This window comes from Tenrec ecaudatus, chromosome 2 (assembly GCF_050624435.1).
Source record: "Tenrec ecaudatus isolate mTenEca1 chromosome 2, mTenEca1.hap1, whole genome shotgun sequence".
NCBI lineage: Eukaryota > Metazoa > Chordata > Mammalia > Afrosoricida > Tenrecidae > Tenrec > Tenrec ecaudatus.
Window position 1 is genome coordinate 19,958,942 of NC_134531.1, and position 576,716 is coordinate 20,535,657.

At 39.3% G+C, this 576,716-nt stretch overlaps 1 protein-coding gene and 1 pseudogene across 2 annotated transcripts; both read right to left on the reverse strand.

Annotated features, from left to right (window-relative positions):
* Nucleotides 1–87,135: 87,135 nt before the first annotated feature.
* Nucleotides 87,136–431,263, reverse strand: CDH12 (cadherin 12). Of its 2 annotated transcripts, XM_075542992.1 has the most exons (11): nt 431,033–431,263; nt 341,528–341,822; nt 202,022–202,141; nt 188,605–188,772; nt 163,386–163,573; nt 151,204–151,457; nt 124,588–124,724; nt 103,877–103,998; nt 98,930–99,047; nt 91,209–91,460; nt 87,136–87,635 (listed from the first exon to the last, which is right to left on the reverse strand). In XM_075542992.1, exons 1-11 carry the CDS (start codon nt 431,261–431,263, stop codon nt 87,136–87,138), a joined length of 2,385 nt encoding a protein of 794 aa, XP_075399107.1. The 2 variants fall into 2 exon arrangements, with proteins under 2 accessions (XP_075399107.1, XP_075399108.1); XM_075542993.1 differs by lacking the exon at nt 202,022–202,141.
* Nucleotides 431,264–461,673: 30,410 nt separating this feature from the next.
* LOC142439833 (prefoldin subunit 3 pseudogene) lies at nt 461,674–464,213 on the reverse strand (annotated as a pseudogene).
* Nucleotides 464,214–576,716: the final 112,503 nt, after the last annotated feature.

A 576,716-nucleotide genomic window follows, 5' to 3' on the forward strand; every position in this document is an offset into this window, starting at 1 on the left:
TTTTAATTGATTTCATTGTGAAAAATAATTATAAATATTTTCCAGCCATAATCAAAGCTGCGTGTGAAAAGGACTGAATGATTGTATTTGTTTGATTTTAATTTAGATATATACAAAATGTTCCTATATATATATTAGAGTGTTATGAATATGTAAAAAATGGCAACAACCTTTAAGTAGCTAATACTCTCTGTAGTGTCTTAAAGACTATGGGGAGTGCTCTGTCAATATGACTAATGAGGCTACACGTGCGTTGGATGGTAGAACCCATTTCCTCTCTCTCACCTGACAGCGAACTGAGCAGTGGCTTCTTTGACTCTCAGAGTACGGCAGAGAGATACTCTACCAATTCTGGACCAGCTTTGAAGAAAACTGGCAGTTTCCACATTACAAATTTGGAAAGTCATTAATAAAACAACGTGAAGAAAAAAAAAGGGGGGCGGGAAACAACAATGTGACTACCCAAGAGAGATGATCGGAGAAGTCCTGCTCAAACCTGGACAAAGGGCTCTGCTGAATCCAGATCTTGCCATCGTGTCAAGCCCTGCGGACATGCCAGGGGCTGTGACTGAGGTCCTCTTGACCCATCCCCATCAGAGCAACTCCTCAGCTTTGGACCTAAGATGCCCAACTCTCTCCGCCACAAACGACCACCTAGTTGAAATTCCAATTAATAAAAATCCTCACAGGAAACAAAATGGTATTGTTTTAAAGCACTGATTTAGGTGATACTTTTGACACAGGGATAGATAACTGGGCTGCTGTTAAGCCAATTTCATGACAATTGAATTTTTTACTTTAGATTTTGCTCAATAATATTTCAATAGTACATTACAAGATAGCTATTTCAAAATTTTGGTTCAGTACCAGTCCTTATAAATGCATGTTTCTAGTTTGTGGACCATAAGTGAGAAAGTTGTGAGTTACAGTTAAAATGTTCCTTTAAATCTAGCACAAAACAATCCAAAGAGATAGCTAAGTAAAACATAAGCAACTTGCTTCTTTTCTTCTTGGTTGAAGGCTAAGGTTCAACTAAAAACCAATTGTGGATCCTAAACAATCTGTAGACACAATGTCGTTTTCCTTTTAGCCTGAGACAAGAATATTGAAAAAAATCAAAGTAAATTATATGCTGTATTATAGAATGAAACAAAATTGCCTGTTCTGTCTACACAAAATATAACTTATTGGCTCATTTCAGAGATTTCATCAATTGGAAAAAATAACAGTCTCTGGATTTCAGTAAGAAAGCTTTCTTTTATTATCTGAAAAACTCTTTGAGAATGGTCAATTTAGTTTTCATTATAAATCATCCTCTGAACATAAGATATATGTGTGTGTTGGCTTATTTTTAAATGAAAATGTGCTTATTAGTCATCTGGAGTCATATTAGAATAGTGAATTGGTATCCAGCGTCATTGCCCAAATACATCTCATTGACAATTACTTACTAAGTATTTTAGGGGAAAAGTAATCTAAACCTTCTCTACCTCAGCTTTTTGTACCATGAAATTGATATCTTATTGTTTGTGTGTGCATGTGTATGTGACAAGGGAAGAGTATATATATAGTTTTGACTAGGTCATTACTTAGCCAATGATAATTATCATCTTTATTGTCAACCTTATCAATTGTTTCTCTCAATAAAATATTCTATAATTACATTGAAATACATATGACTGTGCCTCACCCTTTTAATGGCTGGCCATTCAAGTATAAATCTATCCAATGTATATGATGATCTGAGTTATGTTTCTATTATATCATATTTTAATTTTCAAATTATTTAAAAAACAAATTCTTATAATTTTGACTTAGGGATCAAAAGTTATGAATATTTTTCAGGCTCAGAGAATACATAAAACTACACCATCCAAAAATAGACCTGTGGTGCAGCGGGTTATGTAATGAGCTACCAATAGCAAAGTCAACAGTTTGAAGCCACCAGCTGCTCCTCAGGAGAAAGCAGAGATTTCCTACTTCTGTAAAAAAGTATCATCCTAGAAGCTTACTAGGGTACTTCTACTCTGACCTTCTGGGTTGCTATGAATCATAATTGACGCGATAGCAGTGACTGAGCTTTTGAAGCTTAGGGAATATTAATTTTCATGAAAATCTTCAGAGATGATTAGTACTAGGTTTTCTGTTTTCTGAAAGATGATAATGCGTGTTTCCATCACAATTTTGAAAAATTATAGTGAGTTTAATGAACATGTTTATTACAAGTTTAGATTTCTTAAAAATACTTTTGAACTAATGATTGGTTGCATTTGGTTGGACAGTAAGAATTCTAGCATTTAAATTTCTTTATTATTTTTTATGAAATTACTTAGGACGGGAGATATTTGTGGTAAAGTTAAAAGTGAGACTTATAAATACAAATAAAATAACATATTACTCATAATTTTGTCATCTGTTATGGAAGTTGGTATGAAGAATAATCTTGAGAGATGATCTTTTTGGTGGTAGGGTCACGTACATGAGATGGTCATGATGTAAATATGATGTCATCTCCTCTGGGTCTCCATCTGTAGGTCTTCCCTGATGTTTCTCACTTGCTACTTTGCTTCAGTTTCTTAGTGCCTCCCTTAGGTTTGTCTAAGAATTACCTTCGCTTGGCACGTGTATTAATCATTCATGTGAGACAAATTCATGTTTTTACCTGTAAAGTCAATGACAGGTGTGGGCTCCTTTGCATGTAATCTCTTTGCTATTTTGTTGTTTGCATATACTTTTCATTTCAAAGAAATTTTGGATTCACAGAAAAATTGCAACCAAAAAATCATCAATTTTTCATACACCAGATCCAGTGCTCCCATTTATTTACATCTTCCATTATTCGCATGGTACATTTACAGCAATTAACGTGTTGCATATGATCCAAATACCTTCATTTTTAACTACTGTTTTTATCTTGCTTGTTGCTAATGTCAAGATTCTGTTCAGGATCTCTTACACTAAATGGTCCTGCTACGATTTCTTGATCTTCTCCTGTTTCTAATAATAACCTTGAGTGTTTTGAAGAACACAGGTCAATGTTCCTCATTTTGGAAGCATTTTATTTCCTAATTGTAATTAGATTTAGGGTTGTTTGTTTGTTTGTTTGGTTTGGTTTGGTTGTTTTTTTTTCATTAAAGAAGATTATACCAGTGAAACCCAGTTTCCACCATTTCAAGTTAAAGGTACACATTGTCAAGCTGCTTTATAAATGTTTAACTCTGAAGAAGTAGTGACTAGCCCTTGCCCAAACTTTGCTTGAGAAATTGAGATTATTTGCAAAACTCACATCAATAAGGTATGAAAAGATTTCTTATCTGTAATGATCTGAAACTATCACAGGAGCAGTTTCCCTGGAATATCTGAAAATGCTTAAAGTGGGCCAGTAAGAAGACTACTGGTGATTTTTGTTGTGATTAGAGGGTGATACTGAATTGGGTGTTCCTGCATGGGGAGGATTTGTAGGATTTCACTCTCCTGTTTTGGACATAGGATGAAGCAGGTTTTCATTTTTAGCTTGCATACATATAAACAAGAATATGAATAGGTTCATTCAGATCTCTTTTAGATGCTAAACTGGTATTACATCTGAATAGGTTTGCGATTCATCTTATTGAGCACAGTCCAAAACTGTCCGTTCAAAACTGATTCCAATTAAGTGGACGTCAGACATATCTCCACTGTGAAACCGGTTTCCCAATTCTGACACCATGTTCTACTGACAGCCCTCCTCTTCTCGACTGGGCTCCACACTTCACTGAAGCAGCCACACAGAACTCACAGACCTGATTATGCTTTTAGAATGTACACTTTCCCCAGTAGTGCATGGGTATCTCACCTTCCACCACTGTATCAGTCAATATCCACTGGTATTCTTACCTTCCATTGATTAACCTTCGGAATTAGAATGCCAAGTGCTTACTCCTCCTCTGCCTGAGTCTGAGAGCTCTGCTGAAATCTGTCTTCTACCACTGGGCAACTCTGTTGATAACTGAAATACCAGGGGCACAGCTTCCAGCCTCACAGCCGCACAACCCCCACAATGTGCACAATTGACAGGCAGGTCCGTGCATGCTGTCATTGTGCTTGTTAGGAGCTGCCAAGCTGTTTCCAACCCCTAGACAACAAAATAAGGCCTGGTCCTGCACCAGCCTCGCGTGTGTTGCTTTGTTTGCACACATCACTGCGATCCCCATGTCAGTCCATCTCCTTGAGTGTCTTTCTGTTTTCTCTGTCCTGTACATTACCAAGCATGATGTTCTTTTCCGGTGATTGGTGGGTTATTAATAGAAGTTTGCAGCCCTTTCTTCTTATTTTGACTAGTGTTTCATCAGTAAATCAGGTTCTGAAAACCTTACAGTCAATTCTTCTTTGAGAAGGCTGTTCTTCCTCGGGTGCATTTTGATTGCTCGACAACAGTGAGGTCACATGTCTGGCTGTATCCGACAATGTGTCAGAGCTCTTCATAAGGTTTTCCATGGCTAATCCCTCAGACTTGGACAGCCTATTGTTACTGAATTGGTATTAAATATGTGTATGCAACATTTTCATTGTCTTAAAATGTGTACAGCTTTTTAGAGAGATGATAGGTAGATAGAATATATTAAAAGTAAGTTTGAAAGTAAATGAGGTGAGAACTTGAAAAATATGAAAGAAATTTTTATATTTTCAAATTAATTGTCAGGAGATAAAAATAGAAAGATATTTTTTGTGTGAGAAGTGGATAAATTAAAAACAATACTTTATTTAACCACTTGATACATTTCTCATTTTATAATTGCTTTAAAATGATTTTTCTTTCGGTATTATTGAAATGAGGTTTACAGAATAGAGCATAAAGCATTTCGCTTCTTCTGATCGCTTTAATTTAGAAGTATGGTTTGTAACTACTGAAAAGTCTTGGTGACTCTGAGCACTGTTACTAGGCTAGTGTAGTTCTTTTCTCCCTCCGCCCTTTATTGTCAAAATATCATAAATTGATAAAATCATGAGAAAGTTTCAATGAAACATTTTAGGGAACACAAGTAAATGCTTAGGTCTTGGTGTTTATTTTGAGGGAAAGTAATAATTTTACTCTATTTTTGTATAGTTTAGAAATTCCACTGAATTTTCAATTAAGAATCACAGTTTTTCTTTCTGATTTTTTAAGTCCAGACTTGAAAAAATTCCCAAAGAGATTTTCCAGGAATACATGAAGGCATGCTTATTTTATCCAGTCAGTGAGTAAGTGCACTTATGGCATTTAATGTGGTCTTTATGACTGTGGTTAGAAATTGAAAATAAACAACTTTTGAAACAGAAACCTATTTTAATACCTGAAATAATAGAATTAACTACCTATCAAATGAGTTTACTTAAAAGACTCAATGATTGGATGTAACAAAAACATAGTGCGATAGTTGATTTTGCCAGCCTGGCTGATAAACACAAGTAGGATTAACTGAAGGGCGGAGGGATAAATAGCTCAGTGAGCCTCACCTTGCTTGTTCTGTGCCTCAATTTAAAGCGGTGCACTACCTGTGGGATGCCTAGCCTGTGGACTGTATCCCTGTAAGTTGAGACCCCTTTAGTCCTACACGATTGGAATGTTCATCTCTGGAGCTGGGGACCAACAGTTGTTGACAGTTGGTGACCTGCCTTGCTGTTTGCTGCCTGGGTATACATAGCCCAGCTCTCTCTACAGAAGGGGGCTGGCAACAGGCAGCTCTCAAGCCTTAAAAGACTGCTAGTGTCTCACTGCTTTATAATTTAACTGTTAATTTCTTGTATTATATATCTATCTTTATAAATATATTTTTGTATAATTACTAGAAATCTGGGTTGTCTCTCTAGAGAACCCTCTCCAACACACGTAGCATTACTTTAATATTGTACTTGTTTGCTTTGTGTGTGTGTCTGCATTGACACTCGAGGCCAGCATTGGAATTACTCGAGCTGCTTTTTTTTCATTCATATCTTAAAAGTACTTCAAATTCATTTTGATAACATTATTGTTCTCTTGGTGTGTAAACCTACTTTGTTTCAACTAGATCTCAAGCCTCAGCAAGTGAATCTGATGTGGTTTGAGTCTGGTGAACCTACATGGGTCCTAAAAGTGACAGCCCTGCTCTCCATCACTTTATAGAAGATCTTGTGTAGTGTGATGGAGCTTTTCATCTTTTGGCTTCGATGAACACTGATTGAAGATCCTTGACAACTTCAATCTCTCCTCCCTTTATCATGATGTTATCTATTGGTACCGTTGTAAAGATTTTCTTTTTTACATTGGATTGTAATCCATACCAAAGATTGGAATCCTTGATCCTCCTCAGCAATTGTTTCAAATCCATCTCACTTTCAGCAAGCAAGATTGTGTCATCTCCATATTTCAGTGTTTTAGAAAGTCTTCTTCCATTACTTATACTGCATTCTTCTTCTTATACTCTATATGATGGGAAGTAGAGGGAGAGCATATGTGTGTACATGCATGTATTCTACAGAGAACATTTACACATGTGTGGTCTTTAAATTCACTGCAAATGTATCCATGAATATTGTAGAACAAAAAAAGGGAAAATTATTAAAACTTCTCTAACATAACCAAACCTTGAAGGAATGAGATACCAGAAACCAGAAGACCAAAAGTGAGACTCAGAAACATGGTCTCAGTTAGTACCAAGTCAACCGGCATATACGTAATAGTTCATAGGAACAAAGTTCACCATCTACACAGGTTGTAACAGCTAGAGTCTTTGAGATAGAGTCAACTAATATGGCCCTCCTAGCCACAATTCTCTCTGTGATGTTTTGTAATTATAGATTCCTAAGGATCCTATGCCTTTAATGTTAATTCCATTTTGGAAGGAGTTGTCTGTTATGCGAATGGAAAGGGTTAAGGTTGGGTTAAGTTCTGACCTTAGTAGAGCCTTGCTGGTCTACACAGAGGATAAGAGGGAGACTAAGGTCCTTAGTAACACTTCAGGTCCAGAAATGAACTCAAGTTTATTACTCAATTTTCAGTCAAACAATAGAAATATCTAAATGGGAAATAATAGCATGAAGAATATATGCACAGCCTAGAACAATGAACAATTTAAAATCAAGTGCAGTGGAAACAGAAAACACAGGGAGAAACTATTCAGGGTGATATTTCATTGGAGGAATGTATTCAATGACAGAAACATGTACCTGAGTTGTTGAATGAAAAATCGATTTGCTTCATAAGCCTTCACCCGATCCCCAATAAAAAATTTAAATATAACCACAAAAAAAGTTCATTTGAAAATCTAAGGCAAACCTGTCATCACTAAAATAACAAAATGTCAACTGGATCCCTTGTTTATCCAAAGTTGTCATTAGTTTTGCTTCTTGTTCTTATCTTCCGTTTTGACCATCACCTCTACGCAACCCCTTACTTACTCTCCATCTTGAGTAAAGTTCCCCACTTTTGGTGGCTCAGGTTCCTCATGTAAACTGGAGTATTCCAGTTCCTGTTTACTAATATTATGGAATGGCTTAAGAGAAGTCTTGTGAGGCAACAAGCACAGAGCCAGACACGTAGTAAGCATCCAGCAAATGGTAGACCTTCACAATCAACCCCCGCTCTTCTCTATCATCACTCCCTTTTCTCTATCATAACTCCCTCTTCTCTATCATCACTCCCTCTTCTCTATCATCACTCCCTCTTCTCTATCATCACTCCCTCTTCTCTATCATCACTCCCTCTTCTCTATCATCACTCCCTTTCATCATTTCATTCATTTCGTGCTTTACTCTGCCCTCGGCTCTCTTTGCTTTGGGATTGAGCTCTTTCATGTGGCTTTGGCAACGGTTCTTTGGAAAAACAGCATGAGACAATTTATCTCTATGTCCTAAGCACTTATCTTGGACCCAGTTTTCAACCCCAGAGGTTCTGTAACTATTGCTCATGCTGATTCATATTTTGATATCTGTTTCTGCTTCTGAACTGCAACCTTCCTCTGGTGAGCAGGCACCCTGCAAGAATGTGTCAATAGATTATGCAAAGGAAGTATCTGCAAGCTCTTGAGAGGTGCTTGGTCAGTTTGTGGCCCTAGATCGGAGGATGGCCACCACTGGAAAGTGACCATGAATTTGAATACCCATGTGTTGATGTCCTGCAAAGTTTTTTGAGGCCAAAAGAGGCAGATGAAAGAAAAAAAGGAGAGGATGCAAAGAAAAAGCTGAGGCAAATAATATCCTAAAATATCTGTTGCAAAAATCAAGGATTTAACACTGAAGACACTAGATGTCTAGAAAGGGCTGAGTAATAGAAGGAACAATCTGTCTTGAAGAGGCCAAAGTGAGGCTGGAAAGCCAAGAGGAAGGGAAAGGGCTGTCCTGCACTGAAGAAGGAACCCTGTCTGTGCTTTTTGTTTCTGGGTCATGGCCTGCTGAGCTGATCTGTGCTGACACCCATTACTTTCATAGCAAACCAATTCACTTTAAGAAATTTTTTGGCTTTTGATCGTTGATTCTCCTCTGCTCAGGTTTAGGTTTCTTTGGGTTTCTTCTACTTGAATATTTATTACATGTATTAGACTAATTTTCTCAACTCGCCTAAGAATTTATAATCTTTTTTTATATGAGGGTGCTTCAAAAAATTGTGGGAAAATTCCATTCTACTTCCTTTTCTTTTCAAGTACATTTTAAGGCCCCTCTTATTATATGCAACTCTGTAATGTTGCTTCTGCAATCTTAAGCCACAGATGCATATTTTAATTATAATGTGATTTAGAAGCAGAACATTTCTGAGCTTAAATATAGAAAAAATAGAAGCATGTGGTGATAAACTGACTCTCCTTCTCATGCTGTGATAAAAGAAAACAAAACATAGTTAATCATTGCAAATTCGTCTGAACACCTAAATACAAATAACCTTTCTAATATCTAATATTGAAAGTGAAGGTGTGGCTTCTAGATGTAGACTAGTTTTTACTTCACAAGGAGTGTTATTTTGTGATACTTCAGTCTTCTTTACTCAGTCTCCAAATCTGACATGCACATGTGAGTTCTGAAAACACCAGGTTTCTATTAGGTGCCATTAGATTTATTTTAACTCATGATTACCCCATGACACAGACTACTGTTGCTTCAGGGGATTTCCCAGACTGCCACCTTCACAGGAGAGGATCAATAGATTTCTTTTTCTGTGAAATCACTAAGTCAGTTCAAACCACCAACCTTTGATTAGCAGTCAAGTGCTTACTTATTGAGCAACCAAGACTTTTTTTAAACATCAGGAGGATATAAATTTGAACTATTATGAAATATGTTTTACAAACCTATAGAAATTTAATTTAGTAAAAGGTAGAATCAAAATTACTCATATGCAAGAGAGATCATTTTCTTATGACTTCACTGTCACCAAGGATAAGGTAAGATTTATAAATGCAAAATCAAACGGAAGTGAATGGAACAGGAAAAGGTGTTAGGGTTTGCTTTGATTTATGTTCCCTACTCCTGGCGAGCCGATTTGTGGAAAACTATCAAGAAGAACAGTTGGCCCTGGAGCAAACTGACTCCATTTTAAGATAAAGTAATTCTAGTTATCTATGAGTTTCCAGAGAAACCTTGAAAGTCCTGTACTCACTTGTTTATCTCTGAGCAGTGGTGTTTTTTGTTTCCTTCTTTGCTGCCGTTACCACATGCCTTAAACCAGAACTGCACCACTTCTCTTGTTATGATTCCTCAGTGTGTTGGCATGCTAATGTCATGAGTGAGCTTTGAATTCTGAAATGTATTCATAAAACTAAGATTTATCATAGAATTATAAATATTAAAAGTTCTGATTAAATATAAGTTATGTGTGTGAATGAGTGAGTGTGTTTGTGTATGTATTGTCAGGAATCTGTACATTGATTTTTCACAGAATCCAATTCTAAAAACTGTACAGAATTCCAATGCCTGCATTTCTATTGTTAGAACAGTTGTGATTTAATCATGCTTTTTCTAACCTAAGAATGCCTAATTTTCTATACTATCTATATTTCTGTTGTCTTCCACAAATATTTTACATATATACAAAATGTCCTAGATGGGGGCCCTAAGGAAACAAAAAAAGCAATACATCTATATGGATATGTAGAATAAATTTATATCAAGAAAATAACTCACACAGTTGTAGATACTGTCCAGTCCAAGACTGGGCAGATATCAAGTTCATGGATCAAATGTCAGGCTGGAAATTTCTCCTGACCCCTGGAACTGTGGGAACTGATGAATTGAAGATAAGCATGAAGCCAACAGGTTGATGACTACAGAGGCCAATGGATTTGAGGTCAGCAGGTCAGATGAGAGGGCACAGAAAATTCCCAGTTACATAATACAGCAAGCTAGAGTTTGCGGAGCCAGGTGCGTGATCAGACTCATCAAGAAGAAACAGATAACATTCCTGACCTTTCCATTTCCTCAGGGCTATCACTGGAGTGAGTAAACCCACAGCTTTTTACAACTACTTAGCTACACTCCTTGGCTTGACTTGGTTACTCCTCATCTTAGAACTGCTTGGCTGTTTAGGGCAATCACATCAATGGCACAATGACTACTCTCAGCTGTCAAGCGGCTGAGATTAGAAAATATCGGCCCAACCAAATTGACCGAAAATCAAGCTCTCCAAGGAAGACATTTAATTATTTTTAATTGAGAACTCAAAATGTACTACTAATATCCTAACCCATTTAAATTCTCATTTAATTCTAAAGGCAAGTAGGCTCACAACCTCTCTATTTTTACTTCCCAATCATTTCTATCGATCATTATATAACAACGATAGGCAGAAGAGAACAGTACAAACCGAGTAGAGCCAGGTGCTAAATCAATCTTAAAACAATTAAATTCTATCCTTATCTAAACTTATCCCCTACGGCTCTAGGCCTCTGGCTCTTTTGACTCAAGCCAGGGCCATCGTTTAGCCATTTTGGCCTTCTGTCAGCCATTTTCACTAAGCAGCAGAATCTCTGAGAAATTCAAGGGCAATCTTGTCTCCTGAGCTCAAAATTTACGTTAATCACATTATTTTTCACCATTTCAAACAGGTATAACCAAAGACAACAACTAAAGAAATTTATCAAAACTTCCCATGTTCTTTCCAGAAAGCAACCCACTATACTGCATGTTCATATCTGACCTCTGGCTAACCAATGAAGAAAAACTAACGTGAGGCAAAGGTCAAACAGGCATCCATTCTCCATCTTCCTGATTTGTTTCTCTAGGATGCTGCTCCCAAGGCAGCTTAATTCAAAAGAAATTGTATATTGGGAAAACATCCCAACCTAGTCCAGATCAAGGCCGTACGTTTGGTGTTAGCCCATATGTGCAATACTAGTCCCTAAATTACTCTTTAGACTCATCCAGAACAGGCAATGATGCAAAATGCAGGAAGATAACAAGCCAGTGGGTACAAGGTCTTGTGTATCCAGTGATACTGAAAGTATCTCAGTGCTGGCACAAGACTCCACGTGTCTCCTCGCAACAGCAAGAAAGGGAAGGTAGAAAGACTGGGTCTGGGCTCTATTGAGCTATTTATTTCCCTTGTGCCTCCAACTGAGTTTATCAAGCAGTGATGTGATTGGCAGGCTAGACTCCACCCCTTCACTCAAGTTGACAGGAAAGTATGTAACTGCCACATCCACTAAGTATCTTGTCTTTATACACCGAATTCTGAGTACCTGACCTTCTTAAATTAAAGGTATCTCTAAAGCTTTATGTATGCTTTTTAAATAATGAAAAAATTCTAAAATATAAAAACAGAAACTATTAAAATTTAGGTAGTTTTCATAGAGCAAATGTTTTGAAATTAAACAGGCAGAATAAACCCAGTTAGTATCAATTTGGAAATGTCTAATATAATTCTTTGGTGCTATCTACTTTCTTGAACTATCATATTTAGCAAGAACTTTGATTAAAATTTCTCTAACTTACTTTGAAATCCAATATGTAATCAAAATTCATCCCCGAGGCCTGCAATTTGCTTTTGAGATTCAGGAACACTTGCCAAACCATTCTTAAAAATCTTTGCACGCACTAGCTATGGACATTCCAATTAAAAGAATATCCTTTCCCTACTTTCTGTATTCTGATACGGAAATATTTTCCTGTGTGTTCCAGCAATTTCCTCTTTTGTTTCTCCGTTCTCACAGTCCTCAAACAGAAAAGAAAATGTACATAGGAAGTGTACTTTTGCTGACAGAATAAAAGCATTTGTGATTTAGATCTCTCTTGTCAAAAGAAATGATTGTGCATTGTAGCAGGAGGGAGAAATGATTTTCAGAGATAATAGACTTTATCTCTAGTTCCGTCTGGCTTTCTTATTAAAAGGAAAGCCTTGGGCAAGCTCTGTGAGCTTTGTCTTTCTCAGTTTCCATATCTTCAGAACTAATAACGGCAGCACCTCATCTTAGTTTCTATCATATAGCTGTGCTTTAATGTATTAAATGACATGCGGTATTATAAGCTCCTCCCATCATCCCCCCCCCCTTGATCTTTTTTAAAATTGATTTAAGTGATGCCATGGATTTTTTGCTAATAACAGAAAATTTCAACAATATTGAAATCAATTGGTCGAATTTAAACAGGACTAAGCTGTTTATTTTTCTCCACTTGTCTTTTAATTAAATCCTGCAGCAAACATCTCCAGCAGTTATTAATTTTAAAACTAGAGGCTGTTAAATATAACATATGTACAGAGAGACAAACAATAGAAATACTAAATAGACCTTAATATTTTCTAAGAAATCCAAGTCTCAGAGTTATGAACGGTTAATGAAAAATGCGGGTACTTGTTTGTTACCTAACAGGGAAAAGTTTGAAAGAGCATAAATAGAGTGTCCATTTATTCATAGAAATTCCACTCAGAACAACCAAACGATTATGTGCTGAAAGGATTAAATGAATCACATTATGAAATTGGGCAGATAAGCCAGATAAATAGAAGGTATTGGTCTAAGGCTTGAGAACAAGGATGCATAGTGATTGTTTGTAGATGGAATAGTAGGACCATCAGCATCCTCCATCTTTTTTCAGTTAAAAAAATCAAACATTATTTTCATTGAATAAATTAAATAGCTCCTATAAAAATCATGATTATCAATACCATTTGGCAAACTTTCAACTGAATAGATCTCCAGTCACTGTAGTGGATCCACTGTTGCCTACAAACACACATACACACTAAACATACAATTTCTCACACATTTGCACATACATACAAAACTTCCATTCTGGACCAGTGCCCAATGTTAAATATGAAGTTTACCATATATGTGGGGGCATTTTGTATTTGAATAACAGTAATAAAAACATTAGTAGAAAGCAAAGAACAAATTGTTAAAAACATAATTTGCTCTCTCGACCTCATTCTGGTGTGCCAATTCACAAGGGCGATGTTCCTGCTCAGAGCAACTCATTCCCAGAGATGACTTCAGGCCCAGTCTCAGCTGGACATCTAATGCCTGCATCCTATGTGGCAGCGCTACAGAGGACAGCCCTGAAGATACCATTGAGGGAGAGCAGCCTCTCTGACCCGCCCACCGAAGGTCAATAGAAGATGGGAGTTTAAGAAATCACTGATGTGCATGAAAACAGGAAGCTCTGAAGAATTCTGAAAATAGATTTCTAGCTTGGGGGGCAGAATTTGGCACCCCATCCAAACTGGTTTGGGAATAACTCACAAGGGGCCACACTGGAAGACTACAGATATAACTGCAGGGGGAAACGTAGGGGGTAACTTGACTGCTCCATCCCTGACCATGGAGATAGCAAAGTAATCTTTTCATTTATACTTTTTAAAATACGAACAGTCTTGTTGCCATATAATACACATATCACATAATTCAATAGCTCAGTCATATTAAAAAGAGTTGTGCAATCATTACCACAATCAACTTTAGAATATTTTCTTCTTCCTTGTGCTCCTTGTTACTAATCTTCCTATTTTCCCCAACCTCCCCTATCATACCTGTAAGAAATCATTAATCCAGTTCCTGTCTTGAATATCATATACAGAAACAGATCCCAAACCCCCAAACATAACAGCAACCAAGTAAACCCTAGAACCGCCTCTATCTAAAAGAAAGCAGAAAATATTAAAAACTAGAACAAATTTTAAAATAGGTCCAAAGAGAGATCAAATGATAGTGTAAAATTTTACCCTAACTGCTTCAGCAGTACTCTACTTTCTAATGCAAACCCTGTGTGATAGCCAGGCTATTCACACCCCGAGTCTATGACTAGGGGGCCAATAAAAATGTATGACTAAAGAGTGGCAGCAGACCCATAGACTGGGGTGCCGACTTTTGCTCTCGTATTCCAGATGTTTGGACACTCCTCGTACCTCTCAGAACCGAGGTGATTTGGAGTTTGGGGCACATTTTCCTAGACCTTGTGCCTCTCTTTTTTTGGGGGGTTTTAAAAAATATTTTATAGAGGGCTCATACAACTCTTAGCACAATCTATAAATACATCAATTGTATAAAGCACATTTTTACATTTGTTACGCTCATCATTCTCAAAACATTTGCTCTCCACGTAAACCCCTGGCATCAGCTCCTAATTTTCCAACTCCTTACCTGCTCCTACCTCCCTCATGAACACTTGGTAATTTATAAATTATTATTTTGTCATATCTTACACTGTCCAATGACTCCCTTCAACCACTTTTCTGTTATCCATCCCCCATGGATGAGGTTATATGTAGATCCTTATAATTGGTTCCCCCTCTCTACTCCACGCTCCTGGTATCACCACTCTCACCACTGGTCCTGAAGGGATCATCTGTCCTGGATTCCCTGTGTTTCCAGTTCCTATCTATACTAGTGCACATCCTCAACAAACTCAGGGACAAGGGAACAACAAGTGATCCAAGTCGGTGGTGATGACAGTGTAGGAGGCCTGGTAGGGCATGTTCAAGGGTAATGTAACCTAGAGGAATTATTATAACCCAAATGAAGGCTAAGCATGATAATGGGACAAGAGGAAAGTAAAAGGAAATAGATGAAAGAGCTAGGAAGCAACGGGAATTTATAGAGGTCTAAATCAAGGCATGTACATATGTAGATATATTTATATATGAGGATAGGTAAACAGATTTATATATATTTAGTATTAAGGTAGCAGATGGACATTGGGCCTCCACTCAAGTACTTCCTCAATGCAAGAATACTTTGTTCTATTAAACTGGAATTCCCTGATGCTCACTTTCCCTACACAATCATTGAAAAAAAGCGGGGGTGCATAAGCAAATATGGTGAAGAAAGATGATGGTGCCCGCCTATCAAAAGATATAGCGTCTGGAATCTTAAAAGCCTGAAGGGAAACAAGCAGCTATTTAGCTCAGAAGCAATAAAGTCCACATGGAAAAAGCACTCCAGCCTGCATGAATACAAGGTGTTGAAGGGATGAGGTATCAAGCATCAAAGAACAAAATATCATATTGTGAATGAAGGGGAGTGCAGAGTGGGGACCCAAGGCCCATCTGTAGGTAACTGGACCTCCCCTTATGGAAGAGTAACGGGGAGGAGATGAGCCAGTCAGGGTGCAGTGTAGCACAAATGAAATATACAACTTTCCTCTAGTTCCTAAATGCTTCCTCCCCACCCACTATTATCTGAAAGTAGTCTTAGTGGATTCTCACCTTTTGGACACGATGGATGAAGACTAAAAGTGTGTTTGTGTTGTTAGGAAAGTGGATCTGTGACAGGTAACTCTGAAAGAAATGGGGATTGTACTGATCATTTTTAACATGTTCTTCTCTTCTGTAACATGGAGGTATTCATTTGCTCTTTGTTATGATTCCTGGTAGACTGTGACAACCATACATATATATGTGTATATGTGTATACATGCATATATATATACATGCATACATATATATAAACATAAATATATATATATAGTGTTTATCTATACAAGATATTCAGGTTAGGCAAACTTACAGAGATAGCAACTGAACCAATGGTTCCTTGGGGGCATTGTAGGGAGTCAATAATGAAGGGTACATGAAAATTGTGAGTGTTCTAAAATCAATGGCGAACAGTGTGTAGATTTTCCTGTCCTGCTTGAATAATTGAATAATATCTGAGAGGAAATACAAAAAGGTGAAGGATGGGTAAACATAAAAGTGTAGTGTGAGGTGAGGGGGAGCATATATATGGGCCTCTACTTAACTCTTGCCTCAATACATTAACAATTTATTCTACTAATGTGGCATTTTATGGTACTCACCTTCTTGACAAGATTGCTGAAGAGAAAATGGGTGCATAAGCAAATATAGTGATGAAAGCGGATGGTGCCCAGCTATCAAAACATATAGATAGCATCTGGGGTCTCTAAGGCTTGTAATTAAACAAGCAGTCAACTAGCGGGAAGCAATAAAGTCCACCTATAAGAACCATACCAGCCTGTGTGATCATGAGGCATCGATGGGGTGAGGTATCAGAAGTTCAAAATCACCCAACCAAATCTATGTGAAGGGGAGTGAATACAATGGAGACTCAAGATCCATCTTCAAGATGATTGACAGTCCTTGTCAGAACTGTCACACAGAAAGAATGGTAAATACAGGGTACAGATAGCACTGATGAACAGCATAATGATCCTCTGGTTCTTCAATATTTTTACCCTTACTAGTAAGATTTTTATGTTTTACCTCACTGATCATGTTAGATTTGTGCATGTTCCTTTGTGTATTTAGGATTTCTCATTACATGAAGGTAAAGAAGGCTGACCCTACAGGGACAGTGACAGGAGTGGTGGCTCCCTAAATGTACCTGGAGTGGGTTGAGAGGTGGGAAGGGAGTTGATAGTATTGATGATGGTATAACCTCACCCAATGGATTGAGCAACAGAATTGAATGTAAATGGATATATTGAAATGTATAAGATATGTCAATAAAACTAGTATACATTTTTAATGTAGTATATTACATCCATACCCTGCTGTTGCTGCTTGGTACAATACAGTTGGCTTCATCTCACAGAGATGCTGTGGAAAATAGAAGGAAAATGCAGGGTCATCTGCCATCCTCACCATTGTTGTTGTGTCTCAGCCATATTGTTGCAGTCACTATACCTGTCCGTCTCATTGAAGATTTTCCTCTTTTTTTTTCTTTGTGAGGGACTGCTATATTAAATGTCAAAGCCTTTTCTTTACAATGGGCACACATTTGGATCTCTTGGAGTTGTATGGTCAGCAAGTTGCCTTGCAAATTGCTTGGAAAAGAGACTGCACAGCGTTTCCAGTGTTGCAGGTTTTAAGAATTATCAGTTGGTGTTTTTCAATCCCTAGAACTTTGTCTTCTCATTATTTCAGTGCTGCTTAGACTCCTTCCTTCAGTAAATTGTAAATTATATTCTACCTATTTAAATGATTGAATATCAACCATTTTTAAAAGTACAATGTGCCCTTATGTTCTTTATATCTTCTATTGATGGCTCCAGGATTTAATATGTGACCCACCAATACCTTCAAAGTTTGAACTCAAAATTTACATTTTTTTCTTTATTTTGTTCCTCTTGAGAGATGATAAGTGTGTTCCTCCTGTTTGACTTTTGAACTCTGGGTCTCTGCAGACTTCATCATAGTGCTTCACTTTGTCTTCCTTGTAAAATATTCTGTTCATATATTTTTCCTCACCACTTCTCCCATTACCTTTAGCTCAGCGGTCCTCACCCTTCCCAATGCCGCACCATCCTCACAATTGTTCCCCTGCCTGGGCCCCTTGATGCAGCCCCTATGGCAATCCATCTCATCAAGTGTCTTCCTCTTTTGTGCCACCCTCCACTTTACCAAACATGGTGTCCTCCTCCAGGGACTTGTCTTTCCTGACAATAGGTCCAAATAAGTAAGACAAAGTATTGCCATGCTTGTCTCTAAGGAACACTCTTGCCTCACTTCTTCCAATTAGATTGCTTTCTCCTTTTACCAGTCCATCCATGGTGCTTTCAATATTCTTCTCCAGTTCCATAATTCAGATGAATCTGTTCTTTAATGGTCTTCACTATTCAAAGTCCAACTCTGTATGCATATGACACAATGGAGAATACCGTGGCTTGGGACAAGTGCACCTTAGTTCACAAAGTAACATCCATGATCTTCAATACTCAGAAAAGCTATTGTACAGAAGATTTACCTAATGCAAAATATTTCTGATCTCTTGACTGCTGCTTCCGTGAGCATTGGTTGTAGAGACATGTAAGACAAAATCCTTGACAACTTTCAAACCTTTTCTACATTAATCATGTTACATATTTCTCCAGTTGTGAGCACCGGTATCTTCATCCATTGAGTTGTAATCCATAATGAGGGCTACAATCCTTGATCTTCATTAACTGTTACTTCAAGTCCTTCTTACTTTCAGCAATCAAAGTTTTGCCATCTGTACACCTGTCGATAAGTCTTCTTCAAGTCTAGATGCTGCACTTTTCTTCATATAATCTAGCTCCTCTGATGATTTTCTGACCATACAGATTGAACAAGTATGGTGAGAGGTCACTCTGAGAGACACAGTGCCAGATTTTAAACCACACAGTATTCCCTTGCTCTGTCACCCAACTGCCTCTTGATCCATGTACAATGTTCAAATATTTGGGCGTTCCCATTCTTCACAAGGTTATTCACGATGTATTATGGTTCCTACACTTGAATGCCTTTGCACAGTCTATGAAACACTAGTAAACTTCTTTCAAGTATGCTCATTTTTGAGCCAAGATCCATCTGACATCAGCAATATGATACCTTGTTCCAAGTCCTCTTCTGGACCAGAACTTAATTTCTGGCAGTTCCCTGTTAATGTGCTATTGTAACCATTGTTGGATAAACCCTAGTAAATTTTTGCTTAGAATTATTCATTTCCTCCATCTAACTAGTGAATTCTGAAAGAGTTGGAGGCCTCTGATAAAACCTTCTAATGAACAAGTAGTTACCAAGTCCCAATCAGTGCCAGCGATCATGGGCTTTCTTAAAACTGTAGGTGCCACAAAGCTGAAAAGAACATTAGTGAAATGCAGAGTTAAAGTGAATCTAACTAGTTCTTTATTTTGTTGAATGTTCCTATGCCAATACCTGATTCCAGCTCTAAATACTATGAGTGATTTTCTAATATACAAGGTTTTTCCCCCTTAATTTATCCTTTTAGTCTTCAGTAAATATATAGATATATATCCTTCCTTGATATACTCTATAATGTGTGTGTACTGAGACTAATTCTGCCTGAATTATAGAATTCTCCTTTTAATACCTTCATATCCTCTGATCCCTGGCAGCTTACCGTCTTCCTCTTTAAACATGGTGATCATCTGCAGCTCACCCCCACCAGCACACAGCAATGGTAAAACTGCCGACAGTGGTTATACCAATATACAGTACAACTCACTGCTGTTGAGTCAATGCCAACTGATAGTCAGCTTAGACAACAGGGTAAAACTGTATGATAATGCTTCAGAGATTGAAAATCTTTACTGAAGTAATTGGCCTCATCTTTTTTTCAGAAAAGCTACTGGTGGATTTGTACCACCAACTTCATGTCAATAAACTGCCTAAATTTCAATTCATTAATCTCTTCACTGGGAAAATATTTATAATCCCAGAACTCTTTATCCTCTTTAATTCATCCCATTTTCTAAATCAGGCTCTTTTATGAATGTATGTATTAGTAATGTTATTAGATACAGCTGTCTTCAAATCTTTCTACATTGGTTTGCAATGCAGTATAATGAAACACAGGCATGGAACCTTTGAATCATAATCTGTAACTTCTAATTCTCAGTTATGTGACTTTTGGCAAGTGTTTAATTCCTTTGTCCTCAAATGATGAGGACTCTGATAATAATCATTCCCCATCGTTTCTGGAGACTCTACAATAAACTGATCCCTATCCTGGAAAACAAATTCCTCTATCTCCCCATGTCCACTTAATAAATATAACTTCCCTTATTCCCATAGTCGGCATTTACCTGGAATTACCTTTCTATGCATACATACTTATGTTTATATATTACAACTATGGTCATTTTAAATCCATATTTCCTAAACAATCCTCAAAAAGAGTATAAGGTCTGCTCCTGTTTATGTATTTCCTTATAGCCATAAGTTTTCCAAATTGCATTATGTTGTCCAAAATATGGTTTCTCTTTTATTTCAATTAATACTTTTAATAAAAAATCTTTCAAGGTCATAAAATGTAACTCCTGAATGGAATATTAAAAAAAAACATTTTATTGGAGGCTCTTATACCTCTTATCACAGTCCATCCATCCATTGTATCAAGCACTTTTGTATATGTGTTACCATCATCATTTTCAAAACATTTTCTTTTTTTACTTGAGCTCTTAATACCAGCTTCTCATTTCCCCCCTCCTTCACCTTCCCTCCCTTATGAACCCTTTATAATTTATATATGTTTTCCTATGCCTTACAGGTACTGCTGTCTCCCTTCACCCACTTTTTGGTCTAGCCCCCTAGGAAGTGGTTATATGTAGATCACTGTGATCAGTTCCTCATTTCTCCACCAAACTTCCCGTTACCCTCCTGGTATCTCTATTCTCATTATTGCACGTGAAGGGTATCTGTCCTGGATTCCCTGTGTTGTGAGCACAGAGACCTTATTTGTAGCAGTGTACATGCTCTGGTCTAGCCCCATTAGTAAGGTAGAATTGAGGTCATGATAGTAGGGGTGGGGGAACATTAAAGAGCCAGAGTATGTTTCATTGTTGCTATACTTCACCCTTACTGGCTAGTTTCTTCCTGATGACCCTTCTCTAAGGGATGTCTAATTTTCTACAGATGGGCAATGGGTCTCCACTCTGCACTCCCATTATTCACATTGATATGCTTTTTTCCTGGGTCTTTGATGCCTAATACCTGATCACATCAACACCTCAAGATCACACAGGCTGGTGTGCTTCTTTCATGTGGGCTTTTGTGCTTCTCAGCCAGATGGCCTCTTGTTCATCTTCAAGCCTTTAAGATCTCAGATGCTATATCTTTTCATTGCCAGGCACCATCAGCTTTCTTAACCACATTTGCTTTTGCACCCACTTTTTCTTCAGTGATTATGTCAGGAAGGTGAGCATCACACAATGCTGGGTTATTAGAACAAAGTTTTTTTTTTCATTTAGGGAATATATGAGTTGAGGTTCAATGTCCATCTGCTACCTTAATACTTAACATATAAATATATGTACATATATCTATTTACCTATCATTATTTATAAATATATTTACATATGTACATACCTGTATTCAGACCTAACTAAATGTCTTTTGCCTCCTAGTTCTTTCCTCTATTTCCTTTTACTTTCCTCTTGTCTCACTATCATATTTGGCCTCTATTCGGGCTTCAGTAATTCCTCTTGGTTACATTGCCCCTGATTAAGCCCCACCAGGCATCCTATGCGCTTCTTGCCATTGATTTTAGATCACTTGTTGTTCCCTTGTTCCTGGGTTTGTTAATACCCACGTCCTTTCTCCACCTTCCCACTCCTGTGTCTGCCAGAACCACAGGTGTTGTTTATTTTCCCTCTCGATTGGATTGTTTATCCCACCTATTTTATCTAGCTAGACATGCAGAGACAAGAAAAAGCACAAAAAGAAGACAAAGTAAAAAAAAGCAACAAAAACGGAAAAAACAAAATAACAAACAAAATTTAAAAAATAAAAGCTTATAAATAGTCTAGGTCTGTTTATTGACTTTTAGGAGTCTTTTACAGTTGTGTCTGATGAGGTGTGACACATTGGTTCAATGAAAAAATATTCATAATAAATTAATACATTTAAAGTAAGTATAGATTAAAGGAAGAATTTTTTCCCATATTGAGAATGCAGTAATAGCTTTAAGGTGTTTTCTTTTAATTGATGCTTACATTGGTATTTTCTGTTGTCTCAATTGTGAATTTTCTACCACTGTCCAAAGAATCATGCTAATATTGTAGAATTAAATATTGAGAAGTATGTGTATATGTATGTGTATATGTATTGAGAGTTATATATGAGAGGTATATATGTATACATTTACAACGGATCTTTCTATCCACATTTGATTACTCAAAATAGAATTTCACCTTTCATTAAAACGAAAAGTAGTCCTTCTCTCCTAATTTTGAATGAAAAGAATCTTATTTATGTATTTGGTACTATAATTATGTTAATGAGATTAGCATTCAGTTATCTATTTTCTCAATTATTTTCTTTTAAATGATAGCTCATAAAATTAGTGAATATGCTCTCATTTTTCAGTTTTGCTAACACTTCTAACACTTATAATTGCTGACAAAATAAAGCATTACATTGTTTAATAGACAGCAAACAAGAAAAACTAAAGACAAAAAATATAAAGCTTGTTGATAGTTTGTAAATGAACTATTTTTCCTATTTGAACAAAGAAATTAAACAGCATTTTTCGGCTCTAATTATACCAACGGCACCAGATATGTTTGTGTTCATAGTGTCAAATAGATGATAATTCAATAGTACAATAATGAGGTTTGTGATGGATTCTATTATTGGACTTTGTTTTGTATATTTGCTGCAAAATAGTGTAAGAATGTCCCTGCTGATTTTGTTGTTAGGTGCCATCAAGTCAGCTCAGAAGCAGTGACCCTCCATGAAGAACAGCAAAGAATGCTGGCCCTTCCTCTGTCATCCTCACCTCTGTTGCTACATGTGAGTCCATTGGTGCAGTCACTGTAATTTTAATTCACATTGCGGAGAGTCATCCTGGATCCACTTTAAATACTAACGTATGGCTACCCAAAAAGACGAATTTATGAAGACTATTAACTTTCTGTTCATGGCGCTGTTAATATTAGGTTGTTAGGTGCCCTTTCATAGCAACAGAATGCATCAGGATGAAACATCACCTGGTGCTGCTCCACCATCAAGTTTTTGTCCCATTGTTGAAGCTGCTCGGTAACTTCATCTTGTAGAATGTTTCTCTCCTTTCTATTCGCTCTTTATTTTTACACACAAAAATACCTCCTTCCAGAAATTTATAACATGTCTCATTCTTGCTCTTCAGCAGCATTCTGCCTGTATTACTTATGAGCTAGTGTTCTGAAAACCATTACTATATTCAGTATTACTCATCAACTAAATAGTTGTGCATTCATTTAATTTTTGACAAATTCCAAATTTCTTAGCTCCATACATTGCACATTCTAAGTTCTAACTATTAATTAATGTTTGCAGCTGTTGTTTCTCATTTTGAGTTCTGCCCCATCAGCAAATGAAGGCCTCAGAGGTTTTCCTCCCACTGGAATTACTCCTTTTGAATCATTATGGTCAATTCTATTTTGAGAAGGCAGTTCTTCCTCAGTCATATACATATAGAATTTTCAGATTTCAATAAATATATTTCATAATGCTTGTTCCTCTGAGGAATGTTCAGCACGGTCACAGGACAGACTAGATCAAAGAGTAGTTTTTGTGTATGCAGGTACATATACATATATATGACATCTATATGACATAGAGCTGCCTGTGGTATTTATGTGTATATTAGAGGCTTTTAAGAGGAAGGAAAACTGAAAGATTAATAATAAGCTGTGTAATATAAAAATCACTAATTGTAATAAATATTTTTGTCATACAAAAGTGAAAGAAACTCCAAAGCCTAACGACCTAATTTCCACTAACACCTATTGTCTGCCAGTTTTGTAACCTGAAAGCTCTTGTTAAAATGCTTAAGCTATTCTAAATCTTCTACTTTCTGTCTTAATTGTGGTTCCTCTCCATGGGTTTTATGTTATACAGGAATAGTTTCAATTTATGGGTTTGTAGAGTTTTCAGATTTCAAGAACCCAGTCAGTTTTGAAGGATTAGTAGCATAATCTTCTTAATGTGTTTTCAGAGAAAAAAAAAGAAAGAACTTTTCTCACAAGGAAGCAGAGGAATGTAGTCCAAAATGTTTTTAATATATGAGGAGGCTTCAAGAAGTTCATCAAAAAATGCAACTAAAATTTTTCTCAAACTTCTTTGGAGCCTCTCATATTTCCTTAAATTTCTCTTATATATATAAATGGATTCTATGTCTTTTTTTAATTTGAAAGGTTTGTTTCATTAACTGAGTTAAAAATGTTTAAAATAAGCAAAACTATTACTCAAATAATTTTATGTTGATACACTCTGCAAAACAGCAACATCTTTGTGTTAGCGATGTAACTTGAGCTTTTAAAGCTGAAGATCATAAAATGTAATTCTGTATTATTTTCTTGGTTTTTATAGCATTAATTCTTTATATAAGTTTAGGATACATTTTGGGAAATATTTTTATGTTTACTGACAAGCTTGAATCTATATTTATTCATTTAATTTTAGGTAATCTTTTGTTTCAATACCCCTTTTACCGTGAATTAATTCAGCATCATTGTTGACATCAAATAACCTGAAAGGTCAATTATGTTTCACAGGTCTAGCTGCCTATTCTTATGGAATTATGCATTGTATTCTTATGTTAATACCACAGTCTTTTATTATCAATTTATATTTAAGTCTTGTAATTACATAATAAATAGCAGTCCTCTACATTTGCTTCCTTAATATACACACATGCATACTTTTCATTTTTCTAACTCAGGTCATTTACTATGCTACAACAAGTGAAATTTTACTTAGGATCATGCAAGAACTGTTGCAACAGCACATGGACAGGGAGCTGCCAGATGTTTCACCAGATTCAGAAGAGGACATGGAACAAGGAATATTTCTACGGATGTCACATAGCTCTTGACTCAAAACAGACAACACAAGAAAAATCTTCACTTCTGTTTCATGGACTATGTAAAGGTATTCGGCTGCATGGACCACAATGCCCTAAAGATAACCTTGAGAGGAATGAGAATTCCAGAACACTGTACTGTGCTCATTCGGAATTTGTACAAGGATCAAGAGGCAATTGTGCTAACAGAACAAAAGAACGCTGCATGGCTTAAAATTGGAAAAGCTATGCCCCAGGATTGCCTCCTCTCACCATACTTGTTCATTCAGTCTGCAAAGCAAACCATCAGAGCAGCTAGATTATATGAAGAAAAGTGCAGCATCAGGAGTGGAGGAAGGCTTATTAACAACCTGCTGTGTAGATGACACAACCTTGCATGCTGAAAGTGAGCAGGAATTGAAGATCTTTCTGATGAAGACCAAAGATTGAAGCCCTCAATATAGATTATAACTCAATGTAAAGAAGACCAAAATCCTCACAAGTGAGCCCATAGGTGATATCATGATAAATTGAGATAAAGTGGAACTTATCTAGGATTTTATCTTGCTTGCATCCACAATCAGTGTTCATGGAAACAGCCCTCAGCAGATCAAAAGACAGGTTGCTTTAGGCAAATCTGCTGCAAAGGACCTCTTGAGAGTATTGAAGAGCAAGGATGTTGCCTTGAAGACTAAACTGTGCCTGACCCAAAACATGGTATTCTCCATTGAATCATATGCACGTGAAAGTTGGACATCAAATAGAGAAGACAATAGGAAAATAGGTATATCTTAATGGTCGTGCTAGAGGAAATTATACAGATCAATATTCTAAGTTTTAGTGAACTGAAATGGACAGGTATTGGTCATTTTAAATAAGAAAATTATATGGTTTATTATGACAATAATGACACAATCAAGAGGAATTGTGTTAAATTCATTATGCAAAAGGACATTTTAACATCCATCTTCAATCATATTTCCATCTGTGAAAGGAAAATATCTATCTCCGTAAAAGAAAATCCAAGAAATACAACTATTATTTGAATTTTTACGCCAACCAATAGCTAGTGATGCAGAATTTGAAGACTTCTATCAAAATCTTCAGCCTAAAAATGATCATACAATCAAGATTCATTGATAACAATTGATCATTTGAATCCAAAGGTATAAATAACGCATAAAGACCAACAGTTTGAAAATATGATCTCATTGATAGAAAAACAAAAGAGAAGCTAGAAATCACATGATTAGAATGTTGAGAGACAAAGGAATTCTTTGAAGTTATGCATAAGTTTTGTGGTGGCATCTTCCTCGGAAGTGGAGAGCTGCATCCTACTTTGTTGTCTGTTCTTAGTCTGAAAGCTCCGCTGGACCCTGATCACTCACTGTGACCCCGTTGACATTTGACATACGAGTGACATTGTTTCCAGCCTCACACAACACACAAGTCACCACAGTAGGCAAACTGACAGACACGTGGTGGAATGGTGACCCAAGAGAAAGTCAATGGCATTGATACCACACACAAGTAGAATGCTGCCTAAGATCCTCCAGCAAGGGTTGCGACAGCACAGTAACAGAGAGCTGCCTGCAGTAAAGGCCATCGTTCAAAGAGGATGTGGCACAAAGCTTATTGTCGCTGCAAATGGTCTTGCTTCAAAGCAGAGAAGACCAGGACGATGTTTCATTGTGTCTCATTGCCAATGCCAAAATATTTGACTGTGTGGACTTTAATAAACTGTGAATGACTTTGAGGAAAATGGGAATGAGAAGGATGGGACAAAATATCATCGTGTCCTTGAGAACATCATACATGGATCAAGAAGCAGTTATGTGAACAGAACAAGGGAACACCGCACGGTTTAAAATCAGGAAATGTGTCAGGGTTGTAGCATCTCATTATACTTGTTCAAACTATAGGCTGAGTGAATCAGCCCAGAAGCCAAATTATATGCAGAATAATGTTGCATCAGGATTGGAGGAAGGCTTACAAACAACCTGCAGTGTGCAGATGATACAACCTTATTTGCTGAATATGAGGAGGAAGTCAAGGTCTTGCTGATGAAGATCAAGGACTACCACCCTCAGTATAGATTACAACTCTATATAAGGAAGACCTAAATCCTCACAACTGAGCCCATAGGTAACATGATCATCGATGGAGCAAAGGTTCATGTTGTCAAGAATGGTGTCTTACTTGGATCCATAACCAATGCTCATGAGAGCAGCAATCAAGAGAGCAAACGGGTTGCTATGGGTGAGCACCAACTCAACGTCATCTAACAACAGCAATAAGGAATTCTTCATCGCGAATATATACAATTTTAAGCAACACAAATTGCAACTCTGCATGTGGATGGAATACACACTAAATAAATTGAATACATCTGTGGGAAATTATTATGGAGATGCACTATCTATTCAAATAAAACCAGGCTGTGGGCCTCTGTGGCACAGACAGTCAATTGCTCATATGTACGTTCAGGATGAAGCAGATGAAAACATGTCCACAGGAGGTAAAATAAGATATTGAAAAACCCCACCCAATTATTTAGATCATCTCAAGGACAGATTTGCTTCCTTAAACACTGATGACTGATGACCTAATGACATGGGAGTGGGGGGGGGCCTCAAGAATATCATGCAAGAGGAAAGCAAAAGATCATTAAAAAGAAAGAGAAGATCAAAATTGATGTCTAAAGAGATTCTGACACTTGCTGCTAATTAATTGTAAAGTAGCCAAGACACATGGAATAAATGACAAAATCATATATTTGAGAAGAAAATTTCAAATGGCTACCTGAAAAGACTAAGTAAAATATTATAATTGAATATGCAAAGAACCAGAGTTAGAAAAGCAAAAAAGAACACTCTAAGCATATCTTAAACTGAAAGAACTCAAAGAAAAACTTCAAACCTAGAGTTATAATATTGAAACCTTCTATGAGAAAAATATTGAACAACATAGGAAACATAAAAAGAAGATGGAAAGAATATGCAGAATCATTTTAACACAAAGAATTAGTTGCTCTTCCACTTTAACCCAGCATGATGTCCTTCTAGAGGGTCTAAGCTCTTCTGACTGACCATGTGACCTGTGTTATGGAAGACGAAGCCTTGCCATTCTTGTCTCCATGGAGCACTCTGCCTTTACTTCTTCCACCACAGACCAGTTTGTCCTTTTACAAGTGCATTGTACTTTTAATATGCTTCTCTGGCACCACAATTCAAATACATCAAATCTATGGTTGTCTTTATACATCGTCCAACTTCCCAATGCATATGATGCAATGCAGAATACCATGGCTTGATTCAGGCATACTTTAGTCTCCAAAGTAACATGTTTACTCTTCAAGGTTCTACAGATGTCTTGTGGAGCATATTTATCTAATGGAATACATCATTTGATCTCTTGGCTACTGCTTCCATGAGCATTGATTTTGAATCCAAACAAGACAAATCCTTGACACCTTCAAACTTCTCTCCATTTATCATGATATTTCCTGTTGGTTCAGTTGTAAGAATTCTAGCCTTCCTTACATTAAACTATAATCTAAACTATAATTCTAATCTTCCTTACATTAAACTATAATCTACACTAATTCTAGCCTTCCTTACATTAAACAAGTCTACAATACTTGCTCTTCATCAGCAAGTGCTTTCAGTCCTCCTCACTTTCAGCAAACAGGTTATGACATCTGCATACTACAGGTTGAACTAAACTTTCCTCCAATCCTGAAGCTGCACTCTTCTTCCTGTAATCCCTATTGAATGAGCATGGAGAATGAATACAACCCCGATGTAAAATTTTCCTGAGTCAAAACCATAAAGTATGTCCTTGTTCTGTCTCACAGCCATCTCTGGATCTATGTACAAGTTCAGAATGAACACAATGAAAAATTTTGGACCTTCCATTCTTCTCAAGGTTATGACAGTTTATTATGGTTCACAAAGTCGAATGCTTTTGTAGTCAATGAAACACAAGGAAACATCTTTCTGATATTCTCTGTTTTGAGTGAAGATCCATCTGCCACCAGCAATGACATACCATGTTCCTTAACCTCTTCAGACTCTGGCCGGGACTTCTGGCTGTCGCTTGACAGTGCACTGCTGCACCCATTGTTGCATGATCTTAAGCAATATTTGACTTGCTTAAGAGCAAGTAAAAGGACAAAAACTTCAATAATAAATACAAAGAATATTTACATAATAGGTGATATTTGAACCCTGAGGAAAAGTTACTTTTAGGATGAACCTAATATTTAAGTGTTATCAAGGCTTTTTTTTTTTTACAATATTTTGACATTATGGAAACCTTATACATAGCTTTGAAGCATTACAAAAGACAGGGTTGGCAACTTTTAATAATTGTGATTTTCCTAAAGGCAAATTATCCACAGGTTTCAAATATTTCATAAATTAAGTAAATATGATTTCATTTATTGTAATTGAATTGTATTATAAGTCAGTCCTATGCCTCTCTTCTTTTCACAGCCAAACAAGCAACATACAACTTTACTATCCAATAAGAAGAGTATCAATAACTTTCTTCTGGTGATTGTCTTAGTTATTCGGGGGCCATACCACATACACAGAGTAGCACAAAACAGGGTGTAGTATGATTGGAAAGGACTAAACAGAACTACGTTTCTAAATTCCTTGGTTATGACCTCCCAGCACAGGCCGACACAAGTGCCTGGACAGTTCACTCTAGACAAAGGTGCCCCCTACTCTTGTATGGTCAAACCAACAGTAAAAATCTAAAATATCGAGTTTCACCTTCACAAACACAAAATGATATTTAAAAAATGAACGGCATTTAAAAAATTCAACTTGAGGCGAATTATTGATTAATTTTACTGTCAGAAATTGAGAGTATAGTTACTAGAATAAATGAGTTCATCATTCTTTGGGGCAAATAAACTCAAATGATTGTTCCTTGTCTTGAAGCGCACTCATACTTTTACCAAGAGAACCACAGTGAACAGATTTCTGGCAGAGAGAAAATATAGGTCCCATTCACTAAACGCTATTTGTACATGCTCTGTTTTAGAACGCTCAGGTAAAAATCTGTCTAGTTCAGAGAGAAAATAAATATATAAAGATGCCGTATAATACATTTTATAGTGCCTGATATTTGGGGCCTGATAAATAGTACCTGATATAAAAAGGGAGGTTATTCAGGTTACAAATTCATAAGGAATATTAAATTGCTTTCTCTGAAGTAGATTGCAACGCTCCCAAATCTTGTCAAAGGACACTTACTAAGATTTCTGCCAAACATTTAGATTCTTGGCAAGATCATCGAAAGGATTTATTTTTAATAAAATCTTCCAAAGTTTGGATGGTCCTAGGACCTCGCAACTATAACTGCGCTTGTAAGGTCACAGCAGAATTAGAGGTGAGCAGCAGATTACGCTGTGTGATTTCCTATGGCAGAGTTATATACTCTCAGCTGCAGCTGATGGAGAAATAAAACTCTTCCTTATATGCAATTGTAACAGTGTTGAATCCAAATTCATTCATTCATTATCAAATATACTTCATACATATGCAAACATATTTTTCTTTTATTTCTTGTAATCTCCTCAGAGAATATTTGTGGTTTCTAGCATTTAAAAGATCCTTACCAAGACGATTTCTCTACAATCAGACAAAAAAGAAAAAACCATGATATTATAATGGACACATAAAAGACGCCTTTTCTGCACATTTCCTAGTTAAAGCCCAAAAGAAGATTGTGTGTATTCAATTTATTTGTTTATATTCTCTTTCTTTTGGAGATTATCTCAATTATTTTTAAAGTCAAAGATAAATTGATTTATTTAGTTTTGATAAACCTCATCATTAACTAATGCTGTTGTCACACATTAACTTACTCAAATCATTAATCCAGTTTCACTTCCAAATCTTAAAAAATTTTAGCTGCACTATTCTTTTCAAATATCTAGCATAACGTTTAGTTCACTAATGGTACCTTCTATGGATTTCCCCCTCCATAATAACCTAAATATGCTTATTCCAGAAAATAAATGTGTTTTTGAATAGAATTTTAAATTCTGTTAACTCTACAAATATCCATATGCCTTCTAAAAATATTCCTGTGTAACCGCTACAGGGGTACCAGAAGTTTAGCTTGGGGCTGCAGAGGATCAGTGGTAGGTTCATTTTTTAATTATTATTGATTGATTTTGTTAGGTGCGTTGAAGTCAGCTCCAACTCACGGAGACCCAATGTGCAACAGAACCAAGCCCCCACAGAGGGGCTCCTTGTTTGGGCCCATGGTTGCAGGCATGGCACCAATCTCTCTCGTCAAGGGCCTCTTTTCCATGGCACAGCACCCTTCTCTAGAGACTTGTCTCTCCTGAAGACATTTACAAAATACGTGAGACAAAATCTGGCCATCATTGCCTTTAAGGAGCTCTCTGTCCTCTCTTCCAAGACAGAACTCTGTATTCACTTGGAAGTCTGTGGCACTTTCCATATTTGTTGCCAACAGTATAATTGATACATAATTCCAGTGCATCAATTCTTTCCCAGAGTGCCTCACACAATGTCTAGCTTTCTTTTTTTAAATCATTTTATTAGGGGCTCATACAACTCTTATCACAATCCATACATATATCCATTGTGTCAAGCACATTTGTTGTCCTCATCATTCTCAAAACATTTGCTTTCTCATGTTTTTAATGTCTAACTTTCTATTGATTCGTGTGTAGAATATCTTTGTTTGATATGTTATATCTTCTTTGTAATCTTTTCCACCCCACACACTCATTTTCCTGAAAGAAACGTCTGTGGAAATGATGCCCATAGACTCCTGTAGCCTCTGATTTCTGACTGGGCATGGCCAAAGAGAAGTGTTCCCTCACTGCCAGCTAGTTGATACCAGCTGATGGCAATTCTGTAGGGCAAGGTAGAGCTGCCTTTGTTGGTTTCAGAGATTGTAACTCTTCCCGAGAATGAATAGTAATTACAATATCTTTTTAAAAGTAATTTGTATCCTGGATCTTTCTCTGTGTAGTGACTCTAGGCTATTCCGGTTCCTTCAGTAGAAAGTCTCTTCTCTGTTCCTTGTCGTGCGGTTGACGCTACATCCAGTTGCCAAAAGGGGGATACCAACTCATGGAGACCTGTGCGTCGGAACAGACTGTGCTCCTGATCTTTTCAAATGCCGGGTTATACAAGTAGATTCCCAGGATTGTCTCCGGAGGCACTTCAGGATGTACTTTATGTCCATTCACCTAGTTGTGCCACATGTCTTAACCACATACACACCCACAGACTACACATCTGGCTGTTCAAAACTTTGTTTTTTGGTTTGTTTGTTTGTTTGTTTGTTTTTAATAACTAAGTAATTTACTTCCCAGTGGTCTTCCATGTTCCTGAGATTATGTCATCGAGTTTAGGGATCTTGGTATTCACTTGTACTAAGTCCAGGTTCCTACACGATTGCGTTTCACCTACTGGGAAAGGTGGCTTTGTTAGGTGTCAACAAACTGGTTCCGACTAACAGCAGACCTCTGTACAACAGCACAGCACATACGCTAGTCATACTTCACCCCCAAAGTCATTGCTCTGTGTGAGACATCTTCCAGCCACTGGATCAATCCATCTCATTACGTCCTTCCTCTTTTCAGCAAAAGGCCTTCTATTTTGAAAGCAAGTAATATCTAAAGAAGGATGCATCTTATTTATTATTCAAATGAGCATCGTTCACCTGTTTTTTCTTGGATTTTGATAAATTAGAGATTCATGACTTTTTCATTTCAGTTTTTATTATGTTACCCCAATTCTTGAATTCAAAATGAAAGGAACACTGCTTTGTAATTTACAAGTTGCTGTAATCTTGCACTGAGTAAGGTGTTAGGTATGAAGTGCAGTAACTAAATAAAAGCAGGACTATAATCATAACCTAACCCCCATCAGATCAAGAAGTGTTGGATGAAAGACCAATTACTAGCTTATACCCAGAGGGTGACTTATAGGTGTAAATTGGAGAGAAACATTTTGGCAGAAGTAAATAAAGTGCAGTAATCCACCAAAGCAAATATATACATAAGCCTTGAGGGAGATTCGAATAAGAATCTGAACGACAAAATCCAAAGTTGAAGATCAATGTTATGAGAATAAAGTTAAAATGAAATTCATAGTAAGGGTAAACACTAAGGAAAACAGCCATCAGCATGGAAACAGCTGGAAGTTGAATGAGTAATGTTACATTTCTGAGCATAGTTTTATGTCTGATTTGTTTTGATCACTCAGCTCATCTAACCATTCATCAGACATTTATTGGTTGATGCTCTATTCCTGACAGTATTCCCAGCACGAGGAAGCAGTGCGGAGGAAGGTACTGAAATGGCTCATCAATCTGTGAAGGAGGAGGAAATCTTAGAGGCACGCAAAGACACAGGGGGAGGATCGGGTCACCCACTCTTGGACAATTCAGGAAACTAATCTTTATGCAAAAATTTATTTGGAACAATTTCAGGAACATCTGTCAAGGGGTGGCCAGTTGACTCGAGAAAAAGAAGAAAGGCAATAAGGTGTGTTTATTAATAACTTCACATTATGGGGCTCTGTAACTAAGACCCTTTGGGAATGCCCAAGACCATATGAAGAATTCATATTGTCTCACTAGATGCTAGATTCATGTAACCGTGATGCCATTAGTAGTTAATGAAAGTTGGAAAATTTCTCCACCAACCCCTTTCTATCATTAAATACTGCTTTTAGGAGAAATTATTTGTCCTTAATTCTGGGTTACATGCAGATCAAACGAATACTGAAAGCACAGGACAGTCTGGTGCCCAGAGAATATGGATGGAAGTTAACAGAATCTGCCATAGAATCCAGGACATGTCTATTGAAAGGAGTAACTATACCGATTGTTTTGAATAGCCACTTTTCAGATGATAAACACTAATCGCACGTGGTGATTAAAATTAGATATAAAATTTATGTCTTTTCAAGCTGCACTAACTACATGTCAATCATTCAATAGTGATATATGCCTAGAAGTTATAATGGAAATTATAAGGACTATTTATATCATTGCAGAATGTTCCATTGAACAGTGTTGCCATATTCATAAAATTAAATTCACTAAGCCTGAAAAGTGATTAAAAGTGTAGTGGCATGGAATAACATAATCTTAATAAACAGGTTATCTCTAGAAATATAGTTTCAGGAACAGAAGTCACACAATGATATATACGTATTTTGCAAGGTAAAATAACGGCACAGCCTGTTTATTTGGCTTCATAAGTATTGAAACGAGCATTTGAAATGCTTTGCAATTTTTGAGAGGAAAAAAAGATTCCATTGATTTACAGAGTAACTTAAATATCATGTTTGTACATACCACCTTGATGCTTCCACTTGCTCCTTAACAAAAGCATGCATACTTTTATCCTTAAGATATCATTCTAAGACTATAAATTAATTGCATTGAATTTATATCAGAAAACTGAAAAATCGACACTTGCAAAGCGCACATTTACTGGAGGAAAGAGCTCCTGTTGTGGGTCTGTTTTATTGTCTGCTTGCGCATCTCGGAAGCCATGGTGATAACCTTGGGTCAGACTCTGAGAAGTCAGCTGCTACGTGGTTCCTAGAGTCCCCTGCTAATGATGTAATGGTCTGCTCCGCAAGCAGTGGGTCACGATGAATCAAGCTGTCAGCATGCTGAAAATAAACATGAATATCCATGATGTGTGCCTGGAGGATAGTTTGGAATCCTCGCCAGGGGCGGTAAATAGAAGGAATGTGAACAGTTTCCTTTAACAATGTTGAATTTCAAACTCCCAGGGAGCTGTCCTAAGCAGAAACATTTCACTCCTGTCCCTGCAGCTCACGGTTCAACAGGAAGATGCCTCCTTGCAGTCCTTGTGGAGTCAGGACAAGGACTGTATTTGCCCTCGCTGGCATTGATCAGTGTTTCTATTTCTCTGCAGTCCCTGCCCTGTGTGCCTTGCTGCTATCGATGGCATTCATGAGTGTAACTTTATGTGGAACGTTGAGTCCTTTGACGTGGTCATTTAAAGAAACCTGACAGCATATGTGATAGTTTAAAGATTAAATTCATATGTTGAAAACAAGTATTGAATTGTACTGCTTATTTTCCTTGGGAGGATTTCTCCAGACTTAGCGACTAGGCATAGGGCAAGTCAAGCCCAGCCAGTTGGTGGGAGAAAGATGAGATTTCCTACTGCTGTAACAATTAGTCTGGAAAATGCACAGGGGCAGTTCTAGCCTATCCTTTACGGCCTTTATGAGTCAGAAGCAATTCAATGGCAAGGAGTTTGGTATTTTTGTAGTTTGTGTCCAGAAAATTATTATTGGTCTAATATTGATACAATTTTTTTAATTTTGGAAATAAACATAATAGGTAATAGAAATTAGATAGATGAAAAAAGAAAAATACAAACAAAATTAACCATTATGATTCCTATTAAAGTAGTGAAAATGACTGTGTGAATAGATATTAAAATATTTTGGGCTGTAATTTTGTCATTCATGTAAGTGTACTGCATATAATTACTTTAAATTAAGATAAGTGTGGTTGAATGGGGGTACAGGCCCCACCACTAATCATGGGTATAGTAAGCACAATTATATGGTCCATATATATTATATATGTATTATAATATAGTTATAGAGAGCATGAGAGATAGAAGAGAGAGTCAAATAATGGAATTGGACACATTTTATAGTAGCATGCTCACCTCCTGGATGACCATGATCTTACTGGCCAGGTCCACCCACAGTGTGGACCGAGTCGAGGTGGGGCGTAGACCCAGCAGGAGGCTCGAGGACCAGCCAGGAGGCTGGAAGACCCCATTTATTGCTAACTAAGGGTTATATCTCCTTCAGGGGAATGATTGCAGGTAACCACATGTCACAGGAAGGGGTAGTACAATAGGAACACAAATTATAGGAAGGGGATATACAGTGGACCTAGGCGTAATAAGAAGGGGATGAACTAGAGGTATACATGTGACAAGAAGGGCGTACCCTAGATTCATGATGGCGGCCTAACCTTGGTCACTCTTGGGCAGGTTTTGACCTTTAAGGGGTCTCCTACAAAGAAACAGACAACTACTATTCTTATCAGAAGGGAGTGGGCCCTATTTGTTGTGGGATCAACAGTGGTGATGGCTTCCTCTAGATGGCTGATAACCCTTAGGGAGAACAACCCCTGTTCTACTTCTGATGACCTCCAATTGTATAGTCATTCGCAAGCAGCTATGTTTGACATATATTTGGGGAAGACAACTTGGGAGAAATCCTTCTGTTTCACACAGGTAAGAAATAAAATATTAATCGGGTTTTACATTTAAAATCGTTGCCAGAGCCTATTCCTACTTATCAGGACTCTATAAATTACAGAACATCGGGTCAGATTCCCATGTTTTGTCCAAGCTCCGATGCAAAATTTTCTCTGCCATTCACATGGGAATCGAATTGTGTCGAGTACTGATGCCGTTGAGTGCCAGGGTTCTACTGTACTGTCTGTCCTGTCTTCCTTGTCAATTTGCATTCCAGTCACCAACAAATATCGGATCTTGATTGAATGATCAATTTCACAATGAAAATATTGGAAGAATTCAACTTCTGCACCATTTGCTTAAGTGATTGGAACATAAATTTGAATAAGAGTTATATTGATTGGATTTCCTTGTGTGCTGATTGACAATATCACATCACAGACAGCATTGCACTTCAAGATCGCTCTTGAAATGTCCTTCATGATAATAAATACAATGTCAATCCTCTTGATTGTGTCAATCCCAGTGTAGTAAAACATGATTTTCTGATTCAAATGGCCAATAGCAACCCACTTCAGCTCATAATTCGTATAATGCTAAAATGTACGCATTGCATTTTAAAGACATCCAGTTTCATTGGATTCATACTTTTCACATTCAAAGTTCCATGTATTAGTTGATATGTTTTCAGATGTTTCATTTTGAGTTGTATGTTCGAAGCGTCACACCCCCTGGCTTTACTCCATTTGGGTCATTCTGCTCGACTCTACTTTGAGAGGGCAGCCCTTCTTCAGTCGTATTTTGAGTGCCTGAGGGCTCGTTTTCTGGCACTATCTCTGAAGATGTTCTACTTCTGTTCAGTAGGTTTTCAGTAACTCACAAGTTATCCAATGCTATCCATATATATACACACGCAGAATGTATATACATAAATACATACACGCATACAGACAAACACACATGTACTGTATATGGTTTTCAAAACTGTGTGGTGTAGAGAGCCTCATCTCTCTCTCATGGTGTGGTTGCTAAGGGTGAATCATTTCCTTGTGGTCAGCAAACCAACACCTACCTTATCATGCTAAGGTGTATATTTGAATTTTTAGTTGTATATGTTTATCTATATATATATTATCATTTGTACATGTTTGTATATATGTATGTTTGTATCCACACACCGCAACCTCTATATCATCCATATCTACAAATAGGCTTCAAAGGTTTGTATACAAATTCCATTTTATTCTAATTTAATTTTTCTATGAACTTAAAAAAGACCCTTCATATATCCATATATATGGTTAATATATGTTTTAATTACTTTTTGCCTAAATTCTTTACTTTTCAGCAATAAATTTTAGTTGAGAAATAGTATTATTAATATGGTATCAAATTAAGAAAATATGACTGACTTCTTTCAGCAAGATTTGCTGAGTGACTAATATGATAACAGAGATGTGTCCAAAACAAATCCACATGAAGTTCAGTGTAGGGGTAAAAGAGGAAAGTATTCACAATGAATTTCTGAATGACTGGTTATTTAGCAAGTGTTTAATATTGAGGGACAATTTATAATATAATTCATTGTTTACTCTGAGGTGCTGGTAGGGTTATCATTGCTTTCACTGTTATGTAAATGTTTATTACATCCCGATTTGTATACTCCAAACACGGTGGGAAACTTATCTGTTTAGAGAGATCTCAGTTTACTTAGGACACAAGGATAACTTTACCAGGACAACTGAGGCAATATTTTTGCAACATTGAAAAAGTGTGCTGGGAAAAGATCCAACACTACTGTAAGATTAACCAAAAATTTAAAATTTACCTGTAAAAATGCTTTATTATGCAACTTGCTAATTGAATCTTCTTCAGTGAGATGTTCTATTTAAGTACTATGAACAGAATACCTCAACTGGAATCAAACTTAATATGAATATTACTAACTTGACATATGGATTCCAATGTTCACGTTTCTGTAGACCTTTTTGAATACTTCATATTGGAAAAGTTTTTACTTTCATCAAAATAACACCAGGTCATTCACAATGTACTATGATCCTGGTCAATGAGCTAACAAATACCTGATTGTCTTAATGAAACTTAATAAAAGGCATCAGAATTGAATGGATAGATTATGTTGAAATAACATACACTACACTGGAATATCCACAATAATAAATCTATTTACTGCTCGCATGTATTACTGAGAATGGCAGCACCTTTTGCTGACCTCCATGTACCTCAAGTGTGTCTGAGCACAAAGGACACTCAGTAAGAGTGTCTATCCTCAAGCAGACAATCACAGTGATGGAAGGCAGATCTGAACAACTTGCTTAGCATTTGAAATTTTGAATCATTGAATACTTTGCATTTTTGAAAAAGAAAAAAAGAAAACTAAGGAACCATGGACATTTCCATTTTATTCCTCCCATTTACAGAAATGTTTACTTTCCATTGTAAATAAAAATGTAACGTGGAAAAACACATTTCAAGTTCTAATAAAAAAGATTATTTAAGATATGAGAAGATATTAAACAAGAACATGTTTGATTATTGAGATCAAATATTCATGTTGATAGCTGTATAAATTAAGTGGCTGTGTTTGTTAGTTGCCTTCCAGGCAGTTCTGACTCATAGGGAACTTACGGATCATAGAGCACAACACTGCCTCATTCTTTGCCCTCTTCACAGCTGTTCTTATGTTTGAGCCCATTGTTGCAGTCACCATGGCAATCAATCTTCTGGAAGGCCATCTACTTATCAAACATAAAGTCCTGCTCAGGGAACTGGACTCTCCTGATAACATGGCTACGTGCTTGAGCCTAATCCTTGCCATTGTTGCTTGAAAGCAACAGTCTGAATGTGCCTCCTTCAAGACAGAGAGATCTATTTGTGACTGGGCAGTTCACGTCACTTTCAATATTCTTCAGAAATGGCATAGGTCATGTACGTTGATTGTTTTTTCATTTTCCTTATGCTATGTCTACCTTTCACGTGCACGTGACAAGATTGAAAATGGCAGCCACATCTTAGCTCCCCAAGTTAAAATCCCCATACCTTAGGCCTCAACGTAAAATTGAGTGCTTTAAAGAGGTCTTGTGCAGCAGACTTACCTAATGGAACACGTTCCTTGATCTCTGGAATGCTGCTTCCAGGAGCATTCACTGTGCACCCAAGAAAGAAAAAAAACCTTGACAACTTGAATCTTGTCTATTTTTAAAGTGATGTTTCCTATTGGTCTAGTTATCATGAGTTTCAATTTCTTTTACAGTGAGTTATGTAATACCTACTTAAGGGAGTACTCCTTGCTGTTTGGCAGCAACAACTTCAATTGTCCCTCATTTTTAACAGTCAGCTCCTGGCCTAATATTAGCTACTGATGCTTTATTTCACCATTGTTTCATCCCACAAAGGTAGTTAATTTCATTTCTCTTTATTCTATTTAGAAGTGTCCACAGATATATTTTTGTTGTTGCTGAAGCAAGGTACTTGCTACGAACAAGCTGTTGGTCTTGCAAAATTCTGTCAGAAAATCTCTAGCTTCGTTTCTATTTCTAAGATCACAATTTCCAACTCCTGTTCCCCCTCTTTGTTTCCAAATTTTGCATCTAATTTCAAGTAACAATCAATGGAGCTTCATTATATGTTTGGTCAATTTCCAACCCATGATGTTGGCAGCTTTTCTCAATCTGGACATCTTCGTTTTAATAGTTGATGCATAAATGTGAATAATATTTGTATTCATTGGATTTTCTTGTAAGAGATAGACATTATCCTGTCACAGATAGTGTTGAACTTCAAGATAATTCTTGAAATATTCTTTTTTACTATGAAATTAATGCCATTACTGTTGAGTGCCATTCCTGGAATAGTAAACCATATGCTATGTGATTCAAAATGGTCAATATCAGTCTATTTGTGACCACTAAAGGCTAGAATATTGATCTTTATGTGCTATATTTATTTTTTAATGACTTCCAGTTTTCTAGGTTTATATTTCATATATTCCAAATGTTTAGTTATTAATAGATATTTGAAGCTGTTTCTTCTCATTTTGTGCCATGACCCCTCAGCCCATCAAGGTCCTGAAGGCTTCTCTATTAAGATCATTATGGACAAGTGTATTTTAAGAAAGCAGCTTGTCCTCATTCCTATTCTGACTCACTTCAGAATGGGGGGATGTATCACCTGACATTATCTCTGACAAGGTTCTGTTTCTTTTTGAGAGGTTTTCCGTAAGTGACAATGTTTTGATGTTATCCATTGGATTTTCAATGGCCTGTTCTTCTGAAGTAGACTACCTATTCTTGTATAGTAGCCTATTCTTATTCTGTAAACTGCACTGAAACCTGTTTACTTCATGTGACCCTCCAGGCATTTGAAATATCGGTGACAGCTTACAGCATCACAGCAGAACCCCAGTCACCAAAGTAGGACAAACTGACAGACAAGTGGTGAACATCCAGCATGATATAATACAATTAAGCGATTTCTATATGTAAAATTCAATCACAGTGATTACATCATTCACTTTATTCAACCATTCTCACTCTCCTTTCCGGAGTCATTGCTCCTCCATAACCATTATCTCACTGCCTCCGAAATGTACTATCTAAACTATCAATTGGCTGCTGTCAATTTGATTCCATATATTATTGCTGTTCGACGTCTTTGAGTTGATTCAGACTCAAAGCAACCCTGTGTACAGTCCAATGACATACTCCCCAGGATTGTACTGTGCTCAATGGTTTTTTAAATGTTTGAGCCCTTTGTTGCAGCCACTGTGTCCTTCCATCTGATGGAGGTCCTTGCTCTTGTTGTTGCTGTTGCCACTCTACCAAGCACAATGTCCTAGTCTAGTTGAGTGCTCTTATCTTTATTTGTCTATCCTTAGCAGTCTATTCAGCCTTGCTGAATAAGCTAAATAAAATACCCTGTTGGTATTTTAAATTCAAGTGACACAGCTTCTAGCAACAAAGGAGCACACAAGCTCTGCACTAGTACAGGTAAGTGGCGGAGCCTACAGCACCCATAATTCACAAGCAGTTTCCCTTCCAAGTACAAGCCAAGCCAAGCCCAATCCTACTTACGCTATTCAACTTTTTGTGTCACCAGCCTGAAGTGACTTCAGTCTGAAGAGTAACTTATGGTCTAGCATTCAGTGTATGGACTTGAATTGCGCTGGGCATGGGATAACTTCTTAATATCTAATTTTGACATAAAATTCTCTCTCTCTCTCTCTCTCTCTCTCTCTCTCTCTCTCTCTCTCTCTCTCTCTCTCTCTTTCTCTCTGTCTCTCAGTACAAAAAGAGCTTTATATACAAGAGCAATTGAATATTGAGAAAATATCCCATCCCAGTCCAGATCAAGTCCATAAGTCAGATATTAGTCCATATATCCTATACCAATCTATAAATTCCTCTTCAGACTCATGAAACACATGCAATGATGCAGAATGTAGGATGATCACAGGGCAGTGGATAGAAGTCTTGTGGATCCAGTGGTGGTGTAAGCATCTCAGTGCTGGCAGGGATTGCTAAGTGGCTTCTCCAGCTCAGGGCACAAGTGTAGCTCCATGTGTCTTCTCAGCTGGAATGTCTCCCAGGGAATCCTCTCTTTCTTATACATAGATCCTAAAATTATTGCATATACAGATATAGATGATGATAGATAGCTATAGGTATAGATATAGATGATATAGCTATAGATAGATATACATAGATATCAACCTCATTTTGAATACATATTATACTATCCTTTTGTGTTATTTTTCACTATATTATTTTTAACTTAAATCAGCTTCTTACTCTTTCTTCAAATATTCACTGATCTTCCTTTTAAGTGATAGATTCACTGAGTGTGGAAGCATGTGTTTGCACTATTCCCATGTATGAGCACACTACTTATGACCCTCAGGTTCCCTAAGATAGCACAGCTAACTCCAATATATTTATGAACTTGGATTCATTGAATTAAAACAAAGATAATTTATCCAGAGTTTTCTCAGAATTTAGTAAAAGTACCAAAGGGCTCAGCCCACTCATTAATATAATATTTAACAATAGTAAAGGTGACACTTTAAGTTCATTTCTTATATAAGGACTTTAAAATGATTAGGAACTTAAGATAACAAAAGTGGCATATTTATCTCTTCTGAAAACATTCCATATATAAAAATATTAGATTTCATATTATACTGCAGAACCCACAACAAATACACTGAACATCTTTATCATATGCCTGTTGTACCCAGATTGACTTGAAGCTCCTCATATCTCCTTCCTGTGGCAGCTCTCCTAGATTCTAGGACTGAATGTGAATGCACACACACACACATACACACACATCAAACATATGATTATATTTATTACAACATATCAAACATATAATTATTACAAAACATATTCTAATATAAATTTTAATCTTAGGGCAAGAATGGGATTAAATGTACTACTATCTGAAGTTAAAATTAACTGCAAAGCACATGTATTTTTTACAAAAACATATAAACTGATTAGGGTTTTTTGTTTGTTTAAAAACTTCCTTATTGACTTAGATTCATGGTTTTAAAAAATGAAATTCTGTTCTGGAATATAATTTTCTTGAGAATATGTTATAAATGTCTTTGAATCATGGCTGTCTATTCAAGTGTACATTATAAAAGATGTTCAATAAATATCTGTGTTGTCAATGGTGATATGCAACTAAAATAATAAAGAAATCAGTAATCTATCATAAAATCAAATTACTTGCTTTATGGTTTTATTTTAACCCAGTTTTATCACCAAAGCTATGCATAGTGTTAAATGAAAATTTGAAAAAAGAAATAAAACCATCCAAACAAAACAGATCCTTTTATTTTTGTGGTTTCCTTTTTTTAAAAACTTGGCATGGATGCTTCAAATACAGTTGTAATCAAATTGTACATATAATTTTGGATTCTGCTAAATCCCATTTTTTATATCACAGCAGGACCCATTTGTTGCTATTATTTTCCTGCTTTCCAGCAGTATGGTGTATTGCACTTTTCTGTCCACTTCAGTTATTGTCAAATGCATCTCATTTTCTGTACTGTAAACAGCTTTGTGTCAGACTCATCCATTTCTATCACATAATAAGCCCCTGAAGCCATACTGTCAACGGTTAAACACAGTTTTAATGTTCAAAGTTGTTTCAAAATCTGGTACATGGACAATCCTTCCTTGGATATAATTTTGCTATTAAATGCCCGACTCTTGTAGTGATAAGGAGTATTATAATGTTTTTGCATGTATTTCCAAGGGGCTATAAGCCAATAGTCATCAGGGACTGATCAGATAGTGTTAATTAGTAAATTATCCAACCTAAATAAGGACACCTCTTCAAAACCAGGTCAAGATCTGTGTGTTTGGAAAACACAGTGTTGTGGGAACTGGCCTTAAATAAAGACTACATATGCTACTTGACCTTAAATAAAGGGTGCACTACTTAATTTTAAAAAATACGGCCTTGCTAATTAATGCAATCCAATCTACATTTTCAATAGCTTGCAATATATTTTTAGATTCTTTAGAGGCATCAAATTTTAATTGCTATAGTTGATTTATTGTTAATTACTGACATAGTATAGGAAATTAAATTTTGTTAATTAAAATAATATTAACCTTCATTTTAATCAAAGTAAATGGATGTGGTCTCTGTCTATCTGTTTCAATGCGGTGGCTTGCAAATTAATGTGAGACTGAGAAAATTATAGCAGGACCACCCAGTAGGAAAAAAAATTAGGGAGAAATTCCAAGCTAGGAAGAGAGACTTGACAATCTAGGGTTTTTTTTAAGTTCTTATTGAAATAGTTATCAGCAGCAGAATATTATTTAGTTTACTTCTAGAAACTTATTCCTTCTGGTTGGAAGAACTTCAAGATACAACAGTGAATAGACTGGTTTCTCAAAGTAGACTCACCTGAATGATGTGTCTACAGCTTCCAGGGCCTTAATTTCTTATTGCAGCACACTCAGCATGAGAAAAACTTTGGAAAACATGAATTAATAATCAGAACATTATATGAAGAAGTATTAACCTCAGAAAACTGAAAGCCATAAAAAATAAAGTAGAATGCACAAAATTAGAATTCCTAGGAATTATTGAGATAAAATGTACATGCATTAGCCACTTTGAGTCACACAATCAATTGGTTTATTATTTGAATCATAACTAGAAATGGGTTCACATTCATCATAAGAGAGGACATTTGAAAATCTACTGACGTAAAAACAGTGATAGGACAATATCCATATACCTATGTAGCAGACAGGTTAATAAAACTATTATTCAATTTTATCCACCAACCACAAATGCTAAGATTAGATACTAGAATAACTTCTGTACTATGAAATGGATGTAATGTGCAATGAAGATTTATTGATAATTTCTAATAATAGGAGTGTGAAATTTTGAAACAAAGAAGGATCAATAGTTGGCAAATATGGTTTTGTGATACGAGTGCTGATGGAGATCCGGTGATAGAAGTTTGCCAATGACATGCATTAAAAATATCTTTTATTGATGTATGTATATGTATGGACTGTGATAAGAGTTGTATGAGCCCCTAATAAATTGTTTAAAAATAATTTTAAAAATATCTTTTATTTCTTTCAAGAAAATGAATGATGAATACTCAAGTGAACATCAATGAATGGAATAAAACAATTAAATGAACTACATAGCTAACACAAGCAAAGCAGAAGTGCAGTGTCATCCTGCAGCACAAAGCCAGGGACCAGTTAGAATGGGATGTTTGTTAATAGCCAAGCAGTTGTACTAAATATGGAAAGAGCTGCTACCCTGTTAACCCTGTTCATAACTCCGATGGTTGAACATCTGACCCACAATCTTGAACCAGACTGATATTAACCATTTCTTTGTAAAAATAATTTTGCTGGTGGCTCTTACAGCTCTTATCACAATTCATACATACATCCATTGTGTCAAGCTTACTTGTAAATTTGTTGCCATAATCATTTTCAAAATGTTTCTTTTTACTAGAGCCCTTGGTATCAGCTTCTCATTTTTTCTCTCCCTTCCCCATACTCCCTCATGAATCCTCAATAATTTATAAATTATTATTTGTTCATGTCTTACACTGAATGTTGTCTCCCCTTGCCCACTTTTCTGTTGTCCACTCCCCTGGGAGGGGGCTTTAGTGGTTCATTGTGATTGGTTCCCTTTTTCTCCCCCCACCTTCCCTTTACTCTCCTGGTATGGCTACTCTCAATATAGGTCTTGAGGGGTTTATCTGTCCTGGATTCCCTGGGTTTCCACCTCTTATATGTACCTGTTTACATGTTCTGGTATAGCCAAATTTGCAAATTTGGGGTTGTGATAGTGGTGGTGAAGGAAATATTAAAGAACTAAAGGAAAATTATATGTTTCATCAGTGCTATACAGCACCCTGTCTGGCCCCTACTCTAAGGGGATGTAAATTGCCTACAGATGGCCTTTGGGTCTCCTCTACACACTACCTCCCCTTCACAATAATATGAATTTTTATTCTGTGTCTTTGATGCCTGATACCTGATCCTATCAACACCTCATGATCACACAGGCTAGTGTCCTCCTTCCGTGTGGGCTTTGTTGCTTCTCAGCTAGGCGGCCACTTGTTTTATCTTAAAGCCTTTAAAATCCTAGAAGCTACATCTTTTGATAGCCGGGCACCATCAGCTTCTTCATCATATTTGCTTATGCACCCACTTTGTCTTCAATGATAGTGTTGGGAAGGTGAGCATCAAGGAATGCCAGGTTAATAGAAAAAAGTGTTCTTGCATTGAGGGAGTAATTTAGTAGAGGCCCAATGTTCATCTATTACCTTAATACTTAACCTATAAATATATATACATAAATCTATTTCATCATTGTCATATATAAATATATTTACATATGTATATGCATGTATCTAGAGCTCTATAAATGCCCTTTGCCTTCTAGTTATTTCCTCTATTTCCATTTACTTTCCTTTTGTCCCACTATCATGTTCAGCCTTCATTTGGGTTTCAGTAATTCCTGTCAGTTACATTGCCCTTGATCAATAGAGAGGTCTAAGGGGCCAGACACAATCCCAACTATGTGGACCACCCTCCCCCCTTCCACCCCCAAGAAGAATTCACTTCAGAAGACATTGCTGAAGCTACAGCTCAGGGAGAGGGACATGGCTGATCAGAGAACTCAGGAACAAAGGAAAGGGGAGGGTCAACCAACCTTGAGGACAATATCACTGTTTAGAGCAGCCAAAGCAGAGAGGATCACAGGGTCAGCCCCACCATGAGACACGACGTCCCTCACTGTCCCATAGCACTAAGGGGGACAACACTGGAGACAACGTGCAGGAATTGTGCCCAATCTGACCCTACCACAGCAAGACGAAACACTAAGGGTGTGCAACAGAACAGCAAGGGGAATAGAGAAAAAGACCCAGAGGTATACCATAAATGGACTTTGGGGCCAGGGTGTGGCACCCCATCAGACTGGACCAGAAAACACTCACAAAGGTCAACAAACAGTCCTGAAACTATTTATAGGCTTTTCTTTCTTTTTTTGTCATTGTTATTTTTTTGTTGTTCTGTTTTCTTTTGTTGCTTTGTTTTGCTCTGTCTTGGTTTTTTGCTTACAACATCTCTGCAGGTCTATCTAGACAAGATAGGCTGGATAAACAATCTGGAGGAGCAAACAATGGGACTGATGGTTGGGGGGAGCATGGGAGAGGAGGAAGCGGGGGACATAAGTGGGTGTTAACAAACACAGGGAAAAAGGAACAAGTGATCTAAAATCAATGGCAAGGAGGGTGTAGGCGACCAGACTTGACCATTTCTATAATTGTGTGAACCACTTTATTGATATAAAATTTTGGTTTTATATATAGATAGATAGATAGATAGATAGATAGATAGATAGATAGATAGATAGATAGATAGATAGCCATTCCTAAACACCTGGAAAAATGTATCCATAACTGTGTCTTTCAGAATTTGTAGATAAATTAGAATGGGAGGATTGAGTTATGATTTAGTGTTATTTTGTTGTTATTATTCTTGTTAGGTGTCAAGTGGACCACTGCTTAAAGTAATAATATGTACAGCAGATTAAAATACTGCCAAGTCATGCAACATTTTACAATAGTCCTGATGTTTGAACCCATTGCTGCATCCGTTGTGTCCCTCTATCTTGTTGGCCACTTCCTCTTTGTTGCTGCTCCTCTACATTACAAAGCATAATGTTCTTTGCCAGAAACTGCTCTCTCCTGATAAATTCCCCAAATATATAAGACTAAGTAGCACCAAGTATGCCTCTAAGGAGCATTATGGATATAATTCTTTCAAGATAAATTAGTTTGTTCATTGACAGTCCAGGATTCTTTTAATTTTCTTCCCCTACTCCATAATTCAAACACATCGATCCTTCTTTGATTTTCCTTATTCTAAGTCCAACTTTCACATGCATATGAAGCCATTGAAATATCACAGCTTGGGTGAGGCACACCCAAGTAACATCCTTGTTTGTCATCACATCACTTTAAAGATATTTTGTTCCACACATATACCCAATGAATTGTGCGGTTTCATCTCCTGACGCCTGCTTTTAAGAGTACTGATATTCAATCCACGAAAGGCAAATCCCTTGATAACTCAGCTTTTTCTCCATTTATCATGATATTACATATTGGTCCAGTTGTAAGGATTTTGGTCTCCTTTTCATTGATTTTTAATCCATATTGAAAACTTCCATCTTTGATCTCCATGAACAAGTGATTCAAGTCCTCCTCACTTTCAGAAATCAAGGCTGTGTTAGCTGTGTATGCACATTGTTAACAAGCTTCATTCAATCCTGATACTTCATTCTTCACCATACAACCCAGATTCTCTAAGTATTTTCTCAGCACACAGATTGAACAAGTATCAGAGTGGTCACAACCCTGACAAACAAATGTCTTAAATCTTGAACTATTCCCTTGTTACTTAGGACATTAGCAATGATATACTTCTGAGTAACCATGGAACAGTATTGGGTTCGCTTGCTTTGGTAATATCAACAGGAGTAATCAGAAGTTAGAGGCGGACACCATATTTGGTTTTCAAAAGAGTGTGAAGAGGGGGAGAGAGAACATTTGTTGATGGAGCTGTACAATATCTACAACAGACTCTTGCACATTCGTGCATTTGTGAGGAAGATCTGGAACCAAGCATTGCTTTATTCTCTTATGCACAAACTCTCCAAGAATCAGAGTTGACCAAAACAGCTGTCATTCAGATTTGACATGGTTAGGTTCTACAATTTAAGTTTAGATCAATTTTGGTGTACAGAGAGGTGTGTATGACAAGAAATACTTTTGTACAACAAAAATCAAGGTTATTGGGGAGATCAGACATGTTTTACATCATACTTAATCTAGTGACACATCAAATGAAAAAGCTTCTCATTTACATAAATCCATATATATATACATACTATGTTAAATTTAGATAAAATGGGCATTTATATTTGAAAAATATTCTCTTATTTAGAAGGCTTGATTCAGCAAAGTTTAGAATTTTAATGAAAAATTCAAGTCCTTAAGTATAAGCTAAAAATTTGATATCAATTTCCTAAATCTTTGGAATGATATGTGGTTCTTCAGCTAGCCATTTTAATTCTAATTTGCCTTTAAATAACTTAATGGTGAATATGGAGAAAAGAGTAATTAGTTCAAATTAAAACTATAGTAATATAACTTATAGAGTGTCAATATTTACATGTAGTGCCAGCTAAATAATCGGTCAATATTTAAAAGAAATTAAATGAAAGTCATAATCAGGAGGTTTATTAAGACATTACCAGGTTACAGTTTCTATCAGCACTTATAATAACCATCACTTGCACTATGAATTAGTGCATTTTAGTCCCTATACACATAGAATACATACATAAGTATTCTGTTTGGGGAGCTCACTTATCTATGTGTGTAAAAATAATAATTGTATGAAAAATATGTACTAATTCAATATTTGATGCTGTATGTCTCACAAAGGAATTAAAAGTCAATGCAAAAGCTTAAAATACCTTTTTCCCCTTCTTTTTTAAGCTTTATATTGAGGGCTGGGTGAATGTTTCAGTGAAGATCAGCTTGCCCCTGAACATTTTATGCATTCCTGCGTGCATGACATTAGCTGTAATCCCCGCAATGTAACAAATTTTCTCAGTTCCTCCCCTAGCTCCTTGTTTCCATTCATTTGTCCTTGACTTCTGAAGTTTGTTTTTGGGTCAATACGTTTAGTCTTGTGTGGCTGATTGTACTGAGGTATGTGTTCTTGGGGATTGTTGTTCACTTTATTCTGTGTGCTGCTTGGTTGAAGGTGATCCCTGGGGGTAGGTTTAGTTTCATGTTTTACAGGTGGTCTAAGGGCTCTGTTGTCAGTTTTGCACCAGTCTCTGAGTGCTTTGTCTCATGCAGCATTCTACGGTTTCAGCCAGGTTCTACAAGGCATTGCGATCACCGCCCCAAACTCACAGGCAATCCTCAGGATTATGGGCACATTACAGAAGCTAACAAGTTACAGTTCAGGTGGAGATGCTCAGCAAAGAGTTCAGTAAGAACACATTGCAAAGTTCGTTTAGGGTGGTTAATAAATACCCAAAGAGCACACCACTGATTTGTAATACCCAACCTAAACCCAATTCCATGGTCAGTGAATCCCACTCCCCAAACTGAGCTCACAGAGTCATCCTCTTCCACTGATGGACCTTCTACCCCACAGCACTCAGCTCTCCTTGCTCTGTGGGCTGGGAAGCCCACTGCTCTTTCTCATGTTAAAGCCCCTGGCTCTCCTGATGCTACTCCCTTGTCACTCCTCTGTTGTCGAAATTGACCCCTGGATCAAGATGGTTCACTGTATATGGATCTTGGGGTCCGAATGCAATGCTCTACTCTAAATCCCCATGCCTGTTTCTGAGATAGTTCATTTTATACCTAGCAGGATGTCAATCAAAATGAACCACCTTAACAATCTCTCCCAGCTGTATCTTATCCATGTCTTCCCCATCTTCTCTTACACAGACCTGTGAGGAAAGGGTGGGTCATTTGGTTGGAATTACAAGGACTCTGGCTAGAAGTGCCACCTTCAATAATTATGGTGCTTACACTTGGAGACCAGTAAGTATGGCTTTTGTATGACTCTGAACTGTATTCTACCACTCTGACCAATACTTTCTGGTGTAAACCCAGTCAAAGAAAATATTTTTTATTCTTGAAGAAATTATCATGATTAACTTTGGTTTTTATAATCGTTTATCTTTCCATGTAATTCTAATATATTATATTAGGACTTCAATAATATTTAAATTTCATAAAATATTCAGTAATATGAATGCTTGTGTATTATCTCAGTACTTACTTTCTACCATTCTAATTTCTTATATGAATATAGAGAGTTTTAAATATTCCATAATATATGAGGATTAATCTAAGGATATTATATTTGAATTTTTTATGGAAAAATCTTCATCTAAATAACATTTCTTTACAAAAATTTTCTTCAGGGGTACTAAACTAAGATCCTGATAAATGCACATATACTTTGTACCTAGTGTATTTTTTCTTTTGTTATGTGCCTGAATATTTAGGCAATGATGTGTGTGCCTCAGACAGAGCCCATTACATTAAGTTAGTAAAAATCAGTCACAGATTTTAGGTAAATTAACTATTACAAGCCATTCTGATTGTGAAATGAAAACTTCTAAGGCTTTATTATCTAAATATATGAACATAATTTGATTTGTGCTTCTATCAATGCTCTCTGAAAATATTGTTGGTTTGTTTGGATTTTTTTGTTCATGAAATATAGACACAGATTTTTCAAGGGAGTAGCATAAAACTTCATTCATCTCCTGTATTTCTGACATGTTATTGGGAGAGACCAGTCCCTTGGAAAAGACACCATGGTTGGTAAATTAGATATCACTGAGAAAATGAAAACACTTAATGAAATGTATTGACATATGACTGTGACAGTGAGTTCAAACATAATGATAATTATTAGGTGTCATACTTGTCTAGATGACAGCTAAAAGCAAACAATAGCACAACACCATATTTTACATATTCTTAAATGTAAATTATATAAGTAGGCACACAATTATACTATTTATATGCATTTATATATAGGTGTGTGTCTTTGTCTATGTGTATAAAGCACAAACACACAAAAATACTATATTTTCCCCTAAATTTATAGGAAAGGAGCTTATGCTATATCACTAAATAATGAACAAAGCAAATTGTTAATAAAACATATTGGAAGAAATTTTAACTCTTGATTCTCTTATTGAGTTATATTAAAAATACTGCTTAAAGTTAGCCTTTAAAAACCACATGTTTAAAGGTGTTAAAAAATTGAATTTCATGAGTATTCTTAATGCCCTTACTTTCTAACAATATTTTTTCATTTACATAATAACAAACTGAGTTGTACAATGACTGTGTATTAAAAATTACTCAAGATGGAAAGAGAACCTGTGTTAAGGTAGCTGCATAGAAATGCAGAAGAAAATGCAGATAGAAATCCACACAATTTGAGACATAATTTGAAAAGAATGCAAGGAGGAAAAATAAAAAGGTGCATTAGCGTATTTTTCAGATTGGCACCACTCTGGAGGCAGAGTAGTCAGTTAGGGAGAGGAGAAGCAGGACTGTCAACTCCCATCAAAAGTAATGTTCCCAAATCACACCAGGACCATAGACTTCATCCACGACAAGCAGGTCTGTTGTCAAAATTTGCTGTGGTCGGGCATGTTCAAGGGTAATGTAACCAAGAGAAAATACTTCAACCCAAACGAAGGCTGAGCATGAGAGTGGGACAAGAAGAAAGTAAAAGGAAATCGAGGGAAGAACTAGGAGGTAAAGGTCATTTGTAGAGGTCTAAATAAAAACATGTACACATGTAAATATATATATGAAGATGGGGAAATAGATCTATATGCATATATTTATAGGTTTAGTATTAAGGTAGCAGATGGACATTGGGTCTCCACTCAAGTACACCCTCAATGCAAGAATACTTTGTTCTATCAAACTGGCATTCCATGATGCTCACCTTCCTGACACAATCTCTGAAGACAAAGCAGGTGCATAAGCAAATGTGGTGAAGAAAGCTAATGAAGCCCAGCTCTCAAAAGATGTAGCATCTGGCTGAGAAGCAACAAAACCCACATGGAAGAAACACATCAGCCTGTGTGATCACAAGTTGTCGAAGGTATCAGGTATCAGGCATTAAAGAACAAAAAAATCATATCATTGTGAATGAGGGGGAGTGCGCAGTGGGGACCCAAAGCCCATCTGTAGGTAACTGGATATCACCTTAAAGAAGGGTTGCATGGAGGAGATGAGTCAGTCAGGATGCAGTATAGCAACGATGAAACATACAACTTTCCTCTGGTTCCTAAATGCTTTTTCCCCACCCACTATCATGATCTCAATTCTACCTTACAAATCCATCTAGACAAGAAGGATGTACACTGGTACAGATAGGAACCGTAAACACAGGGAATCCAGGACAGATGACCCCTTTAGGACCAGTGGTGAGAGTGGCAATACTGGGAGGAGGAAGAAGGGTGGGGTAGAAAGGGGGAACTGATTACAGGGATCTACATATAACCCCCTTCCTGGGGGATGGACAACAGAAAAGTGGGTGAAGGGAGACATTGGACAGTGTAAATATGACACACCAATAATTTATAGATTATACAGGGTTCATGAGGGAGTAGAGAGTGGGGAGGGAGTGGGTAAAATGAGGACCTGATGCCAGGGGCTTAAATGGAGAGACAATGGCTTTAGAATGATGAGGGCAACAAATGTAAAAATGTGCTGTATATAATTGATGTATGTATGTATTGTGATAAGAGTTGTATGATCCCCCAATAACATGATTTTTTTTAAATGAGAACTTTTAAAGGTTTGATTTGTTCTTTCTGCCTTAGAAGAGCCTGGACGTCTCCAAGAAGTGAAGAAGGCTGGATAACACCCAAGTCTTGACTGGGTGGCTAACAGGGGGAGCGACTATGTGTCCTGTTTCAATCTGGAGGGATCTAGGCAGACCAAATATCTGGATTAGTGCTTCTAATAAAAGCCAAGAGACCTCCTAGGCCTTTTATGTCCTTTCATTAAATGCCCCAACCCATCCAGTAAAAGTTGTCTATTGAGAATATACTTTAGCGTCTGACACACATTTGGGGGACACATGTTCTATCATCTCTGGAGTAGCTCCTCCTTTGCTGAATCACCGTGACTCAAGCAGGCAGTCCTCTGGCTCCTGTGCTTGGTGCATAGTGCAAAGGAAGCAGTTACAGCCAGCTTGGCTAATGGGCTTGAATAATGCTTTTCCTGAGATGAGACATCTCCATATTTATTGTTGTTGTCAGGTATCAGCTAGTCAGTTCTGACTCATAGTGACCTGATGCACAACAGAGGGAAGCACTGCTTTATCCTCACAATGGTTCTCACGTGGGAGCCCATGCTTGTAACCCTTGTGTCACTCCATCATATGGAGGGCTTTCCTCCTTCTGCTGCCCCTTTATCTAATCAAGGATGATGTCCTCCAGAGACCCGTCTCTCCTAATGGACAGAGGCAGAACGGGGACTTCTGCCCTGCCTGCTAAAGGAATGAACAATGGACGCTATTAAAATTGACTCTGTAAGCAGTTTAACCTTGAAGTCAAGCCCTAGGGAAAATCCATCACAGGACTATGTTCAACGATAATCCTGAAATATTCAGAGACATGTTGGCCCAGAGGAGATAAAACCGAAAGACACACTCAGAGACTGAGTAACTAGAGCCTTACTGGATGATCTGCAGACCAACAAGCCCATTCCATTGTAAAAACCCCCAGCAAACAAACAAACCCACATCCACTACCATTTAGCCAGTGCTGACTCAGAGGACCCCTTGTGGATTTCTGAGCACGTGACCGCTGATGTGATTAGAAGGCCATCTTTGCCTGGTGGGGCAGTTGGTAGGTTAGAACTGCTATTGGTTTTGAACTACCTACCATGCATATCGCAGCTCAACTCATGACCAGGACAACGCCAGGCCTTCCGATTGAAAGTGTCATTTAAAAACTAGAAGTGTTCCCCTAGACAAGTTCCTTCTCAACTTGAAAATGGGATCCAGCTTTGCTCGAGGCATGACATGTATCATGTCTATGCTTAAGGTGTCCTTCTCAGCTCCCAGGGTGGGCCCGCTTCATTTCTTTTGAAGTGATTCTATGCTTTAATAAAATGGGGCTTAGATCCTTGCTGATGTGTGTGTGTGTATGTGTGTATGTGTGTGTGTGTGTGTGTGTGTGTGCATGGCTTATCTCTGGACCCTAACAAATCACACGAGTTTGGAACTTGTTAGTTGCCCCATGGCAACATCCAGGGTGCCTAACTGTACAATAATATTATGTACAAAGTACCTGTAACAAAGTCTTACCATCATGCCTATCAGGAGAACTCTTGGCCTACTTCTTCAAAGACAGATTTGTTTGCTCTTTCGCTAACCAATGACACTTTCAATATTCCTCACCAACATCATAATCAAATGCATTTATATTTCTTCCATCTTGCTTACTCAACATCTGACTTTCACACGCATATGAAGCAATTGAAAATATCATGGCTTGGGTCAGGTGTTCCTAAAATATCCTTGCTTTTCAACAAATTAGGGAAGTTTTTGTGGCAGATTCACACCAAGCCATGCTTCCTTTGATCTCTTGAATGCTGCTTCCATGAGCATTGGTGGTGGATCAAACAAGATGGAATCCTTGATAATTTCAAACTTTTATACATTTATCAATGTGTTTCCTATTGGTCCAGTTGTAAGGATTTTTGCTTTCTTTACATTACATTGTAATGCATACTGAGGGCTGCGATCCTTGATCTTCATCAGAAATGCTGCGTATCCCTCTCACTTTCATCAAGCAAAGTTGTGTCATCTGCCTATTGCAGGTTGTTAATAAGTCTTCCTCCTATCCTGATGCCAAACTCTTCTTCATATAATCCAACTCCTTTGATTATTTACTCAGCATACACACTCAATAAGTATGGTAAGAGGATACAACCACGACTCTCACCTTTCCTGGGTTTAAACCATGCAATATTCCCTTGGTCTGTTCACACAACTACCTCTTGATCCACAACAGGTTCCACTTTAGCACAGTGAAACGTACAGGAATTGTAATAATTATTAAGGCTAGCCATGAGTTGTTATGATCTATGTAGTTGATTGTCTTTGCATACTCAACAATTATCCATCTTTCTGAAGTTCTCTGTTTAAGCCAAGCTCCATCTGATATCAGTAATGATATTCCTTATTCTATGTCCTCTTCTGAATCCAGTCTGAAACTTTGGGAGATTCCTGTCAAAGTACTATTACAATTACCAAATTATCTTCAGCAAAGTTTTACTCCAGTAAGATATCAATGATATTGTTCCATAATCTGTGCACTCTTAGGTCATCTTTATTTGGAATGAGAACAAATATGGATCTCTTCCAGTCAGTTAGCCAATGAGCAGTGTTCCAAATTTCTTGACATAGATGTGAGTGCTTGCTGCGCTTCATCAGCTTGTTAATGGATTGGTATCCCAATTGGTATTGGATTGCTTGGTATTCCATCAATACCTGGAGTCTTTTTTTTTTTTTTGCCAATGTTTTCAGTGCAGTTAAACTTTTCCCTTCAATACCACTGATTCTTGCTTTTAAATGGTTAAATGTCAGCTAGTTATTTTTATTACAGTTGCTCTGAGTGGTCTTGCCACCTTTTTTGATGCTACCTGTATTATTCAATATTTGCCCATAAAATCTTTCTAGATTGCAACTTGAAGTTTGGATTTTCCTTCAGTTCTTTCAGTTGTAGATAGGTAGAGCAGGTTCTTCCATTTGTTGTTTCTAACTCTAGACCTCTGCACTTTAACTTCTAATATTTGACTTTGTCTTCTCTGGTTTCCCATTGAGATTTTCTATTCAGCTTTTTTACTTCATCATTTCTTCCAGATGTCTGCGATGAAGAATAAGCTTCTGAATCCCTTCTGCTTTACCTTTTTGATCATCTCTTTCTCTCTTCTCTTTTGAACGACATTTATTTTATTCATGTATGTTCTTGATATATCCCAAAGCTCATAAAGTCTTCTGTCATTTATGTTCAATACATCTAATTTGTTCTTGAAATCCAGGTTGAATATACTTAAAGTCGTATTTGAGCTCTTATTCACATGATATAATTTCTTCAACTTAAACCTGAATTTGTTGTTGTTGTAAGGTACCCTTTAGTTCATTTCAACCCATAGTGACCCCAAAGGAAACACTGACTGGTACTGAACAATTGTTCCTATATTGATCCCATTGTTGTAGCCACTGTGTTAATTCATCATGCTGAGGGCTACTTCTCTTTCACTGCCACTCTCCTTTACCAAGCACAATGTCCTTCTTCAAAAACTGGTCTCTCCTGACATGCCCAAATTATGCAAGAAAATATCTCACCATTCTTAGTTCCAAAGAGCATTCTGGCCTGACATCTTCCAGCATAGATTTAATTGTCTCTCTTCCTCTTCATGGGGATCTCAATATGAGTGTTCTTCCTCAGCTCCACAATTCAAAGGCATCAGTTATTAAACCTGCTTATATAATGTCCGACTTCCACATACATATTAGGCAATTTAAAGTACTATAACTTCGGCCAGGTGTACCTTACCCCACAAAATATCAACTTCCCTTTAAAATACTCTACTGATTTCTTGTGCATCAGATTTACCCAATGCAACACATCATTTTATCTTTTGATTGCTGCTTCCATAAGCATTGATTGTGAGTCTTAGAAAGATGATATTCTTGCCAACTTCAGCCTGAACTTTCACAGGAACAATTGGTTGTCTATTCGATAATCAACCCCTAGCCTGGTTTTTAGATGCTGATATTGTGCTTCTATTACAATTGTCTCTTTACACAGATGTAGACATTTTTTTTATTTTATGTATACCATCTGAGGAAATCCATGAATATAGTCACCTTTTATGTTTTGGGCATAAACAGGCTATGATAAATGAATTATTATAACAATAAAATACCAAAATATTTAATAATTTCCAACACTAATATCTAATAAAAACACTCACTAAAATAGGAATATAATGGAAATTCCTCAACACAATAAAGGCCACATATGAACATTCAAAACTCAATATCTCACTAAATGAGGCAAAACTGAAGACAGTTTTACCTGAAAATGGGAAATAAATGAAGATGCCCCTTATCACCACTCTAATTCAGCATTACTGTGGAAGTGTTAGCCAGAACCAGTAGCCAACAAAAAGAAATTAGAGGAATACAATGGAGGTGGAGAAAGGCAGGAATCAATTGGTCTATATTTACAGATGATACATTTTCATTCATAGAGAACTCCAAAGGCTCCACAAAACAACTGTTGGAAACAATTGAGGACTTTGGTAAGGTATTAGGATATAATATAAACAAGCAGAACTCAACTGGATTATTATATATTAGTGAAGAGAGCTCTAAAAAGGACCCTAAGAAAACAACACTATTTACAACAGGTCTACACAATATATTATACTTAGGAATTAACCTAACTAAAGAAACAAAAGTCCTATACAAAGGTAACTACAGAACATTACATGGTAGGACAGCACCACGAGTTTCTGAGACTAAATGTTTATGGGATTCAAAAGCCATTTATTTCTGTTAACAACCCAATATGAAACCACTATGTCACCAGGGCATAAATGGATAGGAAAACTTAATATTGTGAAAATGTCCATGCTACTTAAAAGAATCTACTAATATGATATAATCCAAATCCAAATCTCTTTCTTTAAAAAATGGGGAAAAATGGAAAAAAATAATTACCAACTTTGAAAGAAAAGAGTCTCAGGATAAGTAAAGAAATTGTGGAAAAGAATGAAGCAGAACATCTTACACAAAGTGACCTCAAACCTTATTATATAACCATGCCCTTCAAAACAGTCTGATACTGGTACAAGGATAGATATAGAGACCAACCGAACAGGGGAGAAACCCAGAAATAAAGTCATATAACTACTGGAAAATGATTTTCAACATAGGACAAAAACCATTATTTGGAAAAGGTAACCATCTTCAACAATCACTGTTGCAAAAAATATTGTATCTCCATCTTCATAATAAAGGCATGGAACTCATACCTTATCACATGCACAAAAATGAACCCAAATGAATTAGAGACCTAAATGTAAATCCTGAAGTATCATCCATGAGAAAATTAGGACTAAGAGTCCTATTGCAGAGCATACATGAACTACCAAGTAGCATAAATGAAGTGCACCTCATGGAAGACAAATTAGATGACTAGGACCTATTAAAAATTTTAATTATGCATATCAGAAGCATTCATCAAAAGAGTGAAACAAGATTGGGGAAAAAGTCTTTAGCAATGACATAACTCTCAAGGAAAACTACTAAAATGTATAGAATTATGCAACACTTCAGTAAATAAAAACAAAGAAAAGGAAAAAATATTCTAGCTAAAATGTAGTCAAAGTACACGAAAAGGCAACTCACAAAGGGCAGGACATGAAAAGCTAACAAACACATGAAGAAATGCTCATGATCAGCGGCCACGAGGAGATCCAAATCAAACCATGATGGTGCATCGCTCCCACCTAAAATTGTAACCCAATTAAAAAAAACAAGTACTAGTGAGTGCTGAGGGATTGACACTCATGTACTGCTGGTGGGTTGTAAATACACAGGAACGTTATGGAAAGTGACATGGTGATAGCTAAACAAACTGACAACAGATATACCATATGGCGAGGAGTCAAGATGGCACTCAGAGCTCTTACACCTATGGCGGTCTGGTGTCCATGAGAACTAGTGGTAGGATTCTGGTGAGTGAGAGGAGACCTAGGACAATCCTGGTGCTTCCCCCACCCATGAGGAAACCCACCCTTCCCCACCCCCAACACCCCATGCATCTTCCCTGAGCTGGAGCCCTAGATGATCTGAGATTTGATCCTTGAGATATCTAGGCTTGGTCGGCTGGGCTACTCCTGTGTGCCACCTCTGCCTCCATGGCTGCTGATTGCCCCACTCCAACCCCAGGCCTGGTCCCCATGCCAGGAGCTGCTTGGATGGCTGGCCAGGGCCCGCAGAGCTGTGGCAGGACTCTGGTACAGCAGCTGCCCAAGCACAGCACTCCCCCAGGAGAGCTGCTCCCTTCTCCCACGGTTCCCCTTTCTCTTTGTGGCGGCAATTTACCACCAAGCTTGGGTCTCTCCTTCCATTCAGCCCAGAGCCCCGGGAACTGACCTGTAGGCCCCACATCATTGCCTGAAACCTGTCCACTTGCTCCCCCATCTGCCTGCCTCTTCCACTGCACAACTCCCATGTGCTCCTCTACCTGAGCCTGAGCTGCTCCCACAGGTCCCACCTGCTCCCACTGGAGCTGGCCCATGCCACTACTGTGAGCTATCCCCAGGACAGCCTGAGAACTCCCCGCTCCCACCAGTGCTGAGCTTGCCGAAGCCAGCTCAGCATTTCTCTAATGTGTGAGGCCTGTGGGTGGCAGTGGGGGAAGAATCTTAGGTACAAAGAGCTTACATCCCCACACTGAATTCCAGGAGATAAGCAAATAGGGTCCAAGGACTTCCCATCCACACTACCTCAGACCCCAAAGAGGCCAACATTCACGGATTGCTCACCGTGCCACCCCCCTCCCCCAGCCTTATCGTTGCACACGAGGTTCCTCCATTCTCACCACCACAATATACAGGTGGAGGCACAGACAATTGGGTGGAAGTTAGACCAAACCTAAGGGGGTACATATGAATCCAAGATAAAGAAGGGGAAAGGGGAAAAGGATGAGGGAAAACAGAGGGTGGAGGGACTGAAATGAAATCATGGAGGGAACAGGGCACTAACCCACCCGGTTGGAGAGAATTGGTTGTGTCTCCACAGAATTGGGCATGTGCATACAGATCCCACCAAGGCACCCCAAACCAGGAGGGCAACGTAACCACGTAGAGGATGGCATGAAAAGATTAGGCTACAGGACTGACCCCAACCAGAGCCAATCTGAACCCCACCCTAGAAGTATGTGCCACAGAGAAAAACACTAAACCTGAAGATGGGGGGAAAGGAGCCGAGTTACCATTTCCCCACAGAAACCAACCAAGAAGGAGGAAAAGAAAAGGACGGTCGGTTTAGAAGCAATATTGGCACACCAAACGCAGAGGACGATGTCCCTGCACGAAGCTGCTAAGGCCCAGCAAGGACTGCAGACATGCTGTCCCCTTACTGGAGCCTACGGTGTGGGAGGACAATATGGGGACACAGCAAGGAGGTAGTTCAATCTGAACCTCTGCACTTGGGCAAACCAAGAAGGAACATAAAAGATCAGAAACGAGAGCAAATCAAAGCCACAAAGCCCCCAAAGAGCCGAAAAATAGACTTCAGGCTAGGAGGGGCAGCCTCCAGAACTCCCCAGTACCAGGGGAGGAGAGATTTATAAAGGCCATCAGACAGATCTGGAACTAGGGACATATATGTTTTTTTTCCTCTCCTTTTCTTTTTTCAACCTTTCATTTTCTTATTGTTTGGACTAGGACATAACTGCTTTGCCTACTTATATATAATACAGACATAGGAAGCAAGCTCGAGGATATAGCAACAGGCCCAATGGTATTGGGGGGCGAGGTGGTAGGGGGGGATGGTGTGGTGAGCAACCAACACCATAGACAGGGGAACAACTAGGGAATTAAAACAACAACGAGGGGGACATAGAGATCCTGTGGGGATTAGAGCAACACCAATGTAGCTGAGAGAGAGTACTAAGAGGTGGAAGAAGAGGGAATGTGATGGTGGGGCAGGAGGAGGCAAAAGGAAATAGCGGAAAGTTCTAGGAAGCAAAACTATAGATAGAGATATTTACAGAGGTGTGTATTTATTTAAATACATTAATCCATAAAACTAGAAGTATTGTTCTATGTACATATATTTATTTATTATTACTTTTTTCATTAAAAATCATTTTAATGGGGGCTTGTACATCTCTTTTAACATACATATATTGATCAAGCACATTTGTACATTTGTTGCCATCATCATTTTCAAAACATTTTCTTTCTACTGGAGCCTTGGTATTAGCTCCTCAGTTTCTCCTCCCTCCCCACCTTCCCTCCCTTATGAACCTTTGATAAATTATAAATTGTTATAATTTTTTATGTCTTACACTGACCGATGTCTCCCTTAACCCACTTTTCTGTTGTTCATCCACCTGGGAGGGGGTTATACGTAGACCATCGTGATCTGTTTCCTCTTTCTCCCTCTCCCTTTCCCTTCCCCTCCTGGTATAGCTACTCTTATTATTGGTCATAAGGGATTGTCTCATCTCTTCCTTGTGACCCTTCTATAAGTGGGTGTACAATTGTCTAGAGATGGGGTTTGGTTCTCCACTCTTCACTCCCGTTCATTCACATTGATATGATTTTTTTGTTCTCGTCTTTGATGCTTGATACCTGATCCCATCAACACCTCATCATCACACAGGCTGGTGTGCTTCTTCCATATGGACTTTGTTGCTTCTCAGATAGATGAACTCCTATTTGTCTTCAAGCCTTTAAGACCCCAGACACTATATGTTTTGATAGCCAGGCACCATTATCTTTCTTCATCACATTTGCTTATGCACTCATTTTGTCTTCAGCAATTGTGTTGGGAATGTGAGCATCACGGAATGCCAGATTACTAGAACAAAGTGTTCTTGCATTGAAGGAGTACTTGAGTAGAGGCCCAATTCCCCTCTGCTACCTTGATATTTAACATATAAATATATGTTCATAAATCTAGTTCCCTATCGTTATATATAAATATGTGTTACATATGTACATACCTGTATTTAAACTCTATAAATGCACTTTCCCTCTTAGTTCTTTCCTCTAATTCCTTTTACTTTCATCATGTTGCACCATCCTCTTCAGCTTTCATTTGGGTTTCAGTAATTCCTCTAGTCTACATTGCCCTTGATAAAGCCCCACCAGGCATCCTATGCTCTCCTCATCATTGATATTAGATCACTTGTTGCCCCTTTGTCCCTAAGCTTGTTAACCCTCACTTCCTTTCTCCACCTTTGAATAGGAGGTGGGGGGGAAGATATGGGTAGTGGGGGAACAGGGCATTAATCCAGCCAATGTGAGGGTGTTGTTTTTATCTCCACAGGAGAGAGAAGGACCAATGTCAACCCGGTATGCCAAGACTTGAATGAAACACACTGGCATGAAGCAAGGAACCAAAAGAGATGTCTGCGGGGCCCACCCCAACTCTAACTATGTGGAAACCCTACCCTCCCCTCCCAGAAGAAAGCATTACAGAGGACAGCACTGAAGCTATAGCTCAGGGAGAGGGGTGTGTCTGATCAGTGCAAACAGAACAAACAAAGAAGGAAGGTGAGAGAGACAAGCACTTCCTGGCCCACCAAGCCCTGAGGAGGATATTCCTGCTCAGATGACCCAATGCACAGAGAGGACCATAGGGTTGTCCCCCATGATACAAGACATCTCCCACTGACCCATAGAACTACAAGGGACAACACTGGAGGCACAGTGCAGAAATTATGCCTGATTTGATCCCGCCACACTGAGGCAAAACATTAAGAGTTTACAACAGAGCAGCAAGGGAAACAAAGCAATGAAGTCCTGGGAGAATACCAAAAGTAGACTTTGTGGCCAGGGTGGTGGTACCCTCATCAGACTTTACTGGAAAATATGCCTAAAGGTCAACACACAGACCTGGAACTATTTAGAGGCTTTTCTTATTTTGTCATTTGTTGTTGTTTGTTTTTTTTGTTCTCCTTTGTTGTTTTGTTTTGCTCTGCCTTTTTTGTGTGCTTATTATTGTCTCTGCATGCCTATCTAGATAGATAGGTAGGATAAACAATCCAGAGGAGAAAACACCGGGACCAATGGTTCTGGGGGGAAATGTACATATAAGAAGACAGGCCTTGGGCCTCAGCTCATACCCTCCCTCAATACAAGAGCACTTTGTTCTAAGAAAATGGCATTTTGTGATGCTCACCCTCCCCCCACCACAGACATGATCAATGAAGACAAAATTAGTGCATAAGCAAATGTAAGGAAGACAGCAAATGGTACCTGGCTATTAAAAGATATAGTGTCTGGAGTCATAAAGGCTGAAGTTAAACAAGCAGCCATCCAATAGTGAAGCAACAAACCCACATGGAAGAAACACATCATCTGGTGTGATCATGAGCTCATGAGGTGTTGTTGGGACCTGGTAACAGGCATCAGAAAATTCATAACAAGCAACAAACAAACAAACAAACAAAAATGCATTGGTGAGAATGAGGGGTTTGGAGCGGAGACCCAAAGTCCATCTGTAGATAATGAATCATCCCCCCACAGAGGGGTCGCAGAGTAAGGATGAGTCAATCAGGGTGCAGTATAGCACTGGTGGATCAGGCAATATACCTCTGGTTCCTTAGGCTTCCTCATCCCTCACTATCATGACCCCAGTGCTGCTTCCCACTCTGGACTGAACTGGACCATGTACATAGGTACAGGCAATAGATAGATAGAGCTCATGATAAACGGCAGCCAGGAAGAGCAATGGGAATAGCATTACCAAAAGGGAATGGGGAAAGGGGGGAGATGTGGGGAGGAATGTCACAATGAAGGACACAAAACCACATACACCCATCCTGGAGGAAGACCAACAGGAAACAGAGGGGAAGGGTGATAGCCGTCAGTGTGCGATATGAAAATAATAATGATCTATAATCTATCAAGGGGCTATGCAGGTGGGGAGGAGGAGGGAAGGGGGGAAAGGGAGCTGATCCCAAGAGTTCAATAGAAAGTAAATGCCTAGATAAGTATGATGGCAATATATGTACAAATATGTCTGATCCAATTGATGTGTGGATTGTAGCAAGAGGTATAAGAGCCCCCAATACAATGATCTTTAAAAAAAAAGAAAAAGGACATACATTATGATTCAGCAATGTCTCTATTGGGCATATCTCCCGAAGTAATAAGAGACAGAACATGAACACATGCATGCTTTCCTCTGCTCATTGCCGCACAGAACACAATAGCAAGATGCTGGAAACAGTCCAAATGTCCATTAGTAGAAGAAGAATGAATAGAGAATCTCTGTACATGTGCACAATGGAATGTCATGCATCCCTAAAAAACAGCATTAAAACACCTCGTGACATGGATAGACCTGGAAACCGTTATGCTAAGTTAAGTTACTCAATGAAAAAAAGGACAAGTATTTCTCTAGTCCATTGCTTCCTGGATTTCAAAAACAAACATGGAAAAGGCAGACTTCTTTAAGGTCATGCGATCTTCAAATCTGATCTCCTAAGCAGCAAGGTAGAAAGTTTGCCTAGCACCCATGAACCATACCTACATTACTCCTTTTATACATACATCTTAAAAACCACTCAGACAAAAGATGCTTCGCCCCAGCTGGGGTCAGTTTATCAAAACATTGGGAAAAGGAGAATACCATTCAGTTGCTGCAAAACAGCATTACGCTAAGGTCACCCCAAATCAGCAGACACTTCTACAAGAGTGGTGAGCAAATGTTACTGGAAATTCAAGTCAAGATATGAGGGGGAAAGCATGTATACCATAGAGAAGACAATTCTATTTCTTTTGGTGGGTAAATCAGGTGGAGAAAACTCCCATAAGGAAAATCGCTGAACAATACTTCTGTAGAGCCCAGGGGGAGAATATGGCCGGTACCATGTTCCCATTGCACGCTTTTTGCTTGGGTTCCATTGAGCTCTTGGTAACTCAGGCTGTGTGCTACAGACCACTGTGATTTAAAACTGTCCCTTCATCGCATGCAGCGCCCTTCATAGACTATCAAAAAGAACAGTATCTGGAGCCTTAAAACAAAAAACCAAAGGACAACTCACTGCCATCCAGTCGATGTCAAGTCATAGTGACCCTGTAGGACAGGGTAGAGTAGCCCCTGTGAGTTTCTGAGACTGTAACTCTTTAAGGGAGTATAAAGTTCTTTCTCCCTCAGAGCTGGCTGCTAATTTTGAACGTCAGACCTTTTGATTAACAGCTTTATGTGTCACCAGTGCACTCCCAGGGGCCTCACTGGGATCTTAAAATCATGTCTTAAAACAAAGAGCCATACAAGTACGGTATCAACTAAGTGCACACTTAGGAAGTACATGAGCCTGCGTGATATAAGGATTGCAGTTACTCAAACCCAAACCAAAAGCAGAGACTAGCATCAGAGCTTAAATTGTGACTTCTTGCTGTACACAAGGCTGTGGGTGACAGTGGAAACCCCAAATCCATCTGCAGAGCTCCCACGTGGACCTGTGCCCAGTGAATCCTCTCTGACCATAGCTCAGGGGGGTGAATAGTCTTGCCAGCTGACAGAGAGGATGTTCAAGTTGCTTATGGCACATGTATTTAATGTGATATCCTATCATTTGATCTCCCTTCTGACCCATTTTAAACTTGCTTCAGTTTTTAAGATTTTCTGATTTTCTTTGAGATTTTTCTGGTTTTTCTAGTTATTGTTGGGTTTGCTTGTTTTGAATGATGGTCTTTTGCTTTTTTTTCCCTTTCTGTATGAGAAATCCAGGACAGATAGATCTATAGAGAGAGTAACTGAATAGAGGCCTGGCGGGGGAGGATGGCTGGGAAAGGGAAGCTGACAGTGAGTAAGAGATGAAAATGTTCTGAAATTCATTGCCATTATGATTGGACAAATATCCTAAATATGGTTGAACAATCAGATTTTTTTATGTGACATATATGCCAACAGATCTATTTTTTAAAAACGTGACTACCTTTCAAATCCTACAAGTTCTATTATGTCCTAGGGTTGGCATGAGTTGGAATTGATGTGATAGCAACATATTTGGCTCTATATTTTTTGTTTAGTTTAGCTTTGGTATGTATACTCCTATCTAGAAGCACATATTGTACACCATAAAATCTGCACGCACATACACATGCACATAAACGCACACACCAGGAACAGATACAATCTATAAGTACCCACATATACACATTAAACACATGCATATTCTTGGCATCCATAAAATGCACACATCCTTCTACATTTTACATATAAACATTAGACACATTTCTTCTCCAAGAATGTCCTTATGCATTCATATCACACACACATACATTGATGGCATGGATCTTCAAACTTTTTAAACAGGGAGCCAGTTCACTGTCCCTTAGACCTGTTGGAGGACTGGACTATACTTAAGACAATACTACTGAAAACTAAAAAGAAAAAAAGAGCTATTTTTATGCTAGAAAAACAAAATAAACTAATCAAACATTTTTAAAGGACATATTTTTAAAGGAGGTTATATGGAGATCCTTGTAATCCCCTTTCTTTCTTTTTTAATCATTTTATTAGGGGCTCATACAACTCTTAACACAATCCATATATACATCAGTACATTTGTACATTTATTTCCCTCATCATTCTCAAAACATTTGCTTCTCCACTTAAGCCCCTGGCATCAGATCCCCATTTTCCCCTCCCTCCCTGCTCCCCCCTCCCTCATGAACCCCTGATAATTTATAAATTATTATTTTGTCATATCTTGCCCTGTCCAACGTCTCCCTTCACCCACTTTCTTGTTGTACATCCCACAGGGAGGGGTTCATATGTTGATCCTTGTAATTGGTTCCCCCTTTCCAATCCACCCTCCCTCTACCCTCCCAATATCGCCACTCACACCACTGGTCCTGAAGGAATCATCCGCTCTGGATTCCCTCTGTTTTCAGTTCCCATCTGACCCAGTGTTCATCCTCTGGTCTAGCCAGACTTGAAAGGTAGAATTGGGATCTTGATAGTGGGGGTGTGGGAAGAAGCATTTAGGAACTAGAGGGACGTCGAATTTTTCATCATCGCTACATTGCACCCTGACTGGCTCGTCTCCTCCCCGAGACCCTTCTCTAAGGGTCTAGTGGTCTACAAATAAGCTTTGGGCCTCCAATTTGCACTCCCCCCTTCATTCACTAAGGTAAAATTTTTGTTCTGATGATGTCTGATACCTGATCCCTTTGACACCTCGCGACCACACAAGCAGGTGTGCTTCTACCATATGGGCTTTGTTGCTTCTGAGCTAGACAGCCGCTTGTTTACCTTCAAATCTTTAATATGTTCTTTTATTAAATTGGCATTCTATGATGCTCACCTTCCTGATATAACCACTGGAAACAAAATGGGTGAATAAGCAAATGTGGTGAAGAAAGCTGATGGTGCCCAGCTAGCAAAAGATATAGCATCTGTAGTCTTAAAGGACACATTTTTATAAAAGGAGTGCTATTGACTGTTGTGGAGAGAAATTTCTCTGTGTTTTTTTGTTTGTCTGTTTGTTTTTTAATCATTTTATTGAGGGTTCACACAACTCTTATCACAATCCATACATCCATCCATTGTATCAAGCACGTTTGCACATCTGTTACCATCATCATTTTCAAAACATTTTCTTTCTACTTGAGCCCTTGGTATCAGCTCCTTTGGAAAATGTTTTTATTTTTATGAAGTAATTTTAACTTTTTATTTTCTTAGACACTCCCTTGTACTGCTGTTGTCGTTGAGAAATTTCTTCATATGGTTTTGCAACCCATGTTGCTCTAATTCCAACCAAATCACTGTGTGGGATTATGGAAATAGGGGATTTGTGGTCCTAAAAGAGGGGTGTGGTCAGTTTTAGTTGTCACTGCCTTGGCTAACAGGAGGAGCAGTCTCTGCTGGGCAGAGATATATCCCCAAACCTTTGGAAGTGAACCCCTTTGGAGATATCTGAAGTGGAGGAGACTAAGAGCAAAGGCATCCGTGGCTGTGGACAGGAGAGAATGGGACAAAGTAAAGGAGCCAGGCCTAGAGCAGAGACTTGTACAAGGAGACAATGAAGCAGGCCAGAGAAGTAGCTTCACGCAGAGACTCTCAGGCAGAGTCCAGGTGTGTTTCTTGCCCGTGGAGGCAGAAGCCAAGGGATGATATTGCTGACAGGCCAAAGACCGCAGAAAGATTTGGCTATGAGAGATGTTGCTATGAACTAATGACTCAGTGCTTACTGTTTATGAACCCTGAATTGCTGTGGATCTCTTAACTCTCCTAATAAGGTCTGTTAATTGTGAATATTTTTCTTGGATTTCTATGTGGTGATTGCAATGAATTACCAAATCTACTATAGAAGTAGAGTGCTCTGGGAGGAATGATTGGTATCAAAGTAGGTAAAAATGATGGAGGTTGGAGGCATGTCAGACCTCAATTTTATGTCAAAAGGGAAGCCAGAGAAGGTCAGATATGGCCTTTCACCCTATATTTTGCAGTGACATCAGTGTCATGGGCATGGAGATATTAACCCCAAGGTCAGAGGTTGAAACCCACCAGTCACTCTATGGGGGAAAAATGGGGCTGTCTGATTTTATAAGTATTTATAATTTTGGAAAAATCTGAGGCAGCTCTATTCTTTCCCATGTAGGATTGCTATGAGTTGCAGTTGAGTTCACCACAGTAGGCTTTGTTTTTCATTTATGACGAAACAAAATTTGCACCTTATTGCTCCAAATCCAAAACCTCCTTTGGGTCATAGGTGTTATGTTCTAATACAAGGCTGTGTATCACTGGAAATTCTGATCCTTGTACTGACATCCCTCCAAAAGAAGAGATATGGGAAATAGGATGGATAAGAAGCTATGGAAGAAAGACAATTAATAGTTGCTATATGACGTTGGAAGTTACCTTTACTTTGGGGAATATGAAGAAAGGGTTATGTGTGCCAATGATTGAAAACCATCCTAAGAGGTCATTTTAAAACAACGTCTCTATGGAATACAGAATGAAATAGGTTAGAGATAAGTAAAAGATTATCAGACTTAGGTATGTCAAGGGGAGACAATGAGATGATATGGTAAGAGCTTAGCAGTAAAGTCGCTTGGAAAAATGCCCGTATGATGGTTCTGAAAATTATTAGCTCTGAGGCCTGGGACATGGGACAGTGTTCACCTCTGGGAGAAGAAGAAATGAAAGGTTCTAATGTAGTAATTAAGAAATTGATGATACAAATGATTTTCACTGTGAATGAAAACTGCAGAGTGGAATATGACACATTTGCAATAATAGTTTGATTTTCTAATGCCCAACTTTGTTTTATGGCACCGTGGTCAGCTTCCAGAAATCAGGAATGTTGGAGACTGAAATGAATTGGTCTGAGACTATAAACATTTCTTTCCTTTCATTGCATATGGAACCATTTTTTGCTAAGTATAAAATAAGAAGTCTGTCAAGTTGCTTGTATGTTTTTGCTACTACTTTACTTGGTTTTGCTTACTCCTCAAAACTATCTTAAGAACCATGAAATGTAGGTGGGTGATAGAGCAAGGCTGAGATTTAATAATTGAGTTACAGAATGAGAAAGATTTAGTTCATGCATTTTAATGGGTTAAATATTTGGGAAATAGGAGAAATAGCAGAAATACAGGAAAGGGAAAAGTTATGGCTTAAATCACATTGTAGGCAGTGGTCATTTGTTTAGTTGTGCTGCGCAGCTAGTTCCACTCATTGAATATTCATTCACATCTTTTGTTGGTATTAAACATCATAGGCCTAAAGTCTTAAAATTAAGATTTTCAACTATTCTATACATCCCTACTTGTCATTGAGTCCAGTGCAACTCTTGGGACCCTGAAGGGCAGAGTAGAACTGACTCACCTAGTGCTGAAGGCAAGAGGGCCTCTGTTGGCCCAGCAGTTAAAGCACTAGGTTGTCAAGAGGAAGGTTGGTGGTTTTAATTTACCCACTACTCTGTAGGAGAAAGATTGACAGCTTGCTTCTAAAAAAGATTTCATCTTTGGAAACCCTAAAGGGCAGCTCTGCTCTGTCCTACAGTGTCACTTTGAGTTATAATCAGTCCACTGGCCTTAGATTAATTTTTATGGATAAAAAATTGCCACAGTGTTCTCCCTTGCTGTGAGTTTTGGGTTCAAACTATTGATCTCTTAGCCATTCAGCTAATCACTGCACAACCAGGCCACTTTCATAGATCCTTGAAAAACTTTCTGGAATTATATATCTGATGTTTCCTGTGTTTTTTGGGGGTAAAAACTGTCTGAGAGGGCAAGGCGATGGCTGCAGGGTAGATTTATTTGGGGCGTCCAACAGAATTCTCATAAGGCAGCCGACTACCCTCTAAGAATTAGCAGATGCCTTGTCATGAAGGATAAGAAGCAGGAATAAATCTGCTAGCACTTTTCTCACGGATGCTATTTCCAGTTTTTAAAAGACGTTCTTTCATAATAAGCCCCCAGTATGTGCCCTGCACCCTGGAGGATCCTGAAACAGTCTCCTTAGCCCCCAGGCGCACCACGTTGCCTTGAGTTTAACTGGCCACTAGGTCGTCCTGAAAGCAATTGTTTTCACTGAACTTTTTTTTAAAGGCAACCTCATCAGAGGAAGACAGTTATACTATTGTGGGAACGCGTGTGCAGCCACACTCGATTGCAAAGACACGGCTTCAACACATTCCATTTGCAACAAACCCGTGCTTATGTGAGCGGAATATCTACTAGTAACAATGTTTTACTTAGACTGTCTTGTGTGTGTATGTGTGTAGTGTACTATTGTTTTTCTATACGGTTTCTCTCAACTTCGTAATATAAAAAAGTAGTATTTTTTTAAAAAGCAAATGCTTCCCAAACCGCAATGTAGCACTCTTATAAGAAACGAACATGTAATAATTGCTCTAGTGTGCTTTGTGAATGTCTTTTTATTTTATGTATTTTATGGCTGGCATTCTGAATCAAGATTTTCGGGGTAATTATTTCAGATCCCTTCCATTGCTGTGTCTGCCTGCCAGAACATTCATATACGAGGCATCTGAAGTATTTTTTTACCTTTATATTTTGCATATGACCTTTTCAGCATTTCAAGAATGTAAAGGATTTTATAATAAATACTCATTATAAACCACAATTAGAAAAGGTTGAAGCTTTGCTCTGCTCATTCCTTTTGTCCATCAGTTTAATGAGTCATTATTAAAAGAAAAAGACTTCTTTCACATTACCTTCCTAAATAGTAACTTGATGTGCTATATTTTTGTTAAAGAACAAGTAAATGTATGGCAATTTCAAAAGCAACCAGATATTTTCTTTTACTGTAGAATGTTATTAGGTTTAGAAAAGTGAGTGAGATATAGATGTATATGTGTATACATGCATACACGCAAATGCATGCATATATAAGCAATCACATTTTGAATCTTCTCTCAAAAAGAATGCATCTGAACATTAACCAGGTAGGAAACTTTGTTTATCTTGGATTTTCCTTATTTACCTGTCAGACTAATATGTTTTAATGGAGTCCTGCTTTGGCTCCTTATTTGGACCATGTATTTTGGTATGAGTAAAGGTTTAGCAATAATAGATTTTATGCTAATTTAACATAAAAATTGCCCTTGTAGCAAATTAAATGTGCTAATTGATGATTTTGACACAAAAGGATTGCTTGAGTTAATTTCACATATGAATTTTTTTTTCTCCCTTTAGTGGGTACTTGTGACTTAACACATAACATAAAAACGTGTATATTTGAAAACAGTATCACTCACATGGCACTTATATTTAAACTTAACGTTCAGAATAAAATATTCTGATTGGTTTACCTATACTAAATCTATTAGGTGACTGCCTAAATATTTTTACTTGCACTTCACAATGATTTTGTCATAAGAAGGAGCACGGGCCGAGGACTGGAGGGGAATCTATTAACAGCCTGTGATGTGCAGCTGACACGACCTCATTTCCTGAAACTGAGGGCAATTTAAAGTATTTATTGATGAACATGAAGGATCAGAGGCTACATAAAGAAAATGACAGCCCTTACAAATGGGCCAATGATAAGCATCATGATCAATGGCAAAGAAATGAAAGTTGTCAACGATTTCTTCTTCCCTGTGGTGGCATCACTGAAGAAATCAAAGGACGTATTCCATGGAGCAAATCTGCTGCAAATGAAGACTTATTTAAAAAGTTAAAATGCAGATATGTCACTATAACAATTAACTTATGCCTGAACCAACCATAGTCCTTTGAACGATAAAAAAAGAGAAAGACAAGAAATATAGATTCCTTTGAGCTGTGATATTAGAAAACAGTATTGAATATATCACCAGCTTCCTGTAACAGAACACATCCATGTTGGAGATGCTACAGTGAGAAGACTTTTTCAGGAGCAAGGATAGGAACACCTTGTCTCCATTCCTTGGAACATCTCATTAGGAAAACCCATCTTGGTAGAAGGACATCATGCTTGGTAATGGAGTGGTTTAATGGAAGAGTAAGGTCATGAACAAGATAGACTGACGTGGGTTCAAACAATGAGCTCACATGTAGCAAGTATGCTTATAATGGAGCAGGACAGGATGACATCTTGTTCTGTTATACACAAGATCACGGTGAATCTTAAGCACCGGGTAACATCTTGTTCTGTTGTACACGAGGTAACAGTGAGTCTGAACCACTTCAAAGCCATCTAACAACTGCAATTGTTCTTCCAAAGATCAACATATTTCTTTTAAATATGTTTGATAACATGCAATACTTAGAGGCTAGTGATTATTATCCACAAAATAAAACAATAGTTATGTAAATGTTTTCTTTCTCAAAATGTTCTTCAATAAGAAACAGAAGTATGTGTGAACAAATTATAACAACTAGAGAGACTATACACTAGCTTTGTAAATGAGATAAAATACATAGTACTTGGTGGGTTTAGAACAGGGACAATCAACCAATAAAGTGATGTAAAGAAAGCTTAATGGTGGCTTTTGAAAAATGTTCTTAATCAATGGTTTTCAAACACAACTTCATTTTAGAACTGTGAATTTGGTACTTGGCTGTAGTTCATGGGAGAACTACCAAGCTCCTAACCAGTACATTTGTAATAGTCCAGAGATTAGCTGTATTTGCACACTATTGTGCATGCACACACACACACACAAACACACACACACATGCATACACATGCAGCGAAGAGTTAAGCCGTGATTTTATGAAAACATAGCATTACTTCAAAAAAATGAAACAATTCCCTCTCAAGAGATAAGAAGAACACCTTGAGTTTTGTAAGTACACTTGGCTCCTGGAGCCAATCTGGTCCCCTTCATGGAGAGAGAAGGGGGGCGTTGTCTAGGGAAAGAGCTCAAGGTTTAGATGGCTCTTTCAAATGGGGCAGGATTACCACTCTGCAAGGGGTCAAGCAGCTTTCTAATCAGCTGCTCAGTTCATCCTTGAGCCTTCATATATCATTTCTTAACATTTTATCTGGGCCATTGCTCTGGGCCAGCATGTTTCAGAATCATCACTAAGTACAGTTCTGTGTCAGAATTTTATTGGGACCTGGCTTCAAGGTTAAGGTATTTACCAAGTCAGTTCTCATAGAATCTTTGTTCATTACTTGTTTCACAGTGTCCTTTGTTCATTTGCTTAGCAGACAGGGCTGAAGTACCTGTTCTGTGCCTCTCAAGAACAACATGACTAGTAAATGCCACCTCCTATCTCAAACCAATAATTCAAAACTCTTATTCAATACCTGGTTTGGGATGGGATGGGACATGGACATTATGTCTTGCTTGGAGTTACTCAAACTGTTTCTGACCTTAAATCACCCTCTCTTCCATAATCCAAGCAAAGCCTGCTTAGGATGTGGGGGTGTCTACAATGGCTTCACTGAAAGAGGACACTCTGTGGTCAAGAGCAAGACACTTTTAAAGTGAAATCCCTAAATTTCCAAGTGTCCTTTGAAACACAACATGGCCTTTACAACTGACTGATGCTGAACCCGGCACGTGCTCTGATTCCATATCCAGCCAAACTAAGGTAAAAGGAATTTAACATAGCCTTCATGAGGATAGCCCAAACCTTGAAATTCTTAGCAAGTGACCACATTGAGAAACAAAACACACTATCCCTAAAAACATATGCTGTGCTAGAAAGGTCAACCAATGAAATTCTCTTGCTTTTATGATCTATTTTCAACACCTTCTATATACTTTGGGGAGAAAGATGAAGATTTCTACACCCATAAAAAGTTGGTCTCAGAAACACACGTAAGCAGTTCTACCTTCCCTTGAAGCATTGCTGTGAGTCATAATTGACTTGATGACAATGTTTGTTTTGCAGGGAGGAAATTTCATACACTTTTAGTTTGCCATTGCACAATTTGAAACATATGTATTTATGGTAAATATTTCTGCTATGCTATTGCCTTTAAGTTTTTGACATTTTGACATAGGGGCCGAGTTTGGGCATTTTACAAAACCTCCCAGGTAACTCTGAATTTTAAATAAAATGGGGGGGGGGTCAAAATGATAAATCTATGGGATGTAGTCAATTAATATGGCCCTTCTAGTCACAATATTTTATTTGTTATATTATGCATTCTAGCCTCTATGCTTGTGGTTATAATCACATTTTTCAAGTAGTTTTTTTAGGACAAAATTAAAGTGGAATGTATTCAGAGTATATGCCATATCAGAGAGTGTGAACCAAGACAGCTTCTTTTATTTTCTTGGGGATATGGCCTGCTGAAAGGCAAACACCACACCTCAGTCATAGCCATTTCTCTGTCTACAAGAGCTATCTCTGGAGCACAGGGGGCAACCCTCAGAACAACAAAGAATTTGAGGCACCAATGGAGTCATTTTGAGATCTCTGCTGAAGATATACAAGGCCCTACTAGAAGTTGCATCACAGAGATCATGGAGCAGAGCAAATGAACCAGGTGAGACCAGAGAAGTAGACAAGAAGACTATGTAACAAAACAAGGGAGCAGGGCCAAGACTGTGGAACTGTGAGCCAAAGCAGCAGAATGGCTTCCCTGTTCATGTAAGCAGAGACCAAAGGAGCACATAGCTTAGAGGCTGACAGGACCAGGCAGAGAATTAGCCACTGGTCAGGAAGAGGCACTGTTGTGGACGAGTGAGCGTATCCTTACTGCATACTGATACTAACTGGTTTCCTTCCCTTAGAGCATTGCTAAATTGTGAGTTTTGTCTGTGAGTTCTATGTGACTGTGCCAACAAATTGTGAATCTAGTAGAAACGAAGAGGAATGGTTAGTATTGGAAGAGGTGAAGAAAGATGGAAAGTGGAGACGACACATCTGACCTCTGCCTGTGGCGATACAGAAGCAAGAGGAGATCAGATGCGACTCTGCTTCCATTTACTATGCAAGAGAGTGGTGTTTTTTTAAAAATTATTGTTATTCAATTGCTATATAGAGAGAAATGTGCTAGCAATAAAGTAAGTAGGATGATGTAGTTCCCCATCAGAAAAGCAAGAATGGATTTGGATCTATAGTTGAACTGCAAGGGGATATCTAGTTTCAGCACCATCATGTAGAGTTTAGAAGTTAGCATTTATGTATTTAGAAAATTAGTGACATTTCTTGAAACTGAAGAAAATTTATGCACCAAGACAAACTATCATCCTCATATCTTGGAAATGATATATACCTGAAGACCAAGTTGAGGTACATTTACCTAATCAGTAGAAGCACTAATGCTACAAACTGACAGATCCACTGCAATTGAGTCAGTTCTGTCTCAGAGTTGCCTTATAGAACATGAACATGCTTTGTAGAAGTTTACCACGACAAACATCCGAGGGAGCAGATTGCCTGATAGTGCTCCCTCAGTGGACTGGCAGGTTAGACAGCAAACTTTGCTGCTCACATCCCAATGCCTAACCCACAAAACCAAGAGCCCCTTCCTGAGTGTACAAGGATGCTTAGGTGCTACTTTGATTCATTAATTGAGGCAGCTGATAATTGGCAATTTGGAAATAAACGTTGGAAACATAAAGAGGAACAATATTGGAAAACATGACCATAGTGATTGAAAGGACACTGAAGATCACATGATAAAACTTTGCAAGAGCATTGACTTCTTCATCTCAAGCAGCTTTCTTACAATAACACAAAATACATCTATACATGTGGACTTCAATTGGAATACAGAGGAGTCAAAATGATTAGATTACTAGGAAGACATTATAGAGTAGCTCAATATTAGAAGTAAAAGCCAGGCCAGTGACCAACTATGGAACAGACAATCATATGCGTGGAAGGTTGAAAATTAATTTATTTTAAAATGTTCAAGAAAAACCAAAATAAGTCTTTGGGTATATCCCACAAGAACATCGAGAACACTTAAAGAGCAGAATTGACACATTGAGCACTAATGACTAATAACTGATGAGTCATGGGATAATATCATAGACATCATACATGAAGAAAGCAAAAGTTCATTGAAAATCAAGAAAGAAACAATAAAGTGAATGTCAGAAGAGACGGAGACTTGGTCTTGAATGTACAGTAGCTGAAACAAATGGAAAAGAGGATGAATTGAGAGAGCTAAATACAAGATGTTAGAAGACAAAATAAAGTATTATAATAAAATGTGTGTGTTAGTCTGGGTACACTAGGGAAACAAATCCACAGAAAATCATATGTATCAGAGAGCGTTTTATATAAAGGGTAAGTGTACATTAAGCAAGCTTCCCAACCCAGTGCTATCCAAACCTATAAGTCCAACATTAGCCCATATGTCGGACACCAATCAACAAAGTCCTCCTCAATCTCACAAAACACATGCAATGATGCCAACTGCAGGAGGAAAGCAGAATCAGTGAGCATGTAAGCATCTCAGTGCTGGCAGAGGTCTCCACATGGCGGCTCTAGCACCCAGGGATGCATGGGGTAGGTCCATGTGGCTTCTCCTTAGAGATGTCTTGTAGGAAGTGAGGCTTGCCAGCTGAAGCAGGGAACTGGCTAAGGCAGCTGAACCCTGGTCTGACCATGAGACAGCAAGAGACACAAGAACTAGAAAGGTGAGGTTCACTGAGCCATTCATCTCTCTGCCCTTCAGTTAATCCCTCTGTGTTTATCAGCCAGGTAGGCACAATAAACCTTAACTACCTCAAAGTGCAAAGACCTGGAGTTACAGTCTAAAAGAAAGAACAGGCTTAGCATATCTCAAAAAGAAAGGACAGAAGGGGGGAAATAATCCCTTAGATGCAAAACGAAAGGAATGTATGGACAAAATATTGAATGATGTAGGAAGCACCAAAAGAAAATGGAAAGAATACATAGACTCACTGTACCCAAAGAACTGGTTGATACACAACAATTTCAAGATGTATCTTGTGATCAAGAACCAATGGCTGTGAAGGAAAAATTTTAGCTGTACTGAAGGTATTAGCTTAAAAAAAGGCATTAAGAATTGACAGAATACCAATTGAAATATTACAACAAGCTGATGAAGCACTAGAAATAACCACGTGTGATATGCAAATTACACAACCTTGCTGGCCAAAAGTGAGAAAGATTTGAAACATTTGTTGAGGAAGATCAAAGACTGCAGCCTTTAATATGGATCGCACTTCTCTCAACTGGACCCACAGAGAACAAGAGTGATGTTGTCATGGATTTTATTTAACATAGATCCAAAGCCAATGCTCATGGAAGCCACAGTCAGGAAGTCAAAAGGTTTGGTAAATCTGCTGTAGAAACCTCTTTAACATGTTCAAGTGTGAGAAGGTCACTTTGAGAACTAAGGTGTGCCTGATCCAAGCCATCAGATAGTTATAGCCTCAGACGCATGTGAAAGTTAGACATTGACCAAGGAAGACTGAAGACGAATGAATGCATTTGAAAGCCATTGAGACTAGCATGTCTTGCAGAGGGGTCTCAGGGAGGAGATGAGCCAGTCAGGTTGTGAAGTAGCAACGATGAAAAATACAACTTTCCTCTAGTTCCTAAATGCTTCCTCCCCCCACCCCACAATCATGATCCCAATTCTACCTTGCAAGCCTGGCTGTGTGCCCTGGTACAGATAGGAATGGGAAACACAGAGAATCCAGGGCGATGATCCCTTCAGGACCAGTGGTGAGAGTGGCGAACTGGGAGGGTAGAGGGAGAGTGGGTTGGAAAGGGAGATCTACATGTGACCTCCTCCCTGGGGACCAGACAACAGAAAAGTGGGTGAAGGGAGACATTGGACAGGGAAAGATATGGAAAAATAATAATTTATAAGTTAGCAAGGGTTCATGAGGGAGGGGGGAGCAGGGAGGGAGGGGAAAATGAGGACCTGATGCCAGGCTTAAGTGGAGAGCAAATGTTTTGAGAATGATGAGGGCAATGAATACACAAATGTGCTTTTCACAATTGATATATGTATGGATTGTGATAAGAATTGTATGAGCCCCTAATAAAATGATTAAAAAAAGAAGAACAAACAAATGTTTATTGGAGGCAGTGCAACCCTAATGAGACGTAGAATTGAGGATGGTGTCACATGCTTTGGGCGTGATGTCAACACAAAGCCGTCCCTGGGAAAAGAGATCATGCTTTGTGAAGTAGAAGGTCCTGGGAAAGAGGAAGACCATCAAAGGGCAGGATTGAAACATTGGCGGGAGCAATGGCCTCAAACATGCAATATGACTCTGAGATGGCACAGGACATAGTGGTACTGCTTTGTTCTGTTGTCCACAGAGTGGCCGTGAGTCAAAATCGACACAGCGCCCCCAACAGCAGCAGCAAGCTGCATGCATTTCCTTAAAGTACGGAATTTCTGGAGGGCAAGGAATTAGAGGGAACACTTCTTTGGATTTTTTTTCACTTTTGTCACAATTTGATAAGCACTGGGCTGCTAACCACACATTTGGAGGTCCAACCCCATGAGCTATTCAGGAGGAAGATAAGGCTCTATGCTCCCTCTGATGAGCTACAGTCTCAGAAACTCTTAGGAGCAGCTCTCTTCTAAGCTAGAGGCTAACTAGGGGTGGGAAACTGCTCAATGGTGGGGAATTTTAAAGTTCTCATGGTGAAGAACAAAGAAAAGTCTCCTCTGAGCTCAGGCAATGGGAAAGAAAGAAGAATCACTAAGAAACACAAAGATTTCTCCAAAACAAAAAAGAGCCTTATCCCAGTTGGGGAAGGAACTTCATTCCATGTTTTCACTTCCCAGCCTTCCAGGTAAACCCATGAGGGGAAATATGTCAATAGAGATCAGCTGCTCAAAGAAATAGATTTGGAATACAGCAGGGAGATGTGTGAAGTGTTTGTTATATGGCTAGAGGAGCCCTTATAAAAGTCAGATCCTCATAACACGTCTACAAAACAAAAAGGTTATGAGAACAAAAGTAGTTTTCTTAAAGCAAAACTGAAAAGAATGGGAAAATTAAAAGACGGGGATAATTGGATTGAAAACTTCAGGGAAGTCAAGGTCTATTTAGTATATGAACCATTTTTACAGATGTGTAACATGAAGTGCAAACTGATATATTTTCAAAGTCATCCTTACATAGAAATCAATCTTTTCTCTTTGAACCAATACTGCAGCAAACTCCGGGGGGGGGGGGAGGTGCCATCTTTGTTCTTGAGTAGGATATCCATATCAGAATCAATGATGTTTAGATGCTGACTTCTTTACAAGAAGATAACACACTGTGCTGCAGAATATGGTGCTAATACTTAGTTTGAACCCACTTGGGAAGCAAATCTTTTGATCTACTTCTGAAAGTGCAGTTCCGAAAACCCTGGGGAAAATGTACGGGGGTGGGGGGGCACATGAAATCACCATAAGTAGGTCTCCACATGATGGAAACTAAGAACCACATGACTCAGAATTCCCAGATAGTCATACTAATTTTTCTGGTCAGTATGATTGCAAATAAGACAGTGTAGAAGTTGAAAGAACATATGTGTTTGTGTGTGTATGTGTGCGTTGTATAGATGCACACACAATGGGTTCAAATAACAACTGTGAGAATGGTGCACTGTGGGGCAGTGATTCCTTCTATTAGACACAGGAGTGCTGTGAGTCACAACCAACCACAGGGAACATGACAATAATATACATGCACATATAAAATGAATTAAATATTTGATAGATCCAATTTGTAAGGCGTTGTACACTGCCCATATATGTATCCTATCCAATAAGACATCTGTATTTTACAATGGAATTCAGTGTAAAAATGATTTTAGATTATACTTGTTCTTTATATATTGGCTGTGTCATCATCCAAGAACTTTGCATTTACTACAATAATAAGATATCTACTACCTGTTAACAATATGGAAACTTCAAGAATGACAGGCAGTGCCAGAAGAAACTATTATCCTTTTTTTAGGAACCAGGTTCCATGGACCAGGCAGGGGTAGTATGAGTAGGTCAGATATGGTGGATCTAATTTGCATCAGGGGTTCAAGTGCACTGATCCGTTGAGCCTAGAGGCTCCAGGAGGAGCATGAAGGCTGAGCATGGTGGGCTCAGACCCACAGGGGTTGGGGTTCTCAGCTGAGACCCAGGGATGGCTCTGTCTGCTGCAGCTCCAAAACAGAACAGAGTTGGGCAGGTCTGGCTGTGCAGGAGGAAGAGAAGGTGGTTCTGGAAGTGGAGGAGAGCAGCAGCTGTTGGGGAGCCCTGCCTGGGAGTAGCTGAGGTCATCAAAGGATCCAGCTCAAGGGTGTCTTTCACTGTCAATGAGTAGTGTCTTTCACTGTCAATGAGTAGTGTGATGTAAGAGTAGACTGACAGCCTTGCAGTGTAGGATCCAGAGAGGTCCACCCAGGAAGTTCGCTCCTGGAAGCACCAGGAGGAGCTAGAAATTCCCTGAGAGCAAGAGAGCAGGAGTTTGAGAACAGCCTGAAAATCACACCGAAGGTAGTGTTCCCAGCTTGTCCAGAGATATTCCAGCTAGTAGGAAAGGCCAGGCCTGTTTGTTCCAGGTATCTAAAAGAGAGGGCACTTTCAGGGTACAGAAATCAAATTGGCTGCTGGGGTGCAGGAGGGACAGGGGATTTGAGCTGTGCAGGAAACATCCGTGGAGGGTGGGAGTTCCCTGGAGGGGCACAGGAGCAGAGGTGCCAGCAGAAGAGGGAATGATTCCAAGGGAGAGGGGAGCATAGGACGATGGGGAGGAGGAACAGAAGAGAGCTTTGAGTGAGGGCTGGTTGGAATCATTGCCTGCCTGGGGACTGGCTGTGATTGGAGGATCTACTTCTACTTCATCTGGGCATGACCAAAGTCCTATCTGCAGATCATCTGCATGGAGGCTGCAGAAAACAGCAGGTTAAGGAAGTTCTTCTTCACATTATAACAAATTTCACATCCTGATTTGGTCATTGGGACCTATCCATATCTATATGTGAGAAGTGGGTGTTTATCTAATATTCTGCATTATTATTCTTTGTTATGTGTTAAGCAACCTCAAGGCTTATCATTTTTAAAGATATGTACATAATATAAATGTTGCACATACTAGTTGTACATACATATTTCTGTAAAGTTAAATATGCATTGCAATAAAAATATACATGGGTTAAACTTTGGCAACAGACAAAATTCCCTTGTAAATCCAAACACACACACACACACACACACACTTTAGGTAAATTTGACCTTATTTTGAAACAATAAAACCCAATTCCAATTCTTCATCATAATCTCCTTCGCTCCCTGTACACTCACCTTCACTTGCTGCCCTTCGAGCCTTTTCTTTCACTGAAGTCAGGCTATGGAAGAACTATGTGCATCTGTTCCAACTGACCCCAAATCCAGAATACATGCATGCCACACACAGGGATCACATTATTATAAATAGAAAAGAATCCCAAGATATTAAACTTGCTAAATGATTTGGTCTAATGTTCTTTACATCATAACAAAAGAAAGAAAGCAACTGGAATCCAGTCAATTCTACTCATAGTGACTTTGTAAGACAGGGCAGAATTGCTCTTTAGCATTTCTGAGAAAGAAAATCTTCACATACAGGGCAGCTACTAGATTGAACCTGTGACCTTTCTGCTCACGGTCCAGTGTTTGACCCAGTAAATCTCCATGGCTTCTTCCCTAGACTAATGCTGACGCTGGATGCCATCGATTCAGCTCTAGCTCAAAGTGACCCTCTGTACAGCAGAAGGAAGCCCTGCCCGGACCTCAGCCACTCTCAGCTATTCTCATATTTGAGCCCATTAGTGCAGCCTTGTCTCAAATCATCGCGTCAAGGGCCTTCCTCTTTTTCCCTGTGCCTCTTCCTTACCAAGTCTGATGTGCTTCTTCAGAGACCGGTCTCTTCTGACAACATGTCCAAATACGAGACAAAGTCTCACCATCCTTCTCGCCAAGGAGCATTCTGGCTGTACTTCCAAGATAGATTCATTTGTTATTTTGGTATCGTATAATGTGTTCAACATAGTGCTCCAGCACTATAATCCAAATGCTTCAATTTGTCTTCAGTCTTCTTTGTTCAATGTCCAACTTTCACATGCATCCGCGTAAACTGAAAATAGTACGGCTTGCAGTAGGCGCACCTTCGTTCTCAAAGTAGCATCCTTGTTTCTGAACCCTTTAAAGAGGTCTTGTGCAGCAGATTAACACAGTACAATGGGTTTATGCAATTTCTTGACTGATGTTTCCATGGGCATTATTAGTGGATCCTAGCAAAACGAGTATCTTATGAACCTCAAACATGTCTCTGTTTATCATCATGTTACCTGTGGGTTCAATGGTGACATTTTTGGTTTTCTTTACACTGAGTTGTAATCCATAGTGAAGACTACAATCCTTGACCTTCATTTTATTAAAGTCAAGTAGAGCACATTTTGAAAGTCTTACTTTCAGCAAGCAGGGTTATGTCATATGCACACAGCAAGCTGTTAATAAGGCTTCCTTCCAATCCTAATGCACCGTGTTTCTTCATATGAGACAGCGTCTCTCATTGTTTGCTTAACTTAACGTTTGAGTGAGTATAGTGGGAGGATGCAACCTTTATGCACATCTTCTCTGGTTGTAAAGCATGTTCTGTTCACAGAACTGTGAAATCATGCCCTGTCCTGTCTGCACAGCTGCCTCATGATCCATGTACAGATTCAACATGAGCACAATGACGTATTTTGGAGTTCTCATACTTCTCAAGGCGATGCATACTTTGTTATCATCCACCCGGTTGAATGCCTTAGCACACAGTCAGTGAAACACAAATAAACACCTTTCTGGTATTCTCTGCTTTCAGCCAAGGTACATCTGACATCAGCAATGATAGCCCTTGTTCCCAAGTTATCTTTTGTGTCTTGTTTTACCTCTGGTGATCTCTGTCAATGTATTACTCTAATCTTTATTGGATGATCTTCAGCAAAATTTTACTTACATGTGGTGTTCGATACTATTTATAATTTGAGTATTGTCATATTTCATCTTTCTTTGAAATAGGCACAAATATGTAGCTTCCAGACAGTTGATCATTTGGTCTTCCAAATGTCTTGGCATAGATGAGTGAGTACTTTCAGTGCTTCATCAGCCTATTGAAGCCTTTCAGTTGGTATTTCAGCAATTCCTAGAGCCTTGTTTTAGGCCAGTGCTTTCAGTGCAATGGGAACTTCTTCCTTCAGTAACATTAGCTCTTGCTCATCTGCTATAACTTGAAATGGTGGACTGACAACCAGTTCATTTTGGTACAGTGGCACGTTGTAGTCTTCCCATATGCTTTTGAGGCTTTCTGCATAACTCATTAATTACCCATGAAGTCTTTTAATATTGAAACTTTAAGCTTGATTTTTAAAGTTCTTTCTATTTCTTCCTTTATTCCCCACTTTTGGTGGCTCATACAATTCTTATCACAATCCAAATATACATCCACTGTGTCGAGCACATTTGTACATTTGTTGCCATCATCATTCTCAAAATGTTTATTCTTTTTTAGTTTTCTAACTCTAGGTTTTGCTCACTTTATTTTACTCTTTTATTTTGTCTTCTCAAGCTGCCCTTCGAATTTTTCTGTTCAGCTCTTTGACTTCATCATTTCTCTCATTTACCAAGACTGCACTCCAAGTAAAAGCAAGTTTCAGAGTCTCTTTTGACATCCACTTTGATCTATTTTACTGTATTTTAATCATTTTTTCTTTAGATATGTATTACATTTTTCATGTCACCCTGTATAGATCGCCATGTCTTCCGGCATTAGTGTTCAGTGCATTAAATCTTTCCTTGAGACGTTCTACCAATTCAGGTGGGTTATACTCAAGGTTGTATTTAGACTCTAGTAGACTTATTTTTATTTCTTCAGCTTCAACTTGATTTGCATATGAGCAGTTGATGGTCTTTTCCAAACTCAGTCACTGGCCTGGTTTTAGCTGCTGATGTGAAGCTTCTCCAAAGTCTTCACAGATACAGTCCATGTGATTTCCGTAGCTTCCATCCAGAGAAGTCCACGGGTATAGGGGACACTCATGCTGTTGAAAAAAAGGTATTTTTGATGATGCAGTACTTTATTTTAAACAATTCTATCATGTGATCTCCATCGGTGTTTCTATCTATGCGGACTTACAAAAGAATAAAAGAGAGAGATCGTGGCACAGAGAAAGGCTCATTTCCTTGATGAAAATAACCTATATATATTTTGGTTATATATTTTGGTTAGCATCAGAGTCCCTCCCAGGTTTTTGGTTTTTCAAGTCACCATAGTTTATGCTAGATGTACAGATATACAAGCAGTTGGATTCCCTTATAAAATGAAAATGCAATGATGCTTGTCAGCCAAAAGTGATCTTGAATACCAGCCATCTTTAGGGGCCATGCATAATTCTGCAGCAAATCATTTTTCTGGGAAAGCCCAGAAGTTGGTTAATTTCTCTTTCCATTCTCATTATGGCATCACCAGCCTTTTAGAATGCAGATGAACATTTCCTACAGCACGCTAAGGTCTAGGACACAACAAAGACACTCTCACGGAGTCCTAGGACAGAGGCAACGTTAACGTTGAGGAAAATATATACAGCAGCTTTTCTTTGATATTGAGAGCCAAGGGAATGCAAATCAGAGAGTCCCCAAAGCGATGAGAAACGCAGATGCAAAGGGTCAATTAGTGCAACATCAGTCTACGTTAGATGCTCTTAACGAAAGTATGTGATAGCAATAGGGCATTTGTCTATACTATGCATATTTCTGTTCGTGTGTGGATATTTGCCTTCACTATGTTCCTATGGACCTAGACATGACCCATAGAGGGCGTGCCAGTAAAGAACTATGGTCTCACACACTGGTTCAGGCAGGTCTACTTGGTCCCCTTGGCCTGTTTTAGTCTGAATCAACTCGAAGGCAGTGGTGAGTTCTTCACTGAGTGGAACTGTTATCTAGTGCTAACAAATGGGGCAGTTTTAAGCAACCAGCCACTCTGCAGGAGAAAGTTGCGGCAGTGTTCCCCCACGCCCCCTTTTTATTCCTTTTCTTTTTCTGGTTGATTTGGTCATCACACTAATTTAAAACTTTGCTCGAACCCATCAAGTATCTCTCCTAACAAAGGCCTGGTGACCAGCTCCTCTTGAGAAGACTACATCCTAAAAGCCCAGGGGCGGTGTTCCTGTGTCATCCCGGATAACCAGGAGCAAGAAATCCACATGTTAGCACACACCTGTAACAAGAACCATTGCTTTAGAATGAATCTCTAGGCCATTTTAACATTTTCCAATAAAGAGTGCCATGTTTTAGTAATCCATTATATAAATATAATATAATTTTATAATTATTGCCTTTGCTATATTCATTTCTAAATAATGTACAATTTATTTGAAATACTGTATAGGGATGTAATTTACCTAAGGATTTATAAAGTCTTTGTCCTTTGTAAATCTATATTAAAAATGTTCTTTGAAAAGAGGTGTAGGGGATTGTGTAGATTAGAATTGTTATAGATGACAAAGATGAAACTGAGCTACTATCTAATAACGGTTTACACACACACTCACACACACACAAATGAAATCTAAGTTAGTAAAATAAGTGAATTAGCTACCCTATTTTGAGATTGTGCTCATTTTAGGAGGAAGTTCTTATTATGATCTTTGCAATTTATTTCATCTTGAATTTTGTTCATCAATGTATAAATGTTTTAGATATGCTATAAATGCACCATGTATGAACTTAAAGTATGTCACATTTAACATATATTTTATTTTCTTTGTTCGACAGAGAACCATTGATTTAAAAATAGCCCTGAGAAGCTGGGTAAAGAATGTCTCCCCCATGTTTACATTAATTATACCCCTCACCCACCCCCAACACTTCTTGCACATTTATCTTGAAATTATACCCATGATTCAAGGCTTAAATTACGTGGCTACATTTTAAAACCAAGCTTCCACACACCAGTACAGTATTAAACAAAACCAGTATTTATTTTAATGTGGAGTCGGAGTCCTGAGGCCTCTCTTTATAAAGAGGGTAATTTCAATGTTCTTTTTAAAGTTTTCGCTCTTTACAAAAGGAAAGTAATATTTTAACGAGCAGCTTTAATGCAAACTCATCATAAGATCCCACGTTGCTTTTAAAAATCTGGATTTACATACTGAATTTGAGAGCACATTTATTTCTATTTCCGGAAAGGTTGGGAAACGAATAGGTTTTCGGCATACAGTTTAAAAAAGCGAAACAAAGAAAGGGTTTGAATGACACGAAGATGGAGTTCATAAAGTGCTCTTCTTTTTCCTCAGAAGGAATCAGAAGAGTCAGCGTGGTGCTATTGCTCCTTGGCGTGAAGACTGTGTTTGCTTCATGTCCTGCTTATCTCTGAGTCCTGTGATGCCATCACAGCAGAGAGCGCTGCACACCCCTTTAAATGATAAGAGATTCAATAGGCACTTTAGTGGAATTAAGAAAAATCTAACACTCTTCCACCATGATGCCATCTTCCTTCTGGGTTGTCATGTCAGTGAATTGTAGTTAAGAGCCCTGAGCTCTTCTCAGTGTGTTTCCAAAATAACGAAACAAAACAAGTATATATTAGAGGATTTATCTATGTGGGCAGAATAAACCAAAATTGACAATATGATTAAAAAAAAGCAACTTGCTAGAAACCAGATAATTAAAGGAATCTTGTCCTATAAAGCCTGTGTGTATGTGTGTGGAAAAAGAGAGAGAGAGAGAGAGAGAGAGAGAGAGAGAGAGAGAGAGAGAGAGAGAGAGAGAGAGAGAGAGATTTTTATTATTGTTTTTTTTTCTTTCTTTTTCTAGTTTTTGTTGAAATGGAGTCTCCACTCGGTTGTGTTTTAGCTTTCATTTTCCCTTAAGTGACTTTATCAGGATTATAACTCTCTTCCTCGCCAAACATGTCTGCCAAGACTTTGAAGCGGGGTCCCCAGTCGGTCAGAAAGTCATAGTCCTGGTCCGCCTCCGTGGTGAGAGAGTCTATGGAGCTGAGGGATTCCGCTACGGACCCATTGCCTTCGTAGGCATACGTGGCCAATGAATCATATGGAGGGGCGGTGGGGTCTACGTCGTTTTCTTGTAGCCTTTGATTAATGAAATCCCTAATGTCTGTATTATCTTCCACTGCTGGTCTCTGACGAGGTAAACAAAGAGAGTCTGGTTTTATATCCCTGCGAAGTTTGTTCTCCTCCATCGCTTTTGGATTCCTCAGAGCGCCGATGTCAAAAGCCTGGGTGTCCTCCTCCCCGCCGCCTTCATCGTCGTAGTGGATCACGTTGTCTCTGACATCTTCCTTCGACGTCATCAGGGTATCTTTCTTCTTCTGCCTTCGGAGTGCCACGTACAGCACCACAATGGCTGGAACAAAGCAAAATGTGCACTTGAGAAGAGAGAGGACATGTGACAATGCATGCTTCCGACGACATGAAAAACTGACCGAGGTGAAAGACTTTCTGGAGTGATCTATTATTTACCATACACTGTATGTGTGTGGCATATGTGCATATATATACTAGAATCAGAAGGAATCATGCACGTGTTTCCATTGTCTAAACTCCATTTTAAATGGTCAATAATGTGAAACCGCAGCAAAATTACTCACAAAGTCAAACAATTGTAATGTACTGCATCGATCTATTTAATGGGTAGGTAACATTTTCATCTTACAAAAGGGCAAAAATAAAAAAATGGGGTCAATAGTCACTGCTGTCTGTCCAGCAATTTCAGAGTGCCTAGTACAAAGCAAACTCAAGTAGTCGGGCCCCCTCTCTTGTTTACTGACAGAGGGTCTATTCGGGCTCACTGTGACCCTATAGGCCAGGGTGGAACTGCCCTGTGGGTTTCTGAGAGAGTCACTCTCCATGGCAGTAGAAAGCCTCATTTCTCCCATAGAGTAGCTGGATGTTTAGAACTGCTGACCTTGCAATTAACAGACCAGAGCTTTCCACTCCCATAAAAAATTAACATCTTGAAAGCCACAGTAGCAGCTCTTCTCTGGCCCATGGGTCTGCTGTGAGGCAGACTCCGCTAATGGCAGAGAGGAAGCCCAGTGAAGTCCTATCGGGGACATGCAGAGAGTGCTTTGATGCAGGAGAGGCATGTGGCAGTGAGAACACGACATGAACCCATTAGTGACCATACTGTAAGACGGCTCTAGAGGCTAGAGATGCATCCAGAACATGGCAGGTCACTCCTGATTCATATTGAAATACTAAGGTGTTCATACTGCACTTAAAGAAAAGAGCAAGTCGGAGGAAAGCTTGATGTAAAGTTCAAGGCATTATTGATCATTTTCAGTTTTAAAGAAGTTTTGATTTTTCACTTTGAAGGAGCTTGGATGAGGCGGGGTTAAGCGTTGATCTACCACTTGAAAGGCCTGTGGTTTGAACCTGTCAACCACTCTCCAGGAGAAAGTGGAGGCAGCCTATTTCTGTAACAAGCCCAGCCACGGGGACCCAATGGCTCCTCAGTCCTAGCAGGAAGCTCTCCCTGAGTTAAAATGGACTCCGTAACAGGAGGTGTTCCTTAGAACGTGCCTTACTGTGGCTTTGAATCTACTCTAATATGTCAGACCTCAACACAAACAGACGTCAGAGATCATTTTTATAAATTATAGGCAAATAAGGAATGCTTTTTATGTATATCCAAGTTGTTGGTTGTCTGGAATTAATAATTCATAACCAAATCAAATCTGCTGCCACTGAGTTGTTCCGGCTCACAGTGAGCACATAGAGCAGTGGTTCTCAACCTTCCTCATGCTGCAGCCCTTTCATGCAGGTCCTCATGTTGTGCTGACCCCCCAACCATAACATGATTTTCACTGCTATTTCATAACTGTCATTTTGCTAGTGTTATGAATTGTAATGTATGTATTTGATATGCAGGATGTATTTTCATTGATACAAATTGAACATAATCAAACCTAATTAAAGTATAGTGATTAAAGCATAGTGATATATCAAAAAGAAATATGTAATTTTATATTGAGAAATATTTACATATTTTCTGATGGTATTAGGCGACCTCTATGAAAGGGCTGTAGGACCCCCAAAGGGGTCATGACCCACAAGTTGAGAACCACTGCCATATAGTTTTGTGGAGGTTATAAATCCTTATGGAAGCAAACAAACTCATCTTTATCTCAAGGAGCAACTGATGCGTTCGAACAATAGACGTTACTGTAAGCAGCCCAATGCCTAACCACGCCATACCAATTAGACAAGAAATTCATCCTGGGAACCAGTGTGAGCTACTGAGTTAGTAATGTGCTCTACAAATGAGTGTGCAATGAATACCTGGTGTAATGTCTCTATGTTTTACCAAACATTCTTCTTACTTTTAATTTTTGATGACCTAGAGGAATGTAGATATTTACATTTCTCAGAATAATTTTTTATATTAAACTTGCGTGTACAAACTCATTATAAGGCAGTTCCAAACCTCTTGCACTTATAGGTGTGAGAGATCAAATAGAAAAGCTGTTTGTGACTCAAGGTAGAGAATTAGTAAGTGGAATTGAGTCAACAGAAAAGTTGATGGAAGAGGGAAATGCTAAAGTAGCATTCAATTCACACTAGCAGAGACATTATAGAATGCATCGACTTCCCCGGTTCTGTTCTGTTTTCTCCTGCTCTAGTGGGGATAGTTAGAATCAGCACTTCAGACTAGTTCACAACCGTGTCTGTCATGGCCAATTCAGGAAATCAGAACAAATTGGAAAATATAAAATGTGGGTGTACTAGAACAATAACAAGAATGGGAAAAGTTATGGGTCAAAATCCTAGCGTGGGGGTTATGTAAGAGCCTCGGTGAACGCTTTCAGGACTATTGATTAATGACTTGATTATGGCTAGGATGATGGAGAGTGACGCACATTCAAAGGTGAGCAATTAGATGCCATATCGGATCCAGGCACCATTGTTTCCAATGCTGCTGGTAAAGAGATGGAGTTGCTAGGCAGCACACATGCTGTTCTTGTTTTCCAAGAGGGCACTTACATTTCCAACAGGGTGTCAATTCATAATTTTGTTTCCCATTCTAGTTATTGATCTGGTACACCCACATTTTACAAATTCTGGTCCATTCTGGCTTCCTTTGTTGACCACAACTGAACCAGAAAGAATCAGTTCAAAGCCCTAATGAAAATTTTGATGTGAGGAGTTTTCAGAAATGTAGACTATGCATCACTTTTCATTGGCAATTTAAGAAAGGTAAAATTAACTGATTTGGGGCTTCCTTGCCTCTTGCTATACTTTCACACCACCATTTCTTTCTTTGCCTAGAGAACTCTCGTCTGCCTAGCATTTCTTAAATGGACATTATATAATATCCATTTATACACTAATGGTTATCAGTAGTCAAATGGATTGATAACTCTTTACTACAGATCAGCAGTTCTCAACCTGTGGATCACAACCCCTTTGGGGTCGAATGACCCTATCAAAGGGGTCACCCAATTCATAACAGTATCACAATTAGTTAGGAAGTAGTAAGAAAAATAATTTTATGGTTGAGGGGTCACCACAACCTGAGGAACTGTATTATAGAGACGCGGCATTAGGAAGGTTGAGAACCACTGGATATTTGTTTTAGCATTTACATTGTGATGAGGACCACGAACTCCTTTGACTTGAAAATCTCCTAGGTCTTGGTCAGGTTTTTGTGTGTTTTGTGATGATGTCATATGATTTTGATATACACACATGTGTATGTATATATGCATTCATTTCGTAGTTTCTACTTGATATATATGTAAATAAATATATATGTGTATGAATTGTAAACTGAAATGAACTGTAAAATAAATTTAACTTTTATAAGCACACTATATCAGTTCAGAAAAACAGCCTTTCATGACAAATTGGGACGAGACAGAGAGACAGAGAGAAAGAAGGAGGAGACAGAGATAGTGTGATTCATAATGACACCAACCTAGAAGTATAACAATGCATAGTAGGATTGCTATCAAAGCCCCAGTGCTGAGTCCTACAGGTAGAAAAATTGCTTCCACATTACAAGACAGGATGGTACCATCAGAGTCACATCTACAAACTCGAATAGTCATTGTGTTGGTGCTGCTCTGGACAGGATAACTACTGTCTTCTATTACGATTGGGAGGAAGTACAGCTCTTGCTGCCTGCGGCTGTATCCATTTCTCCGGGTTTCAATTCCAGCTGTGTTGTCTACAAAACATGACATTTATGATAAGATGGTTATGGCGAGCTTTGCTTCAAATCACAAAGTTGATATTTGTTGAACAGTAGGGTTCTCCTCTTGGATCAGTAAAATGTATCCATGTTTTAATTCTTTCTTTTATCATGATACAAGCTGCCAAAATATAATCAAGTGTAATCAAAACAATACTTCAGGGGAGAACATTAATCTTGTCTGGTGTACAAATTAAGGTTTCTACTCAGAAAGACTTTAGGAAAAAATAAAAATACATCACATTGATCCTTTCTTTTTGTTTTCCTGATACCAAAACCTTATTGAGAAGACATTTTGGGAAGATTTCTTACATGATAGAAAAACCAAGATTTCAAAGTTCAAGTATATTAATATTTTATCTAAGAACTTACCCTTTCAAATATAATGAAGTTTGATTGACTATTCAGGACTGACATTTAATGGCTATATTTCCAAATTCTTATTATATATAAAATCCATTTCTCACTATTTTATGTCAGTTAGAAGTAAAATAAAGTAAAATTAAATTGTCTAGCAAAATCAAAATTAATAACAAATAAACATACATTACAATAATCACCATCTAAATTCATTTATGTTATTTCTAATAAAATCAACTTCATCAATATTTAAGGAGCAGTCCTGGGGTGAGTGGTTAGTTTTTTGGGCTGCTAACAGCAAGGTCAGCAGTTTAAAACCATTATCCACTCTGTTGGACAAAGATGGGGTGTTCTACTCCTGTGAACAGGTTCAGTCTCAGAGACGCACAGGGGTAGTACTACTTTGTCCTGTAGGGTGTCTATGAGTTGGCATTTACTATATGGCAGTGAGTTGGGGGGTTTTTTTGAGTGGTACAATGAGCTAAGTAAGCATTTGGCTGCTAACTTCTCTGTCTTAAATGTTTCTGTGAGTTGGAATCATTCTGATGACGTTGGGTCTTATGTAGCAATAGTTACAAAAAATGACCCAAAGCAATGAAACACTCACTACCCATCGTATACAAATACAATTAATATTTCTAATGAAACCACTATTTTTATGCTCTTGCTCTTCATTTACTTTAATTCTACACATATAAGCAGAAATATTGTTGCATACAAAATGGAATTTTATTTTTGTACTAATAAAAGTAATTCTTGAAGAATTTTCACGTTTAAAAATATGAATATTTAGGTTAGTATAAACAAGCATGAAATATACTTACTAATCAAATAAATGATTTTAAAACAAATATATTTTAGTGTAGTAAAAGGCTAGTATAATGTCAAGTTTTAACCATATTCAGTTTTACTATTTGTAGACACTAATTTCAACAACCAAAATTTAGACAATGTTCTACATGTATTACATTAAAAAACACTGAAGTGAGAAAACATTATGCGGTCTTAGAATAACTTATTACAGAGGATCAATACATTATTACTGGATCAGAAATATTTTAAAATGTATAATAAAAGAGTAAGACATCAGATATGTGTTTATGAAAGTATTACCCCAAAGAATTTATGATGTCAGGCACTTTGGGGGACAATAGGAATAAAAATATTAGGCAAACTGAAAGCATAATCAGTAATTCAAGTGCCTCATAAGGAGAAATATGAAGTCAAAAGGAAATGCTGTTTTATCCTCACTTAATATTTTGGAGCAATTTGGCTTGCTTCAACAAAACTTTTTTTTCAAAGATCAGACTAATTATGGTAATTTCTAATGTATTATTGTTTCTGAAAACCAATTATACAAAATGTAATGCCTAAAGTGGGAATTATAAGATATGACAATTTCCCCTTAAATTATCTCTATTTTAAATAACAGCAAGGTTTCTACTTGTAAACACAATTTAAAGTAAAATGAGGAAGCTGGTAAATATCAGGTAAGAGCAAAGGAAGACTCTGGGGAAATATCAAGTTACGAAGCAAGATGATTGGGTCATTAGTATAGTGATGAATTTCATATAGCTTCTATGGTAGAAAATCGTGGTTTTGTTTAGTGAATAATGGCATGGGTCTACTTAGTGAAGTCAGTCTGATTTGTTTTATGCTTTTTGTTCATAATTCTATATTGAATTTAGTGTATCTGACATTAATCCTGAAAAACATTGCCTGCATTTACTGTCTTCACCCTTGAGACTCTCTCACCAGTGATGGCAGCAGCATATGGACTAACCTTACCCCTCTTTAATGACTGCTTTCCCTGGCATGCAACATAAAGTACTGGTCTGACCATGTCATTCCTTGCCTAAACATTTAAAATACCTCCAAAGTCATTAATAATGATCAGTTCTATTGTGATAGAAACACTAAAATGCCACAGAAACTGTTGTGATGTTGAACACAGCTTACAGGGACAGCTTTATGGGAAAAACTCAAGTGGATGAGTGGTTTCTCTCACTTCAAAAGAGGTGAAATGCTGATTGATGACAAATCAACTTCCTAAATGGATGAAAATGTTGACTCAGTGCATTTGGGGTTCATTTCACCGGGTAAGACTTTTAATCAAGCTTTCTATTTAGAAATTCTGAAAATATTGTGTAACAGTGTGTGACAAAAGAGGCCAGATTTGTGGCAGACGGGACTGGGTTTGCCAGCATAACAAGGTAGCCATCTCAGTGCTGCATAGTTTTTGGCAGCAAACAGCATACCCCTCTTGCCCCACGCACCTTAATCACCTTGCCTCACTCAGTGCAACTCCTTTTTCTTCCCACAAAGGAAGAGGGATGTGAAATAACAGCAATTTAATACTGTAAAAGAGGTGAAGAAAAAAACTGAGGAAGGTTCTCTCAGCCATCCCAACAGAGGAGTTTGAAAATATTTCCAAGAATGCAAGCACAGATTTGACAAATGTATTAAGTATAACGGAAAGTGCTTTGGATGTGATAAGGTTGTGCTAAAAAATCTTAAATACATAGCTATGAAAAAATATTACATTTGTTGTGATAGCTATTTTTACAATAACAACACAGCAATAAAAGAATATATGCTGAGATGCTTTATGTACAACTAAACATTGCTTGAGATTAAGTTTTTTAATTTGACGGTTTCAGATCATGTTTTAATGAGGCATCATAGTTAAATAGTCTGCCATCGTACTTAGATTACATGTTAAATTTCAAATACATGGTGCAAGGGATGGGTTTTAAAAGCTTACAATTGGCCATTCAACCATAACAAGACGCCTCTATGTGTCTGAAGTTACCAAAGAAGGAGAGAATCTAGAAGAAGAGGAAAAATGGAATCTGTAGCTAATTGCTTCCAGGAACAACTGTATCCTTTGCCATGAGACCAGCAAAACCGGATGGTAACTGCTTACTATCGTGATCAAATTTTCTATGGAATAATTCTGATAGAATAAGGAAAATGCGAAACAAAGTTCAAATTCCCACTCAAATTCAAGGTTCCGGATTTTAGGAGTTTACAAAATCTGGGTTAACACTTGAAATTTTCACTGAGATAATCTTTCTTAAAACAAAAATACACTGAGTTCTTTTCAAAATCAAATAATAGCCTAGTTTAAACCCTATAGAAGGTCTGCTTGAGCACTATGCTGCTTTAAAAACCAGCCGTAAGGGATATATCTAGATGGGATTCTGTGGGCCATATAATATGGACAGCTTTGAGAAGCTTTGGAAACCTAGAACACTTCATTGTTCTCATGTGACACACGGTTCAAGAGGCTGTAATGTGAACATAACAAGATAATACTGTATGGTTTGCAAACAAGTAAAATGTGTGTCAAGATTGTATCATCTCACTATAGTTATTCAATCTCAATTCTGAGCAAATAACCAGAGAAGTTGGAGTATCTGAAGAAGAATGAGACATCATGACTGGAGGAAGGCTCCTTAACAAGCAGCTATACACAGATGACACAATCTTGATTTCTAAAAGCGAGGAGGGCTTGAAGCAAATGCTGATGGAAGTCAAACATTGCAGCGTGCAGTATGAATTACAACTCAATGTAAAGAAAACAAAAATCCTCACACAACTGAACATCATGATAAATGGAGAAATATTGAAATTGATAAGGACTTCCTGCTTGGATCCACAATCAATGCTCATGGAGGCAGCATTTAAGAGATCAAGTGATGTACTCTTTGGGCAATTGTGCAGCTCCAGAATTTCTCAAAGTGTTGAAAAGCAAGAGCGTAATTTGAAGAGCAGATATTTTCAAATGCGTTGTATAAACATGGAAGTTGAACACTGCATAGTGAAGAATATAAAAGAATCAATGCCATTGAAAAATATTGCTGACAAAGAATATTAAATATGCACTGCCAAAAGAACCAACAAATATTTCTTGGAAGAAATGCATACCAGAATACTCCTTAGAGGGAAGAATGGCAATATTTGATCTCATACACTTTGGACATGTCAGTAAGACTATACAACTGCAGTTGGACATTACACTTGGTAGCATGGCAGCCAAACAAGAAAGGCCCTACATAAGGTAGCTTGAGACAGTGGCAGTAACAATGGGTGCAAACATTTTAAAAATTGTGAAGATACTGTAGCACTGGGGAGGATGTCATTCTATTGTACATTGGGTCACTATGAGTCTGGCCTGACTCATAGTCACCTAGCAGCAATAATAATATATGTAATAAAATGGCAGCAACTGATAATCTATATAGTGCAGTGAGCTTATCTTAATAGAGGAGAAATGACTAAGAAAAGATTGAGAGCAGTTGGATAAAGTGAGGATGTAATCAGTGTTGCTGAATTGTACATATAGAAAGAGTTGAATTGGATTCTATTATGCTCTATATTTACCTCTTGTCTGTCGGTTTGTCCTACTGTGGCAACTGGGGTGCTGCTGGGATACTGTAAACTATGTCACTGGTATTAAAAATACCTGGAGGGTCACAAGAAGTGAACAGATTTCAATGGATCCTCCTGACTAAGAACAGAAGACAAAGAGGGAATTGACTGTCCACTTCACATGCAGGAGACACTGAAAACCCCATACAAAACATGGAAACGTTGTATCAGCTACTGAAGTCCTAAGGAGTGCAAGCAGAACATGGTCAGTGAGAGGGGCCAAAGATGGGCTCCTTGGGTCAGAAGGATTCAAACTCTGACCGAGGAAGAGTTGTCTTCCCAAAGCAGAGTTGACTATAATGATGTGGATGAAGTGAAGCATGTGAGGGTAAAGCTTTGTGAACCTTCATTTGTTGACGGGACACAACTCGAAATGAGAAGAAAGAACTGCAAAAATCTAGTAATAATCCATCCTTAAAATGTGCAAAATAGGTATCTAGGAAAATTAGAAATCATCAAAATGGAATGGAAAGAATAGAGATCGATATCCCTGATATTAGTGAGCTGGGAGGAATGGTATTGGCCATTTTGAAGAGAAAAAAAATCATATGGTTTACTATCCCAGGAATCGCACAATCAAGAGGAAGCGCATTGCATTCACCATCCAACAGACACTTATCATCTAGCTTGAAACACAGTGCTGCGATAGGGTTACGGTTATCCTCATTCAATGAAGCCCAGTCACTTTGAGTATCATTCAAACTTAGACACCATCCACAGCAGTAAGTGATGCAGAATTTGAAGAATTCTACCGGTGTCTTCCGTTGTAAGTCAATCAAACATATACTCAAAAGGCATTGATAATAATTGGTGATTGGAATGGAAAAGTTGGAAACAAAGAGAAAGAAACAGTAGCTGAAAAATATGAGCTTGGTCATAGAAAGGAAACTGGAGATCACATGATATAACTTTGCAGGACGAACAACTTGTTTATCGGAAATACCTTTTTCAGCAACATAAAAGGTGACTATACACATGGACTTCTCCAGATGTAAAACACAGAAGTCAAACTGACTACATCTGTAGGCAGAAATGATGGAAAGGCTGAAAGATCAACAACTAACAGTAAGCCAGGGACTGACTAGAACAGATCATCAGTTCATCATATGTAAATTCCAGTTCAAGCTGATGAAAATGGAAACAAGTCCACAGGAGCAAAAACATGACCTTGAGTCTATCCCACCTGCATTTCTAGAACATTTCAAGGGCAGATCTTCTGTACTGAACACTACTCACCAAAGACCTGATGAGCTGTGTTATGATATCAAGAACATCATTGATGAACAAATGAAAAGATCATTAAAAATTTTAAAAAGAAAAGATCAAAATAGACGTCTGCAGGGACTCTGCCACTTGCTCTTCAATGCCAAGTCCTTGAGGCAAATGGAAGAAATGATTGAGTCAAAGAGCGGAACAAAACTTTCAAAAAGGCACCTTGAGAATCAAAGTAAAATATAATGAATCGTGCAATGCCCGAGCGTTGGATAACCGAAAAGGAAGAATGCACTCATTATATTTTAAACCGCGGGGAATAGAAATCCAAGCCTCTAGTGGCAATATTGAAAGCTTCTGTGGGCAAAATACTGAAGAATACAGACTGCATAAAAGAAGATGGGTAGGATGCACTAAGTAACTGTACCAAAAAGAAATAGTGAACATTCTATCATTTCAGAAGAGAAACATCTGAGCAAGAAGCCATCTTACCAAAGGAGTTCAAGCTGCACTGAAACAACTGTTTGAAATGTTTGAGCAACCTGATCAAGCACTCAGCACTCGCTCATCTATCCCAGGAAATTTAGGTGGCAGTTTCTTGGCCAAGTGACTGGAAGAGATCCATATTCGTACAAAGAACACGATACTCCTAACTCCCTACATTATAAACTCAACTCTTTTCATTTTCTATTTTATAGAATATGAAAATTTAGGGAAAATAGAATAGCAACATTTATAGAAACAAATATATTAAACATTCCTAAGGGCCTCTGTCTTTGTATTTTTTGTAGTGTTTACACAGTGGCATATGCACTTGTAACAGAAGCAGTAGAAGTCACAGCAGTGGTGTTAATAATAGTTCAAGTGAAATAAAATGGCAGAAATGGTAGATAAACTGATCTAACAAGTAATATGATTTAGTAATATGATTTAGTTAAAGTTTGCCTAATATTTTTACGCAAAAACTGTTTAGCATTATTTACTACATTTAAAAGTATATTCGAAGCACACTCTTTAGGAAATTGTAGAGCTAGAACACTAACCTATAACCGTCTAAAGGGTAGGTCTGTATTTTTAACCCCTGCTGTTCCAGGCTCTATTCAAATAATGCTGCTATGAATACAAAACAAAACAAAAGTCCTATTTGTATTTAAGAGTACCGTGCAAGTGTGTTTAGTGATACACCTGAAGGAGAAATCATAAAATTTCTGAGATAACCTTTTGTTTGCTGGACTCAGTAGGGGACTCTCCACGATGTAAGTGAAAGTAGCTGGCCTGTGGAGGTTCCATATTTATTCCGCTCTTAGATATAAAACGCTACGGGAGGCTTCCCACATTGCATGAATTTGAGTGCTTTGAGGCAACACACGGAATTCTACTTTTGTGTCTCTTTAAAAAACAGCATGGCAAGAGGGACCTTTGCGCATGTTTCAGCTTACTTCTGAAGTCACGGACGGTGAAATTTGGCTGGATGGCAGCCTCCGGGGAGAGTCTGAAGGCCAACTGCTGCCCAGCAGGCGACAGGTCTCGGTCTGCAGCGCTGACAATCTGAATGATCTGAAACAGAAAAGCTTGCAGTCAGGCATCAAAGGCAAGCTTACACATCAGATTAACATGTTACTTAATGAAGTATGCAGACAGGTGGACATCACACCTGTAAGAACTGCACTGCACCAGTGGGTCAATTATTTACAAACTGTATCTGTGGATGCATTATTATCCTTGTACATGTAATAATGCGAGGGATAGACGACTGGAAGTGGGCTCAATTTGAATCAATAGCCACCTAAATAAAAAGCTTAACAGCACAAAAAACTTCACCTATAAGCAAAATAAAATTAAATGCATTGGCTTGCATTTTAAATTAGAAAAAAATCCTTTCTTAGCCTAATTGAGAAAATGCTCACTGAAAACAAAATCTTTGATTATTTAAATGTCCCTGAAAGAGCAATATTTTAGTACATGTACATTTGTGAGAATAACTTTCATTTTCATAAAAATAAAATGATAATAGAGATGCAATGGATATGTACCTGTTTTGCAATGCTTGTTAGTTTGAGTAGACAGTGAAAAGTCGCACCGGTTTTTTTTAAAGGTTAACCATAATCAACTCGTTCCACATTGCTTCCTAAATCATGCCCAACAGTTGTATATCTTTCATTTAAAATTCTAGTGCTCCAATAGGAATCCCTTTAAAAGAATTTGACGTATCTGATGGAATTATGCCGTGCATTCCAAGGACTTTTTTCCAGACCCGGGTTTTAAAGACACAGTGAATTGATAGAAGGTCTTTCATGCATGTCATTAAGCGTATGATTCCACTACAGGAGTGTTTGTTCAGGTGCCACGATTAACACACAATCTTTTTTTTTTTCCTTCAAATTTGGATTTTATTATTTATTTTTTTTTACATTTTATTAGGGGCTCATACAACTCGAATCACAATCCATACATATACATACATCAATTGTATCAAGCACATCTGTACATTCTTTGCCCTAATCATTTTCAAAGCATTTGCTCTCCACTTAAGCCCTTTGCATCAGGTCCTCTTTTTTCCCCTCCCTCCCTGCTCTCTCATAAGCCCTTGATAATTTATCAATTGATATTTTGTCATATCTTGCCCTATCCGGAGTCTCCCTCTCCGCCCCCTCCCCCTTCTCTGCCATCCGTCTCCCAGGGAGGAGGTCACATGTAACACACAGTCTTATGTTGATGATCTACTTTCTCATCTAGCTAAACCTAAAGAAGAAATAACATTTTAAAAGTACACATCACCAGCACTTTGAGGGCTTAATCCTTGTTTAATAATTCTTTATTTTATTGGCCCTATGTTGTCAACCTCAGTTCCTTCTATTACTGTGGATCCATGGTTCTGGGTACAGTCACCATTCTGAATACAAGTGATATGTATCAGTTTTTGATGCTACCCCACATTGGTAAGGGAATACACGCACACACACACACACATATATATATATATATATATATATATATATATATATATATATATATATATATATATATATATATATATATATATCAACCTTTTTTCCAATTTTTTTCTAAAATTTCCCTATCAGTCGCTTATTTTGTTTTTAAGACACTTTCAGAATTTAACAACTAGGGGAGATCATGTAATAGTTATTCATTGGGCTGCAATCTGCCTGCTCCATCAAAGAAAGACTAGAATTTATACGACTGTCAACAATTAGAGTCTCCAAAACCCACAGGGGGGGCGGGGGGGGTAAGGGGGGTGCTATGAGTCAGCTTTGACTTGATGGCAGTGCGTCCAGCTCATTTAGCCATTTTGTCACATAGAAATGCCCTTTGATTAGTATATTTCATCAGCACATTTCTGGGAAATGTTTAGGTACGGATACATGATTGCTAAATTATTTTTATTCTGTCGCTTTTGTCATGTTCTCTCTTAAACTATCATCTGCAAGCATCATGACCTACGAAGTTATTTGTCATCAACAATATCAAGGACATGTTTTCAGAATAAAGACAATCCTTTAAAGCAGCTAGAACACATGCCAATGGGATATAGAAAGACAGGCTATATGAACTGTGGCTTGGGAGGCACATTCCCATGAAGTCAAAGGAATCCATATGAATTTTTACTCATTTACATATATATGTTCCTCTTGTTCTTCTCTTGGTAGATAGATTCATAGAGTGGTAGAGAGATACTAAAATAGTTACTGTCCACTGCAGAGAGGAGGAAAGCTCCTCTGAATAATTTTAAAATGTAGGAAAATCCCGTTGATCTCTTTATATTCAGGGCATGCTAAGCCCTTTAATATACTGGCGGAACTTTTCAAAATAAAATTCCCTGTCATTGCATCGATTCCAGCTCATAGCAACCCTATTGGGCAGAGTAGGTTCTATCTGGTCATGGGAACTCACATGAGAAAGCAACATTTTAGTACCTGTGCATTTGTGACAGTAACTTTTATTTTCATCAAAGCAAAATGATAATAGAGATGCAACGGGTGTGTACCTGTTTTGCAATGCTTGTTAGCTTGAGTCAGCAGTGGAAAGTGGCATAGTTTTGTTTAAAAGACTAACCATTATCAACTTGCTCCACACTGCTTAGTCTCTGTCCCATGAAGCTTCTGGTGGCTTAGGACTCCAGCCCAACATATAACCACAACACCACCAGGCCTCTATTCAAGCATTAACATGCTCTATTACTGAAAAGCTTTCAACCAACACATTCTATAATTCCTACTGATTCGAAATCATTAATTGTTTAACTACATAATGATAAGGGATTGGACTTATTTTTTATTTTCTACAAAGTAGGAAATGCCTCAGTCGTGAAATGCATAAACCCTTCTAATTCCCTCATGACTGCTATTCCATGTGCATGGATTCATGAAGCATCTACTGTGTCCGACATCAGAACAGCCAGTTCTGCATATGACAGGGACAGCTGACGTGGTAAACGGGTACCTTGGGTGGACGCTGTTCCCATTCAGAATGAAGGATACAGTACTCCTTATAGGTGAAAGTAGGGCAGAATCCTTCAGGTTGTAATGCAGTTTTTGTGCTCCTCAAGTTAACAAATTAAGTATTAGATCAGCACAGTTCAATAAATGTGTGTGCAGATGAAAATATTCTTGGTCTGCACCAATCTAAATACACATAGAATATGACTAGCATTAATGAGAAAAAATATTTACTGTTAATATTGATTTAACTGCAATGACGTGTGTCTCACGGATATCTCCAAAGGACAGGTAAGTGTTACAAGCAGATGTGAAACATTCAAATGATAAAAAAGAAAGGTTTTAAAATATCTTTTCCAATAAAGTTGTTTGCTGTTACATCAGTTCTTGGCAACTTGAAGATATACGAGAGAGTAGGGGTGGTATTCAAACCTGTCAATCAGGTCACAGTGCTTCCTTCTGGGCTTGACCTGCTCATGACGAGGGCCTGCGCAACCTCTCTTCCCTCTCTGCCTTCACTTTCCTGCTGGCTCATCCTGATTGCGGCCAGAGCCTGGCGATGCTTTCACTGCCATTGGATCCACAAGACTTTGCACCCACTGACCTGTGGCATCCCTGCATTCAGCATCATTGCATGTGTCTGTGTGAGTCTGAAGAGGGACTTATAGACTAATATCGGACTTATGAACTTGAGTTGGACTGGGCTGGGAGGCTTTCTGTTTATATAATTACTTCTTGATATAAAGCTCTTTCTTACACATAGATGAATGTCCCTGGACTTGTTTCTTTAGTCAAACTTTTTCCACATAATTATTAAAACTCCTCAAATTTATTTAAATTAGGAAGCCTGCTATCTAAAATAATTGGAATATGTAGTAATCCAAAATATCCTGATGTATTTGTCTTTTGGAACTTTGGCAAATGGTATTAGTCACATTCTAGTTTCATGACACAAACACATCATTTACACATGTATTGGTCACTCATTCATCCATTTAAAATAGTGTGGGGGAAACAATGCACCTCGCCATGACACCAAATAAAACCAAAGACTTTGACACTACTGACTGTAATTATTCAGCCTCCCTCCATCACTTCTACCTGCCAGAACCTCCCCCGACAGCAACACTGACCTGATACGATAAACACAACTAGGATATTTCACACAATGCATTTGATCTCCCTGAGACTACAGAGAAGAAAGACTTTCCATTTTTGGTAAGTTTAAGAACTAATTTTTCATTCCTTCAACAAAGGATGTAATCAAAACAAGAAATACTTTGGGAGGACGCACATTAAATGGTGTGCTGACTGGTGAGATACTGACATGTTCTTCCCCAGTTAGGGAGCTGACAAATGTATTAGAATCAGCAACTATATATCCTAATGGCATAAAGGAACGTTCCCTAGGCCACTGGCTCTTTATCTCAAAGAAAAAGTGAGAGTTTAATGTCTCATATGCTTTCTTTTATGATACAGCTAATCCAGAAAACTATGTTTATGTGTGTGTATGTGTATTTATGCATGCATAAGGTTTGCGGTGACTCCTTCCTCCAAAGTGGGGAGCTGAGTTCTTTTCCATTGTCTGGTCTCAGTCTGGAAACTCTGCTGCAACCTGTTTCCTTGGGGTGACCCTGCTACCATTTGAAAGACCAGTGACACAGCTTCCGGCATCACAGCAACATGCAAGCCACCACAGTAGGCAAACTGCCAGACAAGAGGTGGGAACAGCAGCTCGGGCAGAGGAACAGCTGTGAGGCTTCAGCAGGATTGGGCGGTGCTTGTTTCTGTTGGGCACAGGGTGCTGTGCATGTGTCGGAACCTAATTGAGGGGGCACAACAACAGGATGTATGCCCGGCTACATAAGGGAAACTACATGGCAATATTGAGTCTTCATGCACTGCCAGTTACCAATATCGGTACAGTACCTGTCCTGGTTTGGCATTTTCACACACAGCTGTCTCATATGGCACAGATATTTCTGGAGGAAATTCGTTGACATCCAGAACATTAATTAGCGCATTGACTTTGCTGGTTAATAATGGGTTACCTATAGAAAAGATAACAAAAGAGAAGGTAAGTACAAGATCCGATCAATTGTTATTTGAACAGTCCTACAAAATAACTCAGGTTTCACTTGCAATCATAAAATTTCATTCCACTATAGAGAATCCTGAAGCTGTCATGCCCATTAATGAAAGACAAAAGGATCACAAGCATTCACTAGATCAAAGTTTTTCTCTGGAACTCAACCATCAAATAAGCTGGTATTTTATAACAAGTGGAGACCTGATTGTTCTGGGGTTAAGCACTCAACGGCTAACCCAAAGGCTGGCAACTTTAACCCATTAACTGTTCCATAGGAGAAAGATGTATCAGTCTATTTTTGTAAAGACTGTAACCTTGGAACCTCTGTTGAGCATCTACTCTCTCTGACAGGGTGGCTATGCATTGCAATAAACTTAATAACAATGAGTTATTTCAGAGTAAAGCCTTTTTAGCAGAGAGACCTAACCATCACACCAGCTTTAGTTAACAGAACCAATCTTCAATAATAAAAATATGTTTTCACTGGATAAAAAATTTATCTATGCTGTACCCATACTGTTAAAATATTAGTGAGTAGAATCATCTACATATTTAAATTACTTTTTCAAAATAATCCCTCCAGGGATATGGACGTTTTGTCCATGGAAGAATAAGTCAAAGAAAAAGGAAGCAGAGAAGGCTTTTTCAGTGATGAAAATGGAAATAACAGATTTTAGGCAGTAAAAGTAAGAGATTCATTATGGAAAATTAGGCTACATCCTGAATTTAGAAAAACAAATAAGAAAGGAATGAATAAGCACAGATATAAAATAATCAGGTCTTTTGAAAATACTAAAAATAATGTAGGATTAATATGGTGTCTGTAATCAAATCTCATCTCAAGTTTTTACCACCGTAGTGACTTATTGTCCACACTCTTGTCACTTATTTTAGGACACTATACATGACAAATAAGGCCTAGTATAACACATTTTATCTCATTTAATGCAAAACTTTATCTTATGAGTTCAATTATTATTTGGCATATTACAGATGATAAGCTATATCTCAAGTTGCTGAATGACCTAGCTAGGAAGATGAGTAGCTTTCTGAGCGATGAGACTCTATAGGACATGTTTATTTCTATATCACACTATCTCTGTTGATTAAATGCTAAATTCTTAACCTGTCATTAAAGATATATTATTTTCTAAGTCCCTTCCTGGATGATTTTAAAGAAATTTTATTATATGAGCAATTCTGACAAATCTATAATAGCTTGCTGAATTAGTGTTTATTAACAATCAAAATCAAAATCCTCTAGACCAGTGCTTTGGGTCCCTGAGTGGTATAAATGATTTAGCACTAGAATAATAATTGAAAGGATGGTGCTTCAAACCCACACAAAAGTGTCTTTGAAGGCAGTCCTGATGATCTGAACTCCACCTATGTAAACCTCTACCCAGGATTACGAATCACGGTAAAACAGGACAGAGTCAAACTTTCCCCTGTGGATGCCAATGCAAGAAATCGTTGTGCAAGAAGACTGGGACATCTTGCCCCTGTGGAGCAGCTGGGGATTAGATGAAAAACTCTGCAAGACTTCAGTGTTACTGGATTTCTACAGTAAATGAGCTTTCAGATGATTCTAGCCCCAGCTGTCAAGACTTTCTGGCACAGATGTTAAGGTTCCCTTTGGATGGACTCCTGGAATTTCTGAGATAAAGAAACTGAGAGTGTGTTTTGCAGCAATACCTAACTGAGCCATGAAGAGGAAAATCTCTAATCCATAAGAAGAGAAAAGCATACCGGTGTGAGGTCCTCATTTAGGTAGAGTCAGTCCAAGGCTCGTGTGACTGGTGCTTGGTGCTGAATGCTGACTGGTGATGAACAACAGAACATTCACCTGTGATTCCATCGTGATATTTGGGCTTTCTCAGAAGGTGATTATTCATTTAAAGGGCCAACAACCCAAGAATGAGCAATATTCAACACACACTGCTGCTTTTATGACGGGGTTTGAGAAGTCACTTTGAAAAGCGCATGCCAGTCTTTTAGAAGGTAGGGCTCTCACGAACCCTTTCCAGATGCGAGGAGTGGAAAGATAACCCCACTTGTTACTGGAGAGAGCATAATAAGGCCTATTGATTGACTCAGGAAGCAAGATAGTTTAATAAGAGACCCATAAGACAAGATTCATCTACAAGTGTGGCCATTTGGAAACTTGAATGGAGAACTCAGTTTTGGAAATGGGAACGCTTGCAAATGGAGACCATACTTGGCTGTTTACCAAAATGACAGTGACTCTAATCCATATGAACAAGCTTTAGGAGGAAGGCTCAACCAACATATATTCATGAAAAAAAAAGGAGTCGCTAAAAGCCCCTTGTAACGCAGTCACACTCGGACCCACAGGGCATTGTGTGTATCAGATTCGACTCAGTGACGATTAGCTGATGGGTTGTTGGAGAAGTGTGAGGTTTCTACCAAAGGCAGAGAGGTCATTGACTTCATCCATCCTCCTTTGTTCATCGTATATCAGACCTACCCGAAGATTTCATTTGACAAAATATCCTGGTAATCTCCAACATTTGAAAGGCATCTGTCTATCAATAACTTGCTAAAGGCGGAACAATTTAGGATAGTGTTTCTTTATGATTTGGGGAAGAACCAAAATTTGAATCAACGTCTTATTATGGCATTTGCTTCTGTGATGAAGTGAAATTACACAGCACGGATCTTCTAACCAGCGTCTTTCTAATTCCCAACAAGTGACTAGAGATACAAACATGCAAGTAGGATGCATGTGACTAAAAGGTCAGTTGGGTGTAAAAGTGAACCATCTCAGAAGCTGGGACAGATCATCTCGAAACCAGCAAAAATGAAGCGCAACAAAGGGAGCACATCCCAGGTTGCTGCTCAGAGAAGTAGGAGCAAGAGCCACAGCATGAGACTGCACAGTGGGCTCCGTAGCATACAGAAGGAGTAAAGGAGTTAGAGGTCATCAGAGCTAGCCGCTATGTCATTTCCTCAATTACTTTAAGACATGTGCTATATTAACTAAGTCAAAGAGCAAGAAGAAACTTCCTGAAATCTAGATAGGTATGTAACTCATGATCGCTTAATTTCAGTGAGTCACAGGTATATTGCATTATTTTAAAGATTACAGACATTATTTAAAAATATTTCCACAGCATATATATAAGAATTATTGTCCAAGTGAAATCTAGATAGGTATGTAACTCATGATCGCTTAATTTCAGTGAGTCACAGGTATATTGCATTATTTTAAAGATTACAGACATTATTTAAAAATATTTCCACAGCATATATATAAGAATTATTGTCCAAGTGATTAAAATTTTCCTATGAAACAAGTAAGAAGGGCACTTGAAACTATGAACTGCTAAGAAATTAAAACTACTATATTAAAATACACTGAAGTTATTTTGCTTCTTTATTTAAGACTGACATCTGCTTTTGAATAATGACCAGACACAGAACTTTTATTTTGTTACTGTGTACTAAATTTTAGCTACAATAACTTCAGTAATGGAATCTTAGGCGTTTTTTAACAAAAAAATTGAATTATAATAGTACAAACTGAGCGAGATATAATGATCTTGCTTGCAAATAATAGAGACTTTCTTTGGCTTTGCTCTTTAAATCAGTTCACTTTTAAATTACAAGTTAAGTACAATCGTGTCTAATAATAGCTCTGTTTAAGTTACAGTGGAATGATCTGTAGCTAGACTGCGAAATCCATAAAGAGGATTTAAATTAGTCGTATATTCTGATGCTCATAGTCAAGGATTGCCTTCTGTGATGTCTGCAGAAAAGAAGAATGATTTTGAAGAAAGGCAGATACATCTTTTCGGATGCCTCCAATCAAGATCTTCTTTAATCCATGAGCGTCATGACTATCATAAGGCAGGGACTTGAAAGAAATCCCAACTAATAAGGCAGCTCTAGAGTTTCCAGGACGGTAACTCTGCAGGAGGACACAGCTGTGCCTTTCTCCCATGCAGTGAGTGGCGTGTTCGAACCTCTGACCTAATCGTCAGCAACCCAGTGCTTCCAGACAGCATCACCAGGGCTACTTTCCTGACATCAAGGTCGTGCCTGCCATATTCAAGCCTTGAGTTTAATCCCGTGTATATGATGTATTGCTAATTGACTATATAAATGAATAAATTAACATTTAAAAACAGTTTGAACTGAGAAGGAAATGTGGGTCAGATCCCAATTCGCAAAAACAATCTGTCTTAGAAAGAAGCACATCTAGAATGATACTAACATCTTTCGACATGTTATCAGGAGAGATCAGTCCCTGGACGAGGGCACCATGCTTGGTAAAGCAGGTCAGTGAAATAGACTGACACGGTGACTGTATTGATGGACTGAAACATGACAACAATTGTAAGGATGGGCCAACACTGGAAAATGTTTCATGTTAATGTACGTGGAGTCCCTCTGAGTCATAATCAAGCAGAAGACACCTAACAGGAACAATAACTCTAGATATTGACCAATCTCTATCATGATAGTCAACATATAATCCTGTGTTTGCCCATGTTCAATAGGACCTCATTGTAGGTACCACTGCAATTCATATTAAACTAATATTTTCAAAATCCCACCCAGGGGGATTTCTTTAGTATAAACCCAAGATTATTAAATCATTACAGTATGCAATATCCCTTATCACCATTTTTAAACAAATGATTTTATACCACAAATAGTGTCTATATGTCAGTTGTTGAGCAATCAGATTCCAGAAGCTCATACCAAAAATATACAAGGCCAATAATTTAAGATTCTTTTTTTTTTATTCACTGTCACCACCAATCTAGAACACAGTGTCAATTGAATGTTTTCTTTCAGTTCCTTATTAAATTATTGGGCTAGTTTGTTTTTTTCTTTGAAAATTGCCATTGTCCACATCGTCCCATGGGTCTCTTGCTTGTTCTCCTGTGTTGCCCCTTGTTCCTTCTACCTCTTCAAATGTCCATGCTGAGGCGATTGCCCCAGTTCTCTTTATACGTACCTACTCACATTGACCTGCATATTGATGAATGCTCATCTCTTTATTTAGACCAGCAGTTTCAAACTGTGGGTCACGACCCCTTTGGGAGTCTAAAGGCCCTATCACAGGGGTCGCCCAATTCATAACAGTAGAAAATTACAGTTATGAACTAAAAATGAAAATAATTTTAGGTTTGGCGGTCACCACAACATGAGGAACTGTATTGAAGGGGCACGGCATTTGGAAGGTTGAGGATCACTGATTTCGACCAAATTTTGTTCCAGACTTCTTCACTAATAACAAATCCAATGGATTACACTTCTTTTTTCCATAGTGAGCACACTACATTGAATCTTTTAACATGTGAACTCATCACCTTTACCCATGTTTTCTACCTGTTTATGGTATAGCAGTCTCACTGCTGTCTTATCTGCACCACTACTGAATTCTTTCAATTTATTACCAAATCCAATCAGTATCAATTATTGTCAATTTATTCCCATATTTTCTCTAATATATTTTTCTTTTTGTCTCGGATGTCCCTATCAGTTTCTCTGAAAGCCACCACCGTCTCTTGTTCAGATGAGCACAAAATGCTCAGCAATTCAGATTTCCTTTTCTTCTCTATACACCAGACTGAAAACATATAATGTTCTTTTAAATATCACTAAAATAATGTTTTTTTTTCTTTGATCATAACGGTTTGACAGGATAAAAATCCAATCTCTGCTGTTGTCATTAGCTGCTGTTGGGCTCCCTTCACCTCACTGGACTCCCTCTATCCGAATCAAACATCACCCAGTCTTGTTCCCTCCTCACAGTTGTTGCTGTGGAGGAGGATGCTCACATTGCTGTAGTCACAGGGCAGGCTGTCTCCTGGGGGGTCTTCCTCCTTTTGCTGACTCTGTATTTCGAAGATGAAGGCCATCTCCAGGGTTTGAGATCTTCTGATGACATGTCAAAAGCAAGTGAGACATAGTCTCATTATTCTCCTTTTATTTTTTGCAAGTAATCAGAGGAGTATTCAACATCTTTCTCCAATACCATTAGTCAAATATCTCACTTTTATTTTCTGGTCTTTCTTATTCATTGCCAATTACCTGTAATGAGGAGATTGAAAATACCAAGGCTTGCGTCAGATGAACTTTAGTTCTCAAAGTGATATCATAGGATTTTTGTATTTAGAGACATTTCTTTCAGCAAATTTGCACAGTGAGTTAGGTAGGTTGATTTTTTAGCCTACTGTGTCCATAGCTGTTGACTATTTATTCATGTAAAAACAATTGAGGGCACCTTAAATATTGTCTCAATTTATCATGATGGTGTTTATTGGTTGAATTAGGCAAATCTTTGTTTTCTTTGGGGTTAGGTGGATTTCTTCCCACAATTCACACTCTATTAGTATTATTTCAAGTCTTCTTTTCTTTCAGCCAGTGATTTATGATTCTACAATTTTTTAATTGACTATCACCAATTGACTCGGGGGTTATGTCATCTACATATCACACATCGCTAATGAGCCTTTCCCCAATTCTCATGTTATATTCACTTTCCCAAGGAATAGCTTAATTGCTTGACAGTTAAGAATGATATAATGATTCAGATTTTACTTTTTTAGATCATGTATTATCACCTTGTGTTAGCTACTGCCTCATTGTTTTGTTGAGTTTCTGGAATGGTTTCCCCGATTGTTGCTTCTCAATGCCACAAGAATTCACGTAGCAGAAGCACCTTTTATGAGGGAAAAGGGAGTTTCAGGTAATACAGTCCCAGGGAGTGCATGCTTTCCCTGGAACAGTGGGTTGCAAGGCCACATGGGGAGCCCACATAAATCCGCACCCGAAAAAGGTTGTTTGGGATCCGTGAGAAAAAAACACTTGGAAAGGATACCGGAAAGGGAAATACATGAACCCAAATGAGAGAGTGGGAGAGAGAGAGAGAATGGAAAAATGGAAAAGAGAGAGCCCACCTTCCAGAAATGGAAAGGACAAAAGGAGGGTGTCTGCCCTCCATCCCTGCTTCTCACCGGACTTGAGGGCAGCGTGGTTGAGGGTATTGGCCAAGCCATTCTTAGTAGCTGAGTTTAGGTGTGGGTGTTGGTGTTATTGGCTTCTAATGTGCATGACCAGGTGGCCTTAATCCACAAGTCCAGGAGGTCTTCATCTGCTGTGCCCAGCTCTGGCTCTTTCTCATGGGTTTCTAAGGCATGCCTGATTTCTTTCTAAGCCCTTGACTGTGGCAGGGCCAGCTGAATTTCATTTAGCCTGCGCTTTCGGTGGAGACACCTCTCTTTATTCCTAATCTTCCTGCCTGTCAGTTTTGTATGGGCATAATCAAGTATAATGGAATTCCCTTTTATCACAATCGTATTCACAATTTGTTCTATTCTACACAGTCAAATGCCTTTGTGTAGTCTATAAAACAAAAGTGAATATATTTCCAGTAGTCTCTGATTTTAGCCAACATCAATATTACATCAACAATATTTGCAATTCCCTATGAGTGCATTATTGCCACTCTTTTTTTAATCATCTGCAACAAAATTTGTGTATTTACATAGTGATTGCTACAATAGGGTCAAACACAATTCTGAGGATGGTACAGAACTGGACAAGGATTTGTTCTATTGTACATTGAATCACTCTGAGTCTGAACTGACTCAATAGCACCTAGCAATAAGCACCTATCTCGGGTACTCTGGTGATGCTTCTGGACAAATTTTGGAAGGCTAATCGGAAATTCAGTGGTTCAAAACCACCAGCTGTTTTGAAAAAACATCAGTTCCTATAATGATTGACAGTCTTGGACATCTGACACAGTCTGTGAGGACTTAGCTACATCGGAATCAAGACAAATCTTTGAGGACTAAAGTACTTTGAGGACCAATGTATATCTGGCCCGAGTCAGGGTATTTTCAATGGTCTCATGGACATTTGAAAAATATACATTGAGAAACGAAGACCGATGAAAATTTTATTCATTTGAATTATGGTGTTGGTGAAGAATATTAAAAGTACCATGGACTGCCAAAAGAACAAAATCTGTATTGGGCAATGCACAGCAGAATACTCCTGAGAAGGATGGCAAGGCTTTGTCTCACATATTTTGCTCGTGATATCAGGAGAGACCGTTTCTTGAAAAAGGACATTGTGCTTGGGAAAGTGCTTGGACAGTGGGTAAAGAAGGAAGGCCCTTGATGAGACAGACTGGCACAGTGGCTTCAACAAGGAGCTCCAACACAGGAACCATCATGAGGATGGTTCAGGACCAGGCAGTGTTTGGTTAGGTTCTGCATAAAGTATTGATGAGTAGGAAATGACTCGCTGACACCAAACAACAACAGCATTGAATACTTAGATTATTAATAGATGTTTGTGCCTGCTTCTTCCCTTACTGTGTCATGCCCCATAAGCAAATCAAGATCCAGAAATTTACACAATTAATGTTGAATGGAAGAGGTGGCGGCATTACATTTTGTCGTCCAAACTTAGGATCTTACATCTGTTGCTATTCAAAAGGTTTTCTCTGAATGATCCCTCAAAATGATTCTAATTCCTGCTCTGTTCTTAGTCTGGAAGCTCTGGTATAACCTGTTTACTCTGGTTGATCCTTCTTGAAGTCCAGGAGACAAAGTGACATTCAAGCCACCTCAGAGAGACAAAGAGATAGATGACCGGGGCATATTACACCAGTCTTTTGAAATGGTCCCCAAATGCCCTTATCTTCTGATAGTTACACTCTTTTGCAATTACCTGCCTTTAAGTGTTGTCATGTCCTAATGATAGTAAACAGAGTGTGGTAAAAAATATACATGACATTTCTGAGATTAGGTTATAAAACACTGAAATTTACATTTTGGTATCCCCTTTCTTTTTCATTTGCTCATTGTTTTTCAAACCAGAGAATATATTTCTTTCTGTTTTGAGCATGCACCATGCAATAGCTGTAGTGTGTTGTTTCAACATGACCTCTTCCAAACCACCTAGCGTCTTATATGAAAGTACATTTAAATGCACTTGTCTGTGAGTTTGTCCCATTATGATGGCTCGAGGTGAACATGCTTTAGTGGAATTTCCAACCCAGGCATAGACTGTGAGAAAATTGAAAATGTCTACCAAACTCTTTGGTCTGAATGTGACCAAACATGCAATCAGAGTCATTGCTAATTATTGGTAGTTGGAATTCACAAGGTGGAAACAAAGAAGGCCCAGTAGTTAGAAAATATGGTCAAGGGAATAGAAATGAAGCATTTTGAATAAACAAGATCAAAGAAAAAAATCAATGCATATGATGTTGGTGTTGGTGTTGAAAATGGTGTTGGTGAAAAATGGTGAAAACACCATGGACCGCCAAATCTATGTTAGGAGCAGTACTGCCAGAGGGTTCCTAGGAGGCAATTATTATGAGACTTCATCTCACATTCTTTGGAAATGTTATTAGGAACGCCAGCACCTTGGGAGGGTATGTTGTTTGGTAAAGTGGAGGGGCGTGGGAGAAGAGGAAGGCATTGGTGTGATGGATTGACACAGTGTTTTCAATAGTTGGTTCAAATATACAGCAACTGTGTGCACAACCTGGTAGTATTTTGTTCTGTTTAATATAGGGTTTCTATAAGTCCAACCTACTGAATGGCACCTAACAACCACAGTTGTCCTGATTGTTATCTTTCATATGTTTCCATTCTTCTTCAGTCTTCATAATTCAATCTCCAACTTTCACATGCACATGAAAAAATTGAACATATCATGGCTTGGATCAGGTGCATCTTTTTTCTCAAAATGCTTTTCCACATTCTAAAGAGGTTTGGTGCAGATGTACCCAAGGCAACCTGTCTTTTAATCTCTTGATTGCGGCTTGTGTGCGCATTGATTGTGAATGTGAGAAAGGCGAAACCCTTAAAATCTTCCGTCTTTTCTCTGTGGATCAGGATGCTCGCTATTGGTTCGGTTGGGAGGATTTTGGTCTTCTTTACACTGGTTTGTAACCCATACAGAAGGCTCCAATCCTTCACTTCTATCACTGAGTGCTTCAAATGATTCTCAGTTGTATTAAGCAAGTTTGGTTTATCTGTATTATGTCAGGTTGTTAATCAACCTTCCTCCAATACTGATGCTGTAGTCTCCCTCATATAATCCATCTTCTCTGAATATCTGATACATATATATCTTAGGGTGAGAGGATACAACCCGAAGACAAACCTACCTGATGCCTGATGTTAAGCAATGCAGTGTTCTCTTATTCTATTCACACAATGCCTCTTGAGCCATGAAAAATTTCTACATGAGCACTATGGAGTGTTCCGGAAATCCCATTTTCTCAAGGATATCCATGGTTTGTTATGACACATACAGTTCAATTCCTTGGCTGTGGGATACAGAAAGATTTCTCCCAGTTGTCTCTCCCAAATATATGCCAAACCCAAGACGCTGCTTGCTACACATGGTAAATGACTGTACACTAGGAGATCAGCAAAAGTAGATCAGAGGTTATTCTCCTTAAGGGTATCAGCTATCTAGAGCAACCAGACTACATGGTCTAACTCACCCCAAATTGGGCCCACCCCCTTCTGACATTGCTCCCTTAAAGGAGTATCTGAAGGCAAGCCTGGGACCACTCAAGAATGACTAAGCTTAGGCTACTATATTGAGTCTAGGGCCCACCCATCTTGCCACATATGTACCCCTATTCCCTCCCTTTAATATTGCATGTATGCCCCTAGGTCCTCCCCCTCCTATGGCTTGTATTGCCTGTTATAACCTCTTCCTATGACGTAGATTGCTATTTGTATCCAGAGGGCTTGCATGCCCCGAATGGCATATAAACTTTGGTTAGAAATCAAACCTCACAAGAGCTCTCTCCTGCTCTCTCATCTCCCACCTCCACATGTACCACCAAAGAGGAAATGTGTCTGACTTCTTTATTGTACTCTCTCTCCCATCTCTCCCTTTTCTCTATGACCTGACTATAATCTTTATATATCTTAACCGAACAATTGCGCCTACCGAACCCGTGATTAGTTGTGGGGGGCTGGCTACCCCCACACTTGGCATAGCAAATAACACATAAGGAAGCATCCCTCTGGTGTTCTCTTCTTTCAGCCAACATCTATTTGACATCAACAATGACAACTCTTGTCCCATATCCTCTTCTGAATCAAGCCTGAACCTCTGGCAGCTCCCTGTCAGTATACCCATGCAACCATTGTTGGATGATCTTCAACAAAACTGAGTGATTTTGTTCCATAATTTGAGCATTCCGTTGGGTCACCTTTCTTTGAAATAAGTACAAATATGGATCTCTTCTAGTCTGTTGGCCATGCGGCTGCCTTCTCATTTCCGTGGCATAGTGTTTTCCTGTGTCTAGTCAGCTTGTGGAAATATTTGAAATGGTATTCCATCAATTCTTAGAGCCTTGTTGCTGGCTCATCCTTTCAGTCCAGCCCAGACTCCTTCTTCCAGCACCATTGGCTTTTGTTCATATGCCACCTCTTGAAATAATATCTCAACTAGTTCTTTCTGGTACAGTGACTGTGTGTACTTTCCATATGTATTTGAATGATTCCTGTAACATTCACTATTTTTCCCACAGAAACTTTCTATATTGAACTCCAGTTTTGAATTTTTCCTGGAATGCTTTCACCTTAAATTATGTGGAGAGTATTCTTCCTTTTTGGTTTTCTAACTCTAGGGCTGTATGTGTTTCAGTATAGTAATTTACTATCTCTTTTAAGCTGTCGTGTTAAATTTTCTATTCAGCTCTTTGATTTTATTCTCCACCAACACCCCGCTCCCCACCGCCATTTGCTATTCTATGATTTAAAAGCAGTTTCAGGGTGGTATCTTTTGACACCCACTTGGATCTCTTTTCTCTCTTCACTTTCTTTTGAATTACATTTGATTTTGTCATAAACAATGTTGTTGATGTCATGCACCAGCTCAAGTCTTTTGTTATTAATGTTCAATGAAGCATATCTGTTCTTGAAACTCAGGTAGGATATGTTCAAGGTCATATTTTGGCTCTTGTGACCTTGTTTTCATTTTCATCAGCTTCCTGCTGAACTTACATGAGTGAGTGATGGTATGTCCCACAGGGAGCCCTCGGCCTAGTTTTAACTGCTAATTTTGAGTTTTCCATAGTCTCTTCTCACACATGTAGTCAACCATGCCTGTGTATTCCGTCTGTAGAAGTCCATCTGAATAGTCACTCTTTGTGTTTTTTTAAAAAAGGTATTTGCTATGAACAAGCTGTTGACGTTGCAGAATCCTCTCATGCGTTCTCCAGATTTGTTTCTATCACCAAGATCATATTTTCCACCCAGTATTCCTTCCGCTTTGTTTCCAACTTTTAAATTCGAATCCCAATAATTAGCAGTGCACTTTGATTGCATGTATGATCAATTTCTGACCAAAAAAATTGGTAAAAATCTGCAATTACTTAATTAGCCTTCGAGTTTGGCACACATTGGAATCCTAGTTTTATTGATCTATATAGTAATAGATTTTCTCCTACCACAGACAGCATTGCAGTTCAAGATAGATGGTGATAGATCTTTTTGAAGATATATGCAACCCCATTCTTTCTATCATGTCATTCCTGGCATAGCAAACCGTATGATTTTCTGGTTCAAACTCAAATACTGGTCCATTTGAGCTCACTAATGACTAGGCTATCTATCACTATAGGTTCCATTTCATGTTTGATGACTTCCAATTTTCCTAGATCCATATTTCATATAATACTAGCTCTGATTATTAATTGAAATGATATCTGTTTCTTCTCATTTTGAGTCATACCTACCCTGTCCACAAATAAAGATCCAAAGGCTTTCCTCCCGCAAACTTTATTCCTTCCGCGTCACCATGATTGACTCTATTTTGAAAAGACCAATCTTCCTGTCATATTTCCTGTGACTTCTGACCCAAGGGATCCGTCATGTGGCACCATATCTGACAATGTTTCTCCGCCACTCATTAAGCCATCACTGTCTGACAATGTTTTCATTCTATACATAAGGTTTACAGCAGCTACTTCCTCTGAAGTGAACTGCTGATTCCTTTTGTGTGGTCTACGAGCTATGCTGAAACATGTTCCTTTAGGGTGACACTGCTGGAATTTTCAATACTAAGGACATGGCTTCTGACATCACAGCAATACACAAGACACTACGGGGCAGTTAACTAACAGACAGATGGTGTTCAAAGACAACTAGAGCCACAAGAGACAAATATTTGGTGAACTCACTTCTACTACACTCTATATACTCATGTAGATGCCAAGTTTTTCAGTACATTTTAATGCAGTTTTTGTGGTAAAATTAGCTGCCTTGGCCAAATATTCGGGTTGGCTTATACTCGAGTATATATGGTAAGCAAGAACATCTTTTAGATATAAAAGTGTATACCACAGTAGGAAGAAGGGAAAGAAGACGGAATGTTTCTATGGATGGCTGGATTTATGCAAATGGTGGACAAATACTATGGACATGATAGCTACAGGGGCTGCATAAGAGTTCAGCAGAAAGAATATGATAGTGTCAAACATTATACATGTAGAAGTTTTTGAATTGGTGGGTGTTTTGCACTGCATATTGTCAACACAGTAAAAGTTTTACTTAAAATAATACACTCCACTAAATTTAAGTTTCCCTAAATTTAGCATTTAGTAAGCAATAAACATGCAACAAATATAACCAATGCATGACCATCTGGATAACTAACTTGACCAAAAAAAGAATTTTCTCAGATAACAGCTACTTCTTGTACAATTATTTACAATATTTTTCAAGGATTTGATGTGGTTATTTGTTATCCCTTTTGATATTTATAACTAATGACATTTATTATAGTGATGCACACAGATATCAGAATAACTATAACACATTTCATGTTGAGAGTTTCTGATGATTTGAATTAAGTGAATTTTTGGATTGTCTCTTTTAATATTCTTAAGGTTAATATAATATAAATGGCAAAGCAACTGTGCATAAGAGAATTATTAATAGTCTAATAAAATTATTTGGACTTCCAACTATAGCAACATTGATTAATGACAACTTTTTAATTAATTTGAAGTAGTTCAATCATTGTACCATTTCATATAGCCTGAGAGCTTTTATAGAAAGGTCAGGGCCAAAACATATGCTAGTTCAATCTGTAATAAGGTATACTTATGCAATTTAGTTCTTGTTGGCTGGGCAAGTGTGAGCTATTTATTTCACATTCATTCAGTATAATGATAGTTCTCTGCTCAGCTGGCTAGTTTGATCAATGAAGACAATCTTACTTGTTAGAATTAAATAAAGTTTACTTTTAAGCTCTCAGCATTCAAACAAAATAAAAGCCCACAAAAGCAACTCTTATTGCATGCTTTATCATTATCATAGGTTATCTGTTTAACTTCACACTGACAAATTGTTTGTCCCATGAGACTGCCACTCAGTGGTCTAGAATGATATAGGGGTAGAACTTTTCAGAACATACTTTGGTGCCTTTATTAAATTGTATATGAATATGAATTAGGTGACTCAGTTGCAATTGCCTCTATGAAACTATGAGTGCCAATGTAACTTATTAGAATATACTAAGTTTACCAAAGGTGTATTTATAAATACAACCAATAGTTCAGAGTGGTAGAGTCACTGCACCAATTATATCAATAATCACCATATCAGAGTTACTTACATTTGAAATTTCAAAATTTTCAGGAATCAATGACTTTTGATTTTACTGTAGAGGTTCACACTGCCCTTATATTTTCCTAAGACTATGGTTGAAGGTTCTACACCTTTTTTTTACATTTTAATGAGTATATAATTCACATATAGCACAATTTAATAGTTCAATCATATTAAGAAAATCGGTGAAATCATCACTACAACCAAATTGTAGAACATTTTCTTCTTTCTTATAGTTATTGTCTCCATTTCCTCCCAACTCCCCTGCCATGCCCCTAGGCAATTATTACTAATCCAGTTACTGCCCCCATAGATATATCTATCCTACATTTTATATACAAAACATATTCAAAAGCAAAACAAGAAACAAACAAATAAAAAACCCAACCCAATAACAGTTATAAAATAAAACAGAGAAAAAGTTAAATAAAAGAGAAAGCATAAAATATTAAAAATTGGGAAAAAATTCAAAATGGGTCAAAAGGAGATCAAATGTTACATTTAAACCTGACTTCATCTGTCATAACTAAATATAATAGAGGAAGGACATATAGTGGAAGACAAAATAGATAACTAGAACCTACTATAAACAAAACACCCATGTACACCAACAGACTTTATAGAAAGTAAAATGAGAGCCCACAATCTGGAAAAACTCTTTAGCAATCACCCAAAGGGCAAGCATCTAATTGTTGCAATCTACAGGATTCTACAGCATCTGAATAAGATAAAAGACAAATAACATACCTTCATAGCTTGGTGATGATTCAGTGGTGAGGAAATATCCATAAAGGTCCACTACTTATCATTGCTTTGTCTTGACCACTTTACAGTCAGGTTTTTCTCCCCCTTATCCCTGACCCCCATAAATTAAAATCACTCCCATTGAGTCAATGCTGACTCACAGTACTCCTCTGTGGGTTTCTGAGACTGTAACTGTTGAGGAGAATAGAAAGCCTAGTCTTTCTGCAACAGAGCTTCTGGTGGTTTCAAATGGCTTTTCATGAGGATTACAGCCTAACCCATCACCAATACACCACCAGGGCTCCCCATAACCCACTGTAATCTGCTCCCCAAACCTAACACAGTACTCAAAGAACACGTTGCTTTAGCAGTCAATGCTGAGAATTGACATACGATATCAATACACTTTTCCTGTTAAAGCATTTTCTTTCCTTATTCATGCTTATCATTCTGATTGCAAAAGCTTTCATCTAAATAAAGTCTCTCCATTTAAAAATTCAGATATGCCTTTATTTATCAAAATTAATGGCAGCCCACTGGGAGTTTAGGACAGCTACTAGACTAGATGAAGAGAGCCATCTGGAGTTAATGTATGGGGGCCTCTTATTTGTCCTTCAGTGAAATGTACACCGAGTTTATGTGTTCATCTGAATGTTTGGATTCAGTTAGATAACTTTCTACTGAATGTTCACTTATTATGAACACTTCTATGGCAAATAGAAGTTATTTTGATGTATTACCTATTATTATTTGTTATTTACTGTATATAAACAATTAAAGCAAACACACCATGATTTACTGAGGTCCTACAGTAATTTTTTAGTTAATAGTTTTCTTACAAAAATTCCCCAAAAGAAAGATTTCCTACCATTAATTCTGAGTAAATGGCATATTTGATAATTCACATGAATAGGAGGATAGCATCCATGTCTTTAATATGATATGCTCTAAGAAGCTGGAAAAAATCATTTCCCTAATAAGCTAAGATTAGTGGAGAATTTATAAAATAACAGAAACATTTCTTGTGATACTATGGATGATCAGGCAGTCCAATTGAGTCCTTCTCCCTGATAGAACTTAATAAGGAAGGAAGGAAGAATTGGAAGGAGATGGAGCCACAGAGAAGGCAATTATCTGAGCAGGTCGTGGCTGTGTGATTTTCATCAAGGTCAAGTAGGTAGTACAGAAGGAGCAGAAACTGAAAATAAATTATCCACTGCCCCAAGAAAGTTTCCTTTTGAGTAAGGGCTTCTGGAATTCAGATAGGTCTGATCGAAGTCATGGTGTATTCAATTACTTCAGACACTTGTGAAAGCTACACAAAAGCAGAGAAGGCAAGGAATGGATGCATTTGAATCTTGGTGTTGATGAAAGGTCTTGAAAATACCAGGGATGGAACAAAAGAAAAATTAACATGGGAAGAGGTACGGGCAGACTGTTCTTTAGAAGTGAGAGCGAAGAGAAGCATTGTGTGATTTACTTTGGATATCACAAAGGAGAGACCCATCACGGAGGACAGACAGCATGCTCAGCAAAGTTGAGGGTCAGAAAGAGGGCAAGACTTTCAAAGAGATTTCTTGGCCCCATGGCTACAGTGATGCGCTCAAGCGTAGCAATGAGTGTGGGGATGTCCTGAGCCTGGGCAATGTTTGATTCTCTTGTAGCTAGCTTTATATATGAACTGGGACCAACTAGTCTGCACATAACAACAACAAAATATATATTTCAGGTGCCCACATCAAGTCCCTGCACAGAGTATGTGTCAAGACCCCCAAGATGAGCTCCCAGAATTTGTACAGTCACCGAAGACATGCTGTCAGTCTCTTTCAGTTTCAGAAGCAATGGTGGTCAATGGAACGTTAGTTAAGAGAAAGAGAGATTGATGCATTTTTTCTCTTTCTTCCTTTCCACTTCAACCTCCTGGAGGAATCTAATACTTGAAAAATATATGTGTGTATCGGGGACAAAGTTGTCTCAGATACAGAGGTACAATCTCAAGCCCCTTTTCCTGCAGTTCCTTCACCAAGCACACGCCCAGTGTATACTATCATCACATTCATTCTCATTTGCTACGTTCATCCAGTGCCATGCAGCGCGTGACAACAGTGAAGAGCAGCTTCACGTCGTTTCTGTTTAATCTACCTTATGATTTTGTGAATAAGATTTCAGGTAAGGCTTTGCCTAGGAGAGTATCTTACTTCAAATATCCTTCACGCAGGTGACTTTGTGGTACTCATACGGTCGATATGAGTGGGAATCCACTCAGAGGCAGTGTTTTTGTTTGTTTGTTTTCTAAGAGATTCCAAGATAGTTTTACCCATGTCTATTGCAAAAGTAGGGATAGCTTAAGGCTAAGATCAGAGACTTCCAACCAGAGCACCTACAGGCCAGAGTTCTAAATGAGCAAGGCCAGTCTTCCAACCAGCAAGGCCAGTCTTCCAAGCAGCGAGGGAGAGACTGTGTGGTATTTTATGTTAGACTAACTTAGAAAAATCAGAGTGAAATGGGTGTTATTAAACTAGTTTAAGATGTCGAAGAAGATAGGAAAGAAAGGTGTCTGACTAATCCTGGTTGGAAGCAATTGTTGAAGACAAACAAATTGTTTTATATTTATACCCTACTGCGTGGAGACTGTTCAAAAAGCTCTCAACAGAAATATTCACAGTTAGCTGTTCCCTGTGTTGAAAGGTAAAATTAGCTGCCAAATGGTTATGCATTTCCACCAGATGCACACAAGAAAATAACAAGCAGACTAAATGAAAGATATTCAGAAGGGATTTCCCCAAACCTTTCAAAAAGGACTATAAACAGAAGAACTAGTAAGATGAACTTCTTTTTAAAAACAACTCTGTCCAGAGCTAAATGATCCCACCTCCACCCCAGTGAATTATTTTAGAAATTGATGATAATTTTCTTTGGTTATTGAGCAATACATGCTTAGCAGTACATATTCTTTGTGAATGATTCTTTTCTGGGCTAACTGGAAGCAAACACAAAGAATATAACCCACCCTACCCGCCAAACAAAAAGTCTCTGCCTTAGAGCCAATACTGGTTTAAAGTGACCCCCCTGGGATTTGCTGAAACTGCAACTGTTTGTGGGAGTAGAAAGCCCAGTCTACCTCCCACGGAGCTGCTGCTGGTTTTGAACTGCCGGCCATGGGTCTCTGATTTTAAAACTACAACTACTGTTAGGATAAAAATAGATGGGCTGTAACAGAATGGGCAAAAGCATGCAGAACAGAATTAAAATTCTTCACAAAGTCCAGCCTTACTGGACCACTTTAGACAAGAGTTCTTCCTGAGACTATGGCGTTCTCATGTTCTTTAAAACTTGAGTTTTTTTTTAAAAAAACTTTAAAAATAAGTCCCTGAGATAACCTCCCAGCAGAATATCATCTTATCCACTCCATTGCCATCGAGTGCATTCAAACCTACAAAGACCCAATAAAGGGTTTCTGAGGCTGTAATTGTTATAAGGACCGATAGCTTCAATTTTATCCCACTGAGCTGATGGTGGGTGTCAACCACCTACTTTAACAGCAGTACAAAGCCTCCTGTGGCAGTTACATAATCTACTGTCAAGTTAAGCGAAAGGGTGGAGTCTAGCCTGCCTATCAGCTGAGAGCCATTGAGGCCTTTGTGTTGGCATGGCCTTCTCCTGAGGATTCTGGTAACCCCTGTCTTCCTCCCAGGAGGGGGGACACACACTCTCTCTGCTTTCCCTTTCTTGCTGTTGAGAGCTGGAAGAGACACATGGAGAGCCACGCCAACATTGAGATGTGTCCACTGCCACTGGATCCACTGGACTGTGATCTTCCTGTATTCCGCATCCCTGCATGTGCTGTGGGAGCCTACGGATAAATTTATGGACTAGTATCGGACTTAAGGGCTAATATTGAACTTATGGACTTGATGCGGACTAGGCTGGGGTGTTTTCTCGATGTACAATTGCTCTTTGATGTAAGGTTCTTTCGTATACACATAGGAGTTTACACTTGTTTCTCTTGTTAACCCAGATGAACACACCTCCCCAACAGTACCACCAGAGCTCCTGAAATGCTCAAGGGCCCCAGATAAAAGGACCAAGTTCTCTACACTCAGAAAGAGTACTTTGTGATTGTTGTTCATTGCTGTTAGTTTCTTGTGGTTGTTAGTACTGTTTCTGTATAGTAAATCCAGGAGAGGTACTTGGTGACTGGGGGGAAACAGGAGGCAAGGGTGATGAGTGCAAGAACCAAGACAACGTTCTAAAATGAACTATGTTGGTGACTGTACTCCTTGCCTTCATGTGATTGAACTATGGAGTTGCATGATTTCTGAGTTATATTCTAATAAAATTCTTTTTTGTTTAAATGTGTTATGGTTCAGAAGCTCAGAGAGGCAGTTCTAGCCCATCCTCTAAACTCATTATGAGTTGGAATGGACTTCTGGGTTGTGAGGGCTGTTTGTGTGTTTCATGGTGGTCTAGATAACAAAATACACAATAGCAACAACAACAAGCTTCTAAATGATACCTAAAGGTAAACAATAAAGCAAAGATGAGACGACAAGGGTCAGGGAAAGCAGAATTCTGGAAATGGACCCAGAGAAAGCAAGTATAGAGAACGCTGACACATTGTGAGAAATCTGAGCTCACTGAGCAATGTGCATGGCGATTGTCAATGTCAAAGGAGACCTAATTTGCTGAGAAAAATAGTAAAATGCTATTTCAGAAAATTTTTCATTTTCATAAAAAAAAAGAGTGAAGAAGGTTAATTTAAAGAGAAAAATCCTCTGTAATGTCAGGTCACATTTCAGATTAGGCGATATTTAATGATCACCTTTTCTTCCTGCCTGGTCTGTGCACCTTCCAATGCTACTGACAGTGACTTTGTGGGGCAAACAGCTGTGACTGGTGGATTTTTCAGGCTACAGAGTAAAAAGAAAGGCTCTCGCACAATGAACCCCCTTCTCAATATGCAGGCAATCCTGCAAGCAGGGCTCACTGGCAGCTGTCACAATTTCAGTGGACTTATGCTACGAAGAAAAGAAACAGGTTTCCGCGTTGCCCCAGGAGACCACTCAGCTGTCAGTCCCAAAAGAAAAAGCACCTGAGCCAGGACTCACTGATAGGGTTAAATCCAAAGAAGTGCAATAGAACATTGATTCCATCCACGCCATACTTACTAACTTTACTCGCAATTATGGAGAAATTATACTGCGCAGTGCTTTCTCTGTCTAGTAATTCATTGGTGGCAATGGTTCCGTCAGCTCCATCTATTGTAAAGTAGCTGTCCCCATCACTCTTCCCATCTATGAAGTACCTGTATATGAAAAGAGTAGATGCAAATGTGCAATGGTTACACATTCATCATAATGGCAGTCAGCCTCACTTGACACAGTTCCTGATTTTCCGCCCTGTAGCTATTACCCACCTTGCAATAAAGAAGAGTGTAAATGACAGCTTCTTTATTGCAAAGCCAGTGTGCTCAAGGGGAGGCTGGAAATAATGAAAGATTTAGTACTCCTGCTGTTCATATTATTTTAGGGTCCTGACACCTTGAAAGCTCAGCAGAGACTCAAATCCTAAAGCTGACCACGGATTTCCTTAACCTGCTGAATAGTAAAACTTTTTCAAGCCGTGAAAGGTTTTTAAAAGGTGGCTGTGGGAGGAACTGGTGGGAGTCAGGGTGGAAGGCATCTGGATGCCAGGATGTAAGTGAAATTTGTGAATTTATCTAGGGATAAAACAATAATAATGATAATCATGTTTTGGAAAGGAAGGGGATATTTTTGACAGCCATTTGGGCCATGGCACAGAAATGCCTCCCTTATACACATATAAAAGGACCCGTTCATCTAATGTGCTACATACATATACATATCAGAACAGCATGCACCCACCCACCCCAATAAAAAGAAAGAAAGAATGAGAGATATGCCCTTGGCTAATGCTAATAGCGTTTCTTTATCTTCCGTGTTAGCCAACAAACATACTGGATAGTAATGGATGCTGCTTTCCATTGCAGCTGGACTAAACTATCAAAGGAAATGACAACCAAAAGAGAAACTGAAGTCATAGAAAGCTTTCAGTAACACTAGATGATAGAAAGTACTTAAACATAATTTTCACCCATACATTCAATAGTAATGCTAATTAACTAATATTTTGAAAGCAACAGACACTTCTAAAAATGTATTCAGTTATTTTATAGCCCCAGGAAAGCCTTTTGAAAGAATATTAGGAATTTCCCCAAGGAAATTAATAATATACTTTTTAAATTTTCACCGAGGCATGGACACATTAAATAATTGGCCCAGGTCACATTGTTAGAAAATTTCAGGGCTGATCTTTGTACCAGATAGTCAATGTTGTCTGTCATCATATAGTCTTATCAATGGTAAAGAAAAGGTTTTCTGTAAAAAGGATTTGTGAATCATAAGGAACAAGGCACAATATATCATCATTATTCTGGCCTGAGGGGCAAAGATAAGGGTTTACAAGTAGTAAGTAAAAGGATATGACATCATTGTAGTCAGCTCATCTGAATTCCCAGGTCAAAGCAAGTGATTGGTTTGTTCGTCATGAAAATTTCGTGAATGGAATTCCTACCTGGACAAGCAAGTATTTTATACGGACAGAGTCTGCATGTCCTTTTAGTGCACTTCGGAATGAATATACTTTGCAAATGAGATATCTGATTTCTAAAATTGTCAGCGGTTGATAGTAACAGGTTTCTGAACCAGAGATACTGAGCTGTATAGCAACGGAATATGAACTGTGCTGTGAATTTGCCTTTTTCTTCATGACATTTCTGCTGCAGATTGGAGAGATGACAAGGCATTGATGCCTACCATTTTAATGTAGTGTCCTGGCTCATATGAATGCTCTCGAAAATTATAACTAACTTAAGACACATTTAAATATCAGGGAGCACAGCTTAATTTTCTCTCCTGCATATTTCTATTTTCTGAATAGTAATGCATCTTTCACATGTCTCCCAGTAACTTTATTCACGGGGTGCAGGCCCGATAGGAGGAAATTGATGCCTGCATTAGAGTTTAAACCCTACGCACCTCACTTTGCAAAAGGGTATGAATGGCACTGACCGCCCTAAATCCATTCGCACAGCTCTCACACAGAGGAAGCCTCCCTTGAATTCTTTCTGGTCATTAACCCGGGCTGTAGATTATCTTGCCCTCAGGTAGAGTGCCTGGGAAAGTAGATTACCTCCACCCCTCTGCACCCAGCCCAGGGAGGAGCAGTCTCTCTTAGTAGCTTGCCTGTATGTGGCCTGGATGGAGGTCACCTTATTGGGGAAGTACATGGGGTCACGTAGACATGAGTGGTGCCCTATCTGTCTTAGCCTGACTGCCTTGGTTGGAGGGTCCTTGACCATCTTGTAAACCTCTTAATCTAACATAATGTCCGTGTCCCAAACATGGTTCTGTCCCTGTTTCTGTAGATCCTTCTGCCACTGTTAAGTGTTGATCTGCCGTCAATCATGTTTTTGTGATACTTTCCTTTGGCCTCCCAAGCCTTTTGTCAAGCTTTGTATCTTAGCAAACCTTTGGATGCCCTTTTAACCTCATCCTAAGGGCCTCCTTCATTCAGATAATATGTCTCACTCTTTGTGTGTCTTAGTCTAAGACTTAAGAAATGTCCTCCTTAAGTTATATTTGAGATGAGGTCTCTTGGATCAGGAAACATGCCTCATTGATTACATTACACTTGAAAGAGTTGCTGACGTAGACTATGTTGAAATATTCTATTTATTAAATATGTAATTACTGCACACTATCCATTACTCATTGTTTGTACAAGGACCGAGAGGCAGATACAAATAAATATGATGCTTGCCATTGAAGAACACAATTGGGGGAATGTGACTTCCTCGCCCTGTAGATGGACATGTGATTGAAGCTCTTAGAGAGATTCATCCCAGAAGGCACTCTCATAGTGACCAGAATTGTAACTGCATGCCTCATTGTTTTCAATATTCACAGAGTTTTTATATTCAGCTTTTCACCTTACAAATAAAATACAGGTGTGTTACCATTCCTGGGGGAAAGTGTGCTAGTGGCGTAGTGGTTAAGCATTGGGCTAAGATCTTCATGGTGGGCATTTCAAAGTCACTAGCAGCTCCAGCTATAAAGACTGGACTTCCTACAACCAAAAACAGTTGTAGTCTCTGAAATCCACAGAGGGTCGCTATGAGTCAGCATTGACTAGAAGGCCAAGAGATCAGAGGAAAAAAATACAATTTCTCTTGCTGTGCCAGAAAGCCTTTTCCAGTCTTAGCATATCAATAGGGCTCCCTCCTATTGTTACTATCTCAATAGGCTCCAGAGGCCAGAGATTAGTATATGAAGACTCTTCTTAGCTCTGGTTTCCAGAGAAGCTGACAGACCAATTATTGTGGTTAGGCTGAATTATATTTCAATGTCCTCTGAATGGTGGTTTATGATCCTCACAAAAATCTATATTAAAAGCTTTCAATATCTGTTAGAGTCATAAAAAAGACCTTTCAGGAGAATAAGACTGAGACACCTTCCCAAAGCGAGTGGTTTAGGTAAACCTTCCTTTAGTTTCTGTTTGGTTAACGTGGAGGCTGTTGTGAATTTAAAGAGAAAAGATTGATGTGCATGAGAGGATGGGGGGAGGAGCATTTCAATAAGCTGTAAAATGACCATGGAGGTATGTGTAGAAAACTATAAATTGTTAGGGACTATTATAGAAAAAACATGCGGTCGATACTATGAATACCAGAGCCTTATTTAAGGTAGTCAATGAGGTAGGAGCTGCTGCTCAAAATGATTAACACCTTAGTGTGTATTGTGAGAATCTGATTAAAATGTTGGTGGTGCCAGGGGCCCTCTAGTTGCCTCTGACCCTTAGGGGCCCAATGAACCTAAAACAGAACAAGCACTGCTGCTCTTGAACATCCTCATGATGGTTTCGTTTGTGCTCATTGTTGGAGCCATTGTGAGAAAATTCCTCTATTTTACCAACTCTCTCCGTTCCCTAGCACGGTCCTTTGCTAGGGACGGATCTTTCTGGAACATATGTCCTAAGTACTTCAGACAAGATCTCATCATCCGCACTCCTAAGAAACATTCTGGCTGTAACTCTTCCAAGACAAAGTGTTTGTTCTTCTGGCCCTCAAAGTATTTTCAGTGTTCTTCACAAACACAATAATTCAAGGCACCAATTCTCCCGTGGCCTTCCTTATTCACTGTCCAGCTTTCATAATACATGGAATATGATTGACAATACCATGATGTGTTTTCGGCACACCTTAGCCCTTATGGATAAAAAGTAGATAGCTCTGAATGAATATTTTGGATACACTGGAAGCAACCAAGTCTGTAAGTATATTCTGTAATCCAGAGCCTTGCCAAGAGATGTTGAGAATTAAATTGTTGGCGTTGTTGTTGTTGAGTGCCATCCAGTTGATTCCAATTCATAGGAATCTTCAGCACAACAAAATTGAACACTGCCCAGTCCTGCACCATCTTAATCATTCTGTGCTTGAGCCCGTAGCTGCAGTCACCTCAGGAATTATAGTAGGATAGGGATAATACAGAGAAGATACTGGTTGAACTACTATTTGAAATGGAAATTCCTCAAAGGTTGGCGATTTGGGGGATGGGAGGAAGAGAACTGAAGAGGCAGTGTGGGATTGGGCGTGCTGAGTGCCGATGAGAGGAAGGACTGCAAAGGAGGAAGGAAAGTGAGGTTAATTTTAGGATTGTTGACTTTGAGTTCTCAGTGGGATTTCTAAGAAGAATTGCCTAGCAAGAATTAGAATCATTGACCCAAATACCAAGAACAATTCAGGAACAGACTCGGGTTTAAAAATAGAAATCCTGTAGAGCTTGCTGAGTAAAATATAGTGCTGTGGGCAAGGAATAAATAACCCCATACAATTGTATGTGATTTTTAGCAAATGCTACCAGTGCACTTTTTACCAAGTAATTTTGCTTCTTATCCACGATAGGAGAGTAATAGCGGCATAAGAGCGTATTTAGTGTGGCTCTGCCATTGTGAGGGGCCAGCAAGTCAGCTTCAGCCCATACCAACCCTATGCACAATTAGGCTAAACATTGGCCCATGCTGCACCATCTTCAAAATGATTTCCACGTCTGAGTCTCTTGATGCAGCCACCGTGTCAAGCCAGCTCGTAAAAGGCCTTCCTCTTTTTCACTGCTCCTCCACTTTCCCAAACATGATGTCCTTCTCCAGGGACTGGTCTCTCCTGACAACAGATCCAGAGTATAGTAGATAAAGTCTTGCCATCCTTGTCTCTAAGGAGTACTCTTGTCTTATTCTGAGACGGATTGTTTCTCCTTTCAGCAGTCATTAGTACTTTCAATTTTCTTCTCCAGAACCACAATTCAAATGCATCTATTTCTCTTCTTTTTTTTTTAATCATTTTATTGGGGGCTCAGACAACTCATCACAATCCACACCCACATCCATTGTATCAAGCACATTTGTACATCTGTTGTCATAATCATTCTCAAAATATTTTCTTTCTACTTGAGCCCTTGGTATCAGCTTCTCATTTTTCCCCTCCCTCCCTGTGTTCCTTCCTTCATGAACCTTTGATAATTTATAAATCATTATTATTTTGTCATGTCTTACACTGTTCGATGTCTCCCTTTACCCACTTTTCTGTTGGCCATCCCCCATGGACAGTGTTATATGTAGATCCTTATGATCGGTTCTGCCTTTCTACCCATCCTTCCCCTTACCCTCCTGGTATCTCTACTCTCATTATGGGTCTTGAGGGATTTATCTGTCCTGGATTCTCTGTGTTTCCAGGTCTGATCTGTACCAGTGTACATCCTCTGGTCTAGCTTGATTTGTAAGATAGAATTGGGATCATCATGGCGGGGCAAGAAGCATTAAAGCACTAGAGGAAAGTTGTATGTTTCAGCACTGCTATAGTGTACCCTGACTGACTGGTTTCCTCCCCACGACCCTTTTGTAAGGGGGTGTTCAGTTGCCTACAGAAGGGCTTTGTGTCTCCACTCCACATTCCCCCTCATACACAATGATATGATTTTTTATTCTTTGATAATGGATACATGATTCCATTGGCACCTCGTGATCACACAGGCTGGTGTGCTTCTCCCATATGGGCTTTGTTGCTTCTCAGCTAGATGGCCAATTGTTTACCTTCAATCCTCTAAGACCCCAAATGCTATATCTTTAGAAGCAGGGCACCATCAACTTTCTTCACCACATTTGCTTATGCACCCGCGTTGTATTCAGTGATTGTGGTGGGAACATGAGCATCATGGAATGCCAGGTTAATAGAACAAAGTGTTCTTGCATTGAGGGAGTACTTGAGTAGAGGCCCAATGTCCATCTGCTCCCTTAATACTAAACCTATAAATATGTGCACATAGATCTATTTCCCCATCATCAAATATAAATATATTTACATATGTACATACTTGTATATAGACCTCTATAAAAGCCCTTTGCCTCCTAGTTCTTTCCTCTATTTCCTTTTATTTTCCTCTTGTCCCACTATCATATGGGTTTCAGTAATTCCTCTTGGTTACATTGCCCTTGATCAAGCCTTACCAGGCCTCCTACACCCTCCTCGCCACAGATTTTGGATCACTTGTTATTCCCTTGTCCCTGGTTTGTTAACATCACTTCATTTCCCCTACCTCCCCCTCTCCCATGTCCCCCCTCCAAAACTGTAGGTACTATTGCTTTCTCCTCCAGATTGTTTATTCAGCCTATCTTATCTAGACAGACCTGCAGAGATAATGATATGCACAAAAACAAGGCAGAGAAAAGCAAAGCAACAGATGAAAACAAAACAACAAATGATGAAAACGAAGAAAATTCTGTAAGTATTTCGAAATCTGTTGACCTTTAGGAGTGTTTTCCGCTCAAGTCTGGTGTGCCACGCCCTTGCCCAAAAATCTATTTTTGCTATTCCCTTTGACTTCCTTGCTCTGCTCCCCTTTCTGTTCTTTTGCATGCCCTTAGTGTTTTGCCTTGGTGTGGTGGAGTCAGATTGGGTGCAATTCCTGTACTGTGTCTCCAGTGTTGTCCCCCATAGGGCTATGGGTCAGTCAGGGATGTTGTGTCTCATAATGGGGCTGGTCATATAGTCCTATCTGTGCATTGGCTGCTCTGAGCAGGGATTTCAGCTTCAAGGCTTGGTGGACCAGGATGTGCTCCACTCTCTCTTCTTTCCCCTTCATTTGCTCCTGTGTTCTCTGTCAGATGTTAGCCTCTCCTTGAGTTGTAGGTTTAGTGCTGTCCTCTGAAATAAATTCTTCTAGGGGAAGGGAGACTGTCCATGTTGTTGGGATTGGGGCTGGCCCCTCAGACCTCTCTATTGGTTCTTCTGTATTCTCCCTTACTCAGTAGCCAACTTCACATATATATGATGCAATGAAGAATACTATGGCGGGGCGAGGTGTGCCTCAGTCTTCAAAATAACATCCATGCTCTTTTATCCTCTAAAGAGGTCGTGGGCAACAGATTTACCCAATACAATACATCTCTGCTGTCCTGAATACTGCTTCCAAGAGCACTGATTGTCTTTCAAAGTAGAGTCAAATTTCATGCCTTAGACCAGTGATTCTCAACCTTCCTGATGCCGTGACACCCCACCGAAAATTTATTTTTGTTGCTACTTCATAACTGTAATTTTGATACTATTATGAATCATAATGTAAATACCAGATATTCAGGATGTATTTTCCTTGTTATAAATTGAACATAAAGCATAATGATGAATCACAAAACAATATGTAATTATATATTGTGAAATATTTATTTCTAATTATAAATAAATGAATTTTTTTCTGGAAGCATTGTGTAGCATGGGTAACACTCTTCATGCCAGGTACTCATATGTGGGCAAACTTGGCTGGAGACAGATGGAGGATCAGTGTCTCGGTTCCTAAGACCATTGGAAATATGAGTTTTCTGATGGTTTTAGGCGACCCCTGTGAATGACCCACAGGTTGAGAACTGCTGCCTTAGATGGAGTAAGGCTTTTCATAATGTTTCTTACTGACGATGCATGACTGAATATGAGAATTCAGATTGTATAAAGTATGAATCAAGGAAAAGTGAAAATAGTTATAATTGAATTGGCATATCTAAGGATACATATTTAAGACATTAATGAACTCTCCATTGGGCAGTTATTAGACATTTTAAATCAAACAAATGTATGGTCTATTCTGCTGAGAAGGGTAAGTTGAAGAATAATTTTGTCATCATCAAAAAGTACAATTCATTACTTATACTAAAACAGAATACTAACATTGATAGGATAATATCCATAGCATGATAAAACAGCTAATTTATCTTTTTGTTCAAACACACACATCAATAATTAATAACAAAGATGGACGAATTGAAAATGTTTACCAACTTCTGCAGTCTCGGTTTTACCAAACATGCACTACTTATGTGTTCATAGTTACTTATGCTTTTGATATTAAAATTAGAAACGAAGAATTAGTTGAAATGTTCTTAGTATTATGCGTGACTGCAAATATTGCGTGATAGAATTCTGCAAGACCAATGGCTGATTCACTGGAAATATATATATTTTTAGCAGCAGCCTGAAATATGATAGTTGTGATCTTCTTCATATGTGATACTAAAAGATTAACTTTTCAACCTTTGGGAAAAGAGATAGTGACCAAGATAAATGTCATTCAGAACTAGACCAGTGGCAGACTGTGGAACAGACTATCAAATAAGCATACTGAGGATCAAGTGGACGCTACAAGAAATTAAAACAATCGCAGGGTAGCCAAATCTGAGCATACCACACTTGTATTCAGATACCATTTCAAGCATAGATTTGATGCTTGGAAAACAAATGACTGAAGATCAAACATGAAACAAGCTAAAAGTCATGCAAAGAGACACTGAAGGAAGAAAAGACAAAGGGGACTGTCAGAAAAAACACTGCACCTTCTTTTGAGTGTAGATTGTGAGAGCGCACAGGGGAAATGATGAAATAAAGAGCACGCTAGCCAATTTCAAAAGGCGGCTTGAGGAGACAATGAGAAGCATTATCATGAAAGGCACACAGTTCTGGAGTTGGAAAGCCCAATGGGAAGAACACATTGAGCAGTTTTAATTTCTGCTATAGGAACTGTTGAAAAAAAATCAAGTGAGCTCCTACACTCCAGGATATTATTGGGGAATTGTGGCAGGAAAACACAGAGAAATCACACACAAAAATGTGAGAATACAAAGATTTACTGTACTAAATATAATAGACTAACCCGGAAACATTTCTCTAGGTGACCTATGATTGAGAATGAATTGTACAGAAGGAATACACCCAAGTGGCTTTGAAGAAGTTACCAAATAAACCAGAATGCCATTTGAGATATTTCAGCATCATGTGCAGTACTGGAAGCACGTACTCCACCATGCCAAGAACTTTGAAAAATAGCTAACTCTCCAAATGGCTTCAAGACACACACATTTGTGCTCATTCCAGAGACAGATTAGTCAATAGAATAGAGGAATTATCAAACAGTATCATACGCACCAAGGCAAGTAAAATGTTGTTGAAGGTAATGCAAAAAAACCCAAAACATTGCACAGTAAATCAACAAGAACTCTTGTCATCCAGGCTTCTAAGGAGCATTCTGGCTGTACTTCCTCCCAGAGAGATCTCTGTTCTTTGGACAGCCCATGGTACTTGCAATATTCCTCGCCAGCATCCATAAATTGGCCCAGCTCACCATTATAAATGGGAAACAATCCTAATTATGGAATGTGTTTGAATTACTTCATACTTGGTGAACAGGTAAGATGTAAATGAAAGAGGGGTTTTTGAAGTTTCTATATAATCAACTAAAGTTTTTGTTCACCCACGTCTGCACAGTACCTGCTGCTAAAGCGCATATTATAACAATCCAATGGAAATAAAAAAATTAAACCATTCACCTAATCTGCTCAGGCCACTTGATAGAAGGCAATTTTATTACTTTTCTGTAAATGAGTTTTCAGAAAAAGCTTAAAAAGTTTTATTCTCATCATTAGGCAAGCTTTCACCTTAAAATTGTTTCTTTTAATTTGCCAAATAACTTTATCACAGTTAATGGAAAAGCTAACTTTGACCCTGTCCCAATTCTCAAATGCGCTTTGTTAAAGATGACTTGATGGTATAGATGTCTCTGTAATAAAAGTGGGTGGATAATGTTTTCAGTTCCAGGCAGGAAACATCTTTTCAGGTAATAATGGTACATCAAAATCTCTTCACTCTTGTTTCCTCTGAGCTGCTAATGATTTTGTGTTTCTTATCTTGTGTCTTCTGGGAATTAATTAAATTACAGTAAGTTTAGTTCAACGTACTTTAACAAACAATTTATGGAGAACTTTATTCATTTAGAACAATACTAGATTTTGATTGCCTCAGTGGCAATCCAATTGAGCCTTTTCATAGGAATCCCTGTTCATCTCTCAAATATTGGTGTTTGTTATTATTTCCTTCAGTTTAATTTTCCCCTAAACCTTTTCCTTCAAAGACTTAAGAGTTCTATTTTAAGTACTTTATATAGCAAACTATTCTGGTTTCTTTGTTTGATGAAAAAATTAAACATCTTTAAAAAAAGTATCCTTCTGTCTTTGTTGCTGTTGTTGGGTGTCACTGAGTCAATTCCAACCCATAGAGACACTGTGCACAACAGGAGGGAAACACTGAGTCAGTCCCACCCATATAGACCTTGTGCACAGCAGAAGGGAATCACTGAGTCATTCCGACCCATCTAGACCCTGTACACAACAGAAGGTTTTCACTGCCAATCCGGCTCCATCCTCACAATTGTTCCTCGGCTTGAGTCCACTGTTGCACCCCTGTATTAATTGAGCGTCTCCGAGAGCCTTCCTCTTTAGGCCGCCCTGATACTCTAAAAAAGCACGGTGTCCTTCCACAGAGGCAGGTCTCCCCTGACAGCATGTCTGCTAAGTAGGCAAGATGAAGTCTCGCCATCGTTGCCTCTAACAGGCACTCTGGCCATTACTTCTTTGAACACAGAATTGCTTGTCCTTCTTGCAGTCCATGGTCCTTTCAGAGACTATTAAATTAAAATTTGTCATTGTACCATGAACTATAAAATATAATATTTTTAAAAATTTTTCCTCCATGTAATTTTTTATTGTGAATTACTTGAATGTCTACACAGCAAATCACAGTTTTACCTTCAACAATTCATGCTGGTTCTGGTTCATAGGGTCTGCTACTCTCCTCTCATGGCCCATTGCTTCCCCCAGGTCCTCCCTGGGTCTCCTGATCCCACACCTTCTTGCCTTGACTTTCAACTTCATCCTCCAGCTCAGGCTGCCCTTCTGGTCATTAATGATTTATTATTCTAAAGTGGGGGAGCTCGGCTCCAGACATACAGCCTAGGGGGCCCTAGTCTTGGAGGTCCCACCAGACACTATCTGATCTGTAATCCTGGTCCCTTTCATGATTCTGTTTGGTCCCACGTTATAAAATGTATAGTTTTTATACTTTTATGTCTCTCCAAGATGTTTTATCTTACCCCCTTCCTCCATACCATTCGAAATGTAGGGTCCCTGAGGGGACACTGGCACAACGTCATCTGTATGCCAACATTCAACCACACCTTCACTGTTACCATTCTCTTGGCCCAGCTACTCCACATTATTTTTATTTTCCTTTTATCATCTGAGTGATTGCAGATTGAAAAGAAACACATCTACTTCCAGAACTTTAAACCTGGCCCTCAGTTTATTTTTGAGAACATGAATCTCATCAATCCAAGAAAAGGCAGATGTAGGAATGAAACTTGCTTAAATTTAGGTTTTGCCACTTAATAGAATGCAGATTCTCTATTTCCTCGTGTGTTTAAAAAAACATGAACACTAATACCTAACTAAATAAGTAAAGAATATGCTCAATGAATGTTTCTTTTCCTTTTTTCTAAAGTTTGTCTAATCATAGGCCTTTGGAAGTACTGTCTTTATTTTGAACTTAGTTGTCAGTTGACCTTTCTTATTTCCCTCCCTTTAACTCATAGAACTCTTCTAGCTTCCATAAGCAAACAAACAAAAACCATCTCCTCCCTTCCTCATTTTCTTCCCACTGAGTTTTGCCAAGTCATGCTACATGGATTTTTTGTGTGATTCTTCCTTACAAAATACAATGTGTCTTTTTTACTTTTTGTCTATATGTTTACTTATTTGTCTATATGTTTATTTTTTATACAAATTGGTGCTACCTCAAATGATAGAAAATTTCTTTATCAAAGATTTTCGGTGTTTGAACCCCTTATTATAGCCACTGTGTCAGCACATCTCTTAGAGAGTCTTTATCGTTTTATACCAACCTCTACAAAGAAAGACGTCCTTCTGGATGCGTTCTGCGTGATAACATGTCGAAAATACAGGAAGTGCAATATTTTCACCCTGGTTTCTAAGGAGCATTCTGGTTGTACTTCTTCCAAAATATATTTGTTGGTTCTTCTCATAGTACCCCACAGATTATTTAATATTCTTTACAAATATCATAATTCCAAATCATATATTCTTCTATTTTTAAATTCATGAACACGCTTTCACATGTAATGAGGTTAATGAAGGCCCTGTGTGGGCTGGGCCCACCTTTATCCTCAAGGACACATCGTTTCTTTCTAGCAGGTTCGGGAGATCTTTTACAGCACATTTCCCCACAATGCAATGCTGTTGTTTGATTTTCTGACTGTTGCTTCCATAGTAATTGATTGCGAATCCAAGAAAAATTGAAACCTTGGCAACTTTAATTCCCCCCCCACCCCCCATTCATTGTTAGTCTCTTCTTGGTCCAGTTGTGAAGGTTTCTGTTCTGTTTCGTTTTAATGTTGAGTTGCAATCCACTTTGGAAGAAGCAGTCATCATTTTGTTATCCGTAAGTGCGTGCAGTTGTTTTTGCTTCCACAGAGCTAGGTTGTACTAATTACGTATCCCCACATTGCCAGTGATTTTCCTTCAACGTTGATACTGATTATTTATAAATCCATTTTTCAAATGATTTGCTCAGCATATAGATTGAATATGGTGCTTTGATGTAACCCTGATTAACACCTTTCTTATTTTAAACCATGTTGTGACCCCTTATTTTGAAACTACGCTTTGGTTTAAGGGAAATTTTATTTGTTCACAATCAAGCAACAAGTCATACTTGTTACTATTAGGTGCCTTCAAGTCACTTCCAACTAATAGTGGTCAAAATGCATCACAGAATGAAACATTGTCCAATCCTGCACAATTGCTTCTATGGTTGAGCCCAGTGTGGCAGCCCCTATGTCCATCCTTCTGGTTGAGGATACGCTTGCCCAGGAACTGATCTGCCCAGAAAGTATGTCTAAAATACATGAGACTAATACAGAAGAGGAAGTAGAGTTAGGGGAATCCTTGCAGATATCAGATGCATCTTGGCTGCAAGCAGAGAAAGCCAGAAAGACACGTATTTCTTTTTAGTTGATGATGAAATGCATTTGACTGTGTGGATCCCAAGAAATTATGGGAAATACTACAAAGTGTCCAATGCTTGACCCTCAGTGTATTTACTCTGGTGACTTGGGCGTGGCTGTGAAGCTGATGGCTAAATAACTGGTATTTCGAATATCTACAGTCACCCAAAGTGGCAAGGTTTCAAAAGAACTGCCAGAATAAGAAGACACCACAAAGAAGGAGCCAGCTGCCCATTTCAGAGAAACTGCAGCTGTCATTTTATGAGATGCCATCAAGTCTGTTCCAATTTATAGCAACCCTGCACAACACAATGAAACACTACACTGGCCTGCTTCATCCTCACAATGGTTTCTATGCCTGAGCCCACTGTTGCAGCCTTTAAGGACCTCAATTTGCGGCGGGGGAGGGGGGCTGGTCTCTGCTGACAATATATGCAAAATATATAAGACCAACTCTACCATTTCTGCCTTCAAGGAGTATGCTGGTCTTATTTCTCCCAAGACAAAATTGTTTGTTCTTTTGAAAGTCTGTTATACTTTCCTTGTTCTTCACCAGCACTGTGATTCAAATGCACACATCCCTTTTCTGTCTTCCTTATCTGATATCCAACTTTCCCCTTCATATGAGGCCATTGAAAATACCATGGCTTGAGTTAGGTGCAAGTTAGTCCCAAGGTAGCATCCTTGCTTCTCAATACTTTAAAGGCTTCTTAGCCAGCAGATTGACCCAATGCAATATGCCTTTTATCTCTTGACTGTGGTTCTGTGAGCAGTGATTGAGGCTCCAAGCACTACAATTACAAAAAAAAAAAATCCTTGACAATTTTAACCATTTGTCGTGATGGTCCCTGTTGGTCCAGTTGTGAAGATTCTGATCTTCTTTACATTAGGCCACAGTCCTTGACCTTAATCAGCCAGGGCTTTAATTCCTCCTCACTTTCAGTTGCATGAGATGCTGCTGAGTTAACATCCGTAGTCTGGCACAAGACAACATTATTATTGTATACTTTTGAGTATTTGTGCAAACTTCACGTGGTAGTTCCGTAATCTGTAGTCAATTTGAGACTTAAGAGTGAAGGGTAGAGGTTAGCCTGTCAGTCAGGCTGCAGCTTGATGACCTCATTTGGAGGCACTTAGGAGATAAATAGCTTGCTGGAGGTGGGATGGACACACACTTACTTCTGGGAGGCATTTATGTTGACAAAACACATGGAACTCGGCTAAAGCTCTGGAGGAGGAGCGACGTGGACACCCTGCCAGAGCTGAGATACTTACACCGCCACTGGATCCACAAAACCTTCTATGCAGTGGCCTGTGATCTTCCTGCATGTGACATCATTGCATGTGTTTCATCAGCCTGAAGAGAATTTTATAGATTGGTTCAGAAACATGAGCTAATATCAGACTTATGGACTTGATGTGGACTGGGCTGGGATGTTTACTCAGTATTCAACTGCTCTTGTATCTAAAGCTCTTTCTTATAGGAATGTCCATGAATTTGTTTTTCTAGTCTACCTGGACTAACACACTTGTCCTAAAATTTTATTGTTATCCTTAGTTGTTTTTCAATAACTTTTCACATCCATATTCTTGAACTGTACCAAATGACAGTTGTTCCGATGTCACAGTCAGACCTATTCATCTTTTCTAGTCACTGTTGCCAAATGGTTGGGAAGACATATGCCCTTTTAACTAGATCTGCCTACCATTCGAAGTCCAAAATGTAAATATAATTATGTTTGAAAGACTGCTTTCTTTGTATGTGTGTCAATCTTGTATTTTGTTTCTGATTTGTTTACTTGTTAGTATATTTGTACTCTTAACTCATTGAATGATCTGTGTCCATATAACGAATTTTTAATTGATCAATTGTTATTAAATTATTTTCAAAGAAGGCTTTTAGATATAGTTACTACCTATTCAAAGCACATATTCTTACTAAGTTCCACTCATCTGTCAGTAGCTGTTTTATAGTGGCTTTTGATTTGCTAAGATGCTGAAAGTTATACCAGCAGCATTTCAGCTACCATCAAGTTCATCTAGGGGGTCTACCTCCAGGGCAAGGCCAGCAGGAAGGGTGGGGGGTGGCGTGCAGGTTTAACAGAGCTTCCAGACTTAGATTGCCTAAAAAGAAAGGCCTGGTGATCTAATCCCCCAAGTTAGCCATTATGCACCCTATATTCGTAACAGAATAATTTCTAATATGGTGTTGGAATATGATTTACCTAGGCAGGAAGACACTGAACTTTCACAGAGGCTTCAACAGAGCATTAAAACATAACAGTGTTTGGCTGATTTTTGTTTTTATGCTTTGCATTGTGTTGCCATGGTTCAGAATGTATATAATGGCAGCTGCCATTGACAATGATATTAATAGAGTAAAACCAAAATATATGTAGAATGTGTGCATCAGAACCCCACGCATACATATAATCTCTGATATCAACTGCAAATGCAGCTGCTATTTTTAAGACCCTAACTACCTGAAGTTAAGCTTCAGCTTCTCCTGTATTAGGACACTGTCCTCCAGACTACCAAGTGTCTGAACAGTTACTTCGCTCAACTGCAGGAATCCCCTAGAGACGAACACTGCTGACTCTCTGGCTACAAAGTCAAGAGTTGCCACCACCCTCTCAGGGTTGATAATTTGTTAAAGTGACTCACTGCTTCCAGGAATGTGCTTACTGAAAATCCTAAGTTTATCACATCAAAAGGGTATGAAGGAAAGAAATCTAGGAGGTCGCCCATAGGAACATTTACATGTACCAAGAGAGACATTAGATTCATATGCCTCAATGTCAATCCCAGAGCAGAGAGCTAACTTATACTTCCTCATCCGAAGTGTGTGTGGGGTTTCATTACATGGAACTGATCGGCTAACTATTTGCTTGCAAGTTTGAACGCAGTGTCCACGCTTCCTTCCCCAGAGGCAGTGCTTTCTGTCCTCAGTCATGATCCACCTGGTCATCCTGGAATACTGAAGACATTTCCTGTTGCTCAGGGAATTCTAGCAGCTCACGCGTGTCTCCCAAGAACCAAGGATGGAAAGAAACCAGTTTTTCTTCATCTCACATTAAAACATTCAAATATATGTTACTTTAAAACACTTAAATTTAGAAGGATTGAAAAGTGGGTAGAAATTTGGATTTCACAGGTCACTCAGTACCTTAGTATGATGAAATGAGGAGGTGAAGAACCTGGAACATGAGTAGGCAAATGACAAACTTTCACAGGTCAGGTGTAATGTTTAATTAAAAGTTCCATCCAGTATTTTCCCATTTTATTTCATGTGGATGATATGGATGAAATTTTGTCCCCCCAAAATCATTCATCATACATTTTGTATTGAAATCTAGTGAGTTTTAGTCATTTGAAAAGGAATAGCAAAATAATTTTATTCACAGATAATTTTCTATTATCTATGATTTAATTTTCCAGCAATTTCTGCAGTGTGCCCTTCTTAAAACATTCATGTTGGGGGAAATTTGAAGTAAATTCTACTATTGTCACCACAGATAAAATAAACAAGACCTATTAGGAATTGGTTTTACCTTTCTTTAACATTATTAACTCCAGAGAGAATTTCATTATAATAAGGACATTCTTATGAGGCAATATCTTGATAAACACATAGTTTTCAACTATATGTTCACTTTTATTTTTTTAGAGAAGAGAGTTTTGCTAATTGTTTAGGTAAAAATTACTTTAAGTCATTAAGGGCAGGATTTAGATATGAAAATCACATCCATGGTAATTACTCAAATGAAGAGTAGCAAGATATCTGAAAAGGTGGTTCACCAAAAAATAAATCTGTCTCTAGGTCTTTAATTTGATCCCAGCCCTGCTTCTAAAATAGCTTCTCTTCTTCGACCCAGTCTTCTGCTACATTAACATATATAAATATAACTCTTTCCAAATATTATTCAAAAACTTCCTCTTCCACAAGAGCATACTTATCATATTTCTATATTCATTTAGTAGAGCCACAGTATTGATCTCCCTCAAGGTCATTACTTTTCCCCCCCATTGAGTATAAATATGTACGCACTTCCTAAATCACCCTCCCTGGAATGCATACAATGAAAAGATATCGAAGAGTTGGGATTATAATTGTTTTCAAAATTCCCATGATTAAAAAATGATGTACCTAATGACTCCTGATGTAAAATATTTATCCGATTATACTATATAATATATAAATAAAGTGCAGATCATCACTGTGCATATGTTTTTCCAAAACTATGATAAGGTCCGAGTCTAGAACCACAAAACAACCACACAGTCATCAAGTTATTTTCCATTTATTGAGACCCTAGAAGAGAGAGAAGAACCACCCCCAATTCTGAGACTATCCACCTTTACAGAAATAGATATGCTCATCTTTCTCCTCTCAGAGAGGCTGGTGGGCTCCCAGACCTTCCCTTCAGCTCTAGCTATAGAAATATCTAGGGACCTCTGATTTTTAGGGGGATATGTACTTGGGTATTCTGAAAAATGTCTGAGTGACTTAATCTCCACTTTCTTAGCACACGGTACTGAAACACGCATTGTTTTCTTCTTCATTGTTGTTGGGGCCCTGTGATGGTTTCACTGCATCCCAAAACTTATTTGATTACCTGTCTGGACCAGGAATCTCAGTGGTTTGGCCATTGTGCAACATTACAAGATGACCATTAAAGGAGGGCGTCACCACAAAAAAAAATTTTTTTTCAAAGCTATGTATTTAAATTGTTTTTACCAAACTGTCTTATCACCTTCAACGTACTCTCCATCACACTTAATATATTTGCCAAATGTGTGATTCCATTGTTGGAAACATTTCAAGCTCATCTTTTTGGATGGCAGACACCATCTTCATCTCTTCTATGTATCTGCCACAAATCAGACCTTTCTGTGGTCACACACAGTTACACAATCTTTTCAGAACTTTGAACTAGAAAGCTTGACTAACAGTCTGTCCTGGTGGAATAAAGTCCAAATGCAAATTGAGTCGACATTTTCATACACTCGGGAAGTTGACAGGCATCTAGAACTCAGTTTGTCGTCAGTCGACATTTTGCTTAAACTACAACCAGTCTTTTAATTCAAGTTTCTATTATTTAATAGTGAGTGCTATAATTTTATTTGCTTTGGCCCATTTCTTAGAATATACTGCAAAATAGCTCTTGGAAAAAAATGTGTTATCTGTAAGGTTATGTAAAATATTCAGTAAGATAATGTTGTTAATCCTTTTCTTGAGTATAGCTTGCCTTATCTCATGTTTTTAGCCTACTCAGTGTGAATTTTAACATAAAGTATATACTCTTAAAATTATCCAAGAGGCATATGAATCACAGATATCTGATTAGGCACAAAAGTGACCTAGTCATGAAAAATAAAAGAATGCATTCAATGTCTTGTGGTAGTTTTTTTTTTATAACTTCATTATCAGGGATAACCATGAGCAAATATTTCTGATCAAGCCTGGGAACAGAAACCCAGCAATTGTCATAGTTCACAATTTTTTTCTTCATTTCTGAAAAAATTACTGACTTAATTTTTCTTCACCCTGACACCTTTAAATTAAAACTATGTAGTTCTTCTCACTGAAATAAGCACTACATAGATTCGATATTTCATTTAACATATATCTTCGGACCTCTCCCTGTGTGCGGGACCCTGTTTTAGGTTGTGGGACTCGTCACTTATGGAGGTTGTGTGGAACTGACATTTGCCTGGGAAACGAAACACATCAAAGTAAAGCAAAGCCTAGAGGCAGCATTCATCATAAGTTAGAGGCTGAATGAAAAGGATTTCATAGCATATACCTTATTTTAATAACTAAAATAAACTTGTCAAGCCAAAATACAGCAAGAATAATGTTTAGACTTTGTAATACTTGCAACTTACTACAAATGAAGGATTAAAACAATGTCTGTGTACACGGCATTAGAGGATGCTGTGTGGTAAGAAAGGACCTTTCCATTTGTTTTGGATAACGCTTAGTTTTCTGGCCAGATGGTGAGATTTCTGATGTACTTTAAAGGACTCTCACTGAAGCTCAGCTACTGTGTCAGGTTTTCAGCCAACCACCAAAAAATCAATTCTGATGGATGATAGCAATTTTCCTCAAATAGTTGTAAATCCCAGGGTTGGAAAATAAGATAATTTTAGATGAAGCATAGATGGACATCTTTATACCTATTTATTAATTAAAGCAGTAGTGCCTTCCTGTTCATGATGGTTGACCTTTATTTACTATTTATTTTTTGTCTTGAGTACATGGTGGGCCTTTAGTAGAAGAATCATTAAACAAAATGGTGATAAGACATATCTCTTCAATTGTTCAACTAAACATTATACTTTCTTATCCATATGTGTGAGTTTAAAGTGATATAGTGGATTTTATTTTGTAGTTTCATTTCCTTGTAAGATACTGTTTGTTTTAATATATACATTTAAAAAGCACTGAAATTGAGTCAATGCTGACTCATAGAGACACTAGGAAGAGATCAACTTGAAATTTTCTGAATTTTGTATGTTAACTTTGTTAGATTAACTTGTAAAACAAGTAGTTAATAACTGAGATTGACTTTTTCAGAAACAAAAGGCACATTGTAAACATTGCATCAAGGTATCCACCGAACTCTCTCAGCAACTTAATCATACTCAAATATTATTTTAGGATGCAAATGAAAATCAAGTGCTTTTAATTGCATTTCTAAGCCAAGAGCCTGCTGTTATAAAAATTCCCTACCTCAATAGTAATAAAGCAGAAAAGCAAAGTCACTGATATTAAGTTGATTGCAACACACATAGCGATCCTTTACGACAGGGTAGAATTGCCACGTTGGGTTGCCGTGACTGTAACTCTGTACAGAAGTAGAAAACTCTTCTCTCCCACAGAGGAGCTGATGGCGTTGAACTGAGGTTAGCAAGTGTAACCACTGCGCCACCAGGACTTCTCAATAGTGATGGACAGTTCTTTTCATCCTATTTGACAAATTACCACTGTTTTTCTGCACTAGAAAGACACGGAGTTCACTTTAAACATATATATTACTACTATTGTTAGGTGTTTCGGAGTCAATTCTAACTCTGAATGACCCTATGTGAGGCAGAACATTAGCATATCAAGAGACAAAGGTGGAGGGAGCCTTTGAGGAAAAACAACTAAAAATCCATTTACATGAACAAAAGAGATAGGATATATTTGCAAGTCTTAAAACAAACTTGCTCCATCGCTTGCACTGGTTTAGTCTTTCATAACGGTCTGTTTGCGCTCTTTTATGAGTTCAGTGATGATAAGCTCGTACTCCGTGGATTCTGCACTCAGTTGGAAGGCAGGAATATCCTAGTCCTTAATTAATATTTCACATATAACTCCTTGAAAACACACTTGCCTGAGCACAAGAATCCACAAAGCATAAGAAGCCTACTAAACATGTCGTGCGATTTTATACGTTTCAGTTTATATTCCCAACTGCGGTTTTATGAACATTATGATATAGGACATAGGTTTGCAAACCAAGATTAGCTATCTCTTGTTTCCACAACTAATGTGATCCAGGTTTAATGTTTGACTTCAAGGCTATTGAACTAAGTGAGGTTTCAGGTTGATTCAAAGCACTCCCCTCCTAAAGAGGGCAGCTAGAGCCATCTGTGTCTACAGCATTGGTGAGCCAGGCCACCAACCTCAGCTGTGGGCCGAGGGATTCCACTTCATCTCACTGAAAGTAGAACGTGTCAGATCCTAACTCTCACAGCTTGTCCCAGGAGAATAACTCTAAAAAGAGCCTTCCATTGTTCATCAAGTTAGTTTCTTCATTCCAGATGTTTCCTTGTCATGGGAAGCTGTGAAAGTTGTAACATGACTGCCTGGCTTTTCTGGCTCTCACTGGTTTCTCGTCTTTTGCAGGGTATGATTTTACCATGATTCTATCACTTGACTTTGGTGGACAATGTTTGCGCCTCCCTTCTCTGGCCTCTTTCCACTTCACCTAGGTTCCAGCTTTCATGGGTTTCACTGTCTTTGACATTGGGTGATGCTTGCCTTGCTTTTGCTCCACGGTATTTTGTGCTTTTATCTGACTCAAGCAGCCCCATAATATCATAGGAGAACTCTACCCATCATTTTCAACACTGAGTTTTCAGAAAGAGATCACCAGCTCCTTGCTCAGAGGCATTACTGGTGTTCTGAGACACGGGAACCCCTGCACAACAGAGACCAAAACCCTGCCTGCTGCTGCGCCATCCTCATACTTGTCCCTGTACTAGAGCCTGTTGTTGCAGCCAATGTGTCAGTCCATCTCCTCGAGGGCCCCCCTCTTTTCAATTGCTCCTTCATTTTCCCAAGTGCGGAGTCCTTCTACAGGGAATAATCACTCCTGAAAATGTATGAGATTTTACAAATGACCAAAATAAATGAGACTGTACAATATCTTGCCATCTTTGCCTCTAGAAAACACTATGGCCATGGTTTATTTTCCAAGACTGTCCTTTTAGGGCAAGGTGCTTCAGAAACAAGTCTGATGAAGGATGACAGGCAGATGCAAAGAGCTCCCAATACACCAGCATCCTGGGAAAGCTCCACCCAACAGCAGTGAGACAGATACTGTTCAGTGGGTTCAATGGAGAGCAAATGTGGTTGTGGGTGGAAATGTAGAAAAACTTAAGTTCGTTTGCTAATTGCCACACTGCCTGTCATTTAGGAGGGCTCTGTGACTGTTACTTTTCTCCCATGTTCTAATATAGAAGCACTTCTTTAGAGTTCCCTCTATTTCATAAACATTGCTCAAAAAGGCAAGAATTCAGGCCAACTTGAGGGATACACGCATATAAAAAGAAAATGCAGCACAGCCTTAGTATCCACTGTCCGAAACTCTATTGAGATGCCAGGGGGTGTCGTTTTTAGTTTATCACTGATTTTCCTTTGGTATAAAATCATAGTAGCTATGTGTTCAGTGACAGTGCCTTAACAGGGAACTTCAAGAAATTCAGGCTGGATTCAGAAGAGGATGAGAAACATGGGACATCCTAGCTGATGTCTGATGAATCTTGGCTCAAAGCAGAGGACATAAGAAAGTTGTTTACTTGTGATTCATTGCTTAAGAAAAGGCATTCACTGTTTACTTGTGTTTCATTGACAATGCACATGTATGGACCATAATAAACTGTGGATCAACTTTAGAAGAATGAGAATTCCAGAACACTTCATTGTGTTAATAAGGCATTTGTACATGCATCAAGGTGCAGTGTGAGAACAGAACAAGGGTGTAGTGCAGAAAAGGTGTGCATTGGGGTTATATCCTGTCACCACACTTGTTCAATCTATCTGCTGAGCAGCTCATCAGAGAAGCTGGATAATATGAAGAAGGTGTGCCATCAGAATCGGAGGAAAGCTTACAAACCATCTCCAGTACGCAGATGACATACCCTTGCCTGCTGAAAGTGGGGAGGAATTGAAGCGCTTGCTCATGAAGATCAAAGATTGTAGCCTTCAGTATGGATTACAATTCAATGTAAGGAAGACCAAAATTCTCAAAATGAGACCAATAGGTAACATCGTGAAAAACATCGTAGATAAGTTTGAACTTGTCAAGAATTTTGTTTTACTTGGACCCACAGACAATGCTCACGGAAGCAGCAGGCAGGAGAACCAAAGGCACATTACATTAGGTAAGTGTGTGGTGCAATACTTCGTCAGAGTTTTGAAGAGCAAAGATGTTCATTTGGGGGCTAAGGTATGTATGCCTGATTCAAGCCACGGTATTCTCCATTGCATCATATGCATGTGAATTTTTGACATTGAAGCAGCACGGCTGTGGAAGAATAGATGTATTTGAATTGTGGTGCTGGGGAGGAATATTAAAAGTATTATGGACTGCTAAAATGACCAACTGATTTCTCCTGAAAGAAGTAATGACAGAGTGATGTTCCTTAGAGGCAAGATTTGGTAAGATTTGCCTACTTTGGACATATGGTTAGGAGAGACCATAACTTCAGAATGATGTTGTGTTTGGTTAAGTGGAGGGGCTGTGAAAAAGAGGAAGGCCAAGACAAACACAAGGGCTGCATCAGTGAGCTAAGACAGAGGAAGACAGTGACGATTGCGCAGGACCGTGCAATGTTTCTGTCTGCTGTGCATAGGGTTGCTATGGGCCGGAGGTGATTCAATGACATATAAAACAACTACAGGAAAAGCAGTTGATAGGATTATTATTCAAATATACTCATTAACCACTAATGCTGAACATGAGGAAATTGAAGATATTTACCAACATCTACAATCTGAAATTGACCAAATATGCAATCCAGATGCATTAAATAAACATTGCCAACATTGGAAGCAAAGAAGGATGGACAGTTGGAAATTAGGGCTGAATTGATGTTACCGCTCACATGATAAAATGTTGCAAGAAAAACGACAATATTACAAACCCTGTTTTCCAACAACACAAACAGTGACTCTTTACATGGACCCCCTCTCCCAACAGAGTACAGAGGAACCAGCACAACTACATGTGTAAAAAGAGGCCACAAAGAAGCTCAATATCATCAGTCAAACAGAACAAGACCAGGGTCCGACTGCAGAACAGAGCACGAATAGCTCACATGTAAGTGGAAACAGCTGAAGAAAATTATGAAATTAAGTTGTAGAAAATGAAAACAAGTGCAGGAAAGCCAAAATGTGACATTGGATATAGTTCAAGGCCATTTCAGGAATGAATTTGAATCAGTGCAAACCAAAGACTGAAGTTGTGGGTAGCAAAAATAACATGATACAACAGGAAAGAAACTTATTATAAAAACGAAAGGAAAGAGACAAAGAAGATCAAAATGGATGTCGAAAGGCATTCTGAACTTATTCTTCAATGTAGAGCTGGTAAAGCAATGAGAAGAAATGATGAATGAGCTTGCTAGGCAGATTTCGAAGCGCTGCTTGAAAAGACAAAGAAGTGCATTACAATGGAATGTGCAAAGCCCTGGAATGAGAAAACCAAAGAGGGATAACACAGTGGAAGGAAAGCAAGCCTCGTGTTGCAACATTGCAGGATTTTATCGCAAACCGTCAAGTGATAGAGAAAGCATCAACAGAAGTTGGAGGGAACACAGAAAATCACAATACCAACGAGACTTGAGCCATGAAAAAGTCCGTCAGGAGGTAGTATAGTCGTCAGGAGCCAATAACTCGCACTGACAGCAGTGGCATGACAGTAGGCTCCATGAACTGATGGAACAGCACTTACGAGGTTGCATCACAGGGATACAAGGCTAGACCACCTATCTGTCTGTGCCCAGAATTGGCCAACTCACTGGAAAAGATCCATAGCTGTGCCCATTTCAGTGAAAAGTGATTCAATCGATTATTGAATTCCTTGTTCAATAGCGTCCATCACACAGGAAAGTGATGCTTTGCCTGAGGCAGCTCAAAAGACAATAAAAAGTTGACATTGAAAGTGACTTTCCTAAATTCTAGCTGGCTTCAGAAAAGGACACGAAACATGGAATGTTGTTTGTAAGGAGAGCAGAAAACTGGAAACAGAAGATGTCAAATAGGCATATAAGTGGATCTTATTGATAATTTTATAAAACATTCAATTGCATAGATTATAACAAATAATTTAAAAAGTCTTGTTGAGAATGAGACTTCTTGAACATTTAGTTGTGTTTGTGCACCGAGAGAGAGTCATTCAAATAGAACTAAGGTTTAAAATCAGGAATGTTGGGTGTCTGGGTTCTATCCTCTCGTCATACTTATTCATTGTGCAATACTGGAAAAGAAATTCAAGAATCTGGGTTACATCAAGCATCTGGATTGAAGGAAAACTCAACAACCCGAGAAATTCATGTTACAACTGTGTTTGCTAAAAGTGCGTAAGTATTCAAGTATTTATTTATTAATATCAAAAGCTACATCATTCTCTATTAATTTTACTTCAACATAAAGAAACACAAATCTTCATAACTAGACCAATAAGCAGAATCATTTCCAGTGGAGGAGGGACTGAAGTTGTTGAGGATTTTATTTTATTCGGAATTACAATCAACTCCCTTGGAAGCAGCAGTCAAGAAAAGAAATAGTGGCTTCCTTTAAGAACATCTGCTGCAAACGACTGATTTTAAAGCCTTCAAAAGCAGAGATGCTACTTTGGGGACTAAGGCACCTCAGACACAAGCCATGATATTGTCAATCACTCCATAGGCATATAAAAAGTAAGATAAATATTAAGACGGAGGAGGAGATGGTGCCTCTGAATTAAGTGCTGGTGAAGAATGCAGGATACCTTAATGTGCTGCATGAAGAGCAAACCAATCAGTCCAGCCAGAATGTTCCCTACAAGCAAGGACGGCCAGGGGAAAGTGGGGTTAGTGAAAAAGAGGCAGGCCCATAGCAGGATGGATTGACACAGTGGCAGCAACAATGCACTTGAACTTCGTAATGTTTGTGTGGGAGGTGTAGGAATGGGCAGTGTTTCATTCTGCTCTTAGGGGTATCACTTTGAAATATAAGCTCCCCAGAGACACCTAACAGCAAAAGTGAGACTCATGCGTTTGAGTGGCAAAGTAAAGAAGGTGGAGACACTGACGGACTGATTTCTGACTTTCCTGGCTGGGATTTTGTCTAATTGAGCAGAGTGGTGTCAATAGCAGCCCACGATAGCTCCCAGCAAACAATCAGGCTTTGGCAACTCCATAATTCACCATGTCCTCAGACAAATCTCACCGTGTTAAGAGCCACTGAGCCTCAAACACAGCTTCGGTTATCCCAGGAAGATAGTGAGTTACCTATTGCCGATGGGCAATAAACATGTACATTTTAAAAACTATTGAGGGGTTTAAAGAGAGCAGAGATTTTAGAATTATTGAAATATTCATTCAATGCCTATTCTAGTCAGAAACTGCGAACATCCCCTTACTATCATGGATCAAGAGAATGAACCTTTGATGTGGTCAAGTCAATTCTGACTCACCAGGACACCGTAGGAGAGGGTAGAACTGCCCCTGTGGGTTTCTGAGACTCTACCTCTTTATGGGAACCTCATCTTACTGCTGAGGAACAGTGAGTGGTTTTGAACTCCATGCTAGAGATGCACAGTTGGTGTGTCGTGTTTTATGACATGTCCAATATCAACCCTCTGGAGACTACTGCTGCAGATAACCAGATGTCTGTGCCCAATCCCCCCTGTCCTCTAGGATTATAGGAATCAAGCCAAGGTACTGCCATTTCAAGCTTCCTGCTATACAATTGAACTACTCAGGCCAGGCTGTCGGCATTGTTCCTGTGTGTGCTTTGCTGGAAGCAGCGAAGAGAAAAGGCTTGGTTTCCATTACCTCACAGCGCTACTGCCTACGTCGAGGTCCTCGGCAGTGACCGCTCCGATGATGGTCCCCACCGGCGTGTCTTCGTAGACCTCCATGGTGTACAGAGGCTTGCTGAACACGGGCGGCTCGTCCACGTCTAGCACGCTGATCTTCACCGTGGCCGTGTCCTTGAAGGGGCCCACGGAGTGGAATCGGTGGTCCAGGTGTACGTTGGAGGCCTCCACTTTGAAAGTATACGCCTTCTTGGTTTCGAAATCCAATGGCTGTAGGAAGGACAGAGGAAAAGTGAGGGGCAAGGTCTACACACAACGTAGTATAGTGTCTCCTGATTCAGAATAATTTGCAAATCCTAACCAAGTGTACTGTTTTCCAGGTCTACGACCCCCTTTCCTATATAATTAAGGGTTGGGAGCAGAGCAAGGGGAGGGGGGAGGTGGAGGGGGAGGGGTATATGGGAAGAGGGTATTTCAAAGTGATCTTTGTAACTTGTTCTCAGTTGCATTTGTGAAAGGGGCCTGAAGGCTTATGCCTGTGCGGATTGCTTCTCTCTCCTCTTATCCAACACCGCCCTCATGTGGCAGTATGAACAAGTAACACTGGAAGACAAAGCTGAATTTGTGTTATCTGAACTTGACTCCTTAGATCCCAGAGGAAATTTTGATAAACAACAAAGTATATTTTGTTCCTGGATCAATTCACTTATGTTCATTATGTCCATCAACTACAGTGGATTCTAGACATTATGGCCCAAAAGGGATTATATCAGGATTTAAAATTTCCACAGTGTCAATTATGAGAAATGTTGAACTATATGCAGTGGGCAGTGTACATGCACTGAAAGGCATGTTAGGACACATTTTGGTTTTAAGTCTATAAAAACAAATTAAGGAAGGCTTTGAAACATATAATTGGAAAATAATCTCTCCTTGCAGTCACCAATTCTCAATGTTTGCATTATAGCCACATAGATTGATCCTTACTATGGAAATTGGTCTTAAGGTGGCAAGGACTGAAAACATTGCATTCCTAAATATTATGATACTTTGGCGCTTTGTCTGATAGCTCGGAGCTCAGAGGCTTTGATTCACCTAAGAACAAGGAGATCCCACTCATTTCCCTTTGCCCTATTGATTTTCTGGGGCCTTTAATTGTTTCTGTCTCCTAACATAACTCCTGATAGGTTACGCTAATAAGTATCTCATTCCTGGGTCAACTCATCTGCCTCCTCTCCTCAGTACACAAGGGGGGATTTAAGGAGGTATATTTTTCTCTCTTCGACATCAGAACTGGTCTTTTGTGCATTTCCTGTGATCGGGGAAAATAAAATGAAAAAGAAGAAGACTCAGAGGTAACATCCTCAAAATAAATCAACATGCTATGGCGGCTCTTGTAGCGAAACATTCACATGTCTTGAGCTAGACAGACAGTCTCTTCTGCTCTGTGTCTCCTCCAGGCTGGCCCGTACATCTCTGCCCGGCCACGGCTCCCTTTCTCCGCTGCTTTTATGCCAAGCCCTCCAATTTCCTTGTTCATGTTTTCACCTACCTTATACCCAATATCTTATTTTTTGCATTTTTTGACTTTTTTATGCCTGTTTGCATACAATATCGGTGTTCTTCAAATTCCATTGCTTTCTTAATAAGAATCTATCCTCCAAAAAATATAAAGGCTCCACCCCTCACCCCCACCCCCAGGAAACCTCAGTGCCATCAAGTCGATTTTGACTCATAGCTTATAGTGACCCTGAAATCCTAAGGCGAAAAATCTCTTCTGGCGTAAACCGCTTCATATTTCTCCTTCAGAGCAGGGTTCAAACGTCCCACCTTTTGGTCAGCAGCTGAACACTTAACTCCCAGTTTCACCAAGCCTCCATCAATAGGGACGAGCGTTCATAATATGTATTGCTTTATAACATACCCATAGGTGACATTACTCTAGAGGCAGTGAGGGAAAGGACATGCTCCCCCTCCCTGTACCCTAACTACTCTGTTCTTCTATGAAAATAAGAGTCAGAAAATGACAAGAAATTGTCAAAATAGTAAAAGAATCATTTGGTGAAAAGAGAATAAACAGCTACAGGACGGTGACGATCACCCTGTGGAAAGTCAGCGGAAGATCAGAGAGCAGGTTTCGAGTGTTGGAAGAATGCCCAGGAAAGACAGGTGAGGCTGGTGATATGAGGTCCTGAATGATGAATTGCTAGTCATTTAAATGATTTGGAAGCGGTCTCTAGAACATAATGTCATATAAAATTGATTGAATCAAAATATTGATAGTTTACTTGGCAATAAACCGGGGTATACACAGGGAGGGCAGAGAGGCCAAGAACACATGCTTTCTCTTTGCCTTAAAGAGACGTAGAGAAGAAGGAGATAGATGTTTCTTGACTGGATAGATGTTTTATTGAAAGAAATACTAAGTCCCCCAATTTCTGATTGTGCTCAGGAAAGTCGGATGCCGTAGCGATGCCTGAAGACTGAAACACAAGATTCAAATTGAAAACAAGCAAACAAACAAAAGCATTGGTGTCACATGAATAAAACAAACCAAACCAAAACAACAACAAAACACCAAAAAAACCCACACTGCCATCAAGTCAATTCTGCTTCCTGGAAACTTCTAGGGCAGGGTAGAACTGTCCTTGGGGACTTCCAAGGGTGGGTTCAAACCACTGGCTTCACGGTTTATTCCCCAGCATGTACCCATGAGTCCACCAGGGTGTCACATGATGTACACGCTAATGCAGGGAGAGCCCAGGAATGTCCCAGGAGACTATGCTGTATGGGAGTGTCAGTGGCTGATGTTTAAGAAGGGCATCACCAGAAATTTCTTGTAAGGCTTTCCTGAATGGACCCCATCCTCCAATCTTGTAGTTAGTAGGTGAGTTTTTTAAACTTTAACCTCATGCAGAGACTCAATTCACACCAAACCATACACAAAAGTATATTTTCAGCTTTCATCATCTTGAAATGCTCTATAAATGTTCAATGTGGTATTTCTATAGTAGCAGACCCTAACTTCTAAGACTTCTGCTCCAGGATGCTAAATGCAAGGTTGTGTGTTCAAATCCACCAAGAAGCTCTTCAAGAAAAAAAATCCAGGAACTCTGTTACCATCCAGAACACACCCAAGACTTCCTTTATCCTAATGACCGCTAAGGAAAGTCACAAATTACGAAAATCTCCCATTTCACAGAGGAACAAAAGAAGGGAGAGTGATCTTGGAAATTACAGGAAAGGGAATGCCTCCTAGGTCTTTCCCAGACTTCAGCATGCCTCTAGATCAGTGGTTCTCAACCTGTGGGTCACGACCCCTTTGGGGATCAAAGGACCCTTTCACAGGGGTGGCCTGCTTCATAACAGTAGCAAAATTACAGGTATGAAGTAGCAACAAAAATAAGTTTATTGTTGGTGGTCCCCACCACATGAGGAACTGTATCAAAGAGGCGCCACAGCAGGAAGGTTGAGAACCATGGTGTTGAGTGGAACTCACCAGTTTCAGATCACTTTTGGAGAATTTGGAGAACTTCAGGGACGCCTCTGGGAACTCAGAGGGGACCTTGGTCAAAGCAACTGGAACACGGGGGTCCTTGTTATTCAGCTGCATGGAAAGGAATTCTACCACCACGAAGTAATTTCAAAAGGGAAACTAAGCCTCTGATCTGCACTCAGCTGGTACTTTGACTTCAGCTTGGTAAGTCATTGAGCAGAAGACCCACAACACTGAGACAGGAGAGTAGACCCACTCAGGGAGGAATGTGCCTAACCCTGACTTACATCAGGCCAAACCAGAATGAATGAGGATCATAGAAAAGTAGATTGACAACAAAAGTAGATTGACATCAGGCCAGACCAGAATGAATGAGGATCATGGAAGAGTAGATTGATAACTTTCAGAAGAAGCATTATTTTTAAAAGAATGCAAAAACAAACCAACGTATCCCCATTGAGTCAATTCTAACTCACAGGGATCTTACAGCACCGGGTTTATCTGGCCCACGGGGTTTCTATGGATGAACTCTTCCTGTAAGAGACATGAGTTGTCTTGTTATTTTTAGGTGTGTTGGGTTCAGCTGGAGAGAACAGAGATACATACTGCCCAGTCCTGCACTGTTTTTATAATAAGCATGTTTCAGCTCCTCGTGGCAGCCACAGTTTCAGTCCATCTCATTGAGGAGTTGCCTCTTTTTCATCGATGCTATGCCTTACCAAGCATGAGCCCTTCCCCACGCACTGAGCTCTCCTAGGGCCCTTCAGGGTAGTCATTGAGCTGTTACGTGCACGCGCAGCAGTTCACACCCACCAGAATTCCTGCAGAAGAAAGATGATGTTTCCCCTCCCAGAGCGATGGACAGCTTTCGAAACTCTACATTGAGTCATTGTAACTTGGAATAGACTCACAGACAGTGAGTTTGTTTGTTTATTATTTTGGTGGGTGGGAGGAAGTATCACTACTCATGATGTTTCCAAAGCATTTGAGAAAAAAATTCTCACAATCATAGTCTCAAAGCAACATTCTGGCAGGACTTCTTCCAAGACAGGTTTGTTTATTCTTTTGGCACCCAGAATGTATTCACATTCTTCTCTAACTCACACCGCAATGTAAATGTCTCAATTCCCGTCTGGTCTTTCTTATTTATTGTCCAACGTTCATATGCCTAGGAGGAAATTCGCGCCATCATGGCTCGGGTAGCAGGTCAGACAGAATCCAAGCTCACTGTCATCTTACAGCAACGCTGGAGAAGGATCCTGAGCCTTAAATCTTTATAGGAAAAGACAGCCTCATATGCAATCATGCTGTCACCAAGCAGATTCCTATTGACCCAACAGGACAGAGTCACTCTCTCCCGTTTGATTTCAAGCTCTATCAGTATTTGTTGTTGTCGATGGGTACCATCCAGCCACTCCTAACCATCCTATCTACAAGAGAACGAAACACTGCCCAGCCCTGGGCCAGCTTCACAATTGTTCTTATGGTTGAGCCCCTCAACGCAGGCACAACACCAATCCTTTTTGTTGAGAGTCATCCTCTGTTTCACCGCCCCACTACTTTACCCAGCATCATGTTCATCTCCAGGAACTGGTCTCTCCTGATAACATGTCCAAGGTATGTCAGAGAAATCTCACCATCCTTGCCTGAAATACACATTCTGACTGGACTTCTTTCGAGACAATTCTGTTTGTTCTTTTGGCAGTCTATGATATTTTCAATATTTTTTTCCAACACCACAAATCAAAATATTGATGATTCTTTGGACATACATTCTTCAGTGTCCAACTTTCACCATGCATGTCAGGCAACGGAGACTATCATGGCATGGGTCAGGCACAACTTAGGCCTTAAAGTCACAGTCACTCTTTTCAACACTTTAAAGAGGTCTTGTGTAGCCAATGTGCCCAATGCAAGATGTCTTTTGGGTTCCTGACTGTGGCATCTGTGAGCATGGCTTGCAGATCCAAGCAACACAAAACCCTTGACCACGTCAATCACTTCTCCATTTATCATGCTACTAGTTACTGGTTCAGTTGTGAGGGTATCTATCTATCTATCTATCTATCTATCTATCTATCTATCTATCTATCTATTCTTTATATTGAGTTGTCTTCCACACTGAAGGCTGTAATCCTTAAGCTTCTTCAGCAATTGCCTCAAGCCCTCCTCACTTCCAGCAGTGAGGTGGCATCATCTGCGTATCTCAGGTTGTTATTGAATCTTCCTCCAGCCCTGATGCTGTGTTCTTCCTCATATAATCCATTTTCTCAGGCATTTTGCTGATGTTCCCTGATTATTTGCTTATCTAACTCGTCACTGGAGTAAAGGGCCCCATCCTTCTCCCACTAAGTGGCTGATGGTTTGGAACTGTTAACCTTGAAGTTGGAAGCCCAACACACAAACTGCTATGCCACTAGAGAGCCTTTCATATTAACCAAAGAAAACACCAAATTCGCTGCCATCAAGTCAGTTCTGATTCACAGCGTCGTTACAGAAGGGGGCAGAACTGCCCCAATGAAAGCGACTTGCAGGGGCCTAGTAAGCACAGCTACAATGGGCTCCGGCGTAAGGACACTTGTGAGGTGGGTGCAGGCCGGGGGGGAGGGGGGGTGTCTCCTTAGAGTTCACATGGGGTCAATACATGATGGAATCAACTCCGCATCTATCAGAAACTTAATCTAAAATCCCCGGTGAAGCACTGACATCTGTAGTTTGTCTGCACTCCCGTGTCGGATGGCATTTTTGACAGGAAGTAAGACTTCCTGTATGAAGTGTCCGCATTCCTTCCAGCACTCTCCAGAAGGTTCTATGAACGCTGCAGTAACAGCAGCGCACGGAAAGGTGTGCGGCCCCTCCAGAAAGACCCTGCTGACTTCCGTGTCCTTTCAGCTCCATTCCCTCTCCCTCAAGGGCCTTTGCTGAGTTTGTAGGAAACAGCCCCTGTCCTTTAAAATACTGTAAAATATTATGTTTGGACTTATTGGGTCCTCTTAAAGGAAGCTCTCTCTCTCTAGTCTTAGCTATGCATCAAGTAGTAGTCATTATTGTAATTTTGATGCCAACATGACAGGAAATATGCAGCTCAATATCTAAGTAGAAGTTGTTATGTCAATGACAATTCTTCCTATTGGATGTATGTGCATATACTTATGTATATGAAGGGAAATATTGAAATGTTATCATTTTTAAAATCTAGATTTTAACAAAGGTTCACTGATTTTTCAATTCAAAGGAAACAAAAGTTAATATAACAAATGGGTAAGCCCACTTTTTAAATGTTTTTTATTAACTAAAAATAAGTGATAAAGTATGCAGGTTATACACTTTATCTATAAATAAAAACATTGTAGAACTATTTATTGGAAAATCCCTTATAAGTTTTTCTTTGCAACAATGACTCCTGCATTCAAAATTTTTTGTAGCATTAAAAACTTTATGTGAAAAAAAAAACTTTATGTGATGAACAAAGTTTACAGTTATGGCATTAAATGGACGCCCACATTTTAGTGATAAAATTTTTTTGAATAAACATGGAAAAGAGAGAATGACTTCCACTGTTTTTGGTGTGAGTATCCAGTGTGAAAAAATAGATAGTTTACTAAATATTATAGATACATAAAATATAAGATTCATCTTTACCAAATTTATATCTCTATGTGTACTGAGGATAATAATGAAACAGAAATTCAAACACAAAACTAGTATAAAGTTTTCCCTCTTTACTTATCAAGGGTTCATACAGTCCCAAATTCCCAGCTCTTCCCTTTGGCATGGAGACAATAGGTACAAATGTGGTAAAGATGAATAAGGACGTCTAGAAGAAATAGAGAGAACGGGGGGCGGGGCGGGGGCGCGGGGAAGAAAAGAAGTTGACATCATGTCTATTTTATTGGGGTTCTCAAGGAAGTTTGCCAGGCATTTATTACGATGCACATTCAGAACCAAGACCTTTCAGGTATTAGGAATTTGCTTAACTACTTGTGAGATCCAACAATCTCGGAGGTGTAATACATAACACGACAGGGCCAATGTGTTGAAGACATTCATGCCATAAGCATTTTAGCAGCTTTGCCAGAAACAAGTCTTCTTGAGACATCCAAGAAAGAGAGAGGCCTGGGAAATGAATGCTCCCACAGGAAATAATCCATCAAGGACCTATGCAGTCGGGCTTTTCCCGGAGAATACCACCTGTGGTGGAAAGGACAGTGGATTCGGTGCAGTTTAAATGCAGTGTGTGTGTGTGTGTGTGTGTGTGTGTGTGTGAGAGAGAGAGAGAGAGAGAGAGAGAGAGAGAGAGAGAGAGAGAGAGAGAATGGAAGATGTGTATTTGTTCTTCACTTTATAATCACTGAGAAGCCAGGAAAGGATTTAACTGTAAGAAGAAAAGGAATGGGTTTACCGCTGGACTACTCACTCCCACTGGAAGGATGAGCGGGATGAAGGGGAAGTGTGAGGCCCAGAGAATAGCCCTTTTTTCTTGCTTGCTGCCTTCCAGTCTGACCTCTAGAACGAAACCAAGGAACACCGGTGTGGCTGTAGGGCAAACATTACAAGACGAAAATGGGTCGTCATGCCCATTTCAACACTGAATGGTCAGGTTTGTGTTTAATTTGACAAGAGATGGTCAATGGGTACGAAATCAGTCAGATCCATTTTAGACTTCTGCTCTACGACTAATTACAGGTCTGTGTGCTACCTAAAAGCCCTGGTAGCTTAGTGGGTTAGCCCTTGGGCTGCTAGCTACAAAGTCAGTGGATTGAAACTCGATTGGAGAACATGAAGCGTTCTATACCCATAAGAAGTTAGAGTCTCAGAAACACATAGGGCCAGGTCAGTTTTCATTGCTTTGGTGACATTCAGAAGGGAGACAATACAAGCAGACACATTTTGTTTTGATGATAGAAGGCACTTGATTTGGGACATTTTGAGCTTTCCAGGACTGTGACATAGACAGTAAGACATGTCAACTAACTGGTATGATGTATTGTTGATTAGGGGCTGGTTTAGAATTAATGAGACAGTTTAGGAAAGTCAAGTAAGATTTAGGGAAAGGTTTAAAAACTGAAAGTTAGTGAAACAAAAGCATCATCTTTATTGAGGCAAGGGGGAAAAACTCACTTATTTTTCTTGGTGATTGTAAATGCTTTGGTGGTTAAAAAATATATAATTTTATTCTATTCCCGTAAAGAATTACTCTCTAGGAAATCCACCAGGGCAATTCCCTCCGATAGGGTCGCAATTGATTCTATGGCAGTGAGTTTTGCTTTTACTATATCATTACATTGTGGTGCGTCTGTGAAAGTATAAAATATATTAGTAAAAAGATCGTTCCCATTTTACCTAAGTGTTATTCAAGAAGGATCCACATGATGGTGCTATGGTACCAAATCCTATGAAATGGATTCACTCTATGGCTGAGCAGAGAATCTTTACTAAACGGACATGAGCTAAATACAAATGTCAAACAAGTCCATTTAAGAACTTAGCCTATTTGGTAAAGGTCCTCGCAAAGAGTATCCTTTTTTTTTCTCTCATACATTTATAGGGGGAAACATCAGGTTTGGATTCAATGTGGTCAAGCAGTTGTGCTAATTTGAAATACCCTACTTAAAAAGACAGATTGTGAGAAAATTTTTGTAAACTCCAGAATAAAATAAGATAAACCATGCTCACTGTCATTCATTTTCAGCAGATGTCATCTTTACTTTTAAGCAGTTCTTAATAATTTTTATAAGGGAACAGACTTATAGAGAAAATTCAGAATATGTAAATTGCCCTTTTGTATATCTTAAGTATTAACACTACTCTTAACTATTGTTATCTCAATGAGAAACTAGACAACTACCGTGATTTTTCTAAAGATTCTTGATTTTTTAGCTATTGAATATTTTAATTCATGTATGTTTCTATGTATATTTCTATCTGAAAGGTATGTATTATATTAAGAGACCTAGAAGAATAGTGTGGCTTACTAATTGAGCTGTTAATCACATGGTCAGTAGTTCGACACCATCAGCCACTCAGCGAGAGAAAGATAGGCTTTCTATTCCCCTAAAGAAGTACAGTCTCATAAAACCAAAAGAGCAGTTAGTTCTGCCTTGCTGTATAGGGTTACTACAAATCAAGATCTAATTGATGGCAGTGAGATTGCGTACCACTGATACCGTATATCATCTACCTAGTAGGGAAAAAAAACGTACTACTTAAAAACATACTTTGTTTAGCTCTTTTCTGAAGAGTTAAGTTTCTTTTTCCAATGAAAACACATTATTCTCGAATGCTAACTTTAGCCTGTCTTCTTGATTTTACATGTTAAATTTTTTATTTATTTACCCCAATTAATATATAAATATATATAGCAATGTAGGGAATTAAAAAATATACATATTAAAACACAAGTATATAAACATATATTTTTTAATTCCCTACATTGCTATATATATTAATTTGGGTAAATAAAATATAATACATGTCAATATATATATATAGAGAGAGAGAGTGAGAGAGAGAGAGAGATGAGTGCAACATGAGTAGGAGTCCTTGCTTTGGGAGGTGCGGGGCACGGTGTCTTCTGCCTTGGAGAGATGTACGAAGTTCATAATGTTATTCTGAATTCAAAGTGACACAGTGAGACCACATGCTGTCACAGTGCTCATAAAACGAAGCTGAGTTAAGAATTATTTTTAAGTGGAAATGGCTTACTTAGTCCTTCTCATCTCCCATAAATCTTTCTTCTTAGTTCCTTAGGCCCTCCCTCCATGGAGAACCAATGTGAGGGGTGTAATATCAAAATCTGGTTAATAAACTCTCTAGATGATAAACATACAGATGATATGCACTACAGAGAACCTTAAGCAGTGTATTTTTTTTAATGTGGGATTGAAAAATATAAAAGAACAAAAAACTCTGTGAAATAAGTAAGCATATGTTGCTTCATTTTTCCACTTCATCTCAAATTCTTCTAGCCAAAATATTAAAATAATTGATGTTTAAGAAACAGCTAGTTATTTTAATACATAATATACAATTAGAAGCTTTCTATATCTAAGAATCCAATTCCTATATGAATTTTTATGTCACATAGTTTGCATCACAATTCTACGCAGAAATACTGAAGGGGATACTTAAAAACCAATTTAAAGATAATTATGCAAAATAAAAATTACCCTTAATGCTTACGTGCATATTTATTATTACATATCTCTATCTAGAAGTCCTAAAGATAAAGTCAGGGGAACAATGCTTGGGAACTTACTGCATATATGCATAAATAGTCTTATTATTGAGACTTTGATGTGGAAAAAATACTGTTAAGTTTAAAGAGCTGCAATTATTTAAACAAAAATTTCCTCAATAGATTGTATTCTTATTATTTCACATGCACAGATGCATACTTCCCTGTTTAACCAAGTCCAAGATCTACCTGTAGAGTATAAACACCCCCCCACACACACACACACACACTACAATACACTCTTATTTAACAGATACATAGGTGATACATTTTGTTGCCAAAAAGCCCAAAGAACAACCTGTTATTATGAGTTATTTTTATTTAAATTGTTATGAGCTTTTACAAAAGAATAATAGAGTGATAAGTATGAGTTGCTTCTATTCGATCTTTATTTGGAGAGTATAATAAATATTGTAATAGGTACTCTAATCTATGAAATAATCAATGGATTGATGAACGTTTATGCTCACCTTTCCTTAAAACCCAGAGAGACCCTCCCCATAGCTCCCAATCTCTACATCTAGCATCAATTCCTCCCTGGATTATCTCTATAGATATCTAGCTGTTCCTCTTTCTATCCGCACCTCAGAGTTCCTACAGGTCTCTTGAAAAGGTCATTTATATCTGAGCTGACAATCGGTCTCCCATTTAAAAGTCTAATCTAAAGCCCTTGGAATAGCCAAGAGGTTCTGTATGGTGACCAATCTTCATCCACTTTAATGTCACCTCTCTTACATTCCCTTTCATTGACTATACTCTAGTCCCAATGAGAGTAGAAAGCCCAGTCTTTCTCCCGCAGAACTGCTGGTGGTTTTGAACTGCAGACGATGTGGCTCTCAGCCCAAGGTGTAACCACTACGCGGTCACCCCCATAAACAATTATAGTTCCAGTAACCCACAAGGGGCATCTGTGAGTCAGCATTGACTCCACAGCAGTGAAAGTCCCAATGGACTCATTGCCTGGAATCTTCCACCTCAGAGATTGTGGTCCTAAGGCTCATTTTCCCTGAAAAGCACATCCTCAGACACTATATGGACTACCTGCCATGCTATTAGGCCCTAGCTTCCTTCCAGTATATTCGGAAGGTCAATACATGATTGCATACTCAGGAAAGTTAAACATGGATGGATCAAGATCAGTCAAACTGGCTTTTAATGTTGACTCTTATTTTTATATAAACATTTCCCCCTTGTTTACAAATAAAAATTTAAATTACAGTTAAATTCTGATGAGAATTTAAAGAAATCAATCTAATTAATACACCTTATTATCACAACCACACACATATTTCAGCAGCTCACCGAGTAATGTTTCAGTGGGTGTCAATATCTCATAGTTATTACACCTGCTTTCTGTTTATTTGGGCTATGGCTAATAGAAGAAAAATTAAAATCATGGATTGTTTCTGCTCTCATTTGTTCTCTTCTTCATTAGCGTCAATTGTCTACAGGTTGGTCCATGTACCTTTTTCAATTTGATGACGCCTTCCTGTGTATCCTCATCTGTGACGATGTCAAACAAATTCCCCCCATCACCTGGAACAATATTGTACTCAATTTCTGCATTTTTTCCAAAATCTGGATCCACAGCTCTTATTCTTCCAATGGCAGCACCCACAGGAGAAGACTCGGGAACTTTCAGGTGGAAGATGCCTGATAGGATAGACATAATTTACAATGGCACTGGAGTCAGTAAGGTATCTAGTAACATCAGGTGTGCAAAATATAACCTGGAGAATGTAAATAAAATTCCCAACAGCAATTCAAAGGCAATATGACATCAAGTTAAGGATTATGATCAGTAGTAACAATTCCAATCTTCACAAATGGACCCTGCTCAGGAATATTAATTAGGCACAGTATAGAGAACAGAGTATGCTAAATGAACAATACTGTGAAAAGCCTTCCAAATACTGGTAGGCTCAGTGTGTCCCAAACAGCAATGTAGAGGGCAAGACAAGTGAAATGGAATAGTATCAATATGACAGAATTCCAGATGCATGCCATGGGCATGTAGATAAATGTTTCTAAAGAGTTGAACTTAAGGATCCGATAACTATTAATTTTAATGAGTATAAATCACTGCGCCAAGTGTGATGCTGTAAAATGAACTGAATAATTAAACCAACATTTGAATCCACGAGGAATTCAAGCATATAATATTACATGGAATGATTAAACATCTGTTTAGTAAACTTTTACTAGGAATTTTGCTAAGTTTCTCACACACATTTAAATCAGGATATCCATTCCCACTGTTATTTTTAGCATTTATGAGGGAATCAAAACCTGCCCTGTGGAGTTGATTGTGATGAATTTGAGGGAGAATGGTAAATGCTTAGTTTGACCCCAAAGCAAGCAGCTGCATCATTTTTCTTACTGAATTTTTACTGAATCAGAAAAAGCTGGAAACATATATAAAACATATTAAAATATATATAAAGAATATAGATATATATCTAACTGTATGCATCTATCACACATATGCACACATACAAAGGAGCCTTAAAATGTTCCTGGGGAAACCTCCACTATATTTTCATTCCATTTTTCCATGAAATATATACACACATATGAAACAGCCCATATTGTAATTTATAATATGAGGAAAATGCATAGTAACTACTGCTTTACTGAAAACCTAATCAAAGCAAGTATTATTTCAGTAGACATTATTCTTAGATCAAAATAGGAGAATATGGAAGGGAATGAAAATGTAAAAGCAAAGCACACACACAAAAGTTAAGTTTCCATACCGAATTCCCTGATTTTCATTTCTATCGATGCCCACTGCTAAGGTGGAGCCGTGAAAAGGAGGGAGGCCCTGCGTGAGGGAGACTGACACAGTGGCTGTGCCGACGGGCACAGCTATCAGAAGAGTCGTGGGGATGGCTCAGGAGCAGGCAGGGCTCCTTCGGTTATGCACAGGGTAGCCATGGGTCTGAGCCAACTTGATCGCACCTAACACCTGACAACTGTGAATCCAGGGCTTGACTAGGGGCCGTTCAGGTATGGGACCTCACTGGGTGGTCCTCAAAGCACTCACACTAAAATGACTGTCCACAAAATTTTTGAGCACTGTTTCAGTGGGAATTTATTATTTTTAATAAAATTATCCCTATAGTTAGTTATAATAACAAAATATGTTTCGTGAGCCCCACTTGCATGTATCAACACGCCCACCAGGCTAAAACGCCACGCTAAGTTACTGGCGAGCCTGGTCAGAGCAGTCCCTGTTGCTCCATCACAGTGACACTTCCAATCAAGTAGTTCTGTCTGCACATCTGGAAGCATCTGCTGATGTTTCCATTACTGCAAGCGTTTTTATAGTCACTTACTTTGTCTCTTTTTAAAAACATTTGGGTGTTTTTAACCACACTTTTGTCATCACTTGAGTTTGTGAGCCTAAACCCACCATTTTTTTTAATGCGAATAAGCCAATTGTGAAAAAAAAATGGAGAAACATTCAAAAGATTTTTGTTCTGTTACAGTGTTGTCACTGGAAGATAGTTTTTCAGTGTGGAAAGAATCTGTATCCCAATTTTTTATTTCTAGTGTTCACATAATCTAAGAGACATTGTAAGCAATTTAAACTATATAATATATTCTCCCATGAGGAGACTTGATCAAGAAAACGTCGAATGGTCTGGTGTGGGAGAAAAATATGGGGGGGAGGAGAGGCAGACACCACGAATTACTGCACTGCTTACACACCAGTTATCGTTAGGTCACTGCAGTGAATTGAGTTTTCCCAAATGAAAAGAAGCCACAATAATTCACTAATTTTGAACTTCTAATTAGAGTCTTAGAAATTAAGTTAGAGAGGCCATCAACATATCCAGTGCATGGTGAATTCCATTCAACAAACCACATTACAATATTAGAATTAATTGCTTCAACGATATACAAGGAAGCAATTATATCTTGGGAGCATCTGCCAACTACAGGCTTGTTCATTCCTGATTATTGTTAGAGTTCTTGTGATTCTTTCACACCAAATTTCACAATTCAATAATATCTGTAACCCTGGAAGCAGTTAAAGGGAACCACATGACCTGAAGAAAACTTAATACTTACCTGCATCTCACCTAAGGAGCTCTGCTGATTTAGTTGGTTAGTACTGGGCTGCTAACCACAAGGTTAGAAGTTCAAAACCATCAGCAGTTCTATAGGAGAGATACGACTTTCTCCTCCTGTAAGAAATTATAGTCTCAAAAACTCAGAGGAGCAGTTCTACTCTGTTCAACCAGGTGACTAAGAGTCAGAACAGATTCAATGGATACGAGTATTTTTGTTCTGTTTTATCTTTATATTTTGTCTGGCTGGATGGGAGAGATGGCATATTTTACAGTAGCCTAAAATAATAAGGTATAATTTATTGATTACTGTATATACTCGTGTATGAGCCAACTTTTTCAGCACAAAAAATGTGCTGAAAAAACTGGGGTTTGGCTTATACATGGTTCAGTGGTACCCCAGCGAGGTGTCACACCTCACATTGCAGGGCTTTGAATGTTTGTTTTCTCACATCTAACCAATCAGAGCCATCCTATGATGTATATCTTTGAATAAGCCTTTTACAGACTGTGTGCGAAGGATGTGGCATGAATGGATGTCATCTGGTCAAGCCTGACTAACAAAAGGAGGAAATCTCATGAAGCCTGACATAGAGTTAATAACAAAGTGGGTTCGAGATGCATGGGAAGACAATCCAGAAGACATGGTACAACGTGCCTTCCAGAATGTAGTATTAGTAATGCTCTGGATGGCAGTGAAGACTGCGCTTTGTATGAAAATGACAGCAGTGATGGTGATGATGGCATTCTCAGTGAGGACAGCATCTATGATGACCTCACACCAGCTGCATTGGAATATGGATGATGATGAGGAATCCAGTTTTGAAGGATTTTAACTCTTTACATTTTAGCTTGGTTACTGATTGAGCTCAGGGAATAGTGCTCTTAAGGTATCATTGTTGATACCTCATTGTTTTTGTTGAACCTATTTTCCACTTACTATGCTGGTTTACTAATGTAAAATGACTTGTCCTTTTATTTATGTTTTTTTATTTAAAATAAATACTTAAATACCTTACCCCAATGATGTCTCCCTTTTTAGTAATTTTATTTTCATTTGTTTTGATTATTGAAACTCACAATAGCTTCTGTATTTTCCACACTAGGCTTACACTCGAGTCAATCAGTTTTCCTGGTTTCCCAGGTAATAATTAGGTACCTCGGCTTATACTCGGGTCGGCTTATATTCGAGTGTATATGGTGAATTAATTGATGATTTTTGGCATTGATGATTTAGTTGTCTTCTTCTCAGGACAGAAGCTTACAGCCTGACTCAGAACGCGGGAAAGAAGGATACCAGGAAAGAGTTTTCGGGGAGCCAGCAGGAACAATAATGCTACACTGTGGGGACAGGAAACAAGTGGAAAACAAGCTCTCACATCCAACCATAGGAGACCCAAGGGATAGCATCATTTCCCCATGGAAAGCTCATGGAGCAGGAAGGGATAGGACAGAAGGACAAAGGCATTGGCAAACACCAGAAGGAAGTGGGGTGAGTGATGTTACCTTGTGACCAAGGTCATAAAACAAAAGGTGTATTAATTGTTGAAGGGATCTCCATAACTCATGAATGTTCCCCAAATCACAAGCGACAAAGGAAAAAGAATGAAAACAAAGGTAAAGGTCGCTTAAAAACAAATTTTAAAAGGAAATAATTAAAAAACAAATGCATAAATTAATCTTTAAATTATTATATAGATTGATCAAACTGACAACTTCTAATAGGCCAAAAGACCCAGAGAAACTATAGAGTTAGTCATTGGGCACTAATCGCAAGGTAATGGTTCAAACCCACAGTCTTTTCTGCAGGTAAATTTGAGACTGTCTATGTCCCTAAAGATGTAGTCTCTGAGACCCAATATGTGGTTTGAATTGACCAGATGCCAATGGCTGTCTTTTTTGCTTATTACATTCTATGTCCTAAACCCCCTTTTTGTTAGACGCCACCAGGTGAGTTCGGGCTCACGACGACATATGTACAACAGAACGAAACACGCTGCCACATCCCCGGCCATCCGCTCAGTTCTCCTCATAGCTGAGCCCGTGACGCAGCCACTGTGTCAATCCAACTTGCAGAGGGTCTTCCTCATTTCGCTGCCCTTCTTCTTTACCAAGCATGATGTCTTCTCTTCAGGCTCTCTCTCTCATTATAAACATACCCTAAGTCCAAACTGAAACTCAAATGCCTAGAACAAACCAAAGTTCATTCAAAATCACAGTGATCCTGTATAGGGATTCTGAGACTGGGAATAGTCTCATCTTTTTCCCAAAGCTAAGCTGGTAGTTTCGAACTACCATACCTACAGCAGCAGCAGGACATAGTGGCAGTGATGTGGAAATGTTCCATATTTGTTGTACTCAAAGTAGGGTTTGAACTTGAGGCAACAAGAACAGAATATCAAATGATTATAATAGGTGCATAGCTTTTCCCTTGTCTCTATAAAGAGGAGAGATGATTAAGCAGAAATTATGATTTGTGACAAACATGATTAATGGATGCGATTCTTTGAAACCTATCTTCTTCTAAGGATCAGTGTTTCACAAGAGCAAGTTATATCTGTCTGTCTATCTATCATCTAGCTTCAAATAATAGAGCTATTAAGTGTTAACTATTTACTATAATATTTGGGATTTAAAAAAATGTACATTCTGGTGATATGCATATTTTCGGAGGAACAATAATCTGCATAACATCAGATAATAAGATTCATGGGAGCGTTTCCTTTTTCAAAGCAATATGCCCAGATAGGAGGGTTTAGTTTGTTTTATAAAATAATAGTTCGTGAGAGCAATAGCAAATAAATGTGACCAAATCTAGTCTCCGTAGTATTGTAAAAAGGCAAATAGCAGTTTCTTTACTTAAACTTTTCAGTATAAAGCATGTCTAACAATGTAATGCTAGCCAGTGCCATTGGAAAGGTTGTACCCTGAAATTGTTCATTGGCCCCCAAATTGACTCAATAATATTCCATTAATACACTTTCTAAACATGCACACACACAAAGTAAAACAGATTCTCCATGTACATATATTCTGTGCATTGAGGTTTTATCACACATAGAACACAAATTTAGAAAATCCTGGATTTTCAGTTCCTTACACAAGAGACATACATATTACTAAAGTGGCAAGCGCTCACATTCACAAAGACAAGTACTTCAAAAAAAATAGTGTCGCTGCTAATAACGTCTTCCGTCTATGGAGCAAGTCAGAGAAACTACGCATTCATCATGTCACATTGCTTAGGTTCCATTAGCTTTATTCCAGCGACTTGATGTTTTATCACGTCTAGAAACTCAACAGCCATAAAGCTGGGGTCACTCAGATTAATTCAAACTCTGAAGAGATCTTCAGCTGTGCCAAGTCGGGTAGCTTATGACGTACTATGTAATTACACTGCCTTCATCTTGTAAGCATTTCACTCCTGGCGCATATGAGACATCCTAATGACACTACCGGTAGAGCACAGATTAAGAAATAAAACAGTTGACGAGAAATTCTTCATACAGTCAATAAGAACATAAACTTACTTATTTATCAAGCACACACATCCTATTTCATAAAAATGACCACTTCACTGTGGAAAACGGAGAGTGCGATGAACAAAGGTGGAAGTGTGTCTTCACTCAGTCCCAGAGAAGTCTCTGCTCAAAGCTGCGTTCCATCGGAGTGTCTGCAGCACAATTGTTCTGAGCCTTGTTCTGCTTCTGCTGTCCCTGGTACTCCATGGAATGTGGCGTGGGGGCACATCCTTCAGTTCTGCTTCTGCTGTAGCTGGTACTCTTTCATGGAATGTGGCGTGGGGGCACATCCTTCAATCCCCTGCTTCCCTCACTGCATGGCGTTCTCTCTGGACCTGGGGCCCTCTCATAAGGACACCAGTTGTTTTACATTGGGTCCCACTGTGACAACCTCATCTTAACTTGATTAACTATGCAAAGCCCTCTTCCCAACAAAGTCACTTCAAAGTTACCTGATTGGGAACCAACAAAACCTTCGGAGGGATGCACAACTCATAACATATTATAATTCTTGGTATATCGTAGCGGCAAAAGGCAGTAGAAAATGACTTACATGTGTGCAGATGGGGGGAGAGTAGGGAGGATGTAAAAGCAGTTTTGGAAAAGTTAATTCATCTTAACTTAAATGATTTTCAATATCTTAAAAATTGGAGGATTCAGGAATAAAAATAGTTTGGAGTGTGAAGAACATCTTGTGCCCTCTATTTCTCCAAAGCCTGAGGCTCTGAGCATTTTCAGTAAGCCCAAAGTAAAGCAATAGAAATAGAGTCCACAAGGAGAAGCCATCCTGATAACAAAGTTGGGTTCAAGCTGTGTTTTAGCTAAGCATACTGAACATACAGTGAATGAAATAGCTCAGCAATAACAGAGAAATTCATGCTTGCTAATTCTTAGGATGAGCCTAGAATGAAAAAAAATTTTTCGAAAATTTCTTGCAGGTGCTCAGTATCAAAACCATCACTGAATTCACTAAATAATTTGCTTTGGAAAGATTATAATTTCCACATCTCAATTTTATTAATCAACCATAGAAATAATTATGAGTTATGTGAATAAAGCCAAGCATTATATATTATATATGACAATAATATTTCTTTCCACTGAGCAATGCTAAGTCTATTTCTTTAAACTCTCTAATTTTGAAGAGCCAAATGTGATGTAAATACATAGTACTTGCTATTGAATTGCCCTTGTAAAATTAACTTTAGAAATACACTCAGTTTTACATGAATAGTAATAACTAAGATTATGTAGAAACAATATGCAAGTCATTGCTCAACTTTACATAAAACTTATTTATACATGTGATTAATTCCTAAATAATTTGTAAGAGTTAAAATTATGTCTTTTGACATCTCCATCACTTATATTTGACTCAAATATACACTTTATTAGATACCACCAAAGAACTATGAGAAAAAATAAAGATATTATGTACCTCCTTGCATTTATGGTAGAATAGGGGAAATAAAAGTTACTATATTTTCACATAAAATAAAATTACAAGAGAAAACATTACACATGTATTTATTTTTATATAGGCACACATACACAGAATTATTTCCCATTATCATTGTATTTAAGCTGAGGATGTGAACTGAGTCAACCAGTTGATGTCAGATGGAAGGAGCTGGATGGAAAAGCAGATGTGTTCACAGTGTCCTTTATGCCCCACGGATTCCCCTGTTTACCTGCTTCTGGTGCAACCCTGTAATCCACTCTGGCTCATCTGCCGGGATGGTCAGAAATATCGCCATGCTTCAGTACCAAACTCTTTCTTCACCCATCAATCCACTATATGCTTTTCCTTCGTATGTCATCTACCCAACGTTCATGATTTCACAACTCAGTACTGTATGAACATTACTTCTACATCAGACTTGTCTTTTGATGTCTCAAGAATCTGATAAAATTTGAATCTTTGATTAAAATCATTCTTTCCTTCTCACAGAGGTGCTGTGGTGAACTGAGAAAGTAAATGAGTGGTAAATAGATTTTGATTTTAAATTTTGATCAATAACCTCAAGTAGACCTTCCCAGATGAATTGCAAAGGCTGCATATTTTGAAAGGTGGGTGTTTTGCAACTCTGAATGATTTCCATTTTTAATTATTTCCTTCTTCCCAAATTTCGGCTTCCCTTTATGATTCCATCTCTTCGTCTGTGAACCTGTCTTCCACTTTACAGAATAGAATAGCTTCATCCTGTCATATAATCCTCCGTGGCCACAACCTGAAACAATCCCATGATGACATAATTGTTCGTTTGAACAGGTACCCGCCTGGCTTTGAACTGCCCTCTCGAGTCTTCTAAGTTTGAGCCCACTGTTGCAGGCCCTGTGGACATCGTCTCAGGGAGGGCCACCCTCTTCTCTGTGCCCCTTCGCTTCTCCAAACAGAATGTCCGTCTCCAGAGACTGGTCTCTGTTGATGACATGTCCAAACAACATGAGATGTAGTCTTGTCACCCTTACCTCTAAAGAGCATTCTGGGTTTACTTCTTCCAAGACAGATGTGTTTGTTCTTTGGGCAGTCCCTGGTTCTTAAATACTTGTATTATTTCTGTCTACATATATGCATATACTCAATATGCTTACAGGGGCACCTTAGAGCCGCGTTTTCCTATTAATTGTTTTTCTTATCTTCACACTTTTTCCCCCTGAATTCCAGACATGCTATTATTTAACATCATGAATTATAAGGGTCTAAATGTCAGCCTGGTCGTGCTGTGTGATGGGCATTGGCCTGTGTGGTAGTTACATAATTTCATATTAACTTGATAAAGTAGTGTAGGGGTGGAGTCTAGCCTGTCAATCAGGTCACAGCCTGATGACGCCTCCTTGTGGGTGTGGCCTTCTCATGAGGATTCTGGGAACTTCCTCTCTATCTTCCTGAAGGTGGGCTACACTCTCTCTGTCTTCGTCTTCCTGTTGAAGAGCCACATTCAGAGAACGGGAGGAGCCTCGTGCTAGGCAGGGTGGAAGCACTCTACAGAGATTCCACCTCTGGATTCTTTATGAGAGCAGATTTCCACATCATTCTTTGATCATGTACCAACTGCACATGTCTCCTTCAAATCAATACATGGTATGAAAAATGGTTTGTGTTTCCATGGAGTTTAGTATTTCGTATAGCATTGTTAACTTTCCTCCTTCTTTTATTTCATCGTTGGCTTTGTACATCGTTGGCAAAGTAAAGTACCTTAGGGATTCATTCACATTGACTCTGACCTTTCTGAGACTAATAATCATAAAGGGAGCATGAAAAGGGAACTGGAAGCCAGGTGAGAGACGTGGTGGCTGGAGGATATTTTCATGCTTTTAGAGACAGGGGGAACTGATCACAGTGCTTGACCTATAAGACCCCCCCCATGGGGATGGACACCAGAAAAATGGGTGAGTAAGTTAGTTTATTGTGCCAACCTGGCCAATAAACACATGTGTGGTTAACTGAAAGGCTGAGCGATAAATGGCTTGGGGAGCCTCACCTTTCTAGTTCTCGGTTCTCTTGCTTTGTGATGGTCATACCAGGGTGCAGCTGCCTTAGCAGTTCCCTGCTTGAGCTTGAAACGCTGACTTTCTGCAAGACATCCCCAAGGAGAAGCCACCTGGACCTACCTCGATGCAGCCCTGGGTGCTGGAGCAGCCGTGTGGAGACCCCTGCCAGTACTGAGATGTTTATACATTCACTAAGTCGGCTTTCCTCCTTCAGTCGGCATCGTTGTGTCTGTTTTGTGAGATGGAGGAGCACTTTGTGGATTGGTGTTGGACATATGGGTTAATGGGTTAATGTGGGACTGGTGGGCTTGGGCAGCACTGGGTTGGGATGTTTTCTTGATGCACACTTAATCTTTACATAAAACTCTCTCTTATACATGAGTTTCTGTGGATTTGTTTCTCTAAAGTACCCAGACTAACACAGTGGGTGAAAGGGGACATTGGTCATTGTAAGACATGAAAAATAATAATAATTTATAAATTATCAAGAGTTCATGAGGGAGGGAAGGTGGCAGAGGGAGGTGGGGGAATGAGAAACTGATACCAAGGGCTCAAGTAGAAAGAAAATGTTTTCAGAATGATGATGGCAACAAATGTACAAATGCGCTTGACACAATGGATGGATGTTTGGATTGTGTTAAGAGTTGAATGGGCCCCCAATAACATGATTTAAACAATAAAAAAGATTGCCAAAACTGTCTCACGAAAGTCTGTGTACTAGAGGAGCCCTGCCTGGTGGCATGTGGGTTATGGTTTGGGCTGCCAACCGCAAGGTGTGATTCATCAGGCAGCTCGGTGATTTTCCTGCCTGGAAAGATCCACAGCCTTCGAAGCCCAAGGGAGCAGCTCTCCTCTGTCTTTCAGAAATGCCGTGAGTCAGAATTGATTGAATGACAGGTGGTTTGTTTTATAATGGTTCTTCTCATAGTTTTATAAGTTCTCCTGCATGGTTTTCTTAGATTCAAAGGGTAAATAAAGAGAGCATTCCATCCTTTGAAGTCTGACTAGTTTTATCCACACCCTGATCTTTGTGCGCATTTCCGTATGATGTCTCTTGGACGTTATTCATTGATCTGACGGGCCTGTGCAGATCCTTACATTTCAACAGTCTCTTCTCATCTCCATTCAACTAGAGCCTGTCAAAGGAGAAATCCATATTGCTACTGAAACAGTTTCTCATGTGCTTTTTAGGTTTATTGACTTATCTTCTGAATCTAATGGTATTCAAATGCTGTCCCTTCTGCTATTAAAACATTGCTTTATTCTGCCTATATTTATGTATTCCATGTATTTCCCCTGGGCCTCTCCTCCACACGTTACTCTTTATCAGGTGAGCAGAGTTATTTTTAAACATGTAGATACATCCTGCCACCCTTCTATTCAGACATTCACACATATGTAAGTGAATAGATGTTAATATATCAGCATTTCAGTCTGTATCAAACCTATTGCTCCAGCCTCGGGTGAAATTACAGAACAAAGTTCACAATATCTACTAGGTAGGACTTGACTACATTGGGCTTGATTGGAACTCCAAGACTTTGGAAATACTCTTCCCTCTCCTTGGAAAATATATTTTTTATGTAATGAAATACCTTCCCAGATGCTATATTTGTCATACGTATTTCCCAAATGATCCCAAGTAAATCACAATCCTTCTCTCCTAAAGATGCCAGCGAGGAGCTCTGCTGTTATTGTTAGGTCATCGGATTGCTGAGAGCAAGGCTGGTGGTGTAAACACACAGATAGGAGGAGCCCAAAGAAACCGCACTCACCGGCCTGGCCTTGCTCTCGGCTCAGCAACCCCATGGGACCCAGCAGAACTGCTGCGGAGGCTTCCTGAGACTGTCCATCTTGTAGCAGTCTCCTTCCTTTGTCTCCCTCCCGCAGAGAGCTGATGCGTTTGGACTGCATAGCACTTGGCTACCACCTTTAGCCACAGTGCCACTAGACTCCAGCTGTCCCTGAAGCCCTTTCTCTCTCTAGCTTATGTTTTATCTTGCATTCTTACATTAACTGGGAATTATAATTATTTTTTTCAAAAGAGGAATACTTTAGGAAAGATATATCTCTAGTTACAGATAGAGGTGTAGGGCTATGGCAATAAAGGAAAAAGGGCAGAGGAAGACATTGTAAAGAAAATGAGAAAGGGGCAGTATACATATGTGTGCATGTCTGTACATATGTATGTATACACATGTGTGCACACACATATTTGTATACAGGGGGAGTACCCAAAGAAAACCGGATTTTTTTCAAAGCTTGTATTTAATATATATTTTTTTTACAAAATAACCATATTGCCTACAAAGTACTCTCCACTACAATAAATACATTTGTCTGATCTGATAATCCATTCTTGGAAACATTTTTCAAACTCATATGGCTGAAAGTATCTCTTTTGTTTTTTTCTCCTCTTCTACATCATTAAATTGATGAACGTTCATGCCCTTCATCATTTTTGGAAACAAAAATACATCACACTGAGCCAGGTCAGGAGAGTAAGTTGCATGGGAAAAGAGAGGCATGTGTTTTTTTGCCCCAAACTTGCATCCTGAGAGGGCTGCATGAACAGTTGCATTGTCATGGCAGCGAAACCAGTCCCCATCTGCCACACACTGGGCCTTCTTTTGGTCACAGGCTGTTATGCAATCTTTTCAGAACCTCTAAATAGAAAGCTTAATTAAGAGTCTGACTTGGTGGAACATAGTCCAAGTATAACATCCCCCTCATATTAAAAAAGAAAATAGCATCACCTTGATCTTTGATTTCACTCGATGAGCTTTATCTGGGCAAGGTGGCGATGGAGTTTTCTACTGGCTTGACTGATGTTTGGTTTAAGGGTGGTAAGAATAGAACCATGTCTCCTCACTAGTAATGACCTTGGGAAAAATGTATGGGTCACTAACGAGCTGTTCTTTCAAAGAAGTAGATGTTTCCACTAGATGCTGTTTTTCCTGGTCAGTCAGAAATCTTCCATTTAAATTCATTAAACTGAGCTCCAAGATAATCCAGATAATTTTCCCATATCTTCAGTGTTGTGTTGTTGGTCGTCAGACACAAGAGCACGAATTTTGTCAACATTTTCATCCATTGGGGAAGTTGATGGACATCCAGAATGAGGTTTATCATCAATTAACATTTCACCTTTTTTGAAATGAGAAAACCATTCATACACATGAGTTTTTCCCAAAGCGCTGTCCCTGTAGGCTGTGCAGCATCACAATAGTTTCTGTGGCATCTTTCCCAAGTAGGAAACAAAATTTTACAGTCTCATGCAAGCCTCTTAAATCAGTCATCACTAAAACAAGGTTAAAACGAAACTGCTTTTATGAAAAAAAATTCATCGTGACTGCAGAGAACCTTCCCAGGTGATGAAATTGGGTGCACTAACTAAGAGCGAGTTGCTGGATGCTTGCGTTGTGGGGAAAAATGTGTACTACAAAAGCTCCATCCAGCAGAGCTTTTTACATGGCAGGGTAGATGGGTAATGCCTCATGTATACACGTGTATGCATATGTGTATACATACATACATACATTCATACCATGGGACTTCAAAGAGCCATGAAAAAATGAGTAAGAGTAAAATATTTTTCCTGAACTTGTTGAAACCCTATAACGTATGCCTTTATGACTATATGCCCTTATTCTTAGGGTTGTCAAGGCTGTTATTTTGAATAATGTTTCCAGAAGCACATTATATGTTATTCATATCAGCAATATAATTTTTCATTCAAATAGGATCTTTTAAAAAATTAAAAGAAAGTTGTGCTATTATTGTTAGTTGCCATCAAGTAGAGTCTGACTCAGGACGACTGCCTGTGCGCAGAGCAGACAAGCTTTCGGTTTCAAGGATGTGATCTACTTTAGCTGCCACTAGGTGGGTGCAATCCATCAACATTTTGACAAGTGAGTGCTTAACCATTTACTCCACACATTCATTTGGCCTGACGTTAGGTGCCAGGGAGTTTCCTATGCACAAAAGAAGGAAACACTGCCCATCCTGATCCACCTTAGACTTGTTCTTAATCCTAAATTCACTGATGTATCCACTGGTACCATCCGTCTCATTAAAGGCCTTTCCCTACATTGCAGTCCTGTCTCTTAACAAACATGATGTCCTTCTCCAGGGACTGGTCTCGCCTGAAAATATGCCCACAGTATGTAAGACAAAATCTTGTCATCCAGGCTTCTAAGAGCACTCTGGTTTTACTTCTTCAAATGATAATCAGTTTGTTTTTCTAGCAGACCATGCTATTTTTTATCTTCTTCTCCAGTACCGCAATTCAAATGCATTAATTCTTCTTCAGACCTCCTTATTCAGTGTCCAACTTTAACTAGAAAATGAGGCAATAGAGAATACCCTGGCTTGGGTCAGGCACACCTTAGTACATCCTTGGTCTTCAATACTCTAAGGAGGTCGTGTACAGCAGATTTACTTAATCCAATAAATCATGTGATATCTTGACTGGTGCTTCCGTGAGCATCCATGGTGGATCAAACAAGACAAAATCTTTTACAACATTAGCCCTTTCTCCCTTTATCATGATGGTGCCTGCTGGTCCAGTTATGAGGATTTTGGTCTTCTTGACATTGAGTTGTAATCCATACTTCAGACAATAATCCTTTATTTTCCTCACATGCTTCAGTTCCTCCTCACTTTCAGCAAGCAGGATGTGCCATCTGCATGCTGCAGGTTGTTAATAAGCCTTCATCAATCCTGATGCCATCCCCTTCTTCAGATAAGCCAGCTTCTTGTTATACTCGTGATCACATCATAACATGATGCAGTTCTCCCTTAGGAACATTTGCAACTGGACAATGCTTATGTACAAAAAAATCTTCAAAACAACTCAACATGCTGAGAACTTACTTTGTGAACTTAAGATTTTAGTGAATACACCAGAGGTATGTATGGATCCCAGTCAGATGCCTCTGGGATTCCACGTTGCCTATATCTCCTAAAATCTAGTTCTTGAATCCACCCTAAGCTTCCCATGTGATGCTCTGATTAATATATGTGTGCGTCCTGAGACGTTTTCTCTCTTGTATCTGAGGCTCATTGGGAGGTGAAAGATGGGAAAGCTTCTCAAGGAGGGCATCCTGTACACGGATAAGTATCACTCATTTAGCAATCCTTTGTTCTAACACAGGTAAAATTTGATTCCTTGAATGTCAGTTAGACACTGCTAACGTCCTTAAACCGCTCCTCTAAGGGTTGTTTCATTCAACATATTTGTATATCTATCTCTAAGTTATTTACATATTAAAACATGAATACATATATGCACATAAACTTCATTAGCTGGAGGGTACACATATTTCACCCTTAGTCTTTAATCTACTGCCATCAAGTCGATTCTAGCACTAGACGGGGTTCTTATAACTCTTCATCATTATAGAGGTACACAGCCCATCTTGCAGTCACTAGTGAGTTTGAACTGCTAACCTTGTAGTTAGTAGTCCAACCCCTAGCCCACAGCACCAACATGATTCCTTCGGTTTTAGGCATTAAGATGATAGTATCAGCATTGAAAATTTTAGGAAATATCCTCAACACCAGTTCAATGATCAAATTTGTTCTTTATGTCTTGTGAATGTAATTTAAAATGTAAGCCAAGTTTCTAAATGACCCATAGACCCAGTAGCTCATAAATTCAGCTCTTCTGAGCATCTGCTAATGGGGCCACACCATGCAGCGAGCTCTTCTCCTTTGCCACATGGCAAATAGGACCAAACACATTAAAAAAAAAATTCAGCACCATTTGGAAAAGATCCCAAAGTTCACACTCTCATCAGAAAAAGACAACATGATGTTAATAAGGATGCTAATAGCAATGAGACATGATTTAAAAAACTGGTCAGTGCTTTTCATTTACTTACACCTGCCTCTACAGAGTCTCATGAGAAGCTCGACTTTCCTTGTCGAGGAAAAATCTACAGCTTGTTCTGATCTTGCATTGAAATTATATTCCATTCACTGATAGGCACAAAGATATCCATATCAGACATCTATAAACTTTTTGGAAGATGTATCAGTAAGATGACTGACTCAATATCAATGTTTAATTGTGATTTTTTCCCAAAATACTTAATTTACAGTGATTAGCTTTTTAATGTTCAGTCTCTACTCAGAGATATCTATAGAGAGATACTTTTGCATTAGTGCAAAAAAGTCTCATGATACACAAAATAATTAACACTCTATCTGTATTTAATGAATAATGAAATTTTCTTCTTCCAGAATCAACAATTGCAGCTTCATCGAAGTAAACTAATTTTGGTTTTTAAATTGGGCCCTGTAGACAACCTACATCAGTCTTTACCCAAAAGGCTTATTTAAATTTTAGATTTCTAAGTCCAAAGCTTTATCAACGGAAACAGATCTTCCATGACTTGAGCACAGGATCCCAGGGGATTCTTAAGACAAATACAGTTTGAGAACCAAGGTGAGAATTACTAGTGCATATAACTCAGATGATCGTTTTCATGGTTTATTTTCAGGAAACAGCTATTGCTTATTTATTTTTATTGAAGCGGACAAAAGACTCTCTTGAGAATTAAAGGAGTAAAAGCCAGTTTTATGATGCATCTCACCTTTATTTTCAAAGGATACCAAAGGTTATGACCCTATTTCTATCATCATACCTACAAATTTTAGGAAGCCAGTTAGAACAAGAACATAAATTATTTGTGTAATATATTAATCACTTAAGCCTACAGTTTTATATTTATCCTCTTTTGACATTTACTGCAAGGGTTTATCTTAATGAGTATAACATCAAAAGTCTCTTTTGTCTGATTAAATTTTTGTGGGGGAGTGTTTATATTAACTTAAATTGTCCTATAGAGTATCTACATAATCTGAAACAAAATATAAAGAGCACACAAAACACTGTTTTTAATAATGACATTCGTTCCATACTTGAATCACACCTAGGAAAGAAGCATGCCCCATACAAATCTAGATGGAAAGAAGCTGTCACAGAATGCTGGCAAAGCCTTAACTCCTGGGAATTGCTTTTCAAGGTTTAATAGACCTTCGCATTATGGGAATTAAGTTCTAGCTCCAATGTCACTGTCATCAAGGCAATGCCGACCGATAGGGACCTGCAGGACAGGGTAGAACTGACTCTTGTGCATCTCTGAGACTGTTACTGTTGAAAGGAACATAAAGCCCGGGCTCTCTCCCTCGCAGGGGCTGTGGTTTCAAACCGTGGACCTTACAGTTAATAGCTTTACCGCGACCCTACCGGGGCTCCTATGGGAATTAAAAACTGTGCTAAAATAGATGCTATATTAGTAATAGTGGTACATTTCAGAAACGTAACCCAATATGAATTTGCATCATGAACTTTTAACATATTGTGAACTTTTTATAGAACTATTTACAACCTACACCTGGTCCCAATTAAAGAAAAACTCTGACTAGCATGTTTTCATTAAAACTTCTATATAAATCAGGTGTTATAGAGGCTTATTCTTGGAGACCAAATGAGCTCGCACTACGCTCCTAAATCCAAATATGTGAAACAGACAGAAGTGGTTTTTCTCATTTAAATATTAATGGCATCTCATTACACTTGTTATTTTTGGTCAGCATTCCCTTCTGTGGGAGGCATTTCCATCAAAATAATTGCCACATCTCCTCTTTTCCATCTCGTCATCAAGAAAACCTATTAGAAACAATAAAACTGACAATGTGGCCTTTGATTCACCCTCTTGTCATGGCATGATGAGGGTGCTATGGGTTGCTTGTGATCGGTTGCTATGGGTTACTTGCAAATAGGTAGGTAGCTACTCCCAGCCAGAAGTCCTGGGTGTACTGGGGACTCTGACGGGGCGATGGTTAAAAGGATTGGTCACTCATCAAAGAAGGGTGTGCTAGGAGCTGATTGTGATGGGCTTCTCGGATGTGACTGCTTTCTTGAAGTAAAAGAAAGAGACATGTTTTATTTTCTCAAGGGATTTAATGACCCTAGATATATAAGTATGTAATTTAATACATACATTTTACATGCATGCTGACAGCATACATGTAAACATACAATAAGGCAATTTTTAAAATCTTTTTGAGGCCAATTTCAGTCATGCCGTGAAAATCAAATGCTGAGCCCCTGGAAGTGTGAGAGTGCATGTTTTATATGTTAAATTCTATGACTGCTTAGTTTGATTAGTCTTTAACACCTTGGTTTTGTGTGTTATTTAAGGTTTCTTTCAAGGGAGCGCTAACACATGGCAAACCTACATATTGCGCGGGAGAACTGTAATTCACAGGGCGTTCACTGCTGTGACCGTTTGCAGGACTCGGATCACTGCCTGACCCCCTACGTGGCTACTTGGCGGGTTTGAACCACCAACCTTTCAATTAGTAGATAAGGACTTAATTGTTTACACCTCCCTAGGCAAGCCCCAGTTTTAATTTCTCAGTCACTGCCAGTGCGTCGATTCATAGTCCTAGTGACTCAGTGACGGAGTAGAACAATCCTCTGTGAGCTTCTGAGACTCTTTACGGAGTTAGAAAGCTCTATCTTTCTCCGTTAGAGCGACTGATGGTTTCAAACTGCGGACCTTACTGTTAGCGACCCAAAGCTTAAACACTTAGCTCCCAGGGCTCCTTACTTCTCCACTTAGATGGACACATAGGATGGGTTTAGGAATCCTAGTGGCACAGTTGTTAAGGACATTTCTGCTAACCAAAGGTTTATAGTTAGAAACGACCCGCTGCTTCACAGGAGAAAGATAGAGCAGCCAAACACTGTCAAGATTCACAGCTTTGGGGCAGTTTAAATTTGAGTTAGAATGGACTCAAAAACAATCGCTTTAGCTCTTCTATGGGTTTACCAAGCCATTGCAATCTGGAGGGAAATCATTCTCCAAGTCTAAATCAAGAGGGAGAGGATTTATCGCGAGCTGGGGTCATGTTATGGGAAAAGGCAAGGCTTTTTACTGCGGGAAAGAAGTGCAGTCTCAGAAACCCACAGTGGCAGTTCTACTCTGGCCTAACGGGTCACGATGATTCATAATTTGCTTATTTTCAAATTTTTTCTCTTGGTTTGGGTTCTTGCTGTGTCCAAGGAAATGTTGTATAAGTTCCATATTGTAATGCACTAATTTTTGCTCTGTGCAGCCGGACAATCCCTTAGCTGGACAATGACAGAAGAGTAGTCAGGGGTGGCGTGAAGTTTTCTGTTCCCACACCTGCAGGGAGGTGCCAGAGCAGGACCCCAGAGTCTGTCTGGGACCTACAGCGCCACGAAGGGCAGTGGGCACTGGAGTGTAATGCACCTTTTTAAATTAAGATAAAGTACATCATACCTATCGGATCATTCATGAACCAGTCTAAACTTAGACAGAGAAGAAAATAACATCAGGACCAAAAATCAAAAGAGAAAACAACAAACAAACAAAAGCCCCTCAATTCCTGGCAGCCCAATATATAGATTTTGAGACTGTAAATCTTTATGGGAGCAGACAGGCTCATCTTTCTCACCCAGAGAGGCTGGTGCATATGAACCTCTGGTCTGGGGTTTGAACTCCAGACCTTGCAATTAGCAGCCCAAAGCTTAGCCCACAGCTGTACCAGGACTTTTTAATGAAAGATCAAAATAAAGGAAATGTGTTTTACCTAAACAATATTTTAAAATCTAATGAATATTTATAAACATTTACTCTTGAATTTCAATAATTGCCTTATGAAAAATAATTGTGTTATATTATAAATGAACAATAGCTTGTAGATGTCTGCATTTGTTTTGTGCCTGTGTTTATGTTGGTCTTATATTTTCATGTATAAAATCAAACAAACAAAAATGCTTATTCTGACTTATGGGGATCTCATATCTTAGAAAGGAATACTGAGGTTGATCGGGTCAGCTGGCTAGTATCTTTATTGAAGCAGATCAGTAAGTAGGCCTTTCTCAAGGTCAACAGGGGTGGGTTTGAACCACCAGCCTTGACCACCAACCTAGTCAAGTACAAACATTTGCACTATGTTACCTCTTACACAGTTTTGTGCTTTTATTTGATAGTGTGTGTACCTAGAAGAACAGATATTGTCCTCCTCACACAATCCTAGATATATCGCCAAGATTATAAAACTTTCTGAGATCAGACAGCCTCGTCTTTCTTCCTCAGAGTGCATGGTGGGTATGAACTGCTAACCTCGTAGTTAGCATCTTAATGTTTAGCCCACAATACCACTAGAGATCGTAGTATGTACTATTTTATTGTCTCTCCAGTTTGTTGATAGAAAATTGGAGTTTTGTGATTCTGTAAATATTTACAGGCTTGGAAACTCTATGGGAAAGTTGTGTTTTGTGCTGTAGGGTCTCTGAGAGGAGAGTCACTTAATGGAAAAGGGTCTGGTTTGAGAGTCTTTACAGAATAATATTTTTTAAAAATCTTCAGTGGAATTCCTCTGTATTATAAATGGCTTTCCCATGATATCATTAAATGAGAAAGGAAGATCTAAATACCCCATTATATTTCCTAAAAATTAAATTATTTTAATCCAACTTTGTGTATCAAGTACTTCCACTTAAGTTGATTTGATACTCATTACACAATTGTTATATAGCTGGAAGAGACTGAGTGGGGGAGGCCTATATATATTGTGGAATGTGAATTCTCTCTTTCACTTAGCTGATTTTATTTGTCAATATATAATTTGGAATAGCTTGCTAGATAACTTTATCATTTAAAATCCAAGTAATAGAAGACATCAACATTTTTTCTGTAGTTTATTCCTTTTTAATAATTATATTGGCATATAATTTACATATCATATAATTTAATAGTCCAATCATATTAAAAAGACTTGAGATATCATCACCACAATCAACTTCAGAGTATTTTCTTCTTTCCTATGCTCATAGTTATTAGCTCCTCAGTTTCCCCACCCACCCCTGCTATGCCCTTAGGCAGTTATCAATCCATTAATTACTCTATAGAAATCTATATATGAACTTCTAACCTCGTAGTTACATAAAACACAAACAGGAAGTAAAAGCAAAACATAAACTTAATAAGAAAGCGTAAAGTATAAAACACTTAACTTTAAAATGGGTCAGACAGGAGATCAAATGATCAGGTGTTGCAATTTAACCGAATTACATCTGCCACCATCGACTACCCTTCTCTCTGTCTGATTGCCAGGCTGCTTCCACGCAGGGTCTCTGGTCAGAGGGTCTCATGGAGGGGTAATCAGGGGGGGACACTGCCAATGGATTTTGGGTTTCCACTGTCATCCTGCAAACTGGATGTTCAGAATGTAAGTTCCAATGTCATCCTCTACCTAAATATCTTCAATTGTCATAAATGATAGGTGTTTGTCTAAATAGAACCTATTGAGAAATGTGTATTTTTCTCATATGACTGTAGATAGACGTCTTTTGTTGCCCTGTGTGCACCTTCTATTTCTGTCACAATATCGCTGTGTTTGTGGTACATTTTCTCAGATTTGTGCCAAACATGGACATTAAACACTGACTCCCAGTAAAAATGGAATGTGTGGGGATTCTGAGGTCACTGTCAAAATTACACTTTGGTTATGTCATCTAGTGACTGTTTGACTTTGGGCACGATGCTTAATTTTTTCTTGCCTTGCTCTCTCATTTCCAAAACTATGATTATGCCTTTCATTTGTTAGTCAGATTAAGTGGAAATAAAGGTGCAAATCATCTGTGTAAAGTGTAACCACGAATACTCAATGCCCCGGGAACCACCGTCATATCAAATTGGCAGATGCTTCTGAAATCTCAGGAACCATCCACTTGTCAACAACCACAAAGTCCCAAATCACTTGCACATGTATCAAACACATGCCTGAGCCATTCATGTGTGGGCACCCATGTGCTAATCTGTAACAGAGCTATAGAACAAAGTGGATGGAAACAGAAGGCTAGCAATGTCACCTAAGTGTCTACACCCACATGGATCCTTAATGCAACAAGATTGATAACTGTTCAAGGACTATTATGTGGAAGTATTAACTGAAGTTAGTATCAAGAATGGCTTTAATTTTCTTCATTCATTTCATTCATTTCACTGCATTATTGCTTAACAGACATGAACACATATAGATGGTTATGGGGAATTCCCTCTTAAGTTGCTTGGGCATGAACGTTGTCTTGCCTTTCATATTCTGTCTGTCAAAGGTGAGGCTTACTTTTCCCCCGTTTCCATGGAGGATGCAATTGAAAATGGCAACGACAGTAAAAATGCTTGACTTAAAGGCTCACAGAATGTCAGGGGAAGTAATTTCTGTTCCTTTATACAAAATGCAAAATCCTCTTCATTTTTGTGATTACAAATTATCTCCCATCTGCAATCTAGTGTCTGACACACTATCCCAAACACACACAGGAAAATTCATTTGATCAATGTGACCCAATTGACATATTTCTTCCGCAAATCTTTTGTTGGTTCATTTATGAATTGGGACAATTCAACATGTATTCTTATTTTTCAAAAAATGTTCTAAAAATAGGGCTTGATTGTGTCTGCTGTTTTTAAAATACATAATGTGAAATTGGAATTAACGTGAACTCCAGAATCCCAAAGCTGTCACTTAATGGTGTGATATTGGAGAAATTATTTAATCTCTTTAAGCCTCAGCTCTTTAAAAAGTAAACCGTACAAAACTTGTCTTGTCATGACAAACCTGTGTTAGCATATAGAGGATCTGTAGGTTTCCATGTCCTTTTGCCCACAACTCCTCTGCCTGGTTTGAGCTTATTGTTATTAGTCTGACCTGGATACTCGATAACCATGTGATTAACCCATTCTGATCAAAGGGATTTCCAGGGGTTGATTTATTTTTTATTAATAGATGGCCAGACTGTGGTTCTACCCTTAGTGTGGAAGTGGAGGTTTAGCAATGCCACAGAAGCATCTACACTCGCACGAACCCACAGAGCATCTGGATTCCTAAGTGTGAAGGGATTTCAATGTGGAAGCATTAACTATCTCATCAAGTTACTCTGAAGAAACACTCGTACCTCCACTGATAAGACAGGTCTTTGTGGGACGTTGGTCCCCACGCTCACCCGAGTCTCCCACATCGAAGAGGAAATTCTACCACTGAAGCACTGAAGCACCATTTCACCATATGGGTATGAGAAGGAAGCCTTCGGCCTACAGATTTCCTAAAACACAAACTCATTGCCTTTGAGTCGATTCTGACTCCCAGGGCACCTACGGACATGGTAGAACTGACCCCTGTAGATTTTTGAGACCGCAAATCTTTCAGGAGCAGAGAACCTCATTTTTTCCTGTGGAGTGAGTGATAAGTTTAACCAGGTTCTTAGCAAGTTTTAGCATTTAATAAATCCCAAGCAAGCCTACTATTGTATCATTTTCTCCGTCCATTTAAAAACAAAAAACCCACTCTCACTGAGTCAATCCTAAACCACAATGGCCCTATATGAAGCTTTCTGAGCCTATATTATAATTATTATTATTAACCAGAACAAACAAACTCATCTTTCTCCATGAAATCTCAGTGGCTGGGTTTGAAATGGCAACCTTACATTTAGCAGGCAGACTGCTACTAGGCCTCTTTCTCTTTCTATTTGCAGGTGAACTCTAGACAGGATGTTCCTGTTTGTGAGGAACCTTGTTAAGCTTTCTTGATCCCTCAGCATACTCCAATCACTTTGACCTTGGGCATTTCCTTGAGTGTACATTTCCTTTCTTTCAGGCTACAAGAGTGTTCCTTCACTCATGTTTATAGACCACCTGTCACCCAGTATCCCCCATGGTTGCAACTTTTAACTACGATATTTAATCATGTGTTGTTTCTGAGAATATATATATATATATCTTATATGACAAGTCTCAGTAGGATTATGATACAACCACCTTGTGACTATGTCTTTTTTCTTAAGAGATAATTCACATGTCATGTACCTCCCTAGATCAGTCATATTTGAAGGAGTTGTATGTACATCTTGCCTCTGCCCAAGAAATATTTCCCAGGAATCCGTTTTATAACAAAACCCAAACCAAACAACCAAATAATCAAGCTGCTGCCACTGAGTTGATCTCAATCCATGATGACCTTACATGTACCAGGTAGAACCAAGGATCATAGTGTATTCTTGGCTATAATCCTTATGGAAGATGCCAGCAAGCCTTCCTTTGGTAGCACCAATGGATGGTTTTGAACAAACAACTTTATATTTGCTAGTCCTGTGCAAGGGGCTTCTATATAACCACACATGCCCAAATGGCACCCGGGTTGACCATGCTGCATTACATATACAAGTAACCACTCCGTCTATCTTCCTCAATCAATTATTTCAGTAAGCCACCATGACATCATTTTTAAAGGGGGCTTTTAGAATTAGGAAGATATTCTTTAGCAATATTATATACTAATGTATCAAACACATGGTGTTTCCCCTTTAAAACCTTTATTCACTTTAATTATCTGTTGCCCTCCCTTACCAGGCAAAGAAGGGGAAGCTTTGCTTCAAAACGCACTGTTAGTACTCAGGACCCTATTTTATAGCCGCGGTTTCCCATGTCGATTCCAATGACTACCGTGCAATGGTTCCTAATTGCCAGTTAACCTTTGGCAATTAGACTGTCTCATCACTAAGAAAAAATAATATTTACATAAAAAATACAGGTCTTTGATTTTTCAAAAGAAAATGACAGAGAGGTTCCTGATGTTGTCACTGTGGAAGACCAGAGAGCTAAAGAAATGAAAATCATTATCAGAAGGTCATCACTTATTAAACTCATCAAATCAGTTAGTTTGATTTTAGTTCTTCATGCAAATGCATACCTGGTGATGCCGTCAGCCTCCACATGAACCCACGGGACATTAAGCATCTACATTGTAAGTCCCAGGAGCACTGACATGAACCTTGAGCAAGTACTAGGAAAGGGTTAGGTACTGATTGGTGTTAAATGCAATACCACTGAAGGAAACGAGATGTTACATAAGTGAGAAGGACTCATTTTCAATAAGAGACGCAGAGCTACAGAGAAGGTACAGGTGTGAATCATGTAGTTATCATAGGAACTCTAGCAATTTTCACCTCCTGCAAGACTAAAATGAAATAACCAGTCAGAAGCAATGTAAATAGCATCAAGGTAATATAATTTAAAATTGACGCGAAAGGCATAAAAATGGTTCAGTCCATACAACCATGATCACTGAGGAAAAGCCGGATAAGTCTTAACATAATTGTATGATATATAAAAGATATGGTGGTATATATGTTAGTAATATGTTGGCAAAAATGAAATATACATGTGAACATGCGCCTTTAAATACTACGACATTAGATCAAATCCCAAATCCCAAGCTATACCATGTCTATGCTTTGGTGCAATAGTAGCTGGCATGGCGCCATGGTTTAATTGTTGGCACGTTTCTATTACTCTTTATTACAATAGCACTGCACGGGATACCGATGGAAATGTTAGAAGTGAGAGCATTTACTCTTTCTCTTCTGCTTCCTGTATAGACCGGAAGTGTCGGAAAAACCAGTACAAGTCCTGTAACATTCAAGGAGGCAGTAAGGGAAAGCAAATAAAGCTGCGCTCATTTAAACGGAAGAACAACGGAAACATACTTTTGGGGAACCGAGGCGGGTTGTCATTGACATCAGTGAGGGTGATATTGACAATCGTGGTTCCAGCTAATCCGCCCAGCTGTCCTCCCATGTCCTTGGCCTGGATGAGCACCTGGTATTGTTCTTTGACTTCCCTGTCCATGTTCGGCAAAGCAGTTCTAATAACGCCTTGGGGTGGGGGAGGGAAGATAACAATAAAACACAATATTACATTATATCTTCCAAAATAAACTTGTATGCTCCTAGAAAACTACCCTACCTGGGTTTGCTAGTAAAAACACCCTTACTAACAGAAATCATATGCTTTTATAAAAGACAAAACAGCCCAAGATCAAACCATGGAAGTCTAATTAAAATATGATAGTAAAATATATGACAGTCATAGGTAGCAATGAAGACTATGGTTAAGGATCCAAGAACAGCCCCCATTCACTGAGTCAATTGAGTGTGAAACATTTATATTGTGGATCCCAAGGGAAGTTGAAAATCAGACGAAGACACACTGAAAGAAACCCTATGTCGGATTTCTCAGTTTTTCTATTTAGTTTTGATTTTCTTTGCAAGCAGTCACCAGTTTCTTTCTTTTGTCTTGTCTTTCATGACCCTCCTCAATTTCGTAGCTCTGGAGAGTTTTGTTTTTTTTTTCACTGAGATTTCTTTGCCATTGAAAAGACCGCATCTCTCTTGTCATTAAGTTATCCTTGCTCCTAGAGTGGGCCATGGCTCTTAGCGACTGACAAGGGGGATCATAGAGTAGAGCTTCTCCAGAGGTTTTACTTTTGTTTGTTTGTTTGTTTGTTTAATATCATTTTATTGGGGGCTCTTATAACAATGCATCAATTGTATCAAGTGTATTTGTACATAGGCTGCTCTCATCATTTACTAAACATTTGCATTCTGTTTGAGCCCTTGGTATCAGCTCCTCTTTTAACCCCCCTCCTCCCCTCCACCCTTCCTCCCCTCGTGACTCCTTGATAAACTATAAATTACTATTAATTTCATCTTACACTGACCACTGTCTCCGTTCCCTCGCGGTTTCTTCCCCCCACCTCTCCCCGTCTTCCCCCTATCCTACTGCCCCCTATCCTACTGCTTCTACTCCCATTTCTGTTCCTCAGGGGTTTCTCTGACCTGGATTCCGTGTGTCCTGAACTCTTATCTGCACATGTGTACTTGCTCCGGCCTAGCCCACGATGAAAGGCAGGACTGAGGTCATGACAGAAGGAACCAAAGAAATATGTGGGTTTAACCAGTGCTATGCTGCACGCTGCTTGACCCATCCCTTCCTTGAGACCCTTCTGTGAGGGGATGTCCTGTTGTCGATAGATGGGTTTGGGGTCTCTGCACCAACACCCCATTTCTGATGCCTGTTACCTGATCCTGTTGACATCTCATGATCACACGGGCTAGTGTGCTTTTTCCATGTGGCCTTTTGGCTTCTCTGTTTGAAGTTTGTTGGTTTAACTTCAAGCCTTTAAGACCCCAGACACTACATCTTTAGACAGCTGGGCACCATCCACTTTCTTCACCACATTTTCTCATGTACCCATTTTGTCTTCAGTGATCATATTGGGAGAGTGAGCATCACAGAATGCCAGGTTATTAGAACAAAGTGTTCTTGCGTTGAGGGAGGGCTTGAACACAGGCCTAAAATCCATCCACTTCCTCAACGTAGTTCCATGTAAATATATGTACCTATGTCAATACCTCTATTTTTATGAATTAATATATTTACATAAATGCACACTTATGTTGATACCTCTATCCATAGCTTTGCTTCCAAAGCTTTCCTCTGTTTCCTTCTACCTTCCTCCCCAGAGTTTTTACTTGGTTGCACTTCTCCTCAGAAGTGGAATGTCAGGTTTTTCTTCTACAAAAAAATCAAAACCAAACTCACTACCAACGAGTCAGTTCTGACTCATAGTAACTCTGTAGGGCAGAGTAGAACTTCCCTGTGGATTTTTATCGGTACAGGAAGCGTTGTCTTTTTGCTGTGGGAAGGCTAGTGGGTTTGAACTGCTGACATTGCATTTGCCACCCACCTTGTAATCACTAGACCCCAAGAGCTCCGTGTCGAACTAGCAGTGATCTTTTAGGCCCAGAAGCCCTGGTGGCATAGCAGGTAATTCGTCGTGTGCTAACCCTAATGCCAGCCCTTCAGCACCACCACAGCCTGGGGCAGAAGGACGAGGGAAGCACAGTTACAGTCTCGGGAATCCACTGGCACCATTAGCACCTGTCCTGATAGTGTTGCTATGAATTGTAATTGACTTGGTGATAGTGAGTTTTGGTTTAAACTTTTACTTTAATAATTTTCTGACATCTAGTCACTGCCAACTCACAGTGACCCTAAAGATCAGGGAAGAACTGGCCCTGTGAGTTTCTGTGATTTTGACCTTTTGACTGTAAGCCTTTACCAGAGTAGAAAGCCCCATCTTTCCCCCATAGATTGTCTAGGGGTTTTGAGCTGCTGACCTAAGGGATCACAGCCCAACTCTCATAACCATTAGGCCACAGGAGCTCCGTTTCAGGTGGTAGTGGAGGGCAAGTCACTGCAGTAGCAAGAGACCTAAACAAGTAGGGAGATGTGCCTGCCATTCGGAACATGCCGGTACCAAATAAATGAATGTGTGACTTTGTAAGTAAATACATTTGCAATCATGAGTCAGTCTTACAAAGTATAATTATAAATCTTAGTCATATTTTCTGCCCTGTGTCCATGTTGTGAAACAGCATTATATTTCATATGTATTCACATTGAAATAACTAAAATCTCCTGGGTTTCTTTCAAGTAAAATTATGAATAACTGTTTTACCAAATTCCAACCTATAGCCAATGGCTGTATGAAGTGATTGCAGAACATTTATATTTAAACCTGTGAGGCTTTGCTGGAGTTGCTTCGTCTATAAAGTAGCAAACATGAAAAAAAAACCAGATAGTTTTAATCATCAACATAAATCTAAAGCAGGCAAATACCAAACCGGATCCAATAAAGCCCCGTTGTATCTGTCATTCCACGGTCTGCTTAACAACGGGAGTCCCTGCCTGATGCAAAATGTTGGCAAGCTCAGGTGCCAACTGAACAGGTCAGAGGTTAGTTTCCACCTCAAGAAGCCTCAGCAGAAAAGTCTGGCAATCTGACCCAAGAAACATGAACAAACAGACAGCAACACACCCTGTGGAGCCTACTTCGACTGTCAGAGCAATGTACATAACATCACGGTAATATGATTTGAGATTGATATGAACGGCGTACTCATGGGTCAGTCCATACAGGCATGATCACGAAAAAAGCAGATAATTCTTAAGCTAAGTATATGATATAAACAAGATAAGATGGCATATATGTTAGAAATGGGTCTCAGATAATAAAATATACATATGAACATGCCCCTTTACATGAATACGACATTAGATCAAGTCCCAACCTATTCCCTGCCTATGTTATTTTATGAAATCATTATGATATAGTGTCAACTATAGACCAGTATAAAAAACATATGTCTTTATTTCTTTTATAAATTTATCGGCTTCCATCCTTTGCTAATTAGGAAGAAGTCTGAGAGTTTGTCTTACCTGTGATATGAAACTATTACAGGAAAAGTTAGCTTCATTCTGGCTACTACACCCTAGTCGTGCAAAAACTCACTGCCGTCGAGGTGATTCTGACTCAGAGCAACTCTCTTGAACACAGCACTGCTTCTAGGGGTGTCTGGGACTATAAATCTTAACAGAATCCGAAAATTTCATCTTTCTCCTGGAAAGAGGCTCATGGATTTGAACTACTGACCTTTCAGTTAGCAGCCCCAAATGTAACCCAGCATGTGTGCCGCAGAGCTTTCTTAAACAAGGGCTTTGGTGCAGATTTTCCTGTGGATCTATCTTTGACTCTTTCAGTCTGTCTAGGTTTTGCTGCTTCCTCTTCAAAACAAGGGCAAAGGTTTTCTTCAGCAGCCTCTTTCTCGGAAGTGGGAGTTGAGTCCTTCTTTAGTGTCCTTAGTCTGGAAACTCTGCTGAAACTTGTTTACTCTGGGTGAGCCTGCCAGCCTTTGAAATACCAGGGAATCGCTTCCAGCATCACAGCCACACACAAGCCACCACAGTGTGACAATGTGACGCGCAGTGGCAGTTCTGGAGAGGAATATTAAAAATACCGTGCAAAAAAGGACAGGCTGATCAGTATTGGAAGACGTGTGACCAGAGTGCTCCTTAGAAGATAGGATGGCAAGACTTCATCTGACATGCTTTGGACACAATCAGGAGGGACCAGTCCCTGGAGAAGGACATCATGTTTGGTAAAATGGAGAGGCAGCAAAAAAAAAAAAAAAAAGTAAGGCCCTCAATGAGATGGATGGACACAGTGGCTGCATCAATGGACTGAGGCACAGGAAGAATTGTAAGGATGGTCCGGAACATGGTGCCGTGTTTCAGTCTAGTGTCCATGGGGTTTCTATGAGTCGGCGCCAACAACATCAACAACCACAACTCCCTTCTCTTGACTTAGTTTCTTCATGTCTGCATCTCATTGTCTTGAGAGTGTACATCTTAAGTTAGATGCCTTGTCATGTTCATCTTCTAGATAAATGTCTGGTGTTTATTCATATAAATATTGCCTTCCTTTGGCATGACTAAGATCTAGCAATCCATTATTAGTTGATTCATTATCAATATGAAACTATTACATGACTGTGTTCGCCTGGGAGGCCTAGAGAAACAAATTCATAGACACTCATATGTGTATAAGACAAAGCTTTATATATTAGAGCAAATGAATACTGAGAACATCCCAGCTCAGTCCAGATCAAGTCAAGTCCGATATTAGCCCATATGTCCTATACCAATCTATAAATTCCTCTTCAGACTCACATAACACATGCAAAGATGCCAAATGCAGGAAGATCACAGGCCAGTGGGGGTAAAGTCTTGTGGATCCAGTGGTGTTCTGAGTATCTCAGCACTGGGTGTTTCCATGTGGCTCCTCCAGTTTCAAGGATCCAGCGTAGCTCCGTGTGTCTTGTCATCAGGAATACGAAGCAGAATGTGTATCTGGCTCCTGGTGAGCTATTTATCTCCTTTGTGCATCCAAATGAGGTCATTAAGCTGTGACTTGGTTGACAGGCTAGACTCCACCCCCTTGCAAGTTGACAGGACATTAGGTAACTGCCAAAAGACATATTTTTTTCCTATCCCTTTCACATTTACATTTTCCTCACCCCAATAGCCATTTACATTTTTCTCACCCAAATCCATTTACATTTTTATTATCCTAATAAGTGTTTATTTTATGAGTCAGTTGTGCTTGTTTTTCTCACAAAAGCGCCTTAATCACTGACTTGCTTCAAACAACCACCAATCAACTCATTTTGGAGATAATGCTAATAAAAACCCAAGCTTCTTTTTAATTTCTTCTCCCGGAGTCTGGGGAGTATGCAGTGTGGTTGTCATTGCTGGCTGTCAGTTGAGGAAAGTAAATGTCTTCACTTGTGCTCACATCTCTGTGGTTAGGTCACCGCTGGAGCTCCTTAAGGGTGTGGACGATGAAAAGTGGGTGAAGGTTCGGTCTTTACTCCCTGAGGACCAGCCACAGGAAGTTCCCCGCCACCAATCTGTTCTCCCTAAGACAGCCATAATCATGAGGACAGCACATCAAGCCCGGTCAGGGCCCTCCTCTACTCTGAGTTCCTCAGAGGCTGTGCACATCCGCCAGCATAAACTCCTCCTGCCTTTTCTTTTGAAAATTTCCTGAATTAAAAAAAAAAGAGGACCTGATTCAAAGGGCTTAAGTGGAGAGCAAATGCTTTGAAAATGATGAGGGAAAAGAATGTACAGATGTGCTTTATGCATGAATTGTGATAAGAGTTGTAGGAGCCCCTAATAAAATGTAAAAAAAAAAATAACATGTCTAGAAGGTAGTCTTCCTCATATCTATTTGTTCAGCCTTGCAGAATTAGAGCATACTCTATGAGTAAATCCAATGCAGTAAACTACTGTTCACGATTCAGATGCATGGAAAACGAGGACATGGCTTTGAGGAAGCAGTGGTGATTGGGTGGCACACTTCCCAATGACAGAGACTGCTGTCGTTAGATACCATGGAGTTGATTTCAACTCAGAACGACTTCATGCAGCAAAATGGCCCCAGAACTTTTTATTGCAGCAATCATTATGAACCTACATTGCCAGACTTCCATTCATCTGAAGCTCTGGATAGGTCCGACCTGCCAAACTTCTGATTACCAAATGAGTGCTTAATTGCTTATGCCCCTGGGGCTCCTTCCATACCAGAGACTTGGGTTCCATCCTGGCCAAGCATCTCATAAACGATCACCACCCCACTGTCGGTGGAGGATTGCACTTTGCAGTGGTGCTGAACAGGTTTCTGTGGATCTTCTGCATATGAGCCAATGAAAACCCTTTGGTTCGCTCAAGTCAGAGTTACAACTGATCATGGGATGACACAAGATCAGCGAATGTTTCCACTAATTGTGCTGATGAATAGATGAAGTTGAAATACGAGTCATCATCTATTAGTATTAATATTGGTCATTGTTGACCAGAGCATCCATGGTATATTCTAAATAATGCTATTATAGAACTCTGTGTATTATAGATGGCATGTTATAGGAAAAATGTTTAATAAAAGACTGTGCTTTTTTGCATCTGAAAAAATACATCTCTCAGAAGACCATACATTCCAGTATTTTTCAATTCCTGGTTAAACTTTCTAATAGGACTTAGAGAAAGCATTAGAAAAGATATATGTAAACAGACACATCAATGTGTTAGAAATAGCCAATAAAGATAGAATAAGTTAAGGGAAAAAAATAACCTTACAAAGACTGAAAACATAATTGGATTGTTGGCAATGTAATGTTCTGTTTTCCAGTTATATATTTTATTTTAAAAGTTGTGAGATGTGCTTGCTGTAACCATTGATATAAAATAATACATTTTATTATAGCTTTAAATTATTTTAAAATGTTAACTTATTTGAAGTGATAATTCATTCAAAACAACACCAATGAAAATATTTTGTTCATCGTTCCACAAATTATACCATCTCTCTCCTTTAGCCATATGTGATGCTTTATAATATCACAATACATCGTGAAGCCGAGTAACTCAAAAAGCATTGCTATTTAACCATAGAAATCTTTATGAAACACAGACAAATAAAAATGTGAAACTCTCGTTTCGAGGCTAGGTATGCACATTTCCACAGGCAGAAACATTTTTGTCAGATGGTTTGTTGGCTTTTGAAACAAACAAAAAATATCTGAAGATGCAACAGGGTGCGCAGGGCAAGCTATTCCAGTGAAAGTCTCATAAGAGAGACCTCGATATCCTGGATAAACAGGCAAGTGCTATGTCATGAAGGGGGAAAAATCCCTTTGTCCAATTTTTCTGATCTTTTTCTCACTAGTGCACTTTTCCATTTTCTAAAGTATCTTCTTATTAAGCCCCCATGATTACCCCTATGTCTCTAAGAACATCTATTAGGATTGCACAATTTGGAATTCTGAGAAACAGTCTCAATAATGCTTTGAGGTCACATCTCTGCTTTAAGTGGATCAGCAGATCCCTTCAGAATCTACTGTTGGGCTTTTAAAATCAAACTACTGTTTCTTTTTTTTTTTTTTAAGCCAGCCCTCTAACAGGACTGAGGTAAATGTGTCACTGAAAGAGCTCAGCCGCAGCTTTCTGATCACGGGCACATGTTTAAGCACATTTGTTTGAAATCAGCGCATGCATGCAGGGACTTTTCCCAAGGCTGCTATTGCTGCGAGTCACCATCTAGTTGGTTGTGACCCATAGCAACGCTAAGCACAACAGGACAAAACACTGTCCAGTCCTGTGTCATCCTCACAATTCCTCCGATGCCTGAGCCCACTGAGGCAGCCTGTCCATCTCACTGAGGGGAGCCACTATTTTTGATTTGCCCTCATACTTCCAACTTGAAAAATGCTAAAAGCAATCTTCAAAGGATTTCATGGCCTCCTTTTCATAGACATCAATTAACCTGAGAATGTTCTTGATTCACTTCCAGACTCAGGGAGCTAGCAATGCGTCTCCTGTGTCATGGATAATACCATATGTTCACCAAATGACTAAATACTTAAATCCAGCCCCATCAGTCCATTTCCCATCATCTACTTTAACACTTCCAATAATGTGAAACTCATAATCTCAATTGACACATTGTTATTTACATGCAAGCCTTATCTCCTTTAATATATATATATATATATATATATATATATATATATATATATATATATATAAATGAAGCCCGAATCCTTTCGTCCTGTAATGCATGCCAGCCACGATAGGCCTTTTCCTGTAGGGCAGCACGGGAACAGCTCATTTCTCTCCACATGACAGTTCTACAACTTTCCAGCGGCATGTATCACATCTCCCAGGAGTATTTTTCTTTCAAGGCTGAACACTCCTTGCTCTTTTCTGCTGACGTGAGTATTCCACACTATCTCAAATAAGGCAGGCAGAGGTCACACGGAGTTCTCAGGGAGGGTGATGAGCCAGAGGACACGGCACTCACTGTCTCTAGTGCATTTCGAGGCATGCAATCCTCACCAGATAATCAAAATATGCACATAACTGCTAATGCCACCTACAATTTCATCTTAAGAGGTGTCTATTCCTTGGCATGGCTCCTTTCTTATTATTAGTATCTATTGTATCTTATTAGCATCTATTGATTTCTGTGCTCTATTTATGTGCATAATTAGTCCTTGACTTAATGCGCCTTATAAATTCACTCACTCACAGGGGAGAAAATCCTCATTTTGTGTAGGTAAACAATCCAGCTTTTTTCCTGAACCCAGAGATTCTTTTCTTTCACACTAGCTCTGACTGAAGTGCCTGAATTACGCAAGATTTTATTCTGAATTTGAGACTAAAAGCATTTCAAGTCACAGAGTATTCTAAATATTAATACAGCACTAGAAAGAATATATATATATATATATGATACTTATAATATGTGTCTTGAAAATGCTTTAAGTCTCTAATTCAGAATAAAAGGATAATATATATTTATATATACAATATACTTATATAATGTATATAAATAGTCCACATGTTAAACATGTATATGCACACACATATACATTCTTTTACATGGGTTCAGGCATAGGAACGGTTGTGAGAATAGTGCGGGACCACCTTGCAGGGTTTCAATCTCCTGTGCAGAGGGTCACTATTGGTCGGAATTGACTGGATGGAGCCCTATGATGTTTCACAATATCAACAGCAACTATAAAGTATTGACTCCAAATATCATCATTGACCCAGGCTTTATTTTGTAAGGGGCTTTGCGGCAATTCATTTTCTAAGCCCTAAAGGCTTGCTGTGAATGGTACCCTGGTGGTGTAGTGGTTACCAGTTGGACTGCAATCTCTAAGGTCAGGAGGAAATCTCCAGCCACTCAGGGATGGAAAGAAGGGGCCTTCTGCTCCCCCAAATACTTCCTGTCCCAGACACTCCAGGGGGACAGGCTAAAGCCTGTCCCCCTGGAGGGTCCCTGTGAGCCAGGACGGACCAGAGGGAAAGGGATGCTTCCAGTCAGAATCAACTACTTGACAATGGGTTGGTTTGTTTATTTGTTAATTCCCATTTTCTTTTTTAATCTTGTGAGAAATACAAACAAATGCTTTTCAATTTTTATTCAGGGCAGATAATTTCACACTTAAGGCGAATAACTTCCAGATTTTCCAGTTTTTAAGGAGGGCTATTATTTCCGGATCTATTTCACAGATGTAGCAATTTACAAGGTGGAGAAATAAGCTCCCCAAAGCGACTTAGATGTTAGGTATGTGGCGAAGCAGTCCTATCAGCAAGGAGATCTTTATTTTCTGTCCTTTTAAAATGAAGAGTAAAGGGAAATTGTAATCTCTTTGTAAATATTTTCACACCAGAATTTTGATGAGACTCTTCTTTGAAGAATTGTTTTAAAGTGTATTGTACATTCAAATGTGGGCAAACAGAGAATATTAGTTCTCCATGCATTTTATTTAATAACAGCAAGAGGAATCATAAAAGGAAGCTATATGGCTGGAACAAATGGGGGGCTATTTCTGAAAAGTCGCAATTATCCTTGATTTTTTATTTATTCTTTTCTACCACAAGGTTATAAATTTAACAGAAAGTCTTCTAAATCGTTTCTGTGCATGGAGAACTGGTTATCATCCTGTTAATGAAGAGCCTCTTCAGCCTCTCTTTTCCTGTCTAGTGGGCTGAAGCATAGTGAGAATCAAGACTTCTGTCTCCAGTGAAAATCTATGCTTCAAAAAATCCATTACATGGTTTATGCCACAACTGTTTCGCCCTTAGTTCTAAATAAAAAGCACAAGATAAAAAGTTAAAATGCGAAATTATTAGAGGGTTATTATCTCCATACATATTCTTTAGCGAAACATCACTTTCCACAGGCAGTAGACTTTGGCGCCAGTTGTTAGTGACCAAGTAAATCCACGGGAGAGCATGTGTTTTGACTCATACACTCGCTGCCTGCAAGAGTATTACTATGCTTGCAGTAATTTTAAACTTAACTCTAACATGCTTAAAACAATTTTTGAGTTATGTGATTTTTCTGATTTTTTTATTTAGATAGAAGATAAAACTCTAGCCATTTGACCAAAAATAAATCCTTAATCTTTCTCCAGCCACTCCTGTTGGGTCTATAAATATACAAGTCAGGAAAATCTGTAAAGGGGTTGTATCTTTCACCATTCTTATTCTAAGTGCACCCTTGGCAAAGCATTTAGGAAACAATGGCTTCTCTGAAGAAGAATGGGCATCAGGATGGGAGGAGGGTCTATAAAGAACCTGTGAGCTGGAGATGGCCCAGCCTTGCTCCCTGAGAGTGAGGAGGACAGGAAGGACATGCTGAGGAAGACAAAGGGTTGCAGCCTCCAGTATGGAATACAACTCCATGTAAAGTAGACCAAATTCCTCACAACTGAACAAATCGTTATCTCATTATGATAAATGAAGGAAAGATTGAAATCAAGGCTTTCGTCTTGATTAGATCTACTATCAATGCCCATGGAGGCAGCAGACAGGGATTAAACAAGACATTGGCCTTGGGTCAATGCGCTGCTCAGGACCTCCTTAAACTGCTTAAAAGCAAGGGCGCTACTTTGCCAAAGGTGTGCCTGACCCTGTTCATGGGATTTCCAGTCACCTCACAGGCAGGTGAAAACTGGACAGGTGAAAAAGGAAGCCCGAAGTGAAATCAATGCATCTGAATGATGGTACTGAGAAAGGGTGTTCAAAGTACTTGAACTGCCAAAAGACACAGACGTTGGTGTTGCATGGAGTCGGCCTGAGGTCTCCTTAGAGGCAAGAATTATTAAAAAAAAAAAAAAGTCAAAGGCTGTGTCCTGAGCCTTCCTGGCCTGTCTGCAGCACTTGTTCTTTCATCAAAGTCTTTCCCATCCTTCCACTCTTAGACAGGCTAACCACTCCTTGTCTTTCTCCTTCAGCTTTCCAATGACTTTATCCCTTCTCTCGCCCACAAGGGAAGGAAAGCAAATGGCAATTTAGTTGACAGGAAGATTTGACAGGTTCTCCAGACCCACTTTAATTGAGACGCACGAGAGGACTTTATTTTGGGGGCACCATAAATATATGTTAATTATTAATTAACAATAATTTTGACACAAACTGGTTACAAAACTTCAGGCCATAGCCATCCTGTACTTATAGCAAATTGGTACACCTGACGTTAGCACATGCATTTAGAGGAGGTACACATTTTAATTTCTGGTAGCATTTGAATGTATTGTATTTGAAATGTTACATTTTCAAATGAATGTGGAGATCGAATGATTAATTTCTGAATAATAAATAGTCTTAAATTCAGTTTTCAATTAAAGTTTAATGTACCACCGAAGAGTTGATAGAATGACTGTCATTACGGTGCTCCTGGTTTAGCTGTGACATGGAACAGCTACTTGGATCCTTGGTCACTAAAGAAAGGTTGTTTGCCTTGGTGGTGGTGGTTAAGTACCATCAAGGCAGTTCCTACCCACAGTGACCCTATGCCGCACTGAGCAAGACTTTGCCTGGTCCTGCGCCATCCTCACCATTGTTCCTAAGCCTGATCCCGCTGTTGCAGCCACTGTGTCGTTCCATCTCCTTGGAGGTCTTCCTCTCTTTTACTGCTCCCCTTTAGGCAGCATGACGAGTCTCCAGGGGGTAGTCTCTCCTGACTGTATGTACAGAATATGTGAGGTGAAGTCTTGCCATCTTCACCTCTAAGAAAGCTTAGCTAGATAAATAGTAACTGTCAGTGACGGCAACTCATGGTAAACAAATGTATAAGAGCATGAAAAATTGCTAGTCACCCACCATCCTTATAATCACTGGCATGCTCAAGGTCTCCCTCATCCTGGCTGACCCTCTACTGAACCAAATATACCATCCTCACTGAATTATTGGTGGCTCTTGATGTGGTCAAAGTGGGCCAGGCAATGTTCTGTGGTGAACCATAAGGTTCACATTGGCTATTTTGGGGAAGTAGCTTGTTATGCCTTCCTGACTACTACCAGTCTGTCTTGGTCTGAAAACGCCACTGAAATCTGCCCTACTGGTCTCTGCAGTACTGACAGCATACCGTGCAGCATTTTAACTGCTGAGAAGATACCTTAGTCAGTCTGAGATCAAAGAGGCAAGGGCTGCACAGAAGAGATAGGGCACCTATCAAAATAGATTTTTTGGCCACTTAAATGAGAACACAGAATCTCCCCAGGGCATATCTACAGTCTCATAGTATTTTTCAATGTTATCATTTAAGTAAGAAATGTAGGAAGGAGAAAATACATCCTATGAAAACAGAAACAAAACCCACTGTTATGAGTAAATTCTGACCCACAGTGAACATTCAGGGGCCTGGATGAGCAATAGTCCGTGGGTTTGCTCTCCTTTCTCCCCATCGCAAGTTCAAGTCCATACTAACCCAAACCAACCCTCTATGACCTGTGATGTAGATAGAAACAGAAGATTCCTATTCTTTCCGCATGGTAATAAGATCTACAGGTGAATATAATTGAACCCAGTCAATAAATCCTGCAATTGAACTTGATCTTAACCAGAAGACTCAGAAGCAGCCAAATACACATAACTTGATGCCAATATGAACAAAATCACAGAGAAAAGCCTTGACCAGCACACTTAGACTTTACAAATACTCCCAGATGTGCAAATGTTAAGATTTACACAAAGCACGATCAAAAGGAAGTAGTTCTATGATAGAAACGTGAGATCCTACCTCCCTTTACTTCATGCCTGGCATACGGAATCTTTATTAGAATATGCAATTTCCGTGCCAGGATTTAATTAAAGTTTAAATATTTGAAAGGGCGGTGATAATGTTGCCTCCAATAAAACATGTACCTGTCTTCGGATCAATAGAGAAATAAGGTTGTCCCTGAAGGATGCTGTAAACGACTCTGGCGCTGTTCCCATAGGTTGGGTCATCTGCATCTGTAGCCTTGACCTGGAGCACGTATGCACCTGAAAAACAAAGACAAGAGACTCCAGTACTTCCGAGTTCACAGCGCACAAAGCCATGTCTACCTTCTCTCTCACTCCATCTTCTTTGGCAGTAAAGGTCACAAGGACGTGATAGCATGGGGGATAGTGTAACCGTTAGGGCCAAGGTTACCATGGTGGGCCATGCCACAGTGGTTCATACAAAGGGCTATGTGTCCATTTCCTGTAGGTGGGTCGTTGACACCACAAGTCAACATTATCGTCCTCCCTTTGATTCCCCAGAACAAGAAGAAGTGGTCACCTTGAGCTCGGTCTGCTTATTGTTGTTCTAATTACCCGGTGAGTTTGCCAAAAAAGAACCTTTAAAGGCTGACAGGCTTACTGTGATTTAAGAGAGCGCTAAGCGATCTGCAGTGGCAACGTCAACATTGTAAAATAGTACTGCAACATTTAGGAAGTCTCTAAGTAGAGATAGGACTTTTGATTCATTAAAGAAGCGTAACTAATTGCAGACATAGCTATGAAGAGCGCCAACATGTTTAAAGACCGAATTAATAGGTGTCCTTTAATATCAGAGGACCCTAAAATCCACCCTCTCTCTCTCTCTCACTCTCTCTCTCTTTGTATTTAAGACTCAAGAATATTGTTTATGGACTAAGGGAGATTGGAATGGAGTTGTTCATTTCATTCCCCTAAAATTTTGCCACAAAAACTCAAAATCTTACTTAAGCCATTGTCTAAATTTTAAAATCCATCTCTTTTTAAATTCCTGATTTATGTTATCATTGAGATATTACTAAGTTGAGCTATTTGAAACACAGGACAGGAAAATACCATGTTAGTGAGGAGAAAAAATTCCTACTGAGCATTTAAGGAGAAAATATCCATCAAAATTAGACACAGAACTGAGCTCTTTCCATCTCGAAGAAACTGCAAAATAATTGCTTACTTTAGGGAAAGCAATGCTGCCCATTTCTACTTAGTTCCTCATTCCTTTTCTCAACAGGCAATCAAAAATTGGCCCCCAAACAGGTCCCAATAATAATTCATAAAAGGTAAGAAAATGATCCTTCCATTTATCAACCTTTTTTAAAAAAACTTAATGATGTGTTAGGATGAGAAAGTATCCCTCTCTGTATACATTCATTGCCAGTTGCTATCTTTTCAGACGCTTTGATGGAGTCTTGCTGTATCAACAGATGGGAAATGCACTGGGTTCCAGTGCCTGTCCTCAGGGAAGAAACTTCCCGAAGGGAAATAGGCAGACACCGCTTAAGTAAAATCCTGACTTATCCATCAGCATCCCAAATATTAAAGCCACTGGTAATGGTTATTAGTCAAATGTTTACTTCTGTGAGGCATTAGAAAGTTAAATTAAGGAGTCATTAAAACTAAATCATTTCATAATGTTCGAGAAATGAACAGCTAATCAAAAGCAAACTATATTTCTCTTAGTGATGATTTTTTCCTCCAGTGTCCTCTTCTGGACCTCCAGTGTCACTTCATCATTCCTCTGCTGTACAGGCAAATCTACAAATATTCCATTCTGCCCTGATCTTCAATATGCTGCTGCAATGGAAAAGCTTGACCTAGCTTTACTCCACTGTTGCATTTGAAGGAAAAAAAATTCCTAAGATATATTTAATAGCACATCCAGTAAACTTTCCCCCTCAAGTCTATACCATGTGCAATGAGCAAAGAGGAATAAGAAGAGGAACAAGAGCCCGTTTTCCTTTTCCATCCTCATTTTAATATTAATACAAACCTCTCAGTGCATACACTGAACAAATATTTCCCACAAAAAGTAGTATTAAATTATTTATATTCATATGTTTTGCTTTACAGCTCAAATATTTAGTGGAATGAATGGAGGGATTGACCCCAAACCTTAGATGTTGCAGACACCTGCCATATCATCCACCCTCTCTAAGCTACTCAGGAGGGTGGCAGGATGGCAGGAACAACCATACTTGTAACACATTCCTCCAGTTTCATTCATAGCCTCAGGGATGGTCCTCCACTCAGCTGCAGAGCAGATGAATCCTGCTGGAGCAGAAAGCCCGATTCCAGTGTGAGCCACCTGAGAACGCTTACAGCTTCCTCTGCAGGCGTGGACAACATCATTAGATGACATTCTGTCAGTTCCAGGATTTCATGAGATTCATGGGCACACAGACATCCACGCATGCACACACACACACACACACACACACACAAGTTACAAAGCTGCCTTCACTAAGAGTCTCAGACAATCACCTGGAACACGTACATGCCCTATGACTACTTTCTCAGGAAGTCCCCGAGTCGTGCAAACTATAAATCCGTTGACTACTAGCGTCAAAGTGGACAGTTGAAACTCACCCAAGGGTGCCACAAAGGACAGGCCTGGCTCTGCTTCTGAACGGTCACAACCTCGAAGTCCCTATGGAACAGTGACAATCGGCACACCTGGAGTTTCCAGGGGAGACATAGCCGTGATATCAACTAAGTCTTTCTTGGTATGTCTTAGCACACCGATTCCTGACATTAATCGATACGGAACACCCAGGGTGTAGGAGCAGAGATTGTGATCAGGGAAATGGTTTTGGTGAGCAAGGCATTTGCACCATCAGTGACTTCTATGGAAATCAAAATGTCCTTGTCTGGAGCAGCCTGATTGGAATGTGGCCTCTTCTCCCATAGATTCCAAGTCCCGGTGGCTAGTGAGTTATGAGTCAGGTTGTAAAGCACAAATTTGGAAACTCCCAGCCACTCCCAGGGAGAAAGTTGAGACTCTGCTCCCAGTGAGGTTGAGAGTCTCAGAGACCTGCTCTGAGTGGCTTCCACAGAGTGGCAGTTCCACTCTGTCCTCTGGGGTCACTGCGGTCCAGGAAGGACTGGAGGACAGTGCGTGAGTGATCATGCATAGTTGGGGTTTATAATGAAGCCACTCTCAATATCGAGGTTCAGGGTTCACAGAGGAGGCAGCGCTGGAAAATAAAGGGCGTAAAAACGTTAGTGAAAATGAAACCTCTTCATGTTCCATCAAGCACTGCTTTTATTAGTGGCAAATCCTCGCCACTAGGAAAGTAAGGGCTATAGCTATTATTAAACTCTATTTAACACCAATGGATAAAGTCTGCATTTGAAGCAGCCGTTCAATGAGATTTCTTTATTCCCATGCAATGTTTACTGGAGCAAAGGAGTCCTCCTGGTGTTTTGTGATCAGGATTGGATGGCTAACGGAAAGGTTGCTGGTTCAAACCTACCACCCATTTCCAGGGGGAAACACGGTACTGCCTGTCCCCCCAAATAATTAGTCTTTGATGGCAGTAGGTATGTGGTTTCTAGTTGATGAGAGAACAGAGAAATTGATCACTCAGTAGTCCAGAAGCCCAATGAAAACAAAAAATAGAGATGATAATCATATAGACTACAACTCAATAAGGTTTTCATGGATTTTATTTTGTTACCTAAAGGAATAAGGATTACTGTTTGAAAATAAATTGGGGTAACATTTTAATATGCTTATATGTACATGTTAATACAAACACATGCATTAATAATTAAATATTGCTTGCTTATGGTGTTGTACATCCAATCATAACATAATTTAACCACATCTTTTCTACTGAACCTCTATATCAACATAAAATTATGCTCACAGGAATTGTTAATAGAGGGCTACATTACCTAGCGTAATCAAATTAAGTTACAGTCAAGATTCTTTGGTCAAACACATATTAAAAGCATTTAAAAGTCCATGTTGCTTGTCTCATCAATTCTACTTTTGAGAATCCTGCAATTAGAATATGCGTGGTCAAGCATATATATTAGTTAGCTATCAATATTTGGTGGTAAAATATTAGGATTATGCAGCCATTAAATGAAAAGCTATATGAGGGGGCTTCAAAAAGTTCATGGAAATAGTCACATTAAAATTCATTTTTTCCACTAACTGAAGACCCTTTTCACACACACACACACACACACACACACACAATCACAGCAGACCAATTACTCTCAAGCTGTTTTGCTTCATTTAGATCATTGTGATCCTGATTGCTGGGTAGAACTGTGTTTTCAAGTTTTCAAGGCTGTGAACCTGGGGGGAGTAGCTGGAGTGGAGGCGTGGGCCAGAGGAAGAGGAGCGACTTCTATCTTGTGGACTATACCTCACCCTCAGGACTACATTCCCCAGAAGACCTTGGGCGTGACATCCTGTAGTGGGAGCAGAGGATGTATGCATGGAAGCTTGAGCAGACCTGTCAAAAGTCAACAGCATGGCTGTGCAGGGAAGGCAGGGCTATGGCGGCTGCGCTAGCCTGATGCTGTGTCCTTCCTCCTGGAAGTTCACGATGAAATTCTCCAGCATGGCCTCTAGGGCTCCAAAGAGAATGATTCTCTTGATAAAGACATGAACCCTCGTATTTAGAAGCAGATCAGCAGGACTTTCTCCTGAGGTGCCTCTCCATTGGTTTGAACTGCCAATCACGTGGTTAGAATTTGAGAACTTCACCATCGGAGCCATCCAAACAGACCACTTCCAAATGCACTGCATGGATTTGCAGCATCACGCAGTCATTTACTCTTCCTGTCAAGAAATATTTTAAAAGGATCGCTTGCACTGCTCTATTCTTTACACGTAAAACATAGCTACATAGTCTGCAAAATGCCACTGCAAGTGCTTCTTATGTTGTATTGCTTGTGTTTGGGAAATTAAATAATGAAACTTGCAAGAAAACTCCAAAAGACCAGTGAACCGTGTTTAATTTATTGTTTTGATAAATATGTTTAGTTTTCTGGTTTTAGAAGGAGAGTCCAGCGTTCGTGCTCTCCCCTAAAAAAAAAAAGCATATGCAATGATATGCTCTTTGCTTTTTCTCTCCCACGCAATTCCCTCCACAGGCACAGATCTCTGCCTTCTCACAACTGTCATTTGAAAAAGTGTCCTAAGTGCCGGCTCCTTCATCCCCTTCTATACCACAAGCAGTGTGCTACAACATAGTAGTGCGCATTTGATATATATATATATTACACACATTGGCATACTACAAAATCCATGAATCCCAGGGTCAGTTTCTATCTACACTGCCAGAGACAGCACGCTGAGAGCCCTCATGTTTGTGACTGTGGGTGATGAAATTCTCTCCCAGACCTGTGCTCTGCCTTTAGCAGGCCCAAGGTCGAGGGGTTTTGGTGAAATCTGACTAACCCATGCTGCCTTCGCTCCCATGACACCTCTGTGAACCCCTTGTTATTCTTGTTCTAAAACAGAACTAATTATTTTCTTTTCTCTACTACCACCACGCTGAAACCCTCAGAAGTTCACACATTCTTCTCGCTGGCTTACATAATCTTTCACACCCACCATGCAATTTTATCGTTGCGGCGCATGAAACTTTACACACAAAGTGTGCGGTTTCAACTAACTCCCCATTAAACGTGGATTGATTGAAGCTTTGTAGAATGCATGTCTACACACAAAGCAAGCAGATCCACAAGCAGGAGACCACACAGCTCGCGATGGCATGCAGGGGCTGTAGTTCACCCTGCATTTGGGATTTAATTGGCCTTGAATTTCAAATTCTCTTCACAGTTCTCACTTTGGAAAGCAAACCCCAAGATGAGTGGCATTAATTGAAAGAAACAAAGGAACTGAAAGCAAGCCTGTTTCATCACAATCTGGAAACTGCAAACAAAGGAGTGTGGGAGCCGCTCTCTGCATAACTCTTAGCAAGATTGATGCCTGCGGCAGAAGGCCATTTGTCACTTCACTTTCTCTTGTATTCCTCTTGATGCGTGGGGTTCCTGTGAGTTGGTCCCTATTGGCTGGATGATAGTGCGGAGGGAAGGTGTTCAAACCCACCAGACCCTCTGCGGGAGAAAATAGAGGCTTTCTACTCCTAGAAAGATTTTCAGCCTCAGACACCCAAATGGACACCTTCTACAGTCCTATGCTGTCACTCTGATTCAGAAGTGACTCTGTGGCAGTGAGTTTGGTTTGGGCTGGTTGGCATACACTGGGTTATAACCTAGAAATAATATATGTATTATCAGAGCTAGAAAGGTATACAATTATTGAAAAGAATAGGGGGGAATTCCTCAAACTTATCTTCTAATAAAGTTGGAAAATATATGTAAATTTTAGTAAATACAAGGGGCATTCAGCTGTCTAGACATATAAAGCAGAAAAGTTTTTAGCAATAAGCCAGAGAGAGAGAGAAAGAAAAGATTTGGGTGTGCCTAGGTGCACAATACTCCAGTGCCATGGGGAAAGACATTGACACATGATGTCTGCTAAAGCAATGTAAATTATAAAGTAAAATGAAGCATAGACACACAGCACGGGATGTTAGTCTGTAAAGTACCTTGGTCTTTAATCAATTTTACATGCAGTTTCACTACACTGCTCACAGTCACTTGGCTCTTCAGCTTACATCTCTGCACACTGTTCCTGTGTGGGCCTCCTAAGTTGAACATGGCTCCTCCAGTTGGCTTTTCAACCAGCGCTAACTATAAGGCATGTGTGTGACATGTACATGAAAAGCACTAAGTCCCGGGCCTTTATCGCACATGCTAATCCAATTCTTCTTGAAGCGACTCGGGTACTGATTTTTTACTTTTAAATCTTTGCAGACGAGTCTGAAGAGCTGTTCACTTTTTATGTCTGTCAACTGGACTAGAGTCCAATACCTAGTTTTTGGTTAAAAAGAAGTCCAGAAGTTTTTTATGCAAGTATTTGTTGGTGTCTATCTATTATCAGGTGATTTGAAGCAAAGGAAATGATCTTTATGAATATAGGTTGACATGTTCTGATCAAGTGAATGTCTTAGAAACAAAAACTGAAGATCGCCAGAGATTATAACAACAACAACATGTCCTGCCAGAGTTTCTCACCTGTCATAAGAAATTTAGAGTTGAGAGAGCAGCCGTGCGACCAGTTTTGCAAATCCATCTGAATTCCTGAAAGAGCTTTGGTGGCGCACTGGCCTAAGGCTTGAGTGACTAACAAAAAGTTCTGTTATCCACATCCACCAGGTACTCCTAGTGAATAAAAAAGTCACAGTCCCTATCGACAAAGATTTACGGATTTGGACCCCTATGGAGTAGTGTTATTATTCATCCTCATACAGCCACAGAGCACTTGATTTATCTGAGCCATTGTTGTTCTTGTTTGTTTGTTTGAGTTCATTTTGAGCCCTGCTGTGAGAGGCCTGATGGTGCAGTGCATATGCACTGGGCTGCAGACCTGGCGGTCAGCACTTCCATACCAGCAGCTCCATGAGAGAAAGACGGGGTTTTCTATTCTCAAACAGCTACAGCCTCAGACACCCACACAGGGTCCCTACGAGTCAGCACAGCTCATGGCAGTGAGTTGGGTTTGGGTTGATTGGTGCTCTATGGAAGAGACTCTGAATCTGTGCAAATGCTCTCAGCTTTCACCTACAGAGCCATTGGGGGTATGGACCACCTCCCTTGGGGTTAGCGGTCCAATGCTTGCCCATCAGTGCCACCAGGAGAACCAGGCTGCTATAAGTCATGAAAGTAAAGCAGCCGGAGTTCTCCATAACTCTCTGAGAGGGCTCATCCATTACTGGAGGCCACATAGCCAATCTTTTTATGGCAGACCCTGAGTACCTAAACCTGTATGCCCAAAGCAAATGTAACAAATCTATGTATATTTGTTTCCTCCTTTGCAGAAATGTGTGCTTTTATAATATGTACTTCCTACGCCTATTAAATAAGTCAATCGCAAATAGTACATGCTATTTCACATAGTAACAAGGAGCTGCCAGATGTCCAGGCTAGATTCAGAAGAGGACATGGTACAAGAAATATCATTGCCGATGTCAGATGCATCTTGGTTCATATCAGAAAGATATTTACTGGTGTTTCATTGACTATGCAAAGATATTCAACTGTGTGGACCCTAATAAACGATGGATAACATTGAGAAGAATGGGAACTCCAGAACACTTCATTGTGTTTGTTCAGAGCTTGTACATGGATCAAGAGGGTGTTGTGTGAACTCCACAAAGGAATACTGCATGGTTTAAAATCAGGAAAGATGTGTGTCAGGGTTGCATCCTCTCACAATATTTTTCAGTCTGTGTGCTGAGCAGCTCATCAGAGAAGCTGGATTATATGAAGAAAATTGTGGCATCAGAATTGGAGAGGAAGGCTCATTAGCAATCTAAAATACACAGATGACACAACCTTGCTTGCTGAAAATAAGGAGGAATTAAAGCACTTGATGAAATCAAGGATTGAATTCTTCAGTATGGATTACAACTCAACATAAAGAAAACCCAGAATCTTCAAAAATGAACCAATAAGTAACATCATGATAAATGGAGAAAAGGTTGAAGTTGTCGAGGATTTTGTCTTATTTGGATCCATAAGCCATGCTCATGGAAGCAGCAATTAAGAGAAAAAGATGGATTGCGTTACATAAATATGTTTCACAAGACCTCTTTAGAGCATCGAAGAGCAAAGATGTTACTTTGAGGAATAAGGTGCAACCAATCCCACATCGTGGTATTCTCCATTGCAAGATATGAATTTGGAACTTGAACAGTGAATGAGGAAGACCATAGTAGAATAGAGGTATTTGAAGTGTGGTGCTAGAGAAGAATATTGAGAGTACCAGAGACTGCTAAAAGGACAAACTGAGCTGTAGTGTAAAATAAAACCAGAGTGCTACTGAGAGGCGAGCCTGGCATGCCTTTCTCTTACATACTTTGGATGGATCAGGAGAGACCAGTCCCTGGAGAAGGACATCATGCTTGGTAAAGTGGAGGGACTGCGAAAAAGAGGATGGTCCCTCATAAGGTGGATTGGCATAGTGTCTGCATCAATGTGCTCAGGCCTAGGAGCCATTATGAACAGGATGCTGGACCATGCCGCGTTTCCCTTTATGATGCATAGTATAGCGTTGGGCCAAAGTCAAATCAATGGCACCTAACAACTGAAATATTTCACATATATTATTCAAGCATCCTTAGAGTGGATTCTGCTCACTTGAATGTATGAAAAACAAAATAATGTCTTTCCTTTTTCACTCTTTGGGACCACACAAAGGCTGATGATCTTCAAATGTGTTCATCTTGTCAGGAATCTTACCCTTAGTATCCAAATAATCATCTGAATATTTTTCCCATCTATCAAGTCGACCCACTTGAAGGCACGTAACAACAATAACAATATCAAACATTCAGGAGTTCTGGAGTCAGTTAAGCTTGGACTGCTAATTGAAATGATAGGAACTCAAATTCCCAATTGCTCCAGGAGAAACATGAAGCCTTCTGACTGGAAGCAGTTCTACATTTTCTTTGAGTCACTCTGATTGGAAATCAACTCTACAGTGGGTTTTGTAGGGTATTACTGATTATCATTGAGTTTCTTACTGGAAGGTTGTTAGTATTATGCCAACCACTGGCTCTGCTGGAGAAGAGCCCTGGTGATATGCTGGAACAAACGTCACAGCGTAGGAAAGCCTAGGGGAATGTTTTATGCTTCATATGTAGCCTTCTATGAATCAGAATGGACTCCATTACACGACATAGCAACAAAAGGATCCAACAAAATAGGGAATGTGCTCCTGAGTGACACAAATGGGAGAGCCCCGAGCTCTTGTTGAAAGGGGTTGCCTGGACAGATCAACAACAAGACAAGATTCTTGAGCTGCATTTGAAGTTTTACAGTTTTGAAAATACTCAAATGGACAGCAACTGTACTTTTGTCTGTTCGTATTTAGAAAAGGCTAATTGGAAAGGAGTATGTAAAAATATATTAAAATATAAGTAAACATGGGCATTTCAGACCACTGTGTAGGAGAAACAAGGCACAGAAGTTGTACATTCATTAGATCTGCCTGAAATAAAGAGAATTTTTAATAAGGATGAGAAATGTTCCAAGCAAGAAGGATCTCCCAGAGTAGAAGTGACAGCTCTTTGAATTTTGCCCTAGGACCCAGCAGATGATTGACTTTTCACACTACTCCAGAGCCCCGCCTCGTTCAGCCAGGCTCCAAATGTGCCGTCCCACAACACACCTGCTGCTGCAGCTACTGGTCATTCCTTTTTCAGTGTGGGCACCCAAAAGCACGATCAGGTTACAAAACTTGCCCCCAGAATGTCCTAGATATTTTTGACTATATTTCACTTTAACATTTAAATATACTTTGATATTCAAATGAATCTCTTTTCAGAGCAGTTTCTCTCTCAGTGGAATACCAGGCATTCTTTTCCGTGAATACGAACACAATGCCAATGCTCAGTGACCATCTATCAGGTGCACTGGTGCAGTGGATGCAACAATGGGCTCAAACATAGCAATAATTACGAGGATGGGGCAAGACTGGCTAGTGTTTCATTCTGTTGTACAGAAGTTCTCTATGGGTCAGAACTACCTGGGCAGTACCTAACAATAACCATCTCAAGATTGGGACGCTACATGTGTTGTATACAGTACAATGCTCAGTTACTAAGAGTTTGATGAGAGGCCTAGCAATCTCTTTTCCAAAAATACAGTCAAGGAAAACCACATAGAACACAGTTCTACGTAGAAACATACGGGATCACTATGAATTAAAATCAGCTAAAGGACACCTGGTCTTGGCACTAGTAATCGTAGAAGTTCTCTCTCTATTCTAACTTCATATATCACCATTTTACTCCCTCACTATCCAATATATACACCAGAAAAAAACACAAAAGCACCAAAAACCTTGATTCTCATGAGGCATTTGAATCCAAACTGAACTAATAAATGATTTTTGCTTTTCTGACTAACACCATTGCTTCGGGGATGCAAATATGAGTGACTTCAAGCCAATGAAACCACAGAAACCTGCAGAGGGAACTCCTCCCCTGGGAACTCTGGGGCGCAGACGCCATGCCCACAACTCCGACAGCCATTTGACGACCATGGAAAGAGAGCGTCTAGACAAACAAATGGGAGCAGAGCCCCAGGCACCCACAAAAAGGAATGGGGATTCTAGGTAAAACCTACCTTATGTTCAGCATGTAATTATGTTAGAGATTGGAAGACTATCCTTTCCCTTTTGTGTGGGGTTTAATTTACTTACATTTGCATGAGGCTTTTCTGTTTCTTCCAATCAGCCAAAAGTAAATGAATAAAAGGCGAGTCACTTAAATCTCTAGGAATTTCACATTTCAAGTTGAAAATAGGAAGGGAAATAGTCCCGACCTTATGAAACACTACATATGCACTAATGCACTGGCCCTGATTGTTCTGTGAAAGAAACATTGGGCTGTTCAAACCCACCAGTCACTCTGAGGGGCAAAGATGAGGTTGCCCTCTCCTATAAACATTTACGGATTCAGAAACCCTATGTATGATACTGTGAGTCAGAATTAACTCAATGTTAATATGTTTGGGGAGTTTTTTTCTTTCTTTCTTTTGGTGGACTCATGAGTCAATGGATTTGGATTGTGTAGCATATTGACTGGCACATAGAGAATGCTTATCGAAGTCACTTTGTAATAATAGGGTAGCTTTTTCTACTCATCCCACTCATTTTTCTTATAATTGAAACAAAATACATGCTTAATCCTTTCCAAAATGACATGGATTTGTCTTTTGGTTACAGACTTTGAATACATCAATGCCTCGTTCAAAATCTTCAAAGGTGCACAATGAATGACTAAATATCTAAACTCCTTCAAAACTCTTCAGACAGATCCATCTGTTTTGCTATTTGAACCCACTTTTGCAGCCTCTTTAGAACTTCTCTCCAGAAATGTCTCTTTCTCACTTTCCAAACTCATACAAATATTGTTTTTTTATCACCATAATATTTTCCATATGTGTATCTAACTATACTTCATATTTAAAATTCATTTTTACCAAAACTGTATATATAATGTCTTATTTACTCTAGATATTAGCTAGTACATAATGTGTTTTTGTTTTGTTTTTTTAAATAGAAATATTTGATCTGCATTATTGTTTGGTCATTGAGAACTTACCTTAACAGATTAACAGAAGCATCATCCTCAAGGTGTAAATCACCCTTTTCAAAGTCACACTTTGAAAACTCACCCCTTCTTTGGCATTTTCTGGATTGGCGTTGACCTCTTTCTAATATTTTCTATATTTTACTGATTCATTTTGCTTATTACTTGTGTCTTACACTGGAAAGTAAGGTACCTGAGAAATATTTTTTGTTGTTGTTTGTAGGTGCGAACAGTATCAGAAACAAATGAGGTCTTCAGTAAACATTTGTTGAGACATTTAATTAGCCTATGAATTAATTATTAATTAACCCTAGGTACTGTCTATTGGGAAGAAGATCGGTTAGTAAGAAAAGAGAAAAAATAATAATGTATTAAGTGCAGTCCACTGAACTTTAGTAGAACAGAACCATATTTCAGAAGAAACTCTGAATAAGCTGATGTGAAGTTTGAGAAGTGGGCCACCAAGAGACAAGGAATTGATAGCATTCATTTAGCCTGTCATTAGTGCCTCTGATTGACTATTCTTTCCTCCTCAGAAAGAAGGGTTTCCTACTGTTTATCCCTTCTCTTGTCAGCCATCTCCAACTCTCTTCCTTCCATCAAACTTTGTCTCTTAAAAATATAAATTTCATTTTATCCTTTAAGGTAGCATGTTGTAGCATTTCCTCTATTAAATTGAAATTGTAATCCTCCTGTATATAATTATTTAATCTTACTGTGATTATTTTGTCTTCGAACTGATGTTGAAGGAATTCATTAAAAATATCACATATTTTTACTACATTCCCTAAGATTTAATAATCCTATTTTATGTTTTGTGGAAAAAATAAAAGTATGGCTTATTGATAACATTTTGTTTGAATTGTTTATGCTCCCCAAATTTACATTGTAAATTCTACACAGGTAGTGGTTAAAATCCCATTTAGGAAGGTGTTTTCTTTGTTAACAAGGTGGATTACTTTAGAGCACATCTTCAGGCAATCCATTGGGATAGGAAAGGGCAAGATGAAACAAGAGGAGAAGTGAGTAGAGATGGGGGACATGGATGCTGAGTCACAGGAGATCACCAAGGAGCCAAATAATAAAAGCCGAAGAGACAGACCTTCTCCCAAAGCCAGAGAGAGAAGTCCTGTCCTCAGAGCCAGCATCATGATTTCAGATTTCTAGTCTACCAAAGTTGAATGTTAAATAAGGAAGACACAAAATAATCAATCTGTTTGAATTATGGCATTGGTGAAGAACATTAAAAATACCATAGATTGCCAAGAGAACAAGCAAATAAATCAGTTTTGGAAGAACAAGAGCTAAAATGTCCCTTAGAGGTAAAGATGGCCAGGCTTCAGCTTACATGCTTTGAACATGTTGTAAGGGGAGACCAGTACCTGCAAAAGGGTATCATGTCTGGTAAAGTAGAGGGGAAGCGAGAGAAAGGCAGGCCCTTGATTGAAAGTGGCTACAAGAATGAGCTCCAACAAAAGAACAGTGTGAGGATGGTGGGACCAGGCAGCACTGTGCTCTGCTGTAAATAGGGTAACTGAGTCAGAACTAGCTCCATGGCACCCAGCAACAACAACAACAGCAGCAGCAGTGTACAATACTAGGGGTAATACATTTCTATTTGCTAAAGCAATCCACTTGTGGTATTTCTCTTACAGAAACACTAGATAAGTAAGACACTGAATTAATAAGTTTGAAGCAGAAGGTTTATTCAGTTCTGCTACTTAAAAGTAATGCGTGGAAGTTAAATTCGGTGATACAGAACCAACAACAAGAATGATGAGGATGAAAATGAGGAGATGTTTTCTATGTGAAACAACGTTACGCAAAATGGTCATCATTTCATTGAGGACCATTGGGAGAAAAGAGGCAGGTAAACATGTTCAAAATAAGGGAGGGGAGGAATCAGTGGAGAAAACCCCTAAATTATAGATATCAATCTGATGGTTTCAAAGTATATGATGAACTTAGTGATCAAGTTAGAGTAGGTAGGTTGAATGATGTAGTTCAGACAATGGAGGTTCAGGGCATAGGCCCTGAAGCTAGATTGTTTTATTTTTATTCTCAGTTTAACAGTCCAACTTTGTGTTTGTCATTCATGTGCATATGTGTTTAATCTCTTTGTGCCTCAGCTCTTTGGGTGCATAAATGATGATATATTGTTGAACCTATCCATTATATTTCAACAATATTTATAACAGTGTTTGACATAAACTATTTTTGACTAGACCCATAGAACCAAATTGGAGAGTTTGTTAAGTAAGCAAAGATTTTTCTTGATAAAACTTTATGTGCCCACTTATTATTTTAAAAATATAATAGTCAACTATACTAAATAGTTAAAACAAAACTAAAATTTGAAAATATTCAGTGCGGTGTTTGAAAGCTATTGATCAAATACTTAGTCTTTTTGTAAAAATAGGTGTTTATGGAACATAAAGAATAAGGTCATAAAACTGATAAAAATAGAAAAAGTATTTAATTAACTCAGAATGGGTTTATTTGCTTACTTACAAACAGGTGTGAAGTCCACATGAGTCATGGGCCATTGTCCAAGTATTTGGGTGGTATTCATTGAAGCACACATTTCTCCCTCAGCCCCAAGTGTCTTCGGGCATATGGTGATAAAAACAGCCTCCAGACATTGCCTAACTTGGATCTCTAAAAACTCTATTATGATTAATTGATCAAGTAACGTGTTGTAGTCACTAGGTATGATGTACTCCAGTGTAGTTAACTCATGATGTCACATCTTCTCCCCCAGCCACGGAGCTTCTCCCTTATCAAACTACAAAAAATCATTGCATGATATCACTGATAACATTATATTTAAGTGAGAATTGAGAAAGATGTGGAGCAATAAATTTGGCATTACTTCTCTTTAATGTTCCATTCCTTACATAGTAGGTCATAGGATGGGTTGATTACAAATTTGTACTAAACACATTAGTACTATCCAAATTAGTACTGTAGGATGGGTTGATTACTATATACTATATATTAGTATATAGTATATTAGTATTATATTCTATATTTGTACTATAGGATGGGTTGATTACAAATTAGTCCATTTCAGCTCTTGAGTGCTTTGGTTATAGATCTTCCAGTGTTGCACATACCTTTTGATAACTTCTAATTTTCTTCAATCTAAACTTTGTACTTTCCACGCTCTGGTTACTAAGGGATGTCTCTTGTCATCTTGAGTCATGCCACATTAGACAACGTAGGTTCCAAAAGCTTTACTCCAAGTCCTTCAGGATGGCTTTCCTTTGAAAAGGCTTCTCTTGCCAAGTTGTATTTGAATAACTTCCAATCTGAATGGCTTACCTTCCAGCACGGTATCAGCTTATGTTCTGCTCCTATCTCTCTTTTTGTTTTATTTTGTTTCCCACTGATTTTAGAAGTAAACCACTGTGCCCTTCTTCTTAGTCTGCCTTAGTCTGGAAGATCCACTGAAAAGTTTCCACCGTGACTGACCCCAATATTATTTGAAATACCAATGGCATAGTTTCTTGCATTACAGCAACACGTAAGCCGCAACAATGGGACAGACAGATAGATGGGGATGGTGCTTTCCCTGAATCCTCCATTGCCATGGGCATCTCATGCCACTCTCCATGTCAGCTTTATGCTGCCTCAGCTCAGCAACACAATGCAATCTATGTGTGGCAATCACTTTTGAGTCTCAGATAACATATATGTGATCACAGCCCAACAGCCTAATAGTTGGTTTTGTGTTTTTTAAAATAATTTTGAACTTTAAACAATAGAACACAAAAAACAAATCCAATGAACACATTTATAACATTAAGTGGTTGTTGGATACTACATAGAGCAGCAACTGAATCTATCTCCCACACAAGAGAAATGGAAAGTTTGGAGGCTTCCCCCCTCCCCCGCTGCTGCTGATAGCAGTGAAACATATGTTTATTTGACTTTAAATTGTGTGTTAGGTTAAAAAAAAGAGTTGACAATGCCATTTTTTCCAAATGACAGCTATGGTTTTCATTATCTCATGATTCTTTGGTTTACTATGACTCTATCTGTGTGACACTAAAAGCTTTCAATATTTTGGTGATTATAGCACCATAGAGACTTTTTAACATATAGTATTTCTAAAAAGCTTTCAAGTTGTATACCAGGCATAAAATGGAGCACAGATTAAATGATAAAAAGGGATTAGAAGCCTGAGGGGGTTGAGTTATAGCTACACAGAGTTACCTATGAATTTATCATGAAATCAAGCTGAAGAAACAGAAAGGAGGCCAAATAAAAAGTGGCAGAAGGCTGAGACTGGCTGGCTCTGAAGCTGGAGAGTATCCCAAATATTACAGCTAGGGATTCAATTCACATCTGATTTCAAAGATAGCTGAAGAACTTGGTGATGGTTTCGTTTGCTGATAACATAATCAATTACAGGTTCATAGTATGTAAAAAAACTGAGCAGGTGCATTTAAGGTTTGATGTCTTTGCTCACACAAATATAGCTGCTGGCAGGAGATCCACCTGACAAGCAGAAGGCTGAGGTTCAGTCTGCGTCCTCCTATTACTTAGGTCTGAACCGGAGCTGCAGTCCGCAGACGGCCCTGTGCCTTGTCCTGAAAGTAGTTTGGTCCATTATCTAGAGCCTGTCCAACCATGTAGCTATGATGCAGACAAATGCATTTCCTCCCAATCATCTTACTCTTCTGTGAAGACTGCAGCCCCAACTTCCCTCCATCATATTCCACAGATTAGCTGGCTGCCCTCCAGTCTGTGGCTTCAGGGCACAGAGATTTCTACCCACTCCATTGCTGGACCACACTGCATTTCATTTTCTTTTGCTCTTGTGATTTATTACACGGAGGTGTTCACTGCCTGCGAGGTTCAAGAGCTAGAAAGCAGGGTTCACCAAGTGTTCCCATTCTTCCAGCGTTTTCCACTGGGAGAGATAAACCCTCGGTGCCTCATTCTGTCCTTTCTTCACTCCAGAAGGAGCACAGACACGAGCTTTCCATCATTTTCAGAGTTCAGAAATACAGTCCCGATCCCATATCTAGTAGCTTGTTCTAAAGATATACATTTGATATAAAGGCATGCGTTCAGATACTCTTATAAGGAGAAAGGCAAATTATTGATTTATGTAAATTCTAAGGTGTTGGTGACTAGGACTGAAGATAGGTAGATGATAGAAGATAGATAGATAGATAGATAGATAGATAGATAGATAGATAGATAGATAGATAGATAGATAGATAGACAGGGTAGATAGAGAACTTGCCCTGGAGACCCAGTGTGATTTCCAGTGGACTAACAGCAAGGTTTAAATCCACCAGCTGTTCCTCTGGAGTCAGGCGGCACTGTTTGCTCCTGTAAAGACTAACAGTCTCAGAATACCTAAGGGGCAGTTCTACTCTGTCTCATAGAATCATTTTAATTTGGAATCAACTGAATGGATGTGGTTAGGTCAGAGTGTGCTTTGAATCATCTGAGAATCAAGAGTAAAACCAACAATCAGGAAAACCAGCTAAAGAAACACAAAAACAACTCCCACCAAATAAAATTCCCTCTCTCACACACAGAGACACAATAAAATGCCTTTAAAAAATGAGAGTTCAAAAGCAGTGAACTCTTATTTTTATTTTACATGATTTATTCAGTAGAACTTATTAAGATTCTTATCTGCAATCCCTTCATTTCTAGAACCAGGTGATTTCCTAGAAATATTACTACAAAATGTCAAATACAGTACAAAACAAACTAGGAATTATTTTATGTAATGCATAACTCTCGAAAACTCATGACTCTCGTGTGAATACTGACTCATAGCAAGACTATACAGAGGGCAGAGTAGAACTGCCCCTTTGAGTTTCTGAGACTGCAAATCTTTGTGAAAGTAGAGACCTCATCCTCCTCCCATTGAGCAGTGGGTGATTTTGAACTGCTGACTTAGTGCTAAGCAACCTGATGTGTAATTCACTCTGTCACCAGGCCTCCTTCCTTGTGATGCCTAACATCATTGTTGTTGGGGGCCATCTCATGGGCTCCAAGTCGGAGGGACCTCATGTACAACAGAACAGAACACTGCCGGCTCCCAGACCATCCTCAACATTGTTCTTATGTTCGGGCCCATTGTTGCACTTACCATGTCAATCCATCTTGCTTAGGACCCTCTTTATGCTGCCCTCTACTTTACCAAGAATGATGGCCTTCTCCAAGGACTGGTCTCTCCTGACAGCATGGCCAAAGTACATGAGACAAAGTCTCACCATCCTTGCCTCTAAGGAACATTCTGGCTGTACTTCTTCCAAGACAGATTTGCTTGTCCTTTCTGCAGAACATGGTATGGAACCCATAAGCCATTCTATAATAGAGGTTCCAATGTCTGTACAAACAGAACATATTTTCAACCTCCTTTTCTCCTTCTTTTTAAGTTTTAATAATTTAGAACTGAGCTATCACAAAGGCCTTACTCAATGTCTTCATTTTTTTTAATTCAAGTAACTAAAAATCCTATTGCATTTGAATGATTGATTTTTAATGATCATTTTTTGATATTAAATACCTGCTAATAGAGTTGTTCAAATAACAGGATTGCAAATTAGCTGAGCGGGTTGATACAGCTGCACAGACTTAAGATTGTATAGGGGTAATTAATACACAGCCAGGCCTGGAGCTTTCTTTTTCCCTTTTAAACATAGCGCTCAGAAACCTAATACTGTTTCAATTCATGTGTTCCCACTCAGCAAAACTGGTGAAAAATATTGATTTTATATCGAGGTCCTGTTGTTTAGTTTCATTTTGATGCTTCATAATTAATTGATTCAGAAATTCTAGATAAACAGGAGGTGTCTTCTTCAAATTGAAAGTACACTACACGGTGACATTTGGGAGGTTACCCTAAACACTATGGCCAATAGTTAATGAGGGAGCAGTGTCTAGATTTCACCCATACATTTTGAGCACCAGGAAGAAATGATCATTAGTATTTTGTGTGTGCTCATGGTAAATTGAGTTCTAGTGTAATCCACTGATCTTTCTGTTATTGAAAAATGACAATGTGAGAATTTATTCCCATGTCAAGATATTTGTGACTAAGCTATTTTGTTGTCATATCCTCACACAGATGATGTGAAACAATTGTGGAAATTATAAAAATAAATATTGCTTTTTAGCAACTCAAATTTAATTTTTATCAGAAATTAAAACAGATGACTCGAACACAAACTGATCGTCCATATGGCTCTTGCTATTTAATAGGTACACGACTTTGTCTATTTATAGCACAACCACTACATTTGACTGTAAACTTTTATTATCCACTATTAGACAATATTCTGTTTCAGTTTTCTACAAAATAGATGCACATTTTTTGCAACTGATTTATGAGGTAATAACTTATTGCAATAGGCTCTGTTCTAAACACTTCCCTGGGATGAATCCAGCTCATCTTCCCAACAGCAGAAGGAGGTAAACTTTATTGTCCACATTTTACAGACCAGGAGACATGACAGAATCACGGACAGTGACCGAGTAGCCCGTATGAATGTCAGCACGTTTACACTGTTTGCTGGGAAATCCGCCCCTTGTAGACTTTAGTAGAGTGGCCAGGATGAGGGTAAAGCCCTGTAGACAAACACTCTACCCTTCTCCGGATGCAATGTTTTAAGGGGAGCAATTGACATAACAGGTCTGCTTACGTATACCTTGAAATTTATGGTTAGTGAGTCAATGTCAATTGCCTGCTCCTACCAATATTCTGGCCTGGTGGCACAGTGGCTACTCATTGAGTTGCTAATTGAAATGTCAGCAATTTGAGACCACTGGGCACTCTGGAGAAGAAAGAGAGGACTTTCTACTCCCTTGAAGAGCTAGCCTTAGAAACTCATAGAGGCAGTTGTACCTATCCTATAGTAGTGTTGCTATGATTAAGTTAATTTTATTTCATACTATTTTGATATATCTTGTGTGTTTGTGTGTGTGGTGTGTGTGTGTGTGTGTATATCAAAGAACACTTTCATATGATTATGATATGGGAAACTAAGCACCAGGAGTAGAATGTATATGGGCAAATTATGTAGGCTCATATCTTAAGGAGTCTGAGATGCTCATGGAGGGAGGCCTTCACACTCATGAGTTGAAGGTACATCCCAGGCACATTCTCCTAAGTAAAAGTTATTCCCCACAAGAGCCCCTGTAATAATGTCAGTTTTAAGGTCCTGCTGGCTGGCAGGTGCATGGTTGGTACTATACATGCCTGAAGGTTAACTGCTTAAAGGCTGTCTGCCACTGAGAGCAATCAGACCCTACTGCCTGTCACACCCTAAGTAGGCCTACTTCCTTCTGATAAGGATCATAGATTGTTCCCCTGGAAAAGAACTCGGGTACATTTAAGGTTAAGCCAGCTCAGAGACAGCCAAAGTTACGCATTTTGCTCTAGAACCCACCCATTCTGTTATGGCTTCACCTTCCGGTCACGTGCACACCCCTAGCCCTTCCTCTTCCTGTCACATGCACACCCCTAGCTCTTCCCCTTCCTGTTACATGTATGAAAATTTGATTATGGAGGCGGGGCCACCATAATATGACTCAAAGCAAGCACTTTGCCCAGTTATAAAAATTTCCCAGTGTATATAATTTAAAAAATATACACATACTATGATTTTAATAATGAGAAAGAGAAATAATACCAACCAAAGAGAGAAAAATAGAATTAGACATTCTTAATATCTGAACACCACGTCTCCCAAATTATTTCAGTGGTATTTTTCTTTTAAATATTATCCATCATTTAGCAAAGCAAAGCAGAGAGAAGAGAAAGCTGCCTTCTGGCTGCCTGTGAAGTATCACTGCCATTGTGCTCAGGAGGCTTGCTTCTTCCTGAGACCCAGAACACCCAAATCACTACTATTGAGTCAATTCTGACTTAGTGAAAACTTGATATTTTTTAATAATAGTAATGTCTCTTATTTATGTATTTCAGTTTAAGTGAACATTTCAGGAGTCAAATAGTCTTTCATTCAATTATGTGTACACACTTTGTTTCAAGACACGATTATAATCCCTCAACCTAGCTACAATCTTCTTGCACATTCCCCGGCTTCCTGGTTTCCACATGTCCTTCTTTCTTGCCCTGCCAAACCTCTGAGCTTTATTTTCCTGCAGATGCTACTTTGTCACCTTCCCACGGTTGATTGTCCTCAGGAGTAAGTTCCTCCTTAGTGTAATTGTGCACTTTCTAGGCCTGATATGACCCCCAGGGAGAGGTTCAGTCCCAGGCTTAACAGCCCTCTAAGGGCCACAGAGTTGTTGTGACGCCCTAGTTATGTAGTAATTACTCATTGGGCTGTGATTTGAATGATAGGTAGTTCGAAACCACCAGCAGCTCTGCAGGATAAAGATTGGACTGTCTAGTTCCTTAGAGGTACACTCTCAGAAATGCAAGGAGGGTCACTGATAGGTCACTTAGAGGTCACTAAGCTTTGAATCCATGTCAGTGAGTTTGGGTTGCATAGATCATTACATCTGCTTGCCTCTTTCTTTCTTTCTTTCTTTCTTTCTTTCTTTCTTTCTTTCTTTCTTTCTCTCAATTGTTTTATTAGGGGCTCCTACAACTCATCACAATCCATACATGCATCAATTGTGTAAAGCACATTTGTACATTCATTGCCCTCATCATTCTCAAAACATTTGCTCTCCACTTAAGCCCCTGGCATCTGCTCTTCATTTCCCCCCTCTCTCCCTGCATTCCACCTTCCCTCATGAGCCCTGGATAATTTCTAAATTATTATTTTGTCATATCTTGATGTGTCCGACGTCTCCCTTCACCCACTTTTCCATTGTCCATCCCCCAAGGAGGAGGTCACATGTAGATCCTTGTAATCGGTTCCCCCTTTCCAACTCACACTCCTTCTACGCTCCCAGTATCACCACTCACACCACTGGCCCTCAAGGGATCATCTGCCCTGGATTCCCTGTGTTTCCAGTTTCTATTTGTACCAATGTGCATGCTCAGGTCTAGCCAGACTTGTAAGGTAGAATTCGGATCATGATAGTTGTGGAGGGAGGAAGCATTTAAGAACTAGAGGAAAGTTGTATTTTTCATTGTTGCTACATCGTACCTTGACTGGCTCATCTACTCCCAAGACCCCTCCGCAAGAGGATCTCAGCAGTCTACAAATGAGCTTTGGGTCCCCACTCTGCACTCCTCCCTCCTTAATCACTATGCTAAGAGTTTTTTTTTCTGATGATGCCTTATACCTGATCCCTTCGACACCTCATGATCACACAGGCTGGTGTGCTTCTTCCATGTGGGCTTTGTTGCTTCTGAGCTAGATGGCCGCTGTTTGCCTTTTTCACTGATTTAGGATTTCGTACTGTATTTTTCTTCTATTCTGTTCAGGGCCTTCTGCGGTCCTGATCAGAATGGTTTGTTGGGGTAGTCAGGCACTGTCAACTTCTACAGCTCTCAGAATACTTGTGAGCACATGATTTTGACATGTTGCTATAAATCTTAGCAAAGCTGTATTACCTGTACCTATAAAGAGAGGTGCTGAATTTGCTTTTGGAGAGCTTATCCTATGAAAGAAGATAGTATTCCTAATTATACATTCTGAAGCAAAACTCTGAAGTTGAGCGGTGGCATAGTGGTTATGTGTTGGACTGACAATGATAAGGTTGGCAGTTCCAAAGCACCAGCCACTGTGTGTGAGAAAGACCGGGCGTTTTACTCATTTAAAGCATTACAGTTCCAGCCTTGGAAACTCACAGAGGCAGTTCTGTCCTGTCATGCAGGGTCGCTATAACGTAGCAGTGACCAAAGACTGAGCTGCAACTATTGTAAGACAAAGAGGTCTCCTATTGGTGGATGTATTCACACGTGTGTAATAACAAACTTCCTGAGCCATTGATATCTTGAATATGGAACAGGAGCAGAACAGCATAGTCTTGAACTGTTTTACATTCAAAGCATGAGAAAAACATATGCCTTATTTTTTTCTCTTTTCTTTCTATGTCAAGAAGTTGCTGTATCCATTAATACAACACAGGTCTTTAAATACAGATGATAAAAGCAGCTGCCTTACCTAAAACCATCTCAGGGTGAGCATCAGTGGGAAAAACTGCATTTCTCAGCATATCATCCCCACGCTGGAGATGTTTGGATTTTATCGCCTACAAAATCCATTTAAAGCTTTAACTTCAGTACCTGACTTTTACAGTCTAAAAGATACTTAACCTACGTGATATAAATCTTTAAGTTTCAGTCAACATTCCAGGAAGTCTGAGAGGCAAATATGCGTATTTGGCAATAAAATCAATCAACTGCAGAGAGAATATTACATTTGTGCTGTGTTTGTCTCATGTATTACTGTATATACTTGAGTATAGCTCAACACAAATATCAGTTGGGGCACCTAATTCTATCACTAAAACGGCAAAAGAAATGTGCTGAAAAACTCGGCTTCTACACGGGTATATCTGGTAATCTAAGGATGTATCTAACTAGTTAAGATTTGATTCCCGCACTTGTTTCCCAATTCCCTCAAGTATCACAAATCTGTAGGCATTTAATGAATGATCACTTAGATACTTGAAGAGCAGACTGATGAATAAAACTCTTGAATCCATTGTCTAGTTTGAAAACTGCAAAGTCAAATATTCTTGGCAAACCAGATATTCAAATATTTAAAAATAAAAGGAAAAACAATGAACTGCCTTTGGTTTCAGCTAATCACTTGGGTAAGGAAAGTAAAAGCCCCGTATCCCGCTCAGAGGATTTTACCATTCTAACCGCTTCCAAGTTGCAAAATCAAACAGAGGAAGAACATAATTTTATATTTTACATATGTTTATTTGCATTTGAATGTTGATAAATTAGGACTTGCTCACATCTATTAAGGCAGAATTTTAGAGAAAGTGAATATGCAAGCATATTCAGACAAAGATAGAAAGCATAAAAACATAAACAATTCTTGGTAATATTAAATATCAAAGTATTAAAAGTAAGAGAAAAAAGTAACTGTAGTCCTAGTGGCAGCTAATAATTTGGGTGAGAGGGAAGAAAAGCAGTGACTTTCTCATAGGATTTTGCCATTCTAACCCCTTCTAGCCTCCAAAGTCAACGAGAGGATGAAAATGCTTATAAAATATAAGAACACATTTGATTTCCTATATATTTCTCCATATATTTGAAATGTAAAACAGCTCAAAAAGATAATTTTATATGACTGCACTTAAAATAAATGCACATTGTTTGATATTGCTGATAAGGATTAATGAATATATTTCTATTTAAAAAATGAAAAAACACACAACTAAACATGAGATGGCTTGTGAGAGTTTCCCTTTTGTTCTTTTCTGGTTCTGTTTGTTTGTTTGTTTGTTTGTTTTGTTTTGACAGTTGACATCTATTGTCATTTTTTCTAATTATATATACTCTACTATGTTTTTATCCAGTGTAGAGTATCTTCTAGTACTTTAAATGTGTATGAATTAAATAAAAAAGGAACATACTTACAATCTCATTTTAAAGAGTGACAAGCAAGTTATGCGCTGTATTATTTTACATATATAATAATTACAACTTATATTCCTACTTTAGACATGACTTAATTCAACTTGGAATCAGCCGAGTATTTGAGAGAAAGTAGAATTAGAATAAGAGTAAGAATTCAGTGAAACACAATCTTTAATGTTTGATACTTCATTCAAATGCCCAGTACACATTTTAAGCAGTTTGGGTTAGTCTGGGTAGACTAGAGATGCACCTAACATCAACAGCAAAGACAGGGACTCCCTCAATCTAATGAATTATGTTTTTAAATACAAATTGACTTCTGAATTTAAATAACTGATTGCATATGATGAAGTGACATTTACAATGAGAAGTTTAGATAATTTTTACCACTGTGTCTTACATGGCTGTAAACCGGTGGGATTCTCCATTACATTTTTATTACATTTCAGAAAGATCTTATATACCCACCATGCTAGCTCCTTGTCACAATCATCAACAATGTCACTCAGCTTTGCTAAGTGTCTATATTACTAAATCCATAGATTTTTTTAATTTACCATTTTTTACTAGACACTCAATTCTTAAATAAAAACAAATGTCATTACTAATATTATCATAAATACTATTTCAAACTGTGACATTAAAAAATTCCAAAATAGAGCCCACTTCTATTATGTTAATATGTTTTGATGAAATAATAACAATTTAAATATGCTTTTATTAACCAGATGTCAGAGAAACTACATAGGATTAAAATGGAATCTTATTTTTATTGCATAATCATTATGGTGAGCTACATTTTCAGTGTAGACTTAGAACAAATTCAAATTAGTAACCATTAAATTTGCATGAGTTTATCATTTTAATTTTTCCAATCTTTTTCTGTATTTTCTACCTGTACTCCTTCCTACCTACCTCCATTACTCCCTTTCTTCCTATTTGGTTTGAGTTGAACAAGCCACAAGCTCTCAACTGGTTTCCAAATAATTAATAAGGTACATTTAGCAAGGAATATTAAGTAAAAATAGAAACTGTAACCACAAAATATTGATCTACTATTCTACCATCCAACATAAAAATGAATCCAGCCACTTTAGCCACATCCAACTGTGGATGATTTAAATCAAAATATTGACTTTGTTCTCATGGTTCATACTGCTGACAGCCCTGGTACAATATTATTTATAGGGAAAAGAAGCCAAAAATGAGTCAAAAAATCTATTAATTGTAATTGTGTTTGCTTCATTAGCCACATCAGTCAACTGTCCTCAGAGTTAGTCTCAGTTTCTCTCAGTTAAGCAATGGAGCGAAACCTTTATTTAGTCTGGGCAGGGTAAAGAGCACTGAGTCCAGAACCAAGGACCCTCCTTTCTTCTCCGTACGGTGAGCGTAAAGACCAGGTGACCTGAATCAGTCCAAGAACAAGACCAAACTCACCGCCGTTGAGCGGCTTTTCTAGTTTTGTTCCCAAACAATCGAACAGACTTGCTCCTGAGGGTATTTTATGTTGTAGGTCTTGACAGGAGTAGAAAGGTTTGTCTTTCTCCCACAGGGCTGCTGCTGGTTAGGGACTAAGTGACTCTGCAGTTCACGACCCCATAGGTGACTCTTATGCCACCAGAGCTCTGTGCCTAACCCATAGAAGAAACATAGTTGATCTTAAGCTATTCTCATCTCAGAAACTCCAGTCTATGAAAGTCAGAGTGTCCCTGATTAAATTTCCCCATGATTGAGCTTGTTGTGGTTAGGTGCCATGGAGTAGGCCCCACCCCTAGCAACCGCAGGCACAAGAGAACTATATACTGCACGGTCCTCTGACATCCCCACAATTGTTCCTATGCCTCATTGATTAACCTAGATTTGAAAATCCACACTCATAGATTAAACTGTGTGGTCGTTACATAATCTTTTGTCAGTTTGAGACTTATGAGTGACTTATGAGTTTAGCCTGTCAATCAGGTGGCAGTGTGATGACCTCATTTAGAGGCTCTAAGGAGATGAATAGCTCCCTGGGGGCGGTACAAAGGCTCACTCCCTGGAAGACATTGCAGCTGACAAGGCTCATGGAGCTACACTCATGTCCCTGAGTTGAAAGAGCCACATGGAGACCCCTGAAAATGCTGACTGAGATGCTTACCCCACCACAGGATCCACAAGACTTCCCATCCATTGGCCTGTGATCTTCCTGCATTTGGTGTCATTGCATGTGTTTCCTGAGTCTGAAGAGGACTTTTTAGATTGGTACCAGACCTATGGGCTAATATTGGGCACATGGGCTTAATCTGGACTGGGTTGGGATGTTTTCTCAATATTCAATGGCTCTTGTACATGAAGCACTTTCTAATTCACACATGCATGCTGATGACTTTGTTTGGTGAAGGACATCAAGTTTGGGAAAGAACAAGGCCAGAAAAATAACAGAGAGACCCTGAACAAGATGGACTAGCACAGTGTCTGCCACAGCAGGTTGGTTCAAACAGCAACGATTTGAACCTGGTGCAACCAGGTAGTGTTTTGTTTTCTTGTGCATAGAGACACGCTTAGTTGTAACTAGCTATGATTTCACCTGATAGCATGCTCAAAATCTTGCCTTCTTCATTTCTAAGCAGCAACCATATTGTTCTTCTTCCAATACAAAGTACCAACTTGCGGCCACTCTTTAGGAGACGGAAGAATTGCCCTGTGGGTTTCTGGGATTATAACTCTTTCCAGCATGTGTTAGTCTGGGTTGACTAGAGAAACAAATCCTGGGAGACTCATATGTGTGTAATAGAGAACTTTATATCAAAGAGTAATTGTATATTATGAAAACATCCCAGCCCAGTCCAGATCAAGTCCATAAGTCTGATATTAGCCCATATGTCTGATACCATTCAAACCATTCTATAAATTCCTCTTCAGACTCATGAGCACATGTAATGATGCCGAATACAGGAAGATCACAGGTCAGTGGGTGGAGAGTCTTGTACATCCAGTGGCAGTGGAAGCATCTTAGCTCTGGTGTGGGTCTCCACATGGCTTCTCCAACTGCAAGGCTCTGGCTGCCATCAGGATAGCTCCATGTGGCTTGTCACAGGGAGAGTCTGTGTGTCCCTCCTCCAGTGAGCTATTTATCTCCATAGGTTCTCCAAATGAGGTCATCAAGCTGAAACCTGATTGACAGGCTAAACTCCACCCCTTCAGATTCAATAGTCTCAAATTGACACCAGATTATGTAATTGCTACACAGCAGTGGGAGTCCCCAGTTTTTCTCCCTGCAGCCTGTAGTATTTTAAATATTCTTTGCCAACATGATAATTCAAATGCAATAATTATTCTCAGGTCTTTCTTGTTCAACTTTCCTATGTATATAAATTGACTGAAAATACCATGGCTTATATTAGGCTCAGCAAGTCCTCAAAGTAACTTCTTTGCTCTTTAATACTTTACAGAGGTCTTTTGCAGCACATTAGCTGACACAATATTTACTTTGATTTCCTGACTGCTGCTTCCATGTGATCCTTGGTAGAGCTGTGGGAAAGCATTAGCTTTCTAACTGAAGGGTTGAAAGTTCCATCTCATGAGAAAAATGAGGCTTTCTGCTGCTGTAAAGATTTATGGCCTCAGAAAACCAATATAGAGTGAGAATTGATTCTATGACATTGATTCTATAGAGTGAGAATTGATTCTATGACATGAGTTAGAATTGATTCTATGACAGTGCATTTGGCAAGTAAAATTAAATCCTGACAACTTATATCTCTGTTTACCACGATATTGTTTGGTGATCTAGTAGTGGAAACTTCTGATTTCTTCATATTGAGGTGTAATCTGTACTCAAGGCTGTGAAGGTGTTCCTAGGTTATGCTAACCCTCAATGCACTGGGTTGCAAATGGAAGGTTGGAGGTTTGAATTCACCCAGCAGCAACTTGTCAGAAAGGTCTGGTAGTTCAGTTAAAATATTCAAAGTAGATGCAATGAAAACTTTCTAGAGCATAATTCTTCTTTGACACATATAGGCCAACCTTGACTTTGAATTGACTTGAGAAGAATGGATGGCTAAGGCTTATAAGTCAGACAGTGCTGTTTTGATATAAGTTCCCAATACGTACTACAAGATGTTGATGATTTCTAAATATACCATTAGGAGTCTTTATAAAATAATATGTTTGTGTACAAATTAATTTATGTAAATAGGAAATTAATTTTGAAGTGCTGATGGCAAATGGCTAGCAGGATTCTAACCAACATCCATTTTGATCTTCAAAGGAACTGGGGTGTTTCTTGGTCTTATTAAAATTATGTTTTTTCTCTGGATTTTCTCCCATAAAACCTGTTTGATAAAAATATAGACTTGGAGCCATTTCTGAGATAATAATCTGATTAATAAAATATATCAAAAAACTATTAATATGGTGTACTGATCAGCAAGAGCAATCAGACACCCAGAAATACTTCAATAGAATCTATCTTGTTCTGGATTAAAGGATAACATACAGCAAGCCTTTCTTTGATCCTTTGTGTACTCATAATAGAAGTGAGGATGGTAAGGCATCAACGTATTACTTTGGACACATTGTCAGGAAAGGCACACACAATAGTTGTTCTTAAGTGTCCTTAAATCTGTTTCCACTCAGAGGGACGCTATGCACAAAAGAAGGACAAACTTCCTAGTTCCGCCTGCATCAACCTCACGATAGTTATTATCTTCAAGCTCATTGTTGCAACTGTACTAATTGATCTCTTTGCTTGGGTTCCTCTTTTATGACCTGTTTTATAAACATGATACCTCCTTTATAGACACTGAGCTCTCATGAAGACATGCCCAACGTATATGAGACAAAGTATTGCCATCCTCACTTCTCAGGAGTATTCTGGCTATACTTGCTCCTGTACAGATTTGCTTGTTCTTCTGGCATCCCATGGTACTTTCCATAATCTTTGAAACACCATCATTCAAATGCCTCGGTGGTTGTCCAGTCTTCCTTATTCACTGTATTAATTAGATGTTCTGTCCACATATCTCAGACAGGATTCAGTGTTTTCACAGTTAAAGTCAAGTAAATACCCATGATGTGACCTAATACAATGGAGTCAACTTGATAATGGAATCTACTTTGTGTAGCCCAATGGCTGTAAGAAGATTAATGTGTAATACAATCTCCTTACTCAAGTCAAATCCTGATACAACTAGAATAAAAATTTCCTTATACCCTGTCCTACTACCTATATAAGTGAATCCTATGGAAATATTGACTTGCTTTTTTGCTGGGTTTTAGACTTGAATTGATTCATTCACTTCTGGTCCTCCTAACTTGAGTAAATGGTCTGCCATATTACTTGTCAATCCAGGGAGCCATCAGCACCCTGTCTGCCCTCTGACCCACCTACCTACCCACCTACCTCCCATTCACCTTCCTGCTGATATTGGCCTGCTGATTATGAATTCACTGCTTCTTCAATCACAATCCTCTGGTTTTCCTGCTGGTCTTGAGTTCAACCAGCCCCCGAAGCTACAAGAGTCAGTAAAAGGCTCCAGCCAAACATTTAGTTCAGTGACTTGAAACTCAGACTGGCCTATTGATTCAAATCAGCAAAGAACAGCCACCTAGCTATTTCTAGATATAATTTTCCCTTTATTCTCTCTCAATAAGTGATAGATTACAGATATAAAGATATGCATAGATATGGATACAGAAAGACCCCTACTTAAATAATGGGTTACCTAGGTACTAGTGGTTGGGCTGCTAACCACAAGCACTCTATCAATCATTTTTCAGGAGAGAGATGAGGAAGTCTCCCATAAAGACTTACAGCCTCAGAAACTAGTGGGCAGTTTTCTTCTGTCCTATGAGTCAGAATTGACTCAATGACAATCAGTTGGGGTTTTTTTTATATTGAAAAAGTTTATATTTAGCATTAGCCAGCTGGGCTCAGTTTAGATGATTTTAATTTTGTTGGAAACATCTAAAGCGTCATAGTCAGGAGCCAGTCGAACATATGCCTTCTTCTCCCCGTCAGGCCTGATCAAGGTGTTGACCTTGGCTAGGTCAATGTCATAGAGCTTCTTCACAGCCTGTTTGATCTGCTGTTTGTTGGGTTTGATATCCACAGTTGACACAAGTATGTTGTTATCTTTGATCTTCTTCATGCAGACTCTGTGGTCTAGGGAACTTGATGTAGGCATAATGGTCCAGCTTGTTTCTCCTGGGCGCACTCTTCCGGGGGTATTTGGGCTGCCTTCTTAATCTCAGGGTCTTGGGCTGCCGGGAGGTGGGTAACGTGCAGATTTTTATTTTTCGTGGCTGTGGACGCCTTTAAGCCTGGACTTCTTGGCTTTTAAAGCCTTTGTTTTTGCTTCCGTCTTGGGAGGGGCAGGAGCTTCCTTCTACGCCTTCAGCGCCATCTTCCAATCAGTTGGTTTTTCTTTTCTAGAGAATTCAACTGAACATATTTATTATTCAGCATTCAAATGCTTGAGGCAATTTAAGATAGGTTGGCTTGGACCAGATACACTTCAATCCTCAAAGGGACATTCTTAATTTTCAATGCTTTAAAGAGTGCTATAGTTGGGCTTCAATCCACATGGTTGGCAGCTCAACTTCTTAAGAAAATAAGCAACTTCTCAGGAAGTTCTCAGGAACTTCTTGGGCTTTCTACTCCCATGACGAGGTACAGTATAAGTTGAGTTTTATATACACACTCAAAGATCACTAATGTAATATATCTTTTAATTTCTTTACTGCTGCTTCCATGAGTATTGATTATGGATCTAAGCAAGATGACGTTCGTTACAATTTCAAATTTTTCTCCATATACCATGATGCTACCCATTGGTACTGTGATAAGGATTTTTCCCCTCCCCCCCCGTCTTCTATTGACTCTTACTCTGTAATGAAGGCTCTAGTCTTTGATCTTCATCAGTCAGTGCTTCCATCATCTTTCATGTCGGAAATATGGTATCATATCCCTTGCAACTTGCAGTTTGTTAATAAGCCTTCCTCCAATCCTGATGCCACAGTTTTATTCAAAGAGGCAAGCTACTTTGATTAGTTCATCAACAAACAGATGAAATAAGTATGGTTGAAGGAAATAACCCTAACACACACTTTTCATAACTTGAAAATACACACTGTTCCCCACTGTTCTTGTTGTTAAGTTCCATTGAGTCTGTTCATAGTCAGAAGGACTCTCAGTACAACGGGACAGAACACTGCCTGATCCTATGTGATTCTCACAATTGTGTGGATATTTTAGTCCATTGTTACAGCCACTGTGTCAGTCCATCTTGTAGAGCAAGCAGTGGTTCTCAACCTGCCTAATGTCAAGGCCTTTTAATACAGTTTCCCATGTTATGGTGATCCCGCCCATAAAATAATTTTCTTTTCTACTTCATACCTGCAATTTTGTTATAAATTGCAATGTAAATATCTGATATGCAGGTTCATTGTTAAAAATTTAACATAATTAAATAGTAGTGATTGATCACAAAACAATATGTAATTATATATTTTGAAATATTTATTTCTAATTACAAATAAATGAAATTTTGTCTTGGAGCATGGTGTAGCATGGATAACAGTGTAACGTAGTGTAACATGGGGACTTGTATGTGGGTGTATCTGCATGTGGGCGGACCCGCCTGGAGACGGATAGAGCAGCAGTGTAGCGGTTCCCAAGACCATCAGAAATGTGATTTCCAGTGGTCTTGGGTGACTCCAGTGAAAGGGCTGTTCGACCCCTAAAGAGGTGGCGGCTCACAGGTTGAGACCTGCTGTTTAGAGGGTCTTCCTTTTTTTTGCTGCCCCTCTATTCAGTATTCCTTAGCTCCATTCAGGTAACTGCCTGATGCTACTTGCACAATTAAGTTAAAATTTGCTCCAAGGCACACTCCAACAATGAAACCCATAAATAAATTTTAAAAGTTTTGACTTATGAGAATGTTTGTGTATCAACCTACCACTATTGTATTAATTGTTTCACTAAGATAGCAAGTTTTACTTTTAATATAAAAGAAGCTGATGTAGTATAATACATTTAAGAGCACAGCTCTATTGAGAGATTAGCACATGTTCATGAAGCTTCTAAGAGCATTCTGAGAGAAAGTAATGGGATCCATTCCATCCGCTCCCCCCCACACCCGCCCCACCAGCCCCACAAAACCTTTTGGAGGAGAGATTGTTGGAGTGAATGTATATGGTCCAAAAACAAAAAGTAAAATAACAAGAATTGTTAGCATGGTTCTATTTAAGAAGATAAAATTGGAGAATAGCGTGTTAGCTCTGGTTTGAAGTCTGCATCCAAGCATCTTCCCAATGCACAGAGGCTCCTTAACCCAGCACATCACAACGGGCTCATTTGTTCCTAAAATAACATTTCACCAAAAGCAAGTTACAGTCTCTCAGAGCAGGGGGGTTTTCTCCTGAACCCCATATGCCAAGGTGACAGGACTCGGTTGGCAGTGGGACCCCACTAGTTGCCGCTCAGGGGGAAAGTGAGGGTTTCTGTTGCAGTACAATTTTACAGTGTCTGAACCCTCCCGGGGTAATTGGACTCTGTCCTGTAGCCTTGTGACAATAGGAATGGATTTGGTAGGGAGCTTGGTTTTTCTGAATTTTAGGAATGCAATGTTATTTGGGAATAAGTTTTTCTTTTTTATATTAGTGAAGTATCTGTGTTGGGCTTTTAATACAACCACTTTTGAGATGGTGAAAAGAACGGAGTAGTCAGAAAAGCATGCAAGTTCTTGAGCCCGCTGCCACTAAGGAGATTCTGACCATGGTTCAGGGGAAAGAGAGATGTCATTCTATATAAAGACACCAAGAAATCACAGAGCCGATGCTGAAAATAGATGGCTTTTCTTCAGAGTAAAAATTACATGAAATTAAAGAGAAAAGGCCTTTTCCTACAGCCAATGAGTGTCATGCATTTGGACCACTAACCTCTTAACGGTGCCAGAAAATAAGTTTCTTTCTGTCACAACCACCTGTAAGTGGTCTTTCTGTAAGAGCCAGGGCAATAAGGCACCAACTCAAATTTCCCAGAGATGGTATTCTTTTCAGGATTTGTAGACTATTTCAAAGCAAGGACACATGATAATGACCATCAAACATGGGAACTCTTGTTTCTCTTCCATTCATCTACAAAATCCCAGCTGGTGAAGACTGAATTGAGTAGAGATTGTGAGTATATATTGACTGATTAGTTCTAGGTAATGTATAATGATTGATCCAAGGTAATACTTAGTTCAACTGGCATAGAAAAATCCCTTACTTGTTATTCTGAAATAAGAAATATATCAAGGCATTGAAATGTGCAAGCCAACACATTCATCACGCACCTGCCTAATGACTACACCTGTGGACATCCTCTTTCTAGAGGCTTCTGAAAAGCGATGTGGTTGTTAAACATGTAACAGCTTAACATTTTGAGGTTCACTTACTTATTAATTATTTTGGTCAACATAACATATTTCAAAACAGTATTTTGAAATTTAAAGCATATATAGATTTTTGTTTTTCCTTTCTACAGTCTATTCATAGCGTTGCAAGCTCAGTGGCAGAGTGGGTTTTGGTTGCTCTGCTACCTGAAAGGCCAACAGCTCAAAGCCACTCGCTGCTCTGCAGGAGGAAGATGCGCCTGGCTGCTCCTGTAAAGACTTACTGCCACAGGGGGCGGGGAGTGCAATCAGGACAGTGCACTTGTTTGTTTGTTTGAGTTTACACTTCATTCATAGATGCACTGCAGACAGCGTTATTCTATTACAAATTATGTGCAAAGAATGTTCATATAATAAAGAGAGGGAAAGTCTTTTTGTAACAGAGCCAAGGCCAGGCTTTGTCATTTTCATCAAGCCCATTAACTGCTGGTGACAGACTTTTTTGATATGCTTTTTTAGTGGTTGCTGCTGCTCTTTATTTTGTTTTAAGTTTGTTGGAGAAATGTGTCAGGAATTAATGCAGGCATTGGCATTTACTGGTAAAAAGTGTAGGCTGTGGCATATGTAGATTGCAGCACTAGGAACCTTTGGGCTTCCTTCTCCTCTGAGCGCACACCATTGAGCTCTTATATTTCACTGAGAAAAACAGAAGTCCTAAATGATGCATCGATGGTTGGTTAAAAAAATGTAACTGAAGAACAGTGAAGCAAATGATATTTATTTTTTTGGGTGAAAATTTACTGGTAAAGTCAAACTTAAATAGCTGGAGACTGGATCATTTTCTTTCTTTTCATTTTTTTTTTGTCTCACATATCTCTAAGTTTCTGAATTACCTAAAAGGGAAACTAACAAGATCACAGGATCATTTTTAAGATTTCAATCTCATTTAAGCCATTAGTGAAATATCTCAGAAAGAGAAATAATATTGAATATTATTTATTGTCAGACACATTTCAATCAAATGCCTTCTATTAAGATTCGGCAGTATTTCGAGTTACAAATATAACTCATAGGTTTAAAAACTCAGGAGTACCATCAGAGGAAAGCACAGAGCAACCCCCGTGAGAAACTTCTTTACTCCCACTAGCATGGCGACGCTCAAAAAAGGAAAGAAGAAAAATGGAAATTGACAAGCTTGTCAAGGATGTGGAGAAACTGGAACTCTGGTCCATTGTTGACGGGCTCTAAAACAGAGTCACTGTAGGGAAAAAATAGTGTGATGGCTCCTCAACACTTTTAAAACAGGATCACCATATGGCCTAGCAATTCCACTGCTAGAAATAATCCCAAGGGAATTGAAAACAGAAACAGAGTTTGCATAAATGAGCCCGATTCTCATGGCAGCACTATCTAGAATAGCTAACAGATAAACCTTTCCCACATGCAATCAATAAATAAACAGGAAGAGCAAAACAGTGGATATCTACCTACATGGAATACAACTCAGCAAGAAAACGAAGGGAGTTATTATACAAGGTACAAGCCTTAAGACATTATGTTGGATGAAATAAGTCAATCTGAAGGATTAATGTTTTATGAACTCAAGTTTAAAATAAAATCAAACACGAAACAAGAACTGTCAAATGTCTGAAGACATCGTGTATGAATGGTTTCCAGGCATGCACGAGATCAACAGAGTTCGCTTTTGCTTATGGAACCCTGAGTAGCTAGCTCTGTGGACAAGAACGATACATTGAATTAAAGGTAACTAGTTCCACAGCCAGTTCTTGTAATACAATTCCATAAGTTGCACATGTACAAAATCATTAATTTTCAAATGCTGTATTACATGTGAGGAGCTCTGGGAGCATTGTCTGGTAGAAGATGGGCTACTAGCCAAAGACTGACTTTTCAAAATGATCAGCTACTCCACAGAAGAAAGACAGTGCTGTCTGCTCCCATAAACCTCTGGTCTTGGAAACCCTGTATGAGCCCAAATAGCCTGGCTGGCAGTGGGATTTACACTTGTCCTTTGTATTACCATAACATAAAAGGTCATCTGATAAGCCTGATTAGGTAAAAACATCTCAGATGAGACTTTGGTTTTCTGGTTTGGAAAGTTTAGGGTCAAGATCTCATGTGACATCACAGTTATTGTTCTAATATGATTTTTACCACTTCTGTTCTCTTCCCGGTTCATTGAGTGGTATCAGGGTTCATAAGAGCTTTCAAGTGGCCGTCTAAGGTACAATCATTTTTCATGTGAAGCAAGAGAGGAAGGAGAGTAGGAACTGCATGGAGGAAAATGGCTGTGTGGCTAATGCCCCCCATAAGCACTGCCTCGCCCCAGGAGACCACAAGGTGCTCAGCTACCATTACTGAAGGTTTTGGTCACAGAACCAGAAAAAAGGAAATAATTCCAGAATAGCTTTTCTAATTGTCATAGAATGCAGATGTTCTGCAGTCCTTGAATCTGGATGATCCTCCAAACCCACTGCTAAAAAAATAATCTGTAAGCCTTAAACCAAAAATGCTACTGACATCTTCTTTAAACCAAGCATTAAAGGCGACTTAATTATCATAGCATGGCTGCCTTCAGCATTGTGACACTTTAAGGTGTGATCTCTATGGATTCACATGTAGATATCATTTTTCAAAGGGGCACAATGCTCAAAGCAGTAATTCTTTTCTGATTAATTTATGCATAATGAGTCATTTAAAGAAGACTTCAAAGAATAGCTTTAATTTAAGGTTTAAAAATTATTTCTGTACAAAAGTTTGGGAGTTTATCCAGAAGCAATGACTGCCCACACTCTGGATCAAATGCAAGTCTCCAAATACAATACTGAAGAGTTCTATTGACAATATAATAAATGATGCAGAAAGCACCAGAAAAAAATGTAATGAATACACAGAGTAACTGTACCAGTACAAATTGGTTGGCATTCAACCATATCAAGAACCAATGATATTGCAGGAGGAAGTCCAAGCTGAAATGAAACACTAGTGAAACACACGGTGCAGGAATTGAATGAATAACAACTGAAGTTTTTCAGCTAGCTGATGCAGCCCTGGGGGCACTCATTCATCTGTGTCAAGAGAATTAGAAGATAGCTAGTTGGCAACCTATTGGAAGAAGTCCTTGTTTGTACCCATTCCAAAGAAAGTTGCCTCAATAGAATGAGTTAATTAGCAAACAGGTTCATTAGGTAAATCTGTTTCACAAGGCCTCTTCCATATATTAAAAAGCAAGGATGTTACTTGATGATTAAGGTGCACCTGAACCAAGCCATGGTATTCTCCATTGCCTCATATGCATGTGAAAGTTGGATATTGAATAAGGAAGACCAAAGAATTGATTCCTTTGAATTGTTGTGCTGGAAAAGAATACAGAAAGTACTATGAACAGCTAAAAGGTTAAACTGATTTGTATTGTAAAAAAATATGGCCTAAGAGCTCTTCAGAGGCAAGAATGGTGAGACTTCTTATGTGCTTTGGACCAATACCTGGAGCAGGACATTGTGTTTGGGAAAGTACAGGGACATAGAAAAAGAGGAACACTCTCAATGAAATAGATCAACATCATGGCAGCCAACAGTGGGCTCAATGGTAAGAATAACTGGGAAGATGTTGTTGGACTAGACAGTATTTCTTTCTATAGTGCCTAAGGTTACAAAAGGTTGGGTCCGACATGTTGGCACCTAACAACAACATCATTAGTGTGACAGACAAATACATTTTTGTTGCATATAATTTTTGTTGCATATAATTTTTGTTGCATAAATATAAATGGCTATTTTGTACACACTACCTATTCTCAGTCACATTGGCAGGCATGTCGCTCTCTGATCTCCAGTTGCCCAGCCACATGGTCCCTTGGCCCGTGCCTTTTTTCCTTGGGCTGAGAAACCATCACTATGCCAATATTCTCGGTGTAGCGTTTTGTAGTCTCTGCCACCGCAGGTAGGGTTTTGGGCAGGCACACGTGGTGCTTTTCTTGATGGCATCAGGGTTGCTTCCGACGTGGCTCACTCTCGTACCCACTAAAGAATCCCTCGGTGCGAGGCTGACAGCCTTTTTGCGTGTGTTCCCACTGTCATTCGGTGGAGGTTGCAAAGGCGTGACTAGGAGAGCTATGCAAGTACATTTACTGCAACCGAACCTGTTTTTCTGCACATAATTCAGCTTCTCCGCTCGATTGGCATTCAAATCGAATGCATTTAGTGAACGAATGCAACCTTGAGGCACACTTTTCATTATTGTATCCCTATGGTATTACCTTGTTTCGGTTCAGATTGTCTCTAGGTCTGTGTGCTCACTCACTGCCTTCAAGTCAGTTCGGACGCATGGTGACCACCTGTGTCTATGTACAGTTCCTGGATGAAGTGTCATGGAGTACCAGCTCATTGCAAACGTACCCATCATGCAACAGAACGGCTGAAATCTAAGCTTCTCTGGCTTTCCTGTTGCCTTCATGCCCCTTTCTTCTTGCCCTATGCTGACTCCAGGGTTACTCCCATGCCATTCGACATCTTTGTAGGGGTTGATCATTTTATTTTTGCTATAGGCATTCAAAACTCACAGACAATACTCCAAATTATGGGGGCTTATGCGGGAACCTAATAGGCTACCACAAGTTCGGAGCAATAAACAGTAAGGATCCACTGATTGATCCACAGCAACTCTCTCCTCAGCCAGCAGTCACATCTCTCTCTGGTCCTCAGCCTCTGAGTCACACGATCCCTTAGCTTCTGCTTACGGATCAAGAACTCTACCTCACCGTCCCTTAGCTTCACTGCTGCTTCTGTTTCCTTTCATGGTCTCCTTCCTCTGGTCCCAGCCTGGCTTCTTGGACCCTACTCTGTCCCATACACTCGATGCCACAGCCTCTGGTGACTCTGGGCTTGGCCTCTGTCAAATCGGACACAGATCTCCAACATGGTCTTCATCTGATGGACCTGGGAGTCCTCTCTCCTCTTCTGCTTCAAAGATGGCTCATCCTTCTAGCCAGGGACCTGGTAACTTGAAACTGACCAGTGTCCTCTACCAGTGTTACACTTGCTGTGTTTCACAGTGCATCCCAGTCGTTCTGTGAGAATTATCGACTTGGACTGAAAAGCCCTACTGAGGCCCTGCTGGATACTTGCTCTCAGGGAGGGAACACAGAAGGAACGTGTGGTACTACAGCCAAGTGTGGTGAAGACATTAGACGGTGCCTTCATATCAGATAAAATGGGGTCTAGGGTCTTAAATGCTTGTTTGTAAAAACAGCAGTCACATAACTAAGATCTCCACTAAGTTCACATGGAAGCAGCACTCTAACATCAGTGACCAAAGGATTAAAAATCCATGATCCGAACCCTAAATAGTGAGATTCTGGTTTGCAGAAGGCTGTGGATGACAGTGGGAGCCAAGATAGATTTGTGAGTTCTACACAGGAAATAAGTGTCTGATGATTTCCTTTTACACATAATGGAGGGATGAGAATAAACTGGTGGCAAAACGGAGTACATTGGAGAGATGACTGTAGGAGATCAAAACGCTAAACCTGATTTGAACAGTTAAAACCTTGTCAGTTGATCCCCCCTACGTTTTGGACCAGATCTTGCTCTCACCATTTTTGTGTTGTTTTTTTCCCCTTCTTGCTCTTTTTAACCCCCCTTTTCTTCACATTGGGGTTTAGCTCTCGTGTCGTTTGCCATTAGGGACAGTCCTCTTGGATTTTTGTTTTATGTTTTATGTTTTTTTCTGTTTTTCAGTATACGCAAACTAGGACTTTGAACCTTCAGAGACAGTAAGTAGAATAAGGGTTCCTGCGGGGTTCAGTGGGGGGAGTGAGGCAAACAGGAGCTGATAGCAAAGAGTTTAAGAAGGAAGAGTATGATTTCAGACTGATTGTGGTAGCAATTGTACAATACTGCTTGGTGTGATTGTACTGTGGAATGATATGATATCTGTATTACCTCCAAATAAAATGGTTTTTGGGGAAAATTATAAAGAGAAATACACATACACACACACCAAAAAATGAAAAGCCATATTGAGACATTTTAGTCCATCATACATAATTTCTTATAATCCTTGCAATAAAGTCAATTAAAAACAGATAAAAATCTGGTATTTCCATCAAGATCTACCTGATATCAGTCATAATATACCTTATTCCATGTCCTTTTTTAATTTAATGATTGTACCATATTATTTTTTATTTTAACAGTTTTATTAACATGTGATTCACATCATATAATTCAATAATTTAAACATATTCAAAAATGTTTACAATCATCTCAATTTAAGAAATTTTCTTTTTTGTAATAAGAGATTTCTTGACATATCTTACATAATGTATCCAATATATCCATTCACATATAATTATGTTATTCAGCACCACTGAGTGGAATTATACAATCATCATTGAATCCAGCTCAATTTTCTGAAAGATCCTGTGGTTTATTGCTGTAATATTAAAAATTATTTTCAGAAATTTTAATTGTGTGTGATATTATTTATGCTATTCAATAATGTCTGAATTCTCTTAGATTATCTTTTTTTGGAATTGGCATGAATGTGGACCTCTTCCAGTTAATCGACCAGGTTGCTATCTTCCAAGTATCTTAACGTAGAAGAGTGAACATTTTCAGCATTGCATTTGGCTGTTGAAATATCTCAACTGGTGTTTTGCCAATTCCCTGAGCTCTCAATGCAGCTTGCACTTCCTCCCTTGTCGCCACCGGCCCATGATCATACGTGACCTCCCACTGTGTTTGAATGCTGACCAGTTCTGTACGTAGAGTTAAGCAGGGCATCCTTTCATATTCTCTTCATAATTCCCAAGTTTGCTCATAGAATCCTGCAGCATTGCTCCGTGTGGCTTGAGTACTTTCTTCAGTTCTTTCCCTTTGAAACAATGATGAATGTATCACTCTCTTTTAGATGTTTAACTGCTGGTCTTTGCATATCTCATGATTATACTTCCCTTTATCATCTTGAACCACCCTCTGAAACCTTCCCTTCAGATATTTTACTTCACAAGTTCTTCCTTTGCTTTGCTTTATCTAATCCACATTCAAGAGGAAATTGAAGAGTCTCTACTGACACCATTTTCTTTTTTCTTTCATTTTCATCTTTTTATACACACATATATATTTTGTATATATATATATACACACATATATATATTCCTTTGTGTATGATGTCCTTGATTTTATGCTACAATTTATCTGGTATGACTCTCTAATGTTCTATACATCAAATCTAGTCTTGAGATTGTCTCTAAGTTGAAATGGTCTATACTCATGATCAACACTTTGGCATTTTGTGGACATCTTCCAATTTTCAGTAGCTCCTATTTGCACATGAGCAATTGATGGTCTGTGCAGCAGTCAGAAATTGGCCTTTTCCTGACTGGAAATCTGGAGCTTCTCCAGTCTCTTTCCATTGACATACTCAGTGTTGTTCTTCTGCCTTCCATCTGCCAAGGTCCACAAGTAAGTACCCATTTATGTGGTTGAAAATCAAATGCACTTGCAAGACAAGCGGCTGTTCTTTCCGAATTTTATCGTGCCATCTCTGGAATACTTTTTATCAGCAAGACTATACTTTCCAATTCTCAGGATTTTTTCTTTGTTTCCCTATTTTGAATAATTAAAACTAGTGAATGTTAGTGTATCTTGATTGTGTGTTGAATTCAATTCAGTTTGCAGAATTTGGTAAAATTCTTCAATGTCTTCATTTTCAATAATACAGTTTGGTGTTTAAGTTTGAAAACTAGTATGTTAACTGGTCTTCCAGGTGGGCATATAAACAGTATCCTAATACACAAAAGCAGTCTTTTTCAGGATAGATATTGAAACGTTCTCTTTTGGTGATAATTAAGATGCCATTCCTTCTCAATTGCAGTACACTATGAGTGCTTCATAATGGCAATACAAGCCCATCTCAGCTCACTGATGTACAGCATAATGATCTATATGCATTCCCTTTCATTTTTGAAACTGACCAGTTTCCTCAGATTCTGATTATTAGATGATGTTTATTCTCATTTGAGTTTTGCTACCATCAACAAGTTTTAACTACAGCTGCATCATTAAAACTGCCTCAGTTTGAAAGAGGGGACTCTTTCCCCAGCCTTTTTTGAGTGTTGTCCAACCGGAGGCATTCCTATTGTGACGCTATGTCAGCCAATGTTCTGCTGCAGGTTTCTTCCAGACAATTAATCTTTTTTTAGAAGTCTATCATCAGGCCCGCCTTCCTGGTCATTGAAAAGCCCACTGAAACCTGTTCAACATGAGCAACCCTGTTGGCATTTGAGATGTCAGTGGCGTAATTCCAGCACCATGGCAAATGCCAGTCATTGCGGTACAACAAACCAGCAGGCAAGCAGTGGGTTATCTACGGACGTAGCGTAATTTGAGATTGTGTCTTCGAAAATGCAACCAAGTTAACAATCAGCATGACTAATAGGTTTACCAAATATGATTGGTATTCTTTTTTAAAAAGAGAGGAAATGGAACATACAGAAAGACAGTGGTTATGTGAAGATGAACACAACATAGGCTTATGCTGCCCAAACCCTGGGAACTCCTGGGGCTACCGACATGTTCAAATGCAACGAAAGAATCTTCCCCTAATGCCTTGGCCCTGTTGACATCCCGGAATCTGAAAGACTCCAGAATTCTTAGACAATCCGTTTCTATTATTTTTGAGCCATGCACTTTGTGATGATTTGTTACAATCACTTTAGCTTCTAAAGGAAAACGTGGGTACCCACAAGTGGGAAGATGCTGTCAAAAAATAACCGAAAATGCGGAAATGTCTTTGAAATAGGATGGTGCTTTGTTTGCCTAAATATGACATGGATTTATGTACTTATTATCAGTGCTATGATAAATCCAAATTTTAGTAACTTCCAACAGTGTGTACATGCCAACTGGAGGAAGTCAAAGCAGATGCTGTTTTATCATTGCCCTAGCCTTGATGTGTAAGGGATTACTGTTGGGGCTCTCAATCAGACATTTAGTAATATGATCCATCAAGGACGGATATCAAATCTACTTAATAGTTGCAATTAAGACATGCTTTTCAAAAGTCTACATCACATTGTTTTACATGCATTCAAAACTAGTGGCCCAGGAGCTTGGCCGTAGAAACAACAAACGTTAAACTTTTCCCACAATGCATCATATTTAGTTTTAAAAACTTAGGGGATTCATTTTGAATTTGGACTTGAATAGAAGATAAATCTTTTCCCTAAACTCGCTAAATGCATCTCTCTCCAATTTCCACTCTCTGAGAACCACAAGGAAAGGGAGTGGTGAAACCCTGCAGACGTAACACAGTCAGACAAGTCTATTGGCTACCCAACACTCAGTGGTTGAAGCAATGAGCCTCAGCACCTCACAGGCATCCCCAAAGTTACCAGTTAAAGTCAACAGTGATTTTAGATTGAGGAGATGCTCTCATTTAATCCCAGTGACAAAGGATCATTATTTATAGAATAATTTTTAAAGCTGTGCTTAAATAAAGATTAAGAAATCCCCATGGGAAAGACAATGAGCATCTTAGCATGCATAATTCATGTCCTACTGTAAACCAGAACCTTCATGCTGTTCTTCCCCAATGCATGTTTCTCCTATCAGAGTCTGACAGGGAGAAATGGTTCAATACTTATTGTGACATAAGCAATGAGTCGAAAAGTTTGATCCAGAAACACCAGGGAAATGATTCGTTGACACTACCCAAGGTTTTCTCCTGATATACCCTGAGATGTTCTGCTGCCAGCCATCGGTTTCCAATATCCAACCATTCAGAAATGGTTGGCCTCTTCCTTCTTCCTAGCCTGGAAGCACCCGTTCAACATACATAAGCCTGCTGGTATTAGAAATACCAACGGCATAGCCTCTGGCATCAAAGCAACATGCATGCCATCACAGCGCAACAAACTGATGAGTAGAAGGTTAGTACCAAGAAGGAAGACACTGAAGGGGATGGATCGACAGAATAGCTGCAACAATGAACTCACACATAACGGGAACGGTGAGGATGCCAAAGAACTGGACAGTGTTTCATATACAGAGACTAACGATGTATCAGACCTGACTTGATGGTATCTCACAGCAACAACAGTTATGTGTTTCATAATGTAGCATAATGCTGCATTTTTTGTTGGTGGTTGTTTTTTGTTTTGTTTTTAATTGTTGAATATAGATTGAGTCGTTTTCATTTTCCTGGTTTTGCTATTGACCTATGCTGTGGAGTTGACTTTGCTCATAATGACCCATAGTGAAAGAAAGAATTGCTCAAGAGGGTTTCCTAGAATTTGACTTTACAAAAGCAGATCACTGGGTCTTTTATTTTGTGAGGATTCTGATGGATTTAAGCGGATGAACTTTCAGTTAGCAGCTAAATGTTTTTCTACAGCACAGTATTATGATAGGGTTGTTTTATGTATGCCAACGTGGCTCCCTTAGGAACCTGTGGGTGGAGTTTCACTTGCCAATCATATCACAGCTTGATTGGAGGGTTACTGAGATTAATGGCTCTCTGGAGGCTGGCCTCCGTCTCTCTCTGGTTCACCTACGTGTTGAAGAACGCTGCTGGCTGGAGATGTGTGCACTGCCATTGGATCAACAGGACTTTGGCCGGCCTGTGGTCTTCTTGCATCCTACATCATTGCTGACTTTGGCCGGCCTGTGGTCTTCTTGCATTCTACATCATTGCTGGCTGCTTGAATCTGAAGAGGGATTTACGGACTAGTATCAGACTTATGGGCTAATATTGAACTTGTGGACTTGATCTGGGCTTGGCTGGGGCTTTCTTAATATATAATTACTACTTGTTATAAAGCTCTCTCTTACACACATATAAGTCTCTCTGGATTTATTTCTGTAGTCAACCTGGCCTAACACAGGTATATATGATAACGAGTATTTCAGAATCACACTTGATCAGTATATTCAAGAGTCCAATTCTAAAAGTGAGTATAAGAGCTTAAGGAAATAATTTAAAATTCTGCCCAGTTGTGGTTTATTTGTAATAAGTAGTGACAAAAGCACATTCAAATCTTGAACTCACTTAAATTAAAATAAGTAGCATCAGATTTATATTTTTAAAATATTTCATTTATTTATTAGTAGATTAGACCTACTTCATTCCACAATATCCTTTCTTTAACCAATTTTTGAAAATGGTATTTTAAGTTTTCTTTCGACTTCTTCTTTGGTCTATTATTTTAGAGCTAATTGATTTTTTTCTTTATAATACAATTTCATGCTTGGTCCATCAAATTCCAGTCACCATTTCCAATATCTTATTTACATGTTTTTGAATTCTGTAACCATTTCTAAATATGCATTTTCAATGTGAGATGTCTACAAGAAACCAAATGATTTCCTGTACCCCATTTGTTTTCCCTTCTTCAGAATTTACAGATCACAATATAATCCCCTAATAGTTGATAAGGATGATGTTTTCCATACTTCAATCATTCTATTATTTCTTTAACAGTATTCCATGCTCAAATCCTGCCTACACTAATATCATTATAGAGAACATCCGGCTCAGTGGGCTAATGAAAAACTGGAAGCTTGAACTCACTACCTAGTCCATAGCATAAAGCTGAGGTTGCATGCTTCCATAAACATGAAGAGCCTTGTAAAGGTACTCTTTCCTGTAGGCATGCTTGCTATGCAATGGAATTGGCTTAATGCCAGAGGGTTTCTTTGTTTTTATCACTGAGACATGGTTATGTTACACACACTCTGTGAAGAAAGGTAATTTAGTTTGCGCACCACTAAATATAGTTTAGTCAAAAAGTATTGCAACAAAATCAAATAAACACAAAATGAGAAGCCATTGTTTCCAACATCTCCCCCTTCTACTTCTTTACATTACTGCTGGCAGTGCTTCTATCTCTCCTGAGTAACTCTGCAGATTTCTATTATTATCCTCAAGGAACTCAAGTTTTGTTCTGTTTCAATGTTTTTGCATTTGGGGAACAAAGTAAAATTTGAAAGGGAAATATCAGGGCTCTACGGTGGATGGACATTGAATATTGAAAGTGCCATGGACTGCAGAAAGGACAAACCAATTGAATTGGAAGAAGTAAGGCCAGAGAGCTCCTTAGAGCCAGGAAGACCAGGCTTTATCTTATATACTTTCAGCATAGTTTCAGGAGAAGCCAGTTGCTGAAGAAGGACATCCTGTCTGGTAAAGTGGAGCAGGGATGAGAGAGAGGAAGGCCTTCAGCCAGAGAGAGTGAGACAGCGGTTGCAGTAATGGCCTCAGGATAGGAACAACTGTGAGGATGGCACAGGACTGTGCCACATTCCATTCTGTTTGTACAGGGTTGCTATGGGTTGGAGCCGACTTCATGGAGCCTAACAACAATACCAGGAATGATGGCGTAAGATTCTTTAGTGAAATTCTTGCAGAAAACACTTGCTACTATCATCAAATAAACAGACATGATGGGAAAACATTTCTCCGTGCATCTTACCTACATTTTTTACTACCCAAGCAGTTTTCCATTTTCTTTAATTTTCTTCCTAAAAAGTCCCCTTTGATCTTCCATTGCATTTTGAAAAATTCTACAAATTTCACTGATTTGGGGATTTTAAAACTCAGTCAACATAACCTTCTAAGATAACTTTTATTTAAAACCTCACTGGCCCAGCAGATCCCCTTAAAAAATAACTGTTTTGACTGGACCTTTTAAAAAATTTATTTATTTATTTGTTTGTTTATTTATTATTAATAGGTGCACCACAGTGAGACTGAGAGAACTTGTCTGCAACATCCACTGATGACATGCCCATATAAACATGTGTTGTTTGGAATAAGCCTGTGCATATACACACTAAAGCTCTAATAGCAGTATTATTTTACTTACCCTTCTAGACCTAGTAGCTATAATAATATTTGCTATATATTGCAAATTCAATGAAAAATACCAATAAAAACAAAATTAACAACAAACCATTTGCTAAATAAACCAAGAGTAGTGAGGCTTAGGGAGTCTCATGTAGTCAGAGAGCTGTGGCTCACACATGCGCTCACACACAAGTCCCAAATTCTTGTGTCAGATGTCAAGATAGACATTCCGTCTGACTCAGGTAGTTGCAGAGACCGACAAACACAAAGCTGCAGAAGTCAACGAATCTAAGGTCAGCAGGTAAGATGGTAGGCAGTTGATTGACTCATAGGCTCAGTACACCATAAAACAGGATTGTGTTAGTCTGGGTAGACTAGAGAATCAAATCCATGTGCACACATTTTATAAAAAGAGTTTTTCATACAAGAGGAATAGAACATTGAGAAAACATCACAACCCAGTCCAGTCCAAGGCTATACGTCTGATATTAGCCAAGCTATAAAGTCCTCTTCAGACTCATGAAACACATGCAATGAAGCCAAATGCAGGATGATCACAAGCCAGTGGGTAGAAAGTCTTTGGGTCCAGTGGCATTGCAAGCTTCTCTGTACTGGCAGGGGTTTCTCTGTGGCTTCTCCAGCTTCTGAGGTCTGGTTTACATCCATGCGGTTTGTCTTTTGCAATGTCTCTCAGGGAGTCACAGAGAGAGAGGGGTGTCTTCCACCTCCAAGGAGGAAATACCAGATTTCCCAGAATTCTTAGGAGAAGGTTATGTCCACACTGAAGTCTCATTGGCTATCTCCAGACTGACAGCCTAGACTCCACCCCTACACTCTTAGTCCTTAAATTGACACCAGATTAGCTGACTACCACAAGGATGTTACATAAAGTCCAAACAACTGGAAGTCAGATGATTCTCCAGAGGCAGAAATCATATCCAACCAAAGCAAGAAAGAATGTCACATATGTTTGACACAATCACACCTCTGAGGAAACTGCCTTTCAGTGGACTGGCTGCTCCCAGTCAAAGTCACCATGGTGGTAAGTACCTTCTATCAGAAATCATCATGGGGAACAACTACATCATACTAGTTGAAACATTAAGAATTTTGACCCTGCTAAATTGACACTGAGTAGCCACATACACTCAGTGAACCTGAGGCTCCTCCTGAGAACCTGCTACTCACAGTGAGGTCTTAGAGACGTTATCAAAAATGTAAAACAGCAGGCTCCACCCAAGATCTATTAAAATGAAATAAAGAGCTTCAAGAAATTCATGTGCATATATAAATGTGAGAAGCTCTGTTGTGAATGTAATCAAGAAGAGTTAAAGATAATTGAAAAAGAAGTTTTATTTCCACTGTGTGATTAAATGATTTGGAGGGAACTTTTCACAAGGGTAAAATGTTCCATAGGTACACTGTCCCATATTCTAGCCACAAGTCACATGTAGCTAGCTATTCATCATGTGAAATGATTCTAATGTAACTAATACACTAAATTTTACGTGTTACTTAAAATTAAATGAAGCTTACTTTTCCATATGTGGTTAGTGGCTACTGTGTTGTCATAGTGTATTTGATAGAGTATCAGTTGCTACACTTAATGGAAAAGCTGTTTGTTGACCTAACACTTTGCAAACATGTAGGCTTCTATAATAAGCATACTGTGGATCTATCTAGAAAACCTCAAGTTCTTGGGGCAGGGAGAGGGACTATCCATTGAAATTACTATATTATTTTTACAAATGAGTTAATACATTAATAATAACAAATTGAAATATTAATAAAATAATTTCAATTTAAAATTATTAAGATAAGAATAATTTTAGGACCTGCTCTTTCCTTCCGTGTCTATGAAAAACACAAATAAATTCAAATAAGAAAATAAAAGTTCTTTGGAAAGTGATAAAAAGAAAGCAGAAAAATAAATCGTCACCAACATAAGATGGAAACATTTGAATAATAGTGTTATCAAAGAATATTGCAAGTACCATGGACTACCTAAAAGCAAATCTGTCTTGGAAGAAGTATGGTCGGAGTGTTTCTTAGGACGAAGGATGATGAGACTTTGTCTTACATGTTTTGTATGTGTTGCCAGGAGAGACCAGTCCCAAGAAAAAGGGCAGCAACAAAGAGGAAGACCCTGGACCACATGGGTTGACCCAAAGCAATGGGCTCGAACATAAGGAAACATGTGAGGATGCTGCAGACCTGGCAGGTGTTTCATTCTGTGCCTGGGAAGTGACTCCAGAGCGCCCAACAACAGCAACAACAACAACAACAACAACATACTGTTCTCCAAAATATAGAAGTCTGGGTAGTTGGAATATAAACTCTCCAGAGGTAATATCATCCGAACTGCAGATCCCCTAAAACGTGACTAGGAACTAGCGAAGCCAGCTCACTTCGGAAGTCCCCTAAAACACTAGATGAGAGACCGCAAGTTCAGTTTCCATACACAAAAAGATGTTATATCTACACTTCTTCCCTCATATCTCTATTCTCATATCTATGGCTAGGACTTTTCAAAGGCTGAATGCTTATTTACTTGCCAAGGGAAAAGAGAATCTTGGACACCGCCCACACCGAGGGCAGCGTCACCATACTGAAGGACTGAGGAAAGTTCCTAGAACTGCAGCCATCACCCTCCCCTGTGCTCAGCTTCCAGAACTCTAACAACCGCTCCTACAGCTTTACAGGCACTAAATGGAAGGGTAATTCCCGAATATTCTGATCAGCCAAGAGGAACAAACAAACACATGCATAGAAAGGAAAAGCCAATCAGTTCCTTCGAAGACGTTGCCAAGGAAATAAATAAAAAGACAAACCTAGACAGCAGATGTGAAAAGATAAGAAAATTGAAATGAAAGAATCTGAATTGTAGGGATATATATCATCATTTGAAATAATGTTTTTGACATTAAATATCAAAAACATGATTTCAAATGATGATCCAAGAGCAGAGGAGGCCTGGTGGGGTGGTGGGTTATACGTTGAGCTGCCAAACACAAGGTAAGCAGTTCAAACCTACCGGTTGCTCCACTGGAGGAAGAGGAGGCTTTCTACTTCTGCGACCAGTCACCGTCTTGTAACAAGACAGGGCAGTTCTATTCTGTCTAACAGGATCACATCGCTATGAGTCAGAATAAAGTCGAAGGTATTGTTGGTTTCTATATCCTAGTCAAAAGGCAGAGGTCATGATTCAAACTATTTGCCTTATAAAACTAAGTCAATGTGCATGTCAATTAAATTCAGAAGATCTGGGGAGAAAATGTTGGACGGAATATAGTCATGGCTTAGCTTTCTTGGGGGCCCTGGTAGCATAGCGCGCTTTCCGTGAAATCCAGAATTTATGGTCAGCCAGTTGGGGGGTTCTCATCTCATGAACAGGGACAGTCTCAGAAATCCCCAGGGGGCACTTCTACCCTGCTGCTTCTCAAGGTGACTGCTTGTCAGAATTCACTCGATGGCAATGAATTTGTTTTGGTTTGGTTTTTTCTTGCGGTCTCCCCCCACCCCGCCCCCCAGTCTATACTTAGTGTCTTCCCGGTGGTCTCTGGGTACCCAGAAAATAAAGTAGTGAAGAAAACTCAAGAAAAATTTCTCTACTTTGCTGTATTTAGCCTTTTTTCATTGATAGACTTCAAAATGATAAGGGAAACCAAGTCAACTTGGTCTTTTTCTCACTCCAAGCTGTAAGAATTTTGCAAAGGACTGACTCCCAGACTCCCCCACATGAGCACTTCTCATGGTCTTGCAAGAAGTCTGGTGACACAGCCTCCCCATTCCCCCATCCCCGGCTGCTGCACAGGACAGAGAGCTGATGGTGGTGATCAGCCTCTGTAAAACGTATGGCCAGGAAAACGCTATGGGGAAGTTATACTCTGTTACAGGAGCTTACTATGATTAGAAAATCAGTTGGTTGCCCCTAACAGCAACTGCAAGGCCTCACATTTTCAGTTTGCTTGGGCAAAAAAGCTCTTCTGCCAAGACATCCCAATTGGCTCATCCATTCTAGTCTGATCTCAAATGAAATCTCCTCAGAGTGTCTGCCTAAATCAGAGTCTTTAAAATAGTTTCCATTCACTCTTACTTTTCTTTAAAATCACCTGATGTGATAAGCATGGATTTGTTATTCTGATGATGGGCAGTATCTCCCTCCTAGAATATAAGCTATACAAGCCCAGTGATTTTTGCCCTCTTGCCTTATAAAACCACAGGGTCTAAAACTATCGTGACCCTCTATGACAGGGTAGAATGTCCCATGTGGGTTTGAGTAGAAAACCTCTTGTTTCTCCCGTGGAGTCGCTGGTGGTTTCAAATTGACCTTAGGGTTAATGGCTCAAAGGGTGACCACTCTGCCCCCAAGCCCCAGACTGATAAATGAGAGAGTCTCAATTCTTACTGTTGAAAGAAAAAAGATAAAGAGGAAAGATAACAAGAAAATATTAAATTAAGCTCTGAAAATATATGGTGGTTGTTTATTCTGGACCTGACCCATGGCTGCCCCAGGCACACTGGGATGAGCCTCGGCTTCCAACAACACCCTCCTTGTGATAAGAAGCAGAGCCGACCTTTCTATCTCTCTCACCCGCTGTCTCTACGTTCTACGCGTTTAGTAGAAAATGCAGTCGCAGTGTTTTATGTCCAACGTAATAAGGTTTTGACACATATTTGGGAATATAGCAACACCTTATTAACTATGGTATAACAAACACATCCTAAAATGAGAGAAACAGACAACTTTGAAATTCTTCTCTCCACATCGCTCTTCAGGGAAGGGAAATGTGTGAAGAGGTGCTGAATGATAATCACACATGAGTCACTCTCTAACTAGGGTGTTTTGCATGAGTTACTGAGCAGAGTCCTTCCAGTGGCCTTGGCCTTCGTTCCAGCCCCCCTGAGGGTGATATTTGTGTCTATCATAGTTACCATGAGCGACTCAGAACTTAGGTGCACGGCTTGATGGTGTCTGCGAGTCTGTAGGTTTGCTCAGTGATTTTCTTTCTCACCTGACGCGACGCCTCTGAGCTACAATCAATCTTCCTCCCAGACCCTTTCTTGCCCGCTGCCCCCTACCATTATCCACACGTAGAAATAAGAACTGATAGATGTGTCTTGATAGAGCCCATCTCTTGCGAAAATCAGCAGCACGTGTGCTAATCTGGCTATTACAAAAGACAAGACCCGGTCGGACAAAAATATAAACTACCTCGCTGTTATTATTTACAGGGCAGTGGATCATATCAACTCCAGCAGGGTTGGAACAGCGCTGGCAAGCTCTGGAGTCCCTCGCCTTCCCTGGCGCTGTCAGTTACCCCATGTTACAGAGAAGGGAGGGGTTAACAACAACCAAAGACCAACATAGGAAGAGTTAAGTTGAAAACCTTCTAGCAAAGATCCCTTGTGCGGGAGGGGGGGGCGGGGGGGGAGGCAGAAAGATGTGGCAGCTGAAAGCCGTGAGCCGGGCGGAGGATGGTTTTCTCACTCGTCTTAAGCGCACTGGGTGGAGTTTCGATGGAGACCGTGTGTGAAACCGCAAAGCCAGCACACACGTGGGGGTGTAATTGGCTTCTCCGGGGGAGAGGGGAGGGGACTGCAGGTGGGCAGCGGGAAAATCTGTGCCAGGCAGTGTAAACTTGATGGAAATAGCTTTGGAAACGTGTATGATTGCTACTACTAATTTGAAGTTGGAAGTGAAATAAGTCTACTCTCTGTCCCTGCCACTTTTCTGTCCGTTTGTCATGCTGTCGCTGTGATGCTGGAAGCGATGTCACTGGTATTTGAAATGCCAGCAGACTCACTCCGTATCTGGGAGCTCTCCTCCCAGTTGCATCTTGGGTAGTTATCAAAGGATCATCAGTTCCTGGCACAGCTGCATGCTTCTTTATCCAAATCTAGGAACCCGACCAGGCTTTCCGCCAGGATATCAGTAAGGTTTGAGAGATACAGCCTGCTGCTTCATTTGGCTTGGAGTTTAATGTTCATAGCTCAGTTAGAGATGCCAACGTTTGGCCCACTACAGAGAGTGGAAGATTATCTTCTCGGATACATTCTACTCCCAAACGAAATCCTCCTGCCATGGAGTCGATTCTGACTAATAATGACTCCATATAGAATTTTTGAGGCTGTGAATCATTAAAGGAGCAGAGAGTCTCCTTCTCCAGTAGGGTAGCTGCTGGTGTTGAACCACTGACTTTGCGGTTAGCAGTCCATCTGGTTTCTCGATATTTTACCCAGAAACCTTGCCTATCCAGAAGGAAACCACTGCACTAAGTATCAGTGTTCTTGTGCATACCGTGGGTCTACTAACGAGGTAACGGAAGCCAAGTGAGTCACAACTGGCCAGGTCAGAACAGTACTTAGTGTAGGAGAGGGTACCCCATGACAAAAACAAAACAAACAAACAAAAGCAGAAAAATGCTCCGCTGGGCGGAGGTTTCGTACTACCCATTTTTCTCGCTACGTGAGCATCCAGCAACTTGCTCTGAGTTAGTGCACCCAATGGTGTCACCTGGGAAGGTTATCTCTGGTAAATGGATTTTTTTTGTAAAAGTAGTTTCACTTAAACCTAGTTTTTTTGTGATGGCCGATTCAAGAGCACAACATGCAGATGTGAAACTTTGTTTCCTGCTTGGGAAATATGCTGCGGAAACTGTTGTGATGTTGAACACAGCTTACAAGGACAGAGCCATGGGATAAACTCAAGTGTATGAGTGGTTTTCTCATTGTCAAAAAGGTAAATTTCAATTGATGACTAGGCTTATTCTGGATGTCTGTCAACTTCCTGAATGGATGGAAAAGTCGACTTGTAGTTCATTGGAGCTCGTTCCACCAGGTCAGACTATTAATCAAGCTTTCTATTTAGAGTTCTGAAAAGATTGCATAACAGTAACAGTGGGTGACACAAAAAGACGGATTTGTTGATAGATGGGGGACTGGTTTTGCCACCACAATAATGGGACAATGCACCTGCTCATGCAGCCTTCTCAGTGCACCAGTTTTGGGCAAAAAACAGCATGCCTTTTTGCCCCATGTACCTCATTCACTTAACCTCACTCTGTGAGACTTCTTTTTTTTTTTCATGAATGAGGAGGGATGTGGAAGGACAGTGTTTTGATGACATCGAAAAGGCGAAGGAAAAAATGAGAGAAGTTCTGTCAGCCATCCAAACAGATGAGTTTGAAAAATGTTTCCAAGAATGGAGTTTGACAAATGTATTACGTGCAATAGAGAATACTTTGAAGGTGATAAGGTTGTTTTTTTGGGGAAAATCATTAAAGACATAGCTGTGAAAAAAAAAATTCTGTTTTTTGGAGGGTATCCTCGCATATTTGAATAGTTTCAGTTCAGTGTCCACTACAATTTCACCCCAGAGTCCCTGTATGTTGCAAAACAGTTAACATGCTCCCATGCTTGCCACAAGGATGAATGTTTGAGTTCAATAAAAGCACTTCAGAAGAAAGGGGTAAAATGTGAACCTCATCCACCTAAATCACAGTAAAAATCCATATATATATATATATATATATATATATATATATATATATGTGTGTGTGTGTGTGTTAAGCCACTTCTTAAAAGCTCACCCTTCAGAGCACAGTGATACTCTGTCTCTTGTGAGTGGCCACGAGATTAAATCACCTCAGTAGCAGCTAGATAGTTACAACTACTACTCCCTGTTCCTTTGGGCATGCTATCAGGAGAGACCGGTCTTGGAGAAAGACTTCATGCTTGGTAAAAGAAAGGGGTCATGAAAGAGAGGAAGACTGTCGAGAAGATGGCCTGGCTACAGGCTGCAACAGTGGGCTCACTTAGAAGATCGACTGTGGGGAGGACGCAGAATGCACCAGTGTTTCCTTCGGCTGCACACAGCATCACTGAGATTCAGAATCGACTGGATGACACCTAAGTGGAACCACGAACTGGACTCATTGAGAAGATGGATGCTATTTTTGTGAGGTGCTGGCCTTTGAGTTATTCTCATCACTACCGACACGGCTGAAAACATTAAAGGAAAAGGGACTCTCGATTATTTTACTAATAAAGATATATTTAATTGGACAGAGAAGTAGAATACTAGATGGTGCAATAAAGGAGAGAGAGAGAGAGAGAGAGAGAGAGACTAGTAATTGCAATTGTCAGAAAAGTAAGGGTTGGGGAATGAGCAGGACCCCTATCTTTGGTGAGACCCCTATCTTGGTTTTTCTTTTGTTCCCCTTAAAATCATTTTATTGGGGGCTCATACAAAAGGTACATTTTTGCAGTACTGTGATATCCAATTATAAAAGGCAAAACTCACTGACTGATATAGTAAAAGTTTATTATTGTGCCAACCTGGACAATAAACACATGTGGAGTTAATTGAAGAGCAGAGAGATAAATGGCTTAGTGAGCCTTGGCTTTTGAGTTCTAGGGTCTCTTGCTTTCTGATGGTCAGACCAGGGTCCAGCTGCCTTAGCCAGTTCCCTGCTTCAACTGGCAAGGCTCACTTCCTGCAAGATATCCCTGAGGAGAAGCTGCATGTACCTACCCCTTTGCTGTCCTGGGTGCTGGAGCAGTGGTGTAGAGACCCCTGCCAGCACTGGGATGCTTACATGTTCACTAATTCAGCTTTCCTCCTGCAGTTGGTGTCATTGCGTGTGTTTTGTGAGATGGAGGAAGACTTTGTGGATTGGTGTCTGACATATGGGTTAATGTTGAACTTGTGGGCTTGGGCAGCACTGGGTTGGGATGTTTTCTTGATGTGTAGTTAACCTTTATATAAAACTCTCTTTTATACATGAACTTTTGTGGATTTGCTTCTCTAAAGTACCCATCTAATACACTGACAAACAATAAAAGCAATTTATTCTCACTGGACATGCACCTGCTGATTTAATCTCAACTCGCTTGAGAGGCTCTACTTAAATGAATTGGTCTACCCACACATGGCTGGCTTCCTTTGGTTAGATACAATGCAATTTCAAATATCTTCATGAGAGGGGTCTAAAATGAAGTATAAGCAGGTAACTGGAAAATTATCGTTTCATATGGCTTACAATAAGCATGTAAAGATACAGACCCTGAGGGATTCTGTATCATGCCTTCTGACATTTTGCTGTCAAAAGTAAGGCATGGTGTTGGGTCCAAAGTCAAGTGGCAGGGGGGTGTCTTCTGTGTGTAGTAGGAAGACAACACAGTGACACAGCAAAGGGCATGAATAAGACCAGAGCCTTCTTTTCTGTACTCGGCCACTCCACTCCCCTTTGTATCACTGCAACATTTCCAGAAAAGGCAGCTTATTCCCTAGTCGTTTGGGGACCAGCGTGGGTGCAAGCTGCTTGTTTGGTGGTTTATGTAACTGCTGTCACGATCTGCCACAAATTAGGAGGAGAGACGTAGATGAGAGGGAACAAAACCCAAACTCAAGCTCTGCCATCAAGTTCATAGGAACCCTATGGGGCCTCATAGCATCACCCCTGTGGGTTTCTAAGAATATGTAACTCTTCACAGTGGTAGAAAGCCCCACAAAGAGACCCCTATTTATTTGCTCTTACTAAAAATTTTCTGAATCAATAGTCCTCTGGAGCTCAGTGTTGAGAAATATCTCTTACTTGCTCAAGCTTGCTGTTTTCCTTTGCTATCTTCTCCTGAGCCAACCTATCAACCAAACAAATAAAACTAAAAGCGTTCTTTCCATTGTTTAATAATTTAGACTGCACCTGCTTGAATGTCAAGACAGCCCAAGTCTCTGAAGAAGCCTGTATTACGTTACTCCAAAATCTTTTATCTGGGTATCTTCTAGGAGTTGTCTCTAATGTCCATGCACCATGTTTAAACCTCAATCTGCACTCTTGGGCTTGTGCCATTCTTTTACTTGTGTTAATCAATGGTCTAATTTCCCATTGAGCACGCAACATAGTTTGGTTCAGCCCGAACCTCTGCCAGCAGTCAATGTTAAGCAGTATGTAGAACTATGACATAATCCTTATAAAAAGTAAAGAGAGTTTGTATATTTCATATTTGGCTCACTATTTTTCATTAGCAATAGCAACAAAAAACTATTTTTCATCAGAAGTAGCAACCACTAATAAAAACCCTAATAAATAAATAAATATAACAGCATAATAAGAATCAAATAAAATATTTAGATTCTATAAAGCACTGAATTTTTACCTTTGGATTTCTCAAACCAGAGGCATGTCTTCTTTATCATCATCATGATGTTTTCCATTATTTTCTTTTAGTGCAAAAGCACATTTATTTAACAAAGGGCAAAAAAATATCATGAAGACCTACTATAATTACAGTTCCATTATTTAAAGAAGCATTCATACATCAAGACATTGGGCAAACAAAATCTCTGATATATTAAAAAAAAGATGGCTTTGTCCTGTTTTGTTTTTTTCTTTTTGGCCCATCATTATTAATTACAATATCACACACTAGACACTGGAACTACTACTTAGAATACCATTGTCTTCAACATACTTATCTCAAAAGGCAGCTCAAAAATTATGATTGGTCAATTCAAAATTCCCTTTGGACATAGAGAAAATAGCTCTGATTTGATACAAGACATAATCATTCTGGTTTAGAAATATATGCTTCCCAGTAATTTCACTATGTACAGAAGTAAACCATGCGGTTATTCTCCATTTATTACCCATGCCACCACTTTCCTAAATGAGTTGCCATGTGGAAAATGTGTATGTGTTTTCAGACAGAGCATCCTAAATGCATTATTCAAAACTCTTTCAGCTGCAAGTGATAGAAAATCAACTCAAACTGTGTAAAGGGGGAAATGTACTTTATTGCCTCACATAACAGTAAAGTTAAGAATGATCTGGCTTCAAGCACAATGGACCACGTGTGTCTGAGGAGGTTTTTCAAAACTCAATGTTCTTCATCTCAAGACTCCATTTTCCCGAATGGAGCCTCCTTTTGTGGGACACCAGGACCACAAGTCTGCCAGGAATTCCAGGTTCAGATTGCTCTTTCTTTCTTCCAGTCTCTTAAAAGAGCGCCCTTTCCTCCAGCAGGGTGTTGTTTGTTGCTACCAAGCGGATTGCAGCACACCGCAGGGAGCGAAACTCCTGCCTGGGTTTCCCAGGCTGTAACTGATTGTAAGCTGACCCCTATTCCTGCTTCCCAGGGTGCCTCTGGGGGTGTTCCAACCCCCACCCTTTTGGCTTTTGCTTGAGTACCTAACCATCTATACATCCAAGGGTGTCTCTATTCCTAGATTCCTAATGCTGTGAAATTGATCCCTGCTCATCTCGACATTATAGGACAGTGGAGAATTTCCCAATGGTTTCCAAGGTGGTCATTTTGGTGAAGGCTGATTGCCACATCTTCCTCCCATGCAGCTGCTGGAGCTTACAAACCACTGGTCTTTTTGATTCGCAGGCAATTGTACCTCCAGGAATGTTTCTATGTCAGGATCATGCCAATCAATACTCTTCAATGGAGAGTTACTGTCCCCAAAGAGTTTGGCAGTGACCCGGTCGTTTCTGGAGCTGTAGGGTTGATCAGCCAAATCCGGGTTGTTTGTACAGCAGATGCTGCCCCAAAGAGTGGAGGAAAGTGAGGACGAGACCACTCAGCGAGGCAAAGCAGGATGCTTTTAGCAAAAACTACTCAAAACAAATAACTTAATCAAATAACAGAAGAGAGAAGGCCAGCGTGCTGGGTGAGCTAGAGGAAAGATTCTCCCCACAACCAGATTACATCAACTCCCCCCTGGGACTTGTTCACGACAAAAGTACAGTTCTCTTCGAGACAAGGGAGACGTGGTCAGTAGTAACTGCATCAGCCCTTCCGGCAGCTTCAATAAGTCAGATCCCAAAGGAGAAGGGAGCTGGAAGACTCAGCCGATCTAACGAACGTCTGTGTCTGTAACCAAATGCTCTTTGGGGGTAACTGTTGAACGCATTAACCTAGTGACATTTAAAAGATACTCATGAGCCTTGCTGTGTTTAAAATACATAACCTGGAGTTTTAATTTACATGAAAGGCAAACAATGCATGTTTTGATTTCTTCCTCCCAAGAAAACATCGAATTTACTTTAGAGAGAGGTTTTGGACAAAGTTAGTGACAATTTCTCTTCACTGGGACCTCCATATTATTAGCAATCGTAGTGTAACTAGTCCTTTGAGAAAGCACAGCATTTTCACTAAAATAAGGACCTATCTACTCACCACTTCTAGTAGTAGAAGCAACCAACCTCAATAAATCCCATAGGTATAAAGTTCTTCTTGATGCTTATTGTAAAGCTTTCAAAAAATGCTTAGAATTGAATTACACTCTGGGCTGCTAACCACAAGGTCAGCAGCTCAAAACCACTGGTCACTCAGAGGGCAAAACATGGAGGTTTTGCTCGTGTAAATATGTACAGTCCCTCAAACCCACAGGGGAAGTTCTACTCTGTCCTATAGGGTCTCTCTTCTTTAGAAGTGACTGGATAGCAGAGACTTGTGATTATAGAAGTTGATTTTTAAGGACCCATGGTGATATAGCTGGTTATGGGTCAGGCTGCTAGCCATGAGGTTGGCATATTGATCTCACCAACAAATGCAGAGGGGGCAGATGAGGCCCCGGAACCCCAAATGGGCAGTTCATCTCTCTCCTATAGGGTGTCTGTGAGTTGGAATTGACATGATGGCAAAGAGTTTGCTTTGAGTTGACTTTTGCTACTCCAAATCATCTACTACGTTGTTGCCTGATATTTTGTATTTATGACAAGAGTAAAAGTATTTACTATTTTACACATTAATGACATATATTTGCCCATAACAAAGGTTTACATTCATGACAAGAGCTACATTGCCTCCGATGGTTAAGAGTTTATGTTAACTTGGCTGGGCTACTTGATAAGTGGTCTGGAAGTTATGCCGTGCGGTAGTTTGGCAGTTATTAATTATGCTGTTGGCCTCTATTTTGCGATCTAATGTGTCCATCCTCTGGCTTTGCACTGTCCTCATTGTCCCACGATGACTTTGTCTTTGGAACTTCACTGTGCCAAGGAATAAGGAAGGTCTGGGTGTAGTTAAATTGTCAAAATAAGAATAAGAAGATCTATTACATGAAATGGTGTTCCAATACTATCGCATATATGCATATTTATATTTATAGCAAATGTACAAGAGGTTCCAAAAACTTCACCAAATAATGGACCCAAAAGCTAATGTAATTGTTCCACAACATTTTTGAAGCATATATATCATGAAAATTAAGATAGGTGTGCTTGTGTATTTATTTACCTTTAATTAATTAGGGCCTCAGTGGTGCAAATACTTAATGCACTTGGTGCACCCTACAGGCACATTGTCCCAAAGAGAAAGGCCCGGTTGTCACTGTGGAGCCTATTTCTGCTTTGAGACACACTTGGGAATCTCAGGGTTAGGAATAAACTGGAAGACAACTGGTTTGGTTTAGTTTACCCATAAGTTATGAATTGATACATTTGGTTACAATCATCCAAGACCTTATGCTTTTGTTAGAATTTTCCTTATGAAAATTAATAAATGATTATTGAAAATATTAACAAAGGATGTATGGTATTTTAACTTTTCCAGAAATCATCATGAAGATATGGAAATCTATATTCAGTCTTGCTCTAGGTAAGCATAAGATGTTTTGTTCTTTTGACCACTCCTTAGTTGAAGAAATGAAAGTAGAAAGATTCTTATGTAAAAACACACGTCACCCTTCATATGTTTGCATGAAGAGCTAAATATCTGTGCATGTTTGAGTGGACAGAATCCTCATCTGTGCATCTATTTCCCCTCTTGTTTATGAGTGTAGTTTAATACCATAGATCTACTATTTTTTCCAAAAACTTTCAAATGTCTGTTATAATGTTAAAATCATTTAAGATACATTGGTTATATCACACAAAAATTACACTTTCCAATTACAAAGTCTAGAAGAGCCATTTTCTCTGAGAAATTCTGAGGTATTGTTCATGAAAGTCAGAAGAATGGAGAAAAGCAAGTATATTCCCATAGATATATAAAACTTTTAACCGCCGGTGAATATTCTGAAAGAAAATTCAGAATCAAGCTTTGTGATTTTTGAGATGGTCAGTTTTGACACTTCTTGGTCCTAGTAAATAGCAGGGTAAGGTGAATGATATATTTCAAACCAGGGGCACTGATTGCTTTTTGCATAAGAATAAAGGGAGACACAGAAAGGAAGTAGACTGGAAAATTGTTACAAAATCTCATTTTTTGTTGGAGACTTTTATAACTCTTATTATTATCCATCAGATCTACATTCAATCAGGTCACAACTATAAATCCTGTACAAAAGGATTTTAAATGAAAGTTCTTCTTTCTCCATGTTTTGACTGAAGTCTCAGAACTGAGAATAAAAGATGGCAAATTCCTCACTTTTGAAAAAAAAGACTTCAACTATCTTTTGGAGGCTTGCCCAGAGTGTGACCCCAAACTAGTCCACTATGAGGGGACAGTCAGCTGCTCATAAATTATCTAAACATTAGGCATTTATGAGGGACTTAATAGAAGGGAATTTTTAGGAAAGCAATTTTATTTTAACCACGACTGCACAGTAAAGCCCTGTAGGAAACGTTTAAATTTAAAGAGGCTCAGAGTATACTTGAGAAATGATCTCACAATCTCCTGGGATGGGACATGAGCACTGGCAATGGCTAGCGCTCCCATGTGATCAATGGGATAGCCAGGCTGGAGCAGGAGCTCATCCCTGAATTATTGTCTCTTCCTCTTTGTCTCAACCTAAATGAAGGGCTTTGGAAAGATTAAGGAAGCACTGCATGTATGGGGATTAGGGCTTAGAATCAGCTGTACCTGCTCCACACTGGAAGCTGTCATGGAGAGCAGAGCATAAGAAGACGCTTGGCGTGCCGTGGAAAGGAGAAACTGCCGTGTTTGGAAGGACCTCCACCTCCACGGATTTGCTGGATAAAGAGTCCATCACCCCTTCTTCAATCGTATCGCTCTTGTTTGTGCCTTTTGAGCGTATTGGCTCGCATCCTTTTTGTAGATTGGATGGTATTTACTTTGTATCTAGCATATGTCATGGCTTTTGCTCAGTGTCATTTAGCTCCCCTCACCCTTCCTTCTAGGGAACATGCTGGCCATACTTCTTCCAAGACAGGTCAGTGTGTCTTTTTGGCAGTCCCTGATACTTTCAAAATTCTTCCCCAGCACCGCAATTCAAGGGCATGGATTCTTCTGTCTTCCTTATTCAGTGCCCAACTTTCACATGCCTTTGAGGCGATGGAAAACACAATTGCTGGGCAGGCTCATCTTAGTGCGCAAAGTAACATCGTTGCTTTTCAAAATCTTTAATGAGGTCTTGTGCGGCAGATACACCCAATGCAATGTGTCATTTGATCTCTTGATTGCTGGTTCCTTGAGCATTGCTTGTAGATCACAGCAAGATGAAATCCTTGACAACTTCAGTATTTTCTGCTTTGATTATGATGTGGCCTATTGGCCTAGTTGTGAATGTATTTTTCTTTACATGTTTTCTTTAAATTTTAATCCATATGGAAGAATGTTATCCTTGATCTTCATCAGCAAAGGCTTCAAGTCGTCCTCACTTTCAGCAAGCAAGGATGGATCATTTGCATGTGAAAGGTTGTGAATAAACCTTCCTCCAATACTGACTCTAAGTTCTTCTTCATTTAGTCCAGCTCCTCTGATTATGTAATTAGCATACAGATGGCATTAGTATGGTAGAAGGATATTAGCTTGATGTACACGTTAAAAAAATTGAATCCATGCAGTTATCCCTTGTTCCGTTTGCACAATTTTCTCTTGATCCACGTATTGTGATCCATCTACTGCTATAGAATATACATAATCAATCTTCCAAGAAAGGGAAAAGTGAATGGATTCAATAACATTTTAGAGGTCTCTCTCAGTTTGAATGCTATAAAGGGGAATTGATAGTTCCTGTAGGAAACCCTCATGGCACAGTCCTTACATGCTGGGCTGCTAAGTACAAGTTCAGCAGTCCAAACCCACCAGCTGCTCTGTGGGAGGAAAAGGAGGATTTCTACTTCAGGAAAGAGTTCGAGTCTCAGAAACTATATGGTCACCATGAGTCAGAAATGACTTGAAGACAGTGGGGTTGATTTTGAGAGTTTAGTCATGTTAGCCAACTGCAATGGAGAGGAATCCTATTTCAGGTATATTAAGGACAGACTCCGTGGGAAACACTGCATTTCCTCTCTGACACAGAAAAAGACCTAAGTTTTCAACTACTAAAGGAACCATAGTTCAAGGTATGGCATCAATAAATTTCTATCTAATACCTGTAAAATATTTTAGCTGTAAATATTCTTAAATATAATTAATTTCTAAAATGTGAGTATTTTTAACAACAATTTTTCAATGACGGTTTGAATCTCTGGACATATTGTAAAGTCATTGAAATGAGAGCAAGTTGCTTACTTCATATAGTGGGTTTAGTTCATGTATTACCTGAATTTGACTTTCATATGCGCAAAAAAGAAATCAAATCCGGTCACAAACAGAGAAAACAAATGTGTTTATCTGCAAAAATATAACATATAATTTAAAAGGTTTAAACATTCATTCGATAGGTGTTGTGTCAATTTAGCTGGACGAAGGTTCCCAGTGTTTGAAGTGAACACTTACTAAGCCCCCTTTACCTGAATTAACACAATGTAACCACAGCAAATAATTATAAACTGCCGTGCTGGAAAACGATTAGGATGGCACGCATCCCCCTTACAGTGATCGCAGCCTTGATGCAGGTGTTTGAAAGAACGTTCTCTCAGAGGTTTGTTGGCTTCCAGTGGAGGTGGGTTTTGCGAAGAAGGTTGTTTACTGGTTACTAAACTTGACCTAACGGCCTGCCATGTTGCTCTCCTTGCAGTCTGTCCTGGGAACCCAGCCTTCTACCCTTGAATCCATTTGCTTTTGCAGCCACAACCCCACCCTACTGACCTTGAAGGAAGTCACCTCTTCAGTCACAAGCCTGTCGTTTCTAAGCTGGACATCAGCAAGGACATCAGTCAAGAGAAGTCTCCAGCCTCACATCTCATCCATGAACTTGGAACCTGCCTGGACTTGGAATTGCCTGTTTCCCTGAGTCTGTGGGACAATTTGCTGATACAAATTTCTCTTTATAGACCTAGTTTAGCTTCACCAGTTTGGTTTCTCTAGAGTACCCAGTGTAAGACAGTAAGTATTTATGTTCCCTTTTATGAAATATTAGATATGTTGTAAACGCATGCTTTCATCGCTTTCCTAATACATAGTTATTCAATCATACTAGGCCAAGTATGAGTGCAGAGAACAGAAGGAATCATTCTAAGTATAGTGTATGTATTAAATTTTAATATATTTGAATAGTAATTCAGACCTTGGGAAGAATCCTAATGATCACTTTACATAATTATAAAAGATCAAGGCTTGAAAGGTAATGTGCTAAATTACAGGATTTTTCTTAGTCACTATTGGGTTAAAACATTTATCTGGATTTTAAATTTGTTCTAAAATAAGTAAGTTATGCATGCAAAAGTACCTTGTTCCTCATAAAAGTTATCCCTTTTTTGGAACTAAATTTATAATACTTTTTGGAAACTCTTATCAGTGATGTCCTAAAAATTTAGAAATAAAAATAAGAAAGTGAACTTTGAGTCATGGTTGCCCATTGCTGTGCTTTTGTTCGGTGTCAGTATGTCAGCGCCAACTCCTCGTGACCCGACGTGAAACAGAGCAAAACATGGCCATGTCTCGCGTTATGTGAAAAAAAAATCGGTATTATGTTTGAGCCACAGTTGCAGCCACTGTGGCAGTCCATCTTCTCAAGGTCTTCGTCGGTTCGCTGCCTTTCCACTTCACCAAACCTACGGTCCTTTGCCAGGGACTGAGTTTCCTGACTTCTCGTCCTCAGCACATGGGATGAAGTCTCACCATGTTTGTTTCTAAGGGGCATTCGGATGGCACTTCTCCCAGATTTGCCTCTTCTGCTGGCAGTCCACCGTGCCCTGAACATTGTTGGCACCACAATTCATAGACATCATCAGCGCTTTTTCAGTCTTCCTTATTCAATGCCCAATTTCGCATACATCTGAGGTAACTGAAAACACCTCGGCTTGACTCTGAAGCACCTGAGTCCTCAAAGAGGCATCCTGGCTGTTCAATACTTGTAAAAAATCCTGTGCAGCAAATTTACCCAACATGATGCATTGTTTTATGTTTGGACTGGAGTGTCCCTGTGATCCCAAGAAAGGTAAAATCATTCAGAGTCCCTCCGTTAATTATAATAACTATTGCTTCAGCTGTAAGGATTTGGTTTTCTTTACATTGAATCGAATTCATAGCAAAGACTACGATCCTTAATCTTCATCAGCAAATGCTTCGAGTCTGGCTTCTTGGGTTACTAAGTCATCTTATTGATTGAATAATTATGGTGGAAGGATATAACCCTGGTGCATACCTTTCTGGATTTAAACTCATAGTATCATCTTAACAGGCTCAAAAGACTAACTTATTGCCCATGTACAGTTCTGTAGGAGCACAATTCAGTGTTCTGGAATTCCCAGCCTTTTCAATGTTATCCACAGGGTAAAATGTCTTTGCATAGTCAATAAAACACAAGTACACTTCCTTCTAGAGTTGTATTTCAGACAAGATCCATCTGATGTCAGATGGATATTCCTGATTCTATGTTCTCACCTGAATCCAGCTTGAATTTTAGGCTTTTCCTGTATATTTACTGCTGCAACTGTGTTTGAATTATTCTCAGCAACATTTTACTTGCATGTGATATTAATTACATTTTTTATAATTTCTATATTCTTTTGGTCATGTTTTTGGGAATGGGCATAAATATGGATCTCTTCTAGTCATTTGACCAGGTGGCTCATTTAGAAAACTTTGTCATAAACTAGTGGGTGCTTCTTTGATTTTCCCTAATACCTTCAAAGCAGCTTGGACTTCTGTAAATTCAATCAGTTCATCACTATATAATACCTCTTGAAATTGTTGAATAGTGACCAATTCTTATTGCTGCACTGACTGTGAATTCCTTCCATTGTCTTTTGATGCTTCCTGCGTCATTCAATGTTTTTCCCATAGAGCCCTTCAGCTGAGGAATACTGAGTTTGTTGTTCTGCCTTTGGGGCTTACTAGTATCATATCTTTGCATATTTCATCATTATAATTTGTCCTCAGGAGCTTCCCTTTGAAGTTTTCTGTTTAGCTCTGTTATTTCATTTTTTCTCCAATTTGCTTTTGCTATCTATGTTCAAAAGCAAATGTAAGTGTCTCTACAGAATAAAAAGAGACTTTTCTAATATCCACTTTTCTTTGTGTCTCTTATTTTTAATGACTTGGCTTTCTTCTTTCATGATATTCCTGATGTTATCCACACAATACATAATGTATTCAGTCATTATTGTTCATATCAAATTTGTTCTTGAGATGTTATTTAAATTCATTTTGTCTTGAGAATACAATCTTTTCATGATATGAAAACAAATAATTAATCTTTCTCTGACCATTTTGCAATGCTCCATTACACCATTAGAATTTCATGGCGCTTCCAAGATGGTTATTCTTATGCCTCTGTTTTGAAATCACTTTCAATACTGAACACTGAAGGAAAACAATCCCATTTCTTACATCTTGATTTCTAATGAGCTGAGCCTAGATGCACATTGAAATGGAAAAATAAGATAGATAATTCTTTGGAATGTGTCAAAGAAATTGTTTAATGTCCATTAACTGGAATGCGGAAGCACAGATATTATCTGATACTTTGGGTGTAAGACTGTCTTTGGCTAGACTATTTTATTATTCTACTGAGATAGAAAATAAGTTAGAAAATACTGAGAGCATAATAAATATTTCTTTTCTACAGAAATCCAAGTACGTAGGTCATGATTGTTGGAAAACGATAGTTGGATGTTACCCTATGGATACATCATGTTTTCACCTGCATTTCAACATTACTTTATTTGATATAAATCTATTTGCTATATTTTCTCCCCTATACCTGTGGTACTTGGGAGAAAGATAAGGCTTTTTACTCCTATAAAGAGTTTCAGTCTCAGAAACCCACACGAGCAGTTTGACCCTGCCCTATAGGATGGCTGTGAGTCAGAGCTGACTTGGTGACAGTCAGTCTGGTTATAACTGTGGTAACATCTTACTGGCTCCTCTTGTAAAAAGAGAAAAATAAATATTTGACAGGTACTCAATGTATCTCTGACAGTTGCAGTTTTATCTTTTTATTTGAAAAGTATTGTTACAAGATTTTTATTTTCATGCTTATTGTGAAAATAAATATAGTATAATATTGTTTTGAATACATTTTCTAATGTTATTGTATTCTAAAATATATTCCTAGAAAAAATATTTAGAAATCAGCTATTTAATGATGAATCACCACACTAGAAAGCTTTACTTTATTAAGTCTCATAGAGGAATTTAACTGCATATTGATATTTATCATTTTTCCCTATAGCTCAGGAATGCATTCCCCACTTACATATCTTAACATAGTTCTTTGAGATAAGTTTGGCCATGCTCTGGCTGTGTCATTCCCTAAAGCTCACAGCCATTCATAGCTCTGATTCATAGCAACCTGGAACTCCCCTGTGGGTTTCCAAGGCTAGCTTTTATGGGAGTAGAAAGTTTCCTTTTTCTTCCAATGAGCAGCTGGTGGTTTCAAAGAGCTAGTGACCTAGCAACCCAACACGTAACCTCAGTGCCACCAGAGCCCTCAAATCAGTTCCCACTCTTCGCCACCCATGTGCAACAGAGCAAACCCTACACAAAGTTGTGCACACCCTACATTTGCTGTTATGTCTGAGGCCACTGTTACAGCCACTGGGTCCATCAATGTTGTCAAGGCTCTTCTTCTTCTTCTTTTGCTGCTCTTCCACTTGACCAAGCATGGAGTCCCTTTTCCGGGACTGTTCTTGCATGATAACATGTCTAATGTACATGACACGATGTCTTGTTACCCTGGATTCTAAGGAGCATTCTGGTTGTACTTCTTCCAAGACAGATTTATTTGTTCTTTGGGGAATCTAGGATATAATCAACACTATTTGCCAGTGCTGTAATTCAACTGTACTGGTAGTTCTTCACCCTTCCTTATTCAGTGTCTAATTTTTACACGTATCATACGCAATTAAAATACCAGAGCTTTACTCTTTTATTCCTTTGTCATTATATTGTTTATTGGTCCAGTTTTGAGAATTTTCATACATACATATTATGTATTTTATGTTGAGCATAGTTGATACTGAAAATGACAATCTTTAATCCTCATCAGAAAATGGTAGGAGTCCTCTTCACTTTCACGAAGCAAAATTGGGTCATCATTTCTACAGCAAGTGTCAGTATTTGTTAACATATCCTACTTACTTCTCACTTTATTTTATTTTTCTAATCATTTTATTAGGGGCTCATGCAACTCTTATCACAATCCATACATACATCAATTGTGTAAAGCACAGTTGTACATTCACTGCCCTCATCCTTCTCAAAACATTTGCTCTCCACTTAAACCCCCGGTATCAGGTCCTCATTTTTCCCCTCCTTCCCCATGTTCTCCCTTCCCTCATGAGCCCTTGATAATTTATAAATTATTATTTTGTCATATCTTGCCCTGTCCGACATTTCCCGTCACCCACTTTTCTGCTGACCTTTTCTGCTGACCTTTTCCCTCAGGGAAGAGGTCACACGTAGATCTTTATAATCGGTTCCCTCTTTCCAACCCACTCTCCCTCTACCCTCCCAGTATCGCCACTCATATCACTGGTCCTGAAGGGATCATCCACCCTGGATTCCCTGTGTTTCCAGTTCCTATCTGTACCAGTGTATATACATCCTCTGGTCTAGCCAGATTTGCAAGGTAAAATTTGAATCATGATAGTGGAGGGGGGAAGCATTTAGGAACTAGAGGAAAGTTGTATTCTTCATTGTTGCTACATCACACCTTGACTGGCTTGTGTCTCTTCCCCTAGACCCCTTTGCAAGGGGATCTCCAGTGGCCCATAAATGGGCTTGGGTCTCCACTCTGCACTCCTCCCCCCCTCATTCACTATGGTAAGAATTTTTTTGTTCTGAAGATGCCTTACACCTTATCCCTTCTATATCTCATGATCACACAGGCTGGTGTGCTTCTTCCATGTGGGCTTTGTTGCTTCTGAACTGGGTGGCCATTTGTTTACCTTCAAGCCTTTAAGACCCCAGACACTATACCTTTTGATAGCCAGGCACCATCAGCTTTCTTCGCCACATTTGCTTATGCACCCATTTGTCTTCAGCGATCATATCATGGAGGTGTACACCCATGATATGATTTTTTACTCTTTGATGCCTGATAACTGATCCCTTTGGCACCTCGCAATCACACAGTCTGGTGTGTTCTTCCATGTGGGCTTTGTTGCTTCTGAGCTAGATGGCCATTACTTCTCATTTTAAAGATCAATATTTACAAAGATAGATCCAAGGTGTCTGAAACTACTTTTAACCCTGTCATTTGCTACAAAAGCAAATGTCACCTGAGGAGTCTTATATATTTTAAATTCCAACCAAATTCCATTCAGCCAATATGATAAATTCTACTAAAATATAGAAGGATGACAATTGCAGTGGCTATATTAAAATAATATTTGATCACAAAACTCTAGATATAAAGTTTAAAATATTCATGAATCAGAAAATATATTGTCACCTGATCATGCTTCTTTATTTTCAAATCAGAAGCCCCTATGACAGGTCGCTTTTGTTTTTATTTTTATCAGACGATAATGCTTTGCACGAAGAGCTCTGTGTCCCAGCGCTTAATACCATAGATACTAACGAAAGCGTTCTCATTTCAAACACACTCAGCACACAGGAAGGACACAGTAACCTGCGTCCTTAAAGACAGAGCCAGTTCCACTCCACAAGAGCCATCTGGAGCCAACTCCAAGAAACCCTCCCCTTTGGACACAGCTGAGTTCTTTTACCAGTTTATTTCTTCCTATTATTGTGTCTGCTAAAATGCTTATTTTTAAGTACATCCCATAGGTGTAAGCCTGTTCTTTAATCACATTTTTTATCAAGTGGTCAATTTAAAAACATTTCAATATGCACAAAACCAGATATACGTCCTCAGTTCCGCTTGAGATTCGTTATTTGCTCTCCGCGAAGAAGGATATCAAGGCTCCTCACCAAATGGATGGGCCCCTGGCTGTAACAATGAGCTCAAATAGGTAAGCCATTGTGAGGCTGGCACAGGACCGAGCGGAGTTTCACGCTGTTGCACAAAGGGGCGAGAGGAATCAGAGCCGACTTGAAGGAAACAAACAATAACAACGACGACATAATGTTTTATTTCCTCTCGTCTTTCATAAAAACATATTCTTTTTACTTTCTCTTAGTTACAGAGTGTACTTTAGGCCATCCTTAAATTCCCCATAGTCCCTACACAATAGTTGTTTGCAAAATTTGTTCTGGCCGCTAGATGTCCCCAGTTCCCCTTCAAGAGCAATCGTGGCCGTGGCTGCCTGGATTCTGGGAGAAGTGGCTTATAAATATGTGATCTAAAAGTCCACACGATCTGTGAGTGATCATTTGGGTGCATTAACATTTTAATTAACATTATGTTTACTATTAAATGAGATTATAATCATGGTGCATGGGGATGGAGCATTGGCGTTCTCATTGCTAAACCTAGTGACAGTTTCAATGACCAACTTTCTGAATGATCGCTCTTCAAATTTTTAAGGAAAAAGAAACTTGTGTAGATACTACCTGGTGATGTTCAAGCCTGTTTTGGATGAGGACCATGAGAAAATACTGAGCATACATAGGTAATTCATTTAGCCTAGTTTGGTTTTTCTTTATTCAGTAGTCCTTGAGTGGCCAAAAAAAAAAAACAAAAAAAAAAAAAACAGAGTAAGCACAGGTTAATTACTCAAAAGGATGTCACTTCAAACCCATTCAGAAGCAGCTCAAAATTTAGACCTGAGTGCTCCAGGGACAGGGATGGGAGTAGTGATACCAGGAGGGTAGGGAGAGGTGAAACTGGTTCGCAATGATCTACAAATAACACCCCACCATCACCACACCCATCTACCAGGCCCCCTCAGGGGGATGAACAGCAGAAACCAGGGATGAAGGAAAACAGCAGTCGGTGTAAGATATTACAGTAATAACAATTTATATATCAAGGTGTCTGAGGGGGCGCAGGGGAAAAAACAGGAGCTGATACCAAGGGCTCAATAGGAGGAAAATGTTTAGAAAATTATGATGGCAACATGTGTATGGGTAAACTTGATACGATTGAGGTATGAATTGCTATAAGAGCTGTAATACCCCCCAATAAAATGATCTATTAATACAAGAGAAAGAAAAATGTCAGACCGGGTTACCTCCACCTTGTTGGAAACCGTATGTAACTGTCTCACTGTAAATAGAGGGTGTGGCCATCAGTCAGGATCGAGTAGGCAGCTGACCACAAAAACTACGCAACACTATTATTTCTAAACTACAATAATGAATACGAAGGCAACATTTGAATCCATTCACTAATCTATCTATAGGTTTAAGAAATATTCATTGAGCATTCACAATGCCCAGGCACTGTAGACAACACTCTAAAGGCATCACTTAGCAAATCAGAGGGAAATGAAAACCCCAGACATGATGGGGCAGTCTGGAATGAAAAGAGTTCTTTCCTATAATGCCAGCTGTCGCTCCATTAGAAGCTTTTGAAGCTTTAGAGGGACATGCAATTCAGTTTTAATAACTCTAGAACTTCTGTCAAGAAGTTTCAAAGTCCATATAGCCTCTTTGTTCCTTGGCAAGAGCAATTATTTTGAGAAACAACGCTGCCTCAGAGAATGCTATTGTCTCAAATCTGTGATAGAGTGACATGCTCACTGCCATCATCTCTGTCTCTTTCTGCCCGGCCCCCTACCCACTAGGAGCTTCCAACTACCCACATGCTTTTAGCAAAGTGCCTGGATAAAGCAGGCATAGCAACAAGGCAGAACATGAAGCAGCACGCGTGTTCAGAGCGTCACATGTGCTCTGGTAAAGAGAAACCTCCCCTGCAGCAGACGCTTGCAAATGACAGAGCTGCCCTAATTCCACATCTGCCGCTCCCATTTGAGCAAGCAGTCGCACGTAGGAAAAGTTCCCTCTAAAACATTACAATTGTCATCTCGCCTCTTCGTCTCTCAGGGCGGCCCATAAAGTTGATCAACAGCATTTACAGTCGGATTTGAAATCGAGGCCTTTGTGTTAGGTCATGTGAGAAATGAAAGAGATTTAAGAAGTCACAAGACCTCATACCCTACATTGTAAGAACAAGCAACAGACATTTTGTGGCGTTGAGAAGTACGACACCAATTCTTTTTAAAACCTAAAATGACAATGTGCTGTCACTCGAGGCAATCTTGTTGGATACCACTTTGAAACCACCAGCTGATCCTCTGTGGAAAGATGAGGCTTCCTACACCCAGAGTTACAGACTCAGAAACACACCACGGCCATTGCACCTCGTTCAGTAGGGTCCCTGTGAGTTGAAATAGACTAAACGGCAGTGAGTTAGAGTTGAGTATATATGTGTATATATGTATGCATGTGTGTGTGCATGCATCTACACACAGGCATATATAGTCACATTATCCTGGTGGCATAGTGGCTTGGGCATTGGGTTGATCACTTCACGGTCAGCTGTTAGAAACCACCAGCTGCTCCAAAGGAGGACGATGAGGCTCGCGGCCCCTGTAAAGATCCCCAGCCTCAGAAACTCAAAGAAGCAGCTCTACTCTGTCTTACAGTCTCCATGAGCCAGATTAGACTCAGCAACCCTTGGTTTGCTTTGCTTTATGAACGTATCTATCTCCCTACTTATAACATGACTACATGCCTTCTATATTCATACATATAAGCATATTTGCATGTATAAATATTTCCATTGAGTTGTTTTCTACTCTGAACACCCTATGTATTGTTTCTTAGAGTCAATCTTTATAGGAGGAGACAGTTTCATTTTTATCCCCTGGAGCTATTGATGAGTTTAAAACTACTTACCTGGAGGGGAGCATGGTATTTATTTTGATGTTTTCCCCACATCACTGGCAGAGATTTTATATATGTGTTTCTGCTGCACATATATGCATATATGTGATACATACATGCATATGTGCATGTATATGTATCTGTGTGTGTGTATATATATATATATATATATATATATATATATATATATATATATAGAGAGAGAGAGAGAGAGAGAGAGAGAGAGAGAGAGAGAGAACTCCACTGCAATGAATTGACATCAATGTGGCTGTACACATGAGCATCTGTGAGGATGGCCCCAGACCTGGCAGTGGTCCTTTTGATTGCGCACAGGGTTGCCGTGAACTGGAGCGATCCCACTGCACCCGAGGACCAGAGCAACAGCAGCATGACCACCCACATCCAAGCCGCCAGGCCACCCTATGTCTGGCAAAGAGGATCTTGCCACTCTGCCAAGCGGTTCTGAAAGGAAAATGTTTATTCCGATAGGGAAGTGGACTTGAGCTTTCTTGATTTAACTGGGTTCATTGTAAAGCAAGTTCCCTCCCTGTCTCCCTTTATGAGCTGGTGCTGGGCTCTCTGTTCTTCCCACCCCAACTGCATGTGGGCAGAGTCAGTGCTAAGGACTATTATTATCCCCACCGCGAAGCTCTTTGTGGAGTTGGTAAGAGCGGCCCCTGTGAGTTACAGCAAAGGGTGTCCGGGTCAGTCCGTTCACTAGATGAAAAAGAAAGCCAGTCCTTTCAATTCTCTCGTGGCTCAGTGAGGACACCGCTTTCTTCTTCTTTTCATGCAGCGAGGACGGCGAGCAAACCCTGCCAGTGTGAATTTCGCTCTGTGCTTCTGGGCTGCAGTATGGCCTCTCCGCGCCATCGGCGGACTGCAAGACCAACAAACGCGTCCCAGGCGTCAGGGGCCTGCCTTTGCCCTGTCTTGCCATCTGCTCTTTTAAAATGCCCACGATGCGAACTGGTCTTTACGTCAAACAAAAAAGAGGCAGATTTAAGGAAATGAGGTACTCCCTTGATCTTAAGACTGAGCTGCCTTAGAAGAAGTACATGACGGCTCTCCCGTGGTTATGGAATCGGTGCTCACAGGACGGGTTTGAATCTCTTGCATTGACGGTGCCCAGTAAATGGTGGCCCGGGACAGTAACCAGGTTAATAATTTCCTAGGAGCATGGCATGTGGAAGATGGGGACGAATGGGGAGATAAAAATAATTGGAGGACCCCTGGTGGCATAGTAGTGATGCTTTGTTCTGCTCTCCTCAAGGTCAGCAGTTTGAAACCACTAGCGGGTCAGCGAGAAACAGAGGGACCTTGATATTCCTGTCAACAGTGAAAGTCTCAGAAACTCACAGGGGCAATCCCATCCTGTCTTATAGGGTCACGATGAGTCCACATACAATAAGAAAATGTTCTCAAGTGGATTGTGGGGACGACTGCACAGTTCTTCTTACTATGACTGGATGATTCAGTTGTAGGCTATGTGAAGTACATGTCTATAAAGCTTAGTAAAAAGTACCCATTCTTCAGTGTTCCCTTCCATCGATCAACTCCCAAATCATTTCTGAACTAAACGGGAAAGACCTATTGCGATTATTTTTTCATAAAACTTTTAGCAGCAACTTGTTTATGAGACCATATGTCCCAGGGTTCCCCAAATTTGATAATCTAGCCAATTAAGACAGAAAATCACTGTGATTATTTTTATCTATTTTCTATCTACTGATAGAAATAGATGGACAGAGATTATAGTTCACCAGGAGAAAAATTATTGCCAATGTTAATATTGCATCCTCTTTTGGGATGTAGAAAATTACCTGCAATTTCCCATGCTTTCTTTTATCCTTTATTTTAAAAAATGAAAACAAATGTCAAATTCTTCTTTCAAACAAACCTCTCTCATACTATCGTTTACTCCATCACTCCATGAAGCATCTGTTTCTCCATGAAACATCTACTTAGATCATATTCCTCCTTTTACATCATGTCAGCCTTATAATATTCCATCTCTTTATGTTTTATTAACATATGTGTATTTATGGCTTAAACAAATGTGTGTGTGTGTGTATGCACACGTATTAAAGGAGACCTGGTGGTGTTGTCCAGTAGACATTATGTTGTTAACCACAAGGCTGGGGGTTCAAATCCCATCAGCAAACTGCAGGAGAAAGATGAAATTAAATGATAAAGTAAAAGATCTGAACAGGAAATTTCAAAGGGCAGCTTACGAACACAATGTAAACCCTTAAACTGAAATGAGCAAAAGACCTGGCATTGGAAAACACACTCAGCATATATCAAGCTGAAAGAACTAAAGGCTAAATGCAAGTCTAGAATCCCAATATTGAAGAATCCTGTGCTCAACTATAGAAGGATGCAAGATGTATCAAAAGTGGAAGGTGCAAGAAGGGTCACTTTCCAAAAAGAACTGGTCAACATTCAACCATTTCAAGAGGTAGCATTCTAGCATAAACGATACTAAAAGCAGAAGTGCAAGCTACACTGAGGGATTAGCAAAAAACATGGCTCTAGGAATGATGGGAATATCATCCCAGCTGTTGAAGCACTGAAGGCACTCCCTTGTTGATGTCAAGAAATCTGAATGATAGGTATCTGGATTTCCTCTGTGAGAAACAACTGGCAGGTAGTGGCCTTTGGCTGTTTGTTATTCACACATGCATATGTATGTATGTATGCATGTATGTATGTGTGAATAAATTCACAACAATTCTCAGTCCAATTCATACAAGTGACTGTAATAGTGACTGTCATACTTGTTGATTTAGGTGCTTTACAATCTGGTCCAAATCACATGGAAGAGAACACTGTCCTCTTCTGCACCATCTTCACAATTGTTCTTGTTTCAGACCAAAGTTGCAGCCAATGCATCAATTCCTCCCATTGAAGGCAATCCTATTCTTGCTGCCCGTTTACATCACCAAGCACAGTGGCCTTTTCCAGGACTGGCCTCTCCTGAGAATGTGTCCAAAGTACTTCAGATGACGGTTTGCCATCTTTGCGCCTGAGGGGCATTCTGGTTTTACTTCTTCCCAAACAGACTTGTTTGTTCTTTTGACAGTCCATTTTGCTTACAATATTCCTCACCAGCATCATAATTCAAATGCACCGTTTTTTCTTTGATCTCCTTTATTCATGCCCAACTTTCACATTCATATAAGGCAAATGAAAATATCATGAATTGGGTCAGATGCATCTTACTGCTCAAAGTCACACAAGTTATGAAGCTTATATTAGAGAATGTTAGGATTGGAAGCAACATTTCAACTAGTCTTATGCACAAATTCTAGTTAAGGCATTATTTTTTATTTAAAATGTTGTTTATATGGTTATATAATTTACATAATTAAATCAATCACAGAATCCTTCTAAACACTATTCCACTGACATAGAATCCTTCTCAATATTCAAGCAACAACAAACATCTTCAACCGACTGCCACCCAGTCAATGCTGACTCAGAACAGCTGTAGATAATTAGAGGGGTGTTGATTAGTCAGCATCAAGATGTCACCCCAAATAACAACCCTTTATTTTTTCCCTAGATCTACGTCTACCTTCTGGAATATTTTCCCCTACAGGCACATTGTTTTCTCCCTCAAAACAAAACAAAATAGTAGAGTCTTTTTTTTTCAGTTCATCTATAATGAGGACAATTGTTAAATTTTGTGAGCTCCTTTTACCTATCAACTTTTGATTTCTCTAAAGGATCAATACACAATAGATGGCTGTTTTCCCAAAATATTCATACCTATAATCTTTAGTTTGTTAAACTTCATCGTCCTGTTCATAACTTGCTTCACCTCATTTGGAGTAGTTTACCAAGGACAGGTAAATCACATAGATTCTGATGTTATGTCAGCTATTACCCTGCTCTTCAAAACCCTCTGCGTGTGTGCATTTTGACCCAGATTGTGTGTATATGTCTATGTGTGTGTACATATATGTATAATGTATTGCCATTGATATAAGTGAATGAGGATATCCCTTCCACATAATTTAGGCCATAGAGCTAATTGTTCGAACATGCAGATGTACTTCAAAAGTTATGCCACATTAGAGGTCTGCTGTAGGCATAGCAGATAAATAGAAAAGCCGCAGATTGCCCACTGTCTCCTTCCTCTCTGGTTTAACTTCCTTGTTCCACGGAAAGCAGTCAATGCACAAACTATAATAAACTCACTAATGCGATCACTTTCTCACACTGTGAAACAGGACAAATAAGTTATAACCACAGATACCCAGAGTTTTATTTTAGGAATTGAGGGACACGCCTGACAGGGGAAGAATGAGTGAAAGTGAGCATGAGTTATTCAATTATCTCTGTTCATTTAATGCCTCCTGTTCTTTACCAGGTTAATAAGCTTCAAACTCTGAAACCGTTAAGCATGACAGTAGTAGTTTGATTTGTCCTACTGTTGTCCTTAACCTACATTTTGCCTCTTCTTGGGTTATTTTAGAAAACTAGGAGACAGGTTCCTTTATATCACATTGATGCCAAGAAATATAAGGCTTTAATAACTGTCTTATGGGTTTGGTTTTGAGACAAATGGATCAATTCTGAATATATACAACTATTCAGTTGAAACCGTTTCTTACACCTATTTATCTGAGGCCATCTTTCTCAGATTTTAATTGAAACCAGAAAGAACAATGGCCCTGAAGAAAAAAGAAACAAACTCACTGTGAAATCAAGTCAAATCTGACTCTCAGCAATTTCTATAGAACAGGTAAAGAATGCCCGGGTGGTCTTGGAAGACTTTAACTCTTTATGGGACTAGAAAGCCTTGTCTTCCTCTTCCTCGTGGCAACTGGCAGTTTTGAACTGCTGATCTTTGGTTAGCAGCCAAATGGAAGTAAATGCTCTACTTAGATGTCTGTAGTCAATGTTCCACACTTTGTGTATTTCTCCAATTTGGAGAAGCTATTGGAATACTAACATGGAACAGTCTAATAACATGGAATAGTCTAATAGCATGTGCCAGTCTTTGTCGATGTGTATGTCATCTTGAGGAAACATTTGATCAAGAATTCTGTTCTTCAGGCCTTGATATTTAGAAATTTTAAAAAGCACAAAACCAAGAAACCAGTCAGATGCAAAGGTTGGACTATCAATTCCTGTACATTCTAATGGCTGCATTCACATTGCTTAAGCATGTGTGGATTTTGTTCTGGAAAATAAAAATGTATTTTATAGCTTCTCGTTCCCAGCTTGGGGGTAAAAAGAAGCGATTCTTTTAAAGATTCTTTTTTTTACGAATATATGCAACAGTCATTGTAAAAGAAACTGCCTCCCAAGGACTATTAAAAACATTTTATTTTTCAAGTATTTTACTAAAATTGATCCTTCTAACAGAAAATTTTACAAGCTTTTGACCACAACTGACAATAACATGGTGGAGAATGTGCCTATTTAATCCAATATCAAAGCTCTCACAGTGCTCCTCTTAAAACTAATCAATAATTCTTTTCCCATAAAAACTCAACTTTTCCCATCAAAGTCCTTTTTCCACCAAAGCTCTAACTCTTTCCACAATGTGTTATATAATGTTAAAACTATAAATATGGTGTTAATTCCACTAGAAACCACTGGGGCTATCTCAAATGTCACCATGGCTTATAAGAACTAGCTCTTCTTATGTACTAACTGGAATAATTTCTTTTTTTTTTTTTACCTCTACCTTCCGCTACTTTCTTCTGGGCATCTTTATATAGTTGTTAGCCATCTTTGGACTAAAAAATGCCAAAACTATAATCTTTAGTTTGTTTAATTAATAGTGAACACTTTTGAGACCACTGGACTTTCCTCTCCTATACTCAATGCTTGGCTCACCAAAAGTAAAGCATATCTAGTGTGTACTAAAGCAACAACCACAAAAACAGAGCAGGGATAGGTACAAAACACTTCAAAGTAGACTGAGAGATCCTACAGAACTTCTGTTCGACTTTTCTGCAAGTGAATTATGACTCCAATAATATGCTTCGGGTAGAAGCAAAAAGAAGATTTCTGGCATCTTGTGGGGGAGGATCAGAAGAGGTTTTAAATTATATTTTGTCAAGAAAATACACATCTTGTCATCTCTCTTTAGATGTTAGAGTCTTTCATCTCATTTGAAAGTTCAGATTGATCTGTAACCTTAACTTCAAAAAAAATCATATGTCAGACACTTTGATGTGCTGTGCATATTTCTGCTCAGGAAGCTATATGGTTTCTGGCAGGCCATAACTGAGAAGCACAGATTGAATTTTACATACGATCAAATGACCTTGGATAGAGTAAGGCAAAGAAATGCCCCGGGAATCGGGCTGTTCTACTTTGGACTGCCCCAGGCAACTCAGTGGCAAAATTGTCCACTCAGCTTCACATCTGCACATGAAGTTTATACAGACCAGATGAACTTCCTCAGGTCAGCCATTAGTGGATATTTTTCAGAAGGTGTTTGTTTTTTGTTGGCCAGACCAATGAATCCAATTGTTCTGTTTCTAAGAAATGATGGTCTCCTCTCTTCCCTCGTTTCCTATCAGTAGTTCTCCTGGTCACACTAATTCACTGCTATGGCGTCAATTCCCACTCAGAAACTGTAAGACAATGTAGAACTGCCCTGAATGGTGGGTTTGGTTTCAGAGATTGTGAATCTTTCTGGGAGTCGAAAACCTTGGCTTTCTCCAGTCGTTTTCCTTAGGCATCAAGACCTATTTAGACAGTGTCGTCCTAACCACTACCTTTGCTAACCCTTGTGAATGGGCTAGCTTTTAGGAGTTGAGAAGAGATCAAATGATTACCCAAGAACAGGATTAAAAACCGGAAACTGTTAACTCTATCAGTGCTTGCCCCCTCAGACTCCCTGAGACCAGGCAGGATGGTGTGAATTTTTCCCAGTCCCATTGCATTGAAGAACCGTGGTGACATAGTGGGTTAGTAGGTGAGTTTCTAACTCCAAAGCCAGCAGTTTCAAACCACCAGCTGCTCTGCAGGTGAAAATGAGAATTTCTGCTTTCAGGGTTTCCAGTTTAGGAAACTCACAGGGGCAGTTCTAGTCTGTGCTGTAGGGTCAGGAAGAGTCGGAATGGACGCAGTGACAATGGCTATTCATTCATGGCTCGTGATTACTGTACTCATGATCACTGTGCTTGTGATTACTGTGCTCGTGATCACTGTACTCGAGATCACTGTGCTCGAGATCACTGTGGCGTGATCACTGTACTCGTGCTCACTGTACTCATGCTCACTGTACCCGTTATTACTGTATTAATGGTTACTGTGCTTGTGATTACTGTACTCGTGATCACTGTACTCGTGATCACTGTACTCATGATCACTGTACTCGTGGTTACTGTGCTCATGATTACTGTACTCATGGTTACTGTAGTTAGTAGTCAGCTTGGAAGTGACTGGATCAAGGTCATCACGTCATCAAATGATTAAAGACCAAGGTATTTGAAGCTGTGTTCGAGAAAGTGATGACAATAAAATTTAGAGTAGGTAAGAAAGTCATAAATGGTGGAGATTCTAGTGAAAGTACACTAAAATTTAAAAATATATTTCAGAATTGGATAACTAGAGGAAAAACCTGGAAATATGATAGTTAAGTAGGGAGATGCTTGAAACTGAATATGAAGTCTAAAGTTCTTGATGTTATTGTGATGTTGAAGACAATGATAAAAAGCACTTCATTATAATGATAGGAATGGGTGGTTAAAGAAGTTGTGTTTGCCTGTGTTTATGAGAGAAACCAATCCAGAGACACTCATATGTGTACAAGAGAGATTTTTATATCAAAGGGTAATTGTATATTGGGAAAATATCCCAACCCAATCCAGATCAAGTCCATAAGTCAGATACTAGCCTGTATATTCGATATCAGTCTATCAATTCCTCTTCAGAATCATGAAACACATGCAATGATGACAAATACAGGAAGATCACAGACCAGTGTGTAGGAAGTCTTGTGGATCTAGTGGCACTGGAAGGATTCCAGCACTGGTGTAGGTCTTCATGTGGTTCTTCCAGCTCCATGGCTCTGGCTGCCTGCCATCAGCATAGCTCCATGTGACTTGTCAATAGGAATGTCTCTCAGGAGTCTGTGTCCTGCCTCCAGGGAGAAGACAGGAGTTCCCAGAATCCTCTGGAGAAGGACATGCCCACACAGAGGCATTATTGGCTATGACCTGATGAACAGGCTAGACTCCACCCCTTCACAAGTTGACAGATTATGTAACTGCCACAGAGGTTAACACTTTGTGTGTGTGTATGTGTGTGTGTGAAAGAGAAAGCAGAATTTAAGAAAATTACAAATGCAGTGAGAGATGTAGGATGATGATCTTTATGGATATTAAAATTACCAAGAATTATAACAGATGCCATATGTGAGTTTGAGGGTAAAATTTTAAAGTATTAAAGTATTTTGAAGTGCTAGAGAACACAAGAATATTCTGGAATTGAAAATGAGGTAGGACTACTCTCAGCTCCAAGGTCACTAGCAAAATAAATGTCAAACTAAACCAAGACATTCATCATTTAAAAAAGACTTTCAGGAAAAAAATGTTTGCAGAGAAAACTTGGGTTTGGTTAGAGTAAAAAGAAGAAGGAGATAGCTGGTTGATGGGGAAGAAACAAACAGAAAAGCTGATGTTGCTGAAAATGGACACCATGTTCCAAAGAGCCGTTTGGAAAGACATCAAGAGGTGGGGACAGCTGGCCCGTGGAGGCAGCATACTGACTGCGCTCCGTTGCTTGCAGCTTTACGCATGCTGCCCACTTACATCTATCTGATTTTTTGTTAATTTTATCCTGGCGCTTTTGTTTGTTAGGATTTTTCCTTCCATCATAAGTATATTAATTTGTAATTGATATTTACATTAAAACTTTGATATCCTTTATTTTCTTCATACTAATCAATGGTTTCATGTAGGCTATATTTTCAATATTTGTTTTCTCTTTAACATTTTGACTAATTCAGAAATGGATAAATCTACAGTCAGTTTTGGATTTTTGCTGATTTGTTGCATTTGCTGTATGAATTATCCCTATACTATAATCATTTATCTTTATTGAAAGTGTAATATGCCATCATGTTTTTAGACATTTAAAGTATTTCATCCTTAATTCTTTAATACTTGTAAATAACCCGCAGCAATGGAAGAAAGGCCTGGTGATCTACTTGGGTCCGCCTGGGGCACTGTTCTCTGGCACCATGGCCACTCGTTGGAACCGCTGTCCAGCACCTGGATTTGCCTGACGAAGCCCACATTTCAAATTAGACTGCAAAGGGATCTTCTGTCAATCTGGTAGTAGACAGTAAACAGAAGCTCCAAATATACCTGGATTGATATTATCCTTTTAAAAAGTAAGTGTTTCATTTTCAAAATCATAAAGCATGCTGGAAAGCACGCGCGTGGCAGCATTTTAAGGCATAATGATTTGACATCTAGAAATGCTCTTTTGATCCACCATGACTAAGGGGGCAGCATGGAAAGTCCCGCAGCTCAAACTGTCTTCCAGAAAGTCTAGTCTGAATCATTCAGTTTAGAATACCAATTGCTTTCTGCAAAATGGGAAATTGATTAAAAAACATAATTCACTCTTTTAGTGTCCAGAATTAGCAATAATGACTCCAGTTTGTTATTGACATGGGGCAATATTGGTGATTTGGCATAAAGGGTCTGCAGTCGCTTAAGGAAGTGGTGGAGGATGGGATGGCAGGGGCTCCCTCTGGAGCGGTGAGGGCCTAGAGAGTGGAGTGGAGAGAACTCAACCAAGTGCTTTCTGCCCGGTGGTGGGCATCGTGCAGCACTTCAGGACTTGGCAGTGCCACACTTACTACTTACGCTCACTGCCAGATGTTATTTGAAATGCAGAGTGATCACATGTATGGTGAGGTTTTTATACACAAGGTAATCACAGTCGTCTTACCGCCTGTTTTAACAAGGACAAGCCTGCTTTGCAGACGCTTCCCATCATCTTGTCTGGTAACTATTTGTCCTGGATTAGTGGCCATGCCTGGAAGCTATTTTACAAGACTGTGCTAAATAGAATGTATCCATTACCACTGAGAACACTGTCTGCTAAACCAGAAAACACCCCATAAACGCCATGGTAGTTAGGAACAGTCAATGTCCAGTGTCCGGGGCTGCTGTGTCCTGAGTTGCCTTCCCCTGCAGTGCTGCGTGCATTCTTCAAGCCTCGGCTTTTTACATGTGACAGATGAAGCACTGTAAGGATATGTCACATGAATGAACGAGTCAGGATGAATGAACGAGTGTGTGGATCAATAACGTGGTGCAGTGAAAGAAGCAGGGAGAGTTACCAATAATTTTTGAAAGTTACCAATAACTTTATAACTACGACTGTTTTCATTTTTATTGCAAAAGTATGCCTAAATGAACTCTATCTTGGTGACTTAGATTTAAACTAGTAGATTTTTTAATCATATCCCATAAGCAGTAGTTGAAAAATCTATGGAAAGACTTGCGAAGGTGTTAGTATTGAGATCAAATGGGTTATGTGCCCGAGGTGCTGGAGTATTAAGTCGGTATTTTTCATCTTAAAATTATTCCACAGACCGATTTGCTGTGAAATCGCTTTTGATTCTAGCATTACGTGGCCCTCACTTTCCCAAGCCCTCCATCTCTGTGGGTAGAGACTGCTCTCTTATTAGTAGCACAGAGCAAATGAATGGACAACATACAGCGTCAAAAGCCTGTGGTTTGTGGGAAGATTGAAAACTGCAAGAAAGATGGAACAAGAAAAAGGAAAGGGAAAAGAAAGAAGGAACAAGCGAGAGAGAGAGAAAGCGAGAGAGAGAACATTTCCTTCACACTTGTTCCCAGCTGGGAATGCAGCTGCTTGATTCATGCCATCTGGGGGTGTCTAATTAGAAACTACCTAGAATAGGCTTTTAAAGAAGTAATTTGAGAATAAACTTAACATCAGCAGCAGTTCAGATCCCAGGGGCTGGAAGTTAAGGTCGCATGAACTAATGGATCAATGAACAAAAGAAAGATTCACTAATCACTGTCCTTGAACAATGTTATTCCGGAAAGAAGCGAAATGTCACTTGTTTCTTCAGCACATTATAGACCTACCGAAGACCAGCCAACCTTTACAATTATAAATGGAAGTAAGGAAAAGGAGGTGGGAGGAAGCAGTTATGCACACAAGACGCTTCCCGAAGCCCACACTGGGAACACTTGTTCATTCCCCTGGGCTAAAGTGTCCTGGTTTGGAAGCACCAATTTCCAAACTTGCTCATTTTCCTCCCTAATAATTTAGGCAATTGTGTTCCGTTTAAAATGCCCTCTCCCCCATTTGAACTAATCAATACAGATTCCATTTCCCATTCGGATTGATGCAGATTGAAATGGGTCATGGAAATGCTATGCCATCACACAGTGCTGGGATATGTCAGGACCCACACTCGGTAAGTGAACAATGAATTCGAGCACATATACCATCTTAACTACTCAGAAAACATGCTTTCCACTTTGAGGCATGTGTTAGGTATGACTAGCGTTTAGTTAAAAAAAACCACACAAACATAGTGCTTATAAAACAGGGGAAACACAATAATAAATAGTTTTGTTTTTCAATCAGAATCAGCTAGTCACATTTCACTTGCACGATTGAAGACTAAGAGAAGCTCTTAGTCCTAGCAGGGTCCCTGAGCAATTGGTGTGTTGCTGTGTGCCTTCACATCAGCTCAGCATCCGGGCGTCCTCGCTACGGCACAGGGAGAGACGCTCAGGGGCTGGCTCTTCCTCACAGTCTGTGTGCCGCTTGGGTTCATTGTTGAGCTGTTTCAATCCATCTCACTGAGGTATTTCCTCGCTCTGCCCCCCTCTCCTGATCAAGCACGATGCCCTGCACCAGGACATCATGCGAGGCCAAAGTACACGAGAGGAAGTCTCACCGACCCTGCTTTAAGAACAGTCTGGCTGTACTCTTTCCCTGTCAATAATGTAACTTGGGCCTCAGCTTTTTTTGTTTGTTTGTTTCTCATTTCTTTCATTTTGAGAAATGCAGAGGGCACCCCATTCCTCTATTTTTTTAATTCCACATCTTTGCCCATGTCCTTATACCATGTTACTCCGTTTTCTTGAGCTGTCTTTGACTTTGTCTGCTCGGTTTCCTCATCATGTCTTCCATTTGCTTTGGCTAGTTCACATTCAAGAGCGAGTGGAAGCGTGACTGGCGACTGTCATTTTGGTCATTTCTTTCCTGTCTTTTTAATGACGAGTCACTTTCTCCACCATGGCACCCCCAACTAGTCATGCCCTCGATCAGTGGGCTCAAGGTGTCACATGTCCCCAGATGGTCACTCAATTAAGTTGCGTTTGCTCAAGGTTCTGCCTTGGCTTTAGTGCACTTGCTTTTATTTTCTTCCGCTGTAATCAGACCTGCCTATTAGCGATTAATGCTATAATGTTCAGCCAGCCTGTGGCCCTTTTCTGACTGACTCTGCTGGACTTCTCCATTGCAGCTGCACAGATGTAGTCAATCTGATTCCCGTGTAAACCTGCTAGACTGCTCATGGAAATGTTGGAGGTCTGAGATCACCTAAGATAAATTCAGAAGAAATGCAAGGTGCTCTACATCAAAAACAAAACAAAGCAACAAAAGAAGAAACTTGGAAGACCTTCCAAAGCAGAATTGTACTCTGATGCACATGAAGCATCGCATTTGGAAGTAGACTCAAGGATCTTATAGTTTTACATCAATAAGGCACTATAGCAAATAGGAATCCATGTGATAGCACAACAAAAAGGGCATTAGAGACCGAGCTGAAATGTTAAGTCTTAATTCTCATCTCTTTATTAATTACCCAGATGCAACAAAAATACTACAATGTTTCATGTCTTTCTGTTTCTCCTTGAAATTTGTAAAAAATAGTTCCAGGTCTGGCTAGAGAAACATTCCTCATCATTCAGGGATACGGAGACATATAAGTACTTTATGACAATTGTACAGTACAACTAACAGTGTTTAAACAAAGTGTATCTGGTTGTCTCCATGAAAGGAATTCTTAAATCATGAAGTTTGAAACAGAGAATTTTGGAATTCCTAGAAATGTGTGTTTCTGACACTGTTACCCAAATATTATACCAATATATAGTATAAAGGAACCCAAAGTTAATACAACTGAATGATTAAATTTCATGATATGTGAAGTATATACTGATAAACTACTTTTAAAAACGAACCCAAAGTAGCAAACCCATTGCCTACAGTTGAGTCAGCCCCATCGCAGCCCCATCGCAGCCCCAAAGGACGGAGGAGAAGTGGTGAATCAGCCTCCTGAGAGGACACATTGTATGGGAGGAGGAGCAACAGTTGAGTTAGACAATGACTTGGTGGTTTGCAGCCCAAATGCTTAACCCAAGTTGCTGCCAGAGCTCCATAAAAGGCAAACATGATTAAATATTTCAATACAGAATCAACAAAGGCCATGCTGAGGCCCCTGTCAAACATCAAGACGACCATGCTCTGCCATTGTGATCTGTTTGAAGCTTACCTCTGCCCAAGCCATTTAAATTTGTATCATGATATCTAGTGAACAAGGTATCAGAAGAACTATTCTCAATTTTAGGAGAAAATGCAGCAATGTACATTATCAGATTATTGCCTTATGGCTTAGGTAGAATAACAAATATTGAAACAAATGGAAAATATTCACTAGGTACAGATTATTCATTAATATTTACATCACAATCAAGTGCTCATTAATATTTGTATCACAATTTATAATTATTTAAGTAGACGCATCATGTTTGTAATTGAATTACTTTGAACATCATTATTTCTAGTTTCTCTATGTCAAAATTAAATACAAGGCCAACAAATTCTGTGATCTAATGAGCCTTGTATATAAAATGAAAATCCCACTGTGGCTTAAAGACAATGTTTCTAGCAAGGTACAGGACATAACATTAGTCTATTTTAGAACTTTAAAATGAACATTACCTAATTCAAACATAAACAAAAACTAAAACATGACATTTGTAAATCAATAAGGAATGAGTAATCTGGTCATATAAAATAAAACATTAGGAAGTAGAAAGAAAGACATAAAAAACTGTGTGGCAAACTGGCCACACATCCTATACCATCAAGCTAGTGCTCTCAGGAGAATGTGGTTCAGCCACAGGTTGTGTTAACAAAGCAAACAAGGGATTAGCACAGGTCGAACGAGGGAATTTGTCTATGGAGAAATATTTGGGTGCTCTGGACAAATAAATCAAGCGTAGAAAATACCATACAGAACTGAGGCTAGCAGTTTGTAATGGAGGGAAGCAGAGACACTGGGGGAGGTATTGGGTATGGCAACTGGTGGAAGGGGAAGCAGAAGAGGAGCAGGAACTTGGGGATTATTCATTACACGTTTGTCCTTGAACTCAAATGTGGCAGTGGTGCTGCCAGGGGAAGTTTTTGTCACCAGAAGATACAACTAGCAGAGAGCATGAGTGGTTTCACTTTCTATGGATTCCAAGTATAGACATAAGGTTCATTTGACAAAAGGATTGCTTGAAATAGCAAATTGTATCATTTTTTATTGTTTTTGTTTTGTGTTCGGAAAACTCATTACTCTAGTTTCCTCAAGCTCAGTTTGGGTTTTCACAAAGGTGTGACACTGTGTTGGAGTCAAGCCTGCACCCGCTTCTCCATGGCACTCTGCCTTCCAATTTATAGATTACATGAAGAAGGTGGCATCGTGTTAGCCAAGGAGTATTACCTTTATGTGAACTATTTCAATAAAGTAATGCTCCTATCTGATACAGACATTCCATCTATGTGGTGATAGACCCAAAAGGGTGAGGACTGACTCTGTCCTGCAGCACTCCTGTTTGGAGAGTAAGATGCTTTCTAATTTGTAAACATTTAGTAATTATTTGTCAAATGATTAAAATCAGATAACACCAAAAGCAGTGCCATAAACTATAGTATGTTGCTTTGTTGCAACAAAGCCCACATGGAAGAAGCACACCAGCCTGTGTGAGCATGAGGTGCCAAAGGGATATATTATCAGGCATCAAAGAACAAAAATCATATCATTGTGTGCTCACCTCCATGATACAATCCCTCTTTAAAGACAAATGAGTGCATAAGCAAATGTGGCGAAGAAAGCTGATGGTGGCCGCCTATCAAAAGGTGTAGCATCTGGGGTCGTAAAAGCTTGAAGGTAAACATGTGGCCATCTAGCTCAGAAGCAACAAAGCCCACATGGAAGAAGCACACCAGCTGGTGCAATCATGAGGTGTGGAAGGAATGAGATATCAGGCATCATCAGAACAAAAAAATCTTACCATAGTGAATGAGGGGGTAGAGTGCAGAGTGGAGACCCAAAGCCCATTTGTAGGCCACTGGAGATCCCCTTGCAGAGTGGTTTCAGGGAGGAGACGAGCCAGTCAGGGTGTGATGTAGCAACAATGAAAATACAACTTTCCTCTAGTTCCTAAATACTTCCTTCCTCCCCCACTGCCGCACTATCATGATCCCAATTCTACCTTGCAAGTCTGCCTAGACCAGAGGATGTACACTGGTACAGATAGGAACTGGAAACACGGGGAATCCAGGGCGGATGATCCCTTCAGGACCAGTGGTGTGAGTGGTGATACTGGGAGGGTAGAGGAAGGGTGGGTTGGAAAGGGGGAACCAATTATAAGGATCTACATGTGACCTTCTCCCTAGGGGATAGACGAAGAAAAGTGGATGAAGGGAGACGCCAGACAGGGCAAGATATGACAAAATAATAATTTATAAATTATTAAGGGTTCATGAGGGAGGGGAAGTAGGGAGGGAGTGACAAAAATGAGGACCTGATGTCAGGGGCTTAAGTGGAGAGCAAATGTTTTGAGAATGATGAGGGCAATGAATGTATAAATGTGCTTTACACAATTGATGTTTGTATGGATTTTGATAAGAGTTTTCTGAGCCCCTAATAAAATGATCAAAAAGAAAAAAAATGTTTAATGAGGATAAAAAAAAGAATAAGAATGGACCAAGAAGGGCAAAAAACCCACAAAAAACTATAATATGACATTTCCACAACATTAAGGGTTGTTTTCAATCTACTTGCTCCCTTTTTAAATAAAGCGTTGTTCAAGGTGTGCACTATATTTAGACCGATGATGCAATCTATATGATTTCTATTTTTATGCAATTATCATCTAAATTTCTTTAACTTGCCAAGTAGGCTCCATGATTAAGTTCATAAATTCTCATTTAGAAAAACACTGTAAGTCAAGAACCATGCTCACTTAGTGTGTGTGTGTGTGTGTGTGTGTGTGTGTGTGTGTGTGATTGATCCTTTGTAACGCTAGTAGCCCTGTATGACAAGGGTTAAATTACTCCTGAGCAGATCCACCCTTAAAGCCCACTAGCTCCTGTTTCTGCTCTGATAAAGATTACATTCTCAGAAATCTTCTCTAGGGCCACTGTGAGTCTGAATGGACCCACGCTCCTGCTTCAACCCTGTTGTTCCTCTTCTATCACTCCCTCCTCTTCTTTCTTTCCCACCTCCTCTTTCCCTAATGTTTGCATATTTTGATATTGATATAGATATGGAGATGGATATGGATGTAGGTGTAGGTGCAGGTATAGGTATAGAGACAGAGATAGAGATAGATAGGTATAGATATATACACACATATACAATGTTTGGATGTTTTGTTATTTAAATATCTATTTGGATATTTAATATTATATATGTTTATACATATAAATGTTTTGTTATATTTATATATATATTTAATTGAATTGTTTCTCTAAACTTTGACTAAGAAGGAAAACAAAGGGGCTTCCACATCTCAAAACCGACTTTTCGAAGACGGTGATCAAAAACAGCCTGGTGTTTATACAACAGACACATAGGCCGATGGATCAGAAATGAGCATTGAAAACTGAATTCATTCTCCTATACTCTTGATAAAATGCTGAAATTCATTAAATGAGGAAGACAGTCTCTTTAACAAGTAATACTGTGGAAGCTCGCAATCCACTAAAAAATAGAACAGAACTCAGATTATAAATGGAAAATGGGAACAAATATTTTTCTAATATATGGCATAAAAACACAATCAAACATTGCTGAAAATATGTAAGCAGCAGAATATAAACTACCGGAGACCAGCTCCTACAAAGGAGACATTTAAGTGTCTCCATAAATTTCACCTAAAGAGAAAAGAGAGACCCTAAAGAGTGGGGGAGGGGTGGGAGGCGGAATGAGTGCAATCATACTACAGTCTCTTAATATATTTTTAAAAACTTCAAAATTTCAACAGAAAGTACCCAATGATTCAATTAAGAAATGGGACAAGGACATAAATGGATACAGCACCAAAGAGGGCATTCTGGTTGCCAAAAACAGGTGAAGAGATGCTTATGGTAATTAGCAATTAGAAATGAGAGAGATTAAAATCACAGCAAGTATGAGATATCATCTCACTGTAGTATTAATAAAAATAAATGAACAAATTAACAACTCACTTTCACTGAGTGGATCTTGACTCACAGAGACACTAAAGAACAGAGCAGAATTTCCTCTAAGTATCTCTTAGACTGTAAATCTTCATGGGAGCACAAAGCCTCATCTTTCTTCCGGGGAGTGAATGATGGATTTGAACTACTGATCTTGTGGTTAGCAGCCCAATGTATAATGCACTATTTCTTCAGGATTCTCTTTAGGATTAATACATTAAAAATGGGGGGGGGGGCTAAAAATGCACAAATGCTATCAGAAGTATGGAGAAATTGAAATGATGACACTTGGCTGTAGGGACTGTAAAATAGTGCAACCACTATTGAAAATGGCACAGCACTTCTTTAAAAGATTCGGAAGAGAATATATGATCCAGCTATCCAAGTACATGATATATTGCCCATCCAAACCCATATTCCTTGCAGCACTACTCACAATATCAAATCGACAGAAACAACCTAAATGCCAATCAATGAAAGAGTAGATTTTTAAAAGAATATATACGTACACACAATGAAATTGTATAAAATATTGAAAAATCAGGATTGCATGCTGGGGAAATAAACAGAAACTTGTGGCAACAGGACTGGAGGAAGTCTTACTAATAACATGTGAAATGAAGATGATACAACTTTGCTTGCTGAAAGGTAGGACTTAAAGCACTTGCTGATGAAGATCAAGGATTGTAGCCTTCACTATAAAATACAACTCAATGGAAGGAAAACCAAGATCCTCACAACCAGTCCAATAGTTGATATTGTGGTAAATGGAGAAAAGATTGAAGTTGTAAAGTGTCCATAATCAATGCTTATGGAAGCAGCAGGCAAGAGATCAGAAGATGAATTGCATTAGGTAAATCTGCTTCATAAGACCTCTTTAGAGTATTGAAGAGCAAGAATGTAGCTTTGAGGACAATGAAACAACTGACCCAAGCCAGGACATTTTCTATTGCCTCATATGTAGGTGAAAGTTGGACACTGAATAAGGAAGACAAACGAACAATGTATGCATTTGCATTGTAGTGTTGGAAAGAATATTGAAAGCACCATGGGACAAACCAATCTATTTGGAAGAAGTTCAAGAAGAGTCCCCCAGAAAGGCATGTCTGGAGAGACGATGTCTTACATTTTTTGGACATGTTGTCAGGAGAGACCATTCCCCGGAGTTGGACATCACGTGTGGTAGAATCTAAGGGTAGCCAAATGGAGGAAGACCTTCAAGGAGATGGTTTGACGTTATGGCTTCAACAGTGGAAACCACTGTGAGCATGGCCCAGGACTGCCCGGCCTTTCCCTCCGTTGTGCTGGACATGGCTCTCTATGCATTGAACTGACCCGACGGCACCTAACAACAGCACCACCAAGTGAGGAGATTATTTTCACACTCACGGAAATATTATTTGATGGTCACCAAAACCCAGTGACGTATATGTATAAGAAATGCGTATATACCAACAAAGAAATTTATATTAAGAATGCTGCCCACACAGAGACAGAGGCAGCAAGCCTAGTCCCGCTCAGTACCATAAGTCAAATGCAAAGCTTGTCCCCCTTCCTGACTCATGCAGCTGCAGGCGGGAGGCCAGAAGGCAGAAGGCAAAGCTGCAGACTGCAGTCCAGCATGGCAGGCCACCAGCCCAAGTCCCAAGACACCAGATGCAATATCTAGGCCAACAGGAAACAGAGGAAAGGAACCCTCCACCATGTCTATTTATATACATGAAGTAACCCGGACCCCCCAGGAGACATCATAAGGCTGTGACCTGAGTGAAGTGTTATTTTGCTCCACAGGAAGCCTGGAGTGAGTTGATTGCATTATGTCAGGTCCAAACTACTGAGAATGCGGCCTGGCCAAAACGTAACAGCACAGCGGGAACGGGACTGGAAGACTGGGTAAGCCGCTGGGTAGCAGGCTAGTGACTGGGGTTGGGGAAAGCAATCAATAGATACCCAACAAAAACAAAATTTTGACCAGAAAACACCCCACATATCCTATTGCACATAATCTGTGAAGTGGCGTTTCTGACTGGTAGAACCAGTGAAGTATATGAATACAGGTCAAAACATTGATGGTGTGAACCCATATAGAAGTTCCAGGGAAGGCAGAGTTAGTGATTTACTTCTGAATGGTGACAGCCTTAAAATCCCTATGGAGCAATTCTACTCTTTCCCCATGGGATATCTGAGTCAGAATCAGCCTGGACCCGGGGAGCAAAACACCTGTGGATGTAATTGCATTTGGAATAGGCTTTTCGTAGTCATTTGAATGAAGCTGTATTATTATGAAGTGGGTCTGAAGTCAACAACTTTTGAGTTATAAAAAGAACAGATTAGGCACAAGAGCCAGCCAACATGAATGGGGAAAGGGAGATGGCAGGCGGGTAGCTCCCGCAACACCAAGCACCACACGGCAAGAGCCGGGACAATAACAAGAGCAGCCACACAGAGCCTGCCCCGAGCACCAGTGCCCCGAATTCAGAACTCTTGCCTCTTAAACTCTAGAAACAAGTTTTCTTCTTGCCAGTCCCTCACTTGTGACATTTCTGTTAGAGAGGCACCAAGAATCAAAGCTGGGTGCTAGGTACATTTTAAAATCATAGGAATGTTTCATTCAGAAGATGATGGGCTAGGTTTATCTGTCTACACTTTTGGTTATTGTTTGGTTTGTTTTTCACAATGCTCTGTCTTCAAGGATCGCTGGTGGCACTGTGGATTAGGCGCATAGCTGCTAACTGACAACGCACGGCTTCAGACCCCTCAACCACCCCAAAGGAGAAAGGTAAACAAGTTAGCTCCCAGAAGGCTTAGTCTCAGGAACCTTCAATACTATGTGTTGGAATTGACAATGGTGGCAGGTTCAGTTTGGCTTTATCTATATGATAAATCTGAAAGAGTTTTTATTTAAAGTCCGTCAATTCAGACATAGTAATGCAGATATTGGCATGCGTTCATAAAATAAATGTAATGCACCTATAAATGTAGAGTAGGGAAAATGATTCTAGCTAAAACGAATGCATTTCTGGTAAATCCAATATAACTTTTCCTCTTGAATTTCTCTGTGTTACTTGTGAGGAAATGTTTAAGCAACCATATGCCCCTCTTCCCTTTCCTAAGTCATTTTAGATATTCCTTAATTCTTCTATTTATTTACCTACTTATTAACTAAACTGCCAGTAAGTACCTACCTAGCCGCCAATAATGTGCTTTGTGAATGACATATTAAGATAGATAAGGCAGAAAGCATATGCCTTCTTAGAAGCACAAAGGTACTGACATTTAACCTAATAATATCAACAAAGCCTGAGAAGCACCATAATAGAGGTATGTATATGTATATGAGAAATGAAGCAGGAAGAAGAGAGATATGTGAAAATTAACTTCTCATTGCTGTCAGGGGAATCTGAGCAAAGAGGATACACTTTAGTAGAGTGCTTAAATTATGGTAATTAGGGCAATCAACGGCCTTAGGGATGGAGAGACTCATTTTCAGCCAAAGGAATTAAAAGCATAACCATGTGGGATTAAAACAGTCTAGAAAGGTCAAAGATCTTTAAGTAGGATGCTGTCCATGCCAACCAGACCCATACAGTGGGGGATGCTGTGAGGGCCAGCCCACCTAAGCCCTTCATGATACGAAGGGTGCTTGAGCTGTAGAAAATGGGAATTGTTTTAGGGATCCATTGCTGTTGTTAGGTCCTCTGCAGTTGGTTCTGACTCACAGTAACGAGGGTACACCAGAATGCTGACCGTGTGATCACGTGCCACCCTCTGATGTTTGAGCCCCTTGCTGCATCCAGTATGCCACTCCATCTTGCCATCATTCTTCCCTTTGGAAAGGTTGCTTGATTACATTGCCTTTTAGATGCAGAGAATGTCCTGGAAGGGTGTAAGTATATACTCAAAGAGAAGAAAAACAACTTAGAGAAGAAGCCTTACATTGCTTCAAGCTAAATATGTTGCGGCACCTGAAAGTCACAGGAAGCTCTGGAGTCAAGCAAGAATGCTGTTGTTAGGTGCCACTGAGGCAGTTCAACCCATAGTGACCCCGTGTACCAAACAAGGACAAACTGCCTAGTCTCGGACCATCTTCACAATTGTTCCTGTGCTTGATCCCATTGGGATAGACACAGGGTCAGTCAATTCCCTATGATGGCCTTCCGCTTTGATGATGCCTCTTTATTTTATAAGCATGATGTCCTTCTCCGGGGACTGGTCTCTCTTGATAATATGTCCAAAGTGTGTAAGATGAAATCTCACCATCCTTGTCTCCAAGTAGTGCTCTGGCTGCTACCTTCTTCCAAGAAAGGATTACCAAACCAAAACATAAAACAAAATCCGAAAGACCCTGAGTGCTATAGATTTGGTGCTGACTAATGGTGGCCATTAGTAAATCGGTTTCACAAGACCTCTTTGGGGATTGAAGGACAAGGATGCTACTTTGATGTCTAAGGTTCACCTGATTCAAGCGATGGTATCCTCCATTGAAACAAATGCATGTGAAATTTGGACATTGATAAGGAAAACCATAGAAGAATCGATGCATTTGAATTATGGTGCTGAAGAATATTGAAAGTACTGTGGGCTCTTAAAAGAACAGACCAATCGGATGAAGTAAAACCAGAGTACTTTCTTAAAAGCAAAGATGGCTGGCCCAAATGCCAATTATGTGGACGCCTGCCTCTCCCCCCAGAAGAATTTATTTCAGAGGACAGCTCTGAAACTGCAGCTCAGGGAGAGGGACATGTCTGATCAGATCACACAGGAGCAAATGAAGGGGGAGGAAGAGAGAGGGGAGCACATCCTGGCCCACCAAGCCTTGAGGACTATTTCCCTGCTCAGAGCAGCCAATCCACAGAGAAGACCATATCACTGACCCCACTATGAAACACGAAATCCCTCACTGAGCCATAGCCCTACCAGGGACAACACTGGAGACACAGTGTGGGAATTGTGCCTGACCTGACTCCACCACACTGAGGCAAAACACTAAGGGGGGGCCAACAGAACAGCAAGGGGAACAGAGCAATGAAGTCCCCCAAAAATAGACTATGGGGTCAGTGTAGGGCACCCCTTCAGACTCAAGTGGAAAACACTCCTAAAGACCAATAAACAGTACTTGAACTAACTACAGGCTTTTCTTGTTGTTGGTGGGTTTTTGTTGTTTTTTTGTTTTTGTCATTTTGTTGTTATTCTCTTGTTTTCTTTTGTTACTTTGTTTTGCTCTGTCTTGTTTTTGTGCATGTTTTTTTCTCCACAGATCTCTCTAAATAAGATAGGCTGGATGAACAATCTGGAGGAGAAAACATTGGGACTGACTGACTGTTCCAGGGGGAGGTAGGGCAAAGGAAGTGGTGTTAACAAACCCAGGGACAAGTGATCCAAATCAGTGGTGAGAAGGGTGTAAGAGGAATGCTAGGGCGTGATCAAGGGTAATGTAAATGAGAGGAATTACTGAAACCCATATAAAAGCTGAACATGATAGTGGGACAAGTGGAAAGTAAAAGGAAATAGAGGAAAGAACTAGGAGGCAAATGGCATTTATAGAGGTGTAAATAAAGGCATGTACATATGTAAATATATTTATATATGAGGATGGGGAAATAGATCTACCTGCATATATTTTTAGGTTTAGTATTATGATAGCAGATGGACATTGGGCCTCCACTCAAGTACTCCCGCAATGCAAGAATACTTTGTTTTATTAAACTGCCATTCCATGATACTCACCTTCCTGACATGATCACTGAAGACAAAGCGGGTGCATAAGCAAATGTGGTGAAGAAAGATAATAGTGCCCGGCTATCAAAAGATATAGCAACTGGGATCTTAAAGGCTTGAAGATAAACAAGCAGCCATCTAGCTCAGAAGCAACAAAGCCCACATGGAAGAAGCACACCAGCCTGTGCGACCATGAGCACAGAACAAAATATCATATCATTGTAAATGAGGGTGAATGCAGAGTGGAGACTCAAAGTCCATTGGTAGGCAACTGGACACCTCCTTACTGAAGTGTTGTGGGGAGGAGATGAGCTAGTTAGTGTGCAGGGTAGCAATGATGAAACATATATCTTTCCTCTAGTTCTTAAATGCCCCCCCCCCCACTATCATGATCCCAACTCTACCTTACAAATCTGGCTAGACCAGAGGATGTACACTGGTACAAATAGGAACTGGAAACACAGGGAATCCAGGACAGATGATCTCTTCAGGACCAGTGGTGAGGGTGGCAGTACTGGGAGGGAAGAGGGTGGGTGGTGTAGACAGGGGGAACTGATGACAAGGATCTACATATAACTTCCTCCCTAGGGGAAGGACAACAGAAAAGTGGGTGAAGGGAGATGTTGGACAGTAAGATACGACAAAATAATAATAATTTATAAATATCAAGGGTTCATGAGGGAGTGGGGAGTGAGGAGGAAGGGAAAAAACGGGGAGCTGATACCAAAGGCTCAGGTAGAAACCAAATGTTTTGAGAATGATGAGGGCAACAAATGTACAAGTGTGCTTACCTAATGGATGGATGTATGGATTGTGATAAGAGTTATATGATCCCCCAATAAAATGATTGTTTTAAAAAAGCAATAATAATAAATGTCCAAAAAAGTAAAAGAAAAAAAAACAAGGAAGGCAAGACTTAATCTTATATCCTTTGGACATATTTTCATTAGAGACCAGTTCTCATAGAAGGTCATCAAGTTTGGTAACTTGGAGGGGTTTCAATAAAGAGGAAGGCCCGTGACAAGAAATGGATTGACTCAGTGACTGCAGCCACGGGCTTGGGTATAGGTACAATTGTCAGGATGGCACATGAGCATGCAATGTTTTGTTCTGTTGTTCATAGAATCACTTTACGTTGGAGTCGACTCAATGGCACATAATAACAACAATGGTGCCTTCTGGAGTAGAAAGCTTCATCTTTTTCATTCACAGTGGCTGGTAGTTTCAAACTGCTTCCCTTGTGATTCAAAGACTAACACATAATCATTATGCCACCAGGGCTCCTTTAAACAAAATAGAGCATAGTAAAAGCTAAAAATTGTGATTGATGTGATTTTGGGGGCAGGAAAAAGTTTCATATTTTCTGTGTTCCTATTTTTTTAAAGTAAATGTTATTTACCAGGATAGATAATGTAAGAGGAGAATCAATTGGAGGCAAGGCAATGAGTACTGTTTCATGCCCAGTTAGTTTAATATAATTAATTCATCTCAAGAATGAATATGGACCTCTCTTTGCCAGAGGTCCTGACAAGCAAGGCCTCTGGCTTCATTTAGTTTACTATTTGGTGAATGTGACAGCCAAGGATAGTCACACTAAAACTCTAATTTTAAGCAGGTCACAACTGCTGTTAAGGGGTCATATATAGCGTGGTGGAAGAGGAAGGGGGAAACAGAGTAGAAAGAGAACTCATTCTATTCCAAGAATTCCGGCAAGGGGAGCTTTTGGAGAGAAGTGCTGTGTACAGCTAGGAAAAGAAAATTATGAATCTCAACCTCTGAAATAAATTACTCATCCCCACGCCCCCAAAAAAACAAGCAAACGTAGCACAGAATGTCCTAAGATCAAAAGTGAGAGAAGATGTCCTATTCTAGAATATTCTCAACTGACTGTTTGTATTGTCAAGGGTCAGAGTGGAGAATTAGACTGTGGTTATATAATACAGAGTACTTTAAACCCAAATGGAACTCACTGGCATTGAACAGATTCCAAAGCACAGTGACCCTGCTTTAAAAGGGTTTGCTTCTTTGCATTCCGGATGCCTTTATGTCCTACTTTTTCTTGTCCTCTCCCCTCACACCTCACTAGAATGTTTACGTTCTCAATACTGTGTTAGTTTTTCCATGCTTGCAGTACACATCTAGTAGTCTCTACCCATTGTTCTTCCATCCTTTAAGGCACATCTCTACTGTTTATCCTTCGGGTGTCTAGCTCATCCGCTGAAAAGAGCCTGAATTCACAACCCGTCCACCCCTAGCTTAATGGGCCAGAGTGACTCAAGTTAATCCAGTGAGCCTAAAACTTGACTTTTCCTTTCAATAAAACGGCCTAAGCACAACTCCTAAACTAAAAACTGGACACGTTATGCATAAACTAATTGAAGTATTGCTACTGTGGAACATTGAAATGGCAGGTCAGTGAGCACAAGACCAGGCAGCGTCTCATTCCCCTCTGCACAGGCTTGCATTGCTTTAGCTCTGAACCGACTCAATGGCACCGCGCAACAACAGCAACCACATAACAGTTAACTTTTTTCAGGAACCATCTGTGATACTTTGGTTTTGTGTTAACTTGGCTGGGCTGGCACTAACCGAATATAACAATCAACTCTGTGACCAGTTAGTAGCTGTGATGGATGCAGTGTAGCCACTTTGATTAGGTCCTGGGCTTAATGTAATTGGAAGAAAGAATCCTCCCGTATGTAGCCTGCTCATTTATTAGCCAATGATGGTAAAGTTTGTCTCTTCTGCTGTTTCTGCATCCTGCATCTGGTTGATTGACATCCTGCCATATTGCCTGCTGATCCCAGGATTCATCAGTGGACTACCAAGCTTGGATTCTTTGAACTCTACATCCACTAGCCAGTGGTCTTTTTGTTTCGTTTTCCCATTTTCTGTTTCCTCAGCCCCTAAGGCTAAATGAATCAAGAGAAGGCACCTATTTACCACGTGACCCAGGGACTTGAACCTCAGCAGACTTACCTGCTTGTACAACTGTGGGAAACATCTCTTATCATGTCTTTTTTCTGGGTACTTACACATATGAGAATCTTTGGTTTTGCTTCCATTGAGAGCCCAGCCTAATACACCATCAAACAAAATTCATTTTAGGTAACTGGGAATTGTTTCAATAACATCTATAACCAATTGCTAATATATACTAATCCATATGGTAGTAATCTCAATTACTAACATATACAAAGTAGGAAGCTATAGAACATTGGGCTGTAATCATTAACCATGGATTCCTATATTCAAAATAATGACTAAGTAATGCACTTGTATTTTTAAACTTTTAAAACTGAACATCTATCCATTTATTAATGCTGAGAGTATAAAATTACATTTTCCCTTTGACTGTTCTTTGTTATTTTATATCATACATACACACTTTTTATTTTTCCTAATGATTAAACTTTTCCCATAAAGACAATGAAACGTTGTTTTATTGCTTATTCAAATTAAAAAACTACAGTTACACAAATAGTTCTGATTTATGAAAAATCACATATTTCAAACAATTCAAGTTTCCTTGTTTTTTTTCTATATTAGGGAGTACTCTGGCTTAAAGCAAAATTTTAGTTGAAATTTTTAGAGAATAAAAATACATTGACATTCACATTAATTGGACATAAATGTGGATTGTATATTACACTACTAGGCAAATGCTTGTTTGAAGGATTGCTGTTTAATAAATACAGCTAACTCCCTGATCAAGGGGATCTCAGGCCCTGTCTGCCCTGTACTTTCCCCTGATCAAGTGAGTGTTGGGCTATTGTGGTACTTACACTGACTGATTTTCAGATGTATGGCATCAGCCCTCTTCTCTAGTCCATCTGAATTTGGAATGTCCCCTGCAACCTGGTCACACAGATCTCTATTGACCAAAGGCCATGGCTGTTGATGTCTTGCATTGGCTGAGAATTGCATCTTCAGCTCCTGCACAAAAGGCAACGATTCTACCACTGAGCCACCAGTGTCTCCATATCCAGCACGTATTATTAGCTTAATGAATTATTATTTGATATACTGAAATATTTTATAAACACCCCATTCCAGTCAAGTTGATTCTGACTCATAGAGACCATACACAGGGCTTCCAAGTCTGTCAGTCTTTCCTGATGAGGACAGCCTCATCTTTCTTCCTCAAAGTTGGTTGGTTTGAATAGTTGACTATTTTAGACAACATTAATAAATAGTTAACTTTATAAAAACACACCATCATCCCTTCTCCCAACATACAAACAGTAAAGTTTAAAGAAACAAGTTTACTATCTAATTAAATCCATTTCTCTTAAGAAAGTGATTAAAGTAAATCAGATTATATATAGCAATTTCCTATAGTACATTATTTTTTTTAAGTCACCAGCTAATATAAAGGAAGAAAGCATGGGAAATTGTATGCTCATGTTTGTTTAAGGTCTCTCTGTCTCTTCAGACATTCAATATCATGATACAAAATTTTTAACAAGGTGTCAATATTCCTCTTTTATTCTCTTCCAAATCTGCTCTTTTAATATCCTTCACACTTAACTTGGGAAGACACATAAATCATCCACCCGAGATTGTAACATAAAGCCCAGGATTTGTCTGTAAACTACCTTTAAATTTATGTTCATACTTGCAATCTATTATGCTCATGAGACACTCACTGTCTTCCTACTCATGAATTTTCTCTTTACTTCAAAAGAAGCTGAAGTTCTGAAATGAACTTTAGTCTCCCTATTTTAATATTCACAGCTGCCTGCAAGCTAGCTGCAGGTTATTTTAGTTACTAGAAGCTGCACTAATTTGCACTATTTTTCTAGGACTATCTGTAGGCAAAAAATTGCAGGCAACTGACTCCAGCCAAAGGCAAGCTTTAGGATAGCAACGCAGTCCCTAAGAGAAAAATGTAAAAGGACTTAGCTAAAGCAACTTCAAAAGCTTTTCTCTCCATTTGAGAAAAATAGTGGCATCTGAGATTTTTTCAGCATTTATAAAAAGTAGTAAAATTAACATAATGAGTCATTTAAACATTATGCAGACATATCAAATAAGATAAAATTTCTTTACATAGCAAAGCCAGTTTTAAAATATGCCCCCATATTTGCTAAATTCTCAAATCATGAATAACAGTATTTTTTGTTTTCTGTATTTTGTTTTATACTTGAAATCTATGACTCATCATTCTCATTAAAAATTAAACTAGAGGACTATTCTAAACAATGTGGTTTAAACCAGCAAATTACATACTTAGATACTGTTGAAATCTGAGAATGATTTTGACCGTATTTTAAAACTCACTATACATTTGACAAATCATTTGCTGTGAATTGACTTTAAAGTAAAAGCAGACAGAACACAAATTATATATGGACAGAACACAGAATGTCTCTCCAAAGAGACTCAAATGGACAATTTTAGCAGTTCATGGTACTTTAAAAATTCTTCTCCAGCAGCACTATTCAAATGCATATCTATTCTACTTTGTTCTTTATTCAATGTCCAACATTCAAATACATATGTGGCCATAGAGGATAGAGTGACCTGGGTCAGGCACACTGTGGGTAGTATTATTAAATGATTATTTAATTACCTATGAGTTCCTTTCTAGATTCTACTCAGGTGAGTCAGTGTTCTTATAATGCTTATAAACAGGAATAAAAAAAATCACTATCCAAGAAAGACCTGCTAACTAATGAGGCGAATCCTCCTGATAGACCCAGAAGACCTCACAACTCTTGACCTTGTGATGATGCATAAACATGAATTTTTGAGAATCAAACGGTATAAGGTAGGCAGAAACATGGCTCTTAATTCGGTGTACATTTCAGTCCCTGGAGTCTGTGAATATGTTCCCTTACACGTTGTCATGGATTGATTGGCTTGCCCAGAGGATATGCGCCCACTTGGATAGGCCAATGTTTTCAGAGGTGTGGCAATTATGTAACAATGGACTTTGGCAGCGTGTAATGATGTCATCTCTCTCCAATTGTGTGCACTGATGTGATCAACCAATCAGCTATTAGAGTGCTAGGGCAGGATATGTGTCAGGTGAGGTTGTCTAGACCGTGATCATAGGTCTTGTTGTTGTTGTTGTTGTTAGGTGTCATCATCTGACCCGCCCCCTGGCTGCCCTATCACGAAAGAACAAAATTACTGCCAGCCTTCCCCCATCCTCACAATTGTTTCCACGCCCAGGCCCACTGATGAAGGCAAGGGGCAAGTCCGTCTCATTGAGAGCCTTTCTGTTTTGCTGCTCCTCCCCTGTAGAGGAAGGAGCTGTATGTAAAGTATTTTTATTTTGAGAAGAGATCTCAGCCTCGTCCAAGTAAAGTCCTCAAGTCTGATGCAAGCTGGTACTCTCTTCAGACTCAAATCACTGCAGGCCAATGAAGCAGAAAAGTGAGGCAAGATGCACAAAGACCACCCGCTTGTGGATGCAGCCTTGTGGATCCATGGAAACGTGGCAGGTTACTGACAACCCTTAGGTCATGTGGCACATACAGGACCACCCCTGGTGGAAAGCAGAATCTCCGCAAGCAGAAAGGTGAAATGGCAAAAAGTGAGATCCCATTGTCTCTCATCATACACAAAAAGGCTTATGAAACCCAGGAGGTGTCATTAGGCTGCGACCAAAATGAGAGCTTGGGTCCTGGTCATACCCTTGACCAGGAATGTCTAGTTGACATAATCCTTAACCACCACAAGGGTGCAAATTCTTTATTCAAATAACAGCTTGAATTTGAGGTGAGAGGACTTTCCCTAGTGCTTGGGCTCAATCAACTTCTATTACAAACACAGAGGGAGAATCACTAGGATGGGAACCACCCAGTAGCAGGGCAACATGAATGTCCAGCCCCATGAACATCATCAATAAGAGAGGCAAAGATATCCCTTACTGCCATAAGGGAGACACAGCCTCATGCTAGAGCTGGTAGGCTGACATTGGACTTCCAGGATTCTGAACTGTGAGGATCTGAATCCGTTTGTTACAGCCATCCATTTGTGGTATCCCTGTAATAGCAGCACAAGATCATTAAGAAACGTGGCAGCAAGGAATTTACAGAATGTAATTATTAAGGGACAATTGGAAAAGAAGATGTTTCTAGATTATCTAAGAACACCCAATGTAATCACAAAGGTAAGTGTAACAATAAGGCAGGAATGATCGAATGAATGAGGAGAGATGGCAAAGGAAGAAGTCAGAGTGATAGATTTCAAAGGCAGTCAGAGCCAAGGAATAACCACAGCCAGAATCTGGGGTTAGTAATGTCGAATTTATAATTTAGAACCTGTAATAATGAACCAACCACATGCAAGTGTTTTTTCATATTAAATTTTTGAGGTACTTACAATGGTTTATAATAAAAAGGCACTACTTTGCCTGTTTATTATAAAACATTAATATCATTATTACTGTATTATTAGATTAATATATTTCAGCATATTGGGGAATGTTTCTGTAACATTTTCATTCATACAATGACATATTACACAATATACACTAAGGCAGACTTTTTACTAACGCATATTAATATAAAACATAGTGAACATAACCCCAGGCTTCCCATAATAGTCTCGAGTACTTGAAGAACATAAAGAAATAGGTTCTACACAAGAGCTTCCAGAAAGAAAATCAGTGTGCCAGCAACTTGACTTTCGTTCATAAATCCTTATAGACTAGTGATCTCCAGGATAATAACTTGGTGTTGCTTTGAAGCCAATAAGTTTGCATCATGCATTGCGACATAATTGGAGACTCATGCAGTATAAAATATTAAGAAATGTTGTGGGTTCTTTTCTAACTCTCACCAGATTTTCATATTTTTATTAGCTGTAAGAGTTCTGTTGATTTTATTATGTTTAAAACTTTATATTAAATATCAAGACTATGTAAATGTTAGTTCACATATGAATAGTTTTATGCATTTATTCTATATGATTTTGAAATTCTAAAATGTTTCATGGCAACAATAACAATTTTTATTCCAGATCTCTTGTTCTATTTAGGTATCTCTATCAAAGATCTAGTAAGTGTATTTGTCCCTTGCCACATTGTTGTTGCAGTTGGTTTTGGTGGCATTGATTCAGTTCCAACCCATAGCAACCAGATGTACAATGGAACCTAAGTGTGGGGGGAGCTCAGGTGCTTACAGACATCCTCCCTGAAGACAGACAGTCACCAGACCAAGGGGTGAACCTACTTCCTGCTGCTGGGAACAATGGACAGGCCTACAGTCATCTATTTGGTTCCTGTAGGTGGGGTTTACACCCTACTGATAATGGTTCCTATGGAGAGCCAGAGAACAGGTCAAAGCTAAACTGCAATCCTAATCCAGGATACGTTCATCCTGCATCCTGTCACATGTATACCCCCACCCCCTCCTCTTCCTATTGCGTGTAGGTCCCTAGACCACTCCCTCTCACTGCTATACAACATAGTGTAACCCCTTCCTCTGATGTATGTCTTTACCTGTAATTAGTGGGCTTGCACGCCTCCAAAGGTATATAAGCCTGGGTTAGCAATAGAGGCCTCTCTTGCTGGTTTCTCCCCTCATCTCTCCTAGGCTCCCTCTCACCTGATCCCCTTTCCCCTTGTCCTCCTTCCCTTCCCCCTCTCTCCACATGGACCACCAAGAGGGGTTGAGTTGAGCATTGCTACCATGAAATGTGTCTGACCCCATTATTGCAATATCTCTTCTATCTCTCATGCTGTTGATGACTTTGATATACTATATATATTTCAACCATACAATTGTGCTTACTGAACCAGTGATTAGTGGTGGGGGCTGGCACCCCCAAGTCATACCGCACCTACGACCATGAGGACAGAACTCTGCCAATGCTCAGGTCACAAATGCAATGCTGGTTCTGAGAATTAGTTCTTATGAAACAGAAAGTTTACGGATAATTTCTGTGTTAATACTACTAACTATAACTCTATTCTATTCTTTGTCAGTATCTGTTTTTCTGTACATAGTGATCACACCACAATCTTTATCCTTGTTCTAATCCAAGCACTCTAATTCCCAAAGGAGAACCGTGAGTCACAGTCATCTGTAATAGTGTCCATAACTGAGATGGAAAATAAAAGCATCATTATTCTAAAAATATTTATGCATTTCTCCTGACTATCAGTTTAGTGTTTTTTTTTCTAGCATGGCAAAAGGCCTCTCTGGTTTATATCGCTAGGAAATTGAACTGCATATTTCTGCTCTAATTCACTTCTCCAAATTGTCTTTGAATAAAAGGTTTTATACTGCATTCAGCAGAATAAGGAATACTGATGACATAAAGAGTGTTCCAGGATTTTAAGAGACTTTAGTGAATAGATGAATGTGATATAAAACAGAAAAAATCTATAAGGGAAATTATATAATGTGATATATAAAGTAGGAGAGTTTGGAGGGTTATTGAGAGTGTCATTAAGATCCATTCTGAGATAACAACGAAAAGGGAATGTTCTGAACCAAAAATGTTGTCCTAGTTTAATGCGAACTGGGGGTGACTTAAAGGACAGAAAGATATTATCTCACAGTTCTGTAGAATAGCAATCCAAATCAGAGTGTCATGCATGTGGAATTCTTGTGTAAGTTTTAACATGTGGGCTGCCTGATGCTTCTCTCAGCACCAATGGCTTCTGTATCACTCATAGCACATGGTAGCTCCCCTCCATGTCAGCTTTCTTCTTCACATGTCTTCTCTTGTATCAGACATCAGCTAGATGCAGTTAGGATCTACCTTCCTCCGGTATAATCTCGTGTTATCTGCTAACATCTAAAAAGACCCAAATTTTTAATAAATTCATGAAATAGGAACCAAGAGTCAGGACTTCAGCACCCCTATTTTACACAATTCAATTCACATTTTGTCTTCATTGTGCTCTTACTATCTCACAGTGTACACAGCATGTTGTACGGACTTCTGTTTTGCAGACAAAAATAAAATGAGAGGAAAATGCAGGACACAGTTAAAGTTTTAGCCATAGATGTTAGCTATTCACAGGTGTAAATACAAAACTAAGAAATTAGGACCAATCCCTAATATTCTGTGTCTAGAGTCCTCTTGAATCAATAAGCAAAATAACGTTCAAACAAACTCTAATTTTCATGGTGATAAATATGCCCTCCTTGGAAGATGGACAACAGGGAAGTGGGTGAATAGAGATATCAGACAGTGTAAGATATAACAAAATAATAATAATTTATAAATTATCAAGGATTCATGAAGGAGAGGGGAACAGGGAGAAGGGACAAAAATGAGGAGCTGATACCAAGGGCTCAGGTAGAAAGCAAATGTGTTGAGAATGATGAGGGCAACAAATGTACAAATGCGCTTTCCATACAATGGATATATGAATAGATTGTGATAAGAGTTGTACGTGCCCCCAATAAAATGATATTTTTTAAATGAATAAATAACATTTTAAATAAAGAATGGCATGGAGAAGAATTATGTGTTGGGCTGCTAACTGTGGTCAGCAGTTCAAAACCACCAGCTGATCCTAGGGATAAAGATGAGATTTCTATTTCAATCTAGAGTTTAAATTTCTAAAAGCCACAGTGTCAGTTCCACCCCATCCAATTGGGTTGTCATGAATTTGTGTCAACTCAGTGCCAGCGAGTTATAGTTTTTGGAGACTGTCATGGATTGAATTATTTACTTCTGAGAATCTTTTAGTTAACAGAAGAGTGCTTTAACCACAGTGCTCTCTGGAATGTCACAGACCTGAATATACACAGCCACCTCCTCTGAGATGACATCAAACAGAGGGTCCTTTTTATAAAAAAGGTGATTAAATAGAATCCAGAGAATTATTATTATTATTATTCAAAGTACTAAGGATACAATGCAAAATTACTCTTCAAAAAATCAGGGAAATCACTGCTTACAAGACAAAAGCAGCCACCACAAACACACACACACACCCCTGAATAAATAATTCCTACTTCTTTTGAAACAGCAAAATGAAAATTTGAATGAATGATTAGAAGCTAAAACATAACTATTTTGGAAATACATAACATTAATATGCAAAAAATAAGAAATGTAAAAAAAAACACAACGTAGCAGCAGCAATGACAAAATGATACACCCCAACCCAATGAACATGCTGAATCATGGGTTGAACACAAAACAGGGTTGAAACAGTTTCCTTGCGGGCGAGCACATAGACTTTGGTCAATCTGAAAAGAAAGAAAAGAGAATTTCCTGGGACCGGTAGAGCAGTGAAAAATAAAAAATTAGCCATTCTCATTGCAGACTCAGAAAAAGACTGGAGATAGAGTGAAGCTGAAAAAATAAAATAAAACAAATAATCAATGTAATAAATTTTTAAAAGTCAGAACCAAAGAAATGAAAAAAAATCAACCCCAAATAACATAAACTCAAAGAAATACATGGTGAGATTGATCATAACTATATTTTAAAATGTGAATGATAAATAAAAATGTTGAACTATCCAATGATAAAAGGCACACGGTTCTTATATGAAAATGTGTGTGAATTTCTCATCTGAAAAACATCATGGTCAGAAGACAGTACGCAGCACTGTTGAAGTATGAAAATAAATTAACAGTCCCTAACAAGCTCTATATCCTGCAAAAGTATATTTCAAGAAATAATAAAAAAATATATTGAAAGATGATAAAAAACAAAAGAATGTGTTGCCCAAAACCCTATCATTAAGAATTACTAAAACACACAAAAAGGATGAAATAAACATATTTAGAAAGCAAGAAAGTCAAAAACATATATATTCAATTCAAAATGTTAAAATAGTTGCAATTAGATTTTCTTTTTATCATAGGCTTTTAAAATGAAATAAAATGAAACAAATATTATAATTCCTGATGTAATGCTTAGTGCATGTTATGGAAATAATAAGTAGAATTATATTTAAAAGGTAATATAAACAATTACTTTTAGAAAAAGTTACAGCTAATGTTTATAAGTATATTTTATATTTATAACTCTGGTCTCTCTTCTCTTTCTGAAAGCCTGTAACTTTTTCCCTTCTAGATCACCCATTTTTTCTAAGTCTGTATTATAGGAAAACTAAATAACAACACAAAACAATTTCTCAGACAATTATGAAGGCTAAAATGAAGTACAATGCTGCCACAGATAAGCTAATATCCACACATCCAGAAGGAAAACCGAGTGCTTGTGAGATGCAATCTACATGGTCAGCTGTTTGAAAGCCCCAGCTGCTTCTTGGCAGAAAGACTGAGGAATTTGATTCAGATAAAGAATCTGTGAGTCAGCACCGACAATGATGGCGGTGTGCTTTTTAATAAGGAAAAGCAGTTTATATATTTATTATTCAAACTTTAGCAACCTCTAAAGACAAAGATGAAGAAATTGAAGAGCTATACCAACTCTTGAAATCTCAACTCGGTCAGACAATCAAGCAAGGAGCATTAAAAATTACTGGTGATTAAAATGAAAATGCTGGAAACAAAAAAGAATCTCTAGCTTTAGTAACAAAACTTAAGTCCGTCTTAAAACAAGCAGTCATCTAAGAGAGGAGACATCTAAATCATAGAGCTAGATCAGCCCTTGTGATGCAAGGATTGTAAGTCATAAAACCACAGACCTGAGGAGGGAATTGTTTTAGAGCTTAATTTATGCACACCTAGTCTGCAGGAGACTGTGTCCTGAAGTGAAATCTACAAATCGATTATCGTGGCCCCAATGTGCACTAAGTAATCATTGAAGCTCCTCGAACAACCAATAGAGAAATAGTTTCATTCTCAAACACTGTGCATTGGAAAGCGTATTTTTTCAGAGCTTAAAATACAGCTTAAGATTTAACATTTTTACCTTTTGCTCTCCTTTTTGACCCAGTTTAACTTTTTCCTGCTTTTATTGTGTTCTGCTTCCTTTTGGATTACAGTTTATGTGTTTTATTTTGTTGTTACTGATGGGGCATTTTATAGTATAATTTTCTTTATATAAAATCCAGGATAAATAAATTGAGAGAGAATAACTACAGTAACAGGGTTCCAACAGTAGTAAATGGGAAATCAATAGCAACAGCCATAAGAAGGAAGGTGATAATCTAAAATTAATTGTGGTAATAACTGCATACTTCTTAATATATTTAAACTATTGAATTGTATCATACATAAATTTTATGTCAATAAAAGTTCAAAAAGGAATTGTAAAAAAATAAAATGAAAAAATAATGCCAGATCACATTATAGAATCTTGCAAGATTAAAGACATTTATTACAAATAATTTTATTCAATGATATATCTAGTGATTATGTGGGCTAGCCAGATGAAATTCACAGGATTAGAAACACTACATCTGTGAAAAAGACTGTGGAAAAGTTGAATATCATCAGTCAGAATAAGGCCAGAGGCCAACTGTGTGACAAAGAATCAATTATACATTTGCAAGTTTAATTGCAAGCTGAAGAAAATTTAAACAATTATACCATAGGCAACATAGAACCTTGAGCATACCTTCCATGAATTTAGAGATCATATCAAGAATCAAATTGATACATATGTTCAAAATGTGTATCATGAAATACTAAAGGCCAAACACTAATTGAATTGTGGAAAGTTGCCAGGACATCAAACATGAAGAAAGTAAAAAGTCATTAAAATTCAGGCAAGAAGGAAAAGACCAACATGAATATCAGGTTGCTCTAAAACTTTCCCTTGAATGTAAAGTATCTAAAGAAAACTGTAAATGTGATCAAGTAAGAGTTATGCAGAATATTTAAATGAGTGGCTCCATAATGAACTATGCAAAGATCTGGAGTTAGAACGCTAGCTCTCAAGCTGAAAGAATGGAAGAAAAACTCAAGCTTCAAGATGAAATATTGAAAGATCCATACAGAAAATTTTATGCAGATAACATCAAAGGAAGGTAAAAGGAATATGCAGAGTCTCTGTATCAGAAAGATAGATCAATGTTAAAGAATCATTCAGTGTTTAAAACAAAGAAGTGGTCCTCTTAGTACGAAGGTACACTTGAGCAACTCATGGTATTTTCAGCCACCTTATATGCACGTGAAAGCTGGATAATTCATACAGAAAATTGAAGAAATCATCCACTTGGGTTTGGGTTTTGGTACAGAATAGAGCACAGACAATGCAATGCCAGACGTAGCACATCTGTCTCGTAGAAGTATAGCCTGAATGTTCCTTAGAAGCAGGGATGGCCAGATTCCACCGTGTGGACTTTGAACAGGTTATCAGTCCCTGGGAAAAGATAGCATGCTTATTAAAACATAAGGTTAGAAGGGAAAAAATGAAAGACCCACAAAGATATATATTGATGCAGTGGCTGCATCAATCTTTTCAAACATAGGAAAGATTGGGAATATGATACAGTGTGTTAGGTTGGGTTCCAGAGAAGCAAAACAAGGGAGGCTTATCTGTGTGTGTATATGAAGAAGTGTGTCTAAAAAGAAATGTATATCAAGAAATGACTTACACAGTCATAGAAGTAGGTAAGTCCTGTCTAGTTCAAGGCAGGTTCTCCTTGCTCCTGCATAGGCAAAAACAGATGCACAGGAAAACAATGACAAAGCAGTGGTGTTGGGGTGGAGGCAGAGACACAGGCTGGTACCTGCAGAGGTCAGTGAACCCAAGATTTGACAAATGAATCTACCATTCTTAGACAGCTAATGGGCTCCTGGGATCAGCAGGTTAAACAATAGGAGATCAAGACACCAGACCCAGGATGAAACTCCACCAGAACAGGAAGGGCCAAAGGGAACTTGGCTCTCCTTGGGATCTCTCTTACACAAAAGGCCACACCCACAAGGAGGTGTCAGTAAGCTGAGACCTGATTGATAGGTTGGGTTTCACCCCTACCTTCACCCAAAGATAGGTAGATAAAATAGACTCTTAATTATCACACAGGATTATACCGTGTGGTATATTGGGACTTTATACATTGCAATGAGCTCAAAAGTGCCTACCAATAGCATCAAGAGCAATGGCTGTGAAGGCAAGTCTTTTACCACCTATTCCAAAGAAAGTGATTCTGCACTATGGTAAAGGAGGACCATCGAGAAGACATCTCTCATTAGTAATAGTACATTGCTGAAGAACACGGGTTTTTTTTTTCAGGGAGGAAATGGTGATCAATGTGGACTCTTAAGCCTCCTACTCTGAAGCTTGAAACTATTTTAGAATGGGCAGATTCATCCCTATTCAAAACTATCTGGCAGCCAACAGCAACACAAACAAAAACCAAGCAGCAGAAGTAGGACAGGGCAGCTAGGCAGGGACGCTCAGCCCCTCACTGTCAGCTCATCCACTGCCATGTATCTAGGGGGTTACTTCAGCCTCCTATCCTTGAAGATTTCCACATGGAAGGTGGAGTGGATAATAGTTTGGGGTACTTAGGAGAGCTTCAGGTATACAGTTCTTGTTTAAGGGCTTGTTCTTGTAATGTTCAATGGGTGACAGGCGAAGAGATTTGAAGGTCTTAGGCTGCAATCCAGAATCTAAACTGGGAAATGGGTAAATGTCAGAATGCTCTTAACTCAAGGACCTGGGTGTTGATTGGGAGAAGGCTGCTCTGTTTATTCCTAGATCACAGTCTTCTTGAATCTGCTCTTTTTAGAGACCAGCTAGCTCAGGACACGAGGCAGAGGAAGTCCTTATAGAATCCAGACCAAGGGTGAAATGAGAGCGCAGTACCAGAAGGTCAGCCGACAATGTGATGTTGAACAGTATGGACTGAAGCACTGATCACCTTCCGTCCTATTCCTTTATGACTGTTGAGACCGTAAACACTAGCTCCTTTTAACCAGATGGGTGAAGTGACCCCACACCCATGTTTTGCACTACGGTGTACAGGAGAAGTTTGCACGTAAGAGATTATACATTATCAAATTATACACAGTCTTGACACAAACACTGATGTTTCTTTGGAAGTTAGAATCACGGCTGGAATAAAGAAAAGATATTTGAGTTGATCTGATATCTGAGAAGGGAAGCAAGTCAAAAGTCCTTAAAACTATTTTTGGATCTAGGTAGGCTACAGATATAGGAAGGAAAACATCTCCTTTTCTAATTTTCAATTGAGCAGTATAAACATTGTTTCAGTTCATAGCTCTTCTCCTGCAGTGTAGTAATGTTTTTAAAAGTGTTTAACAAGTCACCATCCATTTCATCCAAGGTTACTTTTATCTTTGAAGAATTGTTTTTGAATTTTCAACTGTTTTACGGTTTGGAATAGAAAGGTTTACTATCTGTATGGAAGTTATTCAAGGACAGGAAGGAAAGAAAAGATCAAAAAACATGTCATTAGAGACTCGGCAACTTGCCCTTGATCTTAGAGTACGTAAAGCAGATGGGAAAATGATGATATTAACAAACTGAACCGAAGATTTTGAAGGACAGCTCAAGAATACATAAATAACGGGCTATATTGCTATACTATGCAAAGGCTGGGGGCTAGAAAAACAAAGAGGAAAGAACAGGCACAACATTATCAGACTGAAACCATTGAAAAAAGAGTCATGCCTTCAATTGTAATCTAGTGGGTTCTAGGAGCAAAAATAAATAAAAGAAGTCAACTAAATATATAAATAAAATGATACAGGAAGTATCAAAAGAAAGTGAAAGAGATATGTAATCACTGAAGCAAAAAGTAGTTGGCCAATAGACCACTTCCGGAGGGAACACATTACCAAAGGCTTTAGGGAACCCTGAAGATATGGTGATAGGACAAAATGTGGTAAGGGCATCCTGCAGTGCCAGCTGTTAGCAAAGAGAGCATCTCTGGTCTTAAGACGTGTCTAGAAACAAGCATTCATATGCATGAGATGGCAGTTGAGTCCACAGAGAAGCACGCTTTTTATTTGCCCTTTGACCCAATTTTAACTTGTACTTTTATTACTTTCTGTTATCTTTGGATTAAGAGCTTTCTGCATTTTATTCTGTTGTCAGTGGTTGTTTTTCTTTCTTATTTTTTGAGGGTTATTAATTTTAGTTTTTTTTAATTATCATGTGATTTTTGGAGCTCATCAGAGGACTCTAGGTTCAAGTATTCCCAAGAGTTAAAATAAAAATATGGTCACGAGATAAAAATACATTCATTGTTTTTCTTTTTTGATATAGTTTTCTTTATAAGGTGGCAGAAGGACCTTGGGCCTCTACTCAAACACTCCCTCAATGCATGAATACCTTCTTTTATTAAATTGGAACTCTATGATGCTCACTCTCCCGACACAACGGCTGGAGCCAAAGTGGGTGAACAAGTTAATGTGGTGAAGAAAGCTGATGGTGCCCGGCTATCAAAAGAGATAGTGACTGGGGTCTTAAAGGCTTGAAGATAAACAAGCGGCCATCTAGCTCAGAAGCAACAAAGTCCACATGGAAGAACACACCAGCCTGTGTGATCGAGGGGTCCCAAAGGGATTAGTTACCAGGCATCAAAGAACAAAAAATCATATCATTGACTGCACACCTCCATGATAGGATCACTGAAGACAAATGGGTGCATAAGCAAATGTGGTGAAGAAAGCTGATGGTGCCCGGCTATCAAAAGAGATAGTGTCTGGGGTCTTAAAGGCTTGAAGGTGAATAAGCGGCCATCTAGCTCAGAATCAAAAATGCCCACATGGAAGAAGCACACCAGCCAGTGCAATCACGAGGTGCCAAGGGACCAGGTATAAGGCATCATGCAAAAAAAAGATATAAGTGTGTGTATGTATGTGTATATATGTGTATATGTATATATGTATATGTATATATATACCATATTAAATGAAGGGGGAAGTGCAGAGTGGAGACCCAAGGCCCAAGTGTCGGCCAATGGAGATCCCCTCATAGAGGGGTTTAGGCAAGGAGATGGGTTAATTAGGGTGTGAGGTAGTACCGATGAAGAACACAGCTTTCCCCCAGATCCTGCATGCTTCCTCCCCCCAACTACCATGATCCGAATTCTACCTTGCAGGGCTGGATAGGACAGAGGTTGTACACCATACATTGAAGACCCTTACATTTTCCACACTCATCTGCACAACAGCATATTCTGAGCTGCATCATAGTGTTCTTCAGCCCATACATACAAAAAATGCGCCCCAACAATGCTTGTAATATGCGTTTATGCATTTCATAGATGGGTTAAATCTTTTATGTAATACCAAACTTGTGTTCCCTAGCATTTGTTACTTTACTTATCACACATATAATGTAAAGACAAAAAGTGTCAAACAACCAGACCTTGACATGCTATCATTCCTTTCAGCTTTGTGTCATGCCCCAGTTCCCACAAGACCACACGATATTCTGAATAAATGATGCAGTTCCTGAAAGTGTTCCAAAAGCTAAAGCTACTGTCAGAGCAATTGCTGTAAATTCAGTAAAAACGGAAAGGGGCTTTTCAAAGCTAAACGTAATGTTAGGGAGGTCATCTGGCTGTTTTTAATCTATCAAGCACAGTGACTATGGTCTAATTGGCGTCACTCTATAGGAATGGGATGCTACTCCTGCAGTGATGAGACGGTAGGGATCAATCACACTGCCGATGACATTACAATCAAAAGGAAGACTATTGCAGGTAAGGAGGCCAATCAGGAAGGGAGATGGGAACATTTTAATTAAGAATCTTATTTTTTGTCATGTATTATTTAATATTTTCATTAATAGTTTAAAACTCTATAACAATCTAGTTTGTTGTACCCCTTTCATCGTTCTTATTTTAATATTAACTGTATGAAATAAGGAACAACCTTTTGGTATATCTTCTTTTTTGTACTTTAACCAGTTGTTAGGGCAGGCTGCTGGTCATCAAATTATTTGAATCTCATCATTGCTTCTTAACAACCCTCATATGAAACGAGACACCATTGCTTGTTGACGTCAAGGAGAACGTGAAGGACTTGCCGAAAAGCCCAGGGATCGCAGCTTTCAGTATGGACTGTACCTCAGTGTGAACAAGTCCATGTCCTCACAACTAGATCAATAGGTAACATCATCATAAATGGTAAAACGTTTGGTATTGTCAAGGATTTTGTCTTTCTTGAATATATAATTAATGTTCATGGAAGCAGCAGTCAAGAGATCAAAAATGTGTTGCACTGGGTGAATCTGCTGCATAAGACCTGTTTAGAATATTGACAACTAGGGTGTTGTCTTGAAGAGCACGGTACATACACCCAAAAACCTGGCATTTTCATATGCCTTCTGTGCATATGAAAGTTGGGCACTAACTAAGGAAGACTGAAAGAGAATGGATTATGTTTCTGGAGAAAAAAATTAAATGTACTATGGACTGCAAGAGAAACAAACATATTTTTCTTGGAGTAAGTATTCTCAGGATGCTCTTTGGAAGCAGGAATGATGAGACTTCATCGCATGTACTATCGACATGTTATCAGGAGAGAACCAAAGTTCAAACCAAACAGTCTAATTGATTCTGACTCATAGTGACCCTTTGCGACAGTGTGGAATTGCACCTGAGTTTCCCAGACTGTAATTTCTAATAGTAATAGAAAGACTGCCCTTTCTCCTGAGGAGGGGGCAGGTGGTTTTGAACTGCTGACCTTAAGGTTAGCAGTCCAATGAGTAATTGCTATGCCACCAGGGGTTGGTAAGCTAGAGGAAGACTCTCTATAAAATGACTTGACAAAACGGTGCAACAACAAAAAACAAAGGAAACAATTTGAGGATATCCGCCAGGTGTTGTGTTGTAGGCAAGGCTTCTATGAGTTGAACCAACTATGCAGGACTAACAAGAGCAATTGATTTCCGACATTCCCTCCATCCACCGAAAGTACCCACGAATCCCTCCTCAGGTTCTTTTTCTGCTAGTTCTGATATCTTTTATTCTTCAAAACTGTGGTTTGGCCACTTGTTTGCACCATTCTGTTCTGTTTCATCACGTGAACAGAATGTTTCCGGTTTCTTCAAGCTATTGTAGTGTTCTGTATTGATGTTCATTTAATGACCAGTTGGTATTGGAATGGGAGTTAGCACTTGGTCAAGAGCCAGGTGCAGCTGTTGGAGATATTGGGGTGTCTAGGTGGTGGGGTCTTCTTTTCTGGAGTCAGGAGGCATTTTAAAGATAAGCAAACAAAAACAAAACAGGAACCCAACCAGAAACAAGCAAATGCTTCTTTCTTTTTCTTTTTTTGTCAGCAACACATTTCTCCCTGGCTGATTTCTCTCATTCTCTGCCAGAGGCACACAGCAGGAGTGCATCCACCTATGGTGTGAGAGGCTAGGAGCTGGAACTTCTCAGGTGACCAGGACCCTAGGGGACCAGGGAAAATGCAGCTCCTTTTTCATCAGCCTCTAGGGCCAGCTGCTATCTGGTTTGCGAATGCCATGTCCCACAGTCAGTCTGTCCTACTGAGCCACCTGACCTTGAAGATTGTATTCTGCAGCCTTAGGAGTCCACAGAGGGCTACAACTGGCCACTGGCTATGTGTGGGTGGGACTTGTTCACACCACTGCTCATCAGTCATCGTGGTGATCCCAAGTATGGGGGCCTTCCCTGATCAGTGCCAGGGTGCCTGCTCAGCCAGCAGCAGCACGTGCGGACGTGGCTCTGTCTCTTCTTTGGGGCTGCATGGGTACTCAGGTTGCTTATGTGTCATTTCCTCAGCGATTCTGAACCATAGGACGTTCCTCTGTATGTGTTATCTCATGTCCTTGTTGTAGATAACTTGTTCCATGCACTCATCTAAGCCACCATCTGCTGGAAGCTCCAACTTAGCCACATCTTTGAGAGATGGTCAAGTGGTTGGCATCCTTAGCTCATCATCAAGTTAATGCAACTTTAGGAGTGACTAAAAAACCATTATGCCCACAGGCTAAAATTCAATAGTGACTTTGCCTGATGAAACATTGTGAGCTGCCTATGGAAACAATGTTAAAGTGTCTGTGTGCACTTTTACTGCAAACAAAAGGGTTTTTTTTTTTTTCTTTTTTGGCTAGGGGAACAGCAGTGTATCTCTGAAAGAGAGATCAGTCATTAATTGAATTGAGGGTTGGCTTGTCTCCATGGCTTTTAATCTCTAGGCAACTATTTGATTATGATTGGGAGCAAGGGGCTTATCCTCTATTAAATGAAAACGCAACAGGAGAATAGCAGGAATTTATAAGACATGTAGGGAGGTTGTGAGTGACATAGTATGATTTGTTTGGGAGAAGTCTTGGCCACATAAGCCCCAAATGCAATACATGTTATTGAGCAGTCTTTATACAATGAGCACCCTTGGGAAGTCACAAATAGGTGAAATGAGAGAATGATCTTTCACAAGAATATATGACTTTTTTTGCTATAGTGATAGTTTTATAGAGATATTTAATCTACAAACACACCATTTCTCAAATGAGATTGTGAACTTATTTGTCTGTAGTGATTTGGGTAGAGAATAATGAAGCTAGGATTCCTTTAAAATTTTTCCTGTTACTTAAATAAACAATAGATGTTCTCAAACAAGCTGCAATACAAAGAGTCAAAATATAGCACACACATACACACAGTCACGCACACAAAAGCCCGGTAGCCATAGTAGCTATGGGTCAGGCTGTTCACTACAGGGAGCAGTTCAAACTACCAGCTGCTCAGTAGGAGAAATGCAGGGCTTTCTGCTCCCTTACAGAATTAATCTCAGAAATTCACAGCAGCCATGCTAGCCTGTCCCTTATGGTCACTTTGAGTTTGCATTGACTCGCGATCAGTGTATATGTATATGTATATGTAGATATACACAAGCAGAGGGATATATATCTATATATCTATATCTATATCTATATCTATATATACACATGTGTAAACATTCAAGCTTCCATTAATGGTCCAACTCAAGCTTCCATTATAGAAATATTTGTGTGTATACATATTGTGTTAGTATGGGTTAAGTAGAGAAAAAAAAACATAAGTCCTTATATAAAAGAAAGAGCTTTATATACCAGAGTAATTGAATATTGAGGAAACATCTCAGCCTGTTCCAGATAAAATCCAGAAGTCTGATATCAGCCCATATGTCTGACACCAAGCCATCAAATCCTCTTCAGACACATGAAACACATGCAATGATGCCGAATGCAGGAAGATCAGAGATCAGTGGGTGGAAACTCTTGTGGATCCAGTGTTGATGGAAGCATCTCGGTGTGGGTCTCCATGTGGCTACTCTAGCTGCAGGGTTCTAGCATAGCTCCATGTGTCTTGTCAGTACACAGTCTGTGTGTATCTGGCCTCCAGTCAGCCATTCATCTCTGTTGCTCCTCCAAATGAGGCATCAAGCTGCAACCTGATTCACAGGCTAGATTCCACCCCTTCTCAAGTTAACACCATATTATGTAACACACACACACACACACACACACACAAACACTCACACAAGTATACATATACAACCAATGGAAAGTTGAGTTATTTGGACTATACCTGCCACTGAAAATGAATGAAAATCTATTTTGGTATGCCCATTTTGCAAATTCAGGTAAATTAAGAAATTTATATTATTTGATGAGTTCTCAACAAAAATTGATAATAAAATAGGAATCCATAAGAAGGAATGATTACATCAGCAACACCTCAATATTTCTTTCAACCAATGCAAATATGAAGAGGCTTCACAAAGTTATGGAAACACTCCAATATCTTTTAGTTCTACTTTCTGTGAAAATTTAGCTCGGCAGTCTCCATTTCAATGGGAAAGAAAACAAGCCAAAATTCCTCATATGAAAAGATGTGTAGCTCATAAAATCTATGGATTACATTGTACACAAAAGGGAATGCTTGTGATGGCAATTGTGTTTACTTCATTGAACCAGGAACCTCAGTGGCTTGGCAGTAAGAATTCCCCATCATGTGACCTAATACAATGCAATCAGCTCCATAATAGGATCTGCTGTAAGAAGCCTGTCAGTGATAAGATTACAATGGATTACAACCCCTCATCTCACAGCCCAATGCAGTTAATAGGAAGGTTCTACAGAGGGATGGGCTGCTTCCTACATCACTGGATGTGGTGGGGGAAAAAATGGTTTGTTTTGCTAGGTCTGGAATCTGTATCTGGCTCAATGACCTTTGGTTCTTTGAGCATGCATCAAAGGTGTCATATTGTTTGTTGATCCTGGGAGACATCAATGGCCTGCCATCTGACCCGCAATCTAGCTTGCCAACCTTGAATTTATTCACCCTTCCAGGTTCAAACCTGGACTGCTGAACTTGGAACCATGTGCTGCTGCTGTTACCATTTTCTATTGTGCATGCTTATCTTGAATTATAGCCCTTGAACCTATATAAGTCAGGAGAAGCTTCCAGCTAATATCTGATGCATGGACTTGGAATCTGCCTGGAAAGTATCTGGATTTGCCTACTTCTACCACTATGGGTTTCATTTTCTTGAGAGAAATTTACATTCCTCTATCTAGCTATATCAGTCTGTCTTTCTGTCAAGATCAGTAGGTAGACATAGATATACCACTGTTTTTTCTTCTCTTGAGAACCCAGCCTAAGACAATACCAAAACACTTAATTGTGTCCACAAGAAACCTGTAGCTACATCAAGAAGTTCTGGTCACAAAGAACAAAGGTATACTTCTTATTTTAAAATCAGAAAACTGTGCATCAAAGTTTCACCTTGTCACTATACTTACTAAATTTTTATATTAAGCAAATAATATGGGAAGCAGAACTATATGTAGAATGTGGCATCGAAATGTAAGGAAGACTCATTAACAACCTACACTACGCATATGATGTAACCTTGCTTGCTGAAAATGTAGAGGACTTGTAGCACCTACTGATGAAGGTTAAAGACTATGGTTACACTTCCATATGAAAGAAAAATGATCAGAATTGGATCAATAGGAAGCAATATAGAAAACCAGAAAACATTGAAGTTGTCAGGGATTTCATTTTACCTGGATCCACAATCAATGTCCATGGATGCCGCAGTCAGGAATTCAAATAGTGTATTGAATTGGGCATATTGGCTGAAATAAATAAATAAGCTCTTAAAGTGTTAAAAGCAAAGATGTCGCTTTAAGGATAAAGGTGCAACTCAAAGCAGGATATTTTCATTCATGAAGAAGATGAAAGTTTGGCAAAGAATAAAGACAGTTGAAGAAGAAGTAATGCTTTTGACGTAAGGTGATGGAGAAGAATACTGTATGTGTCTTGGACAGAAAGATGGGTGGACAAAACTGTTTTGGAAGAAGTAAAGTCAGATGTCCCTCTAGAAGTAAGGATGATGACACTTTACCTCATGCACATTGGCTCTGTTCTCAGAAGGGACCAGCCCCTGAAGAAGGACATCATGATTGGTAAAATGTCCGGGAAAAAGATCTTCAAATAGATATACTCAGCTAGTAGCTACAACAATGTGCTCAAATATAGAAATGAGTATAAGGATAATGCAGGATAGGGAGTCTTTTGGTTTTGTGTTTCTCTGTTGTTTTATTTTTTCCTCTTAGATATAGGGTCACTGTGGATCTAAGTCAAAATGACAGCATATAACAACACCTTGTACCTGTAAACAGAATGTGTGCATTGTTGTAATCCAAATAATCTCAGATCTTGAGCTTTGTTTGCTATTTTGATTTAGTCTATTAATAAGACCCTTCTAGCCATAATCACTTCTGTGACTCATAACTTGTTGTATCTTCTCGCCTCTGGATCTGTGGTTATAATCTGGACTTGAAGGAAGTTCTCTTATGCTAATGGCCACAATTAAGGTGGATTTGCGCTGAGTCTTCACTTTACTGAAAGGTGTGAACTAAGTTAGCAATCTTTGTTTCTTTGAGTACATATTCAACTGAAACAAAACTCTACCCAGCTCCATTAAAGTTATTCCTCTGTGTCTGAGACAGTCATCTGGAAATTAGAGAGAGAAGAGCAGAGTCCCAGGACCATCAAGGAAGGACCACTCCTCAAGCAGGTCTGAAATCTCTCTCTGCTTGAAGTGCGGGAGGGGTTGGGGGGGGGGGGAGTAGAGGCCACGCCACTTGGAGAACAGGGGCCAAGCAAGGAGACCACGAGACAGAGTACCAGAGCAGCACCTACACTGCAAGACGCAGGGAGCACATGACTGAGGGTTAAAGGACCCACGGAAGAGATTTGGCGCTGGCCGAGGAGAGACTTTTCTGCGGGTCAAGGCCTGTGTCCATACCATGTAATGATCTTGATGACAGGTAACCTGCGGATTTCAGGAATAAAATCCAAACTCTAAACCCACGCCATTGAATTGATAGAAATTCATAGAGACCTACAGGACAGAGTAGAACTGCCTCAGCGAGTTTCTAAATCTAAATCTTTATAAGAGTTGAAAGCTTTGTTTTTCTCCTGTGAAGCAGTGGGGCGTTTCAAATAGCTGACCTTGCAGTTAGCAGCCTAACACATAAACCCACTATGCTACCAGTGCTCCTTAAATTTCCTAGTAAATCCCCCAAATGGTGAGAGTTCTGTATGTGAATTCTATTTGGCCTTCACAATAAACTGTTGAACTCAGCAGAAAAAGTAGATTGTCTTGGGAGTCATGGTTGATGCCAGAGTAGGAGAAAGCAGGATGGTGGGGGGATGGGGTGAGGAGAGGGTGCAGGCAGGCATGTCTGACCTCTGCCACTTGGTAATAGACCTTGGACAGTTGAGGAGTTAGATTCTTCATCTCCTTTATGGAGTCAAAAGAGGTCAGTTTATGCCCACCCCCACGCCGCATGCCATTTTAAAAATAACAGAAATAGGCATTTGTGTCTTAGGTGCTAGACAGAAACAAATCCAAAGCCGTTATAATTGTATAACTAGTATTTTAAAAATAAAAATTATATTGTTGAATACTTATATTAGCAGCCCCATTGCCAAAGTTAAACCTTGGAGAAAAAAGTGAAAGGTCAACCGTTCAAATCCACTAGCTACTTGTCAGAAAATGGACAGTCTGCTGCTGCAAAGTTTTACAGAATGGAAACCCTCAGGGGCAGTTCTACTCTGTCCTATAGGATTACTCTGAGTTGGAATTGATTCAGCTCCAGTATGTTTGCTTTTTCAATGATATATTTCTATGTTATACTATTTAAGCTAAGCCTAAACTAATATCATAAGTGTTTTATTAAAAAATCCATGATCAGTACAAACATTAATAGAAATATGAGGGTAGTCAAAAATAAGGTAAACAGTGATGGCATGAAGTATAGGAACCCCCAAGACTTCAAATATATGATGTGAAAGATGTGCATAATGAATATATATTAATGCTTTATTCGTAAAGCACAACTTTCTAGAGTAAAATGTTAAAAATTATATATAGTAGATTTAATAAGTAAAAATTTCACAAATTTATAAACAGATTTAATTTAGGAGTAATAATGTACAGTTATATACTCCAAAGAAATAATTTAAAATAGGGAGGTATAAATATGAAAAAAATCAAACAAAAATTAAGGGCACAAGCAAGAACAGGGCCTTTTGACCAGTCATGTACTGTGACAATAAATTAGAAGCCCTGATATTTTTATACTAATATTTTTTCTAATCCTATAAATTTAGCTCTTCATTTCAGTCACTTAATTGTTTCCTCTCGGGCATTTATATGCATAGGCATCTCCGGATTAAGGATGTCCAACTTTCTGCTGTTTGTACTCAGGAAGACTCCTTTGTTGTCCTTAGGTGTTATCCAATTGATTGGAGTCACAGGGATCCAAGGTGCCCATCCACATCAGCACTGCCCTGTCTGAGCCTGTGGGGGCAGCCACCATGTCGTGTCATTCCATCTCATTCAGGATCTTCCTCTCTGTCATCACCCAAGATTGGCCTCTCCTGAAACATTTCTAAAATACTATTATGGAAAACTGTTGTCGCTTTAAAATGAACAGACCAACACCTACTTTCAATAAATCCTTCATCACAATCATCTTTACTTGCTGCATGTAAATCATTTAAGTCACGTGCCAAGGGTTTTGTGTTTTATTTTTGTAGTAAATAAATCTACGTAAATAAGAATCAGATGTAGCTGTTCCAATTGACCAAGTTGTTTTTCTTTCTTTCTTTCTTTGACCAACATATTATTAAAGACACATGCTTGGATCTCTTTATAGCTAGGTTTTGCTCTACTGTGCAATGAGGAAAAACTTCTAGTTATCCTAATTTCTGTCAACTATCATGTATTATCTTTTGTGACTTCAGCTACTTAAGTTTGATGTGTTACTAACATTGTATCTGATTCGACTATTTTATTGATTTCAATAATCTTCATCTGATTTTTGTAATAAAGTTTAAAAGTTTTAAAGTCTTCATTTCCAAGGCTGTTGACTCCCACCCCACCCCCACCCCGGTTTCAATATTCTATTGACCTTCTCGTGAATTTTTATTGTGATTAAGGTTTTATTCTAGAATATTCATTTTTATGATTTCTTGTTCTCTTATTTAAAAACTCTTTCCATTATTTTAAAAGAATACTCGTGATATATTAATGCTTGTTTCAACACCTCAGTTATCTTACTATAAGTATGTTATTATTTACTTTAAAAAGTTAATTGATTCTTGATTACAGTTCCTATGTTTTTGCATAATGGGTATTTTTAATTGCTGCTTATAGTTGTGAATGATACATTGTTAAAATTAAGATGCCAACTATTTTCAAGAGATTTCACTATATTCTTTTTTTGTTTAAACCATTTTATTGGGAACTCATACAACTCTTATCACAATCCATCATCCATCCATCGTCTCAAGCACATTTGTACATATGTTGCCCTCATCATTCAAAGCATGTTCTTTCTACTTGAGCATTGGCATCAGTTCCTCATTTCCCCCCTTCCTCCTCCTCCTTCTCTCCCTCATGAATCCTTGATAATTTATAACTTTTTTTTTCATGTCTTGCCCTGGCCAATGCCTCCCTTTGCCCCCTTGTGTGTTGTCCATCCCCCTGGGAGAGGATTATAAGTAGGTCATTGTGATCAGTTCCCTATTTTCTCCCCCACCTTCCCCTTCCCCTCCTGGGATGGCTACTCTCAACATTGGTCCCGAGGAGTTTGTCTGTCCTGTATTCCCTGTGTTTCCAGCTCTTATCTGTACCCATCTACATTTTCCAGTCTAGCCAGATTTGTAACACAGAATTAAGGTCATGATATTGGGAGGAAGGAAGCATTAAAGAACCAGAGGAAAGCTATATGTTGCACCCGGAATTTTTAACGGGAAATTTCTAGCCCAGTATTTTTTATTGTGCCAAGGCTTGTTTCATTGTTTAGGAAGCTCCCCTTCAGCTTTGTTCTTGGATAACCTTTACTGAAGGAAAAGGTCTTACGTTTAATGCGCAGCTTTTCTGAGCCCTGATGAAAAATATTTCCCTGGTCTGTTTGAACACTGGTAATACAGTTTCACAATATGTGCTTTTAGCTTGGCCTCTCAGAGGTGAGCCATGGCCATGCATAGAATTGTCCCTGATGAAAATCCCCGCACTGAACACCTGCCTGGAATCCCAGAGCACCGGGCTGCTAATGACAAGGTCAGCAGTTTGAAACCACCAATTTCTCTTCAAGCTGCGCTCTTCAGGAGAAAGAGGATGCTTTCTATAGTTCTCCCCTGCCCTTTAGGTTGGCGTGACTCCTACTTCATTACATGGCAGTGAATTAGAAGATCAGTCACTGAACACCAGCAGATCCACTAGGGAAACATGTGGCAGTCTGCTTGTATAAAGAGGACCACCTTGAGAACATTAAGAGGCAGTCATCCTATCATGTCCTATAGACTTCTTTTGAGTTGTCATAAGTCAACTGCAACAGGTTTGTCGGTCAAATTAGTTTGGTCGTGTAGTCATTACACATTTGCTGGGTCAGCAGTTTAAAGCCATGAGTCACTCTGAGGGAGAAAGAAAGGCTTTCTGTTCCCATTAAAAAAAAATATATCATCTTGGAAATCCACAGGCGAAGTTGGACCCTGTCCTATCAGGCAGCTATGCACTGGAATCAACTAGGTGGTATTGTGTGTTCGTGAGCTTTGAAATTTTCAAGAGTTCCCTATGACTTAAGGGGCCTTGGTAGTGGCGTGGGTTAGACATTGGGCTGCTAACCAGTTGGTCAATGGTTCAAATCCACCAGCTGCTTAAGGAAGGAGAAAGATGAGGCTGTCTGCTCCCATAAAGATGTATGGTCTCTGAAACCCGACACTGGCTTGCTGGGTATTCCTGTGCTTCTCTTCTTCCCATGGTGATATGCTTGCACTAGTTCTTGTCCCATACATGAAAACTTTGCGCACTGTATGTTATTCATTTCATGATTGCTTATGGAGCTTGGGTGGTGCAATGGTTCACAATTGGGCTGCGTTCCGCATAGTTGGCCCTTCAAAACCACCAGCAGCTGGCATTCCACTCCCCAAAACATTTACAGTCTCCGAAGCCCACAGGGAGTCATTATGAGTCAGCAATGAGGCAATAGTAGTGAGTTTTCTTGAGTGAAGGTACCAGAAAAAGTGTCATTTTAGAATATGACTGATACAGTTCAGAAATACCTGGATGTTTGGTGTATTGGGAGAACTTTTTCCAACTTTCTATAGATCATTAGCTTACATCCTTTTGCTTAATGTCATTTTCAAAACAAGACATGACTGTGTTTGTCCAGTCTGTTATGGGGTACTTGAGTCCTTGGCATTCTTTGGTAAATACACTGGCCATCCTGCTTGCCCAGGAATTCCTTATCCTTTAGGCTCATGGCATCTCCTTTCCTGTTTCTGAGACCCTATTCAAATATTATGCAAAAATATTATTTCATCAAAATTGCATGTTTTATTTCAAGGAGAGATTTAGAGAAATGCCTTTTTAATGTAATCTATGAGGATGAGAAAAGAAAAGTCATCGAAGACTCTTATCAGCCTTAAATCTAAACTTCTGCTGGAAGAGAATGCTGCGGAGGGAAGGTGAGAATGACTCGCATTTGTCCAAGCTCCTTCAGGAGTTGGGTGTTTCACAAATGAAACCTAGTCTGTCATTCCGTATAACAACACATGAGGGGCGCACACTGCCTTCTGAGCTTTACTAAAAGGAAATCCTTTCACAAACACACTGCACTCTTTCATCTCTAAGCATCCCCTGGCCTGTTTCCTCTCTAGGACGGTCTGTCTAAATAGAATCAGTGTAATTATTTCATAACAGTGTTCGTCAAGCAGTGTTGTCTCTGCTCTTCTCAGTCTTAACAAAAGCCGGAATCGAATGTACCGTTGAGGCTTGACTTTGATTCACAGCAACCCCGCATGGCAACGTCCAGCAGCTCCCTCATTTCAGAGGCTGTTTCCTTTAGAGAAGACTGCCCCACTTTCCTCCTGTGGATCGGGTGATAGCTTTGAATAGCTGACCTTTCTGCAAGAATGATATGGAGGCCACTCTGATCCCCTCCAGCTGCGCAAGGAAGGAGGATAATGTAACTTCACCAGCCATTGATCAATGTCTAAGAGGTCAGACCTATCTTGAACCTCTAATATGTTAGTATATTCTCAGAGCAGTAGTCAACCCAAGACACGTTACCTTTCTCCTGAGTTTGATAATCCATTGCAGTGGTCGCATAGACCCCACAGACAATACTCATGAGTTTGATTATTAGGGAAGCTAACAGGTTACAAGTCAGGATCAGACATGGTTTTGTCCACAGCACCTCTGCTCAGCCATAGCCACAGGCAGCCCACCTTCTGGTCCTGGATTCTGCTTGCTCGGACTAGGGCTTTATCATTTGGTAGCACTGCTGCGTTTCAAGAGGAGACACCAGGCTGAAAGCCAGTGTCTTGCCCAAAGGCACTCAGCCTCACTCGTTTGGTAGGCTGAGACGATGGCAGTCCCATTTCATTGCCTCAGGGCTGCTGCCGCCACAGGTTCTCCACACAGAAATCTCATTGGCTATGTCTATGGTTCTTCTTTCCATATGGTCATGAGAATCTCTACGTTTTTGGAGATGACTTACTTTTACCTAGTGGAATGGCAACATTAACAAACCCCACATAAGAGTAGTGCCTTCCTTATTTACATGTTTCCTTCCAGTCCTTGGTCTGCCTTGGTAGCTCAACAGGTAGAGCAGGAGACTCTTCATGTCAGGTCCTGAGGGATATGAGTTGGGCTGCTACACGGAAGGTCAGCAGTGTGAAATCACCAGAAGGAAAGCAATGAGGCTGTCTGCTCTCGTAATGATTGGCGGTGTTTGTTGTTAGGTGACAACGTGTTAATTTGGACTCATGAACCACAGGATGAAATGCCTCCTGGGCCTGGGCCTGGGCCTGGGCCTTCATCACAATTGTTCTCATGTTTGAGCTCATTTTTGCAGCCATTGTGTCAATCCACCTTGTCAAGGGCCTTCCTATTTTATGCTGCCCCTCCAGTTTACCAAAGATAACGTGATTCTCCAGGGATTGTTCTCTGCGGACATGTCCAAAGCATGTGAGACAAGTCTTGCCACTCTTTCTTCTAAGGCGCACTCTGGAAGTACCTCCACCAAGACATCTCCGTTTGCTCTTTGGGGAGTCTAGGGTGCTTCCAGTATCCTTCCCCAGCACCATAGTCCATATGCATGGATTCTTCTTCCCTCTTCCTTATTAAATGTCCAACTTTCCCATGTACATGGACAATTGATAATGTCATGGTTTGGGTCAGGTCCACCTGCTGGTGTAGTAGTTACATGTTGAGATACAAACCACAAAGGGCACATTCATAACCACCAGCTGTTATGATGGAGAAAGACCAGCAATCTGCAATCTCTGTAACTCACAGGGGCAGTCTATCCTGTCCTATGCGGTGTCTGTCATCAGAATTGACTGGACTCAGTGAGCTTTGTAAAGATTTGCAGACTAGGAAATCCACGGGTTCGACTTTGTTCTGTATGGGTCAGAATTGACTGGATGGCAGTGAGTGAACAGCCAATTGCTGGCAGTGGCAAAGACCATGAACAGAAGAATCACAGTAAGTACCTCAACTGTACCACATAGCCGAAGACTGCACCGCCAAGCCTCCTTTTTCCATTTTAACAGTCCTCCATTAGGTAATTTCTACAAACTGCCCCATGGAAACGGAATTTATTAAAATGTGTGATAACTGCAACCGGTGTCAAATAGAAGGAAAACCCAAGCAGCTTCCACCAACAAGAGCAAGAGAGAAACGCGGGAAAACACGCACTCTTTGAATGGCAGAAAATGTGTAAGGTATGATGTACAAGGGACTCTCACCAAATCCAGGCTCAAAGTTTTCACTGTCTGTGGATCCACCAAAAGCTCAACAATGTATTGCTATGGGCTTGTGTGTATGTGTGTGGTGATGTGTATAAGAAAGAGCTTTATGTACAAGAGCAATATTGAATATTGAGAAAACATTCCAGCCCAATCCAGATCAAGTAGATACGTCTGATATTAGCCCATATGTCTGATACAAAACTATCGAGTCATCTTCGGTCTTATGAAATACATGTACAGGCCAGGGGGTGGAAAGTCTTGGCAGGGGTCTCCATGTGGCTCCTCCAGCTTCCAGGGCTCTAGCACAACTCCATGTGTCTTGTCAGAAGGAATGTTTCCCAGGGAGTATGTGTGTGTACAGCCTCCAGCCAGCTATTTTCTCTTTAGCTCCTCCAAATGAGGTCATCAAACTATGACCTGATTAGCAGGACAAAGTCAATCCCTTCACTCTGAAGTCTCAAATTGACAACAAATTATGTAACTATGACAGACCACCCCTTGTCAAGTTGACACAACTCTATAGCCACATATAATTTTCAAACAAACAATAATAAAACTATATCTGTTCCTACCAGTATAAAACTAAAATGCATACAATTCAATTATGTTCCATCCTCATTTAATCTTACTATTCTACAAGTAAAAAACCAAAAATATTCTATACTTATGTGAACACCTACAACTTAATCCTATAATCCTAGGAATATATTCCAGCACCTATGAAAGTTTTTAAGCCAACCACTTCATGCCTTTATCCTCCCTGTTCTGGGTATCCAATTACTATACTGCCCACTTAAATAATAATCTTCTTTTTGAAGTGAAAACTATTTTACTCTAAACCCCACTAAATCTGATGTTCTCATGTCGGAAAGGAACATATGGGAAGAGTGCCTTCTGCAATTGGGTAGCGGGATCAGTATGATTCAGACCTGAAGTAAATACACCATATTCTAATAACTTCAAAACAGAAGTGCATCAATAATTATATTTAAGGAACATCTGTATAAAACTTGAATGTACTAGAAATTATTTTCTCATAATCACATTTGCTTTTGTAGCTTTTTAAAAGTTGTTTGCTTAGGTATTAGGCATATAACTTTTGCAAAGAAGTATGGATAGGAAATATATTTAGGAAACTTTAAGTAACAAGAATTTTTATGTATTTACATACGATATGTTTCTTCAGAAATGTATTTTTTAACTTTGAGAAAGTAACAGTATGCATTTTTCTTCTCTTACAGTGAACTTTCTACTAAGCCTCGTGATAAAAATATTTTACTATAAATCATTTTTTTTCTATCAAATAGCATACAATTAATGAAAGAAGAAAAAAAAGAATGGAGATGAAAGCATGAAAAAAAATCCTCCAAATATGCCGACTGTGGCCAATTGCTTTCTTGTCTAATTTGAATTGTGCAGTAGCTAATCATGTTTTGGCACTATTTGCCATCAAACATTTCATGAAATTATCCCATTATATGTTTTTCTCAGAGGCAAAACTAATATGGGCGACAGTTTTGTTGACCTGTTTGCTTTTATTTTGGAGCCATTGCCAATTAAGCAACACATTACAAATAAACTATCTTATTTGTAACATTGTGAACTCTGGTTTTCGTTTTCTTGCTTCAGTTTCTTGGTCAGAAATGGAAACAGTGGCGAGTAGGCACTGGGCTGTTTACCAGCAGTCAGCAGTTAGCAACCACCAGTCCCTCTGGGGGGATAGAGGTGGGACAGAGATCATCTCCCATAAAAGTTACCGTTTCAGACACCCACGGGGCCAGTTCTCCTCTGTCCTGTGGGTCCGGCTGAGCAGGTTATGAATTGGCATCCACCTGATGGCAGTGGGTTTCTGTTTGCTTTGGTTTACAGCCTCACCCTATCCTGCTAACCTTACTTTCTGAGAAAATGTCCTGTCGGATTTATTTGGTAAGAATTGTTCCTGTTGGCTCTGACTGTTATTATTTTAAAATTTGCCTTCAATGATTTTCAGTTTTCTTCCACCTGGTTATTTCACCATAACCCAACCACCTAAGGATCGCTTGGAGGCAGATGAGGAGAGATAGTTACTACAGGAAAGAGATATTTACTCACCTCGTATTAGAGCTTGACTTACAACCTATTTAGTTGTAAGATTAGAAATTTAAATATATTTAGCTTAATTTTAAAATATTGGAGAATACTTATCTATTTTAGCAGAAGGAAAAATATAAACTCTAATAACTTTGAGATAGTCTTTAAATGATTAAAGTGTGTCTTACGGGGGCGGTGGATATGCTGCTATGATATTGGAGGGTGTGGCATCTGGTTTTCAAATGCAAGGGCGTCCACCAGGGTAGACCTCAGATTTTCAGTGGACTTTCTAGACTGGCAACGTAGGAATAATGTCCTGGCAATCTAGTTCCGAAGTTACTTTAAGAAAATGCTTACGGACCACAAGAGAATCTTATCTTGATAGGCTGCTGAAATATGAGGCCCTTGGGGTGGAAGTCACTCCGAACATGCGGGACTGGATAATTGGCTTGAGCATGCCTGCAGGGATGAGGACAGCGCTAGAGGCAGCAGCTCCCTCTGATCCACAAGGTCCTCCTGAGTGGGTGGAAACTGGATGGCAGCTAACAACAGACTGCTTCCAATTCTAATTCCTTTCAGCAGGAGTTCAATGTGGACACCTGATTTTCTGTCACTGGAAATAGGGACATGTTTTAAGATCTGCTTGGCCCTGTATCAGTGTCAATCTGCTCTTCTTCGTTTTGAAAATGAATTTTCTGGAGTGAACATCTTTCTTCCCTTGTGGGTCCATTGAAAATGTTAAAACTCCTATGTCTCACCTCCTCTCTGTTACTTAATCAGAAGCGAACACATACTTCCTGCAAAGGAATGGATAGTAAATCTTTCAGTTTTTGTGGACCACATGGTCTTGGTCATCATAGGTGATAGATGAATGACTGGCGTGTTTTGATTCGAAAACAATTTTCTTTACCCCAACAGGTCAACATAGATCTTTGGAGCTAAAGCTTTAGGATGAAGACTTCCCGGGGGCAGGCGATTTTGTCTTCACTATCCTTGCAGCCAGCACCCTGAGCCATATATTCGGCATGTATGCTAGGATTCCCATGAATATCTAGATAAATTTGGCAAAGCACAATATTAGCACATTTTGGAAAACACTTGGATCCCATAGAAATCAGTCTTTGGGAACATTGATTTGGTTGGGCCATGAATTCTTGGACCTGAAAAGAAATCATTTAGGCTATCACAGACTAAGTTATCAAACTAAGATTTCATTGGGAATTTGGTTACGAGGAACCAATCTCCTCCAATGTCCTGGGAACATTTATATCATGTGTCACATTCTTCCATGACTTTGAACTGTGCGCTGTGGTCACACTGAGTTATAACCACACAGATGGAAACCCTTCATCATAGTTGGGTTAAAGACCTCTTTGACATTGGGGTCATGCATTTTCTCTCATCTCTGTATGTGTTCATGTGGATTCTCGGCATTATTTCCCCTCCATTGAGGTCAGTTCATGCCCACTTTTTACACTTCAATGAGTTTCAATCTAAGGAACAGAAGCAAAAATTCCTTTTGGAAAGCACACCTGACATCTATGTGCAATATCCAGCACGAGCCCTTGAACCTTGGTGAGTTCTGATGGCCAGCCTGGGTTTTTATGGGTGAGTCTGGCCTCCCATGATGACTTATCACAAAGCTTGAGACAATTGGGCCGAGGTAGCTGTTTGCCTGCTTTTGTGTACAAAATATAAATAGAGTAGAGCAAATAAGGGGAAAAGCAGTCCCGCAGCAGGAAGGCAACTTTAAAGAAAAATGATGTTCATAGATATCCAGCCAGTAGCTGGCAAAGCAGTTTTTATAAAACATATTTAATGTTTACAACCACTTGGAGGTTGGGGGAAAAAAGTAATACTTTGAAAATGTGTTTAATGTTTCAAACCACTCCATGGTCGAGAAGCTACTCCAGAGACGATATATTTAATGCTTAGAGCCATTTGATGGTTAGGGGGGGGAAAGGAACTTCTTGTTAATTTTTAACATTTACTGCTGATCGGCGGTGGCTAAAGCGAGAATCGATGCTTCCTGGTTTATGGTCAGGGACACACCATGTTGCTACTAAAACAATTCCTGCCCTTCTCTCAGGGCCACGCACCAACTGTCAATAGCATTCCTTTCGCAACTGCACTGCTAATAAACACACAGGACTCAAATGGAGGCATAAACTGCTCCCTGATCACACACTCATAATATCCTATGGCCCTGAAAATAGTTCTGGCCCCTGAGGAGCTGTGGACACTTCACTGCTGACACCAAAGAGATCACCAGGTCCTGCTCAATTTCATCAAATGTGTGAAAGCAACCTAGCAGACTGGGAAGTGAAAGTGCAAGCTGATAATTGGTGTTTCTTACAAATCAACGGCTTGTCTCCATAGGTTAAGGTAAAAGAGCGCTCTGCACCCCAGGAAATGTAAATTGGGATAGAGTCTGCCAGGTGTTCAAACCTCAGGTTGTGGGGTTAGTGTAAAGGTGCTGATGAACAACGAAACATGACTAATTAAAACAATAACAAATGGGTAAATAAAAATAAAATTTAAACGAGGACTCATGTGGGAGCCAGCAGCTGCTTTCTGTGCTTTAGTCACCAGTGTGTTCTGAGTAAGGTCCCGGTCGGATCTTCACGGTATGAGGACAGCCAGGAGTGGGTGAGAGTCAGCGTGGTAACCTTTGCCCAAACCTCAGAGCCATAAATGGATGCCCTGAAAGCCTCCTCCCGCCCTCCGTGTGCAGAGCAGGGTTTTCCAGCCACTGCTGAGCACGTGACTATGGCCCCAGGACCCTTCCATGTGCCAGGGAGCAATGGATAATCCTGGGTTGTCACTCTCCACCCAGCCCTGAGTCAGCCTTCTGTGCTATTGGGCTTCAGCTTATTTAGCCTCTCCCTCCTCCCCACCCCCTCCAGCACAAATTCATGATTCCAGGTCTACCATCTAGTTCTGTTCTCTCCTACCTTCTGGAAGAGGGCTTGGGTAATATGTCATAGACTATACTGGTTCCTCTTCAGAGTAAGACTATTCAAATACAGTCATGTGAAAAAAGATGATATGCTTAAAACTCCACCTCAAAGTTTATCTCAAAAACAAGGAAGCACATGGTAATACTTCCTTACAATAGGTAAGTTAATTTCCGTTAAGTGGATGTTATTTTATTTTTCTACCAAGGAGAGGGGGATAGAGACACATACAGAGAGAGAGACAGAGGAGAGAGAGAGAGAAAGAAGGTATCTGATTCATTTAAAAGACATTAAAGAGAATCATTGAAGCTGATGTGTCATTTGAATGGGGGATTGGGAACACCTCAGAGTCTAAAATTTACATAGTTCCAGAAAGGGTAGTCCAAGTTCCCAGTCATCTAGTCAATGTCCCCTCAGAGAAACCCTGTATTTAAGACAGGACAGAAGTGCCCCATGTCAGGAAAAGCCTCATCGTTCTCCAGCAAAGCGGCTGTTGCCTTTGAAGGGCTGACCTCTGGGTTGGCAGCTCAGTGTACAACTACTACAGCACCAGGGCAACTGTCAGCCTAGAAGTCGGACATCATTACAGTGCTGTAAGGGAGACTATAAACACCGTGCTCTGATTGGTCACCGTGACTGAACTCAGTCAAAGAAGAGCAAACGCCAAGTATGAGCTCACACGCTGTTGGCTACATTAATACAACTGGCCATGCCAAAGGACGTACAGATACATTTACAGATCCTTGTCATTTGGATGGGAGCGCGTGACTGTCTCAACACCATGGCCTGGCAATGGTATGATGGCTACTCTCCGGAACAAAGTGTTCAAAGTTATTATGCTGTGAGCATGGATCTCTTCGGTATCTAATACAAAGATCTGGGTAACGTTTGGCTATATATTTATAGTCTTCGCCTAACCATAGATCCTTAATGATGGGGTTGGATCCTAAAGAAAAGGTTTGAATCTTTGTGGGAGACTGACTCTGAACATTTAGGGTTTAGTTTAGTAATTTTAATGGTAGGTCAGTTCTTTCATTTTGATTTTATGGTTGCCATTTTAAACTTCAGTGTATCGGAGATAACTGTGTCCTTGGGTAAGTTTCCAGTCACAGTGACCATGTGTGCAGTAGAAATAAACCTTCCCAGGCCTGGGCCATTTTCACAGCTACTCCTGTGTTTGACCCATTGTGGTGGCCGCTGCCAATCCCTCTCCTTGAGGAACAAACCGTCTCCTGACTCGATGTCCACAGACGTGAGAGGAGGTCTGTGGTGCCCACCATGGCTTCTCAGGATCCTTCTGGCTGTACTTCTTCGCAACCAGGAAGAGTGTGTACTTTTGGAAGTCCGTTGCACTTTGCCTGCTCTTCACTAGCACTATAATTTGAATGCATCAATGCTTCTGCAGTTTCCCTTATTCAATGTGCAGCTTGGCTTTGACAAGAATTATCATTTTGTTTCGGTCCACAATCAATGCTCATGGAAACAGCACTCAAGCCATCAAACGTTGCAATGCGTTGGACAGGTTTCATACACTAGACCACTCTTAAAGACCGAAGAGCAAAAATGTCCTTTTGAGCACTGAGGTGTGCCTGATTGATGACGGCAGTTTCAATCACCTGGCATGCATGTGAAAACAGGGCAAAGACACGCTTCCTCAATTTTCTTAAAATGAGAAACTTCAGATCCGTATATAACACAACATAGTTAACCGAAAGAGAATTCTAACTAATCTAGTCATCTGATGTGGAATGTTGTATATAAAGATCTAAAGGAATTAATAGTAGTTAACAAATCTTAAAATGGTATAATTTATTGTTAGTAAATTTTTTAAGACGTTGGGAGTCATTTAGCTGTATATCATATAGGAGTTCATTTGTTGTCACATAACAACACACAAATATATGCTACGTAATGTAACATAATGATGAATTAAAATAAACTGTATAAATCTCTAGATGGATCACTTGGTCCCTGTCTACTAAGGAAATGGCAAAGCTGCCAAAATAAACCTTGAGTCACGATTGACAGCTATTCAAATGTGGCAGAACAAGTTGCTCATGACATAGACACTCTAATCCATTTGCCTCACATGACTTAGTTTAGACAGCGAGGAGAAAATGCAAGTGAGAATGTGGATTTAAATACTCTCTATCTGTCAGCACTCTAAGAAAATTAACTGAACTGAAGTGAACCACATACTCTACTGATGCATAATCATCAGATCTTAAAGAGAACATATTACTGTAATTCATTGTTCCTGGATGATCTTAAAGTATTAAGACCACATTCATAAAGTCCAAATTTGTCCCTCGGGAGTAGCTTTGAGTTGGAGAATATATGGATCATTAAGTAATTTCCTTAGGTCAGAGGCAAAGCATTTTATCTCTGAATATTACTTCCATCGAATACTGGAGCTAGCAGAAGTCAGTAAGAGAATGACCTTTTTCTTAAAGAGTGCATCGTTTCCCTCACACTGTCTTCAGATTTAGGGAACTCAGCGCATCCTAATAGTGTCATAAGCGTTTGCATATCCATTTTCCTCTGAAATCACTTCCCCCAAATTACCCCTTTATGGAGTTATGTTCTTTGCAATTTTAGCTTAGGTAACTTTAAATTCAGGTTTAATTTCTTCCCATAGTTTCATATAATAAGGCATTATTGCTAAATTTACATTTACATAATACATTTTGTTACCTTGACTTGATATTGCTTTATTATCACTTCTATATTACAAAATAAGCTATTTCACTATGTTTTTTTAAATTGGCAGCATTTTTTCAAATTTTTGAAACTGAAATAGCAACATTTACAATTATAGCGAACAAGAAGCTTTGTTTTTTTTTGCGTTTTGTTCTGTTTTTCCCAGATTGTATTTGAACACAGATATTGAGAAATGACAGTGTAGCAAAACTCTACTGTCCCATGGAAGATTGTCAGTTCCAGTTTCTCCTATCTAAAAGATATTATAGTATCCCAAAGAAAGAAATGCTGGGTGAATTTCTACAGTTGGGGGTGTGAAATGAAAGTGCAACTATGAATGGTTTTGTGGAAAAGTAACATTAGAATAGTGAAATCACGTCCATAGAAACAGAAAGATGCAAATAGACAGGGAGTCCTGATGTCATCACTTTGAGATTTGGATGTAAAGTTCAATGTTGGTTCCTTTTAGAGTGGTCGGGATACAAAGGGATAACAGCGCAAATCTAACTGAATACTATGCTTGTTATGAAATTCTAGGTTAGGAATTCGGCACCCAAGGGCAAAAAAAAGTACATGATAGGTGCGTTATCGTTTAGCTAAAGTGATTAATGTAGTTGTTTTGATTTGCCAATTTGGCTTTGAAAGTTAATCAAACATTACTCATTACTCTAGATCTTGCTATTAAGTAGATGGCGTGAATATTTAGTCAGCTGACCTTTAAAAATGTTTACGCTTTACCATGTAAATTAGCCTCACCTAATCAGTTAGAAAAGCCTTAAGGGTGAAAACTAAGGTTTTTCAAAGAAATTAGACCTTAAGGAAAAAGCATCCAGTCAGGCTTGGTTTTGGACTATCAGCCAGCGTTTTAGATTTTATACTTGCCCGGTTCAACACTGGCATGGGTCCATTTTGGAAGATAAGTCATATATGTGTGCACACGCATGTACACACACAAACGGATACACACACAGGGGCCTCAAAAAGTCATGATGAAATGCAATTAAAAGATGGAGTTCTCCCACAGCCTTTGGAAGCACATATGCACATCTTGATCATGTATGCGTATTCATCTATATGTCACATCTCTATCACACTGTCATTGTGGAAGTATGACCTGTCTGTCATTCCCTACTTTCCTCCTGGACATACTGTCATTCGTCCTTTTACTCTAATTAGATTAAAACACGGATTCTAGAAATCTTCTTTATAACTAATTTGAAAAAAATTGATTCTGCTCTTCTTGAATCACTGTCAATAACATTATAATTTCCTATCGCTTCCATTTTTTCTGGAGAACCCTGCTAGCACAAATGCTGACTTTGAGAGTTCATTTAGTCTGGTTTGTCTTTGGTATATAGAGATCTATTGGCAGAATTCACTTTACCTTGTACTGCACAAGAAGAAAGTAAAATTCAAATGTACAGTGATCCAAGGCTGACCCCCATAAGGCAGAGGGCGCATATACCTGCACTTTCTAAGCTCCTACCTTATTCTGATACTGGGAGTAAGACAAGGTCGTCTACTCCCACAGAGAGATACAGTGCTAACTCTCCCTAGGTCAGTTCTACCCTGGCCTACAGGGTGCCTAGGAGATGGGGATTCCACGACAGTGGGGTTTTTGGTGGGCGGTTATTCGGATACTAGCTGTCCCTCCCAGGTAATTCTGTGTCTCTGCTGGGTTCCATAGTCTGTTGCAATGACCACACAAACCCGAAAGACCATGCTCCCGATTATGTAGTTTATTAGGAAAACTTACAAAATGTTAAGTAGACCATTCTTTTGATCTCAACCCTTCTCAGCCATGCTGGCAGGCACCTTTTCCTGGAACAGGTAAAGTTTTGTGCCTTCAGACTGGGAACTAGTTAGTAGTGAGGTGGGTTGGGGCAGGTGTCTCTTTGACATTTATGAACAAAGTCATGGCTCATTTGCCTCAGCAGGTCATAGGCCAAGAAAGCCTGTGGTTGAAAGGCCAAAGGTCATAGAAAGGGGAGCCTGCCAGCATGCATGACTGAGAAGTCTTCGTAACTTGTACCAAATGATTAGGTGGTAACATGAACATACAGATTTGGTGAAGTTTGCCATTTGGGGCGGGGGAGAAAGTTTTCCACCTCTGAAGCAGAAAGAAAGAAACTCAGGACCCTCAATAAGACAGAAAGAGATCCCATCCGAGCTGTTGCAGGTAAGTGGTCGTGAGCAGCACAGAGGAAACGGACGCACGACACAGGAGCCCTGGACTTCCAGGTCTCAGCTTATTATCTTTATTTCACTTGCACAAGATCAAGGTGTCATTAAAAATTCTCCCCCATATTTTGAATTATAAAACTCGCATGTTTCTGCCCAACTGTGGTTTTTTAAACATCTAGGAGTCAGCAGAGAATAAATGAGACGGCTTAAAAAGGATTGCAGAAACAGCACAGAAAGTTTGCAGCCTTGAATATGCACAATTAAACTTTTGATCCCTGTGGCCTCCTTGGACTGATTTCTCTGGTCAAGAGGAGAATATGATCTTTGAATATCTGATAAGGTCATAAGTACAATTTCAAGTATATTTGTGGTAAATCCATATGACAGCTTCTCCAGCCACTAACCTGCCTCTGCCCTTAGGGTAGTCTATGCAATCTTCATCGCTTATCCTGGATAGTAATGGGGGCAGCACGAATGTGCTGATGAATTTTCTACTTCGGAAATGTTAGCACTAGCTCATGCACCAATGTCATGTCATAAAGTAGAAATGACAAGTGACTCCACCATAAAAATGTGGGAGACAGCACAAGTTAATTTGAAACACAAAATGACGGTTAACGCTTGTCTTCTTTAATTCATAATCCTTTTATAATATGCATTCTATACGCATCAAACCTACTCCCAGTCTGTGGATTACATCTGACTGCAAATATGACTGACAGAATAGAACTGCCCCATGAGGTTTCCACAGTTGACTGCAGAACTGCTGGTGGATTTGAACCAGTAAACATTGGCTTTTTAACCACTCTGTCACTAGGGCTCCTTACAAGTATTATAGAATATGCAAACATAAGTTGACCCTGAAATATAAATTCTATATTAAAATTCCAATATTTAGGGAATATACCAATGTAGTGGAATTGTAAGTATATTCTAACACGAGTTCAGCAATGGTATTTGCTTTTGGCTTCAATGCCATTTCTGTGTGTATTACCACACACACAATCGAGAAGCTATCATCGTTCTTGGATAACTATCTACAACTACAAAGTATTCCACACACTTAGCTCTAGACTGCTTTTTGAATGATATGTCATTCATAATTTGGGCAGTTTCTTTGGAATCATTCATTATTATCTGGGATTTGATCATCTCTAGCCTGCTTTAGTTGACTCAAGTTCTATTATGAATCATTAATTTAAATACAAAATGAATTTTGTTATTTGGGTAATCTAAAACAATACCATGAGTTCAGGAAAATTGTGAAATATGTGATCTAGTGACCAATCTAAGATAGAAAGAAATAGTACGCAGGAAAAAATTTTCAAAACTGAGTCATCTTCTTGGTCAGGAGTTCCATGTTCTGTGCAAGCCAACCTGAAACAGATCAAGGTAGAAGCAGCCTTGTAGCATGTGATAGAAGTTGAACTTGCCTACTCACCCACAGGAGACATCTCTGGGACACTGGCAATGTAAGGCCCATCCAAGAACTTTGGCTCATTATCATTAATGTCCTGCACTTTGATGATGAATTCTGATTCCGGCTCCAGGGGCTTCCTTGTGTCTATGTCCACAGCCTGGGCACGAAGGGTGTAGAAAGGTTTTTCTTCTCGATCCAAGCTCCTTATTGCATGGATGTCTCCTGTAGTTTCATCAATGGTAAAAACCGTGCCGGCGCCATCTCCTGAGAGGGTGTACTTGACCGTGCCCTCTCCCTTGTCTAAGTCGGAATGGAGCTTTCCGAGAGAGAGAGATAGAGAGAGAGAGAGAGAGAGAGAGAGAGAGAGAGAGAGAGAGAGAGAGAGAAAAGTCACGCGTTAAAGGCACACTCTCATCTACATTTTACAGTCTGTTTGTCGGACAAGGTTAAGTGGGGAGGGGGTAGCTTTAAATGTATTTCCAATTATTTATTATAAAAACATAACATATTAATTTTAAAAAGATAGTGAACATCCAAATATGTCTAATTTTCTACAGATTCCATTTTAATCATTAACTTTCATTGCTTATTGTATGTGTATCCCTTTAACACTCTTTCTGCCCATTTAAAAGTCTATCTTAGTTTTTGATGGGTTTCAAAATAAGAAGCAGACATTAGAAAAACTATAGTGTCAAATGTATTTTGATGCATCAAACCAATTATGTTGAGGGCTGGATTTAATCACTGCCATTGAGTCGATGCTAATTCATAGTGTCCAATGAGGACAGAGTTAGACTGCCCTGTGGATTTCCAAGATGAACTCTTTACTGGAGTAGAAAGGTCTTTGGAGTTAATACGTTTGTATTTATTTATACATATTCTTTTCACAAATGAAATGCAAGAATCTTAAGCTCACATATTATTTCACTTTCAATCACTGTCAAAGGGTTAGTAGTTCATACATATGAGTTTAAAAATCTTTCTAAATGCCCTGAAGAGAAATCATAGGCTTGAATCCAGGGGGTAAATAAGGTAAAGATGACTCTAAAATATGCTGCTGTCTTCATTTGAAATGAAAGAAAAATTTGGCAAACCAGGGTATATGTAAATACCCTGATATTACAGAACTGTGGTTTATGATACAAGGGCACTTCAAAACTTTGAATCAAAGGATAGTGGAAATTTTCCATAATGTTTTATGTCCCCTGTTATAGTCTAAAATAATATTCACTTACATAGTACTAAGATAGGCCATAAAGAAGAGAAATGTCACTGTGCTACTGTACATTGATGAATCTCTAATTAGAGTCAAATAATAAAAGGAAGAAGAAAACATTCCCAAATATTTGTAAATGGTCTATGATTTTGATGTATATCTATCTATCTAGATTGATTTAAATTTAAATATATATTTATAGCCATATTTCTCTATATGTTATCTTTAACCTATTTCTGTGCCACTTATCTATTTGTTGAACTCTTGCTTTTCTTGTTGCTGTGTGATTGAAGTTCCTCCAGAAGTGTTTCAAACACTATCAGGATAACCAAAGTGTACAGATTTCAACAGAGGCTACAGACTGAGATGGAAATTAGAGACTGACAACCATATGAATATGATTGGAACATTTTCAGATGTAATGTCAGGAAATAAGACCTGTGCTTGGCAGGCATTCAAAACACAATGAGGGGAGAGTTGCCTCCTCATAGAAGAATTGAATTCTAATGTTGATAATGAAATAAGGGAAGGGAAACAAGAGGAGCTGATACCCAGGGTTTAAGTAGAAATAATTTTTGGGGGAAATGTTGATGGCTACCTATGTACCAGTGTGCTTAGCACTACTGAATAATGGATAGTTATGAGACTTTTAAGAGCCCCCAAATAAAATGATAAAAAAGCTTTAAGATAATTAATTTTCTGATTTAATACAACTCAAAATGAACAAAAAGTTGCAAACGTCCATTAATAATCAGGGTGTGTAATGTATGAACTATAAATCTGGGACAAATGGAAGTCATCAAAATTGAAATGTAATGAATACAGATCAATATTCTAGGCATTAGTAACCTGAAACAGAATGGTCTTTTCCATTTTACATCAGGTAATCTTATCATTTAGAATGCTAGAAAATGGCATAATATTCACCATGAAAGTGAATATTTCAAGCTTGATCTTGAAGGACAGTGCCATCAGTGACAGGAGAAGGTTCATTCGTCTATAAGGGAACCGTCAGCATGACTACTATTCCAATTTATTTGCCATTCATGAAAGCTAAAGATGATGAAATTGACGAATTTGCTCTAATTCTCCAGTTTGAAATTGAAAAAAGAAATACAATCAATATGCAATGATAATCACTGGTGATTGGAATGTGAACATTGAAAACATAGAGGAAGGATCAGTAGTTAGAAAATATGGCCTTGGTGATAGAAATGCCTCAAGAGATCTCAAAGTAGAATTGCACAAGACCAACGCCTTATACATTGCAGATACATTTCTCAACAATAAATAGGAATCGAGTTCATAGGAGCGAGATTATGCAGGTGGAACTGCTAGGTTAATACAAAGGCATGAAATCAATTATATCTGTGAAAATATATGATTGAGAAAGTCAACATAATCAGCCAAATGAAGGCTTGTGGCCAACTGTAGACCATACCTTCAATCACCCATTTACAATTTTATCTTAAAACTATAGAAATTGAGGACCAATTCAGTATATGACCTTGAGTATATCCCACCTGAATTTTGAGAATATCTCACTAGTATATCTGGCCTACTGAACTCTGATCACCACTTGTCTGTCAGTTTATCATACTGTGGTGGCTGAGGTGCTGCTTGATGCTCTGGGCTATGTCTCTGGTATTTCTCATGCCAGAAGGGTCACCAAAATGAGCAGGTTTTCAGCAAAGCTTCCAAATTAAAGAATGGAAAATACATCACTGTGTTGAAAAGCAAGGATATTACTTTGAGGACTAAGTTACCTGGCCCCCCAAATGGCATTTTCAATCCCCTCATGTGCATGCGAAAGCTGGACATCGAATAAAGATGAACAGAGACAAGTCAATGCATTTGAATTATGATGCTGGTGAACAATATTGAAAGAACCACGCACTGCTTGAAGGACAAACAAACGCATCTTGGAAGAAGTACAGCCAGAATCTTCCATAGGGACAAGGATGATAAGGTCTCATCTCGCGTACTCTGGGCATGCTATCAGGAAAGACCAATCCCTGAGGACATCATGCTGAATAAAGCAGACTGGCAGCCAAAAGAGCAAAGCCCTGAATGAACTAGCTGTACACTGTAGCCACAGTAGCAGTGGTGGGCTTTGGCATAGGAGCCATTTAAGATGGTCCAGGTCCAGTACCATCTTAAGGTACACACGGTACACTGTTTCCTTGTGTTGTACATGGTGTCCTTATGAGTCAGAGTCAGCCCAGTGGCACCTAACAACTTTGAACACCAATGTCCATAGTCCATAGGAGTTATGGGCTGATATCGGATACATCCTACCTAAAAAAAAAAAAAAGTAATTAAAACAAAGCAAGGGAGGCAGGAAAAACTAGTATGAATATTAGAAAAGACTGAAAGAACAGAGCCACCTGAAGATTTCACAGGGCACTTAAGAAGACAAAATATGCTATTATAATGAAACATCCTGAAAGAACAGAAGAAAACAAATCAAGCCTTGACTCGGAGTTGGAGGATTCTGAAGGCAAAATATTAAGTTATAGAGGAAGCATCAGAAGATGGAAGGTATAACAGTCATTTTATTAAAAATAATTGGTTGATGATCAATCATTTTAAGGATTAGCACATGATCAAGTATCACTGGTGTTACAGAAAGAAGCCCAAGACTCAATAAAGGTATTGGTGAGAAGCAAGGCTCCAGGCTTCATTGGAATACCTATGAAATGTTTCAACACTTTTGTTACAGTGCTAGGGAGCTCTGGAAGTATAGTGGTTTCGAGTTGGGCTACAAGCCACAAGGTGGGCACTTTGAAGACACCAGTAACTGAAGGAGGAACAGGGCGTTCTCCTCCCCTAGACAGGTACAGTTTCAGAAACCCCCCACACCCCCCGAGACATTGCTATGAGTCAGCATTGACTCAATGACAGTGAGTTTGCTTTTGAGAGGAACTTACTCCTCTATGCCAAGAAACACCTGGCCAACCGACTGGAAGAGGTGCATATTTGTGTCCATTGCAGACAAAAGTGACCTCACAGAATATGGAAATTCCTGAGCAATATCATTAATATGTCATAAAATCAAAGTTTTGACGAAGATAATTAAAACCCATTGCAACAATAAATTGACAAGTAGATGTGAGAAATTAAAGTCAGATTCAGAAGAGGACTTAGAGCAAGGATTATAATTGCTGACATCAGATGATTCTTGACTGAAAGCGGGGGATGCAAGAAAGACCTTTATTTGAGTATTTCAGACCACAAAGTCATTCCACTGCCTGGCTTATGAATCACTATGGGAAAATGGGATGAATGGGAATTCCAGAACACTTCGTTGTGCTCATGTGAAAGCTGTATGTAGATCCAAGGGGTAGTTGTCTAACAGAAGTAGAAAATACTTCATATGGTGAGAATCAGCAAAGTTGTGCGACTGGGCTGCATCCTCTTACCATACTTACAAAGTTTACACATAGAGCCACTATCTGAGAGTGTGAACCAAATTAAGAGGAACAGGACACCAGGATTGCAACATGTAGGTGCCACTGCCTTGCTAACTGAGATTCGAGACCCCAAACATTAAATTTTGATGAAAAGGACCTATAACCTTCAGTACGGATTACAATGTAAAGAGAACAAAAGTCTTCCCAGTTGGACCAATAAACAGCATCATGATAATTTACAGAAGCTTGAAGTTATCAGGAATTTGATTTTACTTGCATCTACAACCAATGCTCGTGGAAGCATAAGATGAATTGCAATTGGTATGTCTGTTGCTAACTATTTTTTAATTAAATACTTTTATTGGGGCTCATATATATCTTATCACAATCCACGCAATCATCCATTGTGTCAAGCGCATTTGTACATATGCTGCCATCATCATTTTCAAAGCATTTTCTTTTTACTTGAGCTTTTGATATCAGCATCTCATTTCCCTCTCCCTCCCCTGCCTGCTCTCCCTCATGAACCCTTAATAAGTGAGATAGTTAGCTTATTGTGCCAACCTGGCCGATAAACACAAGTGGGATTAATTGAAGGGCAGAGAGATAAATGGCTTGGTGAGCCTCGCCTTTCTTGTCTCTCACTCTTTGATCATTGGACCAGTGTGTGGCTGCCTTGCTTGTTTTGTGCCTCAATTTACAGGCTACACTACCTGTGGGACACCTAACCTGTGGACTGTGTCGCTGTAAGTTGAGGTCCCTTTAAGATCACATGATTCAAATTTACATCTCTTGATCTGGGGACTGACTGTCCGTTACCTGGCTGACAGTTGCTGACCTGCCTTGCTGTTCGCTGGCTGTGCTTGGTAGCCTAGCTCTCTCTACAGAGGACTACCTGGTGGCCCTGAGGACTTGAAGGACTGCCAGTGTCTCACAACTCTCTCACAGGAGTGAGTTGCACTGAGCCATTTGTACTGCTTTAAAATTTAACTGTTCATTTCTTGTATTATATATCTATCTGTATATAATTTAACAGTTCATTTCTTGTGTTATATATCTATATTTATAAATATATATATAATTATCAGCAATCTGGTTTTATCTATCTAGACAACCCTGTGTAACACAATAAGTTATAGATTATTATTTTCAGATCTTAAATCATCCTCTCACCCTTCACCCACTTTTCTGTTGTTCATCTCCTGGGAGGGGTTATATGCTGTGATTGATTCTCCCTTTCTCCCCCCAACCTTCCCCTTATCCTTCTGATATCTCTATTCTCATTATTGGCCCCACGGATTTCCTGTGTTGAGGGCTCTTATCTGTAGCAGTGTGCATGCTCTGGTCTAATCTGATTTGTAAGGTAGAACTGAGGTCATGATAGTGGGGGGTGGGGGGAAGAATTAAGGAACTGGAGGAATGTTATGTGTTTCATTGGTGCTATACTGCAGCACACAAACTCAACGTATTAACATGCATAGTCTCATTGAGGACTGAGGAGTACCTGACACAGCCATGGTATTTTCAATAGCCTCATGTTAATATCAAGGCATCGCAATGATTACAAAACACTGGAGAAACATTGATGTATTTTATTTAGGGTTTGCTGATGGATAAAGAATATAGGATAGACTGTCCGAAGAAAGGAGCCCTGACTGTGTAGTGGTTAGCGCTGGGCTGCTAGCTGCCAGGTGCACTTTTCATGACCACCATCATCTTCTCAGGAGAAAGACAGGGCTTTCTACTCCAGCAACAGTTCCAGCCTTGGAAACTCACCAGGGCAGTTCTACTCTGTCTTATTCAGCTGCTTTTAGAAGGCTTTGACTCCATGGCCGAGAGTATGTACAAAGAAAGCTCAACATGTTCGTAAGAGATGAGAGCCAGAATACTTCTCTTACTGTAAATGTGTTGTCAAGTGGGGCCATTTCTCTGTGGAACGACAACGTGCTTGGTAGAGAGTAAAGAACAAACTACCAAGACAAAGCGCACAGTCAGCTAATCAATTCTTGCTCATAGCGACCATTAGGCCAGAGAAGAGCTGCCCTTTGGGTGTGTGAACCTTTGTGGACAGCTACAGAAGCTTCATCTTTCTCCCATGCGGAGCAGAGGCTGCATCTTCCTCAGCAGAGGCTGCTGGTTTCATAAGCGTGACCTTGTGGTTAGCAGCCAGACCTCTACCCCACTGAGCCACAGTCCTCCTAAAGGAAGGGCACTAGAAAAGCCTCTGCATGACTGACTGACGCGGTCACTGCAACCTTTGATGCAAACGTACGGACAATTGTCGAAAGGGCACAGCATTTTCTATGACACACAGAATCTGTATGAGCTGGAACTCACTCAAAGGTACCTAAGAACAGCAACAATCTATCTATATGAAGTCTTATTCAAAGTATAATCTAATAATAGATATATGTCATTAGGTACAGCCACAGGATTTCGATGTTTTTAATATTATATGTTTAAAAGTTCAATGTAGTCCATGAATCATCCAAGTGGAAAATGTTACACTCTCACTGTCTATGAATAATTTGAGTTGGATTATGTAACTATATGAATACTGCAAATTTGTAAAAGATTTAAATTAGACATGAGCTCAGTTTTCTCTTTTTATAGCAGAACAAGTACATAAACCAAAAACCTTTAAAGATTTTAAAATTCTTTGTTGGAATTAGGCATTGAGTGTGCTAGTATTAGTAATATGAAAACACAGAAGTATATCTAACCTTGATAGAGACTATTTAGTTGCTATTAAATACAATGATATGGCTTAGGTTTAGTAAGAATTATTATGCATAAAACTGATAAGCATGGTGTATCCATTGTTTTTCAATTAGTATTTACTTCAGTAGTTGTAATGAATGTATGTTTTCATACATTGCAAAAGAATAAGCCTAAGGATTTTTCCTTGAGATGTGAAACAAAAATTATAACACCAGGGGGTAAAAAGGGTACAATTGCAATGTTTCTTTGAAAGTTTCTATATAGTTATCCTCATGTTTAAATAAGCATGCTGTAAATGAAAAGAGGAAGATTTTTCTTTTCCACCTCATGTTTTTTTTCCCAGAGTGCCATGCACCATTGGCATTTTCAAGCATGAAAACAAGGTATACATAAAAGCTCTTTTGAACTTCAGCTTTACAAGTTACACATTTCGACCACTCTTTTCACGATATTCAACAAAGCATGTATTGCTTTTCCTTTCAAATTTGTCTAAAGCTATGGAACAGGCAAAGGCTCAATGCAATGCCGTGATGAGATCCAATAACCGAAGACTCTCAGAATATGTGATCCTAAATGTTGTGAGAAACTCGTCAACATTCTCGGTAGGTTTCAACCATGTGATACAAGTAAAACTCAAAAAAAAAAAAAAGAGGAATTTCTCATTTAGCTTAAATGAAAACTTTTCAAAATGACCTAAGAATAAAAAGGTAGATGTGTTTTTAACACTCTCCGGGTTCCAGTGACATACAGCGACTGCCACTATCCCTTCCCTTTTGTGCCTCCAACTTAAAGGCGAGTTCTGCAGAGCTTAGAGGAACTTCAGATGAAACCTGTAAAACACTGTTGGAGATGTAGGCCGAAAACAAAGCTGATTAATGCAAACCACATGAGCGGATTAGACATTTTTGGAGCAGTTCACTGCATTATAATACATTAAAGGAGATCGCTACACTACTGTGCTTTCAGCACTGACGGACCAAGGTGCATACATGATTAGCTTAAGGAGCAGATGCATTTCCAGTATACATTTTAACATTAAATAAATAGTGATGCCCCAATGCTGGGCATTCAAGAATTTTATGTATATCAGATGTACAATAATTTGGATATTAGATGATGAAAAAAAGTAAAATAAAAATTTCCACAATTCCATTACCCAGAGATGTGTATATGATGCCTATAGTCTTGTCTAAAGATACCCAGACATACTCGAGTATTAGCCGAGTTTTTTCAGCACATTTTTTAGTGCAGTAAAATTAGAGGTCTCGGCAGATATTCGGGTGGGCTTATACTTGAGTATATATGTCTCCGGGTTCATGGCTCCCCGCTCCTCTCTCAGTTTGTCACACTGGGTTGGCTGTGGTTGCCATGGTGCTGAAAGCTATGACCCCAGTAGTTCATCTCCTAGAAAAGCCATTTCTGATTGACAGGACTCAGAAGGACTTTCAGACAAAGACCAGGGAGAAGGGAGAGTCAGCTCAATTCTGAGGGATTAATCACTTAAAACCTTAGGAATAATACCCGAGGATTCTGTGATACATTGATGGGAGATGAGTTGGGAGGCATTCAAAGTATGATTTGGAGAGAGTTGCCTCCTCCAATCAGAATCAGCTTTCAAGTAGTGGGTGGAGTAAAACTCTGAGGACTTCATTTGCTGATGGAGCATTGCTCTAAAGGCGAATACACAGTTCCAATGGTCCATTATTTGTCAAAAACGTGGAATGTATGAAGCATGGACCTAGGAAAGTGGCAAGCTGTAGAAATGAAATGAAATGCATAAAAGTTGTTATTCTAGCCATCAGAGAGCTATGCTGAAGTGGCACTGGCCAGTGTAAGTTCAGCCTAACATGTGGCTAACTGGGCGAAAAATCACACAAACCCAAGAATCGTGCTCATTGCATTTTTCATGAAAAGAACATTTCTAGTATATATTTAAATACAATGCTGACTCCAGTAGGATAATATCTATATGCCCACAGGGAAGACACATTCACATGACTATTATTCAGATTTATGTACCAGCCATAATGCCATTAATGAAAAAAATTAAATTCTACCAACTCTGCAATCGGAATCGATAAAACATGCAATCAAGAGTCACTGAAAATTACTGCTGAGTGGAACGCAAAATTTAGAAACAAAGAGGAAGGATCAGAAGGTGACAAGTGTGCCTAAGTGACAGAAATAAAAGTGGTCTGAAGGCAGAGAATACCAGAAAGGTGTTTACTTTAGATTTATTGCCTCTGCAAGAGGTTTTGATTATGTGGATCATAATAAATAGTGGATAATATCGAGAAGAATATAAATTCCACAATAATTCATTGTGCTCCTGCTGAGAATTGACAAAGGGACAGGCAGTTTTCCAAACAAAACAAGAGAACCTCGAATGGTTCAAACTCGGGAAGGGTGAGCATCCAGATCGCAGCCTTGCGCCATGCTTGTTTGACCTGTGTGGTGAGCAATAGTTTGAGAATGGCGCTATCTGAAGAGGAGCAGAGCATTGGGTTGGGAGGGAAGGTCATTAATAACCTGCGATATGCAGGTAGCCCAACTTTACTTGCTAACCGCCAGAAGATTTCAATGATTGTTCATGAAGGTCAAAGACTACAGCCTTCAACTTGGATCACAATTCATTGTAAAGGGGGAAAAAAAATTCACAACCAGGCCAATAGACAACATCAAAATAAATGAAGAAAAGAGTGAAGTAGTCAAGGATTTCATTTTACTTTTTCATAATCAATGCTCATGGAAATAGCAGCCAGGCACTCAAAGATGGATTTCATCGATCAAATCAGCTGTACAATGACAATTTAAAATAGTATGTCACATTGAAGGCTAAGCTGCACCTGACCAAAGCTGTGATCACTTCAATTGTTTCAGATCCAAGTGGAAGTTGGACAGTGAATAAGAAAACCACAGAAAAAATGTCAATTTGGATGATTGTATCATGAAGAATATTATAATTATCCTGGACTACCAAAGAAGGAACAAAGCTGTCTGGGAGAAAGTACAACCGAATACTTTTTAAAATGGACTATGTAGCAAAGGAATGCCTGGGAACTGATGGTGGTAGCAAGAGCAACATTCTTCTGGGCATGATTTAATTATGGAATTATATACTATATATTAATTTCCAAATAATAATAATAAAGTAAGAATAATCATGAAGATAAAAAACAGTTGGAATTGGTCTTTTAAGGAAATGAATACAATGGTTCAACTTTCAATATTCTTATAGACTACATGGTGCTGAAACACTTTACTCATTCTAGGGTTTCATCAGATATTACAAACTTTGTATTATCATTGTTTGGAAAAGATAAGGACTAAATCTCCCATGTTTCAGTTAACATGGGGTTAAAAATAGGGAACAAATGCTGAAGGAAAGACTTAGAGCCCTGCTGGTGAAAACCAAGTGGAATATAATCAGTATATTTGAGAAGTATTATGGCTTACTAAGTGCATGGACTGCATGCTAGACTCTCCTTTATATAGTTCCATTTTAGCAGGAATTTTGTACAAGTCTTTGGAATTTGAGTTTCCTTATATGAGGGGGCCCTTCCAAAAATGGGAAAGAAGCTCTGCCCAGAAAACAGTTATGGTTTCATAAAAAACAAAAAAACACACATTTTTCACTTTTAATTGGAATATGCCATTTGGAGAATAGCTAGAATAACAATAGCAAAAAGGCAGGGGGAAAGGAGGGCAGAGATGGGGAGGAAGAGGGTACTGATTGGAATGAATGGCACATAACCACACACCCTCCTCCAGGGGGAAGAACAACAGAAACCATAGGGGAAGGGAGGCTGGCTGGTGCGAGATATGAAAATAATAACAATCTATAATTTATCAAGGGATCATGAGGGTGTGGGTGAGAGATTAGCTGATCTCAACGGCTCAATAGAAAGTAAATGTCTAGAAAAGAATGGTGGCAATATATGTACTAATATGTCTGATACACTGATGTATTGATTGTAACAAGAGTTCTAAGAGGCCCCAATAAAATGATCTTAAAAAGAGAGAAAAAAGAATAAGTTACAAATGAGAAACAATGATTAATTTCCTAATATTCAGGATATAAAATTAAAGCTGAAGTTATAATAAATAACAAGATATTCTCAAACCATAAAAATCAAGAAGAAAAAGGGAACAGTGCGAAAACTTCAGAAAGCATTTTTCTGCACATATATTTGTTTTAAACGTGAAAAGTTGCTCATTAAAATGTTGGAAGTGGTCACGTAAGTCCACATGCATGAAGCATACCATCATCTTCAGTCACTGAAGGCCTGTGAAGCATCTATCTGAAATCAAAAGAGGGATTATTACACAATTGTAATACCCATCTTTCTCCTGCTAGGACAGCATTGAGCAACTCACTGAGTTGGTGCACCCAGTGGCATCACCTGGGATGGTTCTCTCTGGTCACAGTAAATTTTTTCATAAAAGCAATTTTGCTCGAACCTCATTTTTGTTTTTGTTTTTTGTGATGGCTGATTTAAGACAACAGCGTGCAGCTGTGAAATTTTATTTCCTGCTTGGGAAAAATGCCACAGAAACTGTTGTGATGTTGAACACAGCTAACAAGGATAGCTCTGTGGGAAAAACTCAAGTGTATGAGTGGTTTCTCATTTTCAAAACAGGTGAAATGTCAGTTGACAAATCGCATTGTGGACAACTGCCAACTTCCCGAATGGATGAAAACGTTAATAAACTTCATGCACTTGTGCTTGAAGACCTAGTTGGACTATTAAAGAGATGGAACTCTGTACCGTGAACTTTAATGGAAGATTAAATGTGTGCCTCAGTTCTGACTGACCAGGAAAAGGAGCCGTGAGTGGAAACATACCTGGCTCTGAAAGAACATCTCCGAAGTGACATAGACTTTCTTTCAGGGGCATTACTGGTGATAAGTCATGGTGCTGTGCTTACGACCCCGAAAGCAAACATCAATCAAGGCAGTAGAAAACGCCATCATCACCTCTCCAAAAAAAAAAAAAAAAGCTTGTCAAGTGAAATCAATGATCTTTTTTTTAAAAAAAATGTGAGGGGGTTATTGCATTTGGAGTTCAGTCCACCAGGTCAGTCTAGTAATCAGCTCTCTCTTTAGAGGTTCTGAAAATGTAGCGTAACAGGGTGTGCCCTAAAAGGCCTGATTTGTGGCAGTTGAGGGACTGGCCTTGCCATCATGACACTGCACCTGCTCATGCAGCCATCTCAGTGTGCCAGCTTCAGTCAAAATCCAGCATGCCTCTCTTGCCCCATACATCTGGCCCACCTAATCTTGCTCCATGCAATTTCTTTTTGTTTCTGCAAATGAAGAGGACAGCGATTTGATGATGTAGAAGAGGTGAAGAAAAAAAATGAGGGAGATACTGTCAGCCATACAATCAGATATGTTTGAAAGATGTATCCAAGAATGGAATCATAGATTTGATGTGTATTACGTATTAAGTACCCTTAAATGCATTAACTGTAATGGAGTGTACTTTGAAGGTGATAAGGTTATTTCATAAAAAATAATAATAATAATTCCATGGCTTTGAAAAAAATTTCGGGTTCTCAGGGTACCTCCTCGTACAATATATTTGAATCTATAAGGTTACTATGAGCCAAAATTGACCATATGGAAGGGAGGTTACGTTGAAAAATATTAACTTAAGACATACTTTAAAGTAATGCTGTCATATAAATCTATAACATTATGGCAGGTTTATGATCAAAATGGGAGTTAGTTTCTGAAATGGAGATTAGTCTAGGGCTCATGTGGAGTTCTGTCTGACAGACAAACAGAGAAGAGAGGAGCTCTCCTCTCTGATCATAGATCGCTTCGTCTTGAAATGATGACATTATCTCATCCCATCTGGTTCAGTGTCTACAGCAACCTGAAAGAAGCTTGCTTCAACGTCCATGGAAGGAATCAACCAGAAACAGTAAAAGTGGAAGACAAGATGAAGGGTGAGTAGCAAATAGAGAGTAAGAAGGAGAAATAAGGAATGACAGGAAGCAATAAAACAAGATAGAGGGGAGGGCAGAGGAAAAAGGAAAAGGTGAAGAAAGAAAATTACCCCCAAGGGTAGCTAAAGTAAGACGTTTCCAAAAAATATATTGATAATTTTCGGTGTTGTGATCTTTCTCCCGAAGAGCAGTTGGTGGTTTTGAAGTGCTTACTGGGGCTTAGAAGGACGAGGTGTAGATCACGAAGCTTCCAAACCAAAAACCAACCAAAAAACTCACCCCCATCTAGTTGATTCTGAGCACCCACCGCTACCAAATCTCTAGTGACCCTCTCAGACAGGATAGCACTGCTCCTGGTGAATTTCTGAGGCTGTGACTCTTCACAGTAATGGAAAGCCTCATCTTTCTCCCAAATGGCAGCTGCTGTTATCAAACTGCCAACCCTGCAGTTGACGGTCCAACGTGTAACCACTACACCACAGGGAACCTTATAATGTGAAAATCACCGTGGTCTGCAGAATCACGGGACCATCCTAATTTAAATAAGCAGAATTCAGTGCCGTATTTTCAGCAGACTTTGTGTCTTCAGATATGTGTGCTGATCAGCTTGCAGAACATTACTCAGGAGCACTAAGTAGACAGCCTCATTTCTCGATCACTTCCATCTTATATCATTCGGTCTCCCAAAGTTTCAAGAGGAAACTATAATTTAGTGAAAACTGTATTTTTACCATCTTAAACTTCAGAATGTGGTGTTTACGTCTATAGTGTTGCATTGTTCTCTGTAGAATTCGCATCAGAATGACATGATTCCAAAAACTTGGGATAAAACATAAATCTTTTTCTTCTAAAGGAATTTATTCTCATTTCTATACATAGTATCAGTGGTTTTATTTTACTCTGAAATGCGCACCATTTAGTTGAATGATGCCGTTTCATTCAGAAAATTAATAATACACTAGCTATATACTTAGATCACATCCTTTTGTTTAATCTTATTCTCGCTCTGACTGATGAACAGTGCGACTCCAATTGTATTTCTTTTTCATTTAGACTATTACATGTGTGTTGGTTTAACGCTAGTGGGCAGTTTCACGTTCTAGTGGGCAGTTTCACTTTTTAGATGCATGAGGGTTAGACAGGGTTGGGCTATGAATTGTCACTTTTGTGCCCTCCCTCTTTAAAACGCAGGATATATAGTCCAAGTTCAATGAGTTTAATGAATTAATAAATAATGAAATAAATGCATGCACGGATAAATTGCCCGTTTTAATTTCAGCCACTAGATAGGAGACAACGTGTAATGGGCAAAAACCTATGGTTGTGAGGCTCAGGAGTTTGGAAGAATCACAAATGCATCACTCATAACCTTATATATTAATGTACAAGGTGCTAAATTTCTTTGGTCTGCTTTCTCTTTTCATGTAAAATCTGGATTATGTTCATTGGATTATTTATGATATAAATGGTTGAGGATACTGTACAAAATTGCCATAAAAGTGTCTGCTTTCCTTCATTTTACTTCCATTGTATGCAAATGAGCCCACTCTTTGTTTCCACTAATTTATAATAATGTATTAACTAATTAGATACAAAACAGTAATGGAAAACCTTCTCAAACTTCTATAGTTTGTTAGGTATTTGGTACTGCCATTGAATGTCTTAACCCAATTTAATGTTCACAATAAACCGGGGAAGTATACGCGATGATTGTCCTCAGTGATGCAGGAAACTATTGACTTGGCTTTGGACCCACAAATAGAAAGATGTGGAGCTGCGGTTAAACCAATATCTGATAGGCACCCTGGTGGCACAGTGATGGAGCTGCTGATTGACAACCGAAAGGCTGTACTTTGAATGCACCAGTCTTTTCATGGGATGAAGCTGTGGAGGTCAGCTTCCCTATCACTTAAAGCCTTGGAAACTTTAATCCAAGGGATAGTGGGAGTGGATCTACTCTGCTCTGTAATGTTCTTATGAGTAGGTATTGGCACTATATCTATACCTGTAGATCTAGATCTCCAATTATTTGTTCAAAGATTTAACTGTTTCTCTTGACATTGATCTAGTTTGAAATTACAAACATGCAGTTTAACATTAAAGACATGGAGAACTGCAGAATATAAATAGATGATATATAGATATAGATAGGTAGAGCTAGCGAGAGAGATAGCTCATCTGTCTGTCAGTTTGTCATTCTATAGTGGCTTCAATGCTGCTCTGGTGCTGGAAGCTAGATCCCTGGTATTTCAAATACCAGCAGGGTCATTGAAAATGAATTGGTTTCAGCAGAGCTTTCAGACTCAGAACAGAGTATGAAAAAGGAATTGACTCTCCACTTCAGAGGGATTAGCCATTGAAAACCTTATGAATGGATAGTAGTGGGACATTGTCCGATGCTGTAAACCTCATGATTAGCAGTGATACACTGTCAGATATCATGCAAGAAGATAAGCTTTTTGAGTTGAAAGTCACTCCAAATACACACACCTTTTAAAAATTGCATCTTTAGTACATATACAAACAATTTAAATGTATGCAAAAATACATCTCTATATGTCTACATACTTTAAAACTGTATATACATCTACATATATTCATATTCTAAAACTAACTAGATGTGTCTTGAGTGAAAACTTTGAATCTGATCAGGTAATTGGATTAGCAGTAGGTACAAATTATTAAAGAGTAAGTTTTATGATATCATTTCTATTTTGGGAAAATTCAACTGAATAATAATAGATGCAGAAATTGTTCCATTAAAAATGCTTTGGACTATATATCATTGACTCATTCAGGCAAAAGAATAGAGAACGCAACTTAGTACATGCTCTTTTCCAAAGAGAAATCTAGCGGTGAAATGCATGTACCACTGCACAAAACTATTCAGACAAGCTATTGTTTCCCTTTATATTTTTATTTCTCTCAATACTCTGGACAGCAGCGTGAAATGCCGCATTGTGCCGCCAAATCCTCAAAAATTGTCATGCTTGCACCCATGCACCATCTTCCTGACTTCTGCTCGCATTCTACTTTACTAAGCATGGTGTCCTTTCCCAGAAGATGCCCCACTAATAACATAACAAATCCTCCATTCTCATGGACATCCTGACTACATTGTGCAAAAAAAATTTGTTTGCTTTACTAGCCAAATCTATTGCCATCCAGTCAATTCTGACTCATAAGAATCTTACTTTGGGTATTTTGAGATTATAAACCTTTATCAAATAAGATGCCTCATTACCATAAATCAATGTTCTCAATTATACTTCAGTCTTCCTTTTTACTATCTAGTGTTTGAATTCCTCTTACATATTTTAACATGTCATCCAGGGTTGTCAGTCCCTAGTAAAGTAGAGGGGCAGCAAAAAAAGAGAAAGCCCCTCAATGACACGGACTGACTCAGTGGCTTCCATGATGGACTAAGGCACAGGAACAATTGTGAGGGTGTTTCAGGGCTGGCAGTGTGTCCTTCTGTGGTGCATATGGTGACTATGAGTGGAAACCGATCCCATGGCCCCTAATAACAATGCTGGGTGTTGAAATGCAGATGAAGCAATTGAAACTGTCATATCTTGAATAGGGACACCTTTATCTTCAAAGTGTTATGTTGGCTTTTTAAGGGGTTCAAAGACATCTTCTGCAGCAGACTGCCACCACCCTGCAATAAGTTATGTGATTTCTTGACAGGTGATTCTATAAAAATTGATACTGGGAGAGTAGAGGGTGAGTTGGTTGGAAAGATGGAACCGATTACAAAGATCTACATGTGACCTCCTCCCTGGGGGTGAAGGGAGACACCAGATAGGGCAAGATATGACAATATAATAATCTATAAATTATCAAGGGCTCATGAGGGAGTGGGGAGCGGGGAAGGAGGGAAAAAAGAAAGAGGACCTGATGCAAAGGGCTTAAACGGAAAGCAAATGCTTTGAAAATGATGATGGCAAAGAATGTACAGATGTGCTTTATATAATTGATGTATGTATATGTATAGATTGTGATAAGAGTCATATGAGCCCCTAATAAAATGTTTAAAAAACAAACAAACAAAAAAGGAAAATATCATGGCTTAACAAACAAACAAATAAATAAAAGAAATATCATGGCTTAAAAAATTAATTGTAAAATGAAAACCTGATGACTAAAATATTTTCTGCTTTTTAAATTCAGTATGGATAATTGGTCCAATTGTGACAATTTTACTTCTATTTTAATTTTAATAAATCATTTTATTGGGTGTTCTTACAGTTCTTATCACAATTTACATACACATCCATTGGGTCAAGCACATTTGTACATATGCTGCCATTGTCATTTTCAAAACATTTCTTTTTATTTCTTTACATTGAAGTGTACTCCAACCTGAAAGTGGTAGTCTTTGGTTCTCATCTATAAGTACTTCCAGTGCTCTTCATTATAGCGTTATTTCAATAGCCCAATGTGTCTTAATTATATCTTTGATGTGATTAATCATACATCAGGAACGTTTAATATTATTCATGTGAATGAAAATGCATTTGATTTTGTTTTACTAAAGTACTTCAGGACTAGGAACTTTCCCCCTAAATAGTTCACCTATGTGTAATTTAGTTTGGGAAAATGGAAAATCCAATGCCCTAAAAATATCGTGGAATGCCCTCTGTTGATGAACTAAACAAGAATTTAGGTGTGTATTTTTTCACAATGAATTTACAACTACATAAATAGTAATATAGACATATGTGAATAAATACATGAGGGGGTATGTATATCTGTTGCTCTGAGAGGAAAAAGTGATTGAGAGTAATTGTATTTGCATGTCATCAAGTCTGTACATTTCTGTGAATAGAATGTGAAGTAGACACACACGATGTGAAACGCCGCTCTCAGGAACCCAAACTTACATGCTAGTGTCTGCTTCTTTTCAAGGATAGTCTGAAGGTGACCCATTTTCAGCAGCACGTGCATTTCTGTGGGGATTGCTTTGTGTGTTAAGGCACGTAGTCACCACACTGAAGGCTTTCATTTCCTTTCTGCGCTCTGCACTAACTACTTTAAATGGATGTTGAAAAATTGATATCACAAATGCAGAGAGAATGAATCCAAGACCGTGACTAGTTGGCTGTCCCGATATTCTGTGCCAAGCAGTTTAAGTTGAATTTACTGTTTAGAAGCCATGCTTTCTTCTTTTATCCTCTGATGTTATCCTAACTATCATAGCATTCATAAGACTATTTATGTACGCAAATATTTAGGTTTTCCCAAAAGTATAAAAATGAGTGAACCCAATGATCAATTTCAATGTGTTAATGAGAAACACAAACACTAACTACCGTGTGTGAGAAATGTATTAACTTGTGCCGTGCTTCTCAATGCAAGTTAAGCAGGTTGCTTAAAAACAAAACAATATAAACACATTGAGGAAGGATAGTTTGCAAGGTTCCGTTGCTTTTTCACTAGGCTAATAACATTCCCAAGAAAATTCTAAAAAGATTATAGAGAATTCAATTTTAAAAGGAAAACGTTGCATTCAACTTTAAGAACACAAAGGGAAAAGAGGGAATGAAAAGGAAAGAGAAAAACCTGCTCTCCCACACGCTGCAACCTGATTTTTGACTGTTTTTAGCCAACATGTAACATTCGAAGCCAAATTGATTTCACGCTATTACATTTTTAAAGGTCACAGATTTTATTTTTTTTAGTAAAGGAATCAGGATTATTAAAGCAGATATTTCATTTGACACTGATTGAGATCTTACATAATAAATTGATTTTTCAAACATTGGTTGCTTTTAAGAAGAAACCATAATATCTTGTTATTAATATTCTCCTAATTTATTAAATTCCTTCAAGTATAGGGGCATGGATATGTTTATATAATATCTTAAAAATTAGCAAACAGATATTATTGATTTCATATATGCATTATCTTCAAAAAGTTTACTCACTTTCTTTAAATGCTTCTTCATATTACATTGACTATTGAGGAAGATAACAGACATACTTTCTGAAATTCACCAATGTCCTAACATATATGATTGGATTTTATCTAAAAGCTCAGATGTACTCAATACAGAATTAAATCAAAATTTAAATTTGATGCACAATTTTGTTTAAGCTCCAACATATAGCGCAGTAGGCAGCATTCTAAGATTTCTTCCAAGAATTTTCTCTTCCTGGGATGTATGCCCAGCACAATTCCTAGGAATGTGAAGATGATGGATATCATTTCTATAGTTATTTTATGTTACGTGGTATATCTGACCTTATGATGGGGACGTGCATTTAGTTGTAAAGGGACAACCTCTAGGACTAGCCAACAGCTAATAGGATAATAGTTGTGTTGTGATTGTGTCCCACTGATTAGATTTTGATTCAACTCAGTGACCCTATAGGGTTTTCCAAGCTGTAATCTGTATGGAAATAGATCACTGGATATTTCCCCAGCAGAGCAATGAAGTGAGTTCAACCAGTGACTCTTCTCTCAGTAGTGCTACGGTTAACCATGCCTCCACCGGGTGCTGCAGCAAGAAAATAGGGACCTTGATTCTAAAATCGTAACACAATCAATTATATAATTCTGAATAAGCCAATTTTATTCCAGAGCCTCACAAGAGAAGCATAATCCTTTTCAACAACCTGATTTCAAACTTTTGAGACCTTGAGTAAGAAACCCACACTCTTGTATTAGACTCCTGCTTGCAAAATTATGAACAAATAGGAGTTGTTTTTAATAAGCTGTTAACTGTGTGCTAATTTGCTATGCAGCGTTAGAAACCTTGTTCCTGAGTGATATATTTGGATAGCAAGATCAACTGCTAAGCAAAAGATTAGAAGTTGAAGTATTCTTCCAGAGATATCTTGGAAGAAAAGTTGTGTGAGCTATTGCTGAAAAAACAGACAAACAACCAACCAGTCCCTGAAATTTCATGCAGGGCAATCCAACTAGGACACATATGGGATCTTCAGTAGTCCAAATCCACTCTGTAACAGTTATTTCAATTAGCATTAACTTAAAAAATAAATGTGACTTTTCTATTACAGAGTTATCTGATTTCTTGGTTATTGTTGTTTTGCTTGGTAAAGCAGTTGTCCTTAAGTTTAAGCTCCTTGTTGCCCGCGCTTTTTCAATGTATCTCTTCCAGGATCGTTTTAGCTGCCCCTCTACTGTACCAAGCACGCTGCCCTTCCCCATGGACTGGTCTCCCCTGCGCCTGTCTAAAATACACGAGCCAGAGTCCCATCCTGCTTGCTTCTAAGGAGCGCTCTAGCTCTTCTTCCAAGACAATCTTGTTTTGTTTTGTTTTTCACAGCCTGCCGTGCTTTCAATATTCTTTCCAGTACCATAATTCAAATGCATCGAATCTTCTTTGGCCTTGCTTACTCAATATCCCAAGTTCATATGCGTCTGGAGCAACTGAAAATAGGCTAGCTGGGGTAAGGTGCACCTTAGTCCTCAAAGTACATCCTTGCTTTTCAACACTTTAAAGGGGTCTTGGTCAGCAGACTTACTTAATGTAATGTGTCCTTTTATCTCTTACCTGTTGCTTCTATGACATTGATTGTGGACAAGCAAGGCAAAAATCTCGACAATATCAAACTTCTCTCTATTTATCATGATGTTACCTATTGGTCCAGTTGTGAGGGTGTTGGCATGCTTTCTGTTGAGTTGTAATCCATACTGCAGGCTGCAGTCCTTCTTCTTCGTCAGCAAATGCTTTTATTTCTCTGGAGTTTCAGCAACACGTCTGAGTCCTCTGTACATTGCAGGTTGGTAAATCTGACAAATTTTCTGACAAATCACTTTATTTATGTTTGATTGTTTGGAGTTTCTGGCAAATCACTTTATTTATGTTTGATTGTTTGGAGTTTGCTTGTCAATATCCCTCCTCCACTATTTCTGGTAGAGCCATCTTGGTCTAACTGCCCCTGCTCCTGCTGATCCTATTAGTCAAATTGAGTTGTTAATCACTCTTTCTGTCCACAGTTTCAGAGAGCCATAGCAAAGGACAGAAGTTGAGCCACTCTGGCTCTGCAAGAGAAAGAGAAGGTTTCTACTCTCATAAAGCTTTCGTCTTGGAAATCCACCAGGACAGTTCTACCCTCTCCTACAGAGTCCTTATGAGTTGCAAAGGACCCAAGGCCAGTGAATTTGAGTTGAGTCCATGTTTTTGTACAGGAGTCTCAGGACTGGTCAATGACAGTACCGTTGTCTGAACTGGCTTAGCCACTTAGCGTTTCAATGGTTTTCATCTCACCCTCCACCCTGGACAACAAATACAAGAAAATGCAACACACTGGAAGTAAACTATGCATACAGGCAGGGCGCATCGGAGGAGAGAAATGGGGACAATGAAACATTCTGATAGCATCAAGCTGAGTCTAGGATATATTTTTGGTTTTTCAACATGTAATAAAGCAATACATATTCTACTTGGCACTAGGTTTCCTCAGTCATTAAAACAAAAAAAAGATACCATGATCATTAATGTAAGGACATCACACATTAAACTTTGTGATTAGCTATGTGGATGTCATTATACCTTGATATAATAAATGGCAATAAATACAAAACAAAATTAAATGCTTCCCTATTTTTTACTACAACAGAAATTTCAGCCTTTTAATTCCAGACAGTAAATATCTATTGAATACATATGTAGAGAAATGCTGGTAGCATATTGTTTGAATGTTGGGCTGTGGTCTTAGAGCTCAGCAGTTCAAAACCACGAACCGATCCACAGAAGAAAGGCGAGGCTATCTGCTCCTATAAAGTGTCCTAGAGTTAAAGTGTCAGAAACTCATGGGGCAGTTCCACCCAATCTAATAAGGTCACTAGTTTAATCACATCCAAATTATACAGAAGTTTTGAAACAAATCATAGACTCCTCATGATCAACATGGGTAGACAATATGCTTATTTTTATTGAAGCTAATAAAACAAGGAAGTCAATATATACTTTTCCCTCTTTTATATAATTTAAAACAAAATAAAAAATATATATTACGCCAACCTGAATTATCTACCAATTTTAACTACAAAACATGAGAGAGAGAGAGATTGATCTATGGTGTGCTAAGTACAGAATTGAAGACAGAGCTGTTCTCATGTAAACTGTTGTACATCAGATAAACTGTACTATCTTGTTCTACAATCACACACAATGATATAATCCTTCATAATGGCCATTCATTAAAGTTTAGTACAAAGCACAGATTATTAAAATTGGATTGTTTTCAATATCAATCTAAAACTTTCTAAACATGAGATTACTTCCAATACAACCTAGTAGACACCTCAATTTGATAAAGTAAATTGACTCAAACAGGGTTGAAGTACAGGGAATTTCTATCCACCTGCTCTCTGACTTTAGTAAAATCAAGGAAATCTCTGAATGATTCATTAATACTCATAGCACTTTGAAAATGATATGTTTTATTTTAAAGTGTCATAATTTAGTTGCTGCTCAAGTCCAAAATGTTTCTGTTTTGGAATTACTGTGGCAGACAAACTTTAAAACTGCATTGCATTTGATTTCTAGAAGATAAAACACACACATACACAAGTAATGCTATATTTTAATTCAAAAATAGGCTTCATTTACTGCCCTATCAAATGTTGACTATTTTTGCTTCCAAGAACTTTCCATGCTTAAAAATATTATGAAATTGTCATCCATTTTATACCCTAAAGCCATCTTTGGCCTATATTCTTTGGTTCTGATTACAAACTGGCTGCCAGTGATGCTTAACCTTTATTGGCCCTGTTCATTGAAATGAGAAGACTAAAGCATGTGTGTAGTCAGATATACACCATCATCAAACATCACTAGCTCTGCATTTCATATGGCTGCCTACCCCTGGTTTAAGCTGTCTCTCTCCTGCACTCTCAATTGCTGTTATGACTCTTGAACTGGTCAGGTTGGACAACAGAATACTTTCTTGACTGGAAAGAATAAAAATACTGGTTCTCTCAATTGTTTTGATTGATAACTACGAACCCAAATCAGACCTGGGTGAGTTATTGCAAAGGCATCAGTAGTGAAATTTGAACTTGTAGTTAGTAGGTACTGATTTTAAAAGGAAATAAAAATAAAAATGCTTTTCATGCATGGTTTCTGACAATACATAACACCAGGCTTTGGATCTGGAACGTACCTTGGAGACCAACATTTCAATTAGTACTTCAAATCACAATTGAGGAAATTGAGAATCCAAGAGGCTAAGTGATTTTCCCATATCACGTAGGTAGTTAATTACTGGCTGCAGAATAGGAACTGGGTGATCTAGTTTTCTGTCTAGGGTCTTTCCATTACACTAAGTGACATAGTCTATGACATTATTTGGGGACAGGTGCTTCATGACATATTTACATGTGTAAAATGTCAAAATAATATGTACCTATATCATTTCAATATACTCAAAAGCAAATGAAGGATTTTCAGACAGTGGCATGTAAATTAAATTACAATAGAGTTATTTCCTATGCAAATGCATGCCAGCTTTTGTAGGAGGAAAAATTAATGTCACCCAGTGCACAAGGGACAGAGGAGAGATCGATGTTGGAATTGGAAAAGACCACATACATTTCAAGCTCCATTAACAACACAAGGAAAAAAACATGGGGAAAAACTGGTAGAAATAAGTTTTACTGTCAGACGTGGGTTCATATGAAAGGAACAATTACATAGGATGAAATGTATTTATTTGCTTATTCATGATTATTGTGATATTTACTAATTAAATAATTTAAACAACTGTAGAAGTTATTTTCTAGATATTATCTTTTTGGACATCTCTCTCAAGATTTCTCTCCTTAACAATGATGACTATGAAACCGAGGTTTGGTCTGAAATTGCAATGTGCAGGTAAGAGGATTCGAACTAAAATCAACCCTCTACTGAGACCAAAGAAATCCACTTCCTGTTTTACTTATTTTAGAAGTTTTTCAAACACAAAAAGCAACTTTTTTCTTCCACTTTTATCTCTATTTAAATGGTCCCAAACTTGAGTACTGTTTACTTGTAGTAAACAGTGAATCATTTCTGTACTCCACATTTTTATCACATGTTATATATGGTGGGGCATAAAATTTTATGAAATTATAGTTACATGCTTGAAATGCATTTTAAATCTCTTCATTTTCAGTGTCACAAGTGAGAGTTGTAAACCTGAAAAATTAAAGTCACAGTGTAATTTATCTTACCCATAAATACTCTACTATACATTATACAGTTTTGAAGTAAACAATGATAGACAAGACTTAAAATGATATTTCTCCAAGGGAAACTATGTAGTAAATAGCTACAGAATGCCAGTTTAGCTAGAGTTATGGCAGTTGAACATAGCGAAAAGGTTCTTCACTCTCCACCTCAACTCTCGCCACTCTTAGCAGTATTTGCTCTTAAATACTTCTGTACAGTGGGGATATTTTAATTTTTTATGGGGAAATTGGCATATGGGTAGATTCCTGCTCTCTCCTTATAATTCACAGATAAGCTATTGTTGTTCAGTACCATCTAGTGGATTCTCCTTCATAAGAAACAGAATAGAACCTTGACACAGCAGAATTGGCCAATAGAGTTTTCTAGGTTGTGATTGCTATGGTTACAGATCCTCAGGCATTCTCTACGGAAACTGCCTTGATTTGGGGGTGTGACCATGTCTGCTTGGACAAAGAATAGTCTTTCATTTTTCTACAGCTTGTTTTAGTGAAGGAGACTTGGATTTTACTTCTCTGATACGTTTCTACCACATTCAAGCTAAAGGTTGTTACTGTAGTGGTCGCTAGCTGTTTCCACTGCAGACACTACTGTTGTTAGGTGCCATTGAATTGATTCCAACTCAGGCCCTGCACAGATAAGCACTGCCTGGTCCGGGACTGTCTTCACAATTGTTCTTCTGTTGGAGCCCGTCAATAGAGCCAGTGTGTCATCCATTTCATCAAGGGCTTTCTTCGTTTTCTTTGCCCGCTACTCTAGTAAGCACGGTGTCCTTCTCCATCCAAGGTTTCATCTGCTGGCCTTTGGGTGACACATCAGGTCCTCACTCACCTCGCCAGTGGAGATCCTTTGAAAAGTTAGTGCATGATATCCATTGACTTCGCAGCTGTGAATATATTTCCTTAGCAGGCATACTTGCTGTGAAGAATTAGGTTTTCATAAAGACTATGCTCGCTTAATCCTTTCATTCAGGTGGATGGAGTTTACCCTAAACGCCATGACCTGTGCTTGAAGGAAAAAGAAAGAAATCCTTTTGTGTCTGGTATGCCTGGTCCTCCTTCTAACTTTCTTCCTACTCTTTCACCCTCCTGTGAATTGTCCTCTCCTTGGCACCACATAATGAGTTGCGCTTAGCTCGACCTGCACACTGGGGATAAGAGCAAGTGACAGTAACACTTCCCTCTATCACAGCAACACAGAACACAAGAGAACTAATACAATTTTTTTCTTCAAAAATCTAGAGACTTTCAGTCTTCAAAATTATATAAATTGACCCCCACAGACAGACTGTTGCTAATTTCTTCTGCCCCTCCGCACATTAAATATATACTTTTACTATTAGCGTCAACATCGACGTTCTCTTTCACGTTATATTCTGAGAAGCTTTTGTGTAGTGAAGGGGATACAACCAGGTACCTGCTATAGATGAGGGCTTACACTGCTGATTTATAAGTAATTGTTCTCTCAAACATGTATGATAGTATTTTTAATAGATCTATTTCTTCTAAATACTGGCAAGATCAGCCTATTTTCTGGGAATTGATTAACAAAAGTTTCATTGATGTTAGCTCCTTAGAAAATATTACCAGGGGCCAGTGTATCAGTGGCTATCAATAGTTTCTTAAATAGAGGTGACTTTAAATGTACAAGGGCAAAATGTGATTTTGCATCACTTCCATGAGTATGTCGCATGCTTACTGTGGGTCTCCTGAGACCCACACCATTGTCCAATTCATACCTTGCTCCTTTCCTGCATGTTGAAAGTTGGACAAGGTTTCCTTTCAAAGAGCGTACACCTCAGGCAGGCATTGTGCTGTTTGAATGAGTGTTCTCTATATGACCGCTCTGGTTTCTAAGAGCCATTGCAATGGTCACACAGAACTCCAGGACAAAATTCATGATCAAAGGGCTTATGAAGAAAGTTCACAATTTATAATTTCACAATTTAGAAATGCTCAGCATTAAATAGTTTATTAGGATATTTTACAAAGTTCTTTCCGATCTGCGAATATACCACCGAAAGTGCATACCACTCTGATGGAAGCCTCCACTGAAGGTACTCGGCTCCGCTTCCATAGGCAGCAAGTCCAACGCTCTGAATTAAGTACCCAGAGCCAGCCCACTTCACTGAGTCTCAGCACCACAACAGTCAGCTCTACTTCTTCAGGTTAGCAAGCCCAACTTCCACACTCACATGCCAGAGGTCCCGCGCTCCACAAGCCAGCTTCCCGCATACAAGCTTACTGCCCAACAGGCTCTGTGAGCTGGGAAGCCGGGGAAGTCCAGCACTCTGTTCTCTGCTCAGTGTCCTTTCTGGTTTCTGCTGCTGTCCTCTAGATCCAGGAGGCTCAGCACAGGGATTTCTGTGCTTCATGCCCAGATCTTGCTGGTAATGAGATCTCCACCCCCTCCCCCCCGCTTCTCAGAGTGCTCACTTTATACACAGATGGATGGCATTCCAGAGAATCCTGTTCACAAACATTCACAGGGCATCCTATCAGTGACTTCCCCTACTCTGAAGAGACCCAGGCAACTAAAAGTTTGTTTGATAGGAGTTACAGACTTTGGCTAGAAACGCCACATTAAAATATCCCTGTCCCTTTTTGAAGTAGCATATTTTAAATATATTTTATACTTGCTGAATTATTTTTAAAAACAACTTAGAAGTTGAATAATTTCAAAAACTCTTAAAAAACGAAAGAAGCCTAACTGGACTAACTGCAGCTCCACCCCAGTAATTTGGTGGAAGGACATCCCCTTGATGATGCACAGTGGCACTCGCCCCAGGTGTCCTGTATCCAACAACAGTCCTCTCTGATGGGAAGAGCCTGTGGTTAGGAACTGGGCTGCTGATGGCAAAGGCAGCCATCTGAAACCACCTGCAGCTCCTGGGAGAAAGTCAGGGCTCTCAATTCCCAGAAAGACTTACCATCTCTCAAAGTCACAGGGGCAGTTTGCCCCTGTCCTGTCAGGTCTATATGAGGCTTCACGGACTCAGTGTCAGTGAGCTGTTTGTCTGTTTAATCGCTGAGTACTTGTCTTGCAAACTGACAGTTATGCTTTCCACTTGAGGTTAGGTGTTCTTCCAAAAATATCAATCGAGATAGATACATTATTCCATAAATGAAAAAATGCTGTTTAATAATTCATGCTTTTCATCATACACACATTCTTCTATCCTGCCCATAGTAATGCAACCTGGGCATTTTAGATATAAATATGAGGAAATATCCTTACATGACTCAAAACATGGACCTATGAGCAACTAAAAATCCACTTTTGTTTTCCTTATAATTCAGAATACAAACCCATTGAACTGTCCCTTCAGGTTTGATACTTCATCAGTTAATATTGAACTATTTTCACAAGAAATATGATTTGATCTTCAAAGAACTGCAGCAGCCTGAGGTATATATTCCCGGAACGCATCTCTAAGAGTATCATGACCATTAACTGTCTTCCATAATGTCTGTGATAAATCTCAGTATTAGTGAACAATGCCCAGGAAAGGCATCTCTTCGCTGGTCTACTCTACAGGTGCCCACCTGCTATGGAAGGTTCCAGTCATTACCGTGGATGTGTCCATCTATCAAGCTTCTCTCAGAGCAATAAACGCCGCAGTAGTGGTCATGCTTTAAGGTTATTTTGTCCTGACTAGTATTTATTTGCTCTCTGTACGGAGGTACAGTGTACAATCACAATTACCTCGTAATGCACAAGCTGGAACCATATCGCCTGGGATTGGCCCTGTGACCTTGGTGAAATATTTAACCGTTTATGTGTTGACTAGGAATTGACAATGGTGATTGTAGGCAGTAGGGAGATAACACCAGGGAAGGGTTTATTCAAGTTCATGTTTGCTTCAAAGTGCTTGATACCTTCTTTCTCCTCCACAATGTTGAACTTAGCTGCACTTTTGCTGATACTACTCAGGAGCAGGCATGGGCAGAGGAGCGCTGCCCACTTCTTTATTGCATTACGTGTTCTGTTCTCTGTCCCAGATTTGACCATCTGTGCTCCAAATACCATGCAGACATTGAAAGTGGAATCAAATGCATGTAAGGGTAAATGGCATCTGTGAGATAAAAATCGATCAAAGGATACTCTCGGGGGTCCGAGAGAGCAGATGCAATCTAGGGCAGCAGCATGGCTGGTTAACCTATAACCAACATGGCTCTCCAAGTCCCGCACTTGGAATTCACACTGCAGCAACATTGCCTCTCGGTGGAATGTGACATCACCATCATTGATGAACTCTCTTCACACACCATCCTGACAGTTGTCATGCGTGTGCCCATTGTTGAACCCATGGTGGCGATCCGTCTCATTGAAGGTCTTCCTCGTTTCCACTCATCCTCTGCTTTACCAAACAGGACGTCCTTCCCCAGAACTCCCCACACATGCTTGTTGCAGGGCCAGTTCTGACTCATGGTGACCCTACAGGACAGGGTAAAATTGGTCCTTTTGGTTTCCAAGATGTTAACTGTTTGAGAGTGGAATGTGTATCCAGGGACTGGCCTCTCCTTAAAGCATGTCTAAAGTATAAAAGATGAAGTCTGGCCTTCTTTCCTTCTAAGGTTCATTGTCGCTGTACTTCTTCCATGGCAGCGTGCTTGTTCTTCCGACAGTCCACGGTATTCCCAATATTCTTTGCCAACATCTTGAGTCAAACGCATCAATTCTTCTTTGTGCTTCCTTATTCTGTGTCCTTCTTTCAAAGGCATATGAGACAATAGAAACTGTCTGGGTTAAGTTCATGTGAGTCCACAAAGTAACAGCTTTGCTCTTTAATAGTTTTTAAAAAAGTTCTTTAGTAGCAGATATGAACAATGTTGCATATCCTTTGATTTCTTCACTGCTGAATTCATGAACATGACTTGTCAAATAGAAATTAATTGTAAAAATAAAATGTAAGCCTTGGGAACTTCAGTCATTGCTCCATTTCTCTCTTTATGCTGTCTATTGATCCTGTTGTGTGAATTTGTAATTTCTTTACATTGAATCATCATTCGCACGCTGATAGTTGTGGTCTATATCATCATCATTTAGTGTTTCAATTCTCCTTAACATTCAGCAATCAAGCTTGTTATGTCTATTGCTTTATGAGGCTTCATCCGATCCTGATGCAGCATGATTATATAGGGCAGCTTCTCACTGTCTGGTGACCGTGCAGATTGAGTAAGCGTGGTAAAGGAGAAATCCATGATGCACAACTTTCCTTATTGCAGACCGTGCAGTTATTTCCTTGCTGCATCTGCATGACCACCACTAAGAATTCTCAAAAGCGATTTCTTCTCAATATTATCCATAGTTTGTAAAGAGTCACACAGCTGAATGCCTTTGTATTATCAATAAAACACAAGTAAACATCTTTCTGAGAACCTCTGCTTTTAGCCAAAGTTCACCTGACATCAGCAATGGTATCTCTTGCTCCATATCATCTTCTGAATCTGCCTTGAACTTCTGGTAGCAGTGATGTCCTACTGCAATTATTTCTGAATGATTTTCAGAAAAATTCTACTTCTATACAATATTAATGATATTTGTCCATTATTTTTCCCATTCTGCTGAGTCACTGTTCTTTGGGATAGGTACAAATATGGATTCTTCCAGTTGGTTGGCAAGGTAGCTGTTGTACACGAGGGAGAACGGAACATCAGGTTGTTTAGAAGGCTCATTAACAAGCTGTAATATGCAAATGATGCCATCGTTTATACTGAAGATAGGCTTCCAGGTGTCTTGGTTTTGTTATCTTATGCACTACCGAACAAACCAACCTCCAAATTGTCGCAATGCCTGAGCTCATAGCGCAGAATACTATACTGAAACTCATTTTCTTTTTCCCGATCACTGTAATCAGTCACTGCAAATACACATTGACAGCATGAATTTTGAGAAAAGGGATATGATAATTGTGTAGCAACTATACAAAAGGTTCTATGCGAATATTAAAATTTACGCTCATTTTTTCAATTAGAAAATAATTATAAATGGAAGTTAAATAACTTTCCCATACATTTCCTTCTTCATTGTAAATTCAATCTTTTTTCAATAGAGCAACAATGTTCATAAAATTGTTCAACATATAGATTTTCAATAATCCTGAATCCCTTATTTAATCACAAATATTAAATATATCATATTGTATGAATTTGATAAAATATAACTAATGCAAGTGTAACATGATAATATAGAAAAGCATTGAATCATATATCTATGCTTAGCCTCTTACTTGTATTTCCTGCCTGTATCCTTTTGGTACTATGGTGTGATGCCATGGAGCTGGTTCCACTGGCAGCAACTCCAGGGACAAAAGAGCAAAACACTGCCACGTCCTGCCACAGGATCACAGGCCTGGCTAGGTCTGAGCCTATTGGCACAGCCACTGTGCCAATCCACCCCAGCAAGATCAATGGATGCAGCTGACTTGTGTGCTTGAGAAGATTATCGAAGATACCAATCCATATTGGAGGAAGTAAGGGCAGAGTGTTCCTCAGAGGTGAGGATGGCATGACTTTATCTAACATTCTTGGGACATATGGACAGGAGAGAGCAGTCCCTGGCTAAGGACATCATGCTTGGTAACATGGAATGGAGCAGAAAGAAGGAAGGCCCTCGAGAAGTGGATTAGCACAATGGGTGCATCAGTGGGATGAGGGATAGGCACCATTGTGCTGATGCCACAGGACTGTGCGTTGTTTCCTGCTGTTGTGCATATGGGTGCTACAGTCTGAGTTGAATGGTGGCACCGAACAACAAACTTTATTAGGAGGAGCCCTGGAGCCACAGGGACTTATTAGAAGCCACCAGATTCCCCCAGGGAGGCATATGAGGCTTTCTGCACCCTTCAAGTTACTCTGTCCTGGAAGCCCACAGGGGCAGTTTGACTCTGTCCTTCAGCGTGTATATGGAGGAGGCTTGGCTCCATTTTCAGGCGCCCTGATGGGACTGTCAGATACAATTGGGCCTGCTACCTGAAAGCTCACTTGGGCCAGAGATGAGGCTGCCTGCTTTCATACAGTTTAGTCTTAGAAACCTGAGACAGGGTTGCTGTGAGTGAAAATTGACTCGATGGCAGTGAGTGTGTTGCCGTTTACATGTTACCAACCACACATCTTCCTGTAGGGACATCACGTACAGAGTATAGGAGATACACTTTTACTGTCCTCTCTCCTTCTTCTAATACAGACGTGTCCAGTCTTTTGGCACTCCACAGGATTTGTCCTAGTTTTCACTAATGCCACAGTTCAAAGACATCGATTCTGTGACTTTCCTATCAGCCATCCAGCTTTTGCATGCTTATAAAATGCTGAAAATATCTTGGTTTGGCTGATGCACACCTTAGTCCATAAAAGGGGATAGGAAAAAATCATTTTATGGTGGTCTCGTGTAGCAGATTTCCCCAATGCAACAACTTATTCGATTCTTGAATGCTCTTTCCATGGGTCTTGATTGTGAATCCTAGTGAAATTGTTACAAAATAATTAAAATGAAATCACCCAATCCTACTTCTGCCTAGTTGGTTTCAAAACAGGGCTGTCCAGCAGGACAGTGTAGAACTGACTGCATAAGGTTTCAAAGGCTGCAAGTCTTCATGAACGCCTACTAGCATCTGTTTTTTTCCTGTGCAGTAGCTGATGGGTTTGAACTGCCAACCTGTCAGTTAGGAGCTTGTCACTTACCCACTATACCACCAGATCTCCTTAAGTAAAATAAAACCCCTCTTTAACTTCTCTGCTTATATAATGGAAAGTAATGGAGTTTAGCTAAATTCATTTTTCTAGTAATGCACACACATTAGGATTTTAGAGAAATGGTTGCAATGCTTTAAAACAAATATTATAAACCATTTGACCATAACACAACACATGTCTCCATTAGCCTACAGCCACATTATGCAATCGCATTTTTATTAGCCTGCTGAGACATCAGTCAGTGTGCACAGCAATGTGATAAAAAGCAATGTAATGAACATTTTCACATGATCAGATGTTCTGATTAAAATATGATTCTCTGAAGACTTTCTAAAAATGGATAAAAAATATAAATACATACTTGTGCATTGAGTACCATAGGAAAAAGTTTGGGACACATCCATAACTCATAGATATTCAATTGGCCTTGCTTTGCACACTGTAAATTATGCTTTCAAAATGATATAATATAGTTGAATAAAAATATTTAAACAAAAATGAGCTTTTGATTTACTGTAGCTATGCTCAAAAAGTGTGTATTTTTCTTTTTAATGATGTCTGTGTAGCAACCACATATGGGTGCTGAGGCATCTTACCGCCAGTCAGGAAATGGAATATACTTCAATAACATTATAAATAATTCTTGCGTTGCATGCTACATGCCTTTTTCAGGATGATGCATATATATTAAATATGTATAAAAAGAACTGTAATTACCTTTTTCTCCTAGTATTTAAGTTAAAATATGTGCAGATTGTGGAGCAAATTTTAGATATATTTAACTGGAGTTAGTCAATGCTTACAGTGCTTAAAAATTGGATTGCTTTTCGTGCGCTGCTGTCCCATTTTCAAAGTAACTTAAGCATCCTAAAAGTCAACCGTTGCCAGTACAAACACACAAAGTCCACTCATCCTTCCAGGTGGAGCAATCTAGAAATGACCAACGTCTTTCATTCAAGAGCCTACCATACTTGGAGCATCATGAAAAAAGGTTTGTAATGACACTGTTCCTGGCAATGTTTCAGAATGGCCTCAGAAAAACATTGACAACAAATTGACTTTTGGAGATGATTGGAAAGAATATTTTTCTTGAATGAGTCCCTTTACTATGCTGTGATTTACAAAGTGAATAATTTGCATATGCTTATGAGGGAAAATACTTGCTTATAGCATGGAAGATATGTGTAGAGACCAGAATAAAGGCATAATTTGAATAATGAAATGTAGATCGAGTATCTGAAGTTGCAGAAAAGTATTATCAAAGGCACATGAAAAATAGATCCATATCTCTAAGGTATCGCAAATTTAGAAACCTAGTGTTGTCTTTGGTGTGCAAGGCTTACAAGAATATATTTCAGTTGATTTTAATTCTAACAAGAGATTTCCCCACACACAATTCTCTGCATCTAGAGTTTTAGCAAACCTTATGATTGCATATTCCTTACAATGTCTTATAGGTAATACATAATCTGATTTTATGAGACATTATCAATAAGTACCACATATCAATTCTCTATTTTGCTTAAGACAACCCAAAATTAAGACAGGTGGAATTCCAATCTGAAATAATCTAAACAAGGAAGCATTTGCCTAGGGGATCATCCTTCATCTAAGAGTTTGTCCTTTACGAGTTGTTTGTTTTGCTTGCATCTATTGACTACTTATGATATTATGTCTCAATTATCGATGCACAAGACAGCCTTGTCCCTGAATTGTGAGTTTCCCAAGGTTCCTTCGAGGGTGCTTTTCTCTCTTTAACACCATTATTTTCATTTAATAACTAAGTCAGTGTACTAATGGCTATGAAGCCCCTGTAGATGCAGATATGCTCAAAACCAAGTTCCAGAAGTTTAAAACTGAGTTTCTTTCTAAATGTATCATATAAAGCAATAAACTGTGTCAGAATGGTTTTGGTTCCAAAGGATCATTTGTATTTTCCTGTTCGTGATCCTAGAATCATGAAATAACCATTTATCTCTATAAATGATGTGGTTTCACCAAAAAGACAGATGAATGCTGAATAAGCTACAAATGCAAGATACAGCCTTATTGCAGCAATCAGTTATCAAAAATATTTTTTAAAATAGACAATATCTATGAGCTACTTAGTTTATTTTGCCAGCCTGGACAATAAACACATGTGGGATTAATTGAAGGGCGGAGAGAAAAATGGCTCCATGAGCCTCGCCTTTCTTGTCTCTGGCTCTCTGATCATTGGATCAGTGTATGGCTGCCTTGCTAGATCTGTGCCTCAATTTGCAAGCTACACTACCTGTGGGACACCCAACCTGTGGACTGTGTCACTGTAATTTGAGGTTCCTTCAAGACCTGCATCGCCACACAATTGGAATTTACATCTCTTGAGCTGGAGACTGACTGTTGGTGACCTGGCTGACTGTTGGTGACCTGCCTTGCTGTTTGCTGCCTGTGCCCAGACAGCCAGAATTTCTCTACAGAGGATTATCTGGCGGCCCTCAAGACTTGAAGGACTGCCAGTGTCTCACAACTCTCTCATGGGAGTGAGTCGCACTGAGCCATTTCTACTGCTTTATAATTTAACTGTTCATTTCTTGTGTTACATATCTATCTATCTATCTATCTATCTATCTATCTATATATATATATATTATAAGCAATCTGGTTTTGTCTCTCTAGAGAACCGTCTAACACAATTTGCATCAAGTTCCCAGTGTTTTTCCCTTTCCTTTGTTTCAATACACCTGCCTGTTCTGTTCTTCTCTCTCTTCATCCCGCAGGTTGTCTTACATGGTCCAAAGACAGTTGTCACAACAATCTCTCAAAATCAGTTGTAAAATCAACTCATGATGCCAATAATCCACAAAGCAAGCACTCCTGGAGACAGCCGGGGACAAGGCACCAGCATTAGCTGTGGATGTGCATTCTTCCTTCACTCAGTAAGTGCTGAAGTGCTTGCAAGGGCCACAGGTCGCTGCCTTTTCTATGCCCCTCTTTCCTTATCCTCCCTCTCTCCGACTACCTTGGCTCATGTACTTGTAACTCTGCTCTATATTACAACCTTTTGCTACCCCGAACACTCCTCTCCCTAGCTCTAGTTGAGTTTTATTCTTTTTCATAAGAATTATTGCCTGCTGTCCTCCAGGGTGAGAGATATCCTTTATATTGTATTTATTGTTTTTTTTTCACCTCCTAGATCTTGAGTTCAATGGGAGTAAATCTCTCTCACTGCCATCAAGTCAATGTCAACTTATAGGGACCCTATAGGACAGTATAAATCTGGCCCTGTGATTTTCCAATGCTATAAGTCTTTAAGAGAGTAGAAAGCCTGGTCTACACACAGTAGAGCAGCTGCTGGATTTGAACAGCTAACCTTCCAGTTAGCAGCCAAATGCATAGCCACTACGCTACCAGGACTCCTAGAATGAGCAAAGGATATGGTTTTCTATTTACATGTACCTCAAGTACCTACATTCGAGCCTTATTCACAGGGATTGCTCATTAAGAACTCTGAATTGATGGCAGACAAAATTAAAATGTTCAATTGTTTCCTCAGCAAACTTTAATTCTAAAACTCCTGGTTACCTTCACCTACACTTTCTTCAATAGCTGTTTCAATTTCCTTGGATGCTAAAATATCATCCCTACACCCTGTCTGCATCATATGGTCAATATCATTCTCAGTCTGGCATAATTCAGTGACAGTATTTCTGTCCTTGTCCTATCGGTGAGTGATGCTGTTGGACAGTCTGTCATGGGACTATCCTTTCTTTGACCTCTGAGATCGCACACTGGCTTGATTTCCTCTCATTTCAATTCACCCTCTTTTTCAGTTTTCTTTATATGTGTAAAGTCCTTTCCCTACCTATTATATCTGTGCATTTCTACTTTTTTTATTTGAATTTTTTCAGTGTACTTTGCTTATTTTCATAACTTTGATTCTTATCTATACCTTCCACTTTCTCTCCTTCAAAGCTCTGCTTTAAGTTCCAACATGTTGTTTCAAATTTTCCTCAGGTGTCTCATTACAATCGGTCTATAAATATACAAGTAGAAATAAGGAAGGGTGCTTCTGCGAATTGGGGCCGTCCACGTCATAGGATGGCTCTGATTGGTTAGATGTGAGTAAACAAACATTCAAAGCCCTGCAGTGTCAGCGGGGCTTTGAATGAACAGCAGAGGAATGGCAATCACCCCTGAGATGTTATATCTCGCTGGGGTACCGCTGACCCGTGTATAAGCTTATACACGAGTACATACGGTAATATTGTTATTTTCTCAGTCCCTCTGTATCTTAATCTGTATAACAGCACTACTAGCAATAAAAACCATAGAAACTTCCTCTGAGTATGAAATTAGAAGATATTTGCACACTAATAGGCCTGTAATAGTCTCTCAATAAACTACCTTCAACATCATGATTATTGAATTTTATATAATTATCTCTCATTGTCTTGTTAACCCATTTTATAAACATTTTAAATAATATAAATCACTATCCTAAATAATATAATAAATTGGCTTATGAATCATAAATACAGCCTCTTAAGAATAGAAGCATTCCCAACAGCTACTACTAATATCAAAATAAATAATTTTAAAATATAATACATATTTATTGTTAGATAAAAACAACATATAATAAATTTAATTGATTTTAAAGAAATTTTAGATTCCCACAATCTGAAATTTATTAAAAGTTAAAGAAATAAACTTTAGGTAAATAGTGATTAAATTCTAAGTTCTTAAATTTATGAAATGCCAATACATTGGATTTGTTACTCTGAACACAAAAAAGAACTATAATTTAAACATACATTTCAAAAGAATATGTGTGTGAAGTTATCTAGTTTAATACATACAATTTTTTTAAATCTAGAAAAATTACTGAATGATCATGAGGCATCATGAGTAATCTATGTGTGTACTTAATTCACATAAAATATTCAAACTGTTAGCTTATTATTTTATACAAAATTGCAATAAACACTAAACAAATTGAAAGGACTCTTATATTTTATAACTAAGAGCTATTTTCAATACATATAAAATAAGCCTTCTTGATGTATTTGTCAGTTAAAACAATCACATTAACTAGGGTAAAACATTTTTTATTATATTTACTACATGATGTTCTTGTGAGAATTTGGCTTTTCAACAATGATAAAAGTTTCATGACTATAATTTCTGCTGAATAAAACCTTTACCTTTTATTGAGTAATATTCAGTTTTTTTTGTTGCTGTTGTTAACCCACGGCAGTTCTGTTGTCTATGAATGGCGGACAAAATGCTAACCAGGGAAACTCTAGGAAGTACCTGCTGGTGACGGACAAGTGCAAATGTGTGCCTCCAACATGACATGATTCAAAGAAGTCGAGTGAGGCGGGCAAATCAGGGAGAGAGAGGTTGTGAATGAGCTGACCAACATTTGGCCTGCTTGGATGATTTTTATGCTACCATCTCTATGTATCGTTTTCAGTGTTCTTACTATCAGGTTTCCATGGAAATCATATCACTCCAATAGAAGCCTCGATTTCTTTGACGAAGTGAATTTTGAAATGTTTCCCATTGTAAATCCAAAAGAGACTTAATAAACACTGCTAAGAAAGTCAAATCATCTTTTTATTCCTCTCAATCATAAAAGCCTATGGATAGATGACACTTAGGCCTTGAATAGAAAGTCATAAGCAGGTTTGTTGCAGTTGCTATGAGGTGTCATGTGGCTGGTTCCCTCTCCTAACAACCCCAAGAACGATAGATCCAAGTATTGCCTGGTCCTTCTCCAGTCTCACAGTTTGTGGATTTGAACCGTGTGTGGCAGTCACTCTGTCCATCTATCTCCTTGAAGGGTGTCCACCTTTTCTCTGGCTCTCTATTGTAACAGGAATAATAGTCTTCTCCAAATCTGCATGGAAGGAGTAGAGCCGGAACACTCCTTAGAGACAAGAGGGCAAGACTTCTTCTCCTGTACTTTGGGCACGTTGCCAGGAGAGGCCAGTCACGTGATAGAGAAAGACATCACGCTTGGTAAAATATCAGGGCAGCTAAAAGAGGAGGCCTTTGACAAGATGGGCTTTCACAGTGGCTGCATAAATGAGCTCAAACATAGGAACAATTGTGAGGATGGCACAGGACCAGGCAGTGTGTCCTATTGCACATGGTGTTGTTATGATTCAGAATTGACTTAGCAGCCCCTAACAACAACAACAACAACAACACTCTCTTGATAACGTCCCATGCACACTCTGGTTGTAAGGCAGATGCGTTTGTTCCAAGTCCACGGTACTTTAAACATTCTTCACCAACACTTTAATTCAAATGCATCAATTCTTCTTCGATCCTACTTATTCATTGTCCAGCTGTCATATGCTTATGAGGAAACTGACAATACTCTAGCTCAAATCAAGTGTACCTTAGTTCTCAAAGTGACATCTTAAGCTTTAACAATTTAAAAATATCTTGTGCAGCAGATTTGCCCAATGCGATGTATCTTTTAGTTTCTTAACTGCTACTTCCATGAGTGTTGATTGTAAATCCAAACAAAATGAACTACCTGGAAAATGTCAGTGTTTCTTCCAGTTGGCACGATGAGGCATACTGGTGCTATTGTGAGTGTCTTGTTTTCTTTACACTAATCTGTGATCTACATTTAAGGCGACAGACTCTGATTTTCATCAGCAAGTGGTTCTAGACTTCTTCAACTTCAGCAGGCATGTTTAGTGCATTTAAATTTCAAAATCCTTACTATAATTAAATCAAAACAAATTCAAGAACAAATTATGCTAATTAGAATTAACTGAATACAACTATCTAAGTAAAAGGTGACTCAAATGCAAGTTCAGTGATGGCAGTGACGTCAACTGTTCTGTTTATAGTTGTTTCATGGATACTGGCACTCCAAATAATTTGTTGAGTAAATGAATATATGATCCAGTGTATGAAGCATGCACAAATTTTCTTGGGAATAGAAATTAGACTCTTTGAACTGAAGTTCGAGTATGATTCTTCTTAAACCTTGGATAAACCAGTCATGGGACTTGATTTATGGTTGGTGCATGAAATTCAATGAAGTGTGCTTGTTCTTACAATGATTTGTGTGACAACTAACATATTCCAGCATTACAGGATCAGTTAAACAGAGGCACACATTATTGGTAGTTAACAGATGCTTTATACAGTAATATTTCTTGGTGAAATAATTTTGGAATATCCCGATTAAATATAATCGAATATTTCTTTCTTTTAGAGATTCTGGATTTTTAAATATGCGTTTATGTTATTAACGTCTATAAAACAAAAATAGAGTTTGCATCCACAAATATTATAATAACTTGACCTATCACAAAACCTTACTTGAAGGAAGGGAAATTCAAGTTTGGTTTTATGTACTTATAATTCAGATTGAATTATACATATTCTGAATTAATACATATTCTTGTTGTTAGGAGCCATTGATTTGGTTTCAATTCAAAATAAGCTCATATAGAGCAGAACAAAAACAGCCCAGCCCTGACCATTTTCACAATGGTTCTTACATTTAAGCCTGCTATTGTGGTCCACTGGGTCATTCCATCTTTCCAAAGGCCTTCCTGTTTCTTGTTGCCCATCTATATACCAAACATGATGCCCCTCCTTAGGGGCTGGTCTCTTCTGACAACGTGTTCAAAGTATGTGAGATGAATTCTCACCGCCCTTGCCTCTAAGGAACGTTGTGCTTATTGTTTTTCCAAGACAGATTTACTTGTTCCTTTTACCAGTCAATGGTACTTGAGATTTTTTTTTGCCAATGCCATACTTAAAATACATTTTTGTCTTTTTTAATCCTTCCGTATTCAGTGGCCAACTTTCTATTTCCCATAAGACCTATAGTCTCAGTCACTTACAGGGTCAGTGTTACTCTTTCCTTTCCTTGGTTTCTTGTAGGGTTCTGTGCGTGAACATAGACTGATGAATGATGTCATAAGGAGCTCACAAATGAGGCAAGTCTTCTCAATTGATTACACCACAATATGGTACGCTCCACAGAGACGTGTGAAAGCGAGCGCACAAGAGGAGCATCCGCATTGTCAGTATGTGAGAAATCAAGGAAGACTTCTGTTAAGAAATGTGAAGTGCTGGAGCTGCCCTTAAATCTGCATACTTGGCTCACTGACTTTAGTTCAATAGACTTTCTACCCTTGTAAAGATTTACAGTCTGGGAAATTCTAGATAGGGTCACTCCGAGTTAGACGGATGCATGGCTGTAGGTTTGATTGAGTTTGGTTTACTTTTTAAGTAAGAAACCTGATCCATAGCTTTTCAGAAAAATCGCAACAAAGCAATTACATAGCCACAAACACTAGATACAAGGCATAATCTTTGGGATATAAAATAGGTTATTTATGAATTTCATACATGTTTAGATATATAAGAACATACTACAAATGATGCCAGTAAACTTTTATGGAATGCATATTAGATAAGGACCATGTTAATCCCTGTACATAAAATATTATATACTTTAGGTTATCTTTCTGTCTGTATGAAGTACCATTGTTTTGCTCAAGTTCAAGGATTTTGTTATTTATCTCTGTCATAACAAGTCTTGCTAAAAAACACAAACCATCTGAATTGGAATTGACTGAGTTGCAGTGAGTTTGGGTTGGTTTTAGATGATTTGAACAGGGAATCAAAGCATATGGCTATCATTTCACAGACAGTTGTGAACATGAAATGATTACAAATCTTGTTAATGGTTTACATACATCTTTCCTTGTTCAGTAGGAGAATAAGAGCTGTGTATGCATCAAGTTCAGTAACAGAGAAATGGAAATATTTTCCCTAAGGATGGTGGCTTTGTGCCTATATTCCTCCTTGAAATGTCACTGCCAACCATAGAAGCCACTTTGTAGCAGGTGGAAGAAGGACTGAGAGAGCTGTGTTCCAGGACTTGCCGGTACTCCTTCTCAGAACCTGGCTTCAGCAAGAGAGCAGCCCCACACCATTCCAAGAAGAGCCAGTGAGTCAAAGAGCACACAGCAAGCAGTGCCAAATGTTACCTACTCACCCAAAAGGGCACTTAATTTAAACAGAATGTGTGAACACCTCAAATGAGTGAAAAAAACAAATAAACAAACACAACAACCTTACATAGAACAAATAGCTGGAATAGATTGCTGGCTATTCAATTTAGACATCGCATTATGAATAAAGTCTCCACTTATGACATCATGGGATAAATGGATAGGGGAAGGGGTAACATCTGGTCAGTTGCCCTCTTAAATAACATCTTAATGTAGCAGCTATAGACCGTTCTAGCTCACAGTTTTCTTGGTGACCCATCTAAATGCCACAACGTTAGACGTCATTGCTGATGTTTTTATCTTCTCGGTTATACCAAATATACATACTGTGTGTTCCATATCTAAATAAGATATCAATTTCATCTGCTTGTCTTTAAATCAAGTCACACCATAAACACGGACTCTGCCAAAAGGACTGGGAACCCATTCTGTTTTTTTCTTCTTATTTCCATCCTAATGGAATTGATACCACTGAACAACATTATTTCATTAACAAATTTAACATAGCTAGAGGAACAAGCAAGGAAGGGTGTGGCTTTGAGGAAGAAAGTATACCTGGCCCAAGTCATGGTAACCAATTGCCTCATATGCTGTGAATGTTCGACTTTGACCAAGGAAAACACAAGAAGTGATGTTTTTTAATTACAGTGCTGGCAAAGAATATTCAAAGTATTAAGTACCATGGACCGACAAACGAACCAACAGATACATCTTGGAAGCCACAGCTATAGCTCATTGGAGGAAAAGATGGTGAAACTTCATCTCATGAACTTTGGACATATTATCAGGGAAGACTGGCCCTGGAAAAGGGCCTTGTGCTTGGTAAAGTGGATTTGGATGAGGAAAGGGAGGCTCTGGAAAGAGAGATGAACAGAGCAGCTTCAGCAATGAGCTCAAACATGCAAACACTTATGGGGAAGACACAGAAGCAGGCAATGTTTGGTTCTGTTAAACAGAGGGTCACCGTGAATCGGCATTGACTTGGTGACACCTAACAACAGATGACATTTTTGAAATATCACATCATATTTTATTGCCCCCTATTACAGCCCCCTCAATATCATCCCAAGTATGTTGCATAGCATCCTAGAATTCATTCCCTTTAGTCCACAGGCCCTGATCTCTACACATCCTTTGTCTTCCTTGAAGAACTCCCCCTTCCTTTGCATTATGAAGGTTTTTTCTTTTTTAAATCATTTTATTGGGGGCTCATACAACTCTTATCACAATCCAAACATACATCCAATTTGTCAAGCACATTTGTACATTTGTTGCTTTCATCATTCTCGAAACATTTTCTTTCTACTTTAGCCCTTGGTATCAGCTTCTCATGTTTTCCTCTTCCTCATGAACCCTTGATAATTTATAAATTATTATTTTGCCATATCTTACACTGTCCGACGCCTTCCTACACCTACTTTTCTGTTGTCCGTACCCCAGGGTGAGGGTTATATGTAGATCCTTGTGATCAGTTCCCACTTCCTACCCCACCTTCCCCTTTCCCTCCTGGTATTGCTAAAAACCCATCTGTAGGCAACTGGATACCCCCTTAGAGAAGGATGGGGGGAGGAGATGAGCCAGTCAGAGTGCAGTGTAGCACCGATGAAGCATACAACTTTCTTCTAGTTCTTTAATGCTACCCCCACCCCACCCCCACCACTATCATGACCCCAATTCTACCTTACCAGAGGATGTACACTGATACAGATAGGAACTTGAAACACAGGGGATCCAGGAAACATGAACCCCTCAGGACCAATAATTAAAGCATTCTAAAGTGTTTTAACATATAGTTTCTACCTGGACATTATCGATTTCACAGCACTGTTCTTCTCTTTCTTAACTATACTTATTACAAGTATGTAAATGCTGCAAAAGGAAATACTCAAACTATTTGTGAATAAATACATTGCCAGCTTTTAATATGTATTAGATAGTCCTTGTCAGTCATGTTTCCAGTCCCTGCATATCTCGATAGCATGAAGAAAAGCACATAATCCGCATTTTTAAAGTATGGTGAAATTAAGTAAATACTAATGACATAACATCTGTCTGATATGAAAATTGAAGCAGAAAAGAGAACAATTATACCTGGGATAAAACGTGTTCCCAGAGATATATTCAAAGAAGCTGAGACAGGTTCTCCTAATACATCTCTACTTGAAGACCAGTTCAGAGCAACAGAAGTGCTACCCACACTAATTTGTAGGTTGTCTTAGTGTCTTATGCCTGTGATAACAAAATACCCCCAAAGCTTTTAGTAATAGCTATTTATTTTGTTACATCTCTGGAGGCCAAAATTCAAGTCAGGGTCTTGGGCACATCACTTATGATATCTGAGGGCTCCCAGCATAAAACCCCACTGCGCCTCTTCCACTTTCAAGACCTTGGCCTTCTTTCTCTTCCTACAGCTCCATTTCATGGACTCTTGTCTCCTGCATCTGGATCGCTTCCTCTGCCCTGCTTTCTATGGCACCCTTCAGAAGTGATGCAGATGTGACCCACCCTACTTTAGTAGGAGTGAGCCAGAAAACTCATATTCATGTCCTTTGCATCAGTTCAGACTCGGGCTTCACTATAGGACAAAGTAGAACAGCCCCAATCCTGTCAGTCCTTACTTAAATCAGCTTTCACTTTTGTCTCCCGCAGAGCCACTAGCTGGTGGGTCTAAATCATCAATGGTTCAGCCATTGAATGTCGGATCCACTAAAGCTCCACAGCTCCTTTATTTAATACAGCCCAACATAACTAATGCTTCTTCTCCTGCTACTGCTCCTCCTCCTTTCTCTCTTCCTCTTCCTACTCCTATTTCTCTTCCTTTTTTCCACTCCATCTCTCTACCCATCCTACCCCACCCTTCGCCTCCTCCTTCTCCTCCTTCCATGGTCAATTGTGAACACGGCTGGACCAGACAGTGTTTTGTGTTCTGCTGTGCGCGGCATCGCTGTGAATGGGAACATACTTGAAAGCGTCTAACAACCACAAACACATTTCATCAAGCATGCTCACAATCATAGAGGATCCCAAACTTCAGGACATGTTTTGGAGGACATAATGTGATCCAAAATCTGTGTATCTGTACTTTTTCTAAGATAATCCGTTTTCTGTGAAGAAAACACACGGAGTGAGACGGACTTGGCTCTATATTCAATGTGCATCTTCATGCTGCTAATGCAGGGAAAGAAAGCGCTACATGACCATGTGACGGGTCTTAAACGCACCAATTGCACTCACAGCTCATTTCCCAGAAGGAATCAAGGGCCCCAGCTAACTGCATAGGACAAAGTCAGGTGAGATTCCATGGATTATTTATGATTTTCAAATGTCCCTGTTACACGGGGGAAATAATTTTTGAGCATTGGGATGAGAAAAATGTATTAAGCAAAGGTAGAGAAAATGATGATCGAGTGTTTTGTGAATTGAAAATGTGGTACTGTCTTCAAAACGCACTATGCAGCAGCTCGAGATAGTTGAGATGATCACATAGTTTCCTTGTGCAATAAATACATTAGAGCATTTCTGCTGTTTCTTCCATTATCTTGTGCAGAATTTATCACAATAAATACTGTAGGGTTGCAATGTAAGACTGCATCTTTAAATCCCACGTTTAATAGAAAACAATCATAAAGCATAGCTTACAATCACCCTCAGTTTCAAGAATCCTTTTCTCCTTCTCTCTTAAAGAGACACGGAATGCTTCTTGCAAATCTAGTGAAAACAAAATAACTCACTCTGAAAAACTACAAATAAACTTTAAAATTCTTTGTGTATCAAAACCTATTTAAATGAACACACTGAGAATGCAAATACAATGGCTGCTTGGCTCCTGTTATATGTCTTAACTTGTAAAATGTAGAACCATTAGACAATTGCATCTGGGTTATGCTCTGGTTTTGTGCTCAACAAGAATCTCTTGAGGCAATTCACAGAATATTTTATAAATGGTTTCAGAAGAGAAAAACGAGACCCTAAAGACTAAATGACCCAGGTAGTTAAATGAGCAACTAAAATTAGAACATGGTTCAAATGTTCTTCTTCTCTCTAAGAACGGTATTTATAAAACAGAGCTGGAAAAATGAAAAGAGCAATAGTTCACTGAACACTGTTTAGCGAATGGTCAATTAACCCAATGTGTTTGAAATCTGAAAGCGAAACATTGTCTTAGCTATCAAAATTTAGACTACAGCTCAAATTAACAAGTCATAATAATAAGTAGTTGACTATAATGTACTTGAAATTAAATAATATAACCCCTGATTTTAGTGTGTTTCATCCATTTGTATTTAGAACTTACAGACTCTAGAGTTTATTGAATTAATGATATAGGACTCCTTTGGTTGAACCAGAATATTCCTCTCTGAATCAGTTAGTTTTCTTACTAACTCCCTAAAATTGATATTAATATACAAATCTTGAATGCTGACAAATCATAAGAGAACATGTAAACTATATGAAATGTCTATCTGTTGATACATGTTCATGGTTGTATAGTATACATGATAATAAAAAAGAAATATTGCCACCAGGGGTTCAGTTAATGCATATTAAACAAAAAGTTGTTTAAATAGATCTCAGTGACAATGGATGGTGGAAGACCAGTTCTCTCAATTACACACTGGTCTTAGTCTTGCTAAAGTACCTTCTGCAATAAAAGCTTCAGCCCTAACTGGATTCCAAAGCAATCTGGTTCACCAGTAAATGCAAGGCAGGGGTTAGCTCGGAGGTTAATACCTCAGAGATTAGTTCAGAGGTTTTGGGAGATTTCAAAGTGTTAATCTCTGTAGGCTTTCTCATAGAACACAGGATAATCATAGGGAAGAAATATTGAGAGCGGGAAACATGCACTGTGGAGAAAGGGGTGGAAAAGTCATATTGAGGAAGGTTCTTTTACACAAAATCTTCACTGCATCCATGCTTCTGTCCTCATCAGAGACTACAGAATTATTTTATTCCTCAAACTCAAAATAAATGATAAAAAACAAGCTATTTAACAGAATCCTATGCTATTTGAAAATAGTGAACATCAAAGAGCCCGCCCCCATACACGTGTGTCCCCCAAAAGGAAACACCGTCTAGGCAGATGGCCCGTGAAGACACAATAGCTTCATATTTTGATAATTTTCTTTAATAAGGTCTCTATGATTGTATAGTAGTACTTTGTTGACTTTCCCTTGTATATTTGTCAACAAAGAAGAAAGACGCTGCTGTGGGTGGCCATTGAGTTAGCCCCTGCTTCCCGCCAGCAAGACAAGACAGCAGCCAGGGCCTGTGGATGTACGACTGGTTTAAGGTCGAACTGTTGAGATACGTGGGGTTTCATTTGTCATTTTCAGAATTAGATCACCAGAGCATTTTTACAGAAGGAGGTAATAATTTATATGAAACATACACTGCATTTCTAAACTCTACAGAAAAGACATTACGGAGTCAGGAACCTCTTGACCTTATATCCTACTTTGAGTGTAAGAGATTCAATTTGAGAAAGGTGGACCTGGACTTCACCTGTCAAAGTTTGCCATCTCAGGGGCCAACACAAAAGAGGAAGGACGAGGGAGACAGAGAGTGTGGTGTATAGGAGGGAAAGGCCCAGGGACGGCGGGGGGTGGGTAGTCTTCCTGTGATGGAGGACATTTCACCTTCTTCCCTTTCTCCCACTTACAGTTTCTGTGCACAGGCTGAGGAACTCTAGTAGCTTGCTTCCAGAGAAAACGAAAAGGAAACACAATAGGACCAAGGCTTTGACGGAATCGTATTTCACATTTTGCTATGACAAAAGAGCTGAAATTTTAGAGAGAAAAAAATGTGGAAATTTCAGAAATAGTTTTCCTCTTGCCAACTGTACTGGGCTGCCAAAATTCTGTAAGTAAAAAAGGTAGTTGTAATTTATGTGGCACAGAAAATTGTCCCATTATGTGTTCTCAGCATCATAAAAGAAACACAAGAAAGGTTGGAAATCAAAGCTATTGTCCAAACTTCGGTTTCTCCACAATTATTTAGGTCCACATTTGAATTCTTTCACAGAAATTACCCATCCCACAGTTTTAAATTATCTCAAAATTGCCCCGATTCCCAAGGATGTAAAGTCTTTTAAGACATTGCAAATATTGCAGATTCCTAGGGAAGGAGACACTAGTGTTTCATTTAAGACGATTATGCAAAGCCAATATTTTGGCTTCAATTTCTTAAAACTAAAGGATTCTCAGTATACACCAGGTGGGGACCTCTGCATATGAATATCAAATATGATATTGACAGTAAATCTTTTTTTAAAAGGAGAGAGACCTCTGACAGAAGTTTAATTTGCTTTAAAAAGTATGATTCTTTTAAAAATAGAAGCATTGTTCTAACAAGGATGGGTGTGGTTAGTGTTGGCGTTGTCCTTAGGTGCCATGAAGTTGGTACCAACCCTCGCAACCCCATGCACACAGAAGGAAACACTGCCCAATCAGTGTTGCAGCTGCTACGTTAATCATTCTCACTGAGGACCGGCCTCTTCTGTGTCTCTGCCCCTTTACTCTACCCAGCATGATGTCCTTCTCCAGGGACTGGTCTCTCCTGACAACCTGTCCAAAGTATGTAAGACCAAGTCTCGCCATCTTTTCCCCTAAGGAACACTCTGCTCAAACTTCTTCTACGGTTGTTTTCTTTGTTCTTTCTGCAGTCCATGGTACTTTCAATATCTGCACCAGCACCATATTTCAAATGCATTCATTTTTCTCTGGTTTTCCTTGTTCCATGACCAACGTGTGCACGCATCTAAGGTAATTGACAACACCCTGGTTTGGGTCAGCCACGCCTTAGTCTTCAGAGTAATCATCTTGGTTTTCAAACTGTAAGGTGACCTTGGGCATCAGATCTCCCCAGTGCAAAGCTCCAATAGCTCACCTGACTGTTGTGTTGATGAGCATAGATTGTGGCTGCAAACAAGGTGAAATCCTTGTTAACTTCAAGGCTTATAGATGTTAAAGCATGAAAATAATGGATGAGGAAAAGCCTTGTAGGTTCTGCTCTAAAGACAGTCCTTTACACAAGGAGAGTCCAGTGGCAAAACCATTTGTGTTATTTTCCTGTGTAGAATGATAACATAGTCTTGTCTCCAATGTTCCAGCTTATAGAACAGCGGTTCTCAACCTGTGGGTCGCGACCCCTTTGGGGGTCAAATGGCCCTTTCACAGGGCTTGCCCAATTAATAACAGTAGCAAAATTACAGTTATGAAGTAACAATGAATATAATTTTATGGTGGGGGGGTTCACCATAACATGAGGAACTGTTAGGAAGGTTGAAAGCCAATGCTCTAGCGCATAAGACTTTTCTTCGGTATCATAAAAACGTGTCATTATAAACACATGTGATAGTTTGATGAATACTAATCTCTCTCCATTCTAGAGTATAAATTCTAAGCATGGAAGAAGATAGGGGCATATATATTTTATCTTGCCTTCCATATTGTCTGACTTCATTAAATGCTTAAAGAAAGTGCTGGGATGAAAAGAGAACATATTTTCATAAGTTCAGAATGCTGATCACTTTTCCCAGAGTGGTTTTATTGTCTATTTGCTTTTCCCATTCATTTTGTGTTGTTTCTTCCTGTATTACTCGAGAACATCAAGTGATTTACCTTGCAGTTCCCCTGAGTCAGTGGATACATAATAGAAACAGTGCAGCCAAGAGGCCTACAGTAGACATCCGGTAACAAGCTGATGGATTCAGCTCTCTCTGGCCTCATGCTAAAATAAAAATATGAATTTATAAAGGATACTTTTGTGTTCTCACTCTTTTATACAGAAGAGTCTTGTTCCAAAATTGGAAAAACAAAGCATGTCTTATGAAAACTAAAACTCTAATAGTTGAAAAAATGCTTCTTTCATGTTGGAGACACTATTTATGATGGAAATAGTCATTTGTCCATATATATTCCGATAAAGACACTATTTAAAATTGTATTTGATTCTAAAATCTGGATCTGAATATCAGTAACTTTAACATTTTCATTCTTTCTGATGTTTTCCATAGAGAAATGATAGACAGTTTGTGGAGATTCCTATTATGTGTTCATACACAATCAATCAGTGGTCCTCCATCCCCTGGATAGACTTTATTTTGAAAACTGGAAGACCACCCTTTATTTGTGATGGGTATTTTGGATCTTGTAGATAGTGAGAATGACTTGGAGTTGCAATATTTCCCCTCCTATGCAATAGTGTACACAGACCTGATTAAGTAGCATGCTGAAGGAGAACAGCAATATTAGTGATCAACAAATAGATTAAATGGAAATATCCAATTTATATACATTTTTAGGCACTTTTACTTTTGGCAGATGAGGTAATTCCTGTGGATTCTGAAAGTGAGACTGAGAAAGAGAGAAATAGGAAGTGAGCACAATACTATCATAATTGGTCTACAAATACTATCAGGGGAATTAAACATGCCATGCACACATATCATATTTATTATTTTATTATTTAATACACCAAACTGCTTATATAACAGGACTAAAATGTATCTGAAAGTGAAATTATCAAAAGATATTAATAAAATTAGATTCTCAATGGCAGGTGTTCTTGAATTGGTCTCAGTGTAGACTTGAATATCAATGAGAAAAAAAAGCTTTAGTTTATGAAAGAGTTTCTCTCTATTTTACTTCAATACACATACACAAACAACCCATAAGGTTTTTAAAGTCTCATCTGGATTTAACACTATGAAAAACGAAAACCTTTTTGAAATTCTGAAAAGATACCTGACCACTATTTCAACTCTTCATTTTATTTATGACAGCCGTTAAGCTGTACAAATGCCAGCTGCCAGAACGCATCAGGATTATATGAGAATCCTCTTTTGAATCCACAGGATAGTATTGATTGATTCTAGGTATCTACTACTCCTATCAATTAAGGTTAAACCAGAAACAACTACCCTCCCTGGGATGGATGCTTCTGGCATAGACAGATAGGCCCATTAACTGGCTTCTAGAAGGCATTTGTGGGAAGAAATAAAAAGATGCCTGGGAAGAAATGATTGGTGTACTGCACTAATAATGGAAATGCTTTTTCTCTTGACTTACTGTTTATCAATTGATGCATATGCTCTTATAGGAGAGAAATATCCATTTTTGAGCCCTTGGCTCATTCTTCCACATTGCACCTATGGTGATTGAATGCTAAGGATCATGTAACATGCTGGAAATGAAAGCAGTGGAGAATTACACATTAGCGCATCCAGTCATGCACTGCACCTAGAGTTACTGGACAATAATAAGACTCATTTCCTATATGATATGATGACAACATGAGAAGCTAACCCAAGAAAGAATACTGTCAAAACTCAGGAAATGGACACTGTTTCAGACCATCCTAAGTTAGAGCACATTGTCTCTAACAATAATCATTCATGGAAAGAGGGATGAAGGTCTGGGATTGAGCTCAGTGTGAAGAGTTTTTGCTTTTTTCTTTCTGGGAGTTATTTCAGAACCATTACTACATGCAGCTATGTAGAGGTATGATATTATTAATGAACTCATGTACACAGGACATATCTCTTTGTCATCTGGAAATAGAAAGTGTCACTAGCCTTAAGGGGTTATAAAAGTTAATCAAGCTTAATTGGTCTTTAAAACCTGGAAAAATTCATTCTTGATCAGTAGGTCATATATAAATATTTTAATAATATATATTTCTAAATAAACTTTAGTCAGTCAAAGATGCTAAAGGCAGATTTGATAATACTGAGTGCCATTTAATTTAATAATATAGTAATATTTGTCTTAGTCTAAGAGAGTTTTATTTTGATTACTTAGGAAATGATTGCTAATGTTATAGAGAAGAGGTAGAAAAGTGATATTTATTTTTAATCCTTACCAATACTAAATTTTTTAAAATCAACTTCAAAATTGACACTGGATAGGACTTAGAGCTTCTAAAGTAGGAGAAGTATAGAAGTTTGAATACATTACATACTAATACAGACGTGATATAAGGAAATGTCTGGAGCAATAATATAGAAAATAAAATTTCAGTGTGGTAGGTTAAAAAAAATTAAGCCATCTCTAAACTCTCTAAATATGAATCCTTAGATAGTGTACATGCTGCATGCATGAAGAAATCGAGGGCTTGAGGGTGAGGAGCATTATGGATTGAATATATAAGTTCTAACCATTATAATTATGGTTATAATATTTAGGGTTTATAATACTGTGACCGATTAGAAACACTGCTAATCATTTCACTTGGAGTGTTTCAAGGTGGGCTCAAACTGACAATCTTTGGATTAGTCTGAAAAGCGTGTTTCCCTTAGGTCCCCAGGGCTCTCCCTGCAGACAGGTCTAGTGCCCCTCCACCCCATTACACCTTTAGACTTTCAGTATGGCCACTTTGTGAGTAAACCCCAACCAGTTTGGATGAGGTGCCAAGTGCTGCCCCAGTCAGAAGTCTACCATCAGAGTTCCTCGGTGACTTTGAGGCATCGTTCCCATGGCTGGTCGGTTGCACTCTCCTCTTGGTTTGTCCCAGCTTCTCTCCCTGAACTGTATCTGCAGGTCATCCTCTTAGTGCTGTCATCTAGGAAGGGGCAGGTCATCCTCTATAATGCTGTCATCTGGGAAGGGGAAGGCCATCCTATATCGTACAGTCAGCTAGGAAGGTGATGTTAAGTGCTTAATTGTTTATAGCACCCCAGGCTTCCAAGTGTAAATACAAGAGTATGTGTAATCAGAATGAATGATATATCAGTAATATCGAGCAAATCTTTGGCTATTTACTGGTTTAACAACTAATACTTGAGGGCAGAAAAACAAAAAAAATGGCAAGTGAAATGTTTTAATAGCCTGACCGCACTATCACAGGGTGTTGATAGTGTTCCAATTCTATTCTACAGAGCTAGGTTCTTTCCAGTTATGGACCAAGAGGAGCCAGATAAGGTGCAGGTGTGCCACAGGAACAAAACTGGAGGAGAAAATCAGTGGGGACTATAAGGAGGGACTCTGCAACACATATCGGGGTTTCTCCAAAGCTTGGTGAGGTTCAGAAGGTGGGCGGTTCCTGGCAAAGGCTGAGTTATGATACTAGAGTTGTTCTTCAGGATGGATTCTGCTAAACAGCTTGCCAGAACTTATTCTTCTCAATGGTGTATGTCAATTTGAATGGTGTCAATCCAATTTTGGGGATTCCATCTGGAAAAGTTCACATGTATAGTCATCTTTTGTGTTGCTGAAAAACATGTATTTGCTATGGACAAGTCTGTGATTAAAGTGTCATGGACAGCTAAAAGGACACACAAATCTGTCTTGAAAGAAATATGACCAGGCAAGGATGGCAAGATTTTATCTTACGTCCTTTGGACATATTGCCAGGAGCGACAAGTCCCCGGGAATGATTTGTGAAGTGGAGGGGCAGTGACAAAGAGACAGGCCTCAGTGGGACGGATCGACACAGGGGGTGAACCAATTAGTCAAGCATAGGGATAATTTTGAGGACAGCACAGGACCAGACAGTGCTTCTTTCTGTGTGTGTAGGGTCTAACTATGGGTCAGAGCCAAGTCTATGGCACTTAACAACAACAATGTGGTGTCTGTACTTGGATTTAAGTGAGTTCATTTTGTGAATATCAGTTGCTATTATTTTTCATGGATGGGACCGAAGTCTTGGGTATGATAACAGAGAATCCTTCCTGTGATTCTTGGTGGGGGGGGGGGGGGCTTCTCGGATTTAATCTGGAGCATAGTGGCGTGTCTGCTGTGCATAGTTGGTATGTGATTTTCTGAAAATAAAACTTTAGAAGATTCAGAGCTAGAGTGGTTAACTCAATGTGATGATTTATTTTAGGATGTGGGTTATAGCAGTTCCATTTGGTTCTTAATTTTCTACTTGCTGGTAATTTTCTTTGGATAATTTCTGAGATTATGGACAATGAGTACATGGTATCTCTCCTTGTCTCATCATGGCTAACCAGTAGTAGTAAATCCAAAATAACAGGCAGTATAGCAACTCTTATAAATGAGGAAAAATCATGAACCCAGTATCCAAATATTGCCAACCTAATCCTAGCTGATATTTTATAAACACAGAATGGCCACTGCTCTTCGTGTATAATTTCTTTATCTGTGATATGAGACTATTACACTCTGAAGTATAGAAACCTGACAGATGTTATGAAAAGCAGTATGGTTCTGTGGTGCATTGGATGAATGTTAAAGATGTAAAATCTTTATTTTTACACAACATTTCTGGTTCACAGAATTCGCCACATTCACAGAAATATGTTTATATGAGTATATTTTAGCATCTTTTAAACTCTTCCCTATATTTTAGGAAAATGGGAAACTTATTTTATTTTAAAATTATTTTTTAAAACTGAAAAACAGTCCATCATGGGTCCCAGGTTCCGTGTTGATCACCGTGAGTGATAAATGTGTAGCGAAGCCGGAGAGACATGTCAGGAGCTGTCAGCAGCTCTCTCTCTTTGCCGCCACTTCCTGACTGTCTGCTGGCATCTCTTCAACACCTCTACTCCTCAATCATGAAGGCACACTCTACCCAGGACCAAATCACCCTTTTCTATGGCTTTCATCATTTCAGTAATTTGATCTCCTGATTTCATACAATTTTCTCTATATATATGGGATACAGGACTCACTATGACCACTAGAGTTCATCTCAAGACTAAACTGTGAAGATTTTTCTATTATTTTCTAAACAAAGACCCTTCATGTTAGTGCCATTTCAATTCTTCAAGAATCAGCTATTGACACAATTTCTCCAATACAGATTCCTTTGTAGATTAAAATTACAAGCTCATTCTCTTCAAACTTTTATCACTATAAAATTCATACAGGCATGTAAGAGATACTGGAAGTTGGGAGTGAAGATTTCTCACATTTTTGTTCCAACAACTCATCAAATACTCTAGTGTACCTATTTATCAAAGAAATAAGAGAAATTCAAAACAGAATATCTGCCCCTTGGCTTTCACATTCAGTTTTTTATTCTCCCCATGTGTTGTGAAACTGTTTGTCTGTCACTCTGCCTTAGGATGGTGGCTTGTTGCTGGAAACTATGCCACTTTTATTCCAAATATTATCAGGTTCATCCATAATGGAGAGTTTTCAGCAGAGCTTCCAGGTGAAGAATGGATTACAAAGAAGGGATAAGCTGTTCATGTCTAAGGGATTACCCACTGAACATTTTGGGACTAGCAGTAGACCACTGCCAGAGATAATGCTGGAAGATGGGTCCCTCCATTTGGAAAACTGCACACTGAATTTGCTGGCATTGAGTTGATGATGGCTCATATTGATCCTTTGGGACAATGTAGAAATGTAGAATTACCCCTGTGGGGTTTTGATGCTTAGACTATATGGGGGAGCAGAAAGTCTCATCTTTCTCCCATAGGGCCGCTGGTGAATTTGAACTGCTGATCTTGTGCTTAGCAGCCCAATTCACTAGAAGGCACTCAAAAGACAAGCAGGGCAGATTTGCGTCTTCTTGGTTGAGTTGCTTAATGATATAGATAGAGTAAAGCCCTGAGATTTTAATTTGCTGGTGGGCGTGACCCCAACAGCTATAAACACCCATTCACAATTGGAAGGTGGAATGTATGATGTATACAAATTATGAATCTATGAAAATATAAAAAATATGTCATAGGTTTAAAATTCAAGATCATAGAAAGCAAAACCAAACCCTCAAAAATAAAATCTCTATTGCCATTCAATTGGAGTTAAAATGGACTGATATTGTCCCAGTTGAGTCAGATATATTTATGGTTTCAAAGAGGAATGGCATCGTATTCATGGTCGAATGGAACATTTCAAGATTTATCTTGAAGTACGATGCTTTCTGTGATAAGATACTTTAACACCTCTAAGAAAGTTCCTTGTATTAAACTTAACACATCAAGTGCTGAAGTTAGAGATAAAGTGAAAATTTCTCTTAACTGCTTTAGTTTGAAATAGATCAAACATGTAATATAAAATTGATAAACACTGGTGCTTGGAATCAGAAATTTAGAAACAACGAGGTAGGATCGGTAGATGGGAAAATATGGCATCGATGATAGAAATTGTATATTTTGATAGAATTTTACAATACTAAGGACTTATATATTTTAACAACATGAATGGTGACTATAAACATAAACTTCACAGATGAAATTTACAGGAATCAAATTAACAATCTGTGGGAAGAGTCAATGGCAAAGTTCTCTGTCATTAGGCAAGAGAAAAACAGAAATTCATTGTGGATCAGAGGCTCATGTGGTAATATGTAAGTTTAGGTTGAAGTTGAAGAATCTAAAACAAGTCATTGGTAGACAAAATATGATGTTGAGTATGTCTCACTGGTACTTAGAGGCTCTCTCAAGAACAAATGGGAGGCAGTGAACACCAATGACAGAAGACTTGAAAAATGTGAAATGACATCGAGAACATCATGTATGAAGACAGCACATTCAAAACCAAGAAACAAGATCAAAGTGGATGTCACAAGCACTCTGCAACTTGCTCTTGAATTGAGGAAACAAAGAGGTATAAGATGAACAGAAAATGGTAAAGGGCAAATTAAGAAGACAAAATAAAGTATTACAACAAAACTAGAAAAAGATTTAGAGTTAGAAATCCTAAGAGAACAAACATGCTAAGCATATTTTAAGCTGAAAGAAATTCAGGGAAAAAATTCAAACCTCAAGGTATAATATCTAACCCTATAATGCCTGAATTTTTACTTTCAGGATATTTGTTTTTGTTTTTATTCTTTACTTTCTTTTTCTTTCTTTTACTCTTTTAAAAAAATCATTTCATTGGGGGCTCGTACAATTCTTTTCACAATCCATCCATCCATCCATTGTGTCAAGAAAATAAGTACATTTGTTGCCACCATCATTCTCAAAACATTTGCCTTCTACTTGAGCCCTTAATATCTGCTGCTCATTTCCCCCCTCCCTCTTCACAACCCACTAACTCATGAAACCTTCATCATTCATAAATTATTATTATTTTGTCATATGTTACACTGTCTGACGTCTCCCCCCCACCCCGCCTTCTTCTCTGCTGTCCATTCCCCAGGGAGGAGGCTATACATAGATTCTTATAATCAGTTCCCCCTTTCTTTTTTTTCTTTTTCTTTTTTTTAACATTTTATTAGGGGCTCATACAACTCTTATCACAATACATACATATACATACATCAATTGTATAAAGCACACCCGTACATTCTTTGCCCTGATCATTTTCAAAGCATTTGCTCTCCACTTAAGCCCTTTGAATCAGGTCCTCTTTTTTTTAATTAATAAATCTTTTTATTGGGGCTCATACAACTCTTATCACAATCCATACATATATCAATTGAGCAAAGCACCCTTATACATTCGTTGCACTCGTCATTCTCAAAATTCACCTTCCACTTGAGTTCCTGAAATCAGCTCGGTTTCCCTTTTTTCCCCCTCTCCCTCCCTCCCCGCTCCCCCCTTCCACCTGGTCCCTTAATAGTTTATAAATAATTATTACATCTTATCTTACACTGCCCGGTGTCTCCCCTCTCCTACCTCCCCATTGCCCATCTCCCAGAGAGGAGGTTACACATAGTGTGGTGAAGAAGGCTGATGGTGCCCGGCTACTGAGAGATATAGCGTCTGGGGACTTAAAGGCTTGAAAGCAAACAAGCGGCCATCTAGCTCAGAAGCAACCGAGCCCACACGGAAGCAGCACACCAACATAGGTGACCGTGAAGGACAGAGGAGACCAGGTCTCCAACAACAAAGGTGGGGTGGTGGTGAGAATCACATCACCGTGAAAGAGGGGGAGTGTATGATGGGGACCCAATGCCCACCTGTAGACAGCTGCCAGTTCCCCCTTTCTACCCCACATTCTCTCTACCCGCCAGACAGCGCCACTCTCACCACTGGTCCTGAAGGAGTCATCTGTCCTGGATTCCTTGTGTTTCCAGTTAATATCTATACCTTTGTACATCCTCTGGTCTAGCCAGATTTGTAAGGTAGAATTGGGATTATGATAGTTGTAGGGAAGGAAGCATTTAAAAACTATAGGAAAGTTATATGTTTCTTTGTTGCTATCCTGCTCCCTGACTGGCTCATCTCCTCCCCACAACCCTTCAGTAAGGGGTGTCTCTTTGGCTGCATTCACCCACATTTACAATAATATGACTTTTTGTTTTTTGATGCTTCTTCAGACCTAATCTCTTCGACAACTTGTGGTCACACAGGCTGATGTATTTCTTCCATGTGGGCTTTGTTGCTTCTGAACTAGATGGCTACTTGTTTATCTTCCATCCTTTAAGACGCCAGATGCTATATCTTTTGATAGACAGGAACCATCAGCTTTCTTCACCACATTTGCTTATGCACACATTTGTCTTCATTGATCATAACAAGGAGGTGGGCACCCATTTCTTTGATGTCTGATAACTGGTCCTTTCTGCACCTTGTGGTCAGAAAGGTTGGTGTGATCCTTCCATGTGGGCTTTGATGCTCCTGAGCTAGATGGCTGCTTGTCTATCTTCAATTCTTTAATACCTCAGACACTATATCTTTTGATAGCCAGGCACCATGAGCTTTCTTCACTACATTTGCTTATGCACATATTTTTCTTCAGCAATCGTGTCGGGAAGGTGTGCATCCTGGAATGCCAATTTAATAGAACAACATGTTCTTGCATTGAGTAAATGCTTGAGTGGAGGCCCAATGTCCATCTGCTGCCTTAATACAAAACCTATAAATATATGCAGATAGAACTGTTTCCCCAAATCCTTATATAAATATATTTACATATGTACATTCCAGTCTTTAGACTTCTATAAGTACCCTTTGTCACCTAGCTCTTTCCTCTATTTCCTTTTACTTTCCTCTTGTCCCACTATCATGCTCAGCCTTCATTTGGGTTTCAGTAATTTCTCTCAGTTACCTTGCCCCTGCTGAATACCTACCACGCCTCTACCACCCTCATTGCTACTGATTTTGTATCACTTGCTGCTCCCCTGTCCTTAGGTTGGTCAGCACCACCTCCTTACCTTCCCCTCCCCCTCCCCCATATCCTCCTGCAACCATTGGTCCCGTTGTTTTATCCCCAGACTATTATCCAGTCTATCTTATCTAGATATATCTGTAGAGATAATAATAAGCACCAAAAATCAAGGCATAGCAAGAGAGGTGATTCGTGAGAACAGAGCGATGACAACAAAAAAGGAAACCAATTACCCATAGAGGAATAAAATAATTAAAAGAAAAAAATTAAAAAGAAAGAAAAATCTGTAAATAGATCAAAGTCTGATTTTTTTATCTCTAGGTGTGTCCTTCAGTCAGGTCCAATGGGGTATCATGCTTTGGTCCCAGAATCTGTCCTTTGTACTCCCTCGGGGGCTCCCTGCTCTGCTCCCATGGTTGCTCTGCCACACACTTTTAGTGGTTTGCCTCAGTGTCACAGGGTCAGTCTGGGTCATTCTGGACTCTGAGTCTCCAGTGTTGTCCCCCTTAGGGTCCTGGGTCATCAAGGGACGGCATGTCTCATAATGGGATCAGCCATATTGTCCACTCTGTCCATTGGCTGTTCAGAGTGGGGATATTGTCCTCCAGGCCTAATGGGCCAGGATGTGCTCCACTCTATCTTCCTCCCGCTTCTTTGCTCCCATTTGCTCTGATCAGACATGCCCCTCTTCCCTAGCTACAGCTTCAGTGCCATCCTCTCTAGTAAATTATTCTGGGGTGAAGGGCATTTGTCCACGTGGCTGGTATGGGGGCTGAGGCCTCAGGTCCCTCCACTGGCTCCCCATTCCTTGCCAGCACACTGCATTCATTTGGCACTGGATTTATACCTGGTCCCTCTTTCCCTGTGGAGACACAAAAAATACCCTCCCCTCCCAATTTTCTGGTCTGGAGCAGGAACTCCGGACGGATGAGTCCTAGCTGGTCACCATTTTTTCCCGTCCTTGCCTATTCTTTACTTTCATAGTTATATATATTAATATATACATTTTAATTAAATGTTACAAAAACATCACACTTGACCTTATAGGGCTAAGGAGTATATACCCATTGCATTGAAGGATGCAAGAAGCGTCAAAAGAAGATGGCAGGGATGCACATAGTTAGTTTTTCAAAAGAACTTGTCAGAATTCAAACATTTGAAGAGGTAGCATAGAATCAAGAACCCATAATATTGAAGCACAAAGTTCAAACTCTACTGAAGGCATTAGCGAAAAAAGATTCAGGAACAGAAAGATCACTAATAGAAAATTGTCAACAGTCCAATGAAGCACAGGGAACTTTCACTAGATTTTTCAAAGGGATTTTCAAGACAGCTACCTGGCCAACCTACTACTTGAGATCCCTATTTGCGGTGGTTCTAATTTTTGTTATTCTGAGTTGTAATCTGGGTACTTGCAACTAAGGGAAGATATTAAGCACAATGAATAGAATGATCCTATAGAGATGTTAGTTTGTAATTTATATTTCAGTCATATTTTCCCTCAGTAAAAGTCATATATGATTTACTAGTCAATGAAGACACCAGACCTAAAGGGAAAAATACTATTTGAATAAAATATAGACAAGTAGAAGAACTAAGGTAGATGGAGAATGAGGAGAAAACTAGCAAATCAGAATGAGGAAGAAATAAAATATCCTATGTTTCCAAATGTAAGAATATTTTGTTTTTCTTATCTATGGTAAAGAACTAGCCCAAAGTTCATAGAGGATTAACTGAAAAAATTAAAATGAGCTACAGAAAAGAGTTGACCAAAATTTCAGAAGTGTTTTTTTCAGATGGAGTTAGAAAAGCAAAAACTAAAGTTAATTTCAGTTTGACTTAGTAAAGACTGTCTTCAATTAATATGAAGATCATGAATACAAATACGGCATAACATAGAAATGTTTAATAACATTGATCTATATTTCATAAAAGACCTGTATATATTGGAGAGTGATGAATCTATTCATATTCCAAGCAGAACCCATAACCTATTTTCTCATTATTCATATCTTGTAAAGTACACAAGTCATAGCTTATTGCTTATATCCATGCTTGAATTAGCTCCAGTTATTTACATATACTTTTTATTAAACAGTATGAATTCCATTATCAGCAGCAAATCCTTAGGTTGGTTTAGTAAAGCTATGAGTTAAATATCTTTGGCAGTATTGAGACACGCATAAGCTGGGAATAATAAGCACGTGCTGGGAACTGATGGTCCTGAGTTTGGTGTCCAGAATTTAGCAACTCACATAACAGAGATTTAAGAAAAAAACATAAACAACCCCCCCACAGATTTCTATTTATTGAATTTTGGATTTTTATACCATCATGACAAAATCACATCAACTAATGATCCTGGGTCTTCTGAATTTCTCCTTGTGTTTAAGTAGAACTTCTCACATCTGCTACTTTTAATTCAAAAAGGTTTCTCTCATCTACCCTTTCCTTACTATGTCACAGCTGTTGTCCAAGTTCAACTTCAGATGTCTGTGTCAATCTCTTCACAGATTTCTTCTATCATCATCAAAATGTGATCAATTTCCTCCTTTGCTTTAATGCATTCAATTTTCTACAGAAGTAAGGAAAAGGTCCTTATCAGAGGAGCCCTTAGGCCTTAGTTTAAGAGGAACTGGTTTGCATCATTTAATTTCCCTCCCAATGCTATCGTTTGGTCATCTTCGGATGTTCTGAACATCTGATTGTTTTGCCAAAGGTCCACAGATACATGCATGCTTCTGTGGATGCGGTTCTCTTGGTAGTGGCTACATTCATTTGATATCCTCTGACTGTTAACTTAAATGGTGAGGTCTTATTACTGCAAATCCAGAGCTAATATTAACTACCCTATAAATACTATCTGGCTCTATCTTGCCTTTCCAGCAACCCTCTCCTATTTGTAGGTTTGTCACAACTAGGGGCTTAAAAATTAATTTACATAACAACTCTAAACAACAGAGGCATAATAATCCCCAACATATTATATAGTGTTCATATAATTTAAAATATATTTATGCATGAGATTCTTACTATACCCATAATGTCTAAAATAGTTGGTACATAATAAGAGTACAAAATGATTGTTTAATTGAAATGAATAAAATTACCAATCTATTGGTTAGTACTACAATAATTTTCTAATAGAAATATCAAGTTTGAAGTATTATACACCTGATCACTGAAATACATCTAAACAACCATTGCATGTATTTATTATTTTAGTCCATCTGGCATTCCAGTATCACCCTGTGAAGTTGAACAAACCTGGAATTCATTTAGTCTTGGATAACTACCACAATTTAAAATACTTTTCTTGGTATATTACAAGCAATTGAGGAAATTAAAATGTTTTCTCAATACTTAGCATTCAGTAAAGATGTTCTCCCAAAGATTAATATTTGGAAGTAAAAATTCCCTGGTGGGAGAAACAAGCCTTGAAATTGGTACATATTTAGTATCGATCAACCTTATGATACTGATCTTTACATTAACATGTACAAAGTGTTTATTTCTCCACTAAAAAAAAAACAAAATGCTGCCATTGAGTTGGTGATCACTCACAGTGGCCCTTTAAGACAAGATATAACTTCCCCAGGGGGCTTCCTGAGAACATAACTCTTTAAGCCCATCTTTGTCCTATGGTTTGTCTGGTAGTCTGGTGGTTTTGAACTGTTGGCCTTGAAATTTGAAGCCCAACATGCAACAGCTACGCCACCAGGGCTCTTCTTTGTCCATGAATATATATATATATATATATATATATATATATATATATATATATATCCTCTGTATCTATATACAGAGCAATCTTTCTCTACATGTGTTCATTGGAATGTCTAAATCAGATTTTACATGGTTTATTTAAAGGTACAATGTAGATTTTTGAATGCTACCCCAAATAAAACCATGTTTTGTCAATGAGGAACCTTAAAATAATGGTAAGAAATGTGACAAGTGACTGCAATGAATACTAAATAAATCCAACTTTAGATAAACTGTTCTTAGGTGGATAATGTCAGGTCAGTTCCAACTCACAACTGTGTGTACAGAGAACTAGTCTGTGTCACCCTCGCAGTCATTCCCATGGTTGAGCCCGCTGCTCTTGTTACTATGTTAGTTCATGTCCTGAAGGGCCTTCTCCTTTTTTCCAACCCTGGATGATCTTTTCCAGGGATTGGTCCCCTCTTATATGATGCCCAGAGTATTCAAAACTAAGTCTCCTTATCCTTGTTTTGAAGGAGCTTTCCAAGACAGATTTGTAAGAATATGTGTTTGCGGTGCAGTCCTTTGAGCTGTAATAGAACGTGATGGCTATGACGGCCAGCTCTAGCTGAATGATTCTTTTTGGAGGGGAACTCTCGTGGAAATCTCCAATAATGATATTTATAAGACTCTTGGAATTATTTGCTGTATTTCTTTTTCTTCTTTTTAATAAAAAAATTTAATTGCATATTATCCACATATAATATAATCCAACATTTCAATCATATCAAGAAGAGTTGTACAGTCATTACTACAATCAATTTTAGAAGTTTTCTTCTTTCTTGTACTCAATGTTATTGCTTCTATATTTTCCCCAATCTCTCCTGCCATGCCACCAATAAACCATTAATCCAGTTACTGTTTCTCTATAAATTCACCCATTAGGGATTTCATAAACTCAAAAAACATACAGACACAACAAACAAACAACAAAAGCAGATGACAACAAAGTAGAGATAAAACACTCAAAAGTAAAATGACACAGGAAATACTAAAAACTAACAACTTTAAAATGGGTCAAATGGAGAACAAAAGATAATGTGTTAAATTTTCACCTCATTACATGTATCATAATTCATTGGGAATTCACTAGAGTTTTAAACCATGTGTCTTTCTCTTCATTTTTTTAAATTGCACACCTTTAAAATGGATCAAAAGAGAGAGACCTCTATCAACTATTATCCTCTCCAGAGTGCTCTCTGCCAGAGGGTTTTTACCGGAGCTTAATCCCTGATGGACTCAGCAAATAAATTCTGGGTTATGCTGTCGATGTACAGCCTTCTGGAAACTGGGTGCTCAAATTTAAAACTTTGATACCATTTCCTCCTTTATTTTTGTATTATATTATTTACAATCCTTAGATCACACAGGCCAGTATGTTTCTTCAATGTGTATCAGATGGCTGCTTGCTTACAAACATTCTTCTAAGAACCCAGATGCTATTGTTTTTTTTGAAAGCTGGGTACCATCCAGTTCCTTCACCATGTTTTGTTATCATTTCTTTTCATTATAAATTAAACATTAGACATTAATAGACTGCGAGTCTGAAAGGAGAGATATAGTCAATCCCAATAGGTACGTCATAAGTTATAAGGGAAAAATGCTCCAGAAATATCAGCACCACCAAGCACATTTGATAGAAGGAGCAGTCTGATGAAACAGATTCATATGCTGTAGAACAAGACAAGATATCAGTCTCTCAGTTTGAAAGGATCCATATTTACTTCTCTCTCCACTTGGTGGCCACTGAGTTTTCAGGTCAAGAGGCATACTAGCAAATGTTCCCTTGCTGAAGACTCTCAGTGTGAGCTAAATACACTTGCCTCTCCCTTGGTGACCACTGAGTTTCTGGGACAAAGGGGTATACTGTATTTACTAGAGTATAAGCCGACCAGAATATCAGTTTAGGCTCTAATTTTACCATAGAAACTGTATTAAAATGTGCTGAAAAACTTGGTTTATACACGAGTATATATGGTATTAGCTCCCAGAAGCAACAATCTTCCTTGAAAGATGCTAACCTTCCTTGAAAGATGCTAATCTTCCTTGAAAGACATTGACACAGCATCTACCCTGGACTGGTAATATCTACTCTTTTATTGAATATTTGCTTTATTGCTTATGCACTTTGAAGGTGTGGCTCTCCTTTGAGAGCTTAATGGAGCTCGCCTGTGTGAGGCATCTCCACTAAAGCCTGTGGGAAGAGGAAGCAGATGGTTTATGTTTTAGCCTTTGCCCCTAGGTACATCTATAAGCATTGATTGTAGTGAATAAAACCTAAGCATTGCAAAGACAATTCGATGTCTTTGTATATTTAATGGGAATTGATTAAGACATTATCTTAAGGCTTAACAAGCCTTCACATAGAAGACAATAATTAAGACAAGAATTACCATGTGGCACTGTCAGGTAAGTGTTGGATTGCTAATTGAAAGTTAGGCAGTTCAAACTCACTAGAAAACCACAGGAGAAAGGCAAGCGATTTGCTCTTCTGAAGATTTTCAGCCATGAAATTCCAAGATAGGGTTGCATAGTTTGCATTGACCCATAGCAATGGGTCAGAATAACCTCAATGACAATGTATTTAGATATTTTGGATGTTTTACTATCTTTTTTATGATGATGATGAAGACAATACATTCAAGAACATATTGTGTTCTTTTGTTATTTTCTTTTTACGAAATGAGATACAGTTTAGTCTATGTGCTTTGCTTGTATTTTGCATCTCGGGCAGATCTTAAATGTAACTCGGATAGTCAGCTATTTGAAATTACCCATAGGCATCTGGTAAGAAAGACCTTATGATTTATTTCCTAATGATCCCAGCCATTGAAACCCTGTGGATCGCAGCTCTGCCTTAAAGCAAATAGAGAAGCAATGAATCTGAATGGACTCTGTAGTGTTGGTCAATTAGAAAAACACTATGGTATGTGGGTAAGGTGGTGGTGCAGACATTGAACGTCAAGCACGTCAGAGACTGAGAAGGATGCAATACAAGAAGTGTATTAGCGCTTAGGTTCTGAAGACTAGGTAGTTACAATTTGGGTGGAAACTCCCAGTTCCAAAGCGTGAAATCATCAGACAGTCCAAAGATAGAACTGCTTCCACAAACAGTTACAGTCCTGGAAAGTCCCACAGGGAGTCCTCCCCATTCCTGCAGGGTCACTCTGAGTTTGCTTGGACTCTGTGGAAGTGGGCTTGGTTGTTTTGACGTGTGCAGGAGGCTGTTTCCAGTGGAGAACCTAAAGTCATTTTGAGTTTCCACATAAATTCAGGCACAGGGAAGTCTGAATCTTAGGGATTTGTCTTAATAAAACTTGGAAACCTAGAAAAAGCCCAAACGAGCCCTGGTGGTGTGTTGTCTTCGGAGTTGGGCTGCTGATCTCAGAGTCAGTTGTTTGAACTCACCAACTGCTCCTTTGGAGGAAGATGGCGTTTCTGCCACCTTAAAGCCTGGCAGCCTGAAATCCACAGGGACAATTTACTCTTTCCTGTATGTCACTATGAATTGGATTCAACTCGATGGTGATACGTTTTAGCATCAAGACTCCAAAGATTACAGTCATACTCAAATAAAATGACAGCATACTCAGTAGAGTAGAAGGTCAACAAAAAAAGAAGGTATGTTGAGCGAATTATATAAAATCTGAACTTACAATATCACAACTTTACACAACGTCATATTTTTGTGCCCAAAAGGATAACCAAACAATAAACTAATTGACAGAGCTGCATGGTCCTGTGACTTAGTTAAAGGAAGGCTGGAAAAAACTGGCTGTCCTGTGGTTAGCAAGTCAGACTGAACGCTTCCAGAATGAAAGGTATCTTCATGGATTTCTGGTCCAGGTGAGACAGCAGACAGGTTCCACTTTCTTCAACCTGCGAATCCTAGCAAGCTGGTGTCAAGGACAAGGAAAGCAGCCTGCCCTGTCTAGTGAGTCACAACATCCTGGAAACAGGGAGGCCTGAGCCCTGAGCCTGACCACCCAGGACCTTGAAACTAATTTTGCCAAAATCCATGACTTTCTCCCACATACTTTTAAAATGGTTTTATTTCCTGAGACACAGAGAGGGCCTTTATGACTCTGCTTAGAGTGATCCTGGGGATGCTCTCCACCTGACCGCTCACTGGTGTTCTCTTAATCATCACATTCACTGTGAGCTAATTGTTTTTAGCTAGTTTAGTGTGGGGGGACATGGAAGAATGGGGAGGAGATGTTCTGTCTTCCCTGCCCCACTTCCCATCCCACCCCCCACACCCCTCTGTGACCTACCCTTCTATCATGTGAAGCATTTATGTTTTACATTCTGTCAGCATACCATCCTGAGATGCTCTTGTGAAGGATAACGATAGACCCCTCCCAGCTTGTATTAGTTCCAAGAGCATGCGTGTCACTGTGCTCATACAGTCAGGGTCCAACAACTATCAGAAAGGAACTCATGAGCTGATTCTAGAAGCCAGAATTTTGTTGAGGAATGGAGGCAGGTTTGAGGACTAGGGTGAGGTCAGAAGAAATCAGAATCTCAGAAGTCTTAGGCTCCCCTATTTTGCTCAAGCGATTACTTGCTGCTTCTTGTCTGCACAGACAGTAAAGTAATATTTCTCTCTTACTTGCACTGTCAGCTTTATTTTAATTGACTAATGAAGAAGACAGGGACCTCTAAATTGGGCAACAGGACAATCATGCATGCTTTCCTACATCCCTGATCCACGTGTGACTGTGATACTTGATCTGCTGCCCAGCACGCTTTAGTGACAAATCCCCTTTGTTTCCCATGGTTTATGTTGTTGAGATGCAGATGTGCATTTTGGGGACATCAGTATGGCTTCATGTTGATGGTGTCTCCCATCGGATGATTGGGATTTTTATGTGTCTTGTCTTGTTTGAGACTTCATAAAGGGGTCCCTATAAAACATATTTGAATTTAGGAGGTTCTCCACCTGGGACAGAATAGATATTTTGTGGAAGGTGTACTGATGACATAAAATTCACAATAATATTTATTTAGAGAAAAACACAATTGATGCGACATGTCTTCATCACGTTCTTCAAGAACTGTAACTATACACACACACACACACACACACACATATATATACCCATGAATGAGTGTGTATCTTTATCTATCTATCTATCTATAATATTTTGAAAGTTCTCTTCATCACATAGAATCTTTTCTTTCTGCTCTTGGTAAATACCTTGTTTGTGATAGGTAAAATAAGCATTCAACAAGCTTCCAGCACTTTCCTTGGGTCCATGAAAACCCAAACCCACTGAACATGACCTGATTCTGGCTTATGGTGACCATATACGTTCTATGAAGCTGTCCCTCTTCACATAAGCTGATGTTGTTGTTGCTGCTGCTGTTACATGTCACCAAGTTGGCTCCGAACCATAGGGAGTTTATGCACAACAGAATGAAATACTGCCCAGTCCTGCGCCATCCTCGTAATTTCTCTAGGCTTGAGCTCATGTTTGCAGCGAAGATTTCAATCCGTCTCATTGAGGGTTTACCTCTCGTTTGCTCTCCCTTCACTTTGCCAAGCATGAGATTCTTCTCCAGGGGCTCATCTTTCCTGACAATATGTCCAAAGTACGTAGGAGGAAGTCTCGCTTGGCCGCTAAGGAGCACGCTGGCTATACGTTTTTCCAAGACGGATTGGTTTGTCTTTTTAGCAGGTTAGGGTCCCGTCAACATTCTTCTCCAGCAGAAAGCCCCAACTTTCTCCAGCAGGGCGGCTTGTGAAACGGAGCCACGGAGTGTGCAGTCCACAGGGCCATCCTGAACCCTGCGCGGCACCACGGCTCCTTCTCGTACAACCAGGCCCACGGACCAACCACGGATGCCATCTGTGAAAATGTCTTCTCTCTCTCTCCGAATCTTGTGTCAGCAAATATTGCTGCAGCATCGCGTACTGTAGTTTCTCTCTGACAACAGTAATGGAATGGAAGGGTGCTGATTTTCCTTTTACATTTATTTATTTACCATCCATTGCTTTTGCTCCAATGCGCATAACTGGCAACCTGAAACAATCCGTCATTATCTGCTCCTTTCAGCCAACGTTTGTGAATGTTTTCGTGCGAATCACTCACCTATGACAGCCCATGCTCCCTGGCCTCTGATCGCCTTTTGATTCCTGCAGCAGCGCATGCAGTTGTGGGGAGGCACAGACCTGGAATTGAATTTGGAGCTTTTCTTTTCTTTTTTTTTTTCCTTTTTCTTTTTTGGTGCACATATACTCAGTATTGTTTATGTTTATCTATGTCAGTCTTTGCTTTCTAATGAGACAAGAAAATGGCAAATCTTGCTAGTTTTGTTTTGATTCGCAACATCTCTTTTTCCCTACCAATAAATCAATGGAATTCAAGCTTATTACGGCAAAGGGTATATAAATGTGTCATTTCCACATGAATTTTCTTGTCAGACTTTAAGAAATGTCTTAATTAGAAAAAAACAAACAAAAGCCAAAGTATTTTTTCAACTTATGAATTTGTTTTTAAACACCTTTAAACATAGGAATTGAGTTTTAAATACTTTATCGCAAAAGCTAAGGAGTCCTACTGCCATGGCCACGTAAGCTAACTGCCAAGTGTGAGGTGGAAGCCCACCAGCCACTCTGCTGGAAGGAGAGGAGTCTGTCTGCTCCCACAGAGCCTGACAACCTTGGAAGCCCTCTGTCAGGGGGCTCAGCATTGGAATCGACTCCATGGCAGTGGGTCAGATCACAAAAGATAACAAAGGCATGTAGAAAATTAGCACCAACAGGCCCAACCAAGGAATTTTTCTAAGTAAAGTACAAAATGTCTAGGGATACCTCAATTTATTTATATTTTGCAAACTAGAATTAATCAGAAAATAGGTTTTGTACTATCACCATATTTTAACTTGATGCTTGCTTGATGAAAGGGTCCCTGTTTATCTTCAATATATTTGTTTAGCTCATGATTATATTTGCAAGAATATTGTTTGGCCTTATTTTGGTTTTGGTATTTCGCGGGGGAGGGGTTCTTGTTGTTGATTTATGTTTCATTGCAGACACGTGGCATTCTTTATTGCACAAAAGCAAACACATTCAAAACCAAATATCCTGCTTAATGACAAAAAAAAAAAAAACAAACAACAACACCTGAAGAACCACTTTGCATCCTGGCGTGTCTGGACACACTTGTAGTGGTTCCGACAAGTGGGGCTGCTCCATTGCTCTTTATTCCTACTGAAGCACAAATTCCTTTCGTTCTTCTTTATTCAAAAAATTGAGCAATTGCAATATACTTCTTCAGGGACAGAGGTACCGCATGTCTTAAGTTAGAGTCCATTCACCATCATCGCTTCATGCCCTTGAAAGTGGTATCATGAGAATGAACAATGGACTTCGTGCTATGTAACTTCAACTTCTTTGGACTTTGGAAAAACAGTGTGGTCTCCTTTGGGATCTTGCTTGATTCTGTGTCCACCTGCTTCATTTACCGGGGAAGTTTATTAAACACTGTCAAATGTGATCCTACCTATGCAGACATATCTCTTATTTACAGTGGGTTCTATGCTGAATTTGTAGCTAGAGGCCTAAATAGGGAAAGCAGCTCCATGATTTCATGACTACCTTAAACAAAAACAGATGTTCTTATGCTTCCAATTCTTTCCCATGGCACATATAGAATGATGTCCTTCTTCAGAGTGCTCTGAGAACTAATGAAATAATGTCTGAAAATTGGACACTTAAAAATATTAGCTGAGTGCTGTTGCTATTATTCACATTATTCCTTACCTTACACATCCATAGAGCTTTTCCAATCAAGCCTCCTGATATCAATCCTAAACCTCCTTTGAATGCCAGATCGTGCAGTGCTTTAACCCAAAGAGCTATAAGCTGAACCCCAACGTAATTACGCTATAATCTAAGAGAATGATCTTCCACCATTACTGACAATAGTCTTGTGAAACGATCATTTCTCAGAAGCTGGAGTGGCTTCCAAGAGCCCCGGGATAATAAAATTAATCTACTTATTCTACAACGTGAATAACCTAGGTATATTTTATTCCAAATTTTGTCTTTATTGACTGTACCTCTCTGTTATCATTTCATAATTACAGTTTTGCTATTTAGCCTTATTAAGAAAACCTTTATTAAGAAAACTCTTTAGTCTTATCTATCTATTTATGTATTTTCCTCCTTTCCTTCTGAGCTAACCGGCATCATTTTCCAAACAATGACCAGTTTATGCTTTCAATAAACTCTTCCAGAAGCATCATCTCTCTTCTCTAAACTCATCTTATAAATGCTCACTTCATCCCAAAACCAAACCCACTGTCAAGGAATCTACTCACAATCATGGCAATCCTACACAGAGCTTGTGAGACTGCACATCTTGAACGAAGCAGACAGCATCATGTTCCTCCCATAGAGTAGCTCGTGGGTTTGGACCATTACCTGTGGCTAGCAGCTGAGTCTTTAGTCCACAGAACCAACAGGGCACCATTTCACTTTGTCAACATTTATAAAAAAGTCCCTGGCCTAGAGAACTTAGCTAGTTTAGAGCCCTGTTATATCCTGCCGTAGAGTAAATGTGGTAGAATTCTGAGTTTTCCATTTAAAAGCTACAAAAGGAAAATCAACCAGAAACTTCTGAGGTCCCGCTTGGTAAGAAGATTAACATTTACCTTTGAACCACATATGTCCTCCTTTGTGATAAGAAAATAAAGAAAAAATTAATTATTGCTTCTGGAAGGTCCTACCCAGTTTAGACAGATTATGGCAAAGTCTACCCTTTGATAGGAAAGCAATGTTTTGTAGTAAAGCATTTTAGTTCGGCAAAGGTCTATCTGCCCTGGCCGTAGTTAATACTGACTGATACAATTAGATCGTCTGGTTCTATGTTCATCCAAAAGTTTGTAAAGTAGCAGAATACTTCTCTGATAGAAATGGCTAGCATGGCTAGACTATTGAGATGATAAAATATATCCAATACAGTTTGAATTCCTAATTAAGGTCAAGGCTTCACGTAGATAACATGTACCCCTACGGAAGAAAACATCACCTTTAAAGTGGAGACAATGCCACATGCACACCAAGGCTAGGCTGCAGGGGAGCAGTGTGTTAGGCTCATTCTGGTGGACACCCTGCCAGCCAGGTCCAATGGGCATGCTTCAGGCATGTATTCGGTTGAACTTAGCCATAACCACACAATTTATGAGCCAGACAATTTTCTAAGTCATGTATACATGAAAGGAACCACATAATTTATCGAACACGAACATTTTGGGCAGTAAAACCAGGTGCTAAGAATCTTTTCACACTGATAGCAAGGGTAACCCAACTGAATTCCACAGGAAGGATTCCTTTGTGACTGACCAGGACGAACTGTGACTGAGCAGGAAAAATAAGATAAATCTGAACTGAGCACTCAGCCGCACTTTGTATCATGACATCAGCACATCACCAGGCTTTAGAGGTCAATTCAAGGACAGTTTCTCCATGAAGTGTAAGCAACCTGGGAAGAGAATAGATACTTTATTCTAATGTAATAGAGGAATTTGCTTTCTAATAACCTAAATCATGGCAAGTAAGGGTGTTTGGTTTTATAACTCCAAGCAGAGGACAGAGAGGGATATTTTGGAAATCATTTTTTTTTCCTTCCTGATAGCATTCACTCTTCCCTGGCCTAAAGTGCTCACAGCTCCTGCTTACTTATTTCTATTGATTTAGACCTTTCTGATTTGTCTGAAAAGTTCCCTGCTGGTGCCTTTGGGTAAACTTTAGACAATTTAGTGCAGGGCTGGCAGTTCAAACCCACCAGTAAGTCTATGACAGAAAAATGAGGGTGTCAGTACATGGAAAGATATGCATAACCCGGAGAGAGCCGAAAACCCTATTCAAATCACTCTGAGTTGGAATCGACTTGGTGGTAGTGCTATGATTGGCGGTTATTTTGCTGAAATGACACCAAAGGCACCTAGATACAGAAAGTGCAGTACTGTTTAATTTGCTGTTCTCATTATATTTGCTTTAAGGGATTATTTTACTTAATTGAAATGGACCATTCACATCTGCTGATATTCATTTATAATGTTAATATTTATTAATTGCTCCCCCAAAACTTATTAATTAATAAAGGTATCCCTTTTAAAACACTAATGACAACACTTTAAAGCTGAGTGAGTGATAAATATTAATCATCGGCAAACTATAGCCTATAAACTAAAATCACCTATATTGCTATTAATTGTACAATAGTTCAGCAAATTGAACAAAGGATGAAAATAAGGAGATGCATAGAACATTTCAAAGGGCAGTCCAAGAAGACAAAGACAAATATTATAATGAAATGTGCAAGGACCTAGAATTAAAAAAAACGATAGGGAAGAATACGCTCAGTATATATGTAACTGAAAGGTCTCAAGAAAAAAATTCACACCTTGAGTTGCAATTTTGAAAGATTCTATAGGAAAAATATGGACTGATACAGGAAGCATCAAGAGAAGATGGAATTGGTCAACAGGCCATCATTTGAGGAGGTGGCATGGGAAGAAGAACCAGTGGTGTTGAAGGAAGCAGTTCAAGCCACACTGAATGCATTACCTAAAAACAAGACCCAAGAATTGAAGGAATACGCCCTGAAATATTTCAAAAAGCCGAAGAAGTACTGGAAGCACTCACTAATGTAGGCCAGGAAACTTGAAAGACAACTTCCTGGCCAACTGACTGGAAGAGATCCAGATGTGTGCCCATACCAAAGAAAGCTGACCCAAGAGAATGCTCAAGTGATAGAACACTATCATTGATATCACACACAAGTCAGCTTTTATCTAAGCTCATCCACCAAGGATCAGAGCGACACACTGGCAGGGAAATGCCAGAAGTTCAGGCCACATTCAGAGAGGACGTGGAACAAGGGATACCCTTGCTGATGTCAGAGAAACCCTGGCTCAAAGCAGAGAACATCAGAATGATGCTTACTTGCGTTTCATTGACTATGTAAAGGCAGGCATCCAGTGTGTGGATCATAATAAACTGTGGATAACCTCGAGAAGGATTGAAATCAGAAGCACTTCGTTGAGCTCATTTGGAACTTGTACATGGAACAAGAGGCAATTGTGGGAACAGAACAAGGTAATACTTCATGGCTTAACAGTAGGATAGGTATGCGTCTGGTGTGTGTCTTACCATATTGTTCAATCTATATGCTGAGAAAATAATCAATAAAGCTGCTTTATATGAAGAGAACTGATACAACAGGATTGGATGAAGGCTTATTAACAACCTACGTTATGCAAAGGACACAACCTTGCTTGCTGAAATCGAGGAGGAATCAAAACACTTGCTGGTGAAGATAAAGGATTGAAGCCTTTGGAAGAGATCACAGCTCAGTGAAAGGAAACCCAAAATCCTCACAACTGCACCAATAGGTAAACGTATGACAAAATGAGAAAAGGTGGACGTTATCAAGGATTTTGTCTTGCTTTGAAGTACAGTCAATGCTCATGGAAGCATTAGCCAAGAGAGCAAAAGATGCACTACATTAGAAAAACCCGCTGCGCAACACTTCTCCTTCAATTACTGAAGAGCGAGGATGTTACTTTGACGACTAAGGTGCACCTGGCCCAAACCACGGTATCCTGCATTGCATCAAATGCACATGAAACCTGTACATTGAATAAAGAAGGTCATGGAAGAGGAGATGCATTTGAATTGTGTTTCCGGAGAAGACTATTGAAAGTACCATGGGCGGCTAAAGGACCCTCTTGGAAGAGGGCTCATTCAAAGTAAAGATGGCAAGACTCCGTTTTACATACTTTCGATATATTTTAAAGAGAGCCCAGGCCCTGGAGGCATAGTATTTGGTAATGAGGGGAGGTGATGAAAACAAGGAAAGTGCTCAAAGGGATGGACGACACCATGGCTGCATCAGTGGGCTCGGGCATAGGAACAGTTGTGAGGATGGTGCAGGATGGCGCAGTGTTTCCTTCTGCTGTGCATAGGGATGCTGTGGGTCAGAGAGGCCTTGATGGTACCTACCAACAACAAACTGTATCTAATGCTGTGTCTATAACCAAGCTTGATGTTTAACTGATACTTGTTTGTTCCAGAACGGACTACCCAGTGGAAATAAGATCTAAATCAATTAGTTAGTACGTATTTTATTTATTAATAAAACTCTAGGTTTAAATTTGAAAACAGCCATTATGAAATCTAAAATCTAATGATCATTTACAAAATTCAAATGTTTTAAATTTATGTAAGGTCAAATAATTTATTCTTATGCTTCTTTAATACATCAGTGGGAGTTTGAAGTTATACAAAAGAAAAACAAATAAGAGAGTCTATATAAATTTTCAAATGTTTTCTCCAAATGCATATTATAGCCTTTATGGCATCTTTAGTATGCTAAAAGCCTCCATATTCTTCATTTTCTTTATTTTATATGCATGAAACTAGTTAAGTCTTATTTGAATTCCCCAACATATTTTTAACCCTTGCTGGGATTATTTTTTCTGTGCTTTACAATAGGAAGACTCACAATCTCTATTAAGTGATCTTACTGAATTCTAGCAATTATTTCCCCAATTATTTGACCATGTGTCTAAGAACACACTTCAGCATCAGTCTAGCCATATGGATATATTTACATAGGAACATGGGAGTAAAGAGCTTGACTTGGTCACACGGTCAAGGGCTTCTTGAGAAATGAGAAGTTAAAATGGACATGGAAATCTGTGTCTTACTTCACACCATAGAGTATAATCCTCTTAAATGATTCCTTTGTGCCAAGTAATTGAAAGAACATTGAGGTACATTAAAATACTGTCGCTCATGTTCAATACGAAATGATTAGTTTCTATTCTCAGTTCTAAAGTGCAGCAGGAGGAAAATATAGGAACATTAATATAGTAACAATAATTTCTGAAAATCGACATATATTATCTCACATATAGATAACAAAATCTCCCTAATCTCATTTTATTATACTTTAAACACAATACAATATGATCCTGAAAATATCATGGTATGATTTACTCAGTAATATTTTATATTTTTCTTGTTTATTGAGGTCATAAGGTCATTCGTGATACAAAAGAATGCATTTTCCAAGGGACCTTGCTATTTTTTTGTTTTAACAAGTAGGTCTATTTCTCATGATCAGCCCTCATCCCTTGGAAATCCACATCTTCTAGACGCAGATGTGAGAGAGCAGTTTAGATGGCTATAAGACCTATCTCCTTACTGGGCCCTTGTTGTGTGGAACCTGAATGAAGGTGAGCAAGTTTGTACTCCAAAGGTCCATCTAGTAAATATTTTAGGTTTTTTGAGCTCTACGTTTTTCAGTTGCACCTACTCCTCTCCCTCAAGCATGTAGAAGCAGCCATATATTTCACATTTAAAAAATGGGCTTGGTTGCGTTCTGATTAAACTTTGTTACAAAAGCAGGCAACCTACTGAATTTGGTATACAGTTTATAATTTTCCAAGTTCTAATTTAATGTATAATTTTAAGGCTATAAGTAATTTTTAATGCTTCCTTTTTCTATGGACCTAGAACTCCCTGAACTTAAAATCAGTGTCAGCAGGAAGAGCTCTGGAGGCTCTTTCGAGGATGCTAACACACGTGCCAGATGTGAGGGAGGACGGTGCGGCTGTGATTCTGTGCTGCTACTCGCTGTCAGAACGCCTTCTCTCACTCCGGAAAAATAATAGGATCAGCTCTACATGGGAGTGGGGTAGAATCGAGAACATCAGGAAACTGCGGGCAATGATTTGGTTTCTCCCAACTCCTCGTGTCTGCTATTGCCACACTCAAGCCATAAAAATTGAGCCCGGTGGTTATATGATCCACGAAAGCCAAAGATATGTAAGCATCCATTTAACCTCGCTGGCGGGAATCCCGAGTCTGGCTCCGGGTAAATGTTAACTGTCAGAGTGGTAACCCCGAGCCACAATCAGGATTACACAGCAGAGAAGTCCCTTAAATGTAAATACAGACAGTGGTTGTGCAAACAGTACAGGGCTGTAAACTAAGTTCCTTTAAAAGGTTCTGGGGTTGCCAAATACATCACTGCCACCAGAATGTTCAGGGATTCACCACAAAATTGTACCCTTGCTGTAATTCCTTGGCATTTGAAAATATACATTGGACCTTTAGATAATCTTTAAAAGCACTATCTGGAGAGTAACTACTAGATTTGCAGGCAATTTTTTATTGCTCTTTTCCTCTCCTACCTTTTAAAATATTTCCATTTTACATCTCCTTTGTCCTTTGCTCATCAATCATCCAGTCTCTTAAGATTCCAACAATTTAACAACACCCTTCCCCTCCAGATTCTGCCAGACTCTTCATATTTTGTTGTGCTTCTAAAACTAGACTTTGACAGTGGCCAGATAAACCCAATCTTTCTCATAAACCAGTGTCTCTTTAATTAGTGGGTAGATTTTTAAATTATTCTTAGTTCCCATGAGTTCCATTTTTGTTATTTTATGAATGTGGGTTCAGGCGTAAAGAAATCATTTGGTGTTCTGATTGGTAGACAGTCTAAAGCAAAGGGGGACTTTTAAAGATGTCATTGTTCAAAGATTATTCAGGTGATAAGAATACGTGAAGCTTTCCTCATCACAGTAACACACAAGCCACCATAGTATGGCAGTCTGACCCATGGGAGGTGGGAGCGAACCCTGTGGCGTTACTATCAGCGGAATGCTAGATGAGGAGATCGCTAATCGGTAAAACCAACATCACTAAGAATGAGGAAGAAGAGAACGCTCAAAAGAAGAGGTGGAACTTTTCCTCATAAATTGATTTCCACCTCTCCTTGACTTTTAGAATGTAGCCCAAGAATGACATTTATAATTCTGGGCCCAAAATTTTAGAAGGGAGCAGCTTTGTAAATACTGGAATTATTATGGCATTATTGCATACTGTAGGTGTGTGCACACAGGGAAGGAGACACAGAGACAGAGGGAGCCCCTTTGACTACTGGTTTAGCAGAATTCTCTGTCAGAAGAAGGCATTTAAACATCTTCCAACTTTCCTAAAAAACAAATTCACTGCCACTGGGTCCACATTCACTCATAATGAACCTCTAAAGCAGGACAAAGCAGCGCCCGTGTATTTTTGAGACTGCAGCTGAGTATGGGAGTGGAAAGCCCTGCCATTAGCAGCCCCTCATGTAAGCACTATGCTGTCAGGGCTCCTTCACGGCCCCAAGTCCCTACCCGGTCACTGCACGTATTGAAGCAACTTCATATAACGTAGTCACTCTTCTAAGTCACTACATAGCGTGGAGTTGCTTCCAAACGCCACCCCACTGCACTGCTGGGAGAGAACAATCCATGGCTTTCTAGCATTCTTATTTGCCTTGCACAAGATCTCTACATGTCCTTTTCGGTCTTTGAGATGTCATTTTCATGAACGCTTGCAGAGCTAATCTTGTAATGTAAGATGTTTCCACCCTGTAAAGGGAGGATAGACGTGCTTATTAACTGGTGAAGAAGGATAATACCTTTGGTGCCAGACCAGTCAGGGTCATTCCCCATTGGAAAAATCTTTGGATTCTCAAAGGCCAGGATTATTCTCTGAATCATGAGAGAGAGGAAACTTTCACCAATAGCAGGTGCCTGCCCATCCCCCCTAAGCAACAAAGAGGGTCTGATACAGTCATCCTGATATTCATGATGCTTGCTGTGTGGTGATCCAGTTACTGTTCTCTGACCCTGGTGTGTTAGACCAGGTCGACTAGAGAAACAAAGACACTCCTATTTGTGTCAGAGAAAAATTTATATCAAGAAGTAAGTATTCATCAATAAAATAGTCCAGCCCAGTGCAGATCAAATCCATAAGTTTGATATTAGCCTATAAATCTGATGTTAGCACATGCATTCTTCAGGCTCACACAGCACATGCAACAGTGCTGAATGCAGGAAGATCACAGGCCAGTGGGTGGAAAGTCCTGTTGGTCCAATGACAGTGGACACCTCTCCAGGGTTCTGGCTGCCATCAGTATGGCTCCACATGGCTTGTCACCAGGAACGACAAGCAGAGAGAGAGAAAGAGTGGCTCATAGCCAGGAAGGAAGAAAGGCTGTGATCTGATTGACAGGCTAGACTCCACCCGTTCATTCTATTTATCAAGTTGACATGAAATTGTGTACCTACAACACAAGATTTCATATGTTTACATGAAACTATGGAAAACAAAACCCACATTACTTAGGTGTTGGCATAAAATAAAAATTCTATATGAATTAATATTCAATACTGAATATGATGAAGAAGTTTGTGGCATTAGGATAGGAGGAAGGCTTATTAACACCAGGAAATATGGAGATAACACAGTCTGGCTGGCTGAAAGTGAAGAGGACATGAAGCACTTGATGAAGATCCAGGACTGCAGCCCTCAGTTTGGATTACAATTCAGTGTAAAGCAGACAAAAATCCTTACAACTGGACCAATAGGTAACATCATGATAAATGGGAAAAGGTTGAAATTGTCAAAGATTTTTGTCTTGCTTGGATGCACAATAAATGCTCATGAAAGCAGCAGTCAAGAGATGAAAATAGATCTTGTGTTAGATAAATCTGTGGCACAAGAACTTTTCAGAGTGTTGAAGAACAAGGATATTACTTTGAGGACTCAGATACACCTAATTCAAGCCTTAGTATTTTCCATTGTCCCATATTCATGTGAAAGTTGGACATTGAATAAGGAAGATCAAAGGCTAAAGAATGCAGTTGACTTGTGGTGGTGTAGAAGGACACTGAAAGCATCACGGGCTGCCAACAGGATAAAGAGATCTGTCTTGGAAAAAGTATGACCAGAGTGCTCCGTCGAGGCAAGGATGCCAGTGACATATTTGACAACCTCAGTACCCCTTAATGGAGCTCAGTTGGCAGCCCTTTAGTGTCGGCACGACCATTGTCCGTGTTTACATTTAAGTGGATGCTTAATTACGTGGCTTTTGTGGATCATAAACAACCGGGCTCAATTTTCATGGTTTGAGTGTGGGAAGAGTAGACATGAGGAGCTGGGAGAAAGCAAATCATTGCCCTCAGTTTTCTTATGTTCTCAAATCTACCCCACTCCCATTTAGATATGATCTTATTATTTTGTCCAGGGCAAGAAAAGAAAATCTGGCACCAAGTTGCATCACAGAATCACAACCAAACCTGTGTGAACAGGTATGTTAACATCCTTGAAAGTATGTCTAGAGTGTACTCACTCTTCCTCCTGCTGGTATTGATTTTAAGGTCAGAGAGTTCTAGGTCCATAGAAAAAAGAAACATTAAAAATTAATTGTAGCCTTCAAATTATACATTGAGACATAACAATGAGAATAGCAACTGCATATTTAAGCAGTACCCAAAGAACCCATTCAAATTTCCTGCGTGGGCTTAATGACCTAACTCTGACATGAGTTTATCAACTCCGTGTTGTTAGACGGTTAGAGTATCACATTTAAAATCTAGGTCATGACTGCTCTCCCTGTTTATTTGTGAGATATTTTCATACAGTATCTGTCCTCAGGGTTCTTCTCTATTCTCTCCACTGAAGCCAAGGTCATGTCACTTTGTGTGATACCCAAGCTGGAGATGTTCAGCAGTTTTAGCCCACACACAGCATTGCTTTCCAAACATCCCTTTTCTTTGCAAAACACTTGGATCCAAACATTCAAAACATATGCTATTTTACAACGAAGATTTCTGAAACCCACACACATGTACACACAGACATGTACACACAGATATACACAGGCACACTCAAATCAAGCACCCCATTTATTATAAAGGCTATTACACATAATATATTCCTGGTTACAACTGAATATAGGAATATAATATCCCACTATTTGAATAGTAATATGGATCAATGCACATGTGCTTAAGAGCCTTCACGTGACTAATTAATTATAAGAAACCCTGATGGAATAGTGGATTACAATTTGGACTTCTAACCATAAAGGCCAGCAGTTTAAAACCCCCAACAGGTCCATAGACAAAATATGAGACTTTCTACTCCTACAAAGTGAAAGTCTAATAAACCCACAGAGGTATTTCTACCCTGTCCTATAAGGTCACTATGAGTGAGAATTAATGCTATGATTTGGGGATTGAATCAAAACCTCCTGGTTTAAGTCAGTATAATCAGATATCTAGGCATACGAAGGCAGAGAAATATTTGAGCGAAATAGAATAACTTAAGAGGAAATTATAAATAAGTTTAAAGAAAAGGATGGAGGTAGAACAACAGAAAGAATCAAAAAGGAAGGATGAATAGAGAACGAAAAAACGTAGTACTCAAATCTTAATGATTTTCATGTAATTTTAGAAATTATGGTTGCTAGGATTCATCTATTGAATGCCTAAGGGTGCTTTACTCAATTAATATAAATATGGGTTGTGATAAGAGTTGTATGAGCCCCAATAAAAAGATTTATTAAAATACAAAACCAAAAAATATTTTAAAAACTGCTGAATGACATTTAGCATCTTACTAGTTTCATTAAAGCAGAGACATAAAACTTCACGATGCAAGCACCATAAAACTACTGTGATACTAGAAGCAAGAAACAGATTTTAAAGGACAGAAAACTAATGCTCAATGGGCATTAACTGTTAGACAATAACTTTATTATGTCATTTCTTCTTCTAGTTCTATTTCAAATAATTTTATTTTTAGTGCAGTGAGATCTAATCATGTTGTAAGACAATTGTTCCAAAGGTAATCTTATGTATTGAGAAAGAGTATAAAACTCAGGGTTATGTTTAAGATCCAAAGTGAGCTATAAACCGTCAGATTAGTCTCAACAAATAAAACATCAACAACAATTGTTAAAGCTTTAAACATTAAAGGAAGCAGTCCCTTCTAGTATTCCGGTGCTTCAATGACCAGGCCATTTCCATTGACAGTAGAGTGGATTATGGATTAGACATGGACTTAAGGCACTTGAATATATTGTGAGGTTTCTCTGATATGTAAATATCATGCACTGATTTTTGCCATTTCACACCCCACACAGAGACACACCAAAATATGTCAACTAAGCTAGGCCATGATGCCATGTGGTTTAGCAGATATGTAATGATATGGATTTTTCAGTTAGGTAGTTATCTCCTATGATATGATATGTTGTTATTGACAAATCAGTTGTAAGATGATTAGAGTGATATAATTTTGCTGAAGATCATCCTTAAGGGAGGTGATGACTCCCAGAGATTCAGGCCAGATTCAGAAGAGGATGTAGGACATAGGATAACATTACTAATATCCTATGGATCTTGGCTTAAAGCAGAGAATGCCAGAAAAAAGTGTTTGCTTGTGTTTTATAGGAAAACCAGAACACTTCATCGTTCTCCTTTGAAGGAAGAACATGGATCTAGAGGCAGGTATGTGAACAGAGCAAGGGATACTGTAAGGTTTAACATCAGGAAGCTGTGTATCAGGGTTCTATCCTCTCACCAGACTAATTCAAATACGTGTGCTCAGTAAATCCTTAGGGAAGATGGATTCCAGGAAGAGCGCTGTGGGGAAAGGGAGGCTTATTAGAGAGGTGGGTTTATCAACAACCTGAGACATGCAGATGACACAACCCTGCTTGCTGAACGTGAAGACAACTGGAAGCGCCTGCTCATGAGGATCCAGGATTGCAGCCTTCAGTGTATGATATGGTTCAATGCAAATGGGATACAAATCCTCACAACTAGCTGAGAAGGAAACATCATGAGAGAGAATATTTTGAAGTTATCAAGGATTGTGTTTGACTTGGATCCATAATAAATGCTCATAGAAGCATCCATCAAGCCCAAAGGTGTGTTGCATTTGGTGAATCTGCTGCACTAGGACTTTTAGAGTATTGAAAAATAAGATGTAACTTTGAGGACTCAGGTGGACTTGAGTCAGGCTACAGTATTTTCAATTGTCTCATATGCATGTGAAAGTTGGATATTAAATCAGGATGACTGAAGAAGAATTGATGTACTTGAATCTTGGCGCTGAGTAAGAAAATTGAATGTCTTGTGGGCTGCTAAACAGACAAATCAGTCAGTATGGGAGAAGTACAACCAGAATGATCCTGAGAAACAAGGATATGAGACTTGTCTTACAGACTCTAGACATGCCAGGAGAGACTGCTCCCTGCAGAAGGACACCATGCTTGGTCAAGTAGAGGGACAGAGAACATGAGGGAGAGTGTCAATGAGATGGACTGACACAGTGGCTGGAACAGTGGGCTCAACCATGGGGGCAATTGTGAGGCTGCTGCAGGGTTTCGTTCTGTTGTGCAGACAGTTTCTAAGGAGCTGGATGGCCTTGATGGTACCAACTCACAACAACCCTTAATCCAGTCGCATCATTGAATAGATGCAGCCAGAGTTTCCCTGGGGAATAAAAGGAGAGAAAACCGAGATGGAAGGACCTGACCAGAATCAAGGAAAAAATAATTGGGAGTGGAGTGAGTGCTTTAGACCAAGTGTCCCTGCACCAAAAACTCCTGGACTCATAGCAAGATTGATGCCAAGACATATAGGAACACTGGGGCCCAATGCATGTTGAAAACAAACAAGGTCTTTCCCCCAGGAAGTGTGTGTGTGTGTGTGTGTGTGTGTGTGTGTGTGTGTGTGTGTGTGTGTGTGTGTGTGTGAGAGAGAGAGAGAGAGAGAGAGAGAGAGAGAGAGAGAGAGAGAATTTCTGCAGGTTAAATCCATGTACTTGTGGTTTATCAGTCAAGCATCACTAGTTAACTAAGAAAGTGATGAAGTAGTCAAAAGGATGCATAAGATTTAAATGACCTCACATTGTCAAACTTTCCTATTATTTGCAATTCTTAAAAAAAAAAGATTTGAGCTCTTCCATTTCTACAAACTCAGCTTTGATATCTGAATGGCAGACGTGTGCCTCATCAGGCAGAGCAGTGCCAGGCTTCTATGAGGATTGAGTTGGTACCATGAATATTGGAATGCACATGAAAAATAATCACAATGATAGCAATCATTCACATGTCAGGAATCAATCACGCAACGAAACGTAAATAGGGGCTATTCAAAAGGCGACTTGGCTCCAGAATGGAAAGGATAAACACTGCTGAGCTAGGGAAGTTTCAGTTTAAACATGGTAGTATAATTTCGTAGCATCAAATTTGTTCCCAAATGTCAAGATGTCACCCGATAATGGGTTCATTTCATAAACCACTAATCATTTATCTTTACAAAGCAATTCTAACCATGTAATGAACTTTATTATCCCATCTCTTCTTTAATCCCCCTTTGCTCTTTTTCACTTATTAAATACCAACTTTTATATATGGCTGCCACAGTTTTAACACCATTGCTTTGATTTTCATATATAGGGAAAACAAGATGGTTATTGGTGCTTCTCTTTGAGTTTGAAGCTCCACTTTGGCTCCTCTTGAGTTGTTTTCTTACCTATCTCTTTCTTCATTCACACTCTCTCAAACTCAGTTCCATCAGCTTGATTCTGACTGATAGCAATCCTATAGGACAGAGGAGAACTCTGCTTTGAGGTTTCCAAGATGTTCAATGTTTAGGGGAGTGGACAGACTCATCTTTCCTCCAGAAACCACCCCCATGTCAACAGTTCAATGCATAACACATCACATCACCAGGACTCCTCTGCCATCTGAAATTCCAATATTGAATTGACCCAATCATCTACTTCTTCCGCCCGCCCCCACCCCGCCTAGCTTTCTCTTGGGATTCTACTTCCTGATGAAGAAATGCACGCATTGCAAATTAGTTCTATGACCTGAAAATCTTTTAAAAAGTCACTCCTTCTAGGCCACAAAAGTGACCTGGAGCTTTTAGCAGTCACCCCCTCCACCTCCTTCTTTCTAAGCCACTCACTCTTTTGTAATCATTAAATCAAAATGGAGACATGGGCACTTTCTCGCACCTACACTTTTGACATGGTGCCCACTGGCTGCACTTATAGCTTTTTTTTTTTTCTTTAAGCTTTAGAGGAAGATGTGGTTATTCTATGTTAGGCCGATCATTCAACTATATACTATATTTATTCTTTTTCTACCCTAATGCACCATTAAAGCCATTAAAGGTCACCTTCTGGCTCACTAATTGCCCAAATCAATGAAGACTTTTCTGTCATTAGTTAATTTGCCCTATAGAGTTCAACGCCACGTGTCATTACTTATGCTTAAAGCTTTCTTTCGGTTTATCCTTCCATGACACTATGTAATGTTCTGTTTTACCTCTGACTAATGAGTTCATTTGCTTTGCTCTGAGAAAGCAGTCTTCTTTTACTCTATTTGAAACTTTCCCTGTTTTCCCTGTTTATATGATTTTAGCTACCATCTACCCACAGGTTATTTAGATTTCCCTCATAGTTCTTTTGAATTCTACATGAATGCATTTCAATGAATACGGGAGATTTAATTTTTTACACTTTTAAGTCACTACGGATATGTCAAGCCAAACATCGATCATTTCATGTCTTAGTTTCATTCCAACCCAGTGAAGGGTCGTAGTGAAATATGTCAGAAAACTCTGTGTCATATTTTAATTATTGTTCTCTTTTACTCTACATATGATGATCTAGTAAGTTCTGCAGGTATTTCCTGGATCATATATCTCCAATTTGTCTTGCTTTTTAAAAATAGTTTTATGACCAATGGATCCTGAAGTATTTTATCATCGTTCCAATTTTCAAACCTCAATTTTAATATTTCTTTCCCTAGGTAATTGCTAGATACACTACCTGATGTAACTTTCTCCTAAATCTGATCATCTTTATGCTTGCTTCCTTACCTTCAAGTTATCTCTGAAATTGTTGTCAACTTGATCATTCTAGGAATATAATTCAGTCCATATTAACACTCAAGCAAGATGCTTTTCTGGATAGTCAAGCTATTAAGAATAAAACAACTGTTCTAGTTATGGAAATTCAGCCATTCAGTGCGTTGTTTATACCTATGGCCCATTGCACATGCCATTTAATGCTTATTTGGCTATTAGGTGCCATTGAATCCGTTCCGACTCATTCTTGCCTACCTATATGGATACGTAGGCTCAAATATTTAAACCAGTTATTTTACCTCACTTCACATCTTCTGGATTGTTAAAATAGCCGTCATCTCTGCTACAACCTCAATTAAAATGTGTTTCCCTCATTTGGGTCGACAACCACTTACAGGTCTCCTTGAGAACCTACAGTTCTTAATAGGCCTTCTGCTGTCATCTTTTTGAGACTAAGATTAGAATTTAAGTCTTTTTAAGATTATAAATCAGGATATATATATATATATATATATATATATATATATATATATATATATATGCAAGCAGCCTTGGTTTTGTTCCTAATCATGGTGAACCTCTGTGTATTAGTCTAAAGTTATAATCCCTAGGTTTTCAATTGCTGTGCTTTTATGGTAACTCTGGGAGAGAAATGGATCTTTCATGGTGTGCTTACTCATTGAGCTGCTAGCTACATGGTCAGCAGTTCAAAACCATTCACTAGCTGCTCTGCAGGAGAAAGACAGGGCCTTCTACTTCTTTAAAGAGTTACAGTCTGGAAAACTCACGGGTACTGTTCTATGCTGTCTGCAGGGCTGGTGTGTGTCCGCATAGATAACATCGTGATACATGGAGATAAGGTTAATGCTGGCGACTATTTTGTCTCGTTTAGATCTACAATTACTGCTCATGGAAACAGCAGTCAATGAACAGCTAAAAAGAGACATTGATTTATTCAAGTGCAGCCAGAATGCTCCTTGAGTGATAGAATGGCAAAACTTCATGTTACATATTAGGACATATCATCAGGAGAGATCAATCTCTGGAGAAGGCCATCATGCTTGGGAAACTGGAGGGGGGCATGAAAAAGAGGAAGGCCCTCAATGAGATGGACACAGTGGCTGCATCAATGGACTCAGGTGTGGAAACGATTGTAAAGATGGCATAGGACTGTGTAGTGTATCTTTCTGGTGTGCACAGGGTAGCTATGGGTCGGCACGGACTGGAAGTCACCAATAACAATGAGTTGGCATCAACTCGGTGACAGAGAGTTTGGCTTTGCATGTGGGTCAGAAAGGAGCCAGGGTGGCAGAGTGGGTCATGTGTTCAACCGCCAGCTAAAAGGCTAGCAGTTTGAACCTGAGAGCAGCTCTGAGGAGAAAGATGAGGCTCTCCACTCCCACCATGTAATCAGACTTGGAACCCCATGGGGCAATTCTACTTTGTCCCTGAGGGTTTCTATGAGCCAGACATGTTTTATCAGAATGAGCCCTGGTGATACATTCTCTAAAGAACAAGGTCAGTCATTTGCAACTTCTAGCAGCTCTGTTGGAAAAAATATTGAGTGTAGCAATATGCTTCTGTAAACTGCGATGTTGTCAACATAATTCCTTATGTGATGTACGATAATTCTGTACTCTATGCCTGTGGTTATGATCCCCGTGTGGAGAGAGTTCCGTTACAGCATTAAGGGGTGGGTGTGCTTAAATCTTGATCTTAGTAGAGGGTTTTGGCAAGAATACTAAGAGGATATGATCATTTAACAGACCAAAACCACTCGTCCATGGAAACCATTCTTCCGTGTATCAGACTCATCTGGGCTGCAGAGAAAACCCAAGACCATTGAAAGAGCAAGTCCAAGATGTTTGTCGGAAGTAGCGGAAGCCACCAAAATCATATGTACCAGAGACTGACACAGAGACTCAAAGGAGAAGCCCCAAGACAATGGGGTGCCCTCTTGTCATCTTACTGGAGACGATGGGACAGAAAAACAGGTGAACTCCTTTCCTCGCTATGAAGCAAAGGCCAAGGTGGCATGTAATTGAGGCCCGAGGACCAAGATAGACTTGGTTACTGGCCAAGGAGAGTTCTTGTTGTGGACAAAAGGCATATCCTTACTGTTTGCTGGTCCTGGCTGTGGTAACCTGTTAGCCTCCTTAATAAAGCCCCCCCATCAAGAGTATTGTATGCGAGCTTTGTGTGGCCACTGCAACGAATGGCCAAGCCCAGTAAAGAAATGGAATGTCATAGTAGGAATGGTTGGTGTTAGGGTAAAGACGGATGAAGGGGGAAGGTCTGTTTGATCCTTGCCTCATTCCACTAGATAGGTGAGATGAGGTCAGATATAGCCGGCCACCTTCACGACCATTTGCTGTATAAACATTTACAGCCTTGGAAACTGTGTGGAGCAGTGTTTCTTTCTTCTATGTAGTCACGATTAGACACAATTGACACCAATGTCGTAGACTATTTATTATTTTGGTTATGAGTCAAAATAAATTGAATGGCACCAACAAAAACAATGGAAATTAATGTTTTAAAAGGCAGATAGATTGAAAAATAGAAAAAGCATGAATTTAGAGCATCAAACAAGAACTTGTATCAACAATTACATTTACGCTTTCTCCAAGCCTCCATTGAGACGTAAACTATTCATCTGTCTAGCGTAGAATTAAAGTCAGTTTCACCATCAAAGAAACCATCAAAGTCTGGAAACTAAAATCAATGGATCTGTTTCAATAACAAAAGAGTCTTCTCAGATATTTTCTAGGAATCCTAATGTAATATCTACCTGCTGTCATAAGCAGAGCCAAGAGAACCCAGCTAAGTCTTCCCCACCCATTTGTTTTAGATATTGATATTCTACCTTTATATTAAACCCAATCACAAAACATAGCTTCTATGTACCTCCTGTAAATAAATGTATCTCGCCACAGGGATTTACTGACCATTTTATTCCACAGTTCCTTAACGGAAACTTTGTGTAATAATGCCCTTAGTTCAGTAAGTGAGCGCTCTTGTCTTGACTACTAGTGCAATTCTGTGTTTGGGAGTAAGTATCATGGAATTTTTCTAGATCCCTTCTTTTGTCAAGGACAAGTAGTGATGCCTTCTGGATAGAGTACTAAATGATTGGATTGCATCTGATTAGATCCTTCTATGCATTTCTCCCTTTGAGGCATGCTGACCTTCTACTCAGTCTATGAATTGACTAGACGCCCTAGAAATGTCCAGAGCTGCTACCTATGGGATTGGCTTTATTCGCAGGTTCGAGTTCCTGGCGGGTCACCTGAAAAGTCAATTTGTACTATTAGTGAATATGAATTTATTTTGTAGGATAGAAATATGACTGTTAAAATGGTACAAATCTGTCAACTATAGTTTTTAAAAACAGATAGCTGATAGATAGATAGATAGATAGATAGATAGATAGATAGATAGATAGATAGATGCAGATATAGATAAATATGTACCCCACCAAAAGTGCTTTCCCAAGGCTCCATATATCCCAGCAGTACACTTATGTATGTGTTAATTTTCAACAGTATGCCTGAAGAGTTCCTCCATGATACTATTTACTCTCTCTTAAATAAACTTTCAAAAAATGTAAGGCAAATAATGTAAATTATAAATAGAAATAATTCCTTTGACCCAATATTTAAATTAGAAGAGCCTTCACATTCTCTTTAGCTTAGGCTTTGAGAAGGTGGTGAGGAGTTTAATTGGGAAGAGTCATAAAACTCCTTTGACTGCTCCCTATGGTTTTTTCTTGCAATGGATTTCTTCTTCTCCTCGTGGTTTTTCCATTTTTCTCTGACGCCTTCTTCAAATATTTATGTTTTCACCCAAATTTAATTCAAAAATATTTTTGAAATTAAAAAAAGCTAACAGAAATCAAATAAAAGAAATTGGGAGGAAAAGAGTTTTCCTTGGAAGGGTAAATAAATTGTATTTATTCCAAATATGGATCAATGGATTTATTTAAGAATGCAAGCAGTTCTAGTATTCTGCCAGCTTCAGAGATGGGCGGGAAAACAAGCCTGTCAGAGACCCATTCCATTCCCAGTTTGCTCAGTAGCTGGTGATTGGCAGATACTCTGCGACAGTGTAAAAAAAAAAAGAAAGAAAGAAAGCAGTCAAACAGAAATCTGCTGAAACAGACATCCATCAACTATATGGGGGAAAAATAATAAAATCTTCATAAACTTATGATATGATATAAATTCTATGTGCTGTGTGGGAAATTAATATGTACATACTTGGCCTCAAAGATTTATTATTTTGGACATAAATAACTTGCAAACATATAACGAACCCATGTTTTGGTTTTTTTAGAAAGCGTGAAGCCAATGCATTCAATTCAGAAATCAATCCATATTGCCTGGTATATTGACATCTTTGGTCAGTAAGAACATCAATGTTCGTTTCAAATATTTATGCCTGGTGATTTTTCTGTGTCTGTTGGTGCTTCACAATTTCAGAATGACTTTGAGCAATCACATATTATGAAGGAATTTTCAAGATATTTTTTTAAATTCACTTCATGTATTCTGTAATGGATGTCACAGATAGGAGCAAAATATCTACCACACTCATGAAAATAGTCAGCAAGACATTGGAACAAATAGGCAGTACATGCTATGACAAAACTCACCCAAGCCATTGAGTCAGGACAGAAACCAGGTCTCATGGATTGCAATTCCAGTATTCAGTCACTGGATATTCAATCCTTGTGCAACAAATAGAACCACACAAAACAATGCATGTTGTCTCTTTGTCAGAAGGAAATCATCATTACCTTTCCCACATACTGTGGTTCGGAGCCCATGTATTCTTCCAGCACAAAGAACTGATTCCATACCCAGCCACGTTTAACTCGCTGCAAATGAGAACGCCGCCCTCGCAGGTGGATGACATTCTCTTTGGGTCCGGTGACTAAAGTGGGTGGTGGCTGCGGTTGAAGTGGTATTAGGAGACCTCCATCCAACAGGACCCAGAGAAGGAGGGATAAGCAGTTCCTTGTAAGCATTGGCAATGGCTTTCGACAGCAGAGCAACAAGAACTCCCACGCTTACTGTCGACTTGTGGGATCCAGCTTTGAGATGTCTGTGGCCTCCACCACTTAGCTTCGTATTTTATTGCAGCAATGATAATGCGGGCATTAATCCTTTTGATGAAAAGATCGCTGCTGTATTATAGTCCATCTAAAGGGACCTATAAAACAGATTTACAAAGATACATTAAATTAATAAGATCACACGATGAGCTTCATCCAAAGTTTCATTATACCTGCCACCAATTAAAGAAAAAGGGGAAACCTGCTTTAGAGGATTATATTGGAAAAAAAATTATCTGCCCATTTGTTCAGGTTAACTTAGATGAATGATCCAGGTTGTTGTTCTTTTTACAGACTTGATAGAAATTAGTTACAATTAAACAAAAGATGTATTATGAGCAAAGGAAACCAACTGTTGTTTAATAATTCATTTTAAAAGCAAAACTCATGTCACTATATTTAAAGTGAACTTCAACTTCAGCACTATTATCAGGTGGCACTGGATAATTCTATATTGATTTTGTTTTCTTCCTTTGTCTATGTCTATGTGTTGTGAGGAACATTATTAAAATAAAATGCTTATATTCTTTAATGCATTCATCTATTTCTCAATAGCTTCCCCCAAACCAAACTGAACAGTACCCATTGATGTCTAGTCAATTCCAGCACATGGTGTCCCTCTGTGGGCTTTCAGAGGCTGTGCAAATCCTTCACCCACAGGGCTAGCAGCTGGTGGGTTTTTACAGAGAACTGTGCAATTAACAATCCAAGGGCTACGCACCATGCCAGGAGAATGTGGCCCATTCAATAAATGCGCTTGTTAGGTGCCATTAGGTTGACTTTTGACGAATGCCCACTCCCGGTGACATACTACAACTGCCGTCTATGTTTTTCAGGCAGGGATCTTTCTTGTTAGCCGACCACCAAGTCTTCACGGCAAGGTGCAACAGGGTGCGTTGAAACCCAGCCGTTGTGTGGACAGCTGACTGCTTAACCACTGAGTGACCAGAACTCCCCATAGAACGAAGAATATCATATTGTAGAGCAAGCATTCCCCTTGGTGAAAAAACAAATTTAGACAATTTTTATTGGTTCTTCTCACCATCCTTCAAGTTTTTGCTCACCAGGCCATTGCCTACAGCGTAGGTGTAGTGAAGTGGGATTTTTCCACATGACTCTTCTACTCAAGTATCTATAATTCTCACCAAATGATATGCTGGGACTAGGTGAGTAGGACATGTGTGATACTGATAGAGGGGATGGGCAGTTATTGGTACCAACCCCTTGGCTATAAGGATGAGCCATCTGTGAAACAGGAGAAGAGAGGGGAAAGCCAGGAGCTTCAGAAGGACAGATGGGGATCCACAGATCTCTAGTTGCAGTGTCGGGGCTGGCATCAGGGTCACCAGAGACTATTTACGGAGCAAGAGGAGCAGTGCTCAGACTATGGGACTCTACGATAGAGCAACAGCTGGGCTTCCTGGTTCACAGAGGTAAAGGCCAAGGGACCATGTGGCTGCGAGACTGAGCACCAGTGAGTGAATGGGTTACTGGCTGAGGAGAGGTAATGCTGTGGACCAATGACTGTATCCTACAGTTTACTGACCTTGACTCTGATAACCTATTAACTTCCCTAATAAACACCCATAAGTGTGAGTTTTATCTATATGGAATCATCATAAGCCAGAGGTAACTCTATGAAATAACAGCTATGTCTTGTGTGAGATAAGGGGTGAGCAAAAAAAATACAATGAACAAATTTACTGCCATCAAGTTGATTTAGATTCGGCGACCCTAGAGGGCAAGGTTGAACTTCCACTTGGGTTTCTTTGTCTGTCTGTCTGTCTGTCTTGACTAGAGCAGAAAGCCTCCTCTTTCCCTTGAAGAAGAGATGAGGTGTTTGAAATGCTGATCTGGTGCTTAGCAGCCCCCACATATAGTTCACTTTGCTACCAGAGTCCCTAAGCAAGGATTTGGGCATTTGGGACTAGAAGTACAGAACCTACAAGGGTTTCAAAAATTAAATACATTTGATAGGAACTGTTTTATATATGAAAATATATGTGAACTATCATAAAAACCAATCTATGTTTAATGAAATGTCTATAAAACATTGCAATTTGTAGACCACTCAGCCACACTTGCTTAGTCATATGCAAATAGAGTAAAAGAGTATAAGACACTCTTAGCTTATGCTCACATTCAAGTACTTAATGCTGACACTTTTTATCAGTTTGGGATAAGCTAGCAAATGAATGGGCTGCATCAACATTTTAGTCACAATATTATCCATAAAGGCTTGCCTTAAAGGGAGATAAAACAGGACATGATTTTAATTCCTCTGTGAAGAAGAGTCGATACGGGGCAATGGGATAATGTCAATGTCTGAAAAGAGCAACCACTCCATACTATAAAATATTAGGTATATATATATTCATATATGTATACTTTATTTCAGAAGTTATTCCTGAAAATATAATGTTCATAAAAACTTCATTTGGAGCTACATTGTCTAATAAAGCAACTAATAGTGATATGTACTATTTACAGGAAATCTGATCATTTGAAATCAAAATGGGTTGTATTTTTAAATTATTCACTGAAACTCAAAGACCTAGTTCATAAAAGAAAGGTAACTCTAATTATAACTGTGTTAATCATTGAGAGGGTAATATTTTGAACACAATTGTTTAAATCAACTGGTCATTAAATTAGCTTTATCTTTAGAATCTTAATCTTTTCAACTGAGCTTAACGGGAACTTAGAATAATATATGCAGTTCATAGTTCTCATTATTTTCTCTTGGGCAACATTGATTTAGACAAAGGAGCTCAAAGTACAAACTGTTGTTTCTGCTTAAGAATATAAATAATTTATTCTTACCATTAAGAATTAAATATCTAACACAGGCTTGGGTGATGTGTTGTCAATACATTTTGGAGGTCAGATAATATTTACATCTACTTCCTGAATCTGTGCCGGCAAGGCAGTCATTTTCTATTTCGAGTTTAAATTATTCACCTGCACATCCAAAGAGTCTTGCTTTCTGTGTCCACATTGCTTTCTGCACACAAATCCATCCCAGGCAGTGTTTTTACAGTACAGATTGGGAGAGCTGCTTCCATAGTTGAGAACTCTGACTCCTCAAATCTATTCCTGTATGTGTGACCAGGTTTTGTTTTCACCTTCAGTCCCATAAAAATGTTCCACTCTACTTTTTGAGGGTGTCAGGCATCAAAATTCAGAATTTGAAAACATGGACTCTAGGCCCCTTCTCTAACAAGTGCCCTTTTATTCTGTGTAGGCAGAGTGCTAAGGTTGGCCAAATATCCCTAATCGCAGTTATCAGTATGGTTGACAAGTCTCTCCCCACTTTGATGTCAGATGTCTCTGAAATCTGAATTTTTATGCCCCATGAAAGTTATTGTTTACAGATCCTAATCTAAAGATCTTCTGTCTGTACAGATACAATGGGTGTGTGCATACTGTGAGGCATTGTCTCAGATGCAAGTAGAGGACTGGATTATAGCAAGGAGATGAGTGACTCAGGTAGGTATTCTTTGCTACCTTAATGAAGAATTAATGATTAGTATTTGCTTTGTCCCTGTGATTTTGCTTTATAGAGGAACCCTGGTTATAATTCTTTCAAGACAGATTTCTTTTATTTTTGGCAGTCCATGATCATTTCAATATTTTCACCACTGTTATAATCCAAATGAATCAATTCTTTCATTTTCTTATTCATTTTCCAACTTTTACGTGCATATGAAGCGATTGAAAATACCATCACTTGTGGTAGGTGCACATTACTCCTCAAAGTGACATACTTTCAAACTTTACAGAGTTCTTTTGCAAAAAAATTGATAAATGCAATAAATCATTTGATTTTTCAACTGGTGCTTCCATGGGCATTGATTGTGATTCAAGTAAAACCAAGTTCGTGATAGCTTCTGCGAGACAAATTGACACTGTGGCTGCCCCATGGGCTCCAGCATGCTGATTCTGAAGTGAAGTCAGACTGCTCAGCGCTTCATCCAGCTGTACTTAGAGGTGGAACTGCCGTGACGGCACCTAACAAGGATAAATAACCCCAATAACCGCATCACGGTGGGTCTTAAATACATAATTATTAAATGGACACATGAGGGAACTCTGCTGAGTATGACAGAAACTAATTGTCAATAAAAGCATTTTATAAGCCATATAAACCCCCAAAACAAGCACACTCTCATTGAGTCATTGCCTACTCAGAGCAACCTTACAAGACAGGGTAGATATGCCCCTGTGGGTTTCCAAGACTGTGACTCTTAGAATAGACAGTTTATCTTTCTCCCTTGGATCATCTGGTGGGTTTAAATGTCGTCTTTATGGTTAGCCATGAAAGGCCTGATGAATACGCCATCAGGGCTCCGGCATGTTATTGATGTTCGGTGACTTTGAGTCAGCTCAGACCCATCGATGCAGCACTGTGTCAGTCATTCCATCACTGTGTCATCCCATCTCATGAAGGGCCTTCCTCTTTTTCACTGCCCTTCCTCTCTACCAAACATCATGCCCTTCTCCAGGGACACGTCTCTCCTGGCAGTATGCCCAAAATATAGAAGACAAAGGGATGCCACCCTTGATGCTAAGGAGAGTTATGGTCTTACTTCTTCCATCGTTTTGTACTTTTAGCAGTTCATGGTACTCTCAATATTCTTCTTCAGCACAGCAGTTCAAATGTGGATTACAATATCAATGTAAGGAGCACCAAGCCCTCACAACTAGACCAAAAGGTAACATCAAAATTAAAAGAGGAAAGATTGGAGTGGTCAAGGATTTTCTCTTACTTGGATCCATAATCAGTGCTTATGGACGCAGAAGTAAAGACATCAAAAGACCTATTATGTTAAGTAAATCTACTGCAGTAGACCTCGTTAGAATATTGAAGAGCAAGATGTTACTTGGAGGACTAAGCCGTGCCTGAATCAAACCATGGCATTCTCCATTGCGTCATATGCGCGTGAATGTTGGACATTGAATAAGGAAGCCATAGAAGAATTGGCTCCTGCACAGGGTTTAAAATTCCTTAGCTAGTTAAAGTGATGTGTTAATATAATCCTCACTCTAAATATGAAACAGAGGAACAGAGATGATAAATATTTTGGCAACAGTTCACACACTAATATATAACTGATCTGTTTGAATCCCTGCAGTCTGATTTCAGAGCCCATCCTCACCTATGCTATGCCAAGGTATCCGTCACTGATGAATGTGTTAATGGATGAGAGCATCAAGGGAATTAGAGTATTGTTAGGTAGCAGGATAGGGACAGGGGTGTCTTTCTCCATGGCTGAATGTCCCCTACAGGAGTTTGCTGCAGAGAACCAGGCGGGCCCTTAGCCAGCTATAAACACTACTGGGCATGTGCCAATTCAAGCCTGAGACATGTGGGCCATACACCTGGGCAGCCCATACTAAGCCCAGGTGGGCTTCATTCAGTCAATGGGGTCAACCAAGACCTTAGATCCTACCTCCCAGCCTCACCTACCAGGACTTTGAGACCCCTGGCACCTTCTTCACTTCTTATTTGGCTCCTGTTCTGCACCTGCTCAGTTGTGCTGTGGTCTCTCCATCTACCACGTGTGGGTGTGCAATCCCACAAGGTTGCCTGTGTTCAGTGACTGTAAAACCTGAAACAAATTCTGCCCTTTATAAAGACCCACTTGCATCATACATTAAGCTCAATGTGAATTCTTTCTCACACAAAGCCAAGAACCGAGGTATTTCCCACTCGAGAAACCTAACAGTGTGGTATCAAAAGGAATAGAAGCTTAAAAACTGGGGTTCTAGATAATTTTCTGCCATATCAAGTAGATATTTTAATATCAAGATGCTTGGCACATTTTTAGTTGACTCTAATAAATAAAAAGGTGATTTCCAGTCTTGGGAGAGTTAAAGAACTGAAAAATGGGCACTGGAACAAAACAAATAGATTTTTTTTAAGTGATCTTGAAGCTTCGTTTTATGCTAAACAACTGCATCAATTAGGATTATATTTGTTTGGTGGAGAGTAAAAGCAACAAAGTCCTTTCGTCTGTGGAGGGTTATCAGAATAGCCACAGCAAAGTGGACAGGCATAGTAATGACCACGAACATGGCAAGGGACCAGGCGATGCTCCCTTTTGTTATGCAAAGCGTCACCATGAGTCCAACCAAACTTGAGGACAGCAAACTACATTTCTGACTGATTATTAATACATATTATTTAAATTCTTTGGTATTCCTTTAGAATGAATACCCGTAGTTCCCAGCTTAGGTTGCTGCATTATGATCTCTCATTAAATTCCCGCCCCTCACACTGCAGTCCGTTAGAGAACAGACGAACAGACATTATTTTCAGTAAATGAGGCTGCTCCCAGCAGACCCCAGCCTCCGGCCACAGCTGTCAGCCAGGGAGCTTTCAGAGTGTTATATCACAGCAGAAATAATGCAAGGAGATTGAAGGACTCCGATTCTTAAGTGAAAGAAAACAACTCCCCCAGGCAGGAAACATCGTTTAAATTACAAGGAGGACGGTTGCAGAACCATCATGCTAGGTACAATGGTCCCAGCACCACCACTGTTGTTACAAAAGCCAAAACATCAGACTTTTCCTGAGGTGTCAGCACCCCATGGAAACATGTACCCTTAAAGAAGATGTATTTATTACAAAGGACGTCACCAGGAGTGCGTTTTACTGCACATACCACATCTCAGGGCAGAGTGTTTAAAAAATTTATAGGGGGATATGAGTCCTAAAGTTTTGCGGAGACAAAGTGGCCTTCCAGGTCTTTTCAAAGCTCACGAGGAGTCCCTGGGCACACATTCCTCTCAGCAGAAGGTTGAGTTTTACAAAATGGTCATTGATCAACACACAGGGTACTTAGATGTAAAACGCCCATTGCCAGTTACAACCTCCCCGCCCCCCCTTTTTTTTCTTATATGTTTCCAAAGCTGAGCTAGAGCTGAAGGGTGTGGTTTCCAGTATTATTCGTGTAAGTATGTGTTTGTGTGTCTTAGGAATGCCTCCTGATCAGGAACCGATTTGACTTAATTGATATTAAAATGTGTATCTTTATTAACTTCCACTCATCAGTGTTTTTCTCACACTGTGGTTGGCAGGCATATTGTCGTGATACTGGAAGCCAAGCCACTGCGATTTCAACTCTCAGCAGGGCTCCTCATAGTAGATAGTTCATAGCACCTCTCAGTTTGGTGATTCAAATCTATCAGTTTCTCCAGGGGAAAAATATGAGGCTGTCTGCTTTGAGAACAATGTACATTCTCAAAAGCTCTAAGAAGCAACTCTGTCTTAAAGGGTCATTATGAGTGGGAGTGAACTTGATAGAAGTGGATTATTATGGCAAGAATGACAAATGAGAGTGGAAGGCCAATATATTCATTGTTTTATATATATATATATATATATATATATATATATATAAATTTCAAGATCTACCAGGAAATACAGCATTATCATTTATAAGTTACTATCCATATGTACACAAACTAGAACAGTAATAAGACTTATCAAAATTTAAACAGTGAAAATAAGCAATATGAAAAAATTAGAGCATTTGCCAACATCTGCAGTGTGAAATGACGTAATCATGCAATCAAGATGAACGGATGATTGCTGGAGATTGGACTGTGAAAGTTAGACACTTCAAAGAAGGATATATAGTTGGAAAAGATGGATTTGAAGATAGAAAGGATCCCAGAGATCCTGTGGTAGAATTTTGACTCATAGCGACCTCTTGTGCAAGAGTATAGGACACCACCAAGCCCTGCTTTACCCTTGCAATTGTTCTTCTGCTTGAGGTGATTGTTGAAGCGACTGTGTCCATCCATCTCACTTAAACTGCCCTCCACTTTTATAAACTGGGAAAATATGATGTAAAAGACATCTTTTGCACCTCTGTTTAAGACGCACGTCACTACAAAACACACCTGTTTAGAAGAAATACAGAAAGAAAGCTTGTTTTTGTTGTTAGGTACAGTGTTGTTGTTGGTTCCAACTCATAACCACTGATCCTATGTACAATTAAACACGGTCTGGTCCCCCCCATGCTCACAATCGTCCTTATGCTTGAGCCCATTGGGTGTGTTGATTTATCTTGTTAGATGGTCTTCGGATTTGTTTTGTTTTCTTTTTAATTGTCTTTCTACTTTACGAAGCATGATGCTTTTTTTCCAGGTACTGGTCTCTCCTGATAATATATCCAAAGAATATGAGACAAAAACACTTCTTAGAAGACAGCAAGATTTGGTCTCACATCGTTAAGACACATTATTGGAAAGGGTCAGTTCATGGAAAAGCACATCTTGATTGAGAGTATAGAAGGACAACATAAAAGGAGAAAATGCTCAAGAAGTTCGCCTGGTTGGCACACTGGCAACAACGGTGGGCTTACACAGACCAATGATGGCAAAGATGGTACTGGAGCAGACAGTTTATTTCCATTGTACACCTGGCAACTAGGAGGTGGAACCAATAGAGGGCACCTAGTAAAAACAACTACATATTTCGTAGAATGGAGTCTCTTAGGTTCACAAGTGTGTTAATTACTTAAAATAATTCAATTATGGGTGGCATTCTCAAGCTGCACCATTGATCACTTTTTAACAGTGACTAAATCTGTGTTGGAAGAAGCAAGGACTCAGTGATCCACAGAGAGAATTATGGGAAGACTTCATCTTATGTACTCCGAACAGTTTTTCAGGGGAGACCAGTCCCTGAAGAAGGACATCAAGTTTGGTAAAGTAGAGAGGCAGAGAAATAGAGGGAGGCTCTCAATGAGAGGGACTGACACCATGGCTCTAACAATGGGATCCAGCATAGGAACGAGTGAGCAGTTGGTGCAGGACCCGGCACTATTTCATTCTGTTATTGTAACTATGGGTTACCATCCAGGAAAACAACTGGACGGATGGCACCTAACAACAACAACAAGTGTGTTTATTTTAAATGATAATGTTATGGAGAAATGCTAATGGGATTATTTAAATGAAGAATAAACTTTAAAGTAATAAATATTTGCAGTCCCCTGCTTCCTTCATTTGTAAAAAGCAAAGAGTAAATCCATTGTCAATGATTCATCGGGATTCACTAAGGATCAGAACAAATCAATGCCTTGTCTTGAGGCCTCCTGAGGTGTGTCAGAATACAGCAGTCCCATGGGATTTCAATGGCCCTTACCACACCCAACAACATCTTTAAAAAAGCAGATCACATCATCTTTTTGTTCCCGTGTAATGACATTGAGTCTCTATTGCAGTGGATAGGTTACTAATGAAATGCAGTGTATATGTCGAGTACCTACAATCAGTGCTCATGAAAGCAACTCTCAGAAGTGAATCGATTTTCATTTGCATTGGCCAAATATGCTGCAGAAGATCTCTCTGAAGTGTTAAAGAACAAAGGTATTGTTTTGAGAAATAATGTGCACCTGACCCAAGACATGGCATTTTTCAGCTATCTCATATGCTGTCCAAAGATAAACGATGGATAAGGAATTCTGAATAGTAATTGATGCCTTTGTCCTTGTAGTAATTATAGTGTTGAGAATGAATATTTAATCTACCATGGACTTCCCGAAAAACTAGGGAAATTGGCTTAGAAGAAGTGTAACCAGCTGGGAGTACGTATTATCCTCTCGGGAGCGATAATTCCCTAGAAAGTAAAGGAGCAAGAAAATGGAATATTCTCAGTGGATGGATTGCCGGACATGAGCTCAAGCCTAGTAATACTTGTGAAGATGGCTCTGGACAAGGCATTGGTCTATTCGCCGTGCCTTCTCACTCGATGGGTAAGTATGGACTTGAGAGCTCATAGCAACGGGGATAACAGGGATCAAAAATATGCCCAGCCAAATCGTGATAGGAATGGCAACAGACTGTATGTAAGCCTCACCCTTTCGATATGCCAAGAATAAACTATATTCATTCTTAGGTAACTCCTATATGAAAAGCACAATTTTAATAGATGATTCAGCTTTATAGAGATATTTTATTTGTTTATTTCACAATATATTAAATTTGTGACCATCAATAGATATTTTATGATTCCAGCCAAAGTTAATACATTTAAAATTGGTTCCTAGAAAAATTGTCTGAAAATTTTCACCGAGAGAGTGTCATGTGAATATTTTAATCTTCACTCACAGAAAAAAAGGCATCCTTGGAAAATCCGGAGAATAAGCAAACATTTCAAACCAGATTAAAAGGGGTCTGAGTAACTTTATTAAAATTAAGTTCCACCTATCTCTTGTGCAGCAGACTTAATTACAATTTTTCTGTTCTATGAGCTGCTCATAGAGAAGCAAGGAGATAAATCAATCACAAGTTGCTGAGACACAGAAAATGAGTAAACTTATGATTACACTCCGGTCTAAACTGCGAACGTCATTGACCTTTATTCCCATGTTCCCCAGACTCTATTTTCTCTTTCACGAAACTGTGAGGAAGCCAATCAGTGCCATCTAGGAAAACTTCAGTCTCAGGACATAATGGTTGCCATTAGTAGCTACATTCGGACCAAGAAAAGCCGACTGTGTGGAGGAAAATACAGAAAAGAAAGAAGCTCTGTGTGAGTCTCTCAGTACGAGTACGTGATGACAAGGGAGAGACTCTTTTCTATGCAAAGACAGATTGGAGCACGTTTGGGTGATTACTTCCATGGTGTGAGTTTTAACTACAATTCAAAAGAATGTATGTGATGAAAGCTAGGCTTCTATGCCATCACCGTCCCCTCTTCCTGAAAAAGGGCTGAATCAATGGATGTCTTCACAATAAACGATGAAGCACGAAGGGATGTTCTCCCTTGGACCAGCTGAAATGATGCCACGAGGATATGAAAATTAGCTCACCTCTCTAGTTCTTCCCCCATGGTGCATAGAAATCATCAAGAGCTTGAGTGAAAGAGAGATCGCAATAGCACCTCCATAAGCAGTTCTACTTGAGCATCTGGAGCTGCTATGGGTTGAAAATCAGCCCGAGTTCAACTAGCAATACCAGCAGTGGCTCAGTGCTCCACAGGACATCCCACCACCGCCTTGGAGTGCATTCAGACCCACAGGGACCCTGGAGTTCAATCAAACCTCCGACATGCTTTTAGCGACACCCAGCGGAACTGTGACTCACCGCTCTTAGGGAACAAAGTAGATTGTTCTCAGAGAGAGCCCTAACTGGCAAAAAAAAGAAATATTGCTACTTTATTCTAAAGGCTTAAATGATTGCAAGACTTAATGGAATGAGGAGATTTGATTCACTGGAATTCCAGAGGGAAAAGATCTTGGAAGGAAACCATGCGGAGCTGAACAGAAACTCAGAAAGACCCTCCCAGAGAATAGGAAATGACAGAAGCTCCATTAGGATAGGTGCCTTCTATATAGGTGTGTGATCGGTGTGTGGTGTCTTGAGGAAAGAGAAGAATGAGAGAGAGATTTTATAGCCAAATTTGTATTTGGAGAATTTACTCACGGGCAAAAAAAGATAGAGTGGCACAGTGGTGAAGTGCTCATCTGCTCACCAAATAAGACGTGAAAGGCTGCTTTTGTAAAGATTTCTACCTTGGCAAGCATGGGACTGTCCTACTCTCACTCCCTCTTACTGAGTTCACTCCGCCTGCAATGCAATAGGACAGAGACGATCTGCCTCTGGGTTTCTAAGACTTTACATCTTTCTGGGAGTACAAGTCCTTAGCTTTCTCCTACAGAGCACTTGGGGGGTTTGAACTGCTGACCTCAACGCATGTGGGCTTACTAATGGGCATAAAGAAGCTTGGGCTGGCTAAGTATCAGTTCTGAAACCTGGGACCCAAGAGAAAACTATCAGTTCATTTTCTAAGTTCTAAATTAGTATTTTCTTTTTCTCAAATAAAAATATTATGATGGCTAATCAGTTTTGTAAAGAATTAGCTTAATGATTCCTGTTTGTTAAATGAATGTTATATCAATCACACTGTCCAAACTACCCGGAAATTTTCATCAAATAAATTTTTCTTTTTTCTTGGATCTCTGATGAATAATAAAAAATATTAAAAATGTAATATGAATGTTTTTGAGCATTTCATGACTCACTGTGAAGGTTTTTGGAATTCCTTGGTGCCGGAATAGAAGCAGAAATATGGTTGACATCAGATAGATCTTGCACAAGTCAAGGAATACCAGGAGGATGTTTACCTGTGCTTTGTTGACTATATGTGTAAGACTGTATGTGTTTGAGAAGAGCAAAACCAGTGATGTATACACATTTCAATCAACAAAATACCCCACAGAGTTGTAGAATAACTAAGCCTAGCCTAATTCAAGTCATGATTCATATGTTCCACTGAAGGATTTATCCAGGGTGAATGAACTAGAAGCAGGAAGACAAACCAGGAAGTTGAAAGACCAAAGATTTGAGATGGAGGAATACAAGGTTAACAGGCTAGATTCATGTCTGTGGAGTTTTTAATTAATCTACGGTTGACAGGCTATATGGCAGACCACTGATTGCTCCCAGAGTTGGTAGGTCACATGATGATCTGTTGGCTCAAAACTAGAGGTCAGTGCCATAGGTGCAGGGTCCAGACCAATAAGAAGACTGGGATGCCTTCCCATAGACTGTTTAAACAGGAGTAGGTTACAACCCAGAGGAAATTTCCTTTCGATCATTTCAGGGGTGTGACCTGATAAAGGAGACTACACGCCTCCCTAATTCTCTTACAACTAACTGCCTTGTTGCCAGTAGCAGATTCCACCATGGATTTGATGATACTATTAGGTCACATTACAGGGAAGGCATCAATTGCCAAACAACTGAGAATCCCTAACCAGTCAAGTGGACACAAAGCTAACAATCGCACTAGAGGAGGCAAATGATCGCATACATCTTTATACATTATGCATAGATCTTTATGCATTATAATGCCATGGCGAAGATGAGGAATTCCAAAGCATGCGCTCATGCAGTGGCTGTACATAAATCAAGAAGCAGTCCTTCAAACAGAACAAGGCGGCATGGCAGCATTAAAAACTGAGAGAGCTATGCATCAGGATTGTATATGTCCGCCATACCTAATCAATCTGCATCCCAAGCAATAACCCAGGAAGAGGGACTCTATAAAGCCAAGGTGGCATCAATTTGACGGAGACTCCTTAAGCACCTGGAATATTTAGATGCCGCAACCTTGCTAGTTGAAAGTGACGGGTATTTGAAACATTGCCGATGGATTCAAAGATCATTGCTTTTAGAATGGTTAACACCTCGATTGAAAGAAACAAATATCTTCACAGCCAATAAGTGACACAGGGAGACATGGAGAAAAGGCACGATAAAGGGTCTCATTCTATGTGGATCCACAATTCCCAGGTAGAGAAACACCCATCAACACATCAGGGGACTTCATGGGACACATCTGCTGTAAACAGCTTATTTGAAGGACTCAATAGGAGGGATGCCACATTGCAGACGATGGTTTATTTGACCCAAGTCATGGTGCTTTGAGTACCTCCAATGTTTGCCAAAGCTAGATCAAAAATAAGAAGACTTGATGCATTTGGATGACAATGTTGGTGGAGAATATTAAGTAGACTGTAGATTGCTAGGGAATTAACAAATTTATCTTGAAAGATGTAGATCCAGAATGCGTTTGACTTGGCTTCACCCCAAATACCTTGGCGACATTGATCAGGAGAGTCCAAGCCTTGTAGAAGCAGAGGAGCCGCGCAAGAAGAAAACCATGGCTGAGAGTGAGTGACAATGTGGCTATAAGCATGGGCTCAACCACAAAAGCTAGGATAGCACAGGTTTGTGCAGTATTGTTTTTCCTGATGTACTGAGGTGGTTAGTTTATTGTCCCAGCCTGGCCGATAAACACATGTGGGGTTAATTGAAGGGCGGAGGGATAAATGGCTTAGAGAGCCTCGCCTTTTGAGTTCTCAGGTCTCTTGCTTTGTGGTGGTCGGACCAGGGCACAGCTGCCTTAGCAGCTCCCTTCTTCAGCTTGCAAGGATGATTTCCTGCAAGACATCCCTGAAGAGAAGCCACATGGACTTACCCCGATTCAGCCCTGGGTGCTGGAGCACCCGTGTGGAGACCCCTGCCAGCGCTGAGATGCTTACATGTGCACTGATCTGGGTTTCCTCCTGCGGTTGGAGTCATTGAGTGCATTTTGTGAGATGGAGGAGGACTTTTGTGGAGTGCTGTCAGACATATAGGCTAATGTTGGGCTTGTGCACTTGGGCAGCACTGGGTTGGTATGTTTTCTTAATGTGCACTTACCCTTGATATAAAGCTCTCTCTTGTACATATTAATTTCTGTGGATGTGTTTCTCTAAAGTGTCCAGACTAACAAATGTACATAGCATCACTCTTCAGAACCCAAGAGCAACACCTAAATATGCGAGGGGCAAATAATATAAAACTAAAAACAAAACAAATACTTAAATTAATATCCAGAATTTAGTTCATTTCTTTAGTATGTAAATATTTACTGAGCCCCTAATATTATGTTGGTACAGTTTTAATCCCCCTAGAATATCACTGAATTTAAAAAAAGATAACATATTTACTTTACCTACCTTAAATAAGAATGATAGGGTAAGTTATATTAATATTTCCTTTTACACATTACAAACATCATTTACCACCTCTACAAGAATATACATATTTATTGTATGTTTGCATATATTATTATGGGGGAATCCCATACTGATTTATAACATCACAGTGTGTGACTGACTTCATTCTTTTTTCTTTTATGGAGACACAATATTCTCTCATAACCTAGTCTCATTTGGCATCTTACAATGCATCATTGGCTGTTAGACTTTCACAGAAAAAGAAAAGTGCATTATTTCTAAGATTGTTTGGGACATTAGCCAGGACTGTCTTTAATTGTAAGAATTCCCTGAAGTGTTTTCCATTTTAATAATTATCATCAAAGACAAATGAGACAGTAAAATTGAAATGAAATAAATGGCAAACTGTCAAAAGTCAAGAGCTATGAAAAACTACATGACTAACAACCAATATATTTTTATCAAGTATATTGCATCCAAAAATTTATTTACAAAAGATAGATATGTAAACTACAGATGAGGAAATATATCAGATAAACACCAATATTAGAACCTCAGTATTGACAAACTTTTTTTTCTGTAGGTGAAAGTTCACATAGTTAAAAGTTCAGGTTTCTCTTCCCCTAAGGTGTGTTTCACAGAGCTCTTGAGGGCTCCTGTCAGTAGTTAAGGGCTTGGTTAGAAACCACATATCAACGCTCCATGGGAAAAAGATGGGTCAATGGCTTCCTTAAACATTTCCAGTCTTGGAAACCCTACCTTCTTCTTTAGGATTTCTCTGTGGCAGAATTGACTCAACTAAATGGTTTTTAGAAAAGTATCTGTCGCAACAAATTAAGGTTGTCAATCTTCTTAGAAAGAAGTCCAACAATCCATGACCAGGTGGCAAGGCTGTGTTGCAATTGTACCTCAACTGAGCAAACAGCCAAAAGGTAGAATTTGGCCTACAGACCACAATTCACTGATTTCTGAAAACTGATGTTATGTTGAAGAGTACTTTCAAGAGGTACATTAGAAATTAACTTTAAGGCCAGTTATAATAGGTACATGTGTTATATTTCTCTATCTCAACAAGTCCACTATGTGTGCTCAGTTATTTTTATTTTTTTAATGGAAAAATATCAATCCATTTTAATTCATTAGGGAATGTTAAAGACTAAGCTGTAGGAATTTATATCTCTCCTCAGGTTGGAAATATAAAATTTGGATATTTTATAATCAGTATTTCCTTTCTTTTTCTTTTTTTCATTTTATTGTGACTATAAAACTCTTATCACAATCCACACATCCATCTGCTGTGTCAAGCACATCCGTACATTTGTTGCATCATCATTCTCAAAACATTTTCTTTCTACTTGAGCCCTTGATATCAGCTCTTCTTATTTTCCCCTCCCTCCCTCCCTCCCTCCTTCACCCTTGATAATTTACAAATTATTTTTTTTTCATGTCTTACACGGTCTGATGTCTCCCTTCACCCACTTTTCTGTTATCCATCTCCCAGGGAGGGGGTCATATGTAGATCCTTGTGATCAGTTGGTTATCTTTCTCCCCCAACTTTACCCTTACCCTCCTGGTATCTCTCTCATTATTGGTCCTGAGGAGTTTATCTGTCCTGGATTCCCTGTGTTTCCAGCTCTTATATGTATTCTTGTGCATCCTCTGGACTAGCCAGATTTGTAAGGTAGAATCTCCTTACAGAAGGATCTTGGGAAGGAGACGAGCCAGTCAGGGTGTGATAGAGCAACGATGAAAAATACAGCTTTCCTCTAGTTCCTAAATGCTTCCTCCCCTCCACTATCATGATCCCAGTTCTACCTTGCAAGTCTGGCTAGACCAGAGGATGTACACTGGTACAGATAGGAACCAGAAAAACAGGGAATCCAGGGTGGATGATACCTTCAGGACCAGTGGTGTGAGTGGCCATGCTGGGAGGGTACAGGGAGGTTGGAAAGGGGAATTGATTACAAGGATCTACATGTGACCTCCTCTTTGGGGGACGGACAACAGAAAAATGAGTGAAGGGAGATGTCGGACAGGGCAAGATATGACAAAATAATAATTTATAAATTATCAAGGATTCCTGAGAAAGGGGGTAATGGGGAGGGAGGGGAAAAATGAGGACCTGATGCCAGGGGCTTAAGTGGAGAGCAATGTTTTGAGAATGATGAGGGCAATGAATGTACAAATGTGCTTTACACAGTTGATGTATATATGGACTGTGATAAGAGTTGTATGAGCCCCTAATAAAATGATTTAATAAAAACAAACCAAAAAATAAAGAGAGAGGAGAAAGCATCAAAGAGGAAAGTTGGATGTTTCATTGGTGCTATATTGAACCCTGACTGGCTCATCTCCTCCCCGCGACCCTTCTGTAAGGGGATGTCCAGTTGCCTACAGATGGGCTTTGGGTCTCCACTCCACATTCCTCCTCATTCACAAGGATTTGTTTTTTTGGTCATTGATGCATGATACCTGGTCTTATCAGCACCTCATGATCGTGTTAATTTTTTTTCTGTTGTTGTTGTTTAGAGTTTGAATTACATGACATATTTTAAAATAAACTGTGAAATATTCTAAGGCTCAGTGAGGAAGTTTTATTCTTAACCAATATTCTTTTTGCTCTTCTCTTTGTAACTGAGATATGAGATTTTAAATATGTGCCCTGGTTCCTTTGAAATAATAGATGCTCTGAAACATACAAGGAGGAACACACACACTCAATCCTGAGTGAGGAATAGACACTAATCAATACTGACCTACATCACTGGAGGCCCTGAAGTAATGTCCCAAGAGTGACTTGTGCACATTCCCAACACGCTGATGATTAATGGATGCAACATTTCAACAGATGCCTGCACTGGCTTTCAGCTCTCAGAGACAGCAGATGGGTGACAGAAAGAAAAACAAAAGGCATACTCCCGTGACAGCTTCTGATCTTGATGTTGATGTGTCTGGTCTCGTGGAAGCAGATCCAACAATTTTCCTTTCTTTTATTTTCACCATTCTGATCATTGTTCTTTTCCTTCTTTCCCTGTCTATCTCCCTCTTAGGAGTTGTAATGCTCTTCAAATAGGTGAAACATGCTTCCACACTGAGCTCTTGGAGATGATACAAGTGGCTTTCATTCTTGCAGGTACAAGCCAAATAATAAAGGAGAAGAAGCAGCAGCAGATGACCCCAGGACCTTTGCAGCTATGCTTCAACCCAGGTTTTTCAATGGTAAATAGATAAATATGGAGTTGGGAAGATGCTGAGCTTCCCCTTATTTTCATAAATTGCATTATTTTCCCTGTCCACAGTTGGCAGCCTCCTTACTGCTATAGTTAAGTGTTGCTTATATAGTTGTCATATTGCTTATAGTGAAGCATTGTCACTTATTACACAATAACACAATTAATTATTACACAATTAATTACTTATTTCAGAATTAACACCAACCAGAATCTAGTTGGCTTTACAGATTTACACATGTCATCAAAAAGTCCGAGTCAATTTAGACTTACAAAGTCACAGATTCTAAACTGATTTCATATGTAACCAAAATGTGAAAATAACAAAGCACTTCCATTTACTCTTTAAATTCAGAGAGTTGTATTTTCCATACTTCAGATGGCATTATTTTACAGTGAATGATGCAAATGCAGCCTCAGGGAAATAGAAGTGTATCAAGCAGCCGCACTATGCAAGTCAAGAAAGTCATCGCTAGTTGCCAAAGGAGGTTTCTAGCAATAAACATAAATTGGTCAGGTTATTGTATTTTGTATCATTATGGCTTTGGAGAAAAATCAATAATGCATTTGTAAGGGTAGCATTCATTGAAAACAAACAAAGAAACTGTGATACAGCCTCACTTTAGGTGAACGCCCAGTTGAAGCTATTATGGGGAAATTTAATGGCAAACCCAAGGTTTCATAAATGGAGAAGCTAATCAATCGGGTAAAGAAATCCTGAAAGTAAATTGATATAAAAGCTTCATTATACTGTGTATACCAAGATAACTAGATTTTTATCTGCTGAAGTTTTAGATTTGTAAACGCATTAGCTAAAGAACAAAAACATTACTATTAAATACTGATGGACCATTTCTCACAATTGAGCTAGTACAAATTAGGGTCATCATAAATGCTTCTGAGTCTAAGTTTGGAGAGTGTCCATTTTGGAGTGTGAGACGCAGCCTTTAGAAAAGACGCATTAAGGGAAGGACGTTACTGCACGTGGAGTCGAGTTAGAAGAAGATTACAGAAGGCAAGGGCACAGGCAGGCGAAGGAGAAGGGCGAGAAGAAATTAAAAAAAGGGAAGGTAACCATTGTAGTTTCTTATCTTCAGGGGTGCCTTCAATGAGAGGCTATGGAAATGTATTTGAAATATTGGCTGATAATGCCAAATTGCAATCTGTTATGGATTGAATTGTGTTTCTTCTAAGATAGTTGGATGTCTTAGTCTCTATGCCAGTGATGAAGGAACTCTAGTGGAGTAGTGCTTAAACACTCAATCAACAGGTTGTTGGTTCAAACTCAACAGCTTCTTTGTGGGAGAAAATGTGACAGTCTTTTGCTGCCAGGATAATGGCGTTGGAAACCCTATGGGCAGTTCTACTCTGGCCGTAGAGTGACTCCGTCATAAAGGCATTGCTGTGATTATGATTGGATTTGCAACTGTGTTGTCTTATGCTAAGAAGATGCAATTAGCATAGGGTATACCTTGATTCAATCTATTTTGAGAAACAAAGGAGAGTAAACAAGGCAGAAAGAGAAACATAGATTTGGACGGAGACACACCAAACCACATGATCATTGTCTAGGAGCAGAAGCTAAGATGATGTATCTTTCTTCAGAGCTCACACGGACAGAATGTGTTCCCCAGCAACTGGTGCTCCCAATCTGGGCTTAAAACCTCCTAAAATGCGAGAAAATCAATGGCTCCCTCTCAAAGTCATCCACATGGGATATTTCTGATATATCAGCACTAGATAAGTCAAACGGATTTTGGTACCTGTTAGTTTTCTAACAGATACCTAAGGTAGCTAAAATGTGGAAATTACTTTGAAATTGAGTAACAGCTAGAGGCTTCAAGAGTGCAAGGTAGCTTCAAATAGAAATCTTGATTGTTTTAAAGAGGACGTTAATAGAACTACAGTCATAAAAGGTAACCCTGCCAAGGGCTTCATAGGGAGTGAGGGGAGGAACAGAGAAAGTCTGTAGGAGAGAGTTTGAAATCTTTGAGTAAAAGATTGGCCCATTCACTAAATCTGATTTTAGGCTTAATTCCAAATAAGTCCTTTTTCCCTACACCAAATAAGCACAAATGTTTGACTTTGTTTTAAACATCAGTTGTTGACCAATGGTCTGTCTATTGGATGAGGAAAACCTTGAATATGTGTGGTAAGGGTGAAGAAAAAAATGTAAAGCAGATTTTCAAATGGAAAAAATGGAATGAAATGATAATGGAATTTTTGTCTGAATTTTTGAAGCTCTCTATACATTTGACCCCAATAAGAGACAATTGTATCCTTAATTCGTTTTCCTGGCAAGACTTATACAAAATTAGTATTTGGTCCTAATCAAATTGGAGAAAGGGCAAATAAAGGGTGAGGCTTTTTAAGCAGTAGGAAAAAACTACATCTGGATTACATGGAACTGTTTGGTGGGTGGTAGATTTTGTAAGTGATTAAACTTGGATACCAGGGAGAGGAGATATCTAAGCAAGATCTTAAAGTGGCCATGCGGTTTCTCCCTGACACTTAAAGTAAAATGTGAGAGAAAAAAGACAGACCTGAAAATGGATTGTGCAAAATAAAGAGAACTTGAAGAGTTGGAAAAACTTGTCATGAAAACTGATGAGATTTGTCCTAGACTATTCACCCTTCTTTTGTTTAGGAGATTAACCCGGTGATGGGTGACTCCACTCATCTACCCTTGTAGAACACCCATCAGAGTCGTCTCAAGGAAGAGGGAAAAAACAAAAGTAAAGGGTGAACTTTGCCTCTTGGATTTCTACAGGCAGAAAACGGGACCAGTGCCTGGGTCTGCTGTCCCCCAGGAGAAGAAAGGGGCATGCCCTGGAGCAGTGGACAGATCAACTGACCTTCTGAGATGACCTTCAGAAGCTGGGCAATCTTCCTTTGAAAGGGACGGGCAACAGCCTCCTAGGTTTTAGACATTTGGAACTTTTCCAACTTATTTTGGAGTGTAGGGCTGCTATTAAAATTCAGGACCAGTGGTGAGAGTGGTGACACCAGGAGGGTGGAGAGAAGGTGCGGTAGAAAGGGGGAAGCGATTACAAGGGTTTACATATAACCTCCTTCCTGGGGGATGGACAATAGAAAAGTGGGTGAAGGGAGATGTCGGATAGTGTAAGATAAAAGTAATAATAATGTATAAATTATCAAGGTTCATGAGGGAAGTGGGAGCGGGAAGGGAGGGGGGAAAGGAAATGAGGAGCTGATAGCAAAGGCTCAAGTAGAAAGCAAATGCTTGAGAATGATGAGGGCACAAATATACAAATGTGCTTGACACACTGGATGGATGTATGGATTATGAGAATAGTTGTATGAGCCCCCAATAAAATGAGTTTTAAAATATTGCCAATGGATAGAGGATCACACAAAGGCAAGGGATGGGATTGTCATGCATAACGGGTCAGAAGCAGAGCCTGCTGGGTCTGATGGCAGGGTTCCCAGTTAGATGGACTAAGAGAATGGGCCCACCTTAAACTAAGGGAGCAGAATTGTCATCATGATGGGCCTGGCAGACAGAGCTGATGTCCAGGACAAAGAACCCCTCATCTCGATTCTAAACTCTTTGGCCAACAACCACAGGGTAACACCATCGCTTAATTGATCCAAAAGGAGAGATGATTATGTGTAAGCCTTGAGAGCTAATATAATGTGTTTTGTTGGGTTTTGAATTTGGATGATACCTGCTACCCCTTGTTTTCTCTAATTTATCCTGTATGTAATGGACATGTAATGGATATTGTGCCCGTCCCACCATTTTACCCTGGGAAGAGATAACTTGTAAGATTTCACAGGATCACAGAAGGTTGCCCCAGGTTGGAACAGGCCTGGAGTCTCACACCTATTTCATTATGGAGCTTCCAAAAATGAGATTTTGAACTCGGTGTCGATTGAATACACTTTTGATGATGTGATGATGTGATTGTGTTTTGCAATTGACAAGGACTTGGGTTTGGCACAACAAAGGGTGGAATGCTCCCCAAACACATGGGCTGTAAATCCCTGCCGGTGAGGCCTGTGGGGAAAGAGTCCTGGTGCTGCTGCTCTGTTCCACAGGCTTGATGTGATTTCAGAGTCTCCTTACTAGCCAGGGTGTGAGTGGAGCGACAGTGTCATTGGGGGATTTATTGTCTTTGTTCTGTTAGTGAGCCAGAATTAATGTAGGGTTTATTTTGAGCCTACCTCCTTTGAGACATGAACAGGACTAAGCAGACAAAGAGACTAAAAAGACACACAGATGAGAAGGAGAGATATCAAATTGCAGGGAGATTAGCAGAAACACTGGATCACAGAGATCCAAGGGACAAGGATCTTTCCCCAGACTCAACACAGAACCTGAGAAAGCTGAGATTCCCTTAGGATCAGTGTCCGAAATGTGGACTTCTACCTTCACAACTGTGAAAAAAAATACATTTGCTTCATATCACCAATTACCTGTAGTATTTTAATTATAGCAGAATGAGACAGCTAAGAGAAACTCCCACGTAGACTCATAGGATGTCTCCGAATAAAAGCTATCATATCCATCACCGCCTAGTCTCCAGATCTGTGGATAGTTTCATCCGTTTTTGTCATTACCAGGCTAATGACAGTGATGGCTGCTTTCACTTCACTTCAGCAGTAAGGCTACTGAGGTCATTATGTAGAAGGCCCTATGTAGGATGGCTAGAAGTATGTGTTGGACTTGACTTGATGGCCCTAAGTTTTGTGTGTGAGGTTTTTCATGTAAATTGAACTGTATTATTTTTGTTACATTTTTCAATGAGATACCTCAAACGTTTCTATTTAAATTCTGCTTGATTTTATTAGTAACAAATATCTAGCAAAATATGATATGGATTAAGCGTGTATTTAGTATTGCTCATTACAGGTTAACATAACAGCTTTAACATGGGCTGCAAAGTATCACACACACACAAAATATTACACACACACAATAAGTATATATATATGAGAGTAATTATAATAATTTTAAAGACTATATATGTATTTATTTTGAATATGACATATATATAATCTTTAAATTGATTCTACTTTCAATTATGATTTCTGGGTGTTGTGTTTACTTTCATATCCTTCAATTCCAACTCATTGTGCCTCCATAGGAAGGACATAAAACAACTTCCTCCTAGATTCCCGGGCTCCTTAAATCTTTGTGGAAACAAATCTTCAGCTTTTCTGTAAGCAGTTGAATGCTTAGTTATGGTGCTGCCATGTTTCTTTCTTGTTTTCATTAAATCCTTATATTTCTCATTTATATAAGTCATACATACTCTTGAAATGGATCAATGTTTAAGTCATGAGTGAGCTATTCAGCTACATTTTACTTAACTGTATTACTAATTAACAAATTTATATAAAATATATTATAATGAGAGATAATGTATATTAGTAGGAGCCCTGATTGCCTAGTGGCCATGCTTTGACTGCCTTCCTCAAGGTAAGAAGTGCAATACCGCCCACCCTTCACCGGAAAAGATGAGACTTTTTACTCGTGTTAAGAGTTACAGTATCAGGACTCATGGGGGAAATTTTACCCTATCCTATAGGGTAGCAATGCGTTGGCATTACTCAATGGTTGTGGGATTGAGCCCGGATGCTTATTAAATTTTCTTATGCTCTAGTTACTGTTTAAAATGCTATTATAAGGGCATAGTCACTGATAATGTAACCAGGAGGAATTGCTGAAACCCAAATGCAGACTGAGCATGATAGTGGGAGAGGAGGAAAGTCAAGGGAAATAGAGGAAAGAGCTGGGCGGCAAAGGGCATTTATAGAAGTATAGATAAAGACATATACATATGCAAATATATTTCGATATGAGGATTGGGAAATAGATCTATGTGCCTATATTTATAGGTTTATTATTTAGGTAGCAGAAGGACATTTGGCCTCCACTTAAGTACTCCCTCAATGCAAGAATACTTTCTTCTATTAAATAGGCTTTCTATGATGCTCACTCTCCCGACACAACTGCTAAAGACAAAACGGATGAATAAGCAAATGTGGCGAAGAAAGCTGATGGTGTCCGGCTATCAAAAGATATAGCGTCTGGGGTCTTATAGGCTTGAAGATAAACAAGCAGCCATCTATCTCAGAAGCAACAAAGCCCACATGGAAGAACACACCAGCCTATGTGATCATGAGGTGCTGAAGGAATCAGTTATAAGGCATCAAAGAACAAAAAACCATATCACTGGATGCACAGCTCCATGATACAATCGCTGAGGACAAGCTGGTGCATAAGCAAATGTGGCTAAGAAAGCTGATGGTGCCTAGCTATCAAAAGATATAGTGTCTGGAGTTTTAAAGGTTTGAAGGTAAATAAGCAGCCATCTAGCTCAGAAGCAACAAAGCCCACATGGAAGAAGCATACCAGCCTGTGTGAACCTGAGGTGCCAAAGGGATCAGGTATAAGGCATCATCAGAACAAAAAATTCTTACCCTAGTGAATGAAGGGGAGAGTGCAGAGTGGAAACCAAAAGCCCATTTGTAGGCCACTGAAGATCCCCTTGCAGAGGGGTCTCAGGAAGGAGACAAGCCAGTCAGGTTGCAATGTAGCAATGATGAAAAATACAACTTTCCTCTAGTTCCTAAATGCTTCCTTCCCCACCCCCACCCCCCCTATCATGATCCCAATTCTACCTTACAAGTCTGGCTAGACCAGAGGATATACACTGGTCCAGATAGGAACTGGAAACACAGGGTATCCAGGGCGGATGATCCCTTCTGGACCAGTGGTGTGAGTGGCGATACTGGGAGGACAGAGGGAGAGTGGGTTGGAAAAGAGGAACCGATTACAAGGATCTACATGTGACCTCCTCCCTGGGGGACGGACAACAGAAAAGTGGGTGAAAGGAGATGTCCTACAGGGAAAGATATGACAAAATAATAATTTATAAATTATCAAGTGCTCATGAGGGAATGGGGAGGAAAAAATGAGACATGATGCCAAGGGCTTAAGTGGAGAGCAAATATTTTGAGAATGATGAGAGCAATGAATGTACAGATGTACTTTACACAATTGATGTATATATGGATTGTGATTAAGAGTTGTATGAGCCCCTAGTGAAACGATTAAAAATGCTATTATAACATCATAACATCCTTTTATGCTTATTTTTTAGGTTCTCATTGAACAATTATTATACTTTTTCAATGACACTGGTTACATTGTTCAATCCAAAAGGAAATGATTACAAACAAAACAAAAAAAATTAAGAATAGGTTAAAAGAAAACAAATAAGATGTTATTTTAAAAAAAAATCATTTTTAGGGGGCTCATACGACTTATCACACTCCATCCATCCATCCATTGTGTCAAACACATTTGTACATTGGTTTCCCTCATCATTTTCAAAATATTTGCTTATGACTTGTGCCTCTGGTAGCAGCTCCTCATTTCCCCTCCCTCTCCAAACATCCCTCCCTCCTCCTGATAATGTATAAATCATTATTTTCCCATGTCTTACATTGACTGAAGTTCCCCTCACCCAGTTTTCTGTTGACCCTTCCCCATGGATGGGGTTTTATGTAGCTTCTTGTAATCAGTTCCCCCTTTCTACCCCACCTTCCCTCCACCCTCCTGGTATCACCACTCTCACCACTGATTCTGAAGAGTTCATCTGTCCTGGATTCCCTGTGTTTCCAGTTCCAATCTGTACCAATGTACATCCTCCTGTGTAGCCAGGTTTGTAAGGTAGAATTGGGATCATAATAGTGGGGGTGAGGAAACATTTAAGAACTGGAGGAAAGTTGTATGCGTCATCATTGCTACACTGCATCCTATCTGGCTTGTCTCCTCCTGTGACCCTTCTATAAAGGGATGTCTAGTTGGCTACAGATGGGCTTTGGATCCCCACTCTGCACTCTTCCTCATTCCCAACGATATGATTTTTTGTTATTTGATGCCTGATACCTGATATATTTGACATCTCATGATCACACAGGCCAGTGTGCTTCTTCCATGTGGGTTTTGTTGCTTCTGAGCTAGATGGCCGCTTGTGTACCTTCAAGCCTTTAAGACCCAAATGCTATATCTTTTGATTGCCAGGCATCTTCAGCTTTCTTTACCACATTTGCTTGTGTACCCACTTTGTCTTCAGTGATTGTATCGGGAAGGTGAGCTTCATGGAATGCCAGTTTAATAGAACATAGTGTTCTTGCATTGAGGGAGTACTTGAGTGGAGGCCCAATGTCCATCTGCTACCTTAATACTAGACCTATAAATAGAGGCACATAGATGTATTTCCCCATCACCATACATAAATATATTTACATAGGTACACCCCTGTATTTAGACCTCTATAAATACCTTTTGCCTCCTAGTTCTTTCCTCTATTTCCTTTTACTTTCCTCTTGTCCCACTGTCTTGCTCAGCCTTAATTTCAGTCAGTCCTCTAGGTTACATTGCCCTTGATAAAGCCCTACCAGGCCTCTCAGAACCTCCTTGCCACTGTTTTTGGATCACTTGTTGTTCCCTTTTCCCTGGCTTTCTTAACACCACTTCATTTCCCCCACCTCACAGTCTCCCATGTTCCCCCACCCAAGACCATTGGTCCTGTTGTTTTCTCCTCCAGATTGTTTATCCCGCCTATCTTATCTAGATACACCTGCAGAGATAATAATATGCATAAAAATAAGACAGAGCAAAACAAAGCAACAAAAGAAAATAAAACGACAACAAAAAATACAATGACAAAAAAAACCTGTAAATAGTTCAAGGTGTGTTTGCTAATCTTTAGGAGTGTTTTCTGCTTTAGTCTGATGGGGTGCCACGCCCTGTCCCCAAAGTCTGTTTTTGATACTCCCCTAGGACTTCCTTGCTCTGCTCCCCTTGCTGTTCTGTTGCAAGCTCTTAGTGTTTTGCCTCAATGTCGTGGCACCAGATTGGGTGTAATTCACACACTTGTCTCAAGTGTTGTCCCCTGTAGGGTTATGGGTCAGTGAGAGATGTCATGTCTCATAGTAGGACTGCCCATATGGTCCTCTCTGTGCATTGGCTGCTCTGTGCTGGGTTACTGTCCTCAGGGATTGGTGGGCCAGGATGTGTTCCATTCTCTCTTTCTCCCCCTTCATTTGCTCCTGTGTACTCTGATCAGACATGTCCCTCTCCCTGAGCTGCAGTTCAGCACTGTCCTCTAAAATAAATTATTCAGGGGGAGGGGCATCAGCTGTCCATATAGTTGGGATTGGGGCTTGCCCCTCAGACCTCTCTACTGGTTCCCTGCTTCATGCCGGTATGGTATGTTACATTTACATCTTGGAGCGCTTGGTTGAAGTCTGGTCCCTCTTTCCCTGTGGAGATATAAACAATACCCGCTCCCCCTTGGGTGAGTTAGTGCTCTGTGCCCCCACTACCCATTTCTTTCTTTTCTTTTTCTTTTTCTTTTTTTCTCCCTCCTTTTTCATTGATTAATCTTACTTTTACAGATTAGGGAACTGAACCACCGCATGGGTCAGCCTGCAAAGACATAAGTTGGGAAAGAATCAGAGTTGTGCATGAACATAACTTCCACAGATAAAAAGTAGATTCTTCTTCCTTCATTTGATATATTTTCAATACACCTATTTTACATTTGTTAATTTTCTAGGTCCTAAGGTGGCCCCGATACCATACAGTGCAAGCATCATCATTACTCGGGCTGTTCTGCATTTAAAAAGAAAACAGAATAGTGTTCCTAGAAGATTGAAAGTGTGGAAGATGATCCCTGGAGCATCACCTAGATGGCAATGAAGGACATTGTTTTCTTACATAATTTCCTTAGACTTCTCCCTATGCAGTAGTGTTGTGTCTGGTTTCCTTTGTTCCAGCTGCCTAGGCTACTACTTGTGCCCCAACCTACTACAAATCAAGTCCAAGTGCATAAAATTAAAATAAATTACCCTCTAGGGCATAGTACAATACCATATTTCTACCCTTAGGAAAGAAGTCTAATTTTGATGCTTAGAAATTTTATTAAATATTATACCCTGGGTCAACAATGATTCTAAGAACTTAAAGGCATATTCCGTGCAAGTTGGCCTGTGCTCCACAAGGTCAGCAGTTTGAAACCATCATCCACTAGGAGGAGACAGGTGGGGCTTTCTCTGCCCATAAAGAATTGCCAGGAAACTCCGGCCTGGCCTTTAGTGTCACTATGATTCCACATGGATCAGATGGCAGTGTGCTTGTTTTGGGTACCCATGTGAATGATACTAACATTAATTTGCTTGTAAAATGTAAGAAACTTATACTAAAAATTATTTTATTAGTGAGCATTAAAATATAAGAAATTCAATAAGAAGAGATGGAACAAAGCAAACCGTCATGGTCTATTGATAACAATGGAAAGTATGCTTGCCTTACTTACCAACATATATGTACCATGGCGTGGCTTTCCTATAGCACCAGTAAAAGATACACAGGGAGATTTTATTCGCTATGTGGTTTTCAGTAGAAAATGGATGCAGGCAAAACATTATTAATCATCCATCAGAAGGGCGGTATTATCATAAATTAAGGCTCTAACAAGCTTTGAAACATCATGAACAAACTGTCCACTGAGCAACATTGATAGATCTGAAAAGGATAGCATTGAATGAAAAATTCTGGTTCAGAAAAAAAAAATGTTTAACAAAATTTAACCACACTTGATCAACCATGCATTGTCAAAATGCTACTTTTCATTTTTTTTTAGCACACGTATCACAATAATTACACGAGGAGTTGATTGGAAAGACACACATAACATACCCTTGAATGAGTTTCTGGGCAAATGAAGGGATGGAAAGCAACATTGAAAGGAGGTCTGCTAAAGAATGATAGTTACAATACTGACCCTTGATGCCTGTGAGCCAGGACCTCAACTCAGGTTTGCACAACTGCAATGTGACAGCTATAACAATGTCGCTAGGAACTCATCCTGTTGGCTACTCAAACCTGGAGTTCCACACTTAGAGATGGAGTGATATTATTGCTGGAGAAATGCCCTGCTGAGTAATAACACGGTTGACAAATGATGACAGGCTTAGAAGGCTTCATCATCATAATAAGTCTTATGTCACTGTAGGTCCATAATGCATTTGGAAGGACATTAAGCATTGATCAATGTTTTCTAGCATCTCCCTTAAGAAAATGAAAGTTTTGGAAACTCTCAAGTTTATTTTTTTAAGTATAAAATATCACTGATGTGAGATATTTTAAAATAGCAGAATATAACATTTTAGCACAGCTTATATATTTTACCAAGCAATTAACATACCATATATAGTCAAAGGAGAGACTGTAACAGACATCATGAAAGTAAGTGAAAAATCCCCCACCTGCTTAACATTTGGACTGGTTATCGAACTTCGTGCTACTGTTTATTATATATCAATTTTAGAAGTAAATTTCCATGTCTCTTGGGATTCTGCTTATCTTTTGAATGAGATATTGCCGATCGTTGGTTTTGAATTATAATCTAATGGTGGAATAGATTTCGTTTTTGTTGTTGTTGTTTTCTCTTTTTTTCACTGTTTTAATATCATGAAACACAAGTGCCAAACATTGTACAAATGTTTACTACATGAAGAGGAACTAGTGTGTCTTTATTTTTACCAGACTATGTATCATTTAGCACTACTCACTACACCAACAGGCTTACATGGGAAGGTATTACTTCTATGAAGTTTTATCATGAATGAAAAAGTTCACAACTTTTCCCCATTGCAGATTGACATTCACCTTACTATTCCTGTTAATCTGCTTTGGAGGATCTTTAATAAACTTTAAAAAAATCGCCTTAGCCGTGAATTCTGAGCTGGTAATCTTATTTCACATAGGTCAAAATATCCTATGCTGCTATCGCTAAGACAGTGTGCACAATGTGGGATCAGAATGTGTGGCTTCAGTAGCCATCTTCCTATTTAGAAAGACAAATTACTGTTTCCTGAAAGGTTCCAAATATTATGAGAGTTATAGGTTAGCCAGTAATTCATGGAAACTCATTTACATAAGAGAAGTCAATGGTCACAGCCTCATGAAGCTTCACATGCACAGAAGAAATTCAACCCTGCAAATACTCCAATGATCTTTCCTACCTTGAAACTGGTTTAGCCACATAAAGAACGAGTTCATGAAGGAGGGTGCAGGTGGGGGAGGGAGGGGAATGAAATGGGGAGCTGATATCAGGGGCTCAAGTGGGAAGAGAATGCTTTGAAAATGATGATGGCGGCATATGGGCAAATGTGATTGACAAATTGGAGTAGTGTATGGATTGTGATAAGAGATGTAAGTGCCCCCCAATAAAAGTACTAAAAGAAAAAAAAAAGCTAGTGCCTAGCTTTCGGTCTTGGGCCATTGCTTGTGACATGAAAATCTGATGAAAAAAATGTTTATTTTGTTAGGAAATATAATAAAGAATACTACTAATGTAATAAAATATTGGAAACTAATGTTCTACATAAATATGCACAATGGCATTTGGTGTTTTTAAAAGTTGTACTCATCATCCTTGATGCAAAAAAGTTATTCAAAGTTATAACAATCTTTAAGAATAAATTTAGGACTATTTAAAATAATATCTGCTTGGAATACTTTTCAATTGCCAGCTTTATGCCTTGTAGAATCATCTTTGCTTCTGATTTTCACATCCCAATTATAAAATGTTGCCATATTGACTACCGTGGTTGTAAATTGGTCTCGAAGTCAAGGTCATCCTCCAGAGAAGCAAGATCCTTTGTGGCAGCTGCTAAGGTCCTTTCCAGCAGTGCCGGAGCTTCACCAATATCACATCTGAGCATGACATTCGTCCCCGCCACAGACACACTTGGTCATTAGGAGGAACGTAAGCTTTGCTGGACAGTTGATCTGCCAATAAGTATCTGCTCTCCAGTGAATTGGTAGACTCTTTTTTCTTCTGCATGTATTTGAGAATTTCTAAAATCTGCTTCATTTCTGGAATCTGACCTGTTAGCCTCCTTTTCTTTTGTGCAAGATGGAGTTCCATAAGTGTATACTTTTGATATTGTTCATCAACTCCTTTAGTACTATCTCTGCTTTCTCATTCCTCGGCTGTTTCAGGAAGGATTGTACACTTGCACAAACACAGCCTCAGGAATCTTCAGGAGGACAACCAGCTTTAGCAGCCAGCCATCTTGTAGAAGCCTTTTTTCTTATTACCATTTTTAATTTGAGCAAGATTCCTGCTTGTTTACAGGAAACAGAGAAAATGACACCCTTCTGAACGGAATTCAGGCAGGGGTATTGCCCAATGTAAAGCCTCCTAATCTGGGTTTTCTCTGAATACTTTTGCTTTGCAGGTGCTAGTTGAACACTTCTCTGTAGCCCTATAAGACTTGAGGTTTAAGAATGGACACACACAAAAATGATGACACTCTGGTGTCATCACAATGAACCAAACTCCAAACCAAAGTCACTTCCTCTAGGTCCATTCCCACTCCTCGCAGTGCTGTAGGGCAGAGTGCAGCTGCCTCTGGGGAGTTCGGGGGCTGTAACTCTTTACCAGAGTAGAAACCTCATCTTTCTTCTGCAGAGAGGCTTTTGGCTAACTCTGCTCCCTTGGCTCCTATCACGGACCCAGCAGCCTTACGCCTTTCTTTGCTATTTACCGAACTGTAATTAGCTAACTCATTAGCTTGCAAGTAGGGTAAGGTTTCAGATCTATACCAATTCTTCGGAAACTCAGATAAAAATATTACACTACAAATGCCAGAGTTTAAATTAATGATTTATCTATTATTCATTAGAGCACGCATTTCCAACTCTAACAAGCTCTTAAAGTCATGTAATCTCTCACATTTCATGAACAAAATAACTGGCTCAACACAGGAGTGCAAACTTCTCCATTTCTATTATTTTCTGTTATTAGACTAATGAGGAAATAAAGGAAGAGAGTGAAGTTACTTTCCACAAAGCTAGTTAATGTCAAGACAAGCACCACCTAAAATCCGATGGGGCAAAGCACGGGATTGTGAAACTGTTTGCTAATTTGGAAAGCAAGTTTAATGCTTTGGACATTCAAGAAGCATGTACACATCATTTCAAAGTTAGGCCAGTGTTTAGTAAACCATTATTTTAATACCAGAAATCAACCAACTTCCAGTCCATTTATACAACCCAATGATTTTATAGATAGATATTGCAAGGGAGAGTTGCTTAGGGTTTGAAAAAGTCACTACAGTGTTGACACATTGTTCTTGCCAATGTACATGTCACCTGCTTAGCTACAGTCTAAATATTCTACAAGAATTTAAAACGTACTAAGGATTGTATAACTCTCCCCAATATATAAGTATTCATTCATGAACAGTTCAGATTTATCCTAATGACAACTAATTTTGCTTTGGGAATGTTCTCCCTGGGTCTACCTATCCTTGCTTCTACCTGGAATAAAGAAGAATCAATAGGGGTACATGAAGTCTAAGAAACATTGCCTATAATTTTGGTAAGTGCTAACAAGAAAACATACTCAGACCCCTGCCTCATTCCCAGGTTGATCTTTGTTCACAGTCTTAAGGATTGTTTTCTATCTTCTGGTAACACATAGTATATAGTTGACAGTATAAAGTTGCAAAAGAGAAAAATTAATTTTTGTCTGTGATCCACAAGATCAGCAGTTCAAAACCACGAGCCAATCCCCTGGAGGAAAAGAGTGCTGTCTACACCTGTGAAGAGCTGACTCACAGGGACCGTGCTCTTCAGCCCTATGTTTTGAGTTTTGTCTCAGGACAAAGTCAGCGCTGCTGGCTCTCCTTGCGGCCATGCACATCACAAAATAGCACCTGTGTGTCCGTACCTCAAATTTTAAATAGCAAGTATTTTACAGAGGCTGAGACCTTGGACATATATGCATTCAAATGCTGCCCAAATGCACTTTATGCAGAAAGTACCCATTTAAGGAATTTGGTTTCTGAGTCCAGGGTTGTAAACCTTTGATAAAAATCCAGTCCATATAAAAAAGTGTACGTGAACCTCTGTGGAATTTCATGACAAGGCTAAGTGATTCGAACATGAATCTCATAGCGAAACAAAGTACCTTGTCTCTGGCCCTGAAATGTCATGCCTTCTACCAGCATCCATAAAACAGTCATAGGTTCAATTTGTTCAATAAAGGGCATCGAGGAGACCATACCTGACCCCCTCGGACTGCCCAGGTTGCAGCCTCAGGGGTGTAGTGGTTGCAGGTGTGGCTGCTCCCAGTTCCAAACCGACACTTGTTCCGTGAGCGAAAGATACCTTCCACACCCTGCAAGGGCTGCAGCCTCAGAAATGAGCAGGAACAGTCCCACCCTGTCTTCCGGTGTTGCCATGAGTCAGACTGGACATGCTGGCAATGAGAGTTTTCGGTTTTGTTTTTAGATTCCTCAAAGCGTCACGAGGGAGGGGTCGGACATGATCTCTCCTTCTTTCCCAGTGTGACACCATCGTTTTCCCACGCCACTCTCCCTGCATTCAAGGTCCCATAATTCCTTGCAATGGCCACACAGAATCACAGACCATACTCATGATTAAGGGTGTTTATTAGGGACATTAATTAATTACCAAATATCAGGGTCATAAAACAGTAAGGATACAGCAACAGATCTCCTCAGCCAGAAGTCAAATCTCTCTCTAGTCCTCAGCCCTGCAGACATATGGTCCCTTAATTCTGCCTCCTTGGACCAGAAGGCCAGCCCTCCTAAAATTCAATCTCACAGCCCCATAGGCTCGGGCCATCTGAGGAGAAGGCATCCTGTAGTTTTTGCCCTGCTCCTCCAAGTTTCCATGTCAGAGTCTGGCACATCTGATCTCAGTGGCCTCCATCACTTCAGACATATCCTAGGATGTGCTTCTCCAATGGTCCAGAAATTGCTTTCTGTGTCTGACATGTCTCTTCCACATCAAAGCAAATAAAGGACCGATGATGTCTTAAAACACCCTCTTGTGAAGTCATCTTAAAAATACCCCCAAAGAAACCAAGCGTCTGACGTGGTTCACACCTCTGCTAAGGTTGACTTAACCCCACCTTAATTCTGTAACAGAGAACTCCCTCCAATGTGCGATCAGAGCCAGTCATAGAGCCTTGAATGAAAATATAACACTTCAAGGATAATGACGTGAAGATCCTATTCATTGGCTTCTCCTCACTTGGTTAATGACTCATTTGGCGCTCTTGCACGTTCAGAATGCACAAACTACAAACAAAGAAAGCTACCATTATTGTTCGTTGCTACCAAGTTGTTCCTGGCTTATAGCCCTGGGTCCCAAGTCATCCTTACAATCATCCCTGTATGTGAGTCCATTGGTACAGTCACTGTGCAGTCCATCTTACTGAGTGTCTTTCTCTTTCTTCCACAGACCATTGACTTTACCATCCATGCTGCCCTGCATGAATGTGAGCCCTCCCGATGACAGGTTCAATGAACATTCTTGCTACACATCATCCAACACAGATTCATTTATTCATTGGAAATCCATGATCTATTAAATATTCACTGTCAATACAATAATTCAAGGATAAATCTTCTGTCTTCCTTCTCAGTTATCTGATTTTTGCATGCACACGGAGACTTGAAAGTCCCCTGGTTTGAGTCAGCCACAAATGGCACATTTGATTTTAACACTTTATGTGAACTAATGGAAAGTTTCATTAGGGAGGGTGGATCAAAGGCAACGCTTTCTCATTTTTTTTGAAAGCACACTTGCAGTGGGGTCATCACAAATAGACAGTACCATAACATCAAGAACATTCCCTATATGTTATTGAATTACTCAATTTGAATTTCACTATGTATTTGCTGGTCTCGGTTACAAGTACGTTTTTCATTAACATACTCACATTCTGTTTACTTGCATATTCCCTGTTCAGTTGCGCTTGAATATAATACACCTGTTTACCATCTGTCCTCAATTTTGGTCAAGAGTTGCTTCATATTTTCCAACACTTTGTATGGTAATTGAGCCAACCCAAAAGTCATTTTTGTTATTACACATCTTGCTCATGCACTGCCAATAAGATATTTTAGGCTCTTACTGGCTGAAATATGGTCTGCTTTGAGGAGCTTTATATCACTATATTGTAAAATATTTAAAAGTTCCTCATAGACAACTAATATATTTGAAACTTAAGATACGTAGAGAAACATGCACTCACACACAATGTGTGCTATGAAGAAATAGCTTGAGGTAAATTACTTTGGGTCTTTAGCCTCCTGTGAGCCTAGATAAAATGTATGTCAAATCTATGATTCATTTTAAAGTTATAATGAGATGTAAAATAATTTAATGTTCCTCATGTTATTTAAAACTCTGGTATTTAGCTCATTCCCTATACAATTACAAAATGACTTACTAATGTATTTAACAATAATTCAAGGGTATCAGGTTGATTATACCTCTACATGTTTTCCTTTTCTGATAATGTAAAAAGACAATTAAATAAATATGGTACATCAAAATCTTTTGTTCTTGAAAAATATAAGTTACGTAAGGTTTCAATGCAACTACCTGACTTTGCCTGGCTTTTCCTTAAAGATGTTCTGATGTGAGAACTTTTAATATATGTCCAAGGCTTGTCACCAAGGCTAAGTGTCTTGCTTTCCATTTCAAAAAAAAAGAAGGAAAAAAAAAGCACGTTTTGGGGTTGTTTATAGTTTTCAGTGCATTCAAAGGCACGAACACACACATAGTTCTCATCATATTAAGCAGTGATGAATGCTCCTAATATCTATAATACACAATGCATTACAGAGTTCGTTGTTTCTGTGTGGAGGCTAGTGAGTTACCCACTGCAAATAAACCAAGAGCTCAACAGAGTTTCCTAAATCTCACTCTTAGCACAGTCTATGGAACACGATGAACTTTCAATACAGGGGAGAAAAGCAAACCCATAAGAAACCCACTGCTGTCAAGTAGATCATGATTCATAGCGATTCTATAGGAGACAAAGGATATGTTCTATCAGGCAGCTAGAGTCTACAGAATCTAAAGGAACTGCCATCCTGAATTGCCACACATGACCCATTCCCAACACCATCTACCGGTAATAGTTGCAAAACCTGTGTCAATTTGAGAGGATTAAGAGTGAAGGGGTGGGGTTTAGCCTGTCGATCAGGTGGCAGCTTGATGACCTCATTTGGAGACACTAGGAGATAAGTAGCTCATTGGAGGCAGGAAGCAGGATCACTCCCTGCAAAATATTTCTAACTCAAAGCCTCATGAAGCTAACCTGATGCAGCCAGAGCCCTGGGAACTGGAGGAGTCATGTGGAGATCCCTGCCAGTGCTGAGATGCTTACAATGTCACTGGATCCACAAGACTTCCCACCCGCTGTCTTGTGATCTTCCTGCATCATTGCATGTGATTCTTGCGTCTGAAGAGGAATTTATAGATCGATATCACACATATGGGCTAATATTGGACTTATGGACTTGATCTGGATTGGACTGGGATGTTTTCTCGATATTCAATTGCTCTTGTGTATAAAGCCATTTCCTATACACATGAGTGTCTATGAGACCAACCATTATGCTGGAATAAGGATCAATGGGCATGGAAGAATAAGGCTAATGGGAAAGTAGGATTGGAGATGGGGTGAGCCAGTCCCGTACTGCCATACAACCCCTATAAAGTCCAATGCCTCCCCCTAGAGGTGGACAACTTCCTTAAAATATAAGGAAATCCAATTCACGATGGAAGTGTACTTTGCTTATTAAATATTTCCCTGATTACTGTCTTTTGGTACCATCTTTTCATAATGTCACACGTGTCTGACTCCCTCTGTCGTGGTGGCAAACCACTCAGGAGAAATGCGTGAGCTGAGAAGCCTGGTAACATTGACTTTCAACACATGACATGCTCCGTAGAATTTCAAAGACTGTAAATCTTTAGTGAAGAACACCTCCCACCCTGAACACCACCTACCTTTCTCCCGTGAAGTGCCCTTTGGGTTCCAATTACTGAACTTTTACACAGCAATCAGATGCCCAGCCCCTCAGTCACTAGGGCTCTTTCCCACGAAGAGATCAAAACCCACTGTCACTGCGTGGATATGCATGCCCCATGGCCCTACAAAGCTGTAACCTTTACGGAAATAAGTAGTTTCAATCCTCTTCTGCAGATGGACTAGTGAGTTTCACTAGCGGGTCTTATGGTAGCAGCTCACTGCTTTCCTAAACCATAGCCTCCCCTCCTCCCCCAACCAGGTTCCTTCCAGTAAAGAGAAGGTAAGACTAAAGTATAAACAAAGAAGCTATAACCAATACCACTGTGTTAATTCAGACTCATAAATACCCTACTTACAACAAAGCACAAAGGCTCCTTGAATTTTCTAGTCAGTAGTCTTTAGGTGACTTTTTTCCCAAAAGGGAGTCTATGGTGAGTGTGTTTTGTTTTGTTTCAATTAGCAGCCAATTGTTTAATTATAATGCCCCTAAGGCCTCTTTTAGTAATCAAATAGATTCAGAATAATAATAAAAAATTATCTCTATTACTGTTGCATTCTATTATAATTTTATTTGAGATTATATAGTGGTACTTGTTACTTCAAGGAGTCTCCCTTATCCTCTGCTTTCCTATGGGTTTAGGTTTTAGGGGGTGCAAGGATCCATATTGAATGAATATCGATTATCCTCTGATACTGTCCATAAGCTACTTTTTGCACATTGTTTAACATCACAATGCATTTTTAATGTCTTATTATCATAATGTAATGTCCTATTCTCTTTCATACCCTTCCTCTCGTTTTCATTTTCTGTCCCTGCCTGTGTGTCTCTCTCTCCCTTCTCTGCACTGAAATTTAAGTGAAATTCCATGAAAACTAAGGTGTAACCCTGGTATCAACCCTCCTTCTGTCTTCCCAAAAGTGTTTCTGTCTATGCATACACATGAAGAGTGTACAGGGATTAACCTCTATGGTACTCAATAGTCATGTTGTGGGTAGATCCCATCAGGTCAGTTCTGACCCCTAGAGACCATTGGAATGCCCCACAGAAGGAAACCCTGCTGGTCGTGCACCATCCTCACAATTGTCCCTCTGCCTGAGCTCACTGTTACAGTCACTGGATGAACCCATCTCCTTGAGGGCTCTCCACTTTCCCTGCCCCTCAATTTTACCAAATGTGATGTTCTTCCCCAGGGATTGGTCTTTCTGGACAACATGTTCAAACTAGATAAGAAGAGGTCTCACCATCCTTGTCTCTAAGAAATGCTCTAGTCAGATTTCTTCCAGGACTCACTGCTTTGTTCTTTTACTGGTCTGTAGTATTTTCTTTCTTTCCTTTCCTTTTTCAAACTTGCGATCCTTTCCCTGTTATTCTCCAGCTCCACAATACAAATGCATTGTTTCCTTTTTGGTTTGTTTACTCAATGTTCATATTTCACAAGCATATGAGGCAATTGAAAGTAGTGTGCCTTGGTATTATTTAGTATTATTTACTTGAAAATTATGACATAATAGTAAGCAAACCATGTCTTTCTTTTTTCTCTATTAAATAAACATATTTTAAAATATTTTTTAATCAAATCCAATATTTATCAAAAATATTTTCTCCTAGGAAACAGGAACCCAGGTCTGAGCATCTTAAAATATTTAAGAATGTGCATTTAATAACATAGTAATATCTACAATATTTCATATTCCACATTTTTAGCATTGGTTTATTCTAGGTTATTGTGTTATAAAACTGCTTTCAATGTTCCATGATTATTGATTTTCTAAAATTCCGAAATTGGACATGTATTTTTTTTTTACAAAATAGAGAAACTAAAATAACTAATATAGAGTTTTTATTTGTATATTTGTACATAACTTCTTGGGTTCTATTGAAATATTCTTAAGGAAGCAATGAAATAACCAAATCCCAAGTCAGTGTCACTGAGTCCATTCCTACTCTTAGGGAGTGACCCTTTTGAATTTGTCAGTCTGGAAGTCACACTGGAGCAGAGCCTCGTCTTTCTCGGAGGAATGATTTGCGCATCCATCTTCTTACCTCGGGGTAAGTAGCCCAACCTCTCAGCCACTGTATGGCCAGGACCCCAATGCATAATACTTCATAAAATAATTATTAAACAGAGACAAGACATTGTTGAGGGATAACAGACAACATTAATCAACTATATAGAAAGTAGGCATTTTAGTTTGTCTTTTACCTGAGGGGAGGAGGCGATTCCAGTGTAAAGAAAACATAATAATAATATAAATTCCCTGCACTGAATGTTCTCTGATTCAAACATCCATCCACAGTATTTTGTTGTTGTTTTTTATTTTCTTGGCTGCCATGTTGCTTGGAATCCCTATCCAAATTAAAAATTTCCTTTGAATTATTGAGAAATATATCAGTTCCATAATCATTTTTCCTCAATGATATGAAATCTCTATCTCTTGCCCTGATTCAAATAATACACTATCTTTTTTGAATTACGTCTTTAAAACTTTTTAAGGCTAATTTTACCTATAAAATGGCTATCAAATATCTGTCCCACAGGTTTCAATTCCTTAAGGCAGGGGACCAGACAAAACAAAAGACTTACCTAAAAAGAAGTATTCTCCAGGGTGCGTTTCTCTTACGACCCTAGCACAGTGGGCGTCGTCGGCCACCCCTTTGGGCTACTACACACAAGGCCAGCACGTTACCACCACCAGCTGCTCTTAGGAGAAGGAAGACACTCCAGCCCTGGCCACCCATGGGACGTTCTACCCTGTCCCACAGGCTCCTAGTCCTTGGACAATGGACTCAGTAGCTTTTGGGGTGGTTTTCTAATCAGTCTTCCCATGAAAATGACTCCACATTCTGCTTGTGTTGTCGTTTTAATATCTAATAAACAGCTATGCAATTTGCGTCATTAAATTTATAGGAACAGCAGCACTTCATACGGCACAACGGAACCAATGTGTATAAAATAATTTTATGTAAAAGCACATCCGGTCAGATAGATGCTCCCATCCCATTGACCCACCCAGGAGACGATCTGGGAAATGAATTAATTGTCTACGCATCGCTCCCTTGACGTGGGAAATGAAGTAGAAACATTCAAGTGTCTTCTTGCAGAATGGCAAGCAACAAAATGCTTTCGTATTACAGACACACCGTGTGTACAAAAACAAAGAAACAAACATTCCAAAGCATTATCTGTTTTTCACGGCAACTGCAAATCTCAGAGCAATCTTGAGGCTAACACTCCAGGAACAAAGAGATTCAAGTTTACCTCTTGGTTTCAGTCTGTAAATCCCAGGGTAACCTCTGCTCTCTTTTAACCATCCAGATAAATACTCTTTTATTTACATAGATGGCATTTGATAGTGCTCAACCATCATCAAATTCTAATGCTCTTGATAATATTGACAACACGACTTCCACTCATCTCCGAGGACTGCCTTTTATACACAGACTGTGGTGCAATGCATTTTAACCAGAAGTTCACGTTGCCTGTTTCCATAACAGTTATGTTTATGCCATACAACTTTGCTCCATGGCTGGCTTGCTTTCAATGTTAGAAATTGCATTTTATTCTTAAGGTTTTCTAAACATTCACCAAGCCACAAACACATATATTTCTACTCAGCTTCAAAAATGTGCATGATAGTATGACCAGAACGTGTTTGTTTTGGGTAACAGGTAAGAAAGTGTTATATTATGATAAATTATTTCATGAAATTAGTTAGGCATTGATTTATCGCTGTTGATTTCTTAGTTCAGTTAATGTCCCTCAGCTATGGGATTGGGAGGACACATGTAATTGTATTTGAAGCATGGGCTGATGGGGAATATTGAGAGCACCACAGACTGTCCAAGAAACAAACAGGTCTCTGTTGGAAAAATTACAGACAGGATGTTCCTTAGAGGCAAGGGTGGAGAGACTTCATCTCATGGACTTTGAACCTGCTTTCTGGAGAACCCGTTCCTAAAGGAGGATTTCATGCGTGCTCAAGTGGAAGGGGATGACCCTGAATAAGATGGATTGACAGAGTGGCTGCAATGGTGAGTTTCGGCATAGGAACAGTTGTGAAGCTGATACAGTACAGGCCACATTTCCTTCTGGGCACAGAGAGCTGCCACGAGTCCTAACAAACTGGATGACATCTAACAACGACCACCACCATAATAAGCCTACCAACCTGAACAGTAAAAGATTATACAGACGATGGCGACGGAAGCCAGAGAAATGGGCAGAGGGGGCTAGCTGTGAGGGGGTGCTGAGTCTACCTGGCACTGTTGGCTTGAGGATGAAGGTTCAGGTTTAGAGCTGAGTCTTGCCAACAATTAGTGAGCTTGGGAGAGGATGCTGAGCCCCAGATGGAAACCATGGCTCTAGCTAAAATCTTGTTTTCATACCAGGGAGGCCTTAATCAGAAGTCCCTGTTATGCTTTCCTGGTCTGATGATTGACAGGTGTGGGAGTTAATAAATGAGTGCTATTTAAGTTCTCAACATTTGTGGAACTTTGTTAAGGCTACAATCAAACACTGCAGCCAACAGAAACTCTTATCATTCAACACTGCTGCAGAAACTGCAGCTCTTGTTTTTGCTACCAGTGCATCTGTCTATCTATCATTACTGCTGTCTGAATTACTTCAGTGATATATATATATATATATATATATATATATATAATCTCCACACATACAGAAATAAATAACTGGTCTGAGAGCAGTATGCCACAGTGGCATAAGGAATAGGTGTAATGACATTGGAATCTAGTCCAAACTCTACCTTATTTCAAACCTGAAATGCAGTCAAATCCTATAGCCTCTTTGTCTCATTGATTCATCATAAGTACACATGAAAAGCCATTCTGAATTCTTTGTCAATGTTAAGATGCTCTGTGTCTATGAAATATTTATTGTGCTTCTTATATATACTAAATCATTTTCTAGTAGCTTTGAAAAAATACAGAAGAAGTATAAGACACCAAGCCAGTCTCTAAATAGCTTATTTATTCGAAATAACCAAGTAAAGCACACAACCAGGCTTGATGAATGACAGGACAGTATGAAATTCAGGAATGTATGCTTGAGAATACAAGCAACTTTTCTCAAAGAAAACACATAAATATTATGGATTATTGACTCCTTGTTTTAAAAACCCGGTAATTCTCAGTTTGGAATGATAAGTAGAAATATTATTCAAATTAATTTGAAATTAAATATTTAATTGCAAAATATTGAGTGCATGGAGCTCAGGAGTTACAGCTTTGAAGATAGACACATATGAACACTAATGAGTTTAGTTATAGTAATAATGCTAATTAATTATTAATTAATAAATCTAACAATAACATTTCCTTATTGAGGAAGTTTTCCCTACCAAATATTACAGATATTACATCCTTCAACTCTTATAAAAATTAAATAAGATTAAGTACAATCTCCATTTTATAGCACTGCAACATGGTGGAATGATGATTCACTCTTTGAAACTCAAACCCTGGAACCAGCCAATACCTGGTCCCTACTGACTCATTGCTTCCTCTCTTCTAGCCTAAGAAATCCAAGTCCCGCAGGTCCAGTCACATATTGGGTTTTCATTTTTCATGAATTACTTTATTGGGGGCTCTTACAGATCTTATAACAATCCAGAAGTCAATTGTATCGAGCACACTTTTATATATGGTGCCATCATCATTTTCAAAGCATTTTCTTTCTCCTTGAGCTCAGGGTATCAGCTCCCTTTTTCCCCTCCCCCTCCCACCCTCCCACCCTCGTGAATCCTTGATCAATTAGATATTATTAGTTTCATAGCTCACCATCCGCTGTCTCCCTTCACCTACATTTCTGTTATTCACCCCCTCAGGGGGAGGTTATAAACCCATCATGGTAATTGGGTCCCCCTTTCTCCTATTCCCCTTGCCCTCACCCCGACCATCGTGGTGTCACTACTCCCACTCCTCTACCTGAGCGGTTTATCTCTGCTGGATTCCATGCAGGCAGAGGTCTTATCTGTGCCAACGCAGGTCCTCCAGTCTAGCATCGTTTATAAGATAGAACTGAGGTAATGGTAGTGGGGGCAAGAAGCCTTCGAGAACTAGATCAGGGCTTCTCAACCTTCCTAATGCCATGACCCTTTCATGCGGTTCCTCATGTTGTGGTGATCCCCCCACCATAAAATTATTTTTGTTGCTATTTCATAACTATAATTTTGCTACTGTTATGAATCCGGCGACCCCTATGAAAGGGTGATTTGACCCCCAAAGGGGTCGTGACCCACACATTGAAAGCCGCTGAACTTGAGGAATGGTGGGTGTTTCAGAGGTCCTACATTGCACCCAGGTTGCATGACTCTTCGGTGAGGGGATGTCCACCTGTCTATAGGTGGACTTTAGGTCTTCACTCTGACCCCTCTTGTGTGCATTGGTATAGATATAATTATTTGTTTTGGAACATTTGATACCTGATACTGTTGACAGCTTGTGATCACATAGACCGGTGTGCTTCTTCCATGTGTGATTAACTGCTTTCCGGTTAGATGGCTGCTTGCTTAATTCAAACCTTTTAGACCCCAGGTGCTATATCTTTTAATAGACAGGAATCATCTGCTTTCATCATCACATTTGCTTATGTACCCATTTTGCCTTCTGCGATTGTGTTGGGAAGGTGAGTATCTCAGAGTGCCAGGCTATTAGAACAAAGTGTCCTTGTTTTGAGGAGGACTTGCGAAGAGGCTATTAATGAGGGAATAGGGACAAGAACTTTGTCGCAGGGAAAACAGAGGCCATCCGAAATAGGGAAGGACACAAACACAGAGGAGGCACAAATTAACAAGTGGGACACACTGAAGATACATCACCAGTGTACATCAAAATACTTCGCCAAGAGAGTCATAAGAGAGCCCACAGATGGGAAAAACATCTTTAGCAATGACACATGTGACAAAGGAATTATTACTAAAATCTGAAATACTCTGCTAGCCTACAATTAAAAAAATAGACAACCGAGGAGGTGGGAAAAGGCCCTCAAAAGAAATTTCACAAAGGCGGAAATTGGAATGGCCAAGAAACAGATGAGAAAATGTTCTCGATCATTAGCCATAAGGGAAATGCAAATTAAAACCACTATGAGATCACCTGACACCCTCAAAGAGACCCCAATTCAAAAACTCAGAAAGCAACAAGTGCTGGAGGGCTGTGGGGAGACAGGAACACTTTTCATTTTTTAGCTATTTTAATTTACAAAGCCACAATAAAGAACATTTTCAAAACAAAATGCAGGCTTTTTCTACCCCAAACTTAATCTCTTTTAATATCTATTCACGTGTACCATACACCTATTCAATCAGCTACAAAAATCAAAAATTATGTGAACAAATCTTTCGTCAGTCAGTTTTTTTAACTCCAAAAAGAATTACAGTCCCAGTACATCATTCCATCTGTTGATTTCACCTGCTACATAAATCAAGTCCCTTCATTAGCTTGAACCTCACAACCACCACGTCACTACCAACCACAATTATTTGCCACTATTCCAGTGTAAGATATACTACTTCATGATGAAAACATCGCAGTGGGTTTTTGATGCAAATGTGTTTCAACATTTCTGAGACTGACTGCAGCAATTCAAATGTGGATTTGATACTGTGTTTGGCATTGCACATTGGGCTGCGGACCACGAGGTCTACAGTTTGACACCACCCCCTGCTCCATGTGAGAAAGATGCAGCGTTCTACTTTCCTAACAAGTTACTGTCCCAGAAACGCACAGGGCAATTCTATTTTGTCCTGTAGAATACCTATGAGTGAGCATCAACTCATTGATGGGGAGTTTGCTTTGGGGTTTATGATTTACTCAGATACCTTTCAAAAGTACATCTATCTCCCTTACTTAGCATCCTTTGGCTTCCTGAACAGGTGAGAAACCATCACTGTTCTACTTCCAAATAACATTGTCTCTTTCATTTTTTCCTCTTATCCACAAAATTCCAGCCACAGGGAAGTCCCTTCCTCTTCTTGGAGTCAAGGTTTCCTACATCAGACTAATAAAATGCCACATGTAATACTCTCATCACAATAATTTCTTAATCTAATAGAATAAGGAAAAGATTAATATTTTATGTAGAAGAAGAGGGATGAGAAAATTCAGCAGATCACGTTTTGCACGTCCTGCATCAGAGAGTAATGACAAACTTGTGAAATCTTCTTAACTATAACTACACACCTTGAGGGAAAGAGTCACTGGGTTTGGGGGCTTTGGGCCACAGACTCAAGGGGCATCTGGGCAATCCGGCATAGCATAGTGCACAAAACAGTGTTCTCAATCCTAGTTTGGTGAGTAGCCACCAGGCTCTTAAAATCATCGGAGCAGTCACTAAGGCATGCAAAGAACACTACAAAGCCTTTCCTCAAAAACAAGAGAACAACTGCATGATTAAATTTAACTTGATTTTTACTGAATTACACGTTCTTTTTATCCAATGCCTGCCTGTGGCTACATATTTGTTCTTCTGACAAGTTTTTGGCTCTGTTCATTGCTATGTGCCAGTAAACTGAGAAGGTCATTTCCCTCTCTGATTCAGTTAGATATGAAGAAAACGCACTCACAGGAAATACATTTTGACACAACTGTCTTTTGTATGAAGTAGATCCATGAAATATTTGTTAACAGCAAAGATGTAACAAGGAAATTGCTTGAGAATGACTTGGAGCTAGCTAACATTTCCAGATAATTTAAAGATTTTGGTTCACAAGTTGTTTCTGCAAAATGAGATCTTGGTACCAAGGTGACCTTCAAATACTCTTAAGATACCTGATTAAATCTCTATTTCCACCTGTGATGTTTTATGATCCCACCTGAAAGCTTTGAAACTATTATTGAGAGTTCCTGTAATTGGTTCTCTAATCAATTATTATAACTCTTTATATTCAGTAATCCATTAGAAACCCTTTACTTATCACTAACCCATCTTGCTTCTAACTTCAACCCCAAATTAATGGAATGACAGTTTTAGTAATTGTGGAAGAACTTTTAGTTGAAGTCTTCAATTCTCACTTACATAGACTAATGTCTTTCTATACCTGGGTGTAAGATTAAATTTCTATCTTTTCAAATAAATTCAATTTCATGGATTGAATCCTTTTTTTTTTTTTACAGAAGGTGGAATTTCAGTCTCTCTGTCTGCAGCAAAGACTAGTGAAAAATTACATCTCAATTAAATAACTCATCCAAAATATTAATGGACCACATTAACAAACCACCACCTCCACTCCCCTGAGACCAGAAGAACTAGAGAGTGCCCAGCCACCATGACTGACTGCTTGAAAGAGAGGGAAGGACAAACCTAAAACAAAAGTCAAAATGATAAAAAGACTAGATTTCCTAATCCCACAGAGACTGAGGCAGTGATCCCCATACATCTTTCAAACTTCAAACTGTGCCCATCCTGAGGGGGGGGGGGACTTTTAGCAAATCAATAAGTAGATAGAAGATATTTGAAAGGGTAGGGGAAGAAAGATGGATGGAAAATGGGAACCCAGGAAGATAGTGGTATTATCTGGTAGGAATTGGGCTCAAGAACACAATAACTTGTTGAATATAAAAATAAATTTCTCTGTAATACTTTCACCTAAAATCACAACTGTAAGCACAAAGAGTGAACACCGTAAGCAATATCTGCTTATATAATTTCCAGGAGGAGGAAAATACTAACTAAATCCTGCTCATTTATTTTCTTTTTAATCATTCGTTTTCTTTATAAATTTTTCTTTCCTTATATTTGTTTTTACTGTAGTGAGCAATGAAATTATTTTCATCATCACTATCAATGCCTCTAAAATCAATGCAACATTACACACTGCTAAATCTTCTTTTTAAAAAACACGCACGGAAAGAAAAAGTTGTCATTCCTATGCATAGAAGTACTTTATGCCTTCACAAACAAAGTTGGTACTGCTCCAGGCAAGAAACATGTAGACTTTGTTATCACTTTTGTTCACATACAAAATAAAGCCAACATCTATGATTACAAAAGAAAAGTATGATGTGTAATCTAGTAATTAAATACATAACTTAAAATACATATCAGAGCCCATGGATTGTTTAGAGGTTAACGATTTTCATGGCTAAACTTCAGCATGATACAGAAAATAAAAGATGGCTATTAAGAAGTCCATTAAAGGGTAGACCAATTTACATTTGAACAAGAAAACTTCATTACACCAAGATAAAGGTCAGTTTCTCAAAGCAAGGCTACACTGTAACAAGCTTGTCTTGTTGCTTTTTATTGACTATTTTCATACCCTTAGGAAATCAAAAGGAGGAACGTCAGACACTTTATTTCCTTTAGCTCTGTGCAGACCTGAATCATCACTTTCCTTTCTGGCAGTTGAAATTCCCAATGCTGCTGTTCTCTTCTGAATCAAAATTCTCAGAGGTTAAATGTCTTCTTATTGACTATCTTCAGAGTTGTGTAGAACCGTGTAAACACAAATTTTATTTTTGCTTTGACAGCAATATTTGGAACTAAAAAAATACTCTAAAAAGAAAAATAAATATACATATCACTGAAATGTAAATAATCTACTCAATGCATGGCTACATGCCCCAAAGGTCCAGCAATAAATCATTATATGTCACAGGCTGAAGTATTTTGCATATGGGGCAAATTGTACTAGAAATGTTGCAGTGAATTCTCTTTTTAAATTTGCACACATACATGTCAACACAAACCACTGTATTAAAATGTTATATTGACTGATCTTTTAATAGATGATACAAAAATGATATTATATGGGTGTATTGTGAATTTTTGATATTATGATGTAGTTATGTGAAATTGCTGAATAGCTTGCTACTAACCATATATTTGTAACTCCTGTGAAATCATATAGTGGGGCAATGCAAACAGGGTGTGTGAAATGATAATAGGAGGAGTTGGTTCTGTTTTGCCATACCACTAGATCTATAAGAGATCCATCTCTGAAGCAGGAAAGGAGAGTCAAGAAAGAAGAGTCACCAGCAAAGTGCGTGCACAATCCCTTCCTGCAGTGGCAGAAACCTGGAGGAGCTGGAGGCTGCAGCAGCGAGGCCATGAGACAGAACCAGGGAGCATTGCTAGCATCTTGAAGCTGAGTGGCCGGTGGAATTTCTCGCACACAGAGGCAGAGGGCAAGACACCACATGTTCAGAGAGACATGCCTACTAACATGGCTGAGAAAAAAAAAAACATTCCAGACAAAAGAACTGTCTTCTTACCACCTGGTACTCTGCGATCTTCCCTAATAAATGTGATAGACATGAGGATGATTTCTGAACCCTGTGTGGCTGTTAAAGCACTTTCATGGCCTAGTGGACTATACCCTGAGCTGCTAGGCACAAGGTCAGTTGTTTGAATCTACCAATTGCCACTCAGCGGAAGCATGGTTACTGCACCAGCAAATATTTAAAGTCACAAAACCCTAAAGGTAAGTTTAGCTAGAGGAGATGAGATGTGACCCCCTATGCCATTTTCTTCCATTGAATAAAAATATTTACTTTTTTCAATATATGAGCACAAAATATGAAAAGGAATGATGATCATAATATCTCTAGTTGCCTAATTTTTAGGAATACTTGGAGAAAGATAAGTATTGTGTTGAGATTGTGCTTGAACAGATCATGTTTTCAGTTGCCTCATATGCACGTCAAAGGTGGACTATGAAAGAGATCACAATAGAATATTCCATTTCAGTATCGGAAAAATAATATTGTACATATCATGCACTTCCAGAACAAACAAATCAATCTTGGGTCAAATACATTAATATGTCTGTGAAAGTTAAGGCACTACTAAAAGATTCTGACTAAGCAATATAACAGACAGACCCGATCTACATCTTATTAAGGTCACTTTGGTTGTCCTGGAGAGATCAGAGTCTGGGAATGGGGGGGAGGTGAGAAAGACAGGGGAGCAGTTAGGGACCTCATGCAGGAGTCTCGTTTGAGCAGATGATGATTTGAATATGTTAACATGGTGGATATGCTATCACAGAGATCTACTTTAGAATTTACTGATAGATTGGATTTAGAGCATACTTAAAGAGAAAAAAAGGTGGGGCCAAAATGACACCTAGCTTCAGTATTAACCAGGGATGCATGGTGCTTCCACTTTGTGGAGCGATGCATTCAGAAGGGCTCATTTTTTACCAATGTTCCAAGGTTATCATAATGTTTCTGTATGTCTCTGAGTATCTTTTACTAAGCTTGCGATGAAAGTTTACAGCAGGTTAATATTACACTTGATGATTTTTAAGATATTCGGTGATACTTATTTACATTTATCACAATGTGTCTAATCTAGAAGACAAAGACAAATATTATAACAAAATGTACAAAACCCCGAGCTAGAAAGTCAAAAGGAAGCACGCCATGCTCAGTGTTTCCTAGACTGGACCAACAAACTGACAATCAAGTTGTGTTTAGTATGCCAAGTTACTCAAGATCCTAATAAACTAAGGATCGCCTTGAGAAGAATGGGCATTCCCAAACACGTCATTGTGCACACACAGAACATGTACATGGGCCAGGAGGCAATTATGCAGACAGAACAAGGGGATCTTCCTGGTTTAAAACACTGAAAGGTGTGCCTCTGGCTTACATCCTCTCACTATGCTCATTCAATCTGTAAGATGGCTTATGTGAAGGAGAGTTCGGCATCAGGATTGGAGGGGAATAAAAAAGATGAAGTCTTGAGTTGCAATATTGAGAAATGCAATGGGCAAAATACTGACTGGTGCAAGAAGCATCTCAGGATGGCAGAAAGAATTAACAGACTCTCTGTAGCTAAAAACTCTAGTGGGCATTCCACTGTTTCCGGAGGTCGCATGGGAGTCAGAACCAATGTAGACAATCTTGAGAAGAACGGGAATTTGAGAACACTTCATTGAGCTCACCAGGAACTTCTTCATGGATCGAGAGGTAGTTGTGTAAACATAACAAGGGACACTGCATAGTTTAAATCAGGAAAGACCTGAAACAGCATTGTATCATCGCCCCACACTTATTAAATCTGTACGCTGTGCAAATAATCGGTTTTTGATAGAAATAGTTGGTAGAATTCTTCAACTTTCTTCCTAATTAGTCTTTGTGATCGGTACATAACTTTGAAAAATAGTTGCATTGATTGGATTTTCTTGAAGGTACATAGATACAATCCTATCACAAACAGCACTGTACATCAGGATGAATTTTCAATATCCTTTGGACAACAAATGCTACACATTCTTCTTGATTATGCTATTCCAGGTATAGTACACCATACGATTCTCTGACTCAACATGACCAATGCCAGTCCATGTCAGCTCACTGATGCCTGGGCTATTGATCTTTGGGCACTCTATTTCATGTTTGACCACGTATTGTTTTCTCGGTTTATAAGTCAGACATTCCAAGTTCTGATCTTTAGCAGTTGCTGCAGCGTTTCTCCCTATCATGAGTCATGCCCATCAGCAAAGATCCCAAAGACTAACATTTTATACTCACATCACCATGGTTGCCTTTTCTCTGAGCAATCAGCTACTCCTCAGACACATGATTAGTGCCCTCTGACCTGAGGGGCCCATCCTTCCACACTGTCTCTTTCAATATTCCGCTTGCACTGATGAGCTCTTCAGTGTCTGGCAATGCTTTGAAGCTGTGCATATGGTTTCCAGTGACTCTTTCATCTGAAGTGGAGAGTCTTCTTCCTTGTCTGTTTTTAGTCTGGAAGCTGAACCCTATTCACCTTAGTGACCCTGTTAGAATTTGAAATACTGGTGATGTAGCTTCTAGCAATCAGAGCAGCACACAAACCACCAGAGTCGAACAAACTGACAGCCAAGTTGCATCTGGTATGCCAAGGCATTCAACTGTGTGGCTCACAGTAGACTATGGATAATCCTGAGAAGAATGGGAATTCCAAAACACTTCATTGTGCACACACAGAACCTGTACATGGATTGAGAGGCAATTGTGCATTAGAACAAGGGGATCCTCGTTGTTTAAAATCCTGAAAGGTGTGCATCAGGGTTATGTCCTCTCACTATGCTCATTCAAACTGTGTGCTGAGCAAACCATCAGAGAAGACGGCTTATATGGAGGAGGGCTCAGCATCAGGATTGGAGGAAGGCTGATTAACATCTGGGATATGCAGATGACACAACCTTGCTTGCTGAAAGGGAGGAGGACTAGAAGCACTTGGTGTTGAAGATCAAGGATTGTAATCTTTAGTGTAGATTACAACTCAATGTCAAGGAGACCCAAATGCTCACAACTGGACCAATAGGTAACACCATGATAAATGGAGAAAAAGTTGAAGTTGTCAAGGATTTTGTCTTGCTTGGAATCACAAGCAATGCTCATGGAAGCAGCAGTCAAGAGATTAAAGAACCTTTACTTTGGGTAAATCTGCTGCACAAGATCTCTTTAAAGTATTGACATGCAAGGATGTTTCATGGAGGACTAAGGTGTGCCTGACACTAGCCATGGTATTTTCCATTGCTTCATGTGCATATGAAAATCTGACATTGAATCTGACATTGAAGGACAATCAATGTATTTGAAATGTGGTGCTGGAGAAGAACATCAAAAGTACCATAGGCTGCTAAAATATACAAACTGATCTGTCCTGGAAGAAGTCCAATCAGAGGGCCCCTTAGAGGCACGGGTGGTGCAACTTTGTCTTACATTCTTTGGCCATGTTTGTGGAAGAGAGGAGCCCCTGGAGAAGTGCATAATGTTTGTCAAAGTGGGGAGCCTGCGAAGAAGAGCACAGGCCTTAAGGAGGTGGATCGACGCCTTGGCTGTAACAATGGGCTCAAGAATGGGAACAATTTTGAGGCTTGCAAAGGACTGGGCCATTTTCCTTCTGTTGTGCATGAGGTCACTGTGGGACTCTGGGTTGAAACAGACTTGATAGTACTGAGCAACAACAACAACCAAGACACCTGAGCAGGCTGCCTTCAAGGGGGAAGATCGCACAGAAGAGGTGGACAAGAGGACAATATGCCTGCTGGCATCACCAAGAAGAAATTCTATGGCGGACAGACTCGCTCCTTAATGTTATCAGATCTGCTAACTTCCCCCAATAGGTCACCATATTAATTGTCATTGAGTTTTGTGTAGTCATTGCAAGGGATTATTGAGCGGAGCAGGGTATTGTGGGACAGACAGCTGGTGTCAGAATAAAGACAGTCGGAGGGTAGAGGTGTGTCTGACCTCTGTGACATGGGAATCATCCTGGAGAAGATGTGAAATTGCGTCCTCCTTCCCCCTTAAGTAGCTACGGAGTTCAGAAACGGCTCCCATGACGTTTTCTCAAGATCCTATGTTGTTGAGTCTTTTAATTTTTACAATACATTGTGTCCAGATGATACTATTTGAATATTGAAATGAGGAAATAAGCCTCTTTGTCTTGCCGTTTACTGATTTTTTAATAAAAATATTAGTTTGCTTTTACTTGTCTGAAAATTGTGCTTCTAGTCTACCAACTTTTTTTCAGCCAGATGATTTTTTTTCCAGGTAAAATATAGCAATGACTTTAACAAAACTGACATAGCATTAAAGTGTGTATTGGCTTAAAACATAACATGGACATTTATTCACCTATATTAAAATAATGGATTTATTTCCCAAAGACTCCCAGGTACTCCGGGAGCTAAGTGAGGCACTTAGGAAAATGCATTTAGTCAATCAGGACACAGGAACACTGATCACACTACAGGCAACCCAGAGTCATCAACTGTCTAAGTGGCCCTTCTATCCTGTAGAGGCATAAAAACGAATGTGTTCTATTATGCACCTCGCTTCCGGAAGTAGATTAGGGGGCACTCAAAAAGAGGTGACTTTCTGTACCCTTTCTTCCATGGGTTTGAGAGGAATTGTAAAGTAGAAACCGTGTACATCTGGTCAAAACAGTGGCGCATGTTTTCTGGGTAGTGAAGTTCATGTTGAAATCATCAGTGTCTCGTGCATACAAAATTGACTATTTTTAGCAAAATACAAAAATCAATAACCATGGGGGGAAATGTTTCATCTACTATATTAACTTTAGGTAGTTCGCTAGTAGCATTTCCTGTGCAAATTTGATTCTGTTTCAGAGTTTATTCTACTCTTCAAGTGGGTGATCAATTATTGGTGAAAACTGTGTTGTAGACTCTCTGCTTCAGCCTGACCACGTCCCCCACCTTGGTCACCTGTAGAAACCTGGGTCCCATCAGAAAGAACTATTATAAGGTTGATGCGATTTGGAATTACACGAGAGCACACACCGCCACCGACAATGGAAGATTGTCCTTCCAAATTGCTCATCTTTACGGTCTTAAGGTCTTATAAAAAAAGGCTGTTCAACATGACGACCAATGTTTCCTGCACATCTTCCTTTCTGGGTGACTAGGTGTGTCCTGGGAAAATCAGAGCTCAATGAAAAATAGAGTAGGAACAAATGTTGAAAGGAGAACTTCAGCCTAATTTTGGAGAGAAAGATGAAAAATGCTCAACATATGTGTTTGTCGGGGGCTGGGGACTGGAATATTCATATCAAACCAGGCAAATATTTTGAACCCACCTAAAACAAAGACAGTTTGCTTTTCCTACTAAGCCCGTAGAAAAGTGAAAGGAAGAGATCAAGATGTGAGAAATGAATGATTGAAGAAAGTAGGTGAGAATATTAAATGGAAAAGAGTATATTAGGAGATATAGCATTAAATTCATGAACCCAGAGGATTATTTTAATGTGTTCTGATTCAGAGACCATTAACCAGAATCTTATTTTTCTCCCCCTTAGGGCTTGGAAGCTGGGAAATATGCATGACATTCACAATTCACTCTAAAATCTTAAATTCTTTAATGCAGTTTCAGAATGGATGACCATGAAACACAACGGAGGAGTGGGTAAAATATAGGATATCTGAAGTGGATTTCCTCTTCAAAGGATCTGTCAGCATCTTCAGAGAGCAACGTTGAATGCAGACTGGGACATGGATTTACATGGGAGCATGTGACAATATTATGAGTTAAAAACAGTCATTGTATGTCTGAGTCCAGGCATAGGAGTAGAACTAGCTGTAGAGTGACAGCTGTTTTAGTTGGCAAATGTCTGATATAATGACCTGTCAGTGCCATTTTGTAATTGTAACGTGCTACCCAAATGGGACATTTTAGGAAAGCTATAGGTTGTGACCTCCTGCTCATCATACTTGGTTTCACAGGGAACCGAGACTGACACTTCCGTGGGGGTCAGAGTGCTTTCTTTTCCTTCAGTGGCCCTTTGCATTCATTAGGCACGCATCGGATGCTAATGGGATTCACTCTTGTGTTGGATTGATGTTCAGGGTTAGATGGGCAGATGAGCTCCTGATCTTGATCAGAGATGATTTCCCCACTGCCAATTAGAAGAGGACAAGGGCAAGGTGGAAGTTGACCATGGAGTTAATAGGAATAATAGATGTGGGGGGTAAATGAGGAAACTCAATCAGATAGTGTATTCTATTCTCAGTCGACACATTTACATAGTGAAAAGGCTTTTTAATCACTGTCAAGAACGTGTAGAAATAATATAACTATTTAAAAAAAACCTCAAAGAACTTACATTTACTTCTGTGAGGTGTAGACAATTCAACATTTAAATATCTCTCCTATTTTAAAAATGTTGCAAAAGAAGGAAAATGTATTTTCTGATTATTTTTAACAAATGATTCTCATACATACACATTCACTTCCATAAGTATATCTAAAAACACACAAAATTTAATGTTATATTAGATAAATTATAGAACTGTAGTGAAGCCATGCTATGTGTGTCTACACGTGTTTGAAAGGTCCATACCAAATATTCTCTCATGGAGAATTTTTTCTCACTCTTTTTTAATTCACTAAGAATTATAGTTCCTCGAGGTTTACTGAAGTCATTAAAGTTTTCCATTGAGACATGGTCTTCAACAAAAATACTCTCTAGCTACTTTTCACCAGACCTGGCAGCACAACTCAATGCACTGCTAATCACATGATCTTCAGTTCAAACCCACCAGCAACTCTTTGGGAGAAAGATGAGGTGTTCAGTCCCCATAAAGATTTATAGCATTGGAAACCCAAAAGGGCACTTATATTCTGTCCACTGGGTGCTATAAATCAGAATTCATTTGATGGCAGTGTATATATATATATATTATACTAATATACATCACCCTTTATCTTCAATGCGCTAGATATTTTCTCTGTGTAAAGAGTTACCATGGGTAGATTTATAACAACACAAGAGAGAGTTTTTGCCTCAAGTTTTCCATACATTTGTAGAGAAAGCTATGTGTCTATAGTGTAAACTCACAAGTAACCAGTGACAGAAAGTTTATATTGCCAAATCTGTTATGTGAACAGATGAAGATAATTTCTCACTGGAGGAGGTAACAAAGACCTTCAGGAACAAAGCCACATAATAGACTGACAGGATGTCTAGATAACAACGCTGGAAAGGTGGGAGGTAATCTGACAGCTTGTCAAAGTAAACTCTTAGTAAGTGATCAAACGGCTAGACTGTACTACTCCTAAGATCATCAGAAATCATGTGACATCTTTGAACTCCCATATCTTCATCTGTAACTGAGAGATGACAAATCCAAGGCCATGGTTTTGAGAAGGAGAAATTCTCATCATATATGTAAATTTCTGGGTTGTTTCAACTTTCCATTAGTGCCCCACAGATCATCCTTAAGCTTTTTATGTTTACAGTTAATATTATTATCAATCTAAAAAATGAGAAAACCTCAGCAATAGTAAAATCCTGATTCAGCTCCGGGCCAAGTGATCTCACTGATTTTATTTCAAAGGGTGCTTTAAACTGTTCTGAGGGTTACACAATTTCCAAAATGTACTTCATTAAATGAAAATTGCAAGGTCTTTAAGCAGCAGCATAAAGACACTGGACATAGTCTTTTATCTTTCTGTGCTCTTTTCTTGTTTTTATTCTCAATAATTATTTAATTGCTTTATTTTATTTAAGTGACACTATAAGGCTTTATTAAATCTGACAAAGAAATAAAAGATGGAATTTTATAACTTAGCAGTAATGTGTAGAGTGAATCAGAGAACAGAAAACTGGCACCATCATAATCACTATTATAATAACGAAGACTCGTTGTGAATGTAAAATTTATCAAAATTTATAAATATAAGGTGGGAAAACATGATGCAGCAAAACATAAATCCTCTGAGTTCACATAAGAGAAGATGAAAATAAATTGCATGAAAAAAACAACAGAGGAGCCAGAGCGAGTGCCCCAGTTGAAAGGTGAGTTTAGCTTGTTTTGCAGGGAAGACAAGAGGATGCTAAATTAATCAGAGATATGATGAGTTTGAGGTACAGCAGTGATACCCTGCTTTCTCTGCCAGATGAGACATTAAGAAAAGTACTGCCAAAAGGCATTTAGAAAGCAACAGCTCAGGGACATTGAAAAGAACACGAGAAAGAAGAGAATAAACATATTGAAGGAATTCTACAATGCGAAGTTTTCAAAAGGCACGCAGAAAGTTCAAGGGCAAGCGATCTCCCTACTTAAGCGTGGGCCAGAAGTGAGTAGACTAGCAGTCGTAGGTCAAGAGTGGGAAAGATTCTGAACACACACACACACACACACACTCAGAGGCACAGATACACAGACACATAAAAATGTTTACATTTTCAGATTTATCGGAATTGGCTAAATATTCATTCTTAAATTAAGAGCAGCAGCAGTTTCACATGATGCTGAATGAAGTAAGACAGCAACAAAGAAAATATGGCTTTACCCTCTATGTAGAACATATCTAGAATAGACAAATATGCAGATACCAAAGTTTATTAGTGAATACCAGGGACACAAGGGAGGGGGGAGGGGCGAGCTGCTGCTTACAAAGTGCTGAGTCTATTTATAGGGATGAAATCCTTGACAGAAGATCCTAGTGATTATTGTACCATATGATTAATATAATTTGTGTCACTAAAGTGTATATATATACATATGTATAAAGTGTTGAATTGGCAAATGTCAAGTTATATATATGTATGTAACACACACACATATATATATATTTAAAACAGCCATTTTAAATGGTAGTGATCAACATTTGAATACACATTATGTTCATTGAAGCAATAAATGCTGGTTATCATTGCAAGAAATTTGCAGAAATAAAGTAAAATAAGAGGCATTTTGCTTGTTCACTGCAGTCTAGTGGGTTCCTGACTCGGAAGGATTCCATGTGTCAAAGAGGAGAACTCCCCTACAGGACTGTCTTCCATGCAGCTCCTTGGTGAGTTCTACTGATAAAAGCAATCACAGAAAATGTTTGTGAACCCATCTGTATAAAGCAGGACAAGTACTTACAAGCAAGGCCTTATGTTGCTCTCACTTTAAAATCAGAGGTGGACTGTGAACACATTCATATCTTGAGTATTAGAAGATGGGTAAAATCGAGGGATTGATAGAGACGTATGCTAAAATTTCCAGAGCAACCCATGGACATCATGGACGCTTGATCATCAGTAAAAGTAAGATAAGCATCTATTATGGCTTATGGTAAAAATTAGTGATACTATTTTAATGAATTTATGCATTCATTAAAATACCAAAAGGGCGCATTTCATGATACTGGTTCATGCGAGCTGAAGTTGCAGATCTCCTCGCTACCCTCTGCAGGGTAGACGTATTCCCACGCTGCATGCATGTGCATTCAAATACCAGACCACAGGCAGCTATCGCTGCTTGTCGGTAATTATCTCTAAGCCGGGAATTGACTCAATTTTACATTAGTGGGAAGGAAATACAATCTGTTTGGTTTCCGTGATTATCTCAGTATTTTCATTTTGTAATGAATGCACATTCTTGTGATACTCAGGACTTGTTCTCAGGACTCACTGCCATTGAGTCCGTGCTGACTCATAGCAATCCCTGTGTGTTTCTGAGACGGTAACTGCTTACAGGCATAAAAGCTGGTGGTTTCAAACTGCTGACCATGTGGAGTCAAGCCCAATGAGTAACCTCTATGCCCTCAGGACTCCTAGTGTCTCTCAGGTACCTTCTAATTAGATCTGACACAACAGTCTTATGCAAAACAGAGAGAAACACTGCCCAGTCTGATGGCATACTCACAATCACTGTTGTGTTTGAGCAAAGTTTTGTAGCCGCCGTGTCAATCCATCATGCTGAGTATGATGGTGTGCTTCTCCAGAGACTGGTCGTTCTTGAGGTCATGCCCCAAAGCAGATGACATAAAGTCACACCGTCCTCCCTAGAAGGAACAGTTCAGCTGTACGGCTCCCAAGACAAATGTTTTGATCCTCTGGTAGTCCGTGGTAATTACAATAATCTCTAGTATCGTTACAAAGATATAGGACTTTTCCTTTGAGTTTCCTTAATCCTCACCAACGTATAACAAAAATATCAGGCAACAAAACTCCATAGCTTGGGTCAAGTGTACTTTAGTCTCCAATGGGAAAATGCTGCCCTTTAAATAGGTCAGCGAATCCCGGGTGGACGATACCTTCAGGGCCAAGGGTGTGAGGGGTGATGCTGGGAGAGTGGAGGGTGAGTGGGTTGGAAAGGGGGAACTGATTACAAGGATCCACATGTGACCTCCTCCCTGGGAGAGGGACGGCAGAGAAGAGGGGGAAGGGAGACTCCGGATAGGGCAAGATATGACAAAATAACAATCTGTGGATTATCAGGGGCTCATGAGGGAGGAGTGAGTGGGGAGGGAGGGGGAAAAAAAGAGGACCTGATGCAAAGGGCTTAAGTGGAGAGCAAATGCTTTGAGAATGATTGGGGCAGGGAATGTGCGGATATGCTTTATACAGTTGATGTGTGTATATGTGTGGATGGTGATAAGAGTTGTATGAGCCCCTAATAAAGTGTTTAAAAATAAATAAATAAATAAATAGATAGGTCTCACGCTGATTTGCATCCTTGGATCTCTTGATTGCTGCTGCCATAGGTACTGATTGTGAGTCCAAGAAAAGGAAATCATTGACAAGTTCAATGTGCTTTTGTTTATCATGATGTTGATTATTGGCGTTGGGTTTTTCTTTACTTTGTCTTCAAGAGCAATCCATACTGAAGACTGTGGTCTTGCTTTCCATTATTGAGTGCTTCAGGCCCTCTTCATTTTCAGAAAAAAAAGGTGTATGAGTTATATATCACAGACTGTGAATGACATTTTCCTCCAAGTGTGAGAGCATATTGTTTGTGTAGTTTCCAGGTCTCCAGATTATTTGTACCGAACACAGATTTAATAAATATGGTGAATAAATACAACCCTGATCCTCCCGTCCTCGAGTTTACACCATACAGTATCTCCTTGTTCTGTTTGAACAATTGCTTAGGTTCATTGTGGAAAAAAATTTAAGTATTCTGGAATTCCCACTTTTCAAAATGTTATCCATACATTTTTTATGATCCTTTCACACAGTAAATAAATAGAAGTCAAAGAATAAGAAAATTTCTGTACTCTTTGGGTTTAATCAAGGTCCATTTGATATCTGTAATAATATCTATAGTGTCATATCCTGATTTTGGCAATTCTTTGTCTCATGAGTACTGCCATTGTTTGTAATTAACAAGCGAGAGGATACTTGGTTGCGAAATGTATACTATTATTCAGTAATTTCCACAATCTTTTGGATTATCTTTGATTGGAATGGACACAAATACGGCACTGTCCCAGTCAGTTGGACAGGTAGCTCTCTTCAGAATCTCCCAGTACAGATAAGCAAGCACTTCTAAATTTACATTGATTTGTAGAAACACCTCAATTAGTATTTAGTCAATATCGAAATCTTCTTTTTATTTCTAATGCCTTCCGTGCAGCTTGTATTTTGTTTTTCAGGAGCTTAGGTTCTTAACCATATGCTGCCTCCTGAAATAACTCATCATTAACCTATTCTTTTGGTACAATGACCTGTATTCCTCCCAGTGTCCTTTGATGCTGCCTTCATGGTGCAGTATCTTTCACACAGAGTTCTTCAATGTGGAACTCAAGCTTTGATTTTTTTCTTCACTTCTTTCAAGTTGTGAAATTGTGAGCAGGTTTTCTCCTCCTTTTATGTTTCTAACTGCAGATTGTTTCCCTCAATCAAACTGCAAACTCACTGGCCGAGTCCATGCCCGCTCAGCATGACCTACAGGACAGGGTAGAACTGCCCCTGTGTGCTTCCCAGATGGTCACTCCTGACGGGAGGAATACACTGGCTTCTGGAGCTGTATTTTGAAGTTTTCTGTTCAGTTCTTTTTGCCATGATTTCTTCCATTTGCTTTATCAATTCTACAGGCAAGCTTAAGTTTCAGAGTCTACTCTACCATTTCTGATAATTCATCTGGTCTTTGGTAATCAGCGTTCAGTGCTTCAATCTGAGTTTAGATGGTGGGATATACTTAAGGCTCTACTTTGTTTCTCATGAATTTTTTTTTCAGCTTCAACTTGGATTTGTACACAAGCAATTAGTAATCTGTTGAACTCTGGCCTAGTTCTGTCCTGTGATATTTATCTTCCCCATCATCTCTTTCCGCATATTCATTCAGCTTGATCTATGTTTTTGAAATATATATATTTTCAATAGATAGCTTAATGGTTTTGCAAAATTCCATCATATGGAATCTACCATCATTTCTTTCACCAAGTCCCTTCCTCGTTGCTCCCAGCTTTCATATTCCAGTCACCAGTCCTTGTCAATGTAGATTGATTGACGTTTGATCAATTTTAGACTGTGGAGGTTGGTGTTGGTCAAACTCTTTAATTTCTTCATCTCCAGCATTAATGGTTTTGCTAACATTTGATAATAGCTCTAATTAACTAGTCTTCCTATAAGCATATGGAAATTTCCCAATTATCAATAGCTCTGTATTTCATATTAAGCTTTCAAAGCTGTTTTTGATGGTGAATGAAAAGTTATTTCATTTCATTTTTCCACTGCTGCCATAGTAGATTATATCTTCGTCCAATTAAAGCTAGCCAATGCAAGGATATTTCACCACATGAATGCCTTCTACTTACCCTTCTGCATTTCATTTCATTTTTGATGATTTTTAATTTTCCTAGATAAACATTTCATGTTCCAATTATTAATAGATATGTGGAGTTATTTCTTCTAGTTTTGAATTGCCCTACATCAGAAAAGAAGGTCTGCCTCAGATTCAATTTTGCTTTGAGAAGCCCAGCACAGAATTAAGGTAAGCTTAGGACTGTAAATTGTAAATTTGCCTGTTAAAACCCACCAACTTCTCTGTGGAAGAAAGATGAGGCTATATTGTCCTACATAGATTCACAGCATCAGAAACCCTACATGAGGTTGCTATGAGTCAGAATCTGCTTAATGACAGTGAGTTTTTGTTGTGATGGTTGTTGTTTTGGAGGAGTGTGTGTGTGTGTGTGTGTGTGTGTTGAGGAAGCATCTCTTCTCCATAAAATTTGAATTCCTTCCAACATGCAGGACTCACCTTCAAGCAATTTATCAGAAAATAGTGTGCTCTTATTCATAAGTTAACATTTGGGTGATTTAAAAAATGGGGGACAAAATAAGGTAGAGCTCACCAGGTTCATCTTCCTAGATTATGTGTGTCAACTGAAACTTCTCCACCTCTAGGGACCCAGCTGTCTCTGCTCTCCCAAAGGCTTAACATCCAATATCACAGCAAGCTCCACCTACTTTTCACTTATAGAAATGATGGGGTTGTTGTTGTTAGATGCCATTGGTTGATTCCCATTCATAGTGACCACTATGCACAACAGAACCAAACCCTGACCAGGCCTGCACCATCCTCACAGTTGTCCCTATGCCTCAGCCCATTATCACAGTCATTGTGTCAGCCCATCTTACTGAGAGCATTCTATTTTTGCCACCTCTCCACTTTGTTAAGCTTGATGTCCTTCCTCAAGGATTTTGTCTTTCCTGACAACATGTCCAAAGTATGTAAGACAAAACTTTGCCACTCTTTTCTCTAAGAATCAATTTAGAGACACAAATAATGAAAACCAAAATTATTTGATGCATTTAAATTATGGTGCTGCTGAAGATGATTGTGTATACCTTGGATGGACAACAATAGGAATAAAAATCTGTCGTGATATAAATATTCTCTTCATCCTCCTGAGAAGCAAGCATTGAGAGACGTAGCTTCATGCTCTTCAATCTTTTCGCAAGAGGGACCTATCCCTAGGAGAAGACGCCCTGCTTCACCAAGTAGAGGGTCAAGTTGGACGGTAGGCATAGTGTCAAACACAAAAGTGATTGTGAGGATGGCACTTGACACATGTCAAGATAGTGTTTCAATCTGTTGTATGTAGGAAAACTGTGTCAAAAGAAACTCAAACACCTGACACTTGTCTATCCATCCATCCATCCATCCATCCATCCATCTGTTGACGGACATTTGAGCGGTTTATAGTTTTAGCCTATTGTTAATATTGTTTTGAAATAACTAAAGCAGAAATCAGAAAAAAAATTTCATTCCCATAATGAACATCAAGATAACTCTCCAATTTTCCAGATCAGAAAAATGTTAAAGACATCTAATCATTTCCTTCAAATTATAGAAATGTTTGGCGGGTAGAGTACACTGCCAAAATATATGGCCTTGTTCATGTAAATCATCACTCTCAGGTATATGGCTATTTCTCTACTAGGAAAGGAGATTTCTGGTTGTTTTGAAAGTACTCAATCTGCCTCTTTTTCTAAAAGATGTTGAGTGGAGTAAGTGAAAATTAGGCAAGCTCAGCACAAAATAATCTCACTTATTATATTACTAAGGATGCTTGGAAATGTTCTGATCTGACATGCTTCCTACACAAGGGTGGTCAATTTCATTCTAAAAACAAATGTGCATTATTTTTAGATGATAGTTTTTATTTCATCAACTAATAGAACTTGGTGATTTTATTCATTTGAATATTTTAATAACCACTTCAGTCACATAAACTGAAATTAACATAGAGAAGTTATACATAACATAAATCTCTTTTGCACAATCAATGAAGTATTCTTAATCTTCTTTCTATAAGAAATGAGCAGACAGACGGAGGGTGGGAGGTGGAGGGAGAATGAGCTGATAACAAGGGCTTAAGTAGAAAGAAACTGTTTTGAAAATGATGATGGCAAATAAGTACAAATATGTTTGACATATTGGATGGATGGATGGTTGGATTGAACAGAGAGGTAAGAGCCTCCAATAAAATGATTCTTAAAACAGAAAGAGAGAAACATACAGAATAAATCTTGGCACTAGCCTTCCTAGAGAAATGTCTGTATTTTAACGAGTGCTGTGCATTGTCAAACAGAGGTTTTCATCGGGTACCTTTGATCATTTCACTTTCCCAGTTTATCTTTATTCAGAGAGCAGCAAGAGGTCATTAGTGAAGTCACATAGAAGCCCATCTGCTTCAAGTTGTTTTTTGCATTGCCCTAAATCTAGTTCTAAAACCTGGGGTCAAGTGGTAGCATCCGGACACATTAGAAACTAATAAAGAATAGCTTAGATTTATGGACAGAAGACAAAATACACAATCCATTTTTTATTTAGCCCATTTGAACAATTTTTCATTATTCAATTTAATCGTGTCGTTAAATAGATAATGAACTTCTAATAGTAAGAACAAGATAGGAATCTCAATGCAAAAGCAATTCCTATATGATTGATTTGCCTACAAATCTTTCTGACTGTGAAAGAGGCAATATGATCTGAGTTTACAAAAGGGTAAAGTTGTTTTAACCTTTGAGTTTATGCATAAAGGTATATGAGCAAGCATACACCTCAATGTACAAGAGTAAATTCATATCATTGTTAATAGTGAAATGAAGGACTCTCTGAGGTTGACCCTCAGTGTATGACTAAAGCGTAGGTGGTTTCAACCTGTCAGCTGTGTGGCAAGAGATGTATGTGGCAGTTGGTTTCCCCAAGCAGACAGCCTTGGTCAAACTAGGACCCGTTACAGGTAGGGTCATTACGAGACAGAATCAACTTGATGGGGAATGACTTTGGGTTGCTGTTTTGGATAATCGTGTAATGATCGAGTAAACAAAAACATAGCAATCTGTATGCAATCCTTCACACTTGCCATTTTAAATGATTAAATTTCTAATTAGAAACCGTTCGTCTCATTTTTGACCCCACTTAGTATAGGTATTATATCAATCTGCTGCACGGACCTTTGTAGAGTACTGTAGAGCAAATCCATCTCTTGGAGGGTGTGTTAGGCCGGGTTGACTAGAAAAACAAATCCAGGGACACATACATGTATAAGAAAGAGATTCAAAAGACATAGTGCTTGGGATCTTAAAGGCTTGAAGGTGAACAAGCGGCCATCTAACTCAGAACCAAAAAAGCCCACATGGAAGAAGCACACCAGCCTGTGCGATCCGAGGTGCCAAAGGGATCAGGTATAAGGCATCATCAAAAAAAAATCTTACCATAGTGAATGAAGGGGGAAGTGCAGAGTGGAGGCCCAAAGCTCATTTGTCGGCCAATGGAGATCCCCTCACAGAGGGGTTTAGGGGAGGAGATGAGTCAGTCAGGGTGCGATGTAGCACCGATGAAGAATACAATGCTTTCTCCCCCCCCCCCACCTGCAACTACCATGATCCGCATTCTACCTTGCAAGTCTGGATAGAGCAGAGGTTGTACACTGGTGCATATAGGAGCTGGAGGCACAGGGAATCCAGGGTGGATGATACCTTCAGGACCAGGGGTATGAGGCGTGATACTGGGAGGGTAGAGGGTGAGTGGGTTGGAAAGAGGGAGCCGATTATAAGGATCTACATGTGACCTCCTTCCTGGGGGCCAGACAACCGAAAAGGGGGTGAGGGGAGACATTGGACAGGGAAAGACATGACAAAATAATAATCTATAAATTATCAAGGGCTCATGAGGGAGGGAGGAGCAGGGAGGGAGGGGGAAAAAAGAGGACCTGATGCAAAGGGCTTAAGTGGAGAGCAAATGCTTTGAAAATGATGAGAGCAAAGAATGTGCTTTAAACAATTGATGTATGTATATGTATGGATTGTGATAAGAGTTGTATGAGCCTCTAATAAAATGTTTAAAAAAGATAAAGATTCATATCAAAGAGTCATTGTATATTAAGAAAACATCCCAGCCCAGTCCAGATGAAGTCCATAAGTCTGATGGAGTTAAAAAGTCTTTCTTCAGACTCATGCAGCCACATGCAATGATGCAGAATGCAAGATGTCAGGCTGGTAGAAGCAAGGTCTTGAAGATCCAATGGCAGTGGAGGCATCTCCATGGCTCTCACTGCCTTCAGTGTGGCTCAAGGTGGCTCCTCAACAGGAAGGTGAAACAGTGAATGAGAGAGAGTCTCTCACAGGTCTCAGTGTGGCTTGTCAACAGGAAGACTGAGGCAGAAGGGAAGTGCCTAAGTGCCTGGATTCCTCAAGGAAGGGCCACACCCACAAGACCATGCCCACAAGGAGGCAACATCAGGCTGTGACCTGATTGACAGGCTAGACTCCACCCCTACACTTACATGAAATTATATAACGACCACAGAGAGCTAAGGTGAGCCTGACCCAAGCCATGGTATTTTCAATTGCCTCACATGCCTGGGAAAGTGGGACATGGAATAGGAAGAGCAGAGATGAAAAATGACACTTTTGAATGGTAGTGCTGGAGGAGAACACCGAACGGACCATTAAAGGGACAACCCCTTGGAAGAAGTACAGCCCGCGTGACCGTTAGTGGCAAGGAAGGCAAGACTTCATCTTACCTACTTTGTTCATGTTGTCAGGAGAGACCAATCCCCGGAGAGGGACATCAAGCTTGGTAAAGCAGAGAGGCAGTGACAAAGAGGAAGGCCCTCAAGAGATGGATTGACACAGGGGCTGCACACTGGGCTTACTCACAGGAACAGTTGTGAGGATGGCAAAGACTGCACAGTGTGCTGTTACGGGTGGGGCTGCTGCGGGTCAGAAGTGACTCAATGGCACCTGGCAACAATAGAGATGGGGTTCCCAGATATATTGAAATTAGATAAAGGGAGTCGAAGATGAAGGACCCACTTTTCTTGACCAGCCTTGCTGAACGGGTGGCAGCTTGTGGTAAGAGAACATAGAAAGGGTAAGGAAGCAAATATGCAAATGATGACAGAGGGTTAATAAGCACTGAGATCCTTACATCAGACAATTTCCCTGCCCACAGTGAGCATGCACACGTCATTTTTGACACATCGCAAGGACGGCGCGATCCTTCTGAAATCACACCTCCCGCGGCGCTCGTTTATTAGATGATGACTGAATGCTGCACATCCCTCTAACCAGCACAGGGCGGAAGAAGGTGTGTGACCCAGTCCTGTGGTGGGGAGCAAGGTTAACACAAGAGCACTCTGCTAGACCCATGGACCCTTGCCTGTGGGATGGGGACCCCCAGCAAGATGCAGTCAGAGGGCTCGGCAGCTCCTCTTTGGGGAATAAAATCTTTTCCAAGGCATTGAGCACCGAGGGATGGGGCCTAGCAGAATCGTGAGAAAGAGGGTGGGAGAGGCACTCTTGTACTGTTGGAAAGGGAGTGGGCCTGACATTGACTGAAATAGATTCACTCAGGAAGGTGCGTGCAGTGGATCTTTGATTTTTTTATAAGCACGTGGATGGTTGGGGTGGGGGACGGGCAGCAGGAAAAGAGAGACCGGAGCCAAGGAAATGTCTTCTTTCTCTTTCCATTCGTATGAAACCCTGATTCTTCAGCCTCGAGCTTTAAATATTTGTATAACTACTTTCTTGAGGAACCGCCTTCTCATAGTAATTCTACATGTATCGAGCTCCTAGAGCGATGGTTGCTTGATAAAGTTGCAATGTGAATTTATTTCTCACTATAATCCCTGTCACTTCCCCAGTTTCCACATAAAAACCAAGAGATGTAACATTCCATTATTAATTACAGCCACCGCCAGCCGGCTGTCAGAGACTCCAACCCAATATGCTTCGCCACCAGGCTGACGAGCGTGTAGCCATTTACTCCTGCAGCTTATGCTGATGGTGGAAGTGTTAAGGCCTGCAGTTTGTAACGAACAAAACTCTAAAGATCTGTCATAAATTGCGCACTTGAGGACATCAAATGGCACAGGGAGCGATCCACTGTAAGGACAAACAAATTGTGCCATTAAAAAAATGTGTCTTTAACTGGGATTTTCCTTTTGCGAAGAATTTGCAAGCAACTGACACTGTGAATGGATGCTGTGGGACTGGTTAATGGCAAGTAGCCATTCACGGTCAGGGAGCTAGTTGAACTTACAAGCAACACATAGCAGACAAATAAACCCAAAACAGAGGAACAAAAGGACATTTGAGTATTTGCATCCTTTGTTTGTTTTTAAGCCTGATGCTAGCAAATAAAATTGACTAAAGCTAAGGCAAATTTTTAATGCACATGTTTATTAACATCTTAATATCAGACAATGTGGAAAAAGCAGACTTCAGGGGTGACAAAAGTCAAGCTAAGGATCTAAGAACAAGAAGGAATTTTATCTCAGACCAATGAGGGATTAAAAAATGTGTTGACTCTGATATTTCCATTTAAGTGTTACTTCAGAGCACTTCACAGTGGTTCAGGGTTTTATTTTTTTCTAAGCACTTGGGAATGAAGAAGCCAATCCTCCTTCTGAAGCAAGAGAGAGCAAATAAGCACTATATATTGCACATATGCCTACCACACCTCCGTCAGTTTGTCCCAGCGTATTGACTTCATGTGTTGCTTTAATACTGGAAGCTACGCCACCAGTATTTCAAATACTCCCAGGGTTTCTCCTGCTGGACAGAGTTCAGCAGAGCGTTCTGACTACAACAGACTAGGAAGAAAGGCCTGGTAATCAACATTCTGAAGCTTAGACAATAAAGAAAGCAACAAAGAAAACCGTGAATTACAACCAAAGGTGGTTTAATATCATGCTGGAAGACATGATTTCCAAACTGGTAAACACTCAAACAATGGTCAAAATACAACGGGAGAGACGGCATAGGGCCAGAGAACATTGGTGTGTTTCTATTCCACATGGACATGCCGTAATACATATCATATGGTAAATATTAATTTATACTTACCATAGAATAAATCAACGTTTAACATATTAAATTTAATATTTTGTATAAATAATAATATTGTAATAAATATTGTACAGGTAAATTACACTGCATGTGTTTTCTCTCTTCTTTCTTCCAGTTGTGCAATTCTTCTCACCTTCCTCTTTGGAATCTTTCTTCCTTCTAAATAACACAGATTCCTGCCCCCTAAGTTCTCCCTCAATCCTGCAAGCTGTTGTCATCAATTTGACGCCCTAAGAGACAATTCTTAAGAGAACATAATACTTAAGATCTTCCTAACAGTTATTTTTTCATTTTCAAGAAAACATCCAGAATATTTATGGCTTGAAGTTAAAAGATAATCTAAGGGAATTCATTTTAGGAGTCTGTCCACCACCTGACTTCAGAAAGACTTGAGTCAAGGACAGTTTAAAATTCTGTTAGAGGAGTTTTCATAGAATCACTGATCAACATGGTCATCAATGATAGCCAGGCTCCATCCAGTTCCTGAATCTCTTCCTTCCTCCAAAGTTCCAAGTGATCCATGACCAATCATGGCTGCTGGAAAGCTTCCAACACACCAGGTATGACTCACCAAACGAGGAGGTAGAACAGAAAGACTATACATGTTCCTAGACCAAAGAACTGAGGTGTCACATGAAACCATGACCCTGAACCTCCAAAGAAATCCATCTCATGAGATGTTCAGCTGTACTCAGCAGCCTAAGCAGCTACCATTTGTTTTCCCTAAACACCTCTATCACCCAACTTTGTCAGCAGATGAGCTCTCTATAGGTGCCTACTTTAAGAAGCTAAGTGATGGAAACAGACAGACAGATGGAATGACACATGGAAAGTAGGCATCCCTTACTGGGAAAGAGGAAGAAAGACGCATCAGTAAAAGATGAGATGTAAGGGAACACATACAGGTCAATACAGTTAGCTGAAAAAGACCTTTCTTGGTGAAGCATGAACATATTAAAGGGTCCAAGGCGGTGAGAAATTCACGTTCCGTTTTTTTTTATTCAATAGAACTTCCTGTCATTGAGGAGGAAAGTGACTAGGCTAATTAGTTTTGTGTTCCTTTGTCTTTATTCTAGCATGGGACAGATCTTATCAAAAGTTAGTTATGTCTCCCCATGACTTACATGTCTACACCCACAACTCACTGCTCCAGTTGATTCTGACTTACAGTAACCCTATGATGAAGGCTTAGTAAATACTTACTTCTGCAGCCACTTGATACTTTTATGAGCGTTATCTTTAGTACCATAAGAATCACTGCAACAAAGGCTGCACCTCACATACACTTTCTCAGTTTTCAAGTGTATCCAGACTATCTTCATACTGTTGTCAGTTGCCATTGAGTGTATTTCCACTCACAAGTATTGACCTTTGAAGAATAGTACATTAGTTGCATAAGTTTGTCAAGCCAATAGCATTTAGGACTATATGTATAATGAGGCCTAAGAAAGTTCATGGAAAATGTAATGATCTTTCATTTTCATTGAATTTTCCATGGTATTTTTGAACACTCTACCTCTTCATATATGTGTGTGTAATTTTCTACCATGCTATTAATCAACTATTTAAAGTTTTACATGCCAAAATTTACATACATTTTACCCAAATAAAATTATTAGGTTATAAAAAATTAATACATTCTTCTGATGATAACATTGAATAGATACAAACAAAAATGAGCAGTAAACTGCTATTTTAATAGGCAGTATTACTTAAAACCCTAAATCTAACTCAGGCAAACAAAAAACATTGATCCAAGCAATGCATGAAAAGAAAAATCAGAAATGATCAGTTACCAAGCTGGAGTTGTCTCCACAAAAGAACAACATTTCAAATACCTGTTGTTTGTTTTCTAAAAGCTAGGCACCTGTTGATTGTAATCACAACCATCACTAGATGAAACTCTTTTTAACCTGACATTCCAATCTAATTGCCAGGCAATTTCTAATTTCTATGAATCTCTATTGACATAAACCTTGATTAACTATGCTTCTAGGAAGCTGTCAAAAAGAAACCCCACATTGTGTAATACACTGATTTAAAACTGTATTTTCATATTTTATTGGCATTAATGACCAGAAAGTTTAACAATGTCTTCCATAGAGTGAAAGGTATGTATCTATAAAGACACATTTATCCCAGCAGGTTTTCTACTGTTAGTACATAAAATATTAATCCAATTCTGTCTACTTATGCATATTTTCAGGATGCTCTCTCCGTTTTACCCCCTCTGATGGTCTGTGTATGGCTTCCGAAGACACACTAACACGCTGTCGCTGTTGTGAAGTGTTGTGCAGGTGATTGTGGCTCACAGTGATCCTGTACAACAACAAACACTGCCGTGCCCTCATTATCTTCACAAGCGCTGCGATGTTTGTGTGGATGTTTACAACGACTGTGTTGTAATAAGGCTATTGAGGGGTTTTCCATTTCACTGACCCTCTCCTTTACCAAGCATTATTCATTTATCAGTGATCAGTGACCGTTAGATTCATTGATTTTAGTAAACAGATCATATGCAAGTAAAATTTGGCCGACCATAACTCATAAACGGTTCCAGCATAACATCAACGGGGAATGATCAGCAATATAAGCCCAATTCAGATGAGGACATGGAATGAGAGATATCATTGACAATGCTAAGTGCTCTTGGGAGGAAGCATTGGATCGCATAATGATGTTTTGTTGTTTTTAAGGACCATCCTGTCTGTTCCAATAGATACAGATTTAACTTTGCTTGGCAATCGATTCCCAAGGAAGCAGCAGTCTGGAAAATCAAATGACATCTTTCACTGAGAAAATAATACTTCAAAATCTCATTGAACTTTTAAACCTGGATGTCACTTTTAGAACAAAGGTGCACCTCACTCAAGCCATAATATTGTCAATGGCTTCATATCTGAGGGGTACCCCTCTGTGGTAGTTAAATAATCTGTTGTCATTTTGAGACTTTCCAGTGAAGGGGTGAAGTTTCCCTGTCAATCAGATCACAGAGTGGTGATCTCATTTGAAGGCACTCAAGAGATAAATAGCTCACGGGAGGTGGGCACTCAGTCACTCCCTATGAGACATTGCAGCTGACAAGACACATGGAACTATGCTAGTAGGCTGAGATGGAGAAATCACACAGAGAGCCCTGTCAGCACTGAGATGCTTACACCACCACTGAATCCACAAGACTTTCTACCCACTGACCTGTGATCTTCCTGTATTCAGCATCATTGCATGTGTTTCATAAGTCTGGAGAGGGATTTATAGATTGCTCTTGGATATATGGACTAATATCAGAATTATGGACTTGATCTGGACTGAGCTGGGATGTGCTCTCGATATTCAATTGCTCTTGTATATAAAGCTCTTTCCTATACACAATGAGTCTCCATGGATTTGTTTCTCTAGTCTACTTAGACTAACACACCCCCAAAATGGGATTGAGTTCGGCAGAGTGCAGCTTTTATAGTGCACATTTTTCCCACTGTGTCAGCATCCAATAACTCACTCTGAGTTAGTGCAACCAGTGGCATTGCCTGGGAAAGTTCTCTGTGGTCATAGTGAATTTTTCATAAAATCAGTTTCACTTAAACCTTGCTTTTTGTGATGGCCAATTTAAGAGAATAGCATGCGGTTGTGGAATTTTGCTTACCACCCAGGAAAATGCTGCAGAAACTGTTGTGATGTTGAACACAACTTACAAAGGCAGTACTATGGGAAAAACCCAAGTGTACAGGTAGTTTTCTCTTTTTAAAAAAGGTGAGATGTTGATTGACGACAAACCTTGTTCTGTCAACTTCCCCAAAGGACAAAAATGTTGACTCATCATGCATTAGGAGTATGCTCCAACAAGTCAGACTGTTAATAAAGTTTTCTATTCAGAGGTTCTGAAAAGATAGTGTAATCATTGTGACAAAAAAAGCCTGAGTTTGGCAGATGGGGGACTGGTTTTGTCACCACAACCATACACCTGCACATATAGCCATCTCAGAGCTCCAATTTTGGGCAAAGAACAGCCTGCATCTCTTGAGGGACATGAATGGACAGCAATTTGACAATGAAACAAGGGAGGTGCTATCAGGCATCCAAAGAGGTGAGCTTGAAAAATGTTTCCAAGAATGGAATCACAGGTTTGACAGATATATTAAGTGTAATGGAGTGTACTTTGAAGACAGTAGGGTTGTTTTGTAAAATATTTAAATATATATAGCTCTGAAAAAACTCCTTTTTTTAGGGGTACCCCCTCGTATGTGCAAAAAAAGGAAGACCAAAGAAGAACTGGTGCCTTTGAATTATTGTGTTGGCGACGAATATTAAATATCTGAAGACTGCTAGAAGAATGAACAAATTTGTCTTTGAAACAGTACATATAGAATGTAGCTTAGCAGCAAGTCTAGCGAGACTTCATTTAAACTTATTATCAGGTGGTGCTCATCCCTGGAGAAGAAATCATGCTTGATATTGAAGAGGTGAAAAAAATATTAAACTATCATCAAGGTGGTAGACTGACAGAATGTCTGCAACAATGGCCTCAAGCATAGAGTTCCTTGTGAGGACAGGTTAGGGGCAGGTAGGGTTTGTTCTGTTGTGTATTTGGTAATTTAAGTCAGAGTGGACTTGATATTCCCCAGCAATAGCATACATGTCTCTTTGCAAGTGTGATTTGGATTTTGGAAGCAAACTAACCACGGTCGTGGGTGTGCGATTCTAGCAATAGGTCACATCAACTGTCCCAAGAACAATTTTGTAATATAATCTCACCTAATTATTGGTCTGCCTTTGTAATTGGTGGCATCTATTTTGATACGAAAGCCTGCTATTATGCTGCTATATTGTGTTGATAATTTATTGGGAACACAGTGCCCCAAAAAGGCACATGGGTATTATAAATAAAGCAATCTGATAGTTGCTGAAACAAAACTCAGCCCAATGGATAGATAATGAATTTTCACTAATGATAGACTGGAGACTCATCTGTAATTTCGCTGCCTAGCCTTTTTTGTTTCTCTTTACACATTAGTGTTCTCTAAAATGACACTTTTGAAGAAGAAATCCCAGAATACTTTTAAAGAAAGCATAAAATAAATCTTATGTTTATGAAACAATTAATAAAATTACATCTTAAGTGAAAATTAAAAACAATGAACTTATGTTGATGGAAAAATATTCTTATTAATGTTTTTAAGTTTCCACTATGGACACAGATATATTTCATCTTTTGAAATATTATCCCTTTTGAGGTAAGTTTTATTTGTTGTCACATTCTCTATCCTTTAAAACTGAAATATTATCTATTGCCATAGGTTTTTCATGTACAAGTCGAAGCATATAATCCAGTGTTTTCTCTTGGCCTGAGGAAAATAAAGATTTGATTTATAAAGGTTGATCATTTTGAAATTGCCATACAAAAGTTTTTGAAATAGGGAGAAAAAAATGAAGGATTGATTTTAAATATTTAACTCATATAAAATAGCAATTAAAAATAATAGCTGAAATCAACTTTGAACAGAGAAATGTATAAAATAAAGCCATTGTTTGTTAGTGTCATGAAATTTTTTATTGCTTCCTCTTAAGAAAGGCTGCCGAGAAGACTATACTATCGCTGTTTCAAAGAAAATTAAGTTGGGAAAACAAATATGAAACAAAAAAAATGCTTTTCTTTTGAACTTTGTAAACCCTCCTTTAAATGCATCGCCTTTGAAACAGATGGACATATTTATAAAGTTTAATTTTAACACATCATGCAGATGTTTGATGATAGGTATGATCAAATCAGTTTTGGATCATGGCGACAAGATCTAATATTTAATCGTATGCAGACAAGCACTGTCATGTTTTGGGGCGGAGTCATTTGTTGTGAGAAGGCAGTCCTCGAAACAAACAAGGGAAACATGGTTCCCCATGTCCAAGTCCTGCTGGCGTTTGCAATATTCAGCACCACTTCTGCCAATCTGAGGCCTGAGAGTTATTAAAAAAGAAAAAGCAGAAACAAACCCCACGAACTATTCACTGCCAAGTCCATTCTACCTCACAGTGATCCTGTAAGACAGAGATGGCTGCCCTTTGGGGTTTTGAAACTGTGCATCTTAACTGGAGCAGGACAGCTTCATCGTTTTCCTGTCGGGTACATGAGAAGTTTGAACTCCTGCCATTGCAATGAGAGCCCAACACGTAAACCAGGACATCGACAGAGCTTAAAAAGATCCAACTGTTCACGTGAACTGGGGGTTAAGATAGAGCTGGGATAGAAAGTTTTCTCTGCCTTATTGACTACATAGCATGAAGTTGCTAACCCAGCCTCGTGGGCCCAACTGAGCAGTAGAAGATGATCCATCAGAGGTACCCTTCCATTGTGTTTCTCAGCCAAAATGTAAGACAGAGGGCATGCTTAGAAGAATCTATATTCACCAAGGCTAGTTCGAAAACCCAGGGGTCATTAGCACGTAAGATAACTGTCCTATTGAATATCTCACCCGAGACACAAAGGGTGAGGCAGATGGGGAGGCCAGCATCTCTGTGCCAATGACATGGAGCCAAGACGATGTCGTGCAAGTTGTACCCTGTCTGCTTCTTAGGAAAAGTAATACAACCACGTTTCATGTATTCGCATGTGGTCCGATCCTAATCAGAAGAACACGATAAAAAAGGAGCAGTCGATCTTAGTTATTGATGCCCATTTTTAATGAACTCATGGAAGTCTAGGCACCTGGACAACCTCAGGTAACATGTACTCAGGTCTGTTGCGTGAGAGCAGGGGCTGACAATGTTGTCATATAAATCCTTTCCTTTGATGATATAACAAGCCTCATCTTTTAAATTTGTACTTACTAACACTTAAATATGTATGATGGACTAGTGAGTGTAGATAGAATGCATTTTTATCAATGAGCAAAGGTTCTCCATCCTTCATGCTAATCACCAACTGAAATCTTAAGAACAAGCTAGGTCATGCAGTACTCTCTTATCATTTTTCTTTCAATAATTTAAATTTTGGTAAAATTTTGCCTCATCTAATTTTCTAATTTTGAATATCACTTCCCTCCATTAAAGCATGGGCAGAGGAGGGGAAGGTGAGACAGATATAATAATGGCAGGGTAATAACACTATAATCTTTTTCATTGAATTTCTTTTATTGTCTATAATTATCTAAATGGTCTTGATATTTTAAAAATTCTGTATATACCAGTTAATATATGATTCTCTGTAAGTGAGTATTCATAGCAGGAAGCCATTTAGAAAAATTGGCACCATTAATTAAGCAGGGCTCTGGTGTTTGAACTGTAAGAGGTTTGCAGGAAGGAAGCATGTGTGTTGGCAGTGCTGTGTGATAGACATCTACAACAACTGTCTGCATCATGCTTCCATTTAACTTGTGTCATCACTCTGTCACTTTCATATACTCCATAATTCACACAAAAAGAAAGCAAAGTACAACAACTCTTTCAATTCTGGAAATGTTTGATAAACTGTCAGATTCCCTTGTATAAAATTGTTTATCTCAGGATTTTATCAGGCACTCAATTTCTCCATAGAAGAAGCTTCCCCCCCCCACCTTCCCAAATGCAAAAGAAATCCCATGGATCCATAGGGATTGCAACATTTCCCTCCATCCAAATGGAGACAGCTTAATTCCACAGATTAGCATTTGGCCCAAACCAGTCAAGTTTTCCTGAGAAATTACTATGAATGTATTTAAAATGATCCCACATCTCTATCTTCCTCCTATCACTTCGGAATATAAGCCAGGGCCATGTGGCTGCATCTTAATCAAGTTCAAGCTGGAAAGCCATCCACTGGAAGCCTGTCTCAGTTCATAGAAATGAGAGATTGTAATATTTTAACATTTCCTACTGCCAAGTTGCTAAACAATAAACCTATCTTGGCACTTTCATGCCAGTTCATCACGAAGAACGACTGGGTTTGTTTAGTCCCCTGATGAAACAAATGGAAGACAGCTGCAGCAAATGGCCTTTCAGAAATGTGCTGCCAAAGAAATCCCTGGTACTTTCACCCTAGTCCACAGTTCATTGAGATGCTGGAAGGAGAGAAAACCTGCACACGCATCTGCATAGAAAATCAACTTTTAAATACTAGTGATGAAAATGATACAAATATTTGTTTATTATAATTCTAAAAGTATTCTTGTGCCATGTCACTTTTCTGCAGAGTATAATTGAGCACAATGACTACTCAGTTGAACATGCATTTTTCCCACACAAATATTACCTTTAACATAACCATCAAACTATGGAGGTACAATTATATAGAGGCTTCAGCTTAACACTTAGTTAACTTTCAAAGGTTTGGATTAAAAAAAATGTGGATGTAATACCTGATTCCTAAATACTCATTATAAGTCAAACATTTAGTAATATTTATGTAAACATATATAATATACATGGCACATATATAATAAAATATATTAACACTTATAACAATATTAATAATCTAAACATATGAAACTATAATAATATTAATAATCTATTTCCTAATATCATACACAATATTCCAAAAAGTTCATAGAAAAATGCTATTATCTTTTAATTTGATTTTTCAATAATTTTTCAACCCCCTCCTCCACAAGGGATAGAGATATATAAGTATCTGTTTTCCTTTTCCAATTATTCACTTTTACGCACCATCATTTGGTTTTTTTTCAGATCATCCCAAAATGTCATTGAGTATGCTGAGGTTTCTATCTTCAAAATTAATTCAGCTCATCTATTACTTTCAACCCATATTCAATCAATAAATCAATCAGTTCTGCTGACTTTTCATTAGACACATGTGTCTACCTGTCATTCTCTCTTAAACTTCTACACTAAGCTAAGTCACTTTATTAGCTCACATGAGTTATTCAACGTATGGCCAGAGAACACACCACCTCCTAGGCAACCTGTGAGACTGGGTTGAACTGCCCACTGGGAGTTTCTGACATTGTAATTATTGAAGGGAGTAGAAGTCATGTCTTCCTCCCTTCGAGCAGCAGACCTTGCAGTTCGCAGTCCCATGTGTAAGGATTACTCAAACCAAAAGCAAACCCACTGCCATTGTCAATTCATGAGTCAATATGACTCATAGTGACCCCAGACAGGGTCTCAGTGGCTGCAGTATTCACAGGAGTATGGACCCTGTTTCCTCCCAAGGAGCAGCTGGTCGGCGACATTTAGCATCCCAAAGCTTAGTAAAGTCTTTGGCAATATGAACAGTCCAACTAAAATAGTATTTTACCATAATATCTGTTAAAACAGTTAAATTCTTGGCAGAAATTTCTGTTCAAAAGGATACTGTGACTTTTTGCTTTGTTTCTTGGTGGGGAGATTTCGAAAGGGGTAGTGGGGAGATTTTCTGGAAGGACATCGGGTGACCACACAGACAGAAGTATTATGACTGTGTGAAACGTTATGGATAGGAAAGGAGCCAAAGAATGTGTGTTAAGGAATATTTTTTGCCTCATTACAATGCACCCAGGACTATCCAATGCAAATTTTGTTGGGGAACCTTGCCTTAACTACCCTAGAGCCTTGCTCTTGCCCCTATAAGCTTCATTTTATTCCGAAAACTCGAAAAAGAAAGAAAAGGGTCACTAACATTCTGCAATGGACTACATTAGAAGATTCAGGATAGAATGGGAGAAAAGTGTGGAACAAAAGTAAAGATTATAAAAAAGACCAAGTTTGTTAGTTAGATAGAGATGAATAGAACTCCAGAGGTTATTGTTCTTAATCGTCCTTTAGGCCTGAAGCAGATTCACTCTCATGATCCAATTCCCAAATATACTAATTGTTGATGTTGTTAGGGATCATCGAGTAAGTTCTGACCTATGGAAACCTTAGGCCCAATAGAAGAAAATATTGTCGAGTCTTGTGCCAGCCGCAAAATCGCTCCTATGCTTGAGCCCACTGTTGCAGCCACTGTGTCAATCCATCTCTTTGAGGGCCGTCCACTGTTTTGATGGCGCTCCATTTTACCAAGCATGATGTCTTTCTCGAAGAAATGGCCTCTCTTAACAACATGACCAAACTCTGTAAGACTAAGTCTCACCATCCTTGCTTGTAAGAAAAACTCTGGATCTACTTCTTCCAAGATAAAATTTGATTATTTTTAGGGGTCCACAATACCTTCACTCTTCTTTTCCAGCATTACAATCCAAACACATCAATTCTTCTTGATTCTTCCTTAGTCAATAACCAATGTTCATTTGCTATCCAAATTTGAAATTGAAAATACCAGGACTTCAGTCAGACAAAACTCAGTCCTCAAAGTAAACTCTGTTTTTCAACACTCTGAAGAGGTGTGATGAAGCAGTTTTACCCAATGCAAGGCAACTTTTGAACTCTTCCCATTTAGCAAACGAAGTTATTTCTCTGCATCGTGTCACAGGTTTTGTTAATAGGCCCTCTTCCAACCATGATAATGCATTCCTCTTCATACAATTTAGCATCTCTGATTATTTTCTCAGCATGGACACCAAGTATGCTGATATGATACAACCACAATGCACACCTTTCCTGATTTTAATCCGTGCTTTATAGTCTGGTTCTGTCTGCCCAACTCTCTTTTGATCTATGTACAAGTTCACATGAGCACAATGAAGTGTTCTGACATTCTCACTCTTGTCAAGGTTATCCACAGTTTATTATGGTTCACCCAGTATAATGCCTTTACATAGCCAATGAAGCACAAGTAACATCTGCCTGTGATTCTCTGCTTCTAGTCAAGATTCATCTGTTATCACCAGTGACACCCATGGCTTCATGTACTCTCTGGATCCTGCCTTAACCTCTAGCAGCTCCCTGTCAATGTAATATTGTAACCTTTGTCAGAATCATCTTGAGCAAAATTTTATTTCCATGTGATATGAATGACAATTTTCTATAGTTTAAGCATTCTTTTGGGGTCATCTTTATTTGGAATACTTACAATTGTGGATATCTTCATGTCATTTGGCCAAGTAGGTTGCTTCCAAACATCCAGGCATAGTTCTTCCCGTGCTAAAATATTTCAATTTGTTGAACTATTTCAGTTGGTGTTCTATCCTTGCTAATGCTTTTGGTGCATTTGAACATCCTCCTTCTGCAACACCGGTTCTTGCTCATAGGCTACCTCTTGCAATGGGTGCATGTTGACGAGTTATTTTTGGGACAGTGACTCTGTGGATTCTTTCCATCTTCTTTTGATGCTTCCTGCATCATTCAGAATTTAGCCTGCAAAATCCTTTACTATTGCAACTTGAGAACTGACTGTTTCCTTTGGTTCTTTCCGTTTGAGATATGTCAAGCTTGTTCTTCCTTTTAGTGTTCTAAATCAAGGTCAACGCACATTTCATTACAATATGTGACTTTGTCTTTCTGAGCGGTCTTTTGAAATGTTCTGTTCATCTTTTTTACTTCATCACTTCTTTGAGTTACTTTAGCATTTATTTACATTTAAAAATATTCACTGGCAACAGTGTGTACATGAAGGCAGAGCAGGAGCTACATCAGGAAGCTCTCACAGTAATTCAAATGCTGGTGGTGCCGTTGGGTAAGCTTTGGACTGCTACCTGCAAATTCGGTGACTCAAACTCACCAATTACCCTGCCGGAAAAAAGAGGAGGCTATTTATATCCACAGATATTTACAGCCTCAAAAACCCAATATAGGGTCAATATGATTTGGAGTAATTTCAATGGCTTGGGGTTTGAATGTTGGTTTGGGTAGAAATTCAAGTGTGAAAGATGGAGGCTTGGCTTATAATAGAAATCAGGCAATGAGTGACAAATTGACCACTATGTTTCAAAGGAAAAACCGTCGGGATTTGCTGATTAACTGAATCTTGGACTGGGAATAAAAGGAATTATTAATGAGTTTGGATGAAAGAAACCACTGCATATTCAAAAGCTTTGAGGGTGATCTGCATAAAATGTAAGATGATGGTGCCGGAGAGAAAACGAATGACCCTTTCAGAGGGGTCGTCCAATTCATAACAGTACCATAATTATATGAAGTAGCAACGGAAATAATTTTATGGATAGGGAGTCACCACAACCTGTATCAAGGGTTGAGGCATTAGGAAGGTTGAGAACCACTGCCAGAGTTTTGCTATCAAGGACTTCTATCATTATTTACCCATGAACTACCAATAAAACAACCCAAACAAACAAAAATCCCAAGGAGATTTGTCTTGGGAGGGGCATGACCAGAATGTTTCTTAGAAGCAAGGATGGCCAGCTTTCATCTCAGCTTCTTTGGACAGGTTATCAGTTGAGACTGGCCCCTGGAAAAGGACAAGATGCTGGATAAAGTATTAGGGCATTGAAGAGAGGAAGGCCATCCAGCAGATGAATCCACACAGTGGTTACAACAATGGGGTTAAACAAACAAATCATTGTGAGAATGCTACAGGACTTGCAGTGTTTCCTTTTGTTATGCATAGTAGCGCTGTGATTCAAAACGGATTTGGTCCCTAACAACAAATTGTTTTGTTTTGTTTGATATGGTCTTGGGTTCTTGCTTGCTTGGTGGTTAAAGAGCTGACTTTCTACCTGAAAGGTTATTAGTTAGAACCCACAAACTGAACAACCTGGGAAAGATGTGGCAATCTGTTTCCATAAAGATTTAGAGACTTGGAAATGTAGGGATCTGCTCTACTCTGTTCTACTGGGTCATGATTAATTGGAATCAAATCAGTGGGCTTGGGTATGGATGTTAACACTACAGCATTATTGAGGAATGTGTGTGTAGTCTACCCACTGATCAAAGAGACTGTTTTTAAATGCCTTTTTTTTAGTAACCTTTTGCTTATATGACATGGAACCAAGACATGCAATAATCTTGGTTTTAACCTTACATATTAAGTCTTTAAGATTTATCAAAGATCATGCAACTAGTTGTTGGTGATAATATGATGTGGTGCTAGGGTGCTAACTGCACAAGTTTGGTGGTTGAAATCTACCAGTTACTTTTCAGGTGAAATACAAGATGATCTGTCTCTATAAAGATTTACAGTCTCAGAACCCCTAGGTAGAGTCACTGTGGAGTGAAAGCAACTCAATATAAATGAGTGCACCACTAGGTAGGAAGGAATCTAGATTCCATCACATACTATCTTTTTGTAAGGTCTCTCTCAAAACAAATCAGGCAGTTCATAACAGGGTTGTTAATTATTACCGGAACTACTGCAATAGCCATGGCTAGCCACTCCTTCACTGTCATGCAGCTAGGTTGTCATCGATCTCATACTACCTCCAGCGCAGTGCTTCTCAACCTTCCTAACGCTGCGGCCCTTTATTGCAGTTCATGTTGTGTTGACCGCAACCATAAAATTATTTTCATTGCTACTTCATAACTGTAATTTTGCTACTTTTATAAATCAGGCGATGCCTGTGAAAGGGTCGTTTGACCCCTCCTCCCCCCCCCAAGAGGTCGGGACCCACAGGTTGAGAACTGCTGCTCTAGTGAGTTTAAATCAAATTTACAACAAAGTTCCAAAGCAACCAAACACATACAGTTCTAAAACCATTTTCCTGCAGTAATGCTTTTTGCCCATAAAGTGCTTTTGTACTCTTGAGCTAATTAAAAAGCTCATTTAAATTATAAGCATATTCATATAGTCTTTTCTTAACAAACTGAAATAAGGATAGTAATAGAGGAAATGTGAAAGTTAGAGTGATGATGGACAATGAGAAGCCCCCAGAAGATATGTAGATAAGGTGTCCTTTTTCAAAATTTAGTAGAAAGCACTCTTTTGAATCAATATGGTTTCAAGATATTCACACAGTAGGGACTCAGCAAGTATGAAGTATTTGCTAATAGAATTAAATGATGCATTAATGAATACTCTTTCTCCTGGGTGAGCAGAGAAAAGGAGGGTCTAAGAGTTGAGATGAGATTATAGAAATTTCTGAAGCACAACATAACTCCAAAATTCAATCTGAACATATTCCAATTCAGTGCTTGCAATAGACAAAATTTCCTAACTTTTTCCATCTCACAAAAACCACCTCATAGAACGTAAATGTTTTCCAAGCATGAAAATATGCCTATGTTTTAAAGTGTACACTTACCCAAATATGATTGGCTACAACATATTGTAATGACCTGTGAAGCAAGCAATGCATTTTTACCTCTGGATTTTGAACAATATTTGTTATTGAAGTGTTCTGCAACCGAGAATACCGTTTAAAGACTCATAGTGGTGATAAAATTCTCGTGTCTATGATGTATTTAAGGGTTTAGCCTTGCAACAACATAAATATCAAGTAGTTTATATTAAGTATTCAAATGAATGTCCTCATAACAAGACCTTAAAATGGTAGCGCTCTTGAGGGTCATAAAAACATTCTTATAATAGATATTTTTAATATTTCCTCCCTTGTATGAATCAGATTAATAGTTTCAACTTTTCAAACAGTTTAACAACAGACTGAATAAAAGACTTAAGGTTGGTTAATGCAAAATGTATAAATATTTTGTATAATAAAAAGTAGGCAAAGGCACAATAGCATAGCAATAGCAATACCATTATTTTATATCCCTATTCTATTATATGATGTATTTCTTCTATAATTATAGACGTATCCAATTGTGGTGAGTGGCCTTAGATTGTAGTCACTACAGAGTAACCCCTTTGTTGTTTTGTGTGTGCATTCTGTCTTGAGAGAGAGACATGGTTCCATCAAAATAAAATCCACAATGTTTGAAACACCTCAAAATAATGATTACATTTAAGGTAGCTTAATATTGATGCAGAAAAGGAACTGGTTCTACATTCAAATGGGGATACGGGCAGTTTTGCAATGATGCTGCGATAGTGAATTCTTAGGACAATCTATTCTTTGTGTCACTGGAAAGCTGGAGGCTCCAGGAAAGTGGTGGATTTTCTCTAAATAAGCCAGGCCTAAGTAAACTAGGGGGAAGTTTAGCTAGAACCTTTGGAAACATTACGACATGATATTTATTGAAAATATATTTATCACCAATGGGTATTCAGCCACTTCTCTGTGCTATGGCTTTTAAAGGTGTTCTTGTGGAAAGTTAACTCTGCATCCAGTCACGTTCTGAGAAACCTGTCGCTTAGAGCAATCCAGGAGACTCATCCTCCTATAGCCTTTATTGTTGGTCATTTCCTTTCTTCATGCTCTTTTGCTTTCATAAAGAATCTCACATCCAAATTAAATTCCAGGACCTTTTTATAAGTGAACAAAAGTCATTTAACTAACTATATCTTTTTGGAAAAGCTAGAATCCAAGGACAACTCTCAATGAAGTGAAGATGCTGGAAGCCATACTGTTCTATTCAAAAACAGAGAGCATTGTCATCGCCAGCTTTCACCAGGTCTAGAAAAATGAAAAGTAATAGTTGTCAGGATGCATCATTGCTGTTTAACAACATATACATAGTTTTATTTGGAAGTATTATGCTTAATATCTAGTGGGTGTAAGTCAGTCCATGGCACAATCTCAGAGTTAAGAGATGTCTGGTTTTCCATGCTTACTGTTTTAGTCACTTAATTTCTTTGAAAATTCACAAATAAGAATTTTGCTCATTATCTTCCCCTTTCCCTCCTATTGATTCTGTAATTCTTGGACCAGACCTTTTGAGATTGTGTCCCTGTCCAGTGTCCTTTGTCTTCAGTACCACCTACACCACTATCCAGCACTTAAAGACTTGCTCCTATGACTGACATTCTGACATTTATTTTATTTAATAGTAATTTTTATGCCAATGGTCTACACTTCTGACTCTCATCCATCTGTCACTGTTGTTGCCTCTGTGAGTAAAAGCAGCCACTTATTCAATCCTTGTATTATCTCAGAAATGTCTCAAAGAACATTCCTGACATTGTCTCATTTGAGCTGCACAGCTTTCTGAGATGTAGGTTTCATGTTACCTTTGCTTATATTAGTTTACTAAAATTATTGTGGCTTTTAGATTAAAAATGAAGAAATAGGTAACTAAGGTTTTGCTCCCCCCCGCCTCCTTGTAATCCTTTTTAAGTAGCAAGATTACAATGTTGGATGTTCAATTGAATAGTACTCTTTCCTAGACTCTGCTGCACAGGAGCTTGGACACTGCTCTTTAAGATTATGCCATGGATTGGAACACAGTGCTTCTCGGAATGTATCTAATCGATCTTGTCTTTTTGAAAAGTAGTTACAATGGCACCATAGTCAAGCAGCTAGCTACTCATTGAAAGTTGATGATTTTAAACCCCCAGCTGATATGCCAGAGCAAGATGTTGCAGTCTACACTATGCCAGAGAAAGATATTGCTGTCCACAAAAGTGGAGGAAAGCGCTGGTAGCTGGAGTTTTGTGTTAGGTTGTTTTGCCCTCCAGGTGACCATCTCAAACCTCATTTATTTTGTGTGTGTGTGTGTGTGTGTGTGTGTGTGTGTGTGATGATCAATTTAAGAGAATAGCATGCTGCTCTGAAATTGTGTCTCCTGCTCTGGAAAAATGTCACTGACACTATAGTGATGTTGACCACAACTTACAAGGACAGTGTTCTAGGAATAAAACAAGTGTACAAAGGATGTTCTGGTTTCATGAAAGGCAAAATGTCGACTGATAGCAAACCTCGTTGTGAATGTCCATCAACTTCCTGAACAGATGAAAAGTTCCACAAGACTCTCGCACTTGCGCTCAAAGACAGACAACGGTCCTTTGAAGAGATGGGGCAGGTGTCTGGACTATCCGAGAGTGGGGTTCAGCGAATGGCAATGGAGGATTTGGAAATGAGAAGGGTCGCTGTGAAATCTGTGCCCCGGGTTCTGACTGACTAGGGAAAAGGGTGTCCGGTGGACACATGCCGTGCTTTGAAAGAACAGCTCCAAAGCAATGCAGACTTTCCCCAAGGTCATTTACAGGGAGGAGCCATTCTTAAGACACCGAAGGCAAACGTCAATCAAGCCAGTGAAGGACACCAGCATCACCTCACCCGCCCAAAAAAATCTGGTAAGAGAAATCAAAGATCAAAACAATGCTTATTTGTTTTTGTTTTTGTTAGTTTTGCTTTTTGACGTGAGGGGAATAGTGCATTTGGAGTTCATTCCAACAGGTCAGACTTTTAATCAAGCTTTCTATTTAGAGGTTCTGAAAAGCTTGTGTGACAGTGTGTGACAAAAAAAAGACCTGGTTCATGGCACTGGGTACTGGCTTTGCCACTACCTCAACGCACCTGCTCACGCAGCCATCTCAGTGCGCCAGTTTTGGGCAAAACCCAGCACGCCTCTCTTGCCTCACGCACCTCACTCCCCTGACCTTGATCTATGTGACTTCTTTTGATTTCTGTGAAGGAAGAGGGACATGAAAGAACAGCAATTTGACTACTTAGAAGAAGTGATGGGAAAAAAGAGAGGTACTGTCAGCTGTCCAAATGGAGGAGTTTGAAAAATGTTTCCAAGAATGGAATCACAGTTTTGACAGATGTATTAAGTGGAATGGAGAGCACTTTGAAGGTGATAAGGTTGTTTTGTTAAAATAGATAAATACATACATAGTTTTGAAAAAACAACTCCATTTATGGTGGGTTACCCCCTCCTGTGTGTGTTTGTTTGTGTAGTGTTACCCTCTCCTGTGTGTGGGTGTCTATCCTTGTACTACTTTAACCTACTATCTTGCACATTCAATGCTCAGTAACTATGGGTACATATAATGCAATGCAGTTAATTATTTAATATGCCCCTCAAGCCATATGGCTCCATGTTGTGATGAATTAGCCCTAGCCAACATTCTTGTCGTTATTGTCCCATTTAGGAAGGATTTCTCATAAGGCAAGATTAAGGTTAATTTTGAGTTCCTTCCTTATAACAAGGTGGAAATTAAATCACCATCCTTAGTTTCCTTGGGGATATGGTCTGTAAATTAGCTGTCATTTTAGCTTTCTTGTTAAATCCAGAACAAATTTTCTCTTTTAAACTGTCCCTTTACTGACAAACCGATACTTTCCATCTTAATTAAGAGGAACATGACTTTGGGGCTACAGAAGTGGTTGACAATAGGCCTGACAAGCCTGACATGCACAGATCTGGTCGGCTGGTCCTCTGTGTGATTTATGTCAGAGGGCAAAACAAATCTTATCTCCATCAGAGTCAAGATGCGGGCAAGACACCATTTTGGGACGCGCCTCCTTTCTTGACTCCGCAGGTACAGGTGCGTAGTGCTAATAAATCCCAATCTTATAGCAGCTAGCACCCAAAAAACCCAGCCCTGGACTCAGAGACTCTTCTTGGTGACATAAGTACCAACTTATTACTATGCTTGGTCACCTTGCTGCTCCCTGACTTCTGCAAAACAGTGTAGGGTACTGGGAAACCTGGGTCATAAGGAAGGCTATTGAGGGGAGAGGTGGTCTTGATATCAGAGATGATGGAGTGGTTCAGTATTTTATAAAAGTTGACCATTTGGGATACTTTTAACGTCCAATTAATTGGGACCAGCTTTATTCTTTTAAAATAGACTAATGTTCAGTATGAATGATAAACATCATTTAAATATGAGCAAAGGTAGTTTTGCTGTTAGGTGCTATCAAGTCAAATCCCACTCATAATGACCTTCTTGAATTTTTCATTCTTGGCGTAGTAGCGCATATGACTTCCGGATTCAAAATGGCCAATACCAGTCTATTTCACTAATGCCTAGGTTCATTGCTCATGGCTTCTTATTTTTCTAGATTCATACTTTGTACATTCCAAGTTCTTCTTTTTATATATGTTTGCAACATATTTTTTTTTCTCATTTTGAGCCATAGCTCATTAGTCAATGAAGCCCTGAAGACACTGCTCCATTCCATGCCATTCTGGTCCGCTCTATTTCACAAAGGACCAGCTCCTCCTCACTTTTACTTTGAGGGCCTTCGGACTTATCTTCTGCACTATCTGCAACAGTGGTCTGGGAAGACAGCTACTTGGCCAGATGACTGGAAGAGATTCACATTTGTTCCCATTTCAAAAAAGATGACCCAAGAAAATGCTCAAATAGTAGAACAATATCCCTAATGTTATGTGCAAGTAAAATTTTGTGGAAGGTCAGCACACAAAGTAGTGCATTGACAAATCAGTGACAAAAGTTCAAGCTGGATTCAATAAAGGGTGTGATGTCAGATGGAATTTGGCTGGAAGCAGAGAATGTCGGAAAGATGTTACTTGCGTGTTATTGATTATGCAAAGACATTTGACTGGGTGAATCATAACAAATTATGGATAGCTTGGGAAAGTATGGGGATTCTAGTACACTCCCTTATGCTCATACAGAATCTTTAATGTATCAAGATATAGTTGTGAGAATAGAACAAATAAATATGCACGGCTTAAATCAAAAAAGGTGTGCAAGAGGGTTGCATCATCACACTGCACATATTCAATCTGTGCACTGAGCAGAAATTCAGAAAAAACTGGAATTTATGAAGATGAATGCAACATCAGGCCTGGAGGAAGGCTTATTAGTAACCCTTGATATGCCAATAACAGAAATAAGAATGATTTGAAGCACTTGCTGAAGAAGTTCAATGATTTCAGCCTTATACAAATGACCAAAATCCTTAAAACTGGACCAGTAGATAACATCATAATAGATATGAAATATATTGCGGATGTCAATAATTTCATCTTGCTGGATTTGCAATCAATGCTCATGGAAACAGCAATCAACAAGCCAGACTGTTTGGGGTAAATCTGCCGCCTGAGACCTCTTTAGAATACTGAAAAACAAGGAGGCTGCTTTAGGACGGAGGTGGATTGGACCCAAGACATGGTATTATTTTCAATTGCCTACTACGCATGTGGAAGTAGGAAAATGAAGAAAGAAGAACAAAGAATAAATGGACTTGAATGATGACCTTGGCAAAAAAATATTAAAAGTACTTTGAGCTTCCAAAGAACAAACAAATCTGTATTGGAAGTAGGTGGTACTCCTTTGTTCCTCACAGGCGAGGAAGGAGAGACTGTGTCTCAAATATTTTGGACATGCTGTCTGGAAGAAGGATATCATGCTTGTTAAAATTGAGTAGTAACAAAGAAGAGCGAGACCCTAGACATGATGGATTGACCCAGTGGCTACAACAATGGCTCAAAATAACAACCTTGGATTGGATCAGATCCAATTGAGGCCTCAAAGTAACCTCCCAGCTTTTCAATATCCTAAAGGAGTCCTGTCCAGCAGATTTATCTAATGCAATTATGAATATCACCTCTTGACTGCTGCTTCTATGATCATTGATTGTGGATCCAAGAACACAATGTCAGTATGTCTCCATGTATCATGATGCTATCTACTGATTGTATTTCGGTTTTCTTCACATTGAGTGGTAATCCATAATCCTTGATCTTCTTCAGCAAGTGCTTCAGGTGTTCCTTCCTTTCAATAAACAAGGTTGTGCTATCTGCATAACTCAGGTTGCTGAAAAGCCTAACTCCAGTTCTGCGAAACTGAAGAGCTTCATAAAATGCAGTTCATCGGGTTATTTGCACAGCATACAGATTGAATATGTATTGTGAGAGGATACAAGCATGACTCACACCTTTCCTGATTTTAAACCATGCAGTATTCCTTTCTTCTGCTTGCACAACTGGCTCTCCATTCATGCACAAGTTCTATATGAGCACAATAAAATGTTCTGCAATTCCCTTTTCAAGGTTATTCATACCTTATTATGGTCTACACAATCTAAAGCCTTTATATAGTTTATAAAACATGAGCAAACCTATTTCTTCTGAATCCTGCCTTAACCTCTTGCAGCTCCTGGTCAATGTACTGGATGACCTTCTATTGCATGTGACATCAGTGACATCGTTCTATAATTTGAGCATTATTTTGGGTCACCTTTTTTCGAATAGGCACACAGATAGATCATTTCAAGTCAGTAATGACCAAGTAGATTTGTAAGTATTTCTAGTGCTTCAATAGGTTGTTGATACATTTGAGTTGATAGTTCATCAATTCCTGGAGCTTTGTTTTTAGCTCATGCATTCTGGGTAGTTTGAATTTCTTCCTTCAGCACCATTGGGTCTTGATCAGAAGCTCTCTCCTAAAGTGGTGGAATGTTGACTAGTTCTCTTCGGGACAGTGACTCTATGTGCTCTTCCATCTTTGATGCTTCCTGCATCATTCAATATGTTGTCCATAGAACCTTTCAACATTTCAACTTGAGCATTGAATGTTTTCTTGAGTTCTTTCAATTGCAGATATGCTGTGTGTTCATTCATCCATTTGGGTTTTTTTTACCTCTAGGTCTTTGCCCCATTCATTAAAATATTAGATTTTGATTTCTTGGGTTGCCCTTTGAAGTTTTCTTTTCAGCTCATTGACTTCATCATTTCTTCCATTTGATTGAGCTAATATCTGATTATGAGAAAGTTCTGACATCACTTTGATCTTTCCTTTTTCTCGCTCGCTCTCTTTAGTGACCTTTTGGGTTTTTTGCCAATAATTGTCTTGATGTCCTCCGCTCATCAGGTCTGCTCCCATTCAAGGTCAATGTATCAAATCTGTTCCTGAGAGGTTCTCAAAATCCAAGTGGTAATATTTTGGCCCTAGTGGACTTGTATTAATTTTAATCAGCTTTAACCTGAACTTACAAAAGCGCAAGTGATTGTTCCACAGTCAGCCCCTGGCATGGTTTAAACTGCTGATACTGAGATTCTATGCCAATCAAATTGTAGTCAATTTGATTTCTGTATATATAGAGAAGTCCATATGTATAGTTTTAGTCTATGGACAGTGAGAGTTCACTGGGGACTCAATCTATGCAGGCAACCTGCATCGAGATTTGTGGATTCCACCATCATCCATAGCATTCTGCAAATCAAATGTTTAGAATTAGGCAGTGGCCCTATTTCCTCCTCCAGGATCAAATCTTATTGTTTAAAAACTCTGGAAGGATAGCGAAGATGGCCGACAGGGACACCGGCATACTCTGAGAGCTCCTCCAAACAAAGCGGGATTGGCGACCAGGTAGCTGAATAGTAAGAGTCTGGTGAGTGAAATATCCCCCTGGGACAGCTCCCCAGTCCTACCCCACGTATTTGTCCTGAGCAGGGGTCTAGGTGAAAGAGGACCGGACTAGTAGGACATCTCTGGCCACTAAGCTGCCGTGAGCTCACTGGCGACCGGCCTAGGCTCCATCCCCAAACCGGACGCCAGCCCAGAGCCGCTTGCTTGCCCTGCCTAGACAGGCGCAGCAGGTCACGCTCCCCTACTCCAGAGGCACACTCCCCACTCGCGGATCCCCACTGGGAGAGAAGCTTTCCTCTCCCGCAGTTCCCCTCTCCCCGCAGGGCAGCGATCTGCCCTCGGGCCCACGTCCCTCCCTCCATTCATCCAAGCTCAGGGGAGCGGACCCGCGGGTTGTCTGGCGACCCCCACGGGGGACCATCCACCCGCACCGCTGCCACGGACCTCTCCACCTGCCCTCCGTGCGCCGGCCTCCCACCCCCGCCCGCCCCCGCCAGCCCCTGGCAGCCTAGCGCCAGCTCCACTCCTGGCGGGGACCCTTCGCTGAGCACTTCCTGCCAACAGGAGCCATAGCCCAACCCGCGCCTGTCCCGGACCCTGAGCTTCCGCGGAGCGCCACGCCCCGCGCTGCTGAGTCTGCCCACCAAGGGCCCCTCCCTGCGCAAGGCACAAGAGTAGGTGCCCTCCCCAGGGTGCTGCGGGGACCCCGGCGGCCGCGACTCTGAGCAGAGGAAGGGCGCCATTGCCCCCCTGCGGTTTCGCGCCATTGCCCCCCTGCGGTTTCGCGCCAAGCCTCCGTTGCCGGCGCCATTACCTCCTGCGGTTTCGCGCCAAAAGGCGGAGAGCGAACACCATTGTTCCCTGCAGTGTCCCGCAGCTGCCTGCGCAGCTATCCAAGGGGCCTCCCCGTGCCCGCTCACAGCCCGGGCAGATCAAACATTCCACCTGCAGTGGAGCCTGGGTCTCGGCTTTGCAGTCCCTGAGGAGCCGTCAGTGAGCTCCAGCCAGCTCTCACCACCTGGGGCCCTGTTGGGTCCCCAGTGCCCGCCCTAAGCCTGCCGCAGCCCGCCCCAGCCACCCCAGGAGACGGCACAGTGGCCTGAGCCTCCACACAATAAGGTTACTCCTGTCTCCCAGAAGCATGGGGCCTATTAAAGGATCAAGGAAAAATCAACAGACCACATCACTCCCAACAAAAAAATCAGAGAAACGAGGCACTTTAACAGACCTAACGTCACTCATAGAAGAAACAGATATGGATCAGCCACAAAAGGAAATCTTCAGAACTCTGCTTGCAGTAATACAGGAGCTAAGAGAAGCAAACCAAAATAAGGATGCAACGATAGAAGGGATGAAATGCACAATAGAGGGGATGAAGTCCACAATAGAGGGGATGAATACTATCCACCAAAAGGAACTGCAGAAACTAACAGAGGAGGTAGCAGAGGCCACACAAAAGGTCACAGAAGCTATATCTAGGCTTGAGGAGGCTGAGAACCGTATCAGTGAACTCGAGGACGCTCAAACCAAACGAAGCAAGCGAGAAAAACAATCAGATAGGAAAATTAAAGAAACAGAAGACAGCCTGAGATCAATGACAGATGCTATGAAGAGGAATAATATTCGAATAATCGGTCTACCGGAACACAACATAACACACAAATCGACCGCCAAGATAGCAAAGGAATTCCTGGAAGAAAATTTCCCCAACCTAACAAAGGAGAATCCGACTCTCATACAGGAAGCAGAGAGGACGCCGGCTAAGCTAAACACCAAGAAGAACACGCCAAGACATATAATTGTAAAATTATCCAACTTAGAGGAAAAAGAGAAAATTCTACGAGCATCAAGAGAAAGGAAGACAGTCACATACAAAGGAGCGCAGGTAAGGATATGCTCAGACTTATCAGCAGAAACCATGAAGAGGAGGAGAGAATGGAGCAACACCTTCCAAAAACTGAAAGATAAAAATGCTTCCCCCAGAATCCTATACCCTGCCAAGTTATCCATTAAGATAGAGGGTAAGATAAGGGTCTTCCAGGACAAGGAAGAACTCAAAAAATATACTGCAAGTCACCCGACCCTGCAGAACATACTGACTGACTCACTATGGCCAGAAGATCAAGCTCCAACTAGAACCACCAGGAGACCACCATACAGCCCATCTCCATCTAGAAGCCAACATGCCAGCAACACGTACCAGGACAACACGGTCTCAGATGGAAAAGAGGACAGGATAGAAACCCTCCACTCAAACGCAGTACACTGATATGAAGGAAGATAGGCAAAGACCCAAAACACAAAACAGAATATGGCAACCATGAAGCCAGAGATTGTAATAATCACTTTGAATACAAATGGGCTCAATTCATATGTTAAAAGAAAGAGGCTGGAGGATTGGATTAGAAAACATAACCCATCAATCTGCTGCCTGCAAGAGACACACCTTAAGCAAGCAGACAAGCATATGCTGAGAATAAAGGGCTGGCAGAAAGTTTACCAAGCAAATGGTAACTCCAAGAAGGCAGGAGTGGCTATCTTAATCTCCGACAAAATGGATCTCAAGATCCAAAACATAAAAAGAGACAAAGAGGGACATTACATAATGCTCAAAGGCTCAGTAAACCAGGAAGCAATAAGCATACTGAATATTTACGCACCTAATAATGGTGCGGCAAATTTCGTCAAACAAACTATTAAAAAAATGACAGAAGAAATCACGGAAACAACAATAATAGTGGGGGACTTCAACACTCCACTATCAGAGAAAGACAGGTCACAGGGAAAGAAGCTCAGCAAAGAGGCCAGAGAGCTAAACAATGTAATTAGGCAACAGGGCCTGATAGACATCTATAGAGCCTTTCATCCAAAAGCAAAAGGTTTCACATTCTTCTCCAATCCACACGGATCTTTCTCAAGAATAGATCACATGCTGGGGCACAAGGCCAGCCTGAGTAAATTCAAACACATAGATATTATCCAGACGTCTTTCTCAGACCACCATGCCATAAAGCTGGAGATTAATAGGAGGGCACCCAGAAAAGCAAGGGCCACCAATTGGAGAATAAACAACGATCTCCTGCGACATGAATGGGTTAAGGTCCAGATCAGAGAGGATATCAGGAAATTTCTAGAAACTAATGAGAACGAGCATACAACATATCAAAACTTATGGGACACTGCAAAGGCAGTTATCAGAGGTAGCTTGATATCACTGAATGCATACATGAAAAAAGAAGAAAGGCGTATGACAGATATGTTAACACAAAACCTCCAACAACTAGAACAGAGTCAACAGAACTACCCCTCCAATAGCAAGAGAAAAGAAATAATAAAAATCAGGGCGGAGTTAAACCAGTGGGAAGACAAAAGAACAATGCAAAGGATTAACGCAACTAGAAGCTGGTTTTATGAACGAATTAATAAAATTGACACTCCCCTGGCAAAGCTTACCAAAGATAGAAAGGAACAATCATCAATAGCCAGGATGAGGGATGAATCGGGGGCAATAACAACAGACCCCAATGAGATAAAAAGGATAATCACAAAGTACTATGAAGGTTTGTATTCTAATGAATTCAGAAACCTGGAAGACATGGATAAATATTTAGAAAAACAATCTATCCCTAGACTATCTGAGACAGAGATCAAGAACCTCAACAAACCCATAGCGAAGGAAGAAATAGAGAGTGTCATCAAAAACCTACCAAGGAAAAAGGCCCCAGGGCCAGATGGCTACACAGCAGAATTTTACCAAACATTCAGGGAAGAGCTGACACCGATCCTCCACAAAGTATTCCATAACATAGAAAAGAACGGCAAGCTCCCAAACTCATTTTACGAAGCCAGCATTACTTTGATACCCAAACAGGGAAAAGACCCCACAGGTGTAGAGAATTATAGACCAATATCTCTAATGAACATAGATGCAAAAATCCTTAACAAAATATTGGCCAATAGAATACAAAGGAACATCAAACATATCATTCACCACGACCAAGTAGGATTCATCCCAGCGATGCACGGATGGTTTAACATCCGAAAATCCATCAATATCATACACCACATCGAGAAGAAAAAGGATAAAAACCATATGATAATATCCATAGATGCAGAAAAAGCATTTGACAACATCCAGCATCCATTCCTAATCAAAACACTCATGAAGATAGGATTGGAAGGTAAGTTCCTCAAGCTCATACAAGCTATCTATGAAAGACCAACAGCCAACATCATAGTCAATGGAGAAAAGACAAGAACAATACCACTGAAAAAGGGTACAAGACAAGGATGCCCCCTGTCCCCTCTTCTATTCAATATCGTTTTGGAGGTTCTGGCTAACAACATAAGACAGCGGAAGGACATCAAAGGGATCCAGTTGGGAGAGGAGGAGGTGAAACTATCGTTATTTGCAGATGACATGATCCTATACATTGAAGACCCCCAAAACTCCACAGTTGGAATACTTACAGCAATAGAGGAATACGGAAGAGTAGCAGGATACAAGATCAATAAACAGAAGTCGGTAGGGTTTCTATACACATCGGACAGGGCCATGGAAGAGGCGATTAAGAGGGAAGTACCCTTCACAGTAGCCAAGAACAAACTGAAATACCTAGGAATATACTTAACAAAAAATACTAAAGACCTCTATAAGCATAATTATAAAACCCTATTACAGGAAACTAAAAGTGACCTTCACAAACGGATGAAGCTCCCCTGCTCATGGTTAGGTAGGCTGAACATAGTAAAGATGACAGTTCTTCCTAAAGCACTCTACAAGTTCAATGCTATACCAATCCAATTACCATCAACCTTCTTCAAAGAATTGGAAAAACTGACCACCAACTTCATATGGAGAGGGAAGAAACCCAGAATTAGCAGAGAACTCCTCAAGAAGAAGGACACAATTGGAGGACTCGCCCTACCTGATTTTAATGCCTACTACACAGCTACAGTGGTCAAAACAGCATGGTACTGGCACAATGATAGACACTCAGACCAGTGGAAAAGAATAGAAAGCCCAGGAGTAAAATCATCAGCATATAGACAACTGATCTTCGACAAGGGTCCCAAAAACGTCAAGTGGGAAGCAGATGCCCTCTTTAATAAGTGGTGCTGGAAACAATGGATATCCACATGTAGAAAGTTGAAACAAGATGTCTACCTCACCCCATGCACAAGAATACACTCAAGATGGATCACAGATCTAGAAGTCAAACCCCAAACCATCAGGACCATTAAGGAGGGAATCGGGACTAATCTCAGAGCACTGGCCCAGGGAGCACATAGGCTCACTGCAACAGGGAAGGGGACACACACAGGTGATCTGGAAATCGACAAATGGGATCTAATAAGAATAAAACACCTGTGCACCTCGAAAGACTTTGCCAAGAGGGTGACAAGGCAACCCACAGACTGGGAGAAGATTTTTAGTAATGACACGTCAGACAAAGGGCTCATTACTAAAATCTACAACACCATCATGACCTGCAAAAAGAGGAAAACAGTTAACCCCCTAAGGAAGTGGGCAAAAGAAATGAGAAGAACTTTCACTAGAGAGGAGATCAATATGGCCAATAAATATATGAGAAAGTGCTCGAAGTCCCTTGCCATAAGAGAAATGCAAATCAAAACAACCATGAGATACCACCTAACACCCCTGAGGCTAGCCCAGATCAGTAAATCAGAGAGCAACAAGTGTTGGAGGGGCTGTGGTGAAGTAGGAACCCTCCTCCACTGCTGGTGGTCGTGCAGATTTGTACAGACACTGTGGAAAGCAATCTGGCGATACCTAAAGAAAATGGAAATTGATCTACCTTACGACCCAGCCATCCCTCTACTGGGCATATACCCGGTTGAAGCAGCAAATAAAACACGACCAGTCATATGCGCTCCAATGTTTATTGCGGCACAATTCACAATAGCAAAGACTTGGAAACAGCCTAAGTTTCCATCGATAGACGAGTGGATTAGCAAACTTTGGCACATACACACAATGGAGTATTATGCAGCACTGAAAAGCACCGATGAGCACATGAAACACGTTATTTCATGGGAAGAGCTGGAAGGAATTATGCTAAGCGAGGTAAGCCAGTCCCAAAGGGACAGGTACAACATGAGTCCCCTGAGGTAAGTACAATCAGCATGACAGAAATGGGGCATTAATCCACCCAAGGGGAGGGTATTGTTTATATCTCCACAGGGAAAGTGGGACCAGACTCCAACCCAGTGTCGCAAGGTGTGAATGCAATATCCCGGCGTGGAGGAGGGAACCGGTGGAGAGGTCTGGGAGGCTGGCCCCAGCACCATAAAATAAGTGGATTCCTGCCCCTCCCCCGAAAAGAATTTGTTCCAAAGGACGACATTGACTCTGCAGCTATGGGAGATGGACATATTTGATCAGAGCACACGGGAGCAGATGAAGGGGCAGGAGGAGAGAGTGGACCACAGCCTGGCCCACCAGGCCGTGATGATGATGTTCCTGAGTAGAGCAGCCAGTCCACAGAGAGAACAACATGGCTGGCCCTACTATGAGACATGATGCCCCTCAGTGACTAAGGGCGATACAGGGGACAGCACCGGAGACACAGTGTGGGAATTGCACCTGACCTGATCCCACCACACCGAGGCAAATCACTGGGGGAGTGCAGCGGAACAGCAAGGGAATGGAGGGGCAAGGTCCCCAGGGAATGCTGAAAGTGGACTTTGGGGCCAGGGCGTGGTGCCCCAACAGACTGGACTGGAAAACGCTCCTAAGGGCCAGCAAACGATCCCTGAACTAACTACAAGCTTTTCTCTTGTGAACTGTTTTGTTCTGTTCTTTTTCAGTGGTTTGTTTTGGTTGTTTTGTTGTCTGGTTGTATACTGTTGCTTTGTGTTCCTCTGTCTAGTTTTCGTGCATGTTAGTGACTCCACAGGTCTGTCTGAATAGGACAGGCTGGATGAACTATCTGGATGAAAAACAACGGGACCGACAGTTCCGGGGGGACTTGGAGTGGGGGGGTGGGGGGGTAAGGAAGTGGTGTTAACAAACCCAGGGACAAGGGAAAAACATGGGACCCCAAATGGTAGAGAAGGGGGAGTGGCAGGCCTGGTGGGAAATGATCAAGGGTAAGGTTGCTTAGAGAAGAGGTATACTCTAGCCCAGGTGGCGATGAAGCATGGTAGTAGGGCAGGAGGAAGGTCAAGGGAGATGGAGGAAAGAGCTAGGAGTCAAAGGGCATTCATGGAGGTCTAGACAAAGACATGTACATGCAAATATATATAGGAGGTTGGGGAAATAGATCTTTGTGTCTATATTTATAGGTCAAGTATTAAGGTGGCGGAAGGACCTTGGGCCTCTACTCAAACACTCCCTCTATGCATGAATACCTTCTTTTATTAAATTGGAACTCCATGATGCTCACTCTCCCGACACAACAGCTGGAGCCAAAATGGGTAAACAAGTAAATGTGGTGAAGAAAGCTGATGGTGCCCGGCTATCAAAAGAGATAGTGACTGGGGTCTTAAAGGCTTGAAGATAAACAAGCGGCCATCTAGCTCAGAAGCAACAAAGTCCACATGGAAGAACACACCAGCCTGTGTGATCGAGTGGTCCCAAAGGGATCAGTTACCAGGCATCAAAGAACAAAAAATCATATTATTGACTGCACACCTCCATGATAGGATCGCTGAAGACAAATGGGTGCATAAGCAAATGTGGTGAAGAAAGCTGATGGTGCCCGGCTATCAAAAGAGATAGTGTCTGGGGTCTTAAAGGCTTGAAGGTGAACAAGCGGCCATCTAGCTCAGAAGCAAATAATCCCACATGGAAGAAGCACACCGGCCAGTGCGATCACGAGGTGCCCAAGGGACCAGATATAAGGCATCATGCAAAAAAAAAAAAGATATAAGTGTGTGTATGTATGTGTATATATGTGTATATGTATATATGTATGTGTATATATATATTATATTAAATGAAGGGGGAAGTGCAGAGTGGAGACCCAAGGCCCAAGAGTCTGCCAATGGAGATCCCCTCATAGAGGGGCTTAGGAGAGGAGATGGGTTAATTAGGGTGTGAGGTAGTATCGATGAAGAACACAGCTTTCCCCCAGATCCTGGATGCTTCCTCCCCCCAACTACCATGATCCGAATTCTACCTTGCAGGGCTGGATAGGACAGAGGCTGTACACTGGTACATATGAGGGTTGGAGGTACAGGGAATCCAGGGTGGATGATACCTTCAGGACCAAGGGTGTGAGGGACGATGCTGGGAGAGTGGAGGGTGAGTGGGTTGGAAAGGGGGAACTGATTACAAGGATCCACATGTGACCTCTTCCCTGGGAGAGGGACAGCAGAGAAGGGGGGAAGGGAGACCCCGGGTAGGGCAAGATATGACAAAATAACGAGGTATAAATTACCAAGGGCATATGAGGGAGGGAGGAAAGGGGAGGGAGGGGGGGGAAAAAAAAGAGGACCTGATGCAAGGAGCTTAAGTGGAGAGCAAATCCCTTGAGAATGATTGGGGCAGGGAATGTATGGATGTGCTTTATACAATTGATGTATGTATATGTATGGATTGTGGTAAGAGTTGTTTGAGTCCCTAATAAAATGTAAAAGAAGAAAAGAGAAAAAAAATGATTAGGGCAAAGACTGTACAGATGTGCTTTATACAATTGATGTATGTATATGTATGAACTGTGAAAAGAATTGTATCAGCCCCAATAAATTGTTAAAATAAAAAAATAAATTAATTAATTAAATTAAATTAAAAAAAAACAACTCTGGATCACACAGGGTTGTGTCCTTTCCCAAGGACTTAGCAGAATTTTCAATTAGATGGCTACTTATTTTGAGGCAAGCTTTTAAGAGGCTAGACAGAATTTTTCCTGATAGTCTGGCATCATCTGATTTCTTCACCATACTTTTCTATGGCATTCATATCTTAAGTGACCTCTTCATGACGGTGAGTACTGTGAAAGGCTATGTCACTAGATCTAATTGTTCTTGTATAGGACGGAGATCCAATGAGAGCTCAAAATTTATTCATAAAATTATGATTTGTATAGGTCCCTGACTCACTTTTAGGGATACCTTTATCGTTTTATGGTAGTACATCATAAACCCAATGAGGTTTGAGGTAATCTTATTGATAGTAACTTTCTTAAATTGTTGTTGTTAGGTGCAGTCAACTTAGTTCCAACTCACAGTGACCCTATGAATAACAGAACAAAGAGCTAATTAGTTGTGTGCCATTCTCAGTTTTTCCTAGGTTAGGGCCTATTGATGCAGCCACCATGTGAATCCGTCTCCTCAAAGGGCTTCCTTGTCTTGCTACCTTCTACTTTCCTGCAGAATGTTCTTCCCCAGGCACCAGTATCTCCTGATAATATGTCCAAAATACATGATATGAAATCTCTCCATTCTTGCTTGTAAGGAGCATTTTAGCCCAAGACTGACTTGTCTTTTCTTTCGTCAGTCCATTGTACTTCTAATATTCAAATACATTGATTCAAATTCATAATTCAAAAAGATTGATTCTTCTTCAGTCTCCTAATTCAATGTCCAGCTTTCACGTGCATATAGGCATCATTATATATAATTATAATAATAGTAGTATTATATAGTCCATGGTAAAATACTGTTGTGCAATGGATTTTCTATAAGTGTAGAACATCTTATTATATACCCTAGTACATAAATTGTTACCTTGTTGACTGGACATGGTTACACAAACTGTGAGTGTTAGCTATAGCAGAGCCGGTTCTGATAGAATAATAGATGTCACCGAGAGGCAGAGAAAGCACAGAACAGTACATGTATGTTGTTCTCAAGTCATTATTCACTGGGGATCCTGCAAGCAATGTGGCTGAAGCTACCCCAAATCCATTTATGACCAATTCCCTAACCTTGGGATAATGCCCATTTTCTAACAAAGCTTTAAATCCCCTATTTAGCTCTTTGTTATTTACTGCATTTGCTTTAGCTAGTCTCCATTCAGGAGCAAGTTTCCTAGTCTCTTCTGACATATATTTGGTGACAGCCAGGGAAGTGACAGCTATTATTAATTATCTTTTTCCAAAGGGCACCCCTTTGCTATTATCTTCAGTGGGAGAAAAAGTTCCCTTTAAGGGGAAAACAAACAGACCAACTGTAGGTAGGCACATGTTAAAGAGCAAATCACACGATTTAGTGAGAACAGAGAGGAAAGTTTAGCTGCGGTGTTCCTTAGCAGGAGTTCTGTTGGTCCTGTGCTTCAGGAATTGGGCTGCTAGTCCCGGGCTCTGCAATGCAAATACTCCAGCCACTCTCAGAAGAAGGATGAGGCTGATTGCCTTGAAGTTTCCAGGTCTCCCAAACCCTACAGAGCAGAGCGCTGCTCTGAGTTTCAATGGGCTTCATGGGGGTGGGGGGTGGGGGTTGGACTGTGCTCTGTATCAGCTATCATTGTGGCTCTTTGGTCATCCAGGGTGGGCTGCATTCTAGGAAAAGATAAAAGTTTTTACTGAAGTCCCAAAATTGGATTTTAACATATTTTGTTGATTAAATTTTAAATGTTTGTTTGAAGCATTAATTATATATTAGTTCCTTACACAAATTAATGTATTTAGTACTTCTACCAGCCAAATGAGTAAACGCCATTTGACTCAAGTGAATACACAGAGGACGAATGACTGCCCAAGGTCAGGTGGGATTTAAGATGTGTATGGGTGCAGTCTGACCTCCAAATCATTGTCATGCACACTTCATTGTCTATTCAGGTGATTAAAAAATTAATGCATAGTCCTGGGTTAATTTTTTTAAATGATAATTACATGACATTATTAAGTCAGGGAACTCATTTTGGAAAATACCAGATTAGCATATTTTATGCTTAAAATAAACAGAAACAAAAACAAAACTAAGTCGTTATCCTCAGAGTGACTTCTGACTGACAGTGACCCAACTGCACAGAGCAGAACTGCTCCCACTGGGCTTCTGAGGCCATCAAGCTTACAGGCAGTGGATGACCACGCCTTTCCCCTGCAGAGCTGCTGATGGATCTAAAGGCCTTTCTTTGTCATTACAAACAAGCTCTTCACCACCGTGTCACCAGGGCTTCTCAGTGCTTAGAAAAGGATTCAGAAAACAATCTTAACATCTAAAGATTTAAAATAGAAAAAAAAAACACTATGATTTTATTCTAAAGAGTTTATTACTTTTTGTAGAAGCCTAAGATTCTTTTACCAAAGGGTAATTCACCAAAAAGATAAACCTTTAATTTTGTTTACACTGGTGTTGTGGTGAAAAGGGTGATTCCTAAATTAAGAGCATGTTAGGCCTGTAAATTCTCATTTAGGTAATTGCAGAGGAAATTATTTTAAAAGTAATTTTCCCCTCAGAGGCAATTCCAAGAGTGAAGATTAAATATTCAGAGAACATGGCTCAGTTAAAAAAAAAAAGAAAAGACAAGGAAAAAATAGTTATAATAGACTGTAACTGAAAATGGAATTAATCTACACATGATAAGTAGGTTTATATTGTATATATTGATTCCTAGAAAACAAATCAAACAAAAACATACTTCTAGTGCATAGAGCTCTCCTTTTGTTTTCTGTTCTGGATGTTCACAATTGTGAGGTTTTTTAGGGAAGTTAACAGGTTACATTTCAGTGAAGTTCTCATTTCTAATCTGACAACTTTCTAGTTTTAAAACCAACCACAATATTAAAAGGTTTTGATAATACAAAGAAACAAGGCTTACATATTTGGAAAATGGTGCCAAATACTATTTTATCACTATGGTTCAATCCTCATGGGAGAGAGGCCGGCCCACAGCTCATTCTAACTCTATTTCTAAGAGAGGTGAACTATCTCAGGCGATGGCAGGACTTCCAGGCTGTATATAGAAGGAGGCACAGCAGCTCCAGGGAAAGCTGGAAACTGGTCAGAAAAGGAAAACCTACATATTTTTGCAGTAACCCATAAGAAGCCATAGCTCACCCTCTGGCTTCCTGGTTGCCAGGAGGTAGGAGATAGACACACCTCTATTTGGCATTCTGTTTCTGTGCTGACTTTATTCATTCATTTCAATGGCACACAGAACTCTTGGACAAGACTCACAATTACCGGGGTTCAGTAGGGACATTACCAGGTTACCACAATCAGGATCAGCGAACAGTAAGGGTAGCAGTCATTGGTCATAGCAAAACGTCTCCTCAACCAGCAGGCAGGTCCCTCACTTAAAAGGATGATCCCTTTCATCTAATTCCCTCCAATTTTTAAAGCCTTCTAATGCCCTTCTGCTGTCAACCAGAGGAAACTCTCTGCTTTTAAAGGGCTCATGCCATCAAATCATGTCCAGCTGAGTAATCTCTTTATCTTAAAGTAAGTGTGTGACATAGGTACTGCTGGAAGCCTCCACTCTCTGCCGGCTTGTTGTACTGGGGTCACTTGTGTGTGGCTGTGATGTTGGAAGCTGTACCACTGACATTTCAAATATCAGCAGGGTCGCCTATTGGCACCAGGTTTCAGTGGAGTTTCTAGATGAAGGACACACTACCAAGAAGGAATAAGCTGTAAACTTTGGAATAATAAGCCACTGAAAACCTTGTCTATGTATAGCAATGGAACATTGTCAGGTCTACTGAAAACTTTATTAGTAAGAGGAAAGCAAACATGTCACTTTTAGGACTAAGGTGATCCCACCCAAGCCATGATATTTTCAATCATATGCACTTGAAAGTTGAACATTGAATAAAGACTACAGAATTGGCTTTGAATTATGGTGCTGGCCAAGAATATTAAAGGTCAAATGGACTGTCAGAAGAACAATCAAATCTGTTTTAAGGAAATAAAACCAGAATGCTCCTTAGAATTAAGGATAGCAAGACTTTGTCACAAGTGCTTTGGCCATGGTACCTGGAGAGATCAGTCTCTGGAGTAGAACATCCTGTGTGGTAAAGTGCAAGAACTTTGTAAAAGCGGAAAACACTGAAAAAAAAGTTTAACTTCCTGGGAAGGTGTCACCACTTACAAAAGTGCCTTGGACACTGTGGAGGTTAGGGTGAGAAAAAAAATGGATAGATAGATAGATACAGATATAGATATATATATATCTTTATATATAAGTATCTTTTGATTCCATTTTTATAAAAACATTTTGAAATTCTTTTGTATAAGAATAGTTAAGAATGATCTATCAATTAGGGAAAATAACTTTATTACAATATCATATTTTGTTCAGATGTTTGGAAACAAATCACTAAGCACAAAAATATTTCAAAGGGGTTCAATTCTCAAAAAATAAGCAGCAATTAGTTGAGCTGAAGTATGATTTGTAACATTAGCATTATTAATTTTGAAGGGTATGTACTGCCAAACAATAGTAGAACAGAGGCAACACTGATTAAAAAGTGATTTACAGACATGCACTGCATGCACTTGTTTTACGGACTAGAACGATTTATGCCATCTAAAATGGCAACATATGCAATGACTCATTCTGCCCTATGGGCATTTCTGAAGCTTTTCATCGAATATAACCTACATGTCAGCAAGTAGCATGTCAGGGTCTCAAAACTCTGCTTCCTCAGAACTTGAAGTAAGTGGTTGAGTCCCGGAGCTAATGTACCCTCTGGGGTCCCTGAGGCAGAGCTATGTCCTCCTGCATCTTTACTCCAGGCAGAGGAGGAGAAGAACTAGAGCAACATCCGTTATTCTGTCCCTGTTTCCCTTATGCATGCAGTGTAAACAGCGAGAGCGGGGATTCCCGGGGATGGCCTAAGAACTGTGCAAGTCCACACACTATCTGACATTGCCTCGCATAAGTTAGGTGCTACTTATTAGTCATAGACAAGCATCGTACATCTCTGTCAACACGTCAACCTCACTCACGCAGCGACTGACGGCATATGAACTCAGTTTCAAAGGTCCAATTAATAACGAAAAGGAGGAGATTTTAGAATGCACCTTAATGCGGAAAATATATATTCATAAGATAAAGATAATGGAGCAAAATATTTCAAGTACAACATAGTAATCATTATTTTATTATTGAATAATAATACCTTTGGCATATTATTCAAGTTGGTGGAAATTGTGCTAAAATAAACATTAAGGAATCGTTCTTTGAATACATTACTTTAGAGGGTCACATCTAAATATACTCAAGGAAGGGGGAAAAAAACTAACAGCATATTCAATACCTCCAATACAAATTAAAAATGTAAGAGACCACACTTTTCAATTAATTTGGCCAAATAATGATGGTGATTGAAATATATATGCCTGTGTTTTGGTGAGATTCTGAGGGCCTGGCTGGGTTTTGTGAGTCAGGACAGTTCATACCTGAGATCACTAAAGAAAAGCAAGAAACAAATTTAAGGGAAAAATAGAAGAAAAATTTACCAAAAATAAAAGAAACAACAAAAAAGTGCCACTTTGATAAGCATTAGAGAACTGAGACACTTTAAAATAAAACTAAAATTGCACATAATCTCACAGTCTTCTTAACCTTTGTGACACTTTAATTGCGGCACCATTTTTCACTAAGATGACAAGTTTCCATTTTGCATAGGCGTAATGTGGATTGTGTGAGTCGAGTGTATTGATTAAAGTATACATAGAGTACTAGGAAGCTAAACAATTCCCTGCTCTAAATGACCCTACTGAATACCCTCACTTTTATTCTTCCTTCTCCCTTTTTATTTTTTTAGAGGAAACAAAACATATCTTCCTCAATGTATCTCTGTGCCATCTGAACTGAGCGTTCCTAAGTGAAAAGCACATGGTGTAACTGAAGAGATGCTAGAAAGCGTCTTCCATTAGAAACGTGTCAGTCTTTCATTCTGCACTGGAGGCACCGCAGGAGAATCCATAGCCCCCTTTGAATTGAGATATCGCTTTGCTTATGAGAAATTTACATGGCTCTGACTGCAGTTTATGTGGTCTGGGTCACCTGGTTCAGGGGAGCCCACACAATCTGCATTGTGAACAATATTCCTCCTTCCCTTCTCCTGACCCATGAGCAGGGAGATTGTACCTGGTTAGAAAGAGCAGCTCAGTAGGTATCAGCACAGCAGAGTCACTGTGTCGATGTTCTAGAAGTGCAAGGGTATCATCCAACGATAATACTTTTCATGGATAACATTCATGCATAAAGTAGAAAATGAAAGCACTTTATACACAAAGGCATATGTGAACTTTTGATCTGTCATGTGTCAAATGGACCGATCTGGAGGTGCCCTTCAAGGTCCCTGCTTAAATAGGAACACACCCTGCAGATTCAAGTCATTCACAAAGAAATATAAAGAGGGAAAGCTATCTACCATACCACTCATAATATTTGTATGGGAGAAACGCCCCTGACACAGGTTATTCTGTCACTTGAAATGTACAATGTCCAAATATCTAATTAATTTAGTTTGCATTATGGTAGGCTAGTAACTGGTGTGTGGTTTTATAATTTGTGAAATAGATTTAATTCAAAAATAAAAAAATCAGGAAGAGTGATATGTGTTTTAATCAAAAGTAAATGTATCAATTATAATTAAACCTTTTGTATTCCTCCATGAATCTCACCATCAGTTATATGTGGGGTTTTGACATTTAAATGTAGGTCTATTTGGGCATCAATCAATCTAAATAAATACCTGAAAGGAAGTCTAAAATTCACATTATTAATGTGTGTTGTTGTTTTTTAATCCCAGTCCAGGATACTACATGACCGAAGTAACAAAAAAAACCACCCCACAGCCATCTAGTAGATTCCCACACATAGTATCCTATGGCATTTGAATTGGAGGAAGGCTTATTATCAACCTGTCATATGCAGATGATGCAACCTTGCTTGCTGAAAGCTAGAGTACTTGATTACAGGTATCAAGGATAGGAGCCGTTAGTATGGTTTACAGCTCAATGTAAAGAAGACCAAAACCCTTACAACTGTGCCATTAGGTAACATCATGATAAAAGGAGACAAAGTTGAATGATTTCGTTTGCTTGGATTGACAATCAATGCTCAAGGAAGTGGCAGGTAAGAGTTCAAAAGATGATTTGTATTACGTATACACTCCAGTATAAGCCATCCCAAGCACCCAATTTTACCACAAAAACGGAATTTAAAATGTGCTGAAAAACTCAGCTTATACATGAGTATACATGGTACATGCTATACAAGACATACTTATAGTTATTCAGAGCACTAAGGTGTGCCTGACCCAAGCCATGGTATTTTCAGTTCTTCCACATGCATGTGAAAGTTGAACACTGATTAAGGAAAACAAAACAAACAAAAAGAAAAAAACCAACCAACTGTGCATTTGCCAAGATGATTTTAGACTCTGGGCTTTCAGGGAACATGGCATCTCTTGCAGGGTAACCAGGAGAATTGAACATGGAAACTGCTCTGAATGAACTGAACTTGGCCTCAAAATTGCCAGTGGTCTTTGGACTTGAGAGTGAAATTCCCTGGAAGAAATACACTGCAGTCACCCCAAGCCTGTAGGACTGGCATCTTGAGACCTTTGTTGCAATCCGGGTTTAGGAGGTGTCTAACCGAAAGTGATCCAGAACCACCATTGTTAGCTGAGTCCCCTCCTTGCTTTAATATGACAAGTGCTAATATCATAAGCAAAGATCCGCCCTTGTACAGGGATGTTCCTGGAAACCTTCCTCTAGCACCGGCCTTCATGGTCAAAGTAGACAAAGCTCAAACGTTTAAGAATGAAATCTGGACAAAACAACAACTCATAGATGACGTTCAAAGCTGGGCTATTCTTGCATAACCTCCTTAGCTCAACAGTATCTTAAATACGATGTCATTGGATTTATGGCCCAGGGGTGTGATTCACAATGTTGTTTTTTTGTTATAAAATGATAATGAGATTGCTAAAGTAAACCAGAGTCATAAGTAATCAGTGGACAAATGGATGGATTCTAGGCTCTTATATAAATCTATACCCAGTCCAAGAACAGTTAGTTCTTATGACATGGCCCTGCTCAATACTCACTTTCATGAAAAGAAAACTGAAGATATGGGTGCTACAGCAAAGTGTGGTGAAAAAGTAGATGGTTCCCGGCTATCCATAACAATAGCATCTGGGGTCTTTTATAAAGGCTTGCATTCAAACAAGCATAATCATCTGAGACAGCAATTAAGTCCATATGGAAAAAGCACATCAAACTGTGTGATTCAAAGATAAAAAAAGAACAAAATCCAAATAAAATGGGGGGTGATATCAGAGAATCAATTGTGAACCCTCATATTGCAGAAGGCTAGGGAGGGCAGTGGGATCCTCAAATCCATCCATGGAGTACTTATGTGGATTAAGCCTCTGATATATACTTTAACAACAGTTCAGGGACATGAATAGCCTTGTTATCAGACAGAGATTTTTCTCAACTTGACTATGGTGCATGGAATTAAGGAATAATAGGTACCAGTTCAGCTGACCACCCTCTTGACCCATTCTAGATTTGTTCCAAGTTTAATTATCTCTCAACAGAGGTTTTCTTGCTGGTTTATTTTAATATTGCCATTGATCATTTCCTTTATCATTATTATTATTCTTTGGTTTGTTTCCCAGTTTATGAAGCATAGAAGGGATGGACATAGAGAGACAATAATGGATGTAATGGCTTGTTGAGGATATGTGTGTTTGTGCGTGCATGCGGGCGCGCGTGTGTGTGTGAAGGGAATGGGCAGCAAGTAGTGAATAGGAGAGGGGGTTGCAGTGGAACTCACTGTGGTGATGTATAATATACTCCCTAAACATGACTGAACTATGGAAATATGACTGAACTATGAAAATTGAGCATTTTATCTCAATAAAGCTATTTATTGAAAACGGATTTTGAATTGTGGTGTTGGAAAAGACTATTGAGAGCAGCAGGACCTGCTGAAACGACAAAGTGATCTGTCTTGGAAAAAAGCCAGCCAGAGTTCTTGGAGGCAAAGATGGCAAGACTTCCTCTGACACACTGTGGACGTGTTCATCAGGAGAGACCAGTCGCTGGAGAAGGACACCATGTTTGGGTAGGTAAAGGGCCAGAGAAGGGGGGTAAGGTGCTGGGAGATGGTTGGACAGCGGGCTTCAGCGATGGGCTCAAGAGCAGGAATGATGGTGAAGACAGTGCTGTGGCAGAGCAGGCAGGTTTGTTTCTGCTGTGCCCAGGATTGATCAGCATGGGGGCCGGCAGGTTGGCACCGACCAACAAAGGCTGTGAATCTGTGTGGCCACAGAGAGCTGTATTTGTCTCCCACTGAGCAGCTGGTCAGATAGAGTTTATGGTTCGTGACAAGTCAACTTACTACCAAACATATGATGCGCACTCAGAGCAACGCAATCGTAGAGAAGGGCACTCAAAAAAGACTGCAACTCTTTTCACAAATAGCAACTCCCTTTTTCCTCCTGGGGAGTAGTGGGTCCTTTCAAACCACTGACTTTTGGGATCACAGTCTAAAGCATAACCACTACATGAGCAGGGTTCGTCATGTTCACCCCAACGCACCACCAGAGCACCAGGATATAAAATAACAAACTAATATTATAAATTAGTAACCAACAAAATACGGACCACCATTCAAGTCAGAATAAGCAACGCGATAGGAAAGAACAGAGCCATTCCAGAAGGTTTTCAAGGTTTGACATATTTACAGAAAGAGACTGCCACATTGTTCTCCCAGAGAGCAGCTGGTGTATCCAACCCCTGGGTCTTTAGACTGGTAGTCCAATGCTTAACCCACTCCACCACCGTGGCACTTTATAATAATGAGATTCATATATATTCACTTCCATAAATAGAGGATGAATATTAAGATCATAATGAGATTTAAATATATTAATGTTCATCCTCTACTCATGGAAGTCACTCTCCTAGCACAAAGAAAATTTATTATTTCATATCATTCTGCTTTATTCAAACCCAGTAATTGGCACAATATATACAATCCACAGACCCCGATTTTCAAATGGATTCAAAATATCCATTCATAGCTCTCAATTTTGCAATTGGAAATCAATAGCTTTACACGAAGGGTTTTTATTGTTGTCATTCGGTGTCATTGGTCAGCTCTGGCCCGTAGCAACTCTAGGCACAACCGAGTGAAACACTGCCTGATTCTGCTCCATCTTCACTATCGTCCTCATGACCAAGCCCACTGTTGAGGGACCGTGTCTATCCGTCTCATCCAGGGCCTTCCTCCTTGTCACTGCCATTCCACTTGCCCACACATGATGTCCTTCTCTAGGCACTGATGTCCCCTGACAATATGTCCAAAGTATGTACAACAAAGTCTTGCCATCCTTGCCTCTCAGGCGCACTCTGGTCTTACCCCTTCCATCTCAGATCAGTTTTTCCTTTTTAAGAATCCAGGGTGCTTTCAATAACCTTGTCCGGCACCACAATTCAAATGCATCTATTCAATGCTCTCCCTTATTCAATGGCCAATCTTCACGTGCATAGCACGCTAACGAGAAAGGCATGGCTTGGGTCAGGCATACCTTCTTCCTCAATGGAACATCCTTGCTCTTCCATATCTCAAGAGGTATTGTGCAGAAGATTTACCTAATGTGGTATGTCTTTTGATCTCTTGGATGATGCTTCTATAAGCATTGATTGTGGATCCAGATAAGACAAAGTCCTTGTCAAGTTCAACCTTCTCTCTGCTATTTACAGGCACACATACTTGCTGTCTATGGACAACCTATTAGCCGTCCCCTGGACTCCAAGTCCTGTGTCATGGAGTAGAGTTGGGAAATATCAAAGGAAGTAGATGTCAAGGCCTTTTCTTCCATCAGTTGGTCTACATTGCTAACCGTCAGGGTGGTAGTTGTGTGTAAACTATGTGAAGTGAACTTACACACTAATAGGCCGGGCCAGGAAGCAGCCCACAGATCTTCTGAAAGTTATGCGACTTAGTATTTGTCAAGGGTACCATTGGGAAAAGAAAAATAGGTGCATGGCTATATATCAGTGGTTCTCAACCTTCCTAATGCTGCGATCCTTTAATACAGGTCCTCATGTTGTGGTGACCCCCAACCATAACATTATTTTAGTTGCTACTTCATAACTATAATTTTGTTAAAGCTATGAATTGGGTGACCCCTATGAAAGGGTCATTTGAAATCCCAAAGGGGTCGCGACCCACAGGTTGAGAACCACTGCTTTATATAATTTTACCTGTATATTTCCAAAAATTTTTAGCATCTCTGTGAGGTTGGGTTCTCTACAGAAACAAATACAGTAACATTTATAAATGTATATAGAAGGAGATTTATGTTGATCAATTGCTTGTACAGTTGGAGAAATAGGTAAGTCCATTCTGGATCAAGTCTGAATGCTCCTGAATCATGGAAACCTCATGAACAGGAAGCAGGTTGACACAGCAGAGACAGCAGGAGCCACAGTCTTGTGGATACAGAGGTTCAATGTCAGCCAAATGGATCTACATCAGGTAGTTCACTGACAGCTCCTGGGTTTAGCAGGCAGGAGATCAGAGAACCAGATTAAAAATCTAACTGTGGTATAAAATTAAGGGCCAAAATGGGTTTGATTCTCCTTAATCTCTCTTTCTTATTTAAAAAAGACTTGTGACAATAAGGAGATGATAACAGGTTCGATGCAGTTGATAGGTTGAACTCCAGCCCTAACCTTACCCAGGAGTCTAGCTGTCCATAATACCTTACCAAACACAGCATCTAATAAAGTAGCCGATGTTTACCATCCAAGTGAGATGTTCTCCCCCTTCTCCCTCACGATAGTCTATTCCCATTACTGTTCATGAGGGGTTTGTTTGTCCTAGATTCCACGTGTTGAGAGCTCCTATCTGTACCAGTGGACATGCTCTGGTCTAGATGGATTTATAAGCTAGAACTGTGGTCATGATAGTGGGGGAGGGGGAGTATTAGAGAACTAGTGGAAGGTTGTATGTTCTGTAGGCATTATGCTGCGCCCTGGCTAGCTCATCCCATACTTGTGACTCTTCTGTGAGTCACAAGTCCAATTGTCCAATTGGCTGCAATGGACTCTGGGTCTCCACTCCAATTCCCCTTTTTCACATATATATGATGGTTTGTTTGAGTCCCCATCACCCCAGGGGGATGGGAACAGAAATGTGGGTGAAAGAAGATTGCCAATAGTGTCAAATATGAAAATAATAATAATTTATAATTTATCAACAATCCATGAGGGTGGGGGCGGGGGAGGGTGGGGAAAGAGGGAAACTGATAGAAAGGTGTTTTGAAAATGATGATGGCAATATTTCTACAAATACATTTGATATGATGTGAAAGCTGTAAGAGTTCCCCCAAAATTAGTTATTAAAAAATTAGTTAGATATGACATTACATGATGTACAATTAAGTGTGTTCTATTAGCCCCAGAAAATCCCCTTGGTCACGGAAATAAGCAGAGGCATTGTCTATGGTAGAAGCCTGTATGGAGATTTGCAATCACATTGGGTAGATTACTTTTCCCAAGGGAACAAGCCATAAGCTGGATGGGTGTACTCCTTTGAAAGATAGTGATGCATCCTTGGCTTTCTCTAGAGGGAATATACAAATCAGGTGTCTTCTGAACTCTAAGAGTGGCTTTGTTTACACTTGTGGTTTAAATGTATTACAGAATATAAATTTCTTTGTATGGTCATATTACTCTTTATTTGCATTTATGGTCTAGATAGGCACAGTTGATTCCCCATCTATTAACCTTCTGAATCCCTGTTGATAAGCCTTTTTATTGTGCTAGTGACCAAACTCAATGTTGACTGTCACATATTTGGTCTTCATTGCACATATTTCAATACTAACATAGTCAAAACACACTTAGCTTTGCATCTTGTGGACAAAGAGCTTATCTACCTGTTCAATTAAACAAACTCCGTGGTAGCCTATTATTTACTAGATCAGTATAGATGTACGTGAATCAATATGACCATGAAACAACATAAACAGTTAAAGAACGAGAACAAAATGACTACTCCTTTCCGAATAGGCAAGGCCACTGTGCTGCAGGGAGACAGAGATAGTCAGAAGACATTTGCAAACTGTGATCTCATCGAATTTCATAAATTAATCTGTTATAGTGACACAGACAAAAGGAGGAAAAGTGGTGCCAAACCAACAAGATGTGAAAAATCATCACTCATGTGCTACACTAGGGGTTGTTTGTCTGTCCTGGCACGTCTAACAGCCATGTGCTCGGACTGTGCTGAGACTCTTCAAGGAGCTTGCACACAGACGTCCTCCCTTTGTCACGTACAGTTGAGATTAAAACTAGGCTGAATCTGGCAAATAAATCACCACAGGGCGTTCAGTGTGCATGAAATATCCAAGCATTTACATTCTGTGAGAAGTATGTTGTATTCTCCTTCCACTCAATTATCTGAGGGGAATTCTTGTTTGGATATCTAAACATTCTGGTTAGATTCTTGTATCAAGTAGGCATCATTTGAACCAACCAGGGTTCAGAATAGCACCCACAAAACACACAACATTCCTCTAGTTCTGTTAAGTCCCTGCCCCCCTCCCTGCCCCGTCTCATGGCCCCAGTTCTACCTTACAAATCCAGCAAGACCAGAGAATGTACACATACGGTTAAGAGCTCTCAACACACAGAATCCAGGACAGATAAACTCAGGACCAATAAGTAGAGTAGCTATGCCATGAGGGTAGGGGGAAGTGAGGAGAGAAAGGAGGAACTGATCACAATGACTGATGTACAACCCTCCCCCCAACCCCCTTAACAGGATGAGCAACAGAAACAGGTGAATGGAGGCAGTGGACAATGTAAACTATGAAAATAAAAATAATTTATAAATTATCAAGGGCTCATGAGGGTGGGAAGGCAGGGGAGGTAGGATACAAGAGAGGAGCTGATACCAAGGGCTCAAGTAGAAAGAAAAAGTTTTGGAAATGGTGATGGCAACATATGCTCAAATGTGCTTAACACAAGTGATGCGTGGATTGGTGTAAGAGCGGTAACAGCCCCCAGTAAAATGATTTAAGATAAAAAATAAAGTATGCATAATAATAAATTTTAGCGTTAGGAGGTAAATAATCCTACCAATAATGTAATGCCCCAGGGGAATTAGCATGAACTTACACAACAAGCCAACATGAATTGATATATCACATGTCACAAGCAAATCAAGATTGAAGCTACAGTGTCCTCCAGAATTAGGTTTGGGAAACTTGTTCTGTGCTCTGGAGGTTAGAACGCCCTCCAACTGCAGATGGCCTTTGGAATGCATAGGATTCTACTAGTTTTATACCTCATCAGGTTTTCAAATCACAGCTGAGAGGGAAGACACGGAATGAAGCAAGTTCATACAGACCTGAACCCTCACAGAAGCTTCCCAATATCTGTGCTGTGTGTTTTCATTTGTGTCTTTTATCTCTAATGCTACCTTTAATCCCAAGGAGTTTCTTTGTTAGTGTTTTATACTCCAAAGTTGCCTTAAATCTATTCAGCTTTATGCCACTTCTTTTTTCTGATCTCTCTGAAAATTAGGGAGAGGGATTTAGATGATTTAGAGATCCTTTTGAAAAAATAACAAGTTAACTTTGGAAAACTAGAATTTTAAAAGACTTAAAATAGATACTGCATTTTATAAGCATAAGAAGAACCAGTTGAGGGGGGAAAACATCTAGGGACCTCAAGCATATGTGATGAGTACAGCTGGGTATTAAGTTTATATATGAGCTAAGTACATTACACACACGCAGGGGCTTCAAAATGTGCATGAGCATATTCTATTATCTTTCCAATCAATTTTTCTATGAACCTTTGAAGCCCTTTCCTGTATAAATGTGTGTGTATTTATAAACATTATGCACTGTAACGTGCTGTATCTATAATAGCATGGGGAATTCACCTTCTACTCCAATGCTCTCTGCAAATGTATTGCTTTATTAAATTTTGAATTGTATTTAAAGAGAGCCCAGTTGGCATAGTGTTGGGATGTTAATGATAAGCTCAGCAGTTCAAAACCAACCATTGCTCCGTGGGAGAAAGATGAGGCTTTTTGCTTTCATACAGATATAGAGTCTCTACAGATTTGTTTACTATTGTAAAGATTTGGGAAACTATAGGGTCACTGAACAGTCAAAATCAACTCGTTGACAGTAAGTTTGAGGGTTTTTTTAAGCTGTAATCATTATGGTTGACTACACTTTCTCCCTTTGTTACTTTCCTTTTTTAACTTTTGATGTTGTCAGTAAATTAAAAAATCGAATTCACCGAGTGTGAGTCAATTCTGACTCATAGCAACCGGGAAAAGTGGAACTTCCCCTTGTGCATTGGGAGGCTATACAATTTCACAGGCACAGAAAACCTCATCTAGTTCTTGCAGGAGGATTGATGGCTTTGAACCTCTGACCTGGGGTTAGCAGCCTAACATGTGACCAACTACACTACAAGGTGCTTGATTCCCGTTCTTAGATGCTATCAAATCTTTTCCGGCTCAGGGACTCCATGCACAACAGAATGAAACGCTGGCTGATTTGGGATCATATGCTCAATCCTTGCTAAGTCTGAGTCCATGGTTGGAGCCACTGTGTCAATCCATTTCACTGAGTCTTTTACCCCCACCAAAGACCTTCTACTTTATTAATCATGACGTCCCAGGGATTGATTACTCCTGATAATATGTCCAAAATAAGTGAGAAGAATCTTGGCATCCTCACTGCTGAGGAAAGTTCTGGCTGTATTTCTCCCTACACGAATTTGTTTGCATTTCTGGAAGTGGTGATATATGTGATGGTCTTCACCGTCAAGGTAATTCAGAAACACCCATTTTCCTCTGTCTTCCTCATTCATTGTCCAGTTCCAAGGAATATGAGAGGGTTATAAATACCTAGCTTGAGTCAGGGGCATCTTAGTGACACACATGTTCTTTGGTCCTTTACAGATGGTGTGTGCAGCAGATTTTGCCCAATGCAATATGTTATTTGATTTTTTTTGCCTACTGTGTCCATGGGTGTTGTTTGTGGATCCAACTAAAATTAAATCCTTGAGAACTTCAATATTATCTCATTTATCGTTATATTTTTTATTGTGATTTTTTCCCCTTTATGTTGAAGTAATGCATATTGAAGGAGTTAGTCTTTCAACTTCATCAATATGGGTTCCAGAATCATTTTCCCTTTCAGCAGACAATGCTGGGTCATTAAATACTATAGATTGATGATGAGTCTTCTTCCAAAACTGATGAAATGTTATTCTTCATATAGACCAAGATTATATCCTAAGCGTTAAATACGTGAATTGAAACCATGTGACCATAAAGTGCACTTGTTTTGATGTTAATCCATGCAGTATTCCCTTGTTCTGTTTCTAAAAATGACTACCTATAGGTGATACATAAATAAAAGTAAGAGTTCTGAAATCTCTCTAAATTGAACAGTTCCTACAGATCCTCTTGGAACTCACTGTTGGAAGTAGAACCTTTTGGAAGCCAACTGAATGAGAGGAAGATATATGTATCACTGAGAGAAATTGTCTGCAGCCATGCCTGATGGCAGAGGTATGTTTAAACATGTTTTGTTTGGAATAGACATGTACATATATGAACTAAAACTCCAGTAGCAAAACAATCTTACTTAGCCTTATATATCATAATTCCACATAGCCTAAGTATTATTTACCCTAAGTCATCCCAGAAAAGTGGAAACATTCTGCTGAAAACCATCCATAAGAGTCCACTGCTTTCACAAACTACTTGGTTTACTTTCTGTGAAGTCTGTCATTGACATCCCTAATAGACCAGTCTTCAACGAATACCCCCGACACCCCAAACCAGCAACATTTCTTGGATAGAAGGCATGGCTTCCTCTCAGTGCTGTTGTGTAAGCATCTGTGTAGCACCTTACCTGTCATTGTCATCATGCCTTTCAATGTCAGCAGCCAAAATGACTGTGTTCAATGCTCTTCTGCTCTTGTGCGTTCTTCACGCACCAGGACTTTGCCTTCAGGGTAACAGTCACACTCCATACAATGGTTCACAAAGACCTGCATGATCAGTGCACTGCTGCTTGTCTAAACTACTCTTTTGTGAGTTTCTTCTTCTCGTGCTCCCTCATAGCCACACCAGTCTATTGGTGTGCCCCAGATTTATGAAGCATGATCCTTCTGCTCTTATAAATAAAGCAGGACAAAGAGACAGTGGGACAAATGACGATCGAGTCATGTGAGCTGAGTAGAAAAAGCAGCCACAAGATTCCCATGTCTCTGTCCATTCAAAGTGAGTCCACCATGTCTGTGTTCAAGCTGCCAACCTGTGAAGCAGGGATTGAGCATGCCCCCATTTATAGTCTCCGGCTTTTTTCTTTAAATATTTGCTCAATTATTATTTTTCAAGTAGGTATAACCTTAATGACATCTTAAAATTACAATGACTCCCTCTCTTCCCACACATACTTCAACCACTCTGATCAGTCCTCATTACTATTTCCCATTTTTCTTTATTATTACTCCTTTCATTTATTCTCTCATTTATATTACCTAATGACCAGTCACTCCCTACCCTGCTAGAATTTTAGTTCCAGCTGGACAGGGAAATGTATCTATTTGTTCACTGATATATCCCAAACATTTAGAACAAGATCTAGTAAAGAGTGGATTACAAGAACTTTGCAATGAAACTATTTTTGCAACTGGAGTGATATATTGTTTTGTGTAGGTGCCTTTAAGTTTGTTTTAACTCACAATGACCCTAGAGTGAAGGACGGTTCATTCACGATGAATTAGTCCTCATTTTTAGAGGATCCTGGTCATCTTTTGAATTCAGATCATAGCTCCTCCTCAGACTCATATCATGCTGTCTTGTATTCTGAATGAAAGTCATTTTTCCTGAAATTATTTTTTAATGGATTTGTTTCTAAATTATTCGTAACCAAATTAAAATGCTTGAAATATCTTGCTAAAAAGATAAAATGTAGATCAATCAGAATAAATCCAAGAAAGAATAACCATTTTATCAATCATACATCGTCAATTTTTTATGAGGCACCATTTTGCTAAGTTATGCAAATCTATGTACACATATCTGTCAATATTTTGACAGGTAGAAACTTCAGAGTAAAATACTGCTGAATGATGATTATAAAGAAGGGCTTTATTTTATAGAAATACCATTGCTCTGCTGTATTAGATTTCCAATGCCATTTTAATATGTTGTTTATATTTGGATAGTTTATTATATTTACAAATGATTACAATATGGAAAGTAAGGATAACTTTACAGTTAAAAAAGAGATAAAATAATTCAAAGGTCAATTTAAAAGAAATTTGGAGACCTTTCAATTGATAAAGTAAACCTGAAGAAAAATTTATTTTTCAGACCAAAATCTAGGGTCGGGAAGAGGGAAAACAAACAACAGCACAAACAAAAGCACTTAAGTCAGGCCCATCTTGTTTTCTGTGGAAGGATGTGTAGAGCAGGTAAGTGCTTTTCAACTGAACATTATAAATGTATCGAAGATATGATCATTTACTCATTGCCATAATAGATCTATAATGGAAATGAAACATACATTCATACATGGATGAGAAAATTGACACTACAATTTATTTAGATTTGGTCCCCTTTCAACCAGTAGTAGAGAGCACATATGGAAATGGATGTGTCAGAGCCTCCATTTGTATTTTAAGGACAGCTGGCCACGTGAATGATTTTAAGTAGCAGAATATATAAATGCCAATCAAGTAAATCAATCACAGGGAGCCAAAGCCTTGCTGAGAGAATGATCCCTTGGGGAACTGGAATGACCTTACACTGCCAAACTTCAGCAGATTGAAAAGTTTAATGCCATGGACAGATTTTGACAGTGGTAATGGCACTGGTGTCCTTGGCTTGCTCCTACACTGGGGAGTTATAACCTTGAAAACCTTCATTTTTGTTTATCATGACAAGTTCTTCAAACATATAACTCTGTGGACTCAATGGCCCTAGCATGCTGCATTTCTTTCCTGGAATCAACTATTTTTTTAAGAAGCAGCTAATACATATATTTTTAAAATATATAGTTCAAATATGTACTTCAGTTGAATCCATTGTAAGCTATAGAATACTACAAATGTACAACACTGTAAATGGGTAATAATAATATCATGAAAAATACTGAAATTTCTGATGTTGCATAGATCTGGCTACTCTCTTGGATGACGCGAGTAGATCCTCAGGACTGGTTCTACAAATAATAAAGGTAAGCTTTAAAAATCTATATTCCTCTCCTTCTAACTTTTTTCTGGAGCATAGATATAGATGACAAAAAGGTTGACATCATCCATTAATTATGCAATCATTTATCTTCATCAAGCTCTCAATGCTACATCATCCTGTGAATGAACCCATTTTCCCATAGTTTCAAGAGCCCCTATCATTTACATTCCAACAGGCATGACTACCAAGAATGGCAAATGAAGGAGGGTCAGGATATGCTCCAGACTTCCAAGGTAGGAAGCTGATGATCAGGTCAACAGAAGTGCTTATTTTTAAATATCTATTATGAGTCCTTCCTCAATGTTATCATGTCTCTGGTTAGATGTAACTACTACTTCTTTGCGAGATGTAGGTAATATGCAGATCTGTAGGCAGGTATTAAGGAGCCCTTAAAAATGAATAACGGGTTGAATAACAGGTTATGAGTTGATTTGCTAACTACAAAGTCAGCATTTTGGACCCAACAACTGCTCATGGGAGAAAGATGGGGCTTCCTGCTCTTTTAAAAATGTACAGCTCTCAGCCCCCATACCAGCTACGTGGACAACTGCCCCTCCCCGAGAGGAATTTACTTGAGAGGCACTGAAGCTGCAGCTAGGGGAGAGGGGGCAGGTCTGATCAGAACAAATGGGGGCAAATGAAGGGGGATGAAGAGAGAGTGGAGCATATCCTGGCCCATCAGGGCTGGAGGATGATTTCCCCACTGTAAACAGTCAAGGGATAGAGTGGGCAATATGCCTGATCCCACTATGAGACACGCCATCCCTTGATGTCCCAGGGCCCTAACAGGGACAACACTGGAGACTCAGTATCGGGACTAGCCCAGACTGACTCTGTGACACCGAGGCAAACCACTAAAAGTATGCTGCCAAGCAACCTTGGGAGCAGAGCAGGGAGCCCCTGAGGAAGTACAAAGGACAGACTCTGGGACCAGAGCATGGTACTCATCAGACCTGACAGAAGGACATGACTAGAGATAAAAAAAACCAGACCTTGACTTACTTATGGGTTTTTCTTTCTTTAATTTTTTCCCTTTAATTAATTTATTCTTCTATGTGTAATTGGTTTCCTTTTTGTTGTCATTGCTGTGTTCTCACTCATCGCCTATCTTGATGTGGCTTGATTTTTGGTGCATATTATTATCTCTACAGATCTATCTTGATAAGAGACTGGAAGAATAGTCTGGAGGAGAAAACAACGGGACCAATGGTTCTAGGGGGACATGGAAGAGGGGGAGGCGGGGGTAAGGAGATGGTGCTGACCAACTCAGGGACAGGAGAGCAACAAGTGATCCAAAATCAGTGGCAAGGAGGGTGTGAGAGGCCTGGTAGGGATTCAGCAAGGGCAATGTAACAGAGAGAAATTACTGAAACACAAAGGAAGGCTGAGCATGATAGTGGGAGAAGAGGAAAGTAAAAGGAAATAGAGGAAAGAACTATGTGACAAAAGGTATTTATAGAGGTCTAAAGACTGGAATATACATATGTAAATATATTTATATAAGAGTGTGGGAAACCTATCCATGTGCATACAATTATAGGTTTAGTATTAAGGCAGCAGATGGATATTGGGCCTCCACTCAAGCACTTACTCAATGCAAGAACATGTTGTTTATTAAATTGGCATTCCAGGATGCACACCTTCCTGACACGATTGCTGAAGAAAAATGTGTGCATAAGCAAATGTGGTGGAAAAAGCTCACGGTGACTGGCTATCAAAAGATATAGAGTCTGGAGTCTTAAAGGCTTGAAGATAAACAAGTGACCATCTAGTTGAGAAGCATCAAAGCCCACATGGAAGATGGACACCAGTCTGTTTAACCATGATGTGTAGAAGCGACCGGTTGTCAGACATCAAAAAAAACCTAAAAATCATATCGGTGGGTTCCCACTTTCCTGGTACTATCACTGAAGACAAACGTGTGCATTAGCAAATGTGGTGAAGAAAGGTGATGGTGCCCGGCTATCAAAAGATATAGCTTCTGGGATCTTAAAGGATTTAAGATAAAGAAGTGGCCATCCGGTTCAGAGGCAGAAAAGCCCACATGGAAGAAGCACAGCAGCCTGTGTGATCACGAGCTGTTGAAGCGATAAGATATCATGCATCAAAGAATAAAAAAATCATATCATTGTAAATGTGGGTGATTGCAGAGTGGACACTCAAAGCCCGTTGGTAGGCAACTGGACACCCCCTTACTGAAGGATTGTAGGGAGGAGATGAGCCAGTCAGGGTGCAGGGTAGCAACGATGAAACATATAACTTTCCTCTAGTTTTAAATGCTTCCCCTCACCCCCTCATCATGATCCCAATTCTACCTTACAAATCTGGCTATACCAGAGGATGCGCATTGGTACAGATAGCAACTGGAAACACAGGAATCCAGGACAGATGACCCCTTCAGGACCAGTGATGAGAGTGGCTATGCCTGGAGGGTGGAGGGAATGTGGGGTAGAAAGGGCGAACCAATTATAAGAATCTACATATAGCTGTCTCCCTGGGGGATGGACAGCAGAGAAGATGGAGGGGGGAGATGTTGGACAGTGTAACATATGACAAAATAATAATAATTCATGAATCATGAAGGGTTCATGAGCTAGGGGGGAGTGGGGAGGGAGGGGGGAAATGAGCAGCCGATATTAAGGGCTCAAGTAGAAGGCAAATGTTTTGAGAATGATGATGGCAGCAAATGTACATATGCGCTTGACCCAATGGATGGATGTATGGATTGTGATCAGAACTGTATAAGCCCCCAATAAAATGATTTTTTTAAAAAAAGGTACAGCCTCAGAAAACCAAGGAGGCCATTTTGCTCTCCCCATAGTGGATCTATGGGTCAGAACTGCCTCAATGGAAGTGGGGGGGTTGTGTCAGTCTGGGTAGACTAGAGAAGCAAATTCATAGACCCTCATAGGTGTACAAGAAAGAGCTTTATATACAAGAGCAATTGGAGCCCAGCAATTGAGCAGCTTTACTATCAGACAGAGGTGCATCAAATCATGGTAGAAGATGATACTTGGTCATTTGACCTTTCTCTTGATCCAACCTGAATTTACTCTAGGCTCAAATATTTCTTGCTTGTTCAATGACAGAAATTTCTTGTCTGGCTTTATAAATATTGATAGTGGTTTTTTCTTTCTTACTCTTTATATTATTATTATTATTTTCTTCTTGCTATTTTATTTTTTGTTGCTTTGCTGGGTTTTCCATTTTATGAAACACAGATGGAGTGAATGCATAGAGACAATAATTGATGCAATGGTTTATCAGGCTGTGGATGGAGATGTGGAGGTGGGGTGTGTGGGAGGTGGAGAGTTGAGGTGCCAGGGGAAGCCAGCTCCTAGCACATCATTACGGGTCCGGTAGGTGCAATTGTACAGTGATAATAAGTAAAGATTATAGTAAAGTTATAGAGTGCATGAGAGATAGAAGATAAATATAGAAATAAATGGAGTCAGACACAATTCATCGTAGCATGCTCCTCAGCCCTGCTTGGTGGTCCATGTGGAGAGAGCGAGAAATCTTTAATGCTAACCAAGGCTTTTATGTTCTCTGGGGACATGCAAACCCCCAAATTACAGGTGAAGACATACGTCACAGGAAGGGGTTGTGCTATGGGTAGTACAGTAGTGGAAGGGAGTGATCTAACGGGATCCACACAATAGGAAGAGGAGGGGTTGGGGGTACACATGTGGCAAGATGGGTGGATCCTAGAGTCAGAATGGCAGCTGGATCTCCATAAGAACCCCACCTACAGGAACCAGGCTAATGGTTGCAAGCTTCAGGGAGAAATAGTCCATTTTCCCCAGCAGCAGGGAGCAGGCCCACCCCTGTGGTGGGATGAGACAGCAGTCTGGCAGCTATTGCCTTCAGGGAGGATGTCTGTAAGCATCTGACCTCCCTCCACACTGGGGGAGCACTAGAACTGACTGTGATACTGTATATACACCTCTTTTAAAAAGCGATTTAACTATGGAAGTGAATGTGAATAGTACATTATTAAAAAAGAAACCAAACTGGACCATTGGTTTCCATGGGTGAAGGAGAAAGAGTTTTTGCTTAGGGGTCATTGTGTTTATGATAATGGTGATGGAATAATTTGGAAAAGATAATGGTTGTACTACATGAAGAGTATGACCAATGGTACTGAATTATACATGTAGAAGTTGTTGAATTGGAGAATGTTTTTTGGGTGAATTTCTGCCACAATTAGAAAAAAAATAATGACATGATTAACAAAGAGTATAAGGAAGAAGAAAATGTTCTAGAATTGAATGTGGTGAGGATTGTACAACTCTTCTTGATATGATTGAATTATTGAATTTTATGATATGTGGATGAAGTGTTAATAAAACTGCTAAAAAGAGAAAAAAAAAAAAGGTACAGCCTCAGAAAACCAAGGAGGCCATTTTGCTCTCCCCATAGTGGATCTATGGGTCAGAACTGCCTCAATGGAAGTGGGGGGGTTGTGTCAGTCTGGGTAGATTAGAGAAACAAATTCATAGACCCTCATAGGTGTACAAGAAAGAGCTTTATATACAAGAACAATTGGAGCCCAGTCCAGATCAAGTCCATAAGTCCAATATTAGCCCATATGTCTGATGTTGATCTATAAATTCCTCCTTAGACTCACACAACACATGCAATAATGCTGAATGGGAGGAGATCACAGGCAAGTGGGTGTAAAGTGGGTGGGAAATCTTGTGGATCCAGTGGTAGTGGAGGCATCTCAGTACTGGCAGGGCTCTCCACTTGGCTCTTCCAGCTCCAGGGCCCTAGAGTAGCTTCATGTGTCCTGTCAGCTGCAATGTCTCCCATGAAGTGAATGTGTGTCCAGCCTCCAGCAAGCTATTTATCTTCTTAATGCCTCCAAATGATGTCATCAAACTGAGACCTGATTGACAAGCTGAAGTCAATACCTTCACTCCTAAGTCTCAAACTGACAACGATTACGTAACTATTAGAGGTGCTTTTCGCCTTTGGTGAAAAAACAGTATTTAATAATTTTCAACGGATTCTGAATGTGAATTAGATTATTCTTCTCAGTGTGTACTCACTCCTGTCATGACCTGTAGGTCCTCTGTAACTCTACTCACATTGTCCTTTTTCTAAACTTTTTTTTCTGTAGTTTAAAGCTCAGTTAACCCCCCGCAGCTAGAGCTCATCCCTCAGTGGGACCAACCTTCCCTCTCTGAGCTGTGTGTATCTCAGAAATCAACTCTAGCTGCATGATCCAAGTTCTTGCTGTAGGAAAAGTAGCATAACAAGGGTGCACACCTAAAAATAAATGAAGTTCAGTTACCTACTGAGCGTAGTGTTTTCTTGATACCACATAGGGATTGATCAGATATTTTACTATGCTTAGTAGTCTTTAAAGAATACTGATCTTTGAAACTTACATAACAAGAAGAGTTTTGTAACTCTTTTCCCTGTTGGGGCCATTGCTGAAGTTCAATCCCTTTGTGACTTCGGACCGATGCAAAAAACCGGAAAAGGCCTAGCAATGCTCCTGTCAATACATCTTCCTATGTTCACAGGAAGATGATCTCTTTCCCTCTTTCCAAGGAACTGAGACAGAAATGCAATGCTCAGTCCATGCCTATCTGCAAGGAAGATGAAGTTCAGGTTACACGAGGACACTACAAAGGCCAGCCGATTGGCAAAGGGGTCCAGGTTTACAGGAAGCAACATGTCACTAACATTGAGCAGTGAGATCAAGCTCATGGCACCACTGTGCATGTGGGCCTTCACCCCAGCAAGGTGGTCATGACGAGGTTAAAACTGGAAAAAGAGCGCAAAAAGCTCCTGGGACGGAAAGCCAAAACTCACCATGGAGGAAAGGGAAAGGGCAGAGACAAGGAAGAATCACCTGAAAAGAAGCAAGAGTGAAATATCTTGTACATAACTTCCCCTAAACCCAGCGCATTGGGAGAAAGAAAGAAAGAAAGAAAGAAAGAAAGAATATTGATTGTCATTGTTATTGTTATTCCAGGGATGAGGTTATTCAACTACAAATTATTTAGCATGCTCCTTGACTATAACGGTACCCTGGTGGGGCAAATGGTTAAACCATTGGAATGGTAACTCAGAGGTTTGCTGTTTGATCCCATGAGTCACTCCAGCAGAAAGCAATGTAGGGGTCTGCTTCCTAAAGGAGCACACAGCCTGGAAAACCCTACTGAGTAGCATTACTTTGCTCCACTCGGATCATTAGTATTCAGAAATAATTTCTTGGCAAAGAGATTGGTTTGGCTTTCTAATTGTTGTTGCAAGGGGCTGCCTGGATAGTTCTGACGCACAGCAACCGTATGTCCCCACGAATGAAACCCTGCTCCACCCTGTGCCATCCTCACTCTTGTGCCTATGTTGGAGCTCACCAATCCAGCCACTGTGCCAATCCGTCTTGTTGAAGGTCTTCCTCCTTCTCACTGTCCTGATACTTTACCAAGCATGGTGTTCTTCTCTAGAGACTGGTCTTTCCTGACATCTCCAAAGTACGTTTTCTTTTTAAATCATTTTATGGGGGGTTCATACAACTCTTATTACAATCTATTCATACATCAATTATGTAAAGCACATTTGTACTTTCGTTACCCTCATCATTTCTCAAAGCATTTGCTCTCCACGTAAGCCCCTGGCATCAGCTCCTCATTTTTCTCCCTTCCCTCCCTGCTACTTCTCTTTTATGAACCCTTGACAATTTTTTTTTGTCATATTTTACACTATCCGATGTTTCCCTTCACCCACTTTTCGGTTGTCCGTGCCCCGGGGATCTACAAAGTACGTATTCTTATAGCTTATAATAACAGCACATAGATATAGATATCCATGATCATATGAAGGTGTATTCATTTCCCATAGCATACAACTTCAAAGCAAATGCCCCAAAGTGGGCTTTTGTCTGTGTCCTTTCTCTGCTTCACCTTCCTTCTCTCCTGACTTTCCTTGCAGCTCTCCGATGTGGACACGTATTATTTGTGTTGAACATGCTTCAAGTAGTGTTTTGAGGTATGTGGTACAATGCCTGATAAATGTCGCATATAAAAATAAAAGGCCTAATACATTCCTTCAAAGAATAATCAAGGTAAGTAATGCGAACACAGGGCATGCACTGCACAAATAAATACCACGAGGAGACAGCAGTCCTTGCTGCGAGGCACACATCCTCCCTGGTGACCTCTCATTGACATAATACACTTCACTAAGGAAGAATAAGGGCCTGCTCTATGTCAGCCAGGAACAAAGTACTGCTACTGGGGGTAACATGAATCTTCTCCTTCCAGCAGTCCCTCTGTCCATCCAATCTCTATTTTTCTTGTCTCATTCCCTGTTTCCGGTGCTGTTTCCTGTTCTGTCTCCTTGCACCAATCTCCCTTCACTCTTCCTTTTCCGTGTACCCCTCTCCAGCTCTTTGTCTCCCTTTGCTTCCCTGGTGCTCCTTTGTATCTGTCTGTGTGTCTGTCTGACACTGCCTCCCTTTCCCCTGCCCCCCCACCCTGCCCCACACACCTTTCCCCCTCCTTTTTCTGTTATCCCCATCGCCTCAAACTATGTGTAGAGAGACAGCTATAGATATATAAGACAATTCGCGCTTTATAGGTTGAACTCATTACTGTTCTGCTCCCTTACGTAGTAAAGAATCAATCACAATAACCTGCTTACTGAGCCAAAGTTCTTCCTTATAGTCAAGAAACCTCCAAAGAGTCTGAAAATGAGCAGTCTGGTCCATGATGATGACGGCCTGCATTTGATTTGCATAGCAGTGACTTTTCAGTCAAACCGAGATGCAGCCCAGGTAGACTCTGATTTCCTGAATGCAGACAGAATTGCTTAACGCATCGACCTTGACAAGCTACACGGAAAAGCCTAATTCTGAGGCAATAACACCTGAGAGAAAATTAATTTACATGTTGCATTCCCAAATCTAAATTATACCCAAATGACCCAGACTTTCCTCCTTTTCACGTCTCTCTGACCATGGTACAGGACGCAGAGGGGAAAGAAGGCTAAGGGATGGTTACCGAGGGCATGTTATTGACCAGAGCCAGCGATAATTACTTTATGTATAATATCTCATTTTATTCCCACTGTCGCATGTTTGTCCCTCTGCATTATGAATGTTTTATACATGAAGTTAGAGTATGGAGAAAGTAAATTAATTTGCTTAAGGTCATACATTTTGGGAAATGGTACAGCTGGGTTTCTCCTTCCTTGTCCTGCATCTGAACAATCACCTCTCTTTCATTAATATCTCTCTCCTATCATCCTTTCCCCAACACTGCCAACTACCTGCGATCGATTGCTTTGTTGTGTAACTTAACAGATTTTTTTCCTTTTCATTACATGATTATGGACGATACTGTCTTAAAAAATGTTAAAATGACTTCCTACCCTCTAAGCCTATTAATAGGGTTTTTATTTTATTAAGTTTGTGTTTTCTAAATTAATGTTCTCTATTTGACTCCTTTGGGTCCTAATATCCATTGCAATGGCTACACAGAAATCCCAGACACCATTCATGATTAAAGGATTCATTAAGGAAGTTAACAGGTTGCAATGCCACAAGAAGTGCTCAGGGTAGATGTTTATCAGGACACATTACCTAGCTCTTCCAGGTCTGCTAATGACTGCCCAAAGAGGCACACCACGTGGGTGAAAAGCTTAACCCAAAAGCTTTCAGGTCAAGCTTCACGGATGAGAAGACCAAGCTTCCTGAAGTGCCCAAAGGAAACCCCAATCTAGTAAACCTTAGCCGGATGGCACTCAGCTCTACTTGTATGGGTCTGCAAGCCCAGCTTCCCCAATTAAATGCCCGACGGCACCCCATTCCACAAGCCAGCATCCTACACGAAAGCGCTCAATGGCGCTTGTTCTGTGAGTTGTGACGTCCACCACTCTGTTTCCTGCTCTGGCTCCTGGTTCTGCTCAGCTGCTCTTCGGATGGAAGGGCAGTCTTCTCTGCACAGGAATCTCAGGTCCATTCCTGGACCCTGCTGCTTATATGGTCACTCCTCCTGCTTTTCAGAGGGCTTATTGTATATGCAGCTGGGTGGCATTCTAGGGAATCTTGTTCACAGTTACTCACAGGTGAATCCTATCAGTGTCCTCTCCCACCTTCTTCCCAGACCCCTTCACGGGCAGGTCATTTGGTGAGAGTTAGAGACTTTGACTAATATAGGCACACTGAACATTTCACTGCCCTCCAATGTTCATAAAGCCATAGCTACATGGAGTCGGTCTTAAAAGTTGTCAAGGATTTTATTTTGCTTGGATCCAGGGCCAATGCTCATGGAAGCAGCAGTCAAGAAATCAAATGATGTATTATTCCATTGAGCAAGTATGGGGCACAAGATCTTGGGGTAAAGAGTTAAAGAGCAGAAATGTCACTTTGGAGACTCTGGTGTCCCTGAAATGACAAGTCATGGTATTCTCTATCGCTTCATACGGACCCGAAAGCGGGAGAACGGATAAGGAAGACCACAGAGGAGGGGATGCCTTTGAATTATGGTGTTAGCCAAGAATATTGAAAGTATCCCGGACTGCCAATGAACAAACAGATGTGTCTGGAAAGAAATGTGACCCAGATGCTCCTTAGAAGACGCCGGGCAGTGTAAGATAAGATAAGATAAGATAAGATAATTATTTATAAACTATTAAGGGTGCAGGGGGGAGGGGGGAGCAGGGAGGGAAGGGGAGGGGACAAAAGGAAAATGAGCTGATTCCAGGAACCCAAGTGGAAGGTGAATTTTGAGAATGACAAGGGCAATGAATGTATAAGGGTGCTTTATTCAATTGATGTATGTATGGATTGTGATAAGAGTTGTATGAGCCCCAATAAAAAGATTTATTAAATTAACTATATATATATAAATAAATCAAAAAAAGAAAAAGAAGAAGCAAGAATGGCTAGATTAGGTCTCAGATATCTGGGACATGTTAGCAGAAGAGATCAGCCCTTGGAAACATATCGTATGCCTGGTACAGAAGAGGGTCACAAACAGAGGAAGACTCACAATAAGATGAACTGACACACGGTGGCAAGAGTGGACGCAAGCATAACAGCGCCTGTGAGGACGCTGCGAGACCAGCGATGTTTCATTCTATTGTACACAGTGCGCTATGAGTGGGAGACGACTTCTCCGCGGCTGCTCACAGTAACATATATCTATAGGCAAATATCCCACTTGGGATTTTCATATTGCCGATGTCATGCTAATAAAGTCATATCAAGGTAGGGTGTGTCTTAACGCCATAACTTCTGAGATATAGAAAAAGCAGATCAGGCACAGACACAAGAAAGCCCTCTCGGGGAAAAGTTAGAAGCCTTGTGGACATCTCCATAAGGAAGGCTCAAGAATGAGAGGGAAGGTTTTTTTTGTTGTTGTTGTTTTATCCTAATGCAAACAGCTTTTCCCTTAGAGTTGATGTCATGAATTTAGACTTCTAACCTTCTAAATGGAAACAATACATGTCTTTTTATTAAAGTCAAAGAAGCGTATTTATTCACTTTTGGTATTGTTAGCTGTTGTTAGAATCTTAGGGGCTCACTCTGAATTATGGACATTTTATTAAGCTCCACAGAGCAAATAGGACTGGTCTTCCACTACCCTCACAATGTCCAGCACTTTAGCGTCTACTGTTGCCTTTGGTGGAACAATTCATCTCACTGAGGAATCCTTTGACCCTCATCGGCATTCTACTGCACCAAACAGGAGACCTCCTCCAGAAATTGATCCCCCTAATAACATATTGAGTAAAATTAAATTGGCAAATTTTATGTTGTGATTCTAAAACAATGTGATTGCGGAGCACAGGTCTTTATTCTTGGTCTGTCTTAGTCTGGAAAGGTTTACTAAACCCTGGTGTCACACCACAGGTGACACTGTGGAGGATTTTAAAGACCATGGTCATAGTTTCTACCATCATAGCAAAATAGAATCCACCACAGTACAATGAACCGAAGACCACTTCTTAATGGTGCATTACAAGAAAGCAAAAGAGAGACACGCAGGGGAAGAGATAGATGCAATGTGAGGGCCCATCTACAAGGAAAGAAATGCCAATACAGACAGGGAAATGCCACGGAGTGTCAAGGAATTTCACAAAACCCCCAAGGTTAATGCATGAAAGACCCTGCCCTAAAGCTAGGCTGTGATTTTGATTTCTAGCCAATTCTGTAAAATCATTTGTGCGGGATTTGTATGGCAGCCTAAGTAAGACACTCAGTAAACTTTACCATTATTTCTTTATGCTCCTATTTTTGTTGATATTTTTACCCGTAAGGACAGGAAGTACACAGACGATTCTGAAAAGGTAAAATACATAGCTAAATAATATGTGCATAAGAGCAGAACTCTAAATGTCAACCAAAGTATAGTAGATTGTGATAAAAAGCCAGCCCTGATTTCCTCTGGAAATATTTCATGAGAACACTAATCTATAGAAGAAAAATATATGATCAGATTTAAGTTGTTCTGATGCCTTAGACTTATCAATTTTAGGGAATCCAATACATTTAATACTTAATTGACAACCTAAATTCCCTTTCACCTAACATTTGCTGAATATTAATGAGCCATTTTTAAGAGATTCCAGAGGGGTACTCTTGATAGATTTTCTTGAAGGACACAGGATGATAAAACAGACTTATTATTTAGACAAATGAAAATCTGTGTTGGTGAGAAACAGGCCAGAGAAATTTCCCGGGAGATTTCTCCTTTTCCATAACAAGAAAACACCTGCTACTTCTTCCAGGACCGCCAGTTGTTCTTACTGCCTTCGGTCTGGAGTGAGACTCAATGGAAAGGAGACCAATACAACCTCAATTGGACAATTTCATGATAAATGGAGAAAAGATTGAAGTTGTCAAGGATTTTGTCTTGTTGGATCCACAATCAGTGCTCATGAAACAGCGGTAGCTTCCATGGCACCACTCACGATTACCCCTTGTGTTCCACTTGCAGTATTTTGGCTTCCGGTCATAGCATCTCTATGTACTTCAGACCTGGATGCCCTGGTCCTGAAAAGGAATTCTCTCACCTGGAAACACAGCATGGATTCCACTGAACTGGCAGCTGAGAATGCCCCCTGGCCACTTTGGGCTTCTCATGTCTTTGGATCAACAGGTCAGGAAGGGTGTCACTGTACTGAGAGGTGTGATTTATCCTGATCACCAAGGAGAAATTGGACTGGTGTTACATAATGGAGGTAAAGAAGAATATGTCTGGAATCCAGGAGATCTCATAGGCTGCTCTTAGTGTTACAATGTCCTGTGATGAAAGTAAATGCTAAGCTACAGTGACCTAATCCTGACAGGACACCTAATGACCCAGACCCCTCAGGAATGAAGGTCTGGGTCACCCCACCAGGCAAAAAAACAAAACAAAAACCATAGCCAGCTGATTTGCTTGCCTAGGGCAAGGTAATACAGAATGGGTACTAGAAGGTAGTCCTACCCATCAATTATGGCCATGTGTCAATTGCAAAAGCAATCTGGTTCTCTGCCTCAATTTGTAAGCTACACTACCTGTGGGACAACTTACCCTTGAACTGTGTCACTGTAATTTGAGGTTCCTTCAAGACCTGCTTTAACACACTACTGGAGTATATATCTCTTGAGCTGGGGACTGTCAGTCCCTATCATCTGGCTGACTGTTGGTGACTTGCCTTGTTGTTTGCTGCCTGTGACCAGATAGCCTGAATCGCTCTAAGAGGACTCAGCTGTCTGTTTCCTTGACTTGTACCCAGCAGCCCTCAAGACTTGAAGGACGGCCAGTGTATTAGCTGTCTCACAGAGTGAATAGAACTGAGCCATTTGTACTACTACATAGACTAATTAATTATACTCGAGTATACGCTGAATGTCAACTGAGGCACCAAATTTTTGCACAAAAACTACATTAAAAATGTGTGGAAAAACTCGGCTTACCCATGAGTATATACAGTAGTGTTTATTTCATATGTTGTGTGTGTGTGTATGCATAGAATCATAAGTGCCCTGGTTTTGTTTCTCTAGAGAACCATGTCTAATATAGCAGTCAAGAGATCAAAGATGCACTGTATTGGGTAAATCTGATGGACAAGACCTCTTCAGAGTTTTGAAAAGCTATGCTGTTACTTTCAGGACTAAGGTTGTTAGCCAAACCATGGTATATTCAATCATCTCATATGTATGTAAAAGTTAGACATTTAATAAGGAAGACTAAAGAAGAATTTATGCATTTCAATTATGGTGCTGGCAAAGAATATTGAAAGTACAATGGACTTCAAAAGGGATACATTAATCTGTCTTGGCAGAAGTATGGTCACAACACTCCTTCCAGGCAACGCTAAAGAAACTTCTCCTTTTACACATTTTTAACATATTGTTAGGAGAGACCAGTCCCTGGAGAAAGACATCATATGAGGAACAGCGGAGGGGCAATGTAGGAGGGGAAGGCACTCAAGGAGATGGGCGGACACAGTGGCTGTATCCATGGACTCAGGCATAGAACTAGTGTAAGGAGGGAGCAGGACAGGCTGTGCATTGTTCTGTAGGGCATAAGGTCACTACTGGTCATGACCAACTCCATGGCACTGGACAATAACTTCTCCCCAGACATCAAAAGTGACAGAGGAGAATTGAGTGGGAAACCTTACTCTCCCTGTCCTTCTTTAGCCTGTACCTTGCCCTTTAAACCTCAAAGAATATTTGAAAGAAGCATCAGTTGAGTCCTTTGAGAATGAAGACTACAGAGTATTTTGAGGAAGGGTTAGAGAGATGGAAACATCACCTTCAGAAGTGTGCGTAAATGGAGGATAAGTCATGAAACATAGCTTCACATTTTGATATTTTTGTTAAATAAAGGGTTAGATTATTTTGTGGCAATATTTTTATGTATCTTCATTTATAGATATCTATATTAGGGAACTATAACAGTTCTATGTTTGATAACCAAATTCACTTCCATTGGTTCAGCAAACCTATAGGACAGAGTAGAACTGGCCCTGTGGTTTTCCAAGACTGTAAATCTTTATGAGAGTAGAAAGCCTTGACTTTATGCTGTGGAACAGCTGGTGGCTTTGAACTACTAACCTTGTGATTAGTAGATCAACACGTGACCCACTACACCACCAGATCTCCTAGCTCTATTTATAACATATCTAACATTTATATGGAGTAGCATGATATAATAGTATATGTGAGACTTAGAGTCTATGTCAATTTGCATTTGTGTCAGAGTAGGGTCCAACCTCTCCGTTAGCACACAGACCAGTGATGTCTCCTGGGAGATGTGATCTTTTTACCAGAGAGACGCAGGGGACCACTCCTCTCCCTGTCTGTTCCTTCATCTTCCTGCTTGCAGGGAATCCATGTCTGCCGTCAGGGGTGTCCATTGCAAAAGCAAGGTTTGTAATTGTCAGTTTAGTTTCTTTATATGTGCTTATTGCATATCGTTCCTTTGTTCAGGTATGATATATCAGATACAATTGGACTCAGTGTGTTCTCATTTATTTGTTTGATAGATGATTGATGATAAGTATAAGTGTGATGTCATCAATGTCCGGAAATTATATTAGTATATAGGGCTAAAGAATTGTGTACAGGTGCCAGGTTGGCAAGAGGTGGATTGAGATAGTTAGTTTATTGTGCCAGCCTTGCCGATGAACACATGTGGGATTAATTCAAGGGTGGAGAGAAAAATGGCCTAGTGAGCCTCACCTTTCTTGTCTCTTGCTCTCTGATCATCAGACCAATTTGAGGCTGCCTTGCTTGTTCTGTGCCTCAATTTGCAAGCTACACTACCTGTGGGACACCTAACCTATGGACTGTGTCACTGTAATTTGAGGCCCCTTTAAGACCTGTCTCTCCAGAGAATTGGAGTTGGAGACTGACTGTTGGTGACCTGACTGAAGGTTGGTGACCTGCCTTGCTGTTTGCTGCCTGTGCTGGGATAGCTTAAATCTCTCTGCAGAGAACTACCTGGCGGCCCTCGCGACTTGAAGGATGGCGAGTGTCTCACAATCTCTCAGTGAGTTGCACTGAGCCATTTGTACCGCTTTATAAGTTAACTGTTCGTTTCTTGTATTATATATCTATCTATCTATATATAATTTAACAGTTAATTTCTTGATATATAATATATATATATATATAATTATCAGCAATCTGTTTTTATCTCTCTAGAGAACCTTGTCTAACACATGGGCTCTCAGATCCTGCCAGCTGTCAGTGCCCTGCCAGGTGACTGCACCCGCTGGCCTGTGATCTTCCTGCATGCTGCTTCACTTTTCTGAGTCATCAGTCAGAAATTGTGTGAGCCTGAAGAGGGTCTGGCTAGCCTTGAACCCATAGACTTCAAATTGACTGAGCTACAGTGTCATCTTGATGTAAGGTTACTTCTTGATATAAAGTTCTTTCTTATTCAGTACATATATGTGCCACTAGTATGGTTTCTCTAGACAATACAGACAAAGTGTGTGTGTGTGTGTGTGTGTGTGTAAAATGTCAAACCCACACCACTTTTTCCAATGCAATTCTAGACTGACTTTTCCATGTTTAAGAGCCTTTTCTAGTTCATGTTAACCAATTCATGCTCTGGCAGGGGACCCACTAATTCACGGATTCTGGTAACTCCTGGCACCTCCTTTGTGATAATCTTGACCTTAATAGTAAGAGATTTTAATAACCTTCAACTAGATTGAACTATTAAATTAACATTTATCTTATTTCACTCCTTTTGTCAGCAGCACAGTTAATTAAATTTTTAATTAAAAAGCGGTCCAAATTGCTGGACCTCATGATAATCTCAAAGCAAAAGGTTCAAGGCTGAAAAAAATTAGATGCTATCAAAGGTCAACTTCTCTTGCCCATTTTAAGATCTCTGATTAGATACTTAGAAGGTCTTTGGACAGTTTGAGAATATTTACTTCCAGAACTAGCTCAGTCTGTTTAACAGTGCCCTTGATAGTGAGCCCGGATTTGGCTTCTACTTGGGTCTCATGGTTCAATGTTTGCAATGAGTTCTCTGACTCTTTGCACCAGGACCTCTCAAACTGAGACGATAATTTTGACTTACCACCTGAGATGTATAATGATAAATGTGATAATGTCTAGGAAGTACTCTAGCTACTTAGAAAGAATGTACTCTGTGACCATTAAACATTGCTATTAGAAGCTATGCTTCAAAGCTGTATCGGTAAGTGACTACTACATGAGTGTGAAAATTACTTCCTATGATAATCTAAGAGTGCTATGTATTGCCTCAACAATGTTTTTTAGGAATACATTTAGATATTCTGAATGACTAAACAAAGAACAGAATTCCCCACTCTTACTTTTTAAAAAATACTCCATATTTAAGAGTGTTTTTTACCTGCCAGGTATCTTTATGAGCATTCTGCCTTTAGGATTTGACTGCCCTGTAAGTGCTACCTGTTTCCATTGTTAATGGGAGGATCCTGAGGTGCTGAAATTTGAGAGGACTTGCCCAAAGCAAGCCACACAAGGAGGGAGGGTTGGAGGCATCCTAAATTTGCTCAGCCAACGGCCATAGAGGCCCTGCTGAAGAATATGGACCAGCTAGGACGACCCTGGGTGTTTCCAAAACAGTAACCCCTCATGGGAGGGTAAGACCACATCGTTGTCTTGTGGAGAAAAATCATCCTGGGAATCTTATAAAGCCACTGGAGACCACGCTTCCTATCCGCTCTGGTACACATCATGGCTGTTAGGTGCTTACAGTACCCTTCTGCCTACGATGCCATCCACACTCTGTCAGATGGGCTTATGTATCTCCTTGAAGAGCAACTGATCCGGAGAGCACATGAGGGGGAAGCCTTTATGATATGAGGCGCGAGAAATGCAGGTATGAGGGTCCAAATTGCAGCGACAGTGGCTTATTGTGTACTGTCCATCTGCCATCGTTTCCGACTCAGAAGATAAGTGAGGCGTGGGGATTGGGTGGGGGTAAGGGGATGATTCTTAACTAAATGTCATCTTGGGTTTAAAAGTTCCAAATTTGGATTTCAGAGGGCACAAGAAACACTGGATCTTGTCATCATTGTAATGCTTGGGAATAGAGGTTATTTTCTACTTTTGAACCAAAAGTGCATTGTACGTACTGAAGTAGCCGACAAAGAACCGTGACACAAGGTGGTTTAAAGAAGGGTTTAAGGAGACATCCAGAGGCAAGGGGCTCCTGAAGGCAGGCGACCTGATACTGCTGAGCACTTCTGGGGCTCCCCCAAGCTCGCCATGCCTTTTCTTTAAGCTCCTCCACATGCAGCCTGGACGCTCTTCTCATCAAAGATGGGCTTGTCTGTTCCCCATATGCAGCGCACAGTGATGTCTACAGCAGGGGAGGAACTGCATCCTTCCTGTTTCTCTTTAAAAACCCGTCCAGAGTTAGCCTCGAATGGCATAAAATGACCTGGCATACTCATTCCAAAACCCTAAAGCAAGAAGAACAAAATGTTTCCAATTACACGAATTACTCGAGCTTCACTCTCTTGGTCAGGTATTTATCTTCTCTCAAATTGCATCTTATTTAACAAAGAATCTCAATTAAAGCAAGATGTAGATAAGCATGAAATATTACTGTGAGCCTAGAATCTTGTGCACACATTAAAATAGCAAGGGGTCTTTCTTTCACTGATTCCAGACCTCTCATGGTGTTTTCTAAAAATGTTTCAAAGCCTGAAAAGACGGTCTGTCTTTTCTTAATACTGTAAGCCTAGAATTTAGTGAGAAATCTGGAGTAAATCATGAATTAGGAAATCTGTTGTGTCATAGCTCTAGGTAAAAAATTGTTTGATTAGTACAGATTCTTAGAATATAAATGGAGATTTGCCTGTTGTATTAAGTACACTTTGGAGATTAGACAATACCATTTGTCTAGAGGACAAGTAAAGATGGAATCAAAGTACATGCACACACAACTGAGCACAATAAGGCCATATTAATGCGGATTTACAATCAATTATAATATTTTCTAGTAGGCATTTATCTATAGTATATAATATACAAATGGTTATATATGATATAATATATTGTAATATAATTATAATACCATTTATGTAATTATATTTATACTAAATATTTGCAAACTTTATAATTGAAATAGAATTTTAATATTTATATTAAATATTTTGTGTAATATTTTATTAATATACTAGTTACAAGTAGTCTAAGAATTATTAACATATAACTACTATATATTAGTATATATCCTATATATAAATTCTCTACATGCATTTGATGTACACATGCTATCAAATGACTATAAATCAGAATACTTTTAGCCAAATATCAATGGAATTTTATTAATTATGAATGAACAGTAGCTCTTTTCAGAATATAAGCTACTTGGCATGATCTCAATGCTTTAATGATTGAGTCTCTATTGTTCCTTGCTTCTCCTCCTAAGTGTTATTATAAAGCTTCTATATTTAATTAGCCAGAGTTCAATTGAAAATTTCAACTAAATACATAACAAATGCCCAATCATTTATTATAAAATACTGAATTCTTAATCAGCTAGTTAAGATATACTAATGCTTTGGCTTTTGGAATTATCTAGCAAAAATGCTATTTCTTTAGAATGAGTAAAGTCTGAATATACTGTTGTAATATATCAGTATTTAGTTACATATCATTTGTGGTAGCCTTAATTTGGGAAACATAATGTACACCAAATCTCTCCTTCTGGACAGTGACTGAGCAATGTATTCTCTTCTAAATGGAGGAAACACATGTTTAGCTTACAAAGGAAAGTGTCATCTCTTCTCATATTTCTATTCCATTCATCGTCTGAATTCTGAGAGTGCACAGACATTCAGAAGCACAGGGAAGGCTGTTGGAGTCTACTGGGAAAAAATATTGAGAAATCGTGAAATAACAGAGGAATATATTTATTTGCCTCTTTCCTAATTTTGAGTGTGCCTAACTGTTGGAACTAGAAAAACAAATGTTTATTTCTATAATGAAAGAGCATAGGAATTTACAAAGGGAAGAGGCAGTTAATGAAGTAGAGGATGAATGGGGCAGCACAGGAAAAGAAATCTGAAGAGGTGGAAATTATGTAGGTCAAGTTGCAATGGGAGTGGTAATGACAATGTCAGTGTGGAGCTTTAACAGGCTGAGGAGAGACAAAGCTGGAACCGTTGGAGGCCTAAGTGATGTAGCAAGAAAAGGGCCCAGTTTACTAAGCTAGAGCAAGAAAGAATAGCAAAATGCCAACAAGAGTTATTGTTTTTAAATACAAGAACATAGTGTTATGCATTGGATTTTATCACTCCTTCAAAATTCCAGGGGCCTTTCTTATCTGATAACTACATTTTTGGAAGCACTCTTATATGTGTTCTAAGTTCTAACCTCTAGCTATGCCTTTGCGTGCTCTCCCATTTGGCAATGGTTGTCTTTGTTATGCAAATGTGGCAGAATGTGTGCTGGGTGCATTTCGAGGCGATATCTTTAGATATATAAAGGATATTAGGAGAAGACAACAAGCAGACTTGGGGAAACGATGGAAGGTCACCAAATTGACAAGATCCTCAAAGAGACAAGGACCTTTCTCTGAGCCAAGGCAGAAAGGGAGCCTTTCCCTCCAGCACTGTGACTTTGAACTCTAACATCTGCAACTATGAACAAACACATTTCTGTTTGTGGAAGTAATCCACTTGTGGTGTTTCGCTTTTAGCTGCTCTCGATAGTGAAGCACTAGGGCTACTTCCTCAGCCGGGAAACTGTAAAAATAATAGCACCATTTCTGAAAGCTGCCTGCTCCTTACTGCCACATATCTGCAGAATGTTTCGAGGGGTTAAGGCAAGGCTATTGGAAACCTTCCAATAGAATGATATTTCTCATCTCCTTAGACTTGATCTTACAAGTATCCATAGTTTGTTTCTTTGTGTGTGATAGACTGAAAGAACATGTGAGCCCTTGTACTTACCGATTTATGTTTCATACAAGTAAACTTTATTACATATAAATGTGCAGATTGATTCCAATATGGTGTGATTCTGTGACCCCTTTAAAATAGGATTTCGTATATGAAAAATTAACAGCGATTTTTGACTTGTCACATGAGATAAATGAATTCCTTCATGAGTGTGTTACTCCGGGTAGACTAGAGAAACACATCCAGGGAAATTCATATATATATATATATATATATATATATATATATATATATATATATATATGGAAGAGTTTTATATAAAGAGTAATTGTACATTAAGAAATATCCTAGCCCAGTCCAGGTCAAGTCTTTACGTCCGATATTGGCCCATATGTCCAATACCAATCTATAAAATATTCTTCAGAACCACAAAACACATGCCATGATGCCAAATACGGAAAGCTCACAGGCCAGTGGGTGGGAATTCTTGTGGATCCAGTGCTGTTGCAAGCATCTCAGCACTGGCAGGGGTCTTCATGTGACTCCTCCTGCTCAGGGCACCATGTGTCTTTTCAGCTGCCCCATGTGTCTTGTCAGCCGCAAGGATTCCCAGGGAGTCAGCCTGTGTCCTTTCTCCAGCGAGCTATTTATCTCCTTAGCACCTCCAAATGAAGTCATCAAGCTGCGATCTGATTGACAGGCTAAGCTCCATCTCTTTATTTTTAATCCTCTCAAATTGACAGCAGATTATATAACTACCACAATTCTTCTTTTTTATTTTTTGAAAAGCCACGTGAAGGTAAATATACTGATAAATATAGTTTTCTTGTTGCTGTGAATCAACTGCAACTCACGGCACCCTCATTTTGTTGTTGTTAGGTGTCATCTAAGTCACAACCAACTCAGAGGTGCTACATGCATCACACTGAGACGCTGTCCACTCCTGAGCCCTCCTCACGTGGGCCAGCCGTCGGAGATCATTGTGACAACCGCTGCATCAATCCATTTCAGTGAGGGGATTGACCTTTTCTGCTCACCCTCTCATGCACTAAGAATGATGTCTTTCTGAAGAAATGGTGTTCTGATTAAATGCCTGAATTGCTTATGATGAATTCTTGACATGGTATCTTGTGAAAGGCATTCTGGTTGTACCTCCTCCAAAATAGATGTTACTTTTCTTCTGACAGTTCATGGTGTATTAGTTCAGGCTATTATATTCTCAACCAACAGTAATATTCAAGGGAACCAGTTATTCTCTGTCATTCTTAATCATTGTGTAGCTCCCAGATGCATATGAAGTAACTGGAAAACCCATGGCTTGGGTAAGAAATACCTTAGGGGCCAAAATGACAGTAGATGTGGTTGATTCTATCCTGATATTTCTGAAACTCTCATTGCTCCATTATGGGTAATCTAGTTGATCACAACCTGTCTATGCTACACAAATGCATAACACCCCATCTCGCCATATCCACTCTTACTCTCCTCACTCTGACAAAGCATATGTTAAAGAATTCAAGGAGATGTTTTTGTTTGTATTTTATCAGAATATAGCTATAATGAAACTTTGAGCAAAATTAAGACAAGTCCCTGAGGCCTCTGACTCTCATTAAAAACAAACTTTAAATAGGTTTTCTTGCTATCGTGATTTATGCAATAAGAGTAGTGTTCTCCATTTCTATGTTGTTGTTAAGTGCCATTCAGTCAAACCTACTCATAACATTAGCGAGTACAATGGAACAAACACTGCCCCTCCTGAACCTCTCTTCACACAGGAGCACCCCCGACGGCTTTTTAGAAGCGAGGATGGTGAGAGTATGCACTCTGAGCATATTCTCAGGGGGAACCATTTCCTGGAAAAGCATATAAAGTTCCGTGAAATGTGGCGTCAACTGAGAGGGAGACTCTCAATAGACAGATTGACACAGTAGCTGTAACCATGGGCTCAGACAGGACAACCGTTTTGAGGATGGTCCAGGACCACACAGTGTTTCCTTCTGTTGTCTGAGTCAGAAATAACCGGAGAGCACATAAAAAGGACAAGAACAATAACATCAAGGACTGATCAGCCACTGGAGATCAAACAGGCAGTCTGCTCAAGGAATATGCCCATTTCTGCTTCTTTGGCCTCTACTACTCTCCCGTCTTTCACTGTACTCTATGTGACCTGGAAAGGCTCTTGACATAGATCTCTCCAGGATTCATGGTTGTTAGTTTTTGGGTTTTTTTTACTCTAGTATCAACTTTATTGTAATCTGATATGAGGCTTTCCTTCATCATTGATTGTCATACATATGCATGAGACACAATCACTACCCTGCTAACCCAGCTTTTTGTTTTTATAGTATTTTTGAATATTTAATATCTTTCTATCTGTGTATTGGCTTACAGAATAGAAACGGTTCACTATGAAACAAAAGATTTTACCTGTTTCAGTTTATCGTTATGTACAGTTCTTCTCACAAGATGGGGTCCAAAGAAATACTCATCAATAGACAAGTTTATACATGTAAAATGGGCATAAATGGGAAAATAAATAAACCTCGGGTTGTATATATTTATAACATATCTATTTTCTGTTATTGTTTTTTTATTTTACAATTTTATTAGCATATAATTCACATATCATGCAATTCAATAGGTTATCCACATTGACAAGGGTTGTAAAATTATTACCACAATCAGTTTTAGAACGTTTTCTTCACTCTTTCACTCATTATGATTAGCTCTCCATTCCCCCACAACCTTCCCTGCCACACCCTCAAGGAATCACTAATCCAGCTACTATCTCTATAGATGTACTCTCTTGGATTTCATATACAGAATACATTAAAAAATTTAAAAACTAACAATAAAGTAAAACACATAAAAACCTCAAATGAAAACAGAATATTAAAAATCATATCAAATTTCAAGGAATTATGAAGGAGATAAGAATGAAACCCAGGATGGATGAACCTAGAAGGGCAGCAGGTAGAATAAGGGTTTGGGGGGGGGAGGAGAAGGTGGGGTGCAAAAGGGAGACAGTGCCAAGGAGCCCAGGAAGATAAAGAATGTTTGCAAACTTATTTGGTAGCAATTGTACGATTCTGCTTGACATGATTGAACTGTGGAATGATATCAACTCCCAATTAAAAACATTTTTAAAAAAAATAAGGGATCTCAAATGTAGGGTGCTGTCTGTCTATACTACAATTTATTCAAACGCTTCAAACTTCAGACCCTCTCGATTGTTCCCTTCCTCAAACGATTATTTGTTTCCATGGAGTAAGTTCTTATACAAAGAAATCCAGTGTACAAAAGACCCAAACAACTAGATTAAAAAGTCACTTTAAGAGATGTCACTTCACCGCAGGCAGGTAGAGCACTGCCCCTCAGATGACAGTTCATACATAAGCTGTTGATTCCAAACAAAAGGTAATTGAATCCACCTCTGCAATCAAATACTTTCTCTCAATAATAAACTTATCTTAGTCTTTTTAGAATAACTTAAAAACAAAACAAACAAACAAAAAGGTCTAATCTGTTGGAGACTTTGCCCAGGTCATCTGGGTCAGTGAAATTCAAAGCAGAGAGTTACATTTAGAAGTGCATGGTGACCATTTTATTCTATTACTATTATTCTGACAGATTTTCTTAAAGTATACAGGATGAAAAGTAGTGGCTTTTAATGAAGTTTCACTGCCATTGAATCAATTTCAATACATAGGAAGGGCAAAGCTATCCCTGTGTCTTTTTAAATGAAGCTTTAAGAAAATGTAAAGTTCCAAAAAAGTTGTATTGAGGAATTATTTTCTCTCATCATGACTACGTGCAACTAATGTCTTACAAGAATTGTCTTGGTAAACTTCACTACGTTTACTCCGCCACCTTGTTCTTGCCCCCACAGACATATTTTGTTCGAGACTCTAAGAAAACTCAAAAGTCATATATTTGAGTGCCCCCAAAATGCACAAACTACTGTTTTGATGGGGTGCAAACCGAGGAGCTGTGAATTGCTTGGAGCAGGGGGAGAAGAATGGAAACTGCCTTCATTGGTGTGTGGACCTAGACAGAGCCCTGCTGAGAAGCAGTCACTTTGTATTTTGATGTCTTTGTTTAACAACGTTCCTGGGATTTTGAAGTAATAGCTGTTGATTTCTGCTTGCACATTACCATTTAAAATTTAAAACGCTTGATGAAACTATGCTCAATTGAAAAAACTAATTGTTTAACCTTAAAAATGCAGCAGTCCTGTATAGTTGGTGAGCAGGGGTGGGAGTGGGATGGGGGGTGGAGATGAGGACTCAAATGACCTTAATTTTAAATTATATACAAACTAATACGTGGAATTTCTAGAAAAAAAGAGAATCAGTATTATATATATATATATATATATATTCTATACACATATTCCTATATGATTTTAAGAAATCAGCTCATGTAATTGTGAGGGTTGTCCTTTCAAAGTCCCCAGGCAGAGATGCAGCCTTAAAGCTGCTCTGCTGTTAAGGACAGTTAACTGATTACATGAGGCCTACCCATGCGGTTGAGAAGAACCTCCGTTACATAAAATAACCAGTTCCACACCTTCCATCTCAGCAACACGCATACTACAGCTTCACTAAAGTCTAGATGAAATAGCCAAACAAAGTGTACACATGAAACTAACCAATATTGGAAATGTGAACCACAATGAACATAGACGAGCAGTAGTGACTGTCATCGATGAGGGCTTAGATAATATCCAGACACACAGCGGGCAGTCAATACATGGTAAAAATATGTTTGTTAGAGATGAGTGTACCATATTGGACTTATTCTATCCAATCATTGATACAATTAGACAACTTTCCTATTCATAACATTCATCTGTGCTCAGACATCTATTTCTCATTATGTTTTCTTTTTCTGTGTTTTGTCTTGTTTCATTTAGTTTTCCCCTCAAAGATAATGTAAGGAAGCAAACAGATTTCAATATGCTTATTTATGTTATCAAACAGGTTTATTCCTAGTATTGAAGATTGTATGGTGGCAGGTTAATTGTTTTGCCAAATAAACAGAGAATTGCTACTAAAAATAGAAAGCACTTAACACCTTTAGAAATTTGAGTTAAAGTACTTAATTGAAATTAAATATAATCTATGATATTTTCCCATTATCTTAAAGTGGTGGGAATTTTAAATTAAATGTTTCAGAAGTTAATTATTTTAATGTAAATCTAAAATTCAAATTAGCATTCTCACAATGCAATAAATTAACTTTGGAAGATGGGTACTCAGTTGAAAGTTTAATTAAGAAAAAAACTTAAAAGTTTATAGTACAAAACTCGTGTTTGTTAGAAAATATTTAATAAGAGTTGTTTCTTAAATTTGATCATGCTAGCATTCCCACTGGACTCAAATCATCAGAAATACAAAATTAATGAAGAGCACTAGAAACAAAGTTAAAATGAATTTACACCTAAATTAAGTGATTGAGCAAATTTATTGTTTCGTCTAGTAATTGAGCACCAAAAATTTGTATACTATAAAGACTTGGGTGGCATTATATGTGGAAGTTTAAGGATGTGCTGCATCATTAATTCACTAAGGGAAAAGAGCAGGTAGATACAGGAAGCTGAAGTGGCAATGAACATTTTGCATGCATAGGGGTAGGGAGTAGCTGGTGGTTTCTTTGTGTCAACTTTGGGGATCATGGCCTAAGTGTAATTACTCTGCCACTAGGGTTCCTGATTAACAAGCAAGTACTTTAAAATTAGGATTCTTCCCATAACATTTTTGTTAAGGCTTGGTATTTTTCTCCATGAGCACCATTGTTAGGTGGCCTGAGTCTGTCAAAAAAATAGCTCTCCTCTGCATAACAGAAAGAAAAACTGCCTGGTCCTGAATAGTTGACATTACAGAATCCACTGTTGCAACCGTGAGCTCATCCAGCTCATTGACGGTCATTTTCTTTTTCCCTGCTTAAAATCCTTAAAATATACACTATCTTTTTTCTTGCTGCCAAGTAACTTTTCTATTGACCTTGAATTCTTTCTGTGTTATTAGTAATCACATCAATCTCAGTTGGCTTTCATTGGTTCTGGATAAATACCAGAATTTATGTTATAGTGTTTTATAAGTCTACCACTCAGAACTCACAGAGAATATTCAAGATTCTGGGGGTGTACTATAGACTGTATGAGGTTACAAAGGTAAGGACAGTGTTTCACATCCATACACCAGAAGGGTCATTCACGGTGGACAGATTCCAGCAAAGACTTTAGACTAAGCTATAGTAGAGAAAGATGTGGTAGTCTACTTAAGACCCTTCCCCACAAATGACACTAACAACCTTATGAATAGCATTTGAAGAGTGTCTCAAATAGATCAGGAAGATGAGACTCTTAGGTTGAAAATCACTAAAATTGTGACTAGGGAAAATCTCCATTCTCAAATTAGAGTCCACTTTAATGAATTGGAAAGAGTAAAGCTTTCGGGATCTCACTTGCTGATGTTCCAAAACTTAACGTGGGAAGAGAGAACTACAAATATGCATTTTAAAAAGAGAACAAAAAATGTATCAGAGTAGAAATCTTAGAAATCATCCTAGAATAAACTATCGCAGTTATTGTCACAAACTAAATAGAGCACATACAAATAAATACCCTTGGCATTAATGAGCTGAAATGAACCTGTAATGGTCCTTTTCCATCAAAGAATCGTATGTCTATTATGCTAAATAAAGAAACGACACGGGGAAGGAGAATCCAGCTCCACGTCTGCCCAAGGGTGATTGGTGTGAGGCAGAATCAGACACATCTTCGCCGTCCACCATTCTCTGACACCAACCGTGCCTACCTTGACAAGCTGCTTCTCTCAGAGGTTGATAACTCACTGAACTGGCCACTCACAACCTAGATACAATTATCAAGATTTGGGGATTACTAGGGAAGGTAACAGGTATAAAAAGTCATGGAGAGTGTTTTTGTGTACAGAGTGCCTCTTCTCAGTAACATCCACAGGTAAATCTCTCTGGACCTCGCCTTCTCATCCACACAGTCCCTCAACGTCTGCCCTGCTCGGGCCAGTGTCACACAGCCCCTTTAAGCACCGATATGTCCAAAAGGCATCGTCCTCTACAAGCTGGTCTCCTTCTGAAATATCCTTTGCTTTCCTCCTTCCATGGGGTGTGAATCCAACCACCCGCGCTCTCACAGACTGAGCCATGCTTCTTTGCTGTGTCTCATCATCTGGATGCAGTTGCCTTTGGTATCTTTGCTGCCTGACATGGGACCTCATACATGTTCGACTAATGGCGCTTTTTCTGGATGGTCATGGGATTCTTCTGTCCCGGCCTCAGGAATGGCTCACTTCTATACCCAACCATATAATTATACTGACCAATTCCTGAGTTAAAGTCCTCCTACCCAACATTGGGTGGAGATAATAAATATTACCAGTGAACAAGTCAGATACAAGGAAGTTCACGTCACCACACCAGGAATGGCAGAAGGAACTTCATTTGCATAATATCAATTGTCTAAAAGTACACTTCAAGATCTATCTTGAAGCATAGAATACCTGTTAAAATGACTATTATTCAAATTTCACATGATCAAAATGCTAAGGATGAAGAAACTGACATTTTTCAATAAATGCAGTCTGAAATTAACAGTACACA

Coding starts and splice junctions, on each gene's coding strand:
- CDH12 (XM_075542992.1), bottom strand. CDS start 431,263: ATGCTTACAAGGAACTGCTTATCCCTCCTTCTCTGGGTCCTGTTGGAT. Junction 188,773..202,021: donor CTCTATTGATCCGAAGACAG/GTACATGTTTTA, acceptor CCCCACCCCAAG/GCGTTATTAGAACTGCTTTG. Junction 103,999..124,587: donor CATAATTGCGAGTAAAGTTA/GTAAGTATGGCG, acceptor TCTTTTCTATAG/GTAACCCATTATTAACCAGC.